The 573,331-nt window shown below is 46.1% G+C and overlaps 15 protein-coding genes and 5 long non-coding RNA genes across 46 annotated transcripts in view; 14 read left to right on the forward strand and 6 right to left on the reverse strand.

Moving 5' to 3' along the window:
* Window positions 1–998: 998 nt before the first annotated feature.
* On the forward strand, window positions 999–3,211 carry LOC111853992 (uncharacterized). Of its 2 annotated transcripts, XR_002840580.2 has the most exons (3): window positions 1,067–1,196; window positions 1,286–1,371; window positions 1,907–3,211. It is a non-coding gene; the product is annotated as an uncharacterized lncRNA (long non-coding RNA). The 2 variants fall into 2 exon arrangements; XR_002840579.2 differs by having other exon boundaries at window positions 999–1,371.
* Window positions 3,212–14,102: 10,891 nt separating this feature from the next.
* Window positions 14,103–23,395, forward strand: LOC111854002 (ectonucleoside triphosphate diphosphohydrolase 2-like). The gene is made up of 9 exons (XM_023831536.2): window positions 14,103–14,310; window positions 17,534–17,651; window positions 18,052–18,202; window positions 19,942–20,101; window positions 20,385–20,612; window positions 21,131–21,400; window positions 21,846–21,965; window positions 22,292–22,426; window positions 22,634–23,395. The coding sequence occupies exons 1-9, from the start codon at window positions 14,194–14,196 to the stop codon at window positions 22,841–22,843; spliced, it is 1,509 nt and encodes a 502-aa protein (XP_023687304.1). The 5' UTR covers window positions 14,103–14,193; the 3' UTR covers window positions 22,844–23,395.
* A 1,636-nt stretch (window positions 23,396–25,031) lies between these two features.
* mamdc4 (MAM domain containing 4) lies at window positions 25,032–40,541 on the forward strand. Of its 2 annotated transcripts, XM_023831459.2 has the most exons (28): window positions 25,032–25,157; window positions 26,093–26,188; window positions 26,332–26,493; window positions 26,831–26,956; window positions 27,455–27,688; window positions 28,115–28,234; window positions 28,697–28,858; window positions 28,968–29,077; window positions 29,283–29,441; window positions 29,917–30,007; window positions 30,105–30,218; window positions 30,662–30,760; window positions 30,870–30,995; window positions 31,630–31,769; window positions 31,885–31,993; window positions 32,551–32,655; window positions 32,783–32,917; window positions 33,634–33,761; window positions 33,931–34,150; window positions 34,393–34,530; window positions 35,147–35,271; window positions 35,374–35,464; window positions 35,993–36,142; window positions 36,426–36,551; window positions 37,746–37,870; window positions 37,955–38,057; window positions 38,463–38,641; window positions 39,548–40,541. In XM_023831459.2, the coding sequence occupies exons 1-28, from the start codon at window positions 25,094–25,096 to the stop codon at window positions 39,572–39,574; spliced, it is 3,564 nt and encodes a 1,187-aa protein (XP_023687227.1). In that variant the 5' UTR covers window positions 25,032–25,093; the 3' UTR covers window positions 39,575–40,541. The 2 variants fall into 2 exon arrangements, with proteins under 2 accessions (XP_023687227.1, XP_023687228.1); XM_023831460.2 differs by lacking the exons at window positions 25,032–25,157; window positions 26,093–26,188; window positions 26,332–26,493 and adding an exon at window positions 26,556–26,631 and having other exon boundaries at window positions 39,548–40,540.
* A 428-nt stretch (window positions 40,542–40,969) lies between these two features.
* Window positions 40,970–45,273, forward strand: LOC111853993 (uncharacterized). Of its 3 annotated transcripts, none has more exons than XR_002840583.1 (3): window positions 40,970–41,165; window positions 41,861–41,945; window positions 42,412–42,709. It is a non-coding gene; the product is annotated as an uncharacterized lncRNA (long non-coding RNA). The 3 variants fall into 3 exon arrangements; XR_002840582.2 differs by lacking the exon at window positions 40,970–41,165 and adding an exon at window positions 44,706–45,273 and having other exon boundaries at window positions 41,423–41,945; window positions 42,412–42,557; XR_002840581.2 differs by lacking the exon at window positions 40,970–41,165 and having other exon boundaries at window positions 41,423–41,945.
* A 4,027-nt stretch (window positions 45,274–49,300) lies between these two features.
* On the forward strand, window positions 49,301–54,403 carry LOC111853996 (glutamine synthetase-like). The gene is made up of 7 exons (XM_023831529.1): window positions 49,301–49,469; window positions 49,692–49,853; window positions 50,888–50,896; window positions 51,247–51,393; window positions 52,420–52,547; window positions 53,110–53,309; window positions 54,049–54,403. Exons 1-7 carry the CDS (start codon window positions 49,301–49,303, stop codon window positions 54,401–54,403), a joined length of 1,170 nt encoding a protein of 389 aa, XP_023687297.1.
* A 796-nt stretch (window positions 54,404–55,199) lies between these two features.
* arrdc1b (arrestin domain containing 1b) lies at window positions 55,200–90,417 on the forward strand. 2 transcript variants are annotated; one of them, XM_023831512.2, is made up of 12 exons: window positions 55,200–55,279; window positions 56,256–56,386; window positions 56,654–56,834; window positions 57,873–58,011; window positions 58,120–58,192; window positions 75,430–75,540; window positions 81,503–81,553; window positions 83,900–84,054; window positions 84,739–84,921; window positions 86,089–86,265; window positions 87,061–87,547; window positions 88,294–90,417. In XM_023831512.2, exons 1-12 carry the CDS (start codon window positions 55,263–55,265, stop codon window positions 88,356–88,358), a joined length of 1,770 nt encoding a protein of 589 aa, XP_023687280.1. In that variant the 5' UTR covers window positions 55,200–55,262; the 3' UTR covers window positions 88,359–90,417. The 2 variants fall into 2 exon arrangements, with proteins under 2 accessions (XP_023687280.1, XP_023687281.1); XM_023831513.2 differs by lacking the exons at window positions 55,200–55,279; window positions 56,256–56,386; window positions 56,654–56,834 and adding an exon at window positions 57,533–57,685 and having other exon boundaries at window positions 57,873–58,192.
* Window positions 90,418–92,089: 1,672 nt separating this feature from the next.
* ehmt1b (euchromatic histone-lysine N-methyltransferase 1b) lies at window positions 92,090–130,920 on the forward strand. 7 transcript variants are annotated; one of them, XM_023831474.1, is made up of 27 exons: window positions 92,090–92,167; window positions 110,968–111,055; window positions 111,182–111,705; window positions 115,669–115,822; window positions 116,440–116,579; window positions 116,947–117,156; window positions 117,372–117,449; window positions 118,088–118,205; window positions 119,156–119,269; window positions 120,188–120,333; window positions 120,551–120,694; window positions 121,038–121,264; window positions 121,380–121,571; window positions 121,715–121,797; window positions 121,946–122,052; window positions 122,270–122,392; window positions 122,696–122,797; window positions 123,130–123,234; window positions 123,522–123,676; window positions 123,791–123,982; window positions 124,311–124,455; window positions 124,851–124,928; window positions 125,062–125,177; window positions 125,838–125,924; window positions 127,172–127,250; window positions 128,526–128,701; window positions 129,012–130,920. In XM_023831474.1, the coding sequence occupies exons 1-27, from the start codon at window positions 92,147–92,149 to the stop codon at window positions 129,196–129,198; spliced, it is 3,891 nt and encodes a 1,296-aa protein (XP_023687242.1). In that variant the 5' UTR covers window positions 92,090–92,146; the 3' UTR covers window positions 129,199–130,920. The 7 variants fall into 7 exon arrangements, with proteins under 7 accessions (XP_023687242.1, XP_023687247.1, XP_023687244.1 ...); XM_023831479.1 differs by having other exon boundaries at window positions 123,815–123,982; XM_023831476.1 differs by having other exon boundaries at window positions 116,950–117,156.
* Window positions 130,921–132,473: 1,553 nt separating this feature from the next.
* On the forward strand, window positions 132,474–249,891 carry LOC111853984 (probable voltage-dependent N-type calcium channel subunit alpha-1B). Its single transcript, XM_072714731.1, has 49 exons — window positions 132,474–132,613; window positions 133,469–133,871; window positions 140,293–140,552; window positions 144,461–144,567; window positions 145,260–145,399; window positions 175,430–175,521; window positions 176,556–176,708; window positions 180,236–180,423; window positions 193,601–193,704; window positions 196,532–196,647; window positions 197,329–197,418; window positions 200,266–200,355; window positions 203,485–203,694; window positions 204,458–204,570; window positions 204,777–204,889; window positions 205,435–205,566; window positions 207,120–207,192; window positions 207,869–207,986; window positions 208,410–208,477; window positions 208,706–208,812; window positions 210,628–210,690; window positions 214,587–215,360; window positions 215,925–216,097; window positions 216,656–216,782; window positions 216,900–217,029; window positions 217,367–217,426; window positions 218,658–218,764; window positions 228,188–228,284; window positions 228,965–229,125; window positions 229,563–229,700; window positions 230,730–230,931; window positions 231,042–231,206; window positions 231,452–231,562; window positions 232,189–232,284; window positions 233,277–233,393; window positions 234,198–234,263; window positions 234,745–234,836; window positions 234,950–235,100; window positions 235,436–235,563; window positions 238,190–238,286; window positions 239,958–240,063; window positions 240,757–240,864; window positions 241,767–241,879; window positions 242,193–242,362; window positions 242,608–242,743; window positions 243,077–243,187; window positions 243,867–244,089; window positions 245,834–246,063; window positions 246,643–249,891. Exons 1-49 carry the CDS (start codon window positions 132,553–132,555, stop codon window positions 247,078–247,080), a joined length of 7,428 nt encoding a protein of 2,475 aa, XP_072570832.1. The 5' UTR covers window positions 132,474–132,552; the 3' UTR covers window positions 247,081–249,891.
* Window positions 249,892–251,492: 1,601 nt separating this feature from the next.
* LOC111853998 (uncharacterized) lies at window positions 251,493–333,908 on the forward strand. 2 transcript variants are annotated; one of them, XM_072714732.1, is made up of 68 exons: window positions 251,493–251,888; window positions 276,866–277,013; window positions 277,130–277,288; window positions 277,786–277,978; window positions 278,584–278,718; window positions 278,817–278,897; window positions 288,615–289,292; window positions 292,161–292,205; window positions 292,828–292,947; window positions 297,717–297,755; window positions 297,979–298,032; window positions 298,134–298,187; window positions 300,511–300,618; window positions 300,758–300,811; window positions 301,943–301,996; window positions 302,553–302,597; window positions 303,325–303,378; window positions 303,489–303,533; window positions 303,673–303,726; window positions 303,873–303,917; window positions 304,026–304,079; window positions 304,765–304,809; window positions 305,497–305,550; window positions 306,789–306,833; window positions 306,948–307,001; window positions 308,027–308,134; window positions 308,848–308,901; window positions 309,328–309,381; window positions 309,502–309,546; window positions 309,659–309,712; window positions 310,359–310,403; window positions 310,858–310,911; window positions 312,299–312,352; window positions 312,786–312,839; window positions 313,411–313,464; window positions 313,782–313,835; window positions 314,964–315,008; window positions 315,091–315,135; window positions 315,510–315,617; window positions 317,553–317,606; window positions 317,724–317,777; window positions 318,213–318,266; window positions 318,647–318,754; window positions 318,874–318,927; window positions 319,451–319,558; window positions 319,689–319,742; window positions 319,835–319,888; window positions 320,141–320,194; window positions 320,810–320,863; window positions 321,576–321,683; window positions 321,777–321,830; window positions 322,011–322,064; window positions 322,863–322,916; window positions 323,238–323,291; window positions 323,414–323,467; window positions 323,869–323,922; window positions 324,514–324,567; window positions 324,690–324,743; window positions 325,387–325,440; window positions 326,725–326,778; window positions 328,912–328,929; window positions 329,439–329,492; window positions 329,838–329,900; window positions 330,245–330,410; window positions 330,989–331,098; window positions 331,494–331,574; window positions 331,686–331,868; window positions 332,301–333,908. In XM_072714732.1, the coding sequence occupies exons 1-68, from the start codon at window positions 251,777–251,779 to the stop codon at window positions 332,451–332,453; spliced, it is 5,481 nt and encodes a 1,826-aa protein (XP_072570833.1). In that variant the 5' UTR covers window positions 251,493–251,776; the 3' UTR covers window positions 332,454–333,908. The 2 variants fall into 2 exon arrangements, with proteins under 2 accessions (XP_072570833.1, XP_072570834.1); XM_072714733.1 differs by lacking the exons at window positions 251,493–251,888; window positions 276,866–277,013; window positions 277,130–277,288; ... (1 more) ...; window positions 278,584–278,718; window positions 278,817–278,897 and adding an exon at window positions 284,164–284,291.
* Window positions 333,909–334,569: 661 nt separating this feature from the next.
* Window positions 334,570–351,236, forward strand: man1b1a (mannosidase, alpha, class 1B, member 1a). 5 transcript variants are annotated; one of them, XM_072714734.1, is made up of 16 exons: window positions 334,570–334,745; window positions 334,846–334,915; window positions 335,904–336,017; window positions 337,000–337,158; window positions 338,331–338,439; window positions 339,340–339,476; window positions 339,964–340,118; window positions 341,226–341,350; window positions 341,678–341,875; window positions 342,251–342,399; window positions 343,701–343,889; window positions 344,272–344,462; window positions 344,802–344,922; window positions 346,911–347,105; window positions 347,489–347,620; window positions 348,460–351,236. In XM_072714734.1, the coding sequence occupies exons 4-16, from the start codon at window positions 337,054–337,056 to the stop codon at window positions 348,664–348,666; spliced, it is 2,013 nt and encodes a 670-aa protein (XP_072570835.1). In that variant the 5' UTR covers window positions 334,570–334,745; window positions 334,846–334,915; window positions 335,904–336,017; window positions 337,000–337,053; the 3' UTR covers window positions 348,667–351,236. The 5 variants fall into 5 exon arrangements, with proteins under 5 accessions (XP_072570835.1, XP_072570836.1, XP_023687300.2 ...); XM_072714735.1 differs by lacking the exon at window positions 335,904–336,017; XM_023831532.2 differs by lacking the exon at window positions 335,904–336,017 and having other exon boundaries at window positions 334,570–334,915.
* Window positions 351,237–364,466: 13,230 nt separating this feature from the next.
* whrna (whirlin a) lies at window positions 364,467–425,943 on the forward strand. Of its 9 annotated transcripts, none has more exons than XR_002840575.2 (13): window positions 364,467–366,101; window positions 398,415–398,651; window positions 401,920–402,045; window positions 408,799–409,007; window positions 409,721–409,757; window positions 414,329–414,541; window positions 414,841–415,062; window positions 417,007–417,078; window positions 418,760–419,207; window positions 420,684–420,844; window positions 421,509–421,631; window positions 423,748–423,982; window positions 424,270–425,943. XR_002840575.2 is itself a non-coding variant. In XM_023831516.2 (13 exons), the coding sequence occupies exons 2-13, from the start codon at window positions 365,403–365,405 to the stop codon at window positions 423,928–423,930; spliced, it is 2,730 nt and encodes a 909-aa protein (XP_023687284.2). In that variant the 5' UTR covers window positions 364,467–365,021; window positions 365,193–365,402; the 3' UTR covers window positions 423,931–425,943. The 9 variants fall into 9 exon arrangements, 6 of the variants coding, with proteins under 6 accessions (XP_023687284.2, XP_023687285.2, XP_023687283.2 ...); XM_023831516.2 differs by having other exon boundaries at window positions 364,467–365,021; window positions 365,193–366,101; window positions 423,748–425,943; XM_023831517.2 differs by having other exon boundaries at window positions 364,467–365,021; window positions 365,197–366,101; window positions 423,748–425,943.
* Window positions 399,750–415,826, reverse strand: LOC140592143 (uncharacterized). Its single transcript, XR_011992425.1, has 2 exons — window positions 415,410–415,826; window positions 399,750–406,555 (listed from the first exon to the last, which is right to left on the reverse strand). It is a non-coding gene; the product is annotated as an uncharacterized lncRNA (long non-coding RNA).
* A 1,659-nt stretch (window positions 425,944–427,602) lies between the features above and the next one.
* akna (AT-hook transcription factor) lies at window positions 427,603–449,783 on the forward strand. Its single transcript, XM_023831527.2, has 23 exons — window positions 427,603–428,131; window positions 434,026–434,627; window positions 435,015–435,603; window positions 436,258–436,546; window positions 436,917–436,991; window positions 438,171–438,327; window positions 438,670–438,791; window positions 439,221–439,280; window positions 439,495–439,613; window positions 439,973–440,144; window positions 440,589–440,725; window positions 442,739–442,900; window positions 443,102–443,288; window positions 443,742–443,845; window positions 444,995–445,239; window positions 445,677–445,821; window positions 446,265–446,384; window positions 446,709–446,851; window positions 447,041–447,166; window positions 447,253–447,351; window positions 447,450–447,539; window positions 447,751–447,901; window positions 448,036–449,783. Exons 2-23 carry the CDS (start codon window positions 434,342–434,344, stop codon window positions 448,310–448,312), a joined length of 3,855 nt encoding a protein of 1,284 aa, XP_023687295.2. The 5' UTR covers window positions 427,603–428,131; window positions 434,026–434,341; the 3' UTR covers window positions 448,313–449,783.
* A 988-nt stretch (window positions 449,784–450,771) lies between these two features.
* stxbp1a (syntaxin binding protein 1a) lies at window positions 450,772–481,790 on the reverse strand. 2 transcript variants are annotated; one of them, XM_023831503.2, is made up of 20 exons: window positions 481,495–481,790; window positions 468,419–468,468; window positions 466,886–466,967; window positions 466,672–466,748; window positions 466,243–466,321; window positions 466,027–466,130; window positions 464,241–464,389; window positions 463,871–463,955; window positions 463,443–463,573; window positions 462,631–462,738; window positions 461,875–461,935; window positions 461,577–461,642; window positions 460,764–460,844; window positions 460,494–460,632; window positions 458,764–458,873; window positions 458,534–458,635; window positions 458,362–458,447; window positions 457,161–457,315; window positions 454,758–454,923; window positions 450,772–452,313 (listed from the first exon to the last, which is right to left on the reverse strand). In XM_023831503.2, exons 1-19 carry the CDS (start codon window positions 481,529–481,531, stop codon window positions 454,814–454,816), a joined length of 1,812 nt encoding a protein of 603 aa, XP_023687271.1. In that variant the 5' UTR covers window positions 481,532–481,790; the 3' UTR covers window positions 450,772–452,313; window positions 454,758–454,813. The 2 variants fall into 2 exon arrangements, with proteins under 2 accessions (XP_023687271.1, XP_023687273.1); XM_023831505.2 differs by lacking the exon at window positions 454,758–454,923.
* Window positions 481,791–498,445: 16,655 nt separating this feature from the next.
* samd9l (sterile alpha motif domain containing 9 like) lies at window positions 498,446–513,905 on the reverse strand. Its single transcript, XM_023831520.2, has 3 exons — window positions 513,781–513,905; window positions 503,335–503,387; window positions 498,446–503,227 (listed from the first exon to the last, which is right to left on the reverse strand). The coding sequence occupies exons 2-3, from the start codon at window positions 503,336–503,338 to the stop codon at window positions 498,666–498,668; spliced, it is 4,566 nt and encodes a 1,521-aa protein (XP_023687288.2). The 5' UTR covers window positions 503,339–503,387; window positions 513,781–513,905; the 3' UTR covers window positions 498,446–498,665.
* A 1,202-nt stretch (window positions 513,906–515,107) lies between these two features.
* LOC140592144 (uncharacterized) lies at window positions 515,108–516,389 on the reverse strand. Its single transcript, XR_011992426.1, has 3 exons — window positions 516,056–516,389; window positions 515,776–515,963; window positions 515,108–515,222 (listed from the first exon to the last, which is right to left on the reverse strand). It is a non-coding gene; the product is annotated as an uncharacterized lncRNA (long non-coding RNA).
* Window positions 516,390–531,739: 15,350 nt separating this feature from the next.
* Window positions 531,740–558,046, forward strand: niban2a (niban apoptosis regulator 2a). Its single transcript, XM_072714737.1, has 14 exons — window positions 531,740–531,990; window positions 540,502–540,632; window positions 541,251–541,379; window positions 541,572–541,677; window positions 541,816–541,983; window positions 547,350–547,465; window positions 550,509–550,613; window positions 551,239–551,401; window positions 551,858–552,045; window positions 552,691–552,846; window positions 554,157–554,270; window positions 554,460–554,567; window positions 554,728–554,839; window positions 554,940–558,046. Exons 1-14 carry the CDS (start codon window positions 531,936–531,938, stop codon window positions 556,034–556,036), a joined length of 2,748 nt encoding a protein of 915 aa, XP_072570838.1. The 5' UTR covers window positions 531,740–531,935; the 3' UTR covers window positions 556,037–558,046.
* Window positions 533,817–543,933, reverse strand: LOC140592145 (uncharacterized). The gene is made up of 3 exons (XR_011992427.1): window positions 543,845–543,933; window positions 542,950–543,082; window positions 533,817–534,038 (listed from the first exon to the last, which is right to left on the reverse strand). It is a non-coding gene; the product is annotated as an uncharacterized lncRNA (long non-coding RNA).
* Window positions 558,047–558,836: 790 nt separating the features above from the next.
* On the reverse strand, window positions 558,837–563,009 carry slc31a2 (solute carrier family 31 member 2). Of its 2 annotated transcripts, none has more exons than XM_023831473.2 (4): window positions 562,939–563,009; window positions 561,097–561,163; window positions 560,076–560,283; window positions 558,837–559,814 (listed from the first exon to the last, which is right to left on the reverse strand). In XM_023831473.2, the coding sequence occupies exons 2-4, from the start codon at window positions 561,161–561,163 to the stop codon at window positions 559,646–559,648; spliced, it is 444 nt and encodes a 147-aa protein (XP_023687241.1). In that variant the 5' UTR covers window positions 562,939–563,009; the 3' UTR covers window positions 558,837–559,645. The 2 variants fall into 2 exon arrangements, with proteins under 2 accessions (XP_023687241.1, XP_023687240.1); XM_023831472.2 differs by having other exon boundaries at window positions 562,848–563,006.
* Window positions 563,010–563,621: 612 nt separating this feature from the next.
* LOC111853977 (ER degradation-enhancing alpha-mannosidase-like protein 3) overlaps window positions 563,622–573,331 on the forward strand; it is a 17,351-nt gene continuing 7,641 nt past the window's right edge. The window contains exons 1-8 of the mRNA XM_023831471.2: window positions 563,622–564,803; window positions 570,511–570,556; window positions 570,933–571,033; window positions 571,677–571,716; window positions 572,006–572,118; window positions 572,206–572,359; window positions 572,466–572,600; window positions 573,079–573,184. Coding sequence (XP_023687239.1) covers window positions 564,703–564,803; window positions 570,511–570,556; window positions 570,933–571,033; window positions 571,677–571,716; window positions 572,006–572,118; window positions 572,206–572,359; window positions 572,466–572,600; window positions 573,079–573,184 — 796 coding nt within the window. The 5' untranslated portion in view covers window positions 563,622–564,702. The remainder of the gene's footprint in view (window positions 564,804–570,510; window positions 570,557–570,932; window positions 571,034–571,676; window positions 571,717–572,005; window positions 572,119–572,205; window positions 572,360–572,465; window positions 572,601–573,078; window positions 573,185–573,331) is intronic.

Consider the following 573,331-nt stretch of genomic DNA (forward strand, 5'->3'; position numbering starts at 1 on the left):
GTGCACCTTACCAACGGGGCGTCTAGAACACAGCCCTGTGATAACGTGATCATACATACATTGCCGATGAACCAGAGCCACTGTAGCAAGGTGTCCGATTGCCAAAACCCATGGGTTACCCCCCCCCCCCCCTCGAAAAAAAGCAAGTGTGTCACGTATGGTATGAAAGACATGCACGACGTTCAAACATGTGATTAACATCAGGGCAGTAGGGCAACAATGTACCATATCCAAACACCCGGAACTCTGGACTCTGCCCTGTGCATTAATAGCCTAGATGCCAAATTATTCTAGAAATGTCCTTCATTCTGTGCTAAAAGAGTCCTTATCTTAGTCGTTGTCTAATATAATTATGTTCCCAGAGTTAGAAGTACAATTTTTTTCCTTTCTCAAAAAAATGTATTTAATAATTAAGGTGTTCTTGAACTAAAACGATTTTTTTTCTAAAAACTATGAGCACAGTGGCGACAGTTACGAAGATATGTTGTGCCCGTTTATAAAAAACAATGAATATCCAAAGAAACGTAAGAAATTTTGTAGTTTCCGTGATCTAGTAAATAGTCAGTTAGTAGAGGGTTAATGAGTTTATACCAACTCTGCCAGAAATGTCATATTTAGATTGAACTTTCCCCCAGTGAGTAGAGTACTGTTTACTGTGGAAGTGGCAGAGTTGGATTTCACGACTGTGTGTGCTTCTAAATTTGGCAGTGTCTCACCTTGCGGTGTTATGTGTTGTTAAACGTACTTTCATTTCAAATATTATCAATTTCACTTTTAGACACTTTTTCAAAAATATCCAACAGAATTATTTATATTCTTTCTAACCATGGTATATACTTAGAAAACCATTAACCGTAAATATCCATACCAAATATCGGCAAATGAGCACAACGCATGTTACGAGGGGAATTGATCAATAACAGTGAAATGAACCATTTTCCCTTAAACTGTACTCATGCCTAAATATAGCATCGAAAGAAAACAACCAAAGAGCTGAACGTGTCATCGTGCACGTCCTTCACTAATTGCCCCTTTAATGGCAGTATTAATCAGACACATCTTCCGCTCCCTGCACCAGACCTGACAGGAAAAAGTGCGAGTACTTCCTTAAAGTTACTTTGAAAGTTAAGCAGGCGCCCAGCCGTTTCTGCTGCGCTGGTAAATCTGAGCTCCTGGGCTGCAAACTGCACGCACCGGTAAGCTTAGCTGGCAACCTGCCGGGAAAATATCTGAAGGAGAAATGTGACGGGCACGCTTGTCATTCTGCAACGTTTTACTATTTTAGACCGGACTTTATAAATATTACGAGCATGATCCGAACGGGACTCCCTGCCGGACCCTGATCGATCCAAGATCCAAGGAACTTCCCAGGTGCGTCTCCTTGCAAAGTCTGCGTCCTGTTGCATGCAGGTTTGTGACAGGTTCAGTTAGCTAAGTAACACTGTATCATTACGAAAAGGTAAATGTACAATGGAACACACTTTTGCTGTCGTACCGCTTGGATGAGGTTTTACTTTATCAACTTTTGTTATACGATTGTTGTTGCTCTTAAGGCATCAATATATGACGATGTGTCGACTTCAGGATTTATAGTCTGACGATAAAAGAACTTACAGTTATATCTGCTAAAACTTTTTTCTTGGTTCTAAAGACTCGAGCCCTCGAATATTCACACACACACACACACACGTATGTATAATGTTTGTTGTAAATTATACGTGAAATGACGTAAGGACAAAAGCTAGCTCTCGACATATTCCAGCATTAAAACCAAAAAATAAGCAAAATGAATAAATACTGCAGTGTCAATTTTTATTAGAAGTACTGAGATATGTGTTTTTGTGTATGCATATTTATGTGCACGTTTTTGTGCATATTTTTTGCTTCGTTTTGTCTCCTGTTGCAGTTTGTTACGCAAAAGCAGAATTCCCTGCCAACGGCTCCCCCGAGATGAATGAACATGAGCAGTGCTTGGATGTCGAACTCTCCTGGGATCCTTCTCTGCCTCCGTTGCCAGGCTCCTGGCTGAAGCGATGCTTGCTGTATTTCCGTACCTGCAGAGCCCCGGCGGGGCACCAGCAGAGCAGGGCTGTCACGGGGTGCGGCCAGCGCCTCTTGCTGTTCATCAGCGTCCTGCTGTTTGTGTGTGTTGGTGTGCTGCTGCTGCTCTGGAACTATCAGTGCATCTTCGTCTGGGGCCTCTGTCGGGAGGAACAGCCTGCCGTCCCCGGGTTTGGGGGGCTGGAGGGCTTTGACAGAGAGGAGATCAACTGAGGCGAAGAGTACTGTCAGGGAGCGGGGGACTTGGGGGGGAGAGATGGGGAGGTCTCCGTCTCAAGGTCATACCAAAGGGGCTGCGTGGACTGCATTCACTATGCAGGCACAGGCCGGACTGCACGCCTGCGCAGGTGCAGAGGAGATTGCGAGAGCAGTCTTGAGCCCAGGGCGGAGGGCTTCCTGCAAGCCACTACATTCTCATTGCAAAGCTGTGGGGAAACAATATGTAATGATCTGGCCTTTGATTGTATCCTGATAGATTATTGGTAACAAGTGCTCCTTTCTGCTCAGGATTTCCTTTATTGTGCCTGATAGATATGGTTTCAACAACGGTAGGGACCAAATTAGCCCCAAAGACTCCCTGCCCCCCTAAACACACAGGGTACTCTCCCGATATTGGTAGGGACACCTCTTTACTATCCATACCCAAATCTGTGCCCTTGGCTTGATGCAATATATGACTTTGACTTTTGTAGGATCTTGTAATGCTGTCTCATAGCTCAGAAATCATAGCTGCGAGTTATAAGAACTAACATCTGATTCCTCTTCATGTTATTTGTATGATTCTTCAAAGATTCAGGATGTATTTTAATGGGCATTTTTCTGTAATTTATGGTGCTTGCTGTAGTAGAATCAGATGCAATTATTCTGTTGATTCCAGAATGAATTTAGGCACAACATCTATTCATTTTATAAGAAAGATAATATATAACCCAGTGTTCATGCTTATTGTAGTTGAATATTGTATGTACAAACTCAAGAAAGTAATAACTGTAAAATGATATTGTTTTTTTCTTCAAGCTGTACGTGTGTGTATAAATATAAACCCTATAACCCTTATTTACTGCTGTAAAATCATTGTAATACCATGATGTGGTGAAAAATGTTAACCAGAAAAAAATCCAAATAAAGTCAGCTCATAGCGTAGACTGAAGATGACTCACATTTCCTCATTTTCTCTGATCTTATTACACTGAAACAAAAGACCCGTGTAACTAAAAACAAATAAAAAACACCAAACTTAGTGAAGTCGGCACTGCACATTCCAGTGCCTCTGCCATTCCAGTGTCTCTGCCATTCCAGTGTCTCTGCCATTCCAGTGCCTCTGCCATTCCAGTGTCTCTGCCCCTCTTCTCTTGCTTGCATATCTGTGTGAAACCTGTAAGAAAACGGCCATCTCTGCCTAGAGCTGCCAATCATGGTGTCAGAGTTCAGAACAGCAAGTGGCTGACAAAGAGACTGTGCTGTGAAATGGTACGATGTGAGCTTGGATATAGATGGTAGGGCTGGTCCCAGAACAGCTTTATAAAAACACCGAAGTCAATGCCAAGACCCATCCGCTGAGTTACCTGCCACTTTCATCCTGCATCCCCCAGAAATATGCAACTCTGGAGCTACTTGAGGTTTGAGGTTCCTGGAAAGTTCATTAAAATTTCTAAAGAAAAAAAAAAAACTACAAAAAGGTGCTGAGTCACCTTCCTAATGTACTTCTTCCGCAGTGCCATTTCTTCCATGGGTGTTATGAATCTCTGAGTGCGTGCTAATGAGTTATGGCTCACTGAAGCACATGTTCTACTGTTGGTCCCAAGGAGACTGAGAACATCAACATCAACCTTCAGCTTATAGGACATCCTTTGCTACCTATTCTAATGGTCTGACTTTGTGTCATTTACTGGAGTAGTGCCACAACCCACTAATCCATGTGAGGAGATCCAGGTTCCTTTGACATGTAACCTTTAAGAAAGGGCTCTTTTAATATCTGGTGTAGGGATAAGGTCTTTCCAAGTGTTCCCTGGTCAGCTTCTTCTCCTTTCTAACCAAAACACAGTGCTGGAAGTGCCTGACCAGCACAGAGATTTAGATTGAAACTTCAAGGATTCAAAGGTTTTATTTGTCACATGCAAGGCAATAAAGACATAAATAGTAACAATATAATAAATATATAATAAATACGGAACCAAGAGCGCCATCAAATGGTGACCAGGGGTAGCCACGGCCGCCATTCTGGCCACTCCCTCAGGTGGCTGCAGAGATTTTATTTCAGAAGCGGAACCATATAAAGCTGCAGTGCAGCGCCGGACCCGCCGTGTAGGACCCGTCCTCAGTTTGCAGCGCAGTGCTACTGAAGGAACTGATTTGTGAAACGTTCTGTTGGTTGATTTTGAATGTGGTTTATCTTGCGTTTTAAATGAATTACTGATATTTAATATTCGTTAACAATGTTCCACTTAAAACAAACTGGAACATTACATTGCTAGTTAAATAATCTTGTTATTAGAGACGCACCGGTCGACCGGCCGATTTGTTTTACGGACTTGTATATTCATGCACACAAGCTGCATTGGAATCATCTCCCAAAATGTAATTTGTATGGAAGTATTACGAAGGCTGTGAACATGACATTAAGATTGAAATCGCGGAGGAACCACAGCGAATACGTTCGGCACCACAAATCTGATCCGGCATTTGAAAGCTGAAAAAGTACTTACATGGTTTAACGAAAAGCTGTACATGAAGTAATGACCCGTGCCAGCTAAAGGAAATATAGTTCTGTGTAGGACTGTATAGTCTCTCTGTCAGCCACTTGCCGTTCTGAACTCCATGACTGGAAGCGAACGAGAAGAGGGGAAGAGAACAAGGAAAAAAACGGAGGCAAATTATTTGTATGTGAAAACATATTTGGCCAATAAAGCTGATTCTTTTATTCTTTCATTCATCCCTCCATACAAATCCACTGATTTTATTCCTCGTGATTTTAAAGTTAGAATAATCATACTTTGTATACGACTCAACAGCTGATTAAAAGCACCAAGCATGCAGCTGCTGAAGTGAAGCTGAAACAGTTGCCATTCCTTTATTCTTTCTTTCTATTTTTCGTGCCCTTTCTAGTTTGTTGCACATCTTTGGTCATTTTTCCAGAATAACTTTCTGTTCCTTAGAAGAGCACCAGCAGACATCAGTAGGGGGGAGGCCAAACTACCGCAGATGTTTAAACAGAGGAAAGTTGTTTGAATACTTTTTGAGCTGCACACTGGATTTCTGAAGCAGGTTTAGAGATTTTATGTTGAAGGTTGATTGAATGGGAGCAGTTTGAAGAATTTGATGGAAAAAGGGACAAAAAAGGGGGATGCAGGTGGAATATGAAGAAGAGAAATAGAAGCATAGTTCTTAATGGGTGGAACACGAGTGGTGGAACAGTTTCTAGGTGAAAAACTGGGAGGAGACAGGGCTTGAAAATCATGGGATAAACCTTAAGAAGACCAATATGCGATTCCTCGCTCAATCACATCATAAAGTACAAATGCAGTGTGTTGTGCATGAGTAAGGAGGGAGTACTAAGCTGTAACTGCTGATTCAGTATTCTGATGGCTTGAGGGTAGACGGTCCTTCTCAGCATCTCAGTTCTCACTGAAACACAGCAGAAGCGCTCGTCAGGCCTCAGCCTGGTGAGGAGGTGGTTGTTAGGGTGGATTTTGGCAGCTTTGGATCTGGATCATCTGAGATCAATGTCCTGCAGGGAGGGCAGATCAGCGTTAAACATCTGCTGGATTCTAATGAAGACCTGCTGCTATCTAAGGTCACCATCTTGGAGAGTGATTCCCAGCAGCTTGATCTTATATTATTATACTCTAAAAATCTACAGAAAAGTACTTCAGTGGTTTTTGGGCCTGAAGGGCCTGCAGCTGGGTACTGATTGAAGTGTGTTGTAAAAGTGTTGCCACAAGAGGGAGACAAAAACTGCAATTTTCCACGAACTCCAACGTTTCAGACACTGGGCTCCTTTGCTGGAGGGGTCAAGCTGAGCAGTCCAGGATTTATACTAGTAGAATGTTGGGTACATTGGACCCATTTTGTGGTACAAATGGAGTGCATGTATTACTGCAGCTTATTAATGGTAGTAGATGAGAACACATTAAACTTGTCATTGACTCAGGATCCCAAAGGCTTCTAAGTTATTTTTATTTTAAGCAGGGAAATTTCTGGTGAAACTCAAAGCTGTGTCCTCTATCTGTTGTTCTCTCCAAGTCACCATAGTTACCTAAATAACTCACTTGACAGCTCTTATTGTGTTAATAAAATTCACCCAAGATGCCTATTCTGCTATAGACACACACAGTATAACAAAGTGTAACATCAACAAGAAAGCACCAGGTTATGCAATACATCAGGCGGATTAGGAGACGTTTAGGAGATGAAAGCATTAACTAAGCTGGGTGTTGCAAATAAGGTCACCTTGAGAGACAAATGTGACTAAATGTAGTTGTGTGTGTGTGAGTGTGTGTGTGATGGAGCTTTTACATTCTGTTTTTCCACAGACCTGCAGAAGGATGTTCGAGCAGCGGCATATTTTCCAAAGTTGATCTTTTAAATGTGCAGGTGCATCTCTTGCAAGGGGTGTCATGGTGTTTGTGCGTGAGCTTCCAGTGTGCAAGGCCAAGAGTGATCTATGCAGCAAACATTAACCCCCCCCCCCTAGGGTTTGCTGGTTCATTATCTGAACATTACAAAACATTCAAATGTTCACCACTCTTTTGCATAAATGACACAAAACCATCAGTGAGGGCATGGAATGCAAAATCGACTGATATGCAAAAAAAGTGACAGAATTACTGTCTCATTTTTCCATTTTCATTTCCAAGGCAGGTTCAATATGCAAGTTCAAGAACATTTCACCAAACAAGTTTTTACCTGGAGGTAAAGAAATCAACTTGCCATTCTAGCACGACTCAGGTAATATTTCTTGCGAGTGGGTGTGTCTCTATGCATGCCACGGCATTCAGTGTCGACATGTGCAGAGCTTCTGGCATATTCCTACCCTGCAAACATGACCAACATGTGCTGATACAGGCCTTGCAATATTTGCTCTGCCTAAAACCCCCTTGGGGCTGCAAATGAATTCCACTGATTTTTTTTTTTATCAAGATGACGGGTGTCTTTGTGGGTTTGTATCGGCACCGCTGCCAGGAATCAGAGCTGTGCCAGCGGCAAACGGTAGTGCTGGGCATCACCGCATGGCAACCAAGGTTTCCCACGGGTGTTGGCTAATCGAGTCACCTGTGGTTCCTGTTGGCCCCCGACCAGCTGGTTGGGGAACCAAGATTCCTGCCCTATTTATTTTTCCAAGCACTGTTTTAGTTTGCTGTCAATAAGGCACTGTCTAGCTGAACCTACCTCCCCCCCCAATCCCAGCCCCCAGCCTCGTCACCCCCCCACTAAAGGGCATTCTGCACACTTTGACCATCCAGGCATTAGCTGAATTATTGAAATATTGAATTTTATCTTATTTTCCACTACAGTGTTTTCCTTCGAAGGTCCTCTCTGATGGTTCATGTACTGTGCATGTTTCTGGGTTGTGTATTTTGTATAGTATATTCTTATTTTTATATATTTTATTTTATTATGCACAGTTCCTGGCACCCCAACACCATGGGCACATTTTTTTTAACATTCATTTTTCTTTTTTGTCCTAAGAATATCTATCAGATATGAACACTATTATACTAAAGAGATAAAAAAAAAAAAAAACAGAAACTGTAAACATGTGCATTTTGCACTGTTGTGACAAGAAAGTACCATGCATTTTAACCTTTGTACTGCAAATGTGTACTTGCATACCAGTTATGTTCATCCCTGAACATAAGGAATATATACGTGAGTATTCGTTGAGATATCATTATTGATGAATAAACCCGTAACATATTGCACTGTTGATACAAATAAACATATGGTGTGTGTATGATATATGAAAATATAGTACTTTTTCGAGAAACTCAAAGTGCAGTAACAGTAGTGTGCCAGTCAGGGTTAGTCGGTCCAGCAGCATCTGGTGTTAAAGGGCTGGAGGGACAAGGTTAAGGTCCATCAGCAGGTCTATAGCGATGGCAGGTGGAACTCAACCTGGAAATAGCTCTCGGGCAGAAGATGTTTCTGAGTCTGGCTGAGCGGACATGCACGGTCCTGCGTCTTTGACCCGACGGCAAAAGATTGAATAATGTGAGTTGGGTCAGTGGCAATTTTGAGGGCCCTCAAGAGGCAGCGATCATCAATGACCTTGATGTCTGACAGCTGTGGTCCGATGAAGCCTTCAGCTATCTTGACTATGCATTGCAGGGCTCCTTGGTTAGCAGCCGAACACTTGGAGTTCCAGGCTGTAATGCAGTATGTCAAGACACCAAGAGAAGTTCAAGCATCTGTTAAATCTGTGGGGGACTTTAAGCAGCAACATGGTGGATTACTCTGTGGCTCAGTCTTCATAAGACCAGACAGTGCCTCCATCATGCTGTTCCCTGGACACCAACAGCTGCCTCCTGTGTAAAGATCTGTTTGCTTTCTGATGTTGCACCACCTGATGACCCATGGAAGGTGATTTGTTCACGAGTGGCGCCCGGGCACCCTAGTAGGATCCTTGCCCAATGGGAAGCCCAGCTAACAGTTACCTTTCTTTACTCTCCTCCCCCCTCCTCCCAACCTCACTCTTGAATGCTGGATGAGGGTCCGAAAGGGCTTGTTGCTGGGTGGCTTAATTAGTTACCCTCCCTGACCAATCATGCTTGCCATGCTGAGTCGGCCAAAACTGCAGTCTGTTGCTAGCAGCCTTGAGGCCAGTGGTGGATAGTTCAAGTCCAGAAAGTAAAAATCCAGACCAAGATTTTGTTTCGACCAACCAATTTAGAATAAAGAGTCACAGTCACAGACTACGCACCTGGTTGGTTGAAACAAAATATTGGTCTGGATTTTTACTTTCTGGACTTGAACTATCCACTGGCCTCACTCAGCATGGCAACTTCCCACCTCTACTTGTGGCCTTGACGTTTCACATCCTTTCCTGTCTTTTAAGGCCACGAGGAGCCCAGCCAGTCCCTCTATTCAGTGAGAACTCTTTGTCCCCATCTATTGTCCTGCTGCATTACTGGAGGACTTCAATTGTGCTACTGCTGAAAGCATCAAAGGTGTCATGTCTGAATGATTACCAGCTGGTGGCACTAACCTCAGGAAACACTTGGAGACACATGAACAGCAATTCTCCAGTCTGTCTGGCCCCCTGTCGTTTGTGTACCAGAGCAAAAGATCAGAGAATGATAGGGATTCTCTGGTCTTTCACACCACCCATATGGAAAAATGAGGGAAACACTCAGCCAGCATGTTGTGCATTGATTCCACTGTTGCAGGCAAATTTCCAGTATCGGATCAGGATAGCTGTCATAATTCTTATCTTGTCATTCCAATAAAATCAACCATGTTTAATATTATCATAAGTCTGCGGTCTTGGCTCTTCAAATACTAGTGTTGTAGTTCTCGAGACCGGTCTTGGTCTCGAGACCGGTCTCGAGACCAATTTTTGTGGTCTCGGTCTTGTCTTGGTCTCGACTCTATTTGGTCTCGGTCTTGTCTTGGTCTCGACTCTATTTGGTCTCGGTCTTGTCTTGGTCTCGGACATAGCAGTCTCGATGGGATGGGGAAAAAAAGAGAAAACTGCGCATCCTCACAGAACAGTATCATTATTTATTACGCACCTCAATTCAAATGCAACCAGTCAGATGCATCCATTTCAAAAACGTTACATTTTATACATTTTCTCCACGGACACTGCCAGTGCTTCACAGTCCACAAACATCATACACATCATATCATACATCGGCAAAAAAATGTCCGCGAAGTCTATAGCATAGTTATAATTCAAATAAATTAGGTATTTTACATTGATTAGAAAGCACGGTCTTGGAGGTGCAAGTCAATCTGGAGGCTCATTCTCTTCAATTCAAAGCAAAGGATCATTACATAGCTGTATTCATAGCTTACCTGAGGTCTCTGTCCCTGGTATAAGAGACTTAATATGAACATCTTTCTGGTACATCCCATCTCTTTCCCTTGACGAGGTCTGATAAAATGGTTATAGGAGAGGATTGCTGAGAATATTATTTTCCATCAGGTCTCGTAACTATGACAAATCTGGGAGATTTTAAATGAGAGACATATGGACATATGGACAATATAATTGAAAAGATAACATGAATTTGATTTAACGAGTAATGACACTTTACAGCAATGCCTTTTTTCTCTACAGTTGATCTGGGTAATGTGATGTCGATTCTAGCCCTAGTCTGTTTTCGGTCTTGGTCTTGGTCTCGACCAGTCTTGGTCTTGGTCTCGCCTTAGTGTGTCTTGGTCTTGGTCTTGGACTTGGTCTTGGTCTTGGTACCCTCAAGTCTCGGCAGTGTCTTGGTCTTGATACCCTCCGGTCTCGGCAATGTCTTGGTCTCGGTTTAGGCGGTCTTGACTACAACACTATCAAATACTGACATGGACATTGTCAACAACCAGCAGGTGAGTTCTCTCCAGCGCCAAACAGGAAGCAGCAAAGCAGGTACAAACTATTCCACTGCAAAATGTTAAGGAAGTAACAGATACTTATGTAAAATGCAAACATTCAAATAACATAAAAAATGTAATACATAAAATAATAAAATCCATTCACGCAGCCACGTGTCCACATTCCGCAGTTTTGTCTCTTTTTCACCATGTTATCACAGCAAACCACTGCACACTCGAGCGCAGCTGCTTTTATCACAGCAAACCACTGCACACTCCAGCGCTGTAGACTATTCCAATGCCTGCCGCTGTTGTTGCCCCTGAACTTAAGTCTACCCCTCAGCATATTATCAGAGGACCTAAGCAGAGGTGGAAATTTCAGGTCCAGAAAGTAGAAATCCAGACCAAGATTTTGTTTCAACCAACCAGTTGAGTACTCTGTGACTGTGACTCTTTATGCAAAACTGGTTGGATGAAACAAATCTTTGGTCTGGATTTCTACTTTCTGGACCTGAAATTTCCACCCGTAGTAGGAGAGTGGGGGTGCAGGTGGTCAGCAAGGTAAGATGGTACTAAGTCATTCAGGCACTTAAAAATGAACAGCAATACCGTAAAATAAACTTGCATGTGGTCTACTGCAATATTACTGAACTCGGACTTGATGTGTATTGTGTTGTCTAAGTGTTAATATTCCACATCTATTGTCTATTTATTATTTATTTGCATATTTTTAGTTGCTCTTTGCACTACTGAATCAGGAAGCATCCCAGTGCCCTTCCTTCACATGCCCAATAAACACGTTGAATCCTGAATTTTCCTTGTAATTTGCAGAGCTCTAATGAATAATGAAATCGTATATGATCTTCATAGATTCCCATGTAGTCAGTGAGGCGCTGTGGAATAACCAAAATGTTATATATGTCTCTAAGTCCCGGCCCAGGTTAGCATGTAGCTGCTTGCAGACCAGAAACCCTGCTTTCCCCGGTCCTGTTCCGAGCACCACTGCTATTATACTCTTACAAAGAAACAGGATAAGATGTCAACACTGGTGCGCGGTTTTGGTTTTTATTTTTTATGACACGCTTTCTCAGAACCCATCTTCTCTCACCCCCTCCCATCCCAGAGTAATATTCCGTAGTCTATCAGACATCTCCTGCCGTTTTCCTTGTTGAAATGCTTGCATGTAAAAATGGGTTTTTGCGTGCATTTGAGAGCAAGTGATTGTAGAGTTGCAGTGCTTTAACCCTCAACTGTAGCACTGGTTGTAGTGCTGATTCTGCTGCTGTTGCACCCAAGGCAGTGCAGTACAGTGACCAGATAATCCATGTCAGAGGCGACACTATGAGCTACTTCAGGTTTTACAAACTACTTTAAACCTGAAAGGCTCTTGTGCTCGGCTAAATTGTTTGGTTCGTCTTGTACTTTTACTGGTGTGCTTCCGTGATTGTAACACTCATCAAGCTGTTTCACATTAACATTAGTGACACATACATGGTTATAGGAAACTGACCAATCAGCACACAGTAAGACCTCAGGGCTTAAGTGAAATCCTGGTCCTTTTAATTGAAATGGTAGTTTACAGACAAAATAAAGATTAGTGTCAAATAAATGAGGCTTTGTTGTTTTGCCCCCATCTTCCCGTCCCACCCCCCCCAACCCCAACCACATCTCCAACCCTTATTTATTTCTTAGGGCAGCATCAATGATCACTTGATTGAATGGGACATCTGGATAGTTATTGTGCCACCATTTGGAAATGCACAATTGGCAGAGGCGACCGCAGCATTTATGATTGAGAAGCATGCTCTTAAGCCAGTGAATTCCCAGACCTTCATTCTGTGTGATCAGCTGTGCAGAGGGCTAATCTGAAGCTAATGCTGAAAGTCCACCTCTGCTCTTCCAGTGGTGGATAAACCGCATCTGGACCGGGCCAGAGCAGAGTCCCTACATCCTGTCGAACGCGGCTGTTCCTCTCATAGTACTGGAAGCGGTGGCGCTGAGAGTGCTTCAGCACCCCCTCTGGTTATTGGTGGTAATGCGGTGTCAGAATACTGTAAGGCTGCGCGCCCGTGCCTGTCGTTTTCATTAAAGAAAAACAACGTTATATTAATTATCTCGCAATGGCTCAGAGGCGACTTTATGATTATTTCTGCAAAAAGGCTACCATTGTTAGCTGTTGGTAGTTACCAGTGATATGAAAGAACTTCGGTAAAGTGTAGGCCTACTTGTCTCTCCTCGCGCCTGTGCGCACACTGCAGGCAGAGGATATCCGCCATTGTGTTGCTCGTGCTAAACCCACGCGTAGTGCTGGTAACTTACCACTGACTTTGAAAGCCTTATGAGACAACGTGCTCACGCTGCTATTCGAACAGGTCATTCATGCATAATAAATGAGATAAGGCATCTCGTAACTGAGCACATAGTCTAAAGAGTTTTAGAAGCCTACAGGTAGCGTATTATGGTAGGTATGCGTGATATGTTGACCCTGCTACATTCTGTAAGATCCATCCATCCATTTTCCTTTACTTATAAGTTGTTAAAGATGGAGATGAATTTCACTTCATAAAATCAGCATAATAAGGGAAATACAATACCTTCATCACCACCATACTAAAGCTATTTTCTTACAGATGACAGCCTAACAGCCAATAATGCAGCAGTCTGTTTGTGCGTAGCAGGTTGTATGAGATGGGTATATTAATTGTGTCTAAAGGCAAACTTTGAACTTGCTGAAACTGGTCTTAATATTGTACGTTTGGAACAAGACACAAAGGCAAAGCACTTCAATCCGGACCACACAGATTTTCTGCTTGATGTTCCCTGAGTCTACTGGACAGGACAATACTATGAAGAGGTAAAATGCCAGCACTTGGGGCTATTGACTGGATGGGAGGTTCTAGAACAAGGTGTGCTGGAGAAAGCTGGTGGAGCCAGAGGGAAATCAGAACACAATTTGACAAGACAAAGATCAAGCAAACAGGTTACAAAACCATAACCACAAACACTGATGTGACAGACAATGCAGAATAATCTTCGCATTTTGATTATATGTAATGCGTAATATATAAGCATCGCAGACTTCTGGTTTGAAATGTGTTTGGGCAACTCATATTTAAAGGGATTCTGGTTCACTAATCTCATTCGTGAACGTAATGAACGATGACACCCATTGAACAAGAAGGAAATTAAGCGTAAACTTAAAAGGACGAATCGTTTCTGAATGGAATTCTGTGGTAATTTCGTCATGTGCGTAGCAGGAACAAACTGATAAAGTTAGTAATTAATTCGAATTAATTGTAATTCAGGGAAAAACCTTTCTCCGCCCGTGTAAGCACGCCGATCTCAGTGTCAGACCTGCCATTATTTCCCAGTGCAATAACATCCGTAACAGGGGCTTAAAGATTTCCATACTAGTCTCAAGGGCTCCCTGTCGATAGTGTCTGCTGCCTTGGCCGATCGTCTTTTAAATCAGCCTCAGCTGCAGCGAAGCCAAACCCACAATAATGCGCTGTCTCTGCCTCCCCTATTCTTTCCGCTGCCTCCCTCGGGTGCGCTTAGTTCATTTGCACACACTGTGCGCGCCTCATCCGAGCGTCATTCGCAGACATGGGATCGCGCAAAAGGCACGTCGTCATCCCGCTCACTTTTGCACTAATTGCCGTTTTGGCCCTATTTCTCCTCACCGTCCCAAGCAAAGATGTGAACGAGCCTCCGGGTTATACGGTGAGGCCGCGACGATTTATTGATTTATTTCGTGATTGTAATGTGAAACGTGCGTACGATGAGTTTGTTTTTCTTGTCAGGCTATTTCTGTTCTTTCGGATGATTAAATATCGCAGATAGAAATTACATAATTACTGCATTAAATGCAAATACATATGCACAATTATAACGTGCATCACTAATCATGTCGGTTTGCGAATTAAAGTCTGTAAATTGTTGTGACAAGTCTGTAATTTGTTCACTTTCTCTTCACTTGAGGTTTATTAGACAGTTAATGCGACCAGGAACCGTAAAATAAAGAGTGAAGTGATTATACCGTATAGATTTAAGGAAGTTACTGTAGTTAAGTAATTCTTCTGTAACGATTTTGGTCTAGTTCCTTGAACAGGTGCGCATGTTTAGTCTTCTGGAGGGGAAATGATGAAGGGCTGGGCTAAATTTAACTCTGCTCCCGTGCCACTCTTTTCGGTTTAAAAACTACCTGATCACCCATCCATCTCCCAACCAGTTCTGCAGCACAAATTAGTGGATAAAAACTTATGTAAGGTGGGGGTAGACATATTTGTGTTACATTGTGGGGATTTTTTTTTTGTCTCCGCAAGGGGCAACTCAATATTCTAAAAATCCGTGAATACAATCAAAAAACTAAAAATAGTATTTTTTATTGTTTGGTTACCTTTAGTTAAGGTTAGGGCTGGGCAGGGGTTAAGGATGTCACAGCTTTATCATAAAGCACGTGAATTGCCATGCGTCTGAATTGTAACAAGCCTTGCCTTCCCATAGAAATGAATGGAGAGTCCGCATAAAGAGACCAAAATATCTTTGTGCGCTAGTTTTATTATTTGGTGTCATTATTATTCTATAGCTCACTGATGCTGGTGGACCTTCACCAGCTCTGCCTTTTGATTTAATCTCTCATTGGCCTATTTTGTGATTTATTTTATTTTATTATTTTTGTGATATTCCACCCGGATGTCTATGGATGGGGTTATGGCTCTTAACACATTTAATTGGCAAATTAGAGGCATTTTATTTATAAATCCCTTGCTCTTGAGTAATTGTGGAATAGAGAACTAGCAACCCACACTGTGATGCTTACACACCGATGTCCATGTGAGTCTAGGCTTGTTTTTGGTAGAAAACTTACTGATGACTATTGTTTGGTACCTGTACTGTGTTTGCAGTGACTAATCCCTCGAGTACTAAAACCTGCAGTGTGGCAGAGGATTGTGACACTCGTGTTGTGCTGTGTTTTGTAGTTAATGGTGTTTCCACAATCACCTTTTTGTGTAAGGGCTCTCACAAATCCCATTGTAGGTTACCACACCTGACTACTACACTATTCCAGTTTTAACTCAGCGTTATGAGTCCCGACACACCGCGTGCGAGTCTGTGGGGTACAGGGAAGCGTCCTTGGGTGACAAAAGCCTCGATACTGTCCAGTGAGCCACTGACCCAGACTGCCGAGTGTAAACCAAGACGCTGAATCAGGATTGCATTTTGCAGTGCTGTGCTGTTTCATAATTCTGTAACCATTAAACTTCACTGCTATGTTTGTCATGCCAACATACAAGGCTGGCTTTTTGGTTTTTATTATCAGAACTATATTGGTTTTGATCTTAGAAATTTGAACAGGTCAACTCACACACATAAATATCACTATGGTATACTGTATGGCTTTAGCACATGCTGGTTCTTAGTCTGAACTTGAATTCTGTCAGGTTTTATCTTTTTCCTTGCCTGTTTCCCTGTGTGGTCATAAAGTTTAAAAAGTGTCACTGGATTAACTCACACATATGAGTTACAGCAGTTTTTAACGAGGTAGTTACAGATCTGGAGTTGTGACCCACAGATGGTTTTAAATCCCAGGAGAGGACCTGCACTCTTCAACTGGACGGATTGCATATCCCACTTTATAAGCAGTAAAATTTTGTTTCTATAACTATTGTAAACTAACAAAAGGTTACTTGTGCTCTCTCCAAACCAGAGCATGTTCAGATCCAGCGATCCACATTACCATTGAACCAGACAAGCTTCACATAGACATTGCAAACACAAGATATTTCTGTAATATTTAGCTTTGCATAAACTAAGTCCCTCCAATTTTATCAATTTTTATTGTCTGTATTTTTTTTTTAAGTGTCCTGTTTGTCATTCTCACCTCTGTGGTCACAACAGGTTGGGGTGTGAGGGGTCAGAATGAGTCATTACTGGATGGAGATGAAAGTTGTTTTTTTTTTGTTTTTTTTGGGGGGGGGGGGGGGGGGCTCTGTCTGGAGGATCACTTTCTGGTGGGAGGGGGATATGAGAGTAAGCCAGCCTGGAGGCTCTGGACTTTATCCGTAGTTTTCTATCTTCCTCCCATGAAATCAGTAACATTACTGAAAAGGCTCATTCACTTTACTGTTTTAACACAACATATGCTTGCGATTAATCAAAAGTGGCTTAAATCAGTCCCTAAGAAGGCTCTAGCAGAAAGGACATATTATAAAAAAAGTATAAAAAAAGTAATGTATGACCAAGTAATGAAATCTGCTTTGGTGTTCTCTGTCTCTTCCTTGTGCCTCAGGCCATTGAACTTGCAGGTAAAAGTGTGTTTCCCATTTTTACCGTTACTAGAGGTTGAGAATGTCTGGGAACTCATTTCTGCTTTGGCTGTTGAAACATGTTCTGCCATAGTTTATACAAGCTGGCTAACTGGTTTTCATGCACCGAACTCAAGATTGCTGCAGGACTTTACACTCGCGTCTGCCAGATGTTTTCCTCCAGCGGGAATCAGGCATATAAAGTTCTCATCTGGGGGTGTATGACTAAGTGGGTTAGGACTCTGTGCCTGTGAATGGAAGGTCACTGGTTTCAATCCCACGGCTGGCGGAGTGATGTCACCGTTAGGCCCTTGAGCGAGGCTCTTAACCCGAATTGCTCCAGGGACACTGAGTGACTGCCCCCTGATCCTCACGTGTACGTCCCTTTGGACAAAAGGTTGGGCTACATAAATAACTAACACTCATTTGTTTGTTCTGTTCCATAGCACGAGTCTGGTTCTTTTTCTAAATATTTGCAGATTAAATTTAGCATGGAGCCTCTGTGGTTTGCAGGTACCGTGCGTTTGCTCTGTGTACAGCTGTAGTGTGCACTAATTGCCCCTTTGTGAGGAGTGTAGCTCATTGTAGAACATAGTAACTGTATGTTTCCTCTGTGTGTGGACGACTGTCTCCCTCAGTACGGGATCGTGCTGGACGCTGGCTCTTCCCACACGACCATGTACGTCTACAAGTGGACCGTGGACAAGCAGAACGGCACTGGTGTCGTCACCCAGCATAGCGAGTGCAGCCCCAAGGGTGAGAAACACCGGTGTTTGTGTGTGTGGGTGGAGCGGAGTTATGCTCAGACACCCAGATTGCCCAAAGTCAGCATGACTCAGGCCCCCCTGAGGGTTTCTGCTCAGAGAAACGGGCTCAGGTATGAATCCAACACGCGGATGATGCATGACTCCTCGCAGCTGCTTACCGCTCTGGGTTCTCTCTCTCTCTTTTACTCTTCTCAGGGGATCAATAATTCCTAGGTTCCCCCCTTGCGTTTAGGGCTTTTCTCCAGCCCTATCAGGTTTTTAACTACCTCCTTGTCAGCACGTCCTTTGTGATTCCAGTTTATATACTAGCCTGCTGCACCTCCACAGACATCTAGCACAGCTTTCCCACAGTACTTTTTGTTGACCGCTGCGCTATTCTGTGCCTGCAGGGGGCGGTATCTCCAGCTATGCCTGGCAGCCAGGAGAGGCAGCGCGCAGTTTGGAGGAGTGTCTGGACATGGCCATGAAGGACATTCCCAGGGCCCGGCACCACCTCACTCCCGTGTATCTGGGGGCCACCGCTGGCATGAGGCTTCTCAAGTGAGTGATCACGCACAAAGTGCAATGAGGACTGACCCAACTGGGCCACCGTACTTCCTTTTTGCATTGTGATTTCTGTCAATGAGGATTTAGTGATAAACAATGTAGCACATGTGACTAGAATGAAAAATATTCTGACTGCCAATCCCTAAATGAATTTGTCCTGTAGGCACTGAGTAAGTGCCTATGTTTAGGGCAAAATTACATGTGGGTGTTGTTCTGCAGATACAAAAAGGAAAATAATGATGAAGTAGTACATACAATAACACACCCCACTGGCATACGGAACTTATAATACATGATACCAAGATCCCCAACATTAGAATTCTGCATACTTTTATTTAATATTTATTGCAGTAATATTTAGACTATTTTCAACAGGGTTCTAGGTATACCAAAGTGAGTGTGGTAATGGTACCAACCACATTATAGAGTCAAAATAAAAATGTTTTTACCTATTTCTCTGCCTCCTTATAGAAAACCTTTTTTTCCAGAGACCTCTGCTGTGTACAGCACTGTACTCACTCATGTAGCACTTATGAACCTGCTCATAGAACCTGCTCATAGAACCTGCAGCTCCTGACCTGCAGCTCACTGCTTGCAGGTCTATGTTTCACTAGTTCCGTTCAGTAATGCCGTTTTCTGACGTTTGAACTTGCTTAGCTGCCCTGATTTGTTTTGTTTTATATATAACTGGGCCAGTTCAGGTTGTTCAAAGGCACAACAGCCAGTCCTTTTCATGTGGGTTAGAGCTGGTAGCCATTTGTGTTGCGTGCCCCAACATCGCAGCAGTCAGGCTGCATAGCGGGAGAATGTCGACCACTCCTCTGTAATTTTTCATCGCAGAGACAGTAACAGGAGAGCTTGCAGGTGTCCGCCCCATCCCTTTGTGTCCCAGCTTGAAGCCAGAATGAACATCTGTGAGCCTACTCTGTGCAACTGGGGGGGGGGGGGGTGTAAGCCCTCCCCAGCTCCTCATTCAACGCCACTTTTTATTTGCATGGAGTATTTGCTGTGTGTTCAGTGCTGAATAAAGCTAATCCAGTTCCTGTTTCACTTTCATAGTTTGCATGCAGTTTAGCTTCAGGCTGGACACCTGGTTCCGCTCAAGCAGTCCAAGAAACGCACCAATTGTCATGTAGGGAATTTGGCTCCGACTGGAAAAATATATATTACAGTATAAAAACGTGGGAAATTTTACCCAGTGCTGTCTTTTATCCGCTCAGTGTTCCCTACAGTGTCTCTGATACCTGTTCTAAACCAGTGTTTGTCAACCCAGTCCTCTGGGACCCCCAGACATTTTTGTTCCCTCCCAGCTCACCTGAACTGAACAATCACAAACTAACCAAACAAAAAAGGAGACTGAATAGCTGGGACAGGTGTGTTGGGAGCTTGGAGGGAGCAAAAACGTGGACTGTCTGGGGATCTTGAGGACTGAGTTGGGGAAACACTGAAGGACAGTTGAATTGGGGTTTCCTGGCTGCTTCCAGTGCCGGTGTAAACAGATCTGTGGTAACTTCCTGTTTCTTCTTCTTTTCTTGGTGTCTGATGTAGAAGTTTGACTTCTCTGCAGATGTTTCATCTCGCCTCCTGTGCTCCAACTTAAAAGAATCTCTCTGCTTTTGTGTCTCTCTGTGCTATGAAACTCGAGGTCTGCCTATCGTGTCGTTACATGTTTAAGGTGGGTGCCGTGTCTCAAACAAACCGAAACAAACAACACGAATCTTTGTGTCCCACAGTATTTCGAACCCCAGCGGCTCGGACAGGATCCTGGGGGAAGTGGCCGAAAAAATCCGCTCCTACCCCTTCGATTTCCAGGAGGCGGTGATCCTGAGTGGCCAGCAGGAGGGCGCGTACGGCTGGGTGACGGTCAACTACCTGATGGAGAAGTTTATCAAGGTGCCTCTCAATCCCGCCGAGAAACGGTCAAGCTGGATCGGCTGTTTCTGAACTATTTTTTGGTCCAAGTAGCAGCTACTCCAGGGAATCTCTGAATGAATAATGAATAAGGGCTGAACTATGGTGAACGTAGCCTGATGTGCAGAGAGTGCTGGCTGCTCTGATGTTCCTCAGATGCTCTTCACAGGCATATTTAGACTTATAATTAATTACATGCTGCCCAAATTCAAATCAATGCATACAGGCCTTACAGAGTATCCTCCCCCCCCCCCCCCCCCCCCAGTATGGGTTTATAGGCCGATGGCAGAGCGCCAACACTGAGACGATCGGGGCACTGGACTTAGGTGGGGCCTCCACCCAGATCACTTTCGTCACACGAGAGGCGGCGGAGGACCCGAGAAATCACATGACGCTGCGTCTCTACGGCCAGGACTACAAGCTGTATACCCACAGCTTCCTGTGCTATGGTCAGGGTCAGATGCTGATCCGACTGACGGCCAGCCTGACGCAGGTAGGTCACCCGCCGGGGGGGGGGGCATCGTATGACATCGAACCACTACCCTGACACTCTCAAACGTTCTGGGTCAAAACCAAGCTGAGTGCCATATTAGCGCCAGACTGACACGCCATATAAGGGCAAGGCTGAAATGGCCCCCGTTGATAGCGTAGGTGGTGCTGCCAACTAGGTTATGGTTGGTAGTGTTGCTTAGTAACCTTTCAAAGCGAGGGAGCCATATAACTGAGGTTTAGCATGCACTGAAAGGCAGGCAGCGAATGGTTACATGCTTCCTGTTGACCTACACCAATCAGATTCTCTCATACAAGAGGGTTTCATAAAAAAAAAACCTACTGAAAACCTACTTAATGGCACAAACGGAATACAAATACATGCCGATGTCTGTGGCTCATGTAAGCCTTGGTTCATGTGATCAGCATCAACCAATCACAGCTCGCTTGAATGCCCCCCCCATCTGAACAACTTCCTGTGTCATGCTGGATTTCCCCCTCTTCTCTCACCCCCCACTTCAGTTTCAGGGTTATAATGGCACCATCGTCCACCCCTGCTACCCCGTGGGCTACAGTGTGACCATGAAGCTGTCAGACGTGTTTGATTCTCCGTGCACGTCAGCCTTCCGGCCCAGTCAGCCCAATCTGGACGTCGCTGTGACGGTGGTGGGGACAGGCCAGTACGAGCTCTGCCTGAGGAACGTGACCCAGCTCTTCACCTTTGACAAGTGTCCTTTCTCCCGCTGCTCGTTTGACGGCACCTTCCAACCCAAAGTCAAGGGAGAGTTTGTGGTAGGCGAGACCCTCAAGTCCCTGAATCCCAGCACCGGTACCTGATAGGCTCACAGCAGGGGGCACAGTGAAGACCCATGAATGTCCCATGAAAACCACGATAGAAATCTTGGCCTTTTTATTTATTTATTTATTTATTTATTTATTTATTTATTTATTGAGATGCATGTTTTTGCATGTCGGATGTGGAAATGCATGTCGGATGTGGAAATGCATGTCGGATGTGGAAATAGTCGCTCTATTTGTAATTGTTCATGGGGCTTGATCATAAAACTTCATCCATTGTTTTAATACAGACTTGGTAACAGTGGCAGTAATGGTGCAAATGACTTCACTGCCATTTGCAGTGGTATTGTCACTGTTACCATTATTTATCTTCTGATAATAGCTTGTAATACCTCATAACAGGCAATGTTTACAATGCCCCCCCTCCACTCTTCCCCAGGCCTTCTCTGCCTTCTACCACGCCCACAGATTCCTGCAGCGCGCCACCGGCATCAAGGTCACGACCCCGAGTCAGATGGACACGGCAGTCCGCACCCTCTGCGCCATGAGTCTCAGCGAGGTAACGCTGCCTGGTCTCCCTCAGTGCGTTCTGAGATGATCGACGGGGCGGACTATGTCGAGCCCCTCCCAGAGCTGCTGTTCTCAATATCGTTTCGGAAGTCGTGGTAGTTGATGGTGTCTCTAGGAATTCAAAATGCTTTTTGGTGTTAAATATGCAGTAGGGATACTACAAATGGTCTACTAATCCATTCTATATATGTTAAGCAAAGGGAAACTATAGTGACATGGAAATAATCATGTAGGTAATTGATTATAATTGATTGTATAGGTAATTGATTATTGTTGACTGCTCTTCCTGTCTGTCTGAATGTCCCACTGGCACAGTTGAAGAGCAAGGCCCCAGATGAGATTAAACGCCTGCATGAGTACTGCCCATCCTCCGCCGTTGTCCAGATCCTTCTGCTGCGTGGTTACAGCTTTGATAACACCTCCTTCTCACAAGTGTCGTTCGAGAGCACGGTGAGCATTAAGGGGGAATCGCTGAGGGAGAAAACCATATATAACCCAGTCCATGCTTAGCATGAATTCTTACACTTGTGACAATTACTGAAAGCATGGCAACGATGACCTTACGGTGCCTCAGCATGGGTAGATATCCGTGTGGCACATGTTGGCTGAGCTGATGATGATGCTGATTCGCGTGTGGCCCTCTGTCGTCCGCTGCAGGCCAGGGGAGCCGCTGTGGGCTGGGCACTGGGCTACATGCTCATCCTCAGCAATATGGTACCAGCTGAGAGCATGAACCTGGTGAAGGCCATCGTCCCTGTAGCCTGGGGCTGCCTGCTCTTCCTCATGATTGCCCTCCTTGTCGTCTCTCTGGGATACCTGCTGGCACAGGCTTTCTGTGAGAAAAAGACCACCGATGATATCCTCTGATGGCCACTGGGTGGCGCCATGGAACCCAAGCGTCTTCCTTCTGGCAAGTCATCAAGAGTGACTTTAAATGTGTCAAACGGGTTTCGTCGTCAGGGAGAGGCACCCAATTTGTCCCCCTACACCCAGCATGGATGAGGGTTCAGAATCAAGTTAGCAGATTGGTCAGTGAAATATTATGCTAGTAAATAACTGAAAGTTAATGATCTGCCTTCTGCTGCACCCAGTCTTTTGAGAGAGAGCAACTTTCACCTGAAAGATTAATCTACATGGTTTTTAAAATTTCATTTTACCCACTTTAAGCGCCGTGTCTGAGATTGGCTACAGTAAATTGTTTAAAAAGGAGGGCGTGAGAGCAATTGCTGATTTATTTTTATTTCTGTCATTTCACTGATAGGTTTTTAGGAACGTGGACATGTTCAATGTCTTTGTGTGAGGAAAAGTTACCAAGCTGTTTTATTCTCCTAAATGATGTCAACTAGTCACTGAGGTTCACAGATACTGTTTAAATTTAGATTTTGTACAGTTTTTAAATAAATGTGATTTGACAATGGGCTCTGTGCGTGGCGTTTTTACGTTCTCCCTATCTGTGTGTGGGTGCGCTCCCGCGTCCTCCCAAGGTCTAAAAATATGAAATGTTAACACTAAAATTCCCACAGTTTTATTGCGTGTGTGTGTGTGTGTGTGTGTGTGTGTGTGTGTGTGTGTGTGTGTGTGTGTGTGTGTGTGGGGTCCAGGTATACCTTACACCAATAAGGTATCTCCTACTCCCTGAGCACAGTGTGAATCGCTCGACAGGTAGTGCTCGAACCAAAAGCGTTTCAGTGGTTTCTGGTGAGGCTGCATGTTCGGTGGTTTCTTTGCCCGGTGAGCCGTGGTATGAGCTGAGCTGTCATCCCTGCTACTGTACTTAGATGGTGGTAAGCCAAGAAGATCAGACCCATGAGGTCAGATGGTCTGCTTTAAAAAAAGACAATGCAAAACAATCATGGCACTTTTTGTCAGGGTGGGCTGAGGAATCTCAGCGCGACGCAGAGACTGTCACTCTGGTATCTGTGCTTTTTCTGTTTATCGCTTCTGTCTGTCTTTGGCTTCTTTTAACGCCTTTTTTGCTTTCTGTTTTCTCAACTGCTGAAACGGCTTTATTTTCGCGTTTCCCTTTGTAATGTGTCTAGCCCTCCTCTGTGCTGCTGTCACACGCTAGGCCTTCTTATCCTTGTCTCATCTTCTGCGTCACATGTTTTTCCTTCCAAGTGAAGATGTTAATCCTTTATGAGTCACCGAGGATATTCCCTCACGTCTTTTTCACAGTCAGGCCTCATTTATGTCAGGGAAGAGCCTCGTCACTCTGGTCCAGGTAGGAATGCAGAGCGATCCGGTTGAGCTGGACCGCAGAAACACGCGATCCGTGTCGGACATGTCACGGTCGTAAAAATGAAAACTCAACCAAAGAATGCGCAGCCTTTCTCAGCAGACCCAAGACATTGGTGTTCCATCCTTAGATGAGCCTTGAATCAGATGTAGAACTTTGGTGTTAACACCCCCAGAATAGGTTCATCCTCAGGTTGCCAATGGCAAACCAGGGACCCCAAAATGATAATAGATGAGAAATAGTATCTCCTAAACACTAATGCATCATAAGCTAGTGTTTCTGAACCTGTTACTCGGGGACCAGCTGCTGGTAGCAAAAATGTGAACTGTCTAACAGAAAGCGGGGAGCAAAAACGTGGACCGTCGGGGGGGTCCTCGGGGTTCAGGCTGAGAAATGCTGATATGAGAAACCAAGAACACAGGAGTGGGGTGATCTTTCTCACACCAAATTTGTGAGGGGGCCATAATGTTTACTTTAATTCTCTAAACGGATGCTGATATCAACATTTCACAAGTTTCACATACAAACCCCCTTCATCTGCTCTGTTGACCCACGGCTGAAATCCCCTGCTCAGCTGAATTCCCCAGCAAGCGCTACTCAAAGAGCACAATGTTTGAAAACTGGATTTTTATTTTATTTAGCCAAATTTCCCCATGCTGTATCAGTGCTGCCGAAGGAGGGCGCCATCACCGATTGATATCTGACACATGTTGAGCAGGACAAAGACTGAACACCTATCTGCTTTACGACCCCTGGCACCTCAAGGACCCGTATAAATTCATCTTAAAGTCCAAGCGTTATCTCTGACGAGCAAAGCAGGGAGAGTCGTTCTCAGCCTCGTGGCACGGGTGTCGCTCTCTGCTTCGCTCTGCTGTGCCGGTATGAGACTCCTGGGGCCACGCCGGGGCCTTGGGGCCCTGTTGGTGGTGTCCACGCTGCACTGGGGTAAGACAACCGCCACTGCCTTCTCCAGCTGCTGTCACCGCTGTGCCAGGCCGCTCCTCTACTGCTCTACAGCACAGGGCAGGCGGCATCTGCGTTACCTTCTGATACGCAGCGTACCGTAGTTAATACTCTTCTTACGATGGCTGCTTTGGTCCTTGGAGGGGGGGGGCAGTTCCCTCACACCTCCAGAGTAGATGTTCTCCACTTGTGCTCAGGCTTACAGGCGTGCAGTTAGACTGAGTGGTGCCTCCCGATTCCCCACAGTGTGTAACTGTGTGCGTTTCCATGCCCTGTGACAGACTGGCATTCTGTATAGGGTGTCCCCCCAGCCCTGTACCCTCCAGGCCACCCTGATTAGGATAAAACCTTGGAAGCTGGATGGAGGAAGGTGCTGGAGGGAGATTGTCTGTAGCCCACGATTAAGCTTGTGTTGCTGCCTTCTGTAAATGTCAGCCCATTGCATCGTGGTGGAGTTGCTGTCATATTGTGCTGTAGGGTGACACACTGTGCAGGGTCTCCATAGACCTGCTACAGGACCCTGCATATCCCAACCATATCCCAAGAGAAGACGACAGGTCACCCTGTGTGTTTCTGTCTGTGTTTCTGACTCTTGTTGGCTCGGGGCCTCATGACATCACCTGCCCACCCAATGGGATTGCGATGACCTCATCATGAGGTCACCTGCAGTGAAGCTTGCCTTGGGCTTTGTCTCTAATCCTAAGATGGTGCCTTAGGTGGTTGACCTGCCCTCTCGTCACTAACAGTCTTACCTGTTAAGGTTTGACATCAAAGGGATTTGGCCCTAGCAACAGTATCACTGAGGAATGAGGGAATGAATCCTTGCAAGATTCTTCACGAGTTGCCAACAGCAGCTGCTGGTTTTAGATATTGGTTTAGATGTTTAGATGTTTACAGGCCACTGTGTCGTTTTGCAGCAACAGGCTTGGTGGGGAGCAGCTGTCAGACGACGCCAGAGCTGCAATGCAACTTCTATTGCAACTGCCTGGACTGCAGCGATGAGCAGAACTGCGGTAAGGGGCCATTCACGCTTGAGTCTTTCTGCCATGGGGCCCATATAAACAATTGTGCAGGAACTTTAAGATAAACAGACCAGAATGCGAATCGTGTTTTCACCGGCTTTTACTTCCCCACCTATTTCTCGCGCACTGTGCAGGCTATGGGGGGCGGGGCTTCATCTGCGATTTCGAGGAGGCGGCGGCCTGCGGTTGGCGGGATGCATCGGAGCCGGGCGTTTATTCCTGGGAAAGGAGACAGCGGGGGGACAGGCTGCCGGAGAGCGGCCCCTCCTCTGACTTCACCGTGGGAACTTCTGCAGGTACCGTATGCCTCACCTAGGACACAGTGTAACTGGCTTCTTTCAGTCTCTCACCTCCCTGGGCTATGGCAAGAGTTCCAGGTATCATCCGGTATTATCGAATAAACTTTCATCCCTGATTGAGTCGAGCCTGTTAAGGTGAGTTAAACAACCCCAAACTTAACCCTGAAAATTAAGTAGACAGCTCCGGACATGTTATTTCCTTTGTGCGAATGCTTGCTGCGGTGTAAAGTTCTGGGTGCCGACTTACAGGCAGGTCACGAGTGGTTTAATCCTCTAGCGGTTCAGGACCTGCCTCATTAAGAGATTACAGCGTGCCGTGTGAACCCGGTTGCAGGTTGGTTCATGGCCGTGTCGGCTGTGGATGGGCAGTCTGCCCCGACGGCCTCGTTGGTGTCCCCGGTGATGAGAAACGCCTCCGCGACGTGCAGGGTGATCCTCCGCTACTACATCTGGGACTCCGGTACTGGCCCGGAACTGTTCTATCGCACACAGAACATGGTTTAACACAGCAGATAAGCACCCAAATGGATGTGCGCTACCCAATATCTAGATGCTAAAGCTGCCCATTAGCACTTTGTGTTTAGACATGACTACTTACCTGGTGCATTAACTGCCTTATGATGAATTAGTTGTCGGTTTGAGTCCCAAGAGAAGTATGGCTGTTGTGGCTTTGAATTCAGTGTTTGGCTCAGCAGGTTAGGACACTGTGGCTATTATTGGAAGGATGTTGATTCAAATCCCAGGGTTGGTAGAGCGATTTCACCAACGGGCCCTGGAGCACGGCCCTTAAACTGAGTTACTGCAGGGACTGGCGGCCCCTTTGTTCTCAGTTAAATGTCAGTTTGGATAAATTTGTCCACTAAATAAACAAAATGTCATGTAAGTATTTTAACCTGTTTGGATTTTGCATAAAAGCATCTGCAAAGCCGCCTGAATCGATCTTCTGTGCCCCCGCTAGGGAATCAGGGGCTGGACAGCTTGGCGCTGTGGGGCACAGTGGTGAGGGAGGGGCGTCCGAATGCCACGGTCTGGCGGCCCGCCGTGACCAGTGTGCGGGGCTGGCGGGAGTCCACTGTCTTCCTGGGCCGCATTCCAGGGCCCTTCCAGCTCCACTTCCGTTCTCAGCGCCGCTGGGGCCTCCGGGGGGACGTGGCCATTGACCAGCTGGAGTTCCAGGACTGCGCCCCGCCCGGTGAGGGGGTGCGGGGGGGTGTGTGTGTGTTTCAACCCAAACAGCAGGACAGGACATTACGTTACACATAGAAGAGCCGTGATCTTCTTTAATCATGTATATTGTAGCATATAGATTATAGTGGAACCTGTACAAATGTGAATATGGGGCTCTCCCTGGGAGGGACCAACCGCTCTGCTCCAATGGCTGCGTCCTTTCACATGCATATTTTTCACATTAAGCCAATAACAAACAAATATGTTAATGAGGGCAGATTGGAGGGCCTCCCACCTGCAGGCTGCAGTTCTTCCCGCAGTCCAGCATTAATTGTAATATTCAGATTAGATGTAGGTGTTGGTTTGGAGGCGATAATCACCTTAAAGCGAAATGCTGTGACAGTGTGTGAGAATGAGCTGCCCCCCCCCCCCCCCCCTTGGTGTTCCACAGCACCGGAAAAGGCGTGTGGCGTGAACTCGCTGAGGTGTGGGCCTGTCGGCTGCGTGGAGGCGGCGCAGGTGTGCGACGGCACCGACGACTGTGGCGATGGCAGCGACGAGGCCAACTGTGGTGAGGGGGGCTGCTGGGGGCTTTGTGACAACAAACAATCAAACTAAGAAACAGATTCTGGAACCGGCGTATATGGTTCTGGTGAATAGGGAGGAACTGATGTGTTGAATTGAAACTCCATCTATCTATCTATCTATCTATCTATCTATCTATCTATCTGTCTGTCTGTCTGTCTGTCTGTCTGTCTGTCTGTCTGTCTGTCTGTCTGTCTGTCTGTCTGTCTGTCTGTCTGTCTGTCTGTCTGTCTGTCTGTCTGTCTGTCTGTCTGTCTGTCTTATCTGTCTTATCTGTCTTATCTGTCTTATCTGTCTTATCTGTCTATAAACTTTATTTACTGTGTTACAGTAAAACATGATATAACCTGGTCTGTAGGAACCAGTTACCCAGTAAAATGGAACCTTGCTGTCCAGTTGCTCCACCGTTCTTGTGATGAAATGTTGTGCCTTGTCTCTAATTTAATAGATGGACACTGGAGATGCGACTTTGAGCTGGACTTATGCAACTGGGCGGACCTGCGAACATTGTCCACCCTTAAATTCCAGAGGACCAGTCAGCTGGAGCTCTCGGAGCCCAATAACCCAAAGGCTGGACCAGGCCGAGACCACACCACAAACTCGGAGACGGGTATGAGGGCTCCTCACCTGTTCCCGCATGGCCTACAAGCAGTTGATCATGCTAATGATACATGAATAGCTTTGATTTGATTAACTGTTCTTTGCTGGTATCTTACCAGGTCACTTCCTGTATCTCAGTAAACCGGCCAATGGAGAGCCGCTGAAGGCTGATTGGTCATCCTTTCAAAGTCCTGTTTTTGAACCAACAAATTCCACTCATCCATGCCGGGTAGGAAGCTGTTAACTTCTGAACAACTGCAGGTCTAATTTTCTAACAATATATAAGATGCAGGTAATCGGAAAAATATTAATTGATTGTTCTAGAAAACCTGTATCAGCTTCTTAGGAAGTTCGTGTATCAGCTGTTATGGCCAGAAGACCAGTACCTTTCTTTTTGGTCCTACAGCTCCCATAATGCATCTGTCTCCCCACAGATGACCCTGTACACCCACCAGTTTGGCCCCAGATCTGGGGGCCTGTCGATTCTGGTGGTGACCAGTGGGGCCATGTACCCCGTGTGGGAGCGAGGAGGGGAGCTGGGAGATGTGTGGGTGAAGGCAGAGGTGGAGTTTGTCACGAACAGCAGCTTCCAGGTAAACTGTGGGTAAAAGGAGAGGGGGGGTGTGGACATCGCTGAGTCAAGTGTCCCACTGCAGTACTGAAGGTCTCAGTCCTCATGCGGTACTGAAGGTCTCAGTCCTCATGCGGTACTGAAGGTCTCAGTCCTCATGCGGTACTGAAGGTCTCAGTCCTCATGCCTGTGAACTACATCTATTTGCACTTTAGTATCTTTGTTTTCACGGCGTGGTGGTGCAGTGGTTGGCGCTGTCGCCTCACACCTCTGGGACTGGCATTTGAGTCTCCGCCACGTCTCCTTATGTGTGGAGTTTGCATGTTCTCCCTGTGCTGTCCATAAATTGCCCATAGGTATGACTGCTTGTGCCCTGCGATGGGTTGGCGCCCCATCCTGGGTTGTTCCCTGCCTTGTGCTCATGGGATCCAGACCCCCCATGACCTCAAATAGGACAAACAGGTACAGAAGATGGATAGATGTTTTTTTTCCACCAGATCTTGTTTGTTGGAGCAATTAGGGATAACGACTATGGAGGCATCGCTATAGATGACATCATCATGTCCCCAGACTGCCGCAGAGTCAATGGTGAATGACTCTTGCTACTAAGGATGAGACCTTTTATCTTTTAATCCAGATTTTGATTCCCCCTGAGCCCTGCTCTCCCCTGGTCGCCCTTCTCCAGAGTCATCTCCAAGTGTTGGCCACCCCGACCCTCCGAAACACCCCTGTACCCAGAGCAGCAAGCTGTGTGACTTTAGGAGTGACTGTGACAGCGCGGAGGATGAAAGCAGCTGTGGTCAGTCTGTCTGTTTGCGTGTTTGTGTGTGTGTGTGTGTGTGCGCGCTTATAATTATTACATTGTAGGGGCCAGATTTCCCTACAATGTGATAAAAACCTGTAACTTTTCTACCTTGTGGGGGGCAGTTTTTTGTCCCCCGAATGACACCCTTAATATTAAAAAAAAAATCTGTGACTGAAAAAAAAATAACTAAAAATGCAAAAAGACTTTTATTTTGTTAGGCTACTTATGGTTAAAGTTCGAGCTGGGTAGGAGTTAGGGTTGTCATTGTTTTTCCCATATAAATGAATGGAGAATCCCCATAAAGATATTGAATTGATATTCAATAATATTGATTTTCTATAATGCAGCTGTGAAATATTTCTTGAACATGCACACATGGTTTTGGTTAAATATAATATATAAAATATAAAATCATCACCATCATGCTGTTTCCACAGGAGACTTCTCCTTTCCTGATGGGAGCAAAGGCTGGACTGATGCCAGTTTGGGGGGACAGGGCTGGGCGCTATATCAGAAACACAATGGAAGCTTTATGGGTAATGTTGTGTTAAGAAATCTGCTATGTGCACTTGTGTGTGTGTGTGTGGGAGGAACAGCCATGCCCATGTTCCCCTGTAACTGTCTGCACTTTACCTCTCTCCGCAGTAGAGTACCTCTACGTGACGGAGGCCCCAGGCCAGCAGCTCACGGCTGCCCAGGCCCGCACTCCTGCCCTGGGGCCATCGGGGGCTGCCTGCAGACTCCGCTGGTCATACAGCCTGACTGATATGGGTGCTGTGTCCCTGTCCCTCTAGATTCTCAGTAACTAATCAAATTCCCTTCTTTTCTCAGACTGCTACATAAACTTCCTCAACCTGTTACTTGGACTCCCTTAGTGTGTTACAGAGACTCCATGTTACTCAGACTCCCTCAGTATGATACCCAGACGCCATGTTACTCAGACTCCCTCAGTCTGATACTCAGACCCCATGTTACTCAGACTCCCTCAGTCTAATACTCAGACTCCCTCAGTCTGATTCTCAGACCCCATGTTACTCAGACTCCCTCAATCTGTTACTTAGACTATCTCAGTCCGTTACACAGACCCCATGTTACTCAGACTCCCTCAGTCTGATACTCAGACCCCATGTTACTCAGACTCCCTCAGTCTAATACTCAGACTCCCTCAGTCTGATACTCAGACCCCATGTTACTCAGACTCCCTCAGTCTAATACTCAGACTCCCTCAGTCTGATTCTCAGACCCCATGTTACTCAGACTCCCTCAATCTGTTACTTAGACTATCTCAGTCCGTTACACAGACCCCATATTACTTAGACTCCTTCAGTCCGATACCCCATGCGTAATGCTTCCTTTCATTTGTCCCCATTCTATCTCACTCTTTCTCTCTCATCTCCCCCTACAGGTGAGTTGTCACTCAGCATGATAGACAAGGTGCAGGGTACACAGGCCCAGCTGTGGAAATTCATAGGAATGACAGATGAAGCCCCGGGCGGCTGGGTGGAGGGGGAGATCTACGTTGGAGCTCGGGACCACCGCTTCCAGGTGCAGCATTAGCAGGGCCTGTGTTTCGGTTCGTTAAGGTTCTGAGAGCATCCAATCCTCCATGCCCCCCTCGCCCTCATACAAATACGTCTCACTTCCCTTCACCATACCTTAGCTGGAACTGGGAGGTCTTGCTAGGAACATCCACAACAGCACCAGGATAGCAGTGAAGGATGTGCAATATGTGGATTGTCACCCAGAATACTTTCCAGCCACCAACAGCGGTGAGTTAGTGGATGATTATCTTACTCATGTACTCGAACCCTGTCACCCCACAACCTTGAAATTACTGCTGCAGATGCATGAATCCAAGCAAAGCTTTTATTAGCCCCCTGGCTGAGGATTCGGCTCCTTAGGTCACAGAGGAACCCCATACTACCCCAGCTCCTTAGGTCACAGAGGAACCCCATACTAACCCAGCTCCTTAGGTCACAGAGGAACCCCATACTAACCCAGCTCCTTAGGTCACAGAGGAACCCCATACTAACCCAGCTCCTTAGGTCACAGAGGAACCCCATACTAACCCAGCTCCTTAGGTCACAGAGGAACCCCATATTAACCCAGCTCCTTAGGTCACAGAGGAACCCCATACTAACCCAGCTCCTTAGGTCACAGAGGAACCCCATACTAACCCAGCTCCTTAGGTCACAGAGGAACCCCATACTAAGGTCATTGCTCTGGAAAGTCGTCTGCCAAAGGCCGTTGTTCTTCTCTACCTCATTTTGGTGCTTTGATAACATTTGCACAAGTACTTGTCTTTCCTGTTTTTTAATCTGTGCAGACCTGTCTTGTAATTTTGAGGAGAACCTTTGTGGGTGGTACCAGGACCAGATGGACAACTTTGATTGGACCCTCCTCTCTGGGATGGACCACACCATTGGAATTGGTAAAACAATGCAAATCATTCCTTAGGTTAATATGTAGATCAGCCAGTTGGATTAATGGGTGTCTTGCATTCGTTGGAAAGGGTGGGGTGATGAATGATGGCCAATAAATGATATCTGTCACTGCAGGGAGAAGTCTGGTTGTCGATGTGTGGAACTCCACCCTGCGGGGACTGTCAGCTCGCCTTCTTTCGCTCCCCCAGCTATACACCTCCACAGAATTCTGTGTCTCCTTCTACTACAAGCTATACGGCCCTCAAACAGGTGGGACCATATATGTATAGACCAAAGGCTAAACAAGAAGCATTGCAACAATGTTCCTGTCTAGTTCATGCGTATCATGGTTACCCTTTTGTGGTGGTGGACATACTGACAGGACATTCTCATTCACTTAAACGCTGTGTTTTTGGAAGCCGCAGAAAACTGGAACTTAAATAATAAAAGAATGTGCTTGAAATTTAAATTGTTAGCTGGGACATGATTCATTACCTCATAATAGCATTTCATTCATTTCCTGTTGGAAATCAGTGTTTCCCAACCTTGTCCTCGCGGACCCCCAGAGAGTCCACATTTTGGGGCTGGGAGGGGGGAAAAAGATGGACTATCTGGGTGTCCCTGAACACCGGGTTGGGAAACACTGTTCGAAATTATACAACCCATCCAAAGACAATTTTAGTATCCTACTGTATTTTACTGTCTTATTAAACAAAATACTGGCACCAAACTTTTAACTGGATCGTTGTCAGTCTCTGACGTCAATTATTTCTGTACCCTCCCATAATCTACCTTTGGTCTGATCTTCACTACCTGTGTACATATTGTATAATTTATTAGGGTTATAAATGCATTGAGATGGGTTGCCTTATCTCCCCCCATTTTTTAGATATGCACCCAGTGCTGACAGTGTGAGACTGGATGTGGGGCACGAGCTTGGCAGTATCAACGTGGAATTTATGGCCAGGGCTGTCATTCTCTTCCAGGCACTCTGAACGTGAGGGTTCGCTATCCTGATGGCTCTGAGGTCCTCCACTGGACGAGCAGTGGTTCCCAAGGCAACAGCTGGCATCAAGGCCTATGCCCGATCCCTCAGCAGAACACTGGCTTCCAGGTGCCACCACTGCACTGCATCATTAATCCTCCCTCTAACATTCTTTGGTACTGGAAGCGATTGTGTATAAATCTATATATCTATATCTCCCTTTGATTCAGATTCTAGAACATCACTCCCATTCCATGAAATTGTAGAATATCTTCATGTGGCCATTTGAATTCCCCAGCTGGTGTTTGAGGCTCTGCGCTCCGGGTTCGATGGGAGAATAGCGATCGACGACGTGGCAGTGATGAATCGTCCTTGCACGACCCCATCCAGATGCTCCTTTGAAGGCAGCATGTGCGGCTACACATCCGTCGGTGCTGCCCACTGGGTCCAGCAAAACGGGGCCTACGGAGGGGTGCAGCCTGCACCTACCACTGATCATAGCCTAGAGACCGGAAAAGGTCAGAACACGTTCTATTGTTCATCCTTTGGGTCACATAAAGTCCGTTTTGATTCCCAGTGACTGATTGGAGCAGGATTATTACCGTTAGGTAAAAAAACATTCTATGTATTCTATGCAAACAGCATTGTCTTAGTAGAGCCAAAACACGCATAGGGAAGCAGTAACTAAAATACAAATCCACATCCCTCACATCTCCTACAGTCCATCTCAGTATGTTATCTCCCTCATCCTGTCTCCTAGGTTACTACATGATTGCGGACACTAGCCGGGAAGTCCTTCGCTTGGGGGACGTGACGCTGCTCACCTCTCCAGTGCGAAATAGTGCCCCCTTTCCCGAGTGTGTTGAATTCTGGTATTACATGAATGGAGACCGACCAGGTAAAGGTTAAGGATGAGCTAGTCTTATGCAGAGTCGTCTGTCTGTTGCTGGAACCGTGACATGAATTTCTTCACTGAGAGTGTGTAAGTGTGTGAGCTGCATTTGTGTCCTTGTGATTCCCTTCCTTAGTGTCATGCGTACTCATCAGAGCTGGAAGTAGGGGCACTTATGGTGCTTCAGCACCCCCCTCTGGTTATTGGTGGTAATGCAGCGTGCCCACGCCTATAGCTTAAACCAAACAAAAAAGCAGCTTTTGTTTTCATGCTTATTATTTGTTGCTAGCAGTTTTTAGCTACCTGTGATACAGAAACTTTATTGGTCATTCTGCCTATCAGCACCTTCCACTCCTGTGCTCTGAAACGCTGCTCTGACACACTGTTCCGACACGCTGCTCTGACACGCTGCTCCGACACGCTGCTCTGACACGCTGCTCTGACACACTGCTCCGACACACTGCTCTGACACGCTGCTTCGACACGCTGCTCCGGCACGCTGTTCCGACACGCTGCTCCGACACGCTGCTCCGACACGCTGCTCCGACACGCTGCTCCGACACGCTGCTCTGACACGCTGGCCTTTCACTGTGTGGCCACATGGTGTGCATTTGCACGACAGGCATCCTGAGCATCTATATGAAGCCACTTGACGGGGATCTAGTGAAGGTGTTCTCTCAGAACGTGAGTCCGGGAGACGTCTGGCGTCGTGGCAACTGCAGCATCAGCAGCACTGGACCCTGGCAGGTGCTTATTCAAAATGGGGACCCAGAAGGGGCAGATGTCCCTGATGCCGCCATGCAGTACAGTTTAAATGCTAACCAATAGGAAACGTTGTGCCCTCTTTAGCTGGTGATGGAAGCGAAGGGAGCAGGCGGTGCAGAGGCTCGCATTGCTGTCGATGACATCAGCTTCACTCCTTATGGCTGCCCCAGTCCAGGTCTGGTTTGGGCGGCTGGGGCACGTCTAGAGCAGTCTCATTTGGTTAGCATGAAATCCAGCTAATATGGAATCGACCTGTTTCTCTCATTGACTTCGGTACCAGAGCAAAGCTAGTCGAGAACCAGCGTATTTAATCATATACACCAGTTTTATATGAGGCCAGAGGGTTTGGCATCACCAGGTGTGGTTAGGGGCACAACCCTGAAACCAAAAAGAGCTCTGCTTCTTTCAAAAAAGCCCCCCATGCGTGCAAGTCTGTTTGATGTATTCAGTCCTCACTTTTCCTTATAAACATATGTAATTACGCAACATCAAAACAAGTGACAACTGACGTGTTTATACCTGAATAACTTTAGGTGAACTACATTTATCTCGTATGTTTACCAGCATGTTTACCATAAGTGACTTTTTGCAGAAATAAATGAATACTGAGTCATTCATGAAAAACAAGTAAGTTTTATAGTTTTCCTGTACTATGTGCAGACTAACTCTGTGTGTGTGTGTGTGTGTGTGGGGGGGATCACAGATGCAAAGTGTAATCTGGAGAATGGTCTTTGTGGCTGGGCCAACACTGAGAACCCAGCCCTGGACCTTCTGGACTGGGAGCTGAGCAGCTCTGCCGCAGAGACCCAGTATTCCACCCCGCCCTATGACCATTCGCTGGAGACAGAGCGAGGTGACCATCTGCCTCGCCTTCTGTGCTTTCCGGAATGTGCAAAGCAACTGTAATGATTACACATGCAGGACATAACTGGAGGGAATTCTGAGCTATTTGTAAATCGTATACAAGTCCATGCTTATTTTTATTATTCACTGGCATTGATGTCATTTTATGTGTATTCTAGGCAAAATTAAAGTCCTTGTCCTCTTGATTGTCATAACAGATAATTCCAGTCTATTACATGACTTATAACGGCAGTTTGGTTTATTCTCTTATTTATGCCATTGTGTCTCCACAGGTCACTTCCTGTTCCTTCCCAGCAGCCCCCGGGGCACTGCGGGCCAGAACGCCTCGCTGCTCAGCCCTCACCTGCCCCCAGCCTCAGCCAACTGCCTGCGCTTTTGGGTGCACCGGCCCTCCTCCAGTAAGACTAACCATTCCTTTCCATTGTTCATCTCCTTCCTACAAAAGGACAGAATGACAAAAATGACAAACAGGCGCCCCTTCACATTCACAAGGGTCACGGGTGGAAGATCCTCACAAATGGTGAAGATTCACAAAGAACCCCCTAACCTTTACCCATAACAGTCTGCTAGCCTGACCGTTAACATAAAAAGTTTATTAATTACTCATTTCTAAACAAACAGTACCACACTCGCAGACTTTCCACTAGGAAGCATATCTAACAATTCCATCTTTTGTGTCAGAAGTTTTCTTCTTTTTAGGAACACTTTCAAAAGCACTGGGAGCCCTATGTTTGGAACCTGGTGTTAAAAATGCAAAAAGTCACAGAGATGGCTAAAGCATGAGCGAGGCTGGTTGCTGAGACACAGACATGCGCGTCCCCAAGCTGAAATGCATAGTTCCCACAGTTCTGACCCAAATCATTTTCACTTTTGCTTTTGGCTTGTGCATCATGTGCGAGTTCCTGCAGTCCTTTAGCAAGCTCCAAAAACATTCCCATTTAATTTTTCACGGTCAGCTAACATAACTGAAACCACCACTGTCAAATTCACTAATCTGGAAGGATAACTGTTCAACCCTGTACATTTAGCCACTGCTAACTGTTCAAATTACATGCTTGCAAAGTCAACAATACACCTGCTAATAAAAAGCATGACTGCTAATGCGAAAGTTCATCAGGTGATGCCGAGCTTCACGCGTGGAGCTAGTCTGAGGGCCAATTCACAGTAGGATATTCACAGTTTGCAATTGGCCTGCTACCCGTACAATTTCTATACTTGCTAAATTGATGATATACTCGCTTCGCTAATGCTTACTCTATAATGCTAACTGAAAAACATGATCACTAATGTTAACGACCGTCTCGTGATGTCAAGTTTTTTGTGTGGTGGTGGTCTGGGATCCAGTTCACAGTAAGATATTCACTCGTCACAACAGGCCTGCCAGCTGTATGAGTTGCATGTTTGCTAAAGTGATGATACTAATGCTAACGCTAACTTAAAGGCTGGACTGCTAATGCCAACTCAAAAACATGTCCGCTAATGCTAACGCTAACTTAAAGGCTGGACTGCTAATGCTAATGCCAACTCAAAAGCATGTCCGCTAATGCTAACGCTAACTTAAAGGCTGGACTGCTAATGCTAACGCTCATCAGGCGACGCCGAGCTCCATGTGTGGAGGCGGACTGGGGGCCTGTTCATCAAGCTGCTGACCGTGGGTGAAGTTGGTGAGACTTGGAGGCGCTGTGACATAAACATCTCCTCCACAGTGGAATTCCAGGTGAGTAACCCCTTCAAACAGACTGCCGTCCATCAGATGGTAAGATGGTAACTAGGTCATAAAGTGGATTACCTGTATCACCAGATTGTGTTTGAGGGGATCAGCGGCACCAATGGTGTCGTGGCCCTAGACGATATCGAGTACCACGTGGGTGTCGACTGCAATGGCCAAAAGAAGGACTCACAAGGTGAGAGTACCACTAAGACTGGCTGGATTCATCAGTATCTGTCTGCAGACTATTGAAGCCACTTACCTATTTTCTATTTTTACTTCTCTTTAATGGCTTTGTTTAAGGGTAGTAAGGGTATTTTTCAGTGGAGATCACTGGTTTTATTAACTGTTCACAGTGACATTACGTTTTTGTTTTTATTGCATTAATTTAATCCAATGTTTTTAAACATGCACCGCCTGTAAGTTACTCTGGGTAGTAACGTTCACATTGGCTGCTTAGTTACTTCTCTTATCGGCACAGGTTTCACTCAGTTATACAGCCGGTTATCAGTCAGGTGAAGTACTAAAGCCGTTGGGTCACTAGTCCAGGTTTTGAACCAATGTCATATTTGTGAACCCCCCCCCCCCCACCCCCGAACAGCTTCCCACGACCTTGAAAAGCAGGGGCCCATCGTGGCATCGGTGCTCCTTCTGCTGCTGTTCGTGGCCCTTGGCACTGGGACGGTGGTTTACCTGCAAAAGAAGGGGATGCTGAGTGGAGCTACCATGGAGAGGAATGAGGCGAACTTCACCAACGTGCTGTATGAGGTGACGGAGGATGTGAGTACAGAAACTCCTCTACCTACGAACTTTCAACTTACGAACTTTCAGACATACAAACGAAGAGGACGGTAAGTTCAAATTGTATTCGTTGGGCTCCCGATTCCTGTCTGCAACATCGATTTTTTTTCTGCGCACCAGTTCCGCCTAGTACGACTTCAGACCGCTACTCCCACCACGCAGCCGTGTAGCGTGTAGCGTGTAGCGTGCGGACTCCCAGTATCCTAGTTCTTTGCAGCGTGTGGCTCGGTGGACCAAGCCTGTGTGCTTGTAATCAGAAGGCCACCAGTTCAAACCCAGCCTCAGCACGTCTGTGGGTCCTTGAGCAAGGCCCTTAACCCCCAGCTCCCTGGGCCCTGCTACAGGTGGCTGCCCTTCGCGGAGAACTTGCTCTACAAAGAGCAAGCTGAGGGAGGCGTAAAGACAATTTCCCCATAGGGATATAGTATCAATTATTATTATTATACTCTTAAAATGATGTTGAATAATGACTTACGGACATTTCAAGTTATGAACGGCCGTTGGGAACGTAACTCGTTCGTAAGTAGGGGAGCATCTGTACTCAGTGCTCGGCACCGGACTGGGCAGCACGGCTCAGCCACAACAGGAAGACATTGGTGCCTTTCAGTGTAGGCCCATGTGCCATACTTGTCAAAGTGGCCTACTAGTGAAACATCCCAGAAATGTCACATGACTTTCCCCCATAGACAGTTCAATTTCTTGTTATACTTAGCAAACCTAGACAGGATATTTGCTTTGTGGTTATGCTTTTGTTCTGTTTGAAAACTGTTCCAACAGAAATCAATATTAAAACACGTCGGTACACACATAATTACGGTTGATTATGCTTGCAAGATTTGCACTTTTTGTAAGTTTTGAAAAATGCTTTTCATTCTTTTCATCCAGGGTCCAGCAGTCCGCATGCAAACATAAATGAAACAAGGCCTCCTTCTGGTAGCACCTCCATTTAATGGCAACATCACAGGAGAACTGCTGGTCAGATTCCATGCAGTCCTATCCACATACCCACAGACTCACACTACAGCTAGAGACGTCTCTTCTCTACCAGAGACAAACTACAAGATGTTTATGAGATATTCTCCGTGCAATGGGGTCAAGATGCGAACACCATCACAGACAGACATCATCCTGCCATTATCATCCTACACCAGACCAGGTGGATCTCTGTGGTGGTCCTGGATGGATCCCTCACCCTGGAGGGCGCCCCTCAGTGGCCTGTCCTGGTATCTAAAGAAGGATTTTTATCAATGTGTCTCTGTCAAGATAAACAACATAAACAACATAAACTCTGTCACCAGTTACTCTCCTCTCCATGTTCTTGCTATTTCCAGTCACAGGATAATTGTAGATCGCTCATGGATTATGCAGTCTGTCTGATTGTGGACATAATTTATTGAGTATATAGATACTTTGGGGCCTTCTTGTCAGGATTCGAACCTGCGACTTTCCAAAAATGTAATTTCAGTATGTATTTTGTTTCTGATTTGGTGACTTTTTAAATCCACATGAGAACAGAATGGCAGCGAATAGAAATTCTCTTACTAGCCAATCACATTGGCCCATCACTTAATAGCCAATCAGGTAGGCCTTACTAACCAATCATGTGAGAAACAGAGGCAGCTGGAAAGAGATTAGCACTTGTCAGTGGAGGATATGCTTAATTAATTCACCTGCAAAAAATGTGAACAGGTGTGGTTTGAATGCAGATGGAGGGACAACAGCATCTGTGTTTTTGTTAGTGTGTCACGCGTTGACTTTATTAAATGAACAATTTAAATTATTAAATGAAGACTGCTACTGTTGACTTGTGTAGATTCATGTGTAGCTTGTCATGTTGTACTGTGAGAATGAGGGACCAGGCTGGGCTAATACCCATTAAACTGCTTCGAGGTTTGGAGGTTTTTGCACTTCTGTCTTGGAAAAAAGTGAATCAATCCATTCAGGATTGTGTGGGCAGTTTTGACAAATGATGACAAATGAACCATTGAGAAGCGAACCCCCACACAAACACACACACACACACACACTGACACGGGTAACTAGATAAAATCATATTTTAAAAAATCATATGAGCCACTTATGTGAATCCAAAAAAAACACCAGCTTTCAGACAACACCTTGTACTTCTTGACCCCCCCCCCCTCAACATGTCAGACATCATTCAGAGAACGTGACAAAAGCCGCGGTAATATGGGCGATGACGTCGCATCTCCTTTTACCTATTGCCTGTTTTTTGAGCCTACTTTGAAATGGCTTAAAAGCTCTTTGAACACACGTATGCACATAGATAAAGGGGGGGGGGGGGGGTGTGGCTGCTGGGGGCTGATGTATCTCAGCTGCGGCTCTCTGCCGGGATCTCGTCACAAAGGCGGCTGTCTATGAGAGTTTCTTTGTTACACGTCCCGGTGAGGTGAGCAGTTCTGGGGCCGCTTTCGCTCCGTGGACTCGGTCCTTTTTAAGCCCGACACACCTTCTGCTCGCAGCTTCTGCTGGCACTTCGCAGGTACCACAAAGCCCAGCTCTTGGGCGCATGTTGTGATCCAATTCATAGTTATACACACTATTGCTTTGTTTTGCATTTTGCTTTATTTCTTAAAGTAAGAAATCAACTCTCACGTGTCCTCCACGATAAAATATGGTTGAAATAATTTCAATGAAATACGCGAAACCCCCCCTAGCAACAGTGTCACCACGGTAACATCCTCTGTTTTTTAAGATCACTGGTTCATCATCCCACTCGTGTGTTTAACGATTCTTACCGGCAATAGCATTTGGCTCGTCTGCTCGTAATCATCTTCAAAAACAGACAATGGCTGGATATTTGTAAACATTTATCCGTAAACCTGATTTTGCATAAAACGTATAGCATTTTTCATCACAATACTGCCGCAGATTGAGGCTACGGCAGGGGGAGGGGTGATCGGGAACATAGGGGGCTGGGCGCGATGCCCTGAGTGTACCCGGGAGAAAGAGAGAGCCGCCGATCTGCGGGGAAATGTTAACGGGACGCGTCCGGAGACTGTAAATAAGCAACCAGATGCGACTCACCGCAATGTTTTTTTAATTTTCAAAAATCATTTCCCCCTACGGTCACTCACTTGTCAGCCCCACTGTCCAGCTACTAGATGACTGCGCACCCAGTCAGTGATCGCAGGATGGAGCCCGCGGTACTTATTTTCTTGCTCTATGTGATGATAGCCCATGAGCTGGTGTGTGGATGGATGGATTATCGGAAACAGGCAGCCAAGCCCCGGACACATTCCCGGCAGATGTGGAGCTCCAGGTGAGGGCAGACCGATAATCGGGGCGTCCTGACCATGACATTATACAGTGCGTATGTGTGACAGATATAAGGAGATCGAGTATGGTGTGTGTGTGTGTGTGTGTGTGTGTGTGTGTGTGTGTGTGTGTGTGCCGGGGGGGAGGGGGAGTAGATAGTGGTTATGTTTTTAAATGTTAGTGGTAAATGTTGGTATGTTGTGAATGTTAATCAGACTCTATAAGTATTATGAACAATTGTTTAAATGAATAAATATTGTATTCAATTATGTAAATTAAATGGAAACAATGTAACAATATGAACAGAATCGTGAAACCAAAATTGATATGACATTATGTGAATTGCTGGAAACAGAATAACCTCAGTGTTGTTCTGCTTTTGTTCCAAAACACAGCATGATCAGGTTGTTTTATATGGCGCATCTCATTAACCTGTGACCTTTGTTGACCACGCCCCTTCGGCATTGCAGCCCCCGTTCCTGTCAGCGGCCCTCCCGTGTCGCCTGCCAGCCCGTGAGGTCCGAAAGGGAGGCTGACTGGAGGAAGAGAGGCAGAATCGTACGGAAGGCTTGAGAAGGGACAGACAGGCAGACGGATGGACATTTTGCCCACTACGGTTGTTTTTCTGTGACTGTTTACATTTTTGTGCATTATTTATTGCCCTGTGTAATCACCTCTTGTTGTTCCATTATTTGACTTGTATGCCTGTGGGTTCAGCATATGGTGCAGATATTATTTTTGTCATGACAATAAAGCAACTTGAGCTCATCTGAGAGGGAGTGTGTGCTGTCATGGCAGCAGATGTGTACTGCGCTCTCCAGCCCTCAGCCAAATTAACCATCTTCTCTGCTGGTACACAGGCTTACAAGCAGGTCTTCACATACTGAGCTGAAAGATGTCACAGAAACTGCAGTTAAGCTCAGCAAATCCCAGATGAGGAGCTGAGAGCCCCTTGCTGAGTATTATATGCTTATTTGTAAATTACTACAAACAACAGGGCAGAAATTCAGCAACAGGTCAAGGTTTTAACTGTGGACTTGCAGATGGCTAAGACGGTGTTTTTACACCTACCGGTTTGGGGGGGGTGGGGGGGGGGTAGCTTACCTTGCGTGTCTGGATCCGTCATACCATAAAGTGTCCCTGCTAAGCATCTATATGTCATCGTGTGTGTGTAAATGTGTGTGAGTACTAGAATCGTGTCATAGTGGATCCTTTCTTGGGGATACCAGGCCAGATTTAAACCACAGACCAAACTAGCTGCTGCATTTGTTTGATTAGTACGCTTTAAATTCATATTTGTATATAACAATACAACTAAATACTGTGAAGGTATCTAGTTTAATATTAGTTTCTGTAGTACTTTTAAAAATAAACATACTGTATAGAAACTGATACAACCTAATAAAAGTGTTATAAGAGAAAACTTTCATAGATCAAATTTTACTAAGTATTAATAGCAAAATTCTGTAAAGTTCTGTAAGCATCGTTGATAGGATACTGGCAGTGCTAAGGAATGTAAGCAAGTCTAAGTGGGATAGGTTGGTGGTCCAGGATGTACCTGCTCTATGGTTCTCAGGATACTCTCAGATCTGCCCTAAACTAGGAAAGCTGTTGCTGAAAAAAGATGAATCGAAAAATGAATGTAAGTGTTACGAAATGGATAAACAGATGCTTAAACAGATGATAAACGGCGTCGGAAGGAGTTTGATTTGGGAGGGGGGGACAAATTTACCCTGGCTGGGGGGGGTTGTCATATAATAAGGAATTCATCATTTTTAGACATACATCCATGTCACGCCACTCTTTCACATAGGGCCTTGGTGGGCGGGGGGAGCTGTGCAGGTCCTGGGTCGGCTGCTTCGGCTGCCCGCAGCTGGACTGCGCAGCTCCCTTCCCCATTATTTTAACTCCACTTTAGACACTTAGGCCTTGGGGGGGCCGGTGGGTGTCTTTTCCCCATATGTTCCCCAGGGGCGAAGGGTGCCTGGTGGCTCTCAGGGCGTCCCCCTGGTCCCCCTGGTGGGGGTTCTTGGGGGGGTGCAGGTCTCCCCGGGGCTGGCGGGGCCCCCGCGGCGCGTGGGTGGGCCGGGCTCCGGGCTCTATCCGTTCCTGCGCGGCCAGCCCCCGGGGGGGAACCGGCGCGCTGCTGCCTGTGGCCATGGGGCTCCTGGCTCGTGCTCGCCGGTGGGGGGCGCCCGATGCCTCCCCCCTCTGCCTCCTTGAGTGGACGCGCAGCTCTCTGGTGGTGGGGGGCCCGGGTGCCTGGCTGCTGTGGGGCGGCTGGGTCCATGATCGCTCGGGGCTCTCCTGGCCGTCTGGGGGCCCCGGGGCGGCGTGGTTGTGGCCTCGCACACTCATTGGGAATCACTCCATGTTAACCTGCACACTCATACATACACTCACAGCACACAAACATACACACATGCGCACACACACACACACATACACACACACACACACACACACACACACACACACGCACACACACACGCACATACAAGATAGCCCAGGGCTTTCTTGCCCTATTTTATCCCTCTCTCTCCTTCTTGTCTGGGTGTGTGTGGCTTCCATTCTTTCTTCTCAGATGCAGATGCTGGTGCGGCGATATCCAGACCGTGTTCCTGTTGGTCTGCTTATGTATTTTTCTCTTTGGTATTAATGTATTTAATTCCAGAAGCAGATACTGGCACAAGCTTATTCTCTGTCATAATGGTACCATTGGTTTCTTTGTATACTTCTTATGCATCTGGATCTTGTTTTTCAGATGCAGCAGCTGGTGTGATGACACAGTGTCCAGTACTAAGATGCAGAAGCTTCCTTTTGTTACTCTTTCCCTTTGCTCTACTTTTTCTTAAGTTGTCAACTATTATTTTTCTTTCCCTGTCTTTCTCTCTCTATCTGACTCCCCCTTTATTTCTTCTTTCTTCTGTCTCTCTTCTCGTTCTCTCTTTTTCCCTCTCCTCTTTCTCTCCCTCCTCTCTTCCTCTCTTTATCTCTCCTATTTCAGTTAACTTTCCCTGTCGGCTCCGGCTTAATAGCGCAATAATCGAAAACGGTGAATAAAGAGTATATCTCAAGTAACAAGAGGAGCTTAATCCAAATCTCCACTTGGCAAAATAAAAGTGTTGGCACAATAAAGCACCCAGACTAACATCCTGCTGCTAAACTGCCGGACACGACAGGGGGAAATAAAAAAGAATTAATCATTTAAAGTAACACTAACACTCTTTTGGGTGCAGTTCCTCTAAACGTAGTGAAAAATATAACTGATCCATATGATGGACTTGGCCTCAGTAATATGTGGATTCATAATAAAAGTTAAGGAACATATTCTTATTTATTTGTTTGTGTTTGTTTGTTTCTGATGCCCCTGTTTAAGGGGGTTGGAGATCTGGCAACCTGAGTGCAGACCTTCACTGGAGAGGGTGTTTACAGCAGTGATTCTCAACCCACGGGTCGCGACCAAAAACTCCTAAAGGGTCGCAAGGCAGCAAGGTCCTATGCTGATTCAGGATCAGATTTCATATGCAAACAGGCCTTGGGTCTGCAGATGCTTAGCGTAAAACTACTTAACCCTCAACCAACCCAAGAAGCCAAAACGCAGATGCTTAATTTAAAATTCACTGGCACCTCCAATCAGATTTGTGCAATAGGCATTGGTGTAAATTGCAGAGTGCGCTGCGTGTTTGATCAAAGCGTTAATTTAGGCCTATACTTCATACAGGGTCACATCTGAGCTGTCATGGTAAAAATTGGGTCGTGGTGCAAAAAAGGTTGAAAACCACTGCAGCTCACTGAGAAGCAGCTCTGTGCCTAATTCTGGCCACGTTCTGCCGCTCTATCCTGGAAAGGAGCCATTAGAAATGTAGTATGGATTGGCTCCGTGAACAATTAGCGGCGGTACTAGCCAGCGTAGCGTCTCTGCCTGCTGCCCGGCGGTGGGAGGGGCCTTCCGCGAAGTGCGCTTGGCCAAACGCCCAGGCCAGCATATTGCCTCCGTCCCTCGATGGCATCCTTTACACACGTGGGCGATTTCGTGTCCCACGGGCGGCACGCCGAGGAGAAAAGAGGCGAGACTCTGCTGGCCGTGAGGGCCGCCGCTCCGCACGCGTGTCTGTGTGTGTGCGTGTGTGCGTGATCGAGGGTGCGAGTGTCTCATTGTGTAATGATGTGGCAAGACTGACGCGCAAGGAATGGGCTCAGAGAGCTGACACGTGCACCGCGCCTCACCCGCTGCACACCTGCTCCAGGAGGCTGATTTCCTGTGGGAGCCCCTGTCAGGGTGTCCTCTGGGTGGCACGGTGACTCAGCAGGCAGCAATGTCACCTCACGCCTCTGGGGCTGCAGGTCCGATTCCGGCCCCCACTCTCTGTGTGGAGTTGATGTCCTCTGGTTACTTTGGTATCCCTCCCGGAGTCCAATGACCTGAGTTTGGCGAATGTCTTTCAGCTGCCCTAGTGTGTGTGTGTGTGTGTGTGTGTGTGTGTGTCTTACCACAGCCTGGCATCCCATTCAGAGTGTCCCCTGCTTCGTGCCCTATGCTGTCTGGAATTGGCTGCAGACCCACTACCTCTCCATGGCCATTACGTGGTTAAATGGATTGATACTTTTTATAGCAATTTTGATATTAATACTTAAAATGAAACTTTTCTCCTATCTCATACTGTCATTGTCCTGTCCTGATACATTTCCCCATGTATTTCAGGGGTAACTGTATATTATTACTTTAGCCAGTTTTAAGGTGGATATGCTGAGCAGATATCTATGGAGCTCAATATGGGAATTCACAGATAACCTTCATTCTGAGAAATAAATCATTACTGCGATCATTACAGATTAATAGCTAAAACGGGGTCGTATTCATTATATTTTAATGACAGTCCTTATAGGAATATTCAGTACTGCTGGCGTTTCTCGAGTATGTGTGCGTGTGTGTGTATGTGTTTATGTCTGTGTCTATGTGTGTCTGTGTATATGTGTGTCTGTATGTGTTTGTGTATGTGTGTATGTGTGTGTGTGTGTGTTTGTGTATGTGTGTATGTGTGCGAGCGGGTTTACCTATCTTTATGGGGACACAATGTCCCCATAACGTGATAAATATCTGTTTTTTTTCCCCTTATGGGGACCGGTTTCCTGGTCCCCATAAGGGAAAACTCTATTTTATAAAAATCGGTGACTGCTATGAAAAAACTAAAAATGCAAAAACTCTTGTATTTTGTTAGGTTACTTATGGTTATGGTTAGGGCAGGGTAGGGGTTAAGGTTGTCATAGTTAGCGTTAGCATTTTTCCCATTGAAATGAATGAGCGGTCCCCATAAGGATATGTTTACCCTACATGTGTGTGTGTGTGTGTGTGTGTGTGTGTGTGAACATAAGAGTATAAGAACATAACAAATTTACAAACGAGAGGAGGCCATTCGGCCCATCAAGCTCATTTGGGGAGAACTTAACTAATAATTCAGAGTTGTTAAAATGTTATCTAGCTCTGAGTTAAAGGAAGCCAGGGTTTTAGCTTCAGCTTACACGCTGTGTAAAGAAGCGTTTTCTTAAATTCAGTTCAAAATGTTCTCACGCTAATTTCCACCTAAGACCACGAGTTCTAGTATTTAAACTAATACTGAAGTAGCCATTTGGCTGAACAACATCCAGACCTGTTAGAGTCTTATATACTTGGATCATGTCCCCCCTTAATCTCATTTGCTGGAGGCTGAACAGATTCAGCTCAGCTAACCTTTCATCATAAGACATTCCTCTAAGACCAGGAATCAATAATCAATCAATGTGTGTGTGTGTGTGTGTTTCTGTGTGTGTGTCTCTGTGTATGTGTTTCTGTGTGTTTCTGTGTGTGTGTCTCTGTGTATGTGTTTCTGTGTGTGTCTGTGTCTATGTGTGTATGTGTTTGTGTTTGTGTGTGTGTGTGTGTGTGTGTGTGTGTGACTGCTTCGCTTGCTAATCATTGTCAAACGGGCTCATCATCTGTGTCGCCCAGTCATCTCTCCTGGGGACCCTCTGAATCCAGACAAGCAGCTCTGGATGCCCTTAAAACAAGGAGCAGACTTGCTGTCCCTTTGCAGAGTGGCTCAGCCCTGCAGAGTCTCAGTCCTGGTCGGCTGCTGCCTTCAAACGCCAGTAAGTTACCTTCACCTTTGTGGCCAAATGTTAATCTAGAGATGCTTTTAGTAATTAAAAGGTATGTTTAACACTAACATTGTAAAATGTTAATTGCAAATGCCTAATGGATAATAATTAAATTTAGTTAAAATATGAGAATAATTGTTAAACTGCTTTCTGTATTTACTGTAATACTTTTACAGGATTATGAAAAACATTGATCATTAATACTATGTGGAAAATAATTACAGTAAAATAGATTCTTCTGACTTTCATAGTTCAGATAGTTCACCTAATTTTTATTTGTAAAATACTTTCCTGAGCTTTCCAGGTGAATGACATGAATGAATATGTGATAAGGGTAAACTTCGTGATTTGACCTTGACCAAAATTTAGAAAAGAAGGATCATGAATTTAATGTGTTTTATGTGTCAGGTGCACTAATCCATACAAATCCTGCTGAAGTCAGAGCTGAACGTGTCGAACTGAAAGTATATGAGCCCCAGCTGCAAGTCTCAGCTTCATTCTGTGATTTATAGGAGGCTTTAGTGACATACATTACAGTGGTGACAGGACAGGGCCCCCTCCCCTATAACAGGTCGGTCGCGTGCTGTGGGGATTTTTGGCCCAGAGTTCCAGGCACCTGTACCATTGGGCCCTGCTGTGTTTCCTGAAGTGTGTCACTGACAATCTGTTTACTCTTATGCAGGATATAATGGGACAATAATGTGACATAACACCATACCGACCAGCTACCCCCCACCTGCATATGTCAACATTCTACAGCAGGGGCTTCAACAGGGATGTTTTTTGGGCAAATAAATGTACACTAGTTTATATAGTGTGTTCTTAATTATTGGCATTAAAACCAGACCCCTCCCCTAGTAAAGATTGAGCCCCACCCCTTTCATAAATCTCTAGCAATGGTCCTGTTCTGCAGTCAGAATATACCTTGGTTAAGCCTCAGACATTCATTACAAAGTTTAATGAACTGGTACAGTTTCAAAACAACACACTAAATAAATTAAAGAAGCTTAATAATCAAGAAAATTTAAACCATGTTCGGTTAAAAATTAGAGCGTGCTGTTTCGGCATCCAGTCTGTAAACAAACTGATTCGGAACGCCCCAACTCTACAGACCAGGCCAGAAGCAGGACTGGGTCTCTTCTGCTGAGAGTTAGCCAGGTCTCCAGCGTGAACCTGGCACACATTAGACCATTGCTGTCCATGTCTCTCTGCAGAGCTGCCATGTCTCCCGTGTCAGCCAGCTCTCGCCTGAACAAGAATTTGCATCAGCACTACAGGAGCCTGCCGCAGGGCGACGTGGCCCAGGTGACCTACGTGTGGATCGACGGCTCCGGCGAGACTTTGCGCTGCAAGACGCGGACGCTGGAGTGCGAGCCGCAGGGCATTGAGGGTAATGGGGCCGTGGGAGGCAAAGAAACCTTTACAAAAACTATCCACTCATAGCATGTGATTTATGAACTTGTGTTCTTGAATATTTTCAACAAAGCAACAGCAGCGACGTGTCTACTTGGGGTTTGAACTGGTTCAAATGGGGGTCAGTGTCTCCGTACACAATGCCTGACTGACTATCTGCTCATTATCAGATGTGATTATCTGATTATCTCTGTGGTAGACCTTCCGGAATGGAACTTTGACGGCTCCAGCACATACCAGGCGGACACCTCCAACAGTGACATGCACCTTGTCCCTGTGCGCATGTTCCGCGACCCCTTCGCTTTGGACCCCAACAAGCTGGTACTGTGTGAAGTGCTGAAGTTCAACCGCCAGCCCGCAGGTGCCATTTCTGAACCCATCGGCTCCTCCATCTCCTGATAGGCTCATCTTGTCTCTGTTGGTGTCCATAGTAACGTCCTCAGTAGCCCTCTTTGTGTGTTTTTCCACATTCTTCATTAAATTCACTGAGTAGTTTCATTTGAGATTGATAGTCTAGTCTACCTCATGGCCCTATAACTGACTCATTTCAAGCAGAAGATATTCAACCTCAGTTTTACCCTACGACAAAGAGGTCAATCTCTGTGCTATGTTTTGTTTGGCCCACTTGATTTCTCAATTTCCACAGATTTTTTATGATGTAATTTAAATATCCTATTTTTTAACAATGTTTTATTTGCTTTTTCTATACTTTCTTTATTTCCTAATATCTTTAATATTTCGTTTACCTCCCCACTTCTGAAGCAAACTGAACTACCCTCCACAGCCCCAGTGTCAGTCTGGCCAAACAAAACTCCCCCCAGTTGAAAGCTGACAGATCGGTTCAATGAGACCGACTAGGGCTCCCCAGACTGGCTCATCTTGTAAGGCAGCTTCCACTTTGGATCCATTTTCTGTGGATGTGGCAAAATCCAGTGAAAGACCAATACTACCTCATTAAGCCTCGGTGCAGAATCAATTGTCAAGGAGAGATGTAGTCCATTATTGTGTCAGGCCCATTTAAAACCTTTCAGTGTCCATAGCCATTAGGAATTATTCTTGTCTTTCCGAATAAACATCTGCTCTACTATTCATACCCCTACAGCCATATCATATGGAGAGAGGATAAAATCAATGGGAACTGCAGGCTGCCTACAGTACATTTGACATGTATACTGTATAGATTATATGTGAGGCCTTCATAGTTTTGTACTAGAATGTGAATCTCTTCCAGAGACATGTCACCGTACCTTTAAATAGACCATGTCAAGTGCTGCTGGAATTGTTTTTTGGGTGTTGTCAACAAGGAAATCTATCATTGCAGTTTCCAGCAACCTCAGGCTGATTTACGAGTGGTTTCAAAAAGATGAACCATGTTAAACCCATGTCACATCCTAGTTGTTCTGGGTATACAGCACACAGCTGTCAAACCACCTACTAAGAGATGTTCTTCATTAGGTTTCTGATTAATTTTCCCTCCAATACATGCTTTACAGAAAATGCTGACCTGGCAGGAATCTGTCAATCATGGGCACAGCCTCTATACCAGGGTTCTTCAAATCTGGACCTCGATTCCAAAACCAGGCCTTGTTTTCAGTTCTCCCAGGTAGTTAGTTTAAAGATTACTGATTCTGATTGGTCAGAAGCTTCACACCTGACTGACAGGTAAAGGATGGCTGGAAAACTAGCAGTGCTCGGACCTCGAGGACCATGATTTGAATAACCCTTCTCTATACCTTCTACGCTTTTTTGTGCAGAGACCAACCTGCGAGTCAGGTGTCGGAAGGTGATGGAGGACGTGCAGGACCTGAAGGTGTGGTTCGGCATGGAGCAGGAGTACACTTTGCTTGGGGTCGACGGCCACCCCTTCGATTGGCCGCAGAACGGGTTTCCGGGGCGACAGGGTAAGCCCCCCCCCCAGCAGGGGTCTGTGAAGCACAACACACTTAAAGCTGATTTATACTTCTGCACCAAATCGACACCGTACCGACGTACACCCCCCAGAAATGTAACTACACATTGCAGTGACCCAGACCGCAACAACTGTGACTGGTCCCCTTGTTAACACCACACTTCCTAGTACGCAAATGTTTTGTTGCTGTTCATTTCCAACTGGGGGTATTCTAGGTGAGACAAGTTGCATTTAGCTTGTTGGTAGACTTCTGTTTTTACCACGGTTGCAGCCGCTCATGCTGTTAGAAAACATGGTTGCATTTGTTTACACTAAAACTTCACCATATTGGCAAATTTCTGATATCGAAATGCGATTTTTTTTTGAGCATACAAGAGGGCACATGCAGCGGCAGTAAACGCTAAACAGATTTTTAAACCGATACTAGATAATCTTGAAAAGGAACAGTCATTAAAACTGGAAAGCTTGCTAAGTTTTGTTTCCTACATCAGAGTAAAAATGTTTTAAGAAAACTGTGCTCAGCCAAATGGTGTTTTGACAGTGTAATTGTGGAGCAAGACAAACACACCAGCACAGAAATATTAAGGCTCGCAACAGCATAGGCCACTTGCGTTGGCTATGGTGTAAGCTCTGTGTAGGCTATGGTGTAAGCTCTGTGTAGGCTATGGTGTAAGCTCTGTGTAGGCTAGATACCGAAGTGTAAATCAACCTTTAGATGGTAAAGTTCTTTTGAATTTCCTGACCCAAAGTCTAGTGCTTGATTTCACAAACAAACGTGAAGAAATAAGTTAGCAGCATCTTTCTAATGTGCTGAGCTTTGATCACCATTTCTGATTGGATAAACCTTCGGAGTTAAACCAATCTGGCGTACTCTGGCTTCAGTCTTACGCAGCCGAAAGGGCGGGTATGTGTCCTAACTTAGTACAGGATATAAATATCAGTTCTAATGCAATGCCACACCACGAGGAGGCTACACCTTTGAGATTTAGGGTGTCCAGCTTCTCCTGCGCTCCCCCAGGCCCGTACTACTGTGGTGTGGGGGCAGACAGAGCCTATGGTAGAGACATCGTCGAGTGCCACTACAAGGCCTGCCTGTATGCTGGGATCAAGGTCGTCGGCACTAACGCAGAGGTCATGCCCTCTCAGGTAAGGAGCTGCCGAGCCACATCCTACTGCTGTATCTCCATCCACTGAGTGATCATATCACTGCTGGCCCTTTGATCAAGACCCTAAGCCGCCGATGCTGGCCGGCCCTCCTCTCTGACCTCAAGCTTTCCTCGCTTGTATGTCTCTTTGGACAAGAGCGTTTGCTAAATAAATGGAGATGCAAACCCACGGTCTTGTGCGTTGTTTGGCATGGCTGGTATGGTTGGCGAAGGCTGTGCACATCATGTCCAAACAACTGATTAAAGTGGCTTACATAACAGGAATGTAAATCATTGACGTGGCTTAGGAAATGAATGTTTACCCTTTGCTTGTGAAAAAATCCTATTCATTTTAGGAGGGAAATTCTCTTCTTTTGTTAGAGGTTGTATTAGAGCATTCTGGAGAATTAAAGAAATGCAATGTCAGTTGTGGGACGTCAGTCTTTTCCAGGCTGTGACTTCATCCCCCTCCTCCCACTTATTTGCCCTCTTTCATGGCCCCCATCTTCCTCCATCACTGTCCTGTTTATGTCCCGCCCCGTGTTCTGACCGGGGGCCTACAGTGGGAGTTCCAGGTGGGCCCAGGGGAAGGGCTGGACGTGGCCGACCAGCTGTGGATGGCGCGGTTCCTGCTTCACCGCGTGTGCGAGGATTTTGGGGTGGTGGCGAGTCTGGACCCCAAGCCCATCACGGGGGACTGGAATGGTGCAGGCTGCCACACCAACGTCAGCACAGAGGCCAGCAGGGCCGAGGGGGGGCTGCAGTGAGTGTGGAGCTTCGGGGAGTGCATACGGGGAGACACACACACACACACACACACAAACACACAGATATCCTAGCATAATGCATAATAAATGCACACCCAGACCCATATACAAAATCAGGGCATTTTTCCAGTTGGCTGATGGGTTTGTGGGCTGGCAAAATTTATCATGGTGCCCCCCCTCCCTCTCCACTCAGTAAAACTCATCAGACAGAACCCCCCCCCCCCCCCCCCTCAAAAACTGGTAAAAATGTTCTGTTTGTATGTGTGGTGGGCCAGTCCTGGCAGGCGTTCTGAGCTGATTTCTATTCACAGTCCAGAGCAACGCACAAAACATTAATGTGCATATTGTGCAGACATTAAAACGTAGCGCATGTCTCAGGAAGAAGATGTTCCTGGATCCACAAGTAAGGGCATTGTTTGTTTAAGTAGATTTATGGAGTCAGTTAAACCTGTCTGTCAGGACAGGACTGTTGATCTGCCATTAGGCTGTCAGACTGGAGGACTGAGGTGGAGATGGGGTGGAGGTCTAGGGACCTTAAGCAGTTCTTACAGGGCAGGTTTGTGCTGTTTCCCAGTTGCTTGGCTACGTTTGCTAAGCAGGAACCAAACATAGTTGCGAACTCTGCGCCGTGACAACATTCACACACATATATGAGAGAGAATCACTCAAATTCATTGCAGCAGATTTCAAACATAATGAGCTGTAAATAAAAACATGATGCCCCCAACAAAAAAGGTATATGGAGGAGGCCATCGAGAAGCTGAAGGAGCGACACGCCCAGCACATCCGTGTGTACGACCCTCGCGGGGGCCAGGACAACCTGCGGCGTCTCACGGGACTGCAGGAGACGTCCAGCATCCACAGCTTCACGGCCGGCGTGGCCGACCGCGGCGCCAGCGTCCGCATCCCGCGCCAAGTGGGCCTGCAGGGGTGGGGGTACTTCGAGGACCGGCGGCCCGCGGCCAACTGCGACCCCTACGCCGTCACCGAGGTCATTGTCCGCACCTGCTTCCTGGGATGCCCTGGGGGGGGGGACTCCCCTGAGCCGGGGGCCCGTCTCCTGCACCAAGCGGGATGGTTGGAGGCCTGAATATTTTTGTATAAACCACCACCTTTAATAACCTCGGGAGATGTGATGTAGTAGTTTCGGCATTTCCCACAGATGTAGATTATTGCAGGTATTTTTAGCTTTATTAAGGGAATATATTTCTTTAATACTTGTATTCCGGGCTGCAGCATACCCAGGAATTCTGAACCTGTTGACAAAATGTCACCAGCCCCCCCAGTCATATTTCACATATAATTTTACATATTCACAGGCCCGGTCAAGTGCTGGGCCCCCTAAATCTACCTGTATCCATGCCCCCCCCAATGCCCCTGATTTTGAAGGTAAACAATCACACTGGCTTGAAATTGGACCAGCTGAAACAGAACACTTGGTTTTGAGTTTAAATACAGAGATGATGTCAAGAACAGGCTCCAGATTCCATTATAAGGAAATGTTGTACATCCATCCACTGTCCAGGATAGACAGGGTCCTATTGTCTAGCTTTATGCTGAACAAACTTACTTTAAAAATGGAATCATTGTAAAGGATCAAGCATTCTCATATCTTTTATTTAATGTTCAGGTTGTTTTCAGCTATTATGTTGACTGTTTTGCAGGGTCTTATTACAGCTGTGTTTCCAAGATAGAAGGCATTTTTAAAATAAATGGTGTTCAATTATAGGCTTTTATGCTTCTTTTTAAATTAAACATAACATAAAGAGTCACAGTCTGCCGTTCTGGTGCATGTTAGACCGGGGACACGAATCAGTGTAACAACAGAACGGCAGCAAGAAATCGGAGAGTGATTTTCCGGAATTAACTATCGTCACCAAACCGTAATTAATTTAACCCAGCTCTCCTACGCTGTATCCCTGGGGAAAACGTGATAAACCACAAAAAACATGGTGGTCATATTGCAGTGAGTACTGTAACATATCTCGACTGCTTCCATAAAACGCATCACGTCATAAAAATGACATCATCACTCATCCATACCCCAACCACCTACCCCGGTTAGGGTTGTGGGGGTCAAAGGTTCAGCGTTTATTTGTAATCATTAGTGCTCGCTGCTTGGAATTAGGTCTACTGTAGTATTTTTAAATGTTACGACAATGATAAGAGGTACCGGGGTTTTCTCTGAACACCTGAATCTCTGTAGAATCAAACAGCGTTTGCGCTCACGTTTCAAAATGAGTCTAATGTGCTTATCCAAATCACACACAAAAGACCACTAGATGGCAGCAAGGGCCTGTCAGGTTATAAGCTAGTTCCGCCGGTCTCTTTGGTGTCAGCGCTTATAATTTGTAACCATGGAAATTTTGCACGTAATACAATTTTTCTTGTCTAGCACCCAAGTTCAATTCAATCCAATTCACTTTTATTTTTAAAGGGCTTTTAACAAGGGGCAGACATAGTATTGACCAATACTATTTAATCAAATAAAGTCTAATTTACACAGAAGGGCCAACAATGTAATTGAAGATTAAAAGGTATATTCTAAACAACTGTAATTCTGATATAATTAGTTAATTCTGCTATATGTGTATGCTGCCTTTTGGCATCCAAGATGCAGCATCTAAACACCATATGAAGAAATTGTATTTTTATTTTGATAGTTATGTATATCAATGTTACATTTTGCTTGCTAGGCAAGGTGCTGTGAAATATTTAAGCCCTTTTTACCCCACGCTTAGTGAAATTATTACAATAACCCTATATGTAAACCCAAATCTGTTAAAATTAATGACATTATATGTTGTAATAAATCTATTAAATGCTATAGGACTTTAAGTTATAGTTAATTTAACTGACCAAAGAGTGCTGAAACTAAGGAACAGCAGACAAGACCATAAGATCTCATTTAACTTCAGTCTGTCATTGCCATGGTTACACAGTAGCCAAGCAACAACCGTGCCCATTGTCCTGGAAATGCAGTGGACCCCCATCTCCAGACCTCAGTCCCTATATGAGAACCAGATGACAGATGTGACACACGCCATCGCAGGAGATTCTAGCCTAATTGATGGTATTTCTCTATACTTTTAATCAGTTTCTTCTATCAGACCCATATTTCTGACCAAAGACAAAAATTGGTCAATGACGAGACTTAAGGCCGAATCGTTGCTGGTTCCAGTCTCTGGTGGGACGGTGGAGCTACTCTGGGTCATTTTCACAGAGTACTTCATATGAAATTGCATCATATATAATATTTTCAGCCAAACAAAGTTGTGAAATGGCTCTCAGTGTTCACCGGAGACCTCTGATTTCCTGACGTTGTACTGATGTTGTCCAGAATCATGTGACTTGGCCCACGTCAGACGTTTTTACTGGAGCGTCCCATCAAGGCAGCAAATTGCTGCATTCCTGCCAGCTGCTCCATATCAGGCGAGTCATCAGTGCCAACAGGACAATTCTGGAAGACCTAAAGGGCTTTGCCAATTTATTTCTGGCTGCATTTTCTCCATCTTCTCCAAGTGAGTATCTGAGAGAACACAGGGTAGATCCCCAGTGGCTCTCCTTGAAGGACACCATTTGTGCACATTTCCTTCACCCGCTCATTTAAACAATGAACAACATTGACACTGAGAAAGAATGTTGAACTTGATTACATGGGGGGGGGGGGGTGCTTAGATTTAAACTGATTGTATTGATTCTGAGTGTCGGCTTCAAACCTGGACCCCCCCAGTCCTGATTCTCATTAAAACTGTAATTTAACGTCGTATACAAACCCTGCTCATACTGCTGCCCAAGTGGAAATAAAATACACATTCTGATGGGTCGAGCCTGCATACAACAGATATATTCAGCAGTTAATATACATGCCTGTCCCTGTAAGCCAGTAAAGGGATTCAAGGGGGCTTTTACTTTGACTACTGGGCGTGACATCATTGTTGTAAATGTAGAGGATGGCTGAATGATCTCTGAAGCAAGTTAATGTTAATCCCTCAGTGGAGCATGGAGCAGAAATGAACAGGGAAAGGCACGCTTTGTGGGAGTCCGCAGCAGCCATGTTGGGACTTAGCAAGTGTCATCTTCTGCAAGGAGCGTTTAGTTCTACTGACAGACAGTAGAAAAAAGCTGTCAAGTAAAAAAAAAAACGCTCACATTTCAGTTGTTGTATTTACATTGGAGGAGAGTAAAACAAATTTAGCTTAAAGGGAAGTTCTTGGCATCCTGTCCAGGGTATGCACTTCAGTTGTGCCCTGTTCTGCTTTGGAAAAGCTCAGGATCCTACACTCAGGATCAACTGCTCCAATTACACACTCTGACCAGGCCGTGGAAAAGATCCAGCGATGTTAAAATTATTTATTATTGATTATACGGCGTGAGTGATCAGGCGAGCCGTATTAACGTTTCTTGGGGAAAAAACTCTCATTAAGTGCACAGTTTTACGCTGAGTGTGGTATTTCACACGACATGGGCTAAAACTGAAATATTGAGCGGGGGTATTAACGTGAATCATCCTCCGCTTAGAATAATTGCAGCTTCTTCCGAATGCTTTTATCTTGCAGACAAGAGGGATCACGCCGCAGGAGGCGTACTGGAAACGGAGTGAATCGCAGCAGCCGTGAGCGCAGCAGACGAGGCAGTGCTCCGGTCCGTATCGGGCGTGACGTCAGGCCGTGGGAGCCGCGCGGGGACCGGGAGCAGGTGTGTAGCGGCGCTGCCGTGCGCTTTCTTACCCACAGCCGTACCTCCACCGCTCCAGACGACATGGGGAAGCTCCAAGAATTTGATATCGCTTTTACCAACAACAAGGTGGTGTACAGTCCTGGAGAGTCCATATCGGGAACCGTGAAGATCACAACTAGCCACCCTCTGCAATGTAAAGGTAAGGGAGGAACGGGTTTTTCCTTACCATTTATCTGCGATTGGTACTATAGTCCCCGGATTGTCGCCCCTTCGCTTCTCATGGATATTATATGCTGAGGTAGCAGTGAGGAAAGTTTAATTTGTGGGATACGGAGTATAAAGGAAACATGTCAGTCCTAAAATTGCGTTTAGTTCATTACAAGTTTTCTTTTCTGACATCTTGAGTGAGGCTATGGATTGCGTTCGGCTGACAGATAGAAGTCTTACATAGTTTTGAAGCGGAGATCCATCTGCATACACGGAGAAAGGGGAACCTTTCGGCACGTATGTGGCTGCGCCTTCGAGTCCGAGAGAAACCGCGTCTGTTTGAAAAATAAATGTGTTCAGATTATTACAGGGGACATTTAGTGTCCTACAACAGCGTCCAAGAAGGGTGACATTCAATACGGATCGTGCCATTGTGGCATTCAGTTGATACATGCTGTATTTTTCCTTTAAACCTTTATAGGCATTAATCCGACTTGTGTATGTGTTGAAACAATTACCCAATTCCACTGGCGTAATTGCCATACAATTTTACTTATATGATACTATGGTTTAAAAAGTGATGCATAGATAAGCATATACACTTCAACAGGTGTATGGGGTCTGTGCCCGAGAGGACAAAATCATCCTCTATCCGAACACATAGATCGAAATCAACGATATAGATTTGGGACTTATTTGTAATAGTGTTGTTAATGTTAATGTTGCTGTTCATCTAAACGTGTGCATTTCCTGTTATCTAAGCAGCAGAGCTTGGGAATATGTAAGCAATACATTTCCTTGTTCTCGGTAAAAATAGATCAAGAACGTTAATGGGCAGAACAAATGAATGAGGCACGTTTTGGGCTGAATTAATGTTAGTCACGTAATCCGAGGATAAGGGACTAACTGCGTACCGGAATGACGCAACAAACAAAGCCGCAGAGATAAATGTTGGATCTGGAAGGAAGGTTAGACATGGAGCAGGTATGCTTCAGAGCAGCTCAGGTTTCCACAAAGGGCGTATTGTATGCAGGGTTTCACTCCTGCCGGGAAGTGACCCGGCTGAACCCGAAACTGCCCCGCCCCGTCCACCTTACAGACTTCAGAGCGCTGCGGAGCCGATCGCAGCTCCTCCCTGGACTGGGACGTGGGTTTTGGGTTTTCAGGAAGACGTGGCCGGCGTTGCAGTTCTCTGCGGCGTTTCTGAAGTGTGAAATCCGACGGGTGCTCAAAAAGGGTGTATAAGTTTCATGTACGAATTACTCATCAAGCCGCGCATGATTCAGCTCATATGATTCTGTTTTCGTATACATCCTCTCCTGTCTGTCACTCAGATCCGCTGAGCGTGCAGGAACGATCTCGGCGGTTTGTTTACAAGGAAAAATGCAATGGGTTAACACCCATCTCTGGACGCAGACGCTGGTAGATGATGACCTTTCCTACCGCTATAGTCTGCAAGTCTGTAGTATACAGGTGTACATTATAATATGCGGGTAGCCGATCGGAAAGCAAGATCTGACTTTGGTAGGCATACTGTTAGTAAGTTTAAGTTGCTTAGAGCAATATTAAGAACGAGCTGTTGTTGAATTCTGATGAAAGCAATTTTAGGCTTGGAGAAGTATTCATAAATTGGCACGTGTGGGGAATGAGTATATTCAGAACGCCCTAGCAATTCCGTATGAAACCTGAATTTTTTCCTGCAGTTATAATAAGTTGCACCTGCCAAGGTAAACTCGCTTGTCAAAGTTTCAGACGGTTATCTTCTTAAGCGTGCGCCATAGTTTATACACAGTAAATATTTTACGTTTCATTCTAATTCCTGTTTACTGATTTAAAGTGAATGTGAAAGCTGTCGCATTGGCTTTTCTGTGAAAAGAGCGTCAGGTGTTTGTTGACAGTTTTTTCTGCTTTTTTTTTTTTAAAGATATTTTATTATTGCACTCGATAAGCCTGCTGCGCCACGGTCGCTTCACGCTGGGAGGGCAGAAAATCGGAGTGGAATAATTAATTTTTTCTTGGCTGGCTGGTCTTCAGGTTTGCCAAGGCTGAGGTATGCAAACACAGCGACTGTTGCCAGCCGTTTGTGGGAACAAGTGCATCTGACTACCTGTTTGTCTGTCTGGAAAAACAAACAATAAAATGTGTTTTTTACTAAATCTGGCCCTAAGTATGTTCAATCGCGTAATTTCATTAAATTTTGATAATTTCGAATCTGAGATATATTTTGCTCAGTAAAAAAAAAATGGCCAAAAAACCTCAGTCATAGAGTGTTTTATCTTTGTTTTGAACAGTTTTTTTCCAAGGCTCAGCTTATTTGACCCAGTCACCTTTCAGATAGTCTGTGTTGGCTTTGCCGTGGACAGAACACGCCAATGGTGCCTCCTATGTAACATATGTAAACTGTTTGATAGGGAGGAGTGCACACCTAGGTCGGAATTAATGCTAGTTTATAATGTCTACTGCTGTTAAAGTTGTGCAAAAAGTACTCCTCTCAATATTACAAAAGCAGTTGCCCATTTGGGATTATAATGGCAACCTTAAGGTCACAACGTTAATATCTTCACTGCCGTGCCCCACCCCATCATACTAATAGGGTCAGAATTCCTGTCAGATTATAGTGTATTCAGTGTCTGGGGTTATGTTCTGAGGGAACAAAGGTCTATGTGTGCCATGGATACTGAATACGCAGGTAATTCGGTGCTCTTGCCACTTTACATATTGGCTGTTTTCAGAGGTCGACCAGTTGAAGCCAAACGCTTGAGACTGGACAGACGGTTTGCCAGCTGTTAGAAGAACTCTGGCCGTGATAAACACAGAACATTACGGCCTATTTTTAACCTACATCACATCTGAAGATCCAGGGTGAGAGTTTTAGTTGCTTTGGGTGTTGCTGAACCTTCAGCACATGATCTCCCTGATGCCTGATTTGTCAGTGACTTGTAGTTCTGGTGATTACTGGTGGTCACTTACACTTTTGACCTTAGTTATGTTTGTATGTAAATTATTATTAATCGGATTAGTGTTTGACTACTAGATTATTATTTTTTTCTGCTTAAGACTTGAGATGGTCCATATTCAGTGGTCTCCAGTGGGCTGGTTTTGACTGGTGCTTTCCTCCTGGACTGCTGGTATCTTGATGTTAGGGACGCTCACTGTTGAGAGAACCCTGAGATGTTTCTTTTCAAGGTTCTTCTTGATTTGCCACATTATGTTTCCACACCGCAGCAAACCCTTGTAGATACTAGCTGTTGCTTTTCCGCCAGCTAACGACCGGACTTGTGGCCTCTGCCCAAACTACCCCTCCCTCCGCTTTGTGTTTCTGGGCAACAGTCTGAGTCCATGCTAACATCTTAGCTTTGTGCTTTTAAAAGCTTCTGCTTAAGCAGATGTCACAAGAGCCAAAACCATCTCCCCAGAAACTGAGATTCAACTGACCTGAAATTGGCTCCATATCTACCTCCCAGACCTCTGCTGGCTGAGAACTGCCTTTCCCTGTTCTACCTCTGAAACGCGTTGGCTTTCTACCAGAATAACGATGGTGGCCTTTTGGAAATGATCCTCGCAACCGTCTACATTTGCATGAAGCTGCTAGCCGCTCCCCCAAACGTCACAAGAAGTAAAGAACATCACAGCCGTGCTAATAGCCCCATAAAACAGACCACTTCTTAATAACAAGGGCTAGTCCGTGGCCGACCTACAGTGGGTCGGACATATGAGGATGTTGTATAAATGTTTACCCCGGGCTGAATGTGAGGTCACCGTGATCGTGTGCTGGATAAATGGTTTGGATGGTGGATGGAAGCTTGGACAAGGGGTTTGGCAGCCCGTTGAATGTCAGTCCTGCTTCATGCATGTGTGAGGTTGTTCCTTCCAACAAGCATAGCGTTACTCACTGCGTGTGCTGCCTTCCGCTTCTCCTTAAACAAAGTTAGTAACGGACCGCGTGAGTCACGGACGATGCAGTTGTTTATTATTATTATTTTAGGTTGGGTGAACTTCTGCTCAGATGGAGGAGTGACTAAGCCCCAGTGGTGTGGGATTTCCCTTAAATGTCAGCTTGTAAGCCCTACCAGAGATTCCAGTGAGATGTGCAGATCCAGACGTGCGTTAGCCTAAACAAAGTGCCACGCCTCCAGACCGCTGTGGTCCCAGAGGCCAGTAGTGTTTTCTACACACATTAAACTCACCTATGCTAGCAGTGACACTAGTGACCTGTTTCACACACTTGCCCTGGGGTGTTAGGAATTAATTCCACCATCACTGTTTTAGGTATGTGAACTGCTAGGCCTACATACTGCCTAGGCCTACATACTGCCTAGGCCTACATACTGCCTAGGCCTACATACTGCTAGGCCTACATACTGCCTAGGCCTACATACTGCCTAGGCCTACATACTGCCTAGGCCTACATTCTGCTAGGCCTACATACTGCCTAGGCCTACATACTGCCTAGGCCTACTTTCGCATCAGACGACCTGGATCAGTTTTAATACATTTTTTTCCAGCCCTTGTTTTAACAGGCAGCCCACAGAGTTGCTAATGAAGCATTTAAATAATTTAACATATATTCTTTCTCTCCTTTTAATGTCACAGGTAATTAACGCCCCCCCTGTCCTCCCCTATTCCAACACCATCAAGCCCAAAATACCCAGGGTGCAGTTCTGAAATTGCGAGAGAATGGAGGGATGGGTCCCTGACTGCCTGGAACTGGCCTTGTTCTGGTTGCCTTTTGTAGCTAACCCGCCCCCCCCCCCTCCTCCCACCCAGCACAGCCTTCCCCCCCTGGGGGGCATAACCTTCAGTCCATTCTATCAGCTCTGTCACGCCCGGTGTGGCTAGTCCTCTTACGAGCTCGACTCTGTCCATCCACTTTCAGGCATCCAGAGGATAAAGTGCTGATGGGCAATAGGTGGGGGGGCACGGGGGGCTCATTCAGTCACGTCACAGGCAACTTGTGGCCTCCAGGCAGTCAGTCGTGGCAATTTATTATCTCCAGCTTCTGGGTGGAAAAAAAAGTCACATCGATATTCCGTTTAGATGATTCAGTGTTTCTTTATAATCTCATTTTATTCATTGCAAATTCAAACTGTGAAAAAATGCTGAATTCTTTGCTGAATTTTCACATTTCGGGTGACTCCTGTGGGTCTGGAATGTCTCTCTTAGCAGTTCCAGCGCGCTACCGCTTAGCGTAATGCCGTTTTTAATCATCGGTCGGAGGGGTTCGTCTTTCCGGTTCCTCCACCTCTCCACCCGGCGTCCCTGCCAATCAGTTGCTAATTTCAGAAAAAAAAAGAATCTGACATGGAAATTGCCACAGACTCTAAAGTTTCAGCTTCAGCTTTATAGACTGTATAAAAATACACGATGGATCTTTAAGTCTGTCCTGTACAGATCACAGTAATTATCCAAATGGCTTTTTGATGCATGGATAGTTTTGTTTCTTTGCCGCTTGAAAGACGTGATGATTTTACATCAGCACTGCATTCTGGGTAAAAATATCTTTATAAAGAAGTGAGTCTCTAGATAAGCTGACTGTAGGGCCCAGCATCCATGGCGTGTCCTGATCATTTCAGATATAACAGGACGCCAGATGTCTTCTTAAAGGAGCTGCTCCTACGCTGTGTGGCAGGACCATCGGCTTCACCGCGCTGGCTCTGCGTTCACGTGGTCCCTGCTGAATAAGTGAAGGTGGATGATTTCAGCTTTGTTGCTAAAATTGGCCTCCATAAAGGTTAACCACGTTCCTCCCCCATTTCATTCCAAGATTTCAGGTTCCCTTACATAGAATCACAGGCTAATTTGGTTCTTTAATAATTAACTACCATCACACCAGGCCATCTGAGCAACATGGTTATCAATGCGCCAACTGGCAACCTGTATACATTTTAGGCATAAAAACCCAGCTTTATGCGAAATCTATCTCAAATACACTTTAAATTTCATTATTGTTTGTTATAATAGGTGCTGTCCTATTTGTTGTTGTTTTGTAATCTGCTGAACTGGCTGCCAGCTGCTGATTGGATTACCATGTTAAATATTAAATTGGACCGTGCCGCAGACAGACCAGCTACCAGTAACATACTTGGTTAGTTTGGTTACTCAGTTGCTAGGTATTTCCGTTATAAATGATGCAAGCTTGGGCAGTCTCCTTAGAACTCTTAAATTCAGTTTTGAAAACCATGTTTGGACTTGTAGTTATAGTCTGATGTTGCCCTCGTTTTAAGGATCCGTATAAAAACAGCCCCCCACTTTTGTTCTACACAAGTTGAACCAACCTCACATTGTTCCTCCAGGTTATAGCTCAGCTGACCCTGTTAGAACATAAAGCCTCCCACTGTGAGATGGTAAGTGGGACCCTTGTGTGGACGAGGGAGGAAGGTCGGTATTCCCAAACAAATAACCTTTTTTTTTTAGCTTTAAACTGCCCATATCGGAACCCAGGAATGTCGCACATTCCTACGCACTGCTCATTGCCGTTTGAACATGATTCGCCGGGCAAATTTCCGATTACTCAAATCATTTGCGGCGCAGCAGATTACGGGGCCATTTAGCGCCTTTAAAAGAGACTGGCTTTCTTTTGTGTGGGTTTTTTTTGTCTATCGCAGGACGTTCCAGAATCAGCGAATCTGGCGAGAGTGCTGTTGGGGACAGACGGTCTCAAGAGTCGATGGCTGTCATGATTTGGGGGGGGGGGGGACTGGAAGGGGGCTCATGACGGCCGCAGGAGAGCGTCTGAGAAGCTTTTTACCATTAATGGCTTCTGCTCCCTGGAGTGGCCCTGTGTCTGAGCGGAATGGCAAGCAGCCTCAGACCAAACGCCCCCCCCCCCTCTTCCAGGATAGAGTTCTGGCTGGAGATTGAAGCAAAAATCCCTTTTAAAACTCTTCACCTGACCACAACAGAGATCCCTCTGTGCACATTCAGCAAAACCCAGCTAGAAGTGTCTTTATACAATCCCTTATTCCTCTGGTATTGCAGGGTTGGCACTTCTGGAACCCAAACATTGGTTATATAGTGGAGACTTGTTCCTGTTCCTGTGGCATCTTCTCCTTTCAATGGCGGAAGAGGGCCTGGTTTCGAGAAATGGGGTTGTCTTGCGCTTCCGTTATCGTTGTGCTGCAGTTTCCTCCTACAGTTGAAAAACATGTGGTTAGATGAATCAGCGTGTATCAGACGGCCATGCCCTGTGTGACCGTGACTGTGTGTGTCACGTGTCTTGCAGTGGGCTGGTATCTTGTCCTGGGTCTTGTGCCCTGTAATGCATGATCGTGTGGAAAACAGATGTTCAAAGTCACGCAAATCTAAAACTGTGTAGAATATGTTTTAAGAGTGACGGGTGACGTTGGCATCAGCAGCCCGCGAGCGGTTATCCAAAGGAGGTCCGTGTACGTGGAGGCGGGGAACCGGACGCCCATGAGACGCACGGCACTCGTGCCCTGCAACAGGGCGAGGAAGCACTCTGTTGTTGTTGTTGTTAAGCAGGTCACATAGACAGGATGCAAACTGAGATACACGTGTGCGTGTGCCATGATTGATTTCAGATAGCCGGGTGTCACATCCGACTGGAATATTCTGGAATATGCTGTAACGGTCCAACTCATCATTGGAGAAGTGAATGACAGCCTTAGTGAAGAACACACTCAACAGACTCTGCTGTGATTTGGGGAAATTGGGGATCTATACGGTTGTGAGGCCATATGACCACTGGCCCTGTCTAAAAGCTGATTGGTTCCCAGAGTGTCCCCTCCCCTGTCACTCACCGATGCAAAACATATCATTGGCTAATGATAAGTTTGTCCCATCTGTATGAATTATGTCCCCTCTTATGTCCCCCACCTTAAAATGTTCTAGAATCTCCCCTGATGGGATAATGAAATACTGAGCTGCAAAAGAGGGGGGGCCTGCTCAGACGCCCAGAAATGCAGAAGATCCATTTTGATTACATTATGGCTGACTCAGAAACAGCATGTGCTTTGAGACGGAAAACCTCACCACTCCGCTAACGCTGCAGTACAGTATGTTTACAAAGGATTTTTTTTCCCACATTAAACCATCTAACCTCAGGTAGGATTGAGGTGATCCGAGAAAGACTCCAGGATGTAGGCGAGGGGGCGTTTCCTGGATGGGACACTCAGCTGACGCTGAGTTCGAACACGCAGTTCCGGAAGGACGAGCTTCTATTTGCTGATCCGTCACGCTGCTGGCTTCAAAGCATACCAGAACGCTGCGGATGGCTGCCACACGGAGGGCCTGAGGATTGGATCTGAACGTCATCCCCGGGGACGTGCTTTCGATCGTACTGGATCTGATCACGCCTTGCCTGGGCAGGCTGAACGCAAGGCCTGCTCATTCTCGATATGCCTTTTTGCTCATTCTCGATACGCCTTTTTGCTCATTCTCGATACGCCTTTTTCCTGACTAAATTGGCTAGCCAGAATTTAACCCGACTTGATCATGCTTTGTTGATTAACCATAGGATGTAGCGAATAGTCTGAAGTCTTTGTATCCCCTGCTTTGGAGCATCTTGGAAATATTACACTCGAGACATAGGTGGTGTTCTAGTCATTCTGATCTGGAGCCCTGTCCTGCTGCTGCTGTTCCACCTGCTGCCTCACGCCAGCCCCAGTAAGGACGGGCTGGTGCGGCCGGGTGGCGTTTCTATGGTAACGGTTAGCATAGCGCCGGCACGGAGCGACGGACAAGCATTTCTCAGCCACTTCACTGTCTTCTCCGTCGGTAGAACCTGAAACTACCAGCTCCGTTTGCATGTTTACAACTAATTATTTTTACTGCTAATGATTATTTCAGGCGTCTAGGATACAGACGGATTCAGCAGCTCTGGCCGTTCCTGGGATCGGCGCCCATAAACACGTTAGCCGCTATGCCACCTGGTGGGCAGATGGCAAATCAAGCCAGTTCCCGCCAACATCGCCACATAGAGCCTCGTGCCCCCTGGAAGCGGCGCTGAGGGTATCCACACCTGGGACGCAGAGCTTGGTGTACAGGCAGTCAACTCTGGCGCCCCCGGTGCCGGAGCTCGGCACTGTAGCTTAACGTACCATCATTGGCTAAGTTCTTATGCGACGTGCCAATTTGAATTTCTCATTTGTTTATTTACGTTCCTCATCCTGGGGAGATTGTAGCAGAATAAGGCTTGACATACATGCGAAGTGTGTCACTGCTCTTCTGCGTCTCTGTTGCGTGGGTTTTGCCCCCTCCCCCGGGGCAGTTTCGATTCTGGTGCGTAGGCTCCAGCTGTGAAGGGGGCTTTTGAAATGCGCTGCCACGGCCCGGTCAGCTGTGGCTGACGTCTTCACTGCACCGGGCCTGGTGAAAGACTTGCAGCTCAGCACAGCTGTTGTTTGAAAGATCATCAGCGATCACGGCACACCAGCAAAACCACTTTTAGCTGGGGGCGGGGGGGCAACAGATGAGTGATTTGTCATTCCATGGTTGGCGTGGCAGAGTCACGGGCCGGCAGGCAGCTGGTGTGTGGCCTGCAGGGAGGGGGGGGGTTGGGGGCATCACTGGGATGTAACAGGGATACCTGTGTGACAGACCCCTGTGTGGCTTCTCTGTGGCCACCCTGGTTACTTTGGGCTCTCATCCACAGTCCTACAAAAATCCTCCAAGGACAGTAGGTACAGGACGTTGATGTTTTTAGATCAGGTTTCTGTTGTTACAGAGTGTGCTGACACATTACTGGAGGTTTTTGATGTTTTTGTGACATCATAAACGCAGTTGTTTTCCTGTTCTACTTAGAACGTCCCTTGTGCTCAACCTTGGAGTGCATAATCACTTTAGTAAATGCAACAGATGATTTTTGATAGCTATGAGACACACAATTCTTTATTAATTAAAAATCATTCACAATCACTGAATGCAAATAGCAAGCAATGGGTATATTTCGGTATAGTACGTTCCAGTTTATTATAATTTAGTACCGATCAGTTCTCTTTTAAGGCAGTCGAAGACATCGATGCTGTGACAACTTGATCTCTGAGTAGAGAGGCCGGTCGCTAACCGTCGCTAACGTTTAAGCGTAAGTGATCTATAGCTGCTTTGCAATCCACCCATCTTCTCATTTACAGTAGCCAATTATCCAGTTAGGGTCTCGGTGATCCGTAGTCTGGGAACCACAGCAATCAGGGAACACCTGTGAATCCAGGATACTCATTGGCATTTTATGGGGGTTTTAGGCGCATGGGGTTGTGGGAGAAAGCAACCAGCTGCAGGAGGCCCAAACTCTACTGGACTCTCAATGGGAAGGTCAGATCCATCTCCCGCGTGTGTTTTGAGTAATGGGGGAGAGCAGCACTCCTGGATTTGTTAGCGTGGCAGCTGTTGGGAGGATAAGGCTGTGGGGAGTGGTCTAGCAACATTTTTAATCCTCACGCTAATGCTGCTGACCCAGATGAAGGAAAATTGTCATCCCAGGATTGAGACAATTCCCCCATTGTTGGAGCCGTCCAGCCTGTTTCTTGCTTTGGCTTGGGGGGTGGGGGGTATTTATTTCCTTTGTTGTTCTGGAAAAGGTTGAAATGTGAACAGACCCGTTATCTTCCCATCCAGCTGAAACCCAGTATGGGCCGACCGCGAGCGCACTGCCATATCTCAGTGTGCTACACACTTGCTGATTCATTGTTGCAACCCGGTGATGTCACAGGGGTCAAATTCTTCCTGGATTGCTAAGCCTAATCACCGATTGGCCGGCCAGCTCAGCGGCGGGACTCCCTGTTACCAAGGAAATGTATTTATTTATTTTTTTTTAAAAAAAGCCCCAAAGATATTTGCATTGGCTTTAAATGGTCGCGGTCATTAAAGCGTGAAAACTTGCCCGTCGCTTGTAATGCCGGGGAACATTTGAATTGTTCCTTGTGGCCTTAATCAGGCTTTTTTTAATCAGATGAATGCAGTTTCTTTTTGGTTTTCTTCTTTCTTGAAGCTGACTTTGAAGATTTCTCTGGTCGGAACCGCGCATTTCAGCCACCTGTGTCCAGATAACCTTCTGACGCAGAACCAACAAGCCCGTGTCCAAATATGCGCTTTGATGTTGCCAAGAGCAGTAAAACGTATAAGTAGAAATCACATTCCAGAGTGGGGCGATCCATTCAGCGACTGAAGGGGGAGGGGCACGCCTCCCCTGCTACTTAAAGTATCTCCGTCATGGAGCTTGGGGTTGGGAATCACTGAAGCGAAGCTTCAAATGGAGTTGGTCTGGCGATTTCTCCAACAACGCCCTGTTTATTAACAAAAAGGGGATGGACTCCCCCCCCCCGCTTTTAACAGAACTCCCACAACCCCCCTCTCTTATCACTGGGTGGTCTGTTCTTTTGCTATCTCTGCCTGTGCAAATGTCCAGATTTAAACAACCTCCTTCAGGCAGCCAAGTCTTGGCCTTTTAATCTCACTGCTAAGCAGAGGAATAAGCGAAATATCCTGCTGTTAAATTGTGTAAAGATGGATTTTAGGACATTCGCTTCTTAAAAGGTGACAGAGGCAATGAGCTGCTTTTCTGCTTTGCTAAGGTCGTAGTTACTGCAGTATTTTTTTTTTCTTTAAGCTTTCGGGGTCAGCATTTTTTCGCTAAAGTTACACGGCCCTCACCTAGCCAAGGAACAGATTTGTTACATGGAAGCTAATGTCACATTTGTGGGGTACTATTAAATAAAGATGGGCATTTGGTCACATGGTGTGATCAGTGCGTTGGATTTTGCACTGAGCATTCTTCCTGGTTGGTTGACGTTTGTGTCACAATGTCAGCTCATGGAAAATGAAGGGAAACAGTAGTGTGACTTTGGCGCTCTTGCACGCTTTCTTTGTTGCTTGCAAGTTTTAGCTCGGCCACCAAACTTTATTTCATCAGTCAGACATGTTGTGACACTGGCTTAGTTTAGTGCTGCTATTAAACCTGTTTCATCAGCCAGCTTTTGGGAAAAAAAAACAGCTGCCCAAGGACTTTCAGAAACATTAATGTTAATGGTGGGTTTTATTTTGCAGATCATTGAGTAAGACGGATTCTGTCGGAACGTTGGAAGCAGCCATTAATCTCAGATTGCTTCTGTCTTGATTGGATAAAACCTCTATTTAGGAGGCAGCAGACTGTTTACAGTTATTTTAGGCTTTTTTATTATACGGTAATTTTATGCTTAAGGTTTTTTTTTTTGTTTTTGAAGAACATTTTTGAAAGCCCAGCAAAGCCACTGGATTTATGTAATATCTTCAGTGAAAATGCAGTATCCATCCATCCATCCATCCATCCTTCTTAACTTCCTATCCAGTATAGGGTCACAGTGACCCTGGAGCCCAGGTGGCACCAGGTGACTCTGTATGGGATGAGCAGGACAGAAACTCACATATGACCGACATTTCATACCAGCTTCCCTGACTGTATGTGTTTTGGATCCAGGACAGAACCTGACGTACCTGGGGGGAAAAAAACACAGGGAGGACATACAAACTTCACATGTGCAGTGCCAGGAATCGAACCCACAACCTTCGAGGGGTGGAGCCACAGTGCTGGCCACCAAACCTGAAAGGGGGTAACAGGAATGAAAATTCCTTCTCCATGACAACAGAATCCAGTCCCTTTGAGCTTCTGAGATCAGCTCTAATGAACACAGGCCTGAACACAGCGATGCCCGTACGGATATCACTGCTGGTTACGTTGCATTAAGTGCATTAGTTTGCCACCCTGTAATTTGCATTCTATGTTTAGTAGGTGTTGAAGGAGAGGAGGGTTGAAGACGTCAGTGAGTGTGGCGTTATTCGCTTGAGTTGCCTTTAGTCGCCGCGGTGTTTGTTTGGGAATTTGGAACACACTCCTTTCTGGGAGGAACAGGGGCGCACAGCTGCAAGAGGTCATGTGACCTCACCGCCTGCAACGGCCTTCACTTTCTAGGTGTGGAAGGAAACCGCCAGGTGCTGGATGTGATGGGTGAAGATCTGACCGTGTCTTTGCTGGTGGGGGGGTGGGGGGGGGGGGGGGGTCATCGGGCAGTGCCAAGCACCTCCATGTCTCCTCCTCTTCACCAGATGACTATGAAACAAATCGGTTTACAGAATTCTCCGTCACATGGGCTTGTGAGGCTGATGCTGGGGCGTTAAGCCCATCCAAAGGTTAAACGTGCCCTTAGGCTGCATTAAACTAAATGTGAAGCGTGGCAGCTGAGTGGCGATGACTTACTGCACCACCAGCCTTTGTGCAAAGTCATTACCAGTAACTGCGTGTTGTGCGGTATTTTAATTATTCTGGTAAAGAACTTGTAAAGCCACATGAACATTATTGTTGGTGACGTTCCCAAGTAACTTGCATTCTTGTGGTTGACTGCTTGTTTTACCCTTCCATGGGTTAGCCTGCAATTGCTAACCAAGCGTTCGCCATTGCTAGCCTAGCATTTCCATTCCGAGCTTAGCATTCACAATTGCTAGCATTCACCATTGCTAGCCTAGCATCCGTCATTATTAGCCTAGCATTACCATTCCTAGCTTAGCATTCACCATTCCTAGATTAGCATCCATCATTGCTAGCCTAGCATTGCCATGGCTAGCCTACCATTCCTCCTTCATCTCCGCTAACATTACACTGGGAATTAAAGGTTGCTGCAGGCCTTTCATCAAAAGTGGGTTTTTCAGCTTATTTTTGATTTTGGTCCCCCCCCCCCCACCTTCATCCTTCTTAAGGAGACACGGGCCTACCAGCGTTTTTTCCGCATCGCCTCCCTCCGTCTCTCTTGGGGCTGAAGGCCATGCGGCAGTAGAGAACGTGGCCCTGTGACCTGACATCCCCACGTCCTAGCCTCTTGGTGGGGTACTTAACCTCAAATTGCCCCGGTAAAAATATCCGCCCGTGGAAACAGGAGGAACACCGCTGTGGACAGAAATGCTCGTTATGAAGCGAATTTTGCCGAGGCTCAGTACATTGTCAGAGTCTTCGTTCCATCTGGATTAGTGCTCTGGGGTATGTTTCCTAAGCTCTCGTTAGCAACTTATATAGTTGGACCCATTCAGTTGCATGGTTGCAACTATGTAAGTTACTAATGTATTTTGCAGCTGTGTTTTTGGGAAACGCACCCCTGAGCAAGATTTGTAAAAGCTAAACCGCTCCATCATGTATAAAGCATGTTATTTTCCCCAGAACTAACTGACTTTGGCATTTAAGCTGCTTACACATGTGCGCACACGGCTCCATTAGCGGTAGACTGATCGCCGCCATGCAGAATTCCAGCCGCTATACTGTCAGCTGTGTCCAGTGGCACCAGTTAGCCTATTGTTTTGTTACAAAACTCTTTTTGCAGTGAGTCAGTATGAAAGGAGAATTCTTTTCCCCGTGCAAGAAATGCACCTAGAAATTACAGAATCAGGCGGTTCGGCCTCCTTTCCCGAAGCTGCAGTATTTCAGATGAACCTTTCAATTAGGTTTTCACTCTTCCCCGGGGGTTGGGGGGGGGTGCAGGATGGTGTTTCCAGCATTTTGGCGCAGCGAACTCTGAATGTCCCCTTGATGAAATCCCTGAGGGTCGCGGCGTGTAACGTAGTGCCACCTTTGTTGCGCCAGCGACGATCGGGCCACACACCGGCTTTTTTGCAGGTGGTGCAGACATATGCTGACCGCAGCGGTGTGTCTGCCCCCCCGCTTTGCTGCCGGCGTTTAACCCGGGGGCCAGAGCACACCAAGTGGACAGGTGGCCCCTGCTGGTATGAGGCCAGCGGGGGGGGGGGGGTTACAGCTCATTTGTGTGCTTTTGTTTACATTTTATCGTATTTTAATTCTATTTCTTAATTCGTCAGTGTAAGTACCTTACACACACACACGCACACACATCTCTCGTCCCCCATCTTCGCTCCACTCCATGCCACCCCCTGCTGGCTCATGCCCGGCTGGGTGTCGTCAGAGTCTGGCACAATCCCCACTGCCAGCCAGCAGTCACCTTGGATTTTACAAACCCCCCCCCCACCCTGTTTCCCACCTCTCTCCAGGATGCAGACCCCTTCGCCTTCTCCCCTTCCACCTGCTGTGAAGAGCGTCTTGCTCCTACCCCCCCCCACCCTCCCAGTACCCTGATCCTCATCTGTGCTCAGCACCATTAAACCCTTTATTACAAAGATGTGTGCAGGAAGCAGCCCTGTAGTGACTGGCTTTGTTAAAGATCAGTATGATCGCTTTTATAATTGCTGTAGCGGTAATTGATATAATTGCTGCTAGCGCTGTCGTTATTAAGGCTGATGGTAAATGATGATGCTGGATAATTATTTGCCATGTTATTGTGTTTATCGAGGCCTCTTTCAGAATGTTACTTTTTGCTGATTTGAGGCTTTCGTAGTCTGTCACTATGAGAAAGTCCTGTGATGTTTGTTCTCAGGGAGGCATTTAGACACCTGCTTTTCGCCAGGCTTGATTGGACCAGCAGGTGGCGTAGTGGCTGAAGACACAAAGGACTGCTGACCCGAAAGATGCATGATGAGATCCAAGTCTGAATTTTTTCCTAGGTGATATCAGTCTTTAAATATTGACATAAGACATATTTCTTTAGTTTTGCTCACTTTGTGAGAATAGCGATCGAGAACTAGATTTAACATACAGTGGGATGAAGAGGCAGGTGATTGCTGGGATGATGTGATTGGTCACAGCTTGGTCAGATTGGTGACAGATTGGTCACATTGTGGGGAAGCTGACCAACCAGGCATCAGCGTCCGTCTCTCGGTGGTCTGAGGTATCCAGGCCCATCTCCGCCGTGCCTGAAGTGCGCCTGCATCACTCTGAATGGCGGTCATTAGGGAGATTGATCAGGCACTCTGCCTCTGCTCTCCAAGACGCCGGCCCAGAAGGTAGGATATCGACTTTCAGGGAGACTCGGACCACTTAGGTCCCCCGAAACACCACAGAAGCTAGATTTGCCACTTTAACCCGCTTAGGTGGCCTTTTCACCCTAAACACCATCCACGTCTGCATTCTCATCCTGTCACAGCAAGGACATCTGGTTCAGGGTTATTAAAGGTACCACTGTGAGCTGCCCCCCCACAGAGATTTGGGCCCATATTAGCCACACAGCATCACCTGCACCTTGCTATGTACATATAATTTTCTAATTGGTTTTTATGTGCTTCTTAAAGAAGAACGTCCTTCCGCAGAGACGGGCTCTGTGTCCATCCATCCATCACACGCCGCATCCTGCAGCCGGTCCCTGCAGCCGGTCCCTGCGGGTGAAACCTTATGCCTCCCTGCGTTTATCGACCGGGGAGGGATTTCCCGGGGCTTCGGCTCGGCATCCCGCCTGACCCAGTGGCCTCGTCATTTAGGGCTTATTATGGGATGACGGATTAGGCCACGTGCCGCGCTCTGAATCGCAGCGAAAGCATTCGTGTGCAGTTCTGCTTGGCACTACCCGCTGGATATCCCTGCTAGGAATTTTACAGTCACTGGCACAAATAAACAGACCTGCCCCCCACCACCCCGAGCCCAGGCTAATGAATGCGGGGGGTGTGCATTCATTAGGGGTGGCACACCATCAGAGCAGTTACCTTCTGAAGCTGTGTGTTGGCTCACAAGCTGCTGTCCCCTTGCTGCCTTCCCAGAAGCCCCCGCCTGGGGGGGTCGATGTAGTTTGCCCCCTCCACCACACTTGGAACCACCCAGTATCCGCTCCGAATCAGTCCATCTCGAGGAAAAGGGGGTGTGAGTCAAAATAAAGAGAGGGAGGTTCTGCACGCTGCCTGCTGCGGTGGGGGTGTGTTTCTGTGGTGGGGGTGTCATGGGCGGGAAGCTGGTTCATTGCAGGTCACACACTCACAAACGGTATGAGCAGTTTGTTTTTGGCTTGTGTGAGGAAACCCACACAATACAAGGAGAACGTGCGATCTTTATGGGGGGGGGGGGGGTCCATTCAGTCCTGCAGCTGTGGAGGTGTGAGGCACCGTGCTGCGTGTCTATATACCACGCAGGCTTTAATTTAGAAGTCATCTGAATCAGCAGAGGTGTAGTTGGTGCTGACTGCGTGCTTTGTGACGTGTCCAGTGAGCAGAACCTCGGTTCTATACTGGAGATCTAGGAACCAAAATCCAAATCATCGTGCTACAAAGAACAAAGAAGTAGGTCAGCGAATCCTTCTAAAGGTCACCACTGCATCCCCGAGGATGCGTACGGGACACAGCTTCATTCCAGTGCCTTTCGTTAATGACACCGATTATGTTTGTCTGCTCCATCCCTCCCCCCCCCCTCCCCCCCCACAGCCGTCAAAGTGAGCTGTACAGGAGCCTGTGGGGTCTCCAGCAAGATGAACGACACCTCGTGGGCGGTGGAGGAGCAGTACTTCAACAGCACACTGTCGGTGGCAGATAAAGGTGAGCCGTGTGGATCAGCCCTCTGTGGGCACACGCGCACACACACACACACACACACACACACACACACACACACACACACACACACACACACACACACACACACACACACAGAGCGAGTGCAGGTAGACAGACCACAGACACATGGACTACACATGGGTAGACAAACAGATAATCAGACAGAAACACATGGGCACAAAACCAGAGTACTGTAAGTTTTGGTTGATGGCAATGACCTTGTTACATCAGTACGTGGCATGTCGTCCTCGTTAAATCCTGGGCTGCGTGTGCGAATCACAGGGAAGCCAAACACCGACCGGCAGGTGCCTGGCTCGGATTGGCCTCTTATCTTATCCGGGGTGGGGGGGGGGGGGCTCTCTGCTTGGGCCGTCACTTCATAATTTATAATCTCTATTGCTCAACATGCCGGCATATGGCCTGGTGGCGCTGGGCTCTCTGCGTGATGAGATGGGACCGCGAGGGGTAGCCGTCACCCCGCCAGTGCTGCGTAGTCAGATTTTCGGCGAGGCCGGAACATCCTCTACCCTTCTGTCAGGACACCTGCAGGAGTGTGAGCTGACAGGTCCTGGCTGGGGGGCATTTGTTAGTGGGCGTTGCTCGGCTTGTCTTACCAGACCGTGCCGGGGAGCCTCGTCGGCACGGTGACAGGGCAACGCTCCTCTCTCGAGGGGCCCGTGAGCCAGGCTGAAACACCAGTGGCTATTTGTGCCAGAGGCTAATACGGGATGGTCAGTCAGCCCCTCACGGGGAGGCCCTGGGCAGTGAGCGCGGGGTGGCGGGCAGGGCGGGGGGCACGCGATGCTGCAACTGCTGATGGCTCACAGATGTCCTCAATGCCCCTGCACATCTGCAAGTTCATTTTGGGGTAAGCCAGAGCACCAGGTGGGGAAGAAGTAACCCTGTGTGTGTGTGTGTGTGTGTGTGTGTGTGTGTGTGTGTGTGTGTGTGTGTGTGTGTGTGTGTGTGTGTGTGTGTGTGGTCACCTCCTGCTGGTACGGCAGATGAGCTTGAAAGGCTGTTGGTGACCTGAATCCTCCCCATCTTCTCACAGACCAGTCAGCTACTCTGCCTGGTTCTTCACACATCGATGGCTCTGCTGTGTGTGTGTGTATGTGTGTGTCCTCTCCTTCCCTCCCCTGTACCTTCTCCAACCCTCCGCAGTCATCTGTGGGAATTACTGGCTGCTTAACTAGCTGCTGCACACTGGGTTTAAAATCTTGGCCCCTGCCCCGTTAATGTAAGAGGGAAGCGGCCTCGTTCATTTAATGCTTCGGATGCAGGATGTACTGTACAGGGACAGGAAGACCGCTGCTTTGTCAGTGCTCCTGAAACATTTCAGAGCCACCACGTAACGAGCCTCCTCTGTCTGCCTCGAGGCACCACCACGTAACGAGCCTCCTCTGTCTGCCTCGAGGCACCACCACGCCTCAGCTGGTCAGCAGTATCGACAGGAGTTTTTGACACATGTCAGTATTTCCCCTGGGGCGGGGGGGGCGGGGGGGGGGGACTGTACATGCAGATGTACAGTTCCTGATTCCCTAGTCTTGCTGTGAGCAGTCCTCGGCTGGGCTCCAACAATGACTCCCGTTTCTGGATTACGGGACAGACTTCCGCGAATTCCAGCTGCTGGTGATGCACGGCCAAGCTCGTAATCCGACAAGGGGCCCCTGTTGAGGTGGAATTCTGGATTTTTTTTTTTACCCTTTGCATGACGGAGGGGTTTGGGGGTGGGAGGGGGAGCGTGCAGGCTATATCTGCTGATGCCCTGTCGCAGTGAGTCTGCCCTGGGCTGTTTCTAACCCCTCCTCTTATCTTCTGGCAGTTTTGCCAGCAGCAGGATGGAGGAAAACCTTTGGACGTGTTTATCTGTCTCCATCCAGCAATAACAGCAGCTAGCTCTGATATGGAGTAGGGATCTCTTTCACAGTGGATAGGCTTCCCCTGCATTCCTGCTTCCTTAAATACTGTAGCCTCGTAACCAAAACAAAAAAAGTCACTGCTGTTCGGTGATGTTCCTGTTCAGCGTCAAATTTTTTCCCGCACGTTGAAAAATTCTGTTTCTGGTTAAGCAGGTCTTAGCAGCGTACCGAAATGTTGATGTTAACAGGAAGTCTCATTGTCAGACAAGTCATGTGCTGCAGACCTTGATTTGTGTTGCGGAACAAGCGAACGTTAACACCGCAAGTGACGCAGCCTCAGTGACGCTCGCCCACCATAACCTGGGAAGTCTTGGGTCTTTGTGATAAGCAGGCCGTCGTCAGGCAGCTTGTTCAGCAAAAATCAAACAAGACTCTGTTCAGCTGGTCTCCACTGGACCCGGCACATCCGAGCCTCGTCAGTTACGCTTTCTGATGACGGTGCCATGGCACCGTTCTCCGCCCTCCATGCGTCGTCAGGGTTACAGGTGCTCAGCTAAGCTTCTGCACCCTGAGGTTCTCCTGTGAGTTTCACGCTTAGCACCGGGCCCAGAAGCAACGACAGTGGCGCCCATGCTGAGAGTTCTGAAGACGACCTTGTGGTTCAGTTCCCACAATGCAGTGCTGCGCCCCATGTCTTGGTCATTCATTCTGCATGCTTACATTTTCTACACTTATATCCAAATAGGGTTATCTTTTTTATACATAGCTGGGTATTTTGCTTCTCCGGATATTGTTTAGCCCAAAGTCTCCCCTTAGTATTGATGCCTGCTGTGTTTTATTATTTTTTTTATTGATGTGGATCAGACTGCTGTACATCAAAGTCCAATAACCTGGAAATTCACTAGGAGCTACAGTCACTGTGTGCCTCTGTTTAAACCAGTCATCCATATAGCCTGTTTGTGTAGCTATTACGTACAATTTCCTTTATTTAGGAAATGCTTTTTTCCGAAGTGACACGTAACTGAGAATGCATGGTAAAAAAAATCACTAGGTCAATTGAGGACCTTGCTCAAAGACCCAATGATGAAAATACTATGCCAACCGTGGGATTTGAACCAGCGACGTTACAGTCACAGTGTCCAAACCCACGCAGCCACACACTACCACCCAAAGGAAATATTCTGCCCAAATTACCTGCTCTTCCGCGCTGATTAGTGATATTTAATCACATGTTGCTTATCACATATTTACCTGCTGCGTAAATTGGCATCTGCTCTTGGGGCTCTCGTCCTGTGTTGATGGTTTTAAAACTTTTTTTAAAAAAATCTCCAAAAAAAAATACAGGCTTAAATGTCACAAGTGCAGGATGTGGCGTTTTGGGTCCAGCGTGCCGTGCAGATGTAAGGCGTGAGCAAAGCCTTAATCCACCATTTTATGGGGGCTGGACGCCCCTTTTGAGGGCCGCTCTCTCAAAACCCCTCTTTGAAACATGATTTCAAAGGACCACATGCCGCTTGTCTCCTCCGCGGTGATTTCCGCCTCACCGTGGGCACCTCTCTCAGCTTGGCAGCCGTAAGAAGCCCAATCTGGCTCAGGAACGAGGATCGAACACGCCTGGGTGTGCACCTGGACAGAATTCAAACCCAGTATGTGTCCGACATTTTAAGTTTCAGTTGCCTGGCAATGGCTCTCTATCCAAGCTGGCTATAGTGGCTTTTAAGCTTGTTCGTGTTGCAGCAATCATCTTTCTGAAGCCATTTAGATGATATTGCTCGCTGAGCAATATGCAAGCAGAAGGTCTTTCTGGGACTTAAATTATCAACCTTTCTTTGCTTGTAGCTTTTTGGCTGGAATATTCCAAAAAAAAAAATTCTGCACTAATGGCACTGAAAGTTAAACTCACTACCAAACTTGTCACCATAGATTAAACTTGATACTAGTAACTGAGTTATTTTATCCTTATCCGTTAGATTTTTAAGAACGGGTCTCTGAGTCAGAAGGTGGGTGCGAATCTCAGCCTGGACAGTGAAACTGCTGAAACATCAGTTCTTCTCCTAAACGCTTCTACAGCAGTACAGCTGTTTCCTGCTTGTGCCCTTTGCTTCCAGAGACGCGTGAGAAACACCAACCCCAGCCACGTTCACGCGCTCCATCCTCCCGTTTTTTTGAAAAGTCCATGAAATAATGGAATTTATTACGTTTCGGGAGACCCAGCTGTTACGACACAAGGCCCCTGCAGCTGGTGTCTGGTCACATGACGCCGCTGGTGAGGAACGCCTGGCTTCTTAAGGGGGATTGGGGGCGAGGCCAACTCAAGACGTGTGGCACCTGTCATGAACAATCCCTTTAAGAGAAAAAGTGAGCCACATATGAATCAGGTGCTTTTCAGCCCGCGGAGCCTCGGTTTATTCCCCTTTACTGCACTCCTTTTGTTTACATTGATCTTATTAACTTTATCCAGTGCAACTATTACTCATCTACTGTACTGGAACAGGTCGGGTCACCGCAGCCAAACCGCAACTAATCCTTATAGCAGAGATTCAGAACCTTACTGTCCTTAACCATAACTGTTATACTATTTGTCATCAAGCGTAGTCCTGCGTGGAGTCACCTGTCTCAGTGTAGTCCTGCGTGGAGTCACCTGTCTCAGTGTAGTCCTGCGTGGAGTCACCTGTCTCAGTGTAGTCCTGCGTGGAGTCACCTGTCTCAGTGTAGTCCTGCGTGGAGTCACCTGTCTCAGTGCAGGACATCGGGGTCTGCTGGGCTGCAGGGTAAAATGACCAAGCGACAAAGCACAGGACAAACACGAGCAGAGAGCCGGTATTAATCCAACGGAAATCAACCCGGGAAAAGAGTGCAGTAATAGGACAGGGCGCCTCTCACCCTGATGGCCTGAATCTGAGATGAGGAAGTGTAGTGCAGGGTTGGGGGGGGGGGGTGGTTCTGTGACGGGAAAGGCGACAGTAATTAATTAGCACTAAAGACAAAGGACGTGTGAGGTGAGCCTGACGTCTTTGCCGGTTCATGTGGAGCGCGTCACTCGGGGGATAATGATGTTCTAATCACAGCTCGGCTGGACGGAGCAGGCCACAGCGTCGTGGGCGCCGACACCTGCAGAGGCACGACTCCGGTGCAGCTCCCCGGGCGAACTGGCAGACTTCTGGGGAGTGTTGGCCTATGCTGGGGGGGAGGGGCGTGTCTCTCTCCCTCCCTCCCTCCCTCCACGCTCCTGCCATAACCAGTTGATAACCGATCCCGGCATCGCTCTTTATATGGGTATTATGACTCAGTGGAAGGAATGAGTTCGGGCCCCTGGCGCAGGGTGGGGCGCAGCGCGGCCTCTACCCCTCCCCCACCCGCCTCCTCCCCGGTGACCCTGGAGCTCCCTGCTTGCGTTGGGCTTCTTCACTTCCCGTTTTGTCCACCAGGGTGCTTCTCAGCGCTGCTGCTCTGGCTCTTATCAGCCTCCACCTCGGTAAGGTGTGTTTGCCTCTCCCTGAGAAGGCACCCACGTGTGTTTTATGTACAGCTGGGAAGGAAGGCGGAAATTCGGGGAACTGGCTTGTTAGGAAGGCAGCATCCTGACATGGCGCCAAGCTGACAGTCACAAATGCAGAAGCACCGCTACAGGTTTTGGGCCCTATGAAATCACATCATATTGGGCTCCAAACCCAGTGCAGTCCAAGTACAATCCAAATGTCCTTATGCTCCTTTTCACTCGGAGGGCCCTTGGAATCATGCAACCCCCCCCCCCCCCCCATTATGTCCCCCCTGCACTAACCTCTCCTGTTCAGCCGCCCATTCTGCTGCTGATGTTTGCTGCTGGAGTGATTGCATGGCTGTGGGCTTAACTGTGCACCTGTGTTAGCAATGGGCGGGGCTTAATTAGCCAATTACTCCAATGAACACATACTTTTGGCCATTTAACATATTTGTTTATATCTACCCAGTGTGCAATGTAAGCAGTTCAACTCAGTTACAACATCATGGGCCCTACCTTAGTTTGACCTTTGACCTTGATCTGTTGTTTGTGGCCCCTCCCACCCGGCGATCACTAAATGCCCGATGTCTATCTCTCACAGGTACGCTGACGCAGGGCTCTCACAGCTTTCCCTTCCAGTTCCTCATTCCAGGTAACCCTGCCCACTCCGCCACCCTGCCGCATTCCTGCACCTGACACTCGAGGCATTTCAACACAAGCCGTAAACAAACAAGCACACCACTCTGCTTCGAGGGGGAAATGCCAGGGATCATTATCCAGCCGACGCATTATTCCTTTATATAGCGTTATTATATGTGTTATTGTATTCAGTCGCATGTCAGCAAAGTGCAGCTGATCCCTCGTCACACAGGGCTAAACTCAAGCCACGTTAGTATGCATGGAGCTGTTTATCCCCTGAAGAGTCATCCAAAGATTCATTCAGTCTGAATTCCTGCTGTACTGTATTATGATGTCATTTTAGTGTTTATATAAAAATGTGAATACTGTGCAATATATACATATGTATATGTATGTATGTGTGTGAGTGTGTGGTGTGTGTGTGTATATATATATATATATGTATATATATATATCTTATATCTTAATCTTATCTTAATTAATGAAGAAATATAAGTAGAATGATTCAGGAATTAATAAGTTTTGATCATATATATCATAATTAATAGTGGTTAAATATGAATCAGAAATTTTGATCATGTGAAGAGTGTCCCAGACACCCAGAAACACACTTTCCCCCGAGAGGTACGAAGTCCTCGTCCTGCTTCCTGTCGTAAGAGCGAGCAGCAGAATTTACTGGGCACCCGGGGATGATTTTGCGGCAGTAATTTGCCAACAAAATGCTATAGGAGTCCATAAGGGCCGATAAAAGCTGCAGCCGCTTAGCATTAAGCGGAAGCCGCCGCCCCGTCCCGCCAAGCCGCCCCGTCCCGCCAAGCCGCCCTGGCTCCTCACAGTTCAGCGCACGGCTCATTTCATACCCGGGTAACACTGAGCTGACTCTCTGTGACACAGCAAATCATCAAAATATCCTCCTGAGATCAGGGTGGGGGGAGGGGACTTTTGATTTGAGAGGAAAAGGAAATTGGCATGGTCACACCCCAGCACTTGTGATGTCATCTTATAGTCCTAAACATCCTCTTTACGGAACAACAAGACTTAATAGAGCGGCATGTTTAGTATGAGCGATGTGACCAAAAACTATAATGTCCTCTATGGAGGATACAAATGAATTGCTGGAATTGCATGACACTTGACTTCAACTTAAGCCATCTCTGTGTAGGATGTGTTTGTGTCCAGTTATGTATATCATACATATTTTACAGCACGTATCTGTACCACTCGTACTGGCATTTTCTGCGCGCTGTCCTGTAATTTGATAGCTAGAGACTGCTCACCCCACATCTAGCTTCATGTGCGCCGCACAGACACACATGAGCGCACACAGACCGCTCCCTAAGGCTGCTTGTGGACACTGGCCAAATCCGCTCTTGGTAACATGACAACAGCCAACGCCCTGCTGGCTCGTTGCCCCCCCCCCCCATCACCCCAGAATCCCTGCCGTCAAAATATGATTCTCTATGATGTCATTATGCGCAACTATGGTTTCAGATAGCGGCATTGAACAAAAGAGGACCGTTAACCCCGGCTAATTAATACAAACATTTTGAGCCATTGTCTAGAGCAACACAAAGAGCTGCATCTCTGCCATGGCTGGCGGTCGGCCCACACCGTGGAGGTTGTTTGCCCTGAAGGGGAAGACCTCTTGTTGGTCTCCTATTGTGCAGTTTACATAGCATCGTTAAAAAAAAACGAGAACAATCTGGATCTCCTGAAGGTTAATGAATGTTCATTTGATAACAGGAATGTTTTTTGTCTTGGCAGAACATAACGAACCCTTTGTCCGAATCAAAAAAAAAAAAGCTAGCATTAGCGTTATGCTAACATCATTTGTTTTTATTAGCTGGAGCGAAATTTGTGGAGAGGGTGGTTGTACGTGATTGTAGGCTGTGATCTGCAGACAGAAAATGAAGATGAATTCCTCTGCTCTGTAGATAGCCCAGCCCCTTAGCGATGCACCAGCATCATCATTTAGCTAATTTCTCTGATAAACAGGGTAGATATTGCTGAATAAATTACCATCTCCCCCAAATGATAAAGGTCTCATGGCTATATTTATGTATTGATTGTATGACTGGATACATTTATACAGTAGTTCAATGGTGCTGGTTAAATTTCTGCTAACTGTTAGCTCAGTATTGCTGTACTATCTATACGTGTAATTTTGAAATGCGTTCGTTTTTAGGACGTCCCTGATTTAAAAAAATTACAACTTAAAGGTTTGGGCCACAGTACTAGTTGTACTGAGTGTCTGTCAGACCCCTGGGTGATGGAACTTAGCCTGTAATTATTTGGCTAGATATCTATATGCAGTGTCCGCAAAGTCGCTAACCTCTACCCCCCCTCCCACAAATGACAGCTGCAGCCCCGACCTCTTACGAAGGGCCTTTCGGGAAAATCGAGTACAAGATGAAAGCCGTCATAGACACGCCTCGCTTCTCCAAGGACTACAAGGCACAGAAGTCCTTCTACCTGCTGAATCTCTTCAACCTGAATGACGTGCCTGACATTGAGGTGAGGCTCTGCAGGAATCCCCCAGGCGCCGTGTGAAATGTCACGCTCTGTGTTCTGCCTTCACAGATGGCAGATGTCTCCCTCGTGCCCCTTACACCATTTCTGACTTTTTTTTTCTTCTGGTATATGGTTATATGACACGCTTAATAAAGCCCTGCGCACAAGCATTTACATTAAAGAACAAGCTTAGAATGGTTAATAAAAGGCCCGGATTAATTTAATTTGCTGGCTCTGCTCTTGAAACTGCTTGTTTATCCAAACCAGAGGTTCTTAACAGGGGCCCTGTGAAGGGCCTGGGGGGTGTTAAGATGATTCCATGGGCCCCTAGTGACAGGGGCCCTAAAAAAATTTGCAACATAATTTGATTGGTCTTGGGTGATTGTTTTCATTTCTGGTTCTCAAACCTTTTTTGCTGTGCGCCCTTTTGAGAGCAGAAGAACTGTTATACCTTCTCCTCATCCCACATAAACTTGATCATATGCTCCCCCGGTAATTGTTCTGTGGGGTGGGGTGGGGTGGCGGGGGTTGTGTTCGAGAACCACTAATTTAAATCAAAGTCATCACCGGAGACTTGTTTGAAGTGCAGGCAGGAGCCTTACCCCCTTCTGGGAGAGTTCCCATGCTCTCATGCTCTCATGGTTCTTGGTCCTTTTCCACCGATGTCCTCTCTCCCTGGAACCCCAGAAGGCCAGCTCAGCCGTGACGACGAAGAAGTTCAACTACCACCTGGTGAAGACGGGGACACTGATGCTGAAGGCGCGGACTGATCTGCGGGGCTACACCCCCGGCCAGGTCATCAAGCTGGCTGCTGAGATACACAACAAGTCCGGCAAGGACACGGGCTGCGTGCTAGCCAGCCTCATCCAGGTGAGCGGCACGGCCCCTCCGCATGGCAGTGACATCTCTGCCAGGAATGCTGTTTATGGATTATTATTCCAGCGGAAGATGATGGATGGATGGATGGATGCTTATTAGGTAGGCGGTTAATAAAAATTATGTATAAATTATTATTTGCCAAAAGACAGTGTGTGGCTCCGTCAGTTAAGACATGGTGCCTACGTTCAGAAGGCTGTTGGTTCGAATCCCAAGGTCAGCAGAGTGGTTTCATTGGTGGGCCCTTCAATGTGGCCCTTAGCTCCCATTTGCTCCAGAGTCTATCTGACCATCTTTTCTCATAATATGTATGTTGCTTCAGATAAAAACTTCCACTAAATGCACGCATATTTTGTAAGCTATTCTATTAGAGAAAATAGAGAAATGTTATTATTGCTACATATGTCTGTATTTCCTCGTGTGCGTTTGTGTGTACTGTATACATGATGTCACAGATTGGATAAAATCTAAGATTGGTTGTACACAGGAGGGTTGATCTCAGCCTACAGCAATGTGAGGGAGTTTCACCGCACTGGTCGTCACAGTAATGGCATGTAGATGGAAGGAGCCCAGTAAACACCTTGGGTACGCCCCTTCACCGACATTTCAATCCCTAGGGCAGCACTGGAATGAGGTGGCATGCATATGGCGGTCAGAGGCGCCCCCTGGCTGTGAGTGAGTGCCAGTGCGGCGGATCTGAGCTGCTCTTGGATTATCCAGCCCTGGCACTGTTCCAGCACTGTGTATAGGCCAAGATGATGCTGAAAGGGTTAACATTTCAAGACTGTGGCCTTGTGACCTAGGCCAAGCAAGGGGTCAGGGCATACCCTGAATTAATAAACGTTGATAATTGCTAATTGCTTTAATTCAGCCTGACTTATTATATAAGGCTTAATTTTGCCACCTTTCCATACAGACAGCTGGGTATTTTGCTGACATGATCTATAAGCGCCTTGTGTGAGTATACTTGGTGTGTCCTGGAAATCTTACCTGTAACAGTGTGTTTGAGGATATTTTTTCTCTCCACAGCACCAACTGCAGTCAATAACCGGCAGTGCAGTCTTTTGGTGTGGCAGAGTCACCAAGCCGCTTGCTGTGAGTGGCCTTGTTAACCATCTGTTTTTACCCCTCCACCCCCCCCCTGCCCCCCTTGTGGAGCAGAAGGTGACCTACAGGAGCAAGCGAGTGATCTATGACCTGCGGACGATCGCTGAGGTGGAGGGGGCGGGAGTAAAGGCGGGGAAACACGCGGAGTGGAAGGAGCAGATCATCGTACCCCCCTTGCCTCAGTCTGTCCTGGCTGGGTGCAGGCTTATCGAGATCGACTACTTCATCCAGGTCAGTGTCCCATGATTGCGAGGATCAAAACCAACACACCCGGGGGGCCGTCTGCAAGTCGAAAAATACTCAAATTCAGGGTTTGCGATTCACCCTTGAAAGGGCGAGCCATATTCCTGGCATGCATGCCTCACCATGTAGTATGCCCCTCCCTTTAGGGGGGCAACCTGACATAAACCTTGTTAATATTTTTGTCGTCGCAAAAGCATTGTGTGGCTCAGTGGGTTGATTCTATGCCCATAGTCAGAAGGTCACCGGTTCAAATCCCAGGGTAATTTCACGGTTGGGTCCTTGAGCAAGGCCCTTAATACCCAATGACTCTAGGGACTGAGCCTACTGATAAATAAAATTTAATGTAATGGTTATTCAGACAGGCTACCCGCACAGCTGGTTTAAACTGAGGTACAGTGACTACAGTGTGATGAAGATTCTAGTAAATATCATTGTTATTATACTACACTGTATGGCAGTCTGATCCGCATAATAAAAAATAAAGAGCAACAACAGCCATCAATACTGACTGTAACGTCTGACCTCAATTTCTCAATTGTGTGCAGTTTTGGATAAAAGCGTCTGTTATCAGCACAGTCAATATGAGTCAGTATCTCTTGGGTTTCACCCAGGATGCTTTTGAACATGGATGTAGCAGGCAATTGACGTTGCTGAGATGTTTGCATGGTGAATCGACAGGAATGTGTCTGAGATGGCTGTGTCACACGTTACTGTGACGCCGGCATGTTCTGTGCCCTTGACGAGTGACCCCACCTCCTCCACACCCTGCTGCCTGTGTCACAGGTTTCTCTGAAGTCACCTGAGGTGGTGGTGACACTGCCCATCTGGATTGGGAACATCGCCATCAATCTGAGTCCCTCGCGGCCCGCCCCACCCACCACCCCGGTGCCTCGCTGTCCCCCGCGGCCGGTCTCGCACTCGACGCCCACCGCCAGCCCCGGGGCCGTGATGCCCAGCGCCCCCCCGGCAGAGGACGACCTGGAGGAGGAGATGGCCGCGGGGGGTCTGGCCAGCGAGGAGATCCCGACTAAGAGCCACTCTCAGCAGGACCCCTCAGGCCAGCAGACCACCGTGTCCCCAAACGCCTTCAGCTACGCACCGGGACTCACCTTCCCCCAGAGCCAGCGCTGTGCCGAGGGCCCGGGGCCCCTCTTCTGCGTGTCCACGGGGGCCACCATCCCGTTCTTCTCCGAGGGCGCCGTGAACCCTGTGCCCACTTCCTGTTCCCTCATCCTGCCGCCAGAGTACAGCAGTTCACACTACCCGCACGGTGAGCACTTCAGGGACGACGTTTAATTTAAAGGCTGACAAGATGGAGGACAATGTCCTGTCTTGAGCCCGTAGTAAAATCAGCATGAGAAGCTGATGCGCAGCTTATCGTCTGGACTGCTGCAGGTTATGGCCGGGAAGATATCTTTCATTTTTTGTGAGGTAATCAGGCGATAAACTGTCTTTGTTATTTGGCACGGTATCCGTTTGCCCTTCCTTTGCCAAGGTCTTTGGAAGGTTCACACCGGGTCTCATTCAAGTGTTATTCTAGTGTTTTGAGTTATTTAATTTAGTTTTTCTTTTCATATTATATTTTGATTTCATATCCAGTTAGCTTTCAAGTGTTATTAGTTTTTATTAGCTTTTATTAGCTTTTATCTTAACTTTATCTATTTAGTTTTTATATATTTTAGTTATAGACCTATTTTTGTGTGTGATCCTTAGAGAATGCTACAGTGCACATTATATACTAATGTCCTCCAAATGGGCAAAACATACTCCAGGTATGATAATTAAGTATAAACCATTACTTTAGCTAAATAGCATTAAAGAATGGTAACGGAAGGTACTTAACCTTTGTTTTTATTTTATTTCAGTAAGTTTTTGATTTATATTTTTCATTTTGTAACTATTTATTCTATCTTCTTATTTAACTTGTTTACGAAAATGATTTCTAATAGTTTTAGTTTTTGTTAATGACAATCAGTCTGACGGCTTTTCTCTTTCTTCATATTCTTTCCTCTGCAGAGCCCCCTCCTAGCTACGAAGAAAGCTGTAGCAGTGACAACTCCAGTTTCAACAGCCGGAGTTAGACTTACAGCTGAAATGAAAGACAATATAGCTACCATTCTCTCCCTGCAAGGTCTTACATCCCCCTACAGGACAGATGGGGCATTGCAACCTTTGACTAAAAAGAATCTTTTTTAATACTCCTGGAAAAGGATTGTGGCTTCCTTTCCCCCCCCCCCCCACCCCCTTGTACTTTTCTCCCATTTGTCCTTTGTCACCGCAAGCAGACAGCGAGAAGAACATGCACAGAAATGTAGCTTGGATGATAGCATCTGTGATGCCTTAAGTCAGGGCTCAGATTCGGACATGGAGTCTCTTGGTTTCTCTGTTCTGTTTTCACTCCTGTTGTGACCAAAGCTGGCCTTCTGTGTGTGTGTGTGTTTGAGAAGCGACCTGCACCAAAAAGCGAGCGAGCTTTCCAGGGGAAAGTAACCAAGGCCTCTGAGAAGTGAGACTGTGGGTGACCGTGTGCTCTGGCCACTAGGGGGAGTATCACCACCACATGGGGCCACATGGGGCCTCCCTGGATTCGTGGTCCAACCACAGGTGCCATGAGGGTGTGTGGTGAGCCGGGATGAATTCAGACCCCCCCCACCCCCTTCACAAGCTCACACCGCAGGAGGGGGGGGTACCATCTGCTGGGTTTGCTGTAACGCCTTATCCTTCACCATTCCCCTGGCATTCCCCCCCCCCCACCTCTCGTTTCAGTTTTAGAAAGGTCAGAATTGATTAACTTGCTGGGTTTTCGTAGTAGCTGACGAAATTGGAAAGCACAGAGAGCACTTTGGAAAAATTTAATACTGTGAGTGAGCTTGTGTGTGTGTGTGTGTGTGTGTGTGTGTGTGTGTGTGTGTGGACATGCTAGCATGTTTTTTACTTATATTTGGGATCATTACTTTAGAAAAGTGGTTAATCCATCATCAAATCGGACATTCCTGTCCCATAACTCTTTCCTGTCGCACGTGCCTAGTGGATATCTATGTGAATCACTCCCTTTTCGTGCCCCTCTGTTGTTCGTTGAAATGGTACACCAGTGCTGCTTCGTCACCGTGTCCCAGAATGACATGCAGTAACCTTGGGCGTCAGTGATGATGATTCCGTACCACGCCAGATATCAACGGGCTTCCACCTGCTCCGGTCTCTGACACCAGCTGGGATTAGCATCGCTCAGCCATTTAAAGATGCGAAGGTACTCTTTGCCGTGAAATGGTGCTCTGTCCCTCTCTCGTGCAACACACGACCACATCGACACTTGTCACCAGTTCATTTGGGCAGACGTGTATATAGATACGGCATAAAGAAGACGTGCGTGCCCCCATGCCAACGTCCTGCTCGTCTCCTTTTCCTGTTTCTTTTTGTAATATGTGAAGTCAGCAGAGCCATGATGCGCGGGTCCTCGCCGATTCTCTGCCATGGTTACGCTGCCGTTTTGCTTCACCGGTAGATCAGCTTGCAACATGACTGCTGTTCTTCATGGACCCCCAACATTTTGTGAAGAAATGCCTTAAAATCCCATATGGTTGCATGTTCCGAGGCCTGCGTTTAGGATGCGGTGAGCTGTCGTCCTTTCCTGAGATGGGATCTCCACTGCTTTTGGCGCGCTAGGCCAGATCGCCCAAGCGATGGAGATGCATGCCCATCTAGCTCCCAGTCTTTTTCAAGGTCAGCCACAGAAGGCTCATTTTGCTACTGCTGTTCTTGTTAAATAGAAACTACTAACACACTCATGATTTTCTAGGCAAATCTCATGTGAAAGGCATTTTACACTTTTATTCTGTAGTCTTACTGTGTAAAAATCCCTTTGACCGTGTATCATTTTTCATCTCAGAATGTTTGATAGCTTTATTAATTTCACCTTGTCAGTTTTTTCTTCAGTTCATGTAGATGGTTTGTGGTTTTGTATTTTATTTTATTTTTTTTGCATAGTGATAGCTGTTTTCTATGTGTGACCCGGATTACTACCCCCCCCCCTATCCAGACACTGATTTGTCAAGAGCACCTTAGTGAATCAATGTTAAAGCTCAGCAACAAATTGTTTCAAATCAAACATGTAAATGGTATTAATAAAATTGTTTTAAAATGTGTGGTTCTAATCTTCAATTAACATAACTTTTTTTTTAATTTAATCTGAGTTGTTTTAAATACTATTGAAAAGGGGGAAATGTTGTTTTAACTATACATATCATACTATGATAAAAAGGAAACCACTGGGGAATTAAAAGCCATATATCAAAAAGCATAATTCTTACCTACGTAAATGATGAAAAGGATTATTGGGGAGCAAATGAATAGACTACAACATGTGTTTCTTTTACATTAGAATTAAATCCTCAAAAGTTATACTATCCCTATTATCTTCAAAGGTGAACAAATGCACACTTCTGTAGTGAGCCATGTTTATGATGATGGGGGGACTTTTAATATGAAGCTTGGGTCTCCACAGCTCTGCCTCCCAAAGATGGCAGAACAGTAAACCTGCCGCAGCTCCCTCAGCTGAGTGAACTCGCAGTTTTTATGCTTTCATGTTCTTTTCTCCCTGCTAGTTATGAGGTTTGCCAGACTGCTGCTAATCTCCAGGCCGTGGCTGTTAGGTGGTGAATAGAAAGTGTAAATTCCCCACCCCCCATGGTGCTTTTCAGAGGGGTTTCCCTCATTTCCAGGAAGTGTGGTGCTGTTTTGGAGGGAATGGAATTCTGGTCCCTCATCCAGATTGTCCCCTGCCTTGTGTCCTGTTCTTCCTCAGATAGGCTCTAGACCCCCTATAAACTTGCAGCTTGTAGTGGACTTGCTGCTATGTGAGATGAATAACTGAAATTAAATTGATGATACAGTACTTTTCCTCTGAGTCTACAATCCAGAGTCACACCTTGGCACATAAGCTGACTGGAGCATCGCAATTAAATTTTGCTTTAGTAATAATGTAATCAGTGCATCTGCTGCTAAAGCTTCTGGGTATGTGAAATGAGGTTAGCGTACAATATGCCGTCCCCAGTCAAAGGTCACCCAATCTCGCTCTGTGAATCAGACCCGTGCAGTGCCCTAGAGCAGAGCATACAGAGGCAGCAGTGCATGGTGGGTCTTTGTCTGGGTAGTGGGAGTATTTGTAGCTAGCCACATTTTCTGCAGAGACATATTAACAGTTTCGATGGGGCCACGGGCTGATGAGGAGAGCAGTCGGGCAAACAGACGGCATTTCCAGAGCTGTCTCTCACTCCACCATTCCTTTCCCATTTCCATGGAAACTGGATCCAGATCCGTCAGCCTCCCAGTGTCAGGCACGGACATGGACTTCAACCCTTCTTACCTACCAGAGGAATCGAGGGCAAAGCTGCCGCAGACAGTGGTTCATATTGCTGCTTAATATACTGGAGCAATAAAAACTGGTCAAAGGTCCCCCAAATATGTTTTGTAACCTGAATGTATTAAAAACTGGTAGACTGGGGGATGCACAACCGAAAGCATGCATTTTCTGCATGTAGAGAATTACGTTTATATCTTGATATTAGTCTAAATAAATGCTCCTAATTATTCCAATGTAACACTCAGTTGCGGATGCCGTGTAAAACAATAGACGGCTACACAACTTTCATCTCCATAAATCAATTTTTAACTGCGCGTTCCACCAGCCTACGTCGGAGCTGTAGAATAGCCAGATTTCGGCGTCCGCTAGTTAGAGTCCGCAAGGCAACTGTAAGCGATATTTAAATGAAGGGGGAGGGGCTAAAATGCGCGTAATTTTAACTGGGCCTGGAAGTGAGCGCGCTGACGTCACGGCGGCGGTGGGCGGGGACTGGGCGCAGGCTGAGGAACCATGGCTTCAGTGAAAGCCGAGGTAAGAGGGGAGCGCTTTTTGCTTTAACTTTTCCGCCGCCACCGATTTCGCTCTCGCGTCGCCGGGCTAACGGGCCGAACCGGAGCCCGTGAGATCGAGGTGGGAGGGAGGCTCGCCCATGGCCGCGACGGGGCCCATCCGAGCCGCGGCTAAGCAGCCCCCCCTCTACACATCTCTGATCCATCCCAATGCACCTTCATTTTTTTCAAACTGCCCGCCTGGGCTTCTGCGATTTCGGGAAAGTGCGGTTTATGCGGGGATCCCGCGACTGACTGTGCGTGCATGAATGTGGGGGGCACGATCAGCAGGGGAGTGCTTCTCAAACTGATCATTTCGGGGCCTTTGTCATCTCTGTGGAACATGCATGTGTCCACGGAGCGTGTTTCGGCTATGCTAGTTCCAGGGGCCCGGCACCCACCATCCGGCCATGCAATGCCACCTTTTTTCATTGGAAAATTGGGGGAAATGGGAATCGCATCCTGCTGAAAACTGGGCTTTATTTTGCGCACAGTTTAACTTAAGCAGGTTCTCCCGTATAACTGACGGGGCTTTTCCTCTACTGTGAAACATGCATTAGTTTCTTCCTTTGTTTGTGTACACGGCTAGGTGGCTAGCTGAAGTTAGCCGACCGGCACATTGGGGTCCGGGCCAAGGGATCCAAACGGGACCGATGGGGCTCGGTATGGGGGGAGCCTCCGGGGCAGCCTGCGGACACTCGGATGGCCTTCCTCCTCAAGGGGCCAAGGGGGTCTTGGAGTAATATTAACACAAAGCGACAGCCCGTTGCACGCAGCTAGCGGCACTTTCTAACGTATTTACAAATTGATGATGTGATGTCTACTCACTCCAATAGATCCAAGCTGATTTCGTTGAGTTTTGGTTAGCTGGCCAACTTTTCAGCTGTCTGAGTTGCTTGTAAGCAGCAGAAAGCCCCTCCAGTTACAGTAGCTATGTGATCACCTAACGCATCTCACACCGCAGTTCATGCAACATCCCGAGTACAGAAATAAGATTTACACGCTGGAGCTGCCCAGTGCTTCAAAGCCTCTTTCTTGTGGCGTGATTTAATCACCAAGTCTAATGAGTGGAATTAGTTGGTCCCTTTTTGTAAGACTCTAGTTAAGCACTTTTCCAATTCTTGTGTTTGTAAACCTGGATGTTTTCTTAGATCAAATCAAATCCAGGGCCCTAACTAAGAAGCATAACGGCATAGCCCCTGCAAGGATTTGAACAGAGAATCTTCCACCTCTTACATCTTTATTCTTACCCATCTTATCACCTGCTATCCCCACTGATTATAACTGTGCTTCACAAATTAATTTTACTGATGGCGGGGGGACAAAATGCTGGAATCCAACTGTCGACGTTAAAATAAAACCCACAATCCAATTTATGTTGTTGCGATGTGATTTAACGTGCATCCGATAGTCATCAGAAACATGATTCATATGATAGTCGTGGAATGCCGTCTGCACGCAGTTGTTGCATTAGAGAAACCGAAAAATCTATAGTTCATGAATTAGTGTTGAAAATGATTTGGCAATTAACTGATTTTGATTAGGAATGTATGTTAAATTTTTTCCGCATGATGTGAGTTGCAGCAGCTTTGTTGCGTTCTGCTTTGCCGCCTCCCGATATTTTAAAGGCCTTTCTTCCAGTGGCTTTCTGTTCCCATTAATCGCATTTTCATTGATTCGTCGGTTTTCAATTATTCTGCAATGGCCAGTAATCTATCGGCAGAGGGCGCCCGCGAGTCGCTGGAAATTCCACCACCTCCCTGGCGTAATTTCCCAAGCACAGCCAACTCGCCGCAGCTTCTAGTAAACACTTGTGAGAATCGCACACCTTTTCACGATTAGTATTTGAAGCTGTGACGTGATGGAATACTCTGAATTAATTTTAATGAGATACGGACCGTGGCCTTGGTCAGTTTGGCCTTTCTCCAGTTGCTCAGGTGACTCTGTATTGAAACATTCATGTTGCATTAGATTTCCTTGTTCCGTTTGATCTGATTTTTCACTATTTTGGATATTTTTCAATTTATATGTAGTGACATGCAAATAGAAGAAAAACCCCTTTCAGGAGAAGACAATGGACTTTTGTATCTGTATCTCATCTGTTTCCAGATGTTTTTGGCTGCTTTTGACGCTTCACAAAGTTCTTAAATCCACAATCATGTGTGCCAGAGAAATGTTTCTGGATGGCGAATCTTGCTTGACTACAGATGCACGTTATGTCGAGGTGAGGCGGCCGGTTGGTAGACCCTCCCCTTTACTGTGAATGACCCAGGTCTCGTGTTGCCCTCCTCTGTTTATTCCCAGTCCGACTCCATGTTGAGTATTGTCTTTCATCAAGGCGTGGCACAAATTACTCTGCAACAGCTTGTGGTCGAGAGACAGGCTGGTTTCTCATCCTGCTGTTTTCTTTCTGAATTATTTACTTCCTGTAGCTGGAAAGGTGCAGTGACAGCAGTCAGTGTAGGAGTGTGGCGACAGGGGCGCGTCCTGCATGCTGTCCGATTCCCTCGACCTGTGTTTGTTATTTAAAATCGGCAGTGACAGTGGGGCTGGATATTTGCACTGATGTGGAAGCAGGAGTATGGGTTTAAAACCCATTCTCGTCCCTTTCTGGAAGTAAGGGGAGCAGGGGAGATCTGTGACTGCAGCTTCGGATTCTGTGGCCGTGATCAGAAGGTTGCTGGTTCAAATCCCGAAAGTCGCACGAGGAATGCCACCATTGGGCCCTGGATCAAGCCCCTTGGCACCAGTTTTACCAGGGGGGCTAGACCCTTGTACCAGGGGTGCTTAGACCCTTGCTGACCCTCACCCTAATACTTAGTTTCCTCTGTGTGTGTCTCCACAGAGAGCAATTTGATAAACCTGCCCAATTCATTCCTTTGGGGAAATAAATATCAGCCGTACTAACTTTCATATCTCTCTTTCCCTTCTTTGTATTTCCTTCCCCTCAGGCCTGTTGGCTTGTCTCTTCAACCTGTGTCTTTTAATTTAATTTTTTTTGCCAACGTATTTGTCATTTAATAAAGTAAATATCAGGCTGCGTAAAGGGAATGTTTGGGGGGGGGGGGCAACTCTAACTCGACATGCTGTCTGAGGGGGAACACAGCTGGTACGCTTCGTAGCCTGTGGGGGGCGCCGTTTCTCCCAGTGGTGGGCCTGGCTTCTCCCAGCAGGGGCTGTTGATTGAGCAGTAGAGGGACACACATATCAGGACTAGAGCTGCTCTCTGGCTGGTGAGAGAGCATCCGGGGGCTGGGCTGCGTCTCCCCCCCGCGCCTGCCGCGTGGCCCTGCTCCCCTGTGGTCTAGGCTGTGAGCCTCAGAAGGCTTTTTGCTGGCTTATTTTGGCCAAGGCTGCGAAATACCAGGGGTTTGTATCATGAGTCAGGATTTCTTTCTTAGCCAGATAACTTGTCAGATGTAAGGTAGTCTGGACTAAATGTAAGTGAATGAGGATAAAGTCCATTTAACCTGGGGTACCTTAAATCTGATACTAAATTGTGTAGCTGGTCCATTTGTTTGGGCGAAAATAAGGCGTCTTAAACAGAATGTAAAAGTTTTCCTTGGAGGTATTTTATTGGCCCACATGATCGTTAAAATGATCATAAATGTATGAGTGAAGTTAAGTATGAAAAATGTGTTGGTTTTGTTGATTTCTGCATTTACTTATGGAAAAAGGAAAAGTACTAGGGCTGCCACTATTATGACTATTTTTCAATTAATCTGTCGACCATTTATTGACTGGTGGGTTAACCTAAATGATTAATTTCCCTCCAGAAAATGAGATTAGTTTAAGTTAATTTTATTTTGACAACAACAAACTATGATGCATGGTACTCTTTTGGTAAATCGTGAAAGCGATAAGCACTGAAGTGCAGGCGAAGAAAGGGGCAACTCGACAACAACATTTTGTAAAAGAGGAGGTATTTGTGGATAAACAAGGTCAAAAGGTGACAGTACTTTTTGCAGTTTGAAGTATGACGGTTTCATTTTTATTTCGGTTCACATTTTTTATTTTTTTTTAATTAGTGTCCATTTCCATTTAAGTTTTAGTTTCATTTTAAGTTTTGCTCATTAATACTCACACTGGCACTTTCAATCGATGTAGAATAACCTCAGATTTTAGCCTAAATGTTTTCTCAAACACTTATTCAGTGGAGATTCTAAGGTAGCAGACGGACAACTTTATGGTTTTAATAATGAGTATATTTAGCAGCAACAAGGACACAAGATATTCCGAGCTCTCCGTACTAATGGTAATTTAATAAACATAAATAGACAGCATGGTGGTTTTGCCTTTTTTGGGGCTCCATGTCTGTTTTCTCTTCAGGCGCTTCTGCATAGTGCTACTGCTGCTGTGGTTTTTCCACTGTCAATGTCATGTACTACGTCGACTACGACAGCCCCAAAAAGTACAACAGATTCTTTTTTTCACAAGGCATGACAATAATCATTCAAAATTGGCCCCTGCTGACATGGCGAAGCTCAGATTTGGCCCTTCACAGGAAGTCGGGTGTCCAGGCCTGTATTATCTAATCGTTGCTGCAGAGTGTTTGCGTTTTGCATGTTGGCGGTCTGCAGCGGAGTGTCTGCACATAGACGCCCACCTCCCGATGACAGCAGCCGCATCCTGACTGTCACTCCACATGCCGCTACCCTGCGGTCGGCGGGGCCCCGTCCTGCCGTCTCCGCGTCCCCCAGCCGTCGTCCCTCGCGGGAGGCCTTTGCTCCGCGTAGAGCTGTCGTTCGCTGTGGTTTCATGTCTCGCTCATGAGTTTGTTTAAAAGCTTAACCGCAAGCGGACTTTGCTCGCTGATATGACGGCGTGCCGCTGGCTCTGACGCGACTCGGCACAATCTCCCCCATCTGCCCCGAAATACCAGGGCCCTGTATCAACGTTCTGCTCCAGCTAGGCTATAAAATGAGTGTTGGTCTGTACCGCAAAACAGAAGTGCATCTCTATGACTAAAGACCAATCCTAAATAAAGAATGATGAAATTAGGCAGAGGACTAACATAGACGCTGAAGGATGCTGCCGCTAACCTCAAAGCTAGTCAGTAGCTGTAACTAGTAATGATAATTAGCTAGTTCTGTGATTCTTGCGGTGTGTCCAACTGCGGGACGCCACAGGAAACCTTCTGCATGAATGAAAACATACGTGTCCTTCAGTAATGACATGCATCGGTGGTTCAGTCAGTAGCACTGTAGCCTCACACCTGGAGAGTTACGTATCCAGTTTAATTTCCTCCCCCTCCATCCTGTTTGCAGTCGGCGTGCTGTCCACTGGATTCTGGTTTCTTCCAAAAACATGCAGCTAAGTTGACGTGTCTTCCCGTGTTCCCGTGTCAGCGTGTGCCCCGTGACGGACTGGCAGCCTGGCAGCCTGGCACCGTGGCAGCCTGCCTCGCTTCCCCTGAAAGGCTCGCAGCAGCCATGTCCTGCTTGAGCAGTTATAGGAAATGGATGCTTAATTTTTGCCGTGAAGTTTTCATACCTTGAGGTGCCGCTGTTCCTGATTCTCTGGCCTTGCGTGTTTCTGCCACTGGCCGCCTTAAAATACTTAAAATTCCTGTGTCCAAGGGTACTGGCCTTATCAGGGCGCTCTGTTGCAACCCTGATTTAAAGATTAGTCTATGGCATTCATATGAAATTGCATGTCCTTTAATTAATTTAGTACCTTGCAAACCAATGGGGTGAAATTAAGGCCAAGCACTGGGGAAATAGTCCTGTTTTATGTGTGGGAGTGTTACCTGAGGTGTTGGTCGTAAGCTCTGTCTCAGAATTCCCATCGTTATTGAATTGAAATGGTAATTTGTGTGTCTCGACCCTGTAGTCTTTTATGAGTGTTTTCCTTGTGGGACTAAACCACATACCCTCCTGAGGGTTTGGGATCGGTGTGTTGGTGAAGGCGGCAGGAGGGGTGCAAAAAGGGACCATAATCACTGGCTGCTACCGCAGTCCGACTCTGAAAACAATATAATTGATTCTTATCTATTGTTGCTCCCTGTAAATCCTTGGTGAGTCTTGTGGACAGGTGTCGCTGTTAATCGCGTACATGATGTGGTCTCAGCATCTCTCCGTGAGGAGGTCCCCTTCTGCAGCTGGCTAATATTACTATGAAATTCATCTGGTGCAGCGTAGATTAAGAACATTTTTGTGGCAGTGGTTCTTTCCCAGTCAGAAATAGCTTGGAATGAGGTTTCATTCCAGATTTCGTGGAACGAGCACATCGTCCTTCTGATTTATGCAGGCCTTCATATTCGCATGGCTGAAATGTGATGTGCGAGAAGCAATGTCGACTGCCCCGGTATCTCTAATGCAATGTGATATATAACACATGACTCTCTTTGAACAGACCATGGTTTAATTGCTGTCTGTTAGATTACCCACCCCCACTCCCCCCCCCCCCCCCCGTCTCGATTTCCTGTCTGGCTTTGGTCATTAATCCAGGTCTTGTCAGGCTTTTCTTCAGAACTCGATTGTAGGTCTGTGATTGAGTTGTTTTGTTCCTCTCTGTCTTCTCCTCACGGTATCCAAGAACTGACCTCATTTTCTGGATGAACGTCATTGAGCGTGAGGACAGTGTAATTCTTTGCTCTCGTCAGTGTAATGTATACACGTGTTCCTCGAGTCCCCTAAACCTAAACTGTCATTTGTTGCTCTCCAGCTCCTTCCCCAGCCTGAGTTTTATTTTTTGTGCAAAATAATTGGTGGAAGTTCAATATACTACAAAGAAAAGCAGTTTGATCACATTTTCTAAATATAGTTTGTTCACTCTGTCTGACTTCGGTTGAAATAAGAGAGCGAACAGCAGTAGAGGGACTACGCCAGGCTGCTTTCAGGAACTTTCATTTTTAAAAGAACCCGGTTTGCCATATAAATCTGAGAATATTCAGCTCCGGTCGACATTCCCATTGTTCAGTCCAGGATCCCTTCTCATGAAATGGCTGCAAACTTCCTCCCTCTTGCTCTTCAATCGGGAACAGCAGAGCAGCCTACTGAGCATGCCCAGTGCAGCCTATGTCAGCGAATCTACTAGATTGATCATGTAACCGGAGTTGGGGCTGTGCATGTGTTGGAAGCTGGATGTAAATCTCTCTCTCTCTCTCTCTCTCTTTCTCTCACTCTCACTCACTCACATCTATCCATCCCCCCATTAACAGAATTCCACGGAATCATTCTGGCATTGTCTGGATGCTGGAAGGAACGTGTCTTTATTTGACTTTATGCTTTTTTCTTTAGAGCTTGGCCAGAATTAATAATATCCTTTTCTGTCTAGTTTTCGGTGTCTGCCTTGCAGTGCAGCTTGGCATTCGTCTTCACTTGCTTGCTTAGTCCGTGATACTTGGTGAGGCTGACATTACCGCCATTTTCTGTGCTCCCAAACGTTTGCTTTGTCTGTGATGGTTGATGAGGCCGACGTTACCGCCATTTTCTGTGCTCCCATACGCTTCCCGCCCCCGGTAGAGGAGCTTCTGCATTCAGTTGTTGGTTCGAGGGTGATTCGGGGTTCACGCAGCACATCGGGGACTGGGAGACAATTTGAAGGCCTTTAGGAAAGTGGACCAGAACAACATCTGCGTGCCCATTCCATGCTGGGGGGGGGCGGATAGGTGCGGTCCTGTAGTTTTGGTGCTGGAAGGTACTGACCCGAACACCTGCTGAGTTCCTGCATCATTAGGCTCTCAAAGTGGAACCCAGCCCTCCTTTTATTAGCGGGGAGGCTAGAACCGGTTCCAAAGGCTGGTTGTACGCAGATGATCTCCGTGGGTGGAGAATGATGACCAAGCATGCAACGCAGGAGCACAGCAGTGAAATCAGATGTGCTCGTAGAACCCTTGAGAGGCCATTTTAGGCTAAAGTACAAGGACTTTGGATTACGTATCTTCCTGTGTATTTGCAGAGCATGTTGGGTTAAATCATCAAAGCCTGTCCTTGCTTGGAGTATCGGTGGAGCTGCTCCGAGTAGCTGGTGCTGGTCTGGGGCTCCGCTGCTGTTTACCGTCTGGGGGGGGCGCAGTCCTTGCACCTACTCATTAGTGGCCCCCTGTGAGTCACCCTTAGTGATGCTGGAAAAGGAGGAACCGCTTCTTGGGCTCTCAGGAGTGTCTGTTCTTGCAGGATTAAGGGTTTTGTGGGGCGGAGAAAGGATGTTTTTAAAAAAAAATTTCCCCCCAATTTATTTATTTTGCCAATTTAAAAAAAAAAAACTGGTTTTACTCTGTGCAAACATGATGCAGGCAGACATGAGCTCGGCCACACGATGACAGGTCGCTTGGACACACCACCTATCTGCTTTTTTTTTGGGGGGGGGGGGGGTTACAGGAGGTTAAAAACAACAGGGTTTTCCCAGAAGCCAGCCCCCGCTCCCTCTGAAAAATGGTCTTTTGGTTGCAAAGGCCCAAAAACTGCACATTATTGGTCAAAACCGCCATGTTGACGGGATCGTCTCGGGCGAGTCTGCCGAACAGGCCGACCTGCGAGGAACACGAGCCGCGCGGCGCTGAATGCGCCTTCATTTCTCTCCAGATGGGAAAACTGGAAAGGTTATATTTATTTTTGGCTAGGAGGTAGGGGTATGTAGTTACCGAGGTTAAGGGGGGTATTGAGAGCTTAGAAGTACTGCAGAACAATGCTGGCTTTGCTGACAAAGAAAATGAATATATTACACAGAGAAAAAAGCCTTATTTTCAGAGAGCTTCTGTCAGATGATCTCTGCTGCTCCAAAATGGCGGAAAGGATCCCTACTGAGCATGCTCCTGAATCTTCTGCTTCAGATGTATATTGTCATGCTTTCTGTTGAGGCCCGTTTTTGGTCTTTCCTAGGCTAACTTACATAGCCTTATGGCTCTAGGCTGGCTACTAAACGGAAATGGTCCTGCAGCTAAATATCACTTAGCGCTGCAGTGCCAGACCTTAAGATTCATGCCTCCTCTTCCTGCTGATACATAGCATCTCTTACCCCTTAAATAGATCTGTATTAAAGATCATCATCGTAGGGCTGTACAGCAGCTATCGCTTGACCGGGAAAATATTGATGCCTCAGCAGACTGAAGTAGGAGCTATGAAGCCTGTTCTATCAGCGTGGAAGTTACTTCTCAGAAGTCTACAGGATAAGCTTAAATGCCAAGGGAGTAGCTTTTGATGTGGCCGGTAGCGATGTGTCCCTATCGATATTGTGGGCGTTGTGTGTGCTAGGGGGGGTGCAGGGGTGGGGGCAGATTTGCTCCCTACCCATGCTGAAACCAAACCTACACCCTTGTTAAATGTAATTTTTTTTTTAAAATTTTCCTTCATAAACATGGGGACAATTTTTAGAAATTTATATATAGAAACAAACATGCGTATTTCCCCGAAGGAAACTGCAGGTTTATTATCAGTGAGTTTCTGAGCCCAGATCGGAATCGGGCCCGATCCGGGCATTTTTTAATCGATCGATATCGGCCTACCCACCGTCCCGCCTATTTAATTTCCCGCATCCAGCCAGTTTATGTCAGTTGCACGGATTGAAAGGTTCTGTCGCACGCTGCACTGAGCCTGGGGCTCGTGCCTTGAAACTACAAACTATTGCAATGTCAGCCATGTGGAAATTCTTTCAACCGGAAACTCAAAGTAGCCCAACGGCTACCTACAGTGTTTACAATGCCATTCTTTTGAGAGGAAGTAGCAACGCAGTGTCATTTAATATAATAAATCTAATTCTGTACTTGCAGAAACACCATAATGAAGAATACTGTGAAATCACAAGGCTTTCTCTACCACCTGCTGTATGTGTCTGTATTTTGAAATATTTATTAAAAGATCGGATCGGGACTCTGGATCGGCAGATATAAATATTGAATGGATCGGATCGGGGTACTCATTGGATTGGGACATCCCTACTTACAATAGTTCAAGACACACAGACCGTAAAATGACATTTCAACATTAACAGACGACAATGAACAGTAACAGTGCAAAGAGCAGTTAGTATGAAATTCTGTAGTGGCGGCTCAAATAAATAGCATTGCAGAGTGAACAAATTGAATGGCCAGTGTATGTGCAGGATGGGGACAGGTAGAGCGTAATGGCCGAAGATGGGAACGACCTATAAACGGTGGGGCCTTGTGTTAGGTGGCGATGGTCAGTCTCTGCATGGTCACCCCTGTGATACGTGTGCTGGTGTAGTCTGGGGGGTGTGGGGGGGCTCACTGCTTGTCACAAGTGGCTGGTTAGGAAGATCGTGCTTCAGGGAGTGTCCCAGAGGGCCACAGGAGTCTGTGTGGGGGGGCTTTTTGTGGCGTGGACACCAGCGAGGGATAACCATGGTCTTAGAAGGCCATACGGACTGGCCGTTTCCCAGTGGCCTAGCAGAAGTGTCACAAGTCAGTTTAATTTTAACTGACATTGATGTTTCGCCCCAATCAGAGGTCGCTGTTCTCTGACTTTAGTGCGTCTTTAAACACAATCTTGATCTTTTAAAGACTTGTTACAAAGTAGCAGTGTACCCAAAGCACCCCATAGCATCATCTGTGTGTGCTCCTGCGCAGACACACACAAAACCTGTGTCCTTGGGTGGAAAATGGGATATGAGAGGAAAGCCAGGGATGGCCGCAGTGCCACCCGGAGTTTTTGCGGTGGTCATGGACTTTCACTGATAGCATAGCAGTCATCAGCCGGGACCTTCGTCGAGGGTTAAAGTTCAGGAGTCTGGCGCAGGCCTGCTTGTGAAACCTCTGTCAGGTTTTCTTTTGGCTAGTTGGAGTCGTTCGTTTTGTAGAGAGTAGCAAATGATTTTCTTTGTTTTGCAAGCACTTGTGTGAGACTAGGAAAGCAGGGTTGGTTGGCTGTGGGTATTTGTCATGTTTTTTTTTCCATAGACATGTCAATGACGGACATTGGAGGGTCATTCTCAGTGTCGGGCTGCATGCATCTGGGTACAGCTTTACCTAAAGATCCCGGTGGATCAGGGGGGGACATACCCGGTGCTGATAGAGGCTTGGGGTCCTGACACACCTTTCAGCTGAGCTGTGACATCAGCGCTGATGTCAGTGGGATTTCCGCCTAATGGGTGGGTTTCCTCTTTCTCGTCAAGCATGAGAGCGAAATGTGTAAGGGTATAACTTGGATCTGTTCTGTAACTGGATATTTTTGAGGAGAAACCACCTCGGAGTGTCTGAAAAAAGTATGCAGTGCATTTCACTGTCTTGCAATGAGTGGTTTTGTTTCGCAAGACGACATCTTTTCCTTTAGCTCGCCCTCTGCTGGTGAGACATGCCCCCCCATTCTGCCAATTGCAAGCTATGTTTCCCTTTGGGTATAAAATTTTGAAAATGCTCATGGCAAAATAATATAATTACTTCTGACACTAATGTGCAACATAAATCGGTCTTTTTTTTTTTTTTTTTAAGTCAAATCTGCATGTCAGTTTTTTTTTGTCTAGCATAAAATAAGCAATTCATTAGCCAGTGTAACCTACGAAGAACTCAATCTTTTGTTGGGATGCTTGTACTGTAATCAGTCTTAGAGCTTTTTCTGAGGCTCTTGTCTTGTGTTCTTTTAACGTGTCCGTCATGCTTGGCTTGGCAGCACTAATGGTTCAGTTCCTGGAGGCCAGTTTCCTCTTAGGCTCAGTCTTGCTAAAAGCTTCTGGGGAGATACATGGAAGCTGAAGGATTCCTCTTCAAGGAGCCTTGGCTACTGGTCCTTGAGCTCAGCAGATCGAGGCCTCCATCGTAGGGCCCCCCTCATACCTTGCTCGTCCTGAAATGGCTGCTCGCATTCACCAGCACGGAGCAGCAGCGGCAGAGGGAGAGAGAGGGGGAGAGAGAAAAAAAAACAGCCACTGAAATTCGAACTCACTGAGCATGCTCGGTCTGAAACTGCGCGAAAGCAACCAACAGAGGGAGCCGGTGGGTCACATGACCGGAGCTGGGTGAATGTGCATGCGGGGAGGAGAAGGGAAGAGGAACAATCTGTTCGAGACTCCTTCTCTCCTTTCTCTTCAATGGAAGCCATCAAGGGAAAGGTACGACTGAGCCTAGTAGACCGATTTTACTTAAGGCTAGAGGCCTGATTTACCTTTTCGAAGCATCTGTCTCCTTCCTTTGAGATGTATTGACTCATTTTTTTGGTGTTTTGCTTTATAATCTCTTATTTGTCACTTTTCAGGTTTAATCCATTAAATGACATTTCCACTCCTGGTGTTTGAATTAGAGCGTTCTTTTTTTGTTTTTTTTTTTGATCATAGCTCTGCGAGCCGTCTCTGGGCTCCAGACTGCAGGTTAGTGCAGATGTCTTAGCATAACACCCCTAATCAAGGCCTCTTTTCCTTTGCAAAGAGAACCCAGGTAGGGGCAGTGGTTCCGGTGGTCCGGGGATGTTAGGGGTGGCTCCGATGCCTCGTCCGGGGGCTTTTCTGAGGTTCCTGATCTACTCGACCTTTGTTTATTTTTAATTAAAGCAAGGATGTCAGAAACTGCAGCAAAAATGGCTATTCCCGTGGCTTCCATGGGGGGGAGCTGTACCAGTTAGGGTTGTATTGCATTCGGTTGATGTGTTTAACCCTCGGCCCTGCTTTAGGGTTAAGACCAGGAGTAATGAGCAATGGCTCAGGGGGAGATGTCATCACCATGTGGTTCAAGCCAAGACCACGTCATCTTCAACTTGGCTTTCCCACCAAAACTTGCAGCACCTTCCTCAGAACCCCGGCTCTGCGGATACCAGGCGGCCCCTACTTACCCTGTCGTCCTTCAACCCTGACTTGCCAGGTCCTCCACAGTTAGGAGGGCACGAGGAAATGGAAGAAGATCATGAGAGCTGGCAAACAAATGCCCCGGGACAGAGCTTGAAGAGCGTGATCGAATCAGAACATGGACCCATACCGCAGGGAATTACCAGCCATGTTGATGGAGGATCGAACAAAAATCACGCAATTATCAGTTTCTCTTACATTCTGCAGTCCTTTTAGGCCATAAGTGTCCTGGAAGGAGAGAGTCAGTTGCTGATATGTGTTATGTCCTTAGTGTGAGAAACAGCATTTATTCCGCTATTTGCTTGATGCCCCGGCTACATTTAGGGGCCTTCGATGGAATCATACAGCTTTCGGTGCTTTTCTTGGTGTTTCTGGCGTCATTCGGCAGTCTAGGTGTGGTGGTCAGGTTGGCGAAATGGAAGGAGGAATCCTTCAGCAGGACACTAAAACCTTCCTGGGGGCAGTATGTGGGGGGGCATTGCTCAGTGTCCAGTTGGCGGGTCTCGCTTTTGAACGCTCTGTAAGATCTAAGGGGTCTTGATGTATCCCGTGAGGTAAGAGGCTGTAGCTTGTAGCCTGTAAAAGGGATAAATGTTTTTTTCTGGCCAGCCAGTGGCAATAATGGCGTTTCTAAAGCTTGATGACTGGAATCCGCTTTTCGGCCTTGAGGGAGAGACAATGACGGACAGGTGCTTTGCACGGACCCTTAACCTGGTAGACTTACCGCAAATTGTTAGTGTGCCTAGTTTTTTTGTTTCCTGTTTTTTTTTTTTTTTTTTTTAGATGGATGTACTCCTGGTTTTTAGTAATGACTGGATGTGGAGTGGATTTTCAGCATAGGATGAAAGATTTTAAGGATCTGTGGCATCTATAACAGAGTTTCTTGTGCTGCTTTTTTATTATTAATCAGTCCTTTTCTGATGAGTTTGTTTTTTGCGGAGTTGATTGTTTACATATTTTGTCTTCTGGATACTATTCAACTGTTCTGCCTCAAACTCCGCAGTCTTTGTTACAGTGCTTCTCTGTATACAGTCATTCTCTGTGCTAGCTGTGGATTTTACCTTCATTTCAGTTTATCAGACTAAGGGTGCATTCGAAAGCCTATAATCTGTGGAATAAGAAAATGGGGGGAAAAAAGTGATTGGGTTACCCTCTTGAAAACACTTGCAGAAATGACCAGCATTCTATAGACTGGGCGTTGATGCTGGATGGCTCCTCCTCTGCCTGGTTATTCGTGGTGTTCTGCTGCTCTGAACACTGCTGTGCTGAGCTTTGGTGTTCAGTCTGTGGGTGCCTCACTGTTGCTGGTGGTTTTGGGCTCTTCGCACTAAAATTGATATTTTACTTGCATTTGACACCAATTTCGCTCGTGTAGGGCCACCCCCCCCACACACATACACATTTTCATACATGGATGTGCTTATTCTCTTCTCATTCGACTCCGTACAGAAAGGGGACAAGGATAAGACACCTTTTCATTTGCACTCGAGAGTCCTGTGGCATAACCCCATTGCGAAAGTTTGCAGCTGACAGACCAGGCATTCTGCATCTTCACATGTCGGGTCATAAACAGGTAAATTTAACAGTATGCCTCTATAGCAGCCAATGTGCCAATGGTACAATCGCAGGAAACATATTAAAATAGCGAATCCAGTGCCCTGGGACACAAAATAAGCTTGTAATGGATTGTTTGGATATGAGAAGGTTCCTTTAGCTCTAGGCTTACAGCTAGCATAGCCGCTGACAGTCTGAATAAAATTTGGGATCTGCTTGGATGCTGAGGTTCACATGGGAAGTGAACATGGTATGATTTTCAAAATTGAATATTAAAAGTTTAGATCCTTGCAGGTACTTGTGGGTATTATTTTTTTTTTATACTCAGTAGTTATTATAATGAACATTGGCAGCTGCTGTTTTCTCCCTGTCTGGCTTGGTTAAATTGATCAGGGTAGCTTAGCATAAGCTCTGTTTTTAAGCTACCCCATCACCACCCTTATTCCCCTCCCCCACATTTGGTGGGGGGAAAAAAAGAAACGGCATGTTGTCTGCGTGTTAGTGAATGGTCACAAAATGGCCTCCCTTCCCCTCTACTGAGCATGCTCCTGCCGGCTGCCTCTAGGGGGAGGGCTTGGGCACACAGAAGACATGCTTACGTTCGTGTCCCCAGGACTACAGCTGGAGAGCACTCCCTCCTTTTGTGTTGCTTTTCTTTTTAGTGTTTTCCAGGCCTAACTGCTGTCTGGGATCCATGTTTCTGTTGTCTGTGGCCTTGGAGCCACACTGAATCCAGGTTTGCCCTCTTCTGAAGGATAAGCCTGCTCACGGCTGGCCGGACTAGCTGATCTTAGCTGTTTAAGTGTTTGTGTTCCGATTCCAGATGTTTCCATGGTGGATGTTAGGGCACTCCCTGCATGCCTGTGCGTTTGCCCGCAGAGCTGGTGCCCTGCGTTGCCGGAAAGGGTGCGGTGAGCTGCCGGCGGTGGCTTGCCCCCCCCCCCATATGAGACTGGCATCCCAAAAGCTCAGCCCCTTCAGGCTGACCTGAGAGTTTCAGAATAGGACGTCTTGTCTAGGACTGAATAAGGATGTTGTACCCTGGAATCCATTAGTCTGTAGCGGCAAAGATAACTACTCCAGAATGTTGTCAGAGCCCCAGTGGTTTATTTTTTTTTGTCCAACCAGTTGAGTTTTCTTGAATTCATGTGCAACATCACGTACAGCTACTAGATAACTATGCCATTTAAAAAAATCATTTGAAAACCTTTATTTTTTTCTGTGTGCATTTTGTCAAGTGTTGGGCCTTGTCAACGCAACATGCAAGGTTTCTTCAGTACATTAGCTATTTAAACCCCCCCAGAACTGGTGCCACTACTGGGAACAGTCTCTCATCTCTGAAGGGGGTGGGGGATTATGTAACAGTTGTGAAGAGCGTGCATTTATAAATAGCTAGTCAGAGTCAAAATGAAGGGTGTTCTGGCTGGATTACCTCTGGGAAGCCAGTTAACCAGCAGGGTATCTGTGGGCTGGCGGAGGCTGTAACTGGTAGCGGTAACCAGTGATCTTCCAGTTTCAGCTGTGGCTGCATGTAGCGGAGTCACGGAACTGAACGGGCGACACCGGTCTGAATGGCAGATCCCTAGGGGGGCTGGTGTTTCCAAGGAAATGCCCGACAACAAAAACCATCTTTAAGCTAAATGGTGAGGTTAATATAATTTCACCCCTAATGACCCAGGGGGCGCTGTGGGGGCAGTCTTCGCATGCTGCGATGCATGTTCCTCCTCTGTGGAGTAGCACAGGGTCGACACTGGTCCGTGTGCTCATGAGGCGGTGATTTTGTGTAGAACTATAGGATTTAAGCACCACTGTTGGGAATATGTAGGACACGCAAGCTGCCATCTACTCTTTATTGTGAGTGGGGGTGGGGGACTTTTACTCTGAAGCGGCTTCTCCGTCTGGCAAGCCTGCTTTTGTCATGGGAGCCATTTGCAAACAGATGCTATAGATGGCGCTATTGATGGCACCCCTAGACTGGCGTACGCACTTACCAAAGCTATTCTTGGTGTACTGGTGGTGGGTTTTGTTTTTCGCTTCTGTGTTTTGACTTCCTATATCGTGTTATGTTGTTTTGTTTTTTTTTTTGCCCCTCCCTTTCCATGTCCCTTTTCTAAGATGAAGGTACTGTTAGCGTCTGAATCCACCTAAACGGAGGTACTGACAGGACCTCTGTGTCCACAGAGGCACAGTGTAGTCACCAGCTCACGATCTGGCCCTATTGTCACTCATTTCATACGGCTAATTTCCTGACCCGAGACGCTTGTTTTTTTTTATACTTTTTCACGCCATAACCTGTTCGTACTGCGGGTGGAGCTGTAGTTTGCAGTATTTAGTACCACTATGTGTCACCAGGAGACATCAAGGGCAGCCAGGTAAGGTCGTGGTATGTGTGGGTGCAGGAATTGGCAAAGCTAACAGTCATGGGCAGTCCTGAGGTGGCAGCGGGCATTTCCGGGACGGATGGCAGCCCGTAAGGACCAATCTCCTGGTGGCTGCCTCCTAATCTCCCGCCTCCCTCTCTGTCCGTCTTTCTCGTCTCAAGATCAACCGTTTTGACAGGCACAGCGCATGTGAGATTAATGCTATACGGTCGTCAGTGTTTTGATGTGGTGCTTTGATAGTAAATTCCAGAAGATGAGGAGAATTGCAGAACATGTCTGGTTTTCTTGAAGCATGTCCTGCTTTTACATGAGTAGGGCAGTAGTCCAGTGGAGGATTGATGTGTTGATGACTTGATGTGTGTGGGTGGGTGTGTGGGTGGGGGGTGTGGTGGTTACATAGATCACATTTGGAGACCAAGATGTGGTAAAACTTTCTTTCTTTTGGGGACATTTTTCAGGTCTCAAATTGGATAACCTCGATTTTATAAAAATGTGCGACTGCAATCAAAAAACTAAACATGCTAAAAGACTTGTAGTTAAGTCATATAGTTAAGGTTAGGGCTGGGTGGGGGTTAAGGGTGTCATGATTGGGTTTTTTCCTATAGAAATGAAGGGAAGGTCCCCATTGTTTGTTTTTTGATTCTGGAAAATTTCTCTGTAGTTCAGTTGGATTAGTATCCGAATGCTGTGCACACCATCGGCTGGGACACCTTTCAAGGTGTACACGGTGCAGCCCGGTCTTCCGGCGCATCCCCGCAGCCTGCTGCCCTCGCTGCATTCGGGGGGCCTTTTTCCTGCTGTGCCGAAGGGTGGCGTTCATTCTTAGCGCCAGAGACAGCTGTGTCATAGCCAGAAGGCCGAGGGGGGGGGGCTTGCATTCGTGACCCGGGAATGCGGCAGTGTGGTCATCCTTATATCAAAATGTCCTTATTCAATGCCGATTCATTGCTGGAACTCAAGAACTTATAAATACAGGCAAATATGGCACCTTCGTCTCGGTCTCCGGCTTTCCTTGAGTTTGGCTTCATTTGTGTTCCCTTACTCCTGTCAGTTTGCTTTCTTGCTTTCTGTAAAAGGCCAGCGATCTGGCAGCGGCAGGCCTGAGATGGGGAATGAAGGCCTTTGCTAGGGCTCTGTTCCTTTCCCTGCCTAAGAATGCTGATAAGATTAATCTGATACGAAGGCCTCTGCTTTTCAGTTGTTGTGCTTGTTTCTATCAGACGTCTCCTGAGGCTGGACTCCTGTTTCAGGGGAATGGAAATGTGGCTTTTTCAAAAGTGTGTGTGTGTGTGTGTGAGAGAGTGACCATCTTGCATTTATGCCTGCTTATAAATCCCTACCATCATCATAGGCTTGTTTAGCCATTTGTTAGACTTACCGGATGACAAACACTTATAAGAGCATGAGAGAACACACTTGTTTGTCCTGTTCTTCCCAAACTGGAATCCGAAGCTCTTCATCTTCCCGAACTTCCTTTTGTTGCGGAAAGTTCCTGTAATGCAGTCTGTGGCTCGACACCTGACGACAAATCATTGTCCCTCTCGGCATACCATGTCCAGACAGACCTCTGTCAGACTGGCAGAAATTCCTTTGCAACGAATTAGGAAATTCATAACTTGCCCAATAGCTGTATCTCTAGCTCCCTCCTTTGGTAGAAAACAAGAAGGACATAGAGTGAATATGGTAAAAGGCCCATCCAACTGAGCTGTAACGGTAGTAGTTTCTGCTAGCAAGGAGTATATCCAGAGCTGTTATGCATTTCAAAGCTTTTTAAACCAGGTGACCAGATCATTTATAGGTTTCAGCAACATGTTCAGACTCTGCATGAGCTTTTAAGCTTGACGTATTGTAGGCCACATGGGTTTGTGTTTTGATTGTAGTGATTCTCAGTGGAAATAAGTAATGCGTCCCTGATCTGAAGAGGATCACAGCCGTCCATGTGGAAACGAATCCAATGCATTTTATGTCTGGGTTGTTTTTTTGTGACTGAGTTGAACCCCTGTTTCCTCCATTCCCGAAACTCCTGGCCTTCCTGGCCCTGACTGTGCCCTAGTAGATTGGGGGGGGGGTTCAGAATATGTCCATCTCAAAAGTTGACGTTCCACATTCCTCTCAGCCCTCAGGTTTGGCCAAGGCCGTCCTGGGGAGGGGTGATTCCATGAAGACTGATGTGATGAAGGAACCTCTCTGCATTAAAGAGGGGGGTGAGTAAGAGGCAAAACCCATCCCCCCATCATCCCACGCCATACCTTATTCAGCAGGTTGTATGACTCTTCAGTAATGCAGGAATTTCTTGGTAGCTATGATTTATTTTCTTTCTTACTCTTCAGGTAACGATGACGTGGCAGTGGACAAGAAAGGACATGCCCTCAAGAACGAGAAGGAGGTGAACGGAATCTGTGAAAGGCTGGAGCTTGGAAAGGGCCACCAAAGCTCTGGGCCCCATCTCCCTCAGGACAGCAAGGCGGGGAGGCAGTCGGAGTGCGGCCCGCGGGCGCGCATCAGCGAGAACGGGCTACCGGAAAACGAGGCGCCCCACGGCTCCGTAACTGGTAGCAACGGCTTCGTTTTGGCCAAGCAGCAGCCAGAAGGGGGCACCCCACACAGGACTAGTGGGTCACCCATAGGTGGCGCTTTAGTGGGACACGCCGCCAAAACACTGCCCCCGTCCTCGGCACGGGCCAGGAATGTGGGATCCGTAAAGACTGATGGAGGTGCGGGGATGGGTGTGGCCACAGACGGCCGGGCGGAGTCAGAGACTAAAAATGGCACGAGCCAGGACCCTCCGCCAGTGACTATACACCGGGCTCGTAAAACCATGGCTAGACCAGCCTCCAACCAGCCAACACTAAAGGTAACGCCAGTCAGCATCGTGCACACGAAGCATTTCTGACGTGCTCAGTGGTGTCCGATCGATCAACAAAAACGCTTTAATTCCTGATGATTTTCTAACGTTACGGTAATGATGCTAGCAACTGGAATGAAACAAGGAGACTTGACGGTATTGGGCTTGGCCGATATTTAATGTTTCTTACCTTCAAACCATCTTAAGCCGCTGTATGTGGTATTGTGACCGTACTTTCAAAAGCAACGTTATCCCTGTATTGTTAAGTCTTGGTGATAAGATTTGCGGGGGGTGGAGGGGGCAGTAAATTTCACCAAATACTGTCACCTAGATTACATAATGGCACGGTACACCCAAAATACCACAGAATACTGTAACACCTCCCAAACCTAGAAGGTGTATTTTGGGGGTGCAGTGAAACACAAAATTCATGGTTTGTAACGAACTGTGGTTTTGGGTCCGAGATTCGCTGCGATTTTGGTTCCGCAGGAAAAACAAGGAGAAACTAATTTGCAGAGGCGGTTTCTGCCTTGCTCCAATCATACAAATACTTGGATGATTTTGTCTCAGTTAAGTTAGCATGTTGGATGTGTTTCCAGCAACGTATCAGAGTTCGGTATAACAGCCTCAGTCCTGTCTACACTTTCTCCAGTGCTGGTGTAATTTAGTGGGAAACCAAAATGTTACAAAACCGCAGATTATGACTGACTAACTGGCATTAGCTGTTACCAGCTCACAGCTACAATTAGCATAATATTTTCCGTGTTGAGCATGTACTTGTGAATTTAGGTTCCGCCTGTGTCAATAAATGTATTCATGTTTCATTGTCCCCACTGAACCAAAACTGATGTACCAAAGGGTACACAATGAATATGTGTACCGTTACAGCCTTTGGTAGATTCTACCCCTGTCAGGTTTCTCCAAACATTGTCTAGTACATGGTGTGTGTCGATAAAGAAGGCTATGCTGCCGTCTTAACCCATTGATGTTGGTATCAAATTTATTGGGCACCAAGCTGTTCAGTCTGACCACCCATATCATTGACTGAAAGATCCACTGGTATCATGCAAAATATGCTACTCACCATGGTAATGGGTTTTGATTTGGTTCCGTACAGGGAAGCTTGGAAGGATGTGAGCTTGTAACCTGAAAAGGTGTTGGTTCGAATCCCAGAGAGTGATGCAGCACCATTGAAATGTAAATGCATCTAGATGTCTATGTGGGTACAAGTCATTAGTGTCCAACACATGGGCTTCTGAATGTAAATCTTTGTTTTAAAGTGGTATAGTAACATTATGTCGTAGCAGGATTTACTGTGAAATCAACTCGCTTTCACCTGCTGATGTCGCTTAAACAGTCATCACTTTAAAGGGTTCACGGCAATGTTTTCTTCTATACATTAGCTGTCTTCACTGAGTTAACCACTGTAAAGAGTGGTTCATAGTTGTATATGTGGACATGGAAACGTTCATGGTTCTCTGGTGAAGCCGCATACTTTGCACACGTGTACGTTATTATTATAACTATTATTATTATTATTATTATTATTATTATTATTATCATTTTATTTTTATTATTATTATTATATTCCCAGCACACATACCACCCATTGAGGTTTGTGTCAGTTTCTCTTTGTTTTACTAATTGAGCCAGCTCACCAGGTTGCCAACTTGTGGTGAGATTTTCGAGAAGTCTGCACACACATGCACACGCATTTACATGCATGTAATGCTTTTATTACCTTGTAAATAGTCTGTAGGCTGTTCAGAGCTGCACGTTCACGGCCGCACAGGCACGGATTTGGAGCGCGGCGACGTTTGTCCACGGAGACGGTGATGTCAGATGCGTCGTAAACGTTTGTGCGGACTTTTCCGCTAGTACCCATGCGGAGACGTATGAACCAACCTTAAGAGTTACATAGAAAACAGCCAAAACCAGCCCTGCTCCAAAACCTTAAATGCCGGTCATGGAAACAGAAAAATCACCCAAAAATGTATGGCCTGTTAAGTACATTTTTCTTATAGTTTTGTATCTGATGATAAAAATGGCCGTGTGTGGTTTATATATGAGCATAAACAATGAAAAAGGACTGTGAGAACTGCAGTTGGTTCAGCCTACAAGGTAATGCAAGTCAGTTTCTTACATCGCTAATGGTGAAGTATTTTATTAATGGTGTAACGGTTACGAAACCAAGACCGAAACTGCGATACAAACGTTCATGATCTTATGCTCAGTTCCGGAAGACAGAACTGCGATATCCCCTCCCAATGCCGCAGGTGTAGCTTGGTGAGCTCTCAATTAAGTTGCTAATGTTACAAAACTCGTTTTCATTTTCACAGTTACAACACTATAATACATGTAAATCACAAAATTATTCTATTTAAGGTTAGGGCAAACTGTATATTTTGAGAATAATATACATTGCACCAGGGGCAGCAAGGTGGTGCGATTGTTACCACTGTTGCCTCAGACCTCTGGGACCTGGGTTCGAGTCTCCACCTGGGTTACATGTGTGTGGAGTTTGCATGTTCTCCCCGTGTCATCTTGGGGTTTCCTCCAGGTATGGTTTCCCCCCCATAGTCCAAAGTCATGCTGAGGCTAATTGGAGTTGCTAAATTGCCCATAGGTGTGAATGGTGTGTGAGTGTGCCCTGCGATTGGCTGGCCCTCCATCCTGGATTGCTCCCTGCCTCGTACCCGTAACTTCCGGGATAGGCTCCAGAACCCAGAAGGATAAGCGGGTTGGAAAATGGATGGATATACACTGCACCTATTGTCTTCCACCTGTGTGTCACGTGACTCTTTTGATCCAATCATGCTCGAGTGATCACGCCTGCGGTAAAAGCCAGGCTAGTTTCATTAGCTAAAGCGGGATGATAATCCTGAGATGGCGGAGCACCCACGCACATTCAGGTCAGCAGTGTGGGAGCATTTCAGTTATCCAGTGGTGTACAGGGATGGCAGCTGTGTCCTAAACATAATGCACACAATTTGTCATAAGTGCAAGCAGGCATCAGAAGACATCATCTCGACACGGAGCGCAGTGGCATACGAAAGATTAATAAAACCCAGAAAATCTTGCTCTATTTTTTGTTTCTTGTGCACCTGTCATATAAAGTTTTAGACGAACTGTGGATTTAGAGAATAGTTACAACCTATGCAACTTAGGACAGCTTATGACAACTTGCACATACATTTGATTTTTTATTTTTTTTTCAGCTAGTTTATGTAAATAATGGTGGGAAAGTACTGTACTGCACGGCAGTGGGACCATCCCAGCCTCACACGCATCTCCCAGTCTCATCCTCACACCTGAAACTCAGTGTGACTATCCTGTATAACCTGCCTACCAGAATGGAATCCAGTCCTTTAGTTGGCAACAGTTTCAATAGCAATTCCAACCATTTCCAATTTGGCATTTGATTGTCTTTGTTACCTAAACCAACATAACAGGAAACTGTGAACCTAAGACACCCCCCCCCCCCCCCCATTTAACTTTGCAAAAAACTATGGGGTGTAACAATCAAAACCATCCAATACAACCCCGTGGACCCCTTTAAATGGGTGGAGATCCCCCCCCCCCCCCCAAGCTCAACCCAAAGTTATTTCCTTCCACTAATCAACTTGCAAGTAACTAACCTGTAGCATGTCAAACAGCAGTGTTAACCAAACCAGTACTGGTGCATGAAAAATCAGCAGTACTCATAGGGTTAATTTTAATGTAATACATAAGCTTCCACCAACAAAATATATCTTTGGTTGCATTTCTGTCACCTTCTCTTATCCATATTTCCTCTGTCTTGCTGCCCAAACATTGCATCCGGCAACCAACTAAAACCTTTAAATGCCTGCATTTGTTTAAATCTTGTTTAGCTGTGAGTTGCTCATTTATGATGGGAAAGTGTTTTAATCACCCAGTTTTTGTACAGGGACTTTAAACTATGTGTAGTGAAGTATTTTTTCTGTCCTCTAGCTTCTAAACAGGGAATCTCAAGAACCAAATGGTGCAAAAGATGAGACTCGGAGTGGATTGGAGGCGGGGAAGCCCCCCCCAGCCCTACCCCCTCAACCTCAGCTACCTCAGAGCCAAAGCGACGCACCGGCGCCCCCCAGCAAGCCTCAGCCCGGTCAGACCCCGCTTGGACCACCCACTCCTCTGAAAACCCCCCCCCTATGGCTCCAACATTCCTACAGTTTTCCTTCAGTCTTCCTTGCTTGGGTTGCTCTGCAAAAATGACCTGGTTTGAAGAGCTGATTCGGGTCCTGGGCCCATGTCACTATTTGCTGTCCCTTCAGACCAAACTAGCTGTATTAATTCTAGGGGTGAATTAATGTCTCAAATCAGTAGATCTCTGAGATGGAGGCAGATTGAATGACAATAACTAATCAGATTTTGAGGAACTGTTTGTTTTTTAGAGAGCAATTGAAGGTTTTTGAGGAAGTTGAAGTAGGGAAATATCTTCATTCTTTCACACTGAAAGTAAAGTTTGGGTTTGCTAAATGGTTTGTTGTGTGTTTGTGTCGTATAGGTGCCATATTCCTTCACAAACCTTAAGCAGCTCGTTTACTTACCATGTGGCTTCCAAACCAGCGTCTTCCTGTTTATGTAGGGAAGGAAGCGTCTTGGTGCTGAAGGTTAACAAAGCAGCTTCTTCAGCTGGCTGTACTTGCTATTCCCGAGGGGCTCCTTCTCCACACGAGGCGGAGAACCCTCAGTCACTTAACCACCACCCTGCTGTCCCAGCAGCCACCGGAGTCTCCCGGAAAAAGAAGAGGAAGATGGGAACGTACAGTCTCGTTCCCAAGAAGAAAACCAAAGTACTGAAGCAGCGCTCCGTGCTGGATCTGTTCAAGGACCTGTCGCGGAAGGCCATCCAGACCCAGGTCAGACTGCGCTCGACCCACCACGGTTTGGCTTCCTATGCGGGTTCACAGGAAGTACCCGCGAGTTTATGCTACACCGGTCCTGGGGCTTTTCCAATATTGTCTTAAGACAAAATGTGCAGCTTGAAGGAGCTATAATCACCTTTCACTCAGTTGATGGCTTCATGAAAATTAGTCTGGGTGAAAATTATCGGGAGTTGTTTGAGATGTGAGATTATTGGGTCTGTGTGACCTTAATCCATGCAGAACACTTATCGTCGATTAAAGGGTCAAAATATTAGCTCTTGGGTTTGGGCCATTATTAATGAAATGGCGGCTTCTGTTATGTCAGCTGAGTCACAGCTAACCTGCCGTCTGCACTCATCAGCAGAAAGGACTCCGAGTGAATGGCGAGAGCGTGGAAAACGAGTCTGAGGAGGAGTCTGAGGAGGGCGAGGATTCCGAGGAAGAGGACGAGCAGGTCGGCGACGAGGCCGGCGCCGTTTCCCGAGAGGAGCCGAGAACTCCCGACGCCGCTCTCCAGGTCGGTCTGCTCGGAGAAAAGGCTGCAGGCTCCTCGTTTGAGGATTGTGGGCCGGTAAGACATTACGCTCCGACGGCAAAGCCTGGAAATGAGATTCCATCTTTCATACTGTTTCTATATATACTAGTTTATGAATGAAAAACACTGTGCAATTCAAATTATGGATATCATGATGGATAACATCACCAAGTGTAATAGATTGAACATGTTCTGAACCGTGTTATGAATGTATCAAAGACACTGATTTCGGATCATAACTCTAAACGAAGGACCAGCTTGTAGGAGAACAGGAATCTGAGGAATCTGGTGACGACGAAGGAGAGGAGGAGGGCAATGACTCAGACCTGGTAATATTTCACCGAATCTGCTATAATACAGACCTGCCCGTGATCAGGAGGTTACTGGTTCAAATCCCATGGTTGGCAGAGTAATTTCAGCATTGGACTTCTGAGCAAGGCCCTTAGCCCTTGATTGCTCCAGGGCCGGGGTCTCCAACGCCGGTCCTGGAGAGCTACTATCCAGTAGGTTTTCTGTCCCACTTGGCTTCTAATGAGCCACACCTGCTCCTGGCATTTACCTGAGAACAGGTGTGGCTCATCAGAAGCCGGGTAGGATAGAAAACCTACTGGACGGTAGCTCTCCAGGACCGGAGTTGGAGACCCCTGCTCCAGGGACTGTCTGACCTTACTTTCTCAGTTCTATGTCACTTTGGATAAATGCATCATCAAAAAAAAAAACTGAACGTTGATAAATAGGAAAACATATAAAAATTGTGCATTGCATGCAGTCTGTGTACTTCTATGTGTGTGTTGTGTTTAGTTACCAGTCATAGATTAGAGCTGGTTTTGCACGTTTTCCTCAAACCGGTGCCACAGTAGCCAGAAAACAGTTTGAGATATGGAGCAGTTTTTTTTGGATGCTACATCAAATGCCCTTTGAGTTTTTAATGTGTCACCCCCATGTCTTATGCCTCACGGCCCTTCAGAGCTCAGAGTCCAGCCTAAAAAAAAGAATGAAAAAGAAAATGAAGGGAGACAAGCCTTGGCTGCAAACATCCAGGAAACGTAAAAGAAAGAAGCAGTTGAAGGCCGAGGGCCTCCCAGGTACGTCCTTTTGACAAATCCCACTGGTAAATGGAGTGTCTAAACGTGCACGGAGTGTGTAAGGCTGGCTGCTGCGCCCCCCGGTGGCTCCCTACCGCGACCGTTTGGTGTGAGACAGCAGATTAGCTTCCCTGGAAGCGAGGAAGAATTTCCTGTTCGAGTCCCGAGAGGTGCTGTTGATCCCTTGAGGGAAAAATGATAGTGTTAATAGTTTTGGGATATGTATATGGCAACCCCCCCACTAGCCAGCAGGACACAATGTATCATCCCCCCTACTTCAAGTTGCATATTAAGTAACATGAGAACTTTGTATGGTATTGGAGTTTTATTCGTACTTAATTTCAGTAGGCAATTTTCAACTCTGTTTGTTCAGTTCGTTATATTAGCTAGAAGTATTGTTTGAGACGCGAGTCAGATCTGGATTTTAATTCGGAGTTTTACAGATCCATATTTGAGGTTAAATTGACTGAATATATAAATGTTACCAAGTTCAGAGAAGCTGTGGATTTGAGTTGCTTTTCTGCAGTGACTCTGAGGTTCATTATTATTCAAAGTATTCTTTTTCGGGACTTTAATTTTAAAGTGCCAGACCGGCAGGGATCGCCCTGACATGAGAGGTAATTATATAACTTGTGGGGCCGCTGACAGTAGATTTGGGAGCTGCTTCTCCGCAGACATGTCTTGAGCTGCTGGAGGACTTTCACACTATAAGTTTATATACTTCCTGCCTTTAGTCTTCATTACTTCACGCCACTTACTCTCATAGTTTTCAGAATATGAAAATAAAATACTTTCGCATACGTCACACATCTGTGGTGATTCTTGGGGTGTAAATTGAAAGGAATTCTGGGTTATATGGAGTGTCTTGATCAAAGTTATGTTTAGCCAGGAAGCTTTTAAATGGTTTTGGATATTATGTTGATCATTGCCACATGCTTTGATCCAAACAGGTAATGAGACGGAGGTCCAGTCACAGATAAACACCAGTAAGGAATACACGGAGGTGCCTCTGGTCTCCTTGAACCTTGAAGTCCAGGAGGAGTTTCTTGTGTCCCAGCAATCAGGTGAGAGGCTTGAGGGTCTTTGTTCCTATTGGTCCTCTTTGTAGAGTCAGGATAAATACAAGCAACGGTTACTGTCAAGAAATGGCTGCCCTTGACGCTCCTTTGTGGTCATGTGTATTGTCTTCTGCTAAAAGCAAGACCCACTGTGTAGACTTTTGTTCCAGGCAATCAAACTTCATTGGGTGGTTAAAAAATACTGAGAAATGGGAGTTGCATATCGACGTAAAGGTTAAGGCTCAAGGTAGAATTTTTCCATCTTAATTTGAGGTCTTCTTTCAAAGTATATAACCAAAATATTGTACAATTGTACAGAATTGTTCCGGAGACGTATAAATGGCAAGAGGACCATGTAAACTTGGCTTTCTTTGGATAACTGCATCAAATCATTGCTCCATTTACTCGGTGTGGTAAACAAACTAGTTGGTAACTATATAATTTGTTTTAAAAAAAAAACAAAAATAAAAAATATTTATTCTGTGGTCTCCAAAAAGGTCTTCTGGGGAAGGATGTGAACCTTACTGCTGTTGATCTTGACCTCCCTACTCATCTGGCCAAATGATCCATGGATATACTTGGTGGAATGGGCTCCCCCTGGTGGTGACTTAAAACACTGTTGTGTAACAGACTGAAGAATTTGGAAGTTTGTCATGCAGTGCCTCGAACCTCATTCTGTACTTTAGTCAGACGAGAATGTTGCAAATCACTTGGGTTTGCTGTAAGACTGAAATATGAGTCTGTTAGAGAGCAGTTTAAAGTCCCTTGGTGATTAAAGGCTCCAGGAGAATGTGTTTCTCATCTGGATGTTTGATTCTCATGTATTTGTCTGTGGGTGTCATCTGCTTGTTGAGCTTTCAAGAAAATGCTTGTTTTGGCCTCCTTCCATACAGAATGAGAGTAAGCAGTATTCTTTATGTCTAGGTCTGCCTGGAGGTCCAGGGGGGGTGGAGACAGACCTGGTGCAGGAACTGCCCCTGTGCAGCTGCCGAATGGAGACGCCAAAGAGTCGAGAGATCCTCACGCTGGCTAACAGGAAGTGCATGGCTACGGAGAGCGTGGATGGGCAGGTAGGCCGGACTCTGTCAATGATTCTAAATGTTCTAAAACGTAGCTCTATCTTTACTTTTGTTTTTTGTTGTTTAATTTCCTTCAACCCTAGGCTACTCTCTCCTTGGTAATAAATACAACAACCAGGAACAGGTCCTAGTTTTTATGCAAATGAACATAATTCTCACCTTCAACACTCTCTCCAAACCATCAAAATGTTCATTTGTGTCCTCGTAGCTAAGTCGCTGTCAGAGCAGTGTGACAAAACACGAGATGATGCGGCCCTCCAACACGGTACAGCTCCTGGTTCTGTGCGAGGACCATCGGGCCGGCATGGTCAAGCACCAGTGCTGCCCCGGTTGTGGCTTCTTCTGCCGGGCGGTAAGTCGACGTCCCTCATGAGCCCGTTTCTAGTCTTGTGCTTCAAGCATTTCAGACTTTGCCAGAATCCACTTTTGATCAGTGCTGTTTGGGATTTCGGGGATCAAAGGAAATGGTGGGGTTGTACATTTCCCCACCTCATTGTTCTCTCAGGGGTATTGTGTCATGGGTCTAATCGTACCCCGTTTCATTGTTACCACCACATCTGGCTCTTCCTGTGTCTCTGAAACTACCGAAGTAGGGGTTCTGGGCTTGACAAGATACCCTCCTTCAACGCAAGAGGATGAGCTAGTGGCAGATTGTTAACTCCCGCATCTTGGTTTGTTTATGTTGGACGGTGAAGGGGACCTTTATGGAGTGCCAGCCGGACAGCAACATCTCTCACCGCTTCCATCGGGCCTGTGCCTCCGTGCTGAAGGGTCAGACCTTCTGCCCGCACTGTGGCGAGGATGCGGGCAAGGCCAAGGAAGTAACTATTGCCAAGGCTGACACGACCTCCATGGTACCCCTCTCCCCAGGCCCGAAGATGCCCACTGTGTCGGAGGGCAAGGCCGACACCACCACTGGGGGGTCTGTCTCTGCTGCAGTTCTCAAATTGTGAAAATATTGTTTACCGTTATCAATGTCATATCATCATTATAACTTGAGCGATTGGCTTAAAGACACCATTCTCCTCCCATTACAGTCTAGCTCATGTGCCCAGGTCTATCGACCACCGAGCAGACAGCTCTTTGCCAAGAACCCCAGAAATGTCTGACACTCAGTCACCTGGGTCCAAGGCTGCCGTGGCCATGGGGCTGGGGGTCGGATCCGCGCCGGCGCCAGGACCACCCAAAGAGACGCTAGAGAGCGTACTCCTTGCTTTGGATGCAGAGAAGTAGGTTTGAAGCACGTTGATGTTAATGGTCACTTCCCATAGAAGATGTTCTGCATACTCCCAATGTTTGTTGGTCATCTCCCTTCTTGAAAATGTTGTTCTGTAGGCAGAGAGTAATAAAGTCTTATTTTACTCTGTTCAAGGCCTAAGAAACTGAGATTCCACCCAAAGCAGCTGTATATTTCAGCCAAACAAGGGGAACTCCAGAAGGTCCTACTAATGCTAGGTAGGTTTTTTTTTGGGGGGGGGGAGGTATGATTTCACTGCCCCCCCCAATCTAAGCTTGTCCTCAGTCATTGAACTTTAAAGCAGAAGGAAAGCCCTGTTATTTACCCTAGTCCTTCTCTTTCAACGATTCTATTTCTTTGCCTTAGTGGATGGAATAGACCCCAACTACAAGATGGAGAGCCAGAGCAAACGCACACCCCTGCATGTAGCTGCTGAAGCAGGACATCAGGAAGTCTGTCACCTGCTTGTGCAGGTAAGGTTTTCAGTACAGTTTCATTTGGGATCAGGAATGTGGTGATTCTGCTAATGCATAGGATTTGGATTTAATTTCTTAGATGTTTGCGCCAACAGCATGCAGTAGAGCACAGACTTGTTGCCATTGGTACCATGAACTGCTTTCCAAATGGATCTTCTGTGGGCAGTAAAGAGAGGTAGGAGGCTGAAAAATAGTCTGATCCGTTCTGTTCTAGGCTGGTGCAAACCTTGACATGTGTGACGACGACCAGAGAACGCCTCTCATGGATGCCTGTGAGAACAACCACTTGGAGACAGTCCGGTATCTTCTCAGGGCTGGTGCCATCGTCAGCCACAAGGTCAGTCCTGACTCCTCGACACTTGCCCCCTTGTGTATTTATGCTGCAATGAGCTGCGGTACCCTAGAACTTTGCTTAAGAGATCACAAATTTTTGCTCTTCAGAATACAGAAAGGTTCTAAACATCCCGTGAGTCTTTCAGTTCATGTTAATGGGATCTGAGGAGTTCTTAGAATTTAATGAGGGTTATTAAAATAGCAACATTTAGGAAGGCAGCCTGGCTTTCAGTGGGCCCTCATTCAGCTGTGATGGGGTGGTTTCCTGTAGCCTGCTATCCTCGAGTAATCGGACCATCCGTTTCAGGATGTGGAAGGCTCCACCTGTCTGCACCTGGCTGCTAAAATAGGACACTATGACATTGTACAACACCTGCTGGATACCTGCTCCATAGATATCAACTGTCAGGTGGGAAGATGCTCTGGCTCCGTCATCCTTGTTGCTGGCATGTGTTGTGGTCATGGCTGCTGGGCAGTTCCCACCATACGTTTGTGTACATGAACCCATCACTGTCCTTCACAGTCTGGCCTACACTGAGCTGCCGTTCCTTCAACGGGTTTCATTGATTTCTTTTTAAATTCCGTTGTTATACTCGCCAGCATAATTTCCGGAAATTAAAAATCTCGGTGGCGTCCTTGACTAATTTCTATAATAAATGAAAGCGTTTTTTGATGTAATGAAAAATTGACTATGGTGCAAGTGAGCCATAGGCAGCTGTGAATTGATATAGTCAATTTCAGGATGACGGTGGGTGGACAGCTGTGATCTGGGCCACGGAGTACAAGCACGTGGACCAGGTGAAGCTGCTGCTCTCCAGGGGAGCTGACATTAACATCAGAGACAAGGTCAGTCAGGTTTTGATCGTAGGATTTTCAACATTTTCTGCTAATCTCACCCATTACTGTTGCAGGTTTGTTCTGTCCACTCATTCAAAGCTTGATACTCAAATATTCACACCAGAAAATCCCTGTACCCACACCTGTAGGAGGGTTTTTTTTAATATATATGTTGTGGATTTTAGTTATATCCCTGTTTATGCAGCTGGGCTGTTTATTAATTGGAGTCAGGTCATTTATTCTGCTCAAGACCTTCCTGACCACACATTAATGATTGCTGTGGTGGCTGGGCACAGGAGGAGAACATCTGCCTGCACTGGGCGGCCTTCTCTGGCTGCGTGGAAATCGCCGAGCTCCTGCTGGGCGCGAGGTGCGATCTCCATGCCGTCAACATGCACGGCGACTCACCCCTTCATATTGCCGCACGGGAGGACCGGCTGGACTGCGTGACGTGAGTTCGAGCTGACCCTTCGTCACCCATAGATGTGTGATATGTTCCTTGGGTCACGCTATTGCATAGTTGCATGACTATGATCACCCATTAAGCTTAGTCACTTGGCATCAGCCCCTCCCACCTAAATACTTGTAGACTCTTCCTGTCACGCGGTGCCAACGTGAACCTTAAGAACCGCGAAGGGGAGACCCCGCTGGAGTGCTGTAGTCACAACTCCAAAGTATGGAGCACCCTTCAGACCAACCGGAAGCTGAAGGAAGCCGCAGGAACCCAGGCGCTGCAGGAGGAGAAGGTCCTCAACAGGTATATCTCTGGTTCCCACTTTTTCTTACCCAATAAAACATTCAGATAATTTGTCACTGTTTTTCCACTTTTTTTTTTCCTCCTTTAACATTGTTGACCAGTTCAGTAGGGGTTCGATAATCTGACATTTCAGTAGCTATGACTCAATTCCTACTTTCAGAAAGCACCTAAATGTACTGTTGTCTTTGATCATACTTGTTAAAAAAAAAAAAATATAGCCAAAAACTCCTCTTTTCAAAACAAGGATTTGTCATGAGGTAGCAAAACCTGAACATGTTATGTAAGTCCTCAGCTTTTGTCTATGAACGTCATTCATTCTAAACACCAGGGACATTGCACGTGGCTACGAGAAGGTCCCTGTTCCGTGTGTGAATGGGGTGGATGCGGAGCCCTGTCCTGACAACTATAAATACGTCCCTGTCAACTGCGTCACTTCACCCATGAACATCGACAAGAACATCACTCACTTGCAGGTGGGTGGCTTTGGCTGGGTGCTGTCAAATGCCTATACTCAGTAGAAGTATGTCTGGGAGCAATTCAGTCTTGTGAGTTCTCCAGGTTTTAGTTTGGTTTCATCTCTGTGTAGTGCCCTACTAAACACAGTCTCCCCAAATCTGAGCAGATTTAAAGGAACGGTATCTCCAGTCAGTATTACCAGTGAGGTCTGTAGTTACAAAGTGGGTGGAATCTCCTTTAATACATGTAAGCCCTCCAATTATGTTTACTTCCTACAAGAGATTTTACGTGTTAAAATGTTTTTTTTTTGCTTACCATTACGTATTTTGGGCTTAATTTAGCATTCAGCAGACATTCGCCTGCTTTTGGAGGTTTGTGCTGACTTTCTACCTCAACCTGTTGTGGTCAACAGTACTGTGTGTGCAAAGATGACTGCTCCTCCACCACCTGCATGTGTGGGCAGCTCAGCCTGCGCTGCTGGTACGACAAGGTGCGTCCCTCCGCCACTCACCAGAAAGAAAGAAGACAGTGTGGTTTTTGCAGTAGTTCTTCTCAGACAGGCTCAGAATGTTCAGGTGTGGTCTGCCCCCAACTGATTCAGGTTGCTTTTTCTTTCTGGACAGGAGGGACGTCTCCTTCCAGAGTTCTGCCGCGAGGAGCCACCGCTCATCTTCGAGTGCAATCATGCCTGCTCGTGCTGGAGGACCTGCAAGAATCGTGTTGTTCAGAATGGCCTGAGGTATCTTCAGGGCGAAGAGTGTGGACTTGTTTCCAAATAGCTCCTAGTCCCTGTAACTTATTGCCAGCTACTGTTGCACCAATGCGATGCAAGACCTACCCAAAAGGCTCCTGATCTTCTCTCTTTGGAGTCCTGGGAACCTGACATAGCCTAAATGGATGGCACTATTAGCTGTGTCATCTTGGGTCTCTTCTGACCTGCCTGTTTTGGGTGGTAGGTGACAGGATGATTAGTTGCATGGTGTCCAGCTACTTTGCAGATAACCTGTAAGTCAGGTAGCACCATCTGCCTTCAGGTCCCACCTCTTGGTCTCAGTGATAGTGGTTGGAAAGTAGATGTTCTCTCAAGTGTTCTCCAAAGGTTCTCCAGCCACCTTCCGCCTCAGCAGTGTCTTGAGTTGAATTTGAGTGTCTGCAAGATTGGGTAATCGACGTGGCATGCTTATCCTGAGTCACTAAGATGAGCAGATCAACTACGAATGGCGGAAGTGGCAGAATCCTTCTGTCAAACAAGCTCCAACCTACTTCGGAAGGCAATCTGGGTCATAATGCAATACAGGATGTGTTATAAGTTTCATAAGTAGGGTTGGGTGCCTGTGGATGGTGCAGTGTTCATTTCACATAGTTGGACCCCCTACGATTTTGAACACTCTCATTCTAGGATGCGGCTACAGCTCTTCCGGACAGCAAAGACTGGTTGGGGAGTTCGAGCCCTTCAGGACGTCCCCCAGGGAACTTTTGTCTGCGAGTGAGTCCCGTAGTTTGTCCTGTCCATCATAAAGGACAAAAGGAATTCTAGATGAGAAGAATGTGCAAGGTGTTTGAGGTCTGTGGTCTCAGACTGATAATGCATGTACCATGAGTTAATGTGGTCCTTCCTTAAAGCATATATATATGCCTAGGAAATTGTACTGCCTACTCCCTGAACAAAGAACAGATTTTTCGTATTCTGATTTTTATCTGGAGTCTGGAGTAGATTTCACACGCTCTGCAGTTCTCAGCCTTTTTCCGATCGCAGTAGCAACACCTAATCCTGATCGACAGCAATCTTTGTTCAGCACATGACAAGTCAGTCTGCGACCACTGGCTTTCAAACAGTGTCTTTTGTTACAGAAAATCGAACATTAGACTCAAAACTTTTAAATGGCATAGTTTTTATGAACAGGAATTGACCACTGCTTTGTATGATGGCTGAAACTTGTCTCTGGTTCCCATCACAGCACTAGTCGTACGACTGGGCCAGTTTAGTTGTCCTTGACATTTTCCGGCTGGGGTCAGCTGGGTGTCATTAGACAAGGTGACTGTTGATATAGGTGGTTTATTCACATGACATCACTGAGGTTTTTTCTCCCAAACCCCAGGCATGTGCTGTCAACACAATTTTGAATACACTTTTTTTGTGAATTCCCATGACTCTTTGGTGTTGTGGGAATGTAAAGCACAGATGGTGAAATTCTGGCTGTAAATTGTACTGGCTTGTGTCCAGAAATGGAAAATTAAAAACAAAATAATCAACATATTTATAGATTTCAATCACAGCAAGGGTAAGAAACCTTATATAAATGTATTGCTATGGCCTGGAAATTCTCAGTTTGTTTTGCTGGGGGTGAAAGTTGGAAAGGATTCATTTTGCTACCTGCAAAATGCAGTTTTATGGAGGGCACCAGTTACTGATGATAGTCATGTGCTCCTCCAATCAGATCTCAGCCGTCCGATGTAACAGCTGTTGATTGGCAGGTAAAGTAGTTGGGGTGTTGGAGGTGTATGTCCCATCTTTTCACTGTATTCCCACCAAGTTTGTACAGTAAAAGATTAAAAAGATCAGGGTTAAGATCAGAGAAAGAATATATGCAGATGAGTTTGAAAGATACATGCAACTTTCACACATTAGCCGCAGTAATTTTTCTCTGGGAAAATTCCAGTCGCGAGTGTCATTTTTTTCAGTTTAAAAAGTTCAAAAAGGTCCCCAGTGGGTGACGGTCCTGCTGTCTTCAGGTACGTGGGCGAGATCATCACTGACGCCGAAGCAGATGTCAGGGAGAATGACTCGTACCTCTTCAATCTGGACAACAAGGTAACTTCATCGATGATCAAAAGGACGACCAATCAGAGTCATTGTTTCAAAATGAAATGGCCATTAAATTTCCATGGTTAGGTCAATTTACTCATTTTTTTAGGGATGAATTTAAGTATCTTGTGGGGTATAGTCTGTATCTTATTGGATCTCACTGAAGCAGGGAATAAATCTACGGTTTGGAAAAGAGCTGCTGTTATCTTGTATTTATTTCTGTAAGACGCCTGGGCTTGAAGTTTGCCAGTGAGGCTTGCGTCATGCTGATCTCCGTCAGTCAGCTAGCATGGACATCAACACATGGTGCAATGATGTCTGCTGGGCAGTTTGTACACGGTGGCCTTTGCAGGCTCCCTCTGTGCTAATGCCCCCGCTGGCCTGCGGGTGGCAGTCTGCTGGGTGTTTACATGTTGGTTCACTGGCGTCCATCAATTTCTCCACTCAGCCGTTGCCCAAAAACTGCTTACGGGGCAGCTGCCCCCTGCCTGCGCCATTTGAGGTTGAGGGAGGGCCTGTGGCCGTGGACTTTTGCCATGGGTTTTGTGTACCTGTTGGCCCCCACTATCCTGCTGTTGTAGGGCAGTCCCCCCCCCCCCTTGCCAGTGCCCTTGTGGGGTGGGGGATGGCTTGTAGTTCAAGCCGTCTTGGCTTATCACTTCTGGTTCGCCTGCCTCATGCCCAGTCCGTGCATCCCTGTACCGAAGAGCCCTAAAAATAGCCTTGCCATTGCTGATTGTCATGGTGATAAATGTGTTGTCATAGCTCGTCCCCCGTCCCCCCTCCGATCTCTTGAAACTGATTTGGGGGTGGGGGGTGGTGATGAGATGGATTGATAGTTAGGGTACAGAGGTTTGGCCATTCACTAATCCAGTCCACAACCGGTTCTTGTGGCCAAAGGTTAAATGAACGCTAAGTGCCTTTTTTAAAGTTTGCATGGAACGACTGAAATGAATCAGAATTGTGCGTGTGAACCGTTCGTCTGGGAGATCTTTGTCATTGCACTTTAATATAAAACACTGCATACATAATGTGTTGAAATGTAATTTGGGCAATGTGTGAGTCCATTTTGTTTGGCCCAGCTAGTGGCTAAAGGATGCTAGGGAAAGAGATGCAATCTCATATTATATTTTAGCGGGAGTATAAAATCCGTGTAAATCAGAGGACATCTTTGGAGAACTTCTTGGCGCTGTACTGCTTTGAAACCTCTGAGCTTTCTGTCAGCTTGATCCACTCGATTGGTGCCCAAGGCTGTCCTCTGCTCAAACACACCCCCTGCAGGTGGGAGACGTGTACTGCATCGATGCCCGCTTCTATGGCAACATCAGCCGGTTCATCAACCACATGTGCGAGCCCAACCTGTTCCCCGTCCGCGTCTTCACCACGCACCAGGACCTCCGCTTCCCCCACATCGCCTTCTTTGCCAGCAAGAACATCAGCGCTGGCGATGAGATCGGGTAAGGCGAAACCCCCCCAGGCCACTCCAAGAAAAGATAATCAACGAAATAAGACTCTCGCATATTGTGGATTTCTGGTGCATGATTATTATCCAAAACGGCTTGCAGTAGAGGGAAGGCTTACACTTTGCATGTGCTCCCTGGGATCTGAACCCACAACCTTTGTGCTGTTAGTGCAGCGCTCTACTCATCGAGCTCCTGGAGCCAGTGGAAGCTGCATGAATTACATCTCCTGTTTAACCCACCTGGTTCTTCCTGAGGTCCCTCTGCATTTGCTTGCATTCTCATCTGGATCTTTGTGCCCGCGCAGGTTCGACTACGGCGACCACTTCTGGGAGATCAAGGGCAAGCAGTTCAGCTGCCAGTGTGGCTCGTTGGCATGCCGGCACTCGGCGGCCGCCCTTGCCCAGAGGCAGGCGGACAGCACGCCTGGGGGGCAGCAACCCAGCGCCCTCCCTGACACCAGCTCCTCCACCACACCCTCCAGCCCCTGCTGAATCGCACCCCTCCGATCCCACCCTGCGGCCCGAGCACCACCCACACCAGCACAAAACTCCGCCCCTTTCTGCGGGACTCCGCCCCTTTCTGTGGGACTCCGCACTCACTCCACCTTGCCATTGTAACCGAGACTCATCGGGTGCAGTGGAACCCATCGCCCTCCAGGCTTTTGGCGCTGCCCACCCCCCCCACCCTACGCCACCCCACTGAATGGAACCCTAAAGACTGGATGTTTGCCAACTTTCCCAACAAAGATTTTGATAGTTTCCATGACGTGGCGAGAGAAGGCCGTCTAGTATCGTATTGCTTCCCTGTGCAATATGGGTCAAAGTGGACAGATTTTCAGGGTTTTGTACTTGAACGTATTTCCTTGGGTAGCGGTTTTTAAAGGGGAGTTGATCATTTCATGAGGGTAGTGTAAGGTTTTCAGTCTTTCCTGGCAGGAATCTGTAGCATTTGATTGGGCCATAACTTCATAACCTTTCTCTGTTGCAAGGAAAAGTGAGATTTCTGATAGGAAATATTCACACCCAGGTATTCCTTTGAGGAAAATACTGACGTATAAATCAGGGCTTTTTGGTTCCTTGATGGCCACTGGTTTAATTTCTCACAGTTTAATTGGACCAATAAGTAGTTAATTGTCATGTTCCCCCTCACTCATTTATATCCAATAAACAAAATGAGATTCGTAATTTTTTTTTAGGGATGTGGTCATGAACCTTGAACCATGAATCTACTGCCACTAGATATTTGAGGCAGTAGGTTAAGGAGCTGTGTGTTCCCATTGGCCCTCTGGAATTCTGACATCTCTCGAAGAAGGCAAACTGCTCATGACAGCCATTTTAAAAGCAAATGTCCTTTGTTAGATTTAATTATTAGGTTAATTGTTTTTTAGTTACATTTAGTAAGAACTCATGCAGCCTGTAATGTTGTGGGGGTGGGGGTCATGGTTTTGTAGAGACTGTAGTGCCCTCGTTGTCGGAGCATGGTGGAGGCTGTTCTAGCTGAGCTTTAGAGCAGATCTGGGCGCCCACCATCACACTCGGGCTAAAGCCACCCCCCGTCCCCGTCCCCCCCCAGGGAAAGCGACCGTGGCCAGCAGGCATGGAGGACCTATCTCATCAGCGCGAGACTCCAGGAGGATTGCCAAAAGACGTGGAAGACATGACTGCACTAGATTTCATACCTTTTTAAAAATGTCTGTACCAATCAAACAAAGAGAAGCATGTTTTGTGAGGAAAACTTACTCAGCCAAGAGTAATTGAACATCTTTTTTTCTTTGTCGGGTGGTGGGAAAAACAAGCCGGTCAGAACTCACTGAGGAAAACTGAAAATGGTGCTGATATTTTTTTTTATTATTATTTTGTATTACTCACCAAGTGAATACAACTTGTAAAATAAGATGTGGAAAAGATTGTGGATTTGTTTTTTTTCACATTTAATTTTACCTCCAGTTTTCTTACTGTAGTAACTAGTTAGCCTATCAACTGTTTCATAATTCTATGTTGACTGTAAAAGTATGCATAATTCTGTCATTTTAAATGTGGTTAGTATGGTTAGTATATTGTAGAATCTTGTGCTACTTCCCACCTATGGCTTAAAGCAAAAAAAAAATTAAGACTTGCATATTTCTTGACAGTGAAATATGATGCTCGGTCTAACTGGCTGTATCCTTTTTCAATAAAATTACTACTAATAAATCAGATTTATTTACAAAACAATTAATGTGATGTCAAGCGTGATGGTGTATAGATGTGACTAGAGCAGCACACAGCTAGTCCCACACAGGGCATAAGGGTGGGGTACGCCCTGGATGGGATGCCAGTCCCTCACGGGGCACGGGGTTGGGGTACACCCTGGATGGGATGCCAGTCCCTCACGGGACATGGGGCTGGGGTACACCCTGGACGGGATGCCAGTCCCTCACGGGACATGGGGCTGGGGTACACCCTGGACGGGATGCCAGTCCCTCACGGGGCACGGGGCTGGGGTACGCCCTGGACGGGATGCCAGTCCCTCACGGGGCTGGGGTACGCCCTGGACGGGATGCCAGTCCCTCACGGGGCACGGGGCTGGGGTACGCCCTGGACGGGATGCCAGTCCCTCACGGGGCTGGGGTACGCCCTGGACGGGATGCCAGTCCCTCACGGGGCACGGGGCTGGGGTACGCCCTGGATGGGATGCCAGTCCCTCACGGGGCACGGGGTTGGGGTACGCCCTGGACGGGATGCCAGTCCCTCCTGGGACATGGGGCTGGGGTACACCCTGGACGGGATGCCAGTGCCTCACGGGGCTGGGGTACACCCTGGACGGGATGCCAGTGCCTCACGGGGCTGCGGTATGCCCTGGATGGGATGCCAGTCCCTCACGGGGCACGGGGCTGGGGTACACCCTGGACGGGATGCCAGTGCCTACCGGGACACGGGGCTAGGTTTCATCCTGTTTGGGATGCCAGTCCATCACAAGGCATAAGGCTGGGGTACACCCTAGATGGGATGCCAGTCCATCACAGGGCATGGGGCTGGGGTACGCCCTGGACAGGCTGCCAGTCCATCACAGGGCGTAAGGCTCAGGTACGCCCTGGATGGGATGCCAGTCCCTCACAAGGCGCATACATTCACAATATAAATGACTGGCCTGTCTTTGAGCCATGAGAGAACAACATGCAAACTTCACATACAGTAAGTAGAGGAGAGACTCAAACTCCCAATATTGTGCCCAAGACCCTCCTCTGTCCCGCCAGGGTGTTTTTTTCATGCTCCCTAACATCTTTAACCCCCCACCACCCCAAACCCCACCTGAATGACAGTACCAGGGTTCTTAATCTGGAGCATGACATGACAACCTACTCAATACCAACATCTTTCACTGTACTGGATTAATCTTTCTTGTCATCCATTCATGCTTACGGTTTTGTACTGTCTGAGGAGGATTTTGTTGATTCCAGAATTCAAAATCCAAACACAAAATCTCTTACGTGCAGAGAGCCGAAAAAAACATCTTTTGTCGAGTTATTCAGTAAAATTAAGCAAAACTTGATTGCATCTTTGCAGGCTTTTTATTCTGGTGAACTAGTGATAATCGGCCCCTTCCTGATTACCGCAGAAGTCCGTAATTTAATCAGAGTTTTGCTTTTCTCTGGGTGGGAGTCGGTTTGGGTTAAAAGCGACCCGATGAAGACCGTGGACCTCTAGGCAGATAAAGTGCTTTTAAGCGACTGAACGGAAACGGCCTTTCCGCATTCCGCAGCACCCGGACCCTTTGCGGCTCCAGAGTGGGGGGCAGTGTATGCGGCTCGGCACACAGACGTGGTCAAAGTTGGTTGTGTTTGATCCGCGCCTATTGGTACCAAAATGAACAAGACAACGCCGCAATATTCAAAATGGGCCGAAAGACGATCTACTCTTGTATATGGTAAGACCATCTAGACTGAGGGGAATTATTTATATAAAATAAGTCTTGGGACTGATATACAAGATCCTTGCTATCCAATATCATTACTTCCACTAAATTTAATATTTCATAATTTAACACTGCCTTTTAAACATCCTTCTTAATATGTTGCGTGTTTTATCACTTTAATACTTAATTTCGTTTCGTTAATGAAAGCCTGTCAATACACATACCCCAATTACCAGAAAGGTATCCGGATTCAAATCCTATGTATAATTGTTATTGAATCGACGCAAAATTTTGGGTGTTATTCCAAATAAACAAGTAGGCATATTGATAAAAAATGACGTGTATATTCTTCCTAATAAGAGCTCCAGACCTAAGATAAATGCGTGTGAAGTGTATCAGAAGTAAGCTTATAAATATGACAGGCGCTTTGAAATGTTCTTAATTTGTCAAAACACCAGTTGTAATAAACAATACCGATCTGCCAGCGTGTTATACGTTTGTTATTATACGAGATCAGTTGAAATAATCCTGATCGGAGGGGTTCCCCTCTGCTGTCTGTTCCATTGTTTTCACGTTATTGCATTTCGCTCAATTGACACACGTGTAAGTTCCCCATTTCGGCCTTAATTAGTCTTAGGTCTAGCCGAGGTTGTTAGAACACTGTATTAGCTGTGTTCGAGTCGCTTCGTATAATTGCAATCATTTCATGAGAACCGCTTGTTCTTCGTTAAGAAGAAAGTAACAAAACAAGTTTGTTTTCCCAAATCTACCGTCAGGGATTGAGTTTTCACACGGAAATATATATACATACATATTTTAAGTGCAATAAAGCAACGAGACTGACGTGATGTGTCTGGCACTGAACAGCCCTACGCTCGGCCACCTTCAGCAGCTGGAGGATGCTGACCCTCGGAGTGGAGTACAACTCGTGGTCTCAGAGCCCAGCAGCGCTGGGCAGAGAGCAGTCCCGGCGGGGGGACACGGAAAACGCCTTGGACCCTGACGGCGTTGCCGTGGCGGAGCAATTGAGCCCGAAAGCGAGCGCAGACGAAGATCCGCATTACTACAGCAAGGTGGTCAAACTGAAGGAAAATGCCGATACCTTACCGGTAGCCGGTGAATATAAAAACAGCTTATATAGGTCTCAGTCCCTTTACGGTGCGCAAAACGCAGAGGCGATCAGGCCGGATGAAGGTCCTTGGAGTATTGTCGATCTTCATGAATCTTTGCAGAATGAACTTTCCCAGCCCCCGCTGTGCTTCATAAACAGGTAAGACGTTTGACAGCACAGGTAAGATTATCTCGCTTGTTTCTAAGCGCACGATAATTCTCAGATTACTTGGATTAAAATTGGTAGACTTGATCATGATTGATCGTTGAAGTCTTTAGTAGCATTTAAGACATAATAAGCGCTTAGGTTTTGAGTCGCTTGATACACGCTGTTATTACTTAAGGTACAACTTGTAATGACAGGGTACAGAGGCTAAAATGTCATTGACCGCTTTAAGATGTCTAACCAAGCTGGTATTTGGAAGGTATATTTTAAACATCTTCTGAAGAACCGGCCCGGCCCACAGACATCTAATGGGGGGGCTGCTTGCTAAAACTTCCAACCTTCGCCCAAGTTATGCTCTGATAGAATAGCAACCCAACTGGCAGAAAGGTGTGCTTTGTTCTGGTGGACTCACAACTAAAAATCAATTTAGTCCTGGTGACACGAGCGAAACCAATGGGTCTAGCGCCTCCTGCTGCTGTTGACTGGACAAGAGCAGATACTGCCACTATTAAGACGTTATTGAATGCCTTTCGTTTACCACAGTATCTCTCACTGATAGGGCATTAAGAACTTGCAATACACTGGCATAACCTTCAGAGGGAGTGAAACCACAGTTTAGCAGTATCGTCTACAATTCCCATACATAGGTAACGCTACTTCTCATGTCATAACTGATTTAGTGGTTTTTGGATTTTGATAGCACACAACAAAATGCAGCCAGTTCTGTGTTTTTCATAGAGCTCTGGTTGTAGCCTCTCAGTTCACATATGAAAATGTCTGAAATGTGTGGCCGTGTGTAGCCCATTTGGTGGGGGACTGGGTGCCATGGCGTCCCTCCCCACCACTTCTCCGAGCCTTTCTGTTTGCGGGGTGCAAGTGAGCCGGTAGTGGAATGGGGCCGGATCGCTAGACTTATCAATGGCATCCCTTTGTGTTTTTATCCAACAGCCTAGTTAGCAGCTGCTTCCTGCATTTTACAGAGGTGGACATTTCAGGTTCAGAAAGTAAAAATCCAAACCAGGATTTTGTTTCAACCAACCAGTTGAGTATAATGAGTGACAGTTACAGAGTACTCAACTGGTTGGTTGAAACAAAATCCTGGTTTGGATTTTTACTTTCTGGACCTGAAATGTCCGTCTCTGGCATTTTACGTAGAGCAGTTGGTCTGATGTTTACAGCTTCTGGATTTGGGGCTAGATCAGTGGTGTCAAACTCCAGTCCTGGGGGGGACGGAGGCCTGTGTAGCTTAGCTCGTTCCCTGTTCCACCACAAATTATTCATCTCAATTAGCACAAGGACCTGAATCAGGTGTGTTAAATGACGGGAAACCCAAAAATGTGCAGGGCTCCGGGCCCCCCAGGACTGGAGTTTGGCATCACTGGGCTAGATTATCACAAGAGCAAAGAACTCCCAAGGACACTGGAGGTGTGTTACTGAGCAAAACGCTGAGCCTGAACCAAGTGAATTGAACACACAGTGGAATAAAGCTTCAAAAGCGTTGGTTGTTCAGATCGGTTTGTGTGACTGCCGAATGTGCTCCAACAAAGCGAAAATAAAGTGATGAGCACATTAGCTTTGTTTAGATTTCTGCCCTCGTGGGAGAAAGCTGTTGGTTCCACACCCACTTATGTTTTTACAAAAATGCTGAGAGGCAGTGTGACAGTAACCAGAGGGAGGAACCGCCCACCAGACCAGTCCAGTCTCTCAAATCCTGTCATCCGAGTCTGTCCAAGGCTGTGTAATCCACAGTAACGACCGGCTGTCGTTAATGAATTACACCGTGTGAGCTCAGCTCATAATTCCATCTTTTTGAGAAGCCCTGGAGTGTTGCTCGTGTTGCTCCTCTAGACTCGGGTCTGGCACGTTTGCCAGAATGTTTAGCCATGAGCCAGTCCTGTGCAGTTTTCCTGCAAAATGCACCCACGTGTATCTAAGCTAGAAGTAACCCTGACAACCCTGCAAGTCCGCCTTTAAGAAGATGCGAACCCGGATTACAGACGTGCGCATTTTTGATGCTGCGCGATAAATCGAATTGAAAGTAAGTGGGAAATTTTATCCGTGGGTGTGGGCGGGGAATGTAGCCATTGGGTAAGATGCTGGCAGGCAGAGTGTTGTTTAATCTGCAGGGTGCTGTCGCAGAGCTGAGGCTGGGAAACCCCGCTCCCGGTATCCTAGGAAATCTGCCTCGTGACAGCCGTACAGCGGGCCCGCTGGGGCGGACTGCAGAAAGTATGGGCGGCTCTGGCTCCTGGTGTGGAGGCTCCCTTATGTTCAGATGTGGGGACCTCCCTTTGCCTTCCCTAGTCATCCATTTTCTGTGAATCCATGGACTAGTTAAGATGACGGGTAAATGGGTTTTTTCCCCCCTTTATTTCAACAACAGCAAGGGGTAGTGGAAACGAGTAGTATTTCGTCATTTGGTAGCTGATCTTGCCTGCTAACTCATGCTTTATTTATGCAGTTAGTATATGATGTTCAAAGTGGTTTTTAACTAAAAAATAAATCAGTCTTGCCTCTCTGATCCTTCCTGGTGCCTCAGAATAAGGGGGAGGTAATAAAGGAATGGGGAAAAGCAAGTAGAAATCTCAACAAGGATGGCTGGACCAGTATAACATTCACTGAACATGCATTCATTGTCCTATGTCATAGGAAAACCCTCTATGTGGTGTATAATGTTACATTCCCCCCCTTCCCAGTTAACCTATAGATGACTGACCTGCCAATTTGTAGTCAAAGCTATGGTTTCATTCTCAGGTTCTTTTTGGGACGTATTTGTTGGTTTTAGGCTGCTAAGCTAGTTTAAAAGATAAACGGCAGTCTAAAATGTCAGTGATTGACCATTGAGTGGAGGAATAAATTGAACTGGAATATGTATTATTAGACACAGATATATTGTTGCATGGGCCAAGATCACTGTTACAGGTTTGGCTGAGAATCTCCGACATAAACAAAACATGCGATAGCCCTTTGGGGAACCTGTAATGGGTATTGATGACATCACAAAGACCCTGAACTCTTTCAGGATCTATTTGATGAGGAATGAAGCACAATACAGACAGATATCAACCAGAATGTAGTAGTGAGTCTTCTGCAGAAGTGTGGTGCCAAGAAGGAGTCAAAGCTCTATTAATTTCTATAAATACATCTATCCATCCATTTTTCATACCCATTTGTCCTAGCCGGGGTCACGGCGATTTGGAGCCTATCCCAGAAACTATGGGTCAAGGCAGGGAATACTCCGGGGCACCAACTCATTGCAGGGCACACACACCGTTCACACACATGGGACCTGGGGGGGCACCAGAGAACCCATGATGACGCAGAGAGAACATGCAAATTCCACACACATGGAAACCGGCCGGAGACTCAAACCCCAGTCCCAGAGATGTGAGGCAACAGTGCTGACCAGCATGCCACTCCCCTATAGACATGCGTCCTGCACATTATGCGTTTATAAAGTAGGCGTAGATTTAGAATTTAGTGATCAGTGTTGACACACCACGGTGCACAACAACGAAATGTGTCCTCTGCATTTAACCCATATGTGACATCGTGACATTGCACCTGGGGAGCAGAACCTTGCTGGTCGGGGATTCAAACCAGCAATCTTTCAATTACAAGTGCGCTTCCCTAACCATTAAGCCAACACTGCCCACCACTCCCAATAAATATAGTTATTGGGAGTGGCATGTCCCCCCTCATTTATGAAGTCTACGACCATCAGATTTTTGGGGTAATTTTTTATAGGTTACTCTCATTGGTACCGAGGTGCAGACCTGGACAGTCTGCTGAAGCCCCTGAAAAGGTCCAGCGTGGCTGAGCCAAGATGTCGCTCATCTGTCACTCGGTTCAGCTGCTGTGTCACACTCCCTCTCCTCTTCTCTACGGTCTCTAGCTTCTGGAGTTTTGTCCTCCCCCCTCCCCCACCCCCAAACACACACACACACTATTTTTTCTTTCCATGTAGCAGAGATGAAGCCAGAGGATGAGTCATTGTTTAGGAGATACACAAGGGATAACGTGTAACTGGCGTCGTCAGAGGAGGGGCCCGTTGCCACGTGTGTGTGTGTGGATGTAGAAGCCATGCTGGTCTCTGAGGCCTTCTTGCCTCTGTCTACTGGGTGCTTTATCTGAGCTCTAAGGGTCATAGGGTTAACCAGATGGCTGCTACTATATACAGTAGCTGGGTTGGATGCTCTGCTTTAAATCCGCCAAACGATGCATTCATTGCATCAGGAGCGCAGGAAATCTCCTTCATTCACAGTGACACCAACTTCTACACTTAACTTGTTTATGCAGCTGGGAGATTGCTCACGTCACACAACCCACCTTAGATATATGGATTACTGCGATAACGGAGCTGGGTGGGGGGTGGGGGGGGGATAGTATTATGGTTATACCATATACTGTGGAATGTTTGGCATTTGGGGTACACTGCGGTATTTTCATTGGGAGGAGATGGGGTTGTTGGGGTGACGGCACTAAAATCTGCCGACCCCACCTTCCCCCCGACTGCCCCCGCCCCAGAGATGGCGGCAAGATTTGTCGACTAGGGGGTGATGCCGGTAATATCTGCTGATCGGGGCATGTAAGATGATAGCGATATAATTCGTAGACCGGGTCTGTGGGCGGTAAAATTGCTAGCCGACAATTTAACTGTCGCTGAATAGTGGAACAACTACTTCCAGGACATCGCGCATCATTCGCGGGGCTCAGGGAGCCGCTGTAAACATGCTTGTAACATGGAGGGCGGTTCCTTAAATTCAGTGCTACATGCTTTATAAGTTGTCTTGCTGCTGCTTTCAGAGACCCCAAAGAACACTACAAACTTTTTTTATATCAGGAACATGTATCAATTAAGTAAAATTATTTGAACAGTAGTTTAAATATATCACTTATAGTCATTCTTATTGGTCATAGCTGATATCATTTTATTGCTGAGACATTGTAAACCCGTTTTACAATCATTAGCATCCTTGATACTCAGCTGACCTCACGGTGCCGATGCTGAAAGTCTGAAAGGTTCGGTCCGACCGACTGTTCTTAGTCTGTGGGGTTGACTCAATCGTCTCCGTTGAGTTAAACATCCTGCTCTTGAACGAATACAAAATTTCAAATGTACTTTTAGGGGTTAGCCTATAAGAATGACTTGGTGTGCAGTATGTGGGAGTTTTTCCTCGTGTATGAAATGAAAATCAAGTCACTTGTTTAAAGACGAGACTGAAAGACGTATTAATTTATAGGCACTGGAAATTGAATTTTATTTGATTTAACCGGTCAGTGGGGAGCAAATCGTGCAAATAATGCAAATTTCTTCTTTTTTCACAAGAAATTTTAGCAGTAAAACACCCCAGAACATAATCTCCTTGTAGTGTGATTAATGGACTATTAACTTAGTCTGATAGAAAAAAAATATTTTATAAAGATATACATAAACTTCCTGCGTTCATTTATTTTTGTGTTCATTTAGGTTGCCTGCTCGATCTGATTTATGGAATCTCATTTATGGCATTTTAGCCATAAAAACCAAACGGCCAAAAAGTCTCGCATATTTTATATGCATCGCTGAAATGATTTTGTGCGTCACAAAAAATAATGGGCTGAGCCATTTCATTTTCTTTGTGATTAAAGTCATTTTAGTAGCCACAAGCAAACATTTTTTTTCTTCCTTCGGTCCAATAACCACAAGTAAACATTTTTTTTGTTCATTCGCTCAATACCAGAGATTACGGTACAGGTGGAGTCTGCCTTCGCCTTCTTTTAATCACACGTACGGGGTTCATAAGGGACGGAGCCTGTGCAAGTGATTGCACTTGTGCGTTGCTGATCGAAAGAGAGACACGAGCGCTTGGCACTATTGGATTTCTTCCCGTTGACTTGTATTTCTACGGAAAAGGGTTGGATCAAGCAAAGCCAAAAACTGTCACCTTTTTGGGAATCAAACGGAAAAAATACAATTGGCAGCTGAATGCGTGATTTTTTTTATGGGTGATATGTATTTTTATCATGGCATTTTAAGTGTTGGCACATTTGGTACTGAAGAATAATTTTTTTGCTTCGCTTCTCATCGTAGTCTGGCGGTTTTGGTTTTACATCTTGCATGAATGGGAAAATGTATCTTCATTGGGGAGACTGAAGGCACCTTGCACTGTTTCTGTAACGTTATGATATAAACTTTCTTTTTATAACCTGTCATGTAGTGAACGAAGAAGACGGAAAGGATGGGAAGACAATTGAATTCCGAGTAGACTCCTATTTTCGCTTCTTTGAATTATTTGATATTAAAAGGAGAAAAAAGAGAATCGCACTCAATGCAGACTCTTGATTGGAATAACTGTCTTTGGTGTGATGCTTCTTCCCTCTGCTTTCTCTGATGTCAGTTTGGGTTTTTCCTGTTGGATCTGTACGTTTCTAGAATGGCACGCTTCGGAGATGATTTACCTACCCGCTATGGAGGCGGCGGTCCAGCGGGAGCCGGGCGAGGAGCAGCCCGGCAAGGAGGTCCCCCAGGCGGCCAGAGGATGTACAAGCAATCGATGGCCCAGAGAGCCAGGACAATGGCCATATACAACCCTATTCCTGTCAAACAGAACTGCTTCACTGTCAATCGATCCCTTTTTATCTTTAGCGAAGACAATATCATACGGAAATATGCGAAGAGAATAATCGAATGGCCATATCCTTTTGAGGCTGTGTCTCCGTGGTTGTTATTACAGATGATTTTTAGATCTCCGTTGTCTTTCCCCAAAATTAACAAGTTAAAGAGCCAACAAAAATGTGTATACGTTTAACAACTTGACAGCCGAGAGTGTTTTTTCCTCCACCACATGTGTTTCGAGCTCATACAGATACACACGCCGTTCTGATTTCGTTTGTCTTTATTGCAAAAATATTACATCCAAGACCCTATATAATGTGCAACAGTGTCTTTTCCAGTCTTATCAAACACAAAGTACAATACCTCGTATTTTCTGGGTGGGTTCACCTTTTTATCCGTACGTACATGGAAAAACAATGAATATTGCACACTATCTGGGCACAGATAGCGTTGTTTTATTACATTGTCAACGATGCTCTGAATTGGGAAAGCCAGCACGACGAGTGGTTTTAATAATGCACTGAAGTATGCTTTAATAATATTAACAACGCTTTATTCCTTCCTGTAAATGTGAAATTTGTAGGAACACATATATACCAAGATGGGTTATTGTATTTTTGTTTTCTTTTGATTTATGTAGACAACGTATAAATCTACGTACTCCGGACTGCTACTTGTAGAATTTAAATGTTGGATTACGGGGATTCATGAGTGAAATAGTAGGAGTGTAACGTTAGAAAATATGTTTGGGTGTTAAACGTGATATAGGGCGTCACTGCTGTTTTATAATAGTCTTCTTATCTAGGAAATTGTGTGAAAATTGCATATTGTAACCTGCGTTCTCAACGCGTTTCTTTCGCTCCACCAAACGTATGCAAGCATGCGATATGCATGACGTTAAAAAAAGCGTTTCGCTTTTTAAATGTCCATTAATCGAGTCTCGTTTTTTCTTTGGATGCTCTTGTTCGCATCTGGCTTGCACGCTCCCGTGCACGGAAGTCGCTCGCCCAGGTGCTTCGGCACTTTTCGTGCTCTTTCGTCAGCGCGGCTGATCCCAGCAGCGATGCTCCGGTCCGAGTTGCGAAAATCGGCTGCCTGCCCGAAATACCGCGTCTACGTCGGTGTCGGCCGAAAGCAATACCTTCTGAACTTTTAAGAGAGATCGAAGTCCTCTTGGTAGCCGCTTTGAGTGATCGCGGTTTCGTCTTGGTTTTGGAGAACTGGATTTGTCGATAATACAGAATGCAAGGATTTTAAAAAAAGTCAATATGATTTTAAATGACGTGCAGTGTGGTCCACAACATATACGTGAAGAGATACAAAACGCGTTTCTTTTACTTAAAATAAAAAATCACTGGATGCATTTATAACAGAATATAGTAATGGCCACTAGTAACGTGACTCATTCGACCGACAGTGCAGTTTTTACAACAGCAGATTTATGATTGTGAAATGGTTTGATTTGGCAAGATCCCCTCCACCCAACTAAAACGTGACCTAGCTGTATTCATATTCCTCTTTATTCTGGTGGAGACTGACAGGGCAGCCACCACTGCAAACATGATGCATGCTGGGAGATGGGAGCCCACAAACAGAACACCCACCATGGAAGCGTTGCTGTTTAGCTCCAGCTAAGCAGAGCTGGCTCTGTCTTTAGTGCCCAACCTATGACTGGATGAGAGATTTAAATATCCTGTGGACTGGATGCATGAAACTCAGGCTTGAGCTGTGAACTGCAGGGGTTCATTATTTTTAAATTGGCAGTTGATTCCTATTATTTCTTCTCCTTAAAGTTCAAATGTTAGACAGTGAATAGGTATGATGGGCTTATTCGAACAGAGACAAAAACCTTGCGTATCTCCAGTGCCCTTCCAAAGGAGAACCATGAATAAGGTTAGGGGAGGCCTCTCAACATCTAAATGATAAACATGGAGTAGTACACACTAGGCCATATTTCTGCTGTGTGCTCATTAGGCATCTGGCCCTGCTTTCTTCAGAATCAGAATCAGCCCCTCCCCCGAAGATCGAAAGCATGATTACAACTGCAATGTTTTGTCTGATGCATCTTGACGTTCTAATATTTGAACTTCAAATAATCTTGGTGTGGCTGCAATAATGTAAAGTTTCTGTCACAATAGATGAAATGTCAGCTTTCTTTGAGTTTCCCATGGTTGTGTGTGTGTGTGTGTGTGTGTGTGTGCTAAATGTGTGTGTGTGTGTGTGTGTGTGCTAAATGTGTGTGTGTGTGTGTGTGTGTGTGTGCTAAATGTGTGTGCGTGTGTGTGCCACCGCTTACAATGCCGCCTTTTGTCAGGAATGATGGCAGGCGGACGTGTACGATTCCTGAGCTGGCATTCTGGTGCCTGATGTTTGTTTGGGTACTGAAATGCCACCACGCACCTTCAGCTGCCTCGCAGACCCCCCCCCCCCGGAGGCCAAAGATTAAAGCGGCAGAGTGAAACGCGAGGGAGCCACACGGAGAATTTTGCTGTGAGGCGGTTGTGGGACGCCATCGGCCTTCTGCTCACACCCCTCCTTGATGGTCGTGAGAGAGACCAGGTGAATAATTTTAGCAGGAAGCCAGTTCAGTATTAGCAGGAAATGTGGTGATTTATAAATTGTCCCCCCCCCCCCCCCCCCCCCCCCAACTCCTTAGTACACTTCACGCACTCCGAGAGTTAGCATGTGTTAGTATCAGGGGCATAGTTAGGAATGCTGAGCCCCCCGACAAAAAGTTGATCCTAAGAAACGCGGGTAGCAGGCTGGAGAGATTTTGCAGAGTAGGAGGCCTTGGAGAATAGCAGCGACAGGCTGCCCTCCGACGCCCCTGCGGCTGATTCCCTGACGCACCTGCCCAAACTGACTGATTCATTTTCACGTTGGCTGAAACTGCATCTTCATGTATACAGCTAATGTCATCTTGGCCCCTTTTTCTGACCCGTGTTCACGAATTCAGAAAAGAGGCCCCAGTCCGCCTTTGCCTCCCGGCCCACTCTCACATTGCTCTGCTTGTCATGCAAAACAAGGGGTGAGTGAAAATGAGTCACATATCAGGACTTGTAGCTGGATGGAAAATAACAGCAGAAGACCTGGACTTCGGAATGAGGATCCATAATCACAGGCCTTCACGTAGCATCAGTGGCTTATGTCAATATGATGGTAAGAAATCTTTCCTGCTCCAGCACTATTTTGAGATTCTAGGTCCTGTGCTAGACAGGCGACCCTTTGTCTTCCACAGAAGACTTTCACAGAGCCTCCCTATATGAAGAACAGGAAGTGATGTCGTGATTTTTGAGCTCACATGTTCTCATGGGTGACTTTTTTTTGTCCCCTTAAGCAAATTTCCAGATGTGATTAGTAGTTACTATACCTGGGTAGCAGTGTACCTGTCTAATGAAACTCTGCCTCATGTCATCCCCCATCACGGATTTGAATGTTGTCTATGAGTTTACATTAGTGTAAAATACGTGTGTGTGTGTGTGTGTGTATTGTAAAGAAGGGTGAAAGTTGGCTTTGTGTTTATGTGGGTGGGTATACATATTTGCTGTATTTTTATTGTACTGTATATGACATTTATTGTAATTCAGCTGTAATATAGTGAGGTGTGGGGTGTATTGTACTATTCACTATTGCATGGATCAAAGAGCTTAGATTTCAAATGCCAGTGACCCTTGAGTGCGACCAAAATCCCTCTATGAAAACTGGCAAGTCAGCAATGTCTGTAGGTATACTGCTGAAGCTGTTGAAGCTTGCTGACGACGGTCTTGTAAATCGTAGGCTGTTCATTTAAGCCTTGGTAGGGGCCGAGTGGAATGGAATAGATCTGGTAATGAAATACAGGTTTTAGTGAATGGAAGTGTAGTTTTCTGGATAAAAGTGTCAGTTGAGCAAAATGCTGATTATAACATTGCGATCAGACTGTGATCTCATTATTGATGTGAAGATCATTGATCCAAACCTGGAGATGGAATCCTTGACCTGTTCACTCCCTTCGAGTACATGATCTTGGCCACCATCATCGCCAACTGCATCGTCTTGGCCCTGGAACAGCACCTTCCTGCCTCGGACAAGACTCCCATGTCTGAGCGCCTGGTAAGTGTGTCCGTAAGACGTCACGTTCCGTGATCATCTGGCCGGCTTCAGAAGCAGGAGAGCTTGCTTCAGTCGCTGGCCTGGCATGGTGCGACACTAGGGTTGAAATGAACACAGCTTCATAAATTTAAGCCCCTGCAGTTTTCGTGAGTAAAGCGCATCAGTCGATGTTCTGTTATGGACTGGGAAGAATCTCAGAATTGTGTAAAACTCCATAGCTGTACGTCACATTCAATAAGAGCTCCTGATAAACCACTGTACAGGCCGACATCGTCAACAACTGCTTACTCAATCAGGTTCATAAAAGAAAATGGTTTGGTGCATTTGAGGCTGGGGCTCAGTGTCTGCCCCCCCACCATCCTGCCAGCTCTGTGCCCGCTTCCCTCACACCAGCAGAGTTCTCCCCAGGCGAGCCTTTCGAGAGACAGGAGTCTGTGTGAAATTGTTCATTAAGGTTTTTTTATCGCTTTCTCCTTGATGTTCTCTTTAAGGCAGCAAGTAGCTGTTTGTTTACTACTTTTTTTTTCTTTTTTCTTTACCTGTCTGCTGTCGCTCAGTGTTTTAGCAGACAAATGGTTTCTCTATGGGGTTCAACAAGGGAGTCCCGGTAAATTAAGACCCTCTTTGTCTTTCTCTCCCTTGCTGCTTCTTACATTCTCTCTCTCTCCCCCGCTGTCTCTCGCTCTCCACAGGATGACACCGAGCCCTACTTCATTGGGATTTTTTGTTTTGAGGCCGGCATCAAGATCATTGCCCTGGGTTTCGCCTTCCACAAGGACTCCTACCTCCGTAACGGCTGGAACGTCATGGACTTCGTGGTCGTTCTTACAGGGTGAGTCTGGCCTCCAGGTGGGACAGGATGGGGTGGGGCAAGGGAGAAGGGGGGGGGCATCCTAGATAGGGTATCTTTATATGGGGCCTGAGTTAGCTTCACCTGGGATGATTGTCACACAGTGACTCAAGTGTCTGAGGTAGCATGTTGCTGAGGGTCTGTTTATGGGGACAGACTGTGTCTGAGAGGTGATAGAAGAAAAGAGGGTTATGGAGTGTTTTTGGTAGCTCCTGGGATTCAGGAAAATGCTGAAATGCAGACTGGTGACAGATCAACATGTAAGGGGCCAGGCTGATTGGTGATGCACTTGTGAGACTGTCTTGGGGTGGGGGGGGTGCGAAATTCCTAATGCAAATGAAAGTCCACTTGTTGTGGCTGTGCGTCCTGCACTTGAACTTACCCGTTTCCCGCTCTTGTGACAGGATACGTATACGAGCAGCCATTTTTGCTGATAGGAAATCGGGGCTGAACCTGGTAAATTGAATTGAAGTTGGCAGATAGTCAGCGAGGTAGCTTTGGTAACCTGGGAGGGCCGTGCGATGGCCTTGCTCGTATGATACGGAAACCCCATTTAAACCACAGGGGAGCATCGTTATGGGAGAAGATGCCAGATACCAAGAGGCTAATTAAACACAGCAACCATTTTTCCCTGGGACCAGTGTGCCGCAGGAAAGGTCAAAGGTCATTTTCTGAAATGTCAGTAATCAACCACATCCTGAACTTATGTTCATTAAACAGGAGCAAACAAATGAAGCAGGAGCAGCCAAGCCTGGGGTGGGTTGGGGCAATTACTTACTCAAGCTGGAGTCAAAACGTAAGTGTGAGCATGAGTCAGGGCTTGGGGGTGCCTTCTGTGTTTGAAAACTTAACCCTCATTTTGATGTTGCTGTAGAAACCTTACCAGCGCAGGGGCAGAAATGCCATGAATAAAATTATTGTTGCAATTAACATTTAAAATGAGTCTGTCCTGAATCTGACCTGGCGGATCGAGCTCTTCTGTGGAGGCCTTAGCACCCGGCATGAGATGCGACTGTGTTTTTTTTTTTTTTTCTCCTTCCTAGTTCTCCCCCCCCCTCCCATTTAAGATGTAATTCCAGCTCCCGCAGCAAGCCCCCCGCCCTGTGGCTCTCGTTCAATGCTCCCCTCCCCTTTAATGATAGTGTTTAAATAATTTTGTCCACCACGCAATAGCAGACCTTGAATCTGGTCCAGTCCAACATCAGCTTCTGTTCATGTTGCAGTGGGTGCAGCCAACCCACAGGCCGCGTGCTGATCGATGGAGCAGTGAGGCATTTGCCGGCTTCTCTGTATGCCGGAGCGGCGGGCCGTCGGAGGAGCAGCGAGCCGTTCTCCGGCTCCCCCGTGTGATGGAGCGGCGAGCCATTTTCCAGCTCCTCCATATGGCTTCCCGACTGTCTGTGACAGCTAAAGGGGTAGCGTGTGGCTCAGCGGGTTAGGACTCTGCGTCTGTTATTGGAGGGTCGCTGGTTCAAATCCCAGGGTCGGTAGTGTGAATTCACTACTGGACTCTTGAGCAGGGTATTTAAACCCCCATTGCTGCAGTGCACTGAAGACTGGTTGACTGTCTGCCACAGAGAGTAACATGGGATAGGCAAAAACACGATTTCCCTATGGGGAGGAATAAGGTTCTATTCTATTTTAAAGCCCCTCTGAGCTTAAACCGAATTGTGCAGCATTACCTTGCTGCCATATTTAGACAGTATATTTGGCGTATAGACTAATATACAGTATATGTTCTAATTAGGCTTATGCATACATTTTGTGTGTCTGCCTGGATATTACAGAATGTGTTCTGGTTGAATGCTTGAGTACTGGAGATGCCGTCTTCTGATCATTAGAACGATAGATGATCTGGTCCCAAGTTTCCTTCCTGAAATAACCTATCTATCTCAGACAGTTGGGTATGAGGTTTTAACCTGGCTTCAGGTGTAGGGATAAATATAAATGTGTTTCATGTAAAACACCCGACAGTCCATGTTCTAACCCAGCAACGTACTGGCATAGTGGCATTACACAAGAGTCCTGGTGTAGGTCAGGCTTCCTGAGGCGTTATGGGATATTTCTGTGTGCGGTTTAATCCTTGTGTCCCTGTTGATAAAGTCTGGATGGGCTAGCATGGGGTCACTCCTCCGTCGGTCCCACTGTGCTGTTCTCTTCTGTTTTATTCACGTGGAGACAGCTTATTCACCTAAAGACATCCCATAAAATGCACCCGTCTTCCTTTGACGCTGCGCCAGGTCAGGACATGTCGGTGCAGAGGGGATGCAGCCATGTTTGTAGTTCTTTCATGTCCACCCAATGGTTGGACACCAGCGCGTTTCCGATTGGCGACCGAGAGGAGAGGCCCGGGCTTCTGCCAATCAGAGGAGCTTTGAGAGACGCGTACCCCCAGGTCCAGTCCTCTCTCTCCCTGACCTCAGCATCAGGAGTGGGTGGGTTGTCCATTTTGCTCCCCGTGTCCCCAGCCAGCTGCCTTTTCTGCCATTGAGTGTTTAGCACATGCCGATTGTCAGGCGCGGGCAGCAGCAGATGACCCTGCTGCCCTTCTGATAGACGAAGAGTGAAGGCTTCGCTGGAGGACAGGCAGAACACGCTGGTCTCTCTCTCTCTCTCTGTCCTGCTGTTTTCTGGGTACCCTGCCCGCCTTGGGGATGGTCATATGACGTGGAGCCACTTTCCTCCCCCGTGTCCCAGCACGAGGGGAATGATGTCACGTGACTTAAATGGCTTCCTGTTTTGGTGCGCCCCCGCCTAATCAAACTCTAGCATCTCCTTCCCTGACGTTCGGGGTCTGACATTCTGCCCCAGGTGTGTGTGTCTGCTCTCCCGGGATCCACGATGCAAGATTTTTCCACCGTGCTTCAGAGAGCTGGTTCGGCGTTTCTGGTGTGACTCATGATGCCCGGGTCCTCCTGGCCGGTGCCAGCAGCTGAGATTGGGTAGGGGGGTGTCAGGCAGCCTGTTCCAGGACACATTATGAGCGCAGAATGGATCTACCTTTCCTGTAGGGAGGTGAGGGGGCCAGGCAGCTTGACAATCAGTTTCTGTTCGATAGTGGTGTGCAGTAACACTGCAGAATCCACAGATGCATAGAAATTTTAATGCAGGAATCAAACCTTTTGGGCTGCAATACTACTCGCTTTATCATTTATTTCATGCGTTGTTTGGCTGCTTGACCGAAATCTATAGCGAGAATTAGCTGCCTAAACTGCCAGGCTTGATCACAACAGATCTGAAAGTGAAGAGGAGCTGGCTTTGGACCTTGCAGCAACGCCCTCAACGCAGTCGGCTCTTCATCTGTAGAGCGTGACCTACATTTAGGCCTGTCTGGGAAAAATGGCGGTAAATAATTCACCGCGATGTCGTTACGAGCCGCAAGCGTGCCGCAGGTGCTGGTTGCGGGGGGGGCGGGGAGGGGGGCTGCCAGCAAATTAGCGCTGGAACACCACCCGGAATGGCCCACCTGCGTATAGAAGCCGAGCTCTCGCTCACACTAACAGCAGGTGTGCCTTTGCTGTGGGTCAAACAGCTTAGCCCTGCTTTTGTCTTTGATGCCTCCCTTGAATTTTTGGCCGTGTGAAAGGATACGTGTGGAAATGCAGTGTTGGAATGTCCTCAGAGCTCATTGTTACATCACTGGATCTCTGCACCTTCTGGTTCTGATATTCCACTGCACTAGGTCTTGGGAGTCATCTAAAGCTGTACTGCCTCAGAATTGAACAAGTGGGAGTAGCCAGGTCCGTGCTTAGAGCAGCATGATTGGCTGGAGGGTGGAGAGTGGGAGGGCCAGGTCTGCTAGCAGATCAACGTGATTGGCCGGTGGGTGGAGAGAGGAGGGCAGGTAATAAAACTCACCAATGTCAGTGTGACATTGTCTGCTCATTTGTCCTGTGTCAGCCTGATGGGTTTGTAGGAAACGCTCCCCGCCTCCTGAAGGAGGGTGTGATGCCTTTTCTTAGCATCTCTTATGCCCTGAAGGAGGACTGTGTCTGTTCCTAGCCAGCCCAGCACCTTCGTTAGTGTCATGCAGGCACCTCTAGGCGGCCAAAGCCTAGACTCAGGTTGCTATATCCCTCAGAGCGTAGGATGGTGTTCAGTAGGATGCATGGATGGCATCTCCCTAGCCAAATCCATCTGTTTTTCCATCTGAAAAACAGGAGGGCAGCAGAGCATGTTATCTGCATGATGAGAGGGTGACTGGTTATAATTAAACGTTCGACTTCTCCAATCATGGCATTTTTCATGGTGGGGAAGAAGCAAGTACTGCTGTGTTTTGTAGTAGGTGGGGCATCCATTGTCATCCATACAAATCCTGCTTCCGCGTGGTAAACATTGTAACTTATTGAATCTGCATCTGGCTTCACCCATGGTTTCTCGGACCACTGCATCTGCTGCCTGGTCATGATAGGGCTGGGGGAGGTGTGGGAGGTGGGAATACATCACCTCTGCTGGGAAACACCAGATATATAAGGCTCCACCCAATTGATGTGCCCTTTTATTGCTAAATAATCTCCAATCCCACAATCCTTTGCGGTGTGTAGTTAAGAGGGGGGCCTGAATGTGATTGTCCTAAGGGTTGGACTTTCGTTTCTGAAAAGCCATCAATTTAAGATTTCTAATGGAAAAAGAGGTCATATGAAGATTGCGGCTGTTTTAGGTGAGAAATTGAGTTCAGTACCCCTCCCAAAACATCTCCCCCCACTGTCTCAACAATGAACAGACTGGGAGCATTTGCAGAATTAACCTTTGGCCTCATTATGGCCACAGGTACAGAACAAAGGGCCTAATTGGGACCCAAAGGAGTGGCATGTTGGGATTTAAATTTTTAGCTTTCGATAGACACGCCATTTACCCAGAATGCACTGCAGCATCAGTTATCCTGGTTCATCTACCTGGGAGCGTATGGATGTTAGAGAGAGTGAGTGTGTGTGTGTCATTCTGTGTTTTGCTTTAATGATCCTGCTGGGAGGTGTTAATCGATCTCTCGTTAAGGTGAGAGTGATGGTAGCACTGGACTGGAGGGAGCAGGAGGTCAAGAGAGCAAGTATGTACAGATGGTTTCCTTGGCTGCCTTAAGATGGATCTGATTGGATGGGGCAGGGCGGGGTGGGGGGTGAATACAGTGCTCATCCCAACCCAATTCGGCATTTTACCTCAAACTGTGCCCCACCTCTCTGCCAAAATGGCCAGGAAGGAGGGCAGCTGAACCCTTTTATGATGCCCACCTCCCCCAAAGTGAAGACATCACGGCACATTACAGTTGTTGAACAGGCTAAAGAAGGGGGGTGTCGTTTATTAGCAGGGAGGGCTAAAACCTTGCTGCGATGTCACAACTGCAAAGGGATCCCCGCTCGACTCGAGTGTCTCAGTGGGGAGCTTGAAGCGCAAACCTCTGTCCAGTCTGCGTGTGGGACATAGGTGGAACGACAGCTGCCCTGAAGGAGGTAAAATATGAATGTTATAATGTTACATAATGTTACAAAGTACGTACTTGGTCTGATCGTCAAAAAAAGAAAAAAAGCAACAAAAAAAAAAAAAGTTAGAGTAACCTAAAAAATGATAATATACGTTACACGTCAGCTGAGATATTTCGCCCCTACACAATCTCCCTGGGAGCAGCAAGCATAAAATTTCAGCTTCCTCTTTTAAGGAGAATACGGTCGCTCTGGCTCCACTCTTCCAGCATCTGCCCAGCTGACCCCACTGTAACCTTCGCAGTCAATTAGTTTAATCAGGGCCGGCTGGGTTTCATTAACGGGCGTCAGAGGGTGCCGGCTGGTGATCGATCGCCACGGCCCTGCCGGGTTCCTTGGAGCTCCTCCTCCAGCTTGCGCTCCTCATATTTGCATGTGATTACGGTAAAATTGGAGCAGTGAGGAGGCTGGGCATCAAGAAACTGGGTGGTACGGAACTACCGGACAGACACCAAGTAATGGTGACGGATCGGCAGATATCGATGGTGGAGGGGAATCAGTGGGGGTCACGCTTGTGGCAGCTGTGGCTTTTGAAACAGGAGCCTGATGGGGGGGGGGGGCGTTTAACCAGGGAGTGACTGGGTCCCAGCGGTAGCTCGAGAGAGAGCAGGGAGGCGGCGTGACCAAACGCCCTCCTGAATTAATAATGGCTCCTGTCACTTCCGCGCACGTCAGGTTAGCCATAATTTGTTCGGAACGGCCCCCAGGGAGGGCAGAATATAGCCTCGTCACATGACTTGAGCAACGGCAACGTCCTACTGGCCCCCTCCCGAGGCAGGCTGTCTCACACCAGGGGGGTGAAGGATTTACTCTTCTTCTCTGGAATCCAGAGACCGGGGGGGCCGAGCTGGGGCTTTCGTTTGATTGTTGGCGGGGGGTGCTTGTGTTTACGCTATGTGTGTGTGTGCGTGTGAATAGACGGTGTTCAGTCTCTCTCTGCCCGCCCTCTGGCCCTTTTCTGGAGGGCATCCTGAACAGTGATCCTTAAAGGTCACAGTGTCGCTGGGGGGGCTTGTAAATGTTTCTGTTTCCGCTCCGTCTCCCTGCTGGTCCATGTATTGGTTGCTGTCCCTGATGTTCCCTGCGCTCCTCGACTTGCTGCACTAAAGCCCCTTAATGTTTTTGTCATAAAATCTGTCACTCGTGGTCACTACCTTTTTTTTTTTTGTTCCCCCCCCACTGTACTTTTGCTGGGTCCAGCCCGGGGCCGCATCTTAGCGTGACGTGGGATCAGGCCGGTACACAGGAGCGAGGGGCAAGCATTTTGTTCTCCCTGTTACCAAGCTGGTCCAGGAAGCCTCTGGCTCTACATCACCCCCTTCTGTTAGGGAAGGGACTCTTTGCTGCCCATGGTGGTTTTGAACTCTGGCAGTCATCCACAGACACAGTGACCAGGGAGACGGTAGACCACTGTGCCCAAGAGCTGTCCCCATTGCATTGTGGGATTAGGCAGTGTTTGCCTCCCGTGTGAAGGACAGGGAGAAGCTGAGGTGGGGTGGGGTTGGATAGGCTTACATAGCAATGTGATTGGCCTGCAGCTGTAATGAGCCACTACAAATGAGGCGGGGGGGGGGGGGGGTGCGATCTGTGTAGTGTAGGGCTGATGGACTCCAACAGCGTTGCACGGGGGGGAGAGGCGGCAATCTCACTGGCGGGGGTGCAAATTGAAACACCTGTACCATCTGTGGAGGGCCTCCCAGAGCCATGGGCAGACATTCTGAGGGGGGGGGCGGGTTCGACGCGGCCGAACTGAACCCTCCCAGGTGTGAGAATTAGGTTTGAAGCTTGCCTACATGCCTAATAATTCAATAGGTTAATTCACTGTTAACTAGCCATACGTGATGGATGGGGGGGTTTGTGTGTGTTTGTTTGTGTTTGTGTTCCAGGACGTGAGTTTGTTTCTGTGTGTTTTCTGCTTTCTGTTCTTTCACATAGTGCTGTAGTGTGCGACCTTTTTTCGGTGCGTTGAATCTGCGTGTTTGCGCACTCATCTCCTGTACAACTACCCAGTCTTTTGGGAAAAGCGGAAAACTGACAGGGCTTCAGTTGCCATAGTGATTAATTTGCTGTGCCTTTGCCTGCCATGTTAGAGAGAGAGAGAGAATGAGTAGAAACTACCTCGAGATACAGAGTGCTGGTCGTGTCTGTCCCCGTCCCTAATCAAGAGCATTTTGTGAAACGGGGATCACATGCTCGCCAGAATGGCCCTGGGTGCACACACCAATTGCCGGGTGTCTCCTCACCTGGTGAAGTGACAGACCGGCTAGCGATCATTGCCGGAGGTCAGGGGACAGCAAGACAGAAAGAGAGTCCTACTTTAGTAGGGACTGAGGGATAGACACTTCCGCAGTATTTTTGTTTATTCTTTTTAAAGAAAGTTTTAAATTGTGACATTCTAATAAGAAAGGGGTTTGAAATCAACAGACCACAGCCGTCTTTGAGAGCTACTCATCATTGTCATTGTCATCATTAGTAGTATTAGTATCATCCAGCTCACCGTAACCGTGGAACTGATCAGCAGGAAGCTGGCAGGGCTCTTACGCACGGTAACATCTTCTTACGCACGGTAACATCTTCTCACAGTCTGTACCAGTGCCCCCAACCCCCACGCCCATGCTGTCCATTATGTCTTAATGCATGACATTTAAATGCTAATTGTATGTACGCCCCAAACTAAATACCCATGATGCTCTGCTTCAGTGTCCTCCTCCCTGTCGCGCTCTCTACTTCCCTCTGATGAGCGCCAGAGCAAACGGACAGGCGTATGAACCAAAGCTGAATGCTGCTTCTGTCTGCGATGGGGAGTCTTTGCCTCATATGTCCCTGTTTGCTATCATATCAGTAGTGAGGCTGCCATTTTCACACTGTCCTGCACCCTCGTTGCTCTGAGCCTTCATATGTTTATCCTGAAAGATAATTAGGTTGTTCTTGTGTTATGCAAATGAGCCTTAGTCGTTGTGGGCTGTGGTGTTTAGCACCCTGACTGGTCACGTTGGTGCTGTGAACTGACTCAGACCCACGGTGGGGGGGTCGCCGTGTCATGTGAGTGTAGCACACCTGTTGTTCATGTAGAGCAGGGCTCCCCAGTTCCAGTCCTGGGGGACCAGTTAGCAGCACAGTCCATTTCCCTGCTCAGACACACCTACTCCACCTGGCAATTAGCTGATTAAAATATCTGAGCAGGAAAATCTACACACTATGTTGGATTCTGGCCCTCCAGGACTGGGATTTGGGAATTCTGATATAGAGAAATGCAAGAGATGTGTTCTTCATTAAAAATCACGGCCCATTCGACCATCTCCAGGCTTCTGTGCCTCGTGTTCATTCCTGTTTTTTGGGATCATTGACGTCCCCCACCTAGCACATAGCTTATAACTACATCCACCCTCCTTGCCATCTCCTGTCTTGTCAAATCACCCCCCCCCCACACACACACACACACACACACGTTTCTATGGCGACATGGCAGGAATTTCCACGGGGGCGTGACTTCCTTTCGCATTGCCTGTGAGGGGAGCGTGATGCGTGGTTCTGGACTTTTTTGCTGCCCCAGGCAGGATGGGGATCAGACCCTCATGGCAGGAGAGAACAACCAAGGGGAAATGAAACGGGTCAGGCTTGGGATCGACGGTCCTCTGCCCACCCCCCCCACAGGAGCTGACCCCAGAATTCCATGTTCATATCATGATAGATGCGATATTGAAAATAAACAGTTTGTCAGAGCATGTTAATAAGAGGTATTTGATCACCGAGGTTCCTGGCCCCACGAATGAGGCTTTAATGGGATGTCCAGGCCCCGTTTGTACAGCTTAATGACTTGGCTGCTTTGACCCAGTCCATTAGCAGTTTAAGGGCTTTTTTTCTCCCTTCAGCTCCAGTTCCCTGCTATAATAGTGGCAAAAGAGTGATGACCTCCGGGTGGTCCTAGACGGAGGAGGTTCTGGGCTTTGTGTGTGTGTGTCTGTGTGTGTGTGTGTGTTGCCAGGTATCCCTGTGCCAATCACGGCAGTAGGGGTGCACTAAGGGGGCTCCCCCCACAGATGGCGTTTCATCGTCGCATTTACGGTCGTACGTCATACTGGGTTGTAGTGTTTTTATTTTCCTTTCCCTGTTTCCCGTGGACCCGCCTGATGTGTGCGCCCGTGATTTGTTATATCGATTTTTATTACGAAACTCAAATGGATCGAGACGCCCTGAGAGGCACCGTCTGGGACAGACTCGTTCCTGTGCCTCTCCAGCTCAGGGACTCACTTAGCGGTTTTGCTCCCCTCCCCCCCCCACCCCCGTTGTTCATTTGATATGTTTTGTTTGTGTAAATGACCAGCTCTCCCATACGCCACCAGTCTGCCCGTTTGGGGAGAAAACTGGAAGGCAAACTGTGATGAATGAGATCCACGCACACGGATGGCACGCAGACTGGCACGGAAAATACTGGTTAGACGGATTTTTCACCCCCCCCTCCTTTTTTCCTCCAGATATGAGGGGGAAAAGGCCTGTCACCAGTCGGGCGTATCTTGGTGTGAATCCATGGGGGTTTTACGTCTGTATTAGAAGGGATTACGAGGAGGGGGGCAATCTTGGAGAGAGAGTCGTGCGGATATTACGGTGTAGCTGTAACATGTGTGAGAGAGATCTGACGGTGCAGGGAGGAAATGAACGCGCTATGGATCGATGGGCTGCTTGGATAGTGTCCCTCAGGGGGCATCGCCGAGCGTGTGCCTGCCGTCTCCCGGGAGAGGGGGGGGTTTGCGAGGCGCCAGCCCCAGCTATAGTACCACGCAAACTCAGCCTTTCCCGCAGCAAGCAGCCCGTTTAACCCTCCGTGAGTCGCTAGGGGTAGCTGCCTCCGTCACCCTTTGCGCAACTACGCCCTCTACTGCTGGATTAAATCCCATTTTCCCCACCCCATTTTCATTTTGTGAAAAGTTAATGTTTCTCCGTGGTAAACTGTACCCTGAGATATCTACACTAAACATTTACCTGTTGCTCACCGTTAATTGCTCACCATTACGTTTTTCTGGACCCCCTTCCCTTCTCTGTTGGATTTAATTACGTTTTCACGATAAAAGCTACGTCAGGATGATTTAACTATAACCACTTCTGCCAGTTATTCGTAACGCGGTAGCTATACCCTGCGAGCCGATCGATGGACTGTGCGGCCATGATTGAGTATGATGACGGTAAAAACGCATCTGGCAATAATGAATTTTTCCACATGGACTAACGGTTAATCAAAGGATTGTGCTTGAAGGCATGTGCTGTGCTTAATGAGCAACCTGCGTGTGAGTGTCTGGACTGTGGTGAGTAACCGACGGCGGTTATATGGTGTGTGGTTCACTTTGTTTAATGAAGGGGAAGAGGCTCTGAAGCACCAAGGAGGTCACATGGTTTCTGGTGGCCAGGGCCAGGATATCTGTCCTGCTTGAGTGTCTCCACTGGGTCCCGTTGGGATGTAGCGTCGTCTGTATAATTTCAGTAGATGTTTCTCCTCATGCGTACTTTGCTATATTTGTGTTCTCCGGTCCCCGTACTTGTGGTCTTGGCAACACCGGTCTTGCTAATTTGCCTTCCAAGAATGAACTTGGGCCGCAGATTGGTCTCGTTTGGTGAGGATGGAACGATGTATCCTTGGTATTTGGGGTGGAGCAAGACCGACATCCGTGGACTTTTACCGTCCCCTGTACTTTTAGAACTGATCTTTGGCAATGGAAGGTGACGTAAAACGGGTAAATGAGTACTGAGTGAGAATATGAGTACTGAGTGAGAATATGAGTACTGAGTGAGAACGAGTACTGTCAAGTACGTGTATTGAGATTCATCCCTATATCATGCTAGGTTTTTAATCCCCGGATGTTGGTCTTGCTCCACCCCAAATATCAAGGATACATTGTTGCATCCTTGCCAAACGAGAACAATCCCATGATTCATTGTGCCCCAAGTTTGTTCTTAAGAGGCAAGTTAGCAAGACCGGTCTCGCCAAGACCACAGGTATGATTTTTGCACTTTTGGTATTAACACCCAGTGTGTATGTAGGTTTGTCGTATCACTGACTCTTCAACTTCCTACATGTAGTTTTGATATTTATACAGAGATCTCAGCTGTTTGTATGTCGTTTCAGGGCTGCCAACTCTCACGCATCTCACTTTGACTCTCACGTAAGCATGCTTATGGCAAATCTATATTATTCCACTATGAACCAAAAATGAGCTGCATCAGAAGCACTGGGGTAGTTTGCAAACCCTACAGACTATTTACAAGGTAATAAAAAGCTTGCATACATGTAAATGTGTGCGCATTTATGTGCAGACTTGCCTCGAATCGAAAACCTCACTCCAGTCAGCTGACCAAAGTTGGAAGCCCTGTAGTTTTGGTATTTATATCGAAGCCTCAGCTTCTGCTGGCGATGTCTTCATCTGCTTATTCTAGCCAGTGTCACTGGGCCTAGAGCCCAACCTAGGCAGCTGAGCGCTCGGATACACCCTGGGAGGGAAGCCGATCCATCACACGCCACATACATGCAGACATTCACACAGGCAATCATACACCATGGGCAGTTTAGAGGCATCAATTAGTCTAACTGCATGTCTTGGGGTTGCAGAAGGGAAACTGGAATAAACCTGCACGACGCAGAGAGAGCAAAACGTCCAAGAAACCTGCCTAGATACAAGCCTCCAGTTTGATTCTCCTACCCCTCTGCACAGCACATGCAAGACAAGGAATCAAACCAAATCAAACCAGAGGCCAGACCTGTGACATTAGGCTACCTCAGTGCTGCTTGTTCCATCCCCATGTGGCCGGTGTTGCGTAAATTGGAAAACCTCCAGTAGCATGTCCTTATGAGGACTGAGTTAATAGGTGGGGGGTTAGTCTTTGTGAGGCAGGATTTGAAGCCCCCCCCTCCCCCAAACACACACACACACACACACACGCACACACATGGTAATGTTAATGATTATTACGAATCCCATGGTCTCTCAAAGCAAATTGCAGGACATCATGTACGCCTGCATTACAACAGCCTAAGCCCTTCATCTTCTGTTTATACGGCTCTTGATTACCATCTTCATTACATTTATCCATTTGTGGATGCATGAAGCTCACGGGAGCCTTTAATCAAAGCAATACGGCATTAATCCAGTGTTCTACCTGCACCCAGCTCAAAAGCAAAAGCCAGTGATTCACATATGACGCAATGGCCATTTTTAGATTTTAAAAAAGGGTTTTTGTTCTTTGTTTCCTTTACAAATATTTTCTACTTGCATACTTTTTTCTTTTTTTCTTTTTGACAATAATCTTGTTGTTGAATCATCTCTTGACCGGATACTGAGAGTTGGTGTGTCGCCTCAGTGAATCCACACAATCATATATATTTTTCCTTTTGAATTATTTTTGTCCCCCCTCCCGTCACACGGTGGATCTTCAGTTTGTCGGGCCGGTTGCCACAGGGGCCATTTTTTCGATTCGCCGGCTCTTCCATGTGCGAGAGTGTACCCCCACTCCCTCATTCGCACCCTGCAAACGTGCGACGTCGAGGCGCCCAGGTCCACCCTCCTCACACGCCGAGGGATCCAGCTCATGTGCTGGAGATAGCCATGTGTATCTGCTAGCGTCTATGGGTTGGGGGGTGGGGTTTGCAGATTTTCTTTTTTTCTTGGATGCAATGGTTATATCATTATATGTAATTTTCCTCAATTTAGTTTTTTAAATGAACAGGTGCGATCAAATTTATCCATTTGCCTTCTGCTGTTCTGATTTTTTTTCCAATTTCATTTACATCCTGGGATGACACTCAAAATGAGGATTTGGGGGATACAGCTCTCTCTCCCAAGTGCTCTTGGTTATTTTCCACAACTGCTTGCACATTTTGATGTTTCTGGGGAGGGGTTTTCTGCGTAACAAGCAGACACCCTCTGTCGCCTGTCGAAATCAGGCTTGAGGTGGGTCATTTGGAGCTTGCGGTGGCGCCGACCTGCCGAAGGCCCGCCTTCGATCGGCGTGTCCTTTCACGGCGAATCTCTAGTGGTGCTGCAGTGCGGGAAGGGGGGGCCGGGGGGGCGTGGCACTTCCTCCAGCAAGCAGTGACTTGGTGGTTAATTTATTAATTTAATTTTTATCTGAGGGTCCACCCTGCGGATGGTGATTTACTCTGTTTTAATGTATTTTCTTTCTGGGGTAGATTAAAAATCACCTGACTTGAGTTCTGTTCTCATATGCCAAGTGTCCTTTGGCAATATCACAGGAACAGGAGTTTGGTCTCTGGATCCCAAAAGTGCTAGTGAACATGTTCTGGATTGACACCCCTAGGCCGCTTTCGATCTACAGAACGTCTGTAAATTACCTCATACAACAGAACCCTGCTTTTCTCAAAACTTCCTCCATCTGGGGCACTAAATGGTCTGACGCTGCACTCAGACCCTAAGCTTCGGTGTGTGTGTGTGTGTGTGTGTGTGTCTCGAAGGAGAACAAGGTGGGGTATACAAAAAGAAGCATTCTAATATACCTCTAGTTGTACCTGTTCAAGTGCCAAACAAATGGTCATCATTTCATTTTTATTTCAGTACATCGTTTTTTTTTCCCTCTCTGCGTCCCCATGGAGTTCGTCTACTGTTTGAATGTGTTTTGGTCTCCCCCTTGCCGGTATCGTATCAGACGGGTCTTTATGATCCCAGCCCGGCCTGCCAGCTGACAGCTGTGGTAAGCTTTGTTTTGGTGGATCAGAAGTCCTATGAAGACAGTCAGTCTGGTATTGTATTGATTTGATCTCTCTGTTCCCTTCAGGGGGCAGGGGAATGAATGCCTGTTGACATGTATGCGTGTCAATATCTCTCACTGTCACATTGAGGTGACTGGCTGTTTTTTGGGTTGGGTGGCAGGTAGTATCTGGAGCACTTATGAATTATATTGTTGATCTTGTTTTCTTTTGACACGGGGGGCCATGCTTTTAGCAGTAGGCTAATGTGCTGGAGTATGTCCCAGGCAGGTCAGGATATGTCCACGTCACACAGAGACTGACAGGGGTGACCCTGGAAGAGCTGTGTGAAAATGACTGTGTCTGGCTGGCCGTAGCTCTGCAGGATGCAGCATCCGTTCATGTCCTGCTCACTGTGGAGTCTGTGATGTTTTCTATGGCTGCGTGTCTCATTTCTTAGTAATTAAGTGAAATGCTTTGTGAAACATGAGCGAAACTGAATGTGCTCCTCACGCAGAAAGCTGAAATTATGAGGTTTACTTTGTTAAAGGACCATTAATTAAGAGCCTTGTTTCCTAGTCCTTCTGTTTTATGTCCCAGCCTGATTCGCATGAGTAAAGCTCTGAAAAGGGCCTTCATCATATTACTGCTTACAGGGTTGGGCAACACAAATTCAGACGGATGGATATCTGTGCGCAGTTCAGAGCTTGTTATCACAGGGATGTTGCGGTGCTTCTTAGCCTTGTTTATGTGGGACCAGTATCACGAAGCCAGATTTCTTGTTTAGCCAGATAACTTGTCGGAAATTAAGTCTCACCCCATTTTAAATGGGCTTTATCCTCATGCTCTTACATTTAGCCCAGACTACCTGTTTATTCACCTAAGCAAGAAATCCTGCTTTTCGATTCAGGCCCCCTGGTCACCAGAAGTGTACCCTCCAAATGGTGCCTGGAAAAAGGTAACGTCACCAACATCGGTGTCCCCTCAGGACAATCTGAAAGTGGCCTGTTTCCAGTCACCCTGTGATTCACCAGCGGGTTATTATTATGTACTAAGCGACTTTTTAGCCTAATGTGTAAGAAATAAAGCAGCTCCGCTGCCTTTTTAGGTGTAAAACATTGTCAGTGTCAATGGTAGTTTTATATTTTATATTGTCATTAACTCTGGCAGGGTACAGTGACAGTTTTTTATTTCCCAGTTAAGTATAGGGAACCCCAGGGTCGAGCCAAAATAGATGGTTCTCTCACTGCTTTAAATGCAATTTAATACGATGGGGGAGGCGAATGCAACCATATGTGGGAGACCATGAGATACTTATGATTTATTTCTGTTTGCTACATAAACGGTGTTTCACGTTGTTATGAAGCGGGTGGAGACGAGCACATGCTCAAAGATTATACAATTATTATAATGACCTTAAATGACGTATTGAAGCTGATGGGTGAAGGTGGAGCCCTTCTCTGACAGGCCTAGGATGTCAGGATCCCTGAGGACACTTTAAGCTTCGCCTTTAGTGGGCCGAGGACACCGCATCCATCTCGGGGAAAGGAAGGGACCCTATGGCCTCATACAGGACACTGTGTGTCACTAATGAGGAGGAATCCGGGCCAATCAGTGTTGTAGCCAGAAAATACAGAGAGTTGGCGTGATGCATGCGACAGTGCAGTGACGTCAAGGGGCCGACAGCCGTACGGGGTGGGATGTGTGACCTTTTTCTCAGTCCTACCTGGGCCTTAATTACAGAAACACTCGGACTGCAAACCTCAGCAGCTCAGTAGCCTCACTCTTTGCTTCCGAAATGTGGGTTAAGGGTCCGTGAGCTGAAGGATCAGTACTTAAACAAGCGGGGGGGGGGGGGGCGCAACTGCAGAAGCACATCCCTCTCTCTCTCTGTGTCTCTCTCTCTCTCTCTGGCTGTCAATTTACTTAAAACAAGAGCAACATACCCAGCAGGGATAGGGGCAGAGGAATATTTTGTCTTAATTGCTTTTAGACACACTGGGATGTAACGGAGGGGGGAATAAAAAATGGAGCCTGGGATTTCTGGAGCCGTTTTTGTCTGTTTGATGGAAGTTTATGCATTTCAGGAGCAGGTTCTGCTCCGGCTTTGAAATGCTGAGGGGGCTTCAGGGTTTATCTAAGGGGACCAGGGGTGGGGGGCAGGCGCCAAGCCTCTACAGGGGGGCTGTTGGTCACTCCCTGACTTTAGATCATTTATTAATTCATTATTCATACTTAAAGTGCAATCTGCTGGAGTTACCCTCAAATTACAAGCAGCAGTGGGGGGGGGGAGAGAGGCAGATCTCAGTATGGGGGCGAGGGACACTGAGGATGGTCTTCACTGGACCTTGTGTCTGCCAATCAATCAATTAACCAATTGACTGGGTTTTTTTAGTGATCTGTGTCATCTTAAGCAGGGGTTACTAAATGGTCAGAATAAGACAGATTGGTATGACGTGATACACTTAAGCTGTGCCGGTCAGGCCTTCTGCCCAGACACTGCTGCACCCCATTGGCTGTTAGGATGAAAAGCCGCCATCTTTGACGGGCGAGCCGGGCCGTCGCTGGGAGCTATGAGTCACCGCTGGTGATCGGGAAACGTAATGTTAGGCTTTTGCAGAGAGCGCTGAACGGGGGCTCGCTGGTGAAAGACCTGCATTAAGGTGGGTGTGTCAGATGAATATCCCCAGCAAACCAAGATTCCTCCACTGGAGTTCTTCATATTGTATGTAATATTTAACAGTGACAGTGACGGCGGAACATCCTTCACATTCAGAAATCTGCTGGGGTTGTCTGTCACAGAGAAAGATAAGACAGTGACAGTAGGGTTGTAATTATGGTCCAGCCTAATAATGACAACAGTACATCAAGCTCAGTGCTTATGCAGCAGGTCATGTGGTTTAGCTCCGTGTTTTGCAACCCAGTCTGCGGGGACTCCCATATAGTCCATGTTTTTACTCCCTCTGAACTCCCAGCCAATCATGAACACCGAATACCTGCTACAGGCGCATTGGGAGCTGGGAGGGAGCAAAAATGTTAACTGTCTTGGGGTCGCTGAAGACTGGGTTGAGAGACACTGGTTTAGCTTAATCGCTGCACTGGTGTCAAATGGGTCTGGCAAAGTTAATAGGCTGGGAAAAAGGGCAGAGCGCTGTGGGCTGCATCTGTCGTTAACTGGTATAAGTCAGGGTTCGGAGTTTAGCCAGCGTAGGGGCATATGGTGAGAGCACGAAGGGGGGCTTGGTGCAGTGGTCCAAATCTGCCTGCTAGCTGACCTTAGCCTCTCGGTCATGCTGTCATGATGCCTACAGACAAGCTGGGCATCACGCTTCTGTAGCTACGAGTATCTTCAGAGACAACACAAGGTTTCTTGTTGGGGGGGGGGGGGGGGGTGTGCTTTGACCTTAATGTTACAACGCTTCCGGCTTCCTCACGGACAAACCTCAGAATGGGGCCTTTTAGAATGGACCTAACAAGGGCGGCGAATCGCTGACATTGTGCAAAATTGCATCAGTTTCCCGCCCCTGTACAGTGAAAGTGATTAACGATTCATCAGTAGCAGAAATTACAGGACGATTTAAAGAAGGACCTGTTAGTGCTGAGAAGCATTTGGGCTAAACGGGGTTAGGAGTCTTAGGAAATTCAGATAATGAGTGAGAAGAGGGGCAGCTGCCTTAAACAGCTGGGCTGCTTTGTGTCTCTTGTGGCGAGCTATTCAGCCGCTCCCTGTGCTGTATTTGCTCAGGCCTTTGTCCGTATCCAGCCTGCCGACGACACCAGTTAAACGATGCAGATCAAACAGAACGCTGGCATATGAAGCTTTTTGGAAACCACGTGATGTTTAGCCAGAGCCATTTTATTCCACATGCTCGATGAGTTCCTCCCCCACCCGCTTTCCCTTCCATTACGGCTTACTTTGGCACCAACAGAGCGAGAGCAGGTACTAGTGGTGTCTGAATTTCTGATTGGCTGCTATGGGACATCTGACACTCATGTGATTTTTGAATTCTGTGCGTTTTATATGTTATCACTGGCAAGAAATTACATGTTGCATACTGAACCATGTAACCACAATGATAAATTATAAATTCACCCAAAGTCAAAGGGTCAAAGATGATAATCAATGATTTCTGTATGGTATTTTGTCACTTATGTTTATTAGTTTTATCTGACTTACGATGGAGGGAAGGGTTACTATTTATATGCTTTTAAGTAGAGATGAGCAGATTGGTTGCGATTTGGCTTACAGTCCTTCCTGTGCTTAGGGTTATGCTATTATCTGACATGTAGGGTCGGGGGGATGGGGGGGGGGGGGGGAAGGTGGTGGAAGCTGATGACTCAGCGCCTTTTTCATCCCAGCCCTCAATTAGCGTAGGAGTGACTGGGGACACGTTAGCAGTGTGGTGTTAATTAACATCCAGGCTGGCTCGGGGCGGGGGGGTTGAGACAGCATTGCCATTTTCTAGGCAAGTAATTTCAGACATAAGACATTTTGATCGCTGGAATCGAGACCAGTAGCCGTACCAAATACCATGGCCTTTTGCCGTGTACCCCAGCATACCCGGTCAGCCATATTCCCCTATATTCACTTAAAATGTGCAAACTGTTTGGTGTGGTGATCACAGACCATGCTGGAAAAATCCGTGGTTTGCTGATTATAGATCATTGAGTGCTATCTGCCTTGCAGATATCTGATCAATAAATATTAATGTGAAATTGTAAAAATGAATTAACCATAGTCTAAAACTGGTGCATTTTACCTGGTTTTGTATTTTTGTTTGCATCTGAATTTAAGAGCCGCAGTACAATGAGGCGCAGACTGACGCGCACTCTGGTCTAACTCTTGTAAGGAACTAAGCGCCTTTCCCATTGCGTTTGTCAGCGCAGTCGGCGACAGCGCAGTCGGCGTCAGCGCAGTCGGCATCAGCGCAGTCGGCGTCAGCGCAGTCGGCATCAGCGCAGGCGGCATCAGCGCAGGCGGCATCAGCGCAGTCGGCATCAGCGCAGTCGGCGACAGCGCAGTCGGCGTCAGCGCAGTCGGCGTCAGCGCAGTCGGCGTCAGCGCAGGCGGCATCAGCGCAGTCGGCATCAGCGCAGTCGGCGACAGCGCAGTCGGCATCAGCGCAGTCGGCATCAGCGCAGTCGGCATCAGCGCAGTCAGCTCCTTCCATTTGCTCCTTGTCTTGCTTTCAAGAAATTTCATTTTATTTCCAAAGGAGGTTGGAGAATTTACCTGTTTTCTGTGACAGACCGTATTGATTTCTGATTAAGGTACTTGGCAGAAAAACCTTAATTAAACAGGAAGTTTATTTTTTTTTATCAAATAGGGGATCTCTGCTGAGTGGAGGAATTGAAATATACTACCTGACTTTCTTAGATGTTTGCTTCATCGCATAGTGGTTTTGCAAATGAGAGAATCACGCTTATAGGAAAAAGCAGGCAAGCATCTATAGCGGATGCCGGCCAGGTGTGAGCCAGGGGTCCCGATCGCCAGCCTGCCGTGGACGTTTTTTTGTGTCCTTGGTAAATGTCACATCGAATAGTTTCACTAGCGGATACACAGACATTACTAGAGTGTCGGTATCTTCTGCCTTCTATTACTTAGTGCCATAATCAGTATAATCTATGCCCCCCCCCAGATAATTAAAGCTGGATTCTTCTGCTGGCAGGGGGTGGGGGGTGTTTCCCTTCTCAGGAAGCCAGAAGCCCTTGCTTGCTCTTCCTGAGCTGTGTGAGGGAGTGACCACAGTGGTGCACTTCATGGTGGGTGGGGGGTGTAGAGTCCTACAGCTACTTCAAAACATGAAGGGGCCACTAAATAAGATCCTAATTCCTAATTAATGTGCCCCCCATCCCCAGTGCCAGTGGAAACCCCATAACATAATAATTTCAGGCCCCCACATGCAAGCTTCATTTGGGCAGCAGGGGGCAATATGGCGCAGTGACTGGGCCATAGGTTGAGCTTAGGAGTTGAGGGGGAGTGGCAGGATGAGTAGGTGGGGGTGGAGCCCAGTCTGGGTAACTGGGAATGTGATGTGGGGGACGGTTCGAAGGGCAGTGGGTGGTGCGTGTGGGGGAGCATGTCACCTCCACCCCTGCAAATCACAGGCCTTTCCTGCCACGTGCGCGACGGCAATTAAAGATCCTAGTTCCCTCACAGGAAAGCGAGAGATTTTTAGCCCCCCCCCCCATTGTTTGTGTGGTGTTTCCAATGAGAGCTGACCCAGGGGAGCCCAGGGCGCAAACCAGAGCCCTCAAACTCCAGCTTTCATTTACAAAACAAACAAACAGACAGACCACAGCCCGTGGGCACATGCCATGCGTGCGGGTACCTTAGCTGCGTGCCACACATTGGGTCCTTTCATTAAATATGCTTCAGAAAAAGATTATTTTCGCAAAGGTTTAGTAGGCGCAGTTTTTAAACCTATGTGGGTTACGTCGTGTGTTTGTGGGGGTCATACCTCAACCCCTATTTCCACGGCCTCAAATTGAGGCTCACGGTACTGGTGTGAAAACCCAGGAGCCTGTATCTCCAAGCAAGATTTGTTGATTAGCTAGATAACATGTCAGAATTAAGGTACCTCAGTTTAAATGGACTTTTTGTCCACTTGTGTTTAGATATACCTTATACAGAATACCTTAAATTCAGAGAGTTATCTTGCTAACCCGATAACCCAGCTTCACAATGCAGGCTCCAGGTCTGGTTTGTTTCGTCTGGTGTCTATAGTCAGGGCTTGATTTGTCATGGGATGCAAAAATACCATCCTCCTTGAAATATTTTTTCAACTTGACCACTGACAGGAGTGTACCATTTCTGCCATTCAGCACCCACTCAAACAAGGTCAACGAACTAGTACCTGGTCCTAAATTTATGACTTGTAAGTTATGTAAGCAGTTTACATCACCTGGTGGTGCTGACTCTTGGTGTACTGCCATGAGTCTTGTCTTGCTCAGCAGGTGCACTGTAGTAGGAGAACTGCGCCTGAAGAGAACGTTGGCAGATGTATCCACGGAGACGTGCATTCTTTCAGCCAGATCGGTGCTGGTTTGTCATTGCATCACCAACACGACAGACCACCTGTCCTGATCAGCTAGAACGGTGTCCTGGAGCCCATCAGCCTTGCTACAGTGGTGTGCTTTGGCGATGTGTTGTAATGCAACAACCTGGTTTATGATTGGGTGCTGGCAGAACAATGTCAGTGAGGTACAGAAAACTGAGCTTGAACTCTTGCTAATTGGGTAGTGTATTAATGCAGGATCCTAAGGCTTCAGCCTTCACCCAATGAACCGAGACCACCTGTATTAGATTGAGGTTAAGCTCCTTTAATCAGCACTGAGGTCCACTTTTGGGAAAAGCTCACCCCGAGTAAGGAACAGTGAGTCACGTGACACAGGGATTGGTGGAAGGGACTGCTCTCTTGCTTTGGGGATTGGATATGGACAGACAGCCATTTCCCTGTAAGACGGTGGGCATACGCTAAAGACGAAAGGGTGTTGGGTCATAGATAGACTGCAGCTGGATTGGGTATCAGGGTCTGATCACTTTAATAGAGGTGACTTTAGAGAGCTCAGTGTAATAAAAAGACTGGGAACAAGGAATGGATGAAGTGAATGACCACAAAAGGGCATTTGCAGCCTTTGACACAACGTTTTATCCGAGAGCCCAAGCCCGTCGGGATCAATACCAGAGTCCCCGCTGCTTGTCTGCTCTCTGAGGCATAAAGACGCCAGCTCTCACCCGCATCTCTGACGTTAAGATTTTGATTACAGGGCGGAGGGGTGAAGGAACATCAATAGACACGGGAACCCTTCCGGTAAAATCCAAGGAGGTCTGGCAGAGGTCCGGGCTCCTGCCTGGAACCGGGTGAAAGGGTACGAATGTCATGCACATTTCCGGGGCAGATGGGGATTAGCTGAAGGCAAGGAAAACGCTGCGGCTCTATGGGGAAGCTCAGCACAGCTGGGGAGGGCCTTTATTTAATGCGGAGGGTGATGCGGGTAACCCTCCACCCCCTGGGACCCGGATCCAGACGGGGGTTCGAGAGCAATTGGCTTTAGGGAAAGCCAGAGATCAGAGGGCAAGGGATGGGTGACATTGGGGGAGGACAGGAGTCCTTTCTGTCCCATTTGTGTTCTAACTGATATCCTCCTGGGGGTTGGTGTGTGTGGCTCAGCGCATGAAGGCATCTGAAGGTCGCTGGTTTGAATCCCAATCGGGAGAGTGATTTTAGCATCGCACCTCTGAGCGAGGCGCATAATTGGCAGTTGCTCCAGGGACTGTTTGACCCTGCTTTCTCAAAAAAAGTGGATACAAGTATCTGCTTTTTTTTACATTTTATTTATCTGTGTTCTTCCACATGCCCTGCTTGTGTCCATGTGGTTCCTTTAGGACATTTTGTATGTTTGCTGGTAGTCCTGACAGTTCCTGTAGGTTATCTGTGATATTCACTGTGTCCTGTGGTTCTTTATGTAAGACGATCCTCAGCTGCCCGAATTATATTTACATTCTCATCAGTCAGGTTATTACTGCACTGACAGTAAATAAAGGTGTTGTGGTCCCTCCGTAGTATATTAAATTAACCTCAGGATTATTTATTATTCTGGCATATTGTTCGGTGGTTCCCTTGGCAACGCACCTCGTGTCTCTTCAATACGTGCGGGATATTTTATCCGCCCTGGAGTAAAAGGCAGCCTGAACGCTGACGCAGCGGCTGTCGATGCCGCGAGGCCCCTGCGCCGCCACCTCGGACGGCACGCCGAAACTGCCCCGCTTGGCTGTATCCATGACAACGGCAAGCTGGGTCACGTCTCTCGGGGGGGGGGGGGAGACATCAACCCTGACGCGTTAACCCTTTCAGGTGTACTGTCTGCACTCGCAGGTGGTTGAGTTAAAGCCCCTTTTAGGTAAATATGAGGTACTGGTACGCACTGGGTCTGTGGGGAAAGTGCAGTTTTAATGAAATTACGCTTATTTGCCATTTGCACAATTACAGGTTCATAGGAATTCCTTAGTTTTTGCATACCCCCTTCTTTGAGAGACACACAGGAATAAAGCTTGTGGTCTGAACACAGGGGTGCGCCATTTCATTGTGCTGTAAGGGCCTACTGGAGATGTGACGAGTCAGCCAAGGATGGGATTCAAACCAATGACCTTCTGATCTTAGGTAGACAGGCCTAGTATGTCACACAGTGCCCCCATCTTCCAAAATGAGGGCAACTAAGGCTCACAAGAGAGGGAGCCAGGGTGATACTGCCCTTGAAATCTAGTAGGGTGTATTAGTTTTTTTTTATGATAAATGAAAAGGGATAAAATTCCATATATTCTGTGCTGGGATGCCTTAAAGTCTTCAGTTTGATGAGGAAGCAATCTGTGTGTTTGATGGATCTCTGACTGAGAAAGTTTGGTAAAGGAACCTAGTTCGGGTGCAGCCTCTGGCTGGCCTTTTATTTTCATGTGATTCTTTTGTGTGTTAGAGATATAGTCAAGATACTGAACAAATAAAATGAAAGCTTGAATAATATGATGGTGACAGGTTCTTTGGAATCACCTGCAGGTTTGCTGCTGGAGAACATTAACCTCTGTTTTTAACCATTAATTCTTAATGATTCATCATGCCTGACGTGACGTGAGCTGGGTAACGCCATCTCCCGCATGCAGCCGCCATGCTTGTGCGATCACAGCTGACCACCAGGGGGCTCTGCGACGGCCTCTCCCCCTGCCCGTTTGACTAGCCAGTGCAGTTTTTCATTCTTGCGGTTGGTGCCCTTCCTCCGTTTGGAATGTGTGCACAAATAAATGTAAATGTAAGCTTACAGGCCCCCTTCAGACACGCCGGGATGCTTTTAGCTCGGGCTCTTTGTGTGCTTTTACACGGCTCTGATGCTCACATGCAGCTTCTCTTTGCGCTCGACTGTCCATCCTGCATCATTGCATTTCTTCTGCCAACTGTCGTGTCATCTGTGGTGCCCAGTGTGTGTGTGTCCCTTTCACTGGCGCTAATGCGACCTGCCAGCTGTGGCCCCCTGGCTGTAGCTGGCAGCTCCACGGCAACGGAGCGCGGCCAAACGGCACTGCAGCGTGCCTCCCCGCCATCCTTTGCTGACAGATGTGGACTGGGTTTTTGGCGGGGGCGGGGGAGGGGGGGGGTTGGGGGTAGGTTCAGAATATGAGAGGGTGGCAGGGGTCAACACCATGGTGAATTCTCATGAACATTGTGATCAAATTAATTGTTTACTGCAGACACATGTGCTACGTAGCCTATTTGTCCGTGTTGAAGATCCCTGGAGGGGGGAGGGGGGGTGATCACTGGCAGTGCTTATGCGGTGGTGCAACCCCGCCCCACACCCATTACCTCATATGATCTCTGACACGCATGACACTGTTGTCATGGAAAGTAAGGAAGTGCTTTTTAACTGTAAAGAGAAAAACAATGAGGATTGAAGATGCTTCAGAGGTACTGGGACATGGGGACCTGATCCTGGTCCTGATAAGCCACATGTGGCGAGGGTCTGGGCTCTGCTGACGGACAGCACGCACGCACACACGCCTGCTGACGGACAGCACGCACGCACACACACACGCCTGCTGACGGACAGCACGCACGCACACACACACGCCTGCTGACGGACAGCACGCACGCACACACACACGCCTGCTGACGGACAGCACGCACGCACACACACACGCCTGCTGACGGACAGCACGCACACACACACGCCTGCTGACGGACAGCACGCACACACACACACACAGGCCTGCTGACGGACAGCACGCACGCACACACACACGCCTGCTGACGGACAGCACGCACACACACACACACAGGCCTGCTGACGGACAGCACGCACGCACACACACACGCCTGCTGACGGACAGCACGCACGCACACACACACGCCTGCTGACGGACAGCACGCACACACACACGCCTGCTGACGGACAGCACGCACACACACACACACAGGCCTGCTGACGGACAGCACGCACGCACACACACACAGGCCTGCTGACGGACAGCACACACACACACGCCTGCTGACGGACAGCACGCACGCACACACACACGCCTGCTGACGGACAGCACGCACACACACACGCCTGCTGACGGACAGCACGCACGCACACACGCCTGCTGGGAGATGGGAATTAGGCTAGTTTAGTCTGGGCTTATCATTTGGACTATGACCCCTGTCTTCTCCGCCTCGCTCGTTCCTGTCAGATGTGCGTGTGCATGACGGGATTAGATCAACCCGCCGCTGCACTTATCTCTTTCCTTTCTTTTTGTTTTTTTTTCTTCTTTCCGTTCCCCCCCTGGATGTTATGTGCAGCCTTTCAGTCCGTTCCCTGGTAACTGTGGTTTTAACCCGAAGGCCACCTAAGACGATTCAGGCTGAAACATCATGTTATGTAGTAAGCCCCACACTCTTTAAGTTCCTGGATCGATGATTCAGATCTGTTCCAGCTTGTACCAAGAGGTGGCGCTGTGGTTAAGTACATCCATTTACATCCCAGAGGTTGATGCTGTTGAATCCTTGAGTAGACTGCTTTGCCCAAAGTGCTCCAGTAAAATAATAACCTCTGTATGTGGATGGAAAATGTCTCTTGCATAGTGTCAGCTGGGCAATAAAATTGCTGTCTTAATATGCACTTTAATTTCAGAAATCTGTTAAGTGACTGACACTTAATTACAAAGCCACTATGAATTTACCAGTTTACCCACTGGGATTGATAACTGGGGTGGCTCAGTGGTTCAGTAGCAGGGCCCCTCCCCCGATGTGACCTGGTGATCTTCGGTAGCCAGATACTGGTAGTGTTGTAGTCAAGACCGCCTAAACCGAGACCAAGACTTTGCCAAGACCGGAGAGTATCAAGACCAAGACACTGCCGAGACTTGAGGGTACCAAGACCAAGTCCAAGACCAAGACCAAGACACACTAAGGCGAGACCAAGACCAAGACTGGTCGAGACCAAGACCGAAAACAGACTAGGGCTAGAATCGACATCACATTACTCAGATCAACTGTAGAGAAAAAAGGCATTGCTGTAAAGTGTCATTACTCGTTAAATCAAATTCATGTTATCTTTTCAATTATATTGTCCATATGTCCATATGTCTCTCATTTAAAATCTCCCAGATTTGTCATAGTTACTAGGCCTGATGGAAAATAATATTCTCAGGAATCCTCTCCTATAACCATTTTATCCGACCTCGTCAAGGGAAAGAGATGGGATGTACCAGAAAGATGTTCATATTAAGTCTCTTATACCAGGGAGAGAGGCCTCGGTTAAGCTATGAATACGGCTATGTAATGATCCTCTGCTTTGAATTGAAGAGAATGAGCCTCCAGATTGACTTGCACCTCCAAGACCGTGCTCTCTAATGAATGTAAAATACCTAATTTAATTGAATTATAACTATGCTATTAGTGCTGGGCGATAAAACGATCTCGATTTTTTTTTTATCGATAAAAAATAAGGACGATCGCTATTATACACACAGACTATAAAACTCAATCAACCAAATTTGCTCCGTTTTAGAGAATGCGCTGAACAGACAACTCGATGGCCTATCGAGCAGAGGTTTACTGAACGCCAGCACAACAGCCAATCACTGACGACGTAATTTTGCCCATCCTTCCTTAAAGAAGCAATGGGTGCGTTCGACTGCAGCTGACGCAACGTGGAGCGCAAATATCAAATATCACCTGCATGCCGCCTTCACAGATTGGACGATCGGTATGTCTTTCTGATAGGTATGTCTGATGGGTATGTCTTTCTGATGGGTATGTCTGTCTGATTGGTGTGTCTGATCGGTATGTCTTTCTGATGGGTATGTCTGATAGGCATGTCTTTCTGATGGGTATGTCTTTCTGATGGGTATGTCTTTCTGATGGGTATGTCTGATGGGTATGTCTGATGGGTATGTCTGATGGGTATGTCTGATGGGTATGTCTTTCTGATGGGTATGTCTGATGGGTATGTCTTTCTGATAGGCATGTCTTTCTGATGGGTATGTCTGATAGGCATGTCTTTCTGATGGGTATGTCTGTCTGATGGGTATGTCTGTCTGATGGATATGTCTGTCTGTGCATGTCTAATGGGCATGTCTTTCTGATGAGCATGTCTAATGGGCATGTCTTTCTGATGGGCATGTCTTATGGGCATGTCTTTCTGATGGGCATGTCTAATGGGCATGTCTTTCTGATGGGCATGTCTTTCTGATGGGCATGTCTTATGGGCATGTCTTTCTGATGGGTATGTCTGTCTGATGGGTATGTCTGTCTGATGGATATGTCTGTCTGATGGATATGTCTGTCTGATGGGTATGTCTGTCTGATGGGTATGTCTGTCTGATAGGTATGTCTGTCTGATGTGCATGTCTAATGGGCATGTCTTTCTGATGAGCATGTCTAATGGGCATGTCTTTCTGATGGGCATGTCTTATGGGCATGTCTTTCTGATGGGCATGTCTAATGGGCATGTCTTTCTGATGGGCATGTCTTTCTGATGGGCATGTCTTATGGGCATGTCTTTCTGATGGGCATGTCTTTCTGATGGGCATGTCTCATGGGTATGTCTGTCTGATGGGTATGTCTGATTGGTCTTTCTGATGGGCATGTCTGATTGGTCTTTCTGATGGGCATGTCTTTCTGATGGGCATGTCTTTCTGATGGGCATGTCTTTCTGATGGGTATGTCTGATTGGTCTGTCTGATTGGTCTGTCTGATGGATATGTCTGATTGGTCTTTCTGATGGGCATGTCTCATGGGTATGTCTGTCTCATGGGTATGTCTTTCTGATGGGTATGTCTGATTGGTCTGTCTGATGGGTATGTCTGATTGGTCTTTCTGATGGGTATGTCTGATTGGTCTGTCTGATGGGTATGTCTTTCTGATGGGCATGTCTCATGGGTATGTCTGTCTGATGGGTATGTCTGATTGGTCTGTCTGGATATGTCTGATTGGTCTTTCTAATGGGTATGTCTGATTGGTCTGTCTGATGGGTATGTCTTTCTGATGGGCATGTCTCATGGGTATGTCTGTCTGATGGGTATGTCTGATTGGTCTGTCTGATGGATATGTCTGATTGGTCTTTCTGATGGGTATGTCTGATTGGTCTGTCTGATGGGCATGTCTTTCTGATGGGCATGTCTCATGGGTATGTCTGTCTCATGGGTATGTCTGTCTCATGGGTATGTCTGTCTCATGGGTATGTCTGTCTGATGGGTATGTCTGTCTGATTGGTCTTTCTGATGGGTATGTCTGATTGGTCTGTCTGATGGGTATGTCTGATTGGTCTGTCTGATGGGTATGTCTGATTGGTCTGTCTGATGGGTATGTCTGACGATTAAACAAATAAAGCAGCACAACATTACAGTAACTAACAATAAATAAACCACTAACTTACGTGTACTGTTAGAGCATTTATGTAATTTATTTAAACTTTATTTTACCAGTAAATGAACTGAAACCATTTCTCACTGCTTTATGTGCTTTTCGGGAGAAATAGCAGATAACGCATTGGAACTTCCTGGGATACAAACGTCATGCGTGTGACTAAAATCTTCAGCCAATAAGGGCAAAGTTGTGTCGTCACGGAGGCGGTTCCAGTTTGTGCTGCACGGTCTGTCTCAAGTCATCTTGCTCTCGCGAGGATTTTGTACCATGTGACATGGTGACGCGTGGTGACGTTTTGGAACATTTCTTTGCCGACTTCGCTATCATGCGATGTGTATGAAGTGTGTGGACTGTAAAGCACTGTGTCCATTGAGAAAATGTATACAATGTAATGTTTTTAAAGTAGATGCATCTGACTGGTTGCATTTGAATTGAGGCGAGTAATGATACTGTTCTGTAAGGATGTGCTGTTTTCTCTTTTTTCCCCCATCCCATCGAGACCATTATGTCCGAGACCAAGACAAGACCGAGACCAAATAGGGTCGAGACCAAGACAAGACCGAGACAACAAAAAATTGGTCTCGAGACCAAGACCGGTCTCGAGAACTACAGCACTAGATACTGGGCGGGAGCCTGTACCCTCATCTTCTCCAGCCCTTTTGTCTAAAACACGCGTACGCCTTCGTTTAACTTGTAAGCTAAGGATTCTCCAAAGAGATCCAGAGCGTTTGGACCTCCAGGGAATGTGAGTCGCATTCCTGTCTATTTCCGCGGCCAGCGGACACAGGCACTGGGGACAGGTGTGTCCTGAGGTGTCGCCAGATTGGTGTTGGGTCTTACTGTCTATCTGTCAGCGCCACAGAGCCAAAGGCAGAACAGACCGAAAATGAATAGGTGTTCTTTTATCATCTTTTTAATTTGTTCTGTGTTTCTGTTCGATCAATTGTGAGTGTATGACTTGTGGGGGATTGGTGCCCAGACGGGGTGTCCCCAGACGGGGTGTCCCCAGCCTTATGTCCCATGTTGGATAGGCTCCTGACTCACCACAGCCCTACACTGGATGTGAGGTTATTGCAATGGATGAATGATTGAGTGATTGGTGACATTTATTGATTCTTACTATTTATTGTCCACCAGTGACTCATCACAGTTATCGTGGTCAATATTCAGCCGGAGAACATTTTCCCTCCGGAAAGCTCAAAGCCATCGAAATGCCTGCCTGGCATTTTGGATGAGGGGTTGAACCACCCAATCAGGTGTGGAGGAGTTGATCATTGAAGGGAAGTCCTCAGAGGGATTTGTCCAATAGGAAGAGACCATTTCCTACTGCCCTCATAACCGTGCTTTTCATATACATGTCCACTTGGTGATGACCCCTTGGTCACAGGTATGGCTGCCCTTCATGTTGGGACCTGGCATCGCTAACAAAACACTGTTTGTGTCCTTGCAGGATTCTGACTACTTTGGGGTCGCAGTTTGACTTGAGGACACTGAGGGCGGTGCGTGTGCTGAGGCCACTGAAACTGGTGTCAGGGATTCCCAGTAAGTCATGTGCAATGGTCACCACGGGGCTCACTGCTGACTTACAAAGGACGACCAGTTCCCAGCTACACTGACTCACCAATTTGGAAAACAGCACAATAGTTTTGCAGTGAAATAAAAGCTTTAAAACCTTGGAGTAATAATTACTGCAATTAAGTGTTTAGTTTGAACAGAAACCACACTTGCCAGTTTTGGACAGATTAAGTACAGTAATTAATTAGTTCTCAATGTAATAAAACAAAAGAATTGTAATTAAGCAAAAAGCTGCAAAAGAGATAACAAAACTAATGTAATTATTAACATACATTACAATTGTATGTATTATATATCACTTTTTCTTTTAATACTGTTGATCTTAAGGTTTAGATATTAAACATCATTAATTTAAAGGGCAGCATAGCCACTGAACAGTATGAAAAATGGCTTTAGATTGACGAGATAAACATATTGTCATCTCAGTTCATCGAACAGGTCATACATAAAAAGGTGAGTGTGTGATGCAGGTCTGATCAGGTCTGGTGGAGTTTGAAGACCCTGAAGCTTAGGTGGGGGGATGTAGGTTCTTGCAGCTTTGCTAGACTGAGAGCAAAGGCTTCTGGGAAGGGTGTTCAGAGGCATACAAGTAATTACAACCCATCCAGTCCTGGGTGTTGTGGTTGCCATGGCGTGGGAGCCATGGAGACTGTCTGTACAGTTCTCCTGAAGCCATCGCTTCTTTCCAGGGAAAGATGAGATTAGTCATGTTTCCATGGCCTATATCCCCCTGCTCCGGGTAATTTCCAGGCAAAGATAGCGCCCATGGAGAATGTAGGAAGCATGTTCTCGAAGACACGGCCAAAGACACCAAGAGAATCACCAAGTTCATTTGAAGTTCATGACGTTTATGAGCTTGAAACTCATGGAATGGACAGGAGCACAGTTTGGGTTACCAAATGAAGTAAAGCAGATTATGAGCTTCAAAAGCCTGGTGTGTGTGTGTGTGTGTTTCTGTTGGTGCCTCTGTCAATGTGTGAAACCTGCTCTTCTACCTCCAGGCCTGCAGGTGGTGCTGAAGTCAATCATGAAGGCTATGGTGCCACTCCTGCAGATCGGCCTGCTGCTCTTTTTCGCCATCGTCATGTTCGCTATCATCGGCGTGGAGTTCTACATGGGCAAGTTCCACCATACCTGCTTCAAGTTAGACACAAGTACGGTTCCGCCCTGCCCTCCGCTCTGCCCCCCAGATTACACACACCTGTATGACCAGCGAAGGCTCCGGTTTTAAAATCCATCAGACCCTGATGATCTTGGTTTATGGATGAAGTGTCAGTGGAATTGCACAGGTGCTACATAGGAGGAGACTCCACCTCCAAGCTTTCTGCACATCAGTTATTTATTTTTCCCCCCACGTGACTCCAGAATATCAGTCATACTGATAGCAGCTAAATATGGTAACGGACAGACCTGTGTACCCGTGAGTGTGTGTCTGTGCGCGTGTGGGACGTGTATTGCGATCTGTTATCCCTCAGATACTAGATGTGCGCTTTTCAGTGTTTATCGCACTGAATATTTTGTAACAAAACAATAAAAAAGCATTCAGCACAAATAGCAATGGACTATTAAAAGAACAGGGTAGATATTAGATGACACATTAAGTGTTCATCTTTAAATATAAACAGTTTATCTGCGCTGAGTCAGAGCAGGAAATGGACATCATAGCCTCGTCGCCCTTTTGTTAGTTCCCGTTCAGTCCTTTTTCTGGGGGGCATTTTGTGTGTGGGAGACACGGCTGTTTGCAGGACAACATTTTTAATGCACAGATAAGGCAGGCAGGCAGAAGCCTGTTATAAATTTGTTTAAAAAGCCAGAGGCCTCCGAGTGAGAGGGCTGAGAGCAGAAGTACAGATTTCTAGGTCCAGAGCTTCCCCTTTAGGGTGCCGCTGTGGGATTAGACATTGTTATTAAACTGTGCATTTTTTCACTTAAGCAGTTATTGGCTTAGATATTACTCACCAATTAGGGATTCAGGGTTTGACCGTGGGCGGATTAAGTGCTTTGTTTCCTGAACCCTTCTCCAGAGTTTCTGAGTCACTGGTTGCTGGCCGCGGTCAATGTTCGATGTTCGCTGTCAGAACCTGGCATTGAGATGCAGGACTGACCCAGCGAGGTCTGGCTGTGGGACTGTGACCGCCGCACGAGGGCGTGGCTGAGTCATGGGCAGGGGGGTGTAGCTGCTGTATAGCACCACTCTGCATCATGTACCCCCCCACCACCCGAACCAACCTAGACATTCAATTAGATTTAATGAGGAGTACAAAAAAAACACATCGCCACCTAGATTGTTATAAGTCATGTGACAAGCCGACAAGCCACACCCCTATTAAGAAGCTACCTGGTTGTAGATGCAGGGGTATTAACAGGGGCGGGACCACAGGGGCTGAAAGCTGATTGGCCTGTGGACTGCCTCCTCTCCTGTCACTCACCAATTCAAAACATATTATTGAATAATATGGTTGGATGCTCAGTGTGAATTATAGCCTCTCTTGTGCCCCCTATCTTATGGAGGGGTTTAAGGCAATTCAGGACTGAGGCGTCCTTTTACGATGCTTTTCTGTTGGGTCTCTGGGGAGGGTCTTCACAAACTAGCATCTCAGAAATCATCAGGTGTTTTTTTTTACCATTTGGGTTTGTTGGAGACACCCAGGCGATGGCTGTCATCCCCTGCAAAGCCGGTGTCACGTAAGCGTGGACTCTGGGCCAGCCACCGCTAAGCCGATTTGCCGGTTCGTGCGATATTTATCCAAACACCCACTCCCACACAATTCAGGGCTTAGTTTTTTCGTCGAGATGACAGCGTGCTGGTTGAGATGTGCCTCATAACCATGTATGACAGGTTGGGGGGAAAACAGGAATCCTCACCTCAGGCGAGGCTGTTTGCTTTGTTCCGATTGTATCGCCTTTCACTTCCTGTCAGCCTATCATAAGCCACAGTACTTCAGCTCTGCTCTTTATCCCCCTTCAGTGAATCATTTTTTTTTCCTTTTTACAGCAAAGCATCTATCTGGCTATCCATGGGTCCCTGTGCTTAGTGATGTTTATTTCTCTCCGGACAGCCACTGACAGCTGGTACCTGCTGTGTCAGAGTTTACGTTATCAGGCTTTTTCTTGGGCTGCGATTAAATTGCCAGGAAATGGCAGAATTCAACTTTTGACCTCTAGACCTCTCACCCGTCACCCATTACGATCTGACAAATAATTACCATCTGGGAGGTTTGACTGTAACACTGTTACCTCTGTAGCTTTGTTGTACTGCAATTAAAATCTATGATTGGATGTGATTTTGAGCTATATGCAGTATTACACTCTGACTGTGATTTAAGGATCTATGCACTCTGACCCCAAATATCTGTATGTATTCATTTATGTATATATATATATGCATGTGTATCTGTATAAGATAAAGAAACACAGAATTCAGTATTTGTATAAAGGGCAAATATATTTATTATTGTATAAAACTTTGGCAGATCCTTGGGTGAGCTGCTGTTGATTCTGTGTATTGACTTAAGCATCAATCTTTATCAAGTACTTACAGAAGGCGGGGGTCAGCTCAATTTAACGGTGCTGTGTCAGAGTCATTCCTGGATTATATAAGTTGATCATGCTGGGGGTGCTTCCTCCTGTATCCGCCGTGGGAGTTTCTGGCTCCTCTCTGCCGTGGTGACCTGCCCTTTTCTCCCCCCACACAGATTGTCAAAGGTGCATAACGTCAGTCTCTGTCCAGACTGACATACCCTTCTGACTTTGTATCAAATCAGAGAGCTGAGTGCCTTAGGGGCGACCGTGTTGGGAAGATGCTAAATCAAAGCAGAATAGATTCAAAATGACGACGACAAGCCAGCTGAATATCCTCCGTCACACACAGAAGGTCATGAGCGTGCAGCGGTTCTAAAGGATGCAGAACCTTTGACAGGGAGGGATTTTTATGTTAATAGTAAGTATTTTGCATCTCAGAAAAGGAATAAATGCAGCTTATGTTTGTCTGATTCAACACTCCTTGCTTAAATCTCGATTCTCCGGTTCTCCTGGCCCCGGAGCCGGGTTCTGCGACCCGGAACATAAGCCCTCATGGGGACGTCTGAGGAGGGAGAGGGGATTCTTGTCAGGCAGGAGTTAATGGAGCAAATTGAGGCACTTCTACTGTATGGGCAAGTGTGTGTTTGTGTGTGTGGGGGGGGGGGGGCGTTGCACGTTTGGCTGCCGGTGCGTGTTGGTGGCATGAGAGGTGCTGACAAGTCGCTGCTGAAGGTGGCGCGTGCGGTTATTTTAGGAGCTGGCTGTGGGGGGGGGACGGTCAGAACTGCAAATGGTCTTCCCTCTGTTAAAAAGCCCCAGAATGAGTCATAAACTGGATGCTCTGTGTATATGCATGTGTGTGTGTGTGTGTGTGTGTGTGTGTGTGTGTGTATTACGTTTATATTACATTGTGGGGACCAAATGTCCCCCACAATGTAGTAAAAACCTGTTTTTTATGTGTTGGGGACCATTTGATCTGTGAATGCAATCAAAAAAGTTTAAAAGCCAGAAGTCTTGTATTTTGTTTGGTTACTTTTGGTTAAGGTTAGGGCTGGGTAGGGGTTAAGTTTGTCATGTTGGGATTAGAGATTTCCCCATAGAAATGAATGGCGAGTCCCCACAAAGATATAATTACAAGTCTGTGTGTGTGTGTCTACAGAGGAGCGGGCAGAGGAATTCCCGTGTGGTACCGAGGCCCCAGCAAGAACGTGCCCCAACGGCACGGAATGCAGAGAGTACTGGATCGGCCCCAACTTCGGCATCACCAACTTCGACAACATCCTGTTCGCTGTGCTCACTGTCTTTCAGTGCATCACCATGGAGGGCTGGGTGGACATCCTTTACAATGTGAGTTGCCGGCTGTCAGTCCCGCTTCAGCGGGGGGTTGGGGGGGGGGGATTTCAGCAGGCCGATCGGAATTTGGACACTCAGAGTGAAGCGTAGGTCCGATCGTGTGCGATCCCACTACAGGACTGTGACGATACAGCTGCCACACACGCTGGCTTCCTGAAATTGTCCGTAGCTCCGAGCCCCGAGATCCAACCAATTTGGATAAAACCCGAAAAGTGAAAGCCAAGTTTTCTCGGCCGGGGATTATAGGATTATTTTTCTCTTTGGGGCAGTGGGGTAGCAGGCAGGTAGATGGGAAGCAGCTCTTATATTGTATCTATATTACTGTGTTTTGCTCGTGTGCAGGGAGACAGGGAGGCCTGTGCCTGTTTGTCTGGGCCTCTGACCTTCTGAATGTGGCCAGATGGGTGTGGCCTGTGCCTGTACTGCGGGCGTCTAGCACGGTGCTGCTAGGCTCTTTTCACTACTGCCGTCTTTTATTTGATCAGATTTCTTATCTAAGTCTTATGTCCCTGTTCTGTGGTAAACACTGTACCTGTGTTATGGTTACCCCGGGGTCTTGTGTCCCAAAGACCATGTCTGTAAAAGCGTGTCTGTCTCACCCCACCGGCTCCTTGAAGCTCGGTCTGCGAGCGGCTCTGGTGAGGCTCCCTGCTTTGAGAGCAGTTCGCCGATTGACAGCTGCCGTGGGTTGCTCTCTCTCTCTCTCTCTCTCTCTGCCTTCCATCGTCCTTTAAAATCTGACATCTGCTTTCTGCTCTTTGGGCACAGATTTGATCTGCTTGGGTGACTGTGTGCACTGTAACCACACACAGAGACACACGCGCACCATATCTACACACACACACACACACACACACAGACACATGCACGCAGACACAGACACACACACAGTCACCACATAGACACAGGCCCATGCATGCACAGAGACGCACACAGGCAGATGCATGTACACTGTACACGCAGATGCAGCCACACACTTGGGGCAGCATAAGGCAGTCTGGGACACTTGCTGTGGACGATGTTGGCACAGTCAGACACTGGGCACTATGCCTGGGGCAGAAACCCAGATACGAGCTGTTTTTCTGAAGGCTTACATGGAACACCTTCAGCCTATATGCTTTCACATTTGTTACGCTTCTCTAATTTAAACACTTTTATTCTACAAAGAAATAGGTGCCAATATTTCAGAATAAGAGCCCTGCCCTTTGCCAGTGCTGTTCTGGCTGCGTTACTCTCAGTGGATCATGTGTGGTCCAGTCTGTGTCCTACGAGGCGCTCCGGCGGGTTTAACCCTGTCGGTCTCCTCCTCCACTGGTACAAGCCGCCCCAGTGGCCGCAGGTCCCTCTGTTTTCGTTAATTAGAGGCCATCCCACAGTTCCCCCAGCTCGCCTCTTTCAGCCCTGGAGGGTGGCTCAGGATATTACTGTAGCCCCGCAGCACCTCAGATATCCTTTACAGAAATCTCCTCATCCAGACTCCAGTATCTGCCTCATTTCCACGTCTTCTCATATGGCCGAGAGATCCCCAATTTTTATGACAGCTGGCGTTAAGCCGGGTAGCTGATTCCGATAACAGTTCTTGCAGACGAAAGAAAAGCTCACCGTTCCACTTATCAAATGAAGGCTGGCGGGCTGAGTAAGATGTGATTAACATGTTTTAAATTTGCAACCAACAGGTAATTAAAGTTACATTTTCTCTTCCGTTTATCCATTAGCGGGAGAAGCGTGACAATCGCTGCTTCACAGATTGCGATCACAGTAGCGATCGCATTCACAGCTGCCCTGGGGATGAAGGCGGCAGGGATTCTCCATCTTGCTCTTTTTCCTCCTTTTTCCTTCTATCATGATATCCATCCATCTTCCATAATGATATTTATCCAGGATGGGCCACAGTGACTCTGAGCCCAGGAAGCTCATAGCAGAGGAGCACATTGCCTTACACATTCAGGCTTTCACTGACATTTTCAGGAACCACGGTCAGCTGAGCCACTGAGAAAACAGGGACAGACCGTCCCTGAAGCAAATGGGGGTTAAGGGCCTTGCTCATGTAATCACTCTGCCAACCCTGGGATTTGAACCAGCAACCTTCCAATCATAGGCACAGTGTCCTAATACGCTTGAGCTACACATCACCCCATTCATGCACACAATACTGACAATGCAGTCATCAGTTAAACTGTTCAGCAATTCGTTTAGGGTAGTCAGAAGTAACAGGAGTACCTGGAGGAAATCTCCACACAAACAAAAAAATAACCTTGGATGTTACAGTGCTTACGCCCCCCTCCCCCCACATGCTCATTCATGTTCCAGAGTATTTTCTGTGACCATCCTCCCTGTCTCTGTCTGTCAGAGTCCAGGGCAATGTTTGCAGGTGTGGGTGGTAGACGGGTACCTGCTGTTTCCAAATGGCCCAGCTGGCTCAGTGTCCCTTTCAGTAAGGCGTGAATTACTGCAGGTCCCCCCAGATTACAAATACCCGCTTAGCCACCGGACCGTGTGTCGGCCTCAGGCAGGTTTCACTGGCTTCTCGATAACTTTGACATCAGACCAGTATGGCCTACATTGCTCCAAAAGGGTTAGTCCTGATTATGTGGGTTCATGAAAATTTACACCCTCACTATTGCCTTCATTTGCCTTTGTTTTGACTTTGCTTCTTTTTGTTTGCTTTGCTTTTTGTTTTGCTTCGTTTTGTTTTGTATGTTTAAAATGATGTTTTCTAGCCTCTCTGTAGTTTTTTTTTTTGCTTGTTTTTACTTTGCTTTGACTCCCTTTGCTTTATTTTGTTTTCCCTGTTTCGCTGTGAAGTTCTCGCTGCACTGCATGTTGGAAGACCAAAGACGAGACATTTTCATAGTGCTTGGAAGGGAGTTGTTGGCACATTTTTCTCATGATTACTGCCTGAAGTCTTGGGGGAATGTCGATTTCAAAGCTCCTTTTTTCCTTTTTAAAGAAATCAGTGGGGGGTTGTGTATGTCAGGTAACTTGGACAGTGACATGATTGTAGCTGCTGCCAGTGTGCCAAAAGGGCTCAGTTGTAACCTACAGTAAGTGAAGCTCATACACATTTGCATCCCTCAATAAGCATTTAGCTACTTCATCCCTGGTCCAATCAGCCTTCATCTTGCAGCCCTTCATGTTTTGGTCTGACAGAAGGCCAACTGGGAGCCATTTATTACTGCAGCAGAAGCGATCTGTCCATTATCTCCTGTCAGCCAGTGATGGGGCCTTTCGTACCCTGCAACATGGCTCCCTTGATGGAAGGTTGACTCTGCTGGGGTAGAGATCGACTGTGCCAGGCCAGTGGGCGCTATGGTCCTCACTGACACTTATTCTGGTGAATCCAGACCATCTCAGGGAGGCATATGTCTTCTTTATATGGATATTCTATATAATTACTGACGACTGAGAAGGCCCTTTCTCACCAAACACAGCAAATGCTCTCCTGCATGCAGAAACCCGTTCATTTCTATGACTTTCTATCATGTGGCTCGCCGACCTTGAACCCAGAGTTCAAATTTGTTGAACTTTTGGGTCCCAGGACCTGGCATATTGTTGGCGCAGCCAATAGGAAGTCCATGGAAGTGAATGGAGAAGTTATCTTAGCAGGAGGGTAGCATGATAAAAGGTGAATCACGATTTATTTTTTACTACTACTATAATTCATTTTAAAATCTGACCTGAAGGTCAATCTTGCCGACAAGCTTGCCAAGTTTCACCTCACCTCCCCATATGAGACTGTAATATATCGGTTATCGGTACCGGTCATAATAACCACGTAGGTGCACCACTAACCATATGATCATTACTGAAATGGGACTGTCAGATAACCTTTGCAGAACTGGAAGGGCATGCACCTGGTTTTTAACAAACAACTCATGTCCAAATGCAAGTACCTTCACGACTTCTGCCTAGTGGTTGCACGAGGGCTCTGGTGTAAGTGCCATGGTATGCACAGCACCCATATCCTTCAGTGAAAAAGACCTTTTAGGCTGTCCCTGGAGTAACTGTGGTTATGTGACACCACTCTGCCAACCCTGGGATTTGAACCAGTGAGCTTCCGATTGGTGGCCTGCACTACGAAGCAGGGTTATTGGCTTATCGGGGTAACTTGTCGGATTTAAGGTAGTCTGGGCAAAATGTAAGTGAACGAATATGAAGTCCATTTAAACTGTGGTACCTTAAATCCAACAAGTTACCCCGATAAACCAGTAACCCCGCTTCGTAGTACAGGCCACAGGGGTCCTAACCCTCTGAGCCACACACTGCATGTCAGGAGTGTCCAACTCACACCAATAAATATGTAGGGGGTGCCGTTTACTCAGTTAAACCCAAACTCTGATATACAGTCAACCCTGGTGCCTATCTCTTTGTGGATCATTTAGTTTTAAGTAACTATTGACCTTAATTTGAACTCTTGCTCCATGACTGCAGTTGCGTTATACTTATTTAAGGTTTCTTCAAAAACATTAGAGCCACCAGGTGGCGCAGTGGTTGAAGATCTGACAGTTCAGTGACATTTTTCTCCCAAAACAGGTAAAAATGTCAATAATTAACATCACAAGTCACTTTGAGGGTGAAAATGAATAAACAAAATTAATAAATAGGCCGCTGTTACAATTTGAATTTAAATTAACCTGATAATCACTTGAGTTGCTAGACTAGACAGCCTTGACAGAGGTCATTCTGACCTAGATATGGATGTTAAATCAGAGGGTCTTTCACGTTGGTTTCACCTTGAGTGGGCTTCCTGCTTTAGAACGGAGCTTCCCCATCCAAGTGCCGGCAGGCCACTGCGATCCAGGCTTCTGCTGTACTATCCAGTGCGATCCAGTGCTAAAGCTGCGGCTTCCTACGGCGGCGGAGGCAGTGTGGTGAGGCTGCTGGGGGGCTGGAGGTGGCTGACACCGGCAGTGGGAGATCAAAGTGGGGAGCGTGAGTCAGCGCTTGCTGTGGGAGAGCTAGAGCAGAACAGCCCCCCCCCCTCCCCCCCACACGCACCTGGATCTGTCACGTGGGGGTTAGGCATTTGTGGCTCCCCCCTTCGCTGCCAAGCTTGCTCTCACCTATGGAGAGCAAGATGGGGTAGGTAAAAAGAGAATTTCCTCATGAAGATCAATAAGATACAATTTTTTTTTCCACCTAAGTGGGTGACATCATGATGGATGGGGGAGAGGATGTAGGGGGGGCCCTCTTTTATACGTGTCTGTGGAGCAGCCCAATCCCCCCCACCCCCCTTTCTCATTCGTCTCCTGCTCAGTTCATTGCCCTCTACCCCTGGGCAATATTAATTTAACATGGAATACTGGTGTTGCTGAAATGGTGTGGCAGTGGAATAACGGCAGCTCAGTTCAGTTGTGGAAGTGACAGAATTAGCAGCGTATGACTGGAGCGATCGATCGACAGGGGCGGGAGAAACGGCCGCATCTCCTTTCCCTCTCCCATTCCTATGTCTTTAATGTTATGTAATATTAACCTTTCTAAATTTGTCTGCATATGGGCAAAAGGCATTAATTGAGGTCAAATACTATCCAAATGGATGGGCATACCACAGTCCAATGTATTTGTGCTGTGTGCATGCCCGGCCGCATGGTGGGCGGCTCTATTCCTGACTAATGATGGCCAAAATGACACATCATGAACCATTTGCTGTATTTTCTGACCCCACTAGATGGTGCTCTCTGTTCAAAAAAGGGTTCAAAACATGCCCCAAGCAAACCAAGAGCGCCATCTAGTGAGAGTAAGAAAATACAGCAAATGGTTCCTGAAGTGTCGTTTTAGCCATCTCTACTCGACCCTCGGCAATTGACACGTTAGTGAGTTTGGCGCGTTTGGCTGAAGCTGTTACTAGGCAATTCTCGTGAGACTTATAAAACCCAAAAGAGATGTTGATATAATTTACTGGTATATTATTATTTAAAATGCAGTGGTACCTCAGTTCTCGAACTCATTAGAACTCAAATTTCTTAAAAGTCAAACCAACCAGTTCGAAAAAAATTTACCTAGAACTCAGAAGTCAAACCGTGAACGCCAACCTAAGATAACTTGTACGCACGGGGAAATGAGTCACGCGGCACATCTCTCAGCGGAAACAAAGGGTAATGCTTCAGTCTCAGCCTCACATTCGTTGTGATAGCATCGTGCATGTTTACACTAGCTGAATACATATATTTAGACAGTAAAAATACATTTAGACAATGATAGACAGTAACAGTAATTATTATTATTATAAAATACATTTAAAAATAAAGATTTCTTATTAATTATTTTAATATTAGTAATAATATTTTGACACGGTTTGACTTATCATTGTTGTCTACCGCCCTCCTGGCCCCCTAGGCCACTTTCTAGAGGAGCTGGATACTCTCCTCAGTCTCTTCCCCACTGACAGCTCCTCTCTCATTCTCCTTGGTGACTTCAATCTCCCCCATGACAAGCTCCTTTCTTCTGGTCTCCTCCCTTTTCTCTATTCCTTTTCTCTGACATCCAACAACTGCTCTCCAACACACAAAGGAGGTAATGTTCTCGACCTGGTTTTCAGCCGCCCCTCTCCAGCCACCGACATCACCATTACTCCTCTTCACATTTCTGATCACCACTTAGTATCCTTTACCATCACCCTTCCTGTCTTACCCAATCCTGGCTTTCAACATTTCTCACCCACTAGACCAAACCTCCACTCTGTCTCCCCTTCATCTGTTGCTTCCTGCACCCTGTCCTATCTTCCTGACCTTAACTCCTTTTCCTCCCTTGCACTGGAACCTGCAACTGATACTCTTCTCTCCTCACTTTCCTCATCCATTGATCACCTCTGCCCACTGTCTCTTAACCCCAAGAAAAATCGCCCTGCTCCTTGGCTTTCAGCTGCATTGCGCAGCAACCGAAGGGAATTGCGGGTAGCAGAGAGGACATGGAAGAAATCTAAACTTGATGCAGATCTGTCTTCCTACCGTACTCTTCTATCCAAATTCTCTTCGGATGTGACTGCAGCTAAAACTGCCTTTTATAAGGAAAAACTTGAGCTATCCTCACATGATCCCCGTAAACTCCATAATATCTTTTCATCACTACTCAACCCTCCAACTCCTCCTGCTCCATCCTCCCTGACTGCTGAAGACTTTGCCACCTTCTTTTACGAAAGGATTGGCGAAATCTGCCAGACATTCTCTCCCTCCCCATCCACTACACTACACACCCAGGATTTCCCTTCCCCCTTACTGACCCAGTTTACCAGTCTTACAGTTGATGAGATCATGAAAGTCATCTCATCTTCCAACCCTACCACCTGCCCACTGGATCCAATCCCTTCCACATTGCTCCAGACAATCTCTCTGGACCTTCTGCCCTTCATCACCACTATCATTAATGGCTCCATAACTTCCGGTCATGTACCAACAGCATTCAAAATAGCCAGGGTCATTCCCATCTTGAAAAAACCCACTCTAAATCCCTCGGACACTTGCAACTACCGACCAGTATCTCTTCTTTCCTTCCTTTCAAAAATCCTCGAACGCACAGTCTACAACCAGCTCTCTCTTTACCTCTCTCAGAACAACCTCCAGGATCCTAATCAGTCTGGCTTCAAAGCAGCTCACTCCACAGAGACTGCCCTCTTAGCAGTAATTGAGAAGCTGCATGCTGCTAGGTCAGCTAAGCTGTCATCTGTCCTCATCCTTCTTGACCTATCAGCAGCATTTGACACGGTTAACCACAAGACTCTCCTATCCATCCTTAGGAGTCTTGGCATTGGTGGTTTGGCTTGGCAATGGCTTGCATCCTACCTCGAAGGCCGATCATACAGAGTGACATGGAAAGGACTCACATCTACCCCACGTAGTCTCTTCACTGGCGTCCCTCAGGGCTCAGTTCTTGGCCCACTCCTGTTCTCCCTCTATACCAAATCTCTTGGTGAGGTCATATCCTCTCATGGCTTCTCATACCACTGCTATGCAGATGACACTCAACTCATCCTCTCGTTCCCTCCTTCAGACACTCATGTCTCCACTAAGATATCTGCATGTCTAGCTGATATCTCATCTTGGATGACCGCTCACCAACTGAAACTCAACCCTAGTAAAACGGAACTGCTGTACATCCCTGCTGACTCATCCCCCCTCCTGGACCTTGCGATCTCCCTCGACAACTCCCTGATCCGTCCTTCGGTTTCTGCTCGCAACCTTGGGGTTACCATGGACAATCGTCTATCCTTTTCCTCTCATATCGCCAACGTTTCCCGCTCTTGTCGGTTTCTCCTGTTTAATATCAGAAGGATACGTCCATTTCTTTCCACACAGGCTACCCAGATACTCGTTCAGTCCCTCGTCATCTCCCGCCTTGACTACTGCAACTCGCTCCTAGCGGGTTTACCACTGAGCGTCATTCGTCCCCTCCAACTGATTCAGAATGCAGCTGCTCGACTTGTTTTCAACCTTCCCACACCCACACCACTCCTTTGCTGCGCTCCCTACACTGGCTTCCTGTGGCTGCCCGCATCAGATTCAAAACACTGATGCTCGCATACAAAGCCAAAAATGATCTGGCTCCATCCTACCTAAAAGACCTCATCACACCCCGCACTGCACCACGATCTCTCCGATCTTCCAGCACTGCTCGACTGGTCCCACCACCCCTCAAGGCACAAGGAAGACACACCTCCCGACTCTTCTCTGTTCTGGCACCAAGTTGGTGGAATGAACTCCCCCTAGATGTCCGAACAGCTGAGTCACTGAATGTCTTCAAAAGACGACTTAAAACACACCTTTTCCAGAAATACCTGAATTAGCACTTCTGGCATTATACTTGCATTACTAAAAAAAAAAAAAAAAAAAAAAAAAGCACTTTTCCAACAGAGTATTAGATCGATGGTATTCATAGCCTTGGTTTTTACTGAGCTAGTATCGGGAAAAATTCATTGTGGAGTCTTAAAGCACTTATGTAAGTCGCTCTGGCTAAGGGCGTCTGCCAAATGCTGTAAATGTAAATGTAATAAACCATTGATACATTTAATTATAATAATATTGTCATGCCGAGCGGGGACGGAATGGAGACAAAGGTGCGGACATCAGGGTATCGGGGAATACTGGGTTTAATTACAGGTAAGGCAGGCAAAACGCAGACGGACAATACAATGAACGGACTTGGGAAACAAACTGAAATGCGGACTAAATACAGAGGACTAATGACAACAACTAGAAACAGCTGATCACACAGGGATTCCACACGGGGTTAACGAGGGGGCGTGGCACACGGAAGGAGCGGACAATCGGGGCGCAGGACACATTGTTTGGATACATTTATTTTCTTACTTTAAAACTGTTTTGATAAATGTGCGTAGATGTGTTTAGTACAGTATATGCTCTTCTTGTTTTATCTGTTTCATTTTGTGTTTAAATGCTAAAGAAAACATATTTCGGTGTAATTTTTTGGGGTCGCGAACCAATTAATTGGTTTTCCATTATTTCTTATGGGGAAAATTCGATCAGAACTCGAACTTTTTAGGATTCGATCCAGAGTTCTGAACGGATTAAGTTCAAGTTCTGAGGTAGCACTGTAATTACATTAGTGGCCATTGATATCACTGGTTTTATTATTCGATTCAATTTGTTTGGCATGAGCTTGTTGTGGAGTCACATTGCCGTAGCCCTATTTTTCCCATTGGATATGTGCAGTTTAGTTCAGGATTTTAGTGAATGTGAGGTTTTTCAGGACCGCGTTGGTTGTGTGTTAGCAGCACTGTCTGCACAGATATAAGATCATTAAATGCATGCAGTGGGCTTCAAGGTCTCATTATGTATTTCACAGGAAGGTCACATGACCTGTAGTTTATATCTGCTGAGAGCTGGTTTCTGCTGACAGGTCTCTCTGTGAGGTGGCCCATTTCAGCAGTAAGGGGCCTATGATCATCGGAGAGCCTGCTGCTAAGGAGTGTTGGAGACCACGGTGAACCTATCCTCTGTCTGCTGGAGGACCAGACCTACCACCCCCTCCCTGCCAAGGAACACTGACATTAGTGTCCAGTATTTATCAAGTCAGTCAGGGCTCATGCAGAAGTGTAGTGATCTCATTATAGTACACAGAAAACCGCGCACCTGCAATGTTCGGGAAATTGCTGGAAAAAGCAATTTTCTGTTAATTTTCTGGATATTAACTTGGAGTGGGGGGGATAGTCATTCCAAACATCAACTAGACGGGGTGCTGCTGGGAAATTTAACGATTCTCTTCACCTGGTGGTGACCTTGGTGGCTGGCTGCTGGCATCACACTGAGCAACTGACCCAGGTGGGGGGGGGGGTTACAAACCAAATGAGCGAAAAGCCAGTTAAGGCTGCACACTGGTTGCTGTAATAACAGCTGGGGGAGAAGCGTATGGTGTAGTTAGAACTTGGGAGGCAGTTTAAATTCAGCAATGTAAGTATTTCAGTTGATGCCCTGTGAAGGTCTTAGCCTTCCTGTCTACATGTGTTTCAGTAAAACGGAGGTGATATGGCGTGCATGCATGTGTGTGTGTGTGTGTGTGTGGGAGGTTATCTAAATAGTACACTGTGGGGACCAAATATCCCCACAATATGATAAAATCCTGTCATTTTGATGATGTGGGGGCTATTTTTTTTGGTCCCCACAAGGGGAAGCTCAATTTAAAAATAGGATTTCTGACTGTAGTCAAAAAACTAAAACAGCAAAATGTCATGTAATTTGTTTGGATACTTATGGTTAAGGTTAGGGCTGGGTAGGGGTTAAGGTTGTCATTGTTGGGATTAGGATTTTTCCCAGACGGTCTCCACACATGCTATGAATACGAACCTGTGTGTGTGTTTTGGGCAAGATCATGCATAGACAGTACAATTTTAAGAGGAACTGCCTGCCTGTCTGTGTTTTGATGAATGCAGTGGCTCTGAGACACCAACTTATGAAGTTGTCTGTCATAACAGAACACCTCATGCAATCCTCCTCATAAATTAATTCTAGACCATATAATTGATATTACAAACTAGCTACAAGCTTCAGAAGTTGGAGGTATTGGCATATTATTAACCTGGCAGCCATCACTTACCTAGTTGAGTGGAAGTACCAGAATAACCAGTACCTGGGATCTGGACTGAGAATCTGCCTGTTCAATCCAGACACTATGGTGTCTGCATATAAAAAGATCTTTTTTTCTGTATCATACTTTTTCATGCATGACGATGTGTTGAGTCCCCTGTTTAAAAAGTCATTGTTATGACTATAAGTAGCGAAACAGCATTATGTCATCTTGCGTTACGCACAGGAGGTCGTTGGGTCAAATCCATCCTTTGAAATAGTGACAGACCTGATCCGTGTGGCGTTAACAGTTAACATTCCAGAACAGTTCTGGACAAGTAGAGCCATAAAACTGATTTTCATCCAAACCCTGAGCAGATTTATTCACAGACTTAATATATTTCCTGAAAGTTCCTTAACGCCACCTCCATCTGTCCATTAAAGCTGTCTTTCTGCGGGTCCCGCCCGCTTTTCAAAATGAGGCACCGTGTGGAGTAATTATCAGCCCAGCAGTGCCGATCCTGCCGGAACGGTGTTGTGCCTGTGGGAAGACGTCATCCAAACCTCCTCGGCTGGGTAGCTGTTCCCCAGATGGATGAAAATTGTGTGTTCGCTTGTTGCAGAGAAGCAGCAGAAGTATTCAGGCTGGGTTGCCATAGTGGAACCCTGTAATCCACATTTCTTATCTCTATTAGTGTTTATTTCCCCATGTTGTCATGGTAACTACCTCATGTTGATGGTGCCCTATCATAACACTGCCCCCTTTGCCACAAGAACCTGTCTACTGGCTTTTGTGAATATCCGTGGACTTAGTGCCTCCCACTCACTCCCCCGTTTAAACGCTTCATTTAATGAGCAATGTGCATAGCTCAGGGAGCTATCATTTGATTGGCTGCAGCTTGCGTTCAAGCTGATCACTGATCGACCAGAACGTTCGATGAGGCAGGAAAATGGCTCCAAGCCCCAGGATCTAAATGCTTGTTAAAGACCCCCTGCAGCTGGTTAACTGTCAGTTTTAATTTATCTCTTGTAAAGTCAAACCTCACATGTGCTGTTTTTAAAATCGTTAGCCTAAATTAGCATGAATCAGGGCTGTCTGGGCACAGACATTGTAATTCATGACTGTTCAGTGCTGCTCAGATTGGTTTGATGGACCCAACCTGTCATTCTGCTAAAATTAAGCCAATTCCTGCCACAAGGAATGGAGAAAAGCTCCACCCAGAAAAATCTGATGAACAAAAAGAGAAGCCCATTATTACTAACAGAGACATATCACTGATCACAGATCTTTCAAGCACTATTTTTATAGAAACGTAAATGTAGGGAGACTGGTAATCTGATTAGAAGGACAGATCAGCAAATGATGACTGCTGATGATCTGGCACCATTGGGTGAAGGGTGTGTCTTCAGTTTTGCAGTCTATCAGTTGGTGCCGTTGCTGTTTGGACTCTGACGTGATATGCGCTGAGGTTGTATGCTAGGCAGGTCACCCCAGTTAACATTGTTGACATGGTTACTGAGGTTACCTAGGTTAAAGGGTTAGAGTTGCATTTGAATTATCCATGAAGGATTTAGTAATGGTCTGAGTATAATTGTGTTCTTAGTCCATTGTTCAGATCGCTTCGCAGTTCAGAGTTCTGTAGGCGTTTAGGCTGTATGATTGTCCTGATTGTCTGCCTCATGGTCCAAGTTCGGCCTGTGTTTTATAGGACCTGGACCTCAGAGAGTGGTATGAATGATGAAGGGATACGGCAGCATTAATGTAATAATGATTCCCTCAGTGTAGTTGGGCTGCTGTCATTTTCATAAGAAAGTCTCTGTTGTTTATTGCCCTGATGCCTCCCAGCTTTTGTTATATGGTCAGCGCTTGACTGTAATGCGCTAATGACCCCCCGAGTGAACAAAAGAACAAAGCCATTCCTGTTGGAAGGGGAACATTGTTAGATCTTTTTTTTCTCTGCAGTATCAGCACCTGAGCAAGCACGTGTCACCGTAACTGAACTCCAAATGTCTTTGGAATTAAGTGTCCTTCAAGTTCCTACCCAATGTCTGTCAGACCAGTTACTTTTGCTCTGGTATATCACAGAAATGAGGGATGCAATGGGTTTACATTTCTGTCCCTCTGCCTCATTCCACCTCTGTCTCCGTGTCCACAGGCCAATGACGCCTCAGGAAACATGTGGAACTGGATGTACTTCATCCCGCTCATCATCATCGGGTCCTTCTTCATGCTGAACCTGGTTCTTGGTGTCCTGTCCGGGTAAGACGCAGTTCCGGGTTCATTTGGATACATGGGTAACACAGAATTCGATGGAGCTATCAGCACCATCACAGTCACCACAATGCTGGTTGGGCCCCTGCTGGGCTGACAGGGTCCAGACCAGAAGGTGTATATAGGGGCGGGGTCACAGGGTCACTAACCTTAGCTGAAAGCTGATTGGCCCCTGGAGTGCCCTTCTCCTGTCACTCACTGATTCAAAACACATCACTGGCTAATGATGAGACTGACTACACTGTATGAATTATGGATGGTCTTATATACCTCAGTTTTAAAAATCATAGAATCGCCTCTGGTTCATACCCATCATCTGTTCAGACAAACTCCCCTAATTTTCCGGTTCCTAATTCCTAGACCTTGTATCTCCACACCCCCATCCCCCCCAGCGTGCTAATCTATCGATGCAAAATTAAATCTCAATTTGATTGCGCAGAGCTCCGCCAAAACAGAATTACAACATTCGGGATGTGGTTCTTGTAATCTCTCTGTAGCCAAGGGGCAAATATTCTTTCTCTGTTAGGAACACACACATTATATTTTTGCCTACATTCTGCTCTGTTCTGTCGCTGTTTTGAGATCAGTTTTTTGGAGTTTTTTTTGGTGCCTGTTGTTAGGAACCATGAATGCTTAATTTTATTGAGCATGGGGGGAGATGAATGGTTCAACCCCAGCCCCAACATGCAGTACAATTTACCGCAGTGTCAAAGTTAGTTGTGCTCCTGATGAAAACCTGAGCGCTCCCAGCATGCACTAGGGCCATGGCTGTACCTGTGCTCGTTTCCCATTGGACTTTCAGTTGCTTAGAGGGCCCTTATGTCCATAGCTGCTCAGATAGGCCGCAGACGACCCTACAGCAGTACAACTAAACAAAGAATTCATCAGCAAATACCTGATACATGACAGAAGGAAGCACTCCCAGCCAGACTAAGCTGTACAGCCAGAAGGATTTACACAGCACATTACACTGAACAATGATGGCTAACGCTGTTCCAATGTGTTGTGTTTCTGATGAACATAAAAAGAACAAACATTGCAAGTCTTTGTGTCAGGTCATCTTGTTTTAATGAGACTGCAAAAACACAGATATAACAGTCCGAAGCTTTCGTGCTTCTGTGGTATCATCAACATAATGACTATAGTTGAGTCACGGATGAGGGTCGTCCTGCGTGCCTCTGCTGTTGCGCCTCACTGTCACGATTCGTTAGGCCGACCGCGTTTAAAGCTAGTGGATGTGTCTTCCCTAATCAATCAGTCCTTTAACTGAATTTTCTGTAGTGTTTATCTGTGACTTCTTCACACTGGAATTATCGAGGGATTCGGGGCGGGGGGGGGGGTGGCCCTCACGTCTTCAAATCGATCCGGACAGACTGACAGCACAAAGCTGAGGGCATGGGAGCGAGACTTCAGAAAGCGACATGACAGAGGTGATTAATAAATAAAAGACAATAAACGACTGGAAACAAATATGCCTTAGTAGCTTTAAAGCTATGGGCTCACGGTGTCCCGAATATGTCTGTGTGACATCAACCTGGATGCCCTTATCATTCACACTCCATCTCCTCAGAGGTCAGAGAGATTAATTGGGGGGCAGTGGGTGGGCACACCGCCGCTCGTAGCACCAGGGGACCCCAGTGAATCCCTGGCTGCTCAGAAACCTTCCCGCTATCATTAGTGGCATCTGTGGGGTGTCATCACACATGAGTGTGCCAGCGGCCCCCATGTTCCAGGTAAATATTTACAGCCCGCCGAAGCAAAACGGACGCATGACTCGGCCAATGAGAAGCCAGGAAAGAAAAAAGCAAGATTAATTACCCTAGCCTGAGTGATTAGTCACTAGGGATGTCTCATTTATGACGGATCTCGTTCCTGCATGTCCCCACCACTGAGCACCTGCTTTGGGACCCTGAAACCCCACCCACCATTAAGGCAGATGGACAGGCCGGGGTCGAGCATGGCCTGGACACGGCACTGGTCCTCCAGCCTTCCGAGATCCTGGGCCCAAGGGCTGAGTCCAGCATTTTGGGACCCGGACAGAAGCTTGATTACTGTATTATTAATCATAGGATTGTTTATGAGTAAACAATTTAAATGTAATTTAAATGTGCTGTTTGTTGTCAGCCAGCCACTAGCGCGGGCTAGTTAGGGCTTTTTGAATACGCCAGATAGCTGTGTGGCCGTGTCAATCTTCAGAGCGTTTTTTGGTCAAGGTAGCAATTTGCATGAATCGCATTGCGTTCCAGTGAAGGTCTGTGGTAGGATTTTGGAGACTTTTGTGGCTGTACTATAAGCAATTATCATTAATATTAGTAGCAACTGAACAGTCCAAAAAATACATCAGCAGGGTCTACAGCAGCTGAGGTTTCTGCACTCCATGCATCTGTAATCCGTCATGGCTTCTCCAGAGCAGGGTCCAGGCAGGGGGGAGCCCCTGGGGGGCACACCAGTCCATCTCAAGGAACACACTCACACCCTTAATGGCTATGCTAAAAATATAGTATTTCCCATCAACGTGTGACAAATGTGACACATCACTCAATACTGAGCCAAGAACAGAAATGACTTGCTTTTCAGTGGTACCATTTCAGTACCTTCCAGCTTCAATAAAGACCATCCAGATTGCTTTCTTCCCTGAACTGAACTCGTGCCTGTATGACCGTGCGCAGGTGCCCATGTCTTTATAAGCATACCCATGTAACTGTAGTGTGACCCCAGCTGTGTGTGAGTCTGACACTAGCCAGTCCATGCAGGCCCTGGCACAACTGCATGTGTGATGTGTGCATGTGCAAGTACTGCCCCCCGCTGTCTGCAGGGAGTTCGCCAAGGAGCGTGAGCGCGTGGAGAAGCGCCAGGAGTTCCTGAAGCTGCGGAGGCAGCAGCAGATTGAGCGGGAGCTGACCGGGTACCTGGAGTGGATATGTAAGGCAGGTCAGGCTGGCTCCTCCCCCTTCCTCATTAACCCCGCCCCCTTCGGTTTACACTTTCTACACTCATTACCAATGTGATGCTTGCATCTGGTGACTGGCAGCTGTTGATTTCACTGAGTTCTATGGAAACGGGTCCTGTGGTTCTGTTCAGCGAGTATTCCGCCTCATGGTGGCTCGCCCAGAGCATTCGTACTTGTCTGCCAGATGGCAGCAGTTTGCATGTATCTGCCTCCCGCCCCGCCCCTATCACCCCCCCACCTATCTGCCATCTGCTAAATAAAGTGACTTGCAGCAGGACGTCTGCACTGCACGTCCGTACGCATATAAACGTGGCCGGGGGTCCATGTCGGGGGGATGATTTCTCCTTTGTGGTACCGAATGGCTCACTGGCACATGTGGCTTCAGCGAATGTTCCTGGTTCCATGATTTTTTTTTTCCCGTTAGGCCACTTTAAATGTTCCCCAGGATGTTTTTGATGTGTATTTGAATGCTTATTAGGGTTCGTTTGCATGCAGAATTGTAGGTCTGCATGCATCTGTGAATTTTTGTTTATCTCTGTGTTCATTAGAGTGCCTTAACATGCAGGTATTGATGCACGTATGTATCCGTGTGTGTGTGTGTGTGTGTGTGTGTGTGTGTGTGTTCGTCCCCCTCAGCTGAAGGTCGATTTTCTTGGTTTCAGAGGAGGTTCTCCTAGCTGAAGAAGACAGGAACGCAGAGGAGAAGGCTCCTGTAGATGACTCCTGGTACAAGAAGAATCAGATCAACCCAGGTGAGGATTGAGATGGGTGTCTGACCTGGATGCTGAAACTGCACTGCCGTTGATGAGGGTTTTCGGCTGGGGGAGGGGGGGGGGGGGCAAGATAACCTGCTAAATTGTCACATTTTCCTCTAATTGGGCCCTTGTTACATTAACCTAATCAGTTTATATTTTACCCATGGACTTATGAGAGGGCTGGTTAAACAAATACCAAAGGAAACACAAGACGCTTCATTTTCGGGAGGGGCCTTGTCACCCCTCTTCACTTGAGGGATGATTATAAAATTTCATTGACACCCCCGTCGCTTTTAAACGTCCATCATGCCGTCAAGCTGTCAAACCTTGGCTTGCACATATGTACCACGTCGCCCCCTTTCTCTGCTAGCGAGGCAACCCCTCCCCCGATTAATGAGGGTGCATAATTAAGGCCTGTCTTTGGAGATGCAGCTAATTGGGGGATTAGACAGACATTTTAATTGGATTATAGGGGGGTGGGGGTGGCATTTCACAGCCAATGGGGGAGGGTGCTGAAGAACACATAGTCAGTGCTGGCAGAAAGACATGCAGCCTGTTTGGAAATATCCTTCCTGTCTGCAGCACACGCCTTTTCCTGCGATAAACACTGGAACTGGGATGCGTCGAGTGAATAGGGAGGATGTAAGTTTGAGCGCAAGCATTACCACACTACCACAGCTTATCTAGTGCGTTAGAGGATAATTTAAGTAATTAAGCAGTTCCTTACTTTTTTAGAAATTCTGCTTGTTTTTTAACCCTACGAGATGCCAGAATAGACTCCCGTCAAACTCTTGTCTTAGAAGCTGTGAATATGATTGGCCCCCATGAGATTCCATTGGTCTGAGCGAGACCAAACCTTGCTACTCAGAATTCAATGCGAGGTACCGGCAGTCCAGTTTAGACTTCTGTGCGGACTGCAGTGTGCAGGCTGTCCAAGTATTTGCACAAGTTTTATCGAAGTATTCCAATATTCTCCTGGATTCCCACATTATGCAGTTTAGGTAAACTGGCATGGCTGAAATACTAATGGTTTATGATGATGTATGTACAGTATATGCCCTGCGATGGACTGGCATCCCATCCAGGTTGTCCCCTGCCACATCATCTGAGATTCCTGGGACAGGCTCCAGGCCACCATGAGACTGTACTGAACAAACATGGAAATTGGATTCAAGAGTAGTAGTAATAATAATAATAATAATAAAAATAAAAAAAAAAATAATAATAATAATAATAATAATAAAAAATAATAACCTTGTTTCTAAATTCATTTTATGAAGCTGAATATTTTTATCAACAAATATCTTTCTTGCTAAGGGTTATTACTCTAGGTTCTTGTGGCCAATTCACATGATCGCACATGACCGCTGCAGTACTGACTCTCTTATTGCTTACCCGCTGCAGTACTGACTCTCTTATTGCTTACCCGCTGCAGTACTGACTGTCTCATTGCTTATGCACTGCAGTACTGACTCTTATTGCTTACCCGCTGCAGTACTGACTCTCTTTGCTTACCCGCTGCAGTACTGACTCTCTCATTGTTTACCCGCTGCAGTACTGACTGTCTCATTGCTTATGCACTGCAGTACTGACTCTTATTGCTTACCCGCTGCAGTACTGACTCTCTTTGCTTACCCGCTGCAGTACTGACTGTCTTATTGCTTATGCACTGCAGTACTGACTCTTATTGCTTACCCGCTGCAGTACTGACTCTCTTTGCTTACCCGCTGCAGTACTTGACTCTCTCATTGCTTACCCGCTGCAGTACTGACTCTCTTTGCTTACCCGCTGCAGTACTGACTCTCTCATTGCTTACCCGCTGCAATACTGACTCTCTTATTGCTTACCCGCAGTAGCGTCAGATGTCCCGCATCTAGAGAGACAATTTAAATCACTTTTCTGATGTTTAATAAAGCCGCTCTTTACAGCCTCTCAACCACTGTGCCAGCGAATGCCCCATGGGAGGCACTGCAAGGGCAGCCCGGAATAACATTTTCACAAAATGATTATGGCTTCTGATAATGACAATGAACAGCTGCCAGAGGATTACAGGAGGAGGTGCTGCAGTGTGTCAGCACAGGGTACGGTGACGGTCTGATCATAACACACTGTGCTGCCTTCTAGTCTCCTGGTCTATTATCTGGTTATCTGCAGGCACTCATTGGTCACAGTTACTGTAAAACTGGATAGTTTATCGTAATCCAATTAAGCCAAATTGCCTCTGTGCTCATTAAGATAGCCGTTACACAAGCAGCTAAGAATAAATCATGTGACTTGCTGCACATTCGTGCTGACTTTATCGTAGTTATGGAGATGGCTTAGTTTCAAAAGAGAACTGAGCTGGGTGTGTCTAGCTAGGAAGGAACTGGGAGGTCTCAGCTGACCAGACTTGAAATGACAGACATTTTGCAAAATTTTGTCCACTGATCTCTGCGCCCATTGTCCAAAAGTGTGGCTGTACTTGCCTGTTTGTGCTTGAGTACAGTGGTTAGACTGGGACTTCTGTATGGATGCTGCTGTTTGGGTTTTTGAAATATCATCCATTCGTGTATAAGTAATCATCCATGTCCGTTATAAGTGAAGTTCCGCCACTAAAATAAGTGATATTACTGATATTATTGATAATGTTTGTCATGATTTAAGCCACCAGATGTAAGATTCAGTTCCAGCTGGAGGTGTGGCTGTTTCCACAAAAGGTCTAGACTAGGTGACATTCTGCATCCATGTAGGAGAAAGTCTACCTTTGCCTTGCAGCCTGCAGACCACTGTAGTGACAGGAAGTAGCTAACACCCAGATCACATGTCAGGAAGTACCCCAACTAAGATTTGTCTCTCTGTGCCCAGTGCTGAAAAGAACAAAGGCCAAGAAGAATAAAAACGACCTCATCAGTGCTGAAGAGGGTGAGGAGCATTTCACGGACATCACCTCAGTCGGTAAGAGTCTCAAACAAAACAGGAAGAAGGGTTAGACATTTGGTCCTCTCCGACATATTCAGTTATTCTTTGCCAAGTTTGAGGGAACACAAATTTGATTAGGCTCTTAACTTGGTTAACCGTGACCATATACATTATATTGCCAGAAGTATTGGGACACCCCTCCAAATCATTGAATTCAGGTGTTTCAATTACTACCATAGCCACAGGTGTATAAGATCAAGCACCTAGGCATGCAGACTGCTTCTACAAACATTTGCGAAAGAATGGTTACCACCAGTGCAATAAGTCCATTTGTGAAATTTCCTCACTACTAAATATTCCACAGTCAACTGTTAGTGGTATTATAACAAAATGGAAGCAACTGGGAACAACAGCAACTCAGTCACAAAGTGGCAGGCCACTTAAAATTACAGAGTGGGTCAATGCATGATAAGATACCCAGCTGAGATTGCCAACAGTCTGCAGAGTCAATAGCTACAGACCTCCGTGTGGCCTTCAGATTAGTTCAAGAACAATGTGTAGAGAATTTCATGGAATGGGTTTCCATGGCTGAGCAGTTGCATCCAAGCCTTACATCACCAAGTGTAATGCAAAGCGTCGGATGCAGTGGCGTAAAGAACGCCGCCATTGAACTCTAGAGCAGTGGAGACATGTTCTCTGGAGTGACGAATCACGCTTCTCTGTCTGGCAATCCGATGGACGAGTTTGGGTTTGGCAGTTGACAGGAAAATGGTACTTGCCTGACTACATTGTGACAAGTGTACAGTTTGGTGGAGGGCGGATTATGGTGTGGGGTAGTTTTTCAGGGGTTGGGCTGGACCCCTTAGTTACAGTGAAAGGAACTCTTAATGCTGCAGCATTTGAAGCCATTTTGGACAATTTCATGCTGCCAACTTTGTGGGAACAGTTTGGGGATGGCCCCTTCCTGTTCCAACATGACTGTGCACCAGTGCACAAAGCAAGGTCCATAAGGACATGGAAGAGCGAGTCTGGTGTTGAGGAACTTGACTGGCCTGCACAGAGCCCTGACCTCAACCCGACAGAACACCTTTGGGATGAATTAGAGCAGAGACTGCGAGCCAGACCTTCTCGTTCAACATCAGTGCCTGACCTCACAAATGCTCTCCTGGAAGAATAGTCAAAAATTCCCATAAACACACTCCTTAACCTCGTGGACAGCCTTCCCAGAAGATCTGAAGCTGCTATAGCTGTAAAGGGTGGGCCAACTCCATATTAAAGCCTATGTATTAAGAATGGGATGTCATTAAAGTTCATGTGTGTGTAAAGGCAGGTGTTCCAATACTTTTGCCAATATATATAGTTTATTTGCGGAAACTCTAGATCAGTGTTTCTGAACCTAGTCCTCAGGAACCCCCAGACAGTCCACAATTTTGTTCTGTTCCAGAGCTGGGAGCTGGATGGGATCAAAAATGTGGACTGTCTGGTGGTCCCTGAGGACTGGGTTCAGAAACACTGCTCTCACCTTATAGCATTTTGAGCTGTAGTTCTATGCAGCAGTAACAGATAAGGTTAGCATTTTGGGAATACAATTCAGGATGTGTCTTTGATACCAGGGTGGAATAAATTGTGATAGAACCAAAGTACAGAGTGAGTGATGGAGCTTCAGTGTGTTTAACCGTAATTAGCATACAGCACTGTGCAGAATGTGGAAGAATATTTATGATGACATTATGCAGCCAAAGTGTCTTTTTTTTTTTTTGCTCTCCTCGTCTCCCTCCGTTCACCGCTATGGTGAACTTTGAGATCTGCTGCCTAAGTGGTTCTGCGCTCGGCAATTATAAGCACTTCAAGGAGCCTTAACGAGGAGGCGAACGAGCTCTGGTTTTATTAAAGAGAGACACTGACAAAGTAGTAGATGGGTGTGTGGGGGGGTGGTTGTGCTGGGGAGGGAGGATTATAGCTGGACGATGGGTGCTTTATGTCACGCCTTGCTGGGATCTAATTCCATGCTCATATCCCACAAAAGTTCACTTCTCTTACTGAGAGCTGCAGACGTGATCTGAAAGGAGGGACAACTAACCATTGATCATTTTTTGTTATGCCTCTGTTTCCCTTTGAACAACTTTGCCCCCAATTTTAGCTTGTTGCTAAAACACAACTGATGACCTTGTCCTCGATTTAGCTCTGGCTTAGGACGGTGGCAGCACTGCTAGAAATGCAAAGATGAAAGGGGCAACCCATCCAGTGCCTTCTACGAGGGATGATCTCAGAAGCAGAAGCTCTAAGCAACCCTGCCCCCCCCCCCCCCCATTCTCCATCCCTGACATTCATTACAAAGCTTCAAGTATCTCACTGAGCAAGCCTCCCAGAGGCGATGTTCCCTTTGACAGGCAAAATGTCACCCACTAGGGACAAGGAGATCCCCTTTGATTCATTTGATCCACAGGAGGGACACAGCCAACCCCCCCCCCCCTCCCCCCCACCTTGGCAGTAAGCAGTGTCAGGGAAATGACAGCAAGACAGAGAAAGACATCCACAGGCCCCAAGACGAGACTCCTCCCACACCCCGGCACATCATGCATACTCCCCATTCTGCTGGGACTGGCAATGCCAAGAGCTGCAGAAATGGGCTAATCACAAGGTTGCCGGTTCAAACCCAGCCTCAGCACGTCTGCGGGTCCTTGAGCAAGGCCCTTAACCCTCAGCTCCCTGGGCCCTGCTACGGGTGGCAGCCCTTCGTGGACAACTTACTCTGCAAAGAGCAAGTTGAGGGAGGCGTAAAGACAATTTCCCCGATTATTATTATTATTATTTATGGGAGCTTACAGGAGGCTTGTTCTCCACAGTGGAAGTGTTGTGAACGCTTCAGATAATTAGTTACTCTACACTTTCTAGATAAAGCTGGGCAGTACAGAAAATAAGGCACATACAGGTGTATGTCAGACAGGCATATATTGGGTCAGGGTAATGGGGGCACAAGCCCCAGCTGAAAGCTGATTGGCCCCTGGAGTGCTCCCCCCTCTGTCCCTCAAAGCATATCATTGGCTAATGATAAAGTTGGCCCCTATGTATGAATTGCGACCCCTCTTATGTCCCCCATGTTAAGAAGTTCTAGAATCATCCACTTTATCACTTGAGTGTGTCTGTCCCCTGAATATACTCCAGGAACCCCCTTTGCCCGGACTAGTGTGAAGAGCACGAAGAACGACAGCTCCTCCTACTTCCGGCGCAAGGAGAAGCGTCTTCGATTCTTCATCCGTCGCATGGTGAAGGCCCAGAGCTTTTACTGGATCGTGCTGTGCGTGGTGGGGCTTAACACGCTGTGTGTAGCCATGGTGCATTATGACCAGCCAGAATGGCTCAGCAACGCCCTGTGTGAGTCTGCCCATTTCTCCCTGTTATACACATTACAGGGCTGGTCAATGGGCGGGGCCCAGGTGGGGCCCCGCCTTTTAAAGGAGACTACATCCAGAAATTGATGACCTCCCTAGACTATATCCATTGGTTTATCCCAAGCAGAAAACATATGATTCCTGAGAATTTTCTCCTTTGACATTATGAGATGTCACCTTCCTGTTCACCTTTCTATTGCAAGTCTGGAATGAGAAAAATTTGTGATTCTGTTTCCGGTTTAGTTTTGCATAATAAGATTTTTTATAAATTTAAAATTTATAAATTTATGGATGGTGCTGATTATAAAACATGTTATGAACTATCAGAACAATCAAATCCAGCTTTACTTTTGATATTTGCTTTTCACCACGCAATACAAAAATGTCTAACATTTTTAGTTCTAGTTTTTAGCATCCCACTTCCATAGCATATTAATTATGACGTTCTCTCCCCACACAACTAATGAAATATTTATGAAATCAATGTGGTGTTAGATGTCTTGTTATCACCATTGATTCTCTGTCCAGGACAATGTGTGATTTACCGCGAACATGAAGGAAATGTGTGAAAGAAAATGCATTCCTCCTTGGTTTTATGATCACTGGCGTTTCACCAGAAGAGTTAATTATAGTGTGTAATGACATGCCCAACATCTATCGATACCTGACCACAAAGGGATCATGAATCATATTCTAGCATGGGTGCCCCCACCCAACCTGACTCTGTTACCTCACCCCTCCGGCAGACTTGACTGAGTTTGTGTTCTTGGGCCTGTTTTTGATGGAGATGACCCTGAAGATGTATGGACTTGGGCCTCGAAACTACTTCCATTCTTCCTTCAACTGCTTTGACTTTGGGGTGAGCTGAAATGGACGAGACATTCCCGCATCATCACATACAGTAGCAAACACCTGTATCTATGGCATCTTACATATGATCTACTATATAACCATGAATTCTCTGTTTTGTAAGTCATTTCATAAGAGTATGAAATCAGTAACTATAGTGGACATTGAAACAATCGTCCAGTTTCTTCACCCCTTCTACACCTCCACCCCATCTAGGTGATTGCGGGAAGCATCTTTGAGGTGGTTTGGTCCCTCATCAAGCCTGGTGCCTCGTTTGGCATCAGCGTCCTGAGAGCCCTCCGCTTGCTCCGGATCTTCAAGGTCACAAAGTGAGTGTGTTTGCAGACATGCGTGTTACCCGTGATGCCAGTGGCAGCAAGACTCTGCACCTTGTGTTTGCTTCCAAATTTGCTCTCCAGTATAATCTGCTAGATTTCCCTGCTCCAGTATCCAGCTCTCCAATGATCATGTGACAAGCCATATATGGAGATGTGCCATACATCAACTGGATATATGAAACTATACAATAGTTTAGGAAACTTTTGTCACATTCACAAATTTGCAGTATAATCAGCTTTTTGTGTTTCACTGACAGTTTGATGAAATCTTGGCTTGTTGTTTGTTCTTTGTAAATGACATTAGTGTTGCCAAAGCGCCAATTTACAAGGAAGTGTAAAAATCAGAGAGCAGAGCTATAATTAAGAGAACATCAACAATGGTTGCTAATGAATAATGAGAAAGAAAGTTTCTCTTGTTTTACTCTGGCTGTGACAGGATACAGTCCATGTTAGGTCACATCCTAGCCCCCTTCAGGAAAATATGCAATTTATCAAACCAGAAGTATCCTAGTGTCTCCACCTCTCCGCCTGTGCAGGTACTGGAACTCCTTGAGAAACCTGGTCGTCTCTCTGCTCAGCTCCATGAAGTCCATCATCAGCCTGCTCTTTCTCCTCTTTCTCTTCATCGTGGTCTTTGCTCTCTTGGGCATGCAGCTCTTTGGAGGCCAGTGAGTGTCCTTCTGCCCTCTTGCTCTCGACCCACTTCATATACGAGCCCCTCCTCCAATTACAAATCCTCCTTTATTTATAGGCTCTACCCCTACATTCTAACTCCTCCTTCCCCTAAAATAAAGTTCTCTGTTGCTAATGGACTAATTTAACTGAAAATGTGGCACTGGTGTAGACAATTGATATCACAGGTATTGGCTATTTTTATATTGTCTTATTTGATCCTGTAAAGGGTAGTACTACTGTGGTATATTGTATTGTCTAGTCAGCAGTATGGCTATGTACTTTTTAAAAATACTTCCTCTAAAACACCACATTTAAAATGCAATTTCAAGCTGAACACCAAAAATCCCTGCAGCCTCACAGAGGGGTACACCTTTTAATATGAGCCACGAGTGGATAGACCCAAGCTGATGTGATTTATCTGACAAATGCACTGCTTTCAGTTCAAACTGCCCTGAAGAGTCTGTCACAGAAATATTTACTTACAGGGCTAAAGTACCCTGTCTAGGAACATCCATCTGAGTTGTTGTGCATTTAAAAGCCCAGCGATGTACTGTAGTTAGATGGATTTGCTTAGGACAACTTGTTGAATCCTTCGGTTCAGTGCTGGCTAGCGGACAGGAACTCCCTGGGCATGGCCGCCAGGGCTAACTGGACAGCTCCAGTGGGCCATGGCTCACAAGGCCTGCTGATGCTGGCTCTGTAGCAGCTGGCCTGCCTTGCAGGGGAGCAGGGGCGGGCATGTTCTGCTCAATGGCTTACTGCTTCTTTGGTAAAAACCCAGCTGTTTTCCCGCATCATCAGTGCATTCCATGTATTGGGTAGAAGCCACCCCTAGAGTAAAAGGGGACATGCTTTGAGCTTGGGGGGCAGCCTTCACGTTATTTGTGAGAATGGCTGGCAAACCGCTGTAGCCCCCCCGTAGCGACATTAAGAATCCACTTTGGCCTGTTGATGATGCCCCACCGGCTCCCCACTCCAGAAGACAGATGCCGCTCTCTGCAAACAGGAAGATAGACTTTGGTTCCAGTCGGGCTGCTGAAGCTCAGAGACAGATCCGCTGCATGACATGTTTTCAGTTCTGTGCCATAGAACATATTTTATACATGCTTGGTGTGATTTCACAGACCCTCCAATTACAGCTGTGCTTTAAGATCACTGAGGAAGGCAGTCGAACTTGAACTGGCTGTGATTTGTATTGCAGACACATTTACTGTTGCATCTGTACTGCTCATTAAACAGTCAGTCCATTAATGGTAACTGATCCCGGATTCTCTTTCTGTCTCTCTCTCTCACACACACATGCGCACACTTTAGGCAATTTAGCAGGAGAGCTGTTAAGGCTGATAAGACCAGCTCATGAGGTGTAGTAACCTTAGATGATGAGTTTCGATGTAGAAATATCTGCTCCTTTTCGTGAAATCCCCACCATGGATGCAGTGCCGATAGCAAATCATTCCGTCTACTCCAGAATGGGTCATTTTTGGGTTTTCATTCTTCCCCTGTGTTGATTGGAGCCATTCAGCCCAATGTTGTTTTTTCCCTTAAGGTTTAACTTCGAACAGGAGACCCCAACAACAAACTTTGATACCTTTCCTGCTGCTATCCTCACTGTTTTCCAGGTGTGTGCATGCATGTGGTTTATTTTAATGGGAAAAAGTGCTGTTTTTGGTGGGGATGCTTTGTGCTCAAAAATATCAAGAACTTTGTTTCTCTATCGAGAATTAAACCTGTTTAGTAGCATTCTGTGTGTATAGACACACACACACACAGTACCAGTCAAAAGTTTACGCCAAGCCACCTGAAAAGAGTGATGGTGTCGCATCACATAACCTGGCTACCTGACCTAAACCCAGTAGAGATGGTTTTGGAGGAGTTTGACCAGAGAGTGAAGTGCTCTTCATATATGTGGGACCTCCTTCAGGGCAGCTGGAAAAGCATCCCAGGAGGCCACCTCATGGAACTGGTGTAGAGGAGACAGTAGGGTCAGCCAGTCCCAGGAGCAATTGGGGTTAAGGGCCACATTCAAGGGCCCAATGGTGGCATCACTCTGCCGATCACAGGATTTGAACCAGCAAACTTCTTAGTCCCAACCCACAGAGCTGCTCCACCATCCCCAAACTAATTATTTTATTTTGCATAATACCTTTTTGGTCAATGAATAATCCGTATATGTTATTTCATAGTTTTGATGTCTTTATTCTAAAATATAAAGAATACACACAAATACACACTGCATATAACAGTATTCAGTGTGGTGTGGTTATATCTGAAGCCATCCTGCTTTTTGACCCTCAGATTCTGACTGGAGAAGACTGGAATGCAGTGATGTATCACGGAATAGAGTCCCAGGGAGGAGTCAGTCGGGGGATGTTCTCATCCATCTACTTCATTGTCCTCACGCTTTTTGGAAACTGTATCCTCTCTTGCAGCATAATGTGCTGTTTGAACATAATCTAATTTGTGGGAATTATTTTTATCTTGTTGCTTCTGTTCTAATCTCATTCTCCGGCTAATTAAACTGAACCGATTGACATACCCTCACCTACTTGGACCTTTTCGCGAATGCATGATTAACTGAGTTGATTTATTGAGACATAACTATTTTCAGAGTGTAGATACATGTTAATGAAGCTTTATAGACCGTATAATTGCAGAAGCACGGGGGGGGGGGGGTCACTGAATGTAAAGCTCAGCTGTACTTTATCTCTCACAGCTGGAAGGAGAAAGAGAGAAATTGTTTGGTTTCCTGAGGATAGATGGCTCGTTTCCACCCATTGTTTTGGGAATAGGATCCCATGTTGTGCATTTGGTTTCCTGAGCGCTCTCTCCCAATCAGACACACTTCTCAATGTCTTCTTAGCCATCGCTGTTGACAACCTGGCCAATGCGCAGGAGCTCACAAAGGTGAGGCTTGTTCCTTCACTACTTTTACCAGCAGGCTTTCCACACTTTGGAGAAACCACTATACCTGGCACATCAGAATAAGTATGACATTTTAGTAAGTGTACATTCTGGGGACCTCCATTTAAGGTCTGCATCAGGCACAGCTAATCCCCCACATTCTGTAGATTGAACGGGACCTTGCCATTAGTCCACACATGCTCCCCCAGTAACTGTCTTCTTATTGGTTAGGATGAAGAAGAGCAGGAGGAAGCAGCCAATAAAAAGCTTGCTCTCCAGAAGGCCATGGAGGTAAAGGAGGTCAGCCCGATGTCGGCAGCAAACGTTTCAATTTCAGCGTAAGTTGACTTGTGCAGCATCCCAGTTCCCTCCAACCTGTCTCTACCCCCCACCCTTGCCGAACGCCGCCTCCTGGTTTTCTTTTCTCCTCTATTCCTTTGTCTGCACAGATGTCTTCGCATAGTTCTATGTGTGCATATCCTCTGCCAAGCCTTTGTCCAGCTGTATCTTAGTAAGTGTCCAAATGATTGTAGGTGTTCCTGTCTGCTGTCAGTCATCCTGTATGTAACTGTTCCTGTTTCCAGTACATGTCTGTGTCCCACCTGTCAATTGGTCCATTTGTTGGTTTTGCACCTTCTAAGATGTGTTATTGGTGTTATCTTTCTTCTCCCCCACCCCCAAACCCTCTACTGCTCCTCCTCCCATGTTGGATTTGAAACCGACAATTCATTGGAGAAACCGTATGTGATTTGATACGTCATGTCATGTTAGACACAGGCTGCCAGTTCAGCGCAGATCAGTTCCAGCTCCAGGGGGCGCTGTAAGGTCCTGCTGGCTAGGGATGCCACAGGACAATGTGGAGGATGTAGCTCACTGCCTTAACATCCCCATGCAGACAGGAAGGGGAGATGTTAAGACAGAAGATTTCTGGATATTGACACAAATGGAGCAAGTGAACAGGCATTCCTCCTAGTGCTCGAATTGTGTCAGAGGTCTTGGGGGGTTTTCTGGTGGGCAGTCTGACCATGAAGTGAAAAAAAAGTTGGTGACTGGGGGGAAGAGTAAAAATTGTCAGTGTCGGGGGAGGGGGACCCTCAGGGCAGATATTTAGGGAGGTCCCTGAACTCTCTTATCCCTAAGCTATGGGGACCCCCCAGATCTCCCTCAATTCAAACACTGATTTCTCCATATTTGTATGATTGGGGTCCAACTGTAGTTTTTCACAATTGCAAAATGGGACCTTGGTCCCAAATGGAAGTCCTGAAATGAAATGAAGTCCTGAGTCTGAATGTCGGTAAGTACTGTAGGCATCTTTAAGTGCAAGAGGAAAACAGCAATGCATCTGATTAATGATTGTACAGCTCCATTAGCTCTCTGTCTTTTAAGGGACATGAAATAGTGCTTTGGGTACATTTCTCACCGACAGCCGTAACCCAGTTCAATACTGTGCTATAAACAATTTTAGTATAGAAACTGTACAGTAGTTATTTATGTCAGTCTTGATTACAGCACTTGAAAGTCATACAGTGGAAACCTGCAATCAGGCGTTGGGCTTGTAGTTAACGGTGTCCTTTAATCTTTTAATTGCATTGTATTTGAAAGTGTGTCATGATGAGGAACATTTTGACCGAGATCAAGTCCCCAAATCATTTTTAAAACTGGTTTACACAGTAAAAATTTCTAAAAATGATTTGTAGCCTTTTACAAAGCACTATTTCAACTGTTGAAAAGTGAGTCTTTTAAAGCTGTTTTTAAAGAATTTGGTCATTTACAAAGATTCATTGCAAGTCAAAATAACTTCAAAAAAACCTTCAAGACTCAAAAAAGGAGAGCTAAAGCTCCACGGATCAGATCTGACTTGCTTGAGGAGGTACTGATCCCTGGTCCTGTGAGTCAGAAGGCTTTGTAAATCCCCTTATTCTTTTTGTCATTTTTAAGATTTTTAAGTTCCTGGCACATTTATATAATCAATTGGTTGGCCTGAGAAGATGTTTTCAGTTCTATGTTTTTTTGACTTCCAAGGTAAGCTTGTGGAGGTGGAGGGAGACTGAAGGATGGTCAGGCGGGAGGACAGACTGTCCTTGAAAAGTCCTCTTGACTGACCTTTGACCTTTTTTTTCTCTCATTGTTGTTTCCCCTTTCTGCATGTGCAGTTTTGTAAAGCAAAATCAAGGTGCGCTCTCTCTCAGCTCCTCCCTCTCCAGCGTTAATTCACCGTGAGTTTCTGATCTGTTATGATACTACCCCCCCCCCCCCCCCATATCCCTATTTCTCTTTAAATACCCTGACATCACCATTGTGACCCTCCCCCTTCCCCAGTCATGTAAGGTATATTCTATGCTTTCTTTCTGGGGGGTGAGTATGGGTATGATAAATGGTTTAAACTGTGCAGCACACACATTTCTTTGGGGAGATGATAAGGGTTCTTTCTTTGGTGGTGCACTTTCTGCAGTAGAACACAAGGGCATCGACAGATGGCAACTTGTCAGCGTTATCCTATGATCTTAGTCCCCAGTGTCCTTCTCTTGGCTGGTTCTTGATGGCTTTATGACCCCGTCCCATATCCCATCTCAGCAAGTCAGTCTAAAAACATTGCTGGCATGGTCTTTGGGACCCTGATGCTTTTAAGTTCCTCTGGTGTTATTCTAACATGACCCAGGAAACTTTTAAAAAATAATAATGTTTCACGCAGTGGTGTTTGTTGCCACCTTTTGGCGACCAGTTTTGGTGATTCATTCTGTCCCGTTGCCAAAAAGCAGAGGTTGAACAAAATCAGTCTCTTTTGTCTTTGGTTCTGTTAAATTTCAAAATAGGAACATGCTATATCCAGGGTGTTGAGATGTTTCCTTACTGATGCTGAAGATGTAACATTAAGTAGGAACTTTTTTCTACTTAACCTTGCATTAACCAATGTCAGCTTAATGCCTTAATAATCTTAAACCTTAAACTAATGCATTAACCCCTTGATAACCTTAAACCCTGGAGATAATATAGAATTAAATTTAGGAAAAACATTTATAATAGTTGCTCTGATTTTCTCCACCAAAGACTCTTCAAAAGGATTAACCAGTTGTGTTCCCCTGCTGCTGCAGTCTTAGGTCAGTTATCTGTCATGTTGGTTGTAGAGCAAATTCTAGGAGTGCTCTTGTGTCTTGATTCTTACTCCTAATCAAAGATCTGTGAAAAGCAGTTAGTCATTTTGTACTTCATTTTGTGCCCACCCCCCCACCAACCAGAACACATTTGAAGCAGAATCCACATGCATTGGTGTTCTGGCAGTTGGCGTCTACATCACGTTAAGTAGACAATGTCCGAGGCCAATAGAAGGTCATTCCATTCTGAAAACACACACGTTTTTCTAGCAAGTGACTAAAATTTATCCTATAAAAGACTTTATATCCATTTAACACATTGCGTGTGCTTGGTACTGTTAATCATGTTGTAGATGTCATCATATATGTCATCATGCAGTTTTCACAACAGAGAAAATGTTTTTATTGCAAGGGACATAAAATATACAACATAATTATCACTTGGAATTGACTATATGTAATTTGATCTCTTTAAATGTGTTATTTGTTTAAAATCAAAAGCAATAAAACAAAAAAAAAAAACTTGTTTGAGATATTAGGATGAGCCCTTGGTTTGACGGACACTGGCTTCTCTAATGAGTACAAGTACAGTCACTTAGACTGTGGTTTTAGCTACGTTGTAGCTCTTATCTTTGGTTGTGAAGTGGGAACAGTGAAAATTTAACGTTATGCAACACCAACATCTGGGCTCGTTTTCTGACATTTTCCCTTCCTGTGTCTTGTGTTTCTATGTCCTCATGTCCTCACCAGCATTTTGAAGTGCATATGTTGTGTTTTCCCTTTATGTAGTTGTGCCTGTGTTTCCTATCAATCCTCTGACCCCACCCCCCACCCCCCCACACAACTGCTGTTAACCTCTGTCTGTGATGTAACTGCATTTATTTGATGCTCTGTGTGTGTATGTTTTTAGGCGTTTTTTCCTCTCTCCTGCCCATCGAGTATTGAGGTACCAGAAACACGCAGCTTGTGATCATGACAAGCGCATGAATGAAATCTCACAAACACGCGAACACCCGCAAACACACCAGTGTGTATCTCCATCCATCAAGCTTTCCGAGAGCCGGTGGGTCTCCCACTCATATTCCAACCCAACAAAGCGGCCATCAATGGATCCTCCTCCATTCCTACTCCATCCACGGCTATAAGATTCATAGGGTCCTCACAGACACAGGTGTTTAGAACATGCACTTGAACTCATTGAACTAAGTGTTCCCTGCCTTGGGCTTCCAGGGATGGGCTGCTGACCCCCTGTCACAACCTGGTATTGGATAAGGGCTTAATGGATGGATGCATCCCAGCGATGGGCTAGTGCCCCATCCTGGGTCTTTCCTTGCCTTGTGCCAGTAGCTTCCAGGATAGGCTCCGGATACCTGTGACTGCATAGGATGGTGCTTTTCAAACCAGTCCTTAGGGACCCCCAGACAGTCCATGTTTTTGCTCCCTCCCAACTCCCAGGGAATTAGGAAAGGGCAAAAATATGGACCATCTGGCGGTCGCAGAGGACTGGTTTGAGAGACATTGGTATAGAACCCTTTTATTCAAATCACTGTCCTTCGAGGTCCGAGCACGGCTGGTTTTCCAGCCTTCCTTTACCTGGCAGTCAGGTGTGAAGCCTCTGACCAATCAGAATCAGTAATTATTAAACTAACTACCTGGGAGAACTGAAACCAAGGCCTGTATTTGCAATCGAGGTCCAGATTTGAAGAACCCTGGTATAGAAGATGGATGGATGGATGTGACGTTCTCAAGCTCTTAATCCCAGTACACTCCCATAGAGTTTTAGGCTTTATTCCCAAATACCTAGCATCGTTTTAGAGAGCACGAGCTAAAGGGAGATTCTGCAGCACCATGGTCTTTGAGTTCTAGGCAGCCTGATCAAGACTCCCAGGCTAGAGAGACCCAAGCCCCTGGCCTCCCCAGTGGCCTCACTTCCATTGCAGTTGCCTCCCCAACTGTGACCCTACGGCACTGAAAGCCGGGCCAGGCTGAGCCACCCGTCCAGAATATGGGTCCAAATATGCTTCTGGGGGGGGGGCATGGGACGGCACACCACACTCTGCTCATCTCCATTACTGCACGCTAAGGATGGGGCATGTGGAGGGTGCACCCACTTCTCCCATCAGAGCTGATAGACCCCCAATCTTCCTCGGGGGCCCATCAGGATGGAATGCAGTCTGACTTTTGAACGCGTTTCAGCGGTCCGTATTGGATAGGGCCTAGCAGAAACTGCCTGCATGTTCGTAAGACCTCAGACCCCTGTGTTCACATCAGAACACAAATGTCAGCCATAATCCCCCTATCCCCCCCCCACACATTTCTTTCAGACCCTGAGCAGTCCAGCATGTCCTTAGTTCCCCGAATTCACTATACTCTGCCACCCCCCCCCCCACACTGCCCTCCCCAATCTGATTGCAATCTGTAATTAAAACCCCGCCTGTCTAGCAGAGGGGAGATAATTTAATCATCCCAGTCCCTCGGGAAGGGTCACGCACTGGTCCATGACGGCTGGAGCGTTGCCATGGTGACCTTTCACACGGGCACATCCATATAGCGACCATCTTTTTCTGTCGTCGGGAACGTGGTGTCTGAGGCAGAGGGTGTCCTGGGAGCTTGCTGGCCATCCTCTACTGTTTGAGGTACCAGAGACTGTCCCCCGTGCGATAGCAGCGAAGGCCTGGTGACATGAAGCCCGGTGAAACAAAGCCACTCGTTTTCTCATGTTAACAGGGGACATTGTCCTTTATCTGCATGCCTGCAGCTTTTGGTGCCTCGGGAGCATTAAGACAAAAGAATGGCTTGATAGCACTTCTTCTCTGTCACTATGTGGGCTGACAGGATGGGCAGCAAAAGGTGGTCATGCATATGGATGCAAATGCAGGTTTTTTGTTTTCCATTCTCTGAAGTGAGCAGGGAAATGACACAGTAAAGATGTCCGTTGACAAGATGAAAGTTGCCATAGACAGGGTACTAGTCACCCATTATAGGGCTGACCTTCTCCCTGCTTCCATACCGCCATACAGCAAAGAGCAGCCGAAATCCATGCGGATGATGTCAGTGTGGGAGCAGCGAACGACACAGCTTCGCAGGCACAACCTGCGCGCCAGCAATGAGGCCCTGTACAGCGAGTTGGATCCTGAGGACCGCCGCCGTTTGTCCTCCACCCTGCACATCAGGCCTGATATGAAGACTCACCTGGAGCGCCCCCTGGTGGTAGAGCCACACAACGGCGAAACCTGTGACAGCAGCGGAGGCAGCAGTGGCAGCAACGGGGATGTGCCAAAGGAGGACGATTGGGTGGGGGGAAGTGAGAAGGGGACTCCCAGGGAGCCTCTGTCCTCCCACCACCCTCGCAAGCACCATCGGCGGCGGGAGCATCCTCCCGGGGAAGTCGATGGTGCTGGAGAGGCGGGTGTGGGGAAGGATGGCCGGCGTCATGCCCACTACGGCCGTGGGGGGGAGAGCAAGACGGAACAGGGCCATGGTGGCCAACGGCGGCACCACCACCACGGCGCACCAGACAAAGGGGGCGGAGCCAATGAGAAGGAGCACCGCCGGCACCACGGCCACCGTCAACCCAAGGAGGGTAATGGTATACTCAGTGGGGGAGGCAAGGCGGAGCATCGGGGGCGGCACAGGGAGGCTGAGAGGACATCGGCAGAGCCCCAAGGGGAGGCCGAAGGGAATGGAGAAAGAAGGAGACATCGGGTCCGCCACATCAAAGCCCAGTCTACCATCGATGGGGAGGAGAGCAAAGACAACGGGCAGAGGGATGGCACCAAGGCCCGCCGGCACAGGTAATCCTCACCAGACCAAACCGGAGTTGGGGTTCAGGGCAGCAAAGTGTCGTTGGCATGTTTCCGTTCAAAGAGAGGGACCAACTGACCAGGGTATCTCGTCCGATATGCCAGGTGCCCGTGATGTTGCTGATGATATGCAGGGTAAAAAGAGAGTGGAGCTGTGTGGTCATTTATATATCTTGAGGGTGGGGAACATACACCAGGGTCTTGCAGAAAAACCTCCATGAATGGCATTTTCAAATACTATCTCCTATAGCTCACCAAGTAGAGCATTGCACTAACAATTATATTCCCTGGGAGCACACACAGAAATTTAAATCTACTATAAGTTCTTTTGGATGCAAGCATCAGATAAATGTGTGCTTTGAGCTGATCCCCAGTATCATGTCTGTCTCAGAAAACTACTCTGGCTACTCTGACCACAGGCTAGTGATATCTAGTCACAGGCAAAAAAAAGTTACAAAATAGTTCAGTACCATTTTATCCCAAATTTCCCTCTGGAGAATGAAAATTCAGTCCGCAAAGTGTGTGGTGCAGAACTTGCCGCTGTTTCTCCTGCAGGGAAAGACATGTGGACATTGTGGTGAGTGTACCCCCCCTAAGCCTTCACCCAGCTGCTGGAGAGAAGCAGGAAGATGTCGACAATCAAAAGAACATCCTGCGTTCCAGCCAGACTGCTGTCCACATCCCAGTCACCATCACTGGCCCCCCTGTGGAGACTACCATCATACCTAGTCAGTACCAGCAAGAGATCAATGTCCATGGTGGTCCTTGGGAAGAAGTTCCTTTATAGACAAAGTACCTGAGATATTTCCTACAAGATCCTATAAAAGTGTTCAGCATTATTCCACTCAAGCAAGCTTAGATAATCATACATTCAGGGTATTTTAGCATAGTGTTTCTTAACCCAGTCCATGTTTTTGGTCCCTCCCAGCTCTCAGCCAATCAAGAACATTAAATACCTGGCAATGGTGAGCTGGGAGGGAGTAAAAATGTGGATTGTCTGGGGGTCCCTTAGGACTGGGCTGCAAAACACAGATTTAGCAAATACCCTAACCACCCTTCCTTAGATTAGTGGGAAGGGCCTGAAACCACACAAGCATCCATCAAGCCTTACATATACTAAGTCACTGCTCATCTGCTTCTTTAGTGAGCCACTCAGATCCTGTTTCTTGTTTTAGATCATCTCAATTAATGAATGGTAATGAGCTCTGAAATGTTTAGCGTAAAAGGCTAGATCCCCCAGCTCAGTATCTCTCCCATCCTTCCCACCTACCTTCGTCTCTTGTCAGTGAACAACATTGACTGTGAATCCCTCCCACCAAATGAAGAGAAGAAGATCCTGGAGGACCAGACAGTGAACAGTCCCCAGCAGATCCCATCCTACAGATCCATGTTTATGTTTGGTCAGAACAACCCGTGAGTGTTCCTTCCCAAGGTTCTCAGTGTCGCACTCAGGATCCTAAATCTTCCCCCTACTTTCAGGAAAGGGTTGATCTTTCATTGGTACCTCTACCCCTGTGTGTCGTTCTGCAGGGTTCGCCGCTTGTGCCACTACGTGGTGACGCTGCGCTACTTTGAGATGTGCATCCTGATGGTCATCACGATGAGCAGCATCGCACTCGCCGCTGAGGACCCTGTGCAGGCCGCTTCTCCACGCAACAATGTGAGTCTGGTGCTACCAGGAAGTTTCCACTGTATGTCAAGGTCATTCGTTAGCAGGGAAGTTTGTGGATCGTCTGTGGAGGCAGTAGGGGTAGATATCACAGGTCATGTTTGGGCTGGGGGTTTTGGAGTGATTTACAGTTAATTTCATCTAACGCACAGGGGCTTCGAGTGTTTCTGAGACACTGCTGATTTGTTCCTGATGTATTTGCTGTATATATAATGTCAGGGGCAGGTTTGCCTATGTGAATGTGTGGCTTGAGTGATCATGAACACCTGCATACTTTACACATTCATTAGCTTCAGTTGTTCTTAAAGTTAAATATTTTTTCACTCAGGTGCTCAAGTACCTAGACTACATCTTCACAGGCGTCTTCACTTTTGAGATGGTGATTAAGGTAAACTCTTGACACTGATTGTTCCCAGTGACCACAAAATCGTCCATTTCTTGGGTTGTTCGTTCTTACAGTACGTTATAATAAAGTTTGACTGCTGCCGGCTTTCATTTGTATAATTTATACTTTCCTGCTCATATCCGTGGATACTGCTGGATGTTTATTATGGCAGTGAGGACAGCCGTGGAACCTCTCCAGGGATTTTAGGATGCAGTGTGGAAGTTGAATGGTTTAATCACCATGCCGCTTTACAGTCAGGCGCGATCTGCTTGTCTTAATTAAAACTGCTAGAATTTGCTTCAGGTTAAGCGGAACGTGGTTCAATTGCCCGTCTATAACGAGGATGGTTAAGTGGCTGGTTACGAGCTCAGCGGGAGCTGAAAGCCCATGCCCCCCCGCCCCCATCCCACTTCAGCAGTTAAGTATTTCAAGATCTGCAGAATGTGTAGCCCTGTGCAAAACCAGCTTTCTGTATGTGGCAGAAATGAATGATTTCAGTTGACTTTCTGATGTACACATCCTACATTTCTGAGCTGGGGAATAAAGACCACTGTCCCGGAAATCGATTCAGACCAGCAGGGTGCCAGATCCCCTGCCTGCAACCTGTGACGGATTATGTGAATCATCTTGAGCCAAGGAGAGCTAAATAAACAAACAAATATTAAAAAAATAGGTGTATGTGCTGACAACAAGCTTGGAAACAAGTAGAAAGCTTTCTAGCAGAGGTATCCACAGGCCTGCTAGTCTTCAGCACAGCGTGGCTGGGTCAGAGCTGAAGGTCAGCCACAAGGGCAGGATTGTGGTGTGTGACAGCAGTTAATGACTAATTAGACTCAAATCACAAAATGCCACCATGACCCCTTTAAACGGAAAGCGTTCTAAGGATTGTGAAGCCTGGTATAATTGCTCTGTATGTTTTGTTTTTAATCATGGCTTTCCTTCATTGGATTGTAGCTAGTGGTGAAAGCCTGGTTTCTGCCCTCTGTCTGTCTTGTTATGTCGTTGTAAGGTCATAATGATGCTAAACTCATAAACATAAATCCTTCACACCTCTCCCTCAGCAGTTTCCCACATCTGCCCAGCTGACCTTATTTATTGTGAATAAGTAAATCAGTCCAACTAGGGCTGGCAGAGGTCTGTGATAAATCATCATGGGAAGATGGAAGATCAGTAGAATGCAACTTAGTACTATAAGGATGTATATCACACTCATTTTCATTCTATATTCTTCAAGATGATTGATCTGGGCCTCTTGCTTCACCCTGGCTCTTACTTCCGGGACCTGTGGAACATTCTGGACTTCATTGTGGTCAGCGGTGCCCTGGTGGCCTTCGCGTGCACGTAAGTAAGCAGGATACAGAGAATTCAGTGTCCCTTACAGTCAGCGACCATTAGGCGTGTCATACCAAAACAAACATTCAAGATTCAGGCAATTTGTTGTCATATGCGTAGTGCCTACACAATGAAATTCTTAGTTTGTTTATTCCTTCAATTGCTGCAAACAAAAACAAAACAAAAACAATAGCACCACAGAAAAGGAGCGTGTTAGTCCTGCTTCGAGCGTGGCTTTAGCATGTGGCTCTGTGGGAAAGCCTTTGTGCTGTGATTAGAAGGTCACCGGTTCCAGTCTGGCCTCACTACATCGGCGGGTCTTTGATTGGGTCTTGCTAAGGGTGGCTACCCTTCATGGCCGGCTTGCTCTCACTTAGAGAGAGCAAGGGGGGGGAGGCAAAGAGAATTTACCCATAGGGATCAATAAAGTATCAATTATTATTATTATTATTATTATTATTATTATTGAACATATGAATGTGTAGTGGAGCAAAAGTCATGTTTATACCTGGTCATGCCACAAAATTGATGCCAGGCCATCGGAACGTGCAACAACAGCATTTATGTGGTGAGCTGTTGTGATGTGGATTTCTATGGGGTAAAGTAGTCAGTTGTCTCTTGACAGACCCCTAATAATCTGTTTCACTTCTATGAATATTGCATCCGTCACCATGTAAATAACATAAGTCAATGTACACTGTTGCTGCATATTCTTTTTTAATGTAACAGTACAACCTTTGTTGTCCTTGGCTGAAATGATAGTCTAGAATAATTATGATTATTACGTAGATAAAAACTAATTATAGTTCCAAGTGTTTGTCAGTCTCTCACAGGTCATGCGGGAATACCAGTTTACAGTTTCGGTTGGAATTTTAATTTTGTAAAATATTTTCTTCTACTGCTGTTCATTTGTGATCCCTGAAGCGTTGAGAAAAGGTGACACGTAACCCCCACCCTTATGTCACATGACCTTGCAGTGTTCTTTCCTTAGAAGTTGTAATCTTCAAATTGTTCTGGCAGGTTATTTGGAGACCCTTCTTTGCTGTTGATATTATTCATGTAGCCACAATGATAAGTACATTTCATTATTGCTGCACAAGCAAACCAACAAGCCAACATAAATGTTTTTTTTCCAGTGTTCTGTGTTGCAAGTAATGTATGCTTTTTGCTGCCAGGATGGGTTACCGTGACGTTTGACAATTCTCTTCAGTTATTTTTTTCTCGTTGCAGTGAGGTCCTCAAAAAGACCACAGTGCACTGTTGCCCAAGTGGGCCATGATGTTGATGATCACTTGCTTGCCTCTCTCTCTCTCTCTCTCTCTCTCTCTCTGTCAGTAGTACTGTTTTGTTGCTGTCTTGTATCATGCTGATTCTTACTCTCCCTTTATTTCCTCGTGGCTCTGGATGACTTTCAGGAGTTTCATGGGGTAATGCTTCACACTGTCTATCTTATTGCTTGTCTCCCACCGTCACTCGCTCCTTGTCATTCTCTCTGCACGTCCGTATGTGTGTGTGTGTGTGCGTGTGGCAGAGGGCGTGCTTAGGGTTGGGCTAAAGCACTGCAATGTCTACACTCATGCCTCCTTACTTCATTTTCAGCTGTCGTAGTTGATCTCATATCTCATCTGTTTACATCCACCTTCGTTCATCTACGTTGAAGCGTCCGCTGCCTCTTCAGCCAAAGTCTTCATCATCAGAGTCTGTTATATAATCATGATAGGGTCCCTTGCTTTGCAGCTTCCTAATAAGCTCCACACATTTAAACTAGACAGAAGCCAAGACTGGAATACTGGGACTTCACAGATGGATCTCCATATGTCCATACATCTGGACTCAAGTTTGTAGACATCATAGCACAAAATGAGACTTTGAATCTGTTAGAGCTTTGGCTTAACTGGGAGTTTTGAGCTTGTGAAGATGGCCTCCAGTCACAGTAATGCAGTGATGAGTGCAGTGAGTTTTAGACTCAGAAGACCCCCCATTCCATCCTGAATCTGAAGCAGACACCCTCATTGAGGGGGTGCTTTCCATCCTGACCAGGCTTCTCTTATCAGTATGACCCTCTTCATGAGTCAGTGTCATTGTGACCATTCTGTCGCTTTGTTACATGTTTTTATTATTCCTCAGGAGCTGTGCATTCATTAAATTATTCTCTCTCCATTGCTTTTTATGTGTTATATTCTCATGATTTGCTTATGCATAGTTTTGTGTTTGTTTGCGAACCTGTCATAATTGCTTCTTTATATGTTTTTGTTCTTAATCATTGCTTTCCTTCATTAGATCTCAACAAAATGTGACCAGGTGGGGACCTCCCCTTTCTTACCCCACTCTTCCAAAAATGCCCCCCTTACTTCATTCCTTGTTAGATTATGATAATGGTCCCGTGTCCACCTCAGTGAACTGCCTTCTGTCCTGAGCTGTAGCTGGACAGGCGTCACCCTGATAGCTTTCACAGGGCACCCTGCTGTTTGCGGACCAGGTCTTCCTTCCATGGATAATGGCTTAGCATTAGCATAGGTTTCAATGGCAGCATAGAATTCTTGGACTGTCAGAACCAATGGCAAGATGTAAAGGTGTATTCATCTATATTTCTATATGAAAATGCAATGTACATTTAGAAAACTTTCATCCCAGAGAAACACTACTTCAATTTCAATTTCTACTATTCAATTTCTAATTTCTGCGAAGAGCAAAAGGACTTTCATGATCAATATGTAGACAAAATTGACAAATTCATTCAGGTTACCAAAATTTCCATTTAAATATTTACCTGTCATCTAGTGATCTTTAAACAGAAGAACTTGTGGACTTGAAGTTGGATAAAACCTATTAAGGGCTATTTCAGAATGGGAAAATCCAGATTAAATTGAATAACACAACATTTAAGAGCGAATAAAATAGGTCTTTCCACTACAGGGTTCCCCTAGGACAAAGTGTGTTCCCCTTCCCCTTACACATAAGTTTATGAATTTCAGGTTCTAAGTCACACCTTTAAACCACCAGACTTGCATTCACAGTGTTGGCTCATCTGCTTTCTTGTGTAATTAGAAAGGAAATAGTTGCTCCTTGGGGCAACATTGAGCTTCACCAATCCCACTGTAGACCTATAAAGACCTAGGTCTTGATCTCCTTCAGCCACAGCTAATATAACACCCTTCTCCCGAGCTCCATTGACCACTTCTGTCGAAAGCTATCAGAGAGCTAGATGTTTATTTCTCCCGTTTATGTCTGATCTTCCCTTCCCCTTTGTCTGATCTTTAACTCCCAAGTCTCTGCAGAAGCATGCTAAGATTAATATAGTGCATCAATGGCCTGTCTGTTGCATGTTGTTGTGGTTGTGTGGGAACATCAGAACTACAGTACAAACGTGGGCTTTGGGGTGGAAATCTTACTTTTATTTGTAAGCAGGAGCATGGGTTTGTATGTCTTTCTGTGCGGGGCTGTCACGATTATATTAATAATTGAGTAAACTAACTATTAATTTGACAATCTGGCAATTGTTCGCATATGACTATAATAGCAAGGCATTTCAGACGGCGAACTGTAAGGTATACACACACGGTGGGAAATTTATTCAAAACTAAGGACACGCGAGGATCGGACAGGGTGCACATAAGCCACGGGTAAACATACACGCCACAATTGCGAAATGACTATTACCAACAGCAGTACAACAATGGGCAATTTACAATTATTCGCGGGCATGCTGGGACATGCAAACCCCGCCGGCGCTACAATATCAGTATAATGAAGATGAAAAGAACGAAAAAAGAAAAAAAACAACTACCCAGCCACTCTCATAATAACTCCTGTTTCAGACAGCAGCGTTCAGACTGTAGGACCACTTCTTCTTAAACACCATATTTATTTATGATACGCACTAAAAGCAACTCTCAAAGAACGGCGGCCAGCTTCAGTCAACCGCCACATATCAAATTTATAAAAACCATACAAAATACAATTAATCATTCTGTCTTTACAAATCAAATTTAATAAAAATGAAAAAAAGAACTACACACCGGTTACACATTGCCCGGTAATCATACTGTAGCACCGGGTCTTCAGTTGAATTTCTAATCTTTCTTAATACAACTTTATTCTGAAACTTGTAATCAACAAAATCATTGAAAATCATTTTTCCTACCTTTAAATCACCGGCTAGCAGCGTGATATCCAACACAACACCGTTCCTCTCTTCAGAACCCGCGCACAGTGTTGCCAGGTCCAGCAAAAATCTCCAGCCCAAGGTCTGTTTAAAATCCACCCAACGGAAGCTGAAACTAGCCCAATATTTATAATCCCAGTATACTGCATCTCAAAGAAGTAAACCAGTATTTTGCTGCTGATCACATTCAAATGTTCAGCATTTTAAAACCACAATGACGTCATATAGACGGGACGCACTCTCTTCCCAAGGTTGCCAACTTTCAGCTGGCTGGAATGAGATTTTCAATTGTGTACTAGTCTGCACAAGCATGAACAGTTTTAATACCTTATACATAGTCTGCAGGGTTTTCAAACTACCCCAACGCTTCTGATGTAGCTAATTTAAGTTCCATAATGGGATATTATAGATTTGCCGTAAGATTGCTTGCGTGAATGTCACGCCAGATGCGTGAGAGCTGACAACCTGTTTTCCCCGTGCGTTTATTGTCTCTGACTTTCGGTACCCAGCGATTCAGTACAGTATTACTCAGCAGTAGGAGCCACTTGCTTTCATAATAATTAATTTCTTTTTCCCCATACAGTCTGCTGCCCTGGAATATTATGAAAGCAGCCCAAAAACCCGCAACCCGCGACTTATCAATATTTACCCATAACCATATTTTCAAAAGAGCCCAATTGGGCGGGAAAACCGCAGACCTGGCTACTCTCCCGGTGTTCTGTTATAACATCCTACCTATCCAGATGTGCTATCTTGTCTTTCTGTGCATGTGCAGTTCCACCGTCTTGGGATTAGGGTTAGGTTTAAGGGGTTAGGGTTGAGGTAAGGGTTTTAGGGGTTTTTGGGGGGTTAGGGTTAGGGCTATCGATTAGCACTATAGTAGGATGTTTTGATAAAGTAGGACGTTTTGTCAGAACACCGGCGCTGCCCGTTTAAACAGGAGTACAGTGGTACCTTAGTACTTAAACTCAACTCGAATTTCTTAAGTCGAACCAACCAGTTCTGAAAAAAAAAAGACCTAGAACTCGATCTGAATCTCAGAAGTCGAACTGTGAACGCTGACCTAAGAGAACTTGTACACGTGGGGAAATTAGTTACGCAGCATATGCTTCTCAGCGGAAATAAAGGGTAAAGCTTCACTCTCAGCCTCGCATTCGCATCGTGCATGTTTACATTAGCTGAATCATATACTTAGACAGTAAAAATACATTTGGTAGACAGTAACAGTAATTATTATATAATTAAATACATTAAAAAAAGAGATTTCTTATTAATTTTAATATCATTAATAATAAACCATTAACACATTTAATTATAATAATATTGTCCTGCTGAGCTGGGACGTAACAAAGACAAAGGCCCAGACGTCAGGGTATCGGGGAATACGGGGTTTAATTACAGGTAAGGCAGGCAAAACGCAGACGGACAATACAATGACCGGACTGGGGAAACAAACTGAAACACGGACTAAATACAGAGGACTAATGACAACAACCAGAAACAGCTGCAGGAGGTTAACTAGGGGGCGTGGCACACGGAAGGAGCGGACGATCATGGCAGGACACATTGTTTTTTTTTAACTTTACACATTGCTTGGATACATTTATTTTTTTACTTTACAAATTACTGTTTTGATAAATGTGCTTAGATGTGTTTAGTACAGTATATGCTCTTCTTGTTTTATCCTGTTCATTTTGTGTTTAAATGCTAAAAAAAAAAAACATTTATATGTAATTTTTTGGGGCCAGGAACGAATTGGTTTTCCATTATTTCTTATGGGGAAAATTCGATCAGAACTCGAACTTTTTAGGATTCGAACCCGAGTTCCGAATGGATTAAGTTCGCGTTCTGAGGTACCACTGTAAAGGCATATATACTTATATGGGCGATCTATGTTTGATGATTGTCAAAACCACGAACTTAATTATTTGACCAAACTATTTGTATATAAGGGCGGCATGGTGGTGCAGTGGTTAGCATCTCGTACCTCTGGGACCTGGGTTCGAGTCTCCGCCTGGGTCACACGTGTGTGGAGTTTGCATGTTCTCCCCGTGTCGTCGTGGGGTTTCCTCCGGGTACTCCGGTTTCCCCCCACAGTCCAAAGACATGCTGAGGCTGATTGGCGTTGCTAAATTGCCCTTAGGTGTGCATGTGTGGGTGCTTGGTGTGCAAGTGTGCCCTGCGATGGGCTGGCCCCCTGTCCAGGGTTGTTCCCTGCCTTGTGCCCGTTGCTTCCGGGATAGGCTCCGGACCATTTACCAACATTTAATACCGTAACAATAAAATATATTATTATACAGTACTGTAGTCTTTATCGAATGAAAGGAATTCTGATGTTTTAGCCTTATTCTCAGCAGTCGATAGGGCAATGAGAAATATGTATCAAGGGATAACGGTGCAATAATATATCATGCTTTTATAAATGTTTATAATATAGACTTATGGAACGCGGCAAAAATACTATTAGTGAGAACACTGGGCTGGTTGAGAGTTCTGCTGGGTATGGGGACAAAGGGAGATGAGACATGTACTGCACTCCTGGCCTGGCGAAGTCACCGTGTTACAGCCTGTATTCGCTCGGCACATGACCTGAAACGTACGAACCGGATATTTATGGAATTTGACAATTTTTTTCAGACTGCGGTAAACCGTGGACAGTACGTGGGTCCCACTGTACTATTTAACCATACAATACGTGCAATACGAATATAAAATACAAATAACTGTCAGGATCAGGTGAAGGAACCTGAATGGACCGGCGACACTGCAACCCGTTTCGTGTGTGGTCCAGATATACCTTACCTTGTGCGGACCAAATGTCCCCACAACGTGATGAATACCCGTTTTTCCCATATATGGGAAAACTATATTTTATTTAAAAAAAAAAAACCTGTTACTGCAATGAAAAAACTAAAAATGCAAAAACTCTTGTTTGGTTGCTTATGGTTATGGTTAGGACTTGGGTAGGGGTTAAGGTTGTCATAGTTAGCATTACATACATACATTACACATACGTACACGACTCTGTGTGTGTGTGTGGATTGTTTGTATTACATTCTGGAGACCAAATGTTCCCCATAATGTAGAAAAAAAACAGTTATTTCAATGTGCGGACCATTTTTCAGGTCCCCGCAAAGATCAGTGGATGCACTCAAAAAACTAAAAATGCCAAAAGTCTTGTATTTTGTTTGATTACTTATGGTTATGGTTAGGGCTGGGTAGGGGTTAAGGCTGTCATGTTGTGATTAGAGTTTCCCTTATAGAAATGAATGGCAAGTCCCCACAAAGATATACATTACCTGTGTGTGTGTGTGTGTGTGTGTGTGTGTGTGTGTGTGTGTGTGTGTGAGAGAGAGAGAGAGTTAAAAGTACACAGCATTTGCATCCTTACTGACCATCCTGGCTGAGTTCCAAGCCCAATGCACTACCTCTGATATAGATTCCCTTCTCCCCTCATCCCCTCAGGTACAGTTTCAGGTGAGGAACCCAGCTGTAATAACGTGGTGGCCGCTGCTGGTCTGCTACTTGGCCAGACAGCACTGTTAGTCTGAGCTGGCACCGTGAGCTGTGCATTACAGGCCTGTGTGCCTCCTGTGGATTCCTCTGAATCCTATCTCTGCTCTCCACCCCGATTTCTGCTGCTCGCTTGAAATTGGAAGCCTCTGTCCTGTCCATGTTAATGCTCTCTACTCGGGAAGAAAGTTATGTTCGCCTGATATTTAAAAAGCAGAACCAAGCTTTTAGAGGTCCGAGAGAGAGAGAGATGTTTCTTTTTTGTTTTCGCTAATCCTGTTTTTAATGGAAGAGCATGTAGTCCCTAAATGGTATATTCAGGATTCTATTTGTGAGTTCCTAAGGGATTGCTTCCTCTGAATGACTATATCTACTCACCTGTAAATCTTAATTAAGCACAAACAGGGTGTGTACCTGTCTGTTGATGGGAAATCACAATGTTTTCAGTGAAATTCTGTGACTTCGCAGTATAGCTGTAGTTGAAAGGAGGTTTGCAACGGAGACTTAAAATGGTTTATTACTGCTTCTCCATTGCATTTGAGTCCATAGTCATTTCATTTCCACTTTTTCATTAGGCATCTTTAACTGGTGCCATTGCAGAAATTTAATTTCCTGTTCGGTGTTTGCACAGTAGACCAGCTGTGTGACACTTAATGACGCTCTGCGGGGTGTTTTTTTACACCACAAAGAAACCGATTGCCTTTCTCTTGACAGATTTGGTGCATCTTTTTATATTTCCATAGGCAGTAGCAGTACAGCTTTTCCATTGATATCAAACACTGGTTTTGTTATCAGCGAAGCATTTTTCACAAGTATCAACCTAGCCTTGCCATTGGTATCAGTTCCAGTCAAGCTTCTGCACCAGTGCAATGTTTGCAGTTTTTTTCCCCTTTGTCCTAAAGCTTTACATTTTAAATGAATCAGAGGCTATAAAGCTTCTTTTGATGTAACATTTTACATCAAAAACTTAATTAAAATAAATTTTGGAGCAGGGCCTGATATATATGGGTTTCTAAGTTCTGTGTAAACCCTTTGTATAGAGCAGACATGTCCTGTTTTTTGACATAAATAGATATTATGTTCATTGTTTAACTTGTACGGGGGGTGTTTGTGACAGGCATTACTGTAGAATAACAAGTTTACCCACAATGCATCTTCTGCAAGACGTCCAGCTGGACCATGTAATTTTCTATTACATGACCTTTATAAAATAGCATGCAAGCGGGAATGAGGAATGGCTGTGGGTGTATATTTTTGTCTCTGGAAAGTTCTGCATCTTGTGCGCGTCACAGTGGTGGAGTTGAGTTATCTGGTGGTGTGTGTTTGTTTTTAGTGTACATGTGTTGTTTGTTGAGGGAGAAAAAGGTGCCATTTAGGCACAGAGAGGAAAGTTTACAGTAGTTCTTTAATAATTTAACTTCTGATGCATGTTAATAGGTACTTTAATAATACAAATAAAAAATTCTGTTGTATTGACAGATAAATGTCTATACAACAATAGTGAATGTCAGCAGCAGTAACATCACAGTTTTTGACACTGGCTGAAAAGTGTGTGTGCTTGTCTGTCTGTGTTTGTGTGTATGCGTGCACACGTTATGTCTGTCTGTGTTTGTGTGTGTGCGTGCACACGTTATGTCTGTCTGTGTTTGTGTATCTGTGTTTGTATGTCTATCTGTCTGTGTGTTTGTCTGTGTGCTTGTTCGTGTTCGTCTATGAGTGTGCCTGTCTCTCACTCTCCTTGTGCTATTTTAAAGGGGCACAAAAGGCAAAGATATCAACACCATCAAGTCCCTCCGGGTTCTCCGGGTCCTGCGACCTCTGAAGACCATAAAACGGCTCCCCAAACTCAAGGTATGATCTGGTCTCACCCCCTCCAGCTTACCTTGGGAGATTTCAAATACCAAGGACCAGCAATGTGCCTTGTAGTCAAAAGTCCCAGGTCAGGATCCCTGCACCTTCTGTTTGATGACTTTGACTCTCCACTGTAGTACAAATACTGGCTGGCAGTATCAATGCCCTAAAAAGACTAAAGATTTAGCAATTCATTGTTTGTTATCCACAGTCAAAAGAACAACCAGACGTTCTCAGTGGACATGGCCTGGCATACTGTGTTATGGTATTTATGTAGCTAATGTTCTTATTCCATGCAACATGCTCAGTGTAGCATGCAATCTCCTTGAAAGGGGATTCATACAGTTCAGTAAAGAATTATGTAAGTCATATAAAATAATATTCTTTTTTTTAGTTTTATGTGTTTATTTGTGGATGGAATATGATGATGGAATAGTTTAGGCCACTAATCATTGGTTAACCCTGATAGTGACTGAGACTTCAGGATAAGTCCTGCTGTCATGGGTGTTTAAGGTTTGGTTTCCCCAAATATAATAATAAAATAAGTAGTATTGCCTGGCATGACTCGGTTCATCCATGTGTTATGTGACGACGTCACACCACTGCGTGTTCGACTGCGTGTCCCCATGAAGGCCTCGCCCATGTGTGTCTGACATGACCGTGCAGATGTGTGCTTGCAGGCTGTGTTTGACTGCGTGGTCAACTCTCTGAAGAACGTGCTCAACATCCTCATCGTCTACATACTCTTCATGTTCATCTTCGCCGTCATTGCCGTGCAGCTGTTCAAGGGCAAGTTCTTCTACTGCACCGATGAGTCCAAGAGTCTGGAAAAGGACTGCAGGTGTGTCCGACCCCTTGCCGGTGCTAGGCAGGTTAAATGTCCTGGCTGCACGTATTTATGTCTGAAAAACAAATATGCACACTGTGTGACTGCAACAGGGCTGATTTACTGTCCTGACAGTGCAGGTTTTTGACCTGTCTGTGTAAAATTACTTCCCAGACAGAATGGGTTTAATGCCAGATTTACAGATCTGTGATCCCAGCTACTTGAACCCATTGACAAATGGGTTTCTTATCCCCGTGGTTGATTCTTACTCGGGTACCCAGCAAGGTCTGCATGGAAAATCACTTCTGTCATTTGTGAAACCTCTTTAAAAAGGATGACTGTGTGGCCTGACTGCACTGTGATTTATCAAGACATCCAACCCCAGGACCATTAGTGTGACCAGGGTCGTACCTCTCTGCCTTAACCTCTCTTCCCACCTCCTGGGCCTGAAGGGGGGAATTTTTGGACTATGACAAGGACGAGGTGTCGGCCAGGCCACGGGAGTGGAAGAAGTACGATTTCCACTATGACAACGTGCTGTGGGCGTTCCTCACCCTCTTCACCGTCTCCACTGGCGAAGGCTGGCCCATGTGAGTAGAGACATTCCAGCTGTTCAGGCAGTCATGGGTGTTGAGGGTAGAGTGGCTAAAAATACGCTAATTAATACAGACAGGCTGACAGAACTGACTCAGGAGTGAGAAAAAGTCTCTTTTTGTCTCCTTTGTTCACTTAACGTCATTACAGAATATTGAAAAGCTGCATCCTGGGAACTAGAAAATAAAAATTCCATTTACCGCAAACATCAACGTTGTAGATTCAGACTTTGCTAATCTATCCTTACCATACATCCTCAACACTAACAATATTGCCCAGCCTCTGGACCTGAGATGAATGTTTGGGGAACCCTTAAGCGTATGTTTGCACTTTCCCCTGATCCTACAAGTCAGGTGGTGTGCATTCCGTGTCAGTGGCTTCTTTGGAACGGCTATCTTGAGGGGCCAGGCCGTGTACTCAAGCAGTCGCTGACGAGAACTACTTGGTTTTTCGAATCGCCACAAGCAAACTGTAATGGCTGGAAGTACTGCTTGTTGGCTGTGGGGAAACCATTCGTATGCAAAGCAACAAATGGGGCACTTAATTATCAAGTAGACGTACCGTACCGGTCTGGACCTCTTTGCTTATGTAACTCGATTAAACCTAATTGAGTGCCCTTGTGGAAATGCCAACGTAAAAGCCAACTCAGCAAAGTAAACCTGCTTCATTAGTGTTCTTTGGGCCATTGTCTGAGGAGTGCCATGTCGCAGGCAGTTAGGGTGACATCATATGAATCAGTAGAACTGTTTGTAGTGTCTGTTCACACATACAATGACGCAGAAACATTAAACACATGGTTCCTATGTAGTGTAATTTTCTGCTGGGTCACTGTTGAGTTGAATGCAAATCTCCGTTCCACTCAGTGAGTCTAGCCAGATTCTGTTGAAGCTATGAGACTTGTTATTGACATTAGTCATTAATTTCCTGCTATTGTATTTTTTTTCTGGTATATATTTCTCAGCATCCATGTCACAAGGATTTTGTTTTGTTTTTTTTTACCCTCCTTTGGCTCTGCAACCTCCCAGGGTGCTGAAGCATTCAGTTGATGCCACCTACGAGGACCAAGGCCCAAGTCCAAGCTTCCGCATGGAGACGTCCATCTTCTATGTGGTCTATTTTGTGGTCTTCCCCTTCTTCTTTGTCAACATCTTCGTGGCCCTGATCATCATCACTTTCCAGGAGCAGGGAGACAAGGCCATGTCGGAGTGTAGCTTGGAGAAGAACGAGGTATGGTTGCCCTGTTACTTCCTGTCAGCTCGCCAGTGTGTTTGCGGCCAGCTGTTCCTTGGCCGTGCAAATCACTGGATTTGATCACGCTGGTTTCTGGGCTCCTGCAGAGGGCCTGCATCGACTTCGCCATCAACGCCAGACCCCTCACACGCTACATGCCTCAGAACAAGCAGTCCTTCCAGTATAAGATGTGGAAGTTTGTGGTATCGACACCCTTCGAGTACTCCATCATGGCCATGATCGCCCTCAACACGGTGGTGCTCATGATGAAGGTTGGTGCTGGAGATCGCTTGAGTTTTTGGGTAATGAGAAGTAATTATGAAACGTTCAGTTAGGTCTGGGGGGCAGCATACTCTAAACTGAGGATGTGAGCACAAAGCTGAAAATCCAGTATCACAGCCCCCCCGTCAAGATGTTAATTGCTGGTAATGTAAACTCCAGGAGTGGGTGGCTCATACCTGCAGCTCTGACTTCTTACCCTGGATTCTTTCCTAACAACCTCCCCCCCCCCCCCCAGTTCTATAAAGCTCCTGATGAGTACGAGAACATGCTGAGGTTCCTGAACATGATCTTCACAGCCCTCTTCTCACTGGAGTGCATTTTTAAGATCATCGCCTTTGGACCTCTTGTAAGTGTGCCATTCCCAGTTAGCCTGTCCTGGGGCGCCATCTCATAGGATCTCCGTTTCTGCTCACGGGTGATAATCGGGAGGCTTCCCAGAGGGATCATTTGTAGGTCATTCCACAGGCAGAAATCAGGGAGGTAGGGCTAGCTATGATAAGAGCATCTTTGTCCTCTAGCCCTTGCTTTTGCCACGGTGACACTCTCCCTTATAGGCTATGGAGGAGGCAGTGATTGTTTGAGCCCAGACGGCAAACCAGACGGGTCGATTGAGCCCATAAGTATTTTTCAAAAGCCAACCTTTTTTACATAATGGACTTATTAAATATTGGCTAAAATTGCATTTTCGGAACTGTAATGGTCTTCACTTCAGCGCCTGATATATTTGTATTATCATTACCTGTTGATTTAACAGATGTAACATCCCGTATAGTTGGGCATTTATGGAATCAGTAAATCAGAGTTTTAGTGCTTTCCTCAAAGATCAAATGTTTTTGTGACCTAACTCCATGGTTTATATGACTAGTGGACTATTTGTTTAAATATTCATCCATTGAAATTATCCAGTGATCCAGATCATGTCAAGAAGTTATGAAAGCTGTTAAAATGTGTGTTTCCTTCTGTCTCTTTCAGAATTACATGAAGGATTCCTGGAACGTGTTTGACTTTGTGACCGTGCTGGGAAGCATTACAGATATTTTGGTCACAGAGATCAGGATGATAAGCAAAGTAAGCAAGTCGGGGTGTGGCGAGTCAATGGCGGGGGATCACTGAAGGAGAACCTTTGTTGGGGGAAGAGATGGGGAGTGTCTGGGGGGCCCGGTGCCTGGGTGAGATGAGGATGAGGAAGATGGGGAAGGGTGCACAGCATGAGGGGTTAGTGATAGATTTGGGTTTATGTACATATAATGAAAAAATCTAAACAACATGTAGCTGTAAAAGAAACACTAAAAACATAGGAATGGAGGATATCAAAAGACTTGCTAGAGTAACTAAAGCTAGACAGACAGCCTCTTCTGACAGCTTTCCATAGTTGGCTGTCCTTTTGGATTTCTTGTGGCACTAGAAAGATGTTCAATTGATCTGTTTGAGTATTGTCTTGTTTGTGGGGGGGGGGGGCAGCCATTTCATGTCCATAAATCATCAAGAATTTGTACTGTGGTCTTGAGAGGTGGGTCAGTTTTTATATATGTAGGTTATTTTGTAGAATATCCACTTGATGGTTAACCTCCTCACCTTGACCTGAATGTTTTAATTTGTCCCCGTGCCTCCCCCCTTTGCGTCTGCGTTTATCTCTGTCTGCTTGTATGTTTGGTGTCATACTGGTAGACTGCTTCCCTGCTCTGCTCAGGACTGTCTTAGCTGCCCGTCACTGCTATTCTTGTCTGCTTTTCTCGTCTGCTCTCTCTCGCTCTCCTCCTCCTTCCTCAATGTCAACGCTCAATCTTGGCTGGGGCCTGTCCACCCCATGACCCAACGGCCGCTGTAGACTACAGTAAGTCACCCTTCTCCTCCACTCTTCTCTATCAGTCCTGCTGCCAGCCACTTCTGCGGCTGTACGTTTGGTTTGCGCCGCATAAAGCGGCGCGATTAGAGAAAGCTCTGAAGCTTCCCCCCCTCGGCTCTCATTGCCGAAAGGCCTTCACCCAGCATATATGCAAGAAGGACTTATGACTTAAGGAAGCTGAGCGAAGGTGAGCCATGCATTGCCATCCCTGCAGGACAAGCAGATTAACCTGAGCGTCCTAAGACTGTTCCGAGCCGCCCGGCTCATCAAGCTGCTCCGCCAGGGCTACACCATTCGCATCCTCCTCTGGACCTTCGTGCAGTCCTTCAAGGTGGGCTATCTCACTCGCCCTTCCCCACAGCAGGGCCACTCAGCTCAAATCCTCATAACCCTGGCCCAGCCCAACCCAAGTCCAACAGCTCCACCCACCTCCATCCTCTACACCACACGGAGGCTGTGACCCCTCTGATTCAATTGTTTTAATGTTACTTTTAAAATGAACTTGTTGCTTGACAATGGTACTCCAATTTAAAGTAAATAAGGATGTTACATTGTTACTCATTACATAAAGTAATGTATTGGAGCTGCTCCAAGTTACTCATTATAATGTATTGAAGTTGCTCCAAAAACTACATAACGCTCTTTATTTATAAAGTTTTGCTCTCAGCACTCGTTATAACAACCCTGGCAGCCAGGCAAGGGGCTTTCCGTCAGGGCAGATCCATCACACTTAGTATCATCCAGCCTCTTACAGTGGCTATTGCTTACTTCACATCTGCCCAGACCAGCCGATTAGCAGCTGCCCTTCCACAGACCACAGAACCCTTAACATTGGGAGGTTCAGCTGTTGAGGTTCATACACACACAAACATGAAATTAATTAAATTATGTTTCTGTGGTATCAGTTTCATGGAGAATATTCATGAGGTTAAAGTGTATGGTTAACTATCTTACTTTATTTCTTAGAGCACCTTCTAGTGGATTGGAGGGTGTAGTGTTTTATTATGAAATTAAACAGCAAGTCATGCAATAATATTGAATTAGTTCATGTTGCACACACCAGCAGTGCCATATCTAGTGATCAATGAATTCCTCAGATTCCACCTGTCTGATCTCTGGTGTGTCCTTTCCCCAGGCCTTGCCCTACGTTTGCCTTCTGATCGCCATGCTGTTTTTCATCTACGCAATCATCGGGATGCAAGTGAGTCTCAACCTCCAGATGGTTGTCGAACTATTGAGGCTCTGAGAGACGCGCATGCTGCCAGTCACTGCCTGGCGTAGCTTGACGGACCCAGTACAGTAACCAATGGGAAGTGATCGCAAGTTCAAGTCCCACCCACTTATGTATTTTGTCTGTGCGTCCAGAATTGTTCGGATTTTTGTTGGTAAGTGGCACTGCTTTTCGGTTGATGTTGTGAAAGGTGAGATCAAATACTGTGTTATTCTGAGCCTGAGGCAGATTTAATCGCCGCCAGGGTGCAAGGAGACACTGAACCTGTGATGATGTTGCTGCTAACTACAGTAGACAGGCTTCCTCTGCGCTCCCCACATGAATGCAGCCTTACCTTAGGGCTGCGGTTTAATCGGCAAACACCTCAGCGTCGTGCTCTCTGTGAGGGAAGATACCATCCTGCAAGAGGGGGTGGTGTTGTGTATAATTGTGGCCTGTAATCGGGTTACAGGTTTTCGGGAACATCGAGCTCGATGAGAGAACCTCCATCAACCACCACAACAACTTCCGCACCTTCTTCCAGGCCCTCATGCTGCTCTTCAGGTGAGAACTGAATTCCCCCCTGGTCCCTGCACCTGCCCCCCCCCTCACACATTTTATTTCACGGACCAGGATGTGTCACAACTGAACCTCTTTGGCTCGTGTGTCTGTGTCAGGAGTGCCACGGGGGAGGCCTGGCACGATATCATGCTTTCGTGTCTCAGTCTTCGGGACTGCGACAGTGCGTCCGGCCTTGAAAAAAAGGAGTGCGGCAGCGACTTCGCTTATTTCTACTTTGTCTCCTTCATCTTCCTTTGCTCCTTCCTGGTGAGTGTGACATGCTTTTAACTCCACCCACAGCCATAACACACACCTCACCATTGCTGTGGCACCTGATGTTTTTATTATTATTATTATTATTATTATAATTATCATTACTATTATTATGTTGTTGTTATTATCAAGTCTCCATAGACAATAAAGATAATTATACATGTAAAATAAAATATATGAAATCCATACATTCATCTTCCAACCACTTATTGTAGTTGATATTGTGGGGAAAATAAAAGAAAATTAAGAAATTTGCAAGAGACAAACAATTCTAAGCTCAAACAACGTGTAACTTGGATTTGGGCGTATGCGGATTCTCTCATTCACAGATGCTGAATCTGTTCGTGGCTGTCATCATGGATAACTTTGAATACCTAACCCGGGACTCGTCCATATTGGGGCCGCATCACCTGGACGAATTCATCCGCGTGTGGGCAGAGTACGACCCTGCTGCTTGGTAGGTGTCCCTCCTCTGCAGTTCAGGCAGGTAGAAAACACAGTTATGCGGGGATGGAGGGCGACAGAGTTATAGCAGAGTGGGCGTGCGGAGCGTGGTGCTTTTGTACAGGGACTGACAAATCCCATCTTAATGTCATCGCGCCCGTCGGTTCCTGTTTGACTGATCCCTGAAAATCCCACAGGTGGGTCTGATATATCTAGGGGGGGGCAGCAGCATAGATGATGTCATGGCGGTTCCCCATTGGGGGTGTCAGGAACTGCTACATTTAAATGAAAAAGAGGAAAGGCAGGATCCACAAGATGCCAATGGGGAACTGACTGGAAGCCCATGAGGACAGGGTACTAGATTATCCAGAGTCTCCATAGCAACCTGCCAGCAGAGATCCCTGTCAGAGGTGCCAGTCCAGTAAATCCATGCAGGGAAGGCTTTTCACTGAAGTTCAGAGTCATTAGTATTCCGTTCCAAAACACACCCTCGGTGGAAACAAGGTGAGATAAAGACAATGATTTTATAACCTGAAATATATTGAGCTTATGGAGCATATTAAGGGACAGGAGACCTTAAAGAGAATTTGATTGAAATTTTAAAAGTTTGGGTAATTTTATATTATTTTATTTAAATCTTGTATTTTTACATATCGCAGTTCCAAGCTCAAATACACATTATCAGCAAAAATTCATTCACCATAACCACAATTAAATGTACTGAATTCATGTGAGTTCCTTAAGACCGACGACCAACTACAGTTTCATCAGTAGCAGTAAATCTGTAATTTAATGCAAGCAGTATTGATATTTTTAAACTGTGCTATACAAAACCAGGCCACGAAGCATGATGCAGTTGTGGTTTTGCAACCTAGATTCTACCCACCTGTTTACATTTTAAATTTCAGAATTGTCTTTCATATTTTCATTTCCCATAATTCTTTGAGAAGCTGTTAAGAGACAGCTAAGAAGGGTCTTTGAAATGTTCAAATCTCTGGAGGAAAGAAGTCCATAGAAAGTAATTCTAATCAATCTCAGGAAACTAACTTCTGAAAGTCTACAAAAAGGTTCTGTTTATATTTAATACTCCCTTGGATCCCATTGATAGGGAGGGAGTCTTTCAAAGCAGTGCATTCTGGGTATGAAAGAATGCTGACAGGCTAAGCAGGAAGTGAAGTGACAGGTTTCAGTAATAAAGTGATGAAGATGAAGTGGAGCTTGAACTGTAACCTTGTTAACTTTCTCCCACTTGGTCTGCCTGAAATGAAGAGAAGAATCCACCGTTTATTTGTTAATATGCAGTCCTTTTATTCTCTCCCTCTAATCAGAAAGTCAAATGTGCAGTGATTTCAGAGACCACTATGGCGGATATACATTCGGTTTGTTTGGGATCTTGCAAATTGAGAAGCACTTTGGATCATAGGTTACAAAGGCTGCTAAGAAGAACACTTAATGCCCCACACTTCCCTCACTGGAGCACTGAAGGTGGCCCACACAGTGGTCAAAATCTGCTTTATTAGTCACGGTGTACAGGGGGCAGCATTTTCCCCTGTAACAGTACACCGCCCAGAAAGAAGACATAACAACGTCCCTCCCTAAGCCATCTTCCGAAACTAATAAAAAATACTGAGTCTCGGGCCCAGGCGTGTCCTGTCTGTATTTATGTGTCTTTTTGCAGATGTTGCACATAACAATGTTTTTCAGGTTGCTCATGGGTGTGTCTCCTCTGAAGCAGGAGGCCCGGCCGTGTGTGTGTCCCTGCAGCAGTGCTCTAACGCAGTGTGCTCTGTTCGCAGCGGGCGCCTTCGCTACATGGATATGTACAGTTTGTTGCGTGTCATTTCCCCCCCGCTTGGCTTAGGGAAGAAGTGCCCAAACAGGGTGGCTTACAAGGTTTGCGAAACACTTTGTCCATTTAGAGGCGCCACAAAGACCACTCCCCCCCCCCCCCCCGAATGCCCAAAACAACACTCCCCCGCCCCCTCCCATATTAATTAGCCTGCTGGTAATTGCACCTGTTTGGAAACCAAGCCTTTGTCTCTACATTTGAATTTCTTGGCACCTGACTGATCTGCCCACCATATTAGCCAGCAGGATGATTTAGCTTACTGATACGTGTGTGGGCAATCAGCCATTTCAGCTATCATGCTGTTTTTAAGGAAACTGTCTGATACTGAGTACTCTACTGAAGGCCCGCTTCTGACCTTCTGGTCACAAGTCTGGGCCGGTTCTGAAGAGGCAGGCCTCCCGTCAAGATCCAAGTGCTGAGGGTCAGGCTCAGATGCAGATCAGCGATAAGGGCTTCGTTTCCTCGCCCCGTCCGCTTGCCCTCAGATGTCTCTCAGCATGCGGGAGCAGGCATCCCCAGGACGAGATCAGCCCCTCCCTCAACCCCATTTGAATTTTCCGCCCCCCTGTTTCCTTTGGGATCAGAGCCCCTACACTCATCTCATCACCCCAAACTCCTGAACTGGGGGGGTGATGCCTGTCTAGTGTGGGCATCGAGCCTCTAAGCCTCTGCTGGGAATTTAAATAACCTGGACCTCTTTTTTTTGTCATTGTCCTCCTTGTTTCTGTCTTCGTTCTGGTCCATCCTCAACTGCCTGGCCTTTATCCATCTGGCCCCGATCCCTCTGAAGTGGCCGCATCACCTACCTCGATATGTACGAGATGCTGCGCCACATGTCCCCCCCTTTAGGCTTGGGAAAGAAATGTCCGCCCCGAGTGGCCTACAAGGTAGCCCCACCCCTTTTGCTCCTCCTCCCGTCCTATCATTCGCTCACGATCTGGCCAATAGCTGTGCTGCTCTGTGGTGATGTTCTCCTCTGTTTTGTGCTCCTCCTGCCCCGACACTGTCGTGCTGCTGTACTCCTCTTTCCAAACGGCGCCGCCCACAGCTGCTGACAGACTCATGATGCTGGAAAAACCTTTAGCACGTTGTTTTGCATGAAAACACACCACTATAATAGTAACAGTTTTTGAGGGATGCTCTGATCAGGGAACCTTTCAACCTAGTGTACAGCAGGTTATATAATCTTAACTGCAGACCTTACAGTGCCTGCAAAAGTGTTGAGTCTTTCACTGCTAGTTCTCAACACAATTGAAATTCCCAGCTGCTTTCAGATCATATTCAGGCCACCTGACACTGACGTCATGCACGGCACAATGTCGGGGTGCCAGCCTGGCGTCTGCAGTCCCCACCGCCCGCGTCCACCATCCTGCTTAGTATCAGCACATTGATGCTAGCATTAGCCACGTGCTTTAGCCACTCGGTGCTTAACGTTGGACTGGTGAGAAGTGTGAGGACGCCATAGCTGTGCGGTGAGCCCCGGGCTCTTGTTTTTCTTTCTCTCTATCTTTTCCCCCTCTTTCTCTCTGATCCCTGATGTCAAAACGTTTCCCAGTTTCAGCAATATTAAAAGCAGTTCCCAGCTGTGGGCTACTGTTCTTGCTGGCTCCCCCCGGTTTCATGTTTTTGAGTGAGGACTTACCCCCCCCCCCCCCAGCCCATCTGCAGACCTTGTCCATGGCTTGCTCACTCTTTGTCGTCTGTTTTTGTTGGGGTTTGGCATTTGTTCTGGCTCTGCCCATCACCCTTGAAGCCCCACCCACCACGCTGTCTGCTCATCACAGTCCCTTTTACAGATGCATGCCTGTTCAGTGTTCGGTTTTAACCATCGCATGCTTTGAACACCCTGTGCGCCATGAAGGTGTAACACCAAGGTGTGTGAGACCATCTGTAACACTCCTGTTTACAATGTGACACACTCACAACCTGTTGTCTTTTCTCAGTTTCGAACCACTTACTCAATATGATCAATTGAACTTGGAACAGCTGCTTAAATCATCCAAGTTTGGTTGCAAAACTGAACTGTTTTGCCAGGTTAGGAGTCCTGACGTCCACAGCAGGAGACCTTTAGGGCCTTGAACTAGCTGTCTTCAGGGTTACAAGTTCAGATCCTTAATCACCTGCAGTCTTAAAAAACCTCTGCAGGAACGTCCAGCCTTTCAGCTCCAGCAGGAGTTATAGTTCATTCCAGCAGAAGCACAACCATGTTGCTCATGTTTCTGAAGGTAGCATTAGAGACGTTGTGGACTAGAGGTTCAGTCGCTTCACCCAGATCTATTCTCCAGCATTGGTGGTCCTGCATGCCTGTGTCTCTCTCGCTTTCATCTTCTCATGGCCATAGTGCACCGTGTCTGCATGGAAGACTTGCTTCCCCCCTTCAGTTCTTCAGATCTTTTTGTGTCCTGGTAATGACTGTTTACTCGCTGGCCCCTGGCTCTCCCCCTTTAAACGCCAAACTGGGGATTGGCTCGCCAAGCGAAGCCGCTACCAGGACTCAAAAAAGAGGCTTGACACGGGGTGATGCCAACGCCATGACGACTGTCCGTCCATCTCCCCAGCGGCTGGTGAGGATGAACATGCCCATCGCTGAAGACAACACGGTGCACTTCACCTCCACCCTCATGGCCCTCATCCGCACGGCGCTGGAGATCAAGCTGGCGTCAGGTAACACCACACCCCCTGCTGGTGTGTCCCTCCTCCACACCCTCCTTTCATTCCCAGCATCCTCCCTTGCCTTCGATCAGTGATGCATAACCTGGTGACCTCCCATCTTGTTCATCCTCGTTTCTGCTCTCGCCACCTTCTAAACAACTTCAGCTTAATCTTTACTCAGCAGTGAGCCAGGCTGTATGTCTCTCTGTTGGCCCTTTAAGACGCTGAGGCTCTCACATTCTCCATGGTGATAATAGGCTGGTTACAGCACAGTGGGATGATACACGGTAACCTGTGGGCAGAAAGTGCCATAGAACTCTGAAGAGTATGAATGGTAATGGAATAATTACCAGGGATTGTGCAGGTCTGAAATTATTATGGTGGATACTAGAGAACTTCAATGACTTGGTGTAAAGTGTGGGACAGAAATTAAATTATTAAGGTGGATAAGATAATGATTATTGTTAAATAGGATTTGGAATCTTGAATTAATTAATATTGATATCTTGCTGGTGTTTTTATCTAATGTATCTTCATACTTCATGAATTTATACCGCTGGTTATGTTGGCTAAAGCGGATTGGATGAGTACCATCTCACTGGCGGAGCGGCATGTTCGCGGTGCTAAGCTCACCCGAAGCTGCTGCTCGTGAGGGAGCTGAAGGAGGAAGAGCACTGAGCTTCGGGTCTGTTTGGAAATGCGCAGGTGTGGTGGCCCAGCGGCTCTGTGACGCCGACCTCAAGAAAGAGATCAGCAACGTGTGGCCCAGCCTGCCTCAGAAGACCCTGGACCTGCTGGTCACGCCTCATAAACGTAAGCCCACCTGGCACACTGTGGGTAAAGAACCTCATGTTCTTTTGGAGTGGTTGATCAAATTGGATTCCGTTAAAGTTCTTGAGGATGTTCTAGAATAGCGTTTCTCACCTTTTTCACTCCCTGTACCAGGTTTTCCGTGTTCTTGGTTATTCGATTCTGGTGTTGCGGGTGCGGAGAGGGAACAAAGAAAGGAGAAATACTGTTCTAGAAGGTTCTTAAAGGCGTTTTGAATATTCTGAAGTATCCAGACACGCAGAGAAATAAACCAACTTAGTGCTGAAGCCCCTTCATATTCATGGAGAAATGGGAGAAGGAGAAGCTCCATTTTATTTTAGTACATTTTTATGGAGGAAGCCAAACGGATTAACTGCGGGGCATTTATCGAAGCAACCCAGGTTAATTACCAAAGCTTGCGGGCACACCAGCCCTGTGCCCTATGGGAAACGGCCCCAAACCAGTTCAGTCCTGCCTAGTGCGGTAGGACAGGTGCAGGTACCAAAATATCAACTCGGTCTCGGCCTCTCATACACCAAAGTGACCCACTTCTGTCTCGGCCGCCTATCCTGACTCTACTTGCATGACCTGCTGTGTCCGCTTATCACACCTGCTCATTTAACCACTTCCTATTGTCACTCTCAGCTCTGTGACTGTGGTGACATCTAGTGGTCAGGTTTGTAAGTGCTCTGGTTCAACTTAAGGCTGTTACAGCTGTGGTGTGTTTAATTCACCAGCACAATTGTGCTTTCCAAGGTGATGGATACTCATGTTTCATTCCATGAGGGACCGTTTTATCCAAATAATTTTGATTTAAAACATTAATCCAGTAGGCCCCGCATCTGCACTCCATCCATGCTCTACTTCTAACCAAAATCCTTACCTTTCTTCCCCCACCTCCCAAGACAATGAGCTGACTGTGGGTAAAGTGTACGCTGCTCTCATGATCTTTGACTACTACAAGCAAAACCGTGCCAAGAAGCTCCAACAACAGCAGCAGCTCTCTGGGGTCAACCAGGTAATGTTTAAGGGGCCACACTGCCCCCTCCTGGATGATAAGCAGTGTATCAACATAGCTGGATAGCTAGATTTTTTTTGATAATCGGTTCCTATGGTGTTTGAATCTGTAGTGATGGATGTAAGATATGAAAATGAAAAAAAATATATATATATATAAACATAGTTTGTAATTTTTTAGTCTGTTAGGCACTTGATGTGTTGGAGCACTGTGGCTGTTCCTTGTGTAAGTTGATGCCCCCCAACCCCCTCCCTCCCCCCATGCGCACCACCCTCCCACCATTGATCACGCTGTTCATGGTCCATGGCTGCAGGGTAAAATGGGCATGAGCACCCTCTTCAGGCCCATCCTGCCACTGACGCACCTCCAAGACCAAGAGCCCCCTGTCAGTGTCTCCACACCAGGAATGAAGGCGGAGCCGCAAACCAAGTCCCCGCTGGATGTGCCCTCCGCCGTTCTGTCTTTGACCAATGGCACTGCAGGGTGAGCCCCCATGCGTAGGGGTGGGCGCTCGCAGGGGGCGTGATCAGAGGGGACAGTGTGAGGAAAGCACTGACCCAGCCTTGTGTCTGTGGTATAGCTTCGCTGCCGGTTGACGTGTGACTGCGTTGTGTTTCGGGGTGAGATGAGTGTGTGTGTGTGTGTGTGTTTGTAGGGGGGGGGTCCTTTTCTGTGCCTGTAACTTGATGTGTGTGCATGTGCTGGTGTGTGTCGCTGTGCACCTTCAGCCAAGGCCCAGCCAGCACCCGTAAAGAGTCCCCCCCCAGAGTGAGAGAGAAGTCTCGTGAAGTACCTCGAGGACAGGGGAGACGGACCCCCCAGAGGGACCAGTCGGAGGAACTTCCCCCCAGAATCAAAGCTCAGGTACTGGGCCAGAGGGGCAGCCGTGGAATCACCAGTTCTACCATCAGAACACGTGTCTCTTTCAGGGCTTTATACACACATGTTCTTTACTCTGTCAGTTGATTGATTGATCAGTTCTCTTGTCATTCATTCATTCATTCTATTTAAAAAAAAATGAAATTATTAATTCATAATTATTCATTTACTACTCTATGCCTTCTAATATATGAGATATTAATTTTCTGTATGAAGAAAGGTTATAAATGAAAATAAACTTCATTGAAATTAAATGAAATGATATGGTGTGGAAGATGCATGGATGGAAGAACTGAAGGCCAGTCTGCCTGTATGCAGGAATCAGTGGAGATGATGGAGATGCAACATGACACTAATGATGGAAGCCTCTCTGGGCTGGAGAGCCAGGGACGGGCAGCATCCATGCCCAGGCTGAATGCCCAGGGTCAGGTAGGCTCTCCTCTGGGGCACCGCCAACCACTAGCAGTCTTGTTGGTCCAGTGGTTCATGGTAGAATCCGCCCCCTGACAGCTTGACGGATTCCCATTCTGGGAGCATTTTTTTTGGGCTGCATATCCTGTTTGCTGTGCTTAGAGACCCAGAGACCTGCTTAGGATCCAGCAGAATCAAGGTCTTTATATACGTTTAGCTGCTCCTTTTGTAGATCTGTTTTTCTGCAGCATGTTCTGAGTTCATCTCGGTTTCCCAGTTCTTACAATGAGGATTCTCTCTAAAAAAAATTGTAGGAAAGAAGAATGTTACACTGAGGTTTATTTGCAGGCAGTAAGTTATATCAGTTCTCACCACTAGGTGGTGGGACTGAGCTCTTCCTGTTCTGTTCAAGCAACTCACAAATTCACAAATTGATGTTCAAAAACATAAATTTAGATTAGGAGTGCTCATTTATGAAGAACAACACCAGTCAAATATAACTGTGCAGACTGTATGGTCATTTTGTGGGCTTTATGTGGCTCTAATGTCAGTGTGAGTTTAATATCCTGTGACAGTGACATTCAAACCATTCAGCCAAACCATTCAGCAAAAACCTAAAACCTAAAATGAGGATGAACAGAAAGTCAATTCTTTTTTTCCTTATATTGTTTTTTTTTGGCATCTCTCACATCTTCAGCCACTTCCAGACGCCAGCCCCATGAAACGCTCCGTGTCCACCCTCGCCCCCCAGCACCACCCCCCGGAGATCAATCTGCGTGACTATGCCCTGGAGCGGCCGGCCCAGGAGCGGCCTCACCATCACCACCATCACCACCACCGCTGCCACCGGCGCCGCGAGAGGGAGAGAAAGCAGAGGTCGCAAGAGCGGACGGCTGCGTCAGAGCAGGCGGCCCTTGCTGGTCAGTGGGGCCTCTTTTCCTGCTCTTCCACATCTCTTTTGCTTCCAGCTCCATTGCACCTCTAGATATGCCTCCATCATTCCGACCTCATATGGGGACAATCCAGTACGCTTTGATAAAGTAAGTGCACTTCCACTCCTTACCATTAGGTGGCAGTGTTCTTTATAGGGCTGCCTTGGAACCATGGAAATGGACAAACAGTGCGGTGATTGCAATCAAGACTTAAGTTCTACTCATCCTTTAACAGTGGGAGATGTGGGAAGTTTTTTTTTTTTTTTTTGGTTTACATAGTTGCCAAATGTGAAGAAATTTGGTTAAACAGGCAAAAGTGAAAAGTGACAGGCATGTGCAGGGTGTTCCAAAGGGATTCTAGTTTGCACATGGGGGAAGTAACATACAGTAGCACCATGGAATATCTGTTACGTGCTATTTCCCAATTTACAGCTTTCTATGGTGTAACAATGGCCACCATCTTCATTGCTAAAACGGCGAACCTTCTCCTGGAGATGCACTGTCATTCCAGTACCTTGTAGCCTTAATGACAGTTCACTGCTAAGCATGTGACCATGTTACAACCACTCAGGCGGCGTCTGACCATTTATTTCCTGGTGTAGGATGATGTTTTCCTGCAAAGAACCATAGTTGTCGGAATGTTGCTTTTTCGCTTCACCTGAAATGATACTTTACAAAAAAAAAAGTGTTCATTTGCATTCAAAGTGATCCATGAATCCATCCATCCACCCACCTCCCGTAACTGTTTTTCCAATATAAGGTCCAAGTGAGCCTGGAGCCAATAAAGAAAACATTTGCTCTTTGCAAAAGCATTTGCTAAGTGAATAAACCACAAATAAACCATCAAATAAATAGCAAATTGTCACCAGTATGAAACAGCCCTTTGAATGTCTCTACTTCTACATTTTCTACATAAACAGCTATGTATTAAACAAACAGTATACTTTAACCTCTGAGGAATGGATACATTATTCGGCAGGCAGGGGTCCACTGCCAGGGGTCTGCAGGGAAGTTTGGCCCTGGTTACCAAGGTGACGGGTCCTGACAGCCGGTGGCGCAGGGCAGAGACGTGCAGCTGGCCTTTATTAAAGAGATAAAAAGGCACCCAGACATCGCAGTCCCTAATTTGTCAGCATGTCTTGGCAAGGCAAGAGGAAAAACTAACCTTGAGGATCTGTAATCGTTGCTGTGTGTCAGAGCAAAGACGCCTGCATTCCTAATGAGGGGAGACCCAGACTGTGCCAGCCGGGGGCCCTGTCCTCTCTGTGGCATTAGGGGACCCGCTAAGCCACGTTTGTGTTAAATGTTCACCCGCTTTCAGATGCCAGCTCTGTTTTACATCTGTTTCCTTAAAACACTTCCCCAAATCGTAACTGGCTTGTTGGTGTGTATCCCTGACAATTTCAGTTACCCAGCATCCTTTAGTTGTCCTGATTCTTAGTTACATTTCTCTGGCACTTTTAACCAAAGCGACTCGTACTGGTTGGTAGCAACACAATTTTGGGGTGCTCCCTGGGACTCGAACCCACAACCTTCACATTGTTGTCAGAATGTTATGCTTGTTGCAATACAGAAAGCCTGTTGGACTAGTTAGGAGTATGACGCCAGATCGCAATGCATTCATTTCAGCAGCTGAGTACATAAGTGGTATTAGGTGTGCATTTGTATGTGTGTTTAAATATTAACTAGACTTCAGCAGCCTTTACCCCACCGGTTGTGTTGTGATCTGCAGAATCCCCCGAAGAGCCAGAGGGGGCGCTCTCCTCATGGCAGCGGGCACCAGAGCGGGGGCGGTCACATGAGCGCAAGCCGCCGCCCTCGTCATCCACGGGGGGTGAGAGGAAGCAGCGGTACTACTCCTGTGACCGCTACGGCAGCCGCGAGCTGTACCACCCCCGGTCGGCTGCGGCCAGCCGCTCCACCTCCCCCAGCGAGGCCTCAGAGCTGGGTCTGAACAAGCAGGTGGGGCTGGGGGAAGGGGGCGGGACCTAGGGGCACATGGGGAAGAGGAGGGGCTCATTGGGTACCAATGCCAGTGTTGCATTAGTGTTGATCTAGTATTCAAGAAAGGTGAATGGTTTTTATTGGGTCAGGGGCCAAAGGGTTTAATGAGGCTCCGCCCACAATTGACCAGAAGTCAGGTGTCTGGTTCACGTGGTCTAGCACAGGCAGAATGGCCTGCTGCTATGAGAATCTCTGCTTAGTACTGGAGGACCAAGCTGACAAACACAGCTGGTCTTCAAACTGATCTGAGGACAGTCCTTGTCCGCCATCATTAATGGCCTGAAATCTCTCACATATGTCGGGTTTTGTTTTCCTGTCTCTTCTTCACCACCTCTATGTGCTTCTTGGTGTTTGTCCGTCCCATCCCCATGACAACCCCCCCGGTGGCCTTTCCCCTGTCCCCTCTACCATGCTCATCTCTGCTGGGCCTGTATTTTTATGTGACCTATGACCTTTCTACATCCCCCCCCCCCCCCCCCCCATTGGCTCTTGTCATCGTCGTCTGTTTTCATTCGCTTTGTTTCCATTTACATCTAGGGCAGTGGCTCCACTAGGGGGAGCCTGGTGACCCTGACCTCCGGGGGCAGCACCCCCAGCCGCGGACGTCGCCAGCTGCCCCAGACCCCCCTCACCCCCCGACCCAGCGTGGCATACAAGACTGCCAACTCCTCCCCCGTGCTGCTGGGGACGGCGCGCGCCACTCTGCCCGCCCCGAGCTCATCTGGGTGGGATGCGCTCCAGCAACGTGGCGGCGGGCAGCCCGAGAAGGCAGACGTTTTCCAGGACGCGCTCGGCTCTCAGGGGGTGTACCCCGCTCAGACTCCTGGCCCCCAGGGCCTGGCGCTGCACCCGCCAGCCCAACGCGGCCGGGGCGTCCCCAACGGGTACCACTTTGCCCTGGGCATCCCAGCGGGATCCGGCTCTGCCACCAGGGGGCGCAGTCGCCATCAGGAGAAGGAGGATGATTGGTGCTAGTGTGGCTTAAATGCCAAAACAAGAGATCAATGATAAGTTTTGATGAGATGAGTTTTATCATCTTTACAGAGGCAGCAGTTTACACTGGCGTGTGTGTGTGTGCGCGTGCATGTGTGTGTGTATGTGTGTGTGTGTGCACTTAGCTTTGGGTATTTCTGTGTATGTATGCATGTGTATCTGTTTTCAAAAGTGCATAATAGAGAAGTAAAACATCCAATTATAGGGGTAAAAAGGGAGAAAATCTCAAGGATTGTCCAATATTTTCATTTCAAAATCTTTTTTTTAACAACCAGTAACCTGAAATGAGTCTCAACAACAGAAAGAAAAAAAAATCCTTTTATTTGTGGTGGAGAAAAAATATCCTCTCCTGATTTGGGGCCACAAGAAGGATACAAAATATACAGCGTTTCTGTTGATTATTCGCCCCTTTGAGAGACGAGTCGTTAACAGGAAATGCCAGAATCCCATCTCATCTGGGGGAGAAAGAACTTAGATGCAGATACTTTTTATAAGGAGACAGGAGACCTAAATACACAGCACAATGACTGCTGCTAGGACGTTTCCTTCTGTTCCAACGCTGTAGTATTTTATAGGCGAGAACAACTTATGTAATGATAATAGATGTACAGGAAGGATAGTGTTCACTGTAGGTGACATCTGGAGTTTGCTGCCGTTTCACGGAAATGCCCCCAGAGTTTGTGAGCAAACTATTTCACAAGGAGAGGACAAAAATAAAGGGACAGAAAATAAAAATTCCTTTTGATTTCCGACAACTTAGGGTAGACCTTACCTTTTAATCGCGTGCGTTTCTGTAGACTGTAAACAGGACAGTGTTCTTTGTGAATTTTCGTGTCATTATGTAACATTGTCAGATCGAGAGTCTCCCGCGTCCTGCTCCAGCTGATGATTACCAAGTGCCTAACCTTCTAAATGTCTTATAGAAACAATGCAAGCGTTTCATTTTTTATTTTTTTTTTTGATCGCTTTAGCATTTGGGTGGGAGGTGTGTAAAAGTAGTCATGAGGGATTTTTATTAACCATGTTAGATACAGACATTAGTTGTAAGTTGTGAGATGCGTAACAATATTTCTCTAGTATTTTAAATTATATATTGTACCTAGATGATAAAGGACTTTAATAAAAATAGTGCCAAATTGAGAGGAATATATCAAGATATCATAGTGCATGTCTGGAATAATAGAAATGTATGGTTAAAGCCACATCTGCCAGCTAAAACAGCCAGAATTACTTAGATGGACCCAACTGTGTGGGAGTGGTGGGCTGACTGCTTGTGGTTGGTATGTGTGGAGGGTCTTCCTCTGCTCAGGTTATATGTTGTCAGCCTCCGTGTAATCAGTCCCGAAAGCTGGAGTCCAAGCTCTGGCACCGGGACACTGGGTCCCTCTATTCCTCTTAAGTCTCCATGATCCCCACCGATGGCGCCCTCCCAGAAGCCTCTTCCTGTGCCCACAGTTGGGGTTATATTCCCTCCAGAGGAAGGGATTACCCCAACCGTTCAGGTGTATGGGGTCAGCGATGCCACTTTTTGGGACATTCATCCCAGTAACGTGAAAGGGGACTTTCTTACTGTAGGTGGCCGGTTTTGCTTTAGGAAGCGCCGTTCGCTGGTCCTCGGTCCACTTGGACCCAGCCGCCGGCTGGTTTATGGTGAGTAGGGTGTCAAGTCAACGGGAGAGTCGCGAATCACATGGATTCTGTGACCGCAACACCGGCTCAGGTTTAAGTAGTAAGTAGCTGTCCGTCGATCTCTCCAAGCAGTGTTCCGTGTGTGCCATCGCCATCCTGGCAAGGCTATGTATTTTTCTCCATTTACCCCCCCCCTCCCCCACCCCAAAAAAAATGGATCTTAGGGATAACACCCGTGTGTAAGTGGAGCCACCTGTGGTCCATGGATAGGTTGTCGTTTTCTCCATTGCAGTCCCGAGTACCACAAAAGCGGGCCGGGCCACAACCTGACACTCTGTAGCATGACTGACCAAATCCCTCACGGAGCTGCAGGATATAAATGCACACTGTATATACACGCAAAAGTATGACACATGTAAAGGCACAATAATAATAATAATCTGACCAATCAGCAAGTGGATGTGTGATTTTAATGGAAAACTGCACCTATCACAGCCTCGCTTGTGGAGCTCAAGAAGTGTTGCTTTGAAACGAGACGAAGAGTCGATGTCATCATGATGACAACTCGTATGGGCATTTTTAATTATCTTTGTCTTTTCTCCCCTTGACACTCAGCACTAGCCAATGAGGAACGACTTAGTGGTACAGAGAATTTGCTTTATGGGTCATTAATCCATATAAGCGTTCGTCTCATTAATGAGGAGGGTTTGAGTCTGCCATAATTATTTGGTTTCTCTGCCAAATAATCACCCCTACCTACTGTGACTGTTCTACTGTCATTAGCCCCCCCCCCCCCCCATCAAATTAGTCATCCTCACTTTTTTATTTTAAATTATTTCATCCAGCTTGAAAAAGCAATGTTTGCATGTGTGGAGAAAAAAAGTATGTGCATGTAAAAAAAATATATATATATCCTTATTCATTTTTTAAATATGTCTTCACCAGTTATTGATTTCTGATCTTTGATATAAACTGGACGTTTATGGAAAAAAAGACACTTATATTCCATGAACAGTGTTGAACATCATAAAAAGGTTTTCAGGCAACAGAGAGGAATCAGAGGTAACTGTCCCACTGATTGCTGCCTGATTGCTGTGTGATGGCCATAAGCCTGCCGTTGTTTCTACCGTATATTTTGTATGAGGCGTACTCCTTGGACTAAAACAAGACGCAAAAATAAAACTTTGAAAAAAAAAAAACAGTCATGGTGAGCTCATCCTTTGTGGTCTGTCGTGCCAGCTCTGTTCCTCATTAGTATTTTACTGCCGTCAGTGAAAAGTGTAAGAGAAATAGCTGTCAGATCAGTTTGATTTCTTCGCCTGCTTTTCACGAAATTAAAACGTTCCCATTGCTGTGTTTGGATGATGATTTGACATTGACATTATGTTTGTGGACCGGAACTGAAACTGACTGGATCAACTTTCGTTCCGTTTCTCTTGGGTTATTATACTGATTATTTCCCCGCTTTTACCCATTGGATGCGAAGATAAGGTAATTTCGTCTATCAAGTACGGGGAATATCCCTAAATTGTCGTTTGGCTGGTGCATAAGGGATTTACGAAATGTATCAGATGGCAGGATTTTTATCAGATTACCTGGCCCGGGAAGGCATGAAGGAAAGCGAGCTCCGAACGGACCAGCAGCGCGCCTCAGTGACGTGCGAGCTCAAACGGACATAAAACGGCGCAGATATTTATTGAACCTTGTTACATTTCTTTAAGATGGGCCAGATTTACAACCACGGGCTTTCTGTTTTCAATTGCATTAATGTCCCAAAAACCACGAAAGACGCATTCACAAAAACAAAACTCTGTGTGAAAGAAAAATATATTTTTTTCCAAGCAACGCCGAAGTATAAAAATTTAATAACGCATATTCGGGAACTGATATATAATTACGGGTGCTGTATTTAATCGCTGCAGTGCTAACAAGAAACATGAGTATTTCAGTTCCAGCAACGGCCAATACATCAGTCTTAACCACGCATGCGAAGCCCGCTAATAAATTGCAGGGTCCAGTTGTCTTGCGGTTGACCATGAAAGGCAGCTTTACAGTACATGTTGAACGCACATTTCATTGCTTTTAATACAGCAGTTAACCCGTTTACCTGTAGATGAGCGACTTAGACTAGTACGGTGATCAAAGTCGCCATTAAATTTAACGTGTCTTGTTATTTCGTGACATTGTGCGGTTTACTGTAGTCCACATGCATTATACCAATATTTATCAGTCCATGCATAATAATTCATCAATCAATCCTCCAGTGAGGCTGTCTGCTTTATGCGTTATTCTTCTTTCCACCAATTTGTTCATCTCAAGGAAAAAGGGTTATTTATAGTACTTTATAGGTACTTTAATAATCTTCAAGTAAATTGCGGGTTTGCATGCAGTAGCGCGCACACACGCGCGCATACATTTAGACAAAAAATAGTACAGGGTGCGGCATTATTATTTTTTATTATCTTAATGTTTATATCTTTAGCGAATAAATTGCTGTTGCTTGTGTATAATAAACACAGCAACATGAAACAGAATACGTTTAAACACCAGGGTAAACACGCCCGGTTTAATTCAGGATAATTACTTACCGGCGTCGCTAGAGCCGCAGTTGTTACGGGGGATCACGCCCCTCACCTCCCAGGTGATGTGAGCGCTGGGGCCGCTGAGGTGCGGCATCGGAGGGCGGCCCGATCTGATTGGCCGCAAAGCGGGGCCGTGGGCGTCAATCCCGGCCACTTCAATGCCGAGGTGCGTGTTAAGTTATGAGCACTCGGCGGAGACAGGGGCTATATAAGAGCAAGTGGAAAGGACCGGGGGGAGAGAGAGTATACTCTCGGCTGTAGAGCAGTTTATTATACGCGGCAATAGTAAAACGTATAAAAAATACACAGACTAGTCAGACCAAATACGAAATTATACTTTAAAAAAGTTTTCCAGTATAAAACATGTACCGTTTCCGCCAAGACAGCAGTGTCCCTCAAGACAAGGGGGGATATCCATAGTGTTACGTTTCTTTTATTTAGTTTAAATGTTAGCAAAAGAGTGAAGAATGTTTCCAAAGTGGGTCCTCCTGTCGCTGGTATTCGCCGAGGTCGGTGCTCCTGCAGAGGTGGAGCCGACTGATGCTGCCGCAGAGACCGGGTCGGGTTTTGCAATGACAGGTAAGGGTAGCGAGAAGATAAATAAAATGCGCGATCTATGTAACGAGATCGATTCAGACAATCATGTGCCATCCACCCGATTTCGTGTTTAGCTTGTGGATTGATTTGGTTACATATTTTTGCTTCAGGATTTGATAAAATTTAAATCGGCTGTTTAACTACAAATCAAATAAATGAAACGCTTTATATTTTCGTCTGTAATTTGTTTTTATGATTGTATTATCCGTTTTCATTGTGTCCATTATGCCTTTTCTTAATAATCGGGTTTGTCACGTCTAGCCTCTTTTTATTTTATAATAATTTGGTTTATTTTATCTCGTGGAGCCACTGTTTGTTTGTTTATTTGGTGCTCATACATTCCCATTAAGTCTGATTCCAGCTGAAGAAATTGCCCTTTTTTTTGCAATTTCCACGCAAACATAATTGAATTTACTTCATTTAATTAAAGCAGGTCAGCTATATGAAAATGTGTTTCCCGAGACTCCAGCCAAAATGAAGTTACCCGTTTTAGTGTTGGGAGAGTGGTGTTAATCTGTAGTTATTAAGTTAATTTGAGTTATAACAGGTTGTCTCTGGTGGGATAATAACCACACAATTTTATATAAGTGTGTTTGTATTTAAGGCTGACTTGGCGCTTCTCTTACACAATAAAGGGATTCACATCCACACTATAATCCCCGTGATGTATTGCTTTTGGACATTCAGGCTGGGTTATTATCTTTCCAGAAAAAAAACCGTGTAATATAGCTTGCTTCTGATTATGAGGAGCAGTACCCTCCCTGAGCTTAAATACAGACTACAAGAGAAATGGCCCTGGGAATGTATACAGATTACATCCAGGCTCCGGAGCATTTCACATGAGGAAACAAGCTACATTATTTGACTGTGTTCCAGCAGCCCTTCAGTTGCATGAGGTCTGTCTTCCTTTGTCTAACCTCCCAGCTGCTTAAAGCCAAAATTTTTGGCGTTAAGTGGATTGAAACTTTGGTACAGAAGTAGTTTAGTCTTGATTTTATTGTTTTATGATGGTAGGGGCCACTTGATGGTGGTATCATCAGGACTGGGAAGGACACTTAGCACTGGGGGTAGGTATTTAAAAAAAAAAAAAAGAAAGTTGGTCCCTCTTCAGGTCTGTCAACCGTGACGGTCGTTAGAGATACGGCATGAATGGAGTATGAGCGATGTCATGCGTTCCATCGCTACATGAAAGACAATTGGCTGATGGCCAGCTGCGTTACCTGGCGACCGTGAGGCAGCGAGCCAATGCCGATGGTCCAGGTGGTCCTCTCCCCTCTCCCTGGTCTTTTACAGAGAAATGATTCTTAAAAAGCTGCAGCTTGGGGTCACTGGTGAACTTTGTGGGCTACTTTAATGCTGAGTCGACAACATGGGGCTTCAAATGACAGCAAATTAGTCAGCAAATTAGATCCGAACCAGAACTTTTTTTTTGCTGGCAGAAAGACTGATTGCAGTTTGGACTGATCTTAATGCTAGTGGAGACATGACTGGCTACATGCATTCAGTCCTGCAGCAGATAAAAATTCTTGAAGTTCGCATCCTGCTTCCAGCGTTTACGAGTCACTCTTGGTCGCACGGTCAGGGGTGACGTACGAGACCTCAAGCTGACGTTACGTCCTCAGTGGCCCATCGAGCCCTTCGGTGTGTGAATGCTGCCTTTACATACTTTTTTTTTATTAAATGGATAGGAGGTCAAGCTAAGATAACACACCTCTGTGCTTGTGTATAATCAGCTCCTGTTTCAGCAGCTGCGTCAGCTGCAGTGAGAGCAGCAGAAAGTTACGCCTGCTGCTGGTTCTTATTTATTCTCTATTAAAGAGTCAGAGCCGCATGAGCTGCCTCGCATGCTGGTGGCCTGCAGGGAAAGATGCTTGTTAACTTCATATGAATTTATTCCAGCCCAGGGCTGAACAGGGGAATTGTTATTGTACCCCCCCCCCCCCCCCCCCACGGCACAATGCAAGCATCTAAACCTTCAGGAATTCACACTTTAGCTTGCTGCCTCATTTCACTGTTTGCCATTTCTGTTTTTGTTTTCCTTTCTTTGGTCATTCTGCTCGTCTATGGCCTTAGAGGAGGACCACACCCTTGCTGGCTAATTTCTAAGATTCATTCTGGGCCGGAATCGACTTCAGATTTCTTACTAATTGGCACCAATATTTGTTGTTAGGTTTTTCCTGACTTCAAGTCCTTTTGCGAAGAGTTTTTCTTTTTGTCCATACAAGGGTATCCAACCTAGAGTGCGCTTGTAAGTTTATTTTACCTGTATGTTTTTCATTGGGTGGGGATTTCTTCAAATTATTATTCTGCATGTTGGCTTAGACTCTGACTCTGCACTTACCAGTTGCTGGGTGGCATGATGTGATTGTTGTGGCTAAATTTGAAACTGATCAGAGGAGCTTAGGGGATATAATTCCTAGACAGCTGAATTATTTATCAATTATGTAATAAAATGCAAAAAAAAAATCATTTTTACCACCCCAACCCTAATCCTAACCCAACCCCAACCCTAACCCTAATCCCACCAAGTTTGCTGCATTCTCATCAATCGTTTGTGGTGAAGAATCTGCTCAGCTTAGTTAACCTTTTTTTGGCAATCAGTGAGTAAAGTCAGAAGATCATAGCTCGCTATCAGAACATACTGATTCAGTATGAAGAGCATTTATTTTTTAATATTTATTTAAGATTTAATATTTAGTGTAATGACTGTTTGTGGCCAACAGGGGACCTCAAACCTTGGGGGTCTCAAACTGTCAAAATAATTATACAATTACAGAAGAAATTTGTAATATGTGAAAATGGAATATTAGGGCAAAATAATGCAAATCATTTACATTTAGATGCCTTTTCATTTAATAGAGTGATTTACATAGCCACAGAGGCAAAATATAGTGGGAAAGTTTTGATAATTATCAAAGCTGACAGCAGTCCCCAAAGGTGAGGTTTGATCCTCCTAGGCTCCCATCTGAAAGCAGAGTCTCCAGCGTGTCTTCATGCATGTCTGTTAGACTTATTCCTCTCTGGGGACCACTGTTTCCCGCTTCATTTCTCCCATTTTGAGTGAATCGGCACGCAACATTGCCCAACGTTGACCTTTCCTGTTCCACCTTAGGGGTCTTCAATTGGTTCTCTTGGAGAAGGGTCCTCCACGGGGTCAAGGGCTGCTGTCTGCTGTGTGTTGACCTGGGGCTGACCCCCGTGAAGCTTCCAGGTCTAGTCACAGGCCTTTCACTTGCCAGACTTAGCAGACATTCAGATACTGCCCCAGACGAATCAGATCTGGACTTCAGGTCCTAGTCTGAATGGAGACTGGGGTGTGGGGTGCTGGAAAAAGAAAGTCTTCCATGTTCTATTAGGAACACGGCTGGGTAAATGCGGTCAGCTGGATCACATCTGCTGATAATGTTTTTGTTGGCCCAGTTCAAGCTCTTCACACAGATCTCCTTGGTTTTCCAGAGAGGTCGGAAATGTGTTGGTGATTTCACATCACCAGCACTTTGCACTTAAAGTGATAATTCACTTATCTCTGTCACTTAAGTTCAGCCAGTGTAAACTTCAGATGAAACTGCCAGCTCTGCTTTCGTCTCCATCGTACCCTTAATTCTCTTAATACCCCTTGATATTTGTTTACTCTCTGTAAGTGATACGGGACAGACGAACGATTCTTTGTGCATTTGACGAGCAGTAGCCTGATGGTCTTGTTTAGTTGACATGTGTTTGGTTTACTTCTCCACCGGAATCAGTGGAGCTGAAAAGCCATTTAAATGCCTGATGGTTGAGGGAGATAAAGTGTGTTTGTAGATTCTTCCTGTGTTCACCGCTAGGCTGTATGGTATTAGTGAGGGTGCAAAATTATTGTTTGAGGTGGTCCTGCCAGGGGTGTCTGAGGTGCCACAAAAAATTGGTCTTCTTTGTTGCAATAACATGGTCCACAGGCATCAACAGAGTGGGATCATGGATCAGATATCTGGGTCTGCCTCCAAGTAATGGCGATCTATTGGCATACAAGGAAAACCAATGCAAGCCGCTATTTGTAACTGCACACACTGAGCGTAATGTGATCTTCTCACGCAGAAAACACCGGTGGTTATGGGTTCATGCCCATACTTGGTCGATCGGAAGCCCTGGTCATGCCAGGGTGTAAAGTGGCAGAATGGTTTTTTTGTGTTGTAGGAAAAACAGCCACCGAGAGAATCTGAGCTATTGTACAGTGTCCTCCGGGTCAGGTAGACGGCCTGCTTCGGTGGTGTTCACTGAGGCGAATCGGGTCGAACATCAGCCTCCACGAGACATCAGCAGTGTCCACAACAAGATTTAAATTTCCTTCCCGTTCTCAACCACGATACACCTCCTTAAATTCTACGCTACACTGCAGCCTAAACGGAAAGGCTTAGAGGTTGATCAAATCCACTTTATTCTCATCACAGACAAAATGTCATGTCTTCAGGTCCATGGTGTGTTATGCATGTGGTGTAGATGATGATGCTTTATTCACACAATTATAGGTGCATTGCTCTCACATACACACACAAGTTTGGGGTCTGAGCACTGTGTCGGTCATTTATCCATTTAAGGGCCCAATGGAGATGTGATTATTCTGCAAAGGCTTCAATCGGCAACCTTCTGATCTGAGCCACACACCCCCCCTCCCTCCCCCCCAGCTGTGTGGCACCATGCCATCCATGGCCCCATCACTGACATTGTGTTTTCCCAGTGACTTGTGTTGTCGCAGTGGGAGGGAATAGAGGCCTTCAGCGATCAGCACACAGCTTTTCATAGACGTTGAACACGCACCCCATTTCCCAATGTCACGCCAATCTCACGCCAATCTCACGCCAAGCTTGTTTGCAGTGGACGCTTTCTGCTGCTCTTGAGAAGCTCTCATGTGTATTCATGTCTTTTAGCAACTGATTACTGCAATTGCCCATGAATTTAGCTGAAAGTTTCAGGTGAAACAATGTGTCAAAAAAAAAGTTTTTTTTTGTTTATTTTTCATACTTGTATATATTTTGACAAGTCAGATGAAAGATGAGTCCTCGGATTAAAATTCCTCCCGTCTATATGTCTGTCAAGACTTGTTAAGACATCGTTTGTCCTTTTTTTTTAATTGACATGTTTAAAATCATTCTTGTTTCAAATCATTCAGACTCTTTTAATGCTCTGACAGATTGCATGAGGGGGGTTGTCTGACACTAAATTCACTTGGGGGGGTGGGGGCTGCGGGACGGGAAACCTGAGGTGTCCTGACAGTAAGTTTTCCCAGCACTAACTCCAGGACTTTGTTCCATTTTGCACATCCTGCTTTCGATCTGCTAGCAGACATTAACCTTCTGTCAAAGGTGCTGAAGGAACAGCAAATGGTGAGCATGGAAAATGATGTGTAAGAAATGCAGAGTATCTACCAATCCATCGATCCACCGGCATCAGGCCATCAGCTAGGGCAGGGGTGACTTGGTGGGGAGACAAACTGTGTTGAAGGGAAACAACTGTGGGGGGGCGGTAGGTATTGTGGACTTTACTGCCACCTATCACTGCTTTCTAAACTGCTGGTACAAGCAGGGGCAATTATAAGGTGGGGGCTAAGAGGGGCCATAATTCATATGGGAGGGCTGACCTCATCAAAAGCCAATTATATATAATTATATATGATTTACTTGTATAATTATATATACAACTTAAAACCTACCTCTTTCGGAAGTGCTTGGATTAGCACTTCCAAGATTATACTGATTGTTTAATTGAAAAAATATATTACTTGCTAACAGAGTTTTTTAGGATGATTGTATTCTTAGCCGGGATCTATTAAACCAGTATCAGAATGTATTCACCGATGAGATTTCTAAGCACTTATGTAAGTCGCTCTGGCTAAGCACATCTGCCCAATGCAGTAAATGTAAAAGCATATTGATTTGAATCAGTGAATGACAAGGGAAGTGGCCAATCATTGCTGCATGGATGGTTTGTAGAGAAATGTGGAAGAACATGCTTGTCATTTGGAACAACCATTTCCTTTAACACTATGCACATAGTTATCAAGACCAGATTGACAGCTATAAATGTAACATATTTGTTTCTGACTTTTGGTCTGAGATTTTCTTGTTTACCGATGTTATTGAATGATCATAATCGGCGTTCTGTAGCTTAGCTTCTGTGTCCTGCAGACCCTGTGTGAGGTTCCCTGCTCTGGAATACAGTCTCTCTCTCGGAGGGCTTCAGCGGTCCGTTCCTCTGTGGATTTTTGAGGGCTGCGCACATCCATCCCCAATTTTCTCCGCCTCTTCTGGTCTCATTTTGTGATGTCTAGACGGCTCCAAGGAAGCCCAGATCTGAGAGCAGCTCTGTTTGTGATGTTTTAATGAGGCCAGACCTGAGGGTGTAGTGATGTCACTCTCCCGTCCTGAGTAGGAGCAGGGCTTCCGTTGCTTTCTGCACATATGCAGGCATTCGTTTCATTACTGAAGCTGTCAAGCAAATTATTTCCCACAAACAGTATAAATGCAAGCTCTGCGATTACTGTAAAAAGTTAGTTGGGCCAAATCCTTTGCATATCAGTTGCACATCATTTGCACATCATTTACACATCCCTTTCTACAGCGGGGCCTATGTTATGTGTTCCTGAACTGTGCATGAATGCGAGGCTCTCCAACTTGAAGACAAGGATGTATTTAGAATGCAGTGCGGATTATCATACATGTGGCGGCCAATTGAGAACAGTCTGAATAACCAACACAGTACTGTGCAGTAAGAACAGTCTGAATAACCAACACAGTACTGTGCAGTAAGAACAGTCTGAATAACCAACACAGTACTGTGCAGTAAGAACAGTCTGAATAACCAACACAGTACTGTGCAGTAGCTGAAGTATGAAAATGCATGTAATGCACAAGGGTGACAAATCATCAAATGTCTTTTTGAAGTACCACTAATAAAACTTTTACTGTTACTTAGTGCTATTTAACATACTCTGCCAATGTATTCAGTTACTTATCTTAAATATTCATTGAAACATGTCAATGAATTAGCCAGCTAATTGGAGTGATGAGTGAATATTGCATTTCTGTTAAACATTTATTAACAAAGCCAGGGTTATATAACAGATTCTTCTGTGCTTTTTCTCTGCCATGAGATTTATTTTTATCTTCTAATCTGATGAGCCATCTGACGCCTTGTTAAGTTTAAAGTAGTTTACTTTAATCTAGCAGTCACCACGGATTGGAGCATTACAGGGAACGCAGGGATACTTCTTTACAAAAGCCTCCTTAAAGGCCGCATTTCTGTTAACACAAAAGCCAACCTAAATCCACAATGACTTTAAACGTTCTGCCAATTAGATCGACACATGGGTGCCTTTCACCGGTGTTACTCGACACTGCAGGGTTGCCCAATTTCAAACAGAGATAATATCGAAGTGCAGAGCCCGACCTGTCTGGGACCGGGCTAGGCTTCCCCAGAGGGGGGTGGATGCAACTGATGTTTGATGCTGTGCTTTACATTATTGTGTTAAAATGTATGAGCCAGAAGGATTCAAAGGCTTCACCATCCATCATCCATACAGTACAATGAAATGCATACCTCCCTGCAGACTTAATTAACATATATAATAATTAAGAACAGTAGATAGAATATGTAGTGATAGAGGGCAAGTAGGTGCTGAGGTTTAAAGTGACAGTGATGAATTAATAACAGTGGCAAAGTTGGTGTCATGGGGGGGCATTCAGGAGCTGTGTCCCCTCAAATTAGCCACCCCCCCCCAAACACCACCAACCAGGGACACCATCTTTTAACTTTTCATTTTATATTCTAATAAAGGCATTCCTCTGAAAACCAGCTAAGCTCTGTTTCTTCCAGGGACGTGGCCACGGATTGTCTGTCTACCCAATGAAATCCCCCATGTCAAATTTGTCATGACCCCAGCACTGAGCAGGGATTTTGCTGCAAGTTAGCAGTGTGTATTTAACATTCTTATTGCAGATCTTTCGATCGTGCCTTCCGTTAACAGAGACATGGTGAGTTCTCCATCAGTAGAGTACAAAAGATCTGTTTCAACACCAAGTAATAAAAACAAAAAAAAATCTCTTCTTCAAGCAAATGTAAATCAGAACTTGCTTTATTTTGGATACATTGGCGAGTCTTTTTCATTTCCCTGAAATGACAGAGGGTTAATAACCCCAGCTTAACGATGCTCTGTGACCGCCCCCCCTTCCTGTCAGACTGACGCGGGGGAGCCGATGTCAAAGTCAGCTTTGTCCACCGGCACGGTCCACAGGGGGCTGGGCCGCTACCAGCAGACAGGCCGTCAAATCCGGGCCGCGAACCCAAACTAACCGGGGCTGCCAAACAGAGAGGCCACCCTTCACGTCCTCGGTACGCCGCCCGACTCTTACGTTTTTATTGCCGGCTGAGTTATGGCCATGCTGAAATGGAACTTGTGTCTGCGTGATGGGGGGCAGGGGGGGGGGGGGGTATGCGGTAAAGGCCTTCGCTGCGTGTATTGGATTAGGGCGAAACTCTGATCTCCTTCATGCTGCATGCTTGTTGCATGTGGAGGACTTCATATTTTCTATATATAGATTATTTTGTTTTTTTTTCTGTTGTAATGCTTGACAGGAATGCTGGCATGAGGGGAGACTTGCTATCGCCCCCCCCCCCCCCCCCAAAGGACCTGGCTTCTCTCTAAAGGAAAAAAAATCCGCCAGTGTTGCAGGGCCAAGATGTTTAAAGAGCGACTAAATGTCTAAATGTTGGTGCATTTGTTGGTGCAATTGCTCCTTTAAGGATTCCTCCCCAAGAACAGGAGAAGTGACAAGATAAGGGGCCCAGAGACGTGGGGAAGGACCCTACCCCCACCCCCTACCCCCCACCCTGAGCAAAGCCACTGGCTAATAGGCCTGCAATAGCTGCTGCCTGTCAGGAAAAATGCTTAAATGAAGTCCCTTTATCCTGCCGTATTAGAGATTCTTCAGGCCGATATCCAAAAGACAGGCCCCCCCTTTGTCTGGCCGGTGAATGAGAGCTACTGTTCGGGACGCGGCCAACAGGGCCACGCGAAGTTAGCGATAGCGGTAGCGGCTTATTATCGTAACACCCGGACACCTTCACGGGCAGAGCCGCCGTCCTCGGACAGGGGGCACTCGGGCAACCAAGGCTACTGGGGAAGGGGGTGGCCCAAGGCTGGCTGACACACCCACAGACGGGGCGGGTAGCAGGGCTGGGAGTCGGTCTTGTGGTCGGGTCGTCCGGCCATATATGTCACCTACCCATGATGATATTGTGATGACATGTGTTCCTGGGTAAATTCCTGGCCCCCCGTTCCCCCTACGCACATAGGGGTCCATTCAGTGTGCAGCAGCTGGATTCATGCTTCATATGTTATCTTTTGACACATCAGTAACCCCCCCGGCCCACCTCTCCCCCACTACCTATGCACAGTACTGCTACTTGCACAGGTAAGCTGAGAGGGAAAGTGATCCCCTCCCTGGCTGGGGTGTCCAGTTTGTGCTATTCTCATGGTCTTTCAAATTAGAAAATATAAAAGCAAGCATTACTTCATAGTATGAATGAATGGCTGTAATGGTGACGATACACAGGGCTGTTTGAGCAGTGATGCTGGGCACTTTCCCATTGGCATTGGGCAACAAATTTCTACTTGAAAAACTTTGATTAGCATTGGGCAACTTTTCACGATCACCCAGATCCAGATGGGCTGCCCTCTGTCTCACCTGGCAGTTGCCCAGCAACATTGCTCAAAAAGTTGCCCCGTGTACCATCACCTTAAAAATCTGTTTCAGTTCTGAAATGAAGAACTGAATTCTGTTGTCTGGTTTGGTACTTTGGGGGTAAAAAGAACGCTGTGGTTTAGACCCGCCCATTTTCACTGTCATGTGACCTAACTTGATGTCACATGGAGTCCCTGTCACAGCTGGTATGCCTGCTTGTGTCACAGTGCTCCATGTAACATTGGTATCACACTTCCAGGTTTAGGGTTCAACTCCTGTGTGTGGAGTTTGCTTGTTCTCCCGCTGACTGTGCAGGTGTCTTCTGGGTACTGTGGTTCTCCGCTGCAGTCCAAAGGCACGTGATGTAAATTGTCCATATTGTGTACAACCGGGGATAGATTGGCATCCTATCTGGGGTGTCCCCGCCCCCATGCCTTGTGCCTCCTGGGATAGGCTCCAAGCACGCCGCAGCCCCGCCCCCATGCCTTGTGCCTCCTGGGATAGGCTCCAAGCACGCCGCAGCCCCGTCCCCAAGGCTTGTGCCTCCTGGGATAGGCTCCAAGCACGCCGCAGCCCCGCCCCCAAGCCTTGTGCCTCCTGTGATAGGCTCCAAGCACGCCGCAGCCCCGTCCCCAAGGCTTGTGCCTCCTGGGATAGGCTCCAAGCACACCGCAGCCCCGCCCCCAAGCCTTGTGCCTCCTGTGATAGGCTCCAAGCACGCCGCAGCCCCGCCCCCAAGCCTTGTGCCTCCTGGGATAGGCTCCAAGCACACCGCAGCCCCGCCCCCAAGCCTTGTGCCTCCTGGGATAGGCTCCAAGCACGCCGCAGCCGCGCCCCCAAGCCTTGTGCCTCCTGGGATAGGCTCCAAGCACGCCGCAGCCCCGCCCCCAAGCCTTGTGCCTCCTGGGATAGGCTCCAAGCACGCCGCAGCCCCGCCCCCAAGCCTTGACTGGTTATGGAAAACTGATGAATGGATAAATTAGAATTTTTATTGATGCACCCTAAAGAAACCTTAGAAACTCAACATCAAAAATGGGCGGGGTGGGCCACGGCATCTGTGAGCAGTTTTATAGAATGTGAGCATTATACAGTCCAGATGAACATAAAGCTTCAAGTTAACGTAATGAGTCATTTAGCAAAAAAAAAGGTCCAATTATACAGTACAGCATAGGAATTTCTCTTCATACTCTTCAAAGGAGCGTTATAACTGGGAAAGGCATCGGGACGGAAAAGCCATCTGTACAGAGGTCCCGTCACCCCCCCTCCCCCATCTTAGCTGTGCCTGTCTTGTTTGACTCGATCCCCATTTTCAGAACAGCTTTATTACGCCAATGTCCCCAACCCCCCGGCTGCTGATTAACAAGAATTCCAGCCTGGAGCCCTTGCATGCACCTGATTCCCAGCTTTCCCACCCGGAGTCCCTGTGTTACAGCCTCCCAATGCATCTGTTTTTCTAACATGACTAAAACCGCTCTGAACGCCAGCTGTTCCTTTTATTTTATTTCTACATAAAACATGCGCTGCACTGTAGCGATACGATCTGATGGAACATCATATGAAACAGTGAGTGCTGTTTCGCAGTAATTATGCTGTCGTTAGGGGTCCTAACCTATAGAACGGTTTCAGACATCATGCACCAGGGGGTTAACCTTATTTGAAATATATGAATGGCTTGAACTAACCAAATCCAAAAAAAATCTATAGGGAGTGAACAGAGTTTAGTTGGAGGTGTCTAAATGGGCTATTTTCAGTGACCCATCAGTAGCCCGTGTGGTAGATCATATATATAACTACAGACGGACTACGAGAGACCATGCCTCTTACCACATCTGTGACAGTCATGCTGCACAGCTTCTAGGCCAACATCAGCCTCTGAGCCACGTAGAACCTCCATGGCGATTCTGGATTTGTATCCTGCCTCTGTCACAATACAGCCTTCAGCTTTGAAGCTGGCCAGACGTTCTGGTTCCGATTGCAGTCCAAAAAAAAAAGCTCAATGATCATATTAATTTCTAATGTGAATGGATTCAAATAGACTGATCATTTTATTTATTTATTTGTTTGTTTGTTTGTTTGTTTTTTGTGGCCAGATCCTTAGCAGTGACCTTCTGTGAGGTTCCTCAGACCTTCCTGGCCTTTTTTGTAGGTTGGCATTATCTGGCCTGTTGTGCTTTCATACTCCTCATTCTCTCCCGCTTTCAGAACGTCGCCTTAGATGTGGTTTGGAGGGGAGTCGCTTTGTGGATGGAGATGTGAAGCTGAAGGCCTCCAGCACCTTCACACTTTCCATCTCTGTTGTTATTGTTGACAAAAATTGTTCTTTAGGAATCCTGCTAGGTGATTAGCATCATTAGCATGGTATTTCTGGAACCACACCACGCCCTTGCTGTAAGGCTCTATGTTATGGAGCGCTATAACATTTCCTGTTAATCACTGGGGACCCTTAGCAAACAGACCCAGGGCCATCCTGGTTCACCGTGGCTTTTGGACCACCCTGGCGGAGAGCAGAGGCTCTCTGATTTTTGACCCTGGCTCCCGCTCCGTGGCGCCCCATCCGGTGATCCAGCTACCTGTCCTCTCTGGACGGCCTCCAGCGCCCAGTGAAATACGGCTTTCTGCTGGAGGGCTGCACAGAGCTGCCACATCTGTGAAAATACAGCCCAGCATGCTGGAGTTTTCCAACCGGCTCCCTGAACGCTTGTAGTTTTATGCAGCACAGGGGGCTGCCTCTCGATGGCCTATATACAGACACACACGTCCTTACATATAAATGCTTCCACAGTCACAGCGATGCGCACCCCAGTACACCCTCATGTGCAAAATGCACACACACCGTCTCCCACAGTTTGACTGTAGGACGTCTAAGTTATAGTGGCTTTCTGTCAGCATCGTCTCATTTCAGTGAAATGCGAGAGTAGGAGAAAACAGTAATTTTAGAGTATTTTACGGTCAGAGTAAGGCGAGCCTGAAATTATTTATAGGAATTAATACGGTGCCTTATTGATTGTTTTAAAAATACTGAGAAATATTTTTTGAATTTTAGATTTTCTTCATGCAGTATTACCTTTCATGAAGCGTACTTCACCTTGCCGTGTGTGGCAGTGTGTAATGCCACGATTTCCTGACTGACGTGCATTTCTTTCTATCTTGAACTTCTGGAGCGTGTAGCGTTTTGTCGTGACTATCCAGAGATTGCGTATGCCGAGTTTGGCTGGACCTCCAACATGTCTAAGGAAATATAATGAATCGATTCTTTGTATCTGGTGTTACGTTGCAGCTCATAGTTTTAATTAGCTATTGAGTAACTAGTGTTGCATTGGAGTAACTAGTTGTGTTGCATTGGGTTTAATACACACGGCCATGTGGAGACGTCAAAGGCAGCTCACTGTTATCTGCTGGTTGGTGGCGGGACACCAGGGCATGTTGGGTAGATGGGGAAAGGGTTGGAGAGCTCAGATGCTGGGGGATCCGCTGTGGACCCCTGCAGACTGGCTTCTGGGTCCTGAAGCTTTAGCGGCTGTGTGCGGTTGGTTTGTTAAACCCTCTCTCAGGCACAGGGCTGCTAGAAGCTGAACAGCTGGTTGTACTGAAACCACAAATTTTACCATTTGTTTTTTAATCCATGCATTTTAGCTGGACGGCATGAAAACAATGCAGTTTTTCCAGTTGTTCCTAAAATACTCCAATAGGCTTAAACCATCTGTTATAGTGACAGATCCAGCATCTGTGCTGTTCCATAAAGCGCAAGAGTGAAGTGTTGGAGTCTCAAATCCAACAAAAGGCTAAAACACAACAAAAAATCATCAATAGATTCTTCTTGAAATAAAAAAGGCTTCACAGTCTCAACTAGCAATCAAAAAATGTTCCTCCTTACTGCTATATACCTTCCTTCCATCCAACTTTCTTCTTCCAACTAAAAACTACAAATGACTATGTCTCTATGCACTGATGGTTTATACCAAATCATATCAATGTAGGGGTCTCTATTTACACATTATTACTAACAAAAAGAGACTTTACTATAATCTGAATGAAATATTCAATAATAAGTATACAGAAATAAGACATGTGAAATGACTGAATAATGAAAGACATATGAAATGAAATTATTATCTATGGTTGTAACAGCCATCTGAACGTAGAGTCCATATTTGCCAGGTCTTCTCTGAGCTGTGTTTCATGGACACGCGTTCCTACACATCTACCACGGTCTAAGAGTCCCAGGTGGCTTCCATTTTTGTCCGTTCAGACTGCTGCCCGGCAGCAAATCGGAGCGTTTCAGGGGTCATCAACCCAAGCGAGGCTCAATGTCTTCAGCCTTCCACCCTGCGTGTTTGGGTCCGTCGTCACAGGAGCAGCGCCGACCAGGAGGAAGGCTGCCTTCGGCTACACCGAGCAGATGTGTTCGCAGTTTGTCAGGACGGACACATTTTCAAAATTCCTGATTGTTGTCTGCGAGCAAGTTGGTCATTTCCGACCCAAGACTTTTTAGGCCTGTTCAGTCTGGAGACTTTGTTTTATTGTCTCAGAAGACCACACAAGGGAAACCTTTCATGCCACCCTGCAGAAACACCAACCCGTTCTGGGCCGGAATGTGGTCATCCCTCACAGAATGGCATTGCATTTGCTGAATAAGGAGCTTTTGGAGTGTAACAGCTAGCCATCTCATACCCAAATATTATTCTTTTTGCATAGTTTTAGGGAGCAGAAAATCTAGAGAATGTGACTAACTGGCCACTGTGCTGTAGAATCAGTAAAGTTCAGTTTGCCTTTGGTTTACAGCATCAAAAAAAGCCCTTGAAAAGATCCTTTGACTCATAATTTCTATACTTTTAACCTAAGATTGAACTGCATTCTCAGACTTAAAAAGGCATTTCCTTTGTGTTTTTCTGATGTGCTTTTTCCTGCAGTTTCGCATTTCATGCAATCATCGGCTAAATTTAGTTGGAGTTCTTTAAGGCCAAAAACTGTCCTGGAATTTGCACTTGTAACCTGGTCCATCCCAAGGTCTACATGTGAACTACAGCTGTCTGACTGGACATTTCATCCCAAGTAGATGAACGAATCCCCAGTCCCCGATATCTGTGAGGCGCATGCAAGAGGGGGCAGTTAAGCTTTCAACAACGGTGTCCAATTTTACCTTTTAATAAAGGGGACGGCAGGTTAATTAATTTGCCGCTTGCTTAGTTTTTATGCTTTTCTTGTTAAATCTTTGTTACGCCCTTTGATGCAGTGAAGGGTACGTGATAAAACTTAATTTGATTGGTAAATGGTGGCTAGGTTATACAACATGCTGACTGGCTCAGCTCTGTCATTGGTCACTTTATCACTGTAGGTCAGGCTGTGATTAACAGTGCATGGCAGGCTTGGTGTCCATCATCAGTTGCTTCATGCATTGGGGGGTGTCCCTCGTCTGCTGGCAGATTAGCTGCTGCGTTCTCTCGGCTGAGTGTAGAAGTTCAGAGGCCCAACATCAAGGTTGCGAGTAACCTTACAAGACCCAACATTTTACTATTAAATTTCATCACTTGCATACTTAGCCAGTACTTGATAATATTAATATGTATCACATTACCTGGTTTTTAATACTTATTTTATTTTTTTCTTCATTTGTGGTTTGTACCCTTTGGGTTTGCAGAGTCGCCTGTCTTTCTGTTGCTCTGTAGTAGCCAGGACCTCACCTCATTTGGCCTGAAGAGAGGAGCTCGCTGTCGCTCCTTCAAATGCGGTCACCTCCCAGCAGCAGATCACATGACCCCAGTAAGGACCCATATGGGAACTGTGGTGTCTCCCAGGATGAAGGTAGAGATTAGTGTCCTCCTTAAAGGTAACATGGAAAGCATACAGCCCTGGGGGTCCCTGAGGGATGCCAGTTAGCCAATTAGCGTAGTTAACTGGAAGCGGGGCGGCTTTTCAGTCGGGCGGTAATCGGCCGCCTCGAGCCTCGAGCGAAGCAGAAGGCCCCTAGTGTGCCTGGCTCATCCAATCATATCACTTACTGAGGCAGCATTACACAGGGACACATCTCCTTGTTTGCGTGTCTGGATGGATGGACTTGAGAGGACCTATTGTTGTGACAGGGCTGTTTTATAACAGAGAGGCTGGCCCGTATTGGCCCCCTGGTGCATTAGTGCTGTCGGGACAACGGGGGCCTTGTGTGCAGGACTTGATATTGCAAGGTGGGGAGACGGAACCTGGATTAATCTATCTCTCTGTTTCGCTCCCAATTGTCCTAATTCTCTCTCGCTGACCCCCCCTCCCCACAGACACACATACACACTCAGTCTGCTACCCAATACCGACGGCCCCCAGTCTCCATCCACGAAGGGCTTAAGATTCGGCGATAGTGACTGGTCGCGTTTTGCCCTAATGGCTGGGAGGTGGCTTTGCAGGCGATGGGCTAAGCACTCGGGCTTAATGGAATAATTCCTCCAATAAAAAGATGCCCATTGAGGAAAAAAAATGGTGGTGGGGGGGGGGGTAAACTTCAGGATCAGTAAAAAAATCGACCCAAAGCAGCATGCTGAGACCGAGAGAGTGAGAATGCTGCACAGCCAATGATGGCCCAGCTCAGCAGGTCACATGACCTCAGGGAACTCTATGATTTGTGTAGCGATTTGGGCTGAAGGCTGTTGGTGTCCAGCGTGTCTCACACAGTGTCACAGTGTAGCAAATATAGTGTGTGAAGCTGCAGGGCATCCAGGGGTCCTCAGCTTCTTCTCGTGGAGGTCCTCGTCCCACTCTCCCCCTGGCGTCAATCCTCCATCCATGTGTCCATCAGTAAGAATATACGAAGACGGCTGAGTAGCATATACGGCACTGTCTTGGATAAACTATGGCGATGCAAAGCAGAACATCCCTGAAGAATGCTGGTGCTGGTGTGGAAAAGACCCATCTGGATAAATGTTAGCCGCGTTGGCTTAGCCTGACTAACGATCTGAGCAGCAACCCCAGTGCACTTGGCTTGGTTGGCTGAGTTTCATTTTGAATGGGTATCATCTCGTGGGCTGGATGCAGACATCTTCAGGGAACACTGTTCGCACCAAAAGGTGCACCTGGTCTTGTAAAAGCCTCATGTTCCTTGGACGTTATACGCACATGCAGGACGGAATGACACCCATGAGATGTACGGTTGGTCATTACAGACCCCCCACTGCGTTTAATCGCTGCTGTCTTCAGTCATAAACCCATCCGCATGAAGGAAAAAGGCTGGAGGACCTTAACACTCCTCAGACCTTTTTACTTTTTTCCATAGTTCAGATGCACAGGCCTTGTGCTCCTTATGCCAGTTTTCACATCTCTCTGCCTGGTCCTTCGATCCCCGTAGTTTCCAAACAGGTGTCCTGCCACAAATTCCAGCTTTGTGAAACTGACAATACATCACTTTTATATAGAGCCGCTAACTCACTTATGTGTGATTCTTTGAAGCCATAAATTTTTGTATTTTTTTGTAAATATCTCGCTAATTGTCCATCTATGGCTGTCGGTGAACTTCAAGTTGCGAACTCTGTTCCCCTCGGCCGTTGCAGATTGTCCATATCTGGCCTTTATGATTTTTGAACTATTTCTCTTTACACATTTAAATAATTATCATTCTTTGTGACCGATGCACCTGCAAGCTGGGCACTGATTGGCCTCTTTGGAGCTCTGATGATTGGCCCGTGCTCCTTTAAAAATTTGCATATGAAAGTGCTAGCTGTCACACCTCTGTTATAGCTGAACTGGCATCAACCTAATATGACTGAAATTTGCAGCTGTGGCTATAATTATGATTTTATCTGCTTCACAGTTTTTATTTTTTTTTATTTTGCACTACCGCAGAGCGAGGTGATATTGGGAGTAATGAGCGGGGGGGGTGGGTGGTTATTAAATTAGCTGGTAGCTGCCCACTCCTAGCAGAACCACCTGGCAAATCCTCCACTCTGCGCCAACTCCTCAGTGCAGAATCAGGCAGAAATAAGCACCGGGACAGCAAATTAGGCATTAAATGAGAAAAGCGTAAGAGCTGGCAGGCTGGTAGGAGAATGGATCAGTGACCGGGCCAGAAGAACCGGCCCACAGTTGGAGGTGCAAGGCCTGCTGTGGTCCCTACTTTCTTTGACCCCGGGCCTGAGGGGTGTAAAATCCAAGGGCATGGAGTAAATCAAGAACATGTACTTCCTCCCCCCCCCCATTCCCCCGAACCTTGTAATCGCCACCAGACGGGGGCCTACGTTAATGGTCTCCAGGGCGGTGTTCCCCCCTCATCTGCTGAAACGATAATCACACTCACTCCATCCTCTTTATCCACGTCGCTTAACCTGGCAAGTTCCAGTGGAAACCTGTTATCTAAAGGAAAGGTCTTAAGTAAAGAACCCCCCCCCCCTCCTCCCCCGGGTGGCCTGACCCTTTGCCATCCCATGGGCCTGAATTATTTTAATACAGTAATTGCAGCATTTGCTGTCCAATCACAACCCATTATGGTAATAGGATCCCGTTGCGGCAGGGTACCCCCATTGCCGATTACTGTCTGGAGGTGGTCCAGGCCGCATCGCCACAGCTGCCGCCACAGGCCTGCCATGATGGACAGGATAATGGTAATTGTATTGCCTGATAGCTCCCAGAGAGGAGGGGAGCCCAGACATAGAACCAAAGTCTGTATATATATGCCAAACCGCCACACAGTCTACCATAACAAACTACCCTATGATGGATGAACTGCACTTTGGAAAGGTGTAATACTTTTTGGGTGCCTTGTGTGCAGGCTGTTGCAGAGGTTTATTTGTAATGGCACTGCGTTGCCTGAATGTCACTCAGTGAAAGCGATGTCTTTTTCTTCAGGAATGTGATGCTCTTGTAGAGCCCCTAACGACAGCACCGGTGGGTGAGAACAATCCAGCACACAAAACTATACCTGTAACTGGAACCCAGCATACCCAGCTCTCCGTGCCTGTTTTACTGTAGAACCCAGCATGGAGAACTCATTATTCCTGTTTTAGAAAGCGGAACTCACCATGCCCATCCTAGAACCCAGCATGGAGAACTCATTATTCCTGTTTTAGAAGCTAGTATTCAGAACTCACCATGCCCGTCCTAGAACCCAGCATGGAGAACTCATTATTCCTGTTTTAGAAAGCGGAACTCACCATGCCCATCCTAGAACCCAGCATGGAGAACTCATTATTCCTGTTTTAGAAGCTAGTATGCAGAACTCACCATGCCCGTCCTAGAACCCAGCATGGAGAACTCATTATTCCTGTTTTAGAATGCGGAACTCACCTTGCCCGTCCTAGAACCCAGCATGGAGAACTCATTATTCCTGTTTTAGAAGCTAGTATGCAGAACTCACCATGCCCGTTCTAGAACCCAGTATATACCATTTGTCTTTGAAGGCAGTACAAAGTACTTGCTCTCTCAGCTCTCATGCAATCTGCAGAGTTTGGGGTAATGGCTCGTGGGACAGGCAGTCCAGTCACATCCAGGGGCCCCATCGTCTACCTACTGGGCCTCTTTGTCAGCCCTGCTCAGACGGTGCCAGCTAATGGTGCCCAACCACTTACTGTATATAGTTTTATAGCCCGACCTACGGTGCCGGCGAGGGGAGCTGGGGGAGGAGATTAGGAAATTTGTTTATCTTGTCTACGGTTCAGATACCGTATTGAGGACAAAGTCTAATTGCGCAGTTAAGGCAGACTTGAGGCCCATTACTTAGTTAGTGCCCAGTCATTATGTTGCTTATCTGCTGCAGCCCTGTGCCTTACAGAGCAATGAGTCCATTTTCAAGGGGCTCAGTTCTGGGGCAGGACAGGCCAGTGCTGTTTTCCCTGTGATGTCCCACAGAGCTGCATATCGACAGGAGGCCGGGTTTTCCATCCGGATCGGAAAGATTGTTCCGGGATGATGATGTTGATGTTGTTGTTGCGAAGTTACAGTGGTTTTTGATCATGATCCTTTATCAATTTTTTATAGCAGTTGATAAAGTCATTAGATGGTATCATGGATTAGATTAGGATGGTGCCTGCTTGGGCCTTTGGAGTTATACTCAGACTGTTTTGATTCTTCTTCTTCTCTCTTGATCTGACACATGGGCTCAAGATGGGCCTGAATGAGTCCCCTCTGTCTTCTATCGCTCGCATTTATACCGGCAGGTCTGCTCCCCATCAACCATATGAACCTGGTTTGAAATGCTTGCTGTCTGACCTCACGCCCAGTGACTTAGTACATCAAAAAGCCACACCTCCACGCACCCCTACCCCCAGCTGGGCACCCCACAGGCAAGAAGTGGGGGAGAGAATCTCTCTGACCAGCCTGATAACTACGGTAGCTGCAGTGCTAGCGGCAAACAGACGATACCCAGCACCTAAATCTTGAGCGGTCCTCATGGATACCATACAGGTGAACCAAATTCCCTTATCTACTCATGTTCTGAGCTGCAGTCTCGCAAGATGTTAGCCAGCTGCAAAGTCTGTCTTCAGTTTGAGGACCAGGAAGAACCATATGCTGAACCTCAGACCAGCTGCGAGCATTCCTCTGCCCAAAAACCATGCAAGTCAACCGGCAAAACATTGTATTTTTTTTCGCCTGGGCTTGTTCTGAGAGGTACAATAAAACTACATCTGAGCACACATCTCCACCACTTCTCTGCAGACCTGCCCATGGAAGCCTTCAGCATGTCCCCTCTCTGAGCTGATCTTTGCTGCCCCTGGGGCCTTGGGCTACCAGTTGAAGAGGTCTAGATCATCCTCCTGGTGCCCTTAGCCCTGAGGAACTGCCTCTTATTATCAGATGGTAGAGTGAATTGATTTATAGAGAGTGCTTGTGGTTCGGGGAAAAGTGATGTAATCAGGCCGAAAGGCCAAATGCATCAGGTTCTCGAGCCACACAACCTAGCAGCAAGACTGGGACCTTCGTCTGTCTCTTGAAGTGTCAGCAGGTTTAGGCTTTTCGGACATCTGTTTCGAATTACCACCACGTGGATTCAGACACAACAGAGCAAGACCCTGAGTGCAGGACTTCTCAAGTGGCCACGAGTGCTGAAATGCCAGTGTCAGAAGATATTTAATCATACGTAACACACTCAGTATGTTGTAGGCATGAGCTGTCGAGAGGGGGAGTAGAGTAGAACGTGGAGGGAAACGGTTGCCGTCAGTTGTTTAGTCTATTTGCAAAGCCGTAGTAGGACATCTCAGGAACGTCTGGACCAGATGCGTCAAGAACTATATTATTTGGCAGCTAAAGGACAACTTTGGCGCGGCAAAGGACAGAGTTCCGGGAACTTTAGGGTTAATCTTTAGAGAAGAGATCAACTGCTCACTTGAGAAAATTATATCACATCTCTAAATGGTCTGGTTGTGAGTAAGGGTGAATTGGAACGCAAAGATTTACTGTGTGAAACCTTACCCCCCAGATACGAGGGGGCAGCCACTGGACAATCAGACATTGCTCACGTCACAAGGAAGTTTTATTCACTCTTCAGTTGGGTGGGAGGTTTGATCAGAGAATTGTGATCTAACCCTGATCTCAGGGCTGAGGGAGGGTGGGGACGTTATCTGTGACCAAGCCACATGGTACCTGATATCAGGTCCTACCTCACTCCTCCCCCGGGGGGTGCCGGTCTCCCAGTTTCCTTACATATTCCCCACAAGTGACATCATGACCACATTAGTGCAGCACTGACAGTTTTTAAGGAACACTTGTTGGCTTGCATCCGAAATGCTTTTGGGTCGGGTGGTTCCTTTGGAACTCCTGTGCACTTGAGTTCAGACATGATTCAGCCCATATCACTGAAACAACCAGCTGCATACATGCATGTAAGTCACTTCTAAGACCAAGTGATCAAAATAATTTCATCCCTGACAGCTTCTCTTCAAACATGCTCAACAGCAGACCACCAGTCACAGCAGCAGATTCCTTGTGCTTAATTTTATATAGCGCTTTTACTTACATAATGGCCCGGAAATGTATTTAATGATAGACTGACAAGACAGCAGTCAAACATCTTGTTAAGAAAAGGTAGTTTGACACCACAGGTGTGGGGACAAGCAGACTTGGGTGGTGTCTGGTTTGTCACACTGTTATACCTTCCAGACGTTTTGATGGTGGTGGGCAAAATTTACCTTGAGATAGCCCCCCCCCCCCCCCAGTTTCGGTTCATTTTATTATGGGGGACCACCATACCTGCACTCCCCGCTAGTCGGCAAATTTTGTAGGCAAGATTTCAAAATACCTTGGTATTCTGTATTACCTTAATATCACCTAAGCCTAGGTCCAAGTAAGTCGGAAATAAGTTCATCGGTTTTGTTTGTTTCAGAGTGTAGTGGTGGTCCTCTGTTTAACCCTGTATATGGCTTGGGTGTTGGTCAGATCTCAAGCCTCAGCGTGGAACATCTAAACTTCCCATAAGGGCTCAGGTTGGGTGGTGTGATCTGCACCTAGACAGCTGTCGGACTGTGAAGAGAACTCGGATGGGCCTCAGTAACAGTCTCTGTCATTCACATCCGCTTTCCAGTGGAAAAGAAGCCCAAAGCAGTGAATCTGAAACAAAGGAATTCCTACGCGAGCGGCTGGCATGATCCGTGCACCTTCTCCAGTGCTGGCTTGTCCGTCCGCATTCGGCGAACCTCGCCGCATGTTAGTTCATGTAGTATCTCGTGTCGAAAGCACAGCAGGGGCTTGGGGTTCAAGCCTGAGTGGGAAACTTAAGCTGCCTAAGGTGTTTCGGATTTAAGAGTCTGTGGAACGTCTTCAAGAGCGGTACACGTTTGATTAGGTCACCGCAGGGTAACTCCTCAGTTTGCTTCTGCAGGCAAAGGATAAACAAAGTCTTCTACAAGGTTTCTATGTCTGAAGCCGACGCACCTGTAAAAACCTCTAGGAAAGGTTAGTGGCTAATTGGGGTTGGCTAATAATTGGGAAATGCTTCTTAGAATTCTGTATTTCAATTAATCTCTCCTGCATTTAACAGCCATGGTGCAGGTCCTGGTGTCATAGTGCTTCTAGGCATTTGATGCACTTGTCGCAAAAACATGCGGTCAGATATTTTTTGTGAGTGTTGTGCATGGTGGTCACCATACCAGTAGAGCCTCATAGCAGCCTGTAACAGAGCAACCATTAACCACACAGACACTGACACTGAACAAAAGCACAGACACTGTTCCCTGCAGGCATGGATAAGGGAGGATCCATGTTGGCTATAGACTTCATGGTTTGTTCCGAAGTCTCCCTCAGCATCAGGACCACAGAATGATGTTCTGCTGTTTCCCCAAACGATTGGTCAAATGTTTCATCCCACAGAACCACATCTCCTGGAGAAAAGAATTCTAGTCATATAAATGATCTGAATCAATGAACCAGATGTTGATTACACTTTTACACTCTTGAGGGAATTAGGACTGGAGCTGTTAGAGTAGTGGATGTGTCTAATGGCTAAAGTATTTTATCATGATATAATATCACCCATATATTCCCTTGAGCTTGAGCAAGTGATGCGTTGTGGGATTGTTTTTTAGGCTAGTGGGTGATGTGGGTTATTTTGCAATAGCTTTGATTGTTATTAAGTGAAAACACTGCAGTTGCTGCGGCTTTTAACCTGGCTTCCAAGGAACCGGCTACATTGTATTCCTTTTATTAGACATTTACGCTAAAAGTCTGGACTGTGGTGTTTCAGTGTTTAATGTCTGTTTGGGTATCCTCACCACCAGTAAATTTTTAAGTACTCCGGAGTGTGTTTGCAGAGGAAAATTCTGGATTCCCACCTTGCCTTTTTGCCTGCTCAGATATTTTTCAGTCTGTGTTATTTGCATCTGCGTCAATTTTAAGGGCTTTTGAGAGCTGAAATGCCAGAGGCATGGGGAGTGAATTAGCGAGTACCTCACCAGCAGGGTTGGGGGGGTGAGGGGGGGGGGGTCCTTTGGCTCAGTCACACTGCAAGTGTTCCAGGAGATCTCCCTGGCCTGTTTTTGGGATCGGTGGTCACCGCTTTGGACCGAACTAGAGGCGAACCCCAACTTGCACACTCCCAGCGTGGCCGTGCTAGCGGGGCTTCACCGCACAGCTGGCCCGCGGCTCACGCCAAAGCCATTAAAAGCGGGGCTTTCTCCTGGGGTGGTGCCTTTTCTCGTAGATCACTGGAATGTCATGTGCAGGGGCGCAGCAAGGAATTCTGGGACCCATGAAATCATCTTGGGCCCTCTCGGTACATTCTGCTGAATGGAGCGGGTGGCCGTCAGGCCCCCTCCAGCGAAGACCATTACCCCCCCCCCCCAGTGGTGGCCCTGAGTCCTCACTTCTCCACGCTTTGCTGTCTAGCACTCTTCACGCCTGCCCCCTCGCACTCTGATTTGGTCCTTTGTCCCTGAGCATCCAGGCGGTCTTGCTGTTCGCCCGATTGAAATAACCTCTTCCTGTGCCATCAGCTGCAGGAAGGGAATGTGAAGCAAAACAAGAGTCCCTGGGGTGTTAAAAGCAGGGGGTGTAAACCATCAACCCACTGCCTCTAACGGAATGTGCCGAGCGACGGCCTGGCCGGGCTCCAGACCCACACGGGCACATGGGGGGCCGGCCTCTTTACAAGCGTGCAGTGAGTCTGACCTCATCATGCCACCTGATCAGGCGCCGAGGACCCCACCGAGCATTTGGATCCACCTGGATCTGCTTATGGGACTGGTAAATTGGCAAAGGTTCATCCCAAAGTGCACGCTGTTAGGTTGTTCTTCTGTGTGCGTATCGCCGCACTCTGCCTGCGCTCATCGGTGAAACCTGACTGTCGTTACTCTGTCCCTTTCACTCCACTTTTCCCTTTCCAGTTGTGCCAGATGGCCAAGGAACAACTTCTTATCCTCCTTCGCTTTCTCGGCAAATACTACGTTACATGAAACCATTGTCTGGAAAATGCCCTTTAAGACAGAAAGTTTTACTTATTTCCCCCCCCCTTGTAACAGAGATCTATGAAGTCGCGATCTGATTTTAGACGAGGAATTGCAAGTTTTAAGTTCCTGTCCATTTTGTGATTTAGAGAGGTGACTGAGGATTACATGCTTAGCGGTTTGAACACAAGCACAGGCAGATACCAGCCGAAAGGCGGGGAGTGTCCCAGTCCTGAGACCTGCTTAGCATTGCGTCTTTCGCTTTTTAAGTTGTTTTCAGAACCATTTCACTGGCACTGGCTGATATCCTTCTGCGCTCATAGTCCGGAGACTAAGCTTTGTCGGTGGGACAGGAAGTGGCAGCCTGTGTTTCCTGATTCCATCTTTCCCACCTTTGCAGAGGCGGTGGACCTGCTAGATCACCTGGTGGGACTGGTGGAGGACGGCCGAAATGTGTCCATTTCCAAGGAAGGTGCTGGATGCTTCACTCTGCAAGTTGGCCAGTACGCCACCCTCCACCTGCCCCTGCGCCAGGTCTTTGGAGACAGGTACACACCTCACTGGACCCTCACTGGTCCATGTGCCCGTGTCAGCATGATGGTCTGGTTGGTCGTCTGTGTGCTTTCTCACGACTGGTCACGACCTTCCGCTTGCACCTGCGCAGGTTTGCGGATGAGTTCAGCCTGCTGCTGCAGCTGCGCAGCCCCCAGGCAGAGGACCGCAGCTTGCTGACCTTGCTGAGCCCCCAGGGCCACGTGCTGCTGCAGCTGCGCCTCGGCCCTCACGCCTTCACCTTTGTCACCATGCAGCAGCAGCATTATGAGTGAGCAGCCCAGCCTCCCAATGGCCACACCTCCCTGTAGTCCCGCCTCCCAAAGCCACGCCCACCCGACCCCACCTCCCTGTAGCCCCGCCTCCCATGGACAGCACTAAAACCACGCTCTGCTGGAACTTGTTTTAATATGCTTGCACTTTAATGCATATTATTCCTAGCATGTATTTTAGTACGATTTGCTATTTAAATACTGTTTATTTGCACATATTTCCAACATTATTCATATTATTCCAGGCTGGACTCCCAGGCCATCCATACCTAAGTGTGTATAACTGGGGTCTCCAGCTCCAGTCCAGTAGATTCCCCAGCGCTGCACAGCTTAGTTCTCTCCCTGTTCCACCACACCTGATTCAACTGAGAAGTAGAAGTATGTTAAATGAGAGGAAACCCAAAAACATGCAGGGCTGAGGTTCTCCAGGACTGGAGTTGGAGACCCCTGGTATAGAAACACACGTCCTTACACCGTTTTGATGTGCCCCTCCCAGGTTTCCGGTGGGGGTGCTGTCTGACGGCCAGTGGCACCGGGTGGCGGTGAGTGTGTCCACACAGCAGCTGGCCCTGTACGTGGACTGCACACTGGTGGAGAGCGTCAACTGGACCTACCGCAGCCTGGACATTGGCACCGATGGGCTGTTGATGGTGGGGGGCATCGTCGAGGGCTTTGAGACGCCGTTCGAGGTGAACTCCTCCTCCCCCCCCCAAGCCATCCCACCCCTATGCATAACACACACAGGTTTCTATAGACTGAAACTCCATGATATGTCATCCAATGACCCTATGATTGCAATATCATGACGAGACGGTCTATGTTTTTGGATGAAAGTTGGACCAAAAGTCAAAGCAGAGTGTGGGACAACAGTGTCCTGTTTAGGGGTGATGGAATGAGGACATTAACCCGCTAACTTTACAGAAGCTTCTCAATATGAGTTGCGAAGCAGAAGGTCAAGTAGCAGCTTTATATTGGTTGACCAGAAAGCCGCCGCTATGTTTCACTTCCAGATAAATATGGAGCTTTGGCCGCATGTCGTCACGACTGTCTAACACAGATGGCATGTGTTTCCTGTCATCCATGCAAAATTCATTTGCAGAGGCATAGCTCATGGGGGCGGCGGTATCCCTTATGAGAGCTGAGGCTTCTCTCAGGTTTTGGGGGGAGGGGGGTCACAAAACTCAACATTGGAAATTATGGTGAGTTAATGAATGGTGGTCATCTGATTCCCCATCCTGAGACTTTCAGCAAAGCCTCACAGCCTGAACGCCCCCATCCCCACCCCCCAACATAGGGCGACCTGAAGCAGATGATGTTCCTGATGGGTGACCCGGACGCTGCGGCGGGCCACTGCGCTCTACGTCTGCTCTCCTGCAGGCCCACCACCCACAAACCGCCACGCTCTCCGAAAACGTCTCACAGCGCTCGGGTACGTTCACCTGCAGCCTTCCGCCCGCCCCAGGAATGAAAGCATCCACGTACCGCCGGGCATTTCACGCCGCCTTGTCGCTGCTGTATCCTCCCCAGGATCTGATGCTCTCCTCAAACGACCTGGAGCACTTGCTGAAAAACCCAGAGCTTGTCCCAGATGAGAAAGCTCGTCTGATGGTGAGTGCAGATGTTCTGCCGTGGTTATTCCTTCTTAGCAGGGGTTCTGCACATCTGGGGGAGGGGGGGTCAGCTAGTGTAACACTTCATGGTCATAGTCTCTAAGGCTACCATTCAAGGCTCTTGAGGGTTATTTGGGTTGTACCTTGGTTAGAGGTGGAAAGTTCAGGTTTAGAAAGTATACAGTAAATCCAGACCAAGATATTGTTTTAACCAACCAGTTGAGTATGAAGAGTCACAGTCACAGAGTACTCAACTGGTTGGTTGAAACAAAATCTTGGCCTGGATTTGTACTTTATGGACCTGAACTTTCCACTTCTGACTTTATAAGGCTTCCGTATCGTTGTATTTTACATGAAGCAAACTATTAGCTCAGGGACTTTTTACTGGGGTTTATTTGAGCTTTTGGGAATCTGAACTCCTCTAAAGCTAGCAGTTCTGTTTGTAGTCCTGTCGCTTCCGGGGGGGTGGGGGACATCAAAAATCCCAAGCCTTTACTTCTCACTGATCACATCACAGGTTGAAACGCCCCCCTCTGGTTCCTCCACAGAACATCAGAGAAAGAGTGATGTTTGTGACCGTCTCTTAGGCTATAATCTAAACTCCATGTGACCCTGGATCTGCAGCCCCCTCCAAGCCTGGCATCTCTTACACAGTTTATTTTTAACCAGGATTTTTATCTGTAACCTGAAGAAAGCCAATTCTTTTCAAATGAAGAAACATGTAGAGCTGCTGCAGCATTTTCATAAGACTTAGGGGATGCCCTCTGGCACCTGCTTATATTAAAACCAAGTCAGCTGCTGGACTGCTTACATGTTACAGTGGAGTGGTGGAAGTGGGCTTTTCCATAGTCTGTCATCATTTTACCCCAATCACTTATAAATCAGGTATTTTTTCCATAGCCGAGGCTGTTATTCTTTCATATTTTATCATTAAGGAATTTTATGAAGGTACTCTTGCCATTGTCCCTATTCCCTGTAGAAGGGTGGTCCCTGATCCTAATGGATCTTAACCCACTTTTGGGTTCACTGCTAATCGAACACTCTGGATTCCAAACCCCCCCCCCGCCCCCCGATTCCCGATCATGCAAATTGCGTAACGGCTTGAAGGTAGCTACAAACACCATCCCGCCGAACCATGAAGGCTTTGACCAGTAGGTACGGAGGAGATGCCGCCCGCATTTTAATTTCATTACCGGAGGTGTCAAGGTGCCTGCATGTAACAACACAGCTGCCATTTACAGGCACATTACCCCCGTAAAGGGGCCAGACTGGTCCTGGCCCTCACATTGCGCATCTCTCTACACATTCCCAGTCCTTCCAGTGCCCATGCAGCACTTCCTCGGTCTGCCTTTCCATCGAAGCGGGGAAAATGGCAGTTAATGAACCACCTGGGTTTTGGAATAGCTTGCATCCAGTCGGCCAAATGAGGGGGGTCACATCTGGCTCCAGGAAGCGTTGAATCACAGCACTGCTGGGAATCGGCCAGAGATCACTACCTCTACGTGTGGACCTCATCATCAATTTTATTAGTCCCTCAGTTAAACGGTGACTCAGGGTTACATGGTATAATTAGCTATAGCTTTTACAGAACCATATGGTGACCCTGGAAATTATAAATCCCCTCAGATGCTAATTGCAGGTTTGGCTGCTTGTGTTTTCACACGGGGCTTGTTTTTGTCAATGACATGACTTGTTTCCATTGCTTTGTTCCATTCTTTGTACTGCCTTCAAACAGTGCTTAGCAGTGAGTATGTAGGTAAAAGCATTGACTGTAGGAGCACGCAAGGCTGGGATTGATGAGGCTCGAAAGTAGCAAAGAGGGAGTAAAAGATGTTAAAGATGTAAACCTCAGCCAAGACGTGACTCTCTTCTCTGTGTGGTGGCGGCGATGCAGGTTGTTTGCCGGAGTGTCTGATGTTGACGGGAAGGAGGGACCCATTGGGCTGTCATTGTTAAATGTCCACTTGGGCCTCAGTATCTTCCGTCACCGTAGTCTCCTTTGGGTTGGGTCCCCAATCCCTGCTGGAGCACTCTGTGGTCCCCAGGCTGGTGTTTTTGTTGACGTTTGAGGGACAGATCATAAAAAGACAATCACCAGAGAAGTTTTAGGGCTTGTATGTATTCATACTGAAGGATGACTGGCTCTAATCTCCGGAGGATCCTAGCTGTTGCATCTTCGTTCATGATAGTCACTTTGGACTAACACAACGGAGTGTATAAATCAGGACTTTGCTAGTTTGACTTCCTCTGCTGGCCCCTGGAGGATGGACTCCCCTTTTGAGTCTGGTTCCTCCCAAGATTTCTTCCTACTAGGGTGTTTTTTCTTGCCACCATCTCCTCTGGCTTGCTCTCTGGGGCTTTGGGCAGGGATAATGCAAAGCGCTTTGAGACAATGTAATGTTTAAAAATGTACAATACAAATAAAAATTTCATTGAATTAGCCAAGATAACCTGGGGAGTTAATAGCTACTGTAGTTGTGTAAGTTTTTGTTACATTTTTGTATCTACTAGCTTTATTATAGTCCTGGATCCATGTGAGTGGGGTGGGGGGGGGGGGGGTAGTGGTTGATTTATTGCTAGAAAGTGCTGAGACTTGTAAGAAGCTGCCCCTGGGAAACAAACCCTGACCAACCTTGTTGCTCACTTTCCTAAACGTTATTCCTGCCCCCCGAGGGCCTGTTGCTGACCCCCAGCCCTTCTGTAGGAGTGTGCCGGGGAGTGTCCCAGTCAGCTTTGGGGACTGAGAGGCGGAGCCCACATGGAAAGTGAACCTGCGCAGTTCACTGCATTTGCTGCGAGTGCATTTTGAGTGATGCTGCGATCTACTTGGGGGGAAAAACCCGCTATAGGCTGAGCTGTAGTTAAGATCAATGGGGTTGTCAGTGTGATCACAGACTGTAGTGAAATATGACCAAGACCAAGATTGATGCTACATTACATGTCTGCCTGATTTGCACAGAAAGACAGAGTGCAGGGCTGCGCAGCCGCTATCCTTTAACTCACAACATGCTGCACGTGGACTGCAGGCTTTTATCTTGATCCGGGATTGCCTGGCTTTGCCTGATTTTGCTGGAAGAGCATTGGGATGCAGATGTGAACGAGGTTAAAGGGTTTTGAAAGGCCTCCAGCACACACAATGAATAGTTAATGGTAAAGTGCAGCCTCTGGTTAGGTGCATAACAAGGCAGATTGCAAACCCTTATCTCCTTGGTCTGTATTGACTCGGCCTTGCAGTTAGAATAGAGGATGGGGAGGACTGGAGTCCTGAACAAGACAAAGTGAATCCAGTGACCACTGTCTGCTGAGTCATATATACAGTACGCACACATACTGTACACACACACACACACGCGCACATGTAGGGTATACATATCCTTATGGGGACCGCTCATTCATTTCAATGGGAAAAATGCTAACGCTAACTATGACAACCTTAACCCCTACCCTGCCCTAACCATAACCATAAGTAACCTAACAAAATACAAGAGTTTTTGCATTTTTAGTTTTTTCATAGCAGTCACCAATTTTTATAAAACAGAGTTTTCCCTTATGGGGACCAGGAAACCGGTCCCCATAAGGGAAAAAAAACAGATATTTATCACGTTATGGGAACATTATGTCCCCATAAGGATAGGTAAACCCGCTCGCACACACACACACGTATAGACACAGGTGAAGCTACTGTATGGAGATCTCACCAGCAGAGAAGAACCTCATAAAAATCGGAATGGGATATAATGGGCTGGGGGCAGGAGCTCTAAGGTGGGGTGGAGATGACGGATGGTGCTGATGCCAGCCCATACACTGTAGAACTTGGGAAGCAAGTTAAGGCAGCACCCATGTGCACCCCCCCCCCCCCCCCCCCCACCAAGTCAAGGGGCCAGAGTGAGAGCAGCTGATCAGTTATGACGGGTTCCAGGGTGTAAATCCTTCACTCTTGCCCTTTAAGACCCAAACGTACACACACTTCCCGTGCAGGTTTTGTTTGATTCACAGTGAAGTCTGAAAAAATAGTTCATTTAACGTTGACCATCAATGGTGTTGTCACCATTAAATCCTGCTAAACCACAACCTGAGTCGCCATGGATACAGCTCACACACCCACCCGTCCACCGTGTCTCCCCAGAGTGCCTCAGAGTCTGCGTGGTCGTGGTCCTGGGGGAGTTTCCTACCCAGTAGTCATCCCTGGATTGCGCCAGCCCCCATGCCCTGCCGGTCGGTGCCTATCCCCAACGCCCCGGGCCTCACATCCCTCCTGCCTTTAATTATACTCTCCTCCAAACAGCTGTAATTTTGGATACTATCAGATCAATCATACACATACAAATAAATCAGTATATAGTAAGTGCTCTGTGACATTGAGGGCTGGGAGGTTCGGGCTAGTAAACCAACTCTCACGTGATCCTCAAATCTATCAGCATAATTTTTTAAATATGGGAAGCAACTCTGTATCTTTTATCCCCTGCAATGGAAGCCATTAGTAAGGTTAAGGGAGGCTCGAGTTCTCCTAAGGCTCTTTGGGTCGAGCCTTTTCTCTGTCTGGGGGGAGCAGGTCCCATTCCCAGTCAGCTGGTTCAGTAAGCCTGGGGTGGAGGTGTCGTCCTATGAGATGTCTTGTAGTGTGTCCCCAGCTCTCAGCATCAGGCAGTCTCTCCTTATTGGTGCACACATCAACCAATCCCCCCAAAACCTTCTTCCAGTTCACTTAAAGCTTCTAATTAGTAGTTGTGTTGTTCTCCTTCCTGAGAATGTTCCACAGCCCTGAGCGTTTAATCCTCTTCTCTACTCCTTTTTTGTCCCTGGCCACCCATGACCGGACCTATTGTATAGTGCTTGTTTTTATTTCACTAATAAAGAAACCCCCCAGGATTGTTTTAACCCTTAATACAGACTTGGCCCTTGTAAAGTTGAACACTAGGCCTTCCCCACACGCACAGAGGCATCCCTGATCTGTGTACATGTGGAAGGCTTGTGCTTGAGTATCTGCAGTGATATGGGGTGTTTTAGAAATCATGGTCATGTGATTATGCCTCACAAATGCTGACCGTTTGATTGGCTACAGGTACGTGACACACACAAACACAAAACTGTGCTCTTTGGATCACATAAATGCATCCACCTTCACATCCTCCGTGGGAGGTGCTAGGAGCCCCTCCTACCCTTTAAAAAATCAGGAGGAGGCGGGTGGATCACAAGATTGAGGGGGTGTGCCCCTGCCAGTGATGGGGAGGATTTCTGGGTGCGTTGTGAAGGAGGGCGGAGAGAGCACTCTGGATGCAGGTAGTCCAGGGGAACATCACGCTCCGGGTCTCCTGCAGCCATGTGCTGTGCCGCCTTGTTCCTCTGCCCTCTGCTGCTGGCACTGCCAGGATTTTACCTAGAGGAGCCGAAGGTAAGGACATCCTGGGTTCCTCTTGCCCTATGTTCTGATCATTAGCATTCTCTAATTGCATTTTTTTCACTCGCAAAAATTCCTGCCAATGTTTTTCTGTGAATTTCCTTGTATGAATTTCAGTGACGGATCTGTCAACTTCGGTCAGCAAGTCAGACTGGAATTTGTGCTGGTCCAGATTAAGGCAAAACACTGATTTTTGGCAGCTTAAAACTGTCAGTGTTAATATGGGTGACTGGTGGGGTCTGCTTTGAAGTGAGTTTGTAGCCCTTTCTACGGTTTTTCTTTTACAGTTTGTAGCGGAAGTGAACGGGAAAAATCTGCTGTGAAAATGGTTGCTAGACATTGTGACTCTTTTTCGACATTTCAGCACGGACAGGAACTTAGAGCTGTGGCTTTGAACTGTGAAACAGCATGATGCTTGTCGTACTGTAATTCCTGCTTGGGTTTACTTGCAGGTCATGCTCAGACTAAGAGCCCGGCCACCGGGTGTTACCTGTTTGTTGTTTTGAGAGTGTTGCAGTAGAGCGTAAGAAAGTGTGCACAATCTGTGTGCCGTTTCCACTTTGCCAGTCTCAGCAACGACTCCCAAAACATTTGTGCACAAGCTTGGCGTAAGACATCTGCGAACCCTTTTTGTTTTGCAGCGTTCCGTAACAGCGGCAGGTGCTAATTAGCGGCACAGCACGCTACGCCGTTTACCGTTGAGGTAATGTGCTGTTTTCCTTTTGCCAAGTACCTTTTGAATGTCATCTGCAAACAAACATGGACACGGGCGAGTGGGATACGGTCCAGTCGCATAAGCAGGGCTTGGTAGCTTGGGAATGAGGTCCATTGCTCTTGCAGAACTTGAGTCCAGTGTTTTGGGTCGTGCTTGACTGTATTTCTGCTGCATGTAGCATAACTGCTAATGCATTGGTCTGCCAGCTAAAAGTTTCAGGTCATGGAATCCTTAACATGAGTGACAGAAGAAGTTTTGACAACAAGGGACACGTGATCCAGGAGTGAAGTGACTTCATCGGTATCATCGGCATCTAGCCCTTAAGTCTGTTGATTTTGGAAGCCATACAGAACCACAGCACAGTCGAGAACTTGAACGATTGATGGATGTCTTGGGAAACCCCGGTTACTCATCACGAAATGTTAATGCAGATGTTGCCCTGTGATTGATGATTAGAGCATCCTGCTTGAGGTACACAGTGTGGAGATTTCCTGGATAGACAGTTTTACAGAGCAGTACAGATTCTTATCTTTCTGATGTTGACCTACTGTAAATGCAAATAAAGCATCAGTTCATCTTCAACTGGAATGCTTCCTTTTGCGTATCCCATCATGCTCTCCTTTGAGACACACACACACGCATAGGCAAGTCAGAGTGAAGCCTGGGGTCTAAGCACAGGGTCAGCCATTTATGTGGTGCTCTAGAGCATTTTGGGGGGTTAAGTGTCTTGCTGAAGAGCCAGAGGAGGATGAGTCATGAGGCTAAAGCTCTGAATGAATCCAAATGAGCCCCGAATGATTAATTTGGTTGGGATGTTTTAGCAACCATGCTCTCGGTTTGAGAACTGGGACTGAGCCCTGGATGTCTTAAGATCCTAGCAAATTGTCCTGTCAAGGGCCCAACAGAGATGTGACTATTCCACGGAAGATGGAACTCAAACCAGCAAGTTCACTCCCTGTCTCCTCTGTTAAGTCACATAGGCCTGGATCCTCTAGCTACTAATCAGAACCGACCATCTGCTTTGTGTTAGCATCACCTTGGAACTATACCTTTCCACGCCCAGCTGTCTCCCATTTTGCCCCCTCCCCCTTCCAGCTCTGGACCTGCCCTTTCCATCCTGCCCACTCCCTCTTCCCAACCTTCTTCTTTCTGACTATTTCCTCTATCACGTCATCCTTTTGTTCTGTGGGCCAAGCTGTAAACCTTGCCGCTGGAGACATCGTGGCAGTGTTGTGCCGGACAACATCACATGCATCCCTGCCTGGATCATAGCCCATATCTTACAGGCATCGCTACCACAAGAAGTAAGCTCTATGTGGACAGGAGCCCCACCCCCTGGAGTCTGTCTCCTGGGGCTTTCGGGCTGTGACAGCGTACTCCAATGCTTTCTGATTGGGTTGATGTTCCTCACTGACTCATGGGTGTTTCCACTCTTTCCTTGATGCTAATCTGAAACCAGCTCCACCTCCAGGGGCAATCTGTCAGGATTATTGTGACAGACGGCTGAAAAAGGGGTCTCCCACACACCTGTGTTCCTCCTGCCTGAACGGGTTAACTCACCTTACTGGCATTTCTCAGCCCAAGCCTTACAGCATCATTCAATCAGGTCCAGGTCTCATCAAGTCCTGGTTGGCCTGTTCTTTGCCTTTGATCTGCACCAAGGTACAGGCCCAAAATTTCTGAAAATGACCTTAGTTACCTTTCCATCTCACTGGTTGGAGGAATGCTTTCCTTCCTTTGTTTTTGATCCCTTGGCCTCTTTTTCCCCTTGGTGTCTCCTTTACGTAAAACCTACTTCTGCATCTACAATGAGCCCGATGACCAACCTGTAATGATTTTCTACACCTACAATGATCGTGATGACTGGCTTCTGGAGGTTTTTCTAGGCCTAAAAGGATCATGACAATAACCCTGTTAGGATGTCTATCCCCCTACAATGATAATGATGACCAATCATTAATTTGTTTTTTTTTTTGGCTGGTCCCTGGCCCACCATCTTCAGCCAGGTGTCATGTGGTACCCATGGGAACAGAAAAGGCGGGGTTATGGTCTATGGAGGCACCACCCCCATCACAACTTCTGCAGCGCCTGACCAAAAACCTCCTGCTGCGTCCCCCCACTGCCAGCACCTGTCACCGCTCAGACAGATTGCGTAGCGGTGACCTGAGAGACGCGGTTTGACACCTCATGAAACATGTGATTTTCATACCAAATGGATGAAGTCACTGTGCCTCTTGATGTCAGTTAAAAAACAGCATAAACGTTACCAGCCATATGAGAGACGATGTCGGTTGCTACCAACAATAACGGCAAAGTGGAGTGTGAGCTGGGTAACGCGCCATGACTCTCGTGCAGTGCTGTCAAACAGTGGTCATTTTTTTAACCTCCCCAGCCCCATAAAAAAAAACGCAAAGATGTAAACATGTCTCGGAAAGCACTTTCGCTGCAGCATTCCCAGCCCAGACTGGTTGAGGTTGACCATACATTGTGGGTCATGCAGGATGCCATTGACCTAGTGCTGCACTCCACCACCCAGTGGACAACTTGTGAAGTGCAGCATGCTCCTGCTGTGCATATGGGTCTTTATGGGTAATTACACAAGTGTATCCAAATTGGAAAATTCCCAACCAGAAGGACGTGGAGGGGTCCGTTCAATCAGGTGTTATGACCCTGAAAACAAATACAATGACACTAAAGGCTATTCCTTTATGGCTGTGGAGTATGTTCCCACCTGTGCCCCCAACAGCCCCCACCCCCTCACCGCCATCACCTGAAGGTAGTTATGTGTTGTTTTTAGTTTTTACTCAATAAAAGCCAAGAGCTAGACTTAGATCTGTCCCCCTTGGGTGCTTCATTTCTATCCATCAATCCAGCAAGGCCCGCTACCATCGCCTTGGGTTAGACGTATTAGCTAAATAGCCCGTTTTCACCCTTTCCTCACATAAAGGCCAGTTTCCACATGCCTCACCTCGCATTTTACTGCTCCCTGCTATTACACGTTATACCCATCATTATTCTGGCACCATGCTTTGTTACTTAGCAACTGCTCATGTGTGAATGAATCGCAATTTACACACTTTATTGTTGCTGTTTTTATATACATTAGGGATTTTGCATGGTACTGAAATTAAGTTAAATTATCGATTATGATCAGGCATCTATTAGCTTCTATTTAGTAACAAGTTAATAATGTAGGGCCAGGTGGGTAGCTAGCAGGTTTTCAGCTGTTTAAAGGTTGTTTCCCTAGAAAAATCCTTAAACTAATGATGTATCCTTCCATATTATTTGTCTTGGGGTGAATTCATTAAAGTTTAACTTTTGGAGGACTACAGAAATAGAAAAGTTTCTAGCACAACCAGTGTAATGGTCATGGGGCTCCATGGACCTGAAGACATGCCAGGTTTAGACAGAAATAGGTTTTATGTTGTTTATTTATAGAGCATTAACTTGATCACACTTCATGTTGCTAATGTTTAATCCCAGAATTCAGTTAGCAAGGATACATAAAAATGTCTGTAGCGAAATCTTGTCTGAGCATGTGGTTGGTCTCTGGTGAGCACTGACTCTATGGCCTTCGTTCTCTCCTTCCTCTGTCTGAGCAGGACTCTGTATTTCACCAAGGTGGGAGTCCGCGTGGAGACGGCCTGACTCACCTGGGTCCCGGCCGGCCTGGTTCTGTGGGACATGGGGATGTGTTCCTGGTGGAAGAGGACACTGACCTGGCTGATCCCAGCCTTCAGCACAGGCCTGGTGCCACTCACACTCAGAAGCACACGCAGGGTGTGGGTTCGAAGCCCGACCCTGCATCCAAAGACTTAGATGAGAACGTCACCACAGACAAGAGAAAGGGGGGCGGAGGGGGGAGGACCCAAGACACGTTTCCAGGAAAGCCCTCAGATGACATCATCGACCTTGACGCTCCCTCCTCCCGCCCCTCAAAGAAACCCTTAGGGGGTGTCTCTGGGGGCAAGGAGAGTCCCCATTTCCATAGGCACCATGATTCTGACCCACTGGAAGGAGTGGATCTTCTGCTTTCAACACCGGTTTCACCTACCGCAAAGCCTGGTTCTGCCCCAATAACCACGGTTACAGAGCTGGGACCCAGAATCCCTAGCAAGTCCATTCAGCATGGTCAGGTGGAACGAACCAGAACAGACAGCAGAACACCAGGTACAGGAACGGCCCCTACCAGTGACAGAGGTTTGGTCCAGGGCCCTGATGGAAGGACGTTCCGGTACCTTAGGGGACCTCCGGGGCCGGCCGGACCCCAGGGAAGGCGAGTGAGTATCCCCTTCTCTGTTCCCAGTACACGGTGCATGCTGTACCATGGACACATAATAATGACTTATTCACACTTTCTTCAGGTAGATAGATTTAATCTTTAGCCATTGACTGCTGATTTCACTTCTTGTGTGCGCTTGGATACAAGACTGGGCAACTCAAAATACTTTCACACTCACTCTTGGTTGGTTGGCTTTATATGCCTTTGAAAGCCCAAAGCATGAGTATAACATACCACTGGCTTTGGCAGAGAGCATTATGTCATTTTAACAGGATCTCTTCAAAGACTGAAGGTTTATAGTCATGCAGTTCACAAAGATGTGACTACAAATCTATTTCGTGTAGCTGATGCTGCATATTAATCAGGGTGGAAAGTTTAGCTTCAGAAAGTACAAGTACAGACCAAGATTTTGTTACAACCAACCAGTTGAATAAATAATAACAGTCACGGATTACTGAACTGGTTGGTTGGAACAAAATCTTGGTCTGGATTTATACTTTCTGGACATGAATTCTCTACCTCTGATATTAATGTTTAGTTGCCTAGCAGATACCATGGGGAATTTCCCTGGGGTAATTGGGGTTGAGTACCTTTAGTAACAGTACTGCAGCAGAGCTCATGTTGGGACTGAAACCAACAACCTTCAGGTTGCAAATGTAGAGAGGTATTCACTGGGAGCGTTGAAGTTTCACTCAGGCTCATTGCTTCAGAAGTTCAGCAGAGATTCAATCCCCTCCTCGCAGTCTGGGAGCTCCCAGGCCAGAAGCTGGACCAAAGGCCGTCTGTTTCCCTAAAAATAGATCCCGCCTCACCGTACCCTTGAAGTGATTAATCCTGCCGTGTTTGAAGTATAATAGGTATATAGGCCACTGGCTGTAAGGGAGGAAAAGCGGAGCATACACCCCCCCCCCCCCCACACACATACACACACACACACACACACACTCCTTTCTACCACCTCAAGTTTCTTGATGGACGGGGTATTTGAGGAATTTAATTTCTCTCAGCGGGTGAATATTTTGCCATGATTTAATGCCGGGCCTGTCAGCGGCCCATACTGGTGCAAGAGGAAACACTAACACCAGTGCAGCCAGGAGCGACTGTTTTCACTGCAAACACGAGTCGGCCTGCAGCCTGCCCGCTAAGACCCACGCATATCTGCAGTGATTTAAAGCTGGCAGACCATGCAACTAAAAACAAAAAAGAAAAAAAATCAGTGTTTTGCTTGTATTCCTTTTACCATCATCGAACGGTAAAAGAAAAACCAACCAACATACTTTTATGCCAGTGCTGCAAAATCAACACAGGAGGTGAGAATGATTCGGTGCTAATCATCCTGTTAATTACCTGTTTCCCCAGAATGTAATTCTTAAAGGATTTCTGGCTATAACAGGTCACACAAGTTCTCACAAAAAAGATGATGGTAAAGCTGAATAACAGCATATTTACAAATGTTGTTACTGAATTTAAGAGCTACAGTCAAATTTAATAGGCTTGCCTCTCCAGTTAGTAGGTTTGGAGGTAACACTATAGTGAACTGTAATCATTCTCACCTGCTGTGTGAGAAATTACTGTAAAAAAATTTTAAACAAAAGTTTTAATTTATGATAAAACTGCCTTTTCATAATATTGATCCAAGGCTCTATTGAGGCCTATTTCAGTCAGGCTGTTGTCAGAAGCGGGCTACATTGCCTCTTCTCAGTGTGACTGTGTCTCTGAGCATGACTTCAGTATTAGGAGTGGAACTGAACTCTCTTTGTTCAACTCATGAGTTCATTTTTTGATATATAAAAGATATTTTTGTTCTGGATATTTCAATATTACAGACATGCTGCATGAGTCGTTGGCTCAGTTTTTATGTGGAAACACAAGTGCATTCAATCTGCGCTGCCCGCTTTTGGGTCGGAGCGTGATTTATTTCATCGGCGGTGGAATTATGGTCAAGAGGATTCCGGGTTTGCCATTCCGTTGCAAGCACCACAGTTTCATCTGACCAGGCCGCATAAAACGATTTATGCTGCTTGCTAAATTAAAGGCTTAGGAGGTTTGGAGTCCCGGAAGATTTATAAGGTCCCAGGCAGACGAAAGCGGCGCTGAATGATTTGGGTCGCCCAGTCATTCCTTGTGTTCAGAGCTGGAGAAGTTGCTAAACCTTTAGCAGTTAGCTAATGTGATGTTCGTGGGAGACACTCTCCTGCCGCTTCCGCTTCCTGCTTTGCTGTGGCTGCTTTTTACATGGAACCAGGTGCTACACACCCTTGGCTGCTGAACCTGGGACAGGCCATCAAGCCGATACTGCCACCCAAGTACTCAGGACTGGCCCAAGGCACAAGTGAATCAAGCAACTGTTTAGGGCTCAGTGGCCACCAGGGGGCTCCCCTGTCAGAGTGGGAAGGAAGATGACAAACGACAACTAGCTTAATGGAATTTTGCTGAACAGGGTTAGACCAGTCCTGCAAGTACTAAATAAACCTTTCTGGGTTTTTTTCCCATAATTTAGTAGTTTGTTTACTTTGCATCTATGGTGCTTTTAGTGTGTTCAATTAATGGATGTAATCATCCAAAGTGAATTAAACAGCTTGCGATTTCATCCTTTAACCTTTAATAAATTTATCGCTGCTTAAACAAGGCAAAAAGAAATCCTTTCACGCCTCCAGGAATAGTTAAGCACATGTCCACACGCACAAGCCAGCCTTTGTTCAGTCTGCAGGTGATTTAAGAAGCTTGGCACTTAATCAGATCGAAATTCATTAGCTGTCCGTTAGACGCAGGCTTCCGCTGGCCTTTCCCCGCCCCCCCCCCCCCCCTCGCCACTTGACCCCATCGTGTGATCCCACCCCTGGCTTGTTTTCCTTCTCCTCCCCAGGGCTGTCCTGGAGAAAGAGGATTTCTGGGATTCAAAGGTGACAAGGTGAGGCACGTTTTATTCTGATTCGATCATCAGTTGTGCAGGGTCGTACAAATGAGGACGTAATTGCCTGTGATTTGCATTTTTCTGGATTTGGGCTGGTCTTCAATACCCTCTGTTGACTTGCCTCTGTTTTTATTCTCAAGAACATTGCTGGACATTAAATTCAGGTGCTATAGACAGTTGAAGCAGAAATACACAGTCTCATTACCGCAGTGCTCGTTTACATTTTGAACCCATTCTCAGTGCAGCTAATTGGTTGCGTCATGTTTGTGCTGCGAGCCAGCTGTGGCGTGTCGCCCGATAGGCCTTGGGCTTCATCCGGCGCCTTCACACACCTGTAAGAGAGAGATATTCACACACCTGTAAGAGAGAGATATTCACACACCGGCCTGCAGGCGCTCAGCCAACCGCAGACTTTGATGCGGAGAGATGACAGGGAGAGGATATGAGGCATCCATGAGCGTTCCTCAAAGCATGGGGGGGGCAGATCCCCTTGTATCCATCCGTGCAGGTGGCTTCCTGTAGGGTCTACAGATGCTGTCACCACCGGCGATGACCTACCAGCGCAGGTGCCGGAAACCTGTCTGTGAGAGTGACATTCCTCCAACCCTCTCATTTACAGGGGGACCGGGGCCCGGAGGGGCACGAGGGTCGCAGGGGCCAGCCGGGGCTTCCCGGCCCAGCGGGACTGCCGCACCTCTACCTGTGGAGGAACGGAGTGGACGACTGGGCTGCCTTCAGGGTGAGTTTGCATTAATGCCTTTTATGTGCGTATGTCCTTCTATTCTGTGATTATTTGTGTGTGTGAATGGTGGTTGTAATCCATGTGCCTTTTTAATTGCCCCTTGGGGGTGAATAAAGTGATTTAATTTGAATTTGAATTTCTAACTGTCATGCTCAATCAAGAAATCTTATGGCAAATCTATATTATTCTATTATAAACCTAAAAATGTGCTACATCAAAAGCACTGGGGTAGCTTGCAAAGATGGCTCCTCAATTTGGGTTGAGCCCGGCTTGGTTGTGCGATAGCCCGGCTTTGTTGTGCGATAGCCTAGCCACCAGGCACTCACCGATTTAAAGACGCCAAGCCCAGACCTGCCTCATGTAGTGGGTAACCTTTCCCAGGGTACGCTTGCTGTTCTTGGTACCGTTCAATAGGGGGGGTCCACTGTTATAAGCATAATAACCAAAACACTACCATGCAAATTCAGCTGAGTCTAGTCAATGCTTGGTGTGTAAACAATTCTTGACAGGATCAGTAGACTGTTTTTATTCTAGAGGTTTCTTCTACAATTTTCTAAAACCGCTCACCCAGTGCAAGGTCACAGTGTGTCTGAAGCGTATCCCACAATGCACTGGTCAGGGGACTCCACAGGATGCCAGTCACTCACACTCCATGGCCAATTTATAGACATCAATTCACATAATTGTATGTTTTTGGTCTAAGGGAGGAAAGCAGAAAACCGAGAGGCAGCGCCGCGGTTTTGGGTGATCGGGCCGCGGAGCGGGCAAAGGGGGAGAACATGTGAACTCCACACACACGGGGCAGGAGCATATGCAGGGGCGGGGCCACAGGGGCATTGGCCCCAGCTGAAAGACGATTGGCCGCTGGAGAGCTCCGTCCATTGTCACTCACTGAATCAAAACATATCATTGGCTAATGGCCCCTCGGTATGAATCGTGGCCCCTTTTATGCCCTCCACCTTAAAAAAAAATATTAGAATCACATGTGAATAGGTGAAGCATTAGCAGCTAGGTTTGTATTATGTTAATGTCTTTCAAACAATAGAAGTACATTTTTTTTCTAAAACCACTTCCGCTGAAATCCGCTTATTACACCACCTTACAGCATGCGCTCCTTTTCACATTCGCACAGCGGAGCTGTTCACCGTTGGGCCCAGAACTTTCCAGACCACGTTTTTGGTCAGACTCTGATTGGACAAAGACGGCGAGCGGCAGTGAGGCGTGGCGCCCTGGTGACGACCCACCAGGCTGTGGCGCTCTCATCTACTCCAGACAAACGATGTTTTGTGAAGAACAGTTGCTCTTCTGCAGCCAGTACCAGGGCTGCCCCAGTACCCACTAGAACAGGAGACCTCGATAGTCTTTTGACTCACCTTTACCGTCTATCAGTGGCACTTTCTCTTTTAGGTTTGTCTGTAGAGGGAGCAGGTTACTCACAGTGATGAAAGGGGGACAGCAAATCTGACCCGGCACTGCAGAAACTGGCAAAGGGGGGGGCCAGGGCAGAACGCAGTGACAGAAGGCTGGATGGAGATGGGTAGAAGTGTCTGAGCGCCCCCCCATCACAGAAGGGAGTGTCTGTAGTCATGCTTCTCTGAATGTTTTAGCTTTAATTGTAACTTAGCCTCAACCGCGCTCGTCTTGCAGGGACATTTAGTTGATTTGTTTTTGTTTTGGGCCTGAGAACAAAGCGTTCCAAAAAACGTGTGATGTTTTCTCGCATTAATCCCAGACAGGACTCCTCCACGGGAGGCCCTGGACCATTTTCCCGGCTGGGGCCTGGTTAACGGCGTGGGTGATTACAGTCGGTCACAGTCGATTACGGTAGTAAACACCCAGTCCCCTGCCTCCCTAGCAATGCAGACAGGCTGTCTCACTCACTGTAGTGGTTACAGATTTATGAATGAGCCCCCTCACTCGCTTTATCTCTGAAGCTTTTGGGAAAGCGAAGGCATTCCTCAGAACCGTAGCTGTGAGATGCAGTGGTGTCTTCCATAAGGACCCCCTTCTCTGGGTGTGACTTCGTCTTTGCACATGTGAACGGTGCCCTATTCTGCAAGTAAATCATACTGAGGGAACTCTCTTAACCAAAGCTAATAACCATAGCCCTTTTACACACACGGATGTGTTCCTTGCAGCAGTCATGGAAATTAGGTTCATAAGCTCAGCTCAGATCCTTGGGCTCTCCAGCCCCTGGGTCTGTAGAGCAGTGCTTCCCAACCCGGTCCAATGCGACCCGCAGACAGTTCACATTTTTGCTCCCTCCCAACTCCCTATCAGGGCAGGTGCCTAACCCAGGCATAGTACTGTACATTTTGTTTATATTTGCTGAAATGAAATTCGGGTTGCGGTTTGCTAAGTTGGTGATTGTCAGTGATCAAAAAGGAACTCTTGGCACCTCAAAATGGCACTTTTCAATTTGGAGATGGGTCTAGGTGCAGACCTCACCTGTGGCGTAAACCTTCTCCATCAGTAAATCTCATCTCAGGGTAAGGAAGTGATGCATATCTCACGCATGGAATTATGGTCTTTGTATTTGGATGTAAAGGTTTTTGCTAAAACGATGGACTGAAATACCACTGATAATGGTCTTGCTTTAAAAGCATATTCTCCGTGCTAACATTACATATTATACCACTCAGCGTTTACCGAGTTGTACAATGGTTTCATCAGTGAAAGACTTCATTAATCACTTTCTGTGCATATTGTTGTAAAATAATCCTATTTACTATCTTGTTTTTAAAAACATCATTGCCAGTTAAGGACTTTTTGTAATAAAGATATGCTTCCTAAACATGACTTAAACAATCACAATGAAATGTGTTTAAAAACAATTCTGTTAATAAATTAGATTTATGGATACTGCTTTAACACGTACCATTTAACATGCATATTGTTTTGTTTATCTCTCTGAATGTAAGACAAAAAAATCTGTTATGACACAATTGGCAATTATAGTCAAGACATTTCAAATGCGTGGTCTTTATGGTGACAATGGACACAATGTACATAGGACAACATTGAAACAATTATTTTTTATCACAGTGCATTGCATAATTAAATGAAAAGAAAACTGTTAAAGACAGTGATGGATTAAGCATAATAAACAGCTTCAGATGTAAATTACTCCACAGGGGGGATTTAATTTGTGTCTCCAAATAATTTTGCAGATTTCCCCCTCAGTGTTTTGTTTAGTTTAACACTGTTTTTATAGAAGCTGCACTGATACAAACTGAAACATAAACCCCTTAGTTTCACCACCACACTGGAGCACTGGACACCCTTCTGATGAGCAAGAAGCCTGTATCTGATGGTACAGAATCTATCGTTAATTGTAAAATCTCCCATACACGCCATTTATGTCATTGAGCAATGAGCAATGAGCCAGTTCAAATTCGCCATAGCAGGTATGAATTCAGCAGCCATGGTGTAGAGTTTGCACTTCCTGGTTGCATATTTTTCACATGCTGGTGAATTTGTTTGGAAAAATGGTTACAACAGGTGTGGCTCTATCGAAAGGCAGAGTAGGCAGCTGCCCAGGGCCCCTGCATTACCTCCATTGCTGAGGAAGTGAAATGATCATTGATTTTCATTGTTGGGGGCCCTCCAACTAAAGCCTTGCCTAAGGCCCCTGAAAAGGTAGGGTTGCCCCTGTGTTACAATATTTGTCAGCGGTAGAGATTCGAGTCAGTGACTCATGACTCGACTTGGACTCAAGTTACAAATTTGATTACTTGTGACTCGACTCAAGACTTGGACCCGACTTGGACCCTATGACTCGAAGATTTGAGGTTATAGTCCCCCTCTGGATACCATCATTGTAATTTTATAATTTCAGTGTATATGAATTCTCTGCTGTATTATTTTTCAATTGCCTGAATGCAAGGTCTCCTGAGGTAGTTGGAAACATGCATCACTCTCTGCAAATCCAAGGACGTAAAATATGTGAGAGGATATCCATAAGTGGACAGTCTCTTTTCAATCTATCTCTGCCTACAAAGAACGTATCCTACGATGTACTGTGGCGGTTTTTAGTTTTAACCACTAAAGGAAAAAAAACTGACATAGGTAGGGACTCAAGTTACATAACTTACAAGTCAACTTGGACTCGAGTCACAAATTTTATGACTTTTTACTTGACGACAAAAATGATGGAAGGACTTGGACTCCATTTGGACTTGAGGGCAAAAGACTTGAGACTTGACTCATACGGCAAGGTTTTGACTCAAGACTTGACTCGGACTCCCCAAGGAATGACTTGTTCCCATCACTGGTATTTATATTAGCAGTTAAGGTAATGCATGGGTAAAATGGAAGCAGTACAGCTTCAGAACTAATGGTGTGTGAGGTTCATAGGCACTTCATGTCACATAAACAGCACAAGATAATCCCGTCCACAAGCCATGCTGTTCCTCTCGTCACCTGGAATCTGTGTTCACATACGGAGCTTAAAGCTCAGTGCTGTATGCTGTCAGTGCAGCACAACGCTGAGTAATACTGGTACAGTACATGTCTTTAATATTCCATGGCGTCTGCATCTGGGCTGAAGAGGGACGAGACCGATAAACGGCTGTGTTGCTGATCTCTCTACCTGACAGGACACCACGCCTGGGCAATCCAAGGAAGCCGTTAGAGTAACGACCCAATAAACGCCATGGATATTCAGCAGAATCGTTCCCTTGATGTGGCCGCTGCTTTCAGAATTGGCATCCATCTTTGCTCCAGTCCCATTTTAACTCATGCCATATGTGTTCTTCTTCCCCTAGCAAAGCTCCTTCTTCCAGTTACTCCAAGCCGGCTGGCCTGTAAGTAAACATCCTTTCCAAGGCTGCCTTTGCCTGGAAGTAGGCATGACTAATGACTAACTGGCAGTGGGTGTGGCCGGTCGGGATCAGCAATTATTGTCAATGGTACTGGGTGTGGTGCTTGTGACTGTAAGTGGGCGTGTCCCATTATGATTGGATGTGGGTGGGAAGGGAGTGGTCTCAGGCAGCCTCTGATAACAGCTTCCTCTTTATGAGCTTTCAGAGGGTGCAGGGGCCTCCTGGACCAGAAGGGGAGATGGGAAGACCTGGCCGGCCGGTGAGATACACACAGATTGCACATTACTTATTGATACCAGACTTATAACAAAGTATTGAAGATGAGCCATCACATTGACTGCCATCTTTGCCTCTACACAGGGACACCCTGGGGACCCAGGGCAGCAAGGGGTTCCTGGACGCCAAGGAGACATGGTAACTGACACAATACAGGGGATTAAGTTTCCCCCACTCGGGACAGGGATAACTATGAAGTATGCAAGTATCCCAGCCTTGTGGTCAGAGCAGAACCCCAAGGCCAACTCGGCCGAATGCTGTTGGGGTGGATGAGGACCAGGCAGGGCCAGACAGCCTCATTGCTGGAGAGTCTTACTGGGAGGCTTACTGGGAGACAGTGAAATAACAGCTCCTCATCCATAGCATATATTAACATTTTATTTATCATTCCAAAGCAACGGACATATGAGGATCAGAGACCAGGGGCAGACAGTGTCTCTGTAGCCCCTGGCTTAAGGGCCTCGGTCAAGGGTCCAACATGGCCTGGGATTCGAACCAACAACCTATAGACACTCATGAGCGATACGCTGCTCGATTTAGCAGGTTGCCTGTCAGTTGCTGCTCGTCATTGGTGGTCATCAACACCTGTGCACATGGTGCTACTCAGGGATACTTCACATATTCACTTTGCCCCCCCCCCCCCCATTCCTGCACCTCCCGCTCCACCGTCCTGCCGCTGCGATGCCTGGCAGCTTTTTATTGCCATTTAAGGTGACAGAATATTTACTGTTTTGGAGGGGGATTACATCATGGCCTTTATGTTGGCGATAAGATCTTAATGGGACTTTAATGGGTCCACTGGGGTTAACATACTTAATCTTCTTTCAGCGAACTGCCGATTAGAGGCGCTCTGTTTTGGACCCCACACCATAGCGGCGTCCCTGTTAACGGCAGATATGCGATCCCGCTCTCTCCCCCGTGTCACTCAGTGGATTATTCCGCCAGTAGCATGCAGATTAGGTGGCAGCTGTTATTCTTCTGGCACTAAAATATAAAGAATGTTTGTTCTGATCAATGAGACATGGCCACCCAGGGATTTCTTCAGTCAAGGCAGAGGTCAGATTTATTCCACTGGGGTCAGAGTGTAATTAAATAAATCCTTCTTTGTTGAACCCATGTGTGAAATATGACGGTGTGTAATGCACCCTCCCCCACACGCCGCATAAACAGAGTCCACCTTACCACCGTGAGTTAGCTTTCACGGCTGAAAGATCCTTGGTTGGGGTGGGGGGGATTTAGCACTATTCCAGACTGCCTCTACATCAAAGCCCGGGTGATTTAGCACTGCAGACACGGCCAGGCAGTGTGATGGCTGGCCTCCCCACCCTGTTTTGTGAGGGGTGCAGATAGCAGTGGAATCCTGTTGGTGTGTTTGTACTGCTGTGGGCTTCTTGACAGTGTGCAGAGATTCCCACAAAGATGGCAATCCCAACCACCTTTTTAAATACTAGCTTAAAAAAAACAAAAAAAAAACAAGTTTGTCACTTTTGTTATTGTTAATCGCTTTAAAGACTTCATTGGAAGTCTTAAAAGCGTAAATGGAAACATGTTATTATTGTATGTGTATCATTATACACATACAGCCCAGTAACAGAAATATGGATGCAGAACTGATTGGATGAATTGCTAATAAAGATTCCTGTTGGATTCCTCTCCCAAAACCGCGTTTAGTCTGCAACCTTTTAGCCACAGATCCAGTTCTTTCAGATAAACAATAATCATTCTTTAAAAGCTATGGGAGGGGGTGAGACTGTCAATCACCATTCCTGTTGGTTGCTCTCACTGGGTTAAACCACAGGTTTATTGATGGTGTAGGGGAAAGCCTGCTCAGTCACTGTAGGCCCAAAAGCATTGTTTTTCCCATAACTAGCTCCAATGCTACTCAACACACTTGCACAGTGAGCACAGGTTTCACGGTGAGATGTCACCAATCATATGAAAGGCTTACAATGTTACTGGAGGTCACCTTCAATCAAAGCTGTCAGATTCTCATTCAGGCGTGTTGGCCAACCAGGACGGACCACAGAGTTTGCTGTTGTCTGCCGTTCCAATTCATTTCGCGTCGAGACACGTGGCGCCGTTTGGTTACAAGTGACTTTCCACAGCTTGGTTTGCTTTAGACGGAAAGCTGTTCCTGATTATGTGAGGATGTGGGAAAGGCTCGCGTTACATCCACGGGTGGCAGCAGAGATGTTACCGATGACATCGTGTCCCGCTGGTGTCGTCTGGCTGGTTTTATGGAAGCTGCCTTGTGCCGTCTCCGGCGTTTTTCACTGCAGTGTTTGCGGCAAACTTCATGAAGAACATGAGCAGTCTGATTCTAAACAACCAGAAATTCTAAACTTCTAAACTAAGCAGAATTCCCAGAAAAACAAAAAACTCACACACGTTTGAGGTTATCGAATATAGGAATGCATGAAGTTTTGTGTCACCCCAATTCGTGTGACTGTGCCCTCTTCAGGGTGAGCCAGGTCCGATGGGCATGCCAGGCCGAAAGGGGCACAGCGGGACGCATGGGGAACATGGATTTGACGGGCAGCCAGGGCCCCCTGGGATACCAGGCCTCCGGGTGAGGGCAAAGGTCGCCGTTGCTCTTGCTGACTTCCTCTCTGCCTGACCATGGTAACACAGCATCAGAGTAAGTGGTTCATACACTCGTGGCCGTTGTGAACATTCCTGATTCGATTTTTTTTCTGCATGTTCACCAGGGTCCTCAGGGTTATAAAGGTGAAGCAGCACAGAAAGGGGAGAAGGGGGACGAGGTAAGAGAAGCAGAGCCAGTACGTCATGTGGGCACCCATCCAAGGGCTGGGGAGAGTGCGGACGCCTTCCGCTACCTTTAGTACCTTAGATAGCCACAAGGGGGCAGTGTTTCTTCGCACATTGTTCAAGCCATGCTGGGGCAGCCTTATTTTATAGTATATGGTTGGGAATAAATTTTTTATTATTTAAATATCAAATTATCTCTCTAGCCTGAGGGGCCTGTAGTGTGCTTTCATGCAAAAAAAAATCAAGTAGAACAACAAGGTTAATTAGCCTGGACAGAGCTTAGACTAGAATGACTGCTTTATGCCGAGTGTGCAGACAAAGGTGTTTAGCCTGAAGACTTTAACCCTTTCGCCTATTGTTCTACCTTTTTACTGCTGCTCTGGAGAGGAGGGAGTCTTCACTAAAGCATCCTGAAGCTAACAGGTTACCTGGTATTTCTCAATGTTAAATATACGCTGCCTGGCCAAAAATATATAGTCACTGTTTGAATTTAAATTAGCAAGTACTTAAGAGCCAATTATTGGATCATTATTACAGCTCAGAAACATTATGCAGCAATGAAGTGAAGACAGCTGAGTTCCTGAATCTACTGAACGACCAGGTTATCCCATCAATGGACTTTTTCTTCCCTAACGGCATGGGCATATTCCAGGATGAGAATGCCAAGATTCATCAGGCTCGAATTGTCAAAGAGTGATTCAGGGAGCATGAGGAATCATTTTCACTCATGAACTGACCACCATGGTGTCTTAACAACATTTTTTCCAGATTTGCATTCATTTCTTGTTGAGATCTTGCATTGATGATGAGTTGAAGCACTCTGTAAAGTCCTTTTCAGCACATCAGATGTTCAGATGTTGTATGTGCAAACAATGCACTGACAAATGTATACTATAATCAAAGCTAATGGTGGTCCAACAAAATATTAAAGTGCGCAACGTTTTTTTTTGGCCAGGTAGTGTATATTGAAATAATCTGAACTCATTATTACCGGCAGATGTGGCATCCACTGACAAATAAGGAATGATGCATGTGAGAGACCTGACATTTTAAATAGTGACTTTTGTGCCTATCATCATTTAAGATGGTCTTGCAAAATATGCTGGAGAGATTTCTTTTTCCAGGGTCCAGTTGGACATGGAGGACCTTATGGAGACCAAGGAGACCCAGGAGAGAAGGTACTTCAATTTCTCCCACAATGAAAACCACAACATTCACACTGAATGTTCAATGTCGTTTGATCCACTTGTACATTAATATTTTGTGTGTGCATATATGCACTATGTCGCGACCAAGTGGTGGGCAACATACAAAAGAGATTGCGATCTTCCAATTCCTGACATAACCTTTTTTAAGGTTTGAGGTCAGTGTCTCAACCCTGGTTCTTGTGGGTTACTGGCTTTAGCACTTTGAGCAACTGCTAACTGCTAAATTGGTTCAATTAGCGTAATAATTACTTCAACCCAATGCTTAAATATTTTGGAATACCTTCTTCAAACTGGGATTGAGAACAATAGCTGTCTTAGTGAAAAGTCATGCGCAGTGATCTCTCTTACAAAGATAATGCAAGATTCCTCACACCTTCTAATTCATCTGAGAAATACTGAGGGATTCAGCAGGTCTGCTTTTCCACAAATGAAGGGAGCTAATGTTAAAATTCATGCCTTACCCTTCTCAGACTGAGACACTGTCAACAGACAATATTTTGGTTTCACGTCTGTCTTTCTGTTTCAGGGATCCAAAGGGGAGCCCGGCCTCAAGGGTCCCGTGGGGCAACCGGTGAGTCTATCAGGAACCACATCGCCTCCTAGTGGCATTCTGTCAGGACCAGCGTTTGTGCTAGGATGACATGTAGCAGTCAGCCCAAGGTTTTTAAAATGATGGTGTCTGTTCTTAAAGTGAGTGGATCAGACCAGCATGGACACCATTTTTAAGACCTGTAAGCCAGTGCAAGCTTCAGATTATTTTATGGGGGGGGGGGGGGGGGCACGGATGGAGGGGCGACCCAGGGGGACAATCAAAAAGGGAAAATAAAGGCACCATATTTTGTTAAATTACACAATAATTATGGCAATGATGTTTATTAAGAAAATGTTTAGTAAAGTATATTCTGCTGATTACTTCTAATCTTTATCTAAAAACAAATCAGTCATTTCTGACGCACATTCTGTTTAGTTGGACAGCTTTCACCTACCAGCTCGCTTGCTCCTTGTTAGTTCAATATCAGATATGTTATTTATGAAAGCCTCCCACCAACCCCACACACAGGAAGACATTAGGACTCGCATGCATTCATGAAACGGGAGCTACTAAAAGTAGAGCCGCATCACATGCTACTGGGAAGCTCTGCCCCACGTTCTGTGACAGACGTCATTCAGAATCACTGAAAATGGCGGTTCTCAGGGTGACGCCAGCACTGTATTGAGCACCACACGTTGACTAGCTGTTCGGCCACTGGAGTAACAAGCAGAATTAAGGAACATGCTTCTTCTCATATGACCTTCAGGGGCCACAGGGATTCAGAGGGGCTCCAGGAGTGGAAGGGGCCCCAGGGCCCCAGGTGAGTCACTGAAACCGTCTCACTAGGCTGGATTGGCTGAGCTTTAGAATGGCACCCATGACCCTGTGACTCTCATCCAGATCAGCGGGATTTTGTATTTTGTTTTCTAGGGGGAGTATGGGCCTGACGGCATTCCCGGGCCTCCGGGGGCAGTAGTGAGTTACAGTGCACATGCTGTTCTTTTATTGTTGCCGTTCTCCGCTCTTTATCCGCTGATTTACAACGTCTCTGATTAAATAATGATAGGTAAGCCGTGTATTCTTTGAAATAATAGTTTTGTGTGTGTTTGTACAGGGGGCCCAAGGTCTGACAGGTGCCATAGGAGCTCAAGGGGTGAATGGTTCACAGGTGAGTTTTTTGGAGGTTTTGGGCAGGGGGGGGAGAGATGGGAACCTGCCTTAACTTAATAGTGGGAGCAGTGCGCTTGGTTTTGGGTGGGAGAGCTGGTCACACACTGTCCCCTGTTCTGATGTTCTGTACTCTGGTCTTCACAGGGAGACCTTGGACCACCTGGAGCTGTTGGCCCCAGGGGTCCCCAGGTGTGTAGCAACCATTCGATGACTTCATGGCTCGATTTGCATTCCAGCACGGCGCCACCCTGTGGCCAATGCTGGTAAATGACCTCTGCCTTTCTTTGCCTCGTCCAGGGTCCACTAGGGCTGGAAGGACCGAGCGGATCTCGAGGGCTCCGAGGTCCTCAGGTACTTTCGTTCAGCTCTGTTATCCTTCGATCCCCCCCCCCCCCCCATATCTCACACCATGGGTCGGTCCTGCTGGCTGGCAGTCACTGGGAACACACCAGGGGTTCTGAGCAGAAGGGGGGAGGTGTGAAAGAGGATGTTTCACCAGATGGTCACGTGACCCAAGATCAGTATGCCAGGCCAAATCTGGCGCAGCATGACGTGTTGCATCCCAGTGAAGAAATTATGGGATGCCATCATCCTTCACGGGGGGGGGTCCCTCACAATGAAGTTTTTGGAGCGGGGGGAAATACGGGGCAAATTGCTAATTAGTTTTAGAACAATTCACTTTCAAGAAAATAGACACATTTAATTTTAGGGGGGCTGAGACACAAAATCGGAGGGCTTCAAGGTCTGTATACACCTGTGGTTGTGACATTCACCAGCCCCCAAGGAGTGTTTAGTGAAATGAATGTGTACCCCCCATGTTTTAAAAAGGCTGCGGGGTATATGACACTTTTCAGACACCAACTAAAACCTCCATGTACCAGTGCAAAGGAATTTAAAATAAAAAAAATACTATGTAGCTGAATCCATTTCATATCTGATGCTCTAAGTTTGACATTAGTATTTGACATTAATGTCGCTAATTAATATCTGCAGTGGATGACTAGACAATTACCCTGCCTTTGTCCTGCTTCTCTAGGGTAAACCTGGAATGAGTGGTGCTCCCGGCCCCAAAGGAAACGCTGTAAGTTAAAAATAAAAGAATGCAGACGGCCATGACCTCATACAGCTCAGATTCATGTCTGAATTTCACCTGTCGGTGCGCCGGCTGCGGCTGTGGGCAGGCCAGACAACGTGAAACTTACCGTAGCTTATTGAGCTCGCTGATCAATCTGCCCAGAAAAGGGAACCTTCCCTTATAAAGCGAGACAGGAAGAGGGAATGGCGTGAACATGTACAACACAAGCATGGGCTGAAGAGAAACAGACAAGATCTCATGCCATGGTGCTCATCACCGAGATGAGATTCATAAAAATATAGTGTGCCGACAAGCGTTTTTAAGTACGCTAAATCATGGCTAATGTTACTGTACATAATTCTTCTGTCATGATAAGTTCAGGTGTAAGGGCAAGCCAGGTTTGACACAGATATTGTAACTGTATGATGAAAGATGTATGAAAGTAGATGAAGTGCCTTACGGGGATGTATGTATCGGATGGGCGGGCGATAAATTAGGTCATGATGTCAGTGGTACTCAAGTTCGGCTGCGCTGTGCTCTCCATGCTGCGTTTAACTGTATCTCTACGTTTTAGAGCAGAGCCTTAGTGAGAGAGTAGAACAGACGATAGAAGCAAGTGGTGCAGGACGATATGAATTAAACCTTCCGTCTCTCTGCCTTTATCTGCCTTTTGTTATGTCCATCTTCCACCAGGGACCTGTCGGACCAGCTGGGGCAAGAGGGGATCCAGGGTTCGAGGGGCTCGCAGTAAGTACCTGCCTGAGATACGAAAGTGGGCTTGACCTTGCCATGACCTTGTCTGTGATGAGATCACCCGTATTGCCATTTATGGTCGATTCAGTTGCAGTTCAGTCAGGACAAAAAGATTTCTAGTTCCAAGGGGATCCCAGGAAGGACCCCTGTCCTAACCTGTGTCACTAACATAAGAATCCAGTTTAGCACAATATTTATAATAATAATAATAATAATAATAATAATAATAATAATAATGTGCTGTGGAGCATCATGTATTCTTAGCAAATTAATACTGTAGCATAAGCTTTGAAATATTTCCACTCAGCAGAGTGAGTGTGAAGACGTGAAGACAAAACAAAGCACTCCAGCAGAGTGATGCAGAATTACTGCCTTGCTGTCCTTATGTACACCTGAGTTTCAACAATGGCTGCTTTTTGAAAAACGTATGTTTCTGCCTAAGAATCCTGAAAGGTCAGAGGTGGAGAGGGCAGATACAACAATGGGGCACGTGCTCACTTTGTAGTTTTCAAACTGTGTGACTGCAGCGGCTCCTTTAGACCTACAGAGCACGTCTACCAGAATATCTCCATGCGGTTCACATTTTGGCGGAGCTCTGGTTTTGATCCATAACAAGTGCCAGAAGACGTTTTGTCAAGTTTCACAGACTATTCAGCTGTTTCTTCAGTCCTGTGAGCGCTCTTTTCATAAGACCGCAAGGGGACACGTTGGGAGCTTTCCCCATTTCTGGGGGGTTATGTCATTAAAAATGCAGTCACACCCCCCCACCCCCCCTGCCTTAGGCATAGGAGGACAACACAACAACAAAGGTCACCTGGGAGCAGGGGCAGAGCGGGGGTCTCAAAACAGTGGGGGCCAACGGAAAAAAAAAGCGGCGCTTTGTATAATTTGCCGGCTGGGTCCCACTTGGGGTGGGGGGGGGGGGGTGGATACGTACCATAGCCATTTGAGCTGGACCATTGGCCAAAAGACTTTGGGTTCAAGTCTGAGACAGGACCCTGCTACTGAACACCTGACCACCTCAAACCCAGCCTGGATGATGTCAAAAGTCACATAACCAGGTTTGCATACTGGTTGGGGGAAGTGACCATGGATCGGACATCAGTAGGAGCAGCATGTAGGATGTTGAACTATTGGGCAGACTCTGGTATCTAGCAGATGTACACTGCTTTCAGTAAGCACAGCTGCTGGGCTAATTAACATTGTAAAAGTATCTCGCTGTCATCTTTAAGGGTCTCATGGGAGCACAAGGTTCACAAGGGCCTGCCGGTGACAGGGTAAGAAATCGTACTGCGTTATTACACTTACTTAATGTGTGTCCTCCCTTTCCAGTATGTCCTCTACAGCTAGACAGTGTCATTCCCTCCAGTCTTTCTCTGTTGCCCCCACAGGGTGCTATGGGGCCAGATGGAGACCATGGAAACCCAGGACTCAAAGGAGCCAGGGTGAGAACCTGAATCCAGTTTATTAGGCTGCCAGGGTGAGAACCTGTATCCAGTTTATTAGGCTGCCAGGGTGAGAACCTGCATCCAGTTTATTAGGCTGCCAGGGTGAGAACCTAAATCCAGTTTATTAGCCTGCCAGGGTGAGAACCTGAATCCAGTTTATTAGCCTGCCAGGGTGAGAACCTGAATCCAGTTTATTAGGCTGCCAGGGTGAGAACCTGAATCCAGTTTATTAGGCTGCCAGGGTGAGAACCTGAATCCAGTTTATTAGGCTGCCAGGGTGAGAACCTGAATCCAGTTTATTAGGCTGCCAGGGTGAGAACCTGAATCCAGTTTATTAGACTGCCAGGGTGAGAACCTGAATCCAGTTTATTAGGCTATCCAGAATCATAGCGCTCTACACACTGTACAGGAGAAAGGTGCTGGCAAATCCTACTTTCAAATCTCAGACAGGCAGCTGCAGTGCGATCCCTGAGACATATACTCTAAGTCAGTGTTTCCCAAGCCAGTCTTTGGGACACACTGGACAGATCCACATTTTTGTTTAATCCCAGTCCCTAGAACACCTGACCCAAGCAATCAAGAGCTATAAATACCTTACAGGTGTGCTGAGAACTGGAATAAAGCAGAATTGTGGATCAGTCCAGTGTACCCTGAGCACTGGTTTGGGAAACACTGCTCTAACTTCCAGGACAATCCAGAGTCTTTTATGGACAAGGTGGGTTGGCATAGAGCTACCTGCTACACTTACTGTGACCCCAGCTCTCATCGTTGGCTTATATCCAAGGCCTTTCCCTGTTCCATTTAAACCTTTTGTACTGTTGAGTACTTTCAATAAATCGTTGGACATAAATGTTGAGTTTAAAAGGTAAAACATATGAATATGTTATAGTTAATTTATTCCTCTTAATATTATAGTAGTTCAGCATAGTCTATACTTTAACATGCTGTTCTTTCGAAAATGTTACAAGGGTCTTGTGTCGAAGATGGCCGTCGTCATGCTTGCTGTATCTGCTCCCACGCAGGGCCTCATGGGAGCTTCGGGAATTATGGGACCTCAAGGGGGGCGAGGTCCTCTTGGCCTGCCAGGCTTCCCTGGGCTGAAAGGTCAGCCAGGTCCTAAAGGGATCCAGGTATTAGTCTCTCCCTGGCCACATGTCCCTGCTTTTGTCCCCCAGCAGGAAAACCTGGCACTACATGGGTGTCTGTCTGAGCCGTCACCCATCAGAAAAGGACAGAAAGACCTGGACAGATTTTTTTTTTGTCTCTCTATTGGATTTCTGTGCTTCACATTCATAGAATGGAACAAGAAACAAACCATATAATGGCATTAATGCCAACCAGAGTTGAATAATTCAGGTCCAGAGAGTAAAAGGCCAGACTGGGATTTTGTTTCAATGAACCAGTTGAGCCTAAAGAGTTGCAGTCACAAAGTACTGTATTCAACTGGTTGGTTGAAACAAAATCCCGGTCTGGACTTGTACTCTCTGGACTTGAATTACCCAACTCAGGTGCAAACCATTGATTACTAACTACTGTACGCCGCAATCTATTCAATGCTCCAGATCCTTAATTCTGCTCCACCCCCCTATGCTCTATGCCCATCCCACCCTTATCATACCCTCAAACTTTAAATGGGACGATGGGGGGGGCAAGGACTGTAAAGGAAACAAATTAGTCAAAATAAAAATATATAAATGGCAGATTCTGGGGGACAGAAATGGTTACCAGCACTTTCAACTGTTTTCCCACAAAATATGATGTCACAGTGTCATTCAGTATGTATACCTAACCCTAAACCTTACCGCTACTCTTACCGCTAATGGGAAGTTTGTATCTTTCACAGGGTGAAGACGGAGAGTCCGGCATTCAGGGAAAAATTGGCAAGGAAGGTTTAAAGGTCAGAGACACCTTGTACTAACCCGAGGCGTATAAATGGGAGACAGGAGAGGCCATGGGGCAACCTGCTTCTGTTCCCCATCTTTACAGGTAGCACTGGCTTCCACCAGAAGTAAGGGAGATCATTCCGAGTTTTCCGACAGCCTTCAAGGTCGTCGACATAAAATAAACATTCTCCGCGCGCATTCCTGCACCCTTTGGTGTAATCTTCCGCTCTGCTACTGTTTACATGCTATCTGGTTGCTCTCTACACATAGACAAGGAAAGCTAAATTCTTGTCCAAAATGCATCTAGAAAGTGAAGGGACATCTCAGACTGTTATTTGAATTTTATTTGCATATTTGAGTTTTTTGTTTGCATAGCTCTTTTCTGACACCCAGCAAAGTCACAGCAGCGGTTCTGAATGTGCCTGTGTGTCGTTATTAAGGGGGTCAGAGGACTTGAGGGACGTCCTGGAAAACAAGGAGCCAAAGGCCCTCGGGTAACTCTTGCCCTTGCTGTAAAGACATTGACTTATTTATTGTGGTTTATATCCCATAGAGGACTGCAGGGGGCGCGGTAGTTAATGAGACAACCCTAAAATACAGCCCTGTCCCTCCAGGGTCGCACGGGGCAGCGAGGACTCTCTGGCCCACCGGGAGTGCCGGTAAGGAGTGTGAATGCTGGACTGGACGCCCTTTTGAAGTGACTAGTTTATAACCCCATGTTATACTATGTGTATTTGTCTGTGTGTGTCCCTGTTTTTTTGTGCCTTACAGGGTTTGCAGGCCTTGTCTGGGGCTGAAGGACCTGAAGGAAAGCCTGGTACACAGGTTCCCATTCTATATATTCTCATACCCTGATCATCATTCCCATGCACCGCCCATTGCCTGCACCCACACAGCCATGTTTGGCTCCTGCTGGTCATGTGACCTAGAATCAGGTGCCTGCTGGTATCCGCTGATTGCAGAGCAGGACAGGCAGCAGAAATGTTGTTTTTCTCTGCTAATACGGAGGACGTGGCCATGTTCATTTACAGCAAAGTCTGAGATTAGCTGAGGGCCTGGGTAGCGCAAAGGACGATCTGCCCTGTATTTGCTCCTTGCCCCCAAAGCATTCTGGGAGTTTGCTAGAGAAATCTCCTCCGGTGAGACCCGGCAGACCATTGTCATTACAGGAATGAGATGGTGCTCTCCATTTTTTTGCCAGTTTCTCTGACTTTGTGTTTATTGTGAATGAGGTTGTTTATTCCCTTCGCTTGTTGCACTGTGACTGATTTAAAATGTAAACTGATGGAAATGTAAAACAGTCACTCTGTGAGGTGGATTATCGCAAATGCGTAAACGCTGGCGTAAGCTGTGGACAGCAGTTAGTTCAGTGGTGTGAGGGGGCTCTTTCATTCTACTCACGTTCATGTTTCGTTTCCTTTTGTTTTTGCTGCTGTGGGTGTGTGTGACTGTTCCTGACTGTCTCCCTCAGGGACATCCTGGTGTGCCCGGGAATGCAGGCAGCAGAGGACCCAGGGTGAGTGAGTGTCTGATCTCCACTAAAACGGGGCCTTAATTAACCTTGTCTAACAAAATTTTAGAACCCTCACCCCCTACCAAAGATCTGCATAGAAAATAGCCTTTGACTGTACCGATTTGCCTTTGACTATCTCAGAAACACACTGATTAACACATGCTGTCTTGCTGTTCATTTTCAATGTAATTTTCCCTTTAAACATTGTGATTAAGCTTCTTTTTTAGTGCATGAGCCTCATTTTATGTTGGGTCTCTGGTTTTGCACAGGTGTTGTTCCTTTAGCCTTTTTTTTATAGTGGATTTTATGTTTCTGTATTTTAGTCATAATCTTTCAACAATCAAATTCAGTTCAATAAGATCCTCCCATTCTCTCATTCCCACCCCCTTTCTTTTTTCATCCTCACCTTTTTCTCTCATTGTTTCTTCTTTTTTCTGCTCCCTCTCTTTATCACCAGGGTTTTCGAGGGGCCCCTGGAGAAAGAGGACAGGAAGGCCCCCCCGGAGCCCCGGTATGCCCCCCTACCCCGGCCCACCCCTTTGTCCTGTTGGTTCTGGGATGTGTTAGGGGGACTGTATCCTCATGCTGTCCCTCAGAGTCATCATGGTGGGGGAGTCATGCATCACGAGTAGCCGTGTTCCTGTATTCCTGCTTCCTGCTGTGTTGACCAACACCCCCCTGGGGTTCTGAGAAGGGGGCACTTAGGAATCCCGTTCTACACCACAACAATTTCAGATAAAATGCTTCTAAGCATGGAGATCTTGTCTTGAAGCATTGTGCGCTCTGGTTGCTATAGTGAAAGCTCCCCCTAGTTCACTTAGGCTGGGGAGATGTGACCGTTAAGTGTTATCGGGCGAGAAAGATGCAAAATGGTGGCCCCAGATCGCAAGGTTCCCCTGAATTGCTTCACAACACAAACAGCTGGATAAAAAAGGTCTTGGGATGATTACTGTTGCTGGCTGCTTTGGAAACGTCTCTGCTCGGGAAATAAACACTAAGCATAACCCAAGTGTGCATAAATCCTGGCAAAAAACATGCGGAGTCTGCCGCAGGGTTTAATTACAGCGTTAGGGGGTTGTGTGCAGACCTGATGTTCTGCAGCGGGGCCATGAAACGGCAGATAGAGAGCCAGCCCGGCTGAACTGAGCCATAAACCCGAACCGGTGGTTCACACTTTTGTCATTCAGTGGGGTTTTTATATTCTTTTTTTACATCAGCATCTGTTTAATCCCATTTAAACTGTCATATAAAGATAAATGCATCCATTTTCAGTCTGTGGTTCTGCTGGATAGAATGCAGTGACTGTGATCGGAAGGTCGTGAGTTCATATCTCTGTAGCAGGAGAGTTATTTCAGTGTCGGGCTCTTGAGCAAGGCTGAGGACCCCCAATTTCTCCAGGGGCTATTTGACCCTCCCTTCTCTAAAATGTGTGTTACTGTAGATAAAAGCATTTGCCAAATAACGCACTGGGTGTTTTAGGGCTTGTGGGTTGTTTGCCGGGTTGTTGTTGTTGTCGGGGAGTTCTTCCACGAGCCGCATGTTAGGATCTCTGTCCAGTGCTCCTTCACCTACCCCAGCTTGGCCAGACCCAGAAAAGTGTCCTGCGTGCTGTGTCACCCCAGTCCACCTCTCCGCATTTCTCTGCTTTTGGCCAGTAGCTGCTCTGCTGTTTACAAATTCAATTATTTTTTTAATTCTTGGACAAATATCGCTCTGTTTAAACTGAAATAGCAAAGTATGTATGTATATTGAAATATCTGCGGGGCGTGAGAAATATTAATGTAGTTATTATTATCAGTTAAATATTAGATAAGTTAAAACAATGATTCAAAATCAAATAATAAATTAGTCATTGAATCATTAATATAAATGAGATGTATTTAATGATTTCGTGACAGGGTCCTCCAGGAAGACCAGGATCAGAAGGTTTCTCTGGACCCCATGGTGAGAGGGTGAGTTTTCCAGGGAGAGTTCACTTCCAGGAAGGAGACAAAGTCTGTTGTTTTGGGTGCAGTTGGAGTCCAGCAAGTCAGTTTTTTACCTTAAACACGGAGCTGCTGAAGTCCTCTGGTGCTGAACGTGAACGTAGCTGGTTTAAAGGTATTTGATGAAGTTGATCACCAGTACTGCTCCCATTATGAACAAAAGGACACAATCCTAAAACCTTTGCAGGAAAAGTACTATGCTGCAGTCTAATAGTAAGACCTTTCCTGTTTCGTCTGAGGAATGGTCTGAACATGATTTTGTGTAGTTTTGTGTTACTGTGGGTATGTATATCTGAATTTGTATGTACGCAGATTCATGTCTGCTTGATCAACAGTATCGACAAAGGAAGTGATGTCATAATTCTCCTGCCCATTCGTCTTGTGTACTCTTACCTCCCAGGGCTTCATGGGAAAGGAAGGCATGGAGGGGCCACAGGGGCCAGTAGGCATGTATGTAAGTGATTCCTGATCTTGTTTTACTCAGAGGGCAGGGGGGGTTGGTGGGGGGGGGTGGTGGATGTCACTGGAGTCCAGGTGTATTTCTGTCTACCACAATGAGAATGTGGAGGACCTTTTTAGGTCATTAAATTTATGGCTTTAATTTCATATTTTCATACTGAATGCATGCAAAGGAATGAAGATATTATTCAGTTGGAGTAAATAATGCCTCCAGAGTCAAGGGTCTGTTTTTGGTCTTGGCTGTGAGTCCGCATGTGCCCCATATGCTTCTGTGAGTCTTCCTCTCAGTGCTGCTCTGCTTCCAGAATTCCATGGGGTCCCAGTGAAAGAGTGACCCTGATTCTGTGCAGTCTGGGATTAGCGCTGGACTGACCCAAACTGAACTGGACAATGTATTGAATTATTACTGAGAATTGGCTCATTTTGAAAGCCTTCACATCATTCTGGCCTTATTGCCTGTCCTGATTTCAGATGCACGCCAGCTTGTTGATACGGTCGTTCTCTGCAGGATAAATTAGCTTGAATCGCTGTGTTTGTGTTTCTGCGCTTGTTTCCTCTCTCTGCAGGGCTTCCCCGGAGCAGTCGGCATGCGTGGAAGGCCAGGACTCATGGGGGAGATGGTAAGGGTGCCGCTGGGCTTACCACAACCATCTGGACATCAGTATACACATCTTTACCCTACCTTGCACCAGGGGTGCTGCTAGAGATTTTGGACCCCATGAAAGCTTATCAAATTAGGCTAATTGCCCCTCCCTGGCACTCAAATGAATTAAATACATCCACAATAGTACTAAGCTGGTACAAAGGTGGTAGTGGTTTAATAACCTCTTTTATAAAGCGTCGAAAGCCCTTCCACTCAGCTTGCCGATATCCAGCAGGATCTCACTTTTGTGATAGTCACTCACGTTGACTAGCCATGTCACATTCCTACCACTAGGGGGAACCTGGAGCACAAGGCCTGCCGGGACCACCAGGGAAAGGCGGCTCAGTGGTAAGTGTGCGTCTCGTCCCAGTCCCATGCGGGTGTTCATGGATAACCAAGATGAGCCCTCGATCGCTCCAGCCCAGGAGGGGGTCAGCAGCTGTATAAAATTTCCCAGTTTCCTAATACATTTTCATTAGATGCCGTCAAGAAAACCCAGCCCAGGTTAGATTTAACAAATCAGAATGGTTTATTTTCATGGCAAATAAAAACTAAATTTTCAAGTCATTATCTTTGACATCACTTTCATTTCCGCAGCCGGTTTCTGCTGGTGATTTTGGGATTTCGTTACAAATATCCTGAAACTCACTGTTTTTCAAGCTTTAGTTTGATACCTAGTGTGTCCGATTTTTTTTTGTAGGTTTCTATCAGAAAATTGAGGGTGAAATATTTTTGGTCGAACCATTGAAATCTTGACTTTGATCAATGGATAGTTTCAGTGCAGTTTTTGAAAGAAAGACAAGGCAAAAAGAGCAAGTAATAACCTTTATTTTATTTTAAAACATTATATGAAATTTATGAACAGAGAAATGGCAAGTTGAATCTGAAGTGTTTTGGACCAATGTCTACACCAGTCAATGCGCATACCTGCCGGCACCTACTCCCATTGATGCTGGGACATGCGCCCCATTGCTTCCCCTGGGATTCTCTTGTTCTTATCTTCTTTGTTTTGCTGCAAGACAGCTGGACCCTTTGCTGAAATGGCTCAGCTTACGTATGATGTTCAAAGGTACAAAAGCCGGTCCCAAGCGGAGCGTACGACCCTTTGGTTACGGTTTCCTTACCACTAGACTCTTCGGCACCTCATTATGTGTGGCGGAATAAAGTGTGGGGTTTGCTCGTGGTTTACACAAAAATGTTCTGAGGGCAGAACAAAAAATTATAAGGTTCAGATAGAGAACCAATCAACTAGAGAAGTCCATTTACAGAAGGCTGGATCAACCAATCAGATGTCTTGGTTTTGCTTCCTCTAGTGGCTTGGACCCAACTCCTCTACAGTCTGATTGGTTATCTCTCTGAACCAATCATATTTCGTTCTGCCCTCAGAACATTTTGTGTAAGTAAAACTCCCAATGAGCTTGGGGTTTAGAATGTGTGGAGTGTGCATTGCATTTAACTTTTAAAATGTTGTTCCAGGGCCAAAAGGGACCCCAAGGGGAAAGAGGCCCTCCAGGGCCACAGGTATGTTGTTGGCTTATGAGATCATCTCTCCAAGGTGGTGTTTCATCATTAACAGCCTCCTGTTGGATGTTTTTGCCTCTAGGGCCGACAGGGGGAGCCAGGCCTCCAAGGGCTGCATGGAGCACCGGTGAGTGTTTCTGCTATCATTTCCCCCCCAGGCCTCTCTCAGAGATGATTAGCCATTTCGAAGCCCGAGGATTCCATTTTCCAGAGCCAAGGCTAATCATTTATCACAGGCAGTTTTGTCTCAAACCCCTACAAAAAAAAGTTCCACTCAAATGGGTGAATGATTGCAGGTTGAGTGTTATGATCTCTGCTCCCTTGAGTATGATGTCCCAAATTCAGATGTTAATAGAAATTCACCTTTTGGTTTGAATGAAATCAAAAATTAGCGCCGTGAGTATGAGTTGGCCTACAAAGGTGTGAAGGGTTAGACCCATGACACATTTCTTTCAAGACTGATGGAAACTGCTCCTTGACGGCCCTCATATTCTCTGTCAGGGGCCTCCAGGTGTTCCAGGCCCAGAGGGTGGGCTTGGCAAACCTGGACCTCCAGGAAGCAAAGGGTCTCTGGGAGCACAAGGTCCAGATGGTCCATCTGGAATTCCAGTGAGTGGGTATTTTCTCCTTTTTTCTCTATCTTATTTCTTCTGTTATTTCTCACTGTAAAAAAAAGCAATGAGTGCATTTTATTGTTTTCCACAACATGAACCCTCAATGACTTTGAGAACTTTGAGATCTAATGACAGCCACTCTTCAGTAGAATCTTGGGTCCATGATCACAACATGCCCAGACTTGTTTCCATGGTATTTTAAGACCAGTAGGCCTGGGGTTCAGCATCAGAAACCTGACACCTCTGTAGCATTCATAACCTCACATTCATAATTCATTCATGCATTTATAATTCATAACTCCTACCAACAAAGATGAAACACCATGTTCTGTTTGGTTGACATGAGCTTACAGCACATCTCTGCCCGCTGGTGTTCAGAATTCAGATCAGGTCTTAAACAAAGACTGTCTTCCTCAGTGTAGGGAGATAGTTTAGCAGCTTAATGCAAGGCTTTCTGTAATGCAAGTGCCATGTTCCGGGTTTGGTACTGAACTTCTCTGAAGCTATGGCCTACTTCAATGAATGTGAGAACAGAGCTCTCCTGCACAAAGACCAGTCAATAACTGTCCTTCCTTCAAGACAAATGGCTGAAGTAGAACCTTCTAGAATAAATGCTAAACCTACAACGCAAGATATTAATAGGTGGAGCCTGATATATCTAACATCCATGGCTTTTATTGCCCTAGAATCTGCTATCTGGGATCTCACCGGCATCCCATCCGCGGTGCACCCCGGCCTCGTGCTACCTGGGATCTCACCGGCATCCCATCCGCGGTGCACCCCGGCCTCGTGCTACCTGGGATCTCACCGGCATCCCATCCGCGGTGCACCCCGGCCTCGTGCTATCTGGGATCTCACCGGCATCCCATCCGCGGTGCACCCCGGCCTCGTGCTACCTGGGATCTCACAGGCATCCCATCCGCGGTGCACCCCGGCCTCGTGCCCCGTGCTACCTGGGATCTCACCGGCATCCCATCCGCGGTGCACCCCGGCCTCGTGCTACCTGGGATCTCACTGGCATCCCATCCGCGGTGCACCCCGGCCTCGTGCTACCTGGGATCTCACTGGCATCCCATCCGCGGTGCACCCCGGCCTCGTGCTACCTGGGATCTCACTGGCATCCCATCCGCGGTGCACCCCGGCCTCGTGCCCCGTGCTACCTGGGATCTCACCGGCATCCCATCCGCGGTGCACCCCGGCCTCGTGCTACCTGGGATCTCACTGGCATCCCATCCGCGGTGCACCCCGGCCTCGTGCTACCTGGGATCTCACTGGCATCCCATCCGCGGTGCACCCCGGCCTCGTGCCCCGTGCTACCTGGGATCTCACCGGCATCCCATCCGCGGTGCACCCCGGCCTCGTGCTACCTGGGATCTCACCGGCATCCCATCCGCGGTGCACCCCGGCCTCGTGCTACCTGGGATCTCACCGGCATCCCATCCGCGGTGCACCCCGGCCTCGTGCTACCTGGGATCTCACCGGCATCCCATCCGCGGTGCACCCCGGCCTCGTGCCCCGTGCTATCTGGGAGAGCTTACCGGCATCCCATCCGCGGTGCACCCCGGCCTCGTGCCCCGTGCTACCTGGGATCTCACTGGCATCCCATCCGCAGTGCACCCCGGCCTCGTGCCCTGTGCTATCTGGGAGAGCTTACCGGCATCCCCACAATCCTGAGCAGGAAAAGATGATGAAGTCTTGTGCCAAAATGCTACCCTTGCTGTACCTGTCTAACTATCCTATGAGTATTTAATAAGCTGCATGTGATTTTTAAGTGAGAGTGCGTATGTGCATCCAAGAGCCATCCAAGACTTGGGTAATCATTAACCACATACTGTAATACTCTATAATTGGTTAGTCCTGCTCAGCTGGTCATGTGATCAACGCCATAATGGGTCCAGTAAAAGGTCCTTTGGGTTTTCCTGTATTTCAGGGCAAGGAAGGGGAGCCTGGAACGTCAGGACCAGCTGGCAGTAAGGGACCAAAGGTAAAGTGGTGGACATCACGTGCCTGGAGACATGTCTACAGTTGGCTGTTACCTTGGAGCGGGAAAAGCAAATACTTGATAAAACATAATGTACGTGTCTGTGGTTGTTTTGCGTAGGGGGTGGAAGGACCTCCCGGTGACATGGGACCACCTGGACTGGAAGGTCAACAGGTTAGTGTTATTCACATTGTGTTGAGAAATGGACAACTGGGGCATTTAAACAGGGAATAATTGTACAGCGTTCTCTGTTCCAGTGCTTGTTTTCACACATTCCCATCGCCTACAAAGGTTTTATATTCTCCAGGTTATGATAACGGTCAAATCAAGCATACAGTCCATCCAGTCTTTATATGTGTGTGTGCGTGAGGTGCATGGAGTATGCTGGCATGTTGACTCCACAAATCAGATGGGAGGAGAAACACAACACTGAACCACCTGTGGGAACACTTTCTTTATGAAGATCTTAGCTAACATGGGCTTTTAGGAACTGTTTTGAGGTAATGTAATGGTTGACTGGAAGCAGAGGCTGAAACACTGTGTTTCGTATCCAGTAATGATGTGTAACTGAAATGTGTGATATGAAGCACTGCCAAAATGCCTCTCCAGGGAGATGCTGGTTGGAGTGGCGTAGAGGGGCTCGCGGGGATGAAAGGAGAGCGGGTGAGTGCTAGACATGAAATGTTGTCTGAATTGAAGGAATTTTTACTGGGATCTGCTCGTTTCTCTCTCAGTGTCATTATTTTGTTTGTTCTTGGTAACTTGGGATGGGTGAGTGAAAAGGTGTGCCCGCTCTTCAAGGAGGATCTGCATATTCCTGTTGACTAATTTTCTACTTTTTCGATACATGTAATGAGAAACCAAAATATTGAGGAAGAGGCCAGATAGATAGATAGATAGATAGATAGGTAGATAGATAGATAAGTTTGATTGATTGATTGATTGATTGATTGATTAAACTGTGTAAATCCATTATTTCTTCACATTTTCCTTCTAATTTATTCTTAATCTGTTTCTTTATCATTCTCATTTCCATATTACAGGGGGACCGGGGAAACTGTGGGAAGCTGGGGTCCAAGGGGCCCCCAGGGGAAATGGGGTCTCAAGGCCCCAAAGGGCCCCATGGGGGTCCGGGCCCCGGGGGTAGGGAGGTGAGTTCTCCAGGCCTACCTCCTACAGAAGAAGCTAGCTGTACTTTTTTCTGATACATTTCTGCAATAGCAGCGTAAAAAAAGAGCACATATAATCTTTTGTTTAATTGTTTTTACAGGGCGAAACTGGACCCCCAGGAGAAACTGGTGATCCTGGTCCACAGGGAGAGAAGGTCAGAACAAAAAACGCATTTTCCATCCATCCATTCATCCATCCATCCATGCATTGATTAATATCAGCTACAGAGTAGTGGTAACTAGCACATCAGAATAGTAATAAAACATTCATATAGTCACTAAGTTAAACATAGTCACTTCTAATTAAATGCTTCAGCTGTTTGCTGCCAACTTGTGCTTGTCAGAAAGCAGATCTTTCTACAGACATGGGTTCAAGCCCTCAGTGCTGTTAGACGGCTGCCTTGAGACCCAAGTGATCACTGACATTGAGGCGCAATGTTTCTGCATTGTGGTCTTGAGATTGACATTCATCTGTAGATTGAGGTTGCTGTATGATGCTCACAGTGAGAGTCACTTACTCCTGTGCTGGTCCCTGGCAGACGGATACAGCTAGTAAAAGGCATCGTTTGTCAGGATATGTCACTGTTGGTGGATTCCTTAGAATACAGGCACCACATCCACGCTTCCTCTAAAGACACCTTCCACTGCCATCAGAGTAAGCTGATCTCTCACCCACAGGGGGACGTAGGCCCTCGAGGTTTCTCTGGGATCGAGGGGTCCTCTGGGACCCTTGGGGCCAATGGAGAGCGAGGTCCAAAGGGGGAGAAGGGCCACGTAGGACTGCAGGTAGGATATCTGAATAATAAATGCAATCTCCAGGTTGTAATAAGAATCATATGTGCATCACATGCTGTCTTTCTGAAGTGGAGATGCCTTGGTGCACTAAGCATGATTACATGCTCTTTGTCTTCTTCAGGGTCGGGCAGGGCTGTTGGGAGGAACAGGGCCGTCTGGTCTGCCAGGCCCACCAGTGGGTGTCCTCTGTATTTTTTTGCATTGCAAGGTTAGCAGTTATTGAGATAGTTATAGGAGCTCAGAGGGATTTTTCCCATCATTCTATAGGGCCCTGGAGGCCCAGTCGGATCACCTGGGCCAGCAGGACTCATTGGGAAGAAGGTGAGTACAGGGACGCCCTGCTTCTACTACTCACCTACTACCCGGCTGAAATCAGGGGCTATTCCGCAAAGCAGGATTTCCCTGTTAGCTGGATAACTCAAGCCAAACGTGAAAACAGTCTAATAGGAGGATAGGTAAGTAACATTCCTATTGGACAGTCCTTACATTTGGCTGAAGTTATCTGGCTAATCCAAAAATCCTCCTTTGGGGAATACCCCCCAGGGCACCTGCCTGAAATGTTTTGTATCTCAGGGAGAAACTGGAACCACTGGCTCAGCTGCCCCCCCTGGAGCTCAGGGTCCTGAGGTACATATTCTGCATGATTCTTGGGAATATAGAATATAATTTCATAAGAGTATTTGCAGAAAAGCAACAGAACTGAGGTTATCTGCACCGTGGCCAGTGGACACCATGGCTGATTTCTCTATGAATAGAATAGGCTCAAATTTAATATATTGGTGAGTCACATGACAAATTACTCTAAGATATATACAGGCCTCTGAGGCCTTTTCCAGGATCTGTGTTATTGGTCCAGCTGGACCTTTTGTGAGATTTTTAATAATGGTTTTTAATGAGAGAAACCAGAGAAATGTGAATACCGAAATGAGTCTGAACAGGAAATCTCATCTTCATGGTGTCGTGATCTCATTTTTATCAAGGAGGAACAGAACAGCAAAGATCTCACATGGGATTCATTTTATTCCACAAGAATTTCTGAGCACATCATCAGTTTTACGCCAGATTTACATTTTCTGCCCTGACTGCACTGCCGTCTCCTTACAGTCTGTCCCTTTATGCAGGATTTAGGTCCCCTTTGCTTTCAGCGTAGTTGTCCTTGGACAAAATGTCACGTGATTTTAGGCCCCAGAGCTGGTTTTCATTTGTTGACGCGTTACCAGTTATTTGTTTGTTTGCTATTAGGGTGTGACTGGGGAAGCAGGTGTGAAAGGTGATGCTGGGAAAGTGGGACCGCAGGTCAGTGTGCCTCAATGTTCAAACCCAGCCTGTGTAACACACAGTACCTAGCACAGTACACAGCACAGTGCAATGCACAATACACAGCACAGTAATCAGCACAGTGCACAGCATAGTACAGGGCACAATACACAGAACAGTAATCAGCACAGTACACAGCACAGTATAGAGTACAGTAATCTGCACAGTGCATGGCATAGTCCGCGGCACAGTGCACAACACGATACATGGCACAGTGCACAGCACAGCTGCTGTTGTCAGGGAGGTGCTACCACAGCCTGAACATGGACATGGAAAAGACGCTCCTGCAGCTGACAACCACTTTGCACACTTCACACCATCCAAAGGGTGTAACCCTGGATTGAACGTTGGAGGGTTTGGTGTCACCACCCATTTTGGGATTATTTAAGGGGGTGGGGGTTTGATTACTGGGGAATTACATCCCCATCCCCATCCCCATAGTTTATCTCCATACCTCATCCCACACTTTTATTGCACATCTTGCAACTACTGATGTATTTTATACTTATTTATAATTATGTTGTAATACGATTTAAGTAGATGGAAGTAGATGCCAAAGCATTTCACTGCAGAGAAGTAGAGTGTATGACTGTGCATGTGACACAAAACTGCATGGGGCTGAGTCATGGCAGGACCACGAATGTCTGCATGCGCTTCTGATTTGGGTGTCTGATGGTGTTTCCTGCCGCAGGGCCCAACAGGGGCTGTCGGACCCAAAGGGGATACTGGCTCCCGGGGATTCCCTGGACCCGACGGGGATAAGGGGGACCCAGGGGACAAAGGGGATCCAGGGGAACAGGTGAGCTTACCCTCCGCCCTTCAGCTGGCCTCTGGAATGACCAAGGCTAGTTTTTAGATATGGGGGTTGATGATTTGCATCTGTTTTGTACAGGGACCTGAAGGCCTGACAGGAATCATGGGCCCCCCAGGACTCCTTGGATTAGAGGTAGATCAGTCTCTGCTTTAGAATTCCTTCCTGTTGGCCTTACATTTGCCGTTTGACTCCAGACATCTCAAAATTAGTGGTATTTTTAGGACTTCTGTAGAATACTGGACAGAGTTTGTTTAAACGTTTCAATGGGCAGAGACCGTGACTGTTGTTCTGTTCTGCTTTGGTAAACTGCAGGGGGTGCCAGGTGAGGAGGGAGTTCAGGGACCGGCAGGAGCAGCGGGGCGCCAGGTTTGTCCGCAGGAGTTTGCACAAAGTGTCTGGTTGCCTTGGAAACCACAAAGTCACAGTCCCTAATGGTAGCTTTGAGCAAAAGTAGCTGGTTCAGACTGTTCTTGGATTTAAAGCGAAAGCTGTATCAGATGTAGTCATTCTATTGATTGTCCCCTTTAAAGGCAGGAGCTGCCTTAGTAAATATTATGCAAACTAGTAATATAATTACACATAATTACAGTTCCGAAGTCAGAATTATTTAAGGTTTTTTGACAGTTATGCTTATTGTTTCCACCAAATAATGGCGGGTTGAAAAAATGCGCCCAGTGAGCAGAGCTGCGTGACACGGGGATTAGGCTCTGGACCGGTTTAGCTGGGAAAAGGACCTTTTCCAACACAAAAGATGGACTTGTTGAAAAAATGCTGCTACTTATTCACTAATTTTTACCATGTCATGGTGCGTTAAAGGGTCCTCATGAAGAGCCCTCTTGACAGTCTCAGTGCTGAAAAACAAACCAGAGGGCTATTTATAAAACACTCTGCGAACTTGGAACAGGTGGAACTCAGAGCCAGTGATGATTTGTGAAACCCATCTCCTGATTCCCCCCCCAGCCCCAGAGACCAATAGCAGCCCCCCACCAATAGTCACTAACAAAGCTGAACCAGCTGCAGGTGCCACAATGTTCACTTGCATTTGGAACATACAATCCAACCATACCAATAACTGTGTGAATCACATTCAAAATCTAACCTCCCTAACAATCCGCCTTGTGAGAGATACTGTAACATTCTCATGTCTCTCTTGTTATTTTCCAGGGTTCAACAGGAAGTCCAGGAGTTGATGGGAAACATGGACCAAAAGGAGAGAAGGTAGAGGACTCACAGCTTCCTTGTTGTGTCTTTTCTCATTGAGAAAATCAGATCTCCTGCTTTTATAAGCTGAATCCACATGGGCTGCCAGCCTTGAACTGAACATTTTACAGGGCTGGATGTTTATTTTCAGTCGTATAAAACACATAAAATCTCACGAACACACATATGTCAACCTACTGGCAGTGTTGCAGTTCCGTGTGCCTCTGTGAACTGATAGTTGACTCAGACAAGGACTCAGGGTGCAAACATGGCAACTTGGGGTCCAGGGTAGAGAGAGAAGATGAGCTGAAGGCCCCGTTCCATGTGTTGGGGTTTCAGGGGGATCCCGGCAGGGATGGAGATGCCGGAATACCTGGACACATCGGAAGGACGGTAGGGAGACTCGCCTTCTCTGCAGCATGAAGATCTGGCTCCTCTTCGTTTGTGGGTTGGTCAGTTTTGCTCCGTGCGCTGAATGCATCTCCTCAGCCTTAATCCAAACCCATGACTTACAGGGGAAACGGGGCAAAGCTGGAATTCGGGGCTCGAGAGGACCCAGGGGAGCAAAGGTCAGGGGTCTGCTGTACTATCCACACTGAGTGCTGTAATACATAAAATGTACATCATGTCAGACTCAACTACAGGCCATTGGGCTGAATACAGCAATTTCATGCCATACATATTTAACTGGAGTTAAAAACACGTTAAAGTATCATTAATGTACTATACACAGCTAGACCCATTTGAGACTGGTTTGGCCCACTGACCTGAAGAATACGCGCAGTACCCCACAGTACACACAGCGCACAATAGCGTGTGGAATGCAGAAATGGAACGCAGTGTCACACAAAACACAGCAGTACACAAAACACAGCACTGGGCACAAGCAGACACAGGCGTGCAGCAGCGCAGAGCAGACACAGCACCGCCGGTGAGAGCAGGAACAGCATGACGTCGTCCTTTTCTGCAGGGAAAGAGTGGATTCGTGGGACTGAGCGGCCCCCCCGGGAGGATGGGAGCCTCAGTAAGTTCCCCTCCCCTCCTATTCCATTTGTGAGCTCCCCTCCGTTTTACACCACTGCTTCACTACAAGTGAAGGGCACTCGTGAATGTGAAAGCGAGTGTGATCTCAGCTGGTATGCAGAGATCGTGCCTACAGTACCAGCTCTGAAGCACGATGTCTCTACACTCACCTACGATCTCTGTCAGTCTGTGTCTTTCTCTCTGCATGGAGCCACCATTACCAAAACTGCAGTCATATTGGACCCTATTGAATATTAATATGCACCATTATTACCATATTATCAATCACTTTTAAATACTAGTGATGTTATGAACAGAATATTATGTTACATATTACCATATTATGGACCATTTTTAACATATTATTGACCATTTTTACATGAAATTACATTTTACAGAAATTACAGACATTATGGAACTTTAATATTGCACATAACATTATTGAATATTACTACAGAATGTAATGGAAAATTAGAAAATGGTATAGACTAGCATTAGATTTACGTTTCCTGCCAAAATATAGGAAAATCAATGCAAAATATAATCTCTGTCCATTTACCACCCCCTCCCCCCCCCCACAAACTCCTCACAGGGAATCCCAGGCCTAAGAGGAGAGAAGGGAGACCTGGGTGTCAATGGAGAGGAGGTGACTACCAATGCATTGTCTGACACAGCTGGTGATCTGATTGGTCACGTGGAGTTTTGCGTCATCATTTCATTATGGTACTCAGCCTATGGGCAGTAATGTTCTCTGGTCCCTTTCAACAGGGGGAGAAAGGGGAGATGGGGCCACATGGCCCACCTGGGGGGGACGGGATAAAGGTACCACTCCAGCCTCTCATTTCATAATTTACAGTTGCAGCAAATTGAATTTGCAGTGCCAAGGACTTTGAACCTCACCTGCGTATACAGCTGTCTGATTTACTTGAGTGCTTTAGGTTAAGTACATTTCTAAAAGGATAACAACCGAATGAAGAACTTTTACGTCCAAGTATGTAATTGCGTGCTGCCGACTGTTCTAAATTGTTCACTTATGTGTATAAATAGTTCACTTGAGTGTCTCAATGCTCAAGTAGAATAGAAACAGACCATATTGCAGTTTTTCTGTGGCAATGGCTCGATTTTTAAAGAACACATTTTTGCACATCTGCTTTGCACATCCCTTCAATGGATGAGTCTTGAATTGATGTCTTTCCTAAGATATCTTAGCTCCCCCCAGGACCTCAAGAACCTGATCACTGGTCCAATGATCAGGATCTTGGTCTAGGTCTGGGTGCCACACACTGGTGGTTGATGTTGCTCCCCATTGCTTCTGTAAGAAGTGCTTTAGGTGTCTTGAAAAGCGCTATATAAATGTAACATTCATTCAAACTGTGCATGCTGGAGCACTGACTGTAGCTCTATACCTGGTGTTCAACTGCATCATTGCTGTGCATCAAGTAATTATCAAAAACCTGCATTTCAGGGTCAACGTGGTCTTCCAGGGGAGGTGGGAGAGGCTGGACCTAAGGGCGAGCAGGTAAAGGCAGTGAATTTGTCACTGTTTGATTCATGCAGCGTCTTAGAATATTTATATTAGTTACTGTGAATTAGTTCAATGGTCGACAGTCAGTCAATGGTGAGGTGAATGAGCTGGTTCATTAATTGTTAACGATTGGCTTTTTTCTGTCAGTGCAGTTCACTTCTCCATGATCAGCCACGGAAAGCTGGTTAAACGTACCAGGATATAAATAAATCTCTAACGCCCTTGTTAGTTTTAGCACTCAAAAACTCTTTCAGCGAAGCATACAGCTTGACAGTTGCCAGGCCATCTGTGTGAGACTTTTAGATTAGACAGTTTCCGGTGGTGCTTTGTAATGCCATGGAGACGAGCGATTACCAAGGCAGCACAGCCTTTGAGTAACTGCCGGGAAAGCGCCGCTCATTCTGCTGCCAGACCTCAGTCACAGCAATAAACCCCAGGTTCTCTTCCATCTAAATGGTAGGCTGACATGCCGGCCAGTCGCCATGTATTTACTTACCAGACGCTGTTATCCAGAGCAGTCGACTTTTTCACTTATCGACACATGCGCAGGTGGACGTTTTACGGAAGTCACTTTAAATGCCTCACATATGAGCACCACAACAGGTTCCCGAGTTATGAAAATACCACAGATTTGGTCTTTGACCATTATGCCACCTGCTGGATGAATGAATCTGTTTTCTTTAATGAATTACTGTAATTGCTTTCCCCTTTTAAGCAGTACTTCCGTTTTCTCCTAATACTGCTGTACAAAAGCAAAACACAGTAACTTGATCAAAACTGAGTTATGACACTGCGTCTCTTAGGTTCTGTTTTACCCCTGACGATATACAGTATATCTTACTTCAGCTATGCTCAGTTTTGAATAAGTACGCTGTCGCTTACCGACCTGCCATATATAGGGATCAACAGGCAGAAACTCTGAAGGCCCTTTTTTCAGTTTCATGGTCAGCATAGTTACTGTTATGCCTTTGGAGGGCTGTATACATAACAGACGTGTATCTTAGGCTGTCGTGCAGCTTTGACTGCTGGGAAAGCTATTAACATACATGGATGCCTCCGCAGCACAGCTGCAGGGCACAGGAGCCCCTGCTTTCTGGTTTTCACAACTCGGGCACAGCTTAATGCTCTCCACCCCAACCCACAAAACTGGGGGGCCCAGTACCACCATGCAGCATGATGGTGTACATGTATATTTATAGATACATTCACATTTCTTCACTGGTACATATACACATTCAGGGAATCACCTGACCATGCCCCCCTCCCATTTTTTTGCAGGGCAACATTGGGCCACCTGGGGCGAGAGGGAAGCCCGGGGTTCCCGGACTTCCGGTGAGTTCTTTTGCTGCCATTTTTGTCCCGGGCTGCATTTTCAGGGCCACTGTCTGCAAGTCCGGCCTTGCAGCAGGTGTCTGTGAGGAGAGGGAGTGTCAGGTGACCAAGGCTTCCATCTACCCATCCATACATCCATCTATCAGCCTTCCGTCCATCAATGGCTTCACCATTGATTCAGTTTGCTTGTCTCTCGTTCCTTGTATAGTTTTGTCTGGCAGTGTTCTGCTTTCTTATGCCCTAACCAAAAGCTTCCCTTTGTCCCCAACCCACAAGATACAGTTTGCATTTCATCAATCACTTAATCAGTTATTGTAACTGTAACACTTTGAGGGGGCACAAATAATGTAGTAATATACTATTACTTATGAGTTAATTAATCATGAACTAAGTCTTACTTACATACTGATCTCATGTTCGTCCATCATTAATGAATCATGATGCATCTTTTATCCTAAGCAGTTACTATATTTGTTCATGATTGATACTTCAGAGGTAGCTGAGTATTTATGCTCCCTGAAGTAATGTCTTACCAATTTAGCTTCAATTTACAGGGTCCCATCCCTGTAGGGTTGCTTTATATCCCTTCAGGCTGAAAAAGGTTCCACATGAATCTTTGGGTGCTTTTCCACCGCACAAAGTACCGTACTTTCAGTACGGTACTTTCGGTACTTTCGCTTTTCCATTTACTTCTGGTCGAGTACCAGTACCGAAAGTTCCAGTACCGAAAGTGCCAAACCAGCTGGGGTACTTCTTTGGTACTTCGGTACTTTGGGGTGGGACTTGCAAACATATTTGCTGTCGATTGGTTATGCACATAGCCTGCTGCTGAAAAACAAAATACAACCGCCATCTTTTGAAACACAGTGAACAGCAAGAAACGAAATAAAAAGCAGTAGAAACAAAAATATAAAAAAGTAAAATGGAAGGATGGACAAACAAGGAAACACAGGCTTTAATTGCCATATGGTCGGATGAACAGATCCAGCGGGATTTGGATGGCACAACTCAAAATAAAAAAGTATTTGCCGTAATAGCAAGCAGCTTGGAAGAAATGGGGCACACGCGAATCACTGAACAATGCCGCTTGAAAATCAAAAAACTTAAGCAGGACTACAGGAAAGTTAAGGATCATAATAACATGTTTGAATTCAGCGAAAGAAATACCGCACCGCGTTTTGTGATGATGTCAGTCAGGGGCGATTACTGATGATGTCATTTGGCGCTGGTACCAGTTTTTACGCCAGTGGAAAACCGACACAAAAGAAGTACCATACTTTTGATACTTTATGGGAGAACCGAGAGTACGGTACCTGGTGCGCCCTTTGATTCACTGCCAGATTATTGCTTTGTGTGAAGATGCCCTCATACTGTTAGTGATGGTGTTTCTAGGGGGTCTGATACTCTCATAGTGTTAGTGATGATATTTCTAGGGGGTCTGATACTCTCATGGTGTTAGTGATGGTGTTTCTAGGGGGTCTGATACTCTCATGGTGTTAGTGATGGTGTTTCTAGGGGGTCTGATACTCTCATGGTGTTAGTGATGGTGTTTCTAGGGGGTCTGATACTCTCATGGTGTTAGTGATGGTGTTTCTAGGGGGTCTGATACTCTCATGGTGTTAGTGATGGTGTTTCTAGGGGGTCTGATACTCTCATGGTGTTAGTGATGGTGTTTCTAGGGGGTCTGATACTCTCATGGTGTTAGTGATGGTGTTTCTAGGGGGTGTGATGCTCTCATGGTGTTAGTGATGGTGTTTCTAGGGGGTCTGATACTCTCATGGTGTTAGTGATGGTGTTTCTAGGGGGTGTGATGCTCTCATGGTGTTAGTGATGGTGTTTCTAGGGGGTCTGATACTCTCATGGTGTTAGTGATGGTGTTTCTAGGGGGTGTGATGCTCTCATGGTGTTAGTGATGGTGTTTCTAGGGGGTCTGATACTCTCATGGTGTTAGTGATGGTGTTTCTAGGGGTTCTGGATTGTAATGGTTGAGAATGAGAAATTACTCAGACAAAACCACTGCAAAAAAAGAGGGGAAATTAAAAGATTAAAAGAGGAACAGAACAGCAAAGAGCATGAAATGGCAAAGCCAAAACAACATTGTTTAATTACTTTTTTTTTTTTGCTTCTCTGCAGGGTTTGTTCGGGGAAAAGGTAAGTTCACATCCAATGGCTGTTTAGGTTTATATGGAGCTTCCCCAATAATTTTTTCCCAAGGGCCAATTTCTGTCAGCAACACAAAGCCAAGGGCCAGTGCCTCCAATTAAAAATTTGAGTATCGTGGCCTCCATGGATCATTAAGACTTACATTCCATCAATATATTATCTATCTCCCCTTTTATATAAAAGGAGCAGTGAATGGAGATGAATAGCAGAGCTTTGTCACGTGCCTTACTGTGACTAATTGGGCTGGGTTATCGGGACCAGTGAGAGGAGGAAGTGAAGGAGCACAGCAGGAATCTGCTTCAAAACAGACTGTAGAGCTCCTGCTTCTGATGCTGGGTGCTTCATACCTGGGACCCAATTTTAAACTGCATTTGGGAGGCATTGAACCTTCCACTTCAGTCATGATTACGTGACCCAGTGTGAATTAAGTTTATTTTAATGTGGTGAGCTCCGGTCGATGTAGGATGAGTGAATTAATTCCAAACATCTTCTCTTAGGGGCTTAAGGGATTTGAAGGACCTCCGGGACCAGCTGGAGAGAAGGGATCTCATGTAAGTAAACAGCAAGAGCTTTTTTACTTTGAATCTCCGTGATCAATGTGCCAACAGCTGGCTGCCCCAGTGTATTGTGGGAGAAGGTCGGGTTCCCCGCTCAGCTTGGTGTTGTGGTGATATTAGTGAATTCTAATAGCGATGGGGGAAATGAGGGTTCAAAACCTTTGGTGGATGGAACCATACTGCCAATTACCAAGTCCCCTATTCCCTGTAGGTTACTGTACCAAACACCATGGTTCTGTCTTGCATCACTGTCACCTGAGGTGCTGCATGTGTGACATCAGAAAGACACATAATTTTCTGAGTCTCACCTTTCATGCTGTTCCTTTCCATTGGGTTCAGGGACCTCCAGGCCCCCCGGGCCCCCCTGGACCGTCTGTGAACCTCACTCTGATGCAAATTAAGGCGAGTATTTCTGGTTCCTTGGGGGGAGGGTGGTAACTCATCCGTCAAACTGACCAATGAGACTGAAGAAAAGTGACAGGATCACTGGAACTCCCAACGTGCAATGCAGTAAAATCATGCACTGATGGGGTAAACTCCAAAATGTGGAGGCATCATGGACTACTGCAGTGCATCATGGACTACTGCAGTGCTCACGTGAAACATGAAGTGTGTGAAGTGTTCATCCCACTAGGCATTTTCTCCAATCTAAAACAAAGGCTTTTGACCAAAACACAGGACTTACTAACTATTTCTATAAATATAAACACTTTGTAATGTCTTTGGGTTCTTCTACCCCCATACAGAACTTCATGCATGTGGCAGATAAGCCCAACTACCCCCTGCTGCAGAGCCTGCTGGAGTCTCTGCGCCGTGACCTGCGGCAACTGCTGGACCCTCCTGACGGAACCAAAGAGCACCCAGCCACCACCTGCCTGGAGCTGTGGCTCAGCCACCCCGATTTCACCAACGGTCAGGACCGCCACTGCCCCCCATTGCCACTTCAGCATTTACACAGCCTGTAGCATAGAGGAGGCAAAGAGCATGGTAGCGCCTTTAGCATTTATACAGCCTGTAGCATACAGGAGGCAAAGAGCATGGTAGCGCCTTTAGCATTTATACAGCCTGTAGCATACAGGAGGCAAGGAGCATGGTAGCGCCTTTAGCATTTATACAGCCTGTAGCATACAGGAGGCAAGGAGCATGGTAGCACCTTTAGCATTTATAAAGCCTGTAGCATACAGGAGGCAAGGAGCATGGTAGCACCTTTAGCATTTATACAGCCTGTAGCATACAGGAGGTAAGGAGCATGGTTCTACCCATCATGACTTAGCTAGCAGAAGCTTGAGTCTTTTGGAGGGCCCTTCCTTTGTATAACTGTGTCCCTGAATATTTAGATGTTTACCTGGGTAAACTGAGATGTACACATGTGGTTGCTAAATGGAGCGATCAGTCTAGCAGGCTATTCTGCAGTGTGGTTACTGTGCACAGGGCTGGGAGCTGCTAACAGGCAGCGGCCAGCTGATGGTCAGACGTTTCTACTGCTACAGGGCTGTACTACATCGACCCCAACCAGGGCAGCCCTGCGGACGCCATGCTGGTGTACTGCAAGTTCACTGCAGAGCGGAGCCAGACGTGCCTGTCTCCAAGAGAATCGCAGGTAACTTCGAGTCTGACCTCTCTTTTCTCTCTTGTATCTGTTTCAAGTGGGGGGGGGGGGGACAAAAAATGGCTGCTGGCTAGCAACACCCGAATTAAGAAGTTGAGGATAGGTTAATGTATTTTATATACTGTAGTGTCAGCAGCCATCCCCCCTCCCAATATAGGTGCACCCCCCCCCTCCCAATTGACCACCTGTGACTCCCCCCCCCCACCCAAAAAAAAATAATCTTCCAAAGACACTAAGAATACTAAAAGCACAAGTGGTGTGCTGCCACTTGTTAACTTTTGTTCTGGTGCCGACTGGGTTTATATGAGCAGGAACTCCCTCAGGCGACATTCTGTTGTGACAGCATCACCAGCTTTAATGGGAATCCCCCCCTGCTCTTCCTGCAGGTCCCCATGAAACCATGGCTCAGTGACTCTGGGACGGCGGATTCTTTTCTCTGGCTCAGTACGCAGGAGGGTGGCTTTCAGGTGCCCATCAAAGCTCACACCTTCCGCCCCGCACCATTCGTCAAACTCTTACAGAATTTACTTACAACGAAACCGCTTATTTCTGTATCCGCCTCTCTCCCCACGTACCAGTTTGAGTACCCAGGTGCCAATGTCGTCCAATTGAGGTTCCTGCGGCTGAATAGCCATTCAGCCACCCAGAGGATTACCTTCTCCTGCCCTCTGGGGGGCAGGCTGGGTCATCGGGAACGAGAGATCAAATTCCTGGCTGATACACAGAGACAGAGTTTTGTGGGGGTACTCAGAGACTGTGAGGTACGTTCCCTGTGGGTTAAGGTACTGTTGGCTACCCATTCATTAGAACAGGGGTCTCCAGCTCCAGTCCTGTAGAGCCCCAGCGCTGCACAGCTTAATTCTCTCCCTGTTCCACCACTGAAGAAATGGGTGGTTAGCAAAGTGTGTTAAATGAGAGGAACTCGCAGGGCTGAGGTTCTCCAGGACCTCTGCATTAGAATTAAAGGGGAACAGAGTGAGCATGTCAGACACAGCAGATATCATAGAGTGTAAAGTACTGCTGGATGTTCAGGTCCAAGGAATGGAGCAGATGTTTTAAGTTTGAGCAGAGTATTTCAGCTGGATTGCTGCAGATTGAATATAGACTAATGTAATCAATGCAGTTAGCCAAGTGTGGTAGGTGTGGACATCAGGCATGCCCACTAAGCAAAGCTGACTGGATGTTTCTTGAAGCCTGGAGAGGATCAGGGTTCGAGTCCCCGGGAGTCAGCGTTTCAGTTTGAGGATCTGGACCTGCTCCCGATCAGAGACCTGGCGGTGTCCATCGGCGACAGCAGCCCCGCGCTGGAATTCGGCTTCACCGTGGAACCCGTGTGCTTCAGCTAGGTCCCCCCCCCCCCTCCTACCGAAGCCCCAGCCAGCACAGAGAGCCTCATCGGGACCCAGCCTGGAGCCACGCCGACTGGAGATAACGAGGGACAAAGGGCATTGTGCTGTCTTTATTCCTGTTTTTTCTGGAGACACTTACCAGCACCACTGGGGGAAAATAAAATCTCCTGACTTCTGTAGCATGACGCTAGAGAGTCGCCTTTTCCCCCCTTATTTATGTAACCCAAAGAAGTCTGCAATACCTCCAGACTCAACTTCACTAGAAGGACTGGTGTTCTGAAAATGTTTGTTTACAGAGACATTTATATTAAAATGTGCTAATTTATATGCTGTTCCGTTTTGGTTTAGTAGCAGCAGTGTACGCGCTGTAAACATTGGAGGAAAACTGCACTCACGCTGGTCTAACAAAGTGTTCCTGCCATGGGACACGGCTAAGGAGTTAGCTAAGGAGTTAGGAGTTGTCACACGTATTCACAGCAGGGTTTTTCAGGCATTGGTCAGTTGTTTTATTCCCTTATGGGTTATACAAGAGCATTATGGGGGCTCAGGTTAAGGGGACCGGGGGGGGGTGATGATAGTTGAACACAAACATTTCAACCTCATAATCCCAACTCCTGTAGACCAGTAGTGAACATGACCTGAAATTTACATATTTATACATATAAACAGAGATGGAAAGTTCAGGTCCAGAAAGTAAAAGAAAGATTTTGTTTCGACCAACCAGTTGAGTACTCTGTGACTGGACCGGACCGGAACTTTCCACCTTTGCATATACAAGTAACTATATAAATAGTTGAAGGTGAAGTTTAAGTCTCAGGTTCAACAGAATATTGAATAGGTTTGGCATTCAGAGCGCTGATTTCACCGCTCACCGGCTGGATTCAGACTCAGCCGCCTACCAAAACCTGATGGTATAATGCAGTGTAATTGTCTCCGTCTGCATTTCGTTTCTCCCCTGCGCTTCCCAGACTCGCCGCGACAGCGCACGTTGCGTTTCAGGCAGAGCAAGTCGTTTTATTACGCTTAGCTCTGCAGGTGCAAATCTGCGGGGCTTCCAGCGATTTAAACAACTAACACACTACGTAAACCCAAATGAGAAATGTCACCTCCATTATGTTTTGTCAGTAACCAGATAAAAATATCATAAATAATTTTAATATGTCAATGTTCTTTACTTCTTTGTCTAATATGTACAAGCTGAGCTGCCTGTAAATTGTTTCAATGTCAATATCAACTCCACGCAAGCAGGGAACATTTCAATATGGTTGCCTTAGCTGGCTGAGACAAATTTTTGGTGCTAAATACAGCGTTCAAGGTTTTTTTGTGCCTTTTTAATACTTAGCATCATTGTGGTTGTAATGTCTATATGCTGGTCATTTGATTTGAACTTGCTAGCATTACATTCTAATGCTCTTGTCTCGTGTAACAGTTTTAATAAACAGTTTCGTTGCACTTTCAGGTGGTTTGTATCACTTTACAGGTCAGTGCGTCATGGTTCCTACAGTAATTTTCACCACTTAGGCATACAGGATGGGGCAGAAATCTCAGTATGTGCCGTTTCCTGTCTCCGTTTAAGATGGAAACTCCAGTGTCACTAACGGCACATTGACAGGACAGCTTTGCAGCTTAGAATGACCAGGAAGAATATGATCCGTAGATCTATATTACTGATTTTGTTTGATGATTTAAAAATGATCAATGACACATAGCCTAATATACGCGAATTTCTTTTTTTTTTGGATAGTTCATTCACACTCAAAATGAATATACTCAAGTAAGACAATCTGTTTTAGGTTTCTCACACTAGAAAACTGCATGTATCAAACAAATATCTTTGATGAGGGATTAAAATTGCTTTTAAACGAATAGTCTATTATAGTTTTATATCCACCTGATGTTATCGTGTTCCCTGAGATTTTTTAAAATTTGTAATTCATATGTATGCTACTATTCCATATGTAACCTTTTTTGCATGTTAGTACTTTGTACTCAGTCCTGACAATGATGATGAATGCAATCAGAGCGGCACGGCGGGGGTTAACGAGCGGCGGCCGAAGCATCGGCGGAGGTAGCCGAGCCCGGTTCGGCACTCGGACGGTGGCGTCAGCGCCGCCGCAGGAAGCCGCGCTGTCACGGTACCTCCGAAGCCCCTCCGACAAGCGGCGGCTACGGTGGGGAGGTGATCGGCTTCTGGGGGCGGAGCAGGGATGGGGACTCCGGTGCGGTTTCGGCGCGGTTGACGGGAGGATAGCTTTTGCTGCGGGGAAAGGGGAAGGAAGGACCGGAGAGGCGAGTGCAAAACAAATCAACCGGAGGGGAAGAATGCCTCCTTCTTGTATTGAATGGACTGGTTATAAAATAATTATTAATCGTTTGTTTTTGCTGGAAGGCCCTATGCATCGCTCCACTGTATCCCTTAAAACCGCACTGATGTACTGGAGACTTTCAGTGGGATAAGGGTGAGTGCATACAGCGAGCCGATCACTTCATTAATTCCGTTGTCTAAAAGGCTATTCATTTGTTTTGGAGAAAATACATATATTATGTAAATCATTTTTCTTGATCCCGAAACTAGCTAGCTGACTTACTGGGAGCTGAATAAATTATGGTTGTGCCCGCCCCCAGGCAGGTTGTTGGTTGGTTGCGGGTTAGAAAGGTAATAATATAATCAGCCTTTTAATTACGTCTTCTAAGTACTATGGCCTCCGGTCTTGGGTGGTTTTATTTTAACAGGTGCATCAATGACAGCAAATTGCACACAAGTCCCTCTGTGCAACTTAATCGGTTTAATTTTTATACTGTTGTTTTTATATACTTATATTAGTGCTGCTGCCGTCGTATTTTGCTGAAGTTTATCCAATAAGGTCTGCGTGGTGGACCTGATGTTTCTAAAATTATTAAACAAACCACATACAACCTACTGTGATATAATAAAGTCAAGATGGATTGATTAGACTAACGATTTGGTGAACATGTTAAATGCACATGAAAAATCTTAAAAGAGGCAGATTTACTTGTGTTTTACAAGCACACGAATCTAAATCTGGAGTTTCAGCCCTGAAGTACTTGCTAATAAGATGACCAAATTCTGTCCTAAATCTGTCCACTGTTTTGCTCTTACACATCTTACATTAGAAAATGAGTAGAAGTTGGTGACCAAACTTTGCCTTATCAGACCTGAATTTGGTTGGATGCAGAATCCAGTTTTGTCCCATTGCTATTTGGTTTTAAAAAATCACATAAGTATTCTGAGCAAAGTGTTTTAGTTGATCTTATAACATTAACAGAGTGGGCAGAAGAGTTTTGAGCAATTTATTTTTCCTTGTCCTGCTGAGTCTGGATTGGATTCAGGTTCTAGCCCAGACCTGGAGTCCAGGATGTTGAGCTGTTTTGTTGCTTGTTATATGCATTTTTCCTGTGTTCCTTGGGTCATCGCCCATCCCGAAGATGGATCTTCTCTCACATTCCAAGACCCTTGAACACTGCCTTAGGTTTTGCTCCTAGGCATTTTTTCACCTTCCATTTATCTGTCGTTTTCACAAGCTTCCCCAGTCCCCGAAGGTAAGGAATCATCCTCTCTATCCCAGAACCAGACCCCTGCCAAATTCTGGCCACTTGGGTTTCCCGGGTAACCCTGACAATTTTCATTGTTCCAGTCTAAACAAATGACCTTCAGCTAAATATGCTTGGGTCCAAGCTGACTAGATTTCTGATTGCTGTATTCACTCAGCTGGCACAGAGTTTAGCAACAGACTTGCCAGGATGTAGCTGGAATATTCATGTTGAAAAGAAAATGAACCATTATCATCAGAGACTGACGATTGTTGTGCTGGTACAGATCTTTGGTTCACACAATATTGTGTCATTCTGACAATTATGTTTCTTTTGCAAGCAATTTGAGTATCATTTGAGGAGGCTTCACATGATGAATTGTCAGCAAAAGACCTTTGTTAGCTAATACACACATGTTTGGACAGTGAAACTTTTTTTGTTTTTATTATAACTAGGAGTTTATTTTTTGACCTTTGGATAAATAGCAATAGTAGCAATTTTCCCGGTAACAATCATGTTTATAAACTTTAAAAATGATCCCTTAAAGCAAATTACGCCAAACACATGCACTTTGAAACTCATGGGAGGTCTGCCAGTCTACTTTTTATTCCATTTTAGGTCTTTGTTGCTCGGTTAAAAGAGCTGTGCCTTTGATTAAGTGGCATTTCTATATTTTTTGTGAGTGGATGATAATGACTGAACAGCCAGATAAATTGCGAAACTCTACTGCTGGTCGTTAATCCTCAGTATAGGTCACTGGCTGAGCTTTAATGCCACATTATGCTTGTAACCAGGATACTGTAAATTCCTGTGTCACCCTGGAAACCGACACAACCCCCCCCCCCCCCCCCCCCCCCCCCCCCCAAGCAACACCACTTCTGCCCCCATTCTCTTGTGATTTTGGGAGTTTTATCTACTCATAGAAACGGAAATTCTCAAGGAGCAAGCTGAGGGGAACTACTCTGTAACTCTCTCTTTCCTCTTTCTTTAGGTTTCCATTGCAACTGCAGTGATCCGTTCCATCATTCAGCTTCTGTTAGGAGACATGTACCCTCTCTCTAGTAAAGACTTTGTGTCCCTGACCGTCACTGAGGGGGGTGACGGCAGATACAACAACGGCAAGCAGCGGCGTCGCCAGTCCTGGTGGAGGGTGAGTCAACTGGGGATCTTCAGTACTGTCATACTCACACTATACTCCATCTAATATTGTCACAAGTACACTGTACTCCATCTAGTGCTGTCATACTCACACTATACTCCATCTAATATTGTCACAGTCATACTGTATTCCATCTAGTGCTGTCATACTCACACTGTATTTCATTGTGTACTGTCACCCTTACACTCTACTCCATCCAATACTGTTACACTCACACTGTACTCCATTCAGTACTGTCATACTGACACTATAATCCATCTAATATTGTCACAGTCGCACTGTACCCAATATAATGCTATCAAACTCACGCTACAGTCCATTGTGTACTGCCACCCTTACACAGGACTCCATCCAGTACTGCCACCCTTACGCTGTACTCCATCCAGTACTGCCACAATCACACTGTACTGCATTCAGTACTGTCACACTCACACTGTACTCCATCCAGTACTGACATACAACCCTGTTATTTAACAGTGCAGTGGTTAATAGGTGTACTGCCGGAACTTTTGTCTGGAAGCAGAACCTATTTCCGGAACCAGGGACTTTTGTTGCGTTCACACTGCAGGAACTTGACCCAAGTGCAGTTCCTCAGAGGCAGTTCCAGAACCATTTTTAGTACCTACTCTGGACTAGGTACTTTTCATTCAAACACAAACTACTGGGATGGGGCTTATAGCGATAAACTTGCTGATTGGTTGACCGAGAGCACTGGTGCTAACTTAGAAGTTACATGTAAGTGTTACATTTAATGCATCAATTAATACATTGCGACTCCATATTTCTACTAGCGTTTATTGGCTGGGTAACATTACATAAATTTTTTATTTTGTGGAAAATGAAAGATTGATCTGCTGGCCAGATTTAATAAGAATCAGATTTAATAAGAAGAAAGTGACACATGAAAGCAGCGATGAGCTACCATTCTAGAGACTTGTAAACCAGAACCAGATTCTGGAACTTTGATATGTACAGTAATTGTGTGATGGCTGGAGTTTCCCTGTCCTGACGCTCGTCCGTCACACCCACCTGACCCATCTTCCCTTTGCCTCCCACACAATTCCTCCATTTCACACAAACCCCGTGACATGGCCACCGCGGAGGGGGTCAGTGGCGGCCCACCACAGCGCAGGAGGTAACCCCGTTTCTGTGCCGATCTTCAGAGGTGGAAGCAGCTGTCCCGCCTGCAGCGCAGCCTGATCCTCCTCCTGCTGAGCGCGCTGGTGGTCTGCGGGACCGTGATGTACCCCAGCCTGCTGCCGTTCCCGACAGGTAGGTCCGCCTCCTGGCACCGTCTCATCAGCTTGTCAAAAATCCACTTCCTGTGTGCAATAAATGTGCTCGACTACCAGCAGAAGTGAAATTTCTTATATAAAGGTGGCTCGTCCGCAGCAGGAAAATAAATGTGAAATAAAAGGGAAAGAAGAACGTAAACCTAGAATATTTAGCAGTTAAAGTTCCCCTCTGCTCCCCATCCTTGTATTTATGTTGTGCCTTTGATCAGTACTTCACTCGTTTGTCTTCATATAAATCACCTGCTCAGCGCACTCTGGGGTGGATATTTAGGTGGGAAGATTAAACAAAACCTCTCATGTGTCATCGGCTTGCGTTCTGCTGAAGGCAGCATCCCCAGCAGATTGAACGTCAAGGTATTTCCACCATAGTTTTTAATAGACCAGCTGAACTTTCCTGTCCTGCTTGTCCGACCATGCCATGACCATTAGCTTTGTTGTGCCCCTTGCATTTTCATTGACGTAAGATTGCTAACTACAAGGCAGCAAATATGCTTTGGGCTTTAAATGCAGGATTTACTCTAAAGTTTTGACAAAAGACTTTTCCAGACTGTCACCCTGTCTCAGCGGTATACGACGGCTCGTCTGGGCTCGAACATTTATGAATATTCATGAAGGACACAACCACTTTTTTATGGTCTTGGAAACAAAGCTGCTTTTAAATATTTACAGTATTGACAGGTTTGAATTTAAGAAAGGGAAACGAAAACAGTTGGACCAGCACTTGGAGATGTTTTCAGGATTCTTGACAAAGAGCTTTTTGGGGGTTTGTGTGTCTTATATAACACAGCAGCCAGCTTCCACAGTATCTTCTCCCAGCGTCAAAGGCCACATTCGTGAGCGTGTCGACCCATGTTCGCACCCTCCCATTCCCGTCCAGATGTTTCTCTGCTAGCGGGAGAGGACAACTTGGAAAGAATGGACACCGGAACCCTGAAGCCTGCCCTTCCAGGGGTCATTCCCGATGTGGTCCCCAGAGTGTTCCCAGCTCCGGAGAAACTCGAGCTGCCGACTGAGGTTCGTTACACCCCCCCCCCCCAACCACCACCTAGCCATCTCTACATGTAGCATCGGAGCCCGAAAAGCACATGTTAGAAGACATAGCATTATCCATTACCATTGCTGTAAATCACATCTGACGGAAAGCGATTGGGACTCTAATTATGAGTCGTTAGGCTGAAGGGCATCGCCAAGAACTCAGCAAGGTCGAGCGTGAATGGGACTTAACGTTGCAGCTGATTGGTCACAGGCGTTTAATCCCGAGGCCCCTGCTCTTCAAAAGAATATTTTCCTCTCCATAGATTAGCGTCGTTACATTATGGCTCCCCCTATAGATTTTGGATGACTTTTTGTATACAAGGCGGCAACCAGTGAATTGTTTATAGAAGTTCTACTTGGGGTTCTGGAATTTCTGGCAACTGTTTTTGATTGCAAGTTTTCATTTGCTAAAGTTTCAGAATTAAACCCTCCCCCCCCCCCCATTCAACCTGTACATATCCCATAGCAGAACAGGCCGACACCCAACAAGCACAGACCCGTGGTCCTACACAAGCCTCAGAGGAGTAGGGGGAACGTTTCTGATGGACCGACAAAAGAGAGCCAAGGACCATCAGAAGAGAGGGGTGCAGAGGCGGCGGCCGGGGAGAAGCCGGTTGTCAGGTGAGCCTCTGATAAGCGCTAATTTTTAAATTAAGTTTATTAATGATTGTGCGCTGGGGCTTCTTAGCCTGTGAGTCGATGGTGGCTTTTTACTTTTTATATCTTCCTGTGTGTGCTGCTCTGTTTTAAGCCACTGAGCCCTATTGTGACACACAGACAGCCCATGATGCCGGTATGATTAAGGAAATGGGTTCTGGCAAATTGGTTTCGACCCAGTGCCTCCCAATCACCCAGGGATGCAAATTGATTCTAAGGAACCACTGACTTTGTGAAGTGAAATAATGGAGAGACTCTTTAATGGAGCTGAAAGTCACCCAGAGCTGTACATTTTGCGCGGTGGCTCTGCTCTCCAAAAACACTACACCTTAGGCCTCCTGCCGATTTTTCATTTTCTTTATTCCTTCCATCTATCTTCTCTCTGCTTTACCTAGATCAGGATGGCCTGGCGCCTATCCCAGCACAGGGCGCGAAAGCTGGGGTACTTCCTGGATAGGATTCCAGTCCATTGCAGGGCACCTACACATGTGCACAGTCAAGCACTGTGGGGAAATTAGAGGCCTCGATTTGCTTCCTGCGTGTTTTTGGGCTGGGGGAGGAAGGGCAGAACCCAGATGACACCTGGCACCACCAACAGAACATGCAAACTCTACACACACACTGCAGGAGTGAGATTCGAACCCTCGGCAGTGTAGGTATGAGAGCAGCCTGTGGGCAGCACCCTGTGGGCAGCACCCTGTCCTCATGCCCCAAGGCCGCGGCGCATCACCGTGTGTGTGGAGTTTGCATGTTTTCCTCTTACATGCGCAGGTTTCCTGCAAGTCCTCCAGTCCTCCCACAGTCTGAAAACATGGTGCTCAGGTGATTGTCTCTGAAATGCCCACAGTGTCTGAGTGTGGGTAGGCTTCAGGCAGACATGTGCTGGAGAAGTGGAAGAGGGGCAGCTGGGTGGAAAAATCGAAAAATTGTGCTCATATTACGATAAAGGAGTTTCTTTTAAAGTCTTTCCTTTTATTTGCTAATTCGCCTTTAAATGTAGGTGCCTTGATGTGTAGGTCTGTAACTAATGTCAGTTTATCTACCTGTCTGTTCGCCTGTCTGTCCGTGCAGCTGGCGAGGGGCCATAATCGAGGCGGAGCAGGTCACGGAGGCCCAGCAGGTGGAAGCCCAGCCCTCCACCAGACAGAGGGAGGCCCCCCCAGCAGGGCCAGGACAAGCAGTGTCACAGGTGCCAGGTATGGGTAACGTGCACCGCTAGGCAAGGGTCCTCTCAGAACTGTGTGATGCCCCCTGGTGGGCGGATCATGAAACGGTTCTCTTGAGGAAGGGACCAGGTGCCCCAGCTGCATGGCAAGCATTATTTCAAGCATGGCAGTGAATGATGCACTGTGCCAGTTATACCCCCCTCCACCCCCACCAGTTTGTCATTTGAGTGGTAGATTGCTAAATTATGCTAAATATCAGGTGGGGGTGGGTGATAATATCACAAAGGATGGTAGATTGAGCGTGTGTGTGTGTGTGTGTGTGTGTGTGTATGTGCATGTGTGTGCATCTATATCCAGCCACAGGACTGACGGAACCCATGGACCGGGCGGAGGCGGTGCGTGAGGCCTTCAGGCACGCGTGGAAGGGCTACCGAGATTTTGCCTGGGGGCATGACGAGCTGAAGCCCGTATCTAAGTCCTATGGGGAGTGGTTCGGCCTGGGCCTGACCCTGGTGGACGCGCTGGACACCATGTGGATCCTGGGCCTGAAAGAAGGTAACTGTGCCACCTGGGGACGGGTCACAGTCTGACCAGCCCCTTCGCTCATATGGTCCTAAGGACCAATAGTATAAAAGGAAACTTCTGGCTTGTATCACAGCCCTCAGAGCGCCTGCCACACCACAAATAACCCCTCCATTCCCTCCCCTCATCCTATGGGACTGTCTCCAGGCCTTCATGCTCCTAAGACTTATAGTCTTCTATGTCTAATTTTGATAATGTGCTTACTGGGTGTCATTGAGGAAGATGGCTTGCATACTTTACCACTGTGCAAAGTTTACCCCGCGGGATTTTTTTCACTTGGCCTTAAGATGCTCCACTCAAGTAGCTCAGTTTTTGCTCCCTAAACCAATTTTCCTCCGCACGCGGCAGAGTTTGAGGAGGCAAAGAAGTGGGTGGCCACCAAGCTGAATTTCTCCAAGAACGTGGACGTGAACCTCTTCGAGACCACCATCCGCGTCCTGGGGGGTCTGCTCAGCACGTACCACCTGACCGGGGACAGGCTGTTCTTCGATAAGGCTGTGAGTCAGGTGGACGGAAGCTAGAGCCAGAATCATCACCGTTACTTTTATCACTGGTCTTCAGTTACTGCAGCTCCTTAGATCAGCGTTTCCCAATCCGGTCCTCGGAGACCTGCAGACAGTCCACATTTTTGCTCCCACCCAGCTCCAAATAGCAAAAATGTGAACAGTCTGGCAGGGAGTTGGGGGGGAGGAAAAATGTGGAATGTCTGGCAGGGAGCTGGGGGGGATCAAAAATTTGGACTGTCTGGCAGGGAGCTGGGAGGGAGCAAAAATGTGGACTGTCTGGCAGGGAGCTGGGGGGGGATCAAACATTTGGACTGTCTGGCAGGGAGTTGGGAGGGAGAAAAAATGTGGAATGTCTGGCCGGGAGCTGGGGGGGGGAGCAGAAATGTGGACTGTCTGGCAGGGAGCTGAGGGGGGATCAAAAATTTGGACTGTCTGGCAGGGAGTTGGGAGGGAGCAAAAATGTGGAATGTCTGGCAGGGAGCTGGGGGGGAGCAAAAATGTGGACTGTCTGGCAGGGAGCTAGGAGGGAGCAGAAATGTGGACTGTCTGGCAGGGAGCTAGGAGGGAGCAGAAATGTGGACTATCTGGCAGGGAGCTGGGGGGGGGATCAAAAATTTGGACTGTCTGGCAGGGAGTTGGGAGGGAACAAAAATGTGGAATGTCTGGCAGGGAGCTGGGGGGGAGCAAAAATGTGGACTGTCTGGCAGGGAGCTGGGAGGTAGCAGAAATGTGGACTGTCTGGCAGGGAGCTGGGGGGGGATCAAAAATTTGGACTGTCTGGCAGGGAGTTGGGAGGGAGCAAAAATGTGGAATGTCTGGCAGGGAGCTGGGGGGGAGCAAAAATGTGGACTGTCTGGCAGGGAGCTAGGAGGGAGCAGAAATGTGGACTGTCTGGCAGGGAGCTAGGGGGGAGCAGAAATGTGGACTATCTGGCAGGGAGCTGGGGGGGGATCAAAAATTTGGACTGTCTGGCAGGGAGTTGGGAGGGAGCAAAAATGTGAACAGTCTGGCAGGGAGCTGGGGGGGAGCAAAAATGTGAACTGTCTGGCAGGGAGCTGGGAGGTAGCAAAAATGTGGACTGTGTCAGGGAGCTGGGAGGGAGCAGAAATGTGGACCACCTGTGGGTCCCCGAGGACCAGGTTGGGAAAGGCTGCCTTAGTCATTTCAGCAATAACAATCTATCTTAGCATTCACTCTTAGAGGCACTCATAGGTATTTACCAATTGAATCACTAGCTTGGCCATCAACTCCACCTCAACGCTCCGCTTATGGATACCCATACTTCCCTACAGAAAGAGATTGGGACCCGACTGATGCCCGCCTTCAAAACACCTTCCAAGATCCCGTACTCCGATGTGAACATCGGCCAGGGCAAAGCCCGACCCCCCCGCTGGACCTCGGACAGCACCGTGGCGGAGGTCACCAGCATCCAGCTGGAGTTTCGGGAGCTGAGCAGGCTCACCCAGGACCCTCAGTTCCAGGCAGGTCCAGGGGGCCGCATTTCTGGGAGAGAAGGACTGACCCATGGATCACCATCAATATCCCAAACCTCAGTCCTCTATGTCTTCTGTAGCATGAATGGCTAGAATGCATCATTTGGCCCATGAGACAGTGCCTAAGCTTGATGAGAAGCTCGGTCTGGACAAATTTGAGGGTCATCTGAGGTCACCAGCAGCAACAGGAGGCTGTCTGAGAGTTTCAGGACCTAAGAGCACAGTAGCTGCCTGAGTCTTAAAGACTGACTAAAAATCAAATGTGAAGTATGGTCCCTAATACAGGTTTGGCTGTGTCAGTGAGGATAGTGTTAGGAATCTTTGCTTCTGAGTCTTGATCACTTGCCTACTCGACCCCTTCCGCCCCCAGAATGCAGTGGATGAGGTGATGAAGATCGTCCACCGTCTGGACGGGAAGCACGACGGCCTGGTGCCCAAGTTCATCAACACGAACAGCGGGCAGTTCACGCACCGGGGCGTATTCACACTGGGCGCGCGAGCTGACAGCTACTACGAGTACCTGCTCAAACAGTGGATCCAGAGTGGCAAGAAGGAGAAGGAGTTAGTACCATGGACCCCCTCAGACATCATAATTTCATGGGGGGGTTACTGTTTTTGCTATATATAAAAATGATAAAAACAGAATCTGAATGAATAGATACCTCTGTTAAACTCGGAGTCACACCATCGGTCTTGAAGGCATAGAACATAAGATGTCTGTTCCTTTTAGTGCTTATGGTTGTATCTACAGTACATGGCTATAATTGATTTTTTTAAGGCTCTGTCCACAAGGTGGCGCCTTTTTTGACTAATTCTGCTACATACTATGAAAATTAGGGCCGTGGCTGTAGAAGCTGGTTCCACCATTTGGCTGACCAACATTTCCATGTGCGCCCTCAGGCTGGTGGAGGACTACCTGCAGGCTGTGGAAGGCGTGAAGAAAAACCTGCTCCGGATGACCTCCCCACGTAGACTTACCTTTGTGGGGGAGCTCTCCCATGGCCGCTTCAGTGCCAAAATGGTGAGCCTCCCTGCATGCCCCCACCCCCAAATTATTCACACTTTCACTAGACTCCCAAAGCAATAAACACAATCAAACCTTTTGCCATCAGAGGCTGACCATTCTCACATTGAAAATGCTTAGTTTAGGACCACAGAAGAGAACATTGCCCCTAAATAGCATGCTTACCATATACTGTAGCTTCTCTATCCAAGCGCTGAACGTTCACATGAGGGTTTCCTGCCAGTGATCTGTATTCTTCCCACAATCCAATTCTGTCATTCGTTCTTGAGATGAATTGTTGAGTTGAACTTGCATTGTCTACAGTGACCTATTGTTCTGGGTTATCTCCTGGCTTCCTGGGATTGGCCCTGGGAGTGTGTGACCAGAAGCGTCTCTGGTAGATGGATGAGTGGACGGTATGAATGTCTGCCGTGTGAGGAACTTGTTTCTGGTCCCTTGGTGTGGTAGATCCACAGAATGGTGAGCAGCTGAGGGTCACCTCAGGCGTCGTCAAACCTTATACCTAGATAAGACATCAGGGATAAAACACGATTAATTCACGACAAAGCAAAATTATTGAAAACCGTGTAAGAGATACAGAGCCATTGCATTGTTGGGATAATATTCTCACTGATAACATTTTGAATATTTGTTGGCTGACAGTATGATGGATTAAACCTAAATTCTGTACCAGTAGGAGTTGTGATAGATGTTGAAGATTGCTGAAATGATGGACAAAGCCCCCCCCCCCCCCCCCACCACCACCACCCCCAGCTCTGGAATTAGCAGTCACAGCGAAACGCATCCTTTTGAGTTTCCTGTTTCGCAGAATATTGCAACTGTACTGGCGAGAAATCAGGTCTGTACCAAAAATGGACACAAAAAACCCCATCCAAAACAAATTGGCTTCTCATAGTGTGGGGAGGTCTTCAGACAGTTCAGACAGCTAGGCTAGTTTGTCTCCGGGTAAATATTCGTGGAAAAACATCTGCACAGGGGTGAGTGATCGTATCCGTGGCAGAACAGGGATTCTGGGTTTCCAGTTCATCCCAGTGCTCGACCTTCATGAGTAAAATGTCGTGTTGAAAATGAAGGTGGCCCAACAGATAATTTACTCCCACCTGGAACATCCAGATGATGTCACTTCCCATCCTAATGGTGGCGTTAATTACCTGGGTTCTGGAATGCGTGGAGAACTCGTCTGGGCCTGGATTGGCTTCCGGTTCGTGACGGCCTATTCCTATTGGTTCCTGCTATAAGTGGAAGGTTTGACGCTCTGCTGGAGTGCTGGATCTCTGCGCTGCTGGACAGAGACCCACCCATATGTGTAACTGAATAGTTAAACATTCAGCTTAACTAATTACAAAATAGAGGTACTTTATTGATCGAAATGCCTTTTTGCATCTCAGATAGACTATAGAATAGTCTTATTAGGTTCTTGTTGGTTAGAAGTTGTTGTGTAGCTCCTGCTCTCATACTGCTTACACTTGAACCTGGGCTTTCACTGGAAGGTCAGTCTAGCTGCATTTATGCCAAGTCAACCCCTTGACAGCATGCATCTCATGTAATGACTATTTGTCTCACTTTTCATCACTTTGGACAAAATCGTCTGTTTAATGTAACTCTTGTTGGCCATGAGACACACATACAGGTAACGGCGAGTATTGGGGTCAGCCTATGCTTTGATAAGGCCAGCATGCAGTGCCCATGGAGAAATTGGGGGTTAAGGGTCCTGCTCAAAGGCCCGACAGTGGCATTGGTCTTCTGGTCATGGGATTCAAACCACTGAACTTCCGACCTGCTGATTGCGGGCACTAAGTCCTAGTAGCTGAGCCACATGCCGCCCAAAGACGCAGAGCTGCGGCTCTGACTCAGTCGGCTTTGAGGAGAGCTGGAACACCCAGGCAAGATGAAACGGCTTTCAGAAGCACTAAACGTTCATGTCGGAGGTGACAGGTTCAGAGGGAGAGACGGGCCTCACTGGGATTCGCGCCCCCCTCCCACAGGACCACCTGGTGTGTTTCCTGCCAGGCACGCTGGCACTGGGCACGCACCACGGCCTACCCGCCGACCACATGGAGCTGGCAGCGCAGCTCGTGGAGACGTGCTACCAGATGTACGCACAGATGGAGACAGGCCTGAGCCCCGAGATCGCCCAGTTCAACCTGCAGCCTCGTAACAGCCGCGACATTGAGGTCAAGGTGGGTGGGTGGGACGTACCACATCTCCCGATTTTGGGGGGGGGTGGGTCTGATCATAGTTTCGAAATCTTTTATTCCTCAAAATTTGTATTTTTACTTGCCATGTCCGTGTTATATTCATATTTTCAGTCCTTCTTGGTATCAACTACATAAAAATGAGGGTTATGTTACTGCTTTGCCAGGAAAGTCTCCAAAGTCGCCTAAGCAGGTGTATCGTCATGGATACACATTTAACATCTTTAGCAAAGTAGATGCCAGATGCGTTACGCCCAGTCTGCTTTTTCTGGCTTCACTAATCAGTGGCACTGCTTGTATTTATGAAAATCGCTCTCTCTCCACTCTTGCCATGCTTATGTAATATGTGTGTGACTCCCTCTCTACAGGCTGCAGACAGACACAACCTCCTGCGGCCAGAGACAGTCGAGAGCCTGTTTTACCTGTACAGGTTCACCCAGGACCAGAAGTACCGTGACTGGGGCTGGGAGATCTTTCAGAGCTTCAACAAGCACGCCAGGGTGAGCCGTGTTCTGAGGATCGGGGTGAAACGGGCTTTTAGAAGGAGCTGGAGCTCAGAGGTACGACTGCAGCTGTGAGCCTTCGAGCTGCGCTGCGGAAGTTCCTGGAAACGGCGTCCGGCAAAGGCACGGAGCGGGGATTTGCTCGGGATTTCACACACAGACCACGCGCCGCTCTCCCTTTAAACGAAGCGTAGAGTACAAATGAGCGCAGCCAGTGAGTTATCCCCCTTCCTTTACATGCAGTTCAGCCGAGACTCCAGCCTCGCTCACGTTAACTGCTGTACTTGCACACGGCCGCTGATTGGATTGAGGCGTAACGTCCAGAAAGACGTCCCAGTGGGGGCCAGCGTCCCCTAGTCAACCCTCAGACAGCTTTTCTGAAGTTATCAAGATGAGGGAGGCATTTCCCACTTAAATGAATATTCAAAAAGCGGTTACATGAGAGTGCATGTCATATTACGTTGTCAGGTTTAGAACGTTTACATGGTGCATATCAACAAGATAAGATGAACCTCATTAATCCCACAAAGGAAAATTTCAGTGTTCAGCAGTTATAGACGGGATCAGACAATACACTCAACATAAGGGCACAGTATGAAATGATATAAAAATCTAAACAATGTGTTGTATACAAACAGCCAATAGTCTAAAACCTGGATTTGTACTGTATAAAGTGACGAGTGTCAGATTGTAGGCCTTGGTTCTAGGTGGTTCAGTGAGGAGACATTTCAGGTACACCAAGATGGTTAAAGTAATCATAAATTATGTGGACACGGGCATGGAGGCCTTCTCTTTCTGGTATTTCGATGCTACTGATTTAATCTTCTGTTCCCAAGGTTTCCACTGGCGGCTACACCTCCATCGGCAACGTCCGCGACCCTGCGAACCCCAGCCCTAAAGACAAGATGGAGAGCTTCTTCCTGGGAGAGACGCTCAAATACCTCTACCTGCTCTTCTCTGACGATCCGAGCCTGATCAGCCTGGACGAGTATGTTTTCAACACGGAGGCACACCCCCTGCCCATTTGGCCATCTGGCTCTTGAGTGTGGTGGGGGGGGGACTGCCCCTGAGAAGCCTACAGGGCTCAGGGGACTTTTCTTTTGAGCCTATTAGCTCTCCTGGTTTGTGGCTTTGCTACTTTGTTTCATTCAGATTGAGGAACCATACTGTATCCGTGGAAACGTAAGGGCCAGAATTTTATTGGCTGTGACTCTGATTGTGTCACTCAGCTTGCCAGCCCCCAGCAGGGTTTTACAGGGAATAAATCCCAAATGCCAGAAATGACAATCAGCGCTGGTGCCGGCATGTCATTTAGCTGTTTGTGGAGGAACAACATCCATGGAGGAAGCTAGTAGGCTGACCAACCCCCATTCAAGGTCTTGCTGAGGTCTACCAGAGGAGCTGTTGAGGAGCTCTGATTTTCTGGGGAACAGCAGCATAGAAGTTACTGTTGAGACTGAGCTTACACGCTGTGCAGCTTCCTCAGAAGAGCCAAGCGCATTCAAATAGCACATCCATAACCGTGTGGTGGCAGGCAGCTTTCTGTTGCACTGAATGTTAGAAGCTGCTTTCAAAGAGGAGGTGGATAGGGTTCCATCCTATCCATTAATGGCCTGTCCATCAGCTTGCGACCGGGGTCCACGCTGTGCAGTGAGGGAGCTGTCACTCTTTCCTGTCTGTCTGCTGCTACCCTACCTTTTACAGTCAGTTCTTTTTCTGATGTACAAATAAATAACACGCTTGACTGAGTGATTCAAACTTGAGGTCATTTCCCTGTTCGTAACCAGTGAGGTTTCTAATTTATGAGTAAGTAGAGAATTTCCCATCGATTCCTGAAAGGAGAATGAAGGGTGTGTGTGTGTGTGTGTGTGTGTGTGTGTGTGTGTGTGTGTGTGGTTTAGGTTTATATTACATTGTGGGAACCAAATGTTCTCCACAGTATAATAAAAACCTGTTTTTTTGACGCTGTGGGGACCATTTCCAGGTCCCCACAAAGATCTGTGAATTCAATCAAAAAAGTATAAATGCCAAAAGTCTCGTATGTAGTTCAATTACTTATGATTAAGGTTAGGGCTGGGCAGGGGTTAAGGTCACCATGTTGGGATTAGAGTTTTCCCCATAGAAATGAATGGAGAGTCCCCACAAAGATATCATTATGAACCAGTGTGTCTGTCTGTCTATCTGTCTGTTTGTTTGTTTTAGTTGTATTGTAAATGATCTCATAGACATGCTGTGTTTCAATGATTTAAAAACAACCCCGGGAAATCGCAGGGTAACAATCTTAGGGTACCACCTGACTATCTTTACCTGTCTGACAGAAGCTAGTGTTTGGTTTTGGTATTTTTGTCACTAAGTCACGTCTTGAACAATTGAGGACGTTGGTGCTTTTGCAGGATGCCATTTCTTTGCAGTGGCTTTTCCCCACTTTCATTTCCAATTCTTTTTACTGTGAGAGCTGCAGCTTCAATAAAAAAAGCAGCGTTCAGATTTGAGGTGGCGACACGCTGCCTTATCGCCTGTCCGTTTCTAGTCATAGAATGAAAATAAATTTAAAAACTGGTTTCTGGGTGATCTCAATGGGATGTGATGCTTTAAGAGTGGGCATGACAGCCTCTTTAATCACCCTGTTTCTTATTTGTATGCTATGTGTTAATATTAGGGTTTTAACCAGCCGTATGGCTGGATGTTTACTGAGAAGCTGATTGACAGATACGGTTAGCCACAGTTCTGGTGGTAAGCCCAGCTTGTCTTGAGTACAATCCTCCACACTGTCTTGATAAAAGGACCTTCTTTCGTCTCTGGGAATGTGCATTCGCGCTGTCTCTCTTCCGAAGGCTTCATTAACGGCACATTTTCAATCTCTTCTGCGTCCACAATATTGAAGACAAGGAGAAAATCGTTTTTACAATCTGTTAGCCTGGCCTCAACATTTCCAAATGGGATGGTACAGATCAGATATACAGCAGAGACTGCAGTACATCTACTGACCTATTATTTTCCACATAGTGAAAATAGGAAGAAATCCCGTCTTGCATGCAGAAACGAAGAAGGATCAACGTTTGAATAAAAATCAGCTTGGGGGGTTAATCCTTTAGGTTTTATAGTCATTGCTTTAAATCTTTAAATTAACCAGACCAAAAATAATTAGCCCTTCCATAGCCTGGCTTAAATTATGCCAGGGAACATGAATTGCTCTCTTATTAAAAATCATACATAAATTAACTTTGATCACTCGCTGAAATGTGAGGAAAGACATTCAAGCAATGGGATTTAACTATTTCTAAATATGTATAATTAGCACATTCAATGACCGGGCCAAGCCCATACTACCAAATGGCCTAGTTAAATTAAACTAAACTAAAGACGTTTAATTTTGTTGCTTTATTTTAATAACACAAAAACCTGTAAAATTGCATTGATGTCCGGGAAGTTTTGGCTTTGGTGCCGTACCAGTCGCTGCATTATAAAGCGAGAGCTCCTGCCTGGAAACCGATTGCACTTACTGTTTCCCAAATACCCTTATCCTTCATATCAAGACCGTATATCCAGGCAGAATGCGCACGTTAAAACCTGTAAATGTCACTCATTCTACAATAAAATGTTGTTGGGAAGAGCTTCTCTGGTTGGATTCATTTTTAGTTTGTTTTATTTAATTAAACGTGCAGTTTTGTTCCAATATAAGTGTATATTATAATAAAACACCTTAGTACTGTAGATTTTATTTACTAATCGGCGAAAAATTATTTTTACTGAAGTTTACAAAATGCAGAGAATTTGTAAAATAAGATTTATGCTTATCAATCGCTTCGTGTGAGGGTATGTTTGAATAGCACTGGTGTACACGCACACGTAAAACATATTTGAACAAGTAATATTTATTAATACTTTTTTGGATATTGTCGTGCAAGTGCAAAAGAAAAGTGAATGATTATGTTGCCTTTTGTATGATTTAAAGCTAAACGCATTTTATGGGTGAGTTTTTTTTTATTGAAATTTATATTCGCCTTCATCCTCGATCGTTTTAAGAAGGGGAATGGAGGCGCATTTATGTAATGAAAACGTCAGCTAGCCTATACCTTCCTGGGACCGCTGCTGCCGTTTGATTTACTGCGTATAGGGAGGGAGGCTAATTTAACCTGGAGCTCCGACGAGATCGGCTGCGCGCGTGTGAGGAGATTATGACTTCACCTCCTCTGAAATCGTTAGACCTGCTTACCGACGGGCTCTCTAGGCTATCAAATGTTGATTTCATTGCCAAATGTGGTGCGACGCGGTGCGTGTCCAACCAGGAGATTCTCTCTCTCTCTCTCCCCCTGGATTATTATTACCCTCGTGACAATCGAAAGCCTAGTACTCCATCCAACTATCTATCCATCCATTTTCCGAAACCGCTTATCCTATTCAGGATAGCGGGGGGTCCGGAGCCTATCCCGGAGGCTACGGGCGCAAGCCTAGATTTCGAAAACATTAAAATCTTACATTTTAAATAGCACTTAATTTTCCTTTGGCATGCAAAAGTACACCATTGATTCATTTTTAAAATCTCCTATCGCATCTCATACGGAAACAGTCTTTAAGGTCGTAATCGAACTAAAGCAATTTATCGGTGATCGTTGGTACAAATTTTTATTTGCTGACCTTCACAAACACATTAAGAATATGACATAAAAAGCCAAGAGCAATGCCTGCTGGAAACCCTCCAGAATAAAACGAATAGGCCACTGACCTTGCATGATTAACTCTGTTCGAGTCTGTTGAACATGAATAAATATGCGAAAAATGTCTATAAATAGGCTATGGCTAATAAATGTGTATTACATATGTAGGGTGCTAGTCACTAGAACTCCCTGAACATTTCATGAAGACGTAGACTTGCTCCTATTTGGTGACACTTAGGCAACTCTGTGTAGCACTGCAGACACGTTAGCACTAGGGGGCGCTAAAACCAGGGTCATGCTCTGGTTTTGCCTACACAGAAATGACAGACAAAACTGCTGTCCTTTGTGTTACACACCTATTTCATATCCATACACTCAATATCACATATTTTGTCACAGCCCAGTGATACTGTCATCCATGGCGCGTTCACTTTCATCTTCATGGTTTCACACATCCCCCCTGCTAAATTAGCATAAATTGTACCGTCATCCATGATGTGGTTTTTAGCCATAGGCTTGACAGTCTGTTCAGATTTTCCAACTTGTAACCCAACAGTACAGAGAAGAAGTTCCGGAAAAATTCTGCTAGTTTTTGTAATTGTTCCATCTATGTATGTCAGGTGTGAGATGTTCTCTTGTGGGACGCCAGTGCTGACTCACCCACAATGTTCAGCGCAGACATTCTGCAAAGGCTGCTGCCTTGACTCGCTGCTGTACAGTCTATTCAAGCATGACAGCAGCAGGATCAAGTTTGTGGATCACATCAGAGATGGTGATGAGACTGCCAGCAGAAAGGAGGTAAAAGACCTGACTTTATGGCACCATCCCATCAGCCTGCCCAACAACAAAACATTGGAGATCATCCACAACTTCAGAAGGACCAGAGGCTTCCCCACCAGTGACATCCCAAAAATATCAAAGATTGGAATCTGGACCAATCCAGGCATTTTTTTTAACTGATTGATATTGGCTGCCATGCAATTTACCACAATCTACACAATCTACCACAATTTCCCGCATCCGCCCAATTTACATTAGTTGCGTAAATTCCATCACATCCGACAGGGAGGCACATGGGTTGAAACTACAAACTATCGAGACTTCAGCCATGTGGATGTTTTTAAAATGGAAACTCAAAGAAGCTCAGCAGCTACCTGCAAGGTTGGTGATGCCAAGTTTTTGAGAGGAAGTAGCAGCAGAGTGTCGTTTAATGTAATAAATCTAATTAGGTATTTGCAGAAACATCATAATAACGAAGAATACTCCAAAAACGCAAGGCTTTTACTCAGACGAAGAATACCCCGACACAGCTTTCATTGGAAAATGTGCCAAGACGAGAAATTTGGTCGAGACTGTGATAAGGTGAGAAAAATAACTGAGAAAATAATTGAATTCATTTATTTGGATGACCAGCCAATTTCCGTGTTAGAAAGCATGGGCTTTTCTCACAGGTTTATAGAGCATCTGGAACGCTTGTGTTCCCTGCCCTCCTCTATACCAGAACATTACAGCAAAGTTTGTGACCACCAAGGACTTTGCTTAAGAGATGTAGCTGCCATTGCTTTCATGACCAGCATTTAGTCTTCAGATGTACAGTACTTATTGGCCTAATGTATGGGTATATTTAAATATTTCTCAAAAGATCAGATTGGGACTCAGAATTGGCAGATATAAATATCGAATGGATTGGATGCAGATCGAAGTACCAAAAAAGTGGATTGGTCATCCCTACTCTCCACTGTTCCTCTTTGGGTCTCTGGTCGAGGCAGTGAGCAACTTCAGGTCCCTGGACATCCAGATCACAGCCTCCCTCTCATGGTCTGTAAACGCCAGCTGCGTCCTCAGGAAGACTCAGCCATCAGGCAAACCAGTGACCAACGTCTATCATCCCATTGCATTATGTTGCTATTGATAAAATCCCTCTTGCACTTTATCTATATCTGCATCTCATGCTTGTTTACTCTTCTATACTGTTGTCCATTTGCCATTTTGCCAATATTTATCACTTGTTGTTACTCACCTTGCACTCTTGCTTTTGTCTTTTCTTGTATTGCTTTACTGTATGTCCTGCCTTTCTTGTCTGGTATTGCACTGCTGCGTGACCCATTCCCCAGTGCCATACCCTGCAACTATAGCACGCATTTCACTGCATTCCCCAGTGCCGTACCCTGCAACTGTAGCACGCATTTCACTGCATTACCCAGAATACGTGTCACAATAAACCTTTTCCAAGGCTAAGAGCTGTCTCCATTTTTCTGTCTGTACTTGATTTATTGTCAGCACTTCCATCCATCCATGTTGCAGCATTTATTTCAGCCAGGGTCGTGGGGAATAGACTCATCTCTCCAGCTTTGTGTGTAAATCTACAGTAAGTTCCCTTACAATGTGTTCGATAGGTTTCTGCCTGCGTGGGAGAGAAGCTGGCTGTGCTTGGTCTGGGCGATGATGTCACCACAACTCCATTTGGCTGGTGCCGTCACTGCGGCCGTCAGAACTGCTCCTGTCCTATCCAGCTGGCTTTCAACGTGTCCATGAAATGTAAGACTTTCAAATGAGCTCTCCTTCAGATACACCAAAGACATGAATCATCTGCTCTTTTCCTGAGGGGTGATGAGTCTGACGGAGCACAGGTAATGTCTCTCAGCTGTTTTGCTTTCTTACAGTGCCCACCAGTGACCTGCCCTTCTGCCACGGCTCCTCAGCTGTCATCTGACCATTCTTCCATAATATAAAAGCTGTCTCCAACATTAGCTCTCATGAAGTAACTTTCCACTCTTTTCTTTGTCAACAGTCTAATCACAGGCCTTCATTGGCTCTTTGACTGGACATCTCCAAAGACCACACTGATCTGTGATGTCGTACTTTTCTTGTCACGGCAATACTTGAGGAACATACATCAAAAGTCCCCAGACACTCCACCCTCCTCGCTGGCTTGTGTTTGTTTTTACATGGAGGTTCAGATTCTTCTCTGATTCAGTTTATTTCTTTTTGTTATCTACATCCCCGGTTGCCTGCTTTGGCTTCACTTCCTGTTTTGTCTTTCCAACATCTCCGCTTGTTTGTCCTTGAAGCCCTTGTTTTCTTCCACGCAGCCTACCTGGATAAGTATAGGTTACCTAAAAATAAAAATGAATGGAGTGATTCCTCAGATTATTTCTTTTTTGTTAGAATTGTGGTCCTTTTTCTGCATTAGTCGAGAAAGGCAATTGTCCACAGAAGAGTCATATTCCTACAAGAACCAGTCCCAAATGGTGGAAAGATGGATCCAATGTGATATTTGTATGTCAAAACTGCTCTCTGTCAGCCTATTTATGGATAATCTTAGCCTGGGGTTCCTGTACATGGCTGTTATCTCCAGTAACAAGCAGTTATGATCCTTATTACATTTTTTTGCATTTGGGCATAGCATGGCGTAAGCTCCTGTAGCTCAATAAGTAGAGTGTTATGCTAGCAATGCGAAGGTTGTGGGTTTAAATCCCTTACAGCACCCACATGTGGCTTCATGCATGTCTATTAGGCCAGTACCTGATTATCAGAAAAGGGCTTCTGTTTGGTGTATATTTTTGTGTCCGGTGCAGCACTCTGTTGTATACTGCACTAACACAGACTATTACTGGCTCATCATCTCATACAGTCTAGGTGTTTGAGGACTGTCTGCCCATCTGCCAGTGAGTCCAGTTAAAGTTCCACTTCATCATGCCATGCCAGTGGTGGCGCTCTGCGCAGTGGTGTAAGAACCACCATCATTTTTCTTTTCTTGCCATTAAGTAACATATTTGCAAAGACTTAAGTCCACTTGCAGTGGCCTGTTGACTGCAGTATTCTAGAGCAGGAAACAGTGACCAGGACCCAGGGAAAAGCAGCATGTCCCAGGAACTGTAAATATTTGTAATCTCTTTGTGTATTAAGCAGAATTCACTGTAGGACAAATGGTTTGGATTATATTGCTGTTAATCCCGCACTGAACTCACAATTAATATCCATCATCTCTTAACTTTACTGTTTTTCCTGAATCATTCGTGGCAAATCTCTCTCCAGTTACACATATGGTCGTTTCCTTACACAAAGGAAGATATTCGTCTGTTGCACAAACTGGACCCAAGAATTCCCTTGTTCCTTACATTGCTTTTATGAAGTAACAGCATAGCACAAACGGCTCTGGGATCCAAAGTGAAAAATGAAACAGAAGAGGTTGGGGGAAATGACAGGAGAAGCTAATTGGTAGTCTTTTGGTGCATTTTATCCCTGTGATGCTTCCATGATGAAGTAAAGTGAAGGAAATCAAAGTCATCTTGCTGAAAATTTTCATCACTCTTGTCTCCAAGAAACTGTTTGATGTTTGCTTCCATTTGAGACCCCCAGTAGAGATACTGTGTCTAGACTACAGAAGGTTTCTCTATATTCAATGTGTACTGTCTTTTATTGCATAAAAATAATATTTTTCCCAGTCACATCATACGAGGAATGATGCGACCTGTTTACCCAGAATGCCTCTGTACAGTATGTTCAACTTATTCTGAAGGATGTTTTGTTAAATATGGTGCATTACTCGTGTTCGAAATACGCTGATATTATCATTTTTCTAGTGCCAACTTGGTTATATCAAACAGTTTATCGTGCTCTGAGTTGCCAAAACTGCTAAACTGTGTACTTAGGACAGCAGTGCTGATAAGCTGGTTAACTGGAACCTTCACTGGCTGATCTTGATGGATTAGCATGAACCAGAGTCCTGCACCGGGTCAGGTAATTCATTACACACGGGCGGATAGAAGGTCAATCAAAACAGTATTGTAGCCTGCAAAAATAACATATAAGCGAAAATATCTATGTATTAGACTATCATGTACAAATTGTCATCATCACAGTGTGTTCAGTATGTCAGGGGTACCTTATGGTGCTTTCGATTATTTCTCTCCAAGTCGGAACTCAGATGAAAACGTCACGAAACGTCACGAAAAACGTCACTTCCCGTCGGAAACACGCCTCTTTTATCACGTTGATGTCAGACAAGATTTTGTTGTCCGAGTTGTCCCAGTGACGTAATTTCAACATGGCAACTTACACACTCAACAGTAATTCTATTTTATAAATCTTTAAAAATGTTTATTTTGTTAAATGTATTAATAGTTATAAATGTAACTGCACATGTTCGATTTAGAGAATACCATATCATGACCGTAAACAGCCGGGTGTGGTGCTGTACTGTGCGGGTGCGGGCGGGTGCAGGTCTCCAAAAGTGGACCCGTGCAGGACTCTGGCATGAACATTCCAGCAATCTATAAGCAAACACAACTGTTGATCTTGAAAAAAATATATAATCTGGTCTGGGTTCTGCTAAACAGATACACCTAACTGTACTGAAAAATCACTATACATAGTATGGTAACTGCTGTACTGTAATAATACTATCACTGATTATTGTACTGATAACAGTGTAGTATTGTTATAGAATAGGTGGACACAGTGTCAGAATGGGTAAAGGGCTTGTTCCCAACTGGAGTCCTTCACCATGACCTTTCCACCAAAGCTGAAGGTCATAATCCATCATAATCATGCCCAGCTTTAAGCCGCCTGTTTCTGGGGACAGGATTCAGGGGGCACTGACCTCCACAAATGACGTCCAAGCCTGTACTGTCATTTTGAGTTTATCCACGTCCCTGGTGCAAAATATCAGCAGCACATTCTGGAACCGAAACATTTGCTGTATTTGAAATGTCAGGTGATGAGTGTGAGCGGGAACCTATTATGAAAATGTATTCATTTCCCGCCCGTGGAACAGCGTGACGCCCTGTGAGCTCAAACTGGCGTAAAAATAGCCACTTCCGCTGCTGCGGATGGAGGCTCTGGTCCTGCTGGCGGTGGGAGCAGCACAGGCAGCCCTGCAGTTATGAAGCACGGAAATGTCAGGCGATTGCCGTCGTCGGTAGCCAAGGGAATGGGGGGGGGGGGTCGCTGTGCTCCACCCCGAGCACTTCATCACCATCGTTTCATCAACCCACCAAGCTGCTGGCTTCGCCTTTACACACCTGCACCCTCTTCCTCTGCATCCAGTGGAGGATTAGCGGGGATTTATTAGCATGTCTGAGCGTACTTACCTCTGAAACACGCCAAAAAGCTTTGCCGTAAGTCGCCACGGTGACAGGAACCTCCATATCGCTGAGGCTGCAGATGTTCACTGAAAACGCAAACGTGAAAACTCTGGGGGTGGCGCACATTTAGCCCAAGCACGTCAACGCGGAATCCAGCGGCTTATTTCTCCGGACCTCTGCTTGGCAAGGTGACCCCCGTCACACTGCTCATTGGGAGCCTGGCTTTGACAAATTGTCTGGCCTCGTTTGAGATGGACTTTCCAGATGATTTAGCATGCGGTTGTAATCAAGTGGGAAGGCGGCTGGCATTGTTCTGTAAACGGCGACAACTTGTGAGTGTTTCGAAAGGGCTAATTTCACAGTCTCCTCCGAGGCTGACCGATCCTTGACACTTTGCAAGCATGCTGTTAAGTCATGTAAAAAAAAAAAAAAGTTTAACACGTTGGATAAGGCAAGCATGAGTCACTTTTTAACTCCTATCAATTTTTCCTGCTTTATTTGACATAAAAATCAACTTTGGATTTAACTCTTGGTTTTGTATTTGGGGGACTTTCTGTGACATAGATATATTTTAAACCCATTTTACCCTACATGCACCACTTTTCCACTATTTCTCCTATCTTCCCATTTAAAGATATATATATATATACAGTATCTTTGTAGGGACTGTCCATTCATTTCTATGAGAAAAACCCCTAATCCCTACATGATGACCTTAACCCCTGAATAGCCAGACAAGCAGTAACAGAAAATGGGGGGGGGGGGCTGGATATAGTCACATCAGCTTATTCACACTTCCATGCAGAAAACAGAGGACATGCATGCACAGGTTCCACATGCATATTTATACATATTAATAACAGCAGTCAAAAGGACAGAGAGGATCCTACTCTCCTTATGTAAAATGGGTTTGCAGTGCCATCTGTGCAAACTAGATAATGTGCATGATGTTAGAAGCCAATCATGTTCCAATATGTAAATTAGCTGTTGCGTTGTGGATATTCAATGTCTTTATTCCCTTAATTTTCTTGTTGTTAAAATGTTTGTCCGTTGTTTTTCTCCCCATATAATTTAGTGATTCTGCCTCTTTCTAAGAAGGTGATTTATTTACTATTTAAGTGTCACTACCATGATGGTGATGGAGGAGTAGCTCTGCTTATGTAATCTGCTTTTACAAGACTGCTAAAGAAAAGCATGTCAGTCACGTCTTTGCTATGAAATGTTGTTAAAGTTCTATGCATGTGATCTGTGAATTGTTCTGTAATTTGGATGTGTTTCCGAGAGATTAAGCTCCTTGTCAACTTAGGAAAAATCTGTACAGTCACCATGCAATGTCTGGGTCTTCTCCAGCTTCCTGGGGCTGTATCACCAGAACATGTTATGTGTCACTTCAAAGTAAGCCATTGGATCTACACAATTCTCCAGGTTTTGCTTTTTTCTGATTTCTAAATCGTGCGACAGGTACAAAGCACGTGAGTGGCTCCAGCAGGCCACCTTTGTGTGCACGGAAATTAACTGGAACCATTGGACACTGTGCGCCTCTTTGTGTAGAGCTACAGCACGTCCAGAATTGGAAAATATGCAAAACCGAGAGATAGGCTGTTATTTTGCATCGCCAATACGAGGCACATAATTTTATAATAGTCTAGAATTCTAATTCTACTGTCACAACAATTATTCCATGTAATCGACTTTTACTAAAAATCAGTGCCTATGAGTACAGCCCCGAGAAGCCCCTTCGGCTCTTCCCTCTACGAGGGCTGACAGCACCGCTCTCTATTTGCTGAGCTGGGGGGGCGGAGGCAGTGGCGGCCATCCGACGGAAGCTCAGGCCTATTATCTGTCAGGCTGAGCTGTTGCTTAATACTAACAGCAGGTCCCCGATGGCAGGCTGAGAACTGCACCTGTATGCTGTGTTGGCGTGGCATGAAATATGAACGCATGCACACAGTCTGATCCCTGGGCAGCCATTCACCTTGAAAATTGGATGCACTTTGTCAGATGAGTTCTCAGTAATAGTTTTTTTTTTTGTTTCTGCAAGTCGACCGTGAGGGATGCACCACGCATGGGGAAGTTAACAATTTACCCAAATTGATTCTGCCGCAGATTATAGAGGCACGTCGTGCCGCTGCATCTGTGAATTTGATGCATTTTGCATCCGCTGCAGATTCTAATTGTGAATATTAGTGTTTTAATAATTTAACGATTAAAGATTTAATCTTTTTTTTGTAACAGAAAAATGTGCACTTGGCTCTATAGGTTGCAAATCAAAATGTTCAGCACTTAATGGCATCAGCTGAGTATGGGAAGGTGGAAGAGAATGGGTGGATGTCCTCTATCTTTCTGTTCTTTCGTAGCGTCTTTCTTTGCTGTGGCCTGCTGACTTGCTGCAAATTAAAGATGCCTCCCGTTCTCCCTGTTTTGATGCAATTGTGGCAGTGGAGTGATACCTGGTGTTAGTTGATCAAACTGAGGGCATTTGGGAGTGAACAGTTTTGCTTGTCATGGTGGAGGGGAGATCCTGTATTTGGGCACGTAAGTGCCTAGACATGCGGGTAGGAGACTTAAAACTGCAGAATCACCCGAGGGCGGGCTGACAAGTGGCGTCAAACCCAGTTAAACTCTGCAAGCATATCGGTTTGTCAAAGACATAGACTATATGTCGAGGGAGTCTCTGAATATTATATTTGTGACATGTCGTTGATACCTAGCTGACAGTCTCACGTGGGTTTGTGCAAGCAAGCTGGTTTGGCCAGAGGCCATATAGATTCCAGGGTGCGGGGGTCCTGTCATCTTGTGGGGCAGCATGAGAGTCACATGGTATCGCAGGGCCGGCGTTGTGTGCCTGATCTGGCCTGCTTTGATGAAGGGGGGAGCACGGTGCTACGTGAGTGGCGTGTGAAGCAGCCAGGGCTGTGCTAGCAGCCTCCCGGCCTCGTCCTCAAGGGGGCAGTCTACACTCTACACTTTCCATGAACACCGATCAGCAGATGTGACCGAAACGGCAGCACCGTGCAACCATCTGCATCGTCGTCAATGTTGCCGCCCTCTGGCCATTTCAGCATTAGCCAGCAGTCCCTATCTGCGGAAAGTCCGTGTCAACTCTACATGCAGCATTGTGTTTTCTCAGGGTAGGGGGGCAGAACAGAAACATAGCTGGTATGTTACGGAATGGACAAGGTGGTGACGAGGGAGGTGTCTATTTCTGTGCCCCAATATCCATCCCCAGGGATGCAGAGCTGATTTGTTAGCAATAAACCTGGAGCCACCATGACAGCCCCCCAATTCAATCTGGGGGGAGTGACAGGGGGTGGGAATAGGGGAATCAATCCCACAATTTTCTGACGTCACGCTGCAGTCTCTCCTGCTGGCCGATATGGAGCCGCCGTGCTTGTTGTTCCGTTTCACTTGCCATCTGGAACATATATGTCTTGATTATGTCATGAACTTGCGCGGATGCTGGCTGATTTATTCATCAGAAACCTGCACATAATAATATTATCGGAATATGCTAAAATGTGAAATATTCATAATGGTCAAATCGTAATTACATCAAAATAATATACACTTTGCAGTAATATTGCAGCATCCACTTTTTATTCTTAAATGGGGTCATTAAATAATATATTAAATCATTGTAAGCTAATTGGTGTATAATAATTCACATTATAAAAAAATCAGTAAAAGGGGCCAAGTCAATGGCATGAACAGAATCAGCAGTTTTTACAGTCACATGCTCTTCACTGTGTTCAGGCATAATAGCTGCTGTTGTCATTTCGCACCGACATACTCTATCAGCTATAGCTGATGCATTGAGCTCATGGCCACTGCTGCAGGGCACATGTGTGAGAGGCTGCACCACCAGCTACTGTTTTCTCCCTCAAGGCTACAGTTAACACCTGGCTAGAGGCTTACAGCTGTGATTCACTTTGCTTAGTCACAGCCACATCTATCACACTTAGACCAATGTTTCCCATCCAGGTCTTTGCTGACCCCCACACAGTCCACATTTTTGCTGGGAGGGAGCAAAAATATAGACTTGTCTGGGTGTCCCCAAAGACTGCGTTGGGAAACACTGACTTAGACCACTTGAAGCTTTTACTCTCCGCCTGTTCTGTTTATTACTACCTGTACACTTCGCAGACATTTCCATCAGGTTTTCAGTTACACACTTCTACATATTTATATAACTGGCTAATATATTCAGATTATGCACAGTACCTTGATTCATATGCGCATGTGTTGCTATTCCAGGAAGCACAGGGAACAAGCATCACAGAACACAATTATACATTCATATACATATATGTAACATTGTGTTTATGTGTGTATATTCCATGACATTTTGCCGTGCTCCAAAATCTGTTTATTCCCATTGGTTTATGTTGACGTGTTAAAGTAGGCATTGTGACGGATTTGGGTTTTGTCTCCAGCCTGTGGCTGCATTCTCAAAAATCTGCTGCAGTTTAAATTGAAAATCCAGCCGACAGTCAAAGCTATTAGTAGATGTGGTGCTTCAGGCAAGGAAAAAAGTTAATTGCATGTTTAGTTAGCATACTGTTTATTTTTTACTTTATCTGAGTTTATTCGTTTTGGGTCACAACATTGTTTGTCCTTCTGTGACTATCTAGCTTTCTTTACATTAATAGCTCAACAGTTATTCATATTTTTCTTAATTTTTTTCCAAGGTAAAACCAAACACTAGCTGGGGTTCTGCTGTTCCATCCTGTATTTACCAGATTGACACCCTTTCCAGTACAGGAAATGTATGTCTTTAAATTCATATTCCTAGGATTTGTGTTTTATCCCACTGGGGTTGGGAAAACCATAATTTCCATACATATTAATGCTGGTCAGTGCTTAGGGTGTCAACGTGTGTCACCGTGTGTCACCGTGTGTCACCATTTCTATGTGTTTCCACAGTGAGGGTGTCATGGGTAGGAGAAAAATCAGCAATTTCCGACTAGATGCCCACAATGAGTGGGCTGTGTTGTGTTGTGTTGTGTTGTGTTGTGTAGTGTATTTCACTCGCTGTCAGCCAACTAGTGTTGGCCTCTATTTAAGAATGACACGATTGATCCAGCTCAGTCAGTGTTGTGCTAATTTAGAAAAATGATAACCTGGGATCAATTCTTCTCAAGGTCTCATTTGGAGAGTGAAATACCGAGATAGCACTAAAGTATGGCCATTAAAGCTCCTTTGCTTATTGGATAGAAAAGATAAACTATCACTCAGTGTATAATATTATGTAAACTACCCAACATTACAACTTTACAAGCAATATACAGCATGAAATATACATCTGACCATAGAGCGGATCTGTTTGAATCTGCCACAGGTTACCAGTGTAACTGCTTAAATAGATTTACTTTTTATAAAATAGCTTTGCATATTCATGTATGACCTGCCATATTCTTGCCTCTCAAGGCAAGTGGTTTGATTGCCTATTTTAGGAAAATTACAGGCACCTGTATCCAGACTGAGAGCTAAATTGATGTCTTCCTAAAGGAAAGTGGATGGTAAATGTCAGTCGGTAATTATCGATGCCATACAGTTGGTAGAGGAAGAAAGGTTTTAATGTGTATCTTTATGCAACTGTTCTGAACTATAGAATTAGCAAGAAACTATTTAAACAGTTTGACTCTGTTTTAATTATTGTTTTTGTATAATTTTCCCAATTTTCACACTAAGACTATGTATTGTATACCATCAGAATAAATTGATTTGGGTTGAATGACCTTAATGTATTTATTGAAGTATTGTTGTTTTTCTTAGGATATATAAGAAACTATCTACGACCCAAGTAGAAATCACTTGTGTAATTATCACTACATTTAAATTTAGCCATTGAAATAAGCGCTGATCATGCAAGGCAGCGTGAAAAATAATCTACAAATTTAATTCACGAGTTTTGTTTGAAGATATAAAAATATTTCGGTAGTTTATCAAAATAATAGTAACAATGAAAATAAATAAAACCTAAAACTAAAAAATAACACCCACGACCACCGCACGGCTAATTAATCGACTAGAGCCCACGATAGTGTTTTCGGTTGCCAGGCAACCAGTTGCTTCGTCATTTCCTGTGAGCAGAAGGTCTGGAGCGAGAAGCTGCGGTAGCGGCTGTCTGTCGATGGGAGCCGCGCGAGGAAGGAGTGTATCTGATCGTGGACGAAATTCGGATGAGTTCCGCGGAAGGAAAGCACAACCCGAACGCCGGGCTACTTTTTACTTATTTAACCGGCACTTGTCATTCGCGTTGAGTTACTTTGGCGGGTAATTTCTTGCCTTAATATTTTTGAAGGGGGAGGGAGAAGACGAGTGCACTTCTGACAGCGCTCTCCTTAGCGACGTCCATTCAGCCGAGACAGCCAAAGGACGGACTGGAAAGAGCGCAACTCTCACAGTCACCCAGTATTGAAGTCCGGAGGGTGAGACGACCGCAAGAAAAAAAAAAGCGCTTCAACTCTTTTGCGAACTTACTTTTTAGGCAAGTTATTTCTTTCGTTTGTTTTTTAACCTTTAGGTACTAGGGGGACGCAGCGGAGGGGCAGACGGCGAGGCACGGAGCGGCGCTTTTCCGCCGAAGTGCGGGAGCTGCTTCCCCTTTGCACGCCCGGCTTCTTTACAGACCTTCCTCGGCTCGACTTCGTTAGTTTTCCGTTTCCTTCGCCTTCTCCAACTTTTTGAGTCGTATTTTTACGTTTTCGTCAAATCTTACATGCCGTTTTAGAACGAAAACTTAGAAAAACTTATTCACGCACGCGTTCCTGTCCCGCGCCGGTCGTTATTTTTCTTTTCATTTCTGTTTTTTTTCCCCAGCCAGACTTGAGCGATTATTTTCGCCGACAAGGATTATTCGGCTCGCTTCCGGACGGCCAGTGGCTAAGCCGACCCCCATGGCGATTTTCCGAGCGAGTTACTCGCAGCGCTGGCCATGCGGCGCCGCGATGTGAAGCGGCGCCGGCCGCCGATGCGAGCACTACCCCCCTTGTTCCGTCGCGGCCCCGTTTTCCCGGCAGGGCTCCGAGGATGAACTCGGACGTGGAGCGCACGTCGCTCAGCTCCATGGGCTCTGGCGGTCGCTCGCTGTCGGCCAACGTGCGCAAGCTGCACAACGCGCTCAACCTGCTGCTGAGTGACTTCGAGCGGGAGCAGTTCATCCACTGCCTGAACGTGTACCACTCCAAGCGCAACGTCTTCGACCTGGTGCAGACCCTCAAAGTCATCCTGAACGCACCCAGCAAGCGCCAGCTGCTGCCCATGCTGCGCCTGGTCATCCCGCGTTCGGACCAGCTTCTCTTCGACCAGTACACCTCGGAAGGGCTCTACCTGAGATCGGAGGTGCTCGACGGCGCCGGCGCCCCCGAGACCTGCGGGGATGCCCTGGCCGCCAACGGCGCGCCGGCAAATGCAGCTCAGTCCCGGCCGTCGGCGCATGGCGCGCCGAGCTGTTCCCCGGATAGTTTCAGCACCGGCAGCGAGGGGACAGCTCCAACGCCTCCACGGGATCCCCCCGGCGAGGTGCGCCAGGTCACTCTGAAGCGCAACAAGAGCAACGAGGGCTTGGGCTTCAGCATCCGCGGAGGCTCGGAGCACGGCGTGGGTATCTACGTGTCCCTGGTGGAGCCGGGATCGCTGGCGGAGAAGGAGGGACTGCTGGTCGGCGATCAGATACTGAAAGTTAACGACAAGGTGTTCAGCAGGGTCACCCACGCGGAGGCCGTGAAGGTGAGCTTGGTGCCTATGGTGTGCTGGAGAATCTCGTTCTGTTACCTGGACTTTCTACACCAAGATGTGTGATTACCTTTGTGAGGTATTAAATACATACATTGATCTGAGTGCAGCCTGATCCAGGAGACTTAGCTCTAAAGCCTTCTGTTTAATACTGTCGACACTTTGCAGTCTGGTACATCTCAGCATTCCCTGCTTGTTCCCTCCTCTCCGTCCAGCTAATGTTGCCAGCAACGCCATCCCCCTTACTGGGAGGTGAGAGGGGTAGCCTGGTTTGCTGAGCTTCTCCATACCAGTTTCTATAAGACACTGAGGCTGACAGACATTAGGACACCTTTTGGTGATGGACATAAGGACCAGCTGGTCTGAAGTCTTGGGAAGAAGTCCCATAGTGGTACTCTTTCAAAAGGATACTCAGTGTAGCATGGATAAAAATGTATGTTATAAATCACTGTTGGTTGTATAATCCACCTTGTTGACGAGTGTAGGGCAAAATAACTTGACATGCACTTTGGCTTTTCTCAGCTTGTTGAAGGTGGGATCATTGCAGCAGTATTTGCTTTGCTCTGCTCAAACCCCACCCACCCATTATGATAGTGCTCCCACTGATTGTATGTCTGACGTGTGATGTGCAGCATGGCGAAATGGACACTCGTCATCATTAATGACTCATTTCCAGTGGGCTTGAACTGTTCATGTGCCACGGAGTGTGTCATGCTTGATTGAGGATAAGCTGTAATTAGATTTTTGTGTAATTAGCCCCCATTGGTCATAACAGATGTGAAGCCTTCTCATTGGTCAGCTCAGCCTCTCCTTCTGGGTACAGGTGTTGGTTGCCTTCTAGGGGGCAGAATTGGACCTGCTGATTTTGATGTGGTCTTGCACTGACATGTCTTGTGGTTCCTGTTCGTGAAGTCATGGTGGACCATAGGGGTGTAATGGTACCCAAAATTTACAGTTCAGTACAAGCATTGAATTAAGGTTCATGGTTCGGTGCAATTTTGGAACGTCAGGGGAAAAAATATTTTTAAATGGTTTATTAAAACTGCAAACACAATTACGAACCATTGTAAAGCAAACAAAAGGCAAATGAGATGCTTATCTGCATATTGTAAAAATGTGCTAAATAATTAAAAATTAGAAAATTAAAAAAGACTGCAGCATAACAATCATAATGAAATAAATTCAGTTAAATCCCATATTTTCTGCTACAGAGTATGGCTGCATATCTGTAGCAATAAACATCCCTGTAACCGATAGTTTTTAATGTAGCCTGGTCTGAATTTTCCGCAAAGTGTCTTAAATGCCGGAGGCTGTTGCAGCCTTGCTCCAGCTATACACACACTCAGATGATGTTGTCTCAAATGAGTTAGAATGTTTGGTGTGTTTCCGGCAACACATCTGAGTTCGGTATAACAGAGCCGACAGTCAGTCTTGGTCTTATCAACTGCTCTCTCTAGTGCTGGTGTAATTTACTGGGAAACCAAAATGTTCCCAAACTGCCCATTATGACTGACTGTAACCAGCACTAGCTGTAATCAGCTCACAGCTACAGTTAGCGTAATGTTTTCCCGTTGAACATGTGCTTGTGGATTTAAGTTCTGCATGTGTCAAGAAATGTATTCATTTTATTGTGCATTCTGAACCAAAAACAACCAATGTAACCGAATTGCACACATGGAATACATATACCTTTACAGCCCTAAATGACCACTGATGCTGCTGTTTGGGTGTACCGTTCTGGTCATGGATGTAACGCAGGAGATCTTCTGTGTTTCCATTCCTATGTTCTCAAGGCTTGAAATGCAAAAACAGCAATAGTGTAGAGCTGGGGTCAACATTAAGTTGATGGCTGCTTGTTCTTTCTGTTCTGATCAGTTCTGGATGAGTGTACCAAATGCTTTGATGGTCATAAGAAGGGACGGGAAACTAGTTCTTGTTGCATTTCCACTCTCTCGTGTTCTCAATTTGCACTGATCCTTCTGTGGAATGTCTTGGAGATTTTAGGATTTTTAAAAAATTGTTTATGCTGTACAATACCCTCTTATCTCTCTTCCCTGGAATCAGTTTAACTCACACAGAACAGTCCATACACTCTAGCTGAAGAACAAATGAGTGTGGGACCTTTTTAAGGGTTAAGAATTACATTATTATTGTATTATTATTATGTGACTGGCAAATTCGAGATGAAGTGCTTGTGTGTGAGAATGTCACACCTTAACGTTAAACATGGTTTCTGTATGGACTGTTTACCTCTTGGAGAAGTAACCAGTGATTCCTTGGCACAACATACTGAAGACAATAGTAACTAAATGCATTTGTCAAGGGCCTGTATCATCACTTCCTCTTGTTGCAGCTCCTCAGATTCTCTGTACCTTAAAAATTACAAGATTTAATCAAGGCTGAGTGCCATTGTATAATGAGCAGAACATGGAGTTCAGCTGTCCCACTTCTCCCGCTGCTACACCCCCACTCTGGCTCTGTCCTCCACCCCCACCCCCTTAGTCTGACCTGAAGCCAAGCAAAAAATGGCATCAGTTTGCAACACTGCATGTCTCTCAAAGTTCATGTGTAAGCAAGATTCTGTGCCAGTCATTAATCCACATCCAGCGGCCACCCGAACATCGCGGCAAGATCAAGCTAACGTGCTTGCGGATGATGGAGTCAGTGCAGTGCACTGATGGAGAACAGCAGACCACTCTGAATAAACGAAAAGCTCAGCTGGGCTGAACCCACATCTCGCATTACGTCTGAGCAATTAGGGCACGGGACTGGAAGCTTTTATGTGGGAGTATCAGTGTAACGTAAAGCATTTGTCTGCTTACTTGGAGCAACCATTACGGTTCACTTGAAGTAATAAACCTTCCCTTTTTTTGGCTGTTTAGTCACGGCTGTCATAGTACTGTAGCATCTTGCTAAATAGAAAAATTTCCTGCTCTTGGTTTCCCTTCTGAAATATATATACAGTATATTATATGAAATCAGGGCCTGAATTTCAATATGATCATGAGGCCCGTGCTGAATGGATTACTGCCTGCGCATTATGCACTGTGTAGGTGTGTGTATGTCTGTATGTATAATAAGCTGACGTTCTTAAGTAAAGCCCAGACCATCACAAATGCAGGTTTCAGAAGAGCAGCTGCTTAAATCCAGTGGGCCGGTCGTGGGGGAATCCTCGGTCATTGGAGCCGGGGGGCGGGAAGAGGCTGGGCACTGAGGGATTTGGGGACGGATCCCAGTGTGCAGCAGCAGCATTCGGATGACATTTAATCTAAAGCAGAAGACGGCCTCCTGTTTAACCGGCCTGACCTTCACCATAATAAAGACAAGGAGGCTTTTATTTTCTTCTTCCCAATGTTGGAAATTGCTACCTTCAGGCTGTTAGTGCCCCGTGGGGGACGTTTCTGCCAGGAACATCACGCCTAGTCGGTGTATCTGTCGTCCTGTGACCCAAACTTGGGCCTGGACTGGGAGGCAAGTTTCATTCCACAATATGGAAGCTTTATCCATGGGGGGCCACAGTGGGGCGTGCTGGTTCTCACTACACCAAGACATTATTTGGATGGGAAGTAGGTTCACTGCAGGACCTTTTTCATCTCTGGACGTTTTAAGAGGCTCACTGCTTTGGTCAGAGGCTTTTATATATTATAAATCTTTTTTTGCGAGGAAAGTAAATGTCAGTTTTGTAGCACCAAAACATCGTTAAACACTGTTCACTTGACGCCGCGCGTCAGGTACCGTATATGACTGTACAAGTTGGCGGATTTTCGGAATTCATGTGAATCGTTTGGATCCAGTAAAAGAAGCCAGCAAATAGCAGCTCAAGGTCTAGAATTGGTTCTACTGTTTTACCCTACAGTAGTCAGTCTTTATTTTGGCTGCAGGAGTGCAGGATCTAAGTGAGACAATTAAAGTCACTTTAAATAAAAGCAACTGCAAGGTCATTAAAAGAAAAGAAATTAATACAATGTATTTTACACTTTGGAAAGGAGGTTCAGTTACAGGGATTGTTTTCCCCATACACACGCCACCACCTGCTTGAAGGCCATAGAATACGGGCCCATAGTGGGCCGCTTCTCTGGTCCAGTCGCCCCGGCTCATTTAGAAGCTAAATTATTGATGAAGCATTTCTGTACGGCAGGCAGCGTACATGGCCGGGCTGTGTGAAGGCTTGGCGGCGGGAGCGAGCGGGAGCGGGAGCGAGCGAGAGCGGGAGCGGGAGACGTCTGCGAACAGTCGCTGAGGGATGGATGAGGGAGAAGAATGCATTTGATTTCTGATTCTCTTTCAAGCCATCAAAGATGCAGGGCGGGGGGAAGGGGTTCCGCATGCACCCGCCCAATTTTTATATTTATTTTTTAAATCCCCCTCTGCCTTCGTTTCTCATGCCTCATCCATCTGAAAAGCTCTTCTTGCCAGCATTTTAAAATGCAGTCCTGCACCCCCCACCCCCCTCTTTTTTTTTTTTTTTTTTTTTTGCTTAGTGTTCAGTTTCCCCTGGTCCTCGTCAGCCGGCCAGATTAAAGGGACAGTTTAATTGAGATTACGGGGGCCAGCCTGACTGCCCTCGGTAGCTCTGTCTTCAGGATGGGCAGCACGGTTATCTTGGCCTTGGGGCTGGGTGGGGGGGAGTCCCATGCGTGACAGTGGTGGACTCTGTGGCCCCCGCCTTCCCTATGTGATGCCGTGCGAGGTTGAGGAAAGCTTAATGAGCACTGAGAGGGTCAGACCGAGGCATTTTATCAAGTCAGATTGTCTGTTTGGAGGAAGGGCTTGCCCTACGTGCCTCTGGATCCGGGGAGCGTCAGCAAAGTAATTAAAATGTCAGGCGAGGTCTGCAGGTACTGCAAAGTGGAACAACAAACACATTTTCCTCAGTTGTCCGTGCCTACGGAGCCTATCAAAGGGGTTTAAGTGAGCGGTCTGGGATATTAGACTAGACCCTATTGTTCATGGATGACTGCTTTCGCTGGTTTATTATTTCTGCCTCCTGCACTAATCTTTTTCTTTTTTTGCTGTTTTTTTTCCTCATTCCTGTTGAGCTTCCTGTGCCTGTGTCGGTATGCTAAGACAAAAAGCATTGTACATGTGAACAATACGGTTGTACGGGATTAGAGAGGGATTTGGCAGGGATGGCATTAAAATAGGACCTGTGAATCCATGTGCATGTACTCTGGTCTTGCAAGCCATGCTGTGAGAGACCAGGGCCTGCTGTGCCATGCCGAGCCGTGCCATGCCATGCCGAGCTGTGCCGTACCATGCCGAGCCATGCCATGCCGTGCCAGAGCTGGCATGGAAGTGGCCCCAGGGTCGACGTAGAAGCCGGATGGGGAGATAAGGATGCGTGCTGTGACAGATGCTGTGTATTTATCCTTAGCATGCGATCTCCAGCTGGCGTGTGACGGGGGAGGGGCCCCACCTGAAATTTTAATGCCCTATACAGCAGAATCCATTGCGGGACCAAAGGGGAGCTGTGCTGTCACAATCATGGTGTAATCGCCATAAATGTTTTCTTTGATCGTTCCCCCTCCTCCCCTTTCTCCCAGCCCATAATCCCCCCTCTTTTCAGTCAGACGAGCAGCACGCTTCATCCGCTGCCTGGGAGCTGTATGGAAGCGTGCCACCATCCTGACAGCACAGACCCTGGGCAGCGATGCTTAGGCACCTAGAACCAGCAGGAGTGTGACCAGAAAGGGTCACATATTTGAGTCTGCAGTTTTTTTTTTATCCGCATGCCTCCCCTGAAGAACTGTGTTCCTAATACTGAGCGACTAAGTTAAACCGGTTATGTGGCGAGGTTCTGGAAATCCAGGTCAATGAAATAAAAAAGATCCGTTCTTTACTTCCCATAATTTGCTTATTTGCAAAATGAGGTGATGAGCCTTCCCTGCCCCACAAGAAAAATCCCACAAACAGGCCAGCTGTGCCTCTAGCAGCATGAGGACTCAGTGGACCTTTTCAGTGATCCATTGAGTTGGTCTATCCCCCCCCCCCAACCCAAACGTCCTGTTTTAAAAACAGTAATTGGTTTGAACACCTAAAAGCATTTTGTCACCTCTCCAGTTGTACATCTTCAGTCCCCGTGCCCCCCCGGCTCGCTCTGTTTCTTCTGGCATTTTATCACAGCTTCGTCAATCTTCTGTCCCTCCATGCTGCGTGGAATCGAGACGGCGTCATTAATTCCGCTGCTGGTTCATTTATTTGCGTGTTTTTCAGCAGACGTAGGCAACCCCCATGACCGGTTGCATTGAGGCCCACCTGTAGCCTCGCACTCGCACCCACCAATAGTCATGGAGAGACTCGCGGGTAAGGATGCTGGGGTGTGCAGGTCGTTAATATAACTGATACGGGGGGGGGGCTTAATTTATTTCAGGCTTACTGCTGTAGCTGAATCAGATCACAGCGAGACCCCTGACTCAATGCTCCTAATCAGTTATGGTTGAATGCGGTGATCCTTTGTGTTTTCCAATTGTCATCAGACATCACAGATGCCCCCCCCCCCCAAACTAAAATATTATATCATAAAGAGAAGCAGCAATGATTCTCCCACTAGCTGCCATGCTTAGGTCTGTTGCAGATCATATTCATTTCAACAATACCAACACGTGGATGTATGGCAGAATCTCCCACAGCTAAACACAATTAACACACAAGTGAGATGGCAAACATTTCGGAAAGCATCAGGCAGGTTTACGTTTCACTGGAGGGCAGATGCTTGCCACTCCTGGCAGCGTTCTGTGAGAAGGCCTGTGGGCTGCGACCCCACTCCCACCTGCCTGAGGTTAGATACCACGTCATTGGAGGGAACAAGTCAATGTGGTATCAACTGTGGCTGACGACCCCTCACGTCCCTGTCTGACTGCAGCCTTCGCTTCAAACTGGCCACTGTTTGTAATGAGGGAGGACAGGTGGCGGGGAACCACATCACCACGTGTGAAATGCGAGAACTTTTCCGTGAGGTGCCGGTGCAGTGAGTGGGATTTGGTCCCATTTATCTGTGCGCTTAGCAGTGTCTGAGTGCTAAGCGATTTCATTTAAACATCATGGTTAAAATCCAGGCTGCTCTGGGTAAGTTTAACATTGGGGACCATCCTCGGCGTAGCCTCAGCACCCACCATCTTTAATAGAGGGGTGCCAGAGGGAAAGAAGCTCCCCTTCTGTGTGCAGGGGTCTTCAATTCTGAGACAGGCTCCACCCAAAGAAGCACATGTGGTTGTGTTTTTGAGCAGCAAGGACTGGCTTGACAGTGCGGGCAAGCAGAAGTATTGTGGGTATTCAGGCTCCCCCAAGTCCTACTCCGGTCTTATGCGCTGACAGGAGGTTGAGAATGCGACCGAGTTGTCATGGTGACCCCGCTGCGGGGGCCCATTTCCACACTGGTGGCTTCGGGAGCGTTGCAGGAAAATGAGCTCCTTGGAGACTTGTCATCTAGGAAGTATCGCTGTGGGAATGTGTGTTCCAAGGAGGATTACAACATGGGTCGGCTGGGGGGGGAGGTTGTGAATGTGAGCACCTGATGTGGGGCCGTGACGTTCCATGCTGCTTCCTGCCACGCCTGAAGTACCGTGTCTGTAAAGGGATGTTGTGGGGTAGCACCTGTGAGTCGATGCTCATTCTCTGCCAATTCTCTTCCAGTGAGTTAATAACTAATAATAATGAACTCTTATGTCATTTTTAAATACATATTTCTGTGTCTCGTTAAGTTTAATTCCTGACCCACTGCACCACCTGCTGCCCCAGTTTCATGCTTGACAGCTTACTGCTGTACTCTGTGTTCAATGTGTGTGTTTGCTGTCTGTGTTCAGTGTGCGTGTGTTTTCTCTGTGTGTTCAGTGAGCATTCAGTCTCCACACTCCAAGTCTTTGCTCTACCTTTGCCTTTCCAGACTGTGCCCGGTCCATCGCGGTCTGCCGCCGCATCCTGCCTCCACGTTCTCGCTGGCCCCAAAGTATCCAGAGCTCCTGTTCCTCCTGCGGTCGCTGCAGCCCTTTGCTCAGGGGTGCGGGCACTTGGCCTTTCATAAGGAATCAGGCAGGAGGATGTGAGGATAGTCGAAAGGTTTTGCATTTTCCTTTATCTGAACGCCATGGCCTTTTGTAGCAACACACCCTGTTCACCATGGGTATAAAAGCAGGTTGTTTAGGCCTCCTCGTCTCTGACTCGCATTCGTCCTTGTTCAGTCAATGTCCCCGTGGTCCCCCGAAGGTAATTTCTCTCTAAGAATTGCCATCAAACGTCACAGATGGCCGTTGAGCTATTCGGACAGACCATAAAAAGAAGAAACACATGGTGGAGATTATCGGCGATTTAGATATTGACTGGGCGAGAAGGCTTTTGAACCACAGGTTATAAAAATGCCTGCTGCAGTATTGTTGTTTTACCCTTGAGGGAGATTCTAGTACTCTAGTAAAGTTGTGTAACCTTTAGAAAGGTATACAAGTGCCTTTTTCTATAACAGGGCTTCTCGTAAGTGAGGAGATATAAAGTAAACAAGCTGCCTTGGAATTCGGCCCATCACAGGACCCCAGCTTAAAAAGGTGCCTGTTGCGCTACATATCTCGGCTGCTTTTGTCCACTAGACCAGTTGAAAGCCGATTTATTCTTGGCCATAGTTCATCGATTGGGTCTTGTGGGTGGGCCATTTCGTTTCGTTGTGCATTGTGTAACAGAAAGGAAGCCGTGGTCCCCTCGAAGACAAAAATCGAAGACAGTAGCTCTCCCTCTGGGAGAAAAATAAACGATCAATAAGATGTGATAAATCTCTTGTCCAAAAACTTTGGCTCCCCAGCCAACCATGTGTCTTGGCTCTTGATAGGCTTGTGACAACATGGAGCAGGGGCTGACAAAATTGGCCAATGGTATTTTTGCCCAGAGATGGGACTGTGGGCAGGTGAGATGAGAAGGTGGAAGATAGAGACCAAGGGTGGATCGAAGTCACATACTTGTTTGCGATGTAGTAGGCGAAATATAGCATATGACGTGAGCAGTATGTTGAGATCCTCAGTATGGATGAGACAGTCAGTGAACAGTACCTATTAGGGATGCAAATTATCGAGTAATTCATTAATCAATAGTTGTTTCATCTTATCGATCAATGATCGATTAATTGCTAAGCGGCAATTTTTCTGAGAAGCTGAATTTCCCTCTGAATAGGTTCCATCTACTGCAGGGGTATTTAACTAAAATTTAAAGAGGTCCAGTTAGAGAAAAATTCTTGAAGCAAAGGTCCGGAAGATTATAATGTCTAACTATTTAATAGTGTGATATATATTTAAGTAGCCTATTAGTTGCATCAACATTGTATGTAATCAGTACCTGACTGTCAAATAAAATTAATTCAGTACAATTCAAAAACGTTTTGACATTTATTGTCACGTGACATAGAACTTATGCCAGCTGGCTGGAGTGAGATTTTCAATTCGAGATGTCTGCACACATGTAACAGCTTCTTACCTTGTAAATAGTCTGCTTTTGTATTTAACCATGTAAATACACTTTTGACGTAATTTTAGGTTTTATAATGGAATAATATAGATTTGCCGTAAGATTTCCAGCATGAGTCTGAAAGCCTGAGTGTCATGCCAGATGCTTGACATTTGGCAACCCTGAAAACGTACATTTTTTGTTTCACATGAGTTTATTTATATAACAGATAACATTACTTTATACATATGTTAAAATGCAGAAACTTCAACGAACATGAAATCAACAATAAACTAGCTACGTCTATTTATCCAACGTGTTATATAATACATATTGTATTTGAAAACTTTTCAGCTTTACAATTTCAGGAGAGTGCAGCCACTCTGTTAGGAACATTACGCTTTTAGTTTGCGGGTGTTAGCTTCGCTGCTGCTAATAACATAAAAGGCACATTAGCGCAGACAAAGGGCTGCATACGCCGAACTATACGTCTTGCTTGGCGGTCAAAGGCGTTTTTACGTTCATTGGCGGTTCTACTGCTAAACCACTACCGAAAAAACTACAAACGCTGCGCCGGTTAAAATAAAAAACCGTCAGGTTTTAAATAATAACTAAATGTTTTGGCTGTCTGTCCGGGTCCGTATGGGACAGTTTCTGGGTCCGGACCCGGACCGCGGTCCGCCTGTTAGTGACCGCTGATCTACTGTATACGTAACATAGAATGCTATCTTCTATATGATATGAAGAAAAAATGCAAATCATATTCCTTAATCAAAGGTTTATTCTGAGCTCACTTGAAGTGGCTCCATACTGCACTCCGTTTTGCCCTCTTCATCCTGTGTACCGTTTCTCTTTTATCTGTTGTTTGCTTGTGTTCCCGCGTGTGCGTCAAGTACGTCTGACGTCAAGTGCGCCCCACGAGGACTGGCAAGGAATTATGGGTTCAAAATACAATTAATTGCAATTAATTAATTTTAATCGAGTAATTTCTTATCGACAATTAATTGATAATCGATTAATTGCTTACATCCCTAGTACCTATACTACATTTGGGAAAATTACAAAGTGTGCAGCTGAAGGCCGCTACGTTATCCCACAAGGCTGCTGGAGCGGCAGCCAGAGAAATTTGTGCCAAGATGGTAGATAAAATGCTTTGTCTTAACAAATTTAAGTAGAAAGCAATAATAGTAAGTTACACAAGTTGAGTCAAATATATTTTTTTCATTGATAGTTTTTAACAGTTTTTAATTTTTGCTACGTTAAGCTACAACTTTAGTAAACATTTGGATCAGGTGGTATGTAAGATGGTGACCGCAAATGCAAAAGTTCTAATGCATACATACAGAACGTATTACTCTAACAGGTGAGTAATAGGCTTCTACCAAAATTCAGTGCATATTCTGTAAATATAATTGCAAGAAATGTATGTGAACCCTTCAGAATTACTCTTCATTAATTGAGCGTAAAATATGATCAGATTTTCATCTAAGTTACAATAATGAACAAACACAATCTATTCTAATGTTGGAATTATTATCTCAGGTAAATTTTAATATCTCCACCAATATATACTCAGCAAAAAAAGAAACGTCCCTTTTTCAGGACTGTGTATTTCAACAATAATGTTGTAAAAATCCAAATAACTTTACAGATCTTCATTGTAAAGGGTCTAAACAATGTTTTCCATGCATGTTCAATTAACCATAATCAATTAATTAACATGCACATCTGAATATCACACCTACGTGACAGGTACAGGATGGCCACAACAACTGCCCGAGTCACACCAGGAACACACAAGCCCTCAGTCCAGCCTCTCTCAGCCTATTGCGGACAGTCTGAGCACTGATGGAGGGATTGTGCGTTCCTGGTGTGACTCGGGCAGTTGTTGTGGCCATCCTGTACCTGTCACGCAGGTGTGATATTCAGATGTACCGATCCTGTGCAGGTGTTCTTACACGTGGTCTTCCCCTGCGAGGATGATCAGCTGTCCTTCCTGTCTCCCTGTAGCGCTGTCTTAGGCGTCTCACAGTGCGGACATGGCAATTTATTGCCCTAGCCACATCAGCAGTCCTCATGCCTCCCTGCAACATGCCTAATGCACGTTCACGCAGATGAGCAGGGACCCTGGGCATCTTTCGTTGGGTGTTTTTCACAGTCGGTAGACCAGTCTCTTTAGTGTCCTGCGTTTTTAGAACTGTGACCTTAAATGCCTACTTTCTGTAAGCTGTTAAGGTCTTAACGACCATTCCACAGGTGCATGTTAATTAATTGATTATGGTTAATTGAACATGCATAGAAAACATTGTTTAAACCCTTTACAATGAAGATCTGTGAAGTTATTTGGATTTTTACAACATTATTGTTGAAATACACAGTCCTGAAAAAGGGACGTTTCTTTTTTTGCTGAGTATATTTTGAAATTAGTTCAATTTTAATAAATTGTTATTTAATGCTGATTATTAACCAATTGTTATGCTGAATGGTCGGCTCCTCCAAACTCAATTGCTGTATCCATGTGAGTCTGTTAATGTGAGACTTAAATGGGATTCACTAATTATCAGTATTGCTTAGTAACCTGGGTTAGAAGGCTCGTCCAGTGAGCTGCATCACCAGGTAATGTAAACGATTGGTAGCGAAGCTCCCCTCACGGCCGTTGAGAGAGAGTCTTGCAATTTTTCAGGCGAGTTTGAGGTTTCAGAGCTTGTAGCCTGATCTCACAGAGGCAGGGACTATTGTGAACACTCAATGGAAATGCAATGACAGGATTTAAATGAGTAACCTTAAAAGGGAAATACTGTTCTGCAAAGCAAGCACAGTTTGTGGAAACACGGCCCTAAAGTCATATAGCAGGTTAACAGAGCAGCTTAGGTTGTTAGAATGAAAGGAAGTTGGTTTACTTGGTTGCAGATTTCGGGTGGGGGTCTTGGCCGTTGGTTGCAGAGGCTGATGAGCTGACAGGATGGTGGCACTCAGGAAGGCGCGGCGTTTGGAGCAGTGGAGTGGAGTGGAGCGCCTTGGATTCTCTCTCCTTGTGAAGCTTTGTCTTGGTTGCAGTTCTCTGTCCAACTGGGCCTTCGTCGGCATGCTTCAGGAGGGCTTCTTGCGGGCTTCTCTTCTCCTGGGCTGATGTTCTTCGCCTCTCTTTGGGCTGATATTTTTCTGCTACTCCCCCTGGCTTTGTTCTCAGGTGCCAGGTTTTATAGTCTAAGGTTCATGAATAGGGATGACCAGGAATTCCACTCCTGGACCAAAGGCTGACCATCCATTTGGCGGGCTTTCAGAGGGGGTCTGTGGCAGTCCCTTTTGGGATTTATGATCAGACTGATTTCCCCCTTACTGATGATTTTCATTAAGCTGGTGTAACTTTTGATACATACACTTTTATGGTAACCACCAGATTTGGAATCAGGAGAGATTTTCCATCAGTTTCATACCAAACATGCCATACTAGCTTAGCGGTTCACACCTCATACCATCTGTATTAATTAATTAACAATTACTTATATCGTGTATGTTACTGACTCACATCAATATACGGTATAGGTGTTTTGGGTTGCATCTCAACAGATGTTACACTTTGTAAAGACATTACATTACATATTCACATTCAAACAGCACCTCTTTTCCTTAGATAGACGTGGCCGTTAGTTTGTGGTAATACCAATTTAAGTTGCACATCTGGGAACAACATATTTTGGTTGGTGTGGCTTATCCCAATTGATCTTCTCCAGAATGGATAATGTACACCTTAATTCAGTCCTTTTAATGTAGCATGGTACAACACAAAGAGCCTGCTAACAGACCACCAGGATCAGATAAGGGCCACGAAGGAATGTGGAAGAGAAGGGTTGTTAAACAAAGAAAGAAGAATCTCTGAAAGTTAGGACACACTAAGATACCTGGTTAGACTATTCAATTTTCAAGATTCTTCTGGTATAACCATGAGGACATATATGCAGTGGTAGCTATACCTATTTATTTATTCAAATTTATATAAGTGTTCAAGTGTAAAGTTGTAAAATAGTTGATACTTCGTGAACATGGTTATAAGGGTGGCACACAACACTAAGATTGTCTAAGGACACATACAAACATAACCTATCTGTATATTGAGACTCATAGTCATGAGTAAATCAATATACAGGGTATACAAAAGCCAAACTTAAAAGAAACTTTCTTTAGGGTTTTGGTCTGTTGGGTGAGTGGTATGTAAGGCAGGATGTCTGGGGAGGGGGTTGTGTGCCAAGTCGAGGGACCACTGTCCTTGAGGTCAGCTCTGCTGTCTGTAGGTCCTTAAATCTTTGGGCAATAAAAGTTGGAGTGCTGGCCTCCCTTGTTATCTGTGTGTGTGTGTGGGGGGGGGGGGTCACTAATCCCCCTTTGGTGCCTAGGCCAATGTGTACCTCTCATATCAGGCTCGGCCTTGTCTCAGGCCACCTGGAATTTAAGCTCTGTGATATGTGCATGTGTGATCCTAAACTAACTACAGTAAAATCCCATTATAGTGGACTCGCTTATAACGGAATATCGTCTATAACGGACGAGGTCTGCTGGTCCCGGCTGTACACCTTTAAGAACATGCAAAAAAGCATTGGATATAGTGGACTTGCATATAATGGAATTTCGCTTATAACGGACAAACAATTTGGTCCCCAGGGCCGCTTTTAGCTGTAGTTTTGTTCAGCTGTAACGGACATGCAGGCTCCGCCTACAAGGCGTGTGGCGTGCCGGTGATATCCAGCGCAGATACGTAGTCGGGATTATTGTCACGCATCTGGTCAGGTAAAGTTGAATTACTACATGTACAATATAATAATCTATACCACAAGTGTGTCTGCTGGGGTGTGGCATGAGTAAATGGTGTCCTGTAGTTGTGTTCTGAGCATACAGCAACTCTGGATATAACAGACTTTGGATATAATGGACTGTTTTGTTAGGTCCCTTGAAGTATTGTTCTTGTACATACTAAATACATTATTCAGGCATTAGCAATGTAGGTTACAAAAAATAAGTGAACCGCTGGATTTAATAACTGGTCAAACATGCGTTGGCAGCAATAACCTCAAACGGGTCCTTTCAGTAGGTGCAGATCAGACCTGCAACATTCAGGAGTAGTTCTGAACCTTTCTTGCTTGCAGAACTGCCTCAGCTCAGCCATATTCTTAGGATGTCTGGTGAGACACGGCTCACTTTACATCATTCCACAGCATCCCTTTTGGGTTAAGGCTGTGCTCTGACTGGGCCACTCAAAAAGGCAGATTTTCTTTTTTGAAGCCATATCGTAGTAGATCTACTTCGATGTTTAGGGTCATCGCCCAACTTTGTAACCATTTCTAGGTTTATGCAAATCAACAATTTTTGATTATTGGTCTTCTGAAATCTTTTTTTTTTTTTTTGCAAGACACTGTTTATATCAGCAGATGCTTCTTTTCAATAGCAAATTGAAAATGTTTGAGTCACAGCAGCTGTAACCTAGACCTCCAATGTCCAGTTCATTTACCGGATTTCAGGTTTGATAACTCCTGGCTCCTTTTAGCTTTCATTGAAGTCTTTAGGCTAGAGATTCACAAACCTTTTCCAACCTGCACTGTGAATGTTTGAGTGGTGTGTTCAGTGCATTCAGGAACAATACAATTTTATGACCAATTAATGCAGAAAACCAAGTTCACATATCTTGCCACTGTATGTGATGTGGATGCACCCTAAGTGACAAGGTGGTGATGAAAGAGCGAGGAGGGATTTCTAAGGGTGGGATGCAGGGAGAAAAAGATGGGTGGTGATAGGGGGAGGGGGTGTCACAATGGCAAACTCCTGGTGACAGTAAATTTTGCAAACTACTCATGAATCTGTTTGGTACAGACAGACAACTTCTCTGATCGCCCTGTGGGGTGGGGGGGTGTGATTCAGTTTAGTCACTTTATATTTCTCCCTGCAACCATGCTGGCCCAGGTCTCTTCTTGCTCTAAAAGCCTTTTGAGATTTTTCCTTCGATAGCATTTACAAAAAATGCTCAGTAGTATCTCCACAAATGGCGCCTCCTCCCCAGGTCAAAAGCTGAGCTCGGCGGGAATGGAAAAGAACGTAGTTGTTAACCTTAAGGAAAGTGCCTGGTAACCTGGATTGCAGAGAGGGTCCTTGGTCAAGTCCTTGGTTTGTTTCAAAGCAGGAGCCTGACATTGGCAGCGTTTGAGTGTGATAATCATTTAAGTGAATATTCAGCTATGTAAACAAAGTCTAATTATTTAAAAAACACAAGCTCTCTAAGATGCTGTAATAAGTGACAGTTTTGGGATCTTTCCTCAGCTTCGGTCCTGTTTCTTCCTCGGTTCTGGATCCAAAGTGTCTGAAAACCATGCTGTTGACCATGCAGCATGAAATATTTGAAAACGGACCCTCTACACATGCATGTTCCACATTCATAGACACACCTGCACAACATGATCTTCCAGCTGCTTTGATGCAGGGCTGTTAGCTAATTAGTTGGGATCCTCTTTGTACTGCCTCCAGTTTGCTCATTTCATCAGTGTAAGCAGTGGTTTAGTTTTGGCTATGGATGGTGGGGATATGTCCCTACCAATACTGTGGGAGTACCGAATGATCTGTATCAATATTTTTCCAAACTTTATGCACATTTTCACTTAGGGCTGGGCAGTTAAATGAAAATAACTCAAAACCGACATTCAGCACCTCTAATCGACCTAATCTTGCCCATTTCAGTTACTTAATTTATTTATTTAATTCTGTTAATATTTTTTTTAAAAAGTCTGTTAATACTAGGGCTGGACCAGAATATTCGACTATTCGAATATTCGTTTGGAGGGATGGCATTCGAGTTTTCATTTTAAGATTCGAATATTCGGAAGAAGGAAAAAAAAATAACACGTGACATCGATCCCTGCGAAACGGTTCTCATTCGCGCTTAAATGACTAGCCCTTGCGGCAACGCCAACATCGTGATTTACTCATGGGCGTAAATGTCATTTAACAGTAGAGGGGGACAATAAATATAAAATTTCTCATGAGCAATTTTTGAAGGGGACACAAATAATACAGTCAAATTGTACTTATATAGATATGTCCCCACAATGAAAAACTTTGCTTCTATCATTATTATTGTAGCATGGAGACTGCGTCATTATGGTTATTTTCAAAGTTTTCTTAGGTTCAATGACAAAGCAGATTTTTCTTCAAAACTATTTATTGCATTGTTTGTTATGTTGTTTACAGTCAAGCCATCAACATACAATAAAATTTAAACATGACTGTTTAAATGCATAATAGATATTGATTATACAAAAAAAATACAGTGGGGTCAGTTCGGACGTAGCACAGTGCTCATTTAGTAAATGCACAGCTAAACAATATGCTAATTGTGGCCGTTAATGTTAAGTTAACATTATGCCAAGTCGTCACAAATAAAACAATGCATGAGAAACGGCTTTGGCGTGTTAGTTGCAGTGCACTATGCAACAAGCTATTGTAAACAAGCTAACGTTAACTAGATAAGTAATATTTTAATCGCTAATATAGCAGATTCGTGGAAAATTACATCGGTAATCAGCATTTTTGCCGCAACTAATTTATGAATGAGTCTGCATCAACTACATTAAAGAGAATCGCTTTATTTAAAGTGAATAAAATACCCTACTTACTGGAGTTCAGCATTAATTGAGCCGCAGCCACACACCTGATTCGTGTGTGTAGAGTAGGTGAGATGACCTGGGAAAGCAGGCAGTTGGCCAAACCACTGTGAGGAAGGGGAGGGGGAACTCAACTGTTTCTAAATGCATTTTTTGCGTTTGTTTTTTTTTCTACTTACAGAATTATTTTAGGTATACATACATATATTTTTCACAATAGTGCGATTTTTTTTAAATATATATATAATTTTTTGGGGGGGGACAACCCTCGGATAGGGGGGGACATGTCCCCCCCTGGATTTACGCCCATGGATTTACTTTATCTCAGAGAGAAGACAAAAATGCCGAAGACCTCAGTTGTGTGGGAGCACTTTAAATAGACTGAAGGCAAAACAAAGGCAGTGTGTCAAATATTAGATTTGAAACTGGCCTACCACTACAGCACAACAAGTTGTTTTCTGTTTTTATTCTTTAAGGGAATTCATTTAATTTTATTTAAACTGTTCGTTAATTAAAATGTGTGATTTTATTGAAAGTATGCTGCTGCCGTGTTCTTTATTAAATTCGTTGAACTTCGTTAATTGATAAATGTTGGGCTACCTTATTTAAAGTATTGCTCTAACACACCTCTTATTGTTTTGTATTATAGTGCAGTGTTCGTTCTTAAATAATATAAACCCTGCCTGGGCCGCATGTAGCGCCCGGCTTTCGGCTCGTGCTGTTCTGTCATTTATTAAAATTTTATTCATTCTGAAAGTGTCGCGACTTGCCTGTATCCATATTACACAAAAATGCGACTTTGCACTCCCTTGCGTCCGCAGCAGTTGGATGAACGGTTCTCGGCATAAAAATGCAACAGACAAACACACACAGAGAGATTCCTGCCTTAGTTTATTAGAGATAAGAATACATTCAGCCCCCTCCCACCGAAGCTTCGAATATTCGATGTTGATCACTACCGAATACTCGAAGCTCAAAAAATGGTATTCGGACCAGCCCTAATTAATACTTTCCCCAGTGTGTGTTCATCTACCTCGTCCCCTTAAAAACATTCTACCTCGTGCGCAATCACGTGACTGCGCCCCCTCCAGTCTGCAACATGGAAGCAACATGGAGGAGAACTCACCTACCAAGGTGACTGAGCAACTCCAGTTCAGTAATTTAATTGGCATGGTACTGTAATTTGAAAAGTGTTTCAAACAGCTGTACTGTAGAGTTAATAAAATTCAGTATATAGTAACACTGTCCATTTTCTTGCCTTATATTTGTGTGATAAATATATAAATATCAATTTATTGGTAATCTGCCTGAAACGTAAAGAAAAAGAGAAATTGGTTATAATAATCATCCACTTACTGTATAGTGATCAGTTTCACCCAGACAGACGTGATCACTATAAACGGTTTATTTTGTTTGCAAGAAATGCTAACTATTTATTTTCTACTTTTTTAGGGAACTTGCTTTTTGCATTAAAACTAAAATGTAACTTTTTTCATATGACGTTTTAATTTCCAGCGATTTGTGCTTTGATTTCAGTTGTTCGAAATATTCAGTAAATAACCATAAATGGTTGATCCTTGTGTTTTTTTCAATTCTTTAAAAATCATAAAGATAGACATAAAGACATAGTCTCTCATTAGAAAAAATATCCCAGCTTTGACAGTTGCGCATATTTACAGTAGAAACCTTGTCAATTAAATAAAAATCAAAGAAAAATAATCGTTCATTAATCGCAATCGAGGTAAAATGTTCAATTAATCGTGACATTGATTTGATGTCATGTCGCCCAGCCCTATTTTCACTGTAGGATGCAATGCAAAGGCAAGACATTTCCTTCTGCTGACATTTGTGTGCAAAATCAAGGGTGCATCTCATTAGTGTTTCATTTCACTCGTCTGTCCTACTATCTCATTGTTGTATTCTTTAAAGTTCACGTAGGAAATGAGGGAAGAAAACTAAAAGTATTAAGATCTACTCGAATGTGTATGTTTGTGCGAGTTTTGTGACTTCCTGCAGCCAATGGGGACAAGATTGCAGTGAGTGATTGTCATAATCCGTCGGGTGAGCAGGGAACGGCGAATCGGTCGCGGAGACGGAGATCCAGGAACAAGGGGTTTATTTGTAAAAAGGCATAATGAAGCACAATACGATGGAGACGTCAATGACAGGACTGGGGAAATGTACTTGATCGCGGACTGAAATACACAGGACTAATCGGAAATAACACAAAACGCCTGGTAACAATCGGGATTTCACATGAGGTTAACGAGGGGGGCACACAGGTGGATCAGACGATCAGGCGTGACAGTGATTATACTAATATTGTTTGTTTTGTTGATTACAAGACCTCACTGTAAGAATTTCAGATCATTGTTTGGTACGATTTTTGCACGTGGTAAATCTTTTAAAGCGTCCTCCATTTGTTGACAACGTAACTGTCAACAAATTATATGGCAGATGTTATAATTTTGTTACTTAAAAGCCCTTAAGTGTTTCTTTTTTTCTTTTCCTAAATGATTTATTATTGCATCCATAGCCTATCTCTTTTTTTCCTTACATTTATACACATTGATATTTTTGTTAATTTTCATTTTTCTATTTATTTGAAAAAGTATTCTTTGAATAAAATTTTTGGCAGATCTGTTGTTTTGTTATTTGGATAGGGTTGCAATTTTACAATTAATATCTTTGGGTATTCAATGAATAGCCATTTTGAAGCGTGTTTGTTTGTGTGTGTGTATGTGTGTGTGTGGGTCATGTATATATTAATTTTATAATCTGTGACTGCAATCAAAAACTAAAAATGAAAGTCTTGTATTTTGTTTGGTTACTTATGGTTAAGGTTAGGGCTGGGTATTGGTTAAGGTTGTAATTGTTGGGATTAGGGTTTTGCCCATAGAAGTGAATGGACAGGATTTGGGGGCTGATTTGGTCCCTACCATTCTTGAAATCAGACCTATTCCCTTGAGCGTGAAGGTTATTTTGTTTTAGGATGGATATATAACGGCTACATAGTCAGTACTCCACAGAAAAGAGGCAGGTAGAACGAACTGTATACAGGATGCGTGTGTCTTTTAAGAGAAGCATGCTTTCCCAAAGTATCATTAAGAAGAAGGCACAAGATCTCCTTTTACATGTAATACACTATATATTTTATTCACCTTCTTTCTGAGGATCTAACATTGCAAAACATCTTCCAACTGCACCGGCATGGGGATGATGAATGACAGCTCTGATGCTGGGACTGGTTTGTGGGCTTGTGTACGCTAAACATCAGACAGATGAATTTTGTATTCAAGGCACTGCTATGACTGTTCAGCATTCTGGCATGCTGGAGCAGCTCAGACCCACGGCGGACGATGGTGGAATGCACGTTGAGACGGGTGCCTTGTTTCTTTGGCCCTGCAGTGTCCGGGCAGCCTGAATGACAGAGTTGTGTTGGCCTTTTGAAGCATTTGTTCACCGTGGGGGCATGCTGCCAGTCTGAGGAGGTCTGTGAACCTTATCTGACTAGAGGAAGCTGGGGCTGGGGGCTCAAGGTCATCGGGAGAGGGTTTGACCTTGGCTGATGTAGGTGACCCCATTGGGCTGGTCCCCCATATTTCTAAAAATAGTCTTGTTCCCTATGGCTAATGGCCATCTGGCTGACCTGGACTGGCCCTCCAGAACCCAGCTATCGATAACGACGGTGACGTCCACATTGGCAAGTCACACTGAGGGCCCAGTGACTCCTGGTTGCCGATCTGTTCTGATAATCCTGTAGCTAGTCATCTGGCTGAAGGTGGGAATAAGGCTCTGTCCATCTGGAGCCAGTAGAAAAGAGCACACACACACACACACACACACACAACGGCTTGGTAATTGCACTCAGTTAAGGGCACTCTATCGATCTCTAAACGTCTTGTGTACATCACTGGACAAGCTGAAACCCTCAACAGCTTATTCTGTATTCAGAAAGTAACCCTTAATGGTGCCTTTTCCCTGTCTCCTCAAAGACAGAGAGGAGGAGAAGAAGCAGACGGAATCCTACTAGACTTCAGCTGAAAGTGGAACAACCTTTCGCAGGACATGTAGTGCTAAAGAGCTGTTAGTGATGGTCCGCACTGAACCATTAAAGGTCAAACAGCATTCCCCCCCTAAACTGAGATTGGGAAGGAGAAGACGGCAATGGAAGTCCTCTTCCACTAATACACGTCAGTGTCACATCGGCAAAGAGAAACAAATACGGATACAAATTCGCTTTGTCAAAGGATTACTTATACTTGTAGTACTTCTCAATATCTCCTTTGAGGGATATATAGCCAGTTTATACTAATGATACATGTTTGGTGGTTACAGGTAAGTGAACAAGCAAGAAGAAATAAATACATCTGACAGACGCAAAGAGAAATGATATGACTGTAACATTACGAAATGATCCAGATGAAGGACATGTCCCAGGAAGATGCCAACTTTGGTTTTACTGTGGTAAGAAATGGCTTAAAATATTGCAATAGCCCAGATGGCTGCAAACCTCCACACCCCCCCCCCCCCCACCATTTGGGGGGACATTATTTTGTTTTTATTTACCTGTCCAGGTCTGAGGAATCTTGCTGGACTGGTGTGTTAATCACACACAGTGTGAAACTTCCTTACAGTACGTGGTCAGCACAGTCTGATAGAAATGGTGTTTACGTTTTTTTTATTTTTTGTCTGGTGGTTGTGGATGGAAGGGATAGAAGTGATGTGAGCAGTGAAGCAGATAGGCGGTGGGTAAATGGAATTGGGGGGGGGGGGGGCAGAGCCCAAAGAGGGTACTGAGAGGGGCAGGAAGAGAGATTTAGGGTGCGGTTTGGCCCTTTCACATGGAAGCACTCTTATTTTGTGGAGTCATTCAGTGTTTCACATTATAGTCCCAGGCCTACTCTACACGGAACTGTTTTCATAATGCCATTCCCAGCTTACAAACATTTACCCAGGGGGCTGCAGTGTTTTTTTCTTCCAATTTATAGCTGTGCAAATGTACTCTAAACAAAATTTAATAAAGGCCACGATTAGCGCCCTGTTGGGATTATGATTCCTGTCAGGGAGTACAGACCCAAACACAGGTCATTACCGCTTCTGTTTTCATTAGCTTTTGGTTCACATGACCGTCCCTTTTCATGTAAATGCCGACGTCCTACTCAACCTGATACAGCAGACAGCATCTAGCCTGAAGTTCTATTGGCCGAGGAGCTCAGAGGAAAATGAAATGTGTCTCTACTGACAATGGACAGCTAAGACGTGAAGGCATGATTATAGCGGCGCCTGAACACTGGTGGTAATCTGTACAGGTTATTCAACTGTTTTGATTACTTTTCAGCAAAGAACAGGTGGGACAGTGGAAATTGGTCATGGGCTGGCAGTTTTCCAGAAAGTTCTATATAGGTTTAGAATGAAATAAATCTTTAATAGATTCACATGGAATTACATAGTGTAATATCAATTTGTTTCCCTCAATGCACTGTAGTTGTTTTAACTGTGTCTCTCCCGGCTAATAAATTGTGGAAATGTGGTTTCCTCCAAAGTGAACTCGATGTAAACAAGGCAGAGTTTCTCCTTCCTATTCATGGCATTTTGTTCCCAAAGCCTTGGCTTAACGCCCGATGCTGTAGGTCAACCGGGGAGCGATGCTCTTTCATTCCGGTTTGGCCTCTGTTCAGAAGGCCAGCAAATTGCAGTGATCTTTCACGTCTCCTCCTGCCCTGGCGAGCATTTTACAGTCACCCATTATCTTGACATCAGCTGATTGGTTAACAATATTGGATTTAGCTGTAAACATTTTCACGAGGAAGTGTCGTGCAGGTAATTTTCCTGGAAGGAAACAAATAAAGCAATATGGAAAACCCGCTTTGCTAGTGTATAGAAAACGGAATTCCATCAACATAACCAATCAAAGGCTAATAGAGGAAAATGACAAATATATCCTGACAAATCCGGCCCAAAATGTAAACCGACAGAGCTTGTAGGACCTGCAATATATTTGTGTATCTTTCCTTATTTGTGCTTTGTTGTGGTTTTGAAAGACCCGCTGCCAGCTGAACAGTGATATAATCCTGCCTTTGCTTGGTGAAATGATGAGGAGCGGGTCAACCTTCTCGTCCAATCAGAGTGTTCCCCTGCCTGTGAACTGAGAAACAGAATCTGAGGTCGTTTCCAGCTGCTTTTTTATGCTTGCTTTAGGGCGGTGAGATATTGTAAAATATTTTTAAGAATGCTTGTCTTCAATATAAGGAAATTGTTGCTGTAACCAATGGCAAATAACTGTGGGGAAGATGGGGTTTAGATGAATCTGTCATGCCCCGATCGTCCGCTCCTCTCATGTGCCACGCCCCCTCGTTAACCTCATGTGGAATCCCAGTGTTTTACAGCTGTTTCTGATTGTTGTCATTCGTTCATTGTATTTAGTCCGCGTTTCCGTTTGTTTCCCCAGTCCGGTCATTGACGTTGTTTCGTTGCGTGCTGCCATTAAAACCCTTGTTCCTGATCCCTGGAATCCTGCCCTGTTTATCTGTGCTCCGGGCGCGTACACGTTCCATAACAGAATGACCGGACTCCGGAAGAAGACATCGCCTCGTCTGTTCGAAGAGGAGTACCTTGACATAACAGACGAGGTGATATATTGGCTGGAGCAGCCCGAAGTCAGGGACGATCCCGGGCTTTAGGCTCTAGCTCACCGAGGGCCCGGGACATCTTAGAAGAGATGTCCCTACCCGGAAATGTGCATCTCGCTGAGGAGGTGCGTTCCATGGTACGGCAGCTTCGAGAAGGAGCTGCCGAGTCCATGATGAGACGGGTTGTCGTGGACAGCGGAATGCCAGACGGCTTCCTGCACAAAGTGCCCCCGACTCCGCTTTCCCCAGCACGGAGGAAGAAGCAGAGGTCCCGACAACAGGAGGAGGCGCCGGAGGTTTTCCAGGGAGACGTCGCGGTCTCTGCTACCTTGCCTCCGTGGAATCGGAAAAATCCCCTCCCGATTCTTAATCCGGCGGTGTTTACTGTAAGTCGGACACCACCGCTGTTTTGCCCCGACAGACGCCTGTGATCCACATAGCGGCTGCCAGACTGCCAGGACCAGCAGCCCGCACCTTAGTCGGGACGTGCCTGGCCCTTAAAGGGGCCAGGTCCATGAAGGACACTATCCTGTGGGTTCTGTGATTTCGGAAGCGAGCAGCGCCCCCCGTGGTTCCTTAGGCTGCAGCGCCCCCCGTGGTTCCTGAGGCTGCAGCGCCCCCCGTGGTTCCTGAGCCACGGCCCTACCTGGAGACAGCTAGGAGGTTCTTCGCCCTCCAGGGTCTATACTGGCGGGTGGTGGGTGAACCCGCCATAAGGAGCTCCCCGGTGGCAGTTGCGCTCCTGGAGCAGCTCCGGAGGGAGTTCGCTGCCATCTCTCCAGCGGCTCCACCTCAACAGCTGGAGAAGGCGGAGGAGACCTTAAGGGAGCTGCTCCGGCTGCGGTCAGAGCTGGCCCCTCCAGAGGAGGACGCGGCCCCTGCTGTACCACTGCCCTCTGAGGTTCCCGAGGCCCCTGTCCCCGAGGAGGTCCCTGACTGCTGCCCTGATGCACCTCCCTCCATAGTGGAGTCGGAGGGGGAGCTTGAGTGGGATCCCTCGGGGATTGCCTTGGTTTCCCCCGTGGCTTCCCCTGTGACTGCTCCCGTGACTTCCCCTGTGACTCCGCCACCGTCACCCCGGTGTGACAGACCCCAGCCGGGTCCCCGCCTCTCGGTCTCCCGGAAGGGGAGGGGACACCTGCGCCGGGGTCGGGTCCCGCCCACCCTACCCCCCGGCTCACCTGCGGTCCCCGGTGTGCGCGCCTTTGGGGGGGGGGTTCTGTCATGCCCCGATCGTCCGCTCCTCTCATGTGCCACGCCCCCTCGTTAACCTCATGTGGAATCCCAGTGTTTTACAGCTGTTTCTGATTGTTGTCATTCGTTCATTGTATTTAGTCCGCGTTTCCGTTTGTTTCCCCAGTCCGGTCATTGACGTTGTTTCGTTGCGTGCTGCCATTAAAACCCTTGTTCCTGATCCCTGGAATCCTGCCCTGTTTATCTGTGCTCTGGGCGCGTACACGTTCCATAACAGAATCATTTAGGCATGATGGTTTAGTTATATTTAAATACTTAAAGAATAACGAATAAGATGGTTATATCCAATGCAGTGTAACAACAGTGCAGAAATAACCTGAACCAGCAGCTCCAGGTTTGAAAACCTTGGACACAAGTGGGTGCCCCTGTAAATCCAAAAGGCCTTGTGGGAATCTTCTGCACTGTCCAAGAGGCATGTGACTCCAGTGGAAATATTCAGCTCCCTATCACGCATGCTCCACTCGAGATGCGCACTTTGAGGTGTTCGGAGCCACGGCTGAAGTTAGTTTTCTGGACCAGTGAGCACAGAAAGCAGAAAATAACCTCCAGACACAGTGCATCATTTCTCCATTTTGGGTGGCCCGCTCACACAGAAAGATTCGACCCTGCGTCACGCGGGGTGGGGGGAGTCACACTGGAATCCTTCCCCGGACTGACCGCCCGGCACATCTGATGGAAGTGCGCAGAGTGGAACGCGAGCCGCGTGAGCAATGGAGCGGCGGATCTAAAGGGAAACCGGGAGCGGCCTGCATGATTGCTCCTCCTTCTGGCTGCTCCTCCTTCTGGCTTTAGTGTTCATAGCCCCTCACTAACCAGTCCCCCTGTAACTCAGCTCCCATCTTGCATGGTTGCTTTGCAAGCACAACCAAGCAAATCAATATGCTTTGTATATCCATAAATCATCTTTGGGGAAAAAAATATATTCATAAATCAACTGGTAACAAAAAAAAAGCCTATCCAGTGATGTGTGGAGGGAAAGGAGTGTGTCTTATGAACTTGGATGAGTGTATTTCTTTTCATCACGCTTCGACTGGAGACTGGCAGCAATATTGACAATGTGGGTGTGTGTCTGTCAGACTTCAGCGTTCTTAGAAACTCACCAGACTATGATATTTGTTCATCAACAATAGAGCAGCATGATGCCATTGTGGAAACTGCTGGCATTTACAGTACCAGTGTGAAGTTGGCACACGCCAAGCTGCCTATGAAGGAGAGTGATAGTGTCGCATCACATGACCTGCTCACCTGACCTAAACCCAGCAGAGGTGGTTTTGGAGGAGTTTGACCAGAGAGTGAAGGAAAAGCTGACAATGAGTGCTGAGGATATACGTGGGACCTCCTTCAGGACAGTTGGACAAGCATCCCAGGAGGCCACCTCATGGAACTGATGTAGAGGAGACAGTAGGGTCAGCCAGTCCCTGGAGCGATTAAGGTTAAGGGCCACACTCAAGGGCCCAATGGTGGCATCACTCTGCTGACCACAGGCATTGTACCCGCAAACTTTCGAGTACCAACCCACTGAACTAACCCCCCCAACAAATTATTATAATTTTTTTATGTATTTTTTGGGTCAATGCATAATTCTATATGTTATATTATAATTGTGATGTCTCTATTCTTAAATGTAGAAAATAGTACATATAATAGGGTAGGCGTGTCCAAACTTTTGACTGGTATTGTCGGTATCGCTTTCTTTATGCCATTCTAGAAGGGTTCAGTCATCCCAGGAAGGAGTGCATGGTGTGATTTGTAGTTTACTTTTCCAAATTATGTGTTTCCGGAAGGTTCCTGAATGCTTTCTCTCCCTTTGGTGTGGATTGTTTATGCTGTACTCGAAAGGACATTCTGCTGTACATGTTCCCTCCAACATGAAGACTGTAGCCACCTATATCCCAGCCTCTATTTGTAGTTAGGGAACTGTGCTTGGAGGCCTCTGTGTTTTTAGGCTATGTGGTTACCATAGTGATTACCACTGTGAGAGAAGCTTCAAAGACATTCCATGTTGTAAGAACCATTTTGTATTTATTAGACGAAATGACGACCGTAACTTTTACATATTGTGATTTTTCTGTGTCATCTAAGTGCAGTGTTTCCCAACCGAGTCCTTGACTAGCCCCTCGAGTCCACATTTTCGCTTCCTCCCAGCTCCCAACGCACTTGTACCAGGTATTCGGTATTCTTCATTGCTTGGTTGTTTGGTTCAGGTGTGTTGGGAGCTGGGCGGAAGCAAAAATATGACATGTCTGGGTGTCACCGAGGACTGGTTTGGGAAACACTGAGGTGGTGGATCATCTCACCTTTCAGCCTGTGAGAGAAGTGAATCAACATTCACTCAACATATTGAATGAACACCTTACTTTGGAGATATTGCACAGGCCTCTGGCTGAGTTCTGCTCTTTACAACAATGCATGTGGAAAATGTTTGGTAATTTGCAGCACACATAACAATAATAAAATTACTCTGTATGCATGATGATCATGGACTGTTTGCTCCCTGGCAAACAGTCCACATTTTTCCTTCTTCCCAGCTCCCACAAGCAAAAACGTGCACTGTCTGCTTGTCCCCGAGGACCAGATTGGGAAAAAATGCCTTAGACCATTGCACATCTTGGTTTTTGGTGTTTGTTGAGAAGATGAGAGCCAGGATCCTTTTAATCTGGAAAAAAAAAATGCTGAATTTTTAAATTGGAAGTGGTGTTTTTTAAGAGTTACGCTCAAGGTTAAAGACGCCCACATTTAGCGAAAAAGAAAAGAATAGTGGCTTCTATCATGTGGCAGCAGATTAGTGAATCTTTAAAAAAGAGCCTGACAAATGGAGGTGCAGTTTTATAAGAGTTTGTAAGGAAGGTGATCCAAGTACTATGGACTGGCCTACTTAGTTTGACCGCTAAATCCATTCTGAAATAAAGATGGGAGGCTTTCTGCCAGAGACAGAGTACCTACACTTGATAATACTGTCAAAAAGCTTCATGGTCAAAAATGGCTCGAATCCAGCATTATCGCAGAAATAGGATGATTTTTAAAAAAAAGAAAAACGTCGGGGCTTAGTCCGAGATATTGTGTCATGCACAGAAGCTGAAAGAATTACCGAAAGACAGGGGACTTCTTACAGCCCAGCCAATTACACAGCACTCGGTCATACTAGGATATCTCACAAATGATTTGAACTTATCACTACCCAGCTCTGAAGTTGCTGCTTAATGGACTGTTTTAATAGTTTTTTTAACAGTTGACAAACATTGAATGTGAGCATTATCATACTGAATGAGGGGCACTTAATCCATTCACTCTCTGTGCTGATATAGGTGGTAGTAAAGTAGAAGTATGTCATTAGCACTATGGACCCCTTCTTGTAACAGATTTATGTAAATGCATGGAGCTCTTTGCTCCATGTCTACCACACAACAAAAGGATGTACTCGAGCCAGATTTTGTGCAAGAATGCAAGGTTAACAATCCCAAACATACACAATGTGTGCTGGGTTGTATCTTGGCCAATATGCTTTAATTTATTTGTCCATTTAATACTTATTAGTACTTGTTCCTTTGTGATTACTCAAATACAGTATTTCCTCAATGCACAGCAAGAACAGTGACATTGAAACTAAACATGAGCCTGCATATACTTGTACTATAGGGAACAGTCTTTGACAGATAGAGTAGAATATAAGTTGTGGTGTGAGTTGTGAATGATGATTTAATATGATGATAAATGACCAGTCCTTGCCATTAAACACTATTAGCGTTCCTATGTATGTGCGTTCCTATCTTAGGGTTGCTCTAATCGGAAACTGAATGCACTCTTTCTGGGCATGGATGCCATTAATGCATCGTAGGGTTTGTAATGGTAAACTTTTCCTTTGGGAGCAGAGAGAAACAGCTTTTTTGCCTGCTCAGAAACAGGATGCTCATGAACTACAGTCACAGACGATGATGATACTTGAGATTGGCTCCAAAATGACTACAGGAATCCTTGCTCGTTATATCTGTGAAATCACCTTCACATTATACACAGAGATGGGGAAACTCACATTTCTATTCTGCCGAAACAAAAGTTGATGCTGCGGGGCAATATATGCAAATCTGAAATGTTAACGTAGTCAGACAGATTTATTGAAGTGGTTAAGGATGGTAAAGGAACAGAAAGATCCTGGCTCAAGTCCCAGGAGGGCGCTGCTTCTCTGCAGGCACTTAGCCTGAATCGACTGACTAAAAATACCCCCACGCTATATTGTACGAATTTATGCATAGTAAAATTGTATGGCGTGCAATTAAAAAAAGATGTAAATCCCCTAAATGTCCCCTAAGTAAATAAAAATTAGCGAAGTAAACAGAAAAGCACGGTGTCTCTCAGTGAACAGGCCAGTCGGGTCACAGTCAGAGTTGAACGGCAGCCTCAGGCCCATTTAAAGCAGCTGGTCAGTTGGGGGACCTGGTGGGAGCATTTTCACAATGTGCTTCCCTTTTGGCACATCCATGTGATACGATCCTTGCTGTGTGGGGATTGAAGCTCTTCATTTGGAGCTTGAAGCTCCATTTCCCTGAATTTTATTACCTCGGGCCTACAGCTTTGGTTCAGGGGCTCCACACAAACGGAGCGTGGCGCTTTTTGGATTTCCTGTTTTTGTTTTTTTTTGTCATGTACATTGTGACTGCTTATTGAATGGGATGCCAAGTGTGCTGGGCTAATGTTACCATCCATGCATGAATTTAGATAAATCGGTCTTCTGCGATTGGCCAAGTGCTGAAGGCGGGGCAACCGGACACATACCTCTCAAGGATGCTAACGGTATGGTGGGGGTTGTTTGAAGTTCACATCACGGTCTTGGCTAAAGCTGACATTCGTATTTATTTATGGAAAGGTTCATGTCTGTTTGTGATACGTTGTAATAGTGAAGAGATGGGTTACAGAATCGGAGCCATGAGTGTATGGATCAATTAGGGACAAAAACTGAGTCATCAGACATTGGTGTCGGAATGAAAAAATGTAATGGAAAAAAACATCAAAATATCTTCCAGTTCTGTGGGCCTAGTGAGAGCCTGTGGTATGTTTCTGTGTTCCAGGGAGACTTTTCTTCTAATGAGTATTGGAGTTCTATTAAAAATCTGCTACACCAGCCACGGCTACTTTGAACAAATGAGAAATGTATTTCTATTGCCAAGAAAAGAAAATCTTGAGCGAGCTTCTAAGAAGCTCACACCAACCATGATAGTAAATCACCAAGCTCTACTCCATGGTAAGAAATAAGTAATAGATCTATTTGTGCTGATGAAAAGAGCGTTTACCTAAAACATGCCCTGCTCCAACCCGCTGCCTCCTGCAATTATCATTAACACAACAGGAAAGGACACAAGGTAGACGACTCCTTTGCTTTGCCCGCCATGAAAACCAGGGGAAAGAAAGCAGCGTGTTACCCACAGCCATGTCAGCCGGCCTGAGTAAGCGGCCTCAGGAGACACGGCGCTCGATGACGGAGCGCCATGCTGCACCGGATAGCGAAACGGGACGCACATTAGCTGTGGAGTGACTCAGTCCCAGGGGGGTGCAGTACTAGACAGGACATCCCCATTAGCTCTCGGCATGCAAGCAGCGTCACCTGGCAGCGGGCGCTTATGGAGTACAACAGTAACGGGAGGCATTTTCACAGAAGCGAGAGCTTCATTCTGCAAGCAGGACGCATGTCTGATGACACAGGCCGCATCCCACATCGCTCCCAGTCCAGAACACCAGCACAGGCAGTTCTGTGTGCTTTGAGCTCACATCTCATGTTTGTGTTTTTCTCTGTCCGGAATCTGAACTGTTCGCAGGAATGTGTGCCTGTACGGCCGTGTCCCATCTCACAATGGGTCCCGAGCGGGCCACTCTGATTGGTTAATGGATTATTAAAAAGCTGATAGATCTATTAGATTCTGCTCTTCTTCTCAATCTGTTTTCATTAAGCACATCTTTGCTATCCAGCAGTGTCAATTATACAGTGAAAAATCCAAAGTATTTCAGACAGGCAAATTATTTAATGATTTTCTTTTCCAGAATGATTCTGAATGGAGCAGTTTAGGCATAATTTGAAGGGCTTTCTCTGGGACGCACACCCTGCCTTTAAATTTGCAGCAAAGCGCTGTGATTCAATCCCACACCCTGCAGTACACCTGCCAGACAGCAACCTGCTAGCAGAACCGGAGCCCAGGCGGGTCAGTGGGTGTTCAAACAGGTCGCACTGATGAGCAGCCCCTAGAAACAGCATCACACATGGGCCCTGATCAGAGGGCCCTGTCACCCCTGCAGCGATATTCACTGCGGTCTCATTATCAGCCCTGGTGCTCACGGTAATTCAAGCTGATGGCCACTGGGCTTCATCTATGCATCTGTTTCCCATGTTAAAAAAAAATATCCTGGTAGGGGCATGTGGTCTGCCTGGGAGTTCTGGTGGTCTATTTGTTTGCCTCGCAGTCCCCAAGATGCTGTAATAGGTAAATAAATGCCCCCCCACTCATTTTTGTAAGCTCACTGCTGAAGCTGCTTAATCCAGCCCTCCCTCAATTAGCTGGGGCAATTAGTGGGCTGCTTACACCGCTCATGTCCAGCTCTTTGAACAAGAAGGTGTGCTGCTCTTTTGCCTGGGACACATTCATCATCCCTAACGGCGATAAATTAGTCTATTTACATCTTCTCCCCTCCCCATGAAATGGCCGCAACCAGCCCTCAGCTCCCCTTTTGCAGTGCACCTGTGTCCAGAAGCAAACAAAATACAGACTGTTTTATCACAAGGGGAGGTGGGTTAGGTCTCCTTAACCTTGATTGCCGTGGCAACTCCAAAAGAACTATGTCTCATGATTTAGCAGTAATGGCTTCTCCTGGTGAGGGGAATACTGAAAGGGGGTTTTGATGAGAGAGGGGAGAACAGAAATATCAGGGGGCCCCTGTCAGGCCCGAGGGGCCCTCACTCACTCAGACAGATCAGCACGGACCTCAGCATGATATTTCAGTGGGCAAAACCTGGCCTCCTGTTTGTGACGGTTACCGCATTCTTGTATTGCTATTGGCGAGGAGATGAAATGTTTCCTAAGTGCAGCTTCCCAGGCTTCTTGTGTTCAGGTTCCCATTTGACTGAAGTGCAGTGCTTGAGGGTCTGCCAGCTTAAGGGGTTTGGGTAATACTGCTTGTTGCCTGGTCATTACTGGACGGGTCCTGGTTTGGCAATTAACTGAAGCAAAGCTGAACAGACCCTCCATGTGTGTGGAGCAGTGTTTGCATTTGTATTACTGAAACTGCTTCTCTCAGTCCTTTAATAACTAATAGCAAGGTCCTCACTAACCATATGCCCACACAGTTATACTCTCTTTCCTCCCTCCCTCCACCAGGTCCTGAAAGGCAGCAAGAAGCTCTCACTGTCTGTGCGTTCGGTGGGCCGCATCCCGGGGGGCTACGTCACCAATCACGTCTACACATGGGTGGACCCGCAGGGCCGCAGCGTGTCCCCGCCCCCAGACCTGCCTGAGCACCGGAGCTCTGCCTCCGGCTCTGGCTCAGCTGGCCGCCGCGTTGACAGCCTGCGCCGCAGCCATCTGCCGCTGCTGCAGGACGGCGATGAGAAGAAGGTGGGCCGCATGTGTGTGCAGGCTGGGAGCCGCATGCGTGTGCAGGCTGGGAGCCGCATGCGTGTGCAGGCTGGGAGCCGCATGCGACATCTGTACATGTGACTTATATATGACATCTCTACATGTGCCGTATATATGAAATCTCTACATGTAGCTTACATATGACAGTAACATGTGGTTTACATGTGCCATCTGTACATGTGGCTTACATGTGTCATCTGTGCATGTGGATTACATATGGCATGTGTAAATGTGCTTTACATGTGTCATCTGTACTGTATAACTGTATAACAGGTACTGTATAAAATACAGTACCTGTATTTTATTATAGCTTTGTTGTGTTTTTATATACATTTATAAACTATGAAAGTTGTTTGATGCTTGCCTGCCTATACACTGTGCTCTATATTGTTGCCATAAGACTAGATTACTGTGAGTTGTGAGTGTGTGGGTCATCTGGCCAGCATTGCTTCAGTAAATGTTCGAGCGCTCTCTTTAAATGGATTAAGTCTCCTAGGATTTGACCCAGCAGCCTTCTGGTTGCAAATTATTTCACGTAAATGTCTGGCTGCTCTTTGTGCTTTGCTGGAGCAGTGCAGGTCGGCAGTAAGGGCTTGGCCTGACTTGGCAGGGTCCAAAACATCACAATGAGGGGCCAACATGTTTTTTAGTGGTTAAAAAAGTGAAATTAGCAAAAGGCTAACTGAATTCTTGCTCCGTGTCACCTTGCTGTGTAGTCACATGCTGGGAAGGTCCTGGCAGGAGGCAGTAACATGTGTTTGATCACGTGACCCAGATACCAGGGCTATCCTGACCCTACAGAAAGAATTAATCTCAATCTTCAGCCAACCTTTCAGATCTCCACTGTAGATCCAGACAGCTGCATCTCTCGATCCATGCTAGGGCTGGGAAACTCTTTTAAAAAGGCATTTGAATTTGTATAACAGATTTATCATTTGAAGAAATTCAGATATTAATTATGAAGTTATACTACAAACCCAGCCCATCATTTTGTGCAACCACTGTTAAAGGTGACACCTGCAACATTAGCCTATTTTTGTCTATTGCCAAGTGAGGAAAATGACAAATAGACAATAATATACAACACATTTTTATTTATTTAGCTACCCACAGAAACGCCAACAGCAACATCAAAAAGTCATCTAAATTGTGGTGTGAAATTAAAATATCAAATGATTCAGATGAGGCAGCTGACACAGACTTATATACTGTACATAAAATAGCTTAACATATTTAAATGACATCAGTGCAATCAAGTCCTACCTTCAGTTTAGGCTACATCTAACTATGCTTGGGCAATATTTCATCTTTCATGCCATCATACTGTCCATACATTAAACTGTGAGATGTGGTATTTTGATGATGATTTCCAAAGCAACACTATTCTGGTATAGTGGAGGGAGGTCCTCCACGATAAGTTTTCAGACTGCACCTCTCAGGTTTTAGGAATTTTTATATTGCCAGATTCTTTTTCTGATTAACATAGTTTCACATAGTTTCAGCCATTCTAGCTAGCTGAATTAATTTAGGAAAGTCTGCCCCTAGTGGCCTACTGAAATCCTCAAAAATTCGAACGTAGATTTTTGCCATCGCATACGTAAATATTTTTTTAATTCTAATTTTATTCGAATACCGAAGTTCGACTTCCCAGGCCTAGTCCATGCAGCATGGGAGCCATCTGCTCCAATATTAGCTCGTCTGAGAATACAAAGGTTTAAGTACGTGCAGGGTTAGTCTGCTCTTTTAATTATGGCCACTTCGCCTAGGGTGCCTGGGTCAGATAGCTGAACGGTTCCTCTGGTATCTAATTAAATCCCGTCCGTCACGTCATTGGACGGCTTCCCTCTGAGAATCTACCGCGTCTGTCAGAGCTGTCGCCAGCTCTCCCCTGGTCTCCCCAGAAACACGGGTGGGCCTGCAAAATGAGGTCATTCGTTATCGCTTATAACACCAAGGTCACTGGAGCCGCAGGAGCTCGCGGCACCACGTAAGGTCCTGTTGCAGAGCTGCTACCTTTGCTGCATGACCAGCTGCGAATTGTGCTTTGTGCAGAGCACCACAATAAAAAAAATATATTGATGCACCTTGGATATCTTTGCTGATGGAGGTCCTGTGTGAGGAGAGTATCACTAATGAGGACACTTTTCCCAGTTTCCCTCTCCTCACCTTCCCCCTGACTTTTAAATCCCTTCCCCTGTGCTCCAGTTTCGTCCCTGTCCAACCAGACCTCTCATGTTGTCCTTCAAGCGAAGCGCCCCCTTGTGGCTCAGGGTGCTGCAGTTGGGGTCAGTTTGAGCCACAGCTAAAGGACTGGGGTCTGTCTGGTGCCAGTCACCTAACAAAGGTGCTTAGTCACGACATATTTCATTATTTTCTCTTCTGTAAAAATTGTTTTTTCACGCTATATAAGATTTTTCCAGTAGAATATTTATCAGTGCAATTCAGATGGAGGTCCTGCCTCAGTCACCAGAGAAGCCTGTACTCCTGCTGACTCAGAGCCACTGATGAGCAAGGGTTTGTTACCCCAGTTAGTAACGAGGTGTCATCTGAAGGCTGTGTGAAAGTGAGACAATCTGTCAATGGCAAAGGGACGCTCACTTTCGCTTGGGTTCCTGTTTGTATGATGAAGGAGCTGTTTTTCTTCCTTGCCTGCTCACCTCCTGCGCTGGACATTGGCTCCTGTTTAATGCTGGTCCCGACTCCCTTTCTTGCGAGACGCCTTCTCCCACGCTCTATCCGCCGCACAAACGCCTACGCAGGCATGTTGGCTACGGGTGGGCCGCGGTGGTCGGCCATGTGAGGAAGCGTGGCCCATATGCATGTCGCTGAAGCGACTGACTGCTAGATCAGATTTAAATCATGAATCTTCCCATTATAATGGCAGAGACACAAAACACACAGTCTTGGCTCCAAAACAAGGAGAGCAGAATAGGTCAGCCAGACTGGATCCAGAGACGGAATACGGTTGGTCAGTGTTTGAGGGGTTACTGATGGCTCAGATCCAGACTGACTTCAGCTTCTGCCAGGAAATGATCTCCGTTTGTCTTGGGGTGGGGTGGGGATTTGGTGACTCAGGGGTTCCATTCAATCAGCAGCATGTGATGGGTTGGGGAGTGGTGATTTCTTGATGGGTGAAGCATTTCTCTATTCATATTTTGTCATTTTTCAGCATCTTTTATTCCACCTTTGGTTTTAGTGAAAGGCTTTCTCTCTTGCACAGAATAATCCGTTGTCTGCTCCCCTGCAGGTGAACTTGGTTATGGACAACGGTCGATCCCTCGGCCTGATGATCCGCGGGGGATCCGAGTATAACCTGGGGATCTACATCACTGGTGTGGACCGTGGCTCCGCAGCAGAGCTGGGGGGACTCAAGGTGAGCCCGGGGCGGGGGGGGCGGTTCTCCAATACCCCTGCGTGTGTCACTCAGGACGGCCTGGCGTGCATTTAGACCCCCTGCAAATCCTGTCAGCCTGGGCGATGAGCTCCAGGACTCCTGTGCGGTGAACCACAACACAGACGCCGCCATTAACGGACACCCGCTGGCCTGCTGGAATCACCGCTGGTGTCAGTGAAGGGTGATTAATCGCCCACCATCCCCATCATTAATCACCATTTTGTTTATGTCTGGCTTCCTCGCCCCCCCCCCCCTGGTGAGGAACTTGGATGCGGCTGGGTCTCATAATTGACCTGTTGTTTTATGAACAGCTGTCAACTGTCGAAAAAGGTGGAAAGGGGCTGTACCAGGCCAGAGTGCTCTGTACACCCTCTGCTCTGCTCACTGCATGATGGGCAAAGTGAAGTGCCGTTAGGGTTCCCTCTGGCTGCTGTGAAAACACATCATATCTGCTCATCTTACTGCTCTGAACAAATGCAACGTCTTGTGTTATGTAGTGACTTTCACGACACAGTCGGCCCAAGGTCCTTCACATGGGTGTGTTGTGATGCATTACAATCTGATTAAGACAGAATGATACAGAAACGGAAAGAAAGAAAGAAAGAAAGAAAGGAAGAAAGATGACAATGGAGAACTGGAACAAAAAGCTCCCAAATAGGGAGAAAAAAAAATCCAAGGGTTCTAGGTCAACTGGCTGCGCAACACCCTCTGGGCATGTTAATTATTTTGCAAAGTGAACATTGTTGGCTTGTTCAGCTGATTAACTCTGATTGTTGTCTAGGTTTATATATTTCTTTTGTATATGGAGGTCTGGGAGATGTTCCACACGTCTGCAGTTTGATTCCAGAGTCAGAGTCTGTGGTCAGAGTGGTGGAGTTATACACGGAGAGACAGATATGGAACACAGCTAAAATGCCCGTTGGCGTTGTGTCCTGAGGGCATCTGGTGTTTTGGCAGTAGGCTTCATGCAGTCGTCAGCCAGAGATGAACTTTCCGGCCTGTGGCCAAAATCTAAACTTGGGCTCTTTAAAGGAAAAAAAAAAAATGTAGGGGAAAGTGTTTTCCGGGTCTGCCTCTCCCCACGTTCTTGAAAATAAGACCATAGCTTCATCAATGATTGCTAGGCCACAGTTAAGTGGGCGTGTTTCACCACTGGCCAACTTTATAAAATGCACCAGCTGGAATCCTCATTTACATTTGGCGTGAGTGTCTGACTGGCATTCCATCCAGTCAGTGTGAAATAAAAGAACTAAATAAATGAAAAACAAAAATAATCGGAGGTTTATAGATTCTGTCTCTCTAGTCATTTGACAGTTTTTTCCCCCATGTGTTCTCAGGCAAAAAGTGACACAGTGGCCCACTGGGTAATGATGTGGTCTCATTACTGCAGAGCTGTGGGCTCTGGTTCTGTTCTGCATTTGAGTGTTCAGACTTTGCATGCTCCCCTAGTTCCTGGTGGTACTGCAGTTCCCTTCACAGCACAAAGGCTTAACCAAAGACGCTTTAGGTGGACTGATGTTTCTGGGTTGTCTAGGGTGAATGTGCTGTGATGGATCGACTGGGGTGTCCTGTGCTTCCTGGCATAGACTCCAGGCTTGGAACGACCCTGCGCTGGATAAGCTATCATGCTAGATGGACAGATGTTCCAAAACGCCACCACAGCTCAGTGTCTAGCAGAGGTAGCTGGGCATTTCTCCGTGAATGTCTTTTTTCCACGCTGGTGAGTTTGTACTGATTTGTGACAGTTTTTTGCACAAGGAGTGAAATTGAAGGAGAAAGCAGAATGAAGGACAAAGGGAGATTTAAAAAGAAGTTGAGAGGGAATCAAAGGTAAATAGAAAGGTGGGGGGGGGGGAGTGATATAAAAGTGGGGACAGAACGATGAGGGCAGCGGTAACTCAGGGCTCCAGCAGCACCATCGACTAACTCTCAGCTGCGGCCTTAACTGCGCAAAGCTGCCTGACACCCAGCAGGGGGAGCCGAGGAGTAGAGGGGGCGTACGTGGAGGAGGATGAGGAGAGCAGCCCTTTGGGAAGGCGAGGGATCCCCAGAGCGAGTAGCATACAGGGGCTGACACAGGCAGAATATCGTGAGTTTGGGGGGGGGGGTTCCGTTTGCTGCCCTGTCAGTTTATTTGCAGGTGCAATTGGGGGTCCTGGGTACTTCTGGCTGAATGAGGGTGCTACAGGAGGTCCTGGCCTTGGAATGATGTTGATCTGCATTCATACCTCAATGTCGGGTGCTCTTCTAGAGAACAAGACACCCACTGGGCGCAATTACTGAATGTGTCGGTGATTAGCGGTAATTGACATACACAGCAAGAGAGTGGTTAAGGGGCTTGTGAACCTGAGACCTGGAAATCAGAGAAGGAACCAGCTCTGCAACTACATTTGTGATCTAAGAGAAAGCTCAGATCCCAGATCTGTGTCCACCATCTTCAACCTAAGCTGAAAAATGCTGGACTAAGCACAGAAACATTCCGTCAGGCTACAGAGGTAACAGTGTAAAGCAGTAGGACACCTGAATTTTATAGTGTAAAAACTGTAGGAAAACAATTTCTTCTAGGGGACAAAATCTTTCCAGGGGACTAAGTCCCAGAACTACAGCCCTGTGTGCCTGAGATGTGAGTGTCACATCTGCCCATAGACAGTGCTTAACGCCCTGGGGCCCAGCCTCACCCATGCAGCTGTCCTGGTCCAGGGAACCAGGTAACTCACACCTGTAACTGGGTTGATCAGCATAATAAAGTTAGAAGTGGGCTAAGTTAAGGCTGCCTCAGGAAGACACCAGAGAGACATCACACTTCACCTTTCACTGAGTCACATCATTTATCTGGAGTAATCATGAACCAAAAACATCATCTGACCTGCCATTGTGTTAGGTAACTTAAAATTTTACATATTTATGCAGCTGGCGGGGGATACTGCAATTATCGTTAGAGACAGTCTGACTTGGACATCTGAACTTCTGTAGTAAAATACTTCCTGCTGTCTAGGTTTAGTTGCTCTGTATGTTTCTTCTGCGCAATTAGTCCTAAAGTACATGAACCTCCACAGCTACGTGGACAGCTCCATTCACTCAGTGTCTCACCATCCTTCACAAAGTCATTATGCTCATTATGCAACCACGCTCGTTACTGCAATTGCTCCATTTTTCCCCCGAACTATGAAGCGTTTTCCCTGTTATCTAAAATTCCTCAGCCGAGGCTGTTCTTCATTAAAAGTTTAAGCCCTGTTTGTGCATCCCAAGCACAGCTAAAGAGGTTTAAACACTGCCTTCAGAGTTGCCCCTTGAGGCCTGTTTGTGCGTCGTCTTTGCAGCTAAATGGGTTGAAACACCACCTTCAGATTCCTAGCCAGAAGATTAATAATGGCGCTCTTTCAAGGTTATTAAGTACAGTTCAAGGCTCCTCTATGCGTGTCTTATATATGATTATGGAAGCACCACAAATTATAAATTACACGTTGAAAAGCACCTTGCAACTGCAGACTGCAAACTCCTCCCTAGATGATGAACAAACTCAAACAAAGCCCAGAGTTTGGAGAATCTCAAGGTAAAGAGACTTTAGTCCTAATACAAGGGCTTTGGTTACCATATGACAGTAGTGACAAAGGTGTCTCTAGGTCCCAGCCCCCGCTATTGACCTGGGACTGAGAATGGAAGCAGATGTCCAAATATTCTTGAATCGGCTCCCCTCAGGTTTGCTAATGACATGCAAGATTGTATTTTATTTTATTTTAATTGTACGTTAAATCGGTATCTTCAGCTGTCGCTGTTCCAGAGCACCTGAGAGCAGTAATAAGAAAGCACTTTCCTGAGCTAGCAGACAGTCCCACCAGACCGGCCTCTCCATCTTGTAAAGCAGGTACGGTTCAGTCTATGGACGTCTGTTCCTGCCCTGTGCAGTTAGCATCGGGGGGCTCATTAAGCTGTTGTGTAGGGGTGGGGGTCTCTGTGGGCATGTTCATTCACTCAATGTCAGCAAGGGGCTTGGGGGAAGGGAGTAGGGAATGAGGGATGTAGGGAGAGGGACTGAGCACTAGTCTGGTCATGCGGGGGCTGGCTTTAGAACTACAGCCAATTGACTTTACCTCTTGCCAACTCATCACCTGCTCTGCTGACCAGGGTAGAGATAATTAAAAACATCTACAGCCATCGTGGGGCAAGAACAAAAGTCAATATCTAATTTCTCCCCCCTGTATCCTTCCAAGAAACCTTTGGAGGCAGTAGTTTTAGGTCACGTTGGGAGTTGACTTAGGAACCCAGGGTGGAGGCGATGGCAGCTGAGGCGGATGGAACCTCCTGCTAAGGACAGATTTTAACCTGAAATGGTATAAAACCTATATTAGTTCAAAAGTACAGAAATCAGAGATATACATGTCACAGGGGTTGAAGGTACCTGGTCTTTTTTTTTGGCAGTCAAGTCTGATGTGGTTGCTTTCCCCTTGGGTCACATCCATCTCGGAGGTTCTGGTTATCATTGAAGATTCTGTGTTACAAACTATGTTAGGGAGTGATGTAATCACTTGTTCATGAGTGAGGGAAAAATGGCGCAGGAGATTAACAGGAGGATTGTGCAGTATCAGCAGCTTTATGGGTGCTGTACCGTTCTGTCTTGGAGAAGAGGGAGCCGAGCCAGAAGGTGAAGCTATCAATTTACCGCTCGACCTACGTCCCTAACCCTGACCAATGTTCACCAGCTTCAGGTAGTGGCCAAAAAAACGAGATTGTGGGTGGATACATGCAGCAGAAATGAGCTTAGCCTTAGAGACAGGGTGAGGAGCTCAGACATAACAGTACAGCCGCTGCTCCTCCGTATCGAAAGGAGCCGGTTGAGGTGGTTCAGGCATCTGCCTAGGATGCCTCCCTGGGGAGATATTTGGACATGTCCAACTGGGAGGAAACCCCAGGGCAGACCCAGGACACGCTGGAGAGATGATATCTATCAGCTGGCCTAGGGATGCCTTGATGGCTGGTGAGAGGGAACTCTGGGCATCCCTCCTCAGACTGGTACATCCACGACCCGGCTGAGTGGCAGAAGATGGACAGATGGATGGAATGTAGTCTCATGTACCAACTCCAACATCATGGCTAAACACTCTGGATAACATAAATTTGTGAAAAATTTTCTATCGAAATCCTTGAAAAAGAACTGTTCCTTTTATGCAAACAAAAAATGATCTGGCCATTTTGTTCAATCAGTAATGGAATTTAGATAATAATAATAATACTTCATTGATTCCTTATGGAGAGACTCTTTTCACCTACCCCATCTTGCTCTTCATGGCACACATGAAGAGCATGGTCATCTCCCACAGTGGCACCCATAGTGCCGAGAGTTAAGGGCCAAGCTCAAGGGCCTCACAGATAGGACCATTCTGCTGAGGTCAGGCTTGAACCACCAACCTCCTGATCACAGGCACAGCCACGCACTGCCCCTAAAGAGTAAAGCAATTCTACCCTTTTTCCTGTTGGGTGTCTTACTGAAGCAGTTGAATATCACTCACAGGCACTCCTGGCTCAGCGTCCTTCAGGCTATAAATACCAGGCTTTGACCACCACTCTGCCTGCTGTCCCCGCTGAAAGGTCCAACTGCAGTGCTGACCCTGAATCACAGCCTGCAACACTCTGGCTCCATTGCACTCCTTTCAATCATTATTCATCACCGACCCCAACTGTTGTGTCCTCTCTGCCTTTTTTGAACTGTTTTGCATAAAGTGAATGAAGCCTCTTGAAATTTGAACCCTTAATAAGCTTCTTGCCAGTACTACAAAACCAGTGTCTGTTACTTGGGGCAGATCTGCTCTGAATAGAAACAAAATTTGATTTGCAAATGCTTGCCCTGTGTTCTCTCTTCCCCTGGGCCTCCATTATATTAATAACATATTCACCCTCTCTTATTTTTTTCTGTTGTCTGGTTACTGTGAAAAGAAGTTGAATGTTGACTCAAAATTCCGGGATGTTACATCAAAGTGGCTGACAGAAAATGGCGGAGAAGGACGTGAAATCTGGGATGCCGGACTGGCAGAATGTTGTGGAAAGTTGAGGTGCCATGGTCGTTTTGTGCTTCAGTCCCCCCATGTCGGGGGGGGGGGGGGGGGGGGCATTTCGATTCACTCAGAGGTACTAGAATCTTCACAGTTTGTTTGATTTACGGCACCCTGGGCAGGCAGGAGATTCTCTGAGAACAGGTCGATGAGAAGCACTGTTGTATCTTAATAGCTTCTGTCACAGGGAGCAAAATCCCAGGTTTAGCTTGTGAAATCATTTAGAAAGCTTGCAAAGAAGGAGTATCCACAGACTGGAGACACTTGGTCATATGGTGAAGGTATGTCATAGCATTTCGGTCTTTTAGGCTTCCTCTGTGACCCAGAGTGGGAGGATGCTGAGGACTCCTGAGAAATAGCAGATCATTCCTTCAGGGAAACCCTCCCCCTTTTTCTGCCCCCCTCCCCACCTTATATGACCGGTCTTGTCGCGGTCAGCCTGACACTGATGTAATACACGTGACATTAGTTGTGGTCCGTCTTTCCTATTCTGGGGTCACATTTTTGTGACTGCATGTCCTTGAGTGTGACCTCTGACCTCTTGTCCTCTAATGTTGAGTCAAACACAACATGGAAGTAGCACTTCACTTGTTCTGTCAGCCTTCCCGGGTCACCACCCCACGCCCTCCTTAGAGCCACTCAAAGCAGCCTGTGTGCTCTGTCCCTGTGCCCCCGCCCCGACCAGGTGGGCGACCAGATCCTGGAGGTGAACGGCCGTAGTTTCCTGAGCGTCCCACATGACGACGCCGTCCGTATCCTCAAGTCCTCGCGCCACCTGATGATGACGGTGAAGGATGTGGGCCGGCTGCCGCACGCCCGCACCGTGGTGGGCGAGACCAGGTGGATCGCGAGCTCGCAGGTCGCCAAGGGCCCCGCCACCAGCAGCGTCACCGGGTGGGTGATGGGCTCTCTGGCTGGGTCGAGGTGGTGTGATTAAATGGGTGGAGGTGAGAAATGGTGCATTCTGATGGAGGGAGAAGGCTGGCCGTCACTATAGATGGCTGATCATGGGGTGGATGGATGGATGGATGGATGGGATGTGCAGAAAGGTGGCTATGGATAGGGTAGCTGTGATTACGGGTCTGTCTCTTTGGTGTCCAGTTGAGATGAGGATGGATGTGATGCTGTCAGGGGCGTATTATTAACACATCAGATTTCCCCAGTGACCGCTGAAGGGGCAGCGGCTTCAGGGGCTTGTCCAATCAGCCGCCGTCTCAGGCCCGTTTCCCTGAATTACTGGATTAAAGGGAAAGTCCGAGGAATTGTCTCCTGGTCCAATTTCAGACAAGCGCCCGCATAGATCTGAGGGATGTTTGAGATTCCCTCAGCCGCCCCCAGAATTATAATTTACACTGATGCTGAGCTTCCCCCCCCCCCCCACTAGCACACTGTGACTGGTCATTTCACAGCATGACTGCATTGCTGGCTGTACTAGTCTTATATATAGAACAGCAAAATACATAATATGTGTGTGTGTGTGTATCTGTGTGTGTAAATGTCTGTATGTCTGTACGGGTGTTTCAGGCTCTGTGTGTGCGGGCATTAGGTCATAAAATACTACTAATACTAATACTGCTTACTGTTCCTGTCTCTGCTGTGTTCTGCAGCCTTTCTGTGGATCAAGGTGCCTCAGCGTCAGAAAAGGTGAGATCAGCCTTATGGCCTTGTCAGCTGCCAGCATAATAACCGCGGTAATCGTATGAGACACCACAGCGCTAACAATCACAGCTGCGTAAGGAGAACATAAAAGAGCTCTGTCCATACATTTATTATATGGTTAGCTGACCATACATTAAGATACTCACAAAAAGCTTTAGAAGATATGATTTAGCATCTAATAGGTGTACACAACACAGTGACCCTCAACCAGCCAATCACAATCAACAGGTCGACTGGCCAGACAATTCTGGTCCATCGCAACACAACTCCCAGTTTCAGAGGCGGAGCGATTCGGTTGCTCGCCAGAGTATTTTGTTTTGTAGAAGTAGCTCTCACTGTGAAAGAGGATGGAGACCACTGACATAACACAACCGTTGTTGGATATAACTTTGAGTTTTGCATTATGATTGTTAAAATCACTGCTGTGTGGGGCCCACATTAATCTATTATTTAGTCTCATCTAAGTAGAAGCTATACTTACAGGTTTATGATTTGTATAATTCATTTCTGTATAATGAGTTAAATCTGGAGCTGCATTTGTTAATGAACCTTATTAATACCAGGTGTGATGATGCAGAGCATTGCAACACTGGCCAGCAATGTAGTCTCATCTGAACATTTATGTATAATTCATTATCTAATACATTCACTATTACATAAACATATAAATAAATATAACAGCAATTCTGATCTGTTACTTAACGAACAGAAGCCATTTAAAAATGCACACCATGCGTCATGGCTGGTTGGACCCCACCATCACGATCAAGAGGGGTCACGTCACTGTTTTGGGGGGGGGGGGGGGTTCTGTCACTGTCACCCTGCATTACGCTTTGTGGTATGATGTTCAGATGAACACGGGGTGGGAGGAAACTGAGGACTCATTCCTTTAGGGAAATGATCCCCCCCACCACCAACTTATTTTTTGTGGCACCTTCCTGCTGCAAATTCATTTATCTGTCTCCTGCTCCCAAATTGCCCAGATAACATGGCAAAAAGAAACTGACTATTTTTGGCTCCTATCACAGCCGGGAGCTGGCAGATAAATATTGACTGTACGGAAGAGCACTTTCGCATGTAGGGGGGCAGATATTTAGGAAGGTGAAGTATGGGACGGGCCATTCGTTCCTCTGCGGGATGTTTGCAGTGTCTCCTCTGCCCCTAAACACGCGATTATAATGAGTAACGGCACCTCGTCTTGGGGAGGGAGCTGAGAGCATGCAGGGGCTACGGACTGGAATGCTAATGAGGCGGACAGGACCCGGCGGCCGAAACGCGGACAGCGTGCAAGGCCACACCACCACCGGCCGAACGGTGCGGGGCCGCTTGCGGGTGCACGTGTGCGGCCGGAGCAGAGGTATTCCCGAAGCGGCTTCCCCGCTGCAGTAGGGCGCCGGGTGATGGATGCGATTCCTTTACGGCTTCCTGCCGATTCCGGCTCAGGACAAAGAGCATCTGCGGTGCGCCGGGAAAATGGGGGAAGAGGGCAGCAGTGACACTATTTCTTGCACTGACAGGGGAAATAACTTGCAGTTTTGGGAAACACAGGAAGTTTAAAGGAGTTAAGGTAATTAGACTTAGTAATTTACCAGCTGGAGTAAATGTATGCAACTACTCATATCAACGAAGTTGATAGGAAAAAGTGTGATATGATATGAAAAAACTTTTAAGTGTCAGGTAAGCGACTGTAATAATGAACGAATTAATTACCAAACGTATTAAGATGCAGAAGCTTAGTCGGCAGAGCGCTATTGATCTTCCCGCTTGTGCCCAGTCAGCTTGTGAGAAACTCGCGTACCTGCCCCCATAACTGGTCCGTGTCAGACACGCCAGCCGTAGAGGAGCTAAAGCACCGCCGCTGCGGTACCCCGCCCCCCGTGCCGAAACCCTGCATCCGTATAAACGACCCACGCGAAGGCCCCCGGTGGCATTAGAAGGTTAATAAATATGAGCTAATTGAAATGTCCCGACCCAAAGCGAGGAGACGCACACACAGGATCCTCCGTCGGAGTGTAATTATCCAGCCAAACAAGCCGAGACCCGATAATTAACCGCCGAGGGTGTCGGGGAGGGATAAGGGGAGTTTGCGGCACCGTGCAGGTATGATTGCCCCGCTACATTTATGTATGTTATGGGGCATTACCCAGAACAGCACATTTAACCCGAGATCAGATCGCATGTGAGCAGCACTGGAAATAGGTTTTAATTTTTTATTCTTTTTGCACAAAATAACAATTTGCAGCGATGGCTTAGTGCGGCAAAGGGCTAGAATATTATTTTGAAACAGCCATCGATAAATGACGGTCGCATACTTTACTATCTGTGCGGCATGCGCCGTCAAGTCGTGGATAGGATATGAGGTGGATTTCTTATAATCGCATCAAGACGCGGCTCCTGTGGCCAGCATCGTCAGGCTTTTAATTACATTTGAACCCGTACCTGACCGCTGTGATAATTAAGAGACCGGTCGCCCAGGGTAACCGTGACCATATCACAGGAATCATAAAGGCTGACCCCCCGCCTCATGTCTTGACAGACGTGAAAAAACATTCTGGCTGTTGGTGGCAGGCAGCACTGCTATTGACGATGGCCCTGCAGAAAGGGATTAACTTGGGTAGAGTGATTGAAGATGCAGCTCCAGTGCAGTCGTGCATCACTGCGGACCGTCTCCTGCACTCCTCTCTACGCATTTCCCAGTCTGGCAGGGGTCTGATTATTCACACGGTTATTTCTTATCATTTTGTTTCTCGCCAGTTTGACATTGTGCTGCACATAGTTGTGACATTCGTGTTTGTCCTCCATGATGCTGAATAATTCAGTCTCTGATAGGCATGTCCACAGCCTAAGAGCTGACAGACTAGGCTTTCTTGTAACCAGCCTGTGTGTCCTGGCCGTCTTACTCCTATGGGCCACTGTGGCCCTGGATCTGCTTCCCTCAGTGTATTTCCTGGTCTCCATTTAAGGTATCAGCTGACACATCATGTTCCCCGTGTGCCTGGTTTTGTTCCCTGCTGCAGGGAAGGTACTTCCTGTGAGTGCAAAATGGAAAGGGGGGGGGGGGGCTGGGGGGATTGGGATGTGATGGGACAGCAGATCAGCTCAAACTCTGGTTCAGCAGAGAACATTCCCCTGGGGACTGAAACACTAACTTGTATTCCCATAATTTACCTTCCTGCATTCCCTCGACACCCCCAGCCTTTTCATTCCACCACCCTCGTGAACAGTAGGGGGGTCTGAGCTGGCCTGTGGAATATCGATTTCCAGAACCATGCTTTTTGTTTCATCCGCCCTCTCTGTGGAGGAGGAGGAAGCTGTTGTTTAATCATGTTTCTTTTTCCCTTTTTCCAAGCATCAGCCCCAAGGACGTGCAGTTGTTCTTGCGCGTTGTAGATCGCCTAATCCGTCATGGTCCCGACCTCAGGAAAGGGTGCGGAACCGCAGGCGTGTTGTCAGCCCCTCTACGCAATGCAATGTCGGTATCTTCAGGAAGTTTATAGACTGGGTTGAAGCGCGACCACAGAGGGCTAGGCATTATGTTGGAGTGTCTGCTGTAATTTGCACATTGCCCTGCTATCTTCCAACAACTACTGACGTTTGATTCCTTGCTCCAGAGTCCAATGGGAATGGTAAACGATGTGACAGAGCCAATACGATAATTGTAGGGCGGTAACTGACATCCAGGTTGTGATTTAAAAATGCAACTGAATGATTTAAAAATTGATTTAGATAAAATTGTTAGCTGCACACATTTGAAGCCAGGGGCTGCCAGTCCTGGGGCCCATAGCCTCACGATGCACGAGGACCTTAACGTCATGGTAGATGGGTTCCGGACAGCAGAGACCCAAGGGCGGACTGGCCGTCCCCTGGCAACCCTTCAAACCAGCGCCCTTTGATGCAGTGGCTATTTAAAGAGGGGCACTCTGCTGGGGGCGCTTTCACTGAGGTGATGGGTGGCAGGATGTACATGGGGAGGACAGTGACACCCCCCAGCCACGCTGGATCGTACAAAGACAGCATCCATGGGCCGTATGCACATAGAGCCATTACCTCATATGTTAGCGCAGGCCTTATGGCTTAAACTGGACATTTATTGTGAGGGCAGTGCTGCCCTTTCTCCTCCTTCGCTTTATTCTTTCATTTTCTACTCACCTTAAGCATTTTATGGGGGAGGTGGTTGGCTCTCTGGGTTAGGCTCCTGCGTATGTGATCGGAAGGTCGCTAGTTCAAATCCCATCCTCAGCAGAATAATCACATGGTCACTGGTTCCTTGGGCTAGGATGTTTACTCAACCTCCCCCCCCCCCAAAAGAAAAAATGCTCCAGGGATACCAGATAAATGTCTTGACCCTGTGCTCACACCCCAAGCTTTGGTCTCAGCTGTGTGTGTGTGAGACATGTGAAAACAAGCATTCCAATGTACTTGTGCAGATAAAGTGTCACTTCATTTCACATTTTGTCTTTTGTTTCTCCCCATTGGCCTGATACCTCTGCCTTCCGCCTCACTTCCTTCCATGACATCTACTGTCCATCTCTCTGTCTCCTCGCTCTTCCCATTAGCCGAGTTTCTACAAGGGTGTGGCCAGCTCACAGGTGACCTTGAGCAGCCTGGTGAACCAGTCGCGGGCCATGCTGGAGGAGCAGGGGCGCCACCTGCTGACGCCGCCCGAGCGCCAGACCATGGGCTACTATCTGGAGGAGTACCGGGACGGCCACGTGGGTGTGGAGCAGCTGGTCATGGCGCTGTTCGAGCTCTTCAACACGCACGCCAAGGTGCGGCCTGCAGGGGGCAGCAGAGCTTGAGGGCCTGGGCTTGTATGAAGCAGCAGGGTAACTCAGCTGAAATAATTGTACCAATGAGTTAAATAGACAATAGCCTATATGAACTGCTTCAGGTAGAAACTGACATCCAGTCCCTTGGCGATGATTGGCCGATATGATATGTTTGCAACAAGTTAAGGTTATTAAAGTTAATTGTACCACAGTCTTATTCAGTAAGCAGACACACGGTTTCTTGGGGTCATGCCGTTTTGTATTTCTAGCTGATGGCCCCATCCTCGCCCCCCTCCCAGTTCTCTCTGCTGTCCGAGGTGCGGGGTCTCGTGGCCCCCCAGGACCTGGAGCGCTTTGACGGGTTGGTGCTGCGCCGCGAGATCCAGGTCCTGAAGGCCCGACAGGCGTCTCCGACGGGGGTGGCAGCCCTGAACCCCGACTCCTCCTCCATGGTGTCCTACCCTGACACCCTGACCTCCTCGGCCAGCTATCTGACATCCACCACGCTCAGCTCGGCGCGGGTAGGACACTCGTGCTAAGCTCAGCTCACTAATACGCAGTCCATAGACCCCCACACTACACGTACTGCTAAACTGTCACCTATGACATCAGCAGGAGACAGTCCCATTCCGCTTTGTGTTTGAAGCCTGTTTAGTTTTATTAACCTGTCAGCCAATATCCCGCTATGGCAGCCATGATGGACGACACGGGCAGTTATGGATTAGCGCTGTTACGTATCTGCTGGTACAAGCTCATGTGACAGACCGCAGGCTACCGCACTGACTGCATGGGGTTTTACCAGTGTGATGAGCCGCTGGCCTGCTCTCAGAGGGCAGCCTCTAGCACCGTGAGCTTCTCTAGGACTTACCAGACTTTCCCATGATGCAGCTCTCTGCGGGGTTTCTTTCTTGCTGCCGTTACCAGAGGTGTAAGATTTTTGCACCTCTGCGCCCACAGCACTTGTTACAAGAAGAACACCTAAAACATAAGTTCGCTCAGTCCTGACGTGCCGAGGTGCTGGTCCACGAGTGTCGTTTCTACACTGGCTTCATTAATCATACAGTGCCCCCCCTTCCGCCTATGTGCCTGTCTGCCCGGGCACCTTAACATCAATCCGACGCCTCCATTCAAGATCGCATAACGAGGTCCTGGGGGAGCGGGAAAAGATGACGGTTCCGTTTCTGCCGAGTGGCCCCCTCTGCCGTGGGGGCTGTCATTTAGGCAGGAAGATGAAGGAGTTTCCCCTGCTGGAGTTTAAGGAGTCAGTTAAAGACCGTGCAGAGGATCAGCCGATGACACTAATTAAAGTATCTCTCTGCACTGCAACCTTATCTGCATCCCCACCCCTCTGTAACCCCTCCCCTCTTCCCAGGAGCGACTGCTGTGGTTGATAGATATGATGGAGGTAGGCACCCCCCAAGCCACACAGCAGAATGCGTTTCCTGTGATCCTGTTCAACCTTTTTTTTGCAGAGTGGTGAGACTGGGTTTGTGAATGCATGCATCTTTGCATGGATGATGTTTAGCGTGTTGCATGTGAGTCGCGTGTGGTGTTTTCATAAACCATGTGGATTTCTCTCTCCAAACCCATCATCTCCCTTCTGTTGACCCTGGGGGGCGTTGTGCTGACTACCAGGGGCCCATGGGTGGGGCGATCACCCAAGCAAAGTTCCTGACCCCCCGCAGAATGACATGATCCCCCCACCCCCCAGTTACAGACTCACTGGACTCTTGTCACGCTGATCCCTGCTCATGATATATATTTTTTTCATCAAAGAGAATTACTTTATCAGCAGTGGAATCACTTTCAGTTTTCTTCATGTTGAGTTTTTGAAAGTGGCATCAAACTGCGATGTTCTGCTTTTTAAAAAATCTCTTCTACAGTAAATATCCACAGTGAGACAGTTTTGCCACGGTCATCACCGCCGGTTGAGCCTGGTGCTTCGTTTGCTGAGGATGTAATTGAGTCGGCACCCCCCCCCAAACTGCAGTTAACAGCTGTGCTTAATAAATTTCCCCATGTGCTCGTCACTGTCTTAAGTAGGCTTTAAACGTCACTGCAACCTGTTTCCCCGTGTTCAGTGGGGTTTAATGACCCAGATATGGTTCAGTTTACTTAATTTGCTCAGTCCTCTTCATGCGTATTTGCATATCGGTGAGTATTTTAAGGTGGATTTGGGTGTAGTCAGGCGTGCATTACCACGTGTTTCACGGTGTGGACACCTGTGCAGAGATTTAAGTGTCAAAACGCAGACAGTCATCACTTTTCACAAAGATCGTTTCATTGTTTTACAATTTCACAATCCGTCTCCTGAAAAATGGAAGTGCTTTTATTTGGACTTGACAGGCCAGTGCGTGCCTGTCTTTTTAACGTCAGGAGAAGCGGGTAAGATGCTTAGATGGATGGATAAATGTTGAAATTGCTCCTTTCTCTTTTTCTCTGTCTTTCTCTCGCCCGCTCTTCAGAATGACAGCACGACGGACAGCAACGCTGAAGAAACGCAGGAGAGCATGAGGGACCTACCTGATGTGTCTCTGGTGAGCCAGGCACCTGCACCCCAGGGACACATTAAAGAATAATGGGGGGGTTCTGGCAGAGGGACAGGGGGGTGTCTAGCTGCTCAAAGGGATAAAAGTATGAAAATTCCGGCAAAAGCGCGTCAGCACAGATGAAAGTGTCCACCAAGTAAACAGGAGCTGTGAATAAAGAAGCAGGTGAGGAGGAGATGAAACAGACCAGAGTCTGACAAAAGATGCCAAAAGGGGAACAAACAAGGGACGAGCCTTTGAACATGGAGCGAAAGATACAGGGAGCAGCCGGCCAGTGAGAGAGAGATGGGAGGGAAAGGGCGAAAACGGAGGGGACAGTGACCCCCGATAGTCTGGTCTACGAGCCCAGAGGTGGATGGGAGCGGAGGAGACGCTTATACTCGACTGCTTTACACCTGAGGTGCCACAAAATATTCCGGAAGTGCTAAACTGCTTAAAGAGTCTACTTTAAACCTACCTTTGTGGACACGTAAGAAGCGGAAACATTCATATCCATATACCAAATCATTTTATTTAGTTTCGTTCTCATCAACATCCATCCATTAAAATTTCATTTTATTTCCATTTATATGTCTGATCTGCTGCAGTGGGTTGTGGCCCCATCCTCGGTTATTCCCTGCCTTCTGCATATTGTTTTTGGGATGGTCTCTGGACCCCCGAGACCCTGTAAAGGACAAGTGATATAGAAGGTGATTGAATGAGTGAATGAATGAATGAATGTCTAATCTGTTTTCTTTTAGCATTTGTTTGATTCAGAGGCGTCTTTCTCTTACCAGACTTGCTTCTCTGGTGACAGGACTTATGGTCATATGGTGTCTGTGATGTCACATGACTCACTCTAATTTCTAGAGTTTTGGGGTAGGAATCAATAAATTGTGCAGAAATGACCCAGGTAAGCCGTAAACGTGTTTCTACCCCCCCTCCCACATGCCCCGACGCCGTGTGCCCTGCCCATGTGGCTGCTGTTTAACTGGTTCCTTGCTCCAGCTGGCTCGGAGTGTGACTTTGCGGACATCCCACTTCTCCCGGAAGTTCCCGGAACGGACAGCAGCTCCCTGACATGACTCACCCGCGAATGATGCGCAGTGTCCTGGAAATCTGTCGTTCTGCTATTCAGCCCCAGTGAAACTAGCTGGCAACTTTAACTATCGCAACCTCCCCCCACCCGGTCGGCAAATTTTACTGTCTGCACCCCTAGCACCCCGCCCCCCCAAACAGCACTAGGCTTGGGCCAGTATTTCATTTTTAATACTGTCATAATCTTCCAGACATTATACCCCGGTATACGGTATTTTAAAAAGCAATGCTATTCTGGTATTTTGTAATTAAATGGAGGTGGAGGAGTTGGGGTATTTACAAACAAAAATACCTGGTATATGGTATTACCATAATACCGGCCAAGCCTAGCCAGCTCCCCCCGCCCCCCCTCCCGCTTGTCCCTCATCCTCTGCACAGAAATAAATATGCCTGAGGTTGGATGTCTGACGGTGTGTCTTTGCACTTTCGTCTTCCCGAGCGGTTCCCTCGTTCCAGGCTGAGAGGAGCTTTAAGAAATGAAGCAGGCGTGCATCTGGTCTCCGTGAGCGTGTCTGTCAGTGTGTGACTGTACGTGTGTGGGTGTTCCTGCTTGTTTCTATGACAACCTCCCCTGTCCTCTTACCTCCCCCAGGATGACGTGCAGTCCACGGCAGACTCTCCCCCATCTTTCAAACCCCCTCCCCCCCCGGGGGTTCACAGACGAAACAGCCGACAGGATCGGGCCAGGAGGTCCTCCTCTGACTCTGAGTCGGGGCTATGCTTCACGGCGCCCCCCCGCCTCCCCACGGCCCCTGACTCCCCCATGAAGGAGACGGTGGCCTCACAGCTGAGCCTGGTCACCCAGCGTCCCATTGGACCCTTCCCCCGTGTCCAATCCCCGAACCGGGCCAACCCGCCCCCTGTGCCACAGCCTGCCCTTTCCCCGCCCCCCGCATCCCTATTGGCCACGGCCTCCAGCACGGACAAGCCGCCACCCCCTTCGTCACCTGGCTCCAAACAGCAGTTTGTCATGGTGGAAGTGCACAGGCCTAACGCAGAGCCTGATGTTAATGAGGTTCGACCGCTGCCCCAGGCCAGAGGTGAGGGACGGGGGCATGGAGTATAGCAGGGGTCTGTACGGTGGAGCGTAGGGGACAAGAATGCTGTGGGGGGGGGGGGTCCCTGGAGGCAGAGGAAGAGGGTGGTTTACTCTAAGAAAAAATGATGAAGGACGCACATAGAATTATGATATATGTATACTACAGACAGCTTGTTAGCTGAAGGTTTGGAAATACCTACCCAGACACCGCCAGATATATAACCAGTAAGATCTCAAATACTAGACGCAAGCAAAAATGGCTTTAAAAAACACCCTAAATAAGTAGGTATCTCACTGAATGACAGTCTAGCCATAGAGAAATGAGGAATCTAGGAAAAGAATCAGCTGGTGGCCTCTCTGTAACCCGCTCAGGATCCATGCGGGGGCACAGAGCCAGAATCCAGCAGATTGAAACTTCTAGGCTGCAAAAAGGGCATCAGGGCTTTAATTATAATGGTCCTCAGTCAATATTTCAAATGTATAGTTACAGTAAACAAAACAAATGGAACATCCAGCTGCTACATAAAGCATATATACGCATACGTTATGCTGCGGTACCTCCACAACTGCACATGACCTTTGACCGGAGAAGCTACCAGCAAGCAGGAAACGACCCAAGAGGTCCCACCCACCTTCTGCATGAAACACCTTTGCAGGATGTCATGGCAGCAAGTTCACCGACTCAATTATACTCGGTCCTTAGGGCTGCAGGGTACCTTGTTATCCGGACGCAGTACCGTATTTTGGCCCATAGCGCAAAGACGCAAGAGCAGCATCTGGCATCAAATTGACGGTGTTAAACCCCCCCCCCCCCCCCCCAATAGCCACATTTTATTGCCCTGCCCAGCAGCTAAACTTACTCCACCCAAACTTATACAGAAGAAGATGACACCTGGGCTGCATGATTTGTAATAAATACTGTTTGCGTTTGCATGAACCGTTTTTGGCATTAAAGGCACATTAATATTCTCACTTGAATTAATGAAGCCTGCAGGCTCACTCTGTTGACCTGGCCTATTCAGTGCTTTTTAAAAGGCCTGGAATCACCTGCAGGGAGGTAATTCATGCCAGGAGAGCAATTAAGATTTTAACACTGCACCCCAAATGTTAATTTAGCGTGGTGGACTGCGCAGGTGCCAGACGGGCTGCAGGGCTGCGTATGTCTGGCTATTTCAACAAAGCAGAGAGACGCCTGTAAAAGCCAAGGATGTATAAATACGTTGTATGTGGCGTGTAGTGAATGTGTTCTGGCCACATGCCAGCATTTAGCACATGGAGGCAGCTGCAGGGTTTGTGCGTGTGTTTGTAAACGTGTATCTGTGTGCAGTGCATATGTGTGCATCTGTGCACATGTAATGTCATGACGTGCCGCATCCAAGCACAGGCACCTGTGCGTGTGAGCGTGCAAGTGTCCAGCTGTAATTCTCAGTCCCCGTAACCTCCCCCCCCCACCCCCCACCATGACCCGCACACCCAGGCGGGACACTGTCCCAGCTGTCAGACAGCGGGCAGGCTCTGAGCGAGGACAGCGGCATCGACATCGCCGATTCGGGGACACTCAGCGAGGATGGCAGCCCCCGAGTGGGCAGGACCCGCCCCCAGCAGGAGGCGCAGGGTGTGGATGCTGCATCCAAACCGGTGAGGGGGTGGGGGGCAGGGTGAGGTCTGACCAAAATACCATTGAAGAAGCACAGCGCTGAGTAACGTCGACTCTCCAGCTTTTAAAGCTTTCTTCCTACTTTGTGCATTAAGTTTGAACGTGTTTTTATTTTACCATCTTCTGTTTTACATCTCATCTCATTGCTCCATCAGTCAAGCATCCAGAACCTTAAAAGGCAGGAACAGGAAGTAACTGCTGCATCGTGCCCCCGGGATCTTTGCCACCTTACAGGAGTAGAGCCACGATGTGTCCAGCACTTAGTGAACGCATCAAGCTAAGCAGAGCCCTCGCGCTTCTCAACTCTGTGACTCAGAGCGCAGAAAACAAACAAATGAAAACGAGTGCTTAAGCATAAGCGTGTTAACGTTGCTATAGGTAGTTGCCATGGTTATGGGTGTCTGTTAAGCCGCGGGGCGTCCCTAATCCGCTTGTCGATGTGGTTTAACGCGTACCCTGCGTGCTGGGATTTTTCGGCTCATCGACGACGGACTGGAGGTTTGATAAGCGCTGTTTCTGAGAGACCTTCGAGCACTTTGAGATTAAAAGCACTTTTCTTTCCCGAATCAGTCTCTCTATTGTCTTTTTTTTCCCCTCACTCTGTCATGCTTCCTCTTTCTCACTCCTCCTCTCCATTGCCCACAGCCCGGCCTCTTGGAGCCCACGTCCTGTCTCGTCCGCGTGCCTAAGAGCGCCAGCACCCTGGGCATTGCGATTGAGGGTGGGGCCAACACCCGCCAGCCGTTGCCGCGAATCGTCACCATACAGGTACATACGCGGCTGTCCCGCTAAAGCTTTCTGCTTATACTTTCTCTTTTTTGCCCTTTTCAGAAAATTTTCCCAAGTTTTTCTCCCCCATTTGGGATGGCCAGTTGTCCCTTTGCTCAAAGTTCAACTCCTCATTGTATGACAGCCAAGACACGCCCCTCCCACGTGTGCTGTCACACCCATTTCCACTTATTTTAACTCTCTCAGCTGATGTTACACACTTGACCCAGATTAGTGCTGACCCACAGCCCCATGGGTGTCTAGTGGTCACTAGACACCCCCCTTCGAAATCCAGGCCCCTCTGAACCTCTTCCTTATAGGGGGCTAAAATGGTTCAGCCAGGATCAAACCTGGATCCTCCCCGCAGATGGGGCCCGCAGGCAGCCAGGAGAACTGATTTATCCCGTCAGCACGGTATGTTTGCAAATGATGAGTCACCTGGAAGCAGAGGACGCAGTAAGAGAGGACCTACAGAGCCACTGCCAGAGCAGTATCCCTGCTCTTAATGGGTCCTTTACCCTTCCAGGGCTCCGGCTCCACCGCAGAATTTTTTATGGGTAATCCGGAAATGGAAGATCGGGGCTGAAGATGTGTAATTAATGCCCTTTGATTATCAGTCTCTCTTTCAGTTGGTGTCTCCTTTGAGTTTACGGCTTTCATATAAAATCACATAATTGCATATTTGTATTAGCTTTTTCCATTTAACCTTTGCTCTAAGGAATGATTTATATTTTTGCATATATTGGAAGAATTCTGTTGTTCCAGTCTTGGGGTTAGAGATTCAATTTTATCAAAAGCTGGAGTAAAAGGGGGGAGAGAGGCACGGCTTACATGGTGATGTTTATGAAACGCTGCTTAGATGGTGCTTGCTCCTCTGCAGATAGTTAAGCATCTCTGTGTTCCCGCATGTCCATCTTCCAACCACTTATTCGGTAAGGGAATCCAGAGCCTGTCTACATGAGACGGGGACCCTGGGTGGGTGCCAGTTCATCACAAACACACATCCTGCATTCCACACAGAGACAAAGCCGGGTGGGATTTTAACCCCCAGCCCTGGAAGCGTGAGGCGATAATACTACCCATTGAATCACTATGGAATGCTGACATAAATATGTGTTAGACAATAGGATATGAAAGTCTGTAAACATTTACATTTTATTTATGTAGCAGCTGGTTTTGTCCAAAGGTATGTACATTTGTTGAGTGTGAAAGTGGTGAAATCTTTCTACCTGCCCTGGGATTTGATCAGCCTATCCAGCTGAACCATAAGCCAGCTGTGGTTTGTACATATCGTGTTATATCTTGTGATGTCACTACGTCAGCATATATGTCAAAATCCCAGCATTTCTTCATCCTTTGCTTGACTTCGCTTGTGATGCTGAAGTGTGGGGTACAGTGACAAACCGGGGCAGACCATCGCACCCATAAATTTTTGCTCTGAATATTGTGTGTGGCGTTTAATTGGCTGTTTTCGCCGGAACACTGCCGACTGGGCTGGTTACACACTTGCAGCCAGAGTGGGGAAAACTGAGGCTATCGTACCCAATCAGCCAACATGTGACAGAGCATCAGTGCTAATTGAAGGATTAACCTTATCTTATATGAAGTTTTAATTAACTATCAACCTACTTGCTTACCAACTTCAGGGGGCTTTAAATTCAGTGATTCTGTGTCTCAGCGGTGAATGACACACACACGATGTGCACAGGGTGTTCTTAAGTTAATTTACTCCAGTTTTGACCACAGAAAGTGAATCACATACAGAGAATGAGTCAGCAGATAAATGATCTAATTTACAGCCTTTGCATGACAACGTGGTGTGATCAGAGAATCGCGCGGTGTAAATTATGGACGGCTGTTAAACAGAAACACAATCAATGCCCCATTTAGGGCAAGAGCCAAGTAAAGTAAAACCAATATTCTTAGCTTCTGCTGATCAGCCCTTTCTGCTTTACTGTACTGATGGGTATCGGGCAAAACTCACTGGCTGCTGGATCAGGACTGCTGGCCATTATTTCTCTGCTTTTATTCTGCTTATTTTTTTACTTCCTTTACTCTCCCTTGAATAATTTTCCTCCTCCACACTTCTCTGTTCTGTCCACCCTGGTCCATGCAGAGAGGTGGCTCAGCGCACAACTGCGGCCAGCTGAAGGTGGGCCAGGTGATCCTGGAGGTGAACGGCGTGTCGCTAAGGGGCCGGGAACACCGGGAGGCTGCACGCCTCATCGCCGAAGCCTTCAAGACCAAAGAGAAAGACTACATCGATTTCCTGGTCACAGAGTTCAATGTTTCACTGTAGGACGGCTATCCCTCTCCAGGAACACTCCTAACAGGCCAGTGCTTGGGCTCAGGTGAGCCGCCAGTGCTAGAGAACATGCTAGAACATGTTTTGGGTCAAATCCAAATAATCCTGCGCCCTGTGTTTAGTCTTGACTTTGTCCAAATGCTGAGATCCTAAGGACATTCACCACTCCACCAGTGCTCTCAGTGGCTTTCCCACAGCTCCCAGTTATGCCTGGGACACAGTGTGGGCCTGTGGTAAACTTGTACCCAGGGTGACATCCAAACTTTGTCTTCTGGATGGGCGTCCAGTCAACAAAGGACACTCGAAGGATCTGAAGGTTCTGTCACTGTGTAGGTACTCATGGGGAAAGGTCATGGAGAAGTTGGGTGACCTCACTGAACTCCACCGGATGACAGGGTATGCAGTGTTGGAGTGTGGAAATGGGTACGGCACATCACTATACCCAGATCTTTTCTGGTCTTCACTACGACGTTGCAGCCAAACAGAGCTGGTTATGCAACCTCAGGAAGAGTAACCTACTAGTGCTGCAACACCTCCCACAGCTAACACCGTCTCCTGTACCTGCAACTGTTCTTTTAATGAGCACCTACCGGTAAATGTGCAAGTGAATTGATGTAGATGCATAAGGAGAGGGGGGGAAATGTCACTGCAAACACAATTAGATTTAATGAAATGATAATCTTTCAAAAGGTGGTTTAAATAAAGTGCTAGGCCTTTGGCGGTCTGTTCTGTACAAATACTCTTTAAAATAATTAATTTTTATTATTTCCATTGTGAGCCCACTGTATTGGTCTTGTCCCTAAAAAGATGCCATCGACTAAATCAAACCGCAGTTACAATGAGAGACAGTAATTAGCCAGGGACGGAGATCTGAGCCCTCAACGGAGCCCATCACAAACAAAGCGTGCCGATGGCCGGGCTTGGGAAATCGTTTATAGACTTATGTGGGGTGAGTGAGAAAATGAATGGAGATTGAAAGATGATCTGGTTGTTATACTCGTGTGAGGCAAACCAGGAACATAGACAGAGGAACTGATGAAGAACTTTGTGAAGATGATGGTGAATCCAGTTGAAAGTGGTGCTTATGGATGCTGAAGTGACCGGGCTATTGGAGATGGGGGTGCATAGCACTGTGATCGGTTTCAGTATATCTTGACAGAGGAGATCTCTGGGCCGCAGGTATCCGTGGGTCGATTCCCGCTGCCATTGGGCCGGGAGGGATTCCTCACATGCCAAACGTTGGCATAGTTGAGGCTTTAATGTTTTGGCCCCTTGGTTGTCTGGGGGCAGGGGAGAGAGTTGTAAGGAAGGAGGGAGTGAAGAAGTTTTCAAGCCTGGAACATAGGTTAGTGTTTGGGAGAGACTTTTTTGGGCTTACATTTGCACGGGTGAGGCTGGAACTGGGGAAAAATCTCTAACAAATTCTATTTTGAATAGGTAGTAATGAACAGATGAGAGGTGCATTGTGGGAACTGCAGTATTTTTCTAAAGTGACAGACTGCTGAACAGAAATGTTGTTTGTCTGTCTGCCTGGTGCATGTCTCCCAAAATTTTAAATATATATAAATACATTATATATCTATATATTTTATACTGAATTATCACTGAAGTTCCTATAATAATACATAAATCTGTGAATATTGTGGTCACATTCAATATCTTTGACTCTTGATTTAATGATTTAATTGTAGCTATCCCCATTCCTGCTTTACTTTATTTGATGTAACATATTTTAAAATGCTTGATTTCAGTTGTATATGTTTGTCACTCAGCGTATGATATTTTATGAAGCCTTGTAGTGCTATGGTACCGTACCATTGTGAAGACTGCAGAAATCAGACACGCCTGTAGCCCTTATACTGGACCTGCCATATCTTTGGTCATCTGCTCATCTTAAGTCATCCTTTTAAACCATCTGGAACTTTCGATGTATTTATTTTAATACAGGCGGGGACTTGCAATTAAAACTGTGGTAATTTCCCAAAATAATAAAAAAAAAATTCATAATATGTCTCTGTTGCTTATCTTGTATGTGTTGTCCTGATTCGAACACACTTGACAGACATTTAAGCTGACGTCTCCTTAGTCCCATGGGGGACTTAAGGTGAACAGAACAGGCTTCGGCATTGACTTATGAGTGTTTCAGACGCACAAATACAATTATCGTTACTTTCAAATACAGATTAGGTTTGTCTATGTGTGTAAAAACAGAAAAGGCCAAAAATATCGTTCTGCATATTTACCCCTGTTCAAATGCTGCATGACAAAGATCTATGAATCTCTGTAGGCGCTTGAGCTCTTCTTTTCTAAATGCTAAATGTATTTCATGCCCCTAACGTTTAAATAATAGTTATTTTAAAATGTGTTTTGCGATTCTAACCTACAGATCGAGGCGATTATACGCTTTATTGACGGCTTTTTCTGACGCAGTTTTACAGATGATACGTTTATTGATTCGGTGAAAACTGCAGTAACGGCTCTAGTGCAAAGAAATTGAAAAATGGCAGTAAAAATAGTTCGTCTGTCACCTCTATCTCATTTCTCCAGTGATTCGGTTCACCAGCAAAATTACCTAAAGTACTTTCAAGCAAATCCTACTTCCTAAAGCAGGGGTTTCCAACTCGATCCGGTCCTGGAGAGCTACTATCCAGTAGGTTTTCTGTCCCACTTGGCTTCTGATGAGCCACACCTGTTCCTGGTATTTACCTGAGAACAGGTGTGGCTCATCAGAAGCCGGGTATGATAGAAAACCTACTGGACGGTAGCTCTCCAGGACCGGAGTTGGAGACCTCTCCTAAAGTAACAGCATCTTATAACCTATGCCACCCTCCGTCAGATTTTTATAGACCGTTAAAGTCCTTTCCACATACTAGCCTATGATGTTTCATTTATGCCGAAAATTTATTTAATTTTAGCTGTAAAGGCATTTATCATGCCACCAATGCTCGGTGGATAGCGGTTAGATGATAATTAAAGTGCGCATAGGGTAGGCAATTGCCTTTGTATTTTAATGACTGACAATAGAAATGATTATGCTTAAAACTTTGTCATATCTTAAAACTAATTAGGCAAATAGCCAGCTACATGATAAAGCTTTGTACAGTGCAAATTAAGCATTGTGTTAGTGCCATTTGAGGATCAACGACATTTATACATACCTGACTAAAATTTGATAGGCCTATATAAAAAATTAAGATAGCATTTCTAGCAAGTATGCATTTCTATATATGTTCCGCAATTGAAATTGGATAATTAATTTAATAAAAATACGAAAAGCACAAATATATAATAAAAATGCCGTAAAAGCAGTATGGATCCATAATAAAAACGCCGGTCACGCGTCCGCTAAATCTGGTCTATTAGCTCCCTCCATAGGGAATAGTAGATACTTCATAGCAATGGAAAATGGTCTCATTTAACGAACTTTCCAAGGTTTTACTTTAAGTATTTCTGTCACGTTTCTCTCATGGTCTTGTGTTTATTTGGTAACAACACGTGCATTTATTTCCGTACACGCCGACCTTCTTGCTCCGGAAGAGCGCTTTCCTGTTGATTGTCCCGCGGCGCTCGGCCCGAGCCACCAAACCCCTAACGTCAATCAAGGCGAGCCTCAGTCCCGCCCCCGTCCGGTCAATCCCGCACTCGACCAATCAGCATCCAGTGCAGGGCGCTATGTTAATTTTATGGCAGGTTTTTTTTCTCCACGCCTTCAAATCTAAATTATGGTGCGTGGCTGACTGAAACTAGTATTTATCGGAAAAAGTTTGTGGTCAGAAGCAAGGTAGCTAATGCCAGCTTTAAAAAACTTCCTATAACAAAGTTTCTTAAATATAATGGGTCGTAGCTGCACGGGGCTATTTGAGAATCGGCCAGAACCACCCTTGATTTCCGTGGTGATTGTCTGGGACCCTTGTTTACTAAGTATCTCGGCGAAATGGCGAGCCTGGAAACTGGAGACAGTGCAGTACTTTCGCTCCGAAACCAGTCGCTGAGGAGATGGACCGAAGGAACGCGACAACACTGTACCGCGTGGACTGTGAACGCGCGCCGCATCTCGTCGCTAAGTGACACGGGGACCTCGTGCGGTTCTCAAGGCAACCGCCGCCAAATCAGTGCGACCACAAACCTAGATTGGCGTCGTTTAACTTTTCAGTTTGACTAGTTAAAGGCTGTTAATCCGCGGTACTTCTGCGAGGTAAGTTTTACATTGTATATTGTACGTTGATGTTGAACCCGCTCCGTTTATTTCATTTTCATTTTAGTGTTAGTCTTGTTAGCCGATCTGAACAGTTGCTTTATCGGTGTTAAGTAGCTACCTAAGTCAGGCGTGCAGTACTTGATTATGCACCTCCATAATGGTATATTGTGCCAGTTATCTGAAGTGCATGTTATTTTTTTCTGGAAGTTACAACTGAATCGAAACTCAAAAGTATCACATCTTCTGTCCAAATACTGGCTTGTCATTTCGCAGTTCCTCTTGATACTCTGTAGGAGCAGTACTTGTACGCATGATGTGTGGGGGGGAATCACTAGGTTTTGGAAAATACTCGTTCTGGGGGTGGCCTAAGTTTGGCATTTAGAAGGCGGTCCTCCGTATGTCACTGTTTTGACTGCCAACCTGGTCTGGTTTGCACAGTTCGCTAAGTTCTCTGGAAATTCACCAGGACTAAATTAAATTTTGGGTTTTACACCAGGTACCTGTTTCATTTCAGCATGCATTTTCTCTTTCCATTGAGATTTTTAACCTAGCACAAAAATGATTAGATTTAATGCAATTGCATGTAATACTAGATATGTTTATAGTAAGTACTTGTACCATACCCATCTGACATATAATATGACATAAAACTTTTCAAATGGGCTTAAAGCAGGGGTCTCCAACTCCAGTCCTGGAGAGCTACTATCCAGTAGGTTTTCTGTTCCACTTGGCTTCTGATGAGCCACACCTGTTCCTGGTATTTACCTGAGGACAGGTGTGGCTCATCAGAAGCCAGGTAGAATAGAAAACCTACTGGACAGTAGCTCTCCAGGACCGGAGTTGGAGACCCCTGGTTTAAAGGCTTGTTATATATTTTATACTTCTCCATTGAATCCGGCTTTTTACGATATTAATGCCACTGCATAATTAGAAGATGTTTTCAAAGAGCTGGCAAAATATTTGATGGCCTATGCGATAATTTTCCTTTACACTTGGCATCATGCGAGGCAAGTCCAGACTGCTGTCTAAGGATGTACAGGAACAGTCTTCCATGCTGATTCCCTTATTTAGGCTCAAGCAAGTGTGTGTATATGGGATAGAAGAGCCAGTTATCTCATGCGCTGGCAACTCTTGCTGAAATGGAGTCATTAGGCATTGTTTCATGGTTCTTCGAGCCCCTCCTCCTGATGCCAGGTGTGTTTTTAAATGCCTTGGTCACACATCATTAAAGCCATGTGCAAAGTAATCAGGCTCATTCTCCTTCTGCCTTTGAGGTTTGTATGCTGGATTTAAACATCCTTAAACCACCTGTAGCATATTTCAGTTTGGCCTTCAGGTTCCATCAAGTGAACTTTGTATTGATGTTCATAAGATCATATTCTGACTGGAAGGTGGATTGATTACTCACTAGGTAGCACTGTTATCTCTCTCCTCAGTCCCGGGTTGAGGGTTCGAATCTTGACCCTGTTTGGTGTATATGATGACTCTGTGTGTTATGGTTCTTCCCCTGCAATCTAAAATATGAGGCAAATTAACTTAATCATTATATTAACCTCAGTGTTTATATGAGTGGGTTTGTTATTTTTGCTTTGTTCAGGTCCCCACAATGTTAACCTCAATTTTATAAAAGTCTGTGAATGAAATCAAAAAACTAAAATAGGCAAAAGTCTTATCTTGTTTGGTTACTTATGGTTAAGTTTAGGACTGGGTATGGTTATGGTTGTCATAGTCAGAATTAGGGTTATGCTCATAGAAATGAATGGAGGGTTCCACAGTGGTGCTGTGCGTGTGCACATGCATGCCCATCAAGAGTGTTCTCTTGCTGTGTACCCTGAGCTTTCTGGGATAAGGTCACAGTGAGTCTCGACCCTGTACTGGCTAAGCCATTTAACATGATGGATAGATTGATATTAAAACTATTTGACTACAGCCTTTTGGAGAATGAGATTATTAAAAAAAGAAAACAGCTTAAACATAGACCCGTAACGAATGGTATTAAAAGATCTGGTGAATTTAGCATAATGGAGAGGGCATTTGCATCCATATCAGTGTAGACTGAGCTTTCACTGAGCTAGCTCTGTCACCTAGAGCCATACCAGCTTAATTCTGGGATCTTACAAAATAGGTCCCTCACCCTGTCTGGCACTGTGGAAAGAATAAGCAGGTGAAATGTCACGAAACTTTCAGAGCATATTTCATGGTCTCTTCTGCTTATGGCTTGACTGCGGCTGTACCCCACAGAAGTTGTGCTTCAGTGTCGGATTCAGGAGAAGCACGTAGGTAATCGGCTTTTTTTTAATCTGGGATCTTGGGGAAAGACAAAGGCTTGAGGACGTCACACCTGGCCATACTGTCGTCTGCTGTGCTGGAAGGACAGGTGGTAGATAGCAACTATTGGGGAAAAGAACTGCAGATGTGGCTACAGGATGCACGCTCAAAGCTTATGGCTGCAGTTCAGGTGCAGTAGTTGCAGGCAGATGCAGTTAAGTCATCTTGCTGCAAAGCTGTCACTAGACAGTATGTAGTCCTGCTGGAAGGGCCCAATCACCCCTGCCAACGAGGACGCACTCAGAAGATTGCACCATAAGAGCGTAATGTGGTGGGGTGAGGAGAGCCAGCATAAATTATTGTGCAAGGATTTTAATTGAATTTGTTAGTTTAATTTTAACTCCTTAATCATTTGTATAAACGTGGATTGTTAGCAGATTAGCTGTTTGTTGTTTTCCTGGACCGTAGCGTAATGCTTGAGCACCCCCTTGTTATGGGAGGGTTGTCATGGTGACTGGCAGTCGCGGACTTAGGGAGCTTGTCCCTGCTGTCTAAGGAAATGTTGCAGGGCGTCTTTTAAATGAGGCCTCTAGGGCTTCACTTTAACAGGGGCTTCAAAGCTCAAAGCCTCTGTTAAGTGCAACACTCTTCTTATATCACATTTTGTTGTAAAATGAGACTAACTGTTAAGAAGGATTGTTAGTAAAGGTGAGATTAAGATATATAAGGAGAATGGAAATCTGATCATTCTATTGCTATTTGTTCTAGTATCTATTATTGTTTTCAGGGAGTTTTAATGCCTTTAATGTGTGTGTGTGTGTGTGTGTGTGTGTGTGTGTGTGTGTATTTATATATATATATATATATATATATATATATATATATATATATATATATATATATATATATATATATATATATATATATATATATATATATATATATATAAAAATACACACTCATATGTACATGTGTTTTTGTCCATGTATGCAAGCCTGCCATCTCAGGGGGACAACTGGAGAAGTTGTCCCAGCCCCAATAGAAGGCCTATTTGGCAGGGGTTGCACATCATGGAGTTGAAGTAATTCTGTTCCTGGGCCAGGAATTATGCACAGAGAGCCTGTGTGTGCGCACATCTGTGTGCTTTCACATACATGTGTTGCACTGTGTGTTTAGTGCAAGCAGTCCCAGTTTACTTATATTCTTGTAGGGTATTGACATCTAGCCACTCTCACAGAGTCACACAGGACAGAAGTATTGGGACACCTGGCCATTACACCGACAGGATATTTTATGACATTCCATTGTACATCCATAGGCATCAATCTGGAGTCAGTCCCCCATTTGCAGCTATGACAGCTGCCACTCTTCTGGGAAGGCTTTCCACAAGATTCATCCAGAAGAGCATTTGTGCGGTCAGGCACTGATGTTGGATGTGAAAGCCTACCTCACAATCTCCATTTTAGTTCATCCCAAAGGTGTTTGATGGGGAGGAAGTCAAGGCTCTGTGTGGGCCAGTCAAGTTCTTCCACACTAAACTCACCCAACTATGTCTTTATGGACCTTGTTTTGTGCACTGGGGCACAGTCATGCTGGAGCAGAAAAGGGCCTTCCCCAAAATGTACCCACAAAGTTGGAAGCAGAGAATTGTCCAAAATATCTTTGTATGCTGAAGCATTAAGAACTCCCTAAGGGGCCAAGCCCAACTCCTGAAAAGCCCCATACCATTATCCCTCCTTCACCAAACTTTACCGTTGGCACAATGCAGTCAAGCAGGTAATGTTCTCCTGGCATCTGCCAAATCTAGACAGGTACAGAAAGTGTTTATAAACCTGACTGCATGGCTAGGTGCTTGATCTTATACACCTGTGGCTATGGGTCTGAAAGAAGCAACTGAATTCAATGACTGAGCTGTGTCCCAATACTTTTGTCCATATAGTGTAGACCTAGTGGTGCACTGACATGGATATTTTGACAGATACCAATGACCAATATATTTTTCTCTAATATCGCAGAGCAGCAAGGTGGTGCGATGGTTAGCACTGTTACCTCACACCTCTGGGACCAGGGGTTCAAGTTTCCGCCGGGGTTCCATGTGTGTGTCATCGTGGGGTTTCCTCTGGGTGCTCCGGGTTCCCCCTACACTCCAAAAACATGCTAATTAGAATTACCGAATCACTTATCCCCCAACGGTGTGCTTCTGTAAGTGGATGGTGTGTGTGTGTGTGTGTGTGTGTGTGTGCCCTGTGATGGGATGGCACCCTGTCCTGGGTTGTTCCCTGCCTTTGGCCTGTAACCTCTGGAATAGGCCTTGGACCCCCCACCACCCTGAATAGAGCAAGCAGTTTCAAAAAATGGGTGGATGGATGGTTCGCTGATGCCGATAACTGGCTAACCTCTGGTCCACTTGGGACCACTTTTAAGTAGAGGTGCCACCAGTCCCGGATTTTATTGTCTCATTTTGAAACAATATGATACACGATTCCTGTATTTTTGGACCTTGAGATCAATTTTCTCCAACCCCCACCCCCTCAGCAAATTTTATCATTGGGGACTTAGGGGGGTAGGGGATGATGTCTCTTACTTGTGGCAGCCTCACTTCTAAGTGATGAATGAGGTAACAAAATCCCTCATCCTCCGCAATGGAAAATGAGTGATTGTCCAGTGCAGTAATCTCCATTATTTTTGTAGCTATGTCTTTAGCTCTAGTGCTTCTAATTTTTAATCTTAATAAAGTTTAAATAAATATTCATGAATATCAACTGATATGTTAACTGTGATATCATACATCTCTGTAAACCAAGTGACAGGAGGCAGGAAAAGGAGCTTTGCATTGAAACTTTTTCTTTCATTCGCTGCTTGTTTCTGTATCTGTTTTACTTTACCTTGCTGTCCAGTAACTACAGGGTAAAATCTACCTCGGTAAACCTTTTTAGACCTTGTAAAGATGGCTGCATGACTTTGCAGTCCGAGTCCTGAGACAGGCCACAGTCAGGGTGTTTGATGTTTGGCAGAGTCTAAAACCAGGCTTTGCTGCTTTGAGGCTGTTTGGTGCTTCAGAGCTGCCGGTTTGTGGAGGTGACAGGTGAAATGTCTTTTTTTTTTTTCTCCCTCTTTCTACATTTTTATATGTTGGTGTTCCATACCCCACCACCACCACCACCACCACCACCGCCACCACTTATTTATAGTTGCAGTACATTTCTGTGAAGCACAAGAATCTCTTAGGCTTTCCCTGCACACACTTAATTATCCCTGGAAACACACAGTCAGGGCGCACGGAAAGCAGCCCCCCTGAGCAGAAACTCTGTCTGCTTATTTATATCCCCCCGGGGCTGATTCCAGTGCTATTACCTTTACCAGAGCTCGATCCACAGTTAAAAAAAAAAATAAAATAAAGGCTGTGCCAATGGCCACAGTGTTCCTGACAAAGTGAAGCATGTCACAGAGGAACAGCTTTATTAAAGCCCAAATCTTATTATAGGTGCCCGGTTTTGTTAGGCTTTCTGCTGTTCAGAGCCATTTTCTGGCATTTTCCTCTTTTAGTCCACTCATCGTCTGTCCTGTAATATAAATGCTTACCTTTTTTCACACTAGTTCTTTTCATCCCACCCTATTTGCAGAGTGTTCTTTGGGCCTCCGGGGAAACCAGCCGCAGTCAGCCCCTAACCGCGTGGGCCGAGAGGGACTCTGCAGCGTGCCCTCTCATACCGGTTATGTGATCCACATACACATTTCAGCTTTGTCGCAGGGCTCTGCCGTAAGACAAACACCGGCCCGATAAACGTGTGAGCGCACTCCCGACCACAGGCCGTCGACCATGCGGCTGCTGCCGCAGCCCAGAGTGGGGGGGACTTTCTGGACTTGTGGGCCCTCCTGGACTGGCTGTCGGTAGGCAGCAGAAGCACCCCCTGCGTAGTGCTAAGACATAGATGTGATATGGAGGAAAGCGTGGGCAGCACCCCCTCTGCTCGCCTGGGAGCTGGCAGCTGGGAGGGGGATGAGAGCCCTCCAGCGGACGAGGATGACTTCTACAAGCTGATGGATGAGCACGGCATCATCGGGCTCGGGGAGCCAGAGGAGGAAGAACCCGTCTGGGAGCCTAAAGATCAGCCCTCCCCCGACACTCTGGCCCTAGAGGATCTGAGCCACCGTTTGAGGGAGCTGATGGACTCCGAACCTCTGTCTCAGTCCCCCAAAGAGGACAGCCGTCCCCTGTCTATCCGTGAGTCATTCACACAGGCTTTACCTTTCAGGCATCACCATACCATTGTCCCAGCAGGTGGCAGTGTGCTTCGAGTTCTTATCCTCCTAAGGAAGATGCTTATCCTGAATTTCTTGAGTAAGAATATCTAGCCTTTTAATTGGATAGCACATGGGTCTATAATACTTGTCATTCTGTTTGGATCTAAGCATCTTCTAACAGCTAACTTATACTTTCAGTAGATGACATGTAGCAAAACTGGACTAAGAAAATCTACTTCAGAAAAACTATTTTAATCTTCTCAAAAGTCAGGTGATTTAGAGGCGTTTAAACATGTAAGCGAATGTAGTGTTGAATTCATTTTTGTTATTTTGACTGCTCTTGACTTTCTGCTGTTCTCTTTCTCAGATGACCTGGAAAAAGCCGGGAACAGTGACAGTGTGGAAGAGGACACCTTCAGTGAGGAGGAAGAGGACCGTGGCGGAGTGGTACAGTGGTGGCAGGCGGAATCCCAGCCTGAGCGAGACGGACAGCTGGAGGGGGTGGGGGTGGAGCCCGACAGAGACGTGGGGGTGTGGTCTGACCTGCCGCTGCCCAGAGAACAGGAGGAGTCAGAAATAAGGAGTAGGTCAGTAGAGGGGAAGGGCAGCAGGGGGGGGTTATGCCCAGTCCCCAGCCCTTCCGGGGGAGTCCGAGGGGGCAGCGGCACCCCCGACTCGGCAGTCCCGCCAGAGCAGTACCCAAAAGCAGGTCAGCTAAACCAACGGCCCATGCGGTCCGAGGCTGACAGCTGGAACTGGTCTGGGCTAGTGCCCCCCTCGAACCCGATGCCGGATTCCGGGAGAGCAAAGCCGAAGCAGCTGCCCTGTGAGTTGCCGTGCCCTGCAGCCAGACATCCTCCTGAAAGCAGCCAGGCGGTTCCCCGGCTGAAAGCCTGCCACCATACAGCAAGAGCCTCCACAGAGCCAGTGGGCAACCCCAACCTGGATGGCAGCAGGTGGGCCTGACCTCTCCTACTCTGCATCTGTCAGAGAATATGAAGCAAAAAACCATCAAACGACGGAGCGCATATACGTAGACAACGTATTTCTGTTTTACAGCCCTTTTTCAAAATGTTTTTTAGTGCATATATATATATACATACATACATACATACATACATACATACATACATACATACATACATACATACATACATACATACATACATACATACATACATACATACATACATACATACATACATACATACATACATACATACATACATACATACATACATACATACATACATACATACATACATACATACATACATACACACACACACACACCACCAGCACACACACTTACGCCCCAAGTATGAACGGTGTTGTATAAAGTTCAGTGCTATAGGATAAAGGAGTACTTGATCGCAGGAGCAAATTGTGCTGCATGCAGCAGTGAGATCATAATGCACAGGCGAATATGCGTATAGTGCAAAAACGATACCCATGGTGCAGACAAGTAAATGTGGGGTAAACAGATTTTGAAGGTACACTAATAGAAATGATTTGCTATCTGGTTTGTTTTCAGTAGTATACAACCTGTATGTGTGCTGTCTGGCTCATTTGGGATCTCTGCATGTGTCCTTGTGTGCCTTCAATGGCAGGAGAGGACGGCTGAGTCACCCACTGCCAGATTTCTCCAAAGTCCAGCCCAAGGTCCGCTTCCCAAAGACGGACTACAGGCCGCCCAGAAGTAAGGGCTCCTCCCTCTGCCGGACCCCAGGTCCCGGCCCCCCCGCCGCACTCAAGTCCCCCGCCGACATTGTGAAGGAGGTTCTGATGAGCGGCTCCGAGGGCCCCCACGCCGCCGGGTCCCCATCTCACCCTGAGGCCATCATGCCTCCAGAATTCGCTTCAGCTCAGCAGGCCCACGCTCTCATGCACCAGCTCCAGGTATCCATGCGGGGGAGCCGTTTGTCCTCGCGGTTCAGCCTCCGATACATTCTGAATGTCAATGAGAACCACGGTGCTTCTTGTTCTGTTTATTGTTGTTGTTCTTGTCGTTAATGAAATTAAAAATGAGACGACATCGACCTCGGTGACATTGAGTATACAGCCGGGTTTTACCCTGCAGCAGCTCAAGTTAATTATCTTGCCTGAGGGTTCTATAGGAAATCCTCTCCTAGGACTTAAAGAGGCCGACTAAGGTTACAGACTCTCAGCCTCCGACATGATGCTGCTCGATGCTCATTATGCTGCATTACAGCCCCTGACAGCTCGCTCTCTCTCTCTCTCCATCTTTCTATCTCTCTCTCTCTCAAAGGAGGACTACAACAAACTGCTCACCAAGTACGCAGAGGCAGAAAACACTATAGACAGACTGCGTCTGAAGGCAAAGGTTGTGCGTCTCTGGGGTTGCGTGTATTTTCTAAGCCCTCTGTCATTTATTCCCTGAAGCCTCTATCGCTGGATAGCTCTCTGCTCACAGGATAGCTCTCTGCTCACAGGATAGCTCTCTGCTCACAGGATAGCTCTCTGCTCACAGGATAGCTCTCTGCAGGTTCTTCAGCTTGACCCCTGAGGTTCATGTGTTGCCTCTTCCATAGTCATTTGGCATGGCTTGTCCTGTGGGTACAGTCATGTGACCCGTCAATACTAATTAAAAAAACAGTGTGAAGGTGTTTGCTTCTGTGCCCTACGATCCGCGCGGCAGTCAGGTGGACTCTGACTCTGAGGGGGTTTACAGAGGATCCTTTTAAAGGTCATTTAGCAGATGCAGCAGCCAGGTCCTGCTCTGTAATAGGCTCCGATTCTTCTCGGTCAGCACCACCCCCCACCCCCCTCCGTGGTCCCTGCTTTGAGTCCTTCTGTCACTCCTTGTTAATCCTTTGACTTGTCCGGGCTGCCAGGTGGCCATTAAGCTCGATAACCAGTGAAGTTGCCACCTGCTTCCAAGTAAAAGCAAGCGAATGTTTTCATCCCTGCATACAGTAGATTTTCTCGCTGGTTTTATTTAAGTCTATAATGGCCGCTGCTTCTCTGCTGAGTGCAGAGGTCACATGACGCAGATGCAGTCACATGGGCTCACCACGCAGGGACAGCGTCCCTTTTCAGCTTTTGCACAAAGGCGTCACTCACGGCCATCCGGGGGCGTGTGTGCTCTGCGTACCGATCGCCGCGTCATAATCATCCGTCTGTTCACATAGGGGCGAGGTCTGATGCGCGTGTATTTTATCACAACTCCGCAGGCCAGCATTTGTTTTACTTATGAGACCCACATATGAAAAGTTTGACTACAAAAGAAAATGATTCGCTCACTGTAAAGGCTTAGGAGTAGATACTGTAAAAGCTTTATGGCTGTGAGTTGAGGGAAATGGCCAGCTTTCTTCTGCATTACTATGGTTCCTTGTAATCTCATTGTTTTATTGCTAATGCTTTGAGTAACATGACTTGAGGTAGTAGGAATGCCCTCGAAAGGAGCGAGAACATAGCATCAGTGTGCCGTTACACACTTGTTTTTCTTCTAATGAGATGTGGAGCTGGTTTTAAACCCTGTTCTGATGCCTGCTGTCCCCAGGTGAACCTGTACTCGGACCCCCCTGAGCCCAGGCATCCTCTACACTTGGGCACCATCAGCATGGGTTCACAGGCGATGAAGCTGACCTTTCCCCAAGCTCAGAGGGCTGAGCTTGGCCACACTGCCGGCCCAATGCATCTCTCAATGCTCAAATCAGGTATATGCTGCCACCTAGTGGTTCTTGTCTCCTCTAGTTATAGCGTGCTTTATTTTTATCTTGTGATTTTATCACTTAATTCAATGTTGGCTTTTCTTTCTTAAAGTAAGCTTAAAGGTCTGTTAACAGGTTGCATTTTGACCACAATAAGCACAGTTTACCATGTTACAACCTTTGTTCTTGGTGACCTTGCATGTTACTTTGAACGAAAGCAACTGCCAAAAACGTAGACTTTCCTGTTTGAACTATTCGCAACCCTGAGATCAGGCAGTGGCTGCCTGGGTCTGTCCTGAAGCTCAGCTCTGCACCCTCTCAGCTGTCCTCGTTCGCCTTTATACGCAGACGGGACCGATGGTGCTCTTTCCTCCTCCGAGGCCTCTCTCCCGTCCCGAAGCCTGGACCACCCAGCACGGCAGCTTCTGACCGAATCTCTTATGGAGCAGTCTGACAGCTTCCGGATGCAGGTGGTTATTTGTGACAGCTCTCAGCTTCAAAAAAAGTTGCCAGCTGTTGCCGATGATTTAATACCCATAGAAAGGGCTCTCTGGATTGTAGAGATCTGGCAGCTGTAATTTGTTCAGCTGGGATATTTTAGCATTGCTGAGGAAAATAAAGGGTTTCCTGAGTAATGAATGGCTTTGTACGTTTAGAATTTTTAGAATTTGGTGATCAGTGGTCATTGTTGACACACCACAGCACACAGTGCACAACAACGAAATGTGTCCTCTGCATTTAACCCATATGTGACGTCGTGCCTTAGTGGTGCCTCGCTGGTCGGGGATTCAAACCAGCAATCTTTGAATTACATGTGCGCCTCCGTAACCATTAAGCCACCACTGTCCACAATTTGTTTGTTAGATCTGACCTAGCTAACCCATTCAATCCCACTGCAGGTTGACTGCTTTGAAGACTTTGTGAAGAATGGAAAGCTGACACCCTTTCAGCAGATGGAGGTAAATCCACCTAAACAGCTGTAATGTGAGTTTCTGAAGAACACAAACCCATCTTGGTGTTTCCCAAACCCAGTGGAAGTAGAGGTAGATCATGATGTTTCCAGTGGTCTTGACCACGTAGTTACCAGAGAATGAGTGTTATGAGGCAGTGACTGGATTTCAAGCTGAGGCCACCATGACCACTGTGACGTTTCTCTCGCTCTTGTTGATCCAGGGCTTATCGGACCTGGCCAGGGGGCTGGACGCCCTGGAGAGGGGTTACCTGCAGGCTCGGGGTGAGCACCGGGTCCTGCAGCAACACGGCAGGCAGCCTGCCGCCTTTGATCCAGACAGGTGAGTCTGCCTGCACCTCTGAGTTTGGCTTGAGGGTTTTGAGGCTGAGGTTTTCCTTAACTGCACGTCAATCCTAAAATAGTGTCTTCTGGCTGTGCTGAAACAGGAGATTGGTTTCCCAATATTATACAACACATGAAACAGTATTTTATTTCTATTTATTGAAGCTTTGCAGATATGCTCAAAGGCTGATACATGGTGTTGGGGATTTTTAGTGATGCTGAATTTTGTTTATCCTTTCTATCTTCCCTTCTCTCTGTTCTTTACTTCCCTTTACAGCCATTTCCTTCCCTTTCTTGGTTATTAAATTTGTGTGGAGCAGAAACGTTTTGTTTTGGTGTCCTGTTTCTCTGCCTCAGGGAGCTAGAGGGGTGGATCTTCCGTTTGGGGATGCGTCTGGAGCAGCTGAGGGAACAGGTGGGGCAGCCTGCGCCACACCAGCCTCACCTCAGATCCTCGTGTCCCCCACCTTCAGAACCTGATCCTCTCTCGGCCCAGGACCACAGGGAAAGCCCCCCTCTTCTCCCCAAGGTATGAGCCTCTAGAAACATGTCTCCACAATCCCCCCACCCCAGTACGAGTGACACTTAAAAGAAAAGAGCCCACAGTGGAATATTCCGCCTGTCATGTTGTATGACTGCTGTGGGGTTTTGCAGTTTGCAGGGAAGCCACTAGGTGGCATCAAAAGCCATGAAATGCTTGACAGCAGAATGAAACCATAGATTACCCTTATTTGTTCAATTTAATATCACCTATTATGTTCCCTTTCTTTCTCTGTTTGGTAGAAGCTTTTTAGTTACCAGTAATTAAAGAACTATCTCAATCAGAGAATTTTTAATTCTGCACAGAATGTGTATTGATCCTTGATTAAACTTTAATTATCCCATTTCCCTGGCCCTTAAGGACGCATAACCCTCCAGTGTAGCAGGGACCCTCTGTTTCTGAATGTCTCCCTGTTTTCTCTTTGTCCCTCAGACGCCCATATTCCCCATGGAGGGCAGGGCCATGAGCCCTTTGAGTGAGGAGGCGGAGCCACAGTCTGCTGCCCTCCATCCCAAGCTGTGGATGAAGCACCAGCAAGCAGAGTGTGATCTCAGCAAGCTGTCGGACCAGTGAGTGTCAGCACCCTGCTCCATCACTACCTGGCTCTCCCAGTCTGGTTTTAAGGAGCTAAAACCTCTGTCTGTGCGATATTGTGTTATATTTATTTGTTGAACAGATTCTGTTGTCCGAAGGAACACTCAAGTGAGGATCAGAGATCAGGGACAGGCCGTATTCGTGGAGTAATTGGGCTTGGGGGCCTCGCCCAAGGGGGATCCCATTGGTGACTGATGATGTCATTACATCAGCCGGCCTCCCAGCCATGGCTACACAGTCCTATAACTCGCTGGGCTGCACTCCACCCAGTGTAATTTTATATGGTCAAAATTTCAACAGACACCAGTATTTTAAGTTCAACGGTGCTTTACTGATTGATATATTTCTCAAACTCTTAATGTGAATATAAAGCAAGCCGCCTTAATCTTATAACAGAGTAGCATGAATTATTTCTCAAACAAGTAATATTTAATTGTGTTCTGCTTAAAAGCACCTCACAAATGAACTTCTGATTCTAAGGTTTTTGTGCAGTATAATACAATAATTTCCTTTCCCAGTTGATCACTAGCCGCTTATGTATGACTTGTGTGTTATTGTGTCTCTGTTTGCTTAGCTCTCTGGATTTTGGTCACTTTGTGTTGTATGTAATTAGGGCTGACCGATTTTTATTGATATCAAATCGCGATTTGAAACAACAGGATTAGCAAATGGCAAAGGCTGCAATATAGAATATGCATTATACAGCACGTCTTACCCAGGGTTTAGAACTGTCCACCAAACACATGAAACCCAAGGAAAATGTTACATTCATGCTGTGAAATTTCACCCCCAGCTTCTAAGTTATTAGTGAATTACTCACCTATTTCATGCTCAGAGGTTGTTTACAGAAAGGTCCTATTATTAGTAGGCCAAGCAGCGTTAACTGCAGGATGCTTTTTCTTACTGGAATTGTGTTATCTTTATTATTGCTTTAACTTAAGTCACAGCTTTTGTAATAATCGATTTATGTTTGATAGTTCTATGCTAAATTCAAAAAGTAATGAATACATGTTGGAAGCAATTCATATCTTTAAGTTCTCATCCGTGCATTAGAATTTAGAGTCTATATTATAGACCAATAAATATTTTCATGGTATCTCATGTGGTAATGCTGTTTCATGTGTTTTAAATCCATTACACACTGAATATTGAACTGAAGCTTGACTTTAAAAAATCCTATCGCAAATCAAATCGCAATATAGATATTTTTTTAGATATTTTCCCCAAATCATTCAGGCCTATATGTAATCTTGCCACCCCCTTCAGATGGTAGGACAGGGAAACCTTTCGTTTCTCACTCTTTTTGCAACATTTTTTGGTTATGGAGATTGTGTGCTGTATTTTCTATTTTCCCATTTCATTCAGTATATGAAAGATGGAGAGATGTGAATTTTTTGGTGATATCCAGGTCTGATGCTGGTTATCCAATCCTCATATCCTGACAAACTCCCAATCTTGGTTGCTGAATATGCTGGTTGTCTTTGCTGCAGTAACTAATCTGTTTCAAGTAAAATGGTTAAGTGTGGCGTAGTGATCACGTCACTCCCAGAGCACTAAAGCTGACTCTCTAACTCATGTTTAATACTTTGTTAAACTGAATTTGAGTGGAGTTGGATGGTTAGTCATTGCTCATTGTATAATTTATCAGTCACTTACTAGTCCTTGAATGGTTTCAGTACTAAAAACAGCTAGTGAATAAAAAATCTGTCTAGTTTTATCCATTAAAGGTTTGTGCTATAGTGAGCATGTTAATGTTACTACCTACATTTCTGAGTTTATTCAGTGTTAGGGATCCATCAAAAACAGGGAGGTTGATTAATGTAGTGCGAAGTTCATGATGATGGGACTTGCAGTGAAGTGTACTCGTTTTCTCCTCTTCATGGAAATTGACCCCACATTTGTTTGTGTTTGTTTGCACGCCATCTGGCAGTGCTCCTTGGCCACTGCAGTGCTGACTGACGAGCTCTTTTTCTGTTCTCTCTATTCAGTTACCAGCTTTCCAAGGAGCTGCCTGGTCTGCTGGACCTATGCCAAGAGTCTGAGGTCAGGGGCAGAGCTCTACTGCACCCTTCGGCTTTGGGGGCCGACCCGGCATGCAGAGGAAATGGCAGGGTGGCCAACCAGGAGAGCGAACAGAGTATACCCTCAGTGTGAGTCTGATCTGGGGAAGCCGACTGCCATCGTCAGAATCGGCGGAGCGGGGTGGTTAATAGTGACTAAGAGTAACATTTGCTAATATGACAGTTAGCAGGGGCTAAATCGCCAATGTCTTTCTGTGGGTCATAGCTTAACTCCACAGCAGTCGAATGGTGCTGGAGTACAATCGGCTGTTGTCTGTTTTGACTCTTTAGGCAGGTAAAGGATACTGGGGGGGTACAGTCTGGTCTACCTCCTGCACACACCAGCAGGAGCCTGGAGAGCCACTTTCCACGGCCCCACCCTCACCCTCACCCCCACCCCCGGGGTGTGGACCAGCCCGGGGGCATGGCCACCCATGACAACAAGCTACAGAGTGGACATGGAAAAGCATCCCCTCTGGTCAGTGCAAATGGTGAACAAAATGAATAGCGAGTAATAGCTGACAGGACTCGACTGGCAAATGTATGTGGTCGGGTTCCATCTCTATGAGCTGTTGGTATTTTGTGAGGATCGAGGTGCTTTTTCAAAATGTCAAACTAAAATTTGCAGATTCCCTCTGGCACCTGCTTTCACTTCACACTGATTAAATGGAAAAGAGGGAGCAAGGGATTGTGGGATAAGATCAGTTCAGGAGAAAGGGTTGGGTAGGCAATATGAGAGAGAGCTGGCTGTTGTGTACAAATTACACACTATTAATGGACAGAAAGGAGAAGAGTTTTTAATAGTAAAATATTTTGTATGATTGCTGTCTGTACTGGTATGATAATATTTGTAAGGGTTTACTTTACCCACAGTTGCCCAAGCTGGATATAGTAACTGAGTCGTGAGCATGTCGTCTCCCCTCTGCTGCAGGATGGGATCGTCTCACCAGAGACGGACAGTGGCTTTGTGGGCTCTGAGAGCAGCCGCCTGACCCGCGTAGTGCACAGTCCCCCCCAGCGGATGTCGAGAGCGAGGTGCGTTCAAGACCGCCCCACCTAGTCTTCTCTCTCTCTCTCTCTCTCTCTCTCACACACACAAGCGTGCACTGCTTTCTCTTCAAACATCACATTCTCTGATTCATAGCCGTGTTACATAAAGTGTTTTACTCTTCCAGTGATCGTCCCTCATCGCTGTGACAGTCTGAGCTTTTTCATAGGATTTCAGCGTGTGCTGGCATTGAACAGGATGTGTTCAGTGATCTGTTTAATTGGAAATTAAAAACAGAGGTTCTAACATAGATTTTTTTACAGTTTTGTTTACTTGTCTTGATCTACTTTTTGTTTCATACTTCCATTCACTGAGTACTTTATTAGGTACACCTGCTTATTCATGCAATTATCTAATCAGCCAATCATGTGGCAGCACTGCGATGAATAAAATCATGCAGACACAGGTCAGAGGCGGATGGGCTACAACAGCAGAGGACCTTGTCGGCTTTCATCCCTGTCAGCCAACAACAGAAAGCTGAGGCTGCAGCGGGCACAGGCTCACCAGCACTTGGCAGTTTAACGCTGGGCAAAACGGAGCTTGGTCAGATAAATTTTTGCTGAGGCATTCAGATGGTAGGGTTAGAATTTGGAGTCAACAGCATGAACCCATGAGCCCGACCTAACTTGTGTCAATAGTCCTGGCCGGTGGTAGAGGTGTAGTCATGCGGGTAATGCATTCTTGTCACACTTTGGACCCATTAATACCAATCGATCATCGCTTGAATGCCATGGCCTGTTTGAGTATTGTTCTCGAGTATTCCATTGTGGCTGCGATTTACCCTCCTAATGGCTGCTTCCAGTATGATGATGCACCTTGACAGTATGTTCAGTATTCTTCAGTGTCCTTCCCAACCACCGGATCTGAATCCAGTAGAACAGCACCTTTGGAATCCATGCCACAAAGAACTGGCGCTGTTTTGAGTATAGATAGGCCTTGCCTGGTATTAGTATAGTGTCCCTAATAAAGTACTCTGCGCATATACAGTACAGCTATATATTTCACTGGAGAAATTCAGGCTGGGCATCGTGATCTAGGCTCCTCCTGGGACGTGAACCAGTGACCTTAAGTATTTTATTCTCTGTATAATGTGCAGCCCCCTGTCTGATCTGCTGATTTCTCCATTTCATCCCCAGGCTTTCTCACCATCTAGAAGAAGCAGGAACAAACGTGCAGCCAACCCCTGTTCAGCCCTCACTGGCCTCTGATTCTACAAGACCATCCTGCCCGGACCACACTGGAGGCTGTTGTCATGCCCCGCCCTCAAGGGGGGAAAGCAGAGTACCCTTCCCCTGTCCCTCTAAACCCGACTCTCCCCAGCACTGGGACGGCAGTGGGATAACAATGACCTCTGGGATCAACGAGTCTGACATTCAGTCCAGTGAGTCTCATTACAGGCATAGATAATGCCATGGCTGTCTTAGTATTTGTCTCTCTCTGTGCTCATTGTTAGAATCTTTCTGTTGGCTTTCTGTAGTTGCTTATGTATGTTCTTATCAGTGACATTAATTGCTTTGAATTAATTATATTATGTTTTCTCTCTGAATCCATGCTTTTGGAGGGGTCATTTTTGATAAACATACATTGTGTGTGCTTGTAGTGTTCTCTTCTACCAGGTGGTGGCAGCAGATTGTTTGCTAGGTGATCATAATATCATATAACCATAGAAAATGAATGTAGTAAAAGGTGGGCATGTCAGTGTGAAAGTGCTACGTGGTGAATTTTCCAGCAAGCAGCAGGCATTGAAGATGCAAACCGATAGAGGAATGAGGTCCCAGCATTACCCCTCTCACACTGTCTTTTCAAACGGCTTCTTAGCCCCCAGTGTGTGTGAGGAAGAGGAGAGCCAAGAGGTCCACACCTTGCAGCCGACTACTGAGCAGCTGTTTGGGCAGAGAAGCCCCTCCCCCACGGCAATGCATCACCGTGTTGCTCCAATCAGAGCGCAGCTGACTGACAAACAGTGAGTCACATGCTGCCTTATAGAGAGTCATTACCATGTTGACACGGTAACCTGAAACCCTGCTCAGAATCCCAAAAACAAGCGACGATTCTTTTAGCCTGTAATAATATACAAGCCCTAAAACGTAACCGCGCTGCGTCCGTAATTGTCCGTTATTCTTCTGGAGAATGCCGTTCCAAGCTGCTTCTCCTTCCATGAATCCAGGGTGTCAGCTTGGGTTTCAGACCTGCACGGAACTTTCCGACAGGCCTGCGCTGCAGATTATTGCAGTCTTCATCCCATAAAAACAGCCACCTTCTACAAAGATGTCTGCCCATCCTATTTAGCTGCTGGAGGAGTGTAAAGTCTGAGAGATTTGGAGGGGGGGGGGCATTCATTATTATAACTGTGAGACTTTTCATAGCAGCAGTGTCACTCCCCTGTGTGTGTTGACATATGCTCAGTGGGGCCATGCAGTCCCTGCGAGTGGAGATGAACACGCTGAGGGAGGGGCTGGAGGCCAGCCTCCGACAGGCCCCCACCCTCCTTCCTGCCTGGGTGGCACCCCCACGTCCTCCTATCAGGTGGGACCTCTGAATTGCCAGTCCGAATGACACTGAGCGTTCGTTCATTCATTTCTTTTCACTGTATATTGCTTGTTGCTGGGAAAAGTTTGAATTGTGCCTCAGTGAGGATCTGCGCTCTGGAAGTAGCATGTGGGGATCTGCAGGGTGCCGGACGTCTGCCGATTACTGAGCTTTGCTCTAGTGATCCACTCTTGCGTAGATGGTGTGTATGTAACTAACATGGCAGTTAAACAAGTATTTCTATATTTGCTTCTCCCCTGTGTGTGTGTGTGTGTGTGTGTGTGTGTGTGTGTGTGTGTGTGTGTGTGTGAGAGAATCCAGGTTTGCTAGAAGCCCAAAAGTCAGGGGAGGGGGTGAGCAGGTCAAACAGAGAACAGAGGAAGAAGACGGGTGGGAGGAGGAGTCACTAGGGCCTGCCTTCCAGAGAAGGTCTGCCTCCTGCTGGAGACCTAACCTTAGCATCAGTGAGTTTGACAAGCTGGCAGTTTGAGACACACATGAATGCATAGACCTGTTTGAAGGACTTGATTTATGGTTTAATTCGCTGTGCATATGATGGTGATTCCTGGATGAAGGGTGAAAGCTGCTTTATTCATCGTCATTGTTATTTAGACTCCCATTTTGTGTGTTTCTCATTTCCCTGCAATCTCCAGCCCCTGATTCTGAGCATTCTGAGAGAACCTCCAAGCCAAGGTCTTCCAGGAACATCCCAGCATCACCTGCAGCACAAGGAGTAAGGGGCCGGGCCCGATCGGACCCCATGCCATGCAGAGGATCCGGTAAGCAGTGGACCCCTGCAGCAGGACCTGCTGCCAACTCCAGGTCGGGCTTTAACTCTGCGGCTGTGCGGTTCTGTTCTCCGCAGGCCGGCTGTGTCACCTGACTCACTCCAGTGGTTCTGATGAACCCGAGAGGCGAGAAAGCAAAAGCTGTGCCAGGCCACCATCTCGGTCACACCTGAACGGTACCTCTCTGGCCCATTAATCTGTGCAGGCATGTTTCTGGGAGTGCGTTGCCCCGACTCACTCTCTCATGTTTCCGTTCTCTTCCTTGCGGCCATAGGGGCCATAGGGGGCGCCGTCCACTCATCACGCTGTCCTCTGTGCAGTGCTCCTGAACAGCTGCATGGGGTTAGAGATGCCAGGGGGGCAGGTGAGAACCATCCTCTTTCCATGTGTCGTTGCCTAGGATACATTTTTGATCATTTCCAGCAGTAGAGTAATATGACATTAAAATACAAGTAAACATACCATGAAAACATAGTTCAAAGGTTTTGAATGTGGCGTATCCACACCAGTAGTTCCTGTTATCTTCTAATGGAGGAAACGTACATTTAAAAATGCTGCTTTTTCTTGACTTGTAGGCTCTTCTCGGAAGAGACGCTCAGGCTCCACCCCCCGAGGCAAGCGACCAGTGAAGGTCTCACACAAAGCTTCTTCCACGGCGACTCCACCGCCTCACTCCCCCAGCAGTGTGCCAGTGGTTTACTGTGTGCCAGTTTGTCCCTCGGTGCTGTGAGTATCTCTTTTGGCCTACTGCCATTTTGATCCATTTCCAAAAGCCGTGTTTATGCTCACTTGGAAAAGAGCAGCAGCCTTAGACCCCGACACCGAATTCTAATCCAGTCATGACCTTCTGTGTCCGGCAGGTACTGTCCTAGTCCTGTGCTCAGTGCAGGCCCCACATACCTGCGTTCCCTCTACCGGCCACTGGGTGTCGCCAAAGCAGATGCAGGGGACGCTTCCCTGAAAAGACCTCGGCAGCAGGGCACCTCCCTGTCATCCGACGTAGATCCCCTCGGCCAGTCCCTGAGCCGTGCCATTGAGGCTGCCACGAGTATGCGGGCTGCCTCCCAGCATATGAGCCGCTCACTTGCCTCAGGACTTCGTCACCAGGGGGCGCTGGAGCAGTTATGTCCGCACTGAAGCCACCAAATGTACAGCAGACCACGGTGACACATTCAGAGCTGCTTTCAGAAACTCAGGGTATCTGTTCTGCACTGTACCTTCACTTGAATTGCGGTCCCCTGGGCTTCCCATGAAGGAAAACCTGCTCAGTTTCCTTGTGAACTGTGTTTGTTTGTTAGCTTAAGTATGAGTGGAAAGTATATGTTATTTCATTTTTGCTAGTTTCAAAATACAAAATACTAGGTTCAGTCCTGGTTTATGCTAGAATCCAGACACAACCTGCCTGAATCAGGGATTCCTCACAGTGACAGTATAGCTTAAGCCTGTGTTTTTATATAGTGTATTTTGACTGGCAAAACTTGTTTTTTAAGTAGTATCCATGTTTTGAATAGTAATTTATATTAACTGAGCAGAGTGTGGTCATGATTCTCATGTGTCTTACTAAACTGTTGCCACTGTGATATGGATATAGAAAGAGGCTTTTGGTCCAATGAACTTTTCACATGTGGATGTTTTCTCCAGCACTTACTTTTTCAAAGAGGCTGTAAGGGTCAGCGGGAAGCGAGGGAGGCGCTGAGCTCATCTGCGTGGCCATGTTTACTTCCTGTCTGAACGACTGCTTCACCTCTCTGCCTTCTACCATTGATCAGTTAGAATGCATTTGAAGCATAATGAGCTGGTATCTATGAGGTTTGCTTTACTCTTCAAACAGGCAGATGTCTCAAAAGAGGGCAGCTGCATTGTGATTTGACAATGAGCATAGTCTTAAAGGCACTGTAATTGTAAATTCCATCTACCACATAATTACATATACATTGATTTATTCTTATTATCAAAGGCAGGGAATGTGCTTGTTTGAAAATCTAGACAGACTTGTCTCTTCTGAACATTAATGCAGTTTTAATTCATGCATTACTCTGACATTCTGTAGATGTGATGTCATACAGTCTGATCATTTACAATGTTGTAATGTGTAGTTTTTGTGTGTGGACAGCATTTCACTTCTGCATGCCGGATTACACGGTGGTTTCTGGTCGTTACCCTGGGTGCTGGAGACCAGGCCTGCTAGCCCCGAGTCCTCAAACTGAGCCGCCCACTCTCTGCGCTGTATGTGCTCTAGTGGCATTTCGTCTGACTTGGCTTGTTGTACTGTGTACTCTCAAAGCCAGGTGCCAGGTTTACTCGTAGAATTTGGAACCTGGGTACGTTTTTTTGGTCATTCCAGTGAATTAGTGGTTAGTGCCGTTATGAGTAAGCCGAGACTGAAGGGGGATGAAATTTAGCAATATCAATTCATAGAAGGGATATTTTAGATAATAATGCAGTTGTGAGGGACATTTTCATGCTTGACACTGTAAAAAAAATAGCTGAATATTTGTAATTTGATTTTATAGTGTTTGTACTAAAAGTTTTAATTGAAGTTTCCAATAGTGCTTTATAACACAAGAAAGTCTTTTGTAATAGTTAATAGTAAATTATATTTTCTTGAGGTGTTGGGTGAAATGGGTTGGTATGTTTTTCTTTTATTGTGTAATTGTTTACCACATACAGTCTGAAAGTGTTCAGAGTGTCCATGCTGTGGAGCAGTTTAACCAGAAACAGAAGGTAAGGTTTAGTAAAGAGTGACCCCTGCAGCACAGCTTGGCATCCTGCGGCCAGACACTCCTTAGCACTACACTGGGGGGGGGGGGGCGGCTGCTTGGGGCCAAATGTCATGCATTGTGATTGTATCCTTAAATGTGTATGCCATGTTCCCAGTCAGCGGGATGCACGTGTGTCCCCTAGTGGCTTGGTAGGGCCCTGCAGGCTGCCTCTGTGCCATGCTGTGATCCAGAGGTGGCTGTCAGGGGTCTATATGTTCCAAGAGAAGGGACCACTGTAAGTACCCCGTGTACATTTTGACGTGTGAGACATTACAATTATGATGGCAGTCAGAACCGAACCGTGTGACCAATTTCACTGGGTCCTTTTTTTATCATTATTAGCAAGGATCAGGCCAGAAAGTATGGAAACATACATACCAAAAACACCAAAAATTTTTTAACAGGGATCAAGGATAGGATAGACCCCTATTATTCAAATCATGGTCCTCGAGGTCTGAGCACTGCTGGTTTTCCAATCTTCCTTTACCTGTGAGCCAGGTGTGAAGCCTCTGACCAATCAGAATCAGTAAGTATTAAACTAACTACCTGGGAGAACTGAAAACAAGGCCTGGATTTGGAAGCGAGGTCCAGATTTGAAGAACCCTGGGAAAGACAATAATCAGTCTCACCACCCCCCATCACCTGCCTTATTCCAAAAATATTTGTTCAAAGAGATGTTATTGAGACCCATTTTCTATGGGTGAAGACAGAGCAGCAAACATACTAATAATATCATGGGCAGACAAGTTTCAATTTCTTCAATGTGTGATCTGTTAGGAAGATACCTAAACAAAACAGCATCGTGATGTCTTCGTAAGAAAGTACAGAGACAGCTTTAATGGAAGCCAAATTTATTAGACAGCTTTAGTACATAGGTACATATAGAGTACTTCTATTTGTGCTTCAACACTCGCAAACATATAATTCCAATAAGTTAAACAGATTTGAGACAGACCTAATTTATTCATATCTTTCTCTCTGATAAATAACTTTGATATAAATCAATCAAGTAGACATCATGAATGCTATACAACGGCAACAAAGGAAAACTGTTAAACAAGCCTGTGCATCACAGAAAAACGCATAGTGCAATATACAGCCTGTTCGTCCAAGAAAGGGGGACAAAGGAAAGAAACCGAGAGAAGTTTTCATTTGTTTTTTCTTTTTTTTTCTTGCAAAGCCTTTCAACAGTGGAAGATTTTACATTGCACCAGAAGAAAAAGTAACAGACTAATAAAATATAGAGAGATTTTTTTTTTCCCAAGACCACTACAACTACAGCTAAAACGTCACAAAACACAGTGGCTTCACATTGGCATCTTCAAAGGAAATATTTTGCTACTTCACAGTCAGAAATATCACTGGGAACAGTGGGACGCTGAAACATCAACATATGGCATATACACGACACGGTACTCAGTGCATGGGCAGATAAATGTCATTAATAATCAACGGCGTGACGTGATTGGACAGGATACAATACTGAGATACGACTGGCCCTTTGAAAAGTTTTGCAAGCAGTGGCCTTCTGACACTACAACATTTGAGTCTTCGGAGAACAGGTTGGAGGGTAAATGCGTCCAGTCACAGAGCGAGAGGAGGGATGGCGCTTGCGATGCGCAGCCTTTGCCGGCTGTGATATTTACAGCAGCGCTCAGCTTGTGCAAACTCTGTCGTCAGTCCTCATTGGTCCCTTTTTTTCCTCCTGTCTCAGGATGGGCGTGACGCAATGCATTCTGGGAGCTGGTATTTGTTTCTCGTAAGGTGTCTTTTCTGGGGATTCAGCCGCGTCCTCTCTCTGGTCTACGACCCTTAAAGACAGTACGGTCCACTAGGACCCATGCCCCCGGTGGCCTGAGGCAAGCCACGCACTGTTGTCCAACAGCAAAAGTTTGTCACTCTCACGCAAAACCGCGATCAGCAAGTCCCTCCTCTGTCCACCACTGATAGAAGAATGCACACCATTATAAGAAAACCGAGGGAACAAATAAAATCTACAATTTACACATTCTAACAGGTTTCATAGCATACAGTGTTTAAATTTGGTACTTTATGTTTTAAATGGCCTTATTGATACTTAAACCTTATTTTTGCATCCATTTTAAAACATGAGAATACTTGCAATGATTTCTTTGTGTCAACATGTTATATATTTATATATATAATTTTTTTTTTTTATCAATGCTTTAATTTTTTTTTTTTCCTCAAGCAAGATGCATACACATTTAATATAGGAGTGGCTGGCATCCTGGAAGGAATGGGAGGGGCACTAAGAAGGCATGGAGGGGTGGGGGTGACACTACTGCTCCTCATCTGGTTTATTCATAGCTTTGAGGGCGTCGAGGACTGCAGTTGGAGTGAAGATATGAGTCGATCCTGCGGGGGGGGGCATCGATGGGACAGAGAGACATACGTGTTAGAGCAGCCCTATCAAACTTCCTTACAGAAAATGTGTTTTCAGCCATTTTTACCGTATGGGTAATGAAGTGAAGAAAAAAAACACACACACATATATATATATAAAACGATGAAGGGGGATTTCGAGCTCGAACGAAAACTGATTTGTTCTAAGACTAGAGGAACGGTCCGTGAGAATTAACTGACCAATGAGTTTCATAGTCGATTTATGGATTCGGTGGACTGAAAGTCGACTTGAGATCAGGTCGTAGTTAGCAGACGCCCCCATCAGCCAAGAAGCTGCAGGATTCAGCTGCATGCAAACGCTCGACCAGAGTGCAGAGGGCACAGCACGACAGCCCGTTCACAAAGACGTGAACCAGTCACCGCGGGAATTCTGTCTCACCGACGGGCTACTGCCACACCGGCCGATGATGTCACAGTGCTCTAAGTGACATCACGGCATCTCTGGATATTCACAGTGACATCACAGTTCAGCGAGAGCTCAGCCATGATGCGCGAATGGGCATGTGACCCGGGGTAACTGCACGGTCCATGCAAACACAGCAGCACAAATGAAAATGAGGGCCAGCTGCATAAAAGGCTGTTCTCCTTCCTACCGTTCCCTGGTTTAGAAGAACGCAAAATCAAACCAAAAATCTCAACAACACAAGCACAAGGGAGAAGGAGATGGAGCTTACTTGATTTCTCAACAGCTGAAGACACATTTCTTACACAAGGCATTACACGGCAGGGAGGGAGTCAGATTAAACCAAACATTTGGCCCACTGACTCATTGAAGACATAAGAAAGCAACCGTTTGATCTTCCCATGACAGCATGAAAGTCAGAAAGTCAGGAGATTACAGACGGCAAGCGGGCCAAAGTTTTGGTGTCGTCCTAGTAACATTTATCATCATTAGTACTGTGTTGTCTACGTAGCAAAGCTGTGTGTTTCCCCTGCTGTAACTTACCGAGGTGCTGTTGGTTTTTTTGGATACAGTCTTTACCAGATCCACCAAAGCATCGCAGTGGTCTATGGAAGGTAGAAAGCTGACCCCAGATCCCCAGAGCCCACGGCCCGATCCAGCGAAACGCACAGCTTTGCTGACCGTGTGCCGACAACAAAAAAACGGCGGTTTTCCCACTAGTGGCAACTCGCCAGACTGCGAGTGTGCCTGGAAGATGATGACTGGGAGTAATGGCTGCAGAGCAGAGGGAGTGTTGGATGTAGCAGTATGGATGTGGGTGACATACTGCGCATGGTGATCGTTTTACTGGAAATGGGGTTCAGTGAGATATCGCTTTAGCAGCCCTGGGGTGCCAGTAGCATGCTGGTCTGTTGTGCATGTCACCTGGGGAATCGCTTATTGAAATGAGGAACTATCACCACCAGAAAAAGCCGCACCAGCTATATCTTATCTTTGCCATGGGGATGAGCTGTGGGCTGCATGTTATTTTTGGCATCCTCTCTACCCTGAATACATGCTGGGTCCTCGACTGCTACAGGCAGCGGAAGGCCTGCAAGGATTATTATACTTATGGGCCACTGCATGGAGGCTACTCTGGTCTTCAGTTTATGTGTTTATGTATGTATTTACTACTTGCTAAAGCATATCAAGCGAACATCACTTCATATTCCGTCTGTATATGTCTGCAGAGAATCACTGATAAGGACCATAAAAGGGGGTGACTTGCTTTTCTGTTTGCTTTCCTAAGTGACTAAAGAGGCACTGTCCTCTCTCCTGGGGTCCTGGCTGCACAGGATTCTCAGCAGGCGGTCGCCGGGTGATGTAAGAATGTGATGTCTGGTAAACAAGGAGTGAGCAGTCGGGGTGGGTAGGGAAGGCAGTCGACGCAAGACGACGACTCGCGTTGAAATTGAGGATTAACGAAATTGCTGCTCATTTAAAATGTGTCAATGTGGTAACTGTTTATTAAAATAAAAAAGTAAAATCAAAGGAATCTCAAGGGTGGATTAAATCGAGATTGGCACCTCATCAGGTGGGAATTGCTATGAGGTAGAGTGTGAATGGTGAAGAGGGATTTAATCCACCCAGCAGAGACGATGGTGGTATAACAGGGATGGGATCAGAACCTCCCCACCGACCCAGCCGGGCCGCACCAGCCACAGGCCTGTGTGTCCCGGTCACATCTGTGGGGACCGGGGTTCCTGTCACCGTGTTCTAGATTGGACGCTGTTACCAGCACTTTGTATCGTGCAGTTCACACACAGGCCTGCAGGAGGCGCACTGGCTTGGCCCCCTTCGTGGCAGAGGGGTTGGGGAGCCAGGAGTCCCTTATCCCGGAGGAGTAGAGTTATCAGTGGAGTGTTGCAGAGGAAAACGGAAAGAAAGAAAGAATGCCCTTGAGCTGTGGGGTGGGAGGGCATCGGAAAGGGCTTCTTTGCACGGCTGCCTTTACTTTTTCAAGAGTGTTTTCTCTCCCACTCCCTCTCTCTCTCCCCCTCTGTCTCTCTCTCAGTTGTCTGAGGGTTCTGGGTCCTGAAAGGACACCCTAGTGGACTCTCGGAAGTCGGGGTGCTGCAGGTCCATTAGAAATTTGGTGGGGGTGAGCGTGTGGGTGGAACCTGCGGAGGAACAGAGGCGGCTTCACGCTCACTTTTCATGGCATTCCACAACGTTCACCCCCCCCACTCCTGCTCCCCACCTTCCATTTTACCCGAATCCCCCAGGAACAGCTGGGGGGTGGGAAGGAGACAGCCACTGGGGCATCTCCAGGGAGACGAACACTGCAAACCCCACCCCTCTGACCCACGTCCCCAGATGTGGCCTCCTCTTCCTCTTACCTACGCCCTCCGAGCTGAGCTCCACAGAAACCTTACCCGCCGTGCCACGCGTCTCCAAGGAGACATCCGGTCCAGTAAAAACATTCGGCTGATTCTGTTTACCGGGATTTTCTAACAATAGTGCCTCTTACCATGGGAAATAAACTGCCACCTGAGAGCAGTTATTTTATTTAAAGCCCCCGAAAGCTGTAAGCCTCCAGTAAATTCCTGTATCTGTGATTCTAGGCTGCCACACGCGCCATTTGTGTCAGGAACCCTGAAGTGTAGAAGTAGGATTTACAGATCTACCTGCTTTCTGCTGTGAGACCTAAAGGGGCTGTATCGCTATACATGTGTATATGGGAACCATATCCAATTCTTATAAAATCTCCAAGCTATTTGTGTTGTTTTTTTTTTTTGTTTTTACATAATCAGTGTGGCTCGTATTACGTTAGCAAGCAAGAATAAGGCTTTAAACACAGGAGAGCCCAGTGACTGCTTAACTGAACGGGGCTTAGTTTGGATGTTTAAGGGCTGCTCATCTGTGGGGGGGGACCTCAATTATAAGATTTATTGCCTGGATGGACCTGGGCTTGAATCTGGGGCTCTAGCGGAGCCTGCAACACAAGTGAACAGACACAGGAAGAGACACACACACACACATATATACACACATACACACGCGCACACACACACGTGAGACGGACTTACGAAAAGATGCAAAGGCGTGGCTGCAAGTCAAGAACAACAGTTTAAAAGAAACAGAAAAGCAACAGATCCAGGACACGGCAAAGACGAGACAGGCTGCCCCCCTCAGGGAGAAAGCAGAGCTGCAGGCCGTCCTACATGAAGATCAGCAAGGCAATGGGAACACTGGTGCTGGGCTACTGGAATTAGCATATGGCATCATAATGTCACAAAATAATACTTCATGAAGAGAGCAGGAAAGGAAACCATGGTGCTCTTATACCTAAGGAGGGTCTATAGGAAACTGTATGATGGCAATATTTTATAACCAACATAAATTTTGCTGGAAAGGTAAAAGTGATTCCACAATGAGAAGTGGTTGCTTCCCTGAAATGATGCTATAATATCTGTGATAACTGGTTGGAAGATTGATATTAGTATATAGTATATAGCCCTGCCTCTGCAAATGTGTTGAAAATTCTGTTGAAGTTTTACTGCTGAGAAGATACTCAACTGTAAAAAAAGAATATTAATTTCACTCGTAGAGGACAATAACAATGGAAAATGAAACATGGAACAAGGTTTATAGACTAACAACTGACGGACGTGTATAGAACCAAAAAAGTCTCACAAAGGAGGGAAATGTTTTTGTCCTTCTGATTTTTACCAGCCCCAGCTGAGCAAGATCAATCCTGCACCTTGCAGATGAGCTAATTCTGAGCATCTCGGTCTCCCAGGGGAATCTGAGCGCATGAACTAAAAAGAGGTGGATGCTGAATGCCTGCAACAGCTACCTGCTCGCTCAGGACAAAGGCCTTACGGTCCCTGCAGTGTTAATCTGTCATCACGAATGGAGTCACGGCAACAGACACAGGAATGGCCGGTCTGTGGGGAATGGCAGACTGTCACAGTTCCTGCCTGGTTTCTCAGCATGGTTTGCTGCTTTCAGATATTTACTGAGGCAGAAGAATATCACTGCCACTACAAATCTGAATCTCATCAAGGATTGACCGTCATTTTCAGCAGTTCCTTCAAGCTGGGTATGACTAACCTCTACGATGACCTGCATCGTTTTGGGAGCTTTCTGTAATTAGCACCTGAACTGCCATGTGAGGTGATGTTCTATCCAATAAATTACCACAGATCACTTCCGAGCTGGATCTACAGGGTCTAAGGGATTACAACCAAGCAGCCCTGTCTTCAGGTAGATATAAGCTTTCCTCCTATCAGACAATCATGTTATCCTGCCACCTACTGGAAATCCTACTCTATTCAAGTTTGATTCTGCTGGCTCATTGGTTGACTCTCTTCTTCCTGCGGGGCTCAGTAACACCCCAAGTAAACAGACTCACCGATGATGGCCTCCCACTTGCCATTGGCCTGCGTGACCTCGTAGGCGCAGCGCATCTCGCTGAAGGACACCCCGCCGATGATGAAGACGATGACGCGGGGGCCAGTGCGGTACTCGCCGGGGGTCTTGTTCTTGTGCCAGTGGCCATACCGGGCACTGCAGAAGGTCAGAGGTTCACCAGAGAATGTTTGTCTTCTGCAGTGTTGACCCTTTCTGGCGACGTGTCAGGAGAAACGTCTACTCTTTCTTGCAGGAGATAGCTTAGCTGATGTACTGATTTTCCAGAATGTCTTCAATAAACTCCTTAAACTCTCAAATGGATGTGACAGTCTACATATAGTCTATATATATATATTCTGTAGTCTATAGACACTGTAGACTACCTGATCGGGTCTGCAGCTGGATAACACATCAGCCCATTTTGTCAACATTCCCCTCTGTCAGCCCAGAATCTGCTAGCATAGCTGAGCCACCGACGTACGAGGAGAGCTGGCCGCCTCAGGAGGTCTGCTCAGTGTTTCATTAGTCACATGGGCCCGCTAGAACCCCCTGGGGTTGCTACATCACCTATTTTTAGGTCGATACACACACACAAAGTTACTGCCCCTGACTCGCCTCTTCCCAGCCCCCACCCATCTGAGTTTATTGATCTATAGCATCCCCCATGTCCCCCCAGCTTTCACCCACCCCCAAACGGTCCATAATGACTATTGATTCTGGAACTCATTATAGGAGAACATTCCTCACCTGGGTACGGGCTGGAAAAAGCAAAAGAAGCCACATTTACTCGGGGGGGAAGGAACCGCAATGAGCCCGGGACTTGACTGAGGCTTCTGCGACACCCCCGATTGCTTCACTGAGGCTTGATTTGTTTCCATTTAGATATTCTATACATTTGTGACTGTAGCAGCACTTGAAGGCTTTAGGCTTCCTATAGATCTCCATAGCCATATTGTAATATGTGTAGATTCCTTATATATTCTGTATAATTACTTTGCAGGCTAGATGGTACAATATGTTCTGTAGATTATATATTCTATAGATACTGTAGACTGCGTGTGCATATTTGTACACAAAGTATAGTCTGATGACTTGATTCTAGTGAAGCAATTTCCTGTTTATATTATGTAAAAGTACTTGCTGTTCATTTATTCTTGTGTATATATGTGTGTAGGTGTGAGCACATGAGCGCCCCCACCCACCTGACTGCAGTGGTGCTGAAGGAGGCAGAAGAGCGGGTGGAGATGTAGGGGTAATGCTTGGTGTCCAGCTTGTCATCAATCACATCCTGAAGCAGAACCAGACAGACCCATCAGACCGACAGCCGAGGCACCAGGGTGACCAATAGAGAGGGGAGGGAGGGCCGTGACTGACCTCCATGATGTCCTTGATCAGAGGGGTCCAGCGAGACAGCTGGTAGGTCTGCTCGCTCACCCGCTCCTTGCGGTCCATCTTCTTGCCCCTGCGCAGGGTTGACTGGGGCATCAGAGAGGATCAGGGTAAAATCAGAGAGTAGGTGAGACTCCCGAAGAACAGGCAGACCAGCAGCATTTTGGGGGTTGGTGTCCACAGCACTGCCAGTGCCAGAGGAAACATGCACTCACGTCTGTGATGATGGGCACTCCCAGGTGGGCCATGTTGGTGATGATCTCGCTGTCCTCTGGGGGGATCTGGGCATGCTGAATCAGCTTGTTCAGATTCTCCTCTGTGATCCCTGGGAGATTGATAGGTTGGTGAGCAGAAAAGGAGAAGATGAGGGACACCTGAACATGGGCCCTTAGATCAGCGTTCCCCCCCTCCAAGCAAAAATGTGGACCGTCTGGGTAGGGCTGTGCGATATGGCATAAAATTCATATTGCGGTTTAATTTGAACCATAGACGGTAGACGGTATATATTGTGGTATATAATCTGATCTGTAAATTTCAATATAACTGTTTTTGAAAGGGTAACATATGTCCATAGCAAAGGCATTGCAACCTGAAGTTGTATAATAAACTGTTAACACATTTCAAAGTAGTCGTGAACGTAGAATATTTATTGTGCAAATCTGCAATTAAAAAAAAAATGAAAACATTTCAAGTAACTTCCCTGGTTTTATCTTATATTAAAAACACAGGTTGGTTTTGTAAACTGTAGGTAAGCAGAAAACAAGACACAGAACCAAAAGCTACAAAACTAATACAATTAGACTAGTGTCATAACTCCATCTATATTAGTATGACCATCTCTCCCATAAAGGTCCTGCACGGGTTCGGGTACCCGACGGGTGACCCGCAAATTTTGATGAAACGGGTGAAAAATATTGTACTGTGTCAGATTCGGGTCGGACGCAGGAGAGCGCAGGTCTAAATTTCGGTTTTCAAAACATCATGTGCCAGCAAAAAATACCCTAGGGCTATATTTTAGTGACACACAAAAAATCCCTGCATTCAAGATGATAAAACATAAAATCCATATCAGTTTATGCCGGCACGCGCATTCCCCAAAATCTCTCCCACTTTCATTTTCAAAAAGCGCGTGCGAACAACTCTTTTGACGTCTTGTCATGGTGGAGAGAGCATGAGCGTTTGTTTCCCAATATTGCTCATGTTGCGAGATCTATTCTCGCTTTCCCGGCATCCAGCGCCACAAGTGAGCGAGATTTCTCATGCGCCGGATGTGTCATCCAGGAGCGAAGGAGTCAGCTGAGGCCATCAACTGTGGACGATAATATCCTTTTTTAACACAGTAATATAAAGCACCACACCAAACGCTAGTCTTCGCCTTTGCGTAGGAATTCCAATCGGGTAATCAAAGGAAAATGGACAGTGCACGTAGGTAGCCTGTAAGACCTAATAATGTGCAGAGTAGCCTAATGTACATTTTATATATGTTTTATTAACTCATTTGATTGTAAGCTGGTAAGGCTATGTGTGGGCATGGCAATATCAAACATTATTTGAGTTTGTAGGTAGGCTACTACCGTGCGGAAAATGTATTTTATTTCTGTCGGATAACGGTTCGGATACGGGTTTAAATATGACGGTACGGGCGGGTGCGGTTTGTCAAAATCAGATCCGTGCAGGACTCTGCTGCCAGGTGCAGCAATAATCACATAATTTTCATATAAATCATATAAATAAAGTATTTATTATTTGATGGGACTTGATTACGTCATCTTTGCGGGCGAGGAGCGGAAATTTCTGCGGTAGGGCGGTATAATCAAAATTTCTCCCATTGGCCAAATTTATATCGTATACTGTTTATACCGTTCAGTACTACATCTGGGGGTCACCTAGGACTGGGTTGAGGAACACTGCCATAGTAAGCATGTCACGGGGGGGGGGGGCTCACCGTTCTTGAGGAAGATGTAGAGCAGGATGATGCGGATCTTGTCGTAGGTGCTGACGTTGCCATCCAGCAGAATGGGCACGATGGCTCTCATGGGGTCCTTGATCTTCTCACCCTCGGCATCGGTGCCCATGGCTAAATCCTAGAACACCCAATAGGAGGGGAATCAATTGGAGGAGGGGGATTTCAGATCTGTGTCCTGAATCACGTTACATTGTCTCATATTCCCCTCCGCCACTACTTCCTGATATCCTTGGAGAGCGGCTGACTTGCCTGCTCCACACGGCACAGCTTGTCCACGGTGCCCTGGTAGTGCTTCATGCAGTCCTCAGCCAGCTGGAGGTGGGTGGAGTACTGTGGGGGGACACAAGGGGGTTAGCAATGGTCACGCCAGGCCATGACTCAGGGGGCTGTGATCTCATACCTTGACTGAACAACACACTGGTTAACAGCTACAAACATACCACAGTAGTGATTTTCAATTATCTCATTCCTTGCAAAAGAAAAACATCAGATTTCACACATTCTGTAATCTCATATCCACTCTAAACTTCAATTCAGGTTTTCCACATTTATGCAATCGAAGCTTATGGTGCATTACCTTTGCTAATTATAAATTAAGTGATTAGAGACAAGCAATCCTTTGTAATTGCTCGTTATCAGAAACTCAATTTTGCTACAGGATCAGAATTTCTGGGAAATCCAACCACGGGCAGCCATCTCGAGTTTGGCCAGCATTCGCTCCCAAAAGCAGACACAGTGTTAGCCTGTGAAGACTCTACATTTATCCACATTTCACGCTTAATTGCAATTTGAGCATGTAGGTCCGTACACGTAGGCTGCACAACAGCAGAAAAGAAATGAACAGAGATAATTTAGCAGTTTGTCGGCAGTTTTAAATCGTGCTGCGTCGGCAGATCCTGCCGGACGTGACCATCATAAATCGTGCCTGCTTCTTAAATGAACAGAAAGGAGAAGGAGTGATATTTTTTACCAGCCTGCAATATTTCCACATTAAGGTGTCTTGTTTAACTATACCGAACGGAATGGGTCCTGTTAGGCTTTGGGTTTTTGCCCCTCCCTCACCTTGCTCAGCTCCTTCTGGTACTGAGGCATTTTCTTCAGCATCTGGGACAGGTCCCTCATGGTGGTCTGCAGAGCACAGGGAATACAGTGATTTGGGAGGATCCCTAACACAGCTGGAAAGTCGGCAGGGAGGGTAAAGAACCTGCAGCTCGCCTGATGTCCTGATTTGGACCTGGCGTTGACTCACAAGCATAATTCTATGGCTCACGGCTCCTCCGAGAGTGAGAGGGAGGGTGCAGTGTGTGGATGTGCGGACTGTGTGTGCGCAGAGTGTGTACGTGTGCGACAGGAGCTGTACCTTCTCGCCCGTGTTCATCCGTTTGCTGGCAGAGAAGTCCTTCAGGGAGCGAGTGACCTCTCTATGGGACAGAGAGAGAGTGAGAAAGTGTTTGTGAGGGAGAGAGCGACTGCGAGATTAGGAAGACTTTTTATTATCTAAATTCAATTACATTTTTCAGAAGCTGAGAGCAGACAGTCGTGTGACTACTTTATTCATTTACTTATCTACCATCAGCTGATTAATCCAAGTAAATCTTCTGGCTGATCTATCAATATATCGATTGAATGGTTCATTCCAAACAGTCAGCATTTTCTTTCGTTTATCCACAAGACTGTGCTGGAAAATGACCCCTGTGTGACCTCACGTTTTACAGTAAGACATCTGACATTCTGCTGTTTGAGAACCTGCCAGCGTGCAGCCTTTCCGACACCATCGACTGCAATCTAAACCCGCTGCCTGTCGGATGCTGTTGAGCAGTTTCTCACACAGCAGTCCGGTCTTTTTAATTTTCCATCTAAGAAAAGTTCACCTGGTCCAGTGATCTTTTTCTACGCTTGCTGAATGCAGGCTTAGCAACGGAAGCAAACTTCAGAGTCCGTAAATAAAACCTGCGTTTGTACCATAAGACGGCCCCGCAGATACAGGGCACGTGGCTGCCAGTAGGTGGCGTATCAGGCGAGGAGCGGGATGACAGGGAACTGCGGTCAGAGACAGGTGATTGCTACACTATGTGTTTGTGATTTAACACGGATGTCGGCACAGTCGAGGACTCACTGGGACACCTCAGCGATGTGTTTGTGCCGCAGTGACACCCACAGGTCATCGTCCTCGTGGAGCAGCACCTCCTTCTCGCGGGAGTCGCCCATGCCGCTCGTCTCGTACCTGCAGGGACACGGCGGGAGCTGAGTGACCCCGAGAGGCACCAAGGAGACCAAGGGAGCACAGCCTGGGTCAGCGAGCACAGCCTGGGTTAGCGAGCACAGCCTGCCCCTAGGCTTTCCAGTTCCCTTTAAATGGCCCCAGTACTGAGTCAGAAGTCCTAATTGGTTCAATCCATCCATCCAGACTTCTTCCAAAACCGCTTATCCTGTATTGGGTTGTGGGGAGCCTCAGACCAGCATGCACAGGGGCACATGACACACAAAGGGTCCCTCACAGGACACACAAAATCACAAAATAAGGGTAATTTAAAGACGACAATTTACCTATTTGCATGTTGTTTTTGAATTGTAAAAGAAATGGAGCCAAGGGCAGGAGTTAAACTTATAACCCTTGATTTCTGAGGATACGGTTTTGAGAACCAGCCTGCCGATTTTATTAAGTACTTTAACTGAGATCCTAACGGCTGTAGAAGCTGTCCATGCTACAGAATACCTTTGCCTCAGTTAAGGACAGAGGTGGGAATTTCAGGTCCAGAGAGTAAATGTCTAGACCAACTGGCTGGTTGAAACAAGACCTTTATCTGGACTTTTACTCTCTGGACATAAGCTACCCACCTCTGCTTAAGGATGAACAGCTGACAGTTAAACACAGGCAGTGATACTGAATTCAGGCCTGGTGAGGTGGTTCCGACAGCACTGGGTTACTTGTAGACGTCGTTTTCGATGGGCAGCAGGTCGTAGCTCATGGCCTGGAAGGTCAGCTCGTGCAGGACGGGGGACACCGGATCGAAGGCTCGGTCCAGGATGATAAGCTGGGACCGGGCCTTGTCTGGGCCCTGTGGAGAGAGGGGGGGGTAATAGTGCAGTGGGGGCCGTGTCTACATGATCCCTGCTCACCGTCCTTCACGCTCTGGAACCTCATTCTATAGCACGTTATTGATTTTAATTATTTTAACAGTCAGTAATACTATTAACGACTCACCTAACCCGCTCTGCCGCATCACTCTCTGCTCCCATTGTCTGTTAATCGTCTTACACTGTCACTGTCTTCAACATCCATCTTTCTCACTGCACCTCTTTTTTTAACACAAACCCCCCCCCCCTCCTCCTCTCCGCCCCGTCCTGCGCCTCACCTCTCCCATGGTGGGGTCGTCAGCCTTGTATGCGTCCAGTTTGTCCTGGACCAGCTGGGCCAGAGTGGCGTTGTCCTTGTACTCGCTGGGAAGGGACAGACGGAGAGTGACGGGGACAGACAGTGACGGACCAGCCGAAGCCAATGCCTTATTGTCAGGAGAAACATGGAGCTTTTGCTTTTGAGGTACTTTTTTTTTCCTTGACAAATCAGGGTTACCCAGTTGTGGGTTAAGGGTCCCGCTCAGGGGCCTTGGGATTCAAACCAGTCTCCTTCCGATCACAGGCACTGCATGCTATCCCACAGGGCCTCACTGCGATGCGGCTGCAGTGTCATGGGCAGTGTGTACATATGTCCCCCTGTGGCCTCACCCCCGGTATCGCACGGCAGGGTACTCCTTCAGAGTGGCGCACAGCGTGGCCAGCTGCTCGGCCAGCCTCTCCATCACCGGGTTCTTCAGCTGGGTCTTGTGGGGGCTGTAGAAACTCTGGAAGGCATCGGGGTTGTCCAGGGAGTACACCTGAAAGGGTGAGGCACACGGGCCAGTTGGCGGGGGGCCACCTTCACATTGCAGTGTTTATGACGTGTGAAACCCCCCGCCCCCCCCCAACAGGCCTCGCACCTTGACCTGATATTTTAGCACTGAGGGAAAACTTGTATGGAGTTTATGGAGAGACCCAGATATAAACAGCAAGGCAGCCAATCAGTGTCTACACTGGATGACACTGCAATGGCTACTGGCGTGGACCTTAACGTGTTTCTTTATGCTTATTTACTACGTAGGTGTGTGTTCTTTCACTATTACAGGCACACAGCGCTATTTAACATATTTTGAAATGAATAATGACAGCCCTCTCTTCCTTCCTGCCATTGTCTCCCAAACCTTCCTCTCCTTCCCGAGATAATTCGCCCTCTGCCTCTTACTTCCATTCTCTTCCGACAGGACGCAGCGTTGCTGACCCCCTCCCTGGCCCATCTGTCCAAAATCACATGATGCCCTTCTGCTGCACAGAAGGGCCCTTCCCATCATCACCCGGGCCATTTGCTCCATTCCCATTGGCTGCCGGGGAGAATGCTGGCCAATGGCTTGCATTTAAGGGCCAGGGAACAATCTGTCAGAGCCAGCCTTTCCCCGGGAGCAATTCTGTGACTTGTATATTAATTATTCAGGACAGGAGGAGTGCACTCCCTTCCACAGGTAAAAAAAAAAAGGTTCATAAAACCTTTACGAATAAACAAACTGACTACCTTGTGTTAGGACACCATCACTGGTGTTTTTAAAGCCTGATCCTGTCACTGTCTCCCTCCTTTATGTCTTTTCATACTGGTATTCACAGGAGAGCCCACTGGGCATGTGCGCCACTGACATCCCCACTGGATCATGTCGAATATGTAGGTGACCAGACGACGAGCATTTCAGCTATTCTGAGTCTGACTAGCTCCTGCTCACTGTTACATCTCCGAACAAATTAGCCGTTTTCTGCTTTCTCCCCCACTCTGCACAGCTGTTTTAACGATGCAAGTGTTACTGCTGGTGTATCGCGGAGAGGCAGCGTCCTAGCCAGTGACCTTGGTCTGCAACGTCACCAAGCAGGACAGCTGTACCGCCATACAAAGACGGTAACGGCGTATTTTTTTCAAAGTTTAATGACTAAATCAGGTCTCCTAGGATCTGTTTTATCTCGTGACAAAATATCACAGTTCGGCTTTGAAGAAAACACTATCATTTACCTACCTGCTACACATACAAAAAAAAAGTAAAAAGACTTAGAAGCCCTTTTCCTCAGTTTCATTGTCAGCCTTGTTACTGTTTTGCTTTTGTAGGTCTCTTCCTTGAGACTCCCAAAAGCGTCCTCACAGACAGCCTGAATAGTCTCCTGCTTAGGGCTGATCTGTCTAGGTCTCTCAAGGTCGACAGTCTCGACACTGGACCATCTGTACTGGAGTTCCCTTCCATTCTCACTCTCCTTTTTCTCCACACAATGCCTTGAAGGAGCTTCTCATCTCCCATTTCCTGTTCTCCAGCTCTTGCTTCCTGAGGAAGTTCTTCTGTGGTGTCACAGAAACTGGGTGCAGGCGTAGGCCGGGGGGGGCTAGGTAGGGGGCCTGAGTAGGGGGCCTGAGTAGGGGGCAGTGGCGCCACCAGCAGACCCTCACCTGCGACTCATAGGGCAAGAAGGCGATGTTGATCTCTGTCAGGGTCTTGATAGTCTTGGCAGCCCGGCTCTTCACCAGTTCATTGAACAGGGGGTCCGGGCAGGCTGGGGGGCAGCAGGGGGGGGGGCGGGATTCAGTGCTAACACATCCAGCTACATACTTTAGTTAATAAAAATTAATGAATTAATTAATAAAGATGGATCCTCCTGTACTCACAGTCGGTGAAGAACACATGGGCTGCTTTGTATTTGGCTGAGTGGGGGTCTTTGAAGTCCCCCATGAGAGTCTGCACAGACTGGAGGAAGACAGGGAGGCGGAGTCAGGGACGTGGTCATGTGGGATATCCCTATGGGAACCACATCTGTGCGTGTTCATCACATCTGTGCGTGTTCCTCACATCTGTGCGTGTTCCAGTGTTTGTTTGGTGTGTGTAGACTTTGTGTGTGGCCAGTATGGTAGCCCAGGACCCCTCCCCGGGTTCCTGAACCATTCCAGAAAAACATCTGGATGAATAAATAGGTAAAACATGTCAGCTGATATGAAAGTGTTGCCTAAGCAACGACGCATAAATACATGTGTGATTGGCATAGAGTCACGCTGAGCTCCGTACCACACTGGGATGTGCGTGTGCGTAGTTACGCTTACCTTCTCAGTGGGGGTGATAAGGTAAATGGTCTCCAGGGTGGGCAGCGGCTCCCGCCTCTTGTTAATGTCTTCAACAACTAGAAGAAAGTGTTGGAAATTGAGGGTCAACGGGTTTGTATGTAACAGGCGGTCATGACGGCGCTGGGCAGGCAGCAGCGTATCCATGGAGACCAGCCCAGCAGCATGGCTGTATGGGAGACATGGGCTGACTCACTGGTGATGCCCTCGGTCATGATGTCTGTCATCTTGCAGCAGGACGACAGCATCCTCATGCTGAGCTGGTCCACCACTAGGGCCTGGAAGATGGATGGGAGAGAAAGAAACAGGTCAGGGAGACAGAGAGGAAGAGAGGAAGATGGGGAGAGGAGGAATAGAGATGAGAGAGACAGGTCAGGGAGACAGAAGCAAAACAGGATTAGAGATCAGAGAGAGGGAGATAGGAAAACTGAGTGAGAGGAGGATTAGAGATGACAGAAATAAAATTATAAAGGTAGGTCAGATAATGTGAAGATGAAGGAATCCAGGTAATACAGGATAGATGTTAGGATAGATGTCAGTAGGGGACTGTAAGAAATATGTCAAATGCTTTGGACAGATGAGCAGGAAGGCAGTGGGGTAAAAATGCAAAAAGAGGGTCAGTGTGAGAGTGAGAATAATAAAAAAATATGAGAGATGGGAAAGACGGGGCAGATCTGAGATGGAAGAAGGCGTAGGTAAGACCACAAGATACATGGTGAACAGGGATTGGATAAACACGGAGAGAGGGATGGGTGGTGTCTGGGTGGATAGGGGACGAGGGGGAGGGAGAGCGGAGTGGCAGGTGAGCAGACTGGGTTTGGCGCCTGGGCGCTTTTAATTCAGCTGTGGTGCCACAGAAGGACTTAAAATAAGATATGATCTCAGACAGCAGAAAATGACTGTTCCAGGGGTACGTGGGCACTTACAGGAAATATGGATAAAATGAACCCAGATTAAAAATAAATGATAAAAATAAAAGCAACCACTAACAGTTATGCAGGCAACATATCACTCAGGGGAGGGAAATTAAATCACAACGCGAGTTTATACATAGGAAAAAAGGCTTGATCCTGTAATTAAAAACAACAATGCAAGACGGGTCTGAAACACCGTAACTGAAGGTGACTCTCTCAGCCTTGATTTATGACTGCAGGTTAAGCAATACTCGACGTCACTGATGTTCACAAACACGCACACTTACAAACACCCCCCCACACCAACCGACCGCTGGGTTTCAGAAGGTCAGCAAACTGAAGAAACCTTGCAATGGCACAGTACGGCTTGAAAATGAGCTTCAAACAAAAAAGCAACATGGATTCCATATAGTCTTGGTCAAGGTTATCATCAAGAATGGGATCATTTTCTGCAACAATTGAAAATAGCGTTACTTTATTTGGACTTCTTAAAAGCACTGGACGATTACTCTCAATGTCCTCTCCAGGGTCCCTTGGAATTTTTGGTTAACTAGCATGTTATCTATGGGCTTGTACTGTATGTGCTTTTCAGATACAGCATCTCTCCCATTAAAAAGTTGTGAAACAGAATAATGTGAGTTAGGAGGGATGGAATGAAAGTACAAGTATTGGTTTCGATTCTGAATGTTACGGGAGCATCAGCATTACATATTTCTGCTAACATTGTTAGGAACCCCCCCCCCTCCAGGTGTTACAATAAGGACTATCTGATCACCAGCAGCGGACTGCCAGGACAACTGAATCAAGCTCCTCACCTTCCATTCGCCCTTCTTCTTGACCTTCTTTATGACGTCATTCATTATCTCTGTGAAAGAGAAGGAGACAGGTGAGTGGAGCGGTCAGCGGGGCAGTCTGGACTCACGGCGGTGCATCTGCTCCATCGAGTGACACGACAGCTGTGTTCGTGATGGCCTGTCCGCGTGCAGATGGATACCATGCAGTCCTGGTCTCCAAAAATTAGCCAGATCATCTGTTTAAGGTCACAGGGATTCAGAGCCTGTCCCTCATATCACAGTGTAGTGCTTTTGAAGCCTGTATTAAGACTCAGACCGAGAACGTCACATGACCACCAGCAAGGGTCCTATGAGCAATACGCTGCCCCTCCTGGACTATGCTACCATGCATCTTTATGTTAAGCGCCACGTCAATGGACGTCCTAATGAGGTCAGATACAGGTAAACCCATAGATTAGCTTCTCATCTGCCACTTCTGACACTAATACAGTGTTTTGACCATGTTTTACCCGGTTTCTAATGGTCTCCTCTGCAAAGGGATACAACTCGTAAAATAAATTCACTGTATTCAGTCACAAACTAAAGGACCTGATGATAGTATAAATGGAGGCATGACATAAATCATGTGACCGCCTTTTATTTCAACAGGAGGAGTCTGCCATTGCAGTATCGCAGAAGTTAAGGCAGCACTTGATATCTTGGCCTTTCTGTTTCTTCTCCATGTCCTGGCAGTATGTCACGTCCATGTTGGGATCGCAGCGCTGGTATCCCACACTAACTCCGCGCGGTGAAAGCGACGAGGCGGCGGGCAGGGATGCGTCAGCGCCTGATGGCGAGCGGCTTGCCAGTGCCCCCCCGCCGATGCCCGCAGCCTGTCTGATGGGAGTTGGCTGCCCCTCCACAGGTAGGCGTACCTCAGATCGACACTTCGCATAGGATGATGGACGGACCCTTACTACAATCTGCCGAACCTTTGCCCATCTGTGATGTCACCACTGCGTACCGTGTGCCTCAGTAACAGGCTCCAGGTGTTCAGTAGTTAAAAGTGTTCAGTTCCATTCCAATTCCCATTACATCATTCTTCTTTAGCACTGCCATTCCTATAAAATATGATTACCTCGCTTCCTGTTTATGTGTTTTATAAAATGGCATCATGTCTTGCTTTGTTGTAAAATGCTGGTTTCCGGCACGCAGAACACCCACCAGATCTCTAAAAGTAAAGCTAATTATCAAAGCAAAGCGGGCAGGCTTTAAAAGCCTGTAAATACGCTGGTATGGCGGCGTTTGAACGCTGCCAGCACTGGATCTTGCAGCTAAATGTGAGATGGGGCATATGGCAATCGCCATGAACGCATCTGTGTCCGCTGTCAGATAGGGAGCCAATGTGTTTCAGGAAATCCAGCAGTTACATAAATACGACGTTAACCATTAGTCCTGTTCTATGATTACAGGCAGGGCCCAGGAGGGGACCATCCCAGAACTTTAGCTACCTTCATGTGCTGGTCTTCTCAAAGCTGGCGGAGAACGTTCTTACTGCAACATTAATGGAACATTATTTCCATATTTTACATTTTAACAAAGGTTCTGTCAATATCAGCATGATAATATTATTACCAGAACAGCCTTTTAATGCAATCAATGTTGAAAATGAACGTTTTATAATAAAATACTGTTCTGTGAAAGTGCTGTACATACATAGCACAAGCATGCTGTCAGCCCCATGCCGCGAGCTCTGATGTACAGCGACAGTCTTACCTGCTGCTCTACCACGGCCTGCATTTGCTTTATATTATTACTCTTACTTACATAGGATAATATTCTGGGAACAGCAGGAAAACTGGACACTTTGAACATTTCCATACCTTAATTGTAACATTTAATAAACGTTCCAAGTACGAACAATTATTAGCTGAGTGCTCCCCCCCTTCCCCCAGTTTCAGTTGCTATGTGTGTAAGCAGTAGCAGATGTCGTTGGCATTCATATACAGGAGGGATTATCATCTCAGTCGAGACTGTATGGTTAAAATGTGTACTTTGACATACACAGAGATGAAAATAAGGAAAATCAAGAGTTTGTACTTGTCCTGTATTTTTGTATAAAAAACCTGCTCTTATTGTTTCAGAACAAAGAAAGCATTATTAAATGGAGCAGAAAGGCAGGAAGGTCTAGTGCTACAAGAGAAACCCTTCCTGGGTCAAAGGTCGACATCGGAAGGGGAGATTTGCATAACCGGCAGTTTGTGTCGCGGCCTGGATGCAGGGTGACGGCTGTTGGAATATGCCTCCCGACTGGTCGTGTGTGCAAAGCGACGCCGTCTCGACGCTGTCATCCCACGCTGAGTGAGAAGGAAGCACTCCCGATGAGCCGGGAGGACACGAGGAGAGACGCCCGTCGCCGTGGCTCCGTCGACTTTGTGCTTCGATCACTTTTAATTTAGTTGAAGCCGGGTGTCTGCAGCCGCAGAGCCAGAAACGGCGCTCGGCGGTGACAGTCCCCGTCAGCCTTCCCGCCGGCTCCGTCAACACGGCACAAGAGCTTTGCCTGCATATCCATGCATTTTTCTGTGAGGAAACCCCACAGGTGACACTAATTAGGAAGAGTTAGACCCACAGCCCTCATATTCTCTGACAGGAACTCTTAACTACAAGACGGCACCATGACATGACCATGGAGGGTGAAATTTTTTTTCTGTATAAAGCGCCTGGTTAGCCCCAGTCTGACAGCCTTAACCTGAGACCTGGGCTGGCGTGACATGTGACCTGGGAGAGATCCAATCAGAATCCACCCTGTAGGATACGAAAGCTGCAGATACGGGGTGTTTCTCAATATGCGTACTTGACCATACTTGTTCCCGTTTTACATCACCTTCCATTGGCGAAGACCAGTTCCAATGCTCAAGAACAGAAGTACAGAGGATGGTAAAAATCTCCAAATGTTGTTCTAGCCCCCCCCCCCCCAAATATCACAGATACTTTGGTTGCATTCTCGCCAAACGAAAACAATCTCATAATTCACTGCATCTGAAGTTTGTTCTTGGGAGGCAGGTTAGCAAGACCAGTCTTGCCAAGACCGCAAGTCCAATCGCTGCGTTCTAAGTATTAAGAAACACCCCTGTTCCCGCGGTGATGAAGGCGTTCCAAGGCACTCGCACACGATTTTCATTTACTTCCCCGCCCACATAAGTTCAGAGCATAAACAAAAATATCACACCTCCCACCTGCAACCAACATAACTGTTACCCAACGCCGCTGCCCCCTGCTGGTCAATACCTCCCTGACTGCTGTGTCTGTCTTGACTTCCAAGGTCCTATTATGAGCGAATAATTACAAGAGCTGGTTTATACACTTTTGACATGATGAAGATATCTAGTCAGCGATGCATTATGACGCTGGATAGAAGCCAAAACCAAATAATTTTTGAAGCGTCACCTATGGATATGAATCTATCATTCTGAACACCAATACAAATATCTTCTGTATATAGAAATTCTACAGTACAGGGGTTTTATATTTTTTATAATTGTAAGGGTCATCATATGTATAAAACACATGAAACAATATGGAAAAATATATTACACGTCTCCATTTTAACCCGTTTTAAACTGACTGTGACTGTCAGTTTGTGCAAAGTGCACAGTTTGGCTCTTGGGTTTCTCGTGCGGTGAAAACTTGCAGACGACTTTTCCTCCGTACTGATGCGTATTTATCAAGCAAACTGTCCAGTAGGGGCCTACCCAGCAAGGGTCAGCGGCAGACATGCAGAAAGTGATTTGTGTGGGGGAGGGATGGTGCAATGAAAGCTGAGAGATGTCATCACTGCGCTCACAACCCCAGCAAACAGGCTTAGCAAACCCATGGACATGTCGCTACAGGCCACGCCCACCAGCTGTTTCTGAGGTCATCTAAAGCAAATGGTCCCTCGGTAACTGTGGACAGAGAACTTTAGATCTGGGCTGTCCAACCTTTCTTAAGGAAGGGAAACCAAAATGAAAGCAGACCACAGCTATAGGAGTCCCTTACCATTAATGTGTGACCACATAATTAGCTAAAACCTGTGGACAAGGGGGGGACCTTATATTTCATTCTCTGGGGCGGAGTCCTCTAATATTTTTTGTGACACATGAACTGGGTGTTGATACTAACATTTCATAAATTTAAGGGATGCTTTTCCGGACCCATCAAGGGGACGTGAACAGGGCTGGACTGGGATGAAAAATCAGCCCTAGACTTTGGTGGATCCCCATGAAACGTCCATCAGCCCGCTGGGAAAATGTCCGGTTTGCCAGATGGCTGTCCAGCCCTGGCTTAAAGTCCCTGAGTAGATGTCCCTCAGTCTGACTTCTCAAACAGCCCACCGTAATCAGACACGACTCCCCGAGTGCGTAGCGTAGTATCCTGTGTGCCTCAGTGACTCACGCCTCACTCAGGAAATCACGCATATTCGTCGGTGCAATCTCTGATGTGCGTGACAGTTGTTTTGGGTGAAACCGTCAACCCGGGTTCTTGGTGCTGGAGAGATACTGTAAGTTTTAGACGCATTGAGACTTGTCATCTTCTGAAGAAAAACAAACGGCTCAGCAAAGCTCAGGTGGGGGCGTGAGTATTATGGCTGGTGTGCTACGCGCCGTGATGTCAGTTATGCAGCCTGACACTGACCGCCATTCAAAGTCTGTTTTAAGTACGCTTACCGATAGTGTCTAAGAGAGAAATGCTGTTAGTGTACATGTGCCCCTAATGAGTATTTTGGCGTCCTCACAAGGCCGCATGCTGGTAAGCCTTGCAACACAGCATCCAAACGTCTGTTCACTCCAGAGGTGCGAATGTTTCAGCATCGAGGCAGTGAACTCTGTACCCTGTCCTCTCCCTGGGCCTGGCTGCTTCACCAAACGAGCTACCATTAAGCGCTAAGTCTACCGGACCTCATAACCCCACTGCGTGTTTGTCATGGTGGTGAAGGCTCCGTTGGGGCACTTGACATTGGATTGAACTCTCTGAAAAAAGCTAGAAATTTACGCATTCTGTCCGCATTACCAAATTCCCATTTTTCCTCCTTCCACAGGTTGATTGAGGGGTCCTAGGTTGCCACTAATTAAATGGGATACACTGCAATACTGGGGGGGGGGGGCATTCTCAAAGTGTACTGTAGGGGGGTGACCAGGACAAACAGAAGCACACCTGCAGACAGGACGTTTTCGCATTCCCCACCACATCGACAGCCTGGGGGTCTCTTGGGTGTTCTTGGGAAATGGATCAAACCCTGGATGGAGTATTTCCTTACTCCAACATGCCACGTTGGTGTCACTCACCCATTGGCAGCATATGTCATCGTCAGTATCCACTCAAAATATATCACATCCCCCAGAGCATAAGTCCTGCACCCCTGAAGGTGCCTACACACTCTACGGGACCCATAATCCACTCCTTCTTTGATACTGCAAGATTCACTGCAGTTTTATTTATTTTACCGTAAAACTTCTAAAAGGGGGCACATGAAAATGATGTGAAGTGTTGATTCTGTCGACATTTTTCATGTAAAATGCACAGGATTGAGGGAGCACAGCTTAAGCTGGCCTCGGGATCCTGGCTTAGCTCCTATGGAGCGATGGAATCCTTGCCTGGGTGTTGGCAGTAAGGGGCCGGCCACTCCTCCTGGCAAAGCAAGCGTGCCAACCCACCTCCGTACATGCAGGTGGACACAGGGCTCTCCACTGGGTGTTAGCAACTCGATATTATGTTAATTTAGGAACACGGAGACCCCAAACTGAGATGCAGCCCTTATTCAGTGCGTGCGGAGTACAGGACTCGAGCAGACACCAAAAGTGTCTGGTGCCTCCTTCTGTCACAGAACCTGTTCCGAAAGCCGTTTCCTGTCCCACAGCAATTCGAACACGCGAGATTTATCCCAGGGAGAGAAAAAAAACCGGATGAAATCTGGCATAAAATCAAACAATTTTCTGGCAGATTTATGTAGTTTTAACCACAAAGCACCTATGCAGTTAGGATTTGACACCATTCTGCAATTCCTCAAACTGACCAGTTGTGGTAATAAAAAAAGAAAGTGGAATGAAGAGGATTTAGCTCACTGGTGCTACAGTTAATGACATACAGTAAGCAGTTACCTGAAGCCTTCAGCCCAAGGGGGACCCCCTGTCCTACCCTGAGGGAGCCTAATGTCACCGGATGTCACCCAGAGCAAAGCTGCCTACAGCCGACAAACACAGCCGCTACACCGAGGAGTTCTGTCCATTATAGCTAAGTATTATAATATTATCACCTTTACATGCTGATTGATTATACATGTTACAGAATTATTCTAAGTATTCTGTAATTGGTACTGTTTGAAACACAACCACATGTGTAAACCACAACCCTGTGCTGGACCAGCAGTTAGGGAAGACTTATAGATGCATGTTACTGGCTGTCTATCTAACAGTGTATCTCACATGAGGTAAAAGTGCAGAGTCTCCATGCTCTAATATTATTGCTTCAGTATATAAAATAATACACGTACAATGGAACTCTACGGGGGGCCTGGAGGCAGCCTGACACAACTTGCCCCCCATTTGCAGTCCAGCGCACCAGAGAGCTGTGGGTTTAAACCCCAGTTCCCCGCCCCTCTGCATTTGTGGCCTGTGAGCACCGACAGTCAGCATCGCCCATCCTCCACCTTAAACAGTGCCTTTTAAAAACCAATCAGATACATCAATTGCTATTCTCACGTGGGGGAGGGGGTACTGTGGTATGTGGCAGAGAGCATCAGAAACATCTCGGAGATACGGATATTATGTAAGAACACAGTCGGTGGGCTTCAGTGGTCCTGCTGGCTTCCTGTCGTGAGCTAATTTTAGTCGTTACCAAGGCCTTGCCTAAAACTGCCTTTAAGCAAATTACTATTTTTACTGTGCTTTGATCGCTGTGCCGTAATAACACACCTTATTGTGTTTTTATGGGGTATTTTTAAAGGCAGAATAATTCACATTGTTCTGATAGCTGCGTACCCAGAACGGGATGCATGAGTATGCAGAAAACGCTGCAAGGTTACGTGGGAATTTTGGATTAGAGGTGACCGCGATAGCAGACGTCGGCTGCCGTGAATGGCTAGGGAGGGTACTGATGGGGGCTCGTGGAGGCAGCACATCCGCTCCCTAGGGATGCCACGACCCTTGGTTCACCCCCCGAAATACAACCGGAAGGTGACAGTGTCCTGTAGCCCAAGCGAAAGTGAAATATGCTCTTAGAGAGGATTGTATCAGTGCCTAATAAGGACCCTTTTGGAGGGGCTTCGGAAATAGGAGGGCGGGGGGGACTGCATCCCCCCCCCCCCAGCATCAAAAACATATACCTAAAGAAACATATACCTAAAGAAGATTGCAGTCCTGTATCAAACACTTCCTCATATGGATCATGTTATTTATGGTTTGTTGTGAGACTGTATGCTATACAGTGTTAGTTTCATTTAAAATGATAAAATCTTTATTGTTCCAAAATTATTTTTAAATCTTTCTTACATGACATCCTTTCACAATGTGAATAATACATGTGTGCCCACTGCGATATCACAATGTACACTGCACCCCCCCTTCCCCCGCTGGCGTAAATTCAGTCTCCCCCCTCATGTCACAACCGTCTGATGCCACTGTCCATTGGCCAGATTGTATTTTCTGAGAGCTGCCCACTCCCATGTAGGGTTACTGGAGCACGTAGGCAAGATGACTTTGTGGGAAGAACCTGGAGTATCAGCATAATCGAACCCACAACCATGAAGGCCACAATGCTACTGACCCACCTCACAATGATGCTTCACCTCATTATGCAAGACAAGTCATGTATATGTCACTGTCCAATGAAACCCGAGTATGTCGTTTGAGGAAGTCAAATATGTGACATCTGACTGACCAATGAAAAGATGTTTTATGAAATCAGGTAGTATTTATATTTGTACTAGTTACTAGTAACGTGAATAGCTAGATAACCAGCTAACATCACAAGATTAGTTTGTGTCCTGCTGACACTGACATATGTGCCTCGCTGACAACAATCCACGTAAATCCATTTAAAACATTAAACCATGCACTCACAGCTGTGTATAGATATCTTCCTATTGGTAATGCTAAGGATGTCTCTTTACATTTCTGTGAAAATGCTTTTTCACGCTCCTGATGGATTTTTGCAGATAAGTCTGTTTCATCGATCACCAACAATATATATTATACATATTATACTGTGTGTGTGTCTGTGTCTGTGTGTGTGTATATATTACACATTCATTCATTCATTCATTTACCTGTCTGTTTACTTATTTATTTCTCGCCCTATCGCACCAGGACGTACCCCCACCTTGTGCCCTGCCCAGCCTGGCATAGGTTCTAGGCCCCCGCTGGGTAAAGGTATAACTGTATTTTATATGTAATAAAACTCTGCAATAACTCTTCGATTAACAGTCCCTCCCAGCCACATGGAGGGACACTGAGGTGCTTAAATCCTCTCTGCGGGACCGACACTGACTCGCGGCCTCTGCCTGTGCACCAAGCTTTAAGGAGGACCCCACATGCCCCACCGTCCTCAGCTCACAGTGCCTCAAACGCCAAGCATTACTGGTGAGTCACTAAACACCCCGGGAGGGTGTAATTCAACGTCACGCCCATCTCACCCATGCACTACAGAGAGAGAGACACGCTTGTATATATCTGCACAAATCTGAACAGTGGTTGCAGTCATACAGCCTTAAGGTCCACAGCAGGGTTCCCCAATTCCGGTCCTGAACGGCCAGCCTGCAACACGGTTTCCAGGTTTCCCTGCTCAAAATCACTTTACTCAGCTCGCCAGCTGCCAGCTTTAGTAGGCGTGTTTCTGCAGGGAAATCTGCAAACTGTGTTACAGACTGGTCCTCCAGGACTGGAATTGGGAAACCCTGGTCTACAGCAAGCATATGCACTGTAGGCGATTGGATGATGCTCTTTTCCCTCGGCCCTCTGGGGGATGTAGTCCTAAGAGCGGCGGCCATTTTCCCCAATGGCTTCCACTGTGCCATGGATTCCTTGCCATGCTGGACTTCGCTTTCGCACTGAAATTTTGAGAGCTCTCAGGTGGGTGGGGCTTGGGGGTAGAATAGGACTCAGACTGAAGCATTTACAAAAATGCAGTGTTCAGCTACGCTGTTGGCTGCAGTATCACTGAGAATGTTTCCCCAGCCTGTCAGATTAAGTGGGCTAGCACTAATATCTGCCGCTCCACCTCCCTCCTCTCCCTCCTTTCCACCCCCCATCTCTCCACTTTCCTCTCACCCCTTTTCTTAAGCAGCATCTCCTTCCTATTCTCCTTGGTAGAAACCTTCACTTCTATCCCGGTTCACTGTCCTTCTCCTACTCCAGGCTGGAGTAAAATGACACCTTCGTTCGGGCCTGTATCTCTGATGGCTCCGCTCTGCCCTGTCATGGTTGTCATTGTAAATACACTTTGAGCCGAAGGGGGGGTCGATCGGAGGCCTGGGAGGGGCCAGACCAACAGCAGCCCCTTGGCTGTAGGAGAAAGAAACACCCTTAAGGGAGATTTGGCCAGGGGGCAGTCATCTTGTGGCTGGCCAGTCCTGCTGCTGTATTTGATTGCAGTTTGCAGCCCCCACCTGCACTGCTGCAGCTCCCAGACAGAAGGTGCTCATTTCCTTTTTGACACTGCTGAACAGTGAAACAGAACAGTGAGATTTACACTGAAGATTAACTGTCCGAGCGGCATGTCCGCCGAGGGTCGGAGCGATCCGGGGGGGTGACCTGATCCAAGGTTGCAGAGGCGCCCCACCTCCCGGTCGATTTTGGCTGGAAGCTGCAGTCTGCGTGTGTTTTTTTGGTGAGGCGGGGGGGGAGGGACTTCTGTACCCTAGCCTCTGCAAGTCTGAGGACCTTGTGTGGAGGAATGGCTTACAGGAGGGCGATACTGCAGCAGCAGAGGCTGACATGTACAGGGCTAACAGGGAAACTACCTTTCTCAGTCCTGCATCTTCTCATTTATCCCAATGTCTGCCTCTAGGCCCAACAGGGTCCTGACCCGTTCGAGTAAAAAAGAGTTTGGTGGCCGGTGTGGCAGTCAGCTGATCAGGCTTTCCTGCTCCTTCCTACGTGAATTATATATATTATATTTAAACATAATATATTTGAATGGAGTACCATGCTTGTAGTGTGGGTGGGGGGGGCAGACCACATAAAAATGTCAGCCATTCATCTCCCAGCCTTCAAGGGGCCAAGGCCCCCCCCCCCCCCCGCACAGCCCCCAGGTCACCCTAGGCCTCAGTGGCAATTATTCAGACTTGCACATGAGAATAGATAAGACTGTTAACTTAACTACAGAATTAGTTTATCTCCTTGAGCCAGGTGACCCCCCCCCCCATTTCTATTATGGGGAAACGTAAGACAGCACTGTACATGAAACATGGTTTTTCAGTATAATTATATTATATTATATTGTGCATGTGTGAGTGAATGGTGTGTGAGTGTGCCCTGCAATGGGTTCAAGTCCCATCCAGTATTACTCCCTGCCTTGCACCCATAACCTCCTGAATAGGCTCCGGACCCCCGCGCCACACTAAATAGGATAACTAGTTACAGAAAATGGATGGATGGATAGATAGATGGGTATTATCCACAAGGCTTTTCCTCTCGGAAGGACTCGCCACCGCATAACGTGCGTTTTTGCACTTATATATGAAATACTGCTCAAGTCAAATTTATAATTAAAGAGAGAGAAAAATCAGAATCATCTGAAATCACGGGGAATTGCGACCGCTCTAAGAAGCGCCACCTGCCTTTCAACATTTAAACTATACATTAATATCGGGAAACTTATAAAAAAAAATACTGCATAAATGCAAAACTTATATTTATGTCCAATCTAATAAGTGGGCTTGATGACCGACAGCATCTCCACGTGTTTTGCGCAATACGGTGGCGTGAAAGGGAGCTGAGTTTTTTTCTCTTCTGTTTGCACGTTTCCACAAGGCAAACCGTGAACGGTGGCTATTTATTCGCTCTGCACCGTAGCCCATCGCACGCAGTCAATGGCCGTATTACAGCCGCTTTTAAAACAAGCACCTGCCGCCGTGACAACAATACGCAGCCCGCAGCTGCTCGGGGGCTGAGGCCGGGGCCCAGGTGCTGCTTCCCGTCTCAAGCTGCTCCGTCGGTGTTGCCTGCATGGTCCCGCTCCAATACCAAACGCTTCCGGTTAATTTTTTAACCGGTCTGCTTAATTGGTCGTTCGTCAGGGAGGGATGCATCGGTTCTCCTTCACACCGCCTACATCCTCACTGTTATTTTATTTGTTTTATTTCTGCTCTTTTGTAGGTCGGCAAAATGTGAGATATTCGCCTTCTCGCATATTCGACGTCTGGGTCAGTCCATCCCAGCAGATGTCCGTTGTTTTCCAGCCCTTTTTGAGGCCCCATGGTTTCACAGCCTTAATACCATATAGCCAAACACTCCAAATACATTTATTACCGTCGACCGATCATCAATAACTGCTGCAGAACATGGCATATAGGCATATATTTATTTTATATAGCAAATGTATCATTTCTAATATTACTGATATTTTTACATGCGAATATATTCTGTCAGTGCCTTCATAACGGTTCATAAATAACACCAAAGAGGGAATCTGCGTCTAACCCTTAGGAGGAAATATATACACTCTTCATATTTTGGAATTAGGCTATATATTAATTATACGCAATGGGCTGTAAGATCATTTGACCAAGTATAAAATTCTGAAGAGCTGCACTTAGAAGTACGGCTCCATTTTTCCTACCTCGTAAATTTAGCGTTTTTACTCGGCATGATTTAATTCTCCTTCTTAAGCCAAATATTTGCTGTTTGTTGCCACCGAGCCCAGTAGGATGATTCGCATTTAACAAGGCGTATTTTCGTTCATAGTTATTAGCACTATAATTTAAACCAAAATAGAGGATAACTATTCGAAATCTCACAAATAATGGATGTATAGCGAGGCTCCTAAACCACACCGATAAGTTACCCATAAATCAAACTGAAACTACGACTACATGTACACACCGAGGCGCTGCCCATGAACCGAGCTCCACATAACTATAACCGGTTAAAGGAACAAAAATGTACTTTTCATCCTGTTTTTTTTCCCATTAATATATCGTCTTTCACAACCGATCAATCAGTCCGGTTTGCATCTGTGAACCGGGGGAGGCTGTACGTGCGCTTTATGCTGAGCGCAAACTGAACTACGCATTTCACGCTTATTATTTATACCTCTCATGTACTGCACGCTTTCGTACACTTCGCCATTAGCTGAGGCGTATCTCTGGGAGAAATGTGTTTCGATTATAAGGTCAAAACAATATAGCAATTTAGGGAGCAAACATACGCGCATATTCCAGTCATATTATATATATATTATATAAATATATATATTTTACACACACACATACTGTCCCCATATATATATATTTTACACAGTATGTGTGTGTGTAAAATAATAATATGTGCATATACATGTATGTTTAAAATATGGTGGTGATCATTCTGGTGAGGTTTCGCAACCTCAGGGCAATTAAGTGTAATTTTTAATTTTAATCAACTACATAATGTGCGTCAGAAAAAAACATCGTCTATAAAATCTGCTGCTGGTGTCCTATAGGCTGGCAACACAACGCCGCATAAATCGTTTTTTTTTTTTTCAATTGAAAAGATGGGCGTACCTAGGTTTTTCGCCTTGGCCAAGCTTTTTCCGCACGACTATCAGACAGCATATGCCCGGCAGCCAAATTAAATGAGAAATAAACAAATATCCGCAAAATCATCTAACAGTCAATCCACCGTCCGCATGGTTAGAGCCCACAATGAGGAAATATAGCGTAATGCGCCTTGTTCCAGCGGTGATCACAGCGGCACAATGGTACAATGCATCTAAATTACCCGCATCCGTATCCGACTGGAGCGGATACGCGTATAAATGGACAGATTCCTCCCCGTTCAGAATAACGCAGAGCATCACCATTTGGAATCACACCGATAAACATGAAGGACACCAAGACTGTTCCCACACACGATGCGGAAAATACAATGCAGCATTCTTACTTTCGCCGACCACCGCCTTCAGACCGATGGGTGCCATGATGCCTCTCTTTTCTCGAAGCTGTCTGTGTGTTTTTTTTCCTCTCCGTCCCTCTCAGTCTCCCACCCCGTCTCTGCAAGAGCGAGAGTGCACACCTCACATCGCAGCTGACTGCGGAGATTCGAGCGGAGGGGCAACGTCACTGCGTCGCCGCAAAAACCTCCTCCTCCTCTGCCCCCCCAGCCCCCCTTCCTATCCCTTCCACTCCCTGTCCGTGACTCGCCACCAGGTTCATTTACCAAAAAACATCCCGTTTTTTAGTCACTGCAGAGATGCAGCCCCAGACATTTCGTTTCTAGCAAGTTTAGGATTTTCCGGCGCCGTTCCGTGCGCCTTTGTCGTCGCATTTAGTGACTATATTACATACTCAGCTTGTTTGTAGGCTATTTAATCGTTTGTGGGCTCGCAGCGTTTGTTTAATCTACTTTAAAAAGAAACAAACGTGTAATACGTTCTGTTGAATCCGAATAAAAAAATAACATCAAACACCAGAATTAGTAGCCCACGTATGTCACCGGAAAACAGAACCTCCGAAAATCTGACTTCCGGCGAAGGGAAAACGAAATCAGTACAATATTTTATACCACGTTGTGAACGGAGATACGAGGTAACCTGGAAAATTGCCAGAGTAAAGCCATTTCCTTAAATTTTGGATGTTTTTTTCTGTTTCTCAGATGTGTCCCTGTTATCATGGTTTTCGGTTAAGTGGCTTGAGAGCAGCCAAAGAATTCAATCCGTTATGTCACATTTGCAGTCATGTGTTCAGACAAATCCACACAAGTAGGTTTCACTTAATTATGAGTTAGTTTTAAATTTCAGCTTCTGTGAATTTTAGACTTGTGTAAACATTCATTCACGTTTTCCCATGGTGATAATTTGCATTTAGTTCCAACAATACCAGTACCAGTCGTAGCCGATGTGGCGCCATAGGCGAGCATCACCGCAGGCGCCCTGAGACGAAAGCAAAATGGAATTGGCTAGCAAGTCGACGCCCCTTCAGAGGTTGGCGCCCTAGGCGGCTGCTAATGTCGCCCATGTCAGTGGTTTTCAATACTGTTTCTGGAGCACCCCCTGCCAAAATGTTTTCATTCCAACCTATACTGTTTTCAACTTGCTACATTCACTATTAACCATCTGAGCCTTTATTAAGGTAAGGTTAGAATTAAAGTATTCTATAAGTGGGGACCTCCAGGGAAAGGATTGAGAACCACTGGCCTAAATGACTTACCGGCTCTGGCCTGTATTTTCAGACGTACACTGTTAAATATATATGACCAGGACCAGGGCTCAGCAGACCCAGCAAGAAGAGGTGGCCCTACCGATTTCAGAGTTTAGTACGGTTTACATACATTTCAATAGTGTAGCCAGGAGATGAATTACGGTGAAAATCAACACATTACGATTTAAAATTATAAATTATCATTCGATCTGAGCTTCTAATGGCCTAGATTACACCAGTTACTACCCGAATTGGACTAATGTGTTAAAATAGGTTTAGCTGGCAATTTTGAGAGCAGGAAAATTCTTACAACCAGTAGCCTACCAGGTATAATATTAGGGCGCTTTCCACTGCAGCAGGTATGAAAAGTACGGTACTGTAAGGTGTTGGATTTCCACTAGCACAACACTAGATGGGCGTTTTTATACTTCATATTATAGGGCTGGGTATTAATACCAACATCGCATGTTATGCACATGCAATTCTTATATTGCTAGTCATCTGTAAACAGGCTTCATCTTACCTTCAATTATGCACACTATAAATCTAGATCTAGTTTTAACTAAACTTTAAAGTAAAATTATGTTATGTTTTGCAAAAAGTTCTTATTACTAAATCAAAATGATTGTTTGTAATATTCAACTGAACTACGTGGTGCAACAATACAGTACGTGCCACGAACGAATGGGGTCAGAGCCGCTCCTGCTGGTGGCTGTGCTCAAAAGTTGTGCGTTTTTGAAACCAACATTACATCGCATAGTGATTGTGTAAATGAACTAGTTGTAGATAACTTCCTGGGAAAACTGATTACCCAAAAGACCAGTTTGGTGACAAGAAGTTAGCTAAACGCTAAAGTTAATGACGTTCGTTTTTTCTGTCGGTTCACTGTTTAGCACACGTTTTTGCATATATTTGTGCTGTATTTCTGGTCACAGTTTAGCTATAATGCTAGCATTCACGCTGATATTTCTGTTGGTTCTTAATTAATAAAGCTTATAATATCAGCATTAGTGTTTCTGTGTTGGCCTACTTCTTTTTAAGGCTATCTTAGGTCTGTAGGATGTAGGAATGTACTGATTAAAATGGTGTTTAAGGTTGCGCATGAGTGATTTGTTGCATTTAGAGCAGTAACTTTTTAAGATCACTAGTCAGTCCTTAGCAGAGATTGATAATGGTTTTGATAACAGTAGAGTTAATGTATCTCCAACTGTTATTGAAATAAAAGTTTTCTTACGTTCTGTTATTACGGGTTCTTGTGAAGAGGCAGTGGATTTGTAAGTAAGTGTGAATTTTTTTGTGGGAAAGGGGGTTACCCGTTAAAATGTTACACGTTAAAACATGGGGGTACAGTAGAACTGTGCTGTTTCCTTGCTTACAGCAGCAATGTTTGTGTCCATTTAACTCCATTAATGCACTGACAGTCCATTTATCTAATATTAACTGGAAAGCCCAACTGTGTGAAGTTGCCAGAGTAGCCTAACTATTCACTGTCAGTTATGTGCTTTGTTGGTTCTGCTTTCTTATAGCCTATTAATTTCTTGTCATTTTCGCTATGTAACTTGTGTTGTCATTTGACTCCAAAACACTAAAGAGCCAATTGATATTCAGACACTGGTGCTCACAGGGGTTCCTGTTATCCTTGGTGACAACCACACAGACTTCTATAAAGCAGGCTTTGTAAGTAGCCTCTTACTTTCGCAAAGATGATCTAAAAGGACCATGACAGCGTAATCTTGAATTTTCTCCCTGTCTTTGATAAACCATGTGAGCATACTTTTACAATGAAATAATAATTAAGATATTGTTCCACTTAGTACAGTCTGTCCATCCAGTTAGTTTCTGTGGGATTTGGTGAGGTTTCCAGTCCACCACAATCTCCTAGCACCCCAGTACCATGAGGATGGATAGTTGTTCTTTTGTGGAGGTCAAAGCATTAAACATTTACACAAGAAAAACTTTATAGCAATAAGTTCCTTCCACCCCCCTTTGGGTGATGTTTGTTTAAGCTTCTTTAACACTCATAAGCAATTCCCACATTCCCTCATCTGACTCTCCCATGACTAGACTATATAACTTAACATTATTGGTGGTTATTTAATGAAAAATGTCATGATTGTCCTCTCATGTTGTTAAGGCTCTGATGATTCATTCTGCCATCTCGACATTGGGCTCCTCCTTGTTGAGCATGCAGGTGCTGTGCTCTCATCTTCCCTCCATCCCAGTCCAGCCTCACTGAAGATCATCACTTAGGGAGAAGTCATGATGGACAACGTTGAAGACCTGCCAAAAGCTGTGTGCATTCCCTTTGGACCTACATATGCACTGTATCTCAACTACCCCAAGTCTATGAAGAGCACATTCCATTTCATCCAACAGGTACTTCTCACGTTGGGCCACAGGGAACTAAATCCCAGCTTGCAAACACTAAAAAATCAGCTTGCAATTTAAAGAAATGCTTTGCCACATCTACTGTGAGAGGCCATGGTTGCTTTTGTGTTTTTTTCTGATTTTTTGATTTAAAACCTCATCCTCTGTATTCACCATTGTTTCTGTGTCCTCTTTGACCCCAATAGCCCCTCCAAACCTTTGTAAATTTGATAATGTGTAACACAAAACATTCACATGGTTTCATTCCCCTTTGTTGTGTGTGTTACTTTGAATTATGTAAGAAATTATTTATGTTTAATAATGAGGGATGATAACGTATGCCAGAGGGATGATAAAGTTTTAGAGGCTTGTAACCAGTTTAAACGCACATCTTTGTGTCTAGTCGTCCACAAGGCTTTGGCATGTTGTTGAATTCTGTGCCTTCACATTCCTTCTCCAAATAATAATTGATACTTTTTATTAATCCCTGGGGGAAATTCTCTTTTTCACCTCCCCCATCTTGCTCTCCATGAGGGCAGCCAGCCGTTGCAGTGTCCAGGTGTCATGCCCTGCTCATCTGATCCTCCTGTGTGCCACGCCCCCTCATTTACCTCGTGTGAAACCCCGATTGTCACCAGCTGTTTCCTGTTTTGCCTGTTTAGTCCTGTGTATTTAAGTTTGCGTCCAAGTCAGTTTACCCAGATCTGTCATTGACGTTTGTACCGTGTTGTTCCGTATAGTCCATTAAAACCCTGTATTCTGGATCATTGTCTGCCCGACTCGTGATTCCCTGCTTCCTGCTTGCTTGTTAGACACCGATTATCACAGAATGACAGATCTCCCCAAAGACGCACCTCCAGAAACCAAGAGCGATTGTATCGGTTTACTGCAGGAGGTTATATACTAGCTAAATCCCCCCGAGGTCCGGGAGGACCCCGTGGCACTGAACCTGGCCAGCCAGAGCGGGACTCCACTGCAGAGGATATCTACGCCCCGGAAGGTGCACCTCCATAAGTGAGGTACGCGAAAATCTCATAGAGAGGGTGACTGAGAGAAGGCTCCCTCCAATGTTGCTCGGCAGCAAGCAGTGCTCAGAGCCGCTGGTTCTCTCCGATGTGACCCAACCTCTGCTGTCAACCACAAGCCGGAGAAAAAAGAAGAGGCGAAAAGAGCAGAGACAGGAGGAGTCGACGATCTTCCTCGGGGCCGTCTCTCTCACCGCTCCTCTCCCCGCTGGAGATCAGAAGGAGCCCCTCCCGATCCGGAACCCGGCGGTGTTCAACCCTGACATCGCCGCCACCGCATCCCACACGCAAGTACCCAAAGCCGACATCGTATTTGCGACGCTGCCACCGCTTGCAGCTCATCCCTATTGGGAAGCACGCCTGGCCCTTAAAGGGGCCAGGTCTGTTTGGGATGCTATCCCGCGGGTTCCTAAGGCCCTTCAAGGTGTAATGCCCATTGCTGAGGTGCTAATCCTGGCTCCAGTGTCTGATGTCCCTGACACGTCTGATGTTCCTGGCCCGCCTGAAGTTCTGGACCAGCCCAATGTGCCTGACCTACTGGACTCTGAGGCCGATGTACCGGCCCCAGCGGTTCCAGCCCCAGCGACTGACACGCCGCCCAGTGAGATCCCAGTCCCGGCTATCATGCCTCCGCCCCCTGCTCCGCCCGAGGCCCCGGCGCCTCCGCCCGTCCCTGTTCCGCCCGAGGCCCCGGCGCCTCCGCCCGTCCCTGTTCCGCCCGAGGCCCCGGCGCCTCCGCCCGTCCCTGTTCCGCCCGAGGCCCCGGCGCCTCCGCCCGTCCCTGTTCCGCCCGAGGCCCCGGCAGCTCCGCCCGTCCCTGTTCTGCCCGTCCCTGTTCTGCCCGTCCCTGTTCCGCCCGAGGCCCCGGCGCCTCCGCCCGTCCCTGTTCCGCCCGAGGCCCCGGCGCCTCCGCCCGTCCCTGTTCCGCCCGAGGCCCCGGCGCCTCCGCCCGTCCCTGTTCCGCCCGAGGCCCCGGCAGCTCCGCCCGTCCCTGTTCTGCCCGTCCCTGTTCTGCCCGTCCCTGTTCTGCCCGTCCCTGTTCCTCCTGTCCCTGTTCTGCCCGTCCCTGTTCCTCCTGTCCCTGTTCTACCGTTAGTCTCCGCCCTTAGAGGCTCCACCTGTCTCTACACTGCCCGTCCTGGATCCGCCTGCCTTTGGACCCATGTCCCAGACCTTGGCCCCTGAGAGGTACCCCTCAGGGAGTACCTGGACTTCCCCGGGGTCTCCCCCTGGGGTGAGACCCCCACCCCTGCCTCATCACAGTGGATCCCGGCCAGGTCCCCAGCTGTGGGTTTCCTGAAAGGGGAGAGGACACATGTGCAGGGTACGGGTCCCGCCCGCACTGCCCCTTGGCTCGCCCTCGCTCGCCTTGGCTGAGGCTTGGGGGGCGCCTGCAGGTCCTCTGGCTCCTGTTCGTCAGCCACCTTCGCCTCTGACGCCTTGTCGGCCACCTGCGGGTTCCCCTGCGTTGACTTATTGGTCGCCTGCGGTTCTCACCACTCCTGCTCGTTGGAGGACGGCGCCCTCATGTGAAACCCCGATTGTAACCAGCTGTTTCCTGTTTTGCCAGTTTAGTCCTGTGTATTTAAGCCTGCATTCAAGTCAATTTACCCAGATTTGTCATTGACGTTTGTACCGTGTAGTCCGTTCTATCCCCATTAAAACCCCGTATTTTGGATCATTGTCTGCCCGACTCATGATTCCCCGCTTCCTGCTTGCTCGCTGGACACCGGTTATCACACCAGGGAGCTGGGAGTTAAGGTTCTTGCTTAAGGGCCCCGCAGATGTGCTGAGGCAAGGCTATAGGACTGGTGACTTTCTGATTATAGGCACAGAGACTTGGCCCAAGGAGCCACATGCTGTCCCCACTAGTTACTACTTGTGAATTGTTACTACTTTAACAGTTTTAATGCTTTTTACTTGCCTTTTGGTTGACAAATTCATTTACTGGTGCCGTAAATAAACATTTAAATTGTTACTTTTATTGTTTTCTCACAATAAAATACACTGGAACATTGTATTTTATTTAATACATTGCAAATTGTAGGACTGTTATTCATGACCAAAAGGTGGCAGCAGTGCATTGTTTATTGAACTTTCGGTCAATTTTGTCTTTATTGTATTTAAATCTGGCATGGAATTTTCGTTGCCATACCCGAGTCTATTAAATTTTTAAAATTATGACAGTTTTGGTCTTTTTTTATTAAGTTGTTTTTATTTAAATGCATGTAGAAAAATCACATGATTGAAAGGCTAAAAGCTATTTATGAAGGAGTCGCAGTATTTGGCCAGTAGCCTGATGTAAACTATCACTGTGTAGCCAAAACGGGTGAAGGGTGAAAAACATTGTATTCGACATCACATGTGGGTCCGTGCCTGTGTGTTATGGGGTGGAAGTGAGAAACGTCTGGCATAAATTAACTCTAGGCACAGTGTTGTCATTGTTGTTTGGGGGGGGGGGGCGGCACTGGGTGTGCCGTGCGAAGCCAGCCGCACTATGGGCGCTCCTTTGCAGTGAGGAGAAGCGCTGGCGCGGAACTCGATTCTCACAGGAACCTTCGGCGACGCGGAGAACCATCGCTACGTGTTCACTGGAAACAGAAGTGCCACAGACACGCTCTTTTCAATGTGAAGACGCTCTTTTTCTGTTCAAACGCCACATTAAGTAACCCGGCGGTGTTTTATTTACTTGTTATTTTAGATGTTGGGAGAAATACATAGTGTAGGCTTATTTCCTTAAATGTTTGTTTGACGTGTTTTAGAACTAATTTTATAAATAATAATAAAAAAAAAGATCTTCCTCACCCTCCGCAGGTGGTCTCGTCTTTTTTCAAGCTCGGGTCCTCTACCAGAGGCCTGGGAGCTTGAGGGTTCTGCGCAGTATCTTAGCTGTTCCTAGTACTGCACTTTTCTGGAGTGAGACGTCTGATGTTTTTCCTGGGATCTGCTTTAGCCACTCCTCCAGTTTGGGGGTTACTGCCCCGAGTGCCCCAATGGCCACGGGCACCACCAATGCCTTCACTCTCCAGGCTCTCTCAAGTTCTTCTTTGGTATTTCTCTAGTTCCTCGTGTTCCTTTTTCCTGATGTTGCCATCACTCGGTATTGCTACATCAATCACGACGGCTTTGCTCTGTTGTTTATCCACCATCAGCATGTCCGGTTGGTTCGCCATCACCATTTTGTCGGTCTGGATCTGGACGTCCCACAGGATCTTGGCTCGCTCCTTCTCTACCACCTTAGGCGGCGTTTCCCACTTTGACCTTGGGGCTTCCAGTCCATACTCTGCACAGATGTTCCTGTACACTATGCCAGCCACTTGGTTGTGGCGTTCCATGTATGCTTTCCCTGCCAGCATCTTACACCCTGCAGTTATGTGGTGGATTGTCTCAGGGGCCTCTTTGCATAGCCTACACCTTGGGTCGTGTCTGGTGTGGTAGATCTTGGCCTCTGTTGCTCTGGTGTTCAGGGCCTGCTCCTGTGCAGCTATATATATATATAGCCTACTGTTATGAAAAGATATAGGCCTATGTAGCCTACTGTTAGGGTCGGCTTATGTTTTGGCTTAGATTGTAATATAGCCCGGTATTTGTCTGAGACTAGCAGTGCAGCCCTGCTGCTTTCAGAAAGAAGACCTCTTAGTTTTGATATAGCAATAAAAAAAATCTTCATCCGATATAGCCATATTTAATTTTGAAAGAACAAGGTCCAGTTTGAAGTAATTAGGCCTACATACGTCAGTATTCGACTATAGCATAGCACAATCAATTAGCCTACGGTCTAACTAATTGCAATCCTGAATGATGAGGGGGGGGACTCCCCTTGCCAGTTTTCTAACCTTCTGCTCCTCGGGTGTGGTTCATCAAACACAACAGGATTACCTGGTTTAATTTAAAACTAACGTCATGGACGACCATAAGGCGCAAGTAACACTGCCAAACTTAAAGATTTTATAAAGATGTAGAACTAATCTGACAGGTAGGGGGTTTTCTCATTCTGCGTTTCTGAAATAAGGGGGTACCACCTGCAAACACTGCTGATCCCTACCAAAACTGATTTTAGAAGATCTTCTAATTGAAATATATATATTAACCAACGAAACAAACACCAAAGTTCAAACGCTTCTTAGATTAGCAGACCAACTCCTCCTCCATCGTCATTATCATTGGCAGCATCATTACCATCACCGTGAAATTCTGCATTTGAAACGCCATAACCCCTTTCTTGTACAGGAATCCCGGAGACTCGCAAAAGCCCAGAAAGGCCGCCACAGGCGTAGGCGAGGCGGCGGAGGCGTCAGGGTGTGGGCGTGTCTCCGGCGCGGAATCCGCAGCAACGCGCTCGGTCCCCAGAAGCGCAGAAGCAGCTGCCGTCGCTTGTGCGCTTGCAGAGGGCTGGGCGGCAAGAAGGCGTCCGGGGTAACCCCAGTCAGCCTCAGCTACTCTCTTCTTCCCACACCGGTGCCGGGCGTTTCTCTGATATCCAGCTGAAGGACTGCAAGTTTGGCTCCGAACTTGTCGCCATGGGGAGTGTAGTTTCCTCTTACCTGGATGAGAATCGGAGGCAGACGATTACAGGTAAACCGGATCTGCCAGCGCTAATCCGGATTGCAGCGTTCCAGTCCGACCGGTGTGACTGAAGCTGAAAGCAGACGTCGGCGTGTCCTTTGCTTCTAAAAGACTCAGCAGCCGCTGAGCAAGTTCACGTGCTTCCACCATTAAGACAAATCAGGGCTGCTAGCCATTAATAGAATAAAATTTTAAAAGTTATTGTGAGATTAAAATGTTTTAAGAATTCATAAAGTGAATTTCAAAGTAGCCAGCGTGGCATGTTTCCTGCTAAATCTTTTTGTAACTTGAATATAAAAAGCGCGTTCAAGTCGTTGCGAAATATTTGGGGCTAAAATATTCAAGTAGCCAAGCATAAAATCAAAAGCTCTTTGATAGCCACACGGCCCACAGTGCTTAAAAAAAAAAATCAGGAAAATGTTTTGTGGAGCTTTCTTTTGAATAAATTGGTTTAGGGCAAAGGTGTTTTTGTTGCTCCTTGAGGTGAAGCTCATTCTGTTGAACACCCATGCGACTGTGTGCAGCATTTTTTTTCCTAGTTGAGGTCTTTTGCGCCGTATTTTTTTCTTCCTTTATTGCAGAAAGTATTTTGTAGGCTTTCTTTTTGGACGTTTGGGTCCATTGAGGGAAGATCAGCTTTAATTTCTGATTTTAGCCACAGTGCACCAGTAACATGGTTTTTAGGGTTGTCCACTACCCCGCATCCTGCTCCTTATCTCTTCTCCAACCTCTTCTCCTTTACTCCTGACCAGCTTAAAGTATTGCTGGATATTCTATGAAGTGTAACTTATTTCCTTTTAGCATGTCAGAATAAATTACATCTGAGAAAGACTGACCCAGACTATAATTTTAAATCTTTTGCACTTCTTCCTTTGTGTACAGGAACTTCACAGAAGCATTGTGTTCTTTGAATACAAAATCCAAGATTGAACATGTACACAATTGTTTCAATATGAGACACTATCGTCCATATCAGTATATTATGGGGTTAGTGTTAGGCGTATATATAAAAATGACTGTAAAATGTCGCAGTTTTAAAAATTCTTTTACAATTTACAAATGGCCAAGAATTATCTATGTAATCTTTAAAATGCCCAAATGTTAACATTAAATATTCAAGTAGCCAAGCATATGAAAAATAAATAATTCATCACTGATATCGAAGTAAGCCAGGCCAAGAAGACAAAACCCTCCACCCTTAAACAAAAATCAAATAAAAGTTACTTCCTAATTCCCCAACTAAAATAAAATGGCACTGATTCTTTTTCTCTAGTGGTGACAGTGAATACACAAACACCAAGACTACTCGGTTTTATAATTAGCACAATACAAAACTTCAGAATGTCAATGACCCTGGTAATGATCACTAAATACGGCTATGGGGGAATGAGACGAAGGGGGGGGGGGAGACCTTGCAACGGCAAAGATTGGGGAGCAAGAAACAAATGGCTGGTGGGGAGTAAACCGTCTTCTCTCAGTTATGAATTCATGGCTTCACTTTTAAATGGAATGTTTTGATTGTTACTGGTTGATATAAATTTAGCTGAAGTCAAATATGAAAAATGATCACTACTGCAAATTAAACTCCTTGGCAACTATGGTTTCTGTCTCAACTTTTTATTCTTAAGGGTGGAAGATTAGTAGGGATTGGCCTGCAATTGCCTAACCCGACAAAGCTAAATAATGTACGTGAGAAGGTCAAACATTGGTAGCTGGAAACTTCTGCAGGCTGAGTCTAGATTATAAAGGAAATGCCTAGTGTTGGAGCCTAATAGTCTGTTAGCTATATCTAACATAGCTAGTCCCAAGTTTCTCACCTTAAACTGGTCATAAATGATCATACAGTCTCTTTAGATTGGTAGCATTATCCATTTGGTTCTGAGCAGCTGCCAAAACACGAGTTAACCTGGGCAAACTTGCAACCCCCTTTTCACTAGTTGGTAACAATGAACATTTGAGACATTGTTCCATTAATTCAATTCAATTTAATATATAGAACGCTATATATATATCATCTCAGGGAGTTTTTCCTTGCCACCGTCACTGCAGCCTTGCTCATTAGGGATATATTAGGGAGATATATATATATATATATATATAAAAACTCCCTGAGATGATGAGAGGAAGAAACCTTGAGAGGAATCAGACTCAAAAGGCAACCCATCCTCATTTGGGTTACAATGGACAGTGTGTTTACAAGTAAGATAAGTAATATAAGTATTAATTTGTGTGTGTGAGGTCGAATGTGTAATGAAAGGTCTAATTTTCAGCTGATAGTGATTTGAGCAGAAGACTGTTCATGGTGGTTTAAGTCCAAGCTACTGCAGCAGAAATGTTCATGTCCACAGCAGTCCAACATCATCTTCAGTGTCTAGCTGTATGTTGAGTCTGTTCATATGGGACCATCCTCAGCAGGAGCGAGTGGTTACAGGATGATCAGATAGGTCTGGAGAGCAGAGGGTCAGAAACACTGGTATCTCATGCAAAATGTGTAGCTGGACAAAGAGAGAGAGAGAGAGAGTGGGAAAGAGAGAAGAACAGATAATTAGGTATGCTCATTGTCATGTCATGGTTAAGACCAGAGTATATTGTGTGCAGAGTACAAGCAGGGACTCTGGCCAGACTAGCTATGACAGCATAACTAAAAGCAGAGCCAGAAGGTAACACAGACATGAGGGAGCCCTGGGAAATAAAGCATCCAGTCACTCCACCATCAACAAACCTGAGTGAACTTGTGAGGTGGGGGGCAGCATCTAAACATCCCAGTCTACCAAAAGACTCTATGCCTGAGATCCCTTCAGATCTGCTCCTTTACCTAATAAAAAGCTATTAACAAAAGACTCGACTAAACAAATATGTTTTAGCCTAGACTTAAACACTGAGACTGTGAGTCCCGAACACTTTAAAAGGCTCTTCCATAACTTGGGGCTTTATAAGAGAAAGATCTGTCCCCTGTTGTAGCCTTCAGTATTTGAGGTACCAACAAATAGCTTGTACCTTTTGATCTAAGCAGGTGTGGCGGATTATAAAAGAAGTTCACTCAGGTACTGAGGCGTGAGACCGTTCAATGCTTTATAGGTTAGCAGTAGTATTTTATAATCGATGCGAAATTTGATTCGGAGCCAATGCAGTGTACGTAAGATAGGGGTGATGTGCTTGTATCTTCTTGTTCTAGTAAGGACACTTGCTGCTGCATTCTGGACTAACTGGAGCTTGTTTATGTACCTACTGGAACATCCAGACAGTAAGGCATTGCAATAATCTAACCTAGAAGTAACAAAAGCATGAACTAGTTTTTCAGCATTGTGTATTGACATCATATTTTTTTATCTTCGCAATATTTCGGAGATGAAAGAAGGCTGTTCTAGTAATGTTAACTATGTGAACTTCAAATGAGAGACTGGAGTCAATCGCACTGACGTTACATCCAGAGTTACTATGTAATCAGAAAGCTTACTTCTATCTGTGAGTGGTCCTAATACAAGTACTTCTGTCTTATCAGAATTAAGCAGAAGGAAGTTAGTAAACATCCATTGTCTAATGTCCTTAACACATTCCTCAATTTTATTAATCTGGTGTCTCTCATCTGGCTTTGCTGAAACTGTGTGTCATCAGCATAACAGTGGAAGCTACAGCCTTTTCTAAGATTTTAGAAATAAAGGGGGGGTTGGATTTTGGCCTGTAGTTGGACAGCTGACTGGGGTCAAGGTCAGGTTTTTTAATCAGTGGTTTAATTACTGATTTAGGATTTAGGTACGTAGCCAGTGCTAATGGAAGAATTAATTATATTTAAAACAGGTTTACTTCTGGAATGATCTGTTTGAAGAAATGTGTAGGTAAAGGATGTAATATACAGATTGATGACTTTGAAGAAGAAATTAGTGAGATTAGATCAGACTCTTGAAGGGAGGTAAAACATTCCAAACGATCCGATATAGCTGTATTGTTGTCTAAAGAGTTAGTCGTCAGATTGTCTGGCCTTGGATTCAAACACTGAATTTTTTTTGCCTGATATTATCAATTTTGCCATTGAAAAAATCCATGAAGTCCTCACTGCTACATGTTGATGGTGTGAGAGCTTCTGCAGCGTTCTTATTCCTAGGAGAAAGACAGCGTTAACACTCAATGCCAATGTTAAGTGAGTTTGTCTTCAAATGTTCAGTTACTGGCTATATGTATTATAGTTGTGTGTGCTGGTGTGTTGCATTCTAACTCAGCTCCTGTTCTCTTTTAACAATGAGTTAATTTATAGGCAAAGTATGTGCTCAGAAAATGTTTCACTTGCTAATTTATGGCCATATCTATGTTGAATACATGTACCTGGAATGTTAATGGTCTTCATACACCTGTTAAAAGGATGAAGGTTAACGTGCTTGAAAAGGGAGAGGGTGCATGTGGCATTATTACAGGAAACTCACTTAAATGATGAGGAACACAAAGTTACAGAGAGAGGGATTTGAACAGGTTTTCTATTCTTCACATACATCAAGGAGTAGAGGGGTGGCTATTCTGTTTAAAAAAATCTATCATTTAAACTTATAAATTGTATAAAGAATGCGGGAGGACGCTATTTAATTGTAAGTGGTGTAGTACATGGAGAAAAAATTGCTATCCTGAATGTCTACTGTCCCCCTGGACATCCATGTGATTTTTAACTACAGCTTTATCTAAACTAGATGATCTTAATGTTAGGAACTTTTTCATCAGTGGAGATTTTAATTGCCATTTAAATCCAATTATGGGCAAATCCTCCCCTGGTATGTCACCTATCTCTAGAGTTGGATGTCTCGAGACCGGTCTTGGTGTCAAGCTTGGGAATATTTATAACACCCACTTTTGACCAAATGTATAAAAGAAATTTTATTCCCCCATTTGAGCATATGAGGCCTGATCTAGAGAGATGGAATAAACTTCCCATCTCCTGGCTGGATCGTGTCGCCCTTTTAAAAATGAACATACTCCCTAGGGCCTAGGTTATTATACCCAATTCATATACCTGATACCTGCCGTTTTTTCACATAAAACTATTAAAAACTTAAACAGCTGGTTCAGCTCCTTTATATGGGCTAAAAAGAAACCCCAGTTAAAAATATCCACTTTATGTCTGTCACCCTCTGAGGGGGGTCTTGACCTCCATGACATTCGAAAATATCAACTCAGTGCTCATCTACACACTCTAGTAGGATGGATACGTAATGAACAAGCCTCCCTTTGGCTTGATATAGAAGATTCTATGTCTACACTCCCCTCAGTAAACTTACTTTATTAAAAGACTTTAGGTCTATAACACTTGCCTGCAATAACCCAATTACACTGTGCACTCTTACAGCATGCTGGATGATCAGGAAACTGGAGGGTCTGTCTAGAATTACTTCTCTCTTTACTGCAATATGTGATAACTCAGATTTTAGACCAGGAATGGCTGACGGTGGCTTCAGAGTCTGGGCAACTAAAGGGTTCCTTAATTTGTATGACTTATTAGATGGACCCACTTTAATGTCTTTTAGTTAATTAATAGGAAAAATATGACATTCCAAAACAGGATTTCTTCTGTTATTTACAGATAAGGGATTTTGTTACTATCCTTGCTAACCTAACTGTCTCACCTACAGAGAGGCAGCGTTTCCTTTTAAAGTCAGGCAACATTATAAGGAATTTCTGACCTTCTGTAACTACCATTCTGATTTTATGGGTTTTATGGTAGGAGATTTCCAGCTAGCCGTGCTACAGCAGCAATAAACCCTCAGTCTCTGAGAGGATCTCCCTCATACTGACCTCGTCGCTGCTGTGAACTCGGCCAGCTTCTCTCCTGGCATATCTCACCAGAGGAGTGTTAATGTGCCACCCAGCACATGGCACCCAGTGTTAGGAACTCTGTCTACAGATGAGCAGGTTTATGTTCATAGCAGAGAAGAAAGAGAGGAGCTGGAGGTAAGGTCACCTCTGACCCGGGGCTGCTCTGAGATTAGACTAAGAGTGACAAAGACGACATATTCCACATATTTAACATGAAGAGGCACAGAATATAAGCAAATGACCATGAATTCAGAGGACTTCCTTAACAAAATCATTTTTAAAATAATTCAAACAAAAAGGAAAAATTTTCCTTCAATTCCTACCAACAAATTAAGAAAACAAAAAAATGTCTGTTTATTGAGTGACATGGATCAGCAAGAACATTTTATGATGCATTAATTCAAACATTAGTACATAACAGAAAAAATGTAAAGATGCCAAAAAAATAAACCCATTAAACCCTCATGAGTCATCACTTTCCTATTAGTTTAACTTTAACTACTGATTATCATATTATAAGATAACTGAATGAAAGTCTCTTTCAGACCAAAGAGAGAAAACACAGCTAAACACACAGACTCTGCTTATGGTGTTATTCATCTTATCCAACCATGTAAATGCATCTGACCAGCACAGGAGGCTTTACAGTTGCCTTCTAATCACCGTTACTATGAAAATTATTTGTACAGGTTTAGATTTGACACTGTGTTGTCAGTCGTCTTTTTATGAATTTTTTTTCTTTGTTAAAAATGTTTGGTGTGTGATCTCTAATAAATCTAATGAACTGATGTTATCTGTAGACATGTTGGGTGTTAAAGGGAACACACTGATCTTATTTTACATGAATTATCTCGAAACGTTTTCCATTTACCATCACAGAATTCGAGGATGTCATATCAAGTGGAAAAATCAAAACGAGAGCTCCTAACCTGAGACGAGAGAGAGAGAGGGAAGGGGGGCGGGGCTTTCAGGGGTACACCTACACAACTACAACTGTCAATCATTCCACATTCATATTTGGCTCATCTGCTGTTGTTAAAGGAAATAAGACTTCATATTAAGACTCCTCTTTTTTGTGTAATTTTTTGCATGATAACTTGTCGCCTCATACTCAGAGTTAAATGCAGAGTTCTGTAAAATACATAAACGCATAAAGGTTGGCGGGTCCACTGGATCACAAAAATATACACAATTACACAAGAATGTAAAAATCCTTTGCTTATATATATATATATATATATATATATATTAGTGCTGTCAAACGATTAAAAATTTTAATCAGATTAATCACAGGGTTGCTGTGGATTAATTTAGATTAATCACGATGAAATATTATTCATTTTTAATCTATATTAATCACATTTCATTTTGCATGAGCAAGCAGACTCAAGTAAAAAGGGAATATATATGCACTTAACATGTTTATTGAACATCTTGAACACGAGTCGGATGCATTCCATCTGCCAAAGAAGTGCAATACCATGGACCCATATCAAAAAGCAAGATTTTTTGCTTAGCCGGACAATTTGTCGTATTTAAGGTACCTCAGTTAAAATGGTCTTCATCTTCGTTGACTTACAATAGCCCGAACTACTGTAAATCCGACAAATAATCAGACTAATCATGGAATCCAATTCTAGCCCGGTTAATTGATTCTGAACTCGGGATTCTCTGTGCTGCTCCGAGATATGTCATCACTTCTGGCTTCAATACTCGGAATCCGACTCGGAATACGAGTTCCCAGGGCAAATGGAACACACCAAAACTGCCCGAAATGGGTTGCCAGAGACATTTCAGGGATTTTGAGTCATTCTGCGCTGCAGATGGGTTAATTGCGTTAAAAATTTTAATCAGATTAATCATGATGATGGATTAATCCGCGTTAACCCGTTAATTTTGACAGCCCTAATATATATATATATATATATATATATATATATATATATATATATATATATATATATATATATATATATATATGTACATTTTTTACAAAATTGGCCTTTTACACTACTATTTACAGTATAAATGCTCGCTGGTTAGCCATTATGCCTCAGCTCTCAGTTCACTCAGGAGTGTATTATACTACAAGCTGAGGATGGGATACTTCACATCAGTCAGCTGTTACTTTTGGTTTCCATCATAGCAGCTTGACTTTTGTCTATTTTCTTATTGTGATGTCACATGCAACAGGTCCCCTGAACGTGAAGCCTACGTAGAAGGTGACGTTTTCATTTCCAGCAGGCACGGAACTTTCATTAAGGGGATGAATGAAAAACTTTTCAGTTTTAGGACCTTCAAGATACACATTTCCATCTTCTGTCCAGCCGTTTACACGCATGAGCTCTCCAGCAATTTCCGGTGTTTTCCACACTCCCCCTTCAAGCCATTTTTGACGCTTTTCTGAAACAGAGGAAAATTTTCTGATCGTTTCAATTTTATTCTTGTGGACAAATTTCTCGTACCCAAATCCTTTTCCCAGGTAGAAGTGGGTGTAAATCCGCCTCCTTCTGACAGGGATATCCTTCATTTTGGCCTTGTATGTTTGTTGGAGGAATTTGACAGCAGTAAGGATTGTTTTATATTTCTCCTCTTTTTCTTGATCAACATCAAATTTTTCTGGCCAAAACAGTAGTGTGCACAGAAACAGAACACTTGATGGACATTTTGATTTGTCTTGAAGAAACGGTCTGCTCAGCTTCTGCAGATGTTTGAGGACAGACAGGTAACGTGAACCTGGAGAGATTGCACTTAAGGCAAAATGTGATGCTGTGTAGTTGCCAAATTCCAGTTGATCCATTTTAGCACCTTTTGGATACAGTGAAATTATATTCTCCAAAGTTTTGTCTTGTTCTCTTTTTTTCTGGTCCAGGATGGAAAAGATTGTTGTAATGTTTCCTCCCCCGAGCTGGTAGATAGCCATGCGTTTGCTGAAGTCGCTCATGTTATTTAAATGAGATTGCCAGTTACAGGGTGTGCTGCTGAGTGAGACCTCACAGAAGAACTTTCCATAAACACAGGACTTGCCAGCCAGCCAGTGTTTGGGGCGATGTATCGTCAGCTCTGAGGTTTTGGAGGTTTCCTCCTCAGCAGTGTCTTGGTTTTGGAAATAACTCAGTTCTTCTGACATCCACTCGAATGCCTTGTGCATTGTGAGCTGGAGACTTTTGAGTTTGTAGTGGAAGTGTTCCCATGGTGCTTCAACTTCTTTGGGAATGTATTCTGTAAGCAAGTACTTCTGTAATTCAGAATGATCCCCATATTTATTTGAGAAAACATCAAGTGAAGAAATTAGCTCCAACAAGTTACACCCAACTTCTATAGCTCCAACAAATCCCGAGTTGTTCATGGTCTCAGTTTCTTCAACAGCAACCAACTGACATTTTTGGAAACATTCAATGGCTTTAAGAGCTGTCTCAATGGCATCTGCTATGGACTCTGGTGTTCTCTGACATTTTTCTATTCTGTTGTTTTTTGTTGTGAACCATTTTCTGTACACCTGACCTTTTGTGTCAAGAATGTAGGAGTTCTTAGGCAGTTTAGCTGCTGCAGTTTCTGCCCAACGTTCTGCAAGGTCAAATCTTTCATGTCGGTAATAGAGGCGAGCTAGCTGTTGAGCAAAAAATGCATCCTCGCTGAATCTTTTGTATGCCTCATGAAGAAGCTCAATAGCATTTTCTGCCGTTTCTTTTTCTCTCACATGTTCAATGAGGGGTGAGAAAAAAGTGTCTGATTTGTCACCTCTGCTGATTTTGTAGCGTCTTATGAACAACTCACGAAGGAACTTCCTGTACTGCGTTCCCCCAAATCTGTGATTAAAGAGAACGTTGTTTCTAAGAATTTCAAGCGCAAGCTCACTTTGTTGTTTTTGTCCCAAAAGCTGATGGAGAATTTCTTTTGCCACCACTTGGTGGATGATTCTGATCGAGTTGATGTGGGTTGTTTCATCTTTTAAATGTATAAAGACCAATTTAGCCTGCTCACTCAGAGAATTCTCAAACGCGTGTTGTCCGAATCTTTCTCCATAGAAAGTGAGCTGGAGTTGAAGGAGGGCTTCACAATGTGACTGAGAAATGTACGAGTTCTCCACATAGGTGTTAAGCAGAGCTACAAATTGAATCAGCTGGGTGTCAACAGATGTGAGAACAATGTCCTGTAATAAATGCTCTACAAACTTTTCCACATATTCATGTTCAAATTCTTCACTCATTAAGACAAATGTCAGAATGAACTCTGGCTGAAACTGTTTCTCGAGGTTTTGTCGCTTTCTAGCAAAATGTGTTTTCTCGGTTGGTGAAAGCTTGTGAGTCACAGAGACACTCAGTAAAGGCGACTCCTTCGACATTTTCTCTGGATTGTGGCATCTTCTACAGCTGAGGAGAATGAAGCACGGTATTCCATTTGCAATCTTCTTTGTGTTGATAGCTGTTTCTAACTCATGCTTTAACTCTTCTAAATATTCCCTCTCACAATCGTCAATGAGTAAAAGAACAGGGAGACATTTCTCTGGATCTTTTTCCTCATACTCCCGAAGCATCACAGCATGTTTTGAAACTGTGCCAACAGCATATGATGGTTTCACAACTGCACACCTCAGATCCTTTCTGTACTTCCACAGAACCTGCCTTGCCACTGTGCTCCCTCCACTGCCAGCGTAATGGTATATGTTGATGCATTTGACAGGCTTTTGTTCTGAGCTCAATTTAAGAGAGGCATCCAGAAGATTAATCACCTCATGATAGGCATCTCTTTGAATCACTTCCCCAACTTCTCCAACTTCTGCAAGCCACAAGTTCATCCATTTAACTTTTCCTCCTCGATAAAAGTCTCTGTCTATTTTTTCTTTCTTTGACTCAATGAACTCTGCACTGATTTCTTCACACTGATTCACACCTAAAACCTCCAAAGACGACATAGTTTCCTCATCACGTGTCAGTAGATGGCATTTTGCTTTGACAGACACAGGTAAGAGTTTATTCACACGAGTATTAGGGCCCTGGATTTGCTGGACAGTTGCACTGACGTGGCTCATTTTCAAACCTACTATACTCGAATTGTTCACTGTTTCCCCATCACAGAATTCAACAGCAGATGCTCGCCATTTCTGAAAGTTTCCTTCTGATTCTGAGATGCATATAATGTCTTCATGACCTTGCATGTCAGTGAAAAACTCATCGAATGTCTTCAGTAGAGGTATCTCAACAGGAGACATGAGGAGGAAGATGACAAGGAAGGTTCCCTTGGGTAAGATATCCTTGCAGATCAGTGACACACAATCTTTAAGGAAAGTCCTCCTTGTTCTACACCATGTATTCTCATCACAGGGAGTTTCATTCCCACTGAAATCATTTCGTCCATTACAAAATATCCAACTGGTTTGTTCAAACAGATGTAGATGACTCTCAAATTCTCTGATGTTCTTGTCACTTGGAATTTTGTAGTTTTGCATGAAGTGAAGGTTCACTGCATGGTGCTTAGCATATTCATGGCATAATCCAGACACCTTGGAATCTGGATCAAAGTCAAACACACAGAATAACTTCATGTTCATAAAAAAATCCACATTCTTAAGATCTTCCCCTGAAAACTTGTTTGTAACAAGTATGTACCATTTCTCCTTTTCCATTTGTTTCTTCCCACTTGTTATAAGCATGATGAGTTTCCTTTCAAGATCTTGGCAGGGTTCTGGCAAAAAGGACTTCTCTGCCTTCTCTCTTCGAGCATCTCTGTGATTGACTCCTTCTAAAAATCCACTCATACCTTCAACTGGTTTTGTTGAGGCTCCAACTCTGCAATACATTTTTTCTGGTTCCTGTTCAATTCTTCCAGACTCTTCACTGAACTTCACCAACCTGACAGAAAACACCCCATTTCTCACTATGCTAACTGAAGGTTCGACATCATATTCAACCACATAGTGTTGTTCTTTCCTGTTGGGCTCAGTTACCAGAATGAACTCTGGGGGTCTTATACACTGCCGTACAAGCTCTCTGTCACTATCAAAACACCTTTCTATGTAATCCAGTGCATCAGTATACACACATTGTTCCTTAATTGGAATGCCAATGATTTCACCGTGTTTGTAGCCAGACTTTTTCTCCTGGTTGTCCATTACCCCAAAGTGTATTGTGCCATTTGTTCTCATGTTAATGCATCCTGTGGCAAATTTAAGGACTTCATATGCCAGCTTGGCTTTAATTCTTCTGGCATCTAAAGTCGCAGCTGTATCGAATGCCTTGTACTCATGGCATGGAGTTATAAGATTACTGACCCCTGTTTCAGGCTGAAGAACATCATGCTTTACATATGTGTGGTCAATGCCTGGTTTGCCAAAAGGTCGTGGCTTTGAATCTCTTTTTCTTGCTATAGTGTCTTGGTTCATCTGTTGTTCTTTCTGGGAATTGCTGGATATTGGAAGCTCTGGGATGAATGAAGCTCCTTGGTTTGTGTTTTCAGCAGTGCTCTTGGGTGCTTTATTCTGCTGCTTCTGAGCTTTTTGAGTCTTAACTAACTCATTTCTGCTCTCTATTATCAGATGTACAGGACCAGGTTTCATTTCAGTCTCTTTTTTCAGAAATTGCTCTGTGATTTTAAGGAGGACTTTGCCATTAACTTCCTTTTCATGAAGTGTTTCAATGTATTGATCTTTAATTCCTATTGAAGCCAGCCATGAGCTCACCATGGACTCTGTCCATTTATCAATGGGAGTGCTGGTAAGTTCTTCTATACAGGAAAAATAGAAAACATAACTTACTGACAAATGGCATGTAAGATAGACAGACATACGTAAAACATATTAATAAAATTCATATATATATTGAAATACTTACCCATTATTTCTTCTCTATAATCAATGTCTTCACTTTCTTTCAGATCAAGGCATCTAAAGAAGATAGATACAGTTACAGGTTTCAGCTACAGTTGAGATTTTAAGGACTCCATTCATTGCTTTAAAAATACTTTTCTTTAACCTCTGCCCTTCACTGCACTGCAAGATTTTGAGTTATCCAGCTGTCAGTATATTAGCCTTTAATTTCAGGCTGTTAACCAGGGTCTTTTTACTTTTTAGGGGTCCAAGCCTGGAAGCTGCTGGAACCCTATTGTTTTTGTTCAGATCCCCCCCCCATAGGGTTAGGGTTATGTGGTACCACATCCTAGACTGTAGAAGTTATGTAGAAACCCTTCAGAGGGCTGGTGAAAAATGGACTCCACACCTCACACCAAAAATGACACACATGCTCCCAGCGGTGAAACTATAATAAGCCCATTTACATTTTGGCTCATATCTTGGAAACTGTATGGGATAAATCATAAATTATTCTTTTCTATGATTCCTTGGAAGCTCCTGAATCTATTGCATCTGGTCACGCCCATTTTTCCCAGTATTTTTGAAAAACTTGAAAATGAATCAAAACTTTCTTCTCCAAGGCCTTTCATATGAATCTACTCCCCGAGATATGATGAAGAAACCCTAAGAGGAACCAGACTCAAAACATAACCCATCCATGCCTTGGTGACACTGAATAGTGGGATTTATAAATCAGCACCAAGTTTGCTGAAAGTAGGCAGGTAACAATATATTGTGCATTGATAGATCATGATGCAAATTTATGACGATTAGAATCGACGAAAATTTAAATGAATCTTTTAGTTTTTAGCTGTAATTGCATTACTCAGACAGTAGAGGAATTGACGTTCAATAGCGGGAATACAGGCAACATCACCATAGGTGGAATTAACAGCTCTAAAGCCAAGAAAACACACAAAAATAGATCTAAAATAGGAACAGGCTTTTATGCTCAGCTTTTATGATTCAGCAAGAAATCCAAATTATCTTTTTACAAACTGTTAAAAAGATGAGCAAATGGAGGGAGTTCTCTCAAGTTTTTTTAATAAATGGAATTTTTAGTTAACAAGCTATTATATTTTATTCCAACCTTTACAAAGGTTGTTTGTAAATAATTGTTGTTGGTTATTAAGAAAATGAAAAAAAAATATATAATTTAACAAAATAAATGTGTAAATTGATGAATAGGAAAATATGTTGCATTTTTTTATATATGCAAAAAAATATATATTTCCAAATAAATTGATAATGAATTTTATATATATACAGTGGTACCTCTGTTCTCGAACTCAAATTTCTTGAAACCTAGAACTCGATCTGAATATCAGAAGTCGAATCGTGAACGCTGACCTAATATAAATTGTACGCGCCAGGAAATGAGTCACACGGCACGTCTCTGAGCAGAAACAAAAGGTAACGCTTCAGTGTCAGCCTCGCATTTGCTGTAGTAGCAGTGCTTGTTGGTGATAATGTTATTTTATTGAAAATACTGTATCAGGTAATACACTGTACTTTATATAATTTTGTTAGCCATTGCTCACCAAAAAGTTACGTAATAGTTGTACAAATGTTACAACCTAAAAGTCTGCTAATTACGAACAAATTAACGAATACAGAGCAATAATACAAATAAACAATGGACCGGATTCAAAGTTTTTATTGTCATGTACAGACTACAATGCAATTCTTACTTGAATGCCTTCTTCACAGACTGGACGATTAATCAAATAAAGCAGTGCAACATTACAGTAACTAACAATAAATAAACCACTAACTTACGTGTACTATTAGAGCATTTAATGTCATTAATTGAAACTTTATTTTACCAGGTAAATTAACTGAAAACCAGTTCTCACTGCTTTACGTGATATTCGGGAGAAATAGCAGATTACGCATCGGAACTGCCTGGGATACAAACGTCGTGCGTGTAACTAAACTCTTCAGCCAATAAAGGCAAAGGTGTGTCGTCACGGAGGCGGTTCCAGTTTGTGCAGCCGGGTGAGAGGTCGCAATGCATCTAACCGTAATGCATTGCGTCAGGATCAGAATGCGTTGCTTTAAGCCAGCTGTAAGCAAGTCGAACGCACCCAATGACCGGACTGGGGAAACAAACTGAAACGCGGACTTCATACAGAGGACTAATAACAACAACCAGAAACAGCTGATCACATGGGGATCCCACACGGTTAACGAGGGGGCGTGGCACACGGAAGGAGCGGACAATTGGAGCAGGACAAGGGTAATGTTGGGATAAGATCTTCATCGTTTTGGAAGCCATTAAGAAATAAATGCTCTTCTTGTTTTATCCTGTTCATTGTGTGTTTAAATGCTAAAAAAACATTTAGGTGTAATTTTGGGGGGCCGGGAACCAATTAATTGGTTTTCCATTATTTCTTATGGGAAAAATTCAATCAGAACTCAAACTTTTTAGGATTCGATCCGGAGTCCGGAACGGATTAAGTTCGAGAACCGAGGTACCACTGTATATATAATTTAAAATATTGTGGAAAATGTTTCATCATGAACCCAATATCGTGAATCAAATCGAATCGTGAGTTGGATAAATTGTTACGTGTCTAGTTGAAAGGATGTTCAGTATGAGCCTATTGTGAAAAGGAGTCCTGGGATAAGAGAAGGACAGTCTTTATGATTATTACTAAGAGACACATTACAAATCCTCTCAGCTTTGCGGTATGTAAATAAAATACATTGATGAATGTGTAGAGTTGACTGAAGGTCGTTCTGCTCTGATCTTAGTAGGCATGTCACGATACTGAAATTTCAAACTCGATACCGATACTAAGGATGATACTCGATACTATTTTCGATACTACAGGGGGAGAAAAAAACAAACTTTTTTTTTTTTTTTTTAATAAAGTCAGAACACCACCAAAAAAAAATAAAAAGCCAAACAATACAATGAAAAAATAAACCCAATAAATAGAAAGAAATTCCATTAACATTGTAAAATAAATAAAATATCTTACAGGTCTATTAGCTTCTGCAGAGATACAGTTTTCTTCTGACGATAAAGTTAGGACAATACACTCACCTAAAGGATTATTAGGAACACCATACTAATACAGTGTTTGACCCCCTTTCGCCTTCAGAACTGCCTTAATTCTACGTGGCATTGATTCAACAAGGTGCTGAAAGCATTCTTTAGAAATGTTGGCCCATATTGATAGGATAGCATCTTGCAGTTGATGGAGATTTGTGGGATGCACATCCAGGGCACGAAGCTCCCGTTCCACCATATCCCAAAGATGCTCTATTGGGTTGAGATCTGGTGACTGTGGGGGCCATTGTAGTACAGTGAACTCATTGTCATGTTCAAGAAACCAATTTGATATGATTCGAGCTTTGTGACATGGTGCATTATCCTGCTGGAAGTAGCCATCAGAGGATGGGTACATGGTGGTCATAAAGGGATGGACATGGTCAGAAACAATGCTCAGGTAGGCCGTGGCATTTAAACGATGCCCAATTGGCACTAAGGGGTCTAAAGTGTGCCAAGAAAACATCCCCCACACCATTACACCACCACCAGCAGCCTGCACAGTGGTAACAAGGCATGATGGATCCATGTTCTCATTCTGTTTACGCCAAATTCTGACTCTACCATTTGAATGTCTCAACAGAAATCGAGACTCATCAGACCAGGCAACATTTTTCCAGTCTTCAACTGTCCAATTTTGGTGAGCTCGTGCAAATTGTAGCCTCTTTTTCCTATTTGTAGTGGAGATGAGTGGTACCCGGTGGGGTCTTCTGCTGTTATAGCCCATCCGCCTCAAGCTTGTGCGTGTTGTGGCTTCACAAATGCTTTGCTGCATACCTCGGTTGTAACGAGTGGTTATTTCAGTCAAAGTTGCTCTTCTATCAGCTTGAATCAGTCGGCCCATTCTCCTCTGACCTCTAGAATCAACAAGGCATTTTCGCCCACAGGACTGCCGCATACTGGATGTTTTTCCCTTTGCACACCATTCTTTGTAAACCCTAGAAATGGTTGTGCGTGAAAATCCCAGTAACTGAGCAGATTGTGAAATACTCAGACCGGCCCGTCTGGCACCAACAACCATGCCACGCTCAAAATTGCTTAAATCACCTTTCTTTCCCATTCTGACATTCAGTTTGGAGTTCAGGAGATTGTCTTGACCAGGACCACACCCCTAAATGCATTGAAGCAACTGCCATGTGATTGGTTGATTAGATAATTGCATTAATGAGAAATTGAACAGGTGTTCCTAATAATCCTTTAGGTGAGTGTATATCAAAAAACTTTAAATATAGCATGCTCCAGTAACAGTGTACTGTAAGTTTAAGACATTGCAGTAGCACTTACTACTATGTAGCACATGGCAACCACATTACACTTGATGTTTTTTGGCAAGTTGTACATTTTTTGCCAGAAACACCAACATGTCAACATGTTCTTCTGTGAGTCTGGTCCTTCTCGGGGAGCAAATAAGGCTTGAAGTGGTGAAGACTCACAGCACTGACTAAATTGATTTAAAAACCAAAATCTAAAACAATAACATGAATAAAAGCATCTCCTATATTTTATTGCACGAACTGTTCCATTATTGCATATTTACTGCAGCTGAATATAACACAGTGGGGAGGGGGCAGTGTTTAGATTTATTCAGCTCAGTTATAGCCCTTGGAAAAAAAGCTGTCCTTTAAATCTAGAGGTGCGGACTTTGAGAGCCCTGTAGCGCCTCCCAGAAGGTAAGAGAGTAAACAGATGATACAACAGTAGTTGGACTGATTTCAGACAATAACGAAACACAATATATAAAGGAAATAGATAGGTTGATAGACTGGTGTGGGGACGAGAACCTCAAATTAAATATCAAGAAGACCAAAGAAATCATTGTTGATTTTAGGAAACAATGTGAGGACCACGCTCCCCTAATTGTCAGGGGTGAGGAAGTAGAGAGGGTCACCAGCTTCAAGCTCCTGGGGATTTACATCAGCGAAGAGCCTCACATGGTCAATCAACTCATCTGCTCTGGTAAAAAAAAAGGCTCATCAGCGGCTGTATTTTTTACAGACACTGAGGAAGAACAATCTGTCTGCAGAGCTGCTCAAAGCCTTTTATTACTGCTCCATCGATAGTGTGTTAACATACTATACTAGTGCTACTAGTAAGCATTTTAAGCCTTACTAGTTAACTAGTGCAGCAAATTTCAGGCCCACACGTTAACAAGTTGATGAAAAAGTTGACTAGTACGCATTTTTGCAGTACTAGTACAACCTAGTCGCGTACTAGTGCGCCAGGATGTCTTACTAGTATTGCCAAAGTCCGAACTAGTACAGCAAAGCGGGCTTGATATCACGGATATCAGAATAAACGCTCAAACGGCTTTCCATAGTCCTGTGTATTTCAGTCCGTGTTCGAGTACTTTTCCCGAGGTCTGTCATTAATCCCGAGGTTTTGTCATTATTTTGCGTCTGTTTGCCCTGAATAAAACCCTGTTTGCTCATATTCACGGCTCGCTTCACCTGCTTCCCCGTCCCGACACGACAGAATGACAGACCTCAACAGCGCAGCACCTCCACAAGCCGAGGGCGATCACATCGGCTTGCTTCAGGAGGTAATTTATTGGCTAAATCAATCCGAGGTCCAAGAGGACCCTGTTGCACTGAACCTAGCCACTCGGGGGTGCGTTTCTCGAAACTACGTTAGCAACTTCCGTCGTTCGAACTATGTAAGTACTACGCAGGTGTTTCTCGAAACCATAGTTCAAACTACATAGGTAACGATACTGGTGCTCCCACCACCAGTCCTCTCCTGCTCCCTCCTGAGCCCTGCAGCCTTCCTCTTGGTCACACTGGCGTAGTCCCTCCACTTCCCCCTCACATCCACCGTTGTGCGTCTCCAGCCATGGCCCACAGAATTTATTTTGTCTGTGATGTCCTCCCAAGCTCGTGTCTTGTCCGCGTTTGTGGTCACATTTTTGAGCCTGGAGAAAAGGATTGCCCTATTCCTCTCCACCTCATCTACTAATACAGACAGCTCTGCGGCTGTAAATTGTGGCTTTCGTGCCATACTAACATTGGGATATAGGACCTCTTCCCACTGGCTTTAAGTAGTGTAGAGCATGTTGAAGCAGCACATAATTTCCCACCTGTGCCCAATTTCCTAATTTACTTAAGTATTCCTCTGGAGGTCACAGACAACCACAAAGTATGATGAAGGACAAATTTCATTATCCCTTGTATTTGTATACATGTGTGTATTTGTAGCCCTATGCAGACCATTGGGTGTTGTGCAGTTTCTTCATTACACACATAACTTTAGAGCAGTGGTCACCAACCTTTTCAAGCCGAAGATCCCTGACCTCGGCCTTAATGAAAGGCAAGATCTACCTATCGAAGAATAGATAGAAAAAGACAGCCCAGATTGTACTTCCAACTTGAGGCCTTTTATTTAGTATTTGAATTTAATATACATTAAATGTTCTTTTCTTTTTCTTTTTTTTACTTAACTCGGAAGCAACCATCATATAATCAGATCATATGAAGTGGCACTGAACTCAAGAAAAATGCCATTGTCAGCAGTAAAGTGCTTATTCACTGAAGTTTCTGACGGTACTGCCTACCTTATAAATGAACTGTTTTATCAACAAAATTATCAACAATCTCAAATTAAGCTAAGTGCAGTTGTGTCCCATCATATGCACCATCACTTTTCTCAATGCCACCAGAAGGCAAAACTCAGATCTCAGCTCGTCAACTTTCCGTGCACGAATCGCGCTCTTTTGCGGGTAGCGGTCTTTAAATTTCGGGTGGTTGGTATTGTGATGCCGCTCCAGATTCCCTCTTTTACATAATGCTTGTTTTTGGTGGCACAACATACATACACACTTCTCTTTTACCAAGGTAAACAGAAATTCCTGTTCCCATTCTGGATGAAAACTCTATGTTTTTGCCTTCTTTCGTGGAGCCTCCGCCATTCTAGTTTGTAGTATGTTACCTCGCGCGGGCTATCACCATGGAGATCCATATTGACGTTTGCGACAGTTAATTTACGGGTGCTCTTCTTTTATCTGATTGGTCACTTCATTGAAAATAAAGCAGTTGGATTAAGAGATACAGATGCTTGCAAAACTGAAAACGTTTTTATTTTCGGGAGCTACCGGGACAGTGATAAAGATCTACCAGTCGATCGCGATCGACGGGTTGGCGACCACTGCTTTAGAGGGACAACTGTCGCCTTAGAAAAGAGTACAGCATTTTGATGAAGTACTCCTTATTCACTGGCAGCTGTCATTGCCATTATGGAAGAGCAGAATGACACTACAGGGGCCAGATACGAATCCATGCCTTTGTTCTCGAGAAATTACGTCTGAAATGTTTGGTTATTACACACACCTGTGTATTCCAGTCAGCCAGTATAACAATATTCTGTAAGCGACAACGTCGGAATAAAAGTTATTCTGTTTATCACTCCAAGGAGCGTCGCATTATTTTTCCGCGATTGCTAATTTTCATTTTATTGGCGTTATGTGACTGACAGAAATTGATGTCACAAATAAATATATATGTGTGTGTGTGTGTGTGTCATTATTATATATTTTACACAGTTCGCGAGTGTTTGTACGCGACGGGCTGTGAAAGTACGTTGTTAGTTGTTGCGCACGACTTGCTCTGAGTCTGACCAATCAGCGCTGGAACCACTGTAGTTCCAACTACATAAGTCCTAACTAACTAACGTGGTTCGAACAACTGTGGTACGACGGTTTCGAGAAACAGTCATAAGAACATAAGAACTATACAAACGAGAGGAGGCCATTCGGCCCATCAAGCTCGCTTGGGGAGAACTTAACTAATAGCTCAGAGTTGTTAAAATCTTATCTAGCTCTGATTTAAAGGAACCCAAGGATTCAGCTTGCACTACGTTATCAGGAAGACTATTCCATACTCTGACTACACGCTGTGTAAAGAAGTGCTTCCTTAAATCCAGTTTGAAATGTTCTCCCGCTAATTTCCACCTATGGCCACGAGTTCTTGTATTTGAACTAATGCTGAAGTAACTATTCGGTTGAACAGCATCCAAACCTGTTAGAATCTTATAGACCTGGATCATGTCCCCCCTCGGTCTCCTTTGCTTGAGGCTGAACAGATTTAGCTCAAATAACCTTTCCTCGTATGACATTCCTCTAAGACCAGGAATCATTCTTGTGGCCCTACGCTACACCTTTTCTATGGCCGCTATGTCCTTTTTAAGATATGGTGACCAAACCTGCACACAATATTCTAGGTGAGGTCTCACCAAGGAATTGTATAATCTTAGCATTACCTCCCTTGACTTAAACTCCACACACCTGGAGATATACCCCAACATCCTATTGGCCTTTTTTATTGCTTCCCTGCACTGGCGAGAATGAGACATGGAAGCATCAACATACACACCAAGGTCTTTCTCATAATCAGCTACCTTTATTTCAGTAGGTCCCATAAAATACCTGTACTTTATATTTCTGCTCCCTACATGGAGTACCTTACATTTGTCTATGTTAAATTTCATCTGCCAGGTGTCAGCCCAGTCACTAATTAAATCCATTAGATCCCGCTGTAGCTGCTGAGCCGCTAGTTCAGTATCTGCTACACCACCCACCTTGGTGTCATCTGCAAATTTCACCAGTTTACTGTATATAATGGTGTCTATATCATTTATGTAAATTAGGAACAATAGTGGTCCTAAAATTGAACCCTCCGGTACCCCACTATGACATTGAGCCTCTTATAACTACTCGCTGCTTCCTATCCGTTAACCAGTTATCAATCCAGGTCGCTACAGTTCCTAAAATACCTGTCGCTTTGAGTTTAAGTGAGAGTCTCTTGTGGGGGACAACATCAAAAGCCTTTTGGAAATCTAAGTAGATGACATCATAGGCCTTCTTATCATCAACTTCCTGAGTAGCTTCCTCAAAAAACTCCAACAGATTTGTTAAACAGGATCTACCTCTCCTAAATCCATGCTGGCTATCCCTCAAAATGTTATTTGAGTCCAGGTAATCTACCATTTTCTCTTTTATTATAGCCTCCATAACTTTACCAGTTATACAAGTTAGACTGATTGGCCTATAGTTTGACAAATTACTTCTATCCCCTTTTTTGAAAATGGGCGTTATGTTGGCATGCTTCCAATCAGAAGGTACCACACCTTCAGATAAGGATTTTTGAAACAGTAAAGTTAAGGGTCGGCAAATAATATCCCTCATCTCTTTTAACACTATAGGTAAGATGCCATCAGGGCCCTGCGATTTATTTATTTTGAGCTTAGCTAGGCTTTGCAAAACATCAGCTTCAGTTATATATATATTAGTTATAGACGATGTTGGATTAGTAATAAGAACTGGTAAGTTACTAGTGTCCTCAACAGTGAATACCTGTGCAAAACTATCATTGAACTCATTTACTATGTCAATGTCGTTTTCAATTATAAGACCCTTACTATCCTGCAGATTAGTAATTTCAGCTTTTAGAGCTCTTTTAGAGTTAAAATACTGGAAGAAACTTTTAACGTCATCCTTAGCCTCCAATGCGATCTTCCTTTCGACATTCCTTTTAGCTCGTCTAATGTCATTTTTTAATTCAGCCTGTAGGTTTAGATACTCTTGCTTTATTCTGTCATCATCAGTTATTTTCCATTTCTGGAACAAAGCCCTTTTCCTCCTTACTTTATACTTTATTTCCCTAGTAAACCACCTAGGTTGCAATTTCCTAGATTTATTCTTGCTGGAAACAGGTATGAAGTCCTCTTGCACTTGCAATAATGTGCTTTTAAAAAATTCCCATGCCTCTTCAACAGTTTTGTTATTTAACTCCATCCAGTTCACAGTTTCTAGTTTTAATCTCATACAATTTAAGTTAGCCTTCTTAACATTATATATTTTTGATTTGGACTTTGCTCTTCGGGCACTAAACTTAACCTCAAATTTAACCATGTTATGATCGCTACTGTCAAGTGGTTCTAAAACGTCTAATTTACCAATTCTGTCCTGGTTATTAGAGAAAACAGTCGTTGTTCGGATGTTGGTTAGTTTGAACTACCATAGTACGATGCATCGTTAATGTTAACTTCCGTCGTTGTTCGAGAAACGCACCCCGGAGCGGGACGATTTTACAGCGGATGTCTCCGCCCGAGTATGGAATCAGAAGCTGGCAGCGTAACCGCAGAAGCTGGCAGCGTAACCGCAAAGTCAGGCAGCGCAAGCGAGAAAGCTGGCAGCGTAAAAAAAGGAAAACATTATCAAAAGACCAATCGTGTTTGCAAGTTATTAATTTTACTTTTGAGATGACATTTCTTTTGCTTCAGTGTGTTTTTTTTTCTTCAAGCAAAAACAAGGCTTCGAGATGTCAAAAAACTTTTGCTTGATAATATTGGCACAAATCTGATTCCATACCCGAGGACACTCACCTCTTAGACGAGGTGCGCAAAGATCTCCGGCAGCTGCTGGACAGAGTAACGGAGGTGAGGACCCAGCTGGTCACGCCGTCGCCGGGTGTCCTCTCCGAAGCAACCCAGTCCCAGCTAACAACAAAGATCTGAAGACGGAAGATGAAGCGGAGAGACTTACAACCATGCTTACAACGGGCTCTGTGGCTGCCCGATCTGCGAACGCATGCGCACACTGGTTTTCCGTGTACGTTTGATCTGTATACTGAATGCCTGGCTGGGGCTGTCCGATCTGCGATTCTTGCCCGATCTGCGTACGCATGCGCGACACCAGCCATCTAGCGTGGCAGTGAAGTTGTGGATACAGCAGGAAAAGTGCGCGGTCAGATGTTTTTTCCAAAATCTTACAAACTATCTCTTAGGTAGAAAACCTAGGGACATGGCGAACTGCGCCGTGTATCCCCAAACTATACAATCAAAGGTACGTTAATTTATATCTGCTTGTTTCACACGGTGCGAAATCGAGTTAAGTACCGATATATATGTTTTATTATTCAATCTGTATAGTTTTCTTGCATAGAAGTTCCTGCATAGAAGTACTGGTGTTTGTGCAGCCGTGTCAAATTCGACATCGATCCATCCAAAATTTAGGTTATTTTAATTTTGTTGAAAATGCCTTTTGCCATCTTGATGATTTTGGAGTCAACTGTGTTGACTAATGAATTGCCATGCAATTATGTTGATTATTAACTTTTATTATTATTATTATTATTATTATTTATTTTAGCCCTGCGTAAGTCTCTGCATCTCAGTACAACCAAATCTTGATGAAATGCAGTGAATAATTATTTAAAGCAAGCCCACATTCTGTTTTACTATGCATGTATATATGTTATGTAAATTTTTTTCTATTAAAGTACCTGACCTTAACATGGATAAAGGATGCATATCAATTTACTATAAATACAGATGTAGGATATTCTATCCCTATGGTATCCATGTCAAAAAAGTTAATTTAAAGCTTCTAAATCGACAGATGTTGTAGAATGCAGTTTCACCAAAATTCTTTTTATGTCAGTGATGATATTTGACAGATGATAGCCATAGGCAGAAACAACTCCAATGGAAACACTGACACACATAACAAATGCCTTATTTTGACCATTAATATATTTCCTCATGTCTTTCTCATTCATGTTTTGCCCTACAGATCCGAAAGGTTCACATATAAATGTATCTTGTACTATATTTGCTTTTAATGGCCTATTAGTTCTTTTATTGAAATACAATGACAACCTTACATGATTTTAGTACAACAGTGTTTTATAATGTATTTTCACTTGTTTTATTTAGTCCATCATCTGCGCTCTAGCTCAGCTGACAGGTGTGTCCACACAGGAAGCAGAGAACTTGTTCCTTGCTGGTCCTCAGCACAGCAGAAGGCAAGAGTTGCAGGAAAAGACCTGCAAGGTTAAATGGTGCATGTAACATTGTAAATTGTGTACTTTTTTTTGTCTGTTCTAGTGAGATTGAAGACTTTGACCGGTGAATAACCTGTCAAATGAAAAAGGACGGTCTGCTGTAGGACTGTACATTTTTATTATTGCTTTTAATTTTTCTCAGTGTTTTTTTTAATAGGTATATTGGCATACATTAACTGCAGGCACTGGGAGAACATGCAAGCTTCACACAGAAAGGCACCCTGGGCAACCAAGGGGTCAAACCCAGGACCTTCTTGCTGTGAGGCAACAGTGCTAATCACTACACCACCCTGCATTCCTAAGAGTAACTATAAGCAGAACATCTTCCAAAAAAATGTCATCTCTCAGAGAGGTTACAATGTTGATATAGTATTGGTGAACTCATTGGGTCAAGAGCATTAGTTAATATTCTCATCAAACATTAAATAGGAAAAAAATGTGACCTCAATAACTTTGTGTCACGCCCAGCTCCGTCCGATCCTAATGTGTGCCACGGCCCCCTCGTTACCTCCTGTTTTTGCCTGATTGTTCTCACCTGTTTCTCGTTACCCTTAGCTTGTCTTGTGTATTTAGTCCTCGTCTGAGTCAGTCTTCCCCAGACTTGTCATTGATGTTGTTTTGCGTCTTGTCTGATTCTGTCCTGTTCTGCCCGTCTGAGACCAATAAATCCCCGTTTATTGGACTTCACGACTCCGCTTGCCTGCTTCCCCATTCTCTTGCACGCTAATAGTGACAGAATGACAAGTCTCCATAATAAGCTCAGCGCTACTGGGGAGGTTCTCCCCATGGAAGAGGAGGTCATCGGGTGGACGAACCTGCTTGAGCTCCAAGACGATCCAGTAGCCCGCCCGCTCGTGGACCGATGTTGGGAGGTTTCATACCGGTGAGGAGCAGCAGCTGGTAGAGGTGAAAGAAAACCTAAGGCTGTTGAGGGAGAGAGCGGCAGTTTGGCTGCCCCACCTGGGGTACGCCGCCTGGTAGCCGCCCCCCGACTAACCACCTGCCTCCATCCCGGTCTCGAGCAAGACGGCAAAGACTCCAGCCTTAGCCTCCCAGCGAAAGACAACTCTTCCAAAGCGCAAGACTGAGCTTAACGCGGCTTCTGCCGCTCAACCCCCCAGCTATGGAGAACTGCCTGGGCAACGCACCTGCCCGCGGCCCTGGCTGAGGCCGCCTCTCTGCCCGCGGCCCTGGCTGAGGCCGCCTCTCTGCCCGCGGCCCTGGCTGAGGCCGCCTCTCTGCCCGCGGCCCTGGCTGAGGCCGCCTCTCTGCCCGTCCTTGCTGAGGTGCCCACCGAGCCCACGGAGGCGCCCCCTGCTGGCTGCAAGCCCGAGGTGCTCGCTGAGGCGCCCCCTGCTGGCTACGTGTCGGAGGCGCCCCCTGCTGGCCGCACGCCCGCGGCACCGCCAGTCCAGCCCGGCTCTCCTGTCCTGCCCGTCTAGCCCACGGCTCCGGCTGCACCGCCTGCTGCCGCGCCCCCTGCTTTGCCTGAGCATCCGCCCTCGGGGGCCTCCCTGATGACTCCCTCGCCCTTGCCCCGACAAGGCTGACACCCCCCAGGACCCCGCTTTTCAGTTTCTCGTAAGGGACGGGGACACAGGCGTCGGGCCCGGGTCCCGCCTGCCCTGCCCCCTGGCTCGCCTGTTCGGCCCCTGGCTGTGGCTCGGTGGCTGCCTGCGGATCCTCCGGCTCGGGGTCGCCGAGTCCCCCCCTGGTTCCTCGGTCCCGCCTCCGGCTCCATGTCGGCCGCCTCCGGGCCCCCCTGCTTCGGCTTGGCGTCGGACGGCGCCTTCCCCGGCTCCGGCTGCGCCTTCGCCTGCCGCGGCTTCCCGCTCCTGCCTACCTGCACCGTACATGACACTTTGACTGTGGCGTTGTTTGTTTGTGACAGATGAGCTGATTTGAGTATTTCAGAAACCGCTGATGCCCTGGAGTTGTCATGCACAACAGGGTATAGTGTACACTTATTCATGCAAAAAAAATATATATATATCAACTGTGTAGCAGTACTGTGGGTGGAAATACCTTCTTGTTCAGTGAGGTCAGAGGAAAATTCAAGCTTACATGTAGCAGTAAGGTAATGTGGCTATGATAATGTAAATAACTCTTTATAACCATGTTACTCAGAAAAGCATCTTTGACCAAATAAATGTCCAATACAGTTAGATGCAAAAGACTGGGCAACACTATTTAATTGATTTTTCAATAAATAAACAAATAAATAACTGCTACAGCAAACTACATATTTAATGCACAGTAATAAACTTTAATAACAGGGAAAAAAGGAGTGCAAAAATGTGACAACCTTCCAGTTTTAAAGTCTTCGAATGTAATTAAGTCATTAGACTTTAACTGACCCATTAGGACTGGTTAAGAGGGTAACAAATTGTCATTAGGTATAACAATATATAATGTTTGCTTGCACAAACATGATCTGCATGAAAGGGTCATCAGAAGGATGATGTCTGTGACCTCATCACAAAAGTAAAATTTCGGAAACGAGAGCTGTACACTGATGAAGTAAAAATGGTCAGTCTATAGATAATTACCAAATATTTGAAGTGCTCCAAAATGTTGAGACCATTTTCCACATCCTCTAGGCTAATGTTACACTAGCTTTTGCCACTGACAAGTATTTGTACTTTAATTGGTATTTCAATGCAAACACTTTTGTTAAGCAAAATGTAGCACATCCAGCACGTGTTTTTGGCTCTTTTTTATTGCAAAAGCAAGGTTAAAAGTTGTTATGAATTTTCTTCTGTTTGTTTTTATAGTTCACATCTACAGAGAAATCTAGATGTTTTCAGCTCTTTCATGCTTACGTTCCTTAAAAATAGCACTAAAAGTCAGTCGTATTTGATAGTGATTACAATTTTTTTTCCTGGTGGGGGTCATGATAGCAAAAGGCTGAGAAGGTCAGTCCAGGCTTCAGCATTCCCATCTCATCCTGGAGCTCTCCAGACATTCCCAAGTTAACTGGGAGATATAAATTCTCTTGTGGGTCCTGCAACAATGAGGTCTAAGTCAAGTGAGATGTGAAGTGCCTGATAAAGCTGTAGCAAGGGCTGACTGTGGCATCCCTGATAGGTGACCAAACTAAGAACAGCAGACTCTCTGGCCTTCCTGGACTGTTGGGGTACTAACCCTATCATGCTATCAATAAGCCCAGAAGCCTGCTTCCAATTCTCGTGACCTTATTCTTTTGATCATGACAATAAGTGAGGACAGTGACATAAAAACAAGAGGTGCTGACCTGCTGCTTCTGACCCTGACCCAGTCCTGATTCTTAAACTCCTCTACAAGGGACAAAGGTGTCTCCCCTCACCTGAAGGATTCCATTCTTCTCTAGGAGAGAACCATGCCCTCTGGAGGTCCACTTTAAATGTGACCAATAGAACATCATCACCTACAAATAACAACGATTTTAGCTCTAGCTCCTCATACTGGACATGTACCCAACCTTAGATGCATCTTGATAATGAGAAAAGGCACAGAGTCTGGCACACACTAAACAATTTCGACTTATTGATAAGAATTTGGCCACCAATTCATAGAGAGGGAGACTTGATTGCATGAAGTAGCAACCCAGACTTTTCATGTTATTCCCCTATAATTGACCTTCTGGTTCCATCTAACCATTTTCCAACCCGCTTATCCTACTGGATTGCAGGGGGTCCAGAGCCTATCCCGGAAGCAATGGGCACGAGAACAACCCTGGATAGGGGGCCAGACCATTGCAGGGCACACTCACACACCATTCACCCACTCACCATTCACCCACACATGCACACCTATGGGCAATTTAGTAACTCCAATTACTGAACACATGTAAATTGGTGTATAGCTACCATCTGTTTTGTTTGCCTAACTCTGTTCACATTGTTTCTAAGTTGTTACACACAATGTATGTGTGTGTGTGTCACGCCGATCGTGCGGGCGAACGGGGAAGCAGGCGAGATGAGCCATGAATAGGGGAACACTGGGTTTAATTCAACGAACAACAGGCAATAAAACAGAATGACAATACAATGACCGGACTGGGGAAACAAACAGAAACGAAATACAATGGAATAATTGACAACGATCAGGAACAGCTGGTAAACACGGGGAATCCACATGCGGTTAACGAGGGGGCGTGGCACACAAGAGGAGCGGACGATCGGGGCATGACAGAACCCCCCCCCCAAAGACGTGCACTCTGGGCGCGCCCCAGGGGAGGCGATGGACGCAACGAAACCGGGAACACGGGACCTGAAGAGACAAAAAAGAAAATCCTCAACGGGGCACAGAGAACTGTATGGACACACAGAACTGGCACAAGGTGGACAACTCAAACAATAAGCCACAAACCACGGGGAACGCAGACAAACACAAAGACACCAATGACGGAAACATGGGACCCGGGGACACTAATGGGGACAATGGAGGGACCACACCAGGGGGCACACAGGGACGAACAGGGGGCATGGGCACAAATGGATGGGAAGGACACACAGGAGACACAAAGGAACCAAAAGGGGACAAAGGCACAGAAGGACGAGGAGAACATGTGGGGCCCACAAAGGGACTAGAAGACACCGAGGGACGAAGGGGAACCACAGGGGGCACAAAGGGACCAACCAAAGACGAAGGCACTGAGGGATGAAGGGGAAACATGGAGGGCCCGAAGGGACCAGAGGGGAGCAATGGCATGGAAGGACGAGGAGCAAACATGGATGGCACAAAGGAACCAGAAGGGAATAACGGTGACAAAGGACGGGGAGTGAACACAGGGGCCAAGGGATCTAAGGGCAGGGGGCAGCAGGGAGCAGAGGGGACCTTCGGGGCTTGGGTAGTAGGGTACCCTGGGGCAGCAGGCTGCTGCGGGACTGGAACAGGGGCTGAGGGTAGTGAGGATGCAGGTGATGGGGTTGGTGGAGGTGGCAAGGAGGGAGCTGAGGGGAGAGCCGCGGGCGAGGGACCTGCAGGCTGTGGAGGGGACACTGGCAGGCGGGCCGTGGAAGACTGACCAGGTGCCCCAGATGAAGCCGGGGCCAACCGCCTAGCCGGAGTTTGGGGAAGGAAGGGGCCGTTGATGCCCCCTCCCTTTCCGGGAGACCGAAAGGCGGCAGCCTGGCCGTGAAACACCGCGCTGACATGCCGGTGGCTGGGGTGACCCCCTGAAGGGGTCCACAGGGGGAGCTGCCGGGGATGTCAAGGAGATCCCAGAGAGATCCCACTCAAGCTCCTCCTCTAACTCCACTACGCACGCCAGAGCAGGAGCCGCGGGCGTGGGGGCCTCGCACACCAGAGCAGGAGCCACGGGCAGGACGGAAAAGCCAGGCTGGGCGGGCAGGTAAGGCGGTGCCGCGGGCAGAGCGGCGGCCTCAGGCAGGGCCGCGGGCACCTCGGGCGTGCGGCCAGCAGGGGACGCCGCCGACATGTGGCCAGCAGGGGCCAGTACGGGGACCTCCAGGACCGCTGGGGGCTGAGCAGCAGCAGGGGACTGAGCTGGGAGCTCAGGCACTGGGGTCACGGGGAGCACTGGAGTCACGGGGAGCTGAGGCGGCTGCACAGGGGACTGGGCAGGGGGCGAACACTCCAGCCCAGCAAGGGGTAGTGTAGCTGGAGCCGGAGACACAGGAGCCTCGGGGGGCGCTGCCGGCACCACTGGAGCCTCGGGGGCACTGCCGGCGCCTCGGAGGGTGCTGCTGGCGCCACCGACTCCGGGCTAACAGGGGGCGCTGCAGGCGCCGCCCACTCCGGGCCAACAGGGGGCGCTGCAGGCGCCGCCAATTCTGGGGGTGCCGCAGGAGCAGAGAGAACCTCGGGGGGCGCCGCCGGCGCCTCAGGCTCCGGGCCAACAGGGGGCACTGCCGCAGCCGGAGGCACCGGAGGCAGAGCCGCCGAAGCAGGAGGCACAGGAACAACAGGGGTGAAAGCAGGAACCTGGGGGGGCGCTGCAGGCGCCACAGGAACCACCGCTTCCTGGCCAACAGGGGGCACCGCAGGAGCAGGAGACACAGACGCCTCTGGGAGCACCGTTGGAGCAGGCACGCTATCCTCTGCTGGGGAAGCCTGCTCCATCCTCAATCGGAGCAACCTCTTCAGGTTCTCCTCCACCGTTTCCAGCTGCTGTGGTGGAGATACCGGGGTGATTGCAGCCAACTTGGGGAACCTCGCACCGCTGGCTCCCCCATCAGGGGGGCCATACAGGCCCTGGAGGGTGAATAACCTTCTAGCCAGGGCTTCAGTCGTAGGTGAGACTGCAGGCAGGCGAGCCACGGGCGTAGCAGTGGTTGCCGCGACCGCCAACTCTGGGCCAGCAGGGGGCGCCGCAGCCGGAACCTCACTGGGCAGTGCGGTATCCGTCGGGACAGGCAGATGAGGCTGGACAGGCGGGTCAGGCTGAGCAGGCGGGACAGACAGATCGAGTGCCAGCGGGTCGTGCACATCAGGTGTAGCCATCAGGGTTGGCACCTCAAGAGCAGGCGCGGCCCCTTTAAGGGAACGTGGAACTCGCGGGATGGTATCCCTGATTGCTCTGGCCCCTTTAAGAACCAGGCGTGAGTCCCTGAAGGGGTGAGCTGCCAGCATTGGCCGCATAGCGGCTGTGTCAGACACCCGGTAGCGGTGACATCGGGAGCGAACACAGCTGGACGCAGGATTGGGAGGGGTTCCTCCCAATTACCGGCGGGGGGAGAAGCAGCGGCCAGAGAGACAGCCCCCAGAACCATTGTTTTCTCATCAGGGCGTCTCCGGTTTCTTCGCTTCTTCTTACGGCTTATAGTCGGGGACACGTCGGGCAGATCAGCCAGCGGGTCTATGGGCAGACCGCAGTCTATGGCAATCTGCTGCCTGTTTATCTCCGCCACCCGACTTCGGAGCTGCCGTAAATTCAGCCTTACCTCTTCGGCCAGGAACGCATCCTTTGACGGGGAAATCCCTCGCAGAACGTCCCCCGTGTGAATTGCTAAGGCACGAGCGGCGGGGTCCTCCTGGATGTCTGGCTGTTGCATCCAGTATACAGCCTCGCTGACTAGCTGCACAGTGGTAACAAGGCATTATGGATCCATGTTCTCATTCTGTTTACGCCAAATTCTGACTCTACCATTTGAATGTCTCAACAGAAATCGAGACTCATCAGACCAGGCAACATTTTTCCAGTCTTCAACTGTCCAATTTTGGTGAGCTCGTGCAAATTGTAGCCTCTTTAGAAGTTGCTCTTCTATCAGCTTGAATCAGTCGGCCCATTCTCCTCTGACCTCTAGCATCAACAAGGCATTTTCGCCCACAGGACTGCCGCATACTGGATGTTTTCACACCATTCTTTGTAAACCCTAGAAATGGTTGTGCGTGAAAATCCCAGTAACTGAGCAGATTGTGAAATACTCAGACCGGCCCGTCTGGCACCAACAACCATGCCACGCTCAAAATTGCTTAAATCACCTTTCTTTCCCATTCTGACATTCAGTTTGGAGTTCAGGAGATTGTCTTGACCAGGACCACACCCCTAAATGCATTGAAGCAACTGCCATGTGATTGGTTGATTAGATAATTGCATTAATGAGAAATTGAACAGATGTTCCTAATAATCCTTTAGGTGAGTGTATATTCCAAGGCTATCCCTCAGTCACATGGATTTTTTTTCTTTTGCACATTTCAAGCAGCAGTAAGGTATATCAAGGGACAATCAATAAGCCTCAGTCTGAGCTTTCAAAATAATTAAGATGTTCTGCATGCAACCACAGAATGCAACATTACAGCCAAATTTTGAAGACCTACAGCTAAATAATTGATTACATCTGTGCCTGTAAACCTAAAGCTTCTCTATTTCAGTTGACCAATCAATAGACAGCTTTGCTTTGATCTAAAATGCATTATAGCTAAAATATATGGGGAATATATCTAAATTTAATGGAAAAAATTATTTTGGTTTTAGTGAAATGATCTGCATCAGAGAACAGATCGATCATTCTGCCACTCAGTCCAGACCATAAATCTGTACACTATTTCCATGCGGATAAGACAAGCCTCCAAACAGTATTAAGCTTGTTAATGTCCTGAATATTAATCAATGCTATGATTTGCTTCTTATACAGGGAGAGGATGCAGCATTTCAAGATACAAGGTTTTGTGTGTTTTCCCTCTGCCTATCATAGAAAATATGATAAATAAATAATGGAATAAATATAAAATAAATTAAACCTGATCCAAGGTTGCAGAGGCGCCCCACCTCCCGGTCGATTTTGGCTGGAAGCTGCAGTCTGTGGGGGAGGGGACGGACTTCTGTACCCTAGACTCTGCAAGTCTGAGGACCTTGTGTGGAGGAATGGCTTACAGGTAGTGCTGTAGTTCTCGAGACTGGTCTTGTCTTGGTCTCGACTCTATTTGGTCTCAGTCTTGTCTTGGTCTCGGACATAGCGGTCTCGATGGGATGGGGGAAAAAAGAGAAAACAGCACATCCTCACAGAACAGTATCATTATTCATTACGCGCCTCAATTCAAATGCAACCAGTCAGATGCATCTACTTTAAAACCGTTACATTGTATACATTTTCTCAATGGACACAGTGCTTCACATTCCACACACTTCATACACATCGCATGATAGCGAAGTCGGCAAAGAAATGTTCCAAAACGTCACCACGCGTCACCATATCACATGGTACAAAATCCTCGCGAGAGCAAGACGACTTGAGACAGACCGTGCAGCACAAACTGGAACTGCCTCCGTGACAACACAACTTTGCCCTTATTGGCTGAAGATTTTAGTCACACGCATGACGTTTGTATCCCAGGAAGTTCCAATGCGTTATCTGCTATTTCTCCCGAAAAGCACATAAAGTAGTGAGAACTGGTTTCAGTTCATTTACTGGTAAAATAAAGTTTAAATAAATTACATAAATACTCTAACAGTACACGTAAGTTAGTGGTTTATTTATTGTTAGTTACTGTAATGTTGTGCTGCTTTATTTGTTTAATCGTCAGACATACCCATCAGAAAGACATACCTATCGGACAAACCGATCAGAAAGACATACCAATGAGACATGCCGATCAGAAAGACATACCTATCAGAAAGACATACCAATGAGACATGCCCATCAGAAAGACATACCCATCAGACATGTCCATCAGAAAGACATACCTATCAGAAAGACATACCGATGACACATACCAATCAGACAGATATACCTATCAGAAAGACATATGTACCAGAAAGACATACCCATCAGAAAGACATACCTATCAGAAAGACATATGTACCAGAAAGACATACCCATCAGACATACCCATCAGAAAGACATACCCATGAGACATGCCCATCAGAAAGACATACCTATCAGAAAGACATAACAATCAGACATACCTATCAGACATACCCATCAGAAAGACATACCAATGAGACATATGAATCAGACATGCCCATCAGAAAGACATACCTATCAGAAAGACATACCGATCAGACATGCCGATCAGAAAGACATACCCATGAGACATGCCCATCAGAAAGATACCGATCTGACATATCCATCAGACATGCCCATCAGAAAAACATGCCAATCAGACAGACATGCCTATCAGAAAGACATACCGATCAGACATGCCGATGTTATTGTCCTGGAAATACGGCCTTACTCTTGGGTGTTATTCTCTGGTGTTCCTCCCTCAGTGTTACACCTCCAGTGTTACTCCTTGATGTTATTGTCCTGGAAATATGGCCTTACTCTTTGGTATTATTCTCTGGTGTTCCTCCCTCAGTGTTACACCTCCAGTGTTACTCCTTGATGTTATTGTCCTGGCAATACAGCCTTGGCACTGCTCTCAGATGTTAATCCCCCAGAGTTAATCTTCGGTGTTCATCCCTCAGTGTTACACCTCCAGTGTTACTCCTTGATGTTATTGTCCTGGAAATACGGCCTTACTCTTCGGTGTTATTCTGTGGTGTTCCTTTCTCAGTGTTACACCTCCAGTGTTACTCCTTGATGTTATTGTCTTGGCAATATGGCCTTGGCACTGCTCTAAGATTTACTCCCCCAGAGTTACTCTTTGGTGTTATTCTCTGGTGTTCCTCCCTCAGTGTTACATCTCCAGTGTTACTCCTTGATGTTTTTGTCCTGGAAATACAGCCTTACTCTTTGCTGGTATTCTCAGTGTTACATCCCCAGTGTTACTGCCCCAGAGTTACTCTTCAGTGTTATTCTCTGGTGTTATTCCAGTGTTATTTCCTGGTGCTATTCTCTGGTGTTATTCTTCAGTGTTATTTCCTGGTGTTGTTTTCTAGTGTTATTCTTCAGTGTTATTTCCTGGTGTTATTCTCTGGTGTCTCTGGTGTTACACCTATCAGAAAGACATACCGATCAGACATGCCGATCAGAAAGACATACTGATCTGGCATATCCATCAGACATACCCATCAGAAAGACATACCCATGAGACATACCCATCAGAAAGACATACCAATCAGACATACCCATCAGAAAGACATACCAATCAGACATACCCATCAGAAAGACATACCGATCAGACATGCCGATCAGAAAGACATACCCATGAGACATGTCCATCAGAAAGACATACCGATGAGACATATCCATCAGACATACCCATCAGAAAGACGTACCTATCAGAACGACATACCGATGAGACATGCCCATCAGAAAGACATACCCCTGAGACATACCCATCAGACATACCCATCAGAAAGACATACCCATCAGAAAGACATACCCATGAGACATACCCATCAGAAAGACATACCCATGAGACATGCCCATCAGAAAGACATACCCATCAGAAAGACATACCCCTGGGACATACCCATCAGAAAGACATACCCATGAGACATGCCCATCAGAAAGACATACCTATCAGAAAGACATACCGATCGTCCAATCTGTGAAGAAGGCATGCAGGTGATATTTGTATAGATTTATCTACACCCTACTGGCAGTGCTGCCATTGCAGTCAGGTCTCACAGACTACGAGGAGTAGAAGTTGTCCGACTTGGCTGCAGTCAGTTTATACTATGATCTATACATAAATAAATTAATAAATCATTTGGAAATGTCCTACAAAAGACAAAAATCAACGTTGTATAGCTGTTTCTGAAATAGCATGGTAATGTTCTGAAGACGTGGTGAGGACGTCAGAAATAACGTCGTCTATCCTATACCGAGGACCCTAAAAAATAACGTCCGCATGATGTCAATAAAAAACATTTTCACGACATTTGTCAACGTCCAGAGGACGTTGAAAGGACGTCATGAAGACGTGGTAAGGACGTCGGAAATGACGTCGTCTATCCTGTACCGAGGACCCTACAATATAACGTTCAAATGACGTCAATTATAAACGTTTTCATGACATTTGTCGACGTTCAGATGACGTTGAAAGGACGTCATTTTGTTAGCTGGGATGGTACTATAAAGTGTTGGATTTCCACTAGCACAACGCTAGGTGAGTGTTTTTATACTTCATATTATAGGGCTGGGTATTAATACCAACATCGCATGTTATGCACATGCAGTTCTTATATTGCTAGTCATCTGTAAACAGGCTTCATCTTACCTTCAATTATGCGCACTATAAATCCAGATCTAGTTTTAACTAAACTTTCAAGTAAAATTATGGTATGTTTTGCAAAAAGTTCTTATTACTAAATCAAAATAATTGTTTGTAATATTCAACTGAACTATGTGGTGCAACGAAAGGGGTCAGAGCCGCTCCTGCTGGTGGCTGTGCTCAAAAGCTGTGCGTTTTTTAAACCAACATTACATCGCATGGTGATTGTGTAAATGAACTAGTTGTAGATAACTTCCTGGGAAAACTGATTACCCAAAAGACCAGTCTGGTGACAAGAAGTTAGCTAAACGCTAAAGTTAGTGTACTGCTAACGACGTTCGTTTTTTTCTGTCGGTTCACAGTTTAGCACACATTTTTGCATATATTTCTGCTGTTTTTCTGGTCACAGAATTTCTGTCCGTTCACAATTAATAAAGCTTATATCAGCATTAGTGTTTCTATGTAGGCCTACTTCTTTCTAAGACTGTTTTAGGTCTGTAGGATGCAGGAATGTACCGATTAAAATGGTGTTTAAGGTTGCACGAGTGATTTGTTGCATTTAGAGCAGTAACTTAGTGAATTTTTCAAAAACAGCAATTGTTACTGAAATAAAAGTTTTCTTACGTTCTATTATTACGGGTGATGTTTGTTTAAGCTTCTTTAACACTCATAAGCAATTCCCACATTCCCTCATCTGACTCTCCCATGACTAGACTATATAACTTAACATTATTGGTGGTTGTTTAATGAAAAATGTCATGATTGTCCTCTCATGTTGTTAAGGCTTTGATGATTCATTCTGCCATCTCGACATTGGGCTCCTCCTTGTTGAGCATGCAGGTGCTATGCTCTCATCTTCCCTCCATCCCAGTCCAGCCTCACTGAAGATCATCACTTAGGGAGAAGTCATGATGGACAACGTTGAAGACCTGCCAAAAGCTGTGTGCATTCCCTTTGGACCTACATATGCACTGTATCTCAACTACCCCAAGTCTATGAAGAGCACATTCCATTTCATCCAACAGGTACTTCTCACGTTGGGCCACAGGGAACTAAATCCCAGCTTGCAAACACTAAAAAATCAGCTTGCAATGTAAAGAAATGCTTTGCCACATCTACTGTGAGAGGCCATGGTTGCTTTTGTGTTTTTTTCTGATTTTTTGATTTACAACCTCATCCTCTGTATTCAGCATTGTTACTGTCCTCTTTGACCCCAATAGCCCCTCCAAACCTTTGTAAATTTGATAATGTGTAACAAAACATTCACATGGTTTCATTCCTCTTTGTTGTGCGTGTTATTTTGAATTTTTACTTGCCTTTGGTTGACAACTTTACTGGTGCAGTAACACATTTAAATTGTTACTTTGTTTTATTGTTTTCTCACAATAAAATACACTGGAACATTGAAATGTATTGCTTAGTGACTTCCCCTCCAATTTTGTTGAAACAATATATGTAAAACAGTATCCTAAAATAGTATAATTAATTTAATCAAATGATGAGAATGCATTACTTAAATTATTTTAAGTAGTGATAAATATTGGTTGTTATATATTTTGAATGTACGTAATATAGTCATTTTATACAACTTACACTCCAGAAAGAAATCTTTTATGTGAACTAATGACTCTGAGTAAAGACTACTAATATAAACTTTGTCTACTGCAATAAGGCAACGGGCTTCCACGCAATTTTCCAGTAAAGTCAACTAATAAGTCAACTTAAGTTTTGCAATTTTAATGATTTTAATTTAAGATATTCTACTATGTTTAAAAAGTCAATTCAAAGTATACCTCCGCTGATTTGCATGAACGCTGCATGCGTTCTCAGAGCTGATCATAATCTTTTTTGTCCTTGATGTTTAAATCACTCCTGATGGGTTTGTGAGAAGCTTTTTTGCTTTATAAATACCCCCAATATTTATTAAAATAAGGTTACGTTGCGATATTTGAAAATTTTACTCATACCGTGCTGCCCTAGCTGTTTTGACCGCTTGTCTGGCAAGCAGGCAGGAAGCGGGTAAGGACCAGGCAGGAAGGGGGTAAGGACCAGGCAGGAAGGGGGTAAGGACCAGGCAGGAAGCGGGTAAGGACCAGGCAGGCAGGCGAAAATCCAGTACATGGGTTTATTGGGGAAACACAGGACAGACGGCAACTAAACATCAATGACTGATCTGGGGAAACAGACTTGAACGCGGACTTAAATACACAAGGCAAGTAAAAAATAACAGGCAACAGGTGATCACAATCGGGAATTAACACGAGGTAACGAGGGGGGCGTGACACACAGGGGGATCGGACGAGCAGGTCATGACACTATAGTAGCTATTTTGTACAAAATACTTTATTTCTTGTCATGCCATCCTGATCCTGTATCTGTTCTTACGACCAGATCGCAATTTAAGCTTGGATCTTTTTATTTTTCCACGCATCCGTTATTATTTGCTTTTATTTCTTTCTTTTTTCATTCATTGTTTTCTGAGTTCGCAACTGTTTTCAAGGCAGCGTTTCAGAAGCAATTTTTCATAACGAATCTACAGAGACAGCGTTTCAAATCATAAAGATTTTGAGCTCGCAACCCAGATAAATCGGATTATGTTCCAAATTTTTTAGGGCCGCAGCCACTCAGGCCCTTTAAATCATCCTAACTTTTCCCCACTTTATGGTGCCCTTCCCCGTGATACACAATCATCAAACCCATATATTAAGAAAAGGAATGCTGTTGTACAGTGTTCGTCGTGTTAATAAGATTTTTGTCCAGTTTATTTTAGTGACGACTTTACAGTTGTTCTGCATTCTTTTTAAGTCAAAATTATTTAGTCAACTTATTCAAGCACCGTGGGTAATTGAAACGGCACCAGAGTTGATTTATATTAAGAAATTCCTGGTCCTATAACTTTTACATTAAAACACCGTCAATATCCGACCGCATGGGGTCAGTATATCCGCTTCACGCCATGACCTGACATTGTTTCAATGGATTTCTCTCTATCAGAAGTTTTAAATTGGATTAAAGGATCACAGTGACGAGAAACATGGAGTTGTAAACAGCATCTTGTAAGTTTGAGAGTCGGTCCACAGATGTCCTGAATTAGGCTACCCTGAACTGCTTCAATAAATGTTAAGGTATTTTTTATTTGCATCACTGAACAAAGTCTGATTGTAGGACTGTTATTCATGACCAGAGGGTGGCAGCACTGCATTGTTTATTAAACTTTCGGTCAATTTTGTCTTTATTGTATTTAAACTTGGCATGTAATTTTAGTTGCCGTACCCGAGTCTATAAAAATGTTTAAAAGGATGAAAAATTTTATCTTTTTATTAAGTTGTTATTTAAATGCATGTAGAAAAATCACATATGATTGAAAGGCTAAAAGCTATTTATTAAGGAGTCGCAGTAGGTGGGTTTATTCAAGCATTTTAGAGAAGGTGTAATGGTATATAGGGCCATGCCGTGGGCGTCGTTATGTCCAACCACTCGGGACTATAGCCCCAAGTATTTTAGTCCCGATGCCAATCTTCCTTCAAAAAAAAACAAAAAAAAGGCAAACCCTCGGTAACCCCTCGATCTTCTCAATAGCTAGAAACCAAAAACATAAGTGGTACCTTTCATTCAGGTATTTGGCCAGTAGCCTGATGTAAACTATCACTGTGTAGCCAAAACGGGTAAAGGGTGAAAAACATCGTATTCGACATCACATGTGGGTCCGTGCCTGTGTGTTATGGGGTGGAAGTGAGAAACGTCTATCATAAATTAACTCTAGGCACAGTGTTGTCGTTGGTGGGGTGCACTGGGTGTGCCGTGCGAAGCCAGCCCGCACTGTGGGCGCTCCTTTGCAGTGAGGCGAAGCGCTGGCGCGGAGCTCGATTCTCATAGAAACCTTCGGCGACACGGAGAGCCATCGTTCCGTGTTCACTGGAAACAGAAGTGCGACAGACACGCCCTTTTCAATGTGAAGACGCTCTTTTTCTGTTCAAACGCCACATTAAGTAACCCGGCTGTGTTTTATTTATTTGTTATTTTAGATGTTGGGGAAAATACATAGTGTAGGCTTATTTCCTTAAATGTTCGTTTTACGTGCTTTTGAACCACATACATACATATATAAGCCCTGCTGCTTTCAGAAAGAAGACCTCTTAGTTTTGATATAGCAATAAAAAAAAAAATCTTCATCCGATATAGCCATATTTAATTTTGAAAGAACAAGGTCCAGTTTGAAGTAATTAGGCCTACGTACGTCAGTATTCGACTATAGCATAGCACAATCAATTAGCCTACGGTCTAACTAATTGCAATCCTGAATGATGGGGGGGGGGACTCCCCTTGCCAGTCTTCTAACCTTCTTCTCCTCGGGTGTGGTTCATCAAACACAACAGGATTACCAGGTTTAATTTAAAACTAACGTCATGGACGACCATAAGGCGCAAGTAACACCGCCAAACTTAAAATCATATGATTTTCCTCTGCGCACTCTCGCTTCACATTTCAAAGTAAAAATCTTTTCAAAGAAACCTGATTTTATAGAATTGTAAATTAGATGTAGAACTAATCTGATCAACAGGTAGGCCTAGGGGTTTTTCTCATTCTGCGTTTCTGAAATAAGGGAGTCACCAGCAGCTGATTTTGTATTTAGATGGACAGGTACCACCTGCAAACACTGCTGATCCCTACCAAAACTGATTTTAGAAGATCTTATTATTGAAATATATATTAACCAACGAAACAAACATCGAAGTTCAAACGCTTCTTAGATTAGCAGCCCAACTTCTCCTCCATCATCATCATTATCATCATCGGCAACATCTACCATCACCGTGAAATTCTGCATTTGAAACGCCATACCCCCTTTCTTGTAAAGGAATCCCGGAGACTCGCAAAAGCCCAGAAAGGCCGCCACAGGCGTAGGCGAGGCGGCGGAGGCGTCAGGGTGTGGGCGTGTCTCCGGCGCGGAGTCCGCAGCAACGCGCTCGGTCCCCAGAAGCGCAGAAGCAGCTGCCGTCGCTTGTGCGCTTGCAGAGGGGTGAGCGGCAAGAAGGCGTCCGGGGTAACCCCAGTCAGCCTCAGCTACTCTCTTCTTTCCACACCGGTGCCGGGCGTTTCTCTGATCTCCAGCTGAAGGACTGCGAGTTTGGCTCCGAAGTTGTCGCCATGGGGAGTGTAGTTTCCTCTTACCTGGATGAAAACCGGAGGCAGATGATTACAGGTAAACCGGATCTGCCAGCGCTAATCCGGATTGCAGCGTTCCAGTCCGACCGGTGTGACTGAAGCTGAACGCAGATGTCGGCGTGTCCTTTGCTTCTAAAACACTCTGCAGCCGCTGAACAAGTTTAAGGGCTTCCACCATTAAGACAGATCAGGGCTGCTAGCCATTAATAGAATAAAATTTAAGAATAGTTATTGTGAGATTAAAATGTTTTAGTGTTCATAAAGTGAATTTCAAAGTAGCCCACTAAATCTTTTTGTGATTTGAATATAAAAAGCGCCTTCAAGTCGTTGCGAAATATTTGGGGCTGAACTGCCGGTTTTTAGTGTTGTTTCGTCTTGTCTTATTTATATATGCATCTGCCCGGATCCGGGAAGCCAACGTGGAAACTGAATTTGTTTAAAACTTCACAGGTTAAAATGACTGTGAATGTTGCTTTAAACACATACTTTTAGCATCGTACTTTCCAGTGTCTTTAATTAAGGAGATCAGCCTTTGTTTGGCATTTTTACTTTGAATTTCTTAAAAAGCACCTTGCACTTCTGTTTCTGCCTGGACTGCAGCATGAAAACATCCTCCTTTCTCGCACAATTTTCAAAGGTTGACGCCTTCACCAGAGGTCCCATGCTGTGCTGAGAGAAACTTTCCTAAACGATTTCTGGCTCCTCTCAGGTTTTGTAGGAACATCCGGCAAACGAGATGGCTTGCATGGAGTACAAGACTTGCAGCAGTGTTAATGGGGAAAGGACTGTGTGGGACCCCGTTTTTCGGTTAGATTGCAGTATTGGGGCTGTGCGGGACAAGGTGTGTTCAGAACCCCAAATGCTCAACAAATACAAAAGGCTACACCAGGGTTGTTGTGGTTGTAAACTGTAGAAGTGCACAGTGTTGGCAGCTGGTGGTGTGAAAGCATCAAATAAAATGCATGGTTGTCCGTTAAGAGAGAGCCCCTGAAGTGGGCTGGCATTTTTCGATGTGATTTAATTGACATTAATTATTTTAATCTCGTTAAAAGGGGAACAGCAGAGAACAGATTTCAAAACAAACACTGCTTGTTCTCGAGTCACTTTTACTGCTTCTACAGTTTTACTTAAGTACCATTTTTTTTTATTCGCAAAAAAGTCAGCGCTCTGTGTATACGCGTGTCTCCTTGTAATTGTGACAAATGTTTGAGTACAAATCAGTAAGTACTGCTAATTAAAAAGGTCAAGTGACATTAATAATACAGAATATTTCTGTAGGAATGGGGTGTGTTTCTGTTGATGCCTGGTTTTTCCTACGAAAGCATCTGAGCATTTGTTGCAACTCCCTTTCTGTTTGAGGGACAGTAGGTTAGTAGCCTGTCAACTGTCAGCGTAAGAAAGTATGCATTGCAATGTCATCAGGCTGTCTTTCCTTCTCCATGGGTTACACCGCGGCACGCTTGCTGACTGGACCGGACTGACTGCATGTTCCGGAGGTTTACACCCCCCCCCCCCCCTCTGCTTTTTCCGCATTTTGTTATCTCGCGATGTCATCTCGTCAGGTACCCTAATCCCTTTTGTGTGAATGGTGTCTAAATGATCTACAATCTGTTGCGAGTAAGTATGTTAAGAATGTGGAGTTGTAGTTTTTGTGGTTCACTTGAAGCATTGCTGTGCCCCAATGTCACTGTGGTGTCTTATGTCACACCCCCCCACCCCGTGCGCGCACACCCAACCTTCATGACGAAAGTGTCTTGGCTCGCAGGAATGAAAGGATCTTATAAAAGGATCCAACTGGCCCTCCCGCACCGATCTATTTTTAATATGAGACATCAATGTGGCATATCTCGAATATCTCATGTTTTATTAATAGATTACAGTTTTATCTACGCATTTCTGTTCCTTAGTGTTGTGTCTAGCGAGCTTAAACACAATGGCGTCGTTTAGTGGTCATGTTGCGGTTTTCTCGCGCTGAATCTTCCTGTCACTGCTCCCGTTCCTTCATCGTCATGCCACCTTCTTGTCTTGGTGCTGCTAGGGGTGTCACGGCAGGCTGGGTGGAAGGGGGTCTTGAGTCATAGTGCTCTGCAGGTGGACAGGTGAGCGGTCGTCACGGTCACACTAGGCCCCTGCTGTCACATGCAGTGACGTTCCTGCCGTTTCCGTGCCTGTCTCTCACTTGCACACCCAGCGTTTTGTACTGGCAGAGCCCCCTTTGGGCCCCCTTTTTATTTAACCCCACACAGGTTCCTATGTGCTCACTCTGAGCTGGGCTGACTAATACAGATTTAAGTATCGGTCTGCCCCCCCCCCCCCCCCCCCCCCCGCAGAGTCTCCGTTTCCCCGGCGCAGCACTAATGATAGGCCACTGGCATTTCAGCTGCAGGGCGGTGTCCCCAGAACGTGGATCTTTTCAGCCTTTCCCCTTTACGCCAAAATGCAGCATTTGCTACAACCCCCCCCCCCCCCCCCCCCCCCACACACACACACACACACGCACAGGATGGCATCCTTTCATCCTTGTGACTGAGGATGTAAGAGAAAATAATGGTACTTCAGTCAGAATTGGCTCTAGTCATTTCCTGGTTTGTGTTTTAATTTCCTGCCTCTATCCCAGCTTTGCCTATCTGCTTCCTTATAGGTGCTCATATTTCTGTATTCTGTAATGAATTTCTGCATGGACTGGACCATTTCATTGGTCTGTTTGGAAAGCATGTTTCTCCTCCTGTCAAATGCACGGTCAGATTAGTGGTTTCCAGTCCCTCATATCCCGCCAGAGGTCCCTGCTGGGATCTGCATCTGCGGTAGATGTTCTCCTGATCCAGAAATCCACTATCCTCAGTGTTGGGAAGGTTACCTTAGCCCACTGTAACCGAATGCATTTCAATTTATAACATTGTTAAAAATGTAATGAGCAATGTAACCATTGTGATTACTTCATCAAAGCAATATAACGTATTGTGTTTTACGTTTTGACTATTTTTCTAAGAAATTTCTTAAATTGGGCAATAAAGTTGAAACGTCCCAAGAACTTTTCAGCGGGGGTTGGGGTGTTGCTGTTCTGTACACCCGTCCTGCCTGTACTTTTGTCGTCTGGCTCTTCTGCGTATTGGATCCATTTCCTCGCAGTGTGCTGTGGTAGATTGAATGAATTATTCACATTTTAACATTTGAATCAATATTTCATTTAGCTGTAATTTTTGCGTCCTTTGGTTGAAAGCTCTTGCCACGCTCGTCGTTTTTCATCCACGGCTCGATCCGCACGAGGCCCAGCTTGGCGTCGTCCCGGCTGCTGACGCCGTGTTTCGGCTACATGCTGACAAACACTCGTGGGAGAGTTTCAAGGACGGATGGGGGCTGTAATCCCGCTCTGCAGAACCGGCTGGGTTACTGACCTCTCCTATGTCTGTCATGTCTTTGTGGGCTGGCGGGTGGGGGGGGGGCTCCTCAGTATTTTTGCTTAATGTTAGATTAATGGCCGTTTAGGAGAAAGGCTGACTTAACCCTCTGAGGATTTCCAGTTGGTCTGAGTCATATAATTATGTGAGACTTCAAATCTAGATCATCTGTAAGGGAGGGGGGGGGGGCATGCACCCTAATGAAGCCCCTGTTTCTTCCACACATGTGTCACATGGTTCTTTACTATGAGTAAATCTTGCAAAGACACCAGAGGCACTAATAGATTAACGATCCTGTCCTATGTTCGCCTTAGCAGGTGTGGTTTGTCCACATATGTGACGAGATATGTGTGTGTCTTTCGTGTTCATGCCGTTATGCCTGTTCTCCTGAGCTCTGGTTCCTGTGGACTGCACCAGTCATGCTTCTGTATTTAGTTGGTCCTTTGAGCGCACCTGTATGGCAGAGGTGGGTAATTCAGGTCTAGAGAATAAACGTCCAGACCGGGATTTTGTTTCAACCAACCAGCTGAGTACTCTGACACTTTTACTCAACTGGTTGGTTGAAACAAAATCTTGGTCTGGATGTTTTCTATCTGGAACTGAACTACCCACCTGTGCTGTTTCGGTTATGCATGGTGGGTGAAACGCGTCTGAAGTCGCTGGGGGTGGAAGCAGTAAGAGCAATGTGATCTCTGCGAGCCCCCCTTTCTCTTCTAGAAGGCAGAGGTTCTGATTCCAAGGAACATTCACAAGGGAAGACATTGGTTGAAAGAAGCATGAAAAATTAACTGTGTAGTTAAAGGCTACATTGAGGAGTGTGAGAGTAATGACGACTCGTTTTTCCTGTGAAATCCCCCCCCGCCCGCCCCTCCCCCCATGCTGCCTGCCTAAGTTATGTGCTGAGATGCTGAACAAGGTAGGCTGCGGATTAATTAGCGTCACTCCCATACCGGCATGTTCCGCTGTGATACCCAGCATCCCCTGTGTTTTTCCTGATTGGTCCTCTCTATGCAGCCTCCTGCTTCAGCCCTGTGTGGTTTGTGAATGAATGTTAGTATATTCCCCTGCCCATTACACTCCCTGTGCCAGTCAGCTCCCCCGTACTCCTGGAGCCCCCCCGCAGCTGACACAGCGCTTACTCCTACAGTTAGAGTGTGTTCTGGTGCCTCATCTACTGGTCACATGATCACATCAGCCTATGGCTACACTGATTGCATATCTGCTCTGGTAAGGAGCGTCAGGCCAGCTGCTAATGGAGAGTCCGACATCCCTGGGGGGGGGCAGGACATCCCAGTGGGCTGCAGTTCTGTGTTGCAGGATTAATGGTGTCTGCTCATGATCGGAAGGCCCGTCGCTGAGCCCGGGTCTGGTTGTTCGAAAATGATTGGCATACCAGCTGTGGAATTCTGACCTGATGGACATGCTCATGTCAGCCAATGAGATCCAAGAAAAATGGTTTCCGCTCATTGGCACTCAGTGATAAACTAGGTTTAGCCAAGTCTGCTGAAGCAGAATACTAGCAGAAGTTTGAGCTCAGTGGCTCTTAGGTGCCTAATCGTTTGCCCTTGACCTCTTACCCTGAAACAGACAGCTTAGGTTTTCTGTCCTCTTCTGTGAATGCTGGCTGAATGCCTGCCTCTCCTTTGTAATGCTCCTGACATTCCTGGAATAAGTTTGTTGGAACACTGAGGGGTTGTTTCCACCGTGACCGTGAAGGCCAGTGAGGCTGTAGAGCAGATCTGGGCTGTCGTCCAGCCGGCTCTGTGTAGCAACGTCGGTGGTGATGTCCCAGGGATCTGTTGCCAGTTTCAGTGGAGCTTCTTGGTGCCACCAAACTCTCCAATGGAAGTTGGCTGCGGATCACTGAATCCATTAGTCTCTCTACGGTACAGATATCCGGAATACTACTCCAGCAGTTTTGCGTGCTTGGAAAACCTGAGAGAATTAAACTAACCATCCGCAAAACTGATGACGTTACCTCCAGGTGCTGTGAATCAGGGCTTGCCAGGTCATGTCCTCCGCTACATGGGGTAGGGGGTGGGGGGTGGGGGGGGGGGAGTGATTTTTGCTGCCTCTCCATCTTCTGAACCCTGGAGGCTTTCTGGGTAGAGTGGACATGATGTCCTCTGGGAGCCGCAGCCGCGTCACGGCGCCAATTAAAAGTGATGCGCTTTGCCGTCTGTTCTTTCTGAGAATAGCGCGCTAAGTGGAGATTAACGCAGGGACAGAGACAGGGCCAGCATGGCGGAGCTTGACCAGTCATAGTTGGGTGGAGTTTCTGATTTAAAAAATAAAAAAAATGACACATTGAGGGCCGACTGTCTAAGGAGCTTGGTATTGGGTGTGGGTGAGCTGTATTGTCTTTGGCCATTAGGTGTCCTGAGAACCTCATTTAGCAGCCATATAAACCCATTAGTGTAACGTCCTTGTGCTTTCCCCGTTTCCCGCTTTTGCTGCCAATAGCAGGAGATGTTTTATTTACTCTGCGTAACCCAGCTGTGAAGCGTCACGGCTCTGCTCCGCAGGTGACATTCTGGGTTGTGTCCTCCTGAAGGATGTCCTGGGCACCTGGTCAGGCTGGGAGGTATTGGGCAGGTCTGCTGGTTTTATTTTGCCAGTATGACAGCTTGTGCCCATTTGCCCCACCCCTGCTTTTCCCATCGCCTTCCATCCTCTTGTAGTCTGGTAACATGCGGCTTTGCATTTTGACCGGATCGATATTTCACCAAAGCGGTTTGCATATGGAAAATCTCTTCCTTCCAGAGCGTTTAACCTGCGACCTTTCCTTCACCTCCGTAAATCAGACCCCTTTACTTTACTTACTTAAGTCCCTCCCCCCCTTTTCCCTCTGTTGTTCCACATCAAAAAGTCTCTGAACACGGGCAAAAAGTTGCAGGTTGCTCTTGGTGTTCTGGAATTCCAGTATCTAATTTGTATTGGAAGGTGTGAATATTTATATTAGAGACAGTAAAATGTTGAGCACTGTGCTGCCCTGAGGTGTAAATATTGACACATGCGTATGAACGTCTCAGGATGAGGGCAACTGGAGAAGGTGACGCAGAGAGCACTAATTAGTTGACCACTAATTACCCTTAACCAGTCTGTAAGGGCTGTCTAAAACGTTGCAGAATGATGTCACCACGGTAACAGAAATGGCCTGCTTGGCTTCAGCCCTCAGTGGGGAGTTGAGCTGTCTGCTTGTGGGAGTCACTGGAAGTCCTAATTACACGGTACCTGATCATCTGAAGAGGTCTGTTTCTGTCTGCCCCCCCCCCCAAAAAAAATACATCCACCCACAAGGAATAGAAGTAGCCTGTCAAAACAGCACAGTCCTGGGTTTGGGCAGAGCTGCCAAGTCTTAATTTCTGTTTTAATAATGCAGTGAAATAAGACATTAACATGCTGCAATCCAGTATTTTTTTAAAGCCGGTTAAAGAGCCACTGTGATGCTGCTGGTTAATCCCTCATTTGTGTGCAGTTTACATCAGAATTGTTGCATGTAACCTCTGCTACATCCATCCATTCATTTTCCATAGTCATTTATAGGGGTGGTGCTACAGGGACACTGACCCCAGCAGAAAGCTGATTGGACCCCAAGTGCACCTCCCATCAAATTCAAAGCGTATCATTAGCTACTGATAAGGTTTGCCACTCTTTTTGAGTTATGACCCCTCTTATTCCCCATACCTTAAAAAGTCCTTCAATAGCCCCCAGGTCACTTATTGTGTTGAGTTTGAAGACTGTCTCTGGAAGCATGAGGAATAAAGCGGGAGACGACTTGGTGCCAATCCATCGCAGACTTCTGTAACATTATCAACGTATAATGCAGTGGATGAATTGTCTTTTAATGCTTTTTGCCTTCTCTAGGTCATACTAACAGACGTAATTTGATTTTTGGCCCATTCTCGTATTTAAATTTCATTAGCTAGAGTTTGCTTTACTGGCTGCTGTGGATTTAAAGTGGGAGTGGGTGTGGGCATAGTGGGTGGGGGGTGTGCGGGGGCCCGTGGCACATTAATGCCGTGTACGGGCTCGTAGCAGCATCGTGTGCACCGTACGCGTACACATGGCGTGTTGACGACCCTTGGGAAACCAACATAACGACAGGAAATGACTGGGGGAGGTCGTCTCGGGGCAGAAAAATCTGCAGATCTGTTACACAAAGGTTCCTTTAACGCTTTTCACAAGGCCGTCGTGCCGTGCATGTAAGTGCATCCGTTTATGTTGCAATGATATCCGTTTAAAAAGCTAGCTTTTGGTCGAGATAAAGCTTAATCTCAGAGCCTTTGTGAGGGCTACTTAAGCTAGGTCGCTTCATCTCCACTGGGGCTGCTCTAGATGGATGAGATATGGAAGTCACTAATGCTGTGTGTGTGTGTGTGTGTGTGTGTGTGTATACATTCATGTAAAACAATAGGGTTTAAGCAAATCTCTAGTCTATTTTGTGGTGCGATTTTCAAGGAAAGTGAATGCATTGGCATTGGAACCCACTGAGTGGAGGAGTGAACTGTGCCCCCCCCCCCCCCCCAGTCCTCCCAGCTCCAGATACTCAATCAGGCTCCCCTAACTCCCACTGTGGTCTCATCTTAGCCCCAACAAAGAAAACATATAAGACAGTTAGGCTTCTGGGATGGCTGGACTGTCCCCATCAGTGGCTTGACAGAGGAGTCCCCCTATGGCTGGCTGCTGTGTATGTTACCTGGTGTGTGGAAGCCTCCCTCCAGCTTTAAGCATTTTCCTGTCTTGATATATACCTGCTGGATTCCTGCTCCTTAAGGTAGCCCTTCTTTAGGATGGTGTTTCTCAACCCAGTCCTTGGGGACAGTCCATGTTTTTGCTCCCTCTCAGCTCCCAATGCACCCATACCAGGTAATCAGTGTTCTTGATTGGCTAGGGGCTGGGAGAGAGCAAAAACGTGGACTGTCTGGAGGTCCCCATGGACTGAGTTAAGAAACCAGGTTTAGGACAGTGGGGTTAGGGTTAGGGTTAGGGTCAGATCAGATGTTTTCTAAGTAGCAGAAGGTCTGTTTGCTGCACGGCTTACCAAGAAGCATCTAAATTGAAATGAGGGGCCCCTCTGGACCCCCTGCTCCTGCATCCGTTCTCTTCTCACCCCCCCCCCCCCCCCCACCTCTGTCTTTCCCCCCCAGCACACACGCGGGACATACTGGCTGACTTCGGCCGCCTGTACGATCAGCAGTACAAGGTGGCGCTGTTCAACAAGGTGCGCCTCGAGATCGAGGGCAGCGGGGGTCCCCAGTCTCAGCTCCTCCACCGCAAGGCAAGAGCCACCGTCCCTCCTCCTCCCCGTCCCGCCACAATGTATTGTACATACAAGACCGACACGCACACACATGCGTGCGCACACGCATGATTGTGAGATCGTGAGGAAGGCCCTATGACCAGGTAAGAAATCCCAAGACATCTCCCTGCCTTAAACAGGGCGGGGCACAATTCACCCCTTGGAAGCAGCCAAAGCGGTAAAGTTATGAAGTAGTGTTGGGGTCATGCTGCCTTTTGTTGAAGACCATGCACCCATGATGATGACAAGGCAAGCAGATGAGTGTTGTGAAGGTAATTGTACGTCTGGCTGTTCAGGCCCTTTGTAATCTGCACGGAGGCAGCCTGGAGCCGTGTCAGAGAAGCCTTGCGTTTGGGTGGTCTGTTGGTGACATGGTCTGTTGTTGAGATTCTATGACATTCACACAGGCTTCTGTCTCTATCGCCAACACCTACATTTGCATTTTGTAGCATCTCTCATAACATCCCCTGATATTCCTGACGACCTCGCTTAATTATCTGATATCAAGCGAGATGGCCTTCCTCCTGGTCTTCTCATCATCTTTGTTGTGGTTCGGCTTCCCTTAACACCATGTCCATCTGTGCTCGGACATTCCAGGTCCCCTTGGAAGACAAATCAATTTTTTCCGGTGGGCTCTACCAGTACCTGGAGGACAGCAAGAAATGGCGCATTCGGTACTACTTCATCCCCGACTCCTACAACATTGACTGCTATGAGAACAAGATGGTGAGGCAGCCTCATGGGGTCCTGGTCTTCTGGGTGTCCTTTGCCGTTGGAGTTAGACCTGTGGTTTCCGCCCATAATAAATGAACGTTTGGGCGAACAGTCAGAATCCACCCCAACTGAGTGTCACTGGTAGTGATCTGCGTTGTCTGTCTTTCTCTCTATGCCATCCGTCACTCCACCATTCTTTATCAGGCTCATGAAAAAGGCCTCGGCCCCAAGGGAACCATCAGCTGCGCTGGGTACAAAGTGCTGTCTTCAATGGAAGAGTATCTGGAGCTGCTGAATAACAGTTTACCAGGTGAGGGCGGGTGTAGGACAGGCAATAGCATGATTGGCGTGGTCAGGGGCCAGAGGTGTGAGGGATATATCTAGCGGGTGATGGGGGGATTTAGGGGGGTTCCCATAATCACGCAATCTGTCTGCACATATTCCTCAGGTGTGAAAGCCAAGGCCGGCGGTCCCCCCTTCTTGAAATGTGCCACAGAGTTCCCCCTGCTACTGTGGCACCCCTATGCCCGGCATCACTACTTCTGCGTGATGACAGAGAAGGAGCACAAGAAGTGGCTGGCCGTCTTCCAGGACTGCATCCGGCACGCCAATAACGGTAAGGCTCACGGGCGGGAGAGGGGCCCACGTGGGGCTACGTCTTCATGGCAAACGCAAGCTGCAGATTGTCGAACACGGGCTCTGCTGATGTAATGAGCAGGAGACATTGTGATCTAGGCGTGTTCTGGGTGCGTATTAACACACGCCTCAACAATTACCCCTCCCCCACATCAACGGTCTGCTCGGCGCTAACGAACCATGTGTGTTTGCGTCTACGGCTTTTCCAGCCCGAATTTTCTTAGAAGCATGTGATTTAACGCTCGTTTTGTTGCAGGGGAATGTTGATTTTTTTTGTTATCTTTATGAAGGTTAAGCCTCGGGTGTTTTTGACTTTTTGCCAGTCCTTAAGAACCGACCCTAGTCATCGCTGTTATTTTACCACGAGCGGGTTGCTGTAGCCGGCCCTGTGACGTTAACATTGTGTTTTCCGCGGTGATCCGGTGTGTTGCATGGAAACGCACACAAAAGCCGAGACTGTAACCAGAGAACCCTGAATCGGCTCATGCTGGGCCTGGAATAGCCCTGCTGGATGAGAGGTCTTTTTTTTCGTCTTTTAATTTGCTTTCGTTTTGTCTGGAACGGTTTAAGCCAATAAATGGGAAGTTTTCAACAAAGAGGCCTGTTGGGTTAATACTGACATGGGGGTGGGTGGGGCGTGTCAATGAAACCCCTCAGGGCAGCAAACAGGAGGCTGGGGGGGGTTGTAGCCTGTATGAGCGGCATGCAGGGTGACAGGACCGGGCTCCTTCAGGCGTCCTGCTGGCGAAAACCTGCCTAAGGGCGAGCAGGATTCCGGGTGTTTCCGAACCGTGGCACAGGTGTGCCGTAGCTCTAGGAAAATTCTTTGATCAGGTGATCAGTAGTCATCCACCCTGGAATGGCGGGTTCGGGTTATGGAATGCGGTGACTGGTCACCACTGGTAAACGGTGAGCAGAAGCTCCATTGACGAGAACCCAGCCTTACCAGCCCGAGATACCGCTGACGTTAGCGTCTGCTTGCTGTCCTCCAGCTGGCTGGCTGGAGTGACGATCCGATGCTTGCCTCGCTGTCTGCATTTCCTGGCACGCTGACCCGAGTGACCGCTTTCTGTCCGCACCTGACGGGTGACACCATCGACAAAGAATCTGCCCTGGGTTTTCAATGATCTGCTTCACCTTTTTGCAATTTCTGAACCAGAACTTTCAGAGAAGCCCTTTGATGCCGCTGAACCATTCCTTTGAAGTATGATGTAAGGTTATGTCTGTGGTCTGGCTTCTCTGCTGCCGTTAACATCACGATGATCTGATGCAGCGCCGTCGGAAACGTCCGCCATCCCACCTCCATCTACACCGGCGTTTCTCAACCCAGTTCATGGGGACTCCCAGACAGTCCACATTTTTGCTCCCTCCCAGTTCCAAGCTAATCAAGAATGCAGAATACCTGGGACAGCTGAGCTGGGAAGGAGCAAAAATGTGGACTGTCTGCATTTGACTGGGCTGAGAAACACTGCTGTGCAGGCAGGGGAATTTCCAGCATCTCTACATATGAAGTTTGAGTAAAGCACAAACAGTCCCACAATGTGGTCTGGGGCATTAGTCAGGACCAGTCTGAAGCCCTCTGTCGCATTTTCCAGACAGTCTGAGCGCTGAGGTTGGTTGGGGCGTGGTGGTTTGTTTGGTTTCCCAAAGAGCGCAGCTGTTTGGCCTGATGTGGTTGGTCTGTGGCACCCTGCCTCATAAGTGCCAGTCCTCAACACACGCACACCCGCACACGCGCTAACATCAAGACGACAGCTCCACTGAAATAGCATATCACCTCAGACGCACAAACAGCAGTGTCCGAAAATATAAAATGCCGACAGGAGGCAGAATGTACTGACCTCTCATTGTTCTTTACCTCTTAGGTGGGATTCCATTTTCCACTGACAGGATTCCACTGTCGTTACCGTAAATAGTTTCTTTCTGTGTTGAACTACAGTACAAGCTGGGTGTGTCAAACAAAAAAAAAATTCTTATTCAAAATGAAAGTGACGCAAGGGTTTTTTTTTGCCTTGTGTCAGTATAGAGAGGTGTTGCATCTGTCTGGTGATTGCTGTGAGGTTTGGAGCTGTAGTACACTCGAATAGCCACATTGTCACAGGGTTAATGATGGTGTCAGAGTGACACATGACTAGATTGCGGTTTGATTTAAATGGCTCTGTGGAAAGTGGTTTCAGGTTTGGGAGGGGATGTCACTAAAAAGGTCTTCAGGATTCATGACATTAGTGCCTTTTTTTGAAGTACCGAACCTGAGTCGTTGCAGCAGTACTGGTAGTACGAAAAATGGTAATCAACTGAGCCCTGGCATAATTGGAGATGGAGTCTTATAACCTGTGGTTTGACTTGGCTCTGTTGATTATCACCTGCGTGGTTCAGCTGGCGGCTTCCCAAGCAGCGTTTTCCAAAAGGTGCATAGTAGGACGTCCACATCACAGCCATTCATCTAACAAAGGACCAGCATGGGCTTCAGTCATCCATCCCAAAGATCCGCCCTCTTTCAGCCCGGACTGGAGGTCCATCAGACCCCTCATTTGTTGCTACGCTGGTTCTTTGTGGGGGGTGATTTATACACGGGCGAGTCTGGAGATCTCAGCGTCCCGAGGAGCTTGGCGCAGCTGAAGCTGTGGGGTCTTAAGTGCCGTGTCGGGCCCTCGAGGGGCACCTGGAAAGCTGGAGGCCGCCACAACCAGCCATGTGGGAGAACGCCCCTTTCCCGCAATGCATGCTGGGACAGAATTACTGTGGAGTAGAGCTTGGTGATATGGCCTAAAAATAAAATCTGATTTTTTTTCACAATAAATCCGATGTTCGATTTTAATCGATTTTCCCCTCCCCTACTCAAAATCAAACTACAGATGACAAATAAATGGTTCAAAAGTTTTAACTTTATTTTGATTTGTTTTTTTTTTTACTTTAAAGTGCAATCTGACAAGCCAAAAAAGATGCTTGTCAGATGGCAGACAACGCCATTGTAAACACTTTTTGAATCTTGTAAAAAGTTTTAGCATGTTAATGAATCCCGGCTTTTCCACAGTATGTATGGGCACCATGTCTTTTGCAAAATACATCGCGACAGCGTTTATTATCGCCTTCCACCGTGCGCCATTCTTATCCTATGGCACATAGCTCGAAAACGTGTCCGGGACGGTTGCTTGCTTAACTTTGGATGTTGTGCTGGTGCTGCGGGTGAAAGGTCGAATAAGTAGGCGCTGAACATTTTAGAGGGCGTTCATCGAGTCATGGGTCAGGGCACCCCCGCCTGAACAAAGATTGGTCTTCCCCGTCCAGTGCACACAGCCAAGAGGCAACTAAAATCAGATAAGAGCCCTAGGAGCCAAAATAGCCAAAATGATCAGCGCTGCACAAGTCTCCTGTTAAAGTTGCTCATGGAGGTTTTTAGGTTGTAAAAATGAGCCGTGAGACCTGGCAGCGAGTAGCAGTGTGACTGGGAGACATGCAAAGCGATCACGTCTCCGATAGCCACGGCCCGGGCCTCTGAAAGTACGATAAGCTGTTCCATGTGCTCGCTAAATCCCACAAACTGATGCTGCTAACTATGCATGCTGCCCTGATCCTGATCTCTTCTCACATCAGCGTGTGCTTAGATGCCGTTTTCTATGGCAGATTTCGTTCTGGTCCGATGTCATCCTCCTTCCGAATCTGTTTTTTTTTTTCCCCTTTTAAGCATTTCTTGCATCAGATACTTCCCATATATGGCTTGACAAACGATCCAGAAACGTCTGATACTACCTATGTTCAGCTAGAAACAGACGTTGCCAGAAATAGCCAGCCTTGAGCTGGAGGTCAGCGCAACCCACTGAACTGCGGTGCCGGAAACGGTGATTCACACAGAAATAGATCCTGTTTTTTTTCCCCCCAAGGTTCCGTTCACAGTACAGTGTGCAGTGAAGTACTTAATTCTTGAACCCCTGATACCAGGCTGATTGGCACGTCAGCCCTCACACAGCTCAGATGGAATTCGCTGCACTGCCTTATTTTTGTAACCTTTTCTGTGCTGGCCTGCCTCTCAGCCACAGAACGTTGTGTTTTTGCTCTTTGGTAATGGGGCAGTGGGTTTCCTATCTCCACCTCTGATCAGATGTGAGGCATGTCCCCCCCCCCCCCCCCCCCCACACACACACACACACACCACCTGCTTGCACACGCACCTCTCCAGCTCATTTCCTGTCTTTGTCATGCCCTGAGCTGCCCCACCCCATCGCCTTGGTAACTGGCCGGAATGTGGGCGTGCGGGCGGGTGTGCACTTTGGTGAGTGGAGGGCGCCTGCTTTTCCCTGACTTCCCCTGGTCATTTTTCCCCTTTGCTGTTACTGCCGTCCTCCTGTGACTCACTGGGTCCGGGAAGAGACCCTCTCGCTATAGCGGTGGACTCCACGCTGGCCAGGTTGTCCATCGGTTCTGCTGTCATCCATTTAGTACATTTGGTACAGGTGCATTTAGCCATCTGTCTAGGTCTCTGCTGGGTCTTTCCATGTCCTCTTCAAGCATGAGCCAAATCTCCCATGTGCACCATAAACCTGTGGAACACCCTCCTCTATTCCGCTATGAATTAATCATCACATTTAATTATTCATAAATCAGCATACGTGTACAATTGGTGTATGATGAGTGTTTTTTGTTTGCTTGCTTCTACTAACATTACAAGCAAATCCAATAGTTTTCGGTGTCCTTCCATTTAGGTTTGGGGTCCCCAGATCACTCCTTAAGTTTTTTGCTGCCATTGTACTAATGTAAGCTGGGTGGTTACTGGTATAATTCTCATCTGATTGAGGGTTACTGTTGTGGATGCTGTAACCTCCAAGCGAAGGATTGGGTAAACTGCTGTTTCATCATGTTATCTGGGCTCGTGCAGTCTAGCTTGTAGGCCACTAAATTTGTAGCACACTTTCTGTTCAGGGAGGCCTTGGTGGTCCAATCGGTGTTGTCATCACAGTGAAAATATCTGCAGCCATAAAGGGCCACCGAAGATGGCCTTAATAGAACGTTGGTGCCACAGGTAGTGTGGGAAAAGTGTGTTTGGACTATTTTGGATAAATAATTTGGCATTTAATTGGACTGTTGAACAGAAGCGCTTTGTGGTCTGACCCACAAATCTCGAGAGGAGGATCCATCAACATCTGTTTGAACTTTCTAGCTTTTAGAAAACACAGCATTCTGACCACCCACAGGCTGAGTGACATCTCCAATCAGGAAACCATGCCTATGACAGTCCAGTAGATCAGTTTGTTTTGATCGTTAGATTTAATGAGAGAATATTTGTTTTGATAGCTTTGTTTGTAGAGTAGGTTATTCTGACTTTTTTTTTTAATCTACTGCCTCCTGCAGGTCTGTCAGAGGAGTGCAAGGTCCAGACGCCAGCCTTTACGGACTCTGTGAGGCTGTATCGACAGGCGCTGGGGCAGTTCGGCACCTGGGACATGATGTGTGGTGTGCCCCCGCAGGTGAGATTAAAAAGAAAAAAATCGCCAAAAGCCCAGATGCAGAGTTGCTCTCCAGTCATAAGAACGCAACTTTTGGTACAACTATTTCCAGACTCTTTTTTTTTTTTTTGGGAGGGGATTTTGCAGTCAGAATCTTTGCCTTTTTTGGGCAGAAACACACTTTCTGTCTGGGTGCCGTGCCAGCCCAAGCACAGTAAGGAACCACCGTAAATACCACTGGGATTGGTCACAGTCGCTGGAAGAATGGCAGCATCCAACTTGGGGTGTGGTGGGATGGGGGGATTGGTGGGGGGATTCCTGCCAAGAAAAGTAGTATTGTAGAAAGGAGGTAAATTATCCCTTCTATGCAGCTGGTCATGTACTGGAGTCCGCTGGGGTTATAACTACCATATTGGGAGGTGAATCAAACCAGCAGTTTGCACCCTGTTCCCCCCATGTGAAAATGGTCTCCCCCCACAGCTGGCTGAGTGGCAGTGATGCCGGCACATAACATAGCATAGCAGGCCGGGGGAGGGCGTGTGTCCTTAAGTGATGGTGTGTTGTGGTGACAGACTGTGATAACGCCCTCTGTTCAGCACCTACTTATGCCATTTTATATATGCCATTACATATATATGTGTGTGTGTGTGTGTGTGTGTGTGTGTGTGTGTGTGTGTGTGTGTATGCACATACATGCGCACACACACATTTATGCATAGTGTGTGTGTGTCAATGGCCTCTGTTTTTGTTGGTACCACTCATTGGACATGCTTCCAACAATACCCCCCCACTACTGCCAAGAGCAATGGAAAATCTTTCTGATTTAAGTGATGGAGGGTGGAACGGTGTGTTTGAGGGTGGAAACTGCTCGCAGGTCACATGACCCGCGGGGGTTTTGCTGTGTGGGAGTGGTCAGATCAGCAGCAATGAGCTGTTCGCTTTGCTTTCCTTCAGCTAAATGGGGTTTGCTGCAACATCTGAAGTCTGTTGCTAGGTGGAACACCACGACTGCTCACCAGAACGTTGCCAGGTCAAGTCCCCCAGATATGTTCAGTACTTAACCTCGGTTGGTCCTGAAAATATTCTGCTATACATGTAAACATTTGCAGTTCAGGCCGCTAAATGTCCTTGGAAGTGTGTGTGTGTGTGTGTGTGCGTGCGTGCGTGCGTGTCTATACACTCGCTCATTGAGGAGTATTGTATGCATTTCACATTTCACTGCGGAGGAGTCAATTAAAAGTATAGAAGGTGGGTCAGCTTGATGGTGGGGGGTTCTGTTTTTCCTAATTAATGAAAAACCCTGCTGGTCTGGATCAGTTAAGAAACTGTTGGCAAACGCTGATGGAGTTCTGCAGCCCAGATTACTGGCCCTGTGTTTTCAGTGACTTTAAGCAGGAGACCCCAGCAGTGAAGCAAACTGGCCTCCTCTTACCGAGGGAGAGGCTTTGATTGTCTGTGCTGTTTGTGCAAGTTATTGCCCACCAATGGTGAGGGTCATATCATTCCTCCAGTCAGCATCTGGGCCCTCCCACCAGGTGACAGCGGATTTGCTGATTATCATAAATGACAGACGTGAAGGCCTTTCAGCAGCCACGCCTGGGTGACAAATTGGATGTGGCTGTTGTGAGAGAACAAAACGGCATAAATCTAATTGTGTTGCTCATCAGCATCCATCAAGTTGTCATCAAACGATCCTAGTGCAGAGTTACCAAACCCTCCCGCCTTGTTTGTGTTCAGTGTGTTTCTCTGTTCGCTAGGAGTCTCTGTGACTCTGTCCAGGCCTTGGACATCCTCTCATGATGGACGAGCACAGAACCGGTGTGTTCATCTCCAGCTCCCCCCTTTGGGCCGAGGACTGCATTTCGGGAACAAACGGCTGGGAGTTTAGGGTGGTTCTTCAGTTCCTTTGGAGCCATTGCGAACGAATGACCTGGAAGATGAAGATCTGGTCTGTGAGCACTCAGCCCTGCCACTGGATCGAACGCCCAAATAAGGATGTACAGAGTTCCCCCCCTGAGCAGCCCGGGAATAAGCTTTCTCTGTGATGGATCATTGCTCCTCAGTGTGACCCTGCAGCCCCCCAGGACCCCGACTGACACACTGGGGACGAGTAGAGACCTCCTGGCTAATTTTTCACACCAGTCACTGACCCACTGATCCAGCACATGGAACCTCCTGTTCCCTACAGCCTCCTCCAGCCAGAGACACCATCAGCCCATGTGTGGCCACGCCCAGCCCATGTGTGGCCACGCCCAGCCCATGTGTGGCCACGCCCAGCCCATGTGTGGCCACGCCCAGACCATGCCGCTGATGTCAGAGATGCAGCAGAAAGACTGCGCATTCCTCTGAAGGGCAGCAGGGTGCCCCGACTCATGTGTGGTCCTTTGGAGGGTGCCCCCCCACCCCCCCTTCACAATAACCAACTGCCCCATGTGCTTTTCTGCTCTCCCTCCAGGGGGGGCTTCAAGCCCTCGGCAGTATCCTGCTCCATGTCACATGGTGTGCTGGTTTGTTTTGACGGTGCCTGCCGTGTGAGGGGACTTGCATATCTGTGGTGCACGCTCTTTAACACTGACAGACCGTGTTCTATGTTCAGGATGAATAGCTCATTGAGTGGGGTGGGGGCCAACACCAAAGCGTGGTTACCCAGCCCCCCCCCCCCCTCAGTGGACCCTCCACCCCGCTAAAATGAAATGGCCCTCTGTATGAAAAGGAGTGGTTCCACACCAATGTTATTCTAGCCGGGGAGTGGACACCACTCTGCTGTTTTCCTTTGGTGCTCCGGACAACGTCAGCACACACCTGGTGTCCATCTGCAGGAAACTGGCATCACATGGTCATGCTGGACCGTGGCGGCATCTCAGATAGCAGGCCCCTGTGGATTATGGGAAAAGATGACATTCCAGTGGACAGGAGTTTTTGTCGTGGTGCCGTTTGTAATTAAAGATCTAATATTGTAACGGCCCATCCCTATGAGGCATTTACTGTGAGGACTTGGCTGCCTATAAAAACATGCTGACGATCAGCTCCGCGATGTCACCTTATAACATGCGCATCTCCGCAGATCCTGGCCAACCTGGTGATGGAGAGCCTAGTGCCTGAGCTCCAGAATCTGATTGGGCCACGGCTGAAAGGCAAACCCCAGCAGAGACAGAGGAACTGGATGCTGGTGAGCTCTGGGAGCATGTCATAGGCCTGAGAGAAAGTAAACCATACCGCCTGCCTCTGTTAAGTAAGGGATAATGTACAGGCAGCCGGTAGTTATCGCAGAAATAAGCCCCGACAGTGTGATCAGGACCCGACGCGAAGCGGAGCGTCTTGTATCACACTGAAGGGGCTTATTTCACGATAACTACCGGCTGCCTGTACATTATCCCGCTTATTACACGGCTACTTGCCCCATAAGGAAAAAAACTGGACATGAATATGAATTTTAAACATTTTATTGGCATATTTGTTTTAAATTAACATTTTTAAACGGTAATCTTTGTTGGCGCGGAGGGATTTTAAACATACAAGTAGTACCGGCTATGCGTTATTACTTTGGAGCGGTTATTATTTGAAAAGAACGAACCTGCAAATGTCTCAACTGACCAATCAGAATCAAGCATTCCAGAGAGCCGTGTAATAAATACCGATAACGCGTGACGAGCCAAGCATTTCTGGGATGGATTTCTGTGGAAAGCTAAGTAGCATTTAAATATGTGGCCTTGAGTTTGACTTCTAGTCCAAACGAGATACATGAAAGCAAAGTTAGTATAACAGCAAACAAAATCGGTGTCTTTCACCGGCAGATCCTGGATGCCGTGTACCAGCAGGTGCTAAGTCAAACCCGCAGCCAGTATGAGGCTCTGGTGCAGGTCAACGAGTCGGGCCGGCCTGCTCTGGAGGCCTCATTACGTACCGACATGGACCAGATCATCACCTCCAAAGAGCATGTGACCGGCAAGGTTCGGGGTAAGCACCTTACCCCTGCTGGGTCGCTCGCAAATCAGTATGTTGTGCTTTTTAAAAATGTATAACATGCCATTTTTATATTTCTCTTCCCTAACCCCCCCCCCCCAATGTGTGGTCTGTTTTAATTTGCAGCAGTAAAATACCAGTTTGAACTTCGTACCCGTCCCTTGTCAAAGTGATCCATTTGCTTTTTTTGTGCGTTTTCCAAAACCGAACAAATGTGGATCATCTGCATTCCCCTATCTGCCTTAAAGGCAAATTTCACACCCTCAAACCTGTTTCAAGGAGGTGTCATGGTGAAGGGAAGGGTAAATTCTTAATGTGGGTCACTCGCCTTCATGGCTGACGTATGACGACCTTTGCGTGGGTGCAGCCCGGCGAAGGTAAACTGCTATAATCAGCAGGCATGGCCAGCCTTGCTCAGCTGTGTGTGTGTGTGTGTGTGTGTGCACACAGCCCTGGTCCTGCCCAAGGCAGAGGAACTCCTGAGAAGCAACGTTGAGCCCTACATTGGTTCCATCCTGGAGGCCCTAATGGATCCCACCAGCCGCGGCTTCGCAGAGGTCCGCGACGTCTTCTTCCGCGAGACTGTGGACATGAGCCAGAACGTGGTGAATGATGACAGCAGAGAGAAGCTGGCGGAGGTGAGAGACATGTTCCTGGGCTCTTCTTCAAGGACTCTGTAGATGTCCCGAGAGTCTCCCCCTGCTTCGGTTTGTGGGGTAATGGTCAGGGCCTAGCCGTCACGCTATGATGTCATGTTGTCATTTGTGGATTCATGGGTGTGAAAGCTTTGTGTGTGTGCGGAGTCATAATGAAGATGATTTAAGAGGTGAGGGCAGTCCCAGTTGTTAGCCTACTCTTAATTGTAATGCTTATTTGGCCTGAATTACAGGACTGTAGGTGTGGGCAAGGCTTAGATGTTTAGAAGCAAAAGTCTAGAATAACAAGATGTTGCATAAGAAACTGGAAAAATCTGTAAAAAAATCCATACTGTCTTCATGAGCAGGACAGTGTCTGCGGTTTCTTTAAATGGATTGGTTTTTCAGAATAGATATCGGGTGATGAATATGTCTGGTACTGGGCTGCATCTATGTTGTCCTTGGAAATGCAGCATCCGGTGTTCTGTGTGGTCTTAGTGTGCAGATCCAAGAGTGATTTTTATATGCATGCGGTCACAGTTGTTGGGACCACAGAAGATCTCAGGGCTCCACGTTGCAGGTGCTGATCACTCCCGCGCTCCTCTCTCCCTCTCTCCTCAACCATGATGGCACGCCCGGCTCCCATAGCACATGGAGAAGGTGTCCTTGCTGGCCTATCACCCCGTGAAGATGCAGAGTTGCTATGAGAAGGTAGAGCAGCTGCAGCTGGAGGGTCTGCAGCAGCGCTTCGACGTCTGCAGCCCATCCGTTTTCATCCAGCGAGCGCAGATCCTCATGCGGGAGGTGAGGGTCACCCTTCATCCAGTAGCAACAGGGGAACCTGGTTCTTATACAGATATTGACTGAAGAAATGAAATCTGAACTAAGGTGGACCAAAGTTTCTTCCATATATTGTCATGGGATCAATATACTAAACTTATCTCTCTACTTTTTAATTATTTCAAGTATTTCCTTAGCAGATGTTTTATATATAATGGACTTGCATGCAGCTTACAGTTACAGAGGCATAACAATTGAGATTAGTTCACTTAAGAACAGAACATCAATCCATAAGATTGTGAACTTGCCCACTTTGGGTCATGTCCGTCCCCTAAAGTGCACCACTTTCTGGAGGAAATGAGTCTGTGTGAGACACCAAGGTGTTCCCTCAACCTCTGAGGATTGAAACGGGAATGTTAAACACCAGTAGTGAATCCCTCTTTCTTTGTGGATCAGAAAGGAATACCTTAGTCCTTCTGAACTAGGATTGGATGTCCTCCAGGGATACACATTCTTTTGTCTTGTCTTTCAAAGCAGCATTTAGTCAAGTAGCAAATATTTGCATCTAGCCAAACACTGAGAGGAATTTCCTCCAGGCAAGGGTGAGTGACAGAGGTGCCGCATGCCTCACACAATGAACAGAAAAGCACTGGTATGTGCATTGTCAAAATCTGCACCTTTCCTCTCTGGAAGGTGTTCTTGAGTGCCATCTGGTGTTACGGCAGGGTTTGGTCTGAAAGAGGACAAGGACAGAGAGACGACCTTGAGAGCAGAGTGACATTTTGTCAAAAGTGATCAGTATTGTTGACATCACCACTTGACCTAGAGTTTGATAGTTGACTGGGAGACCAGGGTCAGTTCCTGAGTCAAAAGTACAAGCTCTAGATTCCACCTGAGACCTTGGCTACGTATGTGGTCATTTGTCTTCTTCAAACCACAGTTGGGGGGCATTGTGTGGCTGGGAGGTGCTGGGTGGCTGTGTTTGCCTGTGATCAGAAGGTCATTGGTTGAAATCCCAGAAGTGACAGAATGATTTCACTGTTGGGATTTTGAGTAAGACCCTTAACTTCAGGGACTCCTGGGACTCTGACTGCTCACTGCTCTGTCTGACTCTGCTTTTAGTTTGGATAAAAGTCTCTGCTCAGTACAGAAATGGTAAATATCTCATGCTAGAATTTTTAGTTAGTTGACAGCGCCCACTTGTGGCGGATTTTAATACCAGCAATAATGCTTATAAGACTCGCTACACTAGCGGTGCCTTTTGTTGTAGTTTGTCTGCATTGTCATTGCTATTAAATTCACTAAGGTGTAACTACTGTTTTTTGGGCCCACAGCAAATGGACAATGCAGTCTTCACCTTCGAGCAGCTCCTCAACCAGAGTCTGGATGGACCAGAGGGAGAAGATCTGTCTAAGATCACCAATCGCTGCCAGGAAAGAGTCATCAAGGTGATGGCACAGAGGCAAACCCCCCAGGCACGGAGGGCTTAGGGAGTTTAAGTGCATGGGGGTAGGAGCAGATGAACTGTAGGATTCATGCAGTCCCATTATGTTTGCAGAGGGCCTTTCATTCAATGGTCAACCTTTTGTCCAAGGCCTGACCAATTATCTAAATGGCTCTCCCCCTTTGTCCCCCAGAAATATGACTATGACAGCAGCACTGTACGGAAGCGGTTCTTCAAGGAGGCTCTGCTGCAGATAATCATCCCCTACATGCTGAAACAGCTGAGTCCTTCCTGCTCCGAGGTGCGGCACCACTCATCCTTCACCTCATTCTTACTACAGGCCCTGCCTCAGACACATGGCTGGAATATGGCAAGGTTTATGGTTGTATGAACTAGGCATGACCACACAGTTTGTTCCATCCCTGGAGGCTTTCTTGACCATTGGAGACTCCTTCCCCCAGGAGCTGCCTAGATTCCAGGAACTGATCTTTGAGGATTTCTCTCGCTTCATCCTGGTGGAGAACATCTTTGAGGAGGTGGTGCTGCAGTCTGTCATGAAAGACATCATAACAGGTAAGGCTGAAACAAGGGCATGTGGAACCATCCAGTTGTGGGCATAGAATTCATAAATTGTGGGTCAGAATGAACTCAAGTCACCCCTCCCCCTATGCAGCGGTCCATGAGGCAGCAGTCCAGAGGCGGCACAACCTCTTCCGAGACAGCATGATCCTGACCAACAGCGACCCCAACCTTCAACTGCTTGGGGAGAACCCATCTATTGACTGGGGAGCCCAGAGAGGGAGAGGGAAGGGGGGCGCAGAGTCTGCTGAGCTGTTCAGGAGACGGCACCAAGTGGTATCCATGGTAAAGCTGGATGAGAGGGATCCCAGCTTACAAATACCTGGTCAAGATTGGATTCCAGAAGAGGAGGGTGAGGAGGATGGGGATGAAGCCAGTACAAGTCCTGCCTTTAGTCCGGGCCTTGCCTCTAGTCCGGGCCTTGCCTCTAGTCCGGGCCCTGACTCCAATCTGGGCCTTGCCTCTAGTCCGGGCCCTGACTCCAATCTGGGCCTTGCCTCTAGTCCGGGCCCTGACTCCAATCTGGGCCTTGCCTCCACTCTGATCTCTGCCTCCAATCTAATTCCTGCCTTCTGCTCTGCCCCCGTCTCCATCCCGGTCCCTGCTTCCAATGTAGAATCTGGCACTAACCTGGACCCTGCCTCTAGTCCAGACCCCACTGCGATATTGGACCCTGGATCTAGCCTTGATCCCACCTCTAGCCCAGACCCCAACACCCAAATGTCTCCAGACAGTGTGCATGAGATTCGTCATCTCATTAACCCCTTCGTGGAGGTGCTTGTGCCCGCTTCCGAGCCCGATGGGCCACTGCTGCCCAATGGGATCATTCCAAGTGGAGATGGTGAGGACAGTGTGACCAACCTGTGCACCACAGAGTGGAATCCCCTACAGGAAGCTAAAGGTGTGCTTCCTGGACGAAGTGGAAAAATAAACGAGGATGAGAGCAAGAATTTCACCAAGGCTGATGTACAGCTGGAAACCCCCATGTCTGGCACAGAGTTGGTACATCCCACTGTGAATCATCAAAATGACAGCGGCTTTCAGTCCCCAGCCAGTGAAGTGCTGGACGAGGAAGAGCGTCAGCCAGTCTCTGAGGTTCTGAAAGCGGAAGAGTCCACTATTTGTCCAGAGATGGTGAAGGTGATGTTTGAGAGTAGTGATGCGGCTCCCCCCATGGAGTCAGTGGCCTGATCCTCTTGGCAACTTCTGAGTTTTTTTTTTTCCTTAAGAATTGCATATGACTCCCTCCTTCCTATGTAGTTGTCTTTTTTTTTTTTTATGAAACAAGGTTGAGCTTGTGGAGCTCAGACTATGGAGTCGGTCTACGCTGCAGTTTTTCTCCCATGATAATGCCATCTTTTACTCCCTGGATTGTTTTAAAGTTTTTGTTTATGGATTCTGGGAATAACCTGTTTATAATTAACTTAACACCCACTAAGATCACAGTGTATATGATTTTCTGAATTGCTGTTGACCTCTGCTCAGTCGCGAGAGGTGAGAGATTTCACAATATTGCAAAAGCAACACTAGGGGGCAGCATGCTCACACACTCATAGTTGTGTCCTCTGGAAATTGAGAGTGGCATTTCATGATGGTCACCAGGTTATGTCGGTTTGGGAGGACGACCGTGCCAGATCACGAAGGAATGGTGGAGGTAGCCTGTTTTGTCACGTCATCAAGGTGAAAGGTCAGCTGTGATGTTAGTAGGAGGTGTTTTCCAGTGCTGAACTGGTGATTTCCATGCATGTTTCTCTCACATTCAACTGAAACCCCATCGAAATGATGCACAAAAAACACCATTAACATTGCAGCTAAAGATTCTGTTCATGGCCTACTGATGTCACATTTGTTTAATTCCCAAGTGGGTAACTTTCAATTGGTGTGATGGGCAGGCTGGGTTAGTGGCAGTGACCTGTGCCACTGGTTAACCATTTAATCATTTTGGTGTTCTGCCACTTCGCAGTTATGCAGTGCTTGTGATAATGAATGAAGCGGTGGCTAGCGAAGGACTTTTGGAGGAATGCTGAGAGATTAGCATGTAGCGGCACAACATACCATCGCTCCCACTGATACTATTCAACTGTTAAGCTTTACGTGAATAACTTGCCTTGCTGCTGTGGCCACAGAGCAAAGCCACAGTCTACATCTCACTTCCTCATCATAAAGGAGTATGATCAACTTCACATCCATCCAGGTGTCAGGTCACTTTGGCATCCTGAGATTTTCTGTATGAAGAGATTTACACTCTGTGATAAACACTACAGCCACACTCCTGCACTATCAGCAGTTCAGGATCATCATTGTTTTGTTTGCAAAGACAATTAGTGATATTTGTTCATCTGTTAACTTTAGGCTATAATCCTTCCTGAGACGTCCACCCGAAACACAAACAAAACAGACAAAACACAGCTGCCCAGTTATCCCAGCTCCAGGTCTGTGGCATATGCCTGCTGTCAAGTGGTTGAACACTAGCAAGCTAATCCTCCCGTCTGCATTCATGCCACCGGGGCTGCGAAGGAGTCTCCGATTGGGCGGAGGAAGGAAGGTGAGAGGGCGAGCTGGCAGACAGGGTGGAAAGCCCATAGGAGTGAGAGGGGTCCAGGGATAGAATCTGGCTGAGGGCATCCATTGGCGGCGTTACCCAATTTTTGTTTCTCAAAATACGCTGACCTTGAATTTACTTTGCATTCAGGAGAATGCCGTCTGCCTTATCGGACGGCTTCCAAATGGCCCGGGTCAACTGGTCCACTGCTAACGAATCCACTGAAACCAATTAGACGATGCACTTGCTAAGAGACGACTATGTTTGTTGATTGTATACATTCCCAATATACATAGATGTTTTTCTTAACTCCAGAGGGGGTTTTTGTTTACTTAGTATTTTATTATTGTGAGGGTACAGTACAGAGGCATTTCTGAGCAGGCAGACTGATGGCCACCTATGAGAAATCTGGGTTGTGTAAGGAAGTGCTTGTGTATTCTCTGCTACTCTTTTATTTATTAATGATGAAGTGCCTTCTTCACCGTTTCTGCCTTACTCCCAACCTCCTTTCACTTTTGTGCCTGATTTATAGGAGTGCTGTAATAGTGCTTTATTAAAACTAATATTAAGATTTTTGAGTTAATTTTGTCTTTGGGGGCAGAGTATTAGGGAGGAACTTTGAACTAATCTATTATCAATAAAACATGTTCTATACTGTCTATACTGTGACTGTCATTGATTAATTGTGTTATAATTTAAATGTATTTTTTTTTTTAATTGATGTTATTCATTTTGCTGAGGATAATGACACACGTACATCTGCTACCTTCTGAAAAACAACTGCAGTTAAAAGCCAACAGTGATGCAGCTCAATCATTCAAGCGAGTATCTTGTTGGTGGCTAAAGGAGAACAGTGTGCCGGTGATGCAGGGGAGGGGTTCCTCTTTCTGAGTCGCCCACTCACATGACACCAGGGTTGAGTCTTGTAATTCTTGAGACAAACTGGAATTTGACCTTGTGTAATGTGGGCAAACAATATTTGATTCTTTCCCCTTCAAAGCATGCGTTTTTGACCGCAAACCTAGCAATGCTAGAAAAACAGAAGTGAAAATGACTTTGTTTGTACAAACCCCAGAAGTTAGATTTTTTTTTTTTTTTTTTTAGTTTATTGGATGTCAGATAAAACCACACAATCTGCAGGGTGTAAACTGAGCTGATGTAATACGCTTTGCTTGAAGGGTAACAATGTTGAAAGCTTTCTAACACTGGAAGGTCTGCATAGAGCGGGGACCTGAGATGTCCTCTTTTTTAAGGCTGTTGAAGGACAACAGGCAGACAAAACTCCTCGGTCAGCTGAGCAGCATCTTAACCACATTTACAGATGCCTGGAGACAACTAGCAGAACCACATTGGTCATCAGGTCAGAAGCAGCTGGTGCAGTCTGCCTAAAAGCTGTAATATTTCTACTGCAAGATCTTTAAAGTCTGGTAAAATCAATTCCAAACACAATTTTAGAGATTGATATTAAAATGTTTTAATTAGTTCACATAAAACACACTCTTAGTTAAATTATTAAAAGCTAATTGGCATAAATTGATTAAACAACCACCTGATAACTGGCAGTAAACAATTTGAACATCTAGGGGTGAAGGAGCCATTGAGGGAGGTTCCAGTCAAGGCCGTCCACATTTGAGTTTCACACCAACCTGCCATTCGCTGTATTGCGCGGTATGGTTAACAGTCTGTTTTCCTGAAATGATTGTGAGCAGTGGGAGGATTTAGCATTCTCAAAGGCACAGAAGTGGGGATTGCTGATTAAAGTCGTCTCTCACGCACACACACTATGCCAGTGTTGCACCCTCTGACCTTGACTCTATTACGCCTCTGAACTACAGCCAAAGACCTGACATGTAACGTGACAAACGCCTACAGACTTCCCCACCAATCACAAACTTTCACTGTAGAAAGATATGCCGTGGCTGACCAATCGCCTGCCGTTGGTTTCTGACCTGGTTTGATCTTTTGAACATTGCCATTTAAATGTAAACCCGACATTACAGAATAAGGAAAGCCAGCCTCACTCAAAACCACCATTTGCCCATCGCTGTAATGTCCGACAGGAGACCACACACACACAAAACTGGCCACAGGAAGTTGGAGGGTTGGTTTGCCACACATGTATCTGCCCTGTGGCTTCTGTTAAAACTGCAGGTCAGTTGATCGCCAGCGGGCAGCTGCTCTGGTGACCAGAATAAAAACACCACCTTCTCCAGCTTCGAAAGGTTTAGTGCGCAAAGTCTCTGCAGTATCCTACTCCTTTATGAATATCGGGAAAACAGAGGGAACGCTACGAAGTAGCCGATGATAGAGCCGGCGATGACGCCCAAGAAGATCCACACGTTGTAGGACATGACGCACAGCATGAGCATGTAGCCCAGAGTGACGTGAATGACATGGATGGCAGCCTGCAGGCTGTGCCGTAGCCACCTGCAGAGAGAGGACCCAATAAGCAGACTGCAGGGATTGTGTAAATATATACAGGGGCAGCAGGTGGCGTAGTGGCTAAAGAATGAACAGTGTGCTAATACATATAAATGTGGTGCTTACTCCAAATTGCTTCTTGAATATCTCTTCTTATTAAAGTGCTAAAGATCAATACTGCACATCATTTGATAGTAAAAATATGGTAAACATAAGATGTGGTCATGCATTAACTGAGATGACCACACGGGGCACCCTGCCACATACTTCTTCTTGGCAGGCTCCTGCTGCACTGTGCTGCCCAGAGAGGATTCAGACGGGCTGCTTGCCAGGGCATCACTGCTGCCCAGGGCCTCCGGGGGGTGCCGCGGTGGTGGAGTGGGAACTGCCTGCTCCCCCAGCCAGACCTTGAGCACTTTGAGCAGCTCGTAGAACACGGTGAGGAGGAGCACCACGAAGACGGACAGGACCATGCCTGCAGGTCAGATACAGGGGAGCATGCTCTCCACTGTACAGTGCTGCAACTTCATCCACGTCATACAAAATGCATCCTCACTGATCTAAGGGCACTTACTGTGTATGGGTTATTCCATTTTAATTCAACAAATTTCCAAAAAGCACCATTTTTGATTTGATGAACCTTGGCATGTGAATTCCACATACTATCAAGAGAGCAGGAATATATATATATTTTTTTTCATTTCCCTTTAAGATATGTCGCCTTTTTTACAGCATGAGTAGCAAAAAAAAAAAAAGATACACAATAAAGGCCATTAGTTTAATTAAAATGGAATGACCGATATGATGAAAATTGATTATTGTTTCATTTGAGTGTAAATAGAATATCTAATAATCTGTGGGGGTGGTTTGAAGGTCTGTGCCAGTGTCCGGAGGGTTGCTGGTTCAAATCCCATGGCAAGCAGCGTGAGCAAGGCCCTTAACCTAAAAAGTGCTCCAGGGGCACCAAATAAATGGCTGACCCTGTGCACTGACCCCAAGCTTCACAAGCTTTAGCCTCACTTGTATGTGTCTCATAGGAGAGCATGATGAGATATGAAACCAGTGAATTTCATTGTGCTTGCTACCCATAGAACAGCAATTCTATTCTATTAGCATTATCTATGGAACTGACAGCCAAGATTGGACTTAAATCTGAAGATCTACTATTTTTTGGTCTAGTTACTCCTGTCTTTATGTGTACTGCATGCTGCTATGTGTGTGACAAGTGATGAACAATGTGTAATCGTTTCAGTACACCAAGAAACATGCTGGTCTGAGTGTATCTTACCTGCAGGTCCATGCACGTCCCAGAACTTGAAGAGCAGTGTGACACTACTTGAGTCCACAAAATGCATCTGTAAGGGGGTGCAGGGGGTGGATGGAGAAGGAGAGGAAAGAACATTGAAGTCACGTTTGGATATGGTGGTAATGATGTAGTGTGTGTGTGTGTGTGTGTGTGTGTGTGTGTGTGTGTGTGTGTCTGTGTGAAACATTCTGTACTGGAACATGAATCAGTACAAAACTACAGCATTTATGGTCATGTGTTTCTGTCCATTGCTATTACACCTACTTGGCTTCGCTGGCCCCCAACTCTTCAGGCCACGCCCCCCACAAACCCCGCTCCCCGCCTCAGGCCACGCCATCACCCCGTCACTTGCATACACCGACCTGTGGCCTGTACTACGAAGCGGGGTTACTGGCTTATCGGGGTAACTTGCTGGATTTAAGGTAGTCTGGGCAAAATGTAAGTGAGCGAATATGAAGTCCATTTAAACTGTGGTACCTTAAATCTGACAAGTTACCCCGATAAACCAGTAACCCCGCTTCGTAGTACAGGCCACCGGACTCGTAGTCACAAGACGCCCTGTTCCCGAAACAGTCAATCTCGTTTCCTTTCGGTTGACAGCGCTCTGTTGTGTTTATTTGATCGGATTGTCCCTTCGGCTTAAACAAAGCCGTACTCGGCGTTTTCGATTTCAGCTGAGGCGTAAATCACACGCAGCAAAAACAAAAGCCCATTGCTCCAATCAAGCGTGCAGAAAATGGGCAATTATCGCACTGCTGGACTGCAGCGTTGCACCTCCGAACAACTACACCATGACGATATGCTCCGATGCGCCCGGCACCTTCTGATAAACAAGACCTGAGATCAGCCTTTAAAAGTCTGCCTGATGTAATCTCCTGCCGTGATTAGACTTTAACTTCATTAATATCTATACGCAAGATAAAGTACTAAAGAATGTTTGGATTTCGGTTCAGCTGTATTAGAGGAAACATGTTACCCGACAATTTCAATATTTGCCTAGAAACTTAGACTCATCACTAAATAAGAGATGCAGGAAGTAAAATGTTAACTACCTAGTTCCAGTCATGTGAGAATTACTATTTACTTAAGGTGCTGCGTTTATTTACATACAAAAATACATACAGTATCTAGGTGTCGAGTAGTGCGAACATTTTCTCAGACACTCGTTTTATTTGGGACAAGTTATACTCCATCCATTTCCAAACATTGGGTGCATGTCAAGTTATCGGTGCCAATTTTTTTCCTCTGAATTTCTTGAATTCAGTTTATGTAATTGTCTTTTCTGCAGTCCTTCTGTTAAATATTCAGTTACACCTTTCGTGATTTCGACTCCAATTTCAGATTATGATTAGTAAGATAAATGTAAAAAGCACGGAAATACTTCTAAAGTGGCATGTTTATTGTATTTATGCGGTGTACGCCGTTACAACGTTAGATTTTCCCAAATACCGTAAAAGGATATGTTAAAATTTCATAGCTACACCTTTGTACCCTGAAAAAATACAGGAACACTACATGAGGTTTTCTATACGCTTGTGGATTAAGGATACTGCGCATTGCTTTGTTTTTTTCCCAAATTATTTACACAGCATGAAAACGTGCACTAAGCAAAAAAAATAATGTGTATACATGCATATTGACATGTTCTAAACAAAACTGTTCCAAACTTGTAATGAGAGAACATATAATTTGACGCTGAATGAAAATTAATAACAAACAGAGAGATGACTTACAGACATGTTCATGTTTCACGCTATGTACAGATAAACTCTTCAGTGCAATGTTCGGCGTTTCGATGTACCCCAGACCCAACGGTGCCTTTACCGTCGGCAGCTGTCTACTCGGACAGCGGATAAACCCCTTCGCAGCACGGTTAACGTTTCAGAAGGACCGACAACCGTTATCACATGACGCCGTGGCTTGTCGCACGGCCTCATGGGAAACGTAGTTTTAGCATACACTTGCCAAGTTACTATATCAGTGTTTTACATAATCATGTTTATGCAGGAATTCATTTAAAAGAATGAATATCAGTTTTTAAATTGCAGTAATGGTTTACACATTTCAAAAATACGCTGCTTTCATTCATTAATTTATTTCACTTTCTGATTTTAAACACTGCTGGAAACATTTTAAGTTATCACTGTGAATGTTTTTGTCATAAACCTATTTTTTTTCTTTATTCTGATTTCGTATCTGGTTCTTCTATGTTGTATGTTTTGTTTTAGACTTGGTTCTGTCTTTTCTTGGCCACAGCTGACTTGAAAAGAGACTGTCTCAATGTGACTCCTGGTAGAAGAATCTTGTTTTAATCTTATAATTTAGTGCACTGTTTATTTGATTTGATTTTGTGAGATCCACATGAATCTGCCAGTGGAGCATAGTATAAGGCGGACAGGTACAAAGAGGGAAATTATGATGTACTTTCTGGCGTCTATAGCTGACCGACACCTTCGTTCAACGTAACCTGTCAAACGACGGCGACAACCCGTCCTGTACCCCGGGGTTAGAACAGTGAAAGATCCAATGAGAACGGAAGGGTGTTTCTCTGTACTCGGGTCTGCTTCACCGCACCGGAAGTTAGCGAGAGCTAATCGGTTAACACCAAAATTATAAACCTCAGGGGGCGAGGGCTCTCTGAGTCCCCGGGTCGGTGGAAGACCCAGATGGGACTGTCTCTTGGGGCATTTGTCGGCCGTGTTAGAAACAGGGTTTTGTGCAGTGTGGCGTTTATATTGTCGGGCTAACGCGGCTACCAGGCCGGGACCGGGACCAAGGATGGAGTGCTGGCGAGGTTTGCCTTGCGCTGCAGGAGCGGACGGAAAAGCGGTGCACGAAGACGGCAGCGCGGCGCCGCGGCCGCCGAGACACCCGGGGAGGCGTCTGTGCTTTTGAGGGAGACTAGCATTAGCATTAGCAAGCTGGAGCCCCCCCGGTACGGAGTAGCTCGCTAACGGTGGTGGCCGGTAGTCTACAGGCTTTTTCCATTTACGTTTTTATTTGGTGTTTTCATATTTGTCCACATGTTTACGCTATAAACACGTTTACAGACATATTGCTGTATTTATTACTGTACTCTTTGACACCGTTAAACGGACCCAGCTACTGAGGCCGGGTTAGCTGCCTAGCCGTGCTAAGTGCGGTGCGGGCCCGGTGTCAGCCATTAACGCTGCCCTCCGTGTATAAACAAAGCTCCCTTATTTAAGCTCGCCAACATTACCTTTTATATCACTTAAGGGCCGTACTTATTTAAAAAGTATTGGAAATCGCTTAGCATTTAGTCTAGGGCTGAAAACGGCTCCCCCCCCTACATAGTATGTGATATCTGTGTATACGGTGCTGGATCGCCGATGAATTTCGCCACTTGTCTTTTTTTTTATTTATTTTTTTAATAAAACCCTTTTCTATAATTAACGCGACCTTTTGAAATACTTCTGAAGGAGCGTTTTGATATTGACATTTGCGGAGGCGTGGGGCGTACGGCCAACAGGGTGGAAGGCATTTTAAACCTCGGGTTAGAAAGTTGTATATTGCAGAAGGGGTGTCCCAGCCAGGGGGGTATTGGTAGGGGGCACCTAGATCTTTGCTATGGGGATAAAGTGGGGAATTATCGTCGCCTTCAGCCTCCTCAGCTGGCTGATCGGGAACCGGTGTCGGGCCATGACGGCGGTGGAGAAGACCAAAATCAGGTGGGACATCCTGGGGTGCCTCTCGAAAACCGGATTTAAAGGTCGTGACAAGCATGCCCTTCTTGGTATATTCCTACACGAGTCGGTGGTTCTGTCAAATCCCACCGACTTTCTTATGTATTTGCTGGTCGCTTTTGTAGCTGGCAGTGTGCCATTTCTAAGGGTACCAGTTAATACTAACTTACCGTAGTTGCTGTGTTTTTATTGCATGATGTGTTTTGTCAGAAACCTCAGATGGTGTCCGCAAGTTTTTTCCCCCCCATTTCTAATGTCACATGGCATAATGTCTATGAAATGGCCTCTGGTCAGGCCGGAGGAGATGTAACAAAAAACTGTAATTAAAACCCCACCACCATGACGAAATGAAAGTGTGGGGTTGTCCTGCCTGCTCCCTTTGTAGATATTTGTGGTTATTCATTAATTTTGTGTTTATTCATTCCCTTTTGGTAAGGGAACTCAAATTACATGTACGTGTCAGAAGGGCTGGGTTAAATCTGTGATGTCTGGGTGAAAATTGCCTTCTCATTGTGTGGTAGAATGTAGATTTGTTTGGTTAGGGAATTTCAGAGTTCTCAGTTTGCATTGCATTAATCCAGGATGCCATATATCGACAGGATATACACTGGTGACCAAAATTGTGGAAACACCTAGCATTTTTGGCATTAGCCTTTAAGCATTACTATGCAAATATTGGCGGTAATGTTTATAAGCAATCAAAGAATGTTTACAAATATCATACATTGGATTAATAAGTAACTGGAATAAAGTTCTGCAGTCTCTAAAAATTGAAAGTATTTCCACAGTTTTGCCATTAGTGTACATGCCTTAAAAGTACCAATTCTGAGTGAAGATCCTTGGAGATCAGGGTCATCCATGTAACTTTCTCGGCTTATCCTGTACCAGCTCCAGAGATGTCCTAGTCCTTCCTGGCTCAGAAGCCGATGATTCGTGTGTCTTGTGTATGGAAAGATTGGAGTATATTGCTCAGTTATCCAGGAAATGCCCGTGATGACTTTGAATCATGTGCATGCAGTCGCATTTGACAAGATCTAGCAGCATTGTTACTGAAGGTAGAGGTCATCATCAAAGTATTTCAATTTTTGCGGAGGAATGACCAGGTCCATTCTGATCGGGACAAAAAAATAGCTTTAACCAATGAAAAATCTGGGGTGTTAATAAGCTTATTAGTAGTGTAGGTTCAGATTAGACATCAAAATATTCCAACAGAATGAGGCTGAATGGGCTCCTTATCATAATTAACCTGTTAACTTTTTATTGTTATTGAAGAGGTGTTTATTTGATGTCTTTCCAGCTTCACTGCATTATGCCTTTTACAGAGCAAATTATTTGTAGCACAAAGGTAGTTAATCCCCTTTCCACCACTGGTACCTAAAAGCTAATGGGCTTGAGTCTGCTTCATTATCTTGCGGTGCTACAGGTCCCATGCTGTGGGCTCTGTTCTCCCCCACTTCCTGCACCATGCCTTGGTTGTCCCTCAGGAACCTGAGGCAGATGTGATGCAAATCGGTGTCAGCACAATGCAACATAGTACCCATTAAACATGTGCCCAGTGTAACAAGAGGTGAGCTTCACACTTCCACCCTCTGTTCCCTAGAGGGAACATGCTGCCTCATAAACAGTTTGCCAAATTCTGAACATTTGAGCAGCATAGTACTTGATGACCTAAAGCAGGCGGTTGTCTGGTACTGTTCTGTTCATGGTGTGGTTGGGGCTGTGGCGGAGGTTTGATGAGTTATGGCAGGACAGTCCTGATAAAGAAGCTTGCCTTCCCATTTTAGGTTTCTGGTGCAGTGTCTGAGTTTTGCTTACATTTGAGAACAACACTGTAGCCGTATCCTAACTCTGCTGAGTAGAACACAGTTACTTTTCTGTTTTGTTGGTCATAAGATAAAACTTTTTTTATTCCATGGGAAATTGTGCCAAGTCTTAGCTTTCACTTTGCAGGATTAAACAACAGAACTTAAAAACAGCTGAAATAAATAATACAATATAATACAAGAAATGCAATATAATGCAAAATTAAATAAGGAATATACGTACAATGTAAGTGTATTACAATGCAAGTATAAAGACAAAAGGATAAAGAGACTAGGCATGTAAAGTGGGAATGTGCATGTGCCAAGGATGTAAAAAGGGCATCATAAAATGTGCAAAAATTCAGGATAACTTGTACATTTTCAAAAAAATGAAATGGACAATTAATAAGCACTTCGGCTGTAACAATACACATTTATCATGTACCATCCTGGTTTGGGACACACACTGAAACAAATGAATTTGTATGGAGTTAATTTTGTGCCAAAAGTATTAATCAAAATTTTGCAAACCGCAAGCAAATCATTAAGTATCAGAATGAAAATAAAAAGTTGAATAAAATCATTTTTTTCCTTCTAATTTGTTTTGCTTCTGGAATGCTTTTCTTTGCTTTTGATTTTTTTTTGCTTTTGTAATGCGTTTTTGCTTCTGACTTTCGGCACTGTTTTAACGGGTGGGCGGGCCTTAGCAGCTTACCCGTTCCAAAGCATTCCAAAAGCAAAAAAAAAATTGCAGAAGCAAAAAACAAAAATTTAAAAGCAAAGAAAAGCATTCCAGAAGCAAAACAAATTAGAGAAGAAGAAGGGAAAAAAAATGATTTTATTCAACTTTTTTGATATTTGGAAAACATATTTTCATTCTGATACTTAATGATTTGCTTGCGGTTTTCAAAATTTTGATTAATACTTTTGGCACAAAATTAACTTAAATTTGCACGTTTATCAACACAGGCGGAACCAAAATTCACAAGTGGATGTTCAACACGGAAAACATTATGCTATCTGTATTCTGTAGGAATGAGTAGGTTTAAGAACATTTATCAAACCAAACGTTTATGGTACGAAAAGACATTGTATAACGTTTTTTCAGTGCTGTTCTGTTTCTCATGAACTTAAAAAAATGACGAATCGACTACTTTTTTGTACATTTCAGGCATGTAGTCAAGTATTTAACTAGGTTGTTCAAAAGTTGTCAAATTGTGGCCACATAACGCTGCCAACAAATGTATGTAACATAAACAAAAGCATGTATAAATTTAATCAAAATCAATGTATTGGATTTTTTTCTTTGCCAAATTTTAAAAATATACATATTTTTGTGATAGTTCTTTGTTCTCTTCATTTTGCTTTTTTCATCGCTTATTTTTCTTTACGGTATGTGTGTTGCGCTTGCAGTACTTTGTCCCCTTTCAACTGTATTTTTCTTTGCTTCACTATCTGGCCTCTTTTTGACACTCTGTGGGTGGGCAGGGCTCTGTTGGCATGTCTCTCATACCCAATCTGTACCACCTGCCTGATTTGCATCTCGTACATCTGTGTATGTGCAGCATTTTCGAGTGTGTGTACACAGTGTTACATTGGCACTGGCCGATCCATTCATCCTGCCTTTTTACATCAAACCACATCATCTGCATTTACAATAAATAAAGGAATAGTCCATATAATGGTCCATTATCAAGCTATTTCATGTATCGGAGAGAACTTTGATACATCGCCCAGCTCTGTATATGACCATATTCTGTAGTACTTAATTACTGTATGAATATTATTATGTTTAAATATGTTAAATATATATGTTTATAATGTGCAAATAAGCATCTCTTGGGTTTTGTTATTCAGGCATGTCAACAGATACATTGCCTTTGGTTTACAACTGTGTTTGCAGTTTTTAATAACAAATTATTTCAAAAATTCTTTTCCCTGCTGTACCAAAATTGCATCAAACCATAAACCAAAAAGTGAGGTTAGTACCAAACTATGAATTTTATGTACGTTTCACCTGTAGTAAATACTATTAAAAACAGAAGATGTTCCGGAAAGCACTGAGAGTTTAGTGCTCCCAGTGCTTGATGTGGGCTGGTGTGGAGGTCTCCCTGGCCACAGGGGGGAGGGTCTCTTGTGCTCAGTGGAGCCTCCTGTTGATGGAGCTCCGGTAGCTGTTCAGGGTGCAGTGCAGAGGGTGGGAGGTGTTGTCCAGGAAGCCCGCAAGTTTGCACAGAATGCTTTCATCAGCTACAGTCACCAGGAAGTCCAGCTCAATTCCCAGCACTGAGCCAACTCTCCTGATGAGCTTGTTTAGATTGTTGGTGTCTGCTGCCTTCATTCTGCTGTCCCCAACACACTGAAGTGTAGAGGACAACATTGCATACTACAGAGTGGGAGAAAATCTGCAGTGTCTTGTTACAGGTGTTAAATGACTGAAGCCTCTTCCGGAATAGAACCGGCTCTGCCTTTTTTTATACACAGCCTAGGTGTCTCTAACCCAGTCCAGCTTCCTGATCAGGGGCACTCCCAAGCACTTGTAGTCCTGTACTAAATCCACTTCTGATTCCTTGACGGAGACTGATGTCTTGGGGGATTTCAGTTTCTTAAAATCCACCGCCAGTTCCTTTGTCTTTGAGATGGTGAGCTGGTTTATCCTGCAACACTCAGTCATCACACCCCTGTTCTCTGACTCCTGTGCGTTATCTGCCACAATAGCAGAGTCATCTGAAGACTTGTGCAAGAGAAAGATCTTTGAGGTGTAGAGCATGAACAGAAAAGGTGATGGCACAGCCCCCTGAGGTTATACACCACGGTGTCTGATGTGCAGGTTTGACTGTTGAAATCCCAGAATACAGTGCAGTGTTTTGCATCTAAGCCACAGAGGGTGACATGACAGTGCTCTGTCTCATGGTATCTGTCACTGCTAGCTGAGTAACTCTGCAATGTACACTTGTTGATAGAGAATATTCCAGTGTAGAAGTTGGCTCTGCAACACGAGCCTAGACCAGAGTCCTAGATTATGTGTTGCTTATTTTTATGAATGTGGCCTCGCCCATGCCGCCTTTCATAACTTATGATTACTCAGATTCACATACATTCACACCTGCAAGAATTCTTCAAGGTGCCCAAGTTCAGCAGCTCAGGGTTATGTGTTAAGTATGTTTCTCAGCGTGCAACAGCAAAGTCCCTCCCATGCACATAAGATCTGCAAGATTTGGGTTACAAATATAGAGACTGAGGACACTATATCGCTATTCTGCAATAAAAATGGAGGCATGCTGGGGGTGCTGGTGTTAAGAAAATGGACTGGAAGTGGGGAGCGGCCAGCTTGGCTCTCTGTATTAGGGGCCTGTGCTTTTTCTGTGTCTGTTCTCTTTCCTTTCCTCTGTCACATATCCCTTTCCAGTCCAAAAGAGAAGTACGGATCAGTGATTTCAGGCCCTTGCGGGGCAGAATGAGACCAGTGTGCACCTGCTGTTGACTTTACAGTGATCCTTTTGTTCTCGAGGTTGGACACGGGGCAAAAATGCTCGATGATGAATGACGAGGGAATGTAATTACTGTATTAACCAAAACAGCAGAGTCATGTAGTGCCATGATAGTCAAGTTCTGTATGCTTGCTTTATTATAAAAGAAAATTCCACTGTTTCTGGACTTCTTGTGACTCTGAATAGGACACGTGGTTTCAGAAGATGGATGGATGAGATTCTTGTTTTTGTGTCTGGTAGCATGTAAGGCCAGTCAATAGTCGGCTCCATGCTGATTTCATTGGTCTTGATCCAGTCTGGTTGACTGGTTCTATTCCTTCTTTATGTAAGGAGATCTGTGAGGTCACTGTAGCGTGCCGTGTTCAGTAACACATGGACTTTTCCCACCCTCTTTTACAGGGACCAGATCTTGGAGATGTTCGACCATGCGTACGGCAGCTACATGGTGAGCGGATCTCTCCCTCCTCCTCCAGTCACAACCAGCTCTCCCAGTCCGTCCCTCCCATCTCACCTACACTCAGATGTCTGTGTTAACAATCACATAGCAAATCATCATCCCAGGGATGTGAAAGCATGAGTTTTTAAAGTTTATATCTGTCCTTGAGTTCATGCAGATTAATTCAGAGTATGGCTGCAGGACGACATACTGATGTGTTGATTCATTTAATTAAACTGACAGATGACCACACTTCTTCAGAGGGGGGGGTTATTTAGTAATGTAGAATCACAGTATTTCTTTGACTTTTTACCATTAATGATAGTGCTGCTTATTGTTTGTCCTGTCTAATGACCCCCCCCCCCTCCACTAATGGCCTCCCCAGAAATACGCCTACCCCGCTGATGAGCTGATGCCCCTCAGCTGCAGGGGTCGCGTGAGGGGGCTGGAGCCCCCCCGTGGGGACATCGACGACTCGCTGGGCAAGTGAGTGACACGTGTCCTCCGGGGGAGGGGGGGTGGTGCTGCTGCCATGAGAATGTGAGCTGACCGTGTAACCAGCTGCATGCTGTGTTTGGCACACGGCTCCATAAAATCCGCTGACATCTTCCTGCCGAATGGTTCCTGACTAACAGGACGCCCCCCCCCTGGCCCTGGGGCAATCTAGGCCTCTGATGGGAGGAGTTGGCTCCAACTTGGGGTTGAACTCTTGAAGTTGTACATTTATTTTGTGTGTTGATGCTCATATCTCTGGAAAAATGATTGGTTTCCTTCAGCCACTTTCAGACAGTTTTATCATCAGCGGTCCAGTCATGGAGTCCCAGTATCCCACTGGGAGTCAGACACACCCCTGTCCTGAACTACCCGACTTTAACCTCTGACTCTTTGCTTCAACCTAACCCTTCCACATTGCTACTACATCTATTCCTATATCTATCCATTCCTATGTCTTCACAGACTTTATCAGAATTTATTTGGTGGGTGTATTTATCCAAGCAGCCAGATACATAGCTTTGCTAGGTTTGCTGAACTTTCACAATAGTACACAGTTGTTTTACTGAATATATCACCTACAGTTTAACTTAAAAAAAAACAAAATCACTTACTGTGTGCATTCTTTCTTCCTGAGGTTCTCTCTCACGCTGGTTGACACCTTAGACACTCTTGTGGTAAGTTGAATCTCTGTAGTACTTTATGGTCAATCTGAGATCGCTTCTCATTTCTTTTTGAGAGGTGTCTGGTGTGAAGTACGCATGCGAACTTGGCCAGTGCTGCTTAATAAATTGTGAAAATTCATCCAAATAATAATGAAAGTGCCCCACCATTAAGCCTCCGGGAATGGGTGTCAGGGTGGAGGTTGGGTTTGAGAGTTAGGTCGTTTGGCCTCTGGATACACCTCTTTGGGGGTGTTGGGTTGGGTTGTGTTTAACCCCCTTGGTATTTGTTGGCACATGGCAGGTGCTGAACAAGCTGGAGGAGTTTGAGGAAGCAGTGAAGATGGCGGTGAAGGACGTCAGGCTAGATAACGACATCGTCGTGTCTGTGTTCGAGACCAACATCCGGGTGCTAGGGTAGGCTTGGGTGACCCACTTTTTTTCTGAATTGATTTATTTATGTCGCGCCTTGACTTTGAGCTCTTAGACTTGCTGTTTCTGCAGAGGCCTGTTGGGGGCGCACGTGATGGCTGACCTGCTGCGTGGGCAGGGGGAGCGGATGCAGTGGTACAGGGATGAGCTGCTGCACATGGCCAAGGAGTTGGGTCACCGGCTACTGCCTGCATTCAACACCAGCAGCGGGCTGCCTTACCCTCGGGTACCTATGGCCTTGCCGGCGCCGCGTGTAGCTGCCTCTCCTGACCTTGTCCGCTGTCCTGAGCGGAGCATGCGCACTAACCCGACTCTTCCGAATCTCTCCCCAGGTGAACCTGCGCTATGGGGTCCTGAATCCGCTGTCACGCACCGGCACTGAGTCGGACACCTGCACGGCATGCGCGGGAACGATGATCCTGGAGTTTGCGGCACTGAGCCGGCTGTCGGGGGACACCGTGTTCGAGGTGCGAGCACTGAGATCCTGGGACTCTATTTAAAGTGATTTATAGGTCACTAAGGCTGCAGTATGGAAACAAAGCAGCACTGATGGATATTCAGCATTCTGAATCTCGGGCTGGATTAGAGCATGGCATCCCTAACCCCTGACTGGCAGCGGGAAATGTCCCATAAACGCCACTCAGCAAAGTGTTTTTGGCTGAATATTACCATGAAAGAACTCTGCTCACAGTCCCTGTTTAAAATGCTGATAAAAATATGGGTGAGTAAGTGCTGTCTGGCCTGTGCATTTAGCGGTTAGAGGCATGAGCTAATGTCCCCGTTGCAGACGGACACGGTCTCAGAGACGGGTGACGAAAGTCTTGTTTTGCTGTCGCTCAGTGGGGGGCTGTTTTCTCACAGAGCGTCAGCTTCCCCATCTGAGGGCAGGACTGAACACGCATGTATGCATGTATGGGGCTGATGACCAGGTCTCTGCCATCACAGGAACACGCCAGGAAGGCGCTGGACGTGCTCTGGGACAAGAGGCAGAGAGGAAGTGACCTCGTGGGCACCGTCATCAACATCCACAACGGGGACTGGGTGCGCAGAGGTGAGGACCTGCCCTTCTTCTCCCCCACGGTGCCTTTGGTCGTCTCTGCCTGCCTGTCTTATTGTTTTTTTCTGGTTATTTCCCCGTTTCGGTATCCCGTGTTAAGCCATGGGCTACAGAAGCAGACTGCTCTGACTGTCCCTGCCC

This window comes from Paramormyrops kingsleyae, chromosome 7 (genome assembly GCF_048594095.1).
Source record: "Paramormyrops kingsleyae isolate MSU_618 chromosome 7, PKINGS_0.4, whole genome shotgun sequence".
Lineage (NCBI taxonomy): Eukaryota > Metazoa > Chordata > Actinopteri > Osteoglossiformes > Mormyridae > Paramormyrops > Paramormyrops kingsleyae.

What these genes read in the sequence shown, in the direction of transcription:
- akna (XM_023831527.2), top strand. Translation starts at nt 434,342, where the DNA reads ATGGAGGAAAGCGTGGGCAGCACCCCCTCTGCTCGCCTGGGAGCTGGC. An exon ending in GACTGCGTCTGAAGGCAAAG is followed by an intron (nt 436,992 to 438,170) that starts GTTGTGCGTCTC and finishes TGCTGTCCCCAG; the next exon opens with GTGAACCTGTACTCGGACCC. An exon ending in CACCCTTTCAGCAGATGGAG is followed by an intron (nt 439,281 to 439,494) that starts GTAAATCCACCT and finishes TTGTTGATCCAG; the next exon opens with GGCTTATCGGACCTGGCCAG.
- LOC111853996 (XM_023831529.1), top strand. Translation starts at nt 49,301, where the DNA reads ATGTCTCCCGTGTCAGCCAGCTCTCGCCTGAACAAGAATTTGCATCAG. An exon ending in CGGGTTTCCGGGGCGACAGG is followed by an intron (nt 51,394 to 52,419) that starts GTAAGCCCCCCC and finishes GCGCTCCCCCAG; the next exon opens with GCCCGTACTACTGTGGTGTG. An exon ending in CAGAGGTCATGCCCTCTCAG is followed by an intron (nt 52,548 to 53,109) that starts GTAAGGAGCTGC and finishes GGGGGCCTACAG; the next exon opens with TGGGAGTTCCAGGTGGGCCC.
- niban2a (XM_072714737.1), top strand. Translation starts at nt 531,936, where the DNA reads ATGGGGAGTGTAGTTTCCTCTTACCTGGATGAAAACCGGAGGCAGATG. An exon ending in TGTGACCGGCAAGGTTCGGG is followed by an intron (nt 551,402 to 551,857) that starts GTAAGCACCTTA and finishes GTGTGCACACAG; the next exon opens with CCCTGGTCCTGCCCAAGGCA. An exon ending in CGCAGATCCTCATGCGGGAG is followed by an intron (nt 552,847 to 554,156) that starts GTGAGGGTCACC and finishes TTGGGCCCACAG; the next exon opens with CAAATGGACAATGCAGTCTT.
- man1b1a (XM_023831532.2), top strand. Translation starts at nt 337,054, where the DNA reads ATGTACCCTCTCTCTAGTAAAGACTTTGTGTCCCTGACCGTCACTGAG. An exon ending in GTCGCCAGTCCTGGTGGAGG is followed by an intron (nt 337,159 to 338,330) that starts GTGAGTCAACTG and finishes GCCGATCTTCAG; the next exon opens with AGGTGGAAGCAGCTGTCCCG. An exon ending in CCCAGGACCCTCAGTTCCAG is followed by an intron (nt 343,890 to 344,271) that starts GCAGGTCCAGGG and finishes TTCCGCCCCCAG; the next exon opens with AATGCAGTGGATGAGGTGAT.
- arrdc1b (XM_023831512.2), top strand. An exon ending in AGATTCTAGCCTAATTGATG is followed by an intron (nt 56,387 to 56,653) that starts GTATTTCTCTAT and finishes GATGTTGTCCAG; the next exon opens with AATCATGTGACTTGGCCCAC. An exon ending in AGATCGACTACTTCATCCAG is followed by an intron (nt 86,266 to 87,060) that starts GTCAGTGTCCCA and finishes CCTGTGTCACAG; the next exon opens with GTTTCTCTGAAGTCACCTGA.
- ehmt1b (XM_023831474.1), top strand. Translation starts at nt 92,147, where the DNA reads ATGGCTTCAGTGAAAGCCGAG. An exon ending in CGTTTGAGGATTGTGGGCCG is followed by an intron (nt 117,157 to 117,371) that starts GTAAGACATTAC and finishes CTCTAAACGAAG; the next exon opens with GACCAGCTTGTAGGAGAACA. An exon ending in GAAGGTCCTACTAATGCTAG is followed by an intron (nt 121,798 to 121,945) that starts GTAGGTTTTTTT and finishes TCTTTGCCTTAG; the next exon opens with TGGATGGAATAGACCCCAAC.
- slc31a2 (XM_023831472.2), bottom strand. An exon ending in GGACGTGCATGGACCTGCAG is followed by an intron (nt 560,284 to 561,096) that starts GTAAGATACACT and finishes TCTGACCTGCAG; the next exon opens with GCATGGTCCTGTCCGTCTTC. An exon ending in CAGGAGCCTGCCAAGAAGAA is followed by an intron (nt 559,815 to 560,075) that starts GTATGTGGCAGG and finishes CTCTCTCTGCAG; the next exon opens with GTGGCTACGGCACAGCCTGC.
- stxbp1a (XM_023831503.2), bottom strand. Translation starts at nt 481,531, where the DNA reads ATGGCACCCATCGGTCTGAAGGCGGTGGTCGGCGAAA. An exon ending in CTACATCTTCCTCAAGAACG is followed by an intron (nt 458,874 to 460,493) that starts GTGAGCCCCCCC and finishes TCAATCTCCCAG; the next exon opens with GGATCACAGAGGAGAATCTG. An exon ending in GAGTGCCCATCATCACAGAC is followed by an intron (nt 458,636 to 458,763) that starts GTGAGTGCATGT and finishes CTGATGCCCCAG; the next exon opens with TCAACCCTGCGCAGGGGCAA.
- LOC111853998 (XM_072714732.1), top strand. Translation starts at nt 251,777, where the DNA reads ATGTTTCCAAAGTGGGTCCTCCTGTCGCTGGTATTCGCCGAGGTCGGT. An exon ending in AAGGGGCCCCAGGGCCCCAG is followed by an intron (nt 303,379 to 303,488) that starts GTGAGTCACTGA and finishes TTTGTTTTCTAG; the next exon opens with GGGGAGTATGGGCCTGACGG. An exon ending in CAGGACTCCTTGGATTAGAG is followed by an intron (nt 321,831 to 322,010) that starts GTAGATCAGTCT and finishes GGTAAACTGCAG; the next exon opens with GGGGTGCCAGGTGAGGAGGG.
- LOC111853984 (XM_072714731.1), top strand. Translation starts at nt 132,553, where the DNA reads ATGAACAAGACAACGCCGCAATATTCAAAATGGGCCGAAAGACGATCT. An exon ending in CCGCTTCTCCACGCAACAAT is followed by an intron (nt 217,030 to 217,366) that starts GTGAGTCTGGTG and finishes TTTTTCACTCAG; the next exon opens with GTGCTCAAGTACCTAGACTA. An exon ending in ACTGGCGAAGGCTGGCCCAT is followed by an intron (nt 229,701 to 230,729) that starts GTGAGTAGAGAC and finishes GCAACCTCCCAG; the next exon opens with GGTGCTGAAGCATTCAGTTG.
- mamdc4 (XM_023831459.2), top strand. Translation starts at nt 25,094, where the DNA reads ATGAGACTCCTGGGGCCACGCCGGGGCCTTGGGGCCCTGTTGGTGGTG. An exon ending in ACACAATGGAAGCTTTATGG is followed by an intron (nt 30,761 to 30,869) that starts GTAATGTTGTGT and finishes CTCTCTCCGCAG; the next exon opens with TAGAGTACCTCTACGTGACG. An exon ending in GGTGCACCGGCCCTCCTCCA is followed by an intron (nt 36,552 to 37,745) that starts GTAAGACTAACC and finishes AACGCTCATCAG; the next exon opens with GCGACGCCGAGCTCCATGTG.
- whrna (XM_023831514.2), top strand. Translation starts at nt 365,403, where the DNA reads ATGAACTCGGACGTGGAGCGCACGTCGCTCAGCTCCATGGGCTCTGGC. An exon ending in CCCACGCGGAGGCCGTGAAG is followed by an intron (nt 366,102 to 398,414) that starts GTGAGCTTGGTG and finishes TCCCTCCACCAG; the next exon opens with GTCCTGAAAGGCAGCAAGAA. An exon ending in CAGAGCTGGGGGGACTCAAG is followed by an intron (nt 402,046 to 408,798) that starts GTGAGCCCGGGG and finishes CGCCCCGACCAG; the next exon opens with GTGGGCGACCAGATCCTGGA.
- LOC111854002 (XM_023831536.2), top strand. Translation starts at nt 14,194, where the DNA reads ATGGGATCGCGCAAAAGGCACGTCGTCATCCCGCTCACTTTTGCACTA. An exon ending in TAGCGAGTGCAGCCCCAAGG is followed by an intron (nt 17,652 to 18,051) that starts GTGAGAAACACC and finishes CTGTGCCTGCAG; the next exon opens with GGGGCGGTATCTCCAGCTAT. An exon ending in GCGCCATGAGTCTCAGCGAG is followed by an intron (nt 21,966 to 22,291) that starts GTAACGCTGCCT and finishes CCACTGGCACAG; the next exon opens with TTGAAGAGCAAGGCCCCAGA.